Source organism: Triturus cristatus, chromosome 11 (assembly GCF_964204655.1).
Source record: "Triturus cristatus chromosome 11, aTriCri1.1, whole genome shotgun sequence".
Lineage (NCBI taxonomy): Eukaryota > Metazoa > Chordata > Amphibia > Caudata > Salamandridae > Triturus > Triturus cristatus.
Window position 1 is genome coordinate 656,481,319 of NC_140594.1, and position 576,716 is coordinate 657,058,034.

At 44.5% G+C, this 576,716-nt stretch overlaps 1 protein-coding gene across 1 annotated transcript; it reads left to right on the forward strand.

Annotated features, from left to right (window-relative positions):
* The first annotated feature begins 13,905 nt into the window (after positions 1-13,905).
* On the forward strand, positions 13,906-448,845 carry LOC146785257 (galactose-3-O-sulfotransferase 2-like). Its single transcript, XM_085634199.1, has 4 exons — positions 13,906-14,915; positions 222,578-222,688; positions 224,529-225,456; positions 442,717-448,845. Exons 1-4 carry the CDS (start codon positions 14,884-14,886, stop codon positions 443,638-443,640), a joined length of 1,995 nt encoding a protein of 664 aa, XP_085490325.1. The 5' UTR covers positions 13,906-14,883; the 3' UTR covers positions 443,641-448,845.
* Positions 448,846-576,716: the final 127,871 nt, after the last annotated feature.

A 576,716-nucleotide genomic window follows, 5' to 3' on the forward strand; every position in this document is an offset into this window, starting at 1 on the left:
CAATGTCTTTGGCGATGGTAGTTAAAGTCTTCTCAAGCCGGCTAGAGAAAATGTTTTCCACCATGTCCCGAACTGATGAGTGAAGGGAGTCAATAGGCTGTGGGCTAGGGGCCAGAGGGGTGCCGCTAGAAATAGGGTCCCGCTTGTTTGGTTTTTTACTCGTTTTCCTAGAACCTTTTGACTGGGGCTTCAATTGCCTTTTAGGTACAGGGGCCTTGTGGGGTGTAGGTTTAGGCATAATAGTAGAGGGGACATTGGCCAAATCATCACCAGCAGTACTTTGTGGTTCAGCCGCCAAGGCTGGGGCACCAACAATAACGACTGGCTCTAGTGGAACGGAATGATTCCCCAAAGTCTGCAAAGAGCCAGGTTGTAGCGTTTCATTATCATTAAGACCAAGTTCTCTCTCAGCCTGAGCAATTTCAGAAGTTAGCACCCCCACTGCTGACGTAAGGTACGATATGATTGTTGCCGACTTTCTCGGGACTTTCGCTTTTGCCCCCCCCCTGGTCCTGTGTAGTATGAAGTTTCCGCTTACCCATCATTAATCCTTAATATCGGGAACCAAGGGGAATGGCCCGGCCTGGCCTCTTCTGGCCCCTGACGGCCACAGACGGCCCGCCCTCTGCCCGGGCGCCTCCCGCGATGCGGGAGGCGTTCCAAGTTCTTAAGGCGCCTCCAGGCGCGTTAGTGGCGTCAATGCTGTGCGCCGGCCACGGGACTGCTGGGCAATGTAGTGCTGCCATTCCCCTCACGGTGCTCCGGGTATTGCAGGTGATACTGCCATTCCCCTCACGGCGTGCATTGTTTGCGGGCCCCCAGGAGCTCTCGGCGCTCCGAGTTCTTAAGGCGCCTCCAGGCGTGTTAGTGGCGTCAATGCTGTGCGCCGGCCCCGGGACTGCTGGGCAATGTAGTGCTGCCGTTCACCTCACGGCGCTCCGGGTATTGCAGGTGATACTGCCGTTCCCCTCACGGCGTGCGTTGTTTGCGGGCCCCTTTCTGACCTCTTCCATAACCTACCTATAACTCTGACAATCCTTGACTAATGAACATTGCAACAAATCTAAGTAGCACAATAATAACATCTGTCTCATTTGACAGTACAATGGCTTAATTTAAACCATTTTGAACAGCCCACTCAACATGTGGCACAACACGAAGGTCAGCTTCCTCCAATTTGCTGTTAAGTTCTTGAACAATATGGCCCATACCTTATATCTCTGGAGGCATCAACTCCTCATTGACAATCATTCCACTAGCAATAATTGGAAATGCACTGAAGCATCAGCAATGTTTTCGCGAGTTAACATCTCCAAGTTTTTCTTGTTAGATGTCGATGACCAGAATAGATTGTGAATTTTTGATGCAAGCAAGGTCGATTGTTCCACTTGTAGACATTCGTCTGATTCTCTCATATTATTTGACAAATAATTCAAGATAACTGTCAAAGACAACGTGCAATTCTTGCAAGGTGCACACTGACTTGGATATCTGGCGAACAGTCTGAACAACCTCTCCAAGGTTTTGCAAGGATAAAATCTTAACCATTCGCAATTGTGACATATAGTCCTGAACAACAGCAGTTTTCAAGTGGGACATCTTTTCGAATTGAAATTCTGCAGGTGAAAGTTTTTTTAGCTCTTGCAGGAGTTTGTGCTTCACTGGTTTGGTTGCAGCATCTCTGTCAAATAATGTGTTTGTGTTTGTTGGAAGAGGATCATAAGAGAGAATGTCCTTGATAAATTCACCCCTTTCTTTAGCTACATCCATCTCTCCATTTGCTTGTGAAAGTTGTTTTTTGTAACCTGTTTTGTAGTGGCTGGCAGGATGAAACTTTTACTATGGCAATTAAAGTGTGGAAGTTTAGCTTTAGTGATCATGTCAAACAGCTTTTTCTCCTTCAATACAAATCTTTCCTGCTTCAGTTCTGTGTATAGTTTCAAACCATGTTCCAGGACATATAGTAAATGTGTCTTTATACCACTATCCACATATTGTTTGGTCACAAAGTTGTGAAGTCGCACAGGTTCAGTCCTTTCGAAGGGGTTTCCTTGCTGCTGCATGAAATGAAGAAGACTGTCAACATTTTTATTATAACATTCCCCTCTTTTTCCCACATGTTCACGGTGAGGAACAGTTAAACAATGGTCCATTAATTTTGAATTTATCATCTCACTGAAAACATTGCAAATAGAAAGGACTTCATGGTAAACTTGCTGCCATTGCGCAACATATTCCCTTTTACGTGTCTGACAAACAATTCCCTTGGAGCTTTTCTGTGATCTTTGGATCGTCTGTAACAGTTTCATATATAGAGCCACAGCATTGAACCTCCCATCTCTGTTTTTCACCACAACATGTCTTTGGATAAATTTTCTGTAAAGGTAAGATTTTCCACCTCTAGCTTCTTAGCTCTTTCCAAGTACGAGGACCCATATCTTAGGTCGTTTATACAATTGAATTTGTGAAACCCAGTAATCAGTGACTCCACATTCTTCACCCGCAGCTCCAAATCACCTTCCCGATCAACATGTACCAAGTTTTTCACTAGAGCTATTATGTGTAAAACATGTCCCATTTCCCCAGTATTTGCAAAGTTCTGATTTTTCTTCACATTCTTTGACAAACTCTACAAACTTGATTTTCAGGTTTTCTGATTTTGAACTGAGCGCCTGGCTTTGCATTATGTCTTTTGAATGAAGTGCACCCTGTGCCTTGTTCACTTTTGAGATAAGATATGCAAAACCTATTTTTTCATTCTTATACCAGAAACATTATAATGCAATGTTTCTATAGCCACAGATATGATGAGCATACCTTGTAATGAACGAACATAATGAGTTCCGCTCAATACTGACTGGACAGTTTTGCTTCGAAAGATTTCAGCCTCAATAAGTGCATTGTGTATGCCACATTCACTGAGATAACTTCCTGCACACTGCAACACAACTTTTGTCATGTGGAAATCACCAATCTTTGGATAAAGATCATCACATTCTACTGGCTTGCTCATAAAAATGTCAGTTACAATACGGAAAACACCTTAGTCACAGAAAACTGGCAGGATAGGCTAGTCTTCGAACTGAGCATGCACATTTTTTTTTTTAGAGCTGTGTATACTGTTGTGTAGTTTGTGACTGGAGATGGTCTTACTGGTAAAAAGCCAACCAATTTCGGTGGGACAGAATTCTGGGAGATCAGAGTATGAATTCTAGCCCATGGAGAAACAGCCTTTTCTTCCCAGACCTCCTAATATTTAGGAAATCCATAAAGACTTGGCTCTTTAGTAAATAAAAGCCTGCATATATTTGACTGACTTTCCCCTCCTGCTTAGTACAGCAGCAGCACCAAGACGCCCCAGGGCATTTGAGCGCCATATAAAATTATATCAATCAACCAATTAGGGGTTTGCCAAATGCACTACTCACCCATTAGGGTCTCAAGGTGCTGGGGGCAGTGGAACTCCTTTGGGGTCATTCGCAGAGCCAGGTCTTGAAGTCTTTCCTGAATTGGTGCAGTGTCGGGCTTCGACGGAGGTGAAGGCTGAAAACGTTCCAGGTCTTGGATGTGAGGTAGGAGAAGAATCTTCCATCCGCTCTGTTCCTGTAGAAGCGTGGGACTGTGGCTAGGGCGAGGTCGGCTGAGCGGAGGTTTCTCTTGGGGGCTATGAAAGGAGAGGGTGTTGTTGGGGTATTGTGTTGTGGAGGGCCTTGTAGGCGTGCATGAGCAGCTTGAAAGTTATTCTTCTTTCGACGGGGAACTAGTGGAGGACATGGAGGTGTTGGGTGATGTGGTTGTGCCGTGGGATATTGAGGATTAGTCTGGATGTGGCGTTCTGGATGGTCTTGAGGTTGTGGAGGAGTTTTTTGTTGATTCCGGCAAAGAGGGCATTGCCGTAGTCCAGTCTACTGGTGATAAGGGCATGGTAACCGTTTTCCTGGAGTCAGGGGGTATCCATTTGAATGTTTTGCATAGTATGTGGAAGGTGTTGAAACATGCGGGGGAGACTGCGTTGACCTGATGATTCATAGTGAGCGATGAGTCCAGTATGATGCAGAGGATACATGCATAGTCTGTTGAGGTGGGTGGGTTTCCGAGGGTGGAGGGCCACCAGGTGTCATACCATGCAGTGGGGGTGGAGTCGAGGATGAGGACTGTTTTCTCTGAGTTGAGTTTCAGGCAGCTGTTCTTAATCCAGGTTGTGAAGGCTTTCATCCATTCTTGGAAGTTGTGCCTGGTGATGTAGGGGTTCCTTGGTGAGGGAGAGGATGAGTTGGGTGTCATCGATGTAGGAGACAATGTTGAGCCCATGGTTTCTGATGATGGTTGCGAGGGGGGCCATGTAAAAGTTAAGGAGGCTGGGGTTAAGGGAGAATCCTTGGGGTACTCTGCATCTGGTCTCTTTCTGTTCTGAGAGGAAGGGCAGGAGTCTTAGTCTTTGTGTTCTGCCCATGAGGAATGAGCGTATCCAGTCTACGGCCTTTCCTTGGATGCTGGCGTCGTGGAGTCTAGTGGTTAGTGTGCGGTGGGTGACGGCGCAAAGGCTGCTGATGGGTCCAGGAGGATAAGGGCTGCCAATTGGCCTTGGTAAAGGAGGGCTCGGATGTCGTCGGTGGTGGCGAGAAGGGCGTTTTCGGTGCTGTGGTTGTTGTGAAATCCTGATTGGGAGGTGTGTAGCATGTTGTTGACTTCGATGAAGCATGCTAGCTGGGTGTTGACTGCCTTTTTGATGACCTTGGCTGTGAAAGGAAGCAGCAAGATGGTCCTTAAGTTCTTGAGGTCTGTTGGGTCTGGGAGGGTTTCTTTAGGAGGGGGTTGACTTTGGCACGCTTCCAGTTGTCGGGGAATTTGGCGGTCTCGAGGGAGCAGTTGATGGTTCAACGTAGTTCGGGTGCGATGGCTGTGGTGACCCTGTGTTGTAGAGTGTCTTGATCTTGAGGTTAAAGAAGGAGCTGAGTCTGTTGCAGAGGTCTTGGGAGGGAGTCTGTTGTTTCACTGAGAAGAGCATCCTTGGAGTTGTGGGCGTTGGAAAGGATTCTGTCTTGGAGGAAATTCTTCTTTGTGGATTTGATGAGTTGGTGGTGTGCCGTGGTGGCTGTTTTGTAGGTGGTGCGTGTTTCCAGAGTTTTGCAGTTTTTCCACGTCTTTTCCAGTCGTCAGCATTAGCACTTGGATTCTTGGAGTGCCGTGGTGAACCAGTTTGCTTTCTTGTTGTGTCGCCCTGTAGTCTTCTGGAGGTGGATGATTGTGTTGGTGCAGTTGGTGATCTATTGGTGGAGGTTGCTTGACGTGGTGCTGGAGTCTGTTGTAGTTGGGGGTGGAGTGCAGGTGAGGGTAGAGGTGAGGTGTTCTTCAGAGACTTTGTTCCGGATCCTGCGGGCGCCAATAAGTAGAGATTGGGCGATACACTGGAAGGAGGGGAGCAGAAGCGACACACGGGGGGGGTCGTGGGGGCAGCAGTAGTGGGAAACGCAGGAAGAGGGAGCAAAAAAGAGGCAAAAGAGACCAGAGAAAAGAGGTAAAAGAGAACAGAGGACATAGAACAGAGTGGAATAGCAGAAGAGCCGGATGCTCTTCCAGTAGACCACCAGGAATGAGGCATTGGCAGGAGCCTGCGTGTGGAGTAGGGCCTCGAACACCTACCTGGCAAGGAGCTCAGGCTCAAGGGCAGTCCCTCAACGGTGGGGCTGCACGGGGAGACCAGTGACACTGACCAGGAAGGTCAGAGGTCTTGCAAATCAAATGTATCCTGCCCTCACCGAATAAGTAATATGATAAATTGAGTTAAATCAGCTTTGCAGGCCGCTGCATCAGGTAGAAGGTCCATGTCCTCAGCCACTTTTAAACTTTCTGGTAGCGTGGGACATGTTGATGCCTTGTTGTGATTTTGGCAAAAAGAACAATTGATGGACAGAATGTTGAACAATGTGAAAACATTCACCCCAGTACAGAGATCTTGACCTAAATCTATTCTTCTTTTGCTCCTCATGCCATTCCAGTTTAAACTAACCTATATACAAATCAGTCTTGACCCTGTTCCACATTGGAACAGTCCAGCCGAACTGCCAGGTCTTCCTCGAACTGGAAGCAATCAACCTGTGACTGGTGTTAGGGTTTTAACCCTCATCAGCCAGACTAGCTTGACTCCAGTGGGATAGAGAGCACAGGACCCACGTCTGGGCATACCCATTCCACTCAGGGTGACAAATGCTAAAAGAACAATTGATGGAGAAAATGTTGAACAATGTCAAACATTCACCCCAGTTCAAAGATCTGGGCCTGAATCCATCCATTTGCTTGTTTCTGGTCCAGGAAGGGCCCAGCTTGGCAGTTCAGGCTGGACTGTTCCCATTAGGAGCAGGGTCAAGACTGATTTGCATATGGGTGGGTCCAAACTTGGGTGGCGTAGTGAGCAAAAGAAAGATGAATTTAGTCCAGATCTCTTGACGGGGGGTGAAGGTTTGGTTCACTCAACAGTCTGTCCATCATTAGTTGCTGCAGTGAGAAGGGTATGCCCAGAAGTGGGTTCCCTGCTTGCTGTGTCACTAGATTCAAGCAAAGCTAGTGTATGAGAGGTGTAACCATGAAACCAATCCCAAGACACTTATTTCTTGTTCAGGGAGGACCGGGCTTGGCAGTTTGGGCTGGAGTGCTCCCATGAGGAGCAGGGTCAAGACTGATTTGCACTTGGCTGGGTCCACACAGGGGTGGCATAGTGAATAAAAGAACAATGGATTTAACCCTTATCTCTTGACTGGGAGTGAATGTTTGATTCATTCAGAATTCTGTCCATCATTTGTTGCCACAGCACTTTTTTCCCTTAGTGGGAAGGGTATGCTCAGACGTGGGTCCCTTTCTGGCTGTGCCACTGGATTCAAGCTAGCCTGGCTGATGAGGGGGTTATCCTAAAACTGGTCCCAGGATGCTTGTTTCTGGTTGAGTAAGGACCAAGCTTGGCAGCTCAGCCTGGACTGTTCCGATGAGGAGCAGGGTCAAGACGGATTGCATATGGCTGGGTCCAAACTGGGGTGGCATAGTGAGCAAAAGAATGTTGGATTTAATTCAGATCTCTTGACTGGGGGTGAATGTTTGATTTATTCAGCATTCCGTTCATCATTTGTTGCTGCAGCACTTGGAGTGATTTTGCACATGTTGGCATGGCTTTGTTTGTTTATGCCTACAGCTTACACAGCTTTTTTTACAGCAGCTACTTTATTGGTACAGTCTTGAAAAAGCACTATGGCAGTATTGTGTGTGTTGGACAATCTTGACAAAGAACAGCTGTCGTCAAAATCAAAATTATCAAGAGCAGCAATTGTAAATCCTTTCCTGGTAAAGTGACTTGGAAGTGCTGTGCTGTCGGATTCACAAGGTTTTTCAGCATGAGCTGCTAACAAGTTCCTGCTCTGTACTATGTCATTATACTTTGTTGATACACCTATCATATTCATTGAAGTGATTAGGTCCCTACTTTTGCACTTGTCATAGATTGCAATGGCAGTCATCTTGTGTAGCATTGTTTTTTTGCTGTGATGTAATTCATAAAACATGATTTGGAAAGGACATTTGCACAGCATAAGCCTGTTGGTTCATGGGATTGTCTTTCACTTCTTCACTTATATGTTCAAAGCCATCATCAATGTTGTCGGCTTCTGTTCCGAACTTAAGATCTTTAGTTTGTAACAGTTTTGCTTTGCTGATATTAAACAATTATGTAAAAAATGTTAAAACACCATCAGGCCTTCTTGTTGACTGTCATGATTTGCAGAGCTCTGGGGCATCACAATATTTTCCATTAAATTTATAATCAAAATCTTTCAGGACGTTTCTTAAAAAGGTTCCTGATGATTTTACTGCATCCTGTGATCTTATTTTGGCAGCAAGAATTCCAGGAGTCAAATCAGCTGAGAACACCATAGGTGGCTCATTCTTTTTGTTAGACTGACAAAAACAAATTCTGTCATTGTACATTCTCACCAAAAAAATCTTACTTTCATTATTATGGATCAACACAGTTTCATTAATGTTGACCATTATTTCTCTGATCTCACTGAGTATGAACCCATAGCCAGCATTCAAGAGTGGCTTTAAAACTTAATTTGCTTTTTTAAAGAGTGAAAACTTAACTGAAGGCTGGTAGTTACGTTGCTATTGGGAGCTCATTGTACTTTCATATTTTCGAATTTATGCACGCCTGCAGTTCAGGTGGGCATAAAAATCCCCTGCAAATACATTCACGTGCCTGTTTACATCAGATATGTGACTGGAAACTTCATCTTGGAAGAAACTAGTTGCAGATAAAAATATGTTTCTCCTTTGAGACTCACATACTCTATACTTTTTTCTTTCATCAATCCCTTTGGCCCTTGCTCTGGCTAGACCACAGATAACACTTTGAAGATCCTCTGCTTTCTGATTAGTCGTTGGAGGTGGACAAGGGCTGGCTATCGATCTACTAAGAGGATGGGCATTGGGTTTTGGTAGTCGTCACATTCTCAGAAGACTCGGATTCTTGTTGTGATTCACCGGTTTTTGCTATTTTTTTTTACACAGTTTTTCCAGAATGTTTCCATTGCATACGACTTGCAGCACTTGTTGTTGCAATGATAAAATATGTTATCCTCCTTATCAATCAGTTTCAATCTTTTGTGAACTTCGTCTTTCCGTATTTCTACAGCATCTCGAACTCTCCTGTCCAGCTGCAGTTGATGTTAGCTTATCTTTTATATTAGTTTGGCATATGACACATTTTTCTTTGTTGAAGGAGTCCTCAGATTTTGTAGTTAGCAACACTCTGTCAAGGGGTAAAGATCCTCTGCTAAAACCTGCTTCACTCATATTTGCAAATTTGAATCAACTGAAAGCTTGAAACAAAAACAATATTATAATAAATTACCAATATAATGGCTAAAACACATCATTATCAAGCAATACAGGGAAGGGTTGCTCTGTGGAGCTATTTTCTGTCTCTATAAGACTACTTGACCCCCCAAATCTATGTTTTGACACCAAAATGAAGTATATATGTCTTATGGTTCCTGAAATACTACATCATCACTGCAACACATCCGCCCTTTTCAAAAATGTTTTCTAAAAAAATTTGGCCCGGATTAGCTATGTCTACAGAAGCTAAATTACTTGTCTAATTATACAAAAACACAAATCAAAAATCCTGCGTGATCTGGGGCTAGATGTTGACCTGATCGCCTTTCTGGCCACTGCCCACGTTAGTACAACGACTGTGGTACGCTTTAATGAAGACGGGAGCCTGACAGACTCTTGGGCAGTAAAAAGAGGGGTCCGGCAGGGATGAATTTTGGCTCCCTTGCTGTTCACCCTCTACATCAACAAACTGGGGGACTCCTTAACATCCTGCTGTAGAGATATACCTAGAGCTGGCATCAAGATGATTCCCGCACTCTTGTACGCTGATGATGCGGTTTTAGTGTCCAGAACAGCAAGGGGGCTGCAACTACTTTTAAACTGTTTTATAGATTTTATGGATTCCTTGGATTTAATGATCATGCCATGACCATAGGCTCCCGGAAGGTGGCCAAGGCCAAATTTTATTGCACGGGGCCGAGTTAACTAAAGTGTCCACGTTCCCATACCTAGGGGTACTTTTCAATGACCAAGGTTCTTGGTGCGCGCAGCGCGCACTAAAAAAGAATGTTTTAGCCAGAGAGGCGGGGGCTATCCTGGATTTTGCAAAAAGAATAGGGTTGAAGCCATTTCCCGCGCTTCTGAAGGTTTATAATGCAAAGTGTATTCCTATGACCACCTATTGTAGTGACATCTGGGGCTATAAGGATGTGAAGGGAATTCAAGAAGCAGAGAACAACTTTAAGGGCAAACTTCTCTCGATCCCTGTTGCTACCCTGATTTTTAATCTACATGAGGAACTGGGAGTGGGCTACATTTTGGACAAGATTGCGGCCATGCCGCTCTTACGTTGGTTGAGAATCTGGGCTCAACCGACCCCAAATCTAAATCAGTCAATCAATCAATCAAGCATTTGTAAAGCGCACTACTTACCCGTGAGGGTCTCAAGGCGCTAAGGGGTTGGGGAAATGCTGCTACTGTTCGAAGAGCCAGGTCTTGAGGAGTCTTCTGAAGGTCAGTAGGTCTTGGGTCTGCCGTAGGCAGATGGGGAGGATGTTCCATGTCTTGGCGGCGAGGTGGGAGAATGATCTGCCGCCGGCGGTCACTCTTCGGATGCGGGGGACAGCAGCGAGGGCGTGGTCAGTGGAGCGAAGCTGGCGGGCGGGCAGGGGTGTAGAAGATTAGTCGGCTGTTGAGGTATGCTGGTCCTGTGTTGTAGAGTGCCTTGTGTGCGTGGGTGAGGAGCTTGAAGGTTATCCTCTTGTTGACGGGGAGCCAGTGCAGGTCTCTCAGGTGGGGTGTGATGTGGCTGCGGCGAGGGATGTCGAGGATCAGGCGTGCTGAGGCGTTCTGGATGCGTTGGAGCCGTTTAAGGGGTTTGGACGAGGCTCCTGCGTAGAGGGCGTTTCCATAGTCCAGTCTGCTGCTGACGAGGGCCTGGGTGACCGTCCGTCTCGTTTCGGCAGGGATCCACTTGTAGATCCTGCGGAGCATGCGAAGGGTGTTGAAGCAGGAGGAAGAGACGGCGTTGACCTGCTTCGTCATGGAGAGGGTGGAGTCGAGGATGACCCCTAGGTTGCGTGCGTGGTCGGTGGGCGTTGGAGCTGTTCCTAGTGCGGTCGGCCACCAGGAGTCGTCCCAGGCCGAGGGGTTGGATCCGAAGATGAGGACCTCCGTCTTGTCCGAGTTCAGCTTCAGTCCGCTGTTCCTTATCCAGTCGGCGACGGCCCTCATTCCTTCATGGAGGTTAGTTTTGGCGGTGTGGGGGTCTTTGGTGAGGGAGAGGATCAGCTGGGTGTCATCGGCATAAGATCAACGTATTATTGTAGATTGTATTGCACTAGATTTACAAATTCCCTGGCTGAAAATTATTAAGGATCAGACAGAGAATCTTGGTTGCCCCGGTTTGTTTCTGACCCCCACCCCCCTGGGCAAGACCGCTATTAGAGCTTTTAAACAGCAGTTTTTAGACAAGTGCCAAGGTCCAAGGGAGGAGAATTAATTAATTAAACCCTCAGTGCGAAGGTTTGTCACACTGAGCCTGGGCCAGGAGATGCAACCATATCTATCTTATGTTAACAAAGCTTACCATCTTTTTGTTTTGACGAGATTTCGATTGACTATAGTTCCCTGGTTACTAGCATTTCCCAAAGGCTATTCCGAACCGGATTCATTAAGACCCTGTCCTTGTGACACTTTCTTTGAGCAAGATACTCTCCATCTAATGTTTTTCTGCGCTCATTACGATTCCATGCGCAGGAAGGTCATTCACCCCCTGCTCAGAGGTTGCAAATTTGTTCAAGTGAGGCCGGCTCTGATTTATCTACAAATGTTAGGCTCGCCTATAGTCTGTGTCGGGTGGCAAGTTTCTTAACTGTGGCTATTAGACATAGGAATAGGCTGCCATTGAGATGGCCATCCTGGATACTGTGAATCATGTTCTTCTGATTTATGCAAAATAATTTTAACAAGATAATATGTCTGTTCCTAGCATACTGTTTTATCATTATTATTGTACTTTATGTCCACCAATAATTTCTGAATAATACAAGGGACAGTCTTAATATTTACAGTTTTAACAGGATGTCATTTTAATGAAGTGTTTCCTTTTATGAATTTTGTGATGACATGAGGCTTTAGACTGATTGTCCCTTGTGCCCCAGAGAAACTGTTTAATTAACTTTTGGATATGCTTGCACATAACCATTCAAAAGGCTGAGGACTGTTCTCCTGCTTAAATTGTTATAGTTCTTAAAGATTACCTTAACACGTATATATTTTAATGTTGTTAAATAGAATGTCTTGTTGTGTACTTTTATGGTTTTAATCAACCGAATAAAGTGGACATGACTATGACTTTGAGAGGCACATGAATAGAGACATTAGAACATAATTTTTGGAAGAGTCCATAAGCCAGCGAAATCACGCTGACAGAGGCAAATCGTTTCTTTGTGTGGTCGTATTTCTTTTTAATTCTTTATTTGAATTTGTACATGCAAATTATGCAAAACTGCCAACGCGTTTCGCCCATTGAGGCTTCTTCAGGGCTCTAAACATAACAAGACAACACTGTCACCACATTTTCACAAAACATTTACATACGGACAAACACGTCCATATAAACACCAAATACATAAATACTCAACATAGAAAAAACATCTAAAAGCACTGTCGCATTTGTAGCTAGATCTCAAATCCTAAAGCATCAATTTTCATATCCTAAAACATCATTCTTCATAGACCACTGGATTCCTATGACCAAAATGGTACATAAAAAGAGTATATCCCTGCAGATGGCCAGCGTGACAAATGGTGTCATATTTTCCTTTATTGAGATAAGAACCGCCACTTCAGAAACACATATCGGGCTCAACTCATGTAAGATGGTGTACAACATTAAATACTCCTCTTTCAGCTGTCAGTTGTGCTAGAAAAGACAGGAAAGGTAAAATTCTAACTTACACAAGGGATTAATGATGGAAAACTCCCCTGCCAGAATGGAAGCGAATCGTCATGTACCCCTATTTAGCCTAAAGGGAACTTATCATGAACCAGCTCATAAATATAGATAGGACCCCATATTCCATAACCACATAGAGCCAGGGGAATAGTTACCCATCCGGGCAACACTAAAAGAATTTGAGACACTCCCCTGGGTTCACAATAGGTCGTACACATACACACACTATGGGCTACGGGTTCTCAACAATCAGTACTGACAAAAGTACCCACCGTAATCCAATCCAATGATTTCCCACAAGGGCACACAAAGTCTCTAATGGTTCTACATCTTCTGTACACAGTACTGGTGTTTTGTTGGACAAGATGACCCACTCCTGGTACCCCCTTCAGCAGGTGCCAGTGCTTAGAAGACTTCAATTGGTAGGAGGACAAACGAAATGTCAATCCAAAATCACATAGGCTAATTTGATCTATAAAATAACTTCGAAAATGGATGTTGAGGGAGACGAACTGCTCCAAATGCACAATTCTGTACCTGAAACGTCTAGATTTTTCACTTTTCGGCATCTAGCTACAGCAGACAGCTTTCCAGGTGCTAATGTGATCAGTACAGTGATGGGGTATGGCGTGGATGGTTATACTTTGAAATTGACTTAACATTATGGTTTGGGTGATACAGTTAAAAAGTTCCTTTCGGTACACATCGGTGGCTCGGAGTTCCACATGCTACACACTCCAAATCCTTTCTGCTGAAGGCGGTGCTCCCTGGGTAACGCTCCATAGAGCAGTCCACACAGTGCAAGCCACACACGAGTTGTTGTGCCAGATCTTGATGAAGGGTACCGGTAAGGGCCAGGCGTGGGCGAGCACCTCCTGGGCTGTAAGACTGATTTATAAAGAGCAAATAGGTTTCCGTGATGATGTGTTTTTTCCCAAGCACTTTCGGAACGGCGATGTATAATTGTTCAAGAAAGTAGGCTTGGGCTCGGTTTATGGTCCTACCTTTGAAACGAGAAGGGAGTAAATACTTTACCTAATGCCCGGAAATTCTCTTGTTATGCTTGTGCTTTACTGCAGATAAAATCTGAATAAACTAAGAACTAACTCTGCTGATGTCAAGTGAAGCTCGCGGTGTATAAAGTACGGGTTCGTTGTTAATTGAGGAGAACCTGAGCAAAGGATCTTGCGGGCGTGTGTGCGGGCGGGCGTGTTTGTTTTTGTGCACGTGACTGGTGTGCCTGAGACTCATTTTAAATGTAAGGACAGTCCCCTGTCACAGCCACACAGGTCCTCGGGTCCTGAGTCTCCTGGTCAGCTCTCTTCAGGGACTTGGACCGCTAGTCAGCCTCGGCTGTGGTGGAGCAGTCCCTGCCAGGTGTGAGTCATTCTCTCCAGGCACGAGCTGCTAAGGAAGGGGGAGGGGTCAGTGAACAGGTAGAACAGGACGAAGGCCGGGAGGGCGGTCGCTGAAAGCAGAGACACCCGGGAAAAGGCTGAGGGGAAGTAGGCACCATAGGTTCGACACAGAGAACGGGCAAGAGTAGAATTAAAATACGAGAAACACTAAAGGAGAGAAGGGCTAGAGAGGCAGAGAGGTTAACAATTCTGAAAAAGAGAGACCGAAAGAATCAAGGGAGAGGAGCAATAGGAGAAAGATAGACGAGAAAGTGATAAGCAGGAATAGATGAAAAGAAGAGCGTGACGGAAAGACAAGTGCCTAAAAAACGGAACGGGACCCGAAGGAAAAAGAAGAGTCGGAAAAAAAGGGACCAGGAGAGAAGCTAGAAGGGCAAGAAAGAAACGAGAAAGAGAAGCTGAAAAAAGAGGCTGAAAGAAGAGCGAGACAGAGAGTAATTAAGACTGACATCAGAAACACAGAGACGGGAATGGTGATGTAAGAAAGGTGAACATAGTCGCAATTGAAGTGAGAAAAGAACATTTTAAAGGAAGAAAAAAGAAAAGGAAGGGAGAAGAACGAGACACATGGAACTTAGTAAAGTAATGGCAAATGAATAAAGAGAACGGGAGAATAGAGGACAGCAAAAAGTGAGGAGAAGAAGAGTGAAAGCCGGGACGTATCAAAGAAAGAAAGGCAGAAGAGGAGAAAACAGAGTAAAAAGAAGGGTGGGCAGCGAGGAGCGGCTCAGAACTGAGAGTTTGAGATCAAGTAAGAGAGTGAAAATGAGGATGAGCAAGTAATGCGGAGAAAGAAGAGTCTCACAGAGAGAGTGAAAGATCCCCGGCAGAGAGTGGTGTTGAAGCCTTAATTACAGTCGCATTCTCGATTTATCTGCAGTGTGCCCTGCCAGCGCTGTCAGCATGCTGAGGCGCCTGAATACATCCTGCTGCAGGTAAGTCGGACGTGGACATGATTCTAATCACCAGGCTCTGATGTACTTTTATTTTAAACAAAGTAGATTCTTATTTTCATTTATAATGCTTCCGTTTTCAGAGGATGAAAAGAGACATGCGAATATGTTTAAAGTGACTGTTGAGAATGCTTGTACTGGGCTAATATATAGGAACGGTATTCACAAGGAAGAAGTACAAAAAACAGACAAAGACCAAATAAATGGAAAAGTAATAAGTAGAAATAGAGCTAAGGTAATGGTTAAAATCAAGCAAGAAAACAAGACAATACAAAAAATAAAGTAAGAACGAGAGAGAAAAGAAGAATAAAAAATGGGGAGGCAAAGAAAGAAAGAGTAAATGATAACATGAAAGCCGGAAAAAGAGGTCCAGAGAGAAGTGAAAGCAAGAAAGAGCGAAACATAGACAAAGGAGAAAAAAATGAAACGTCGGAGAAAAAGAAGTTGACTAAAAGCAAGAGATAGAAAAAGATCGATAGAAAGGGCAAGAGAAAGAAAAATTAGTGGAATAGGAAAAAGGATAAGAGACAAAAAGATAGAACGAGACAAACAGAATAAGTAAGAGAGCACGTGTAAGAAAGCGCCAGTGTGTGTGAGCTAGAAGACTGTGAGTGAGACAACGAGAACTATCAGTGAAAAGGGAACGCAAGGACAGACAGAGAGAATAAGGGGAAACACGCATTGAAGGAGTAGAGGAATTGAAACGCAAGAATAAGAAAATACAACAAAAGAGAAAGGGTGAGCGATTAAGGAGAGTGGGCGGACGAGATTGATAAAGAGAGAACAAGAAACAGCGAGGAAGATACAGTGAAGTAAAAGAGACAACCAGAGGAGTATAGCTGACGAGTGATTGAACCGAGATAGAACTCGCTCTCTCTTAATCGTTATACGACGTTATATTCAGAAATTCATAAAATCCGACTTATGATTCCACACCTCATCTGGTTCCCTTCCACGTCACTGATTCAACCACCTCGATGGCCTTGTTTGCGCCAACCCAGTATCCCCATCCATCCTTCTACCGTGGAGCACCAACTCAAGGTTCAACATCTTCCCCACTGTGTGATTCACCTGCCAACCCAAGCGTCCGCTAACAGCCAGATGCTTCCCTCCTCTCACTCCTTCAGACGCCCCCCCCCCCCCACACACACAAGAGCAGGTGACTAGCTGCCTAAACGCATTGTTGTGGTTTTTGTCTCGCAATGCCCTGTGCTGAACTCGGTGGAAGCAGGAGTTATCCACTTCCTCTCTTCCACACGCCTAGAACGATTTTTACCGACATCATAATCACCTGCACGCACAACTTCCGGCCGGGTCCACTTTGAAGGACGCCCTTCTCATCCTGATCACCTCAGAAGATTCTTCCGTACCACTTGGTCCATGTGACCAAGGCTGTGGCGATTACCTTAGTCCTCAGTAAACTGGCGCACTGTAGCAGGCTTTGCATGGGGTCATGTAAACCACACATTGCTCACCAGGGCATTCAGGTCATTCCACGAGCCCCCCTTCCTCAGACACGCATTCAGATCATTTCATTTTTTATTTATTTATTTAGTGCATTTTTATAAAGCGCGGACATTACCCGAAGGTGTCAGTCAGAGCGCTGTACAATAGAGCTAGTTACGTTACAAGAGAAAAGTGGTACAAAATAGAACATTACAAAGACTAAAAATGAAGGGTACACAAACTCAAAATCCAACACAGCACGCAGGGGTGAGGCATGCACAGGAAAAAATACAAATTTAGAATGAAGAGCGAACTTCCAAGAGGGGCCGGAGTATGAAAGTATTAGTTCTGAAAGTGTCTTTGGAAGAGAAGAGATTTGAGTTCAGCTTTGAAGATCTGGGTAGAGGAGTTGGCACGGAGCAAAGGGGGAAGTGAGTTCCAGATTCTCACAGCATTGCCTGAGAAGGATTGCGCCATCGATCTTTCCCTTTTGAAGACGGGGGGCTCAAGCTGAAGCTTTTCCGCATTGCAAGAGGGTCGAGAGCCTCCGGACAATTTCAATATATTTGCCAGGTAATGAGGGGAGGACGTAAGCCCCACTCCTGGCCATCCTCCCTGTCAGACACGCATTCAGGTCATTCCACGAGCCCCCCTTCTTTAGACACGCATTCAGATCATTTCATGAGCCCCACTCCTCGCCTTCCTCCCCGTCAGACACGAATTCAGGTCATTCCATGAGCCCCCCCCTTCTTCCCCATCCGACACCTCTTAAGACACCACCACAGTCTGCCATACCATTCTTCACTGATAATTTTACAGGCCACCCAATGCTGTAAATGGTGGCACTGGGACCCAGGAGGTTGTGGGCCCCACCATACGCCTAGTTTGCATGTCTGTTACTACTCCACCAGGTCATCGGGGCCCCACTTCCCTCGCAGTAGGGCCCATGTCGCCAATGCTATGACACTAAGGCGACCTTCATGTTTAGTTTTTGAAATGACTAAAGAACTGAGGCCATTCACTTCAGAATAGCCCTAAGACCAGGGCTTTAAGAGGGATGAAAAAAACTAGGGGAGTCTCTCAAAGGGGCGTGGCCACTGTAATTAAGGGCGTGGCTCAAAACACGTAAGCTAAAAATCTGTGCTTAGTATAGTGTGCCGCCCAACTTGTATTTTGCTGTTTCTGTCATTGCATCCAGATATATGATCAACAAGTAACATCGTACCTACAACAAGTTAGGGCTATTGGCTTTGTCAATGGTTGTTATTTGCAGAAGACAAATAAGCAGCAACTATGGCCTGTATGTAATATTGAAAAAGTTTCCACTTAAAGCCCCGGTGACACCTGGGCAATGTTCCTGCTCCTTCGTTTCAAAGAGAGAAGGGAAATCGAGAGGGGAAAGGACTCTCCTTTAATGATTTCCCTTCCCCTATAACGCTCGCCTGGCATGACGTCATGCCGTAACTTCTCCACAAGTGAGAAGTGAGCATTGTGAGCACGCACACATGACGTGCCGGCTGTCACTGCACTCCACCTGTGCCAGGGCACAAAATGGAGCCCGATAGAGACCCGTTTCAGGGCCTCCTTTAAAAAACTGCCGGTGCTCAGCACCGGTGAGACCCGGCACACTTAAAGCCCTGCCTAAGACAGTACTACACGCTGCAAACAGAATATCACCGTAGGCCCGAGAGCGCCTTGACTCAGCACCGCCGGCATAGATTGCATTGTGTACATGTTCCCGTTGAATTACTTGCATATGGACTGTGTTCAACCGCGAAGGCTTTTTTTCTCATAAATACCGCTCTACGTAGGCGATGGTAAAGGGGCAATTCTGTGACTGATGTCACAGCACATCCTAAAACCAAACCAGCCATCATGTCACAAAGATATTCTGGAATAGCTAGTGTTGGTGCTTGTTAAGGATGCGGCATAGGGCAAGATGACTCTTTATACCGGAAGGCCCCTTTAAGGAGTTCTGTTCAAGGTGTTCACAAACAACTACACATTATGCAGACTGTTCTCCCCTCCACAAGATCTTGATCTACAGTGGCAATCTATAAGACATTAACAAGGGCTGAATGTCAGAAATATGAGTTCAAGTACATTCCAACAGTTAAGCTGCCACCAGACTCCACGAGGCAATTAGAAAAAAATGCCACAACCTGAAAGAAGAACAGCAATGACATTACATTAGAAAAATGACAATTTTGCTTTACAATAGAAATCTCAGCAAATATTTTGTGTGGTGAGAGACACTAAGAAGACAAAATGAGAGGGTTGATGAGATCAGGACTGTAGGGCGTTGGTACCTGTGAGGGTGGTGGATGGGTTTCAGGACCCAGGTGGCATGTGTGTGGGTCTTAGGACCTGAAGAGTAGAGGTGTAGCTAATGAACTGATAAAATGCCACAGGAGATGCTGGGGGCACACTTAAATTTCAGGCTTACCAAAAGATTCCACCACAGCCAGCCTGCTGGGAGCATGTCTCCTGTTTGGCCGCCTTGGAGCAAATGTTTATATTTATTATGTATACCGCATGCTGCATTACTTAATTACTACTAAAGCCCGTAAACTCCACTGCCACTTTGCCGGTATCTGCGGGGGGAGCGGGACAGGACCACACGTCCCAGGCTCCCTTGCAGCCCCAGCCACCACCGACGCTTGTCTCAGGTGCCCGGCGGCGCCCTCACAGCACCCGGAGGGCTCCCGCAGTGCGAGAAGCCCGTAAACTCCACTGCCACTTTGCCGGTATCTGCGGGGGGAGCGGGACAGGACCACACGTCCCAGGCTCCCTTGCAGCCCCAGCCACCACAGACGCTTGTCTCAGGTGCCCGGCGGCGCCCTCACAGCACCCGGAGGGCTCCCGCAGTGCGAGAAGCCCGTAAACTCCACTGCCACTTTGCCGGTATCTGCGGGTGGGAGTGGGACAGGACCACACAAGCTCCCTCGCGGCCCCATCCACCACCGGCGCTGATTTCACGCGCCGGGAGGAGCCTTCAAATGACCCGGAGGGCTCCCGCAGAGTGGGACGCGCACGGGCGTGCCCGGGCCAAGGGCGGGCCCGTCTGCGCCCATCAGTGGCCAAAAGAGGCTGGGCTGGGCCACCCCCCTGAGGCCTGCAACAGGTGATCATGGTTTTGAAGTCCTGATTCAGCAAGGCTTCCAAGGTCAGTGATTTGACCTCTAGCCACATGATACTACTATCCCAGTTTTTTTATGGACAAGCTCTTTCTAATAGGACTTATTGAAAAGCCTGTCCGTGGTTTTCAGCTTCTCAAAAGGCTTTGGGTGTTTCCACAAGCCTCTCCCAATTACGAGAAAGGGAACCTGCGCAGAAAAATCTCACATGGCACCAATGCAATTGGCATCTCCCCATCAACCAACCTCAATAGACAGGATGCTTCAGAGGGCAATAGGTGTAGTTGCCACAGAAATTGAATTAACTGAAAGATGTCTGTCGTTAACCCCAGATTTAGTCCGACCTTTTCGCAATCATGATGTAACAGGTTCTTCACCGGCCCTGGTCCAGGAATCCCCAATTTCTCCCCCAAGGACTCGTGCAGCTGGCTGCGTGGATGAGCTACACCTGGAAGGTGCCCGCGCTAAAAAAGGGAAGACTAAATCTGCTGCATCCAGAACGCAAGAAACAAATCATGGACCATGTGTTGCCTGGCGACTTGGGGGAGGCCAGGCTAGGAGCCAGCTTGGGTGGCCAACGTGGCGGTAGACATACAGGTCCAAGTAAGAACCATTGTGAAGGACGAGTTACAAAATTTGTGTGAACGGATAGACAAGCTCACCAAATTGGTCGAGCTGTGGGTTGATAAGACAGAGGCAGCTCTAAGGGGGAAGGAATTGGTAAACCCTGTGAATTTACAATTAGCCTCCCCTGGTACTAGGCCAGAATCCCTAACAACAGATAAAATCCTCAATTTCAATACGGTAACCCACTCAAATCATGAGGGTGAGGGTAAATACTCAAGTAATATTGTGGGGTCAGGAAAATATTATAGCACCTACTCCCAAGGGTATGATCAAGGGGTTCAGATAGGAAGAAATAATGGACCTCCCACAGCAAGGCCACAAGCACGTGATCCTCCTCACCAGGGGCTCAGCCAGAGGAGTGCCCCACGTGAGGAAAGTCACGAAACAGGGCCAGTCTTACTGTGCATTAACCTTCCCCTGACCTCAACTCCCTATGTAACTATACTGGTAGGAGTTCCGGAGTTGAACAAGGGGAGTAAGGAATCACATTTTGATCTAAAAAATAAATGCATCCATTGGTTAGCCAAACATAAACAATTTCTTTACAGAGATGCAAACGAAATCCTTATGACCCACAGGGTGGGATGGGTGGGCTGGAGGCCGAAAGATGTCCCTGGTGATTGCGTCATGATCAATTTTAGAAACACAATAATAGTGGAATCCCTCTTAGACCGCAGCCCCCATGGGAGTAGGGGGGCATCAGGTCTTTCCCATTGGGTTACTTTTTCCCCCTGACCTTATTCCACCCACTAGAAAAAGAGATGGTCAACAGAGGGGGGAGTGCTTTTAGAATAAGCAACACTCTACAATGGGACAGGACCAACCATCCCCATTACTTTATAACATATCCGTAGCAAACAGATTTAAACCCCTAGGGTCAGTAGATTGACTTGCGAGTATTGAACCCCCACATGAGAGACCCAACCTTCAAAGGGAGTCATCAGGGGCCCCACCCCAGCTGAGGGAGTCCGCACAGAGGAGAGGAAACCCGAAGCAGAATGAGGCACAGGCGTTGGAAAATGGGGGTGGAAAAGACAGAGTAGCTAGGGGTAAACAGAAGATAGCACCTACCAGCCCACCAATCCACGATCCACTCTGGTAGGGCACACAGACATCCATGTTAAGAAATGCGGGACATAGTAAATCTCCCAGTTGACACAAAGGGCTATTATGAATTCAGTTTTAGACCAAGGTCGACTCAACCAATGAAGGCTCGTCAATCCCCTAGCGGCATCCAAGTGAACTATGACATCTATTCCCCTAGATTAGTTAATCACGAGGGCTCCTCAAGACTACAGCTTCTTTCCTGGAATTTAGCCGGACTATCCTCTAAACTGGATAACCCGGAATGGGGGCTCTTTATAGAACAACATGAGATCTGTATGTTCCAGGAAACATGGGCCAGGCTAGACACGCATAGAATGGGTTACGTGTCGTTCAGCATTCCAGCCACCCATGCGGGCAGGGGTAGACCATCTGGGGGATTGTGTACCTGGGTCGGTGTGCATCTGGGTTGTGAGGCAAAACAGTTAGAGAGCTCTTCATGTGATATTCTTTGTGTATTATTGTCTTTACCCACAAAAATCAATATAGCTTTAATTATTGTCTACTCTTAGCCGGTCTGTTGAGGCCAAGAGTCTACGACTATTGATCAATTACCACCTTTCTTTCACCCATCCCTGACAACTCTGGGGTAATCATTGGCGGGGATTTCAACTGCCAGTTTGAACCCCTGAATGGCTTGGTTACGGGCACCCTTAGTGAGGAGGACCTATACTGGGCCATTCCAGAGCCTAATATCCCTCCAACGCGGGCATGGACCCCGTTAGTGCTACAGATATACACCCTTACATTGAACTTTTTTCTAAGAGCATGCAACGGACGAACATTATCTGACACTCCAGGGAATTATACCTTTAACAGACCGAGGCATACTTCCATCATAGACTACATAATGGTAGACACTAAGGGGCACATGCGTCAATGTAGGCTTTTGCGATTCCTTAATTGCGATTATTAAGAAATCGCAATTAAGGAATTTCAAAAGCCTATGCATGTAGGAATCGCTATAAAATTAGCGATTCCCAAACATTCCTTAATTGCGAGTCGCAAATTGCGAGTCGCAATTAAGGAAGGCCTTCCCATTCATTCCTATGGGCCTGCAGGCAATAGGTACTCGTAAATTGCGCATGTCAAAAGGACACCGTTGCACCCCTGAAAATGAACTGTGCACACATGTTGCACACACACATGCCCCAAGGGCATGTGTGTGTGTGTAACCTACAACTTTGAAAAATGCACTTTAGTGCATTTTTCAAAGTTTTTGCAAATTACCATCAAGTTAAAATTGATGGAAGTTAAAATTGATGGTAATTTGCGGCCCCTATTAGTGAAATGGCTATTTGCGATTTCATCATGCATTGCATTTAAGGAATCGCAATTTGCGATTCCTTAAATGCAATCACAATTTAAGAAATCGCAATGAATTGCGATTTCTTAAATTGCGAGAGCCTTTCAGTTTCATGCATCCCAGAGGCCTTATTTGCGGGCGCAAACGCCTGATGTTTGCGAATCGCACCGTTTGCGCTCGCAAAAAAGGTTGATGCATGTGCCTGTCTGTCTTGGCACAGGGTGATAGACTTCAAAATCAGTCCTCGAAATTATAGCGATCACAATGCTCTCACCATAGAAATAACTTCGCCATGTGCCAGGAATGCATTTGACAATCTATCAGCACCAGACCCTAGACTAATGCAGTTCAATGGAGGGAGGAGAGTCCACTGGGGGGAATTCTCTCGATCTCAAGAAAAGCTGGCCTCGCTCTACCATCAAATTATTCCATATCTCATAGTCCCAAACCAACTTGTAACGCTTAATGGCACACCCAACCTCCACTTGAGAATTCTCAACAACCACCAAGACCTGTTTGCCTCTTTGGCAGCCTCTTTCTACCAAAACAAAAGGCTTGGGTAACCAGTGAATCTCACCACCCTTGGTTCAATGAAAGCTGTCGAACAGCTAAGTCCGGCCTTATTGCCGCCATCAAAGGCAATGACAGGCCATTGATCAAGGAAACTAGGGCGGTCTACAAGTGTGCCATTGCCAAGGCAAAAAGAAGTTGGGAATCCCAAAAATGGGACACTCTTAAAAGTGCCCTAAACAATCATGATATGAGGTCCTTCTGGAATGTCATTAATTCGGGTTCCCAGGATGGCAAATCGGCCATAGAACCCAATATTGGGAAAGAGGTATGGAAGGCCCACTTTGAATCTCTTTACTCAAGGGCGGCAGAGTTTGGGGATGGGCCAGTGACCAGTCAACTCTTGCCCCCTGGCCAGTCTCTGCTGATACCCTCCCAATCTCTCTTAGAGAGGTCACTGATGCTCTGGGCAAGATAACACCAGCCATGGCCGCAGGGCTGGATAAGATCCCTGGCGACCTTTTCCCTTCCAAGCCCACAGTCTGGGCCCCTTATCTGTGTTCTCTGTTCAATGCCATTTTACAAGACATGGAGTCCCCTACCACCTGGGCGGGGGCTGAAATTATTCCAATTTACAAAAAGGGCTCCCCGCTTATGCCTGTCAACTATCGCCCCATCAGCCTCATCGCTGTAAGCCAGAAAAATATTTGCCTGTGTTCTTCTGGGGCGACTCCAGACCTCGATGGAGGAATATAACGTTCTTACCCCCCTCCAAGCCGGGTTTTGAGCCAGGACCTCAACAACTGATCACATTTTTAGGCTACATCTAATACACTGGAAAACCGTGTGTATAGAGGGTGGCAGCCTCTATCTAATATTTGTAGACCTTAAATCTGCTTTCGATCTGGTACCGAGGGACAAACTTTGGGCAATTTTCTTGGATATGGGAGTCCCCGAGTACTTTTGTTATCAGTTAAAACGCTTACACGAGGGTAATTTTTAAGGGTGGGCGACAATTTCCGTTTCGCTCGCGGAAATTGCGAAATTTCGACATTTTCGCGTTCCGCGCGGAACGCGAACATTTTGAAACTTCTGCGATCCGCGGGGGAACGGAAATTGTCACCCACCCGTGGACAAAAATACCAGTGTCATCCACTGCCTGTATATAACTTTAAGGGACTACCTCTCCTATCAGGAGCACAAACAGATTTAAAGCAGGTGCCCGAGTTGAAGGTCACTTTCAGTAACGCATTAATCAGCACAAAAGATTCGCGAGCACAGTGGAGGCTAGGCAGGTGTGCTTTCTCCCCATATCTACCGTCAGCAATGTGCTGTAATCATTGATGGAGGACTGTGCATCCATGGCTTTCTTGAGCGCAATCCCAGTGTAGTTCCTGACACCAGGGTGTTCTGTCTCCTCATCTGCTGCTCTGGTCGGTCTCTGACCCTTTATAAACAAGAGGCATGTGAACTGCATAGAAGCCCCGCCCCACACACTGGCGGTGTGCAACGTCTTCCCGTCCTTTCCCCACTATGATGGACAGCTCACTCGAGGGACCCCGGCGCCCATCGGCGCGGTGGCAAAGTTACAGACACAGATGGTCGCTGGAGACAACTCTTCTGGCCCTTTACGCAGCTGTAGTGTAGGAAACGCACTATACATTTACCCAACGAGGTAGCACTTACTGATTAGCCAGTAGAAACTAGTGCCTTGGTGTAGATACATTCTGGCACGATGCTCCTGTCACAAAAATTAGACCTCAACAGGAAGCACTTACAGATATAAATAAAGCAGGTGCCCGAGTTGAAGGTCAAATTCAGTAACGCATTAATCAGCACAAAATTTCCGCGATCACGCGAAATTTCGCGTGATCGCGGATATTTTTTGCCGTTTCGCGATATTTTGCAAAAGGCACTTTTGCAAATTCCGCCCACCCTTAGTAATTTTGCCCAAATCAGATATGGCAAAAAAGGCGAACTCTCAGCCCCTTTGCCTGTAGAGAGAAGTGTTGGATTGGAAGCAGCAAGTACCATGTAGCTCTGTATAGGCCCTAATGAATATGAGTTGCACGGTACTGGTGGGGTGCAAATTCCACAACTGTAAACATCGGTACCACGCAGAACACCCCAGCGTGTACTATGCAATTACAAGCTAACTCCCATTGGGTGAGGAGTAACTATACAGACCAGGTTTTTCCGATGTATAGAACTGTAGATTTCTTAGAAACTGTTTCTCTCATTGAAATGAAAATAAGGATGCCAATGCCGGGGAGTTTCGGAAGGGTGTCATGGAAGAGGGCAACCTGTGGTCTGGTATTGAGGAGAATTCCTTGCTCTGCCCATGCTGCAGGAGGGGGTCGGCGGGGAGCCAGGGTCAATGGCCAGACTGTGCTGTGCCGTGCCTGCAACCCAATCTGCATGTGATTTAATTGTCTGGTAAAATTGGGCCAGATGATCCCACACTGGTGAATTCAGGGAGAAGGAACGCCGGACAAGTGCTAATTGGGCAGAGCAGTATCCCACCCAGGGATGTCACTTGCCCCGATTCACACTTTAGGCTCTTGTAGCGGTATGAGAATGTTATTGACATTCAATCTGGATGGCAACGAGCACACAATTTTGGTTGTAGATCGAGAAAATAAGGATCTTAGTTGTGCCTGAGCCTGATTCGTCCATTATATGGGAGCCTTGTGTAGGTGCATCAAATGTTTGAACTGTGTGATTTAACCCCTTGAGTGCCCCGCCCTTTCCACGCCCTGTGCCGGGCGTTTCATTAGCGGGCGGGGTTCATGACGAGATAGTCTCGTCATGGGCACAGCGCAACCGCGCTCCATGACGAGACTATCTCGTCATGGGCACTGAAGGGGTTAAGTTAATGCAATGTAGACGAGGATTCAGAAGATTCTCTGCCAGCTTCCTTGTCTGACTCTTAGCAAGAACCTGCATCCCAGGTTTGCTAGATAAGAAAAGAAAGATAAAGCACTCCTGTGTAATCCAAAAACGATCCACTGTTTTCCACGTTCAATGTGTGTGGGAGGGTATCGCGTCCTGATCACGGGTGTATGAGGCCATGAAACTGACTGCTCTGCCCCAACCCAGGAGTTAGTCCAGACTTCACAATTGTTCTTTATGTTATTCAAAAACAAAACCTTACTTCTGTCTCTAAAGAGTATGAATAAGGCTCATTCATGTACTGCCAACAAGTATGATTGATGTTGCAATTTATTCCTTCTGAATTTTCCAATTAGTTTTGACACTGCAGTTAATCATTCAATAATTAACAAATCCCAATGCATTTCTAGCTGCAAGCCTTCATCAAGGGATAACAATTCTGAAAAGAAAAACATATACAGTTTTGGACACTAACCAAACAAATTATCAAATTAACAATGTAATGCATTTTAATGAAAGAAAATACAATTCCATTATTGAAAGTTAGCTTTTTATAGCCAACCTAAGGTTGGCAACTCCCCACCAATCATGACAAGTATAAAATGTAAGGCTAAATTACACAGCTGTCTTGTGGGGGCATTCATATTAATCAGATGTTGTCGTAATACTTGGGCAATTCCTCTGATGCCATACCAGGTTCGAGATCAAAGAGAAAAATAATCTCAACATGATAAATGAAACCGTACCCCAAAAGCTTCATTAAAGTGCTGTAATGCCCAAGACCTGTAAATCAAGAAAAGTACTCCCTTGAATTTGTGCTAAACACTTAACTTGTTTGTGTTTTAGCCTAACGGGCCGGCGCCAGAACATCTGCCAGGTACCCGGAAAAACCAGTTTGGGCTGCTGCAGTGCGCCCATCAAAGGGGGAGGCTATCCAACCCCGGAAAGAGCTCGAACCAGAGATTGGGCGAAAATACATGGCCAATAGGTGGCCGGGTAATATTTTTTAACCCCCCCCCCCCTTAATGGGGGAATATCGCCCCATGCCAGGAGGTGACAATGTGGGGCTATAAGCGCACCGCCATCCCAGCAAAAGTTACTGTTGGAAGCTGGGGGCGGTGCGTTAAACAACTTTTTGCTTTGTTTAGAAGGACGCAATTCTAGTGTGAACGCACATCGGGATAGTGGCCTACGTGCATCGCTAAAGTTGTAAACTGTGCTCCGGAAGATTCATGAAAGTGCTTTGCCCAGAAGGACGCAAGTCTGATGTCCACACGCATCAGAGGAATAGCCCATGCCCATCGCAAAAGCTATAAACTGTGCTTCAAAAGATTAATACAAGTGCTCCAAAAAATAGAAACAGACTGTCCAGAAGCATAAGCTCCCTTCTATTCAAGCTACAAAAATTTAACAAAAAGAAAACCTACAACCGATCCTTCTAAGAAATGGCCCATAAAACCTGGAACTCTCTCCCACCCGAGATCAGATGCAACCCTTCCACATCCAACTTCAGGAATGAACTAAAAACTCTATTTTTGAACAAATTCCTCTCTCGTTGAGGACAATCCTCCCTCTCTGCATGAACTACCCCTTTCCTGCTTATGCGTGGCTGCATTTGCCACACTCTTGCACATACAACTCTGTTCTGAGGCATGCTCCTGTGCTTTGCCACAAATCTACTCACCATTCTATCACCAGAAGGACTCTTTCCATATCAGTATGTGCCGAAGTTTTCGTTTTCTCACCACTTTTCTTCTGTAACTTACATTGTACTTTGGTAAATTGCCTACCGTTCTATCACCGACCATTTACTGCTATTCTTTTAAAGCGCTCTGTTACCCGAAAGGGTCTTGTTCGTGCTATATAAAACTCTCAATAAATAAATAAGATAAATATATCAGAAATTGAAAAGAATCAAAAATACCATCTGGAATGTGTATAAAAAACCTTAACCTGCTGATATTCATAAAAGCTCCGATCAATCAAGCTCACATGCCTACTTTGTGCAGAAGGACACAAAACAAAAAACATAACACAATTCGGAGTCAGAACCCCCGAGCAACGTTTGTGTTGTAAACGCAAGCCGTTTCAGCGCATAAACACTCGCCATACACCTGGGAAATCTGAAGATCCGAACTAAATTGCTGTGTCTTTTCTCTAAAGGACATGGGCCATTTAGAATTGTGCACTAGAGTGGTGCGCTGCTTGTGTGGTCACACATAAGGCTGTCTAAAAGGCATACACTTGTGATAATTCTGTCTGTCAAAAAGATATAGGATGCAAACACAATTAAATCCCATGCTGTCGTGAATGTCACCATGGTGGTTTTCAGAAAAAGACATCAATAAAACATAAACAAATAAGCATAAATAAACTTCCTCAATGTGAACCATCTTGTAAAATAACCTACGTCGGAAGACCATAGTCCCCAGCTGGAAAATGCAGTGTGTAGCACATAGCAGGCTGCGTTGAAAGTTTTCCTTGGCTTCTAGAATGGGTGCCCTTTTTTACATCATTTTATTTGTCTCCGGTGATCGGAGTAGAAATGGGACACCTACAGTCAATAACTGTTCAACTACCAAAAATCACCACCAAAGTGAATTAAATTCGCACTTAATTACTACTTCCAAATCAATGGAAAAGATTCTGGTGCCGATTACGATCCTGTAAAAAAATTCCCCGTACGACTCGTATCCGGTCTTTTTACCGTACGAATCGTACAAGTGCCGTACAAACTGCCAAGTACGATTCGCATGGGAAAAACTCCATGCGAGTCGCATTGGGAATAATTCCCCACACGTCCTCGGGTCGGAAAATGTGTCCGACACTTCCCCGGACGATTTACCGTACAAACGTGAAAAGTGAAGTCCGACCGCGCAAGTATGATCCATCCTGTGCGTCCGATGTCACAACCGTATGGAAAAAACACCGTCCGCACCGAACTCCCATAGCAACCATGGAGACATGTGCCCGCATACGCGCCGCCCCCCCCAGCCCCCGTATGTACGCGCCTAACCACCCCCCCAGCCCCTGTGAGTACGCGCCGAACCACCCCCCCAGCCCCCGTGAGTACGCGCCAAACCACCCCCCCAGCCCCCGTGAGTACGCGCCGAACCCCCGTGTATGTACACCCGTATACGTGTCGAGCCCCCCGTGTATGTACACCCGTGTACGTGTCGAACCCCCCCGTGTATGTACACCCGTGTATGTGTCGAACCCCCCTGTGTATGTGCACCCGTGTATGTACGGTGCGTACCCCCAGCGCTGGGGGTACGCACCGTACATACACGGGTTCGACACGTACATACACGGGTTCGACGCGTACACGGGTGTACATACACGGGGGGGTTCGACACGTACATGGGTGTACATACACGGGGGGTACGACTCGAACGTACACGGGTGTACATACACGGGGGGGTTCGACACGTACACGGGTGTACATACACGGGGGGTTCGACACGTACACGGGTGTACATGCACAGGGGGGTTCGACACGTACACGGGTGTACATACACGGGGGTACGACGCGAACATACACGGGTGTACATACACAGGGGGGTACGACGCGAACGTACACGGGTGTACATACACGGGGGGGTTCGACACGTACACGGGTGTACATACACGGGGGGTACGACTCGAACGTACACGGGTGTACATACATGTGGGTTTGACATGTACACGGGTATACATACACGGGGGGTACGACTCGAACGTACACAGGTGTACATACACGGGGGTTCGACACGTACACGGGTGTACATACACGGGGGGTTCGACACGTACTCACGGGGGCTGGGGGGGTGGTTCGGCGCGTACTCACAGTGGCTGGGGGGTGGTTAGGCGCGTACATACGGGGGCTGGGGGGTGGTTCGGCACGTACTCACGGGGGCTGGGGGAGGGGGGTACGGCGCGTACCGGGCCCCCTATTCTGGTCGTTTCGCGGCGTACTTCGCTTTTCCGGCACTTTTTGGGTGCCGTGAAAATATTGCCGTCCGGACTGCTGTCGGTTCGAATCGTACTTCCTGGGTCGTGAAACGCTGCCTGACAGCGTCGCGACGTCACGTCGGAGCATTCCCGGATCACATTCGTATGTATATTTTCGTCGGACGGTGTTTTTTACGATTCGTACGGAAACGGTGTTTCCGTGCGAATTGTACTTCCATGTTTGTAAAGTTTTATAACCGGGTATGAGTCGGACGGAGAAAACGCTCCGACCGACGGTTCGTACCGGGTTTTTCCAGGATCGTAATCGGCACCCCTGTCTTTTAATGCATGTTGTGATACTTATGATCACTCTTAACAAAAAGCAAATTAAAGTTAAGTGGTCTGGTGGCCATCTTTATTTTAACCAACAGGAATGAATAAAATCCTCCATAAATATGCTAACATAACTGAATCATTTATTAATAGTGAACATGTGTAAAATACTCCGTAGATATCCAGACACAAACTCATGTGCAAACCATGCCAAACAAGTCCTGTTATATTTAGATTTTCCTAGTAATTTTTAACAGAATGTCTTAATTTTATTAAAGACACAGAGGTGAGTATTATGCTGTCTCTTAACCTGCTTTAATAAAGATCAGCAGCCAAGATAACTAGAAAACTACATGTCCCATAAGGCTAAGGAAAAAAATGCCAATGGGAGAAAAGAAAATCAGAGTACCATCTACCAATCAGGAATGAGGGACAGACCATTAAACCGAAGATGTCTGCAAGCAGCCCTCGTTTCTTGTGCGAGAAGTTAGGAATAAGTAGAAAACATTGGAAAAATAGAACATACAATAGCAACAGCCAACATAAGTGAAAAACTCTCTTGTGTAAAGTCCATCCAAAAGGATCCAGACTAGGCAGCGGAGAAAACAAAAGGGCCGGAATAGGAAGAAGTTTTCATCTTCTGAAAAGACTTGGAAGGCAGAGCAGTAACTCCTAAAGTGGTTGTAGAAACTGGCGTAGAAGAAACTGTTAGGCAGGAGAACACAGAGTTCATACTGTGTTGTGGTGGGATAATACTTGCCTCCTTGTTTTGAATAAAATTAGGACTTTCCGTTAAAAATTACACTAGTAAAATCGACATTTTATGGCAAGACCCAAGGCTCATATTATGCTTGTTTAAAGCATATCAACCACTACAGAGGAAGCAGTAATAACAGGTTCACAATAAAAGGTTTAGAAAGTTGTATCATTAGACCAGTCAGCAGATCTCAGAATGTCCTCTAACCAAGAGCCCGCCCAGACGTCCTTGAAAGCCATAATCCCTCGAGCAGAATGGGCTCCAAAAATGGATGTGTCTATGCTGGTGGGGGGCATAATCATTTAACCCAACAAGCAAGGGTATGAGAAGAGAAGGGTTTGTGAGGTTTTTTGAAGGAATTAAGGATCTGGGTATGAGAGGACAGTCTGAGATGTACTGTTATTTGTTCATATACTTTAAGATAGTTTCCCACATGTAAGTCTGTTTGATTGGGAAAATAAGGGTAAAACACAGTAGTCAATTTTTGTTTGTATGTTTGCTAATGGTGAAGAGAATGTCGGTGGGAGTAAAATGGCCAGAGGAAATGCCGAAAACTTTAACATCAAATAAGCGTTTGATGGAGATCAATTTGGCTGAAAGCATTTTTAGGGAAAGCAAATTATTCTCTGGCCAGGAAATGAACAACTGTAAAACCAGGTTAACATCTGTATATGTTGGAATAGGGGGAATAGAAAATGTTACTACCTTTAACAGATGACAGATGAGAAGATGTTCTCCAACTGGTTTTCCATTGATATACGAATGATTCCTGGAAATCGCAGAGCGATAAAGGTTTACAGTATGAGATGTCTTACCTGCGCCTGCTCGGGAAACAAGGAGGCTAGCAATGAAAAATATGTCTGTTAAAAAGGGATTAACAGATTTTTGCACATGCCAGCTTCCCCGAAGAGAACAGCTGAACTGTGGGCTTTGGTAGTGCTGGGGGAGGGGGGTGGGGCGGGCATAATTTGCTGATCTAGCTCGAGGCTTCTGCCAAAATGCCTGAATAGGATTGAGAACCCTCAAGACATTAAGGACTGTTGGCAAGAGTTTACTGTTCAGTACCAGACTGTGGCTGTGACCTTCTAGGTTCATGTAGATGGTTTAGAAACTCCAGGAAGGGAGGATACCATACCTGTCACTGTCAGAAAGGAATGACTAGAACCAGTGTGGCCTTCTTGTAGTGGACCTGAACCAGAACCCTGTTGATCATGATGAAGGGGGGGAAGCATAATTGAGGGCTTGGAACCAGTCCTGGGGAAAAGCGTCTGTAGCTAATGCTAAAGGAATTGGATCCAAACTGAAGAATTGGGCAAGATGGGAATTGAGCTGGGACGCAAAGAGATCTATTTGGAAGGGATCCCATTTCTGAAACAGCATATTGAAGACTGAAGGATGAAGTCTCCAGTCTCTGTAGTCACGAAGATGACGAGAATACCAACCTGCTACTGAATTGAGATTGCCAGGTAAGCATTCCACTCAAATGGAAAGTTTGTGAATGAGACAATATTCCCAGAAGCTTTTCTCTAGTTCCACTAAGGGTTTGAAACTGGTGCCGGCCTGGTGATTTATGTAAAGAACTGCTGACAGATGGTCCATCCAGAGCAGAATGGATCACGGAATCCTGTTTTTGCAAAACTTTGATTGCAAAGAAGCCGGCCACTATCTCTAAACAAGTGATGAACAATGATGACTCCTGTGGAGACCATGTCACTCCAGTCGATATTTTACCACACCGGGTGCCCCAACCTGTCAGATTTGCATCAAATTCTAATACAATTTCTGGAGCCGGAGCGAATGTAGACCTGCCATTCTAGGCATCTAAATGGTCTCGCCACTATTGAAGTTCTAGTCTGAACTCCTGGTCTAAAGGGATGGAGTAGGAATAAGCAAGACCTCTGCGAAGATGACACATTTTTAGTCTCTGGAGAGCTAGATAATCAAACGGCCCCTGGAAAATGGCCTGAATCAATGAGGAAGACAGACTGACAATTCTTTCAAGAGATCTGAAGGAAATGTTAGAAAGTCTCAGTGTGTGAAGAAGTTCTGACTTTTTGCATGAACCTTGGATTGGGGCAAGTAAAATTCCATTTGTTGAGCAGGAACTAACACTGATTTGTCTTTGTTGATGGGAAAAGCCCAGCTCTGAAAGGAAAGAGTATGTGACGGGAAATTGTGAGTGGAGAGTTTGTAGATTTTGACACATAAAAAGAATGTTTTCTAAGTAGAGGATCAATCTTATACCCTGGGCCCTGAGAAAGGAAATGTAAGATTTCATGAATTTGGTAAAACACCATGGTGCAGAAGACAGTCCAAGGGGAGAGAAAAAATCTGATAAGTTTCTCCCAGCCTTTGCAACTGGAGGAACTTTCTGTAATTGTAATGAATAGGGATGATAGGGTAGGCATCTTGAAGATCCAAATTAACCATCCAATCAAATTGAAGAAAAGCATCTCAAAGCTGCAGAATGGTTTACATTTTGAATTGGCGATAAACGACAAACTGATTGAATTGTTTGAGGTTTATGACTGGTCTCATCTTTTTGTTTTTCTTTTGAACCAAGAAAAGCAAGCTTAAAAAAACAGAAGAATGAAGAAACGTGATTTGAATTGCTTGCTTTTATGAAAAAATTGTGATTTCTTGGGAAATTAGCATGGACATTTCAGTTGAAAACTTGAGAGGAAGTGGTGGGGCGGACTGGAAAGGAGTCTCGTAAAGTTCTATAGCATAACCGTGAACGGTGTTAATACCCAAGGGTCAGAAGTGAGCATCTGCCATTTGGTCAGAAAAACCTTTAAGCGACCCCCATACAGAAACTGTGCTAGAAGGAACACTTACATGCAAGGTGTTAAGACCTGGTGTTTCTCTGATTGTGACCTCTGAAGCCTCTTTACCTTAGAGGATTAAACTGTGGTTGGAAGTCTTGATAGTTTGAGGAGTAGAAGGCTCTTTATCCATGGCTTCTGGGAGATCAGTAAAGCGGTTTCTGCCTCTACTGGCCCAGGCAAAAGCATGGATGGAAAAAAACTTTCTTGAGGGGATGTTGTGCTTTATCCAGCAAAGAAAACCAGTAGCATATTTACTCAGATCCTCATAGAAAGAGTCGCCGAACAATACACCATTTAGTTTGAGACCGGGATCCATAGATTGACGAGTTTGGGGTCAAGTTTTAGTAAAAGACCTTTGCTACGTTTGTGGGTAATAGTGGAATTACCATTCCCCAGAAGACAGAAAGCTCTTTGTATCCACATGGATAATTTTTCAGCGTCAATGTTCGCGTTGTCCAACCTGGTTGTCTCAGCAATATATCGAAAGTCATGCTTAAGGACCAACAATGTCTAACAGCTTATCTTGACAAGTGGACCAGGCTTTGTCCATGCCCATTCGAGGGTGCTCATCAAACTGAGAGAAAATGGTTAGCATGTCTGAATCAATTGAAGAGGTAGAGGTAATGTGAAAAGGAAGGGAAGGTCTGGGGCATTCAGATCTTCATTTTGCCCCTGTTTGTTTATCCAATGGTAAACGCAGTTTGGAGTCAATGTGTTCGCCCACATGACATGAAGGAAGCCACTCTGTAGAATTGGGGTGATGGATAAGTTTGGGATCGAACATGGGGTGATCTTCGGTGGCCAAAATTGGATTGGAGAGAAAAGGATCATGAGGAGGTGATGACGCTTTGGATTTCTTTGTTGGAGGCCCAGACCAGAAGTCTGAAACATTCCCCGCATCTGGATCATTGTCGTTATCCAAATCTCCAATGTCATCATCTGTTTCTTGGATATTGGAAATAACAATTTTGGAATTACTGCTCTCTAATTTTATGTTTTTGCTTTTGCGTTTAACATCAGGAGCAAGGAGACCTTAGAGGAGAGTCGTCAGTCAATAGCACATAAATATCTTTAGTATTGCTCTTAGCTAACTGAGCAGATGTTTGAACCACCGTGGCCTTACACTTTCTAGTTTTCCCTGCCAATAAGGCAAAATTGGACTTTGGCATCCAATTGAGGACAATGTCTTCAAGCTTTTTAGTAACTTTAGACCTCAAAGCTGAAAAAGCTTGTGCCACAGATGTTTAAATAAAATAATTCAAATTATCTTTAAATTCCCCGTTATTGTCATTATTTTCCTTAAGGGAGAAGGAATTGTTTGCATTCATGAAGAAAAGGAAGGTAGATAAATTTATTATGTGGTTTGGAACACAATAATGTAACTATAAGCTGAGCGAAACAAGGAAAATTAATGCAGAAGAAAAGAGTCAATTCATTGCAAAGCCCAGTCAGAAAAGACCTCCTCGAAGGAGGACACACAACGTGACAGAGTCAATGGGACGTGGAGTAAGGGCCAGGTCACACCCTCGAAGAGAGTCCTGCAGGAGGAGTTTGCCAGAGATAGAACATGACTGGCAATGAAGAAACAACTGCTCTGAGAGAGGCCCCCAAATGAATGGAGCATTGTGAGAGAGATTGAATGAAATTTGTGGTGTGTCACCAGAATGGTGGACACAAACACAAGAATGGGTGGCAAAAGGACATGCGCAAGCACGTGTGAAGGAGGTGAAAAATGGAGTATAATGCCGTAAAGGTATTAGGGACACAGTGTTTCAATCCAATTTTATTAACAAATGTTAATACTTATAAATAACTTCTGTAAAAATGAAGTACTATATAAGCCAATGGAAATATACTTACTTTGACTGTGAGCAGCAAGACACGAGGGCTGATTGCAGTCACATTAGGTATAATAGTCTGTTCCTCATTCCTGATTGGTCGTTGGTACTCTGATTTTCTTTGTTCCCATTGGCCTTTTGTTCCTTGCCCCATGGGACATGTAGTTTTCTAGTTGTCTTGACTGCTACTATTTATTAAAGCATGTTAAGAGACAGCATAATATGAGCCTCCTGTCTTGCCAAGAAATTCAAATGTTAAAAAGACCATAAAGGTAAAGAAAAGAAATAAAATTGATGTGAATCCAAAAGCCAACATATGTACACTTAATTTATGATTGTCCGATGAATTCTCCAATCAAAATAGTGAAAGAAGTAAGCATTAGCCAACATTGCCATCTTTCTGAGTCTGAAATCAGGCCAATGCAGATTGGGGTAGAATCAACACTAAAATGACTGACTTCCTACAAAAACAGATCAACATCTGTGAAATACTCTCGGTGTATATATGATTTGTTAATTGTTGAATGATTAACTAGAAATGTAGAAACGAATTCTGAACAAATAAATTGCATAAACATACTTGTTGCCAGTGCGAGCCTTATTCATATTTTTTGGAGACAATAAGAAGGTTAATTCAAAGGTTCATGTTTTCGAATAATATGAAGAACAGTTGTGAAGCTTAGACTAACTCTTCGCGTTTGGGAGATTTCATAGCGCGGGTAGGGAATGCATCTCCCGGGTTGGAGCAGCGCAATCAGGCCAAGATTTGGTAACAGAACCTTTCCCCGACTTAGTGGAGTAGCATGTTTTCGTTTTTGGAGAAACTGATTAGACCTATTTTTACTTTTGAGAAATATGTATATTAGTTTGTCTTTGCTTTTGTGACTTTGAGTTGTGTTAAACTATACATTGACTAATTAATTAATGTATTGATTGATTAATAACTTGGTTGCTGATTTGAAATCTGTTACTTTGCTAATCCTTTATTAAACCAATATGGGTTGAAATGTAACCACTCCTGTCGTGTAGTTCCTATATATCCTATACAGGATCTGCGCGTTCGGATAACATAAACTGTGGGTTTGGTGGCAGACTGGTTCCGAGTACCCCCACCGGATATTTTAACCTCTTTTGCATTAGCTTTCTCACAGTGCCACTAGAATCTCCTCTTAAGTGCCACTAGAATCTCCTCTTATCGGGGAGAGAATAGTTTCTGGCAACCTCAGAAGATGACAACCCTGATCCCTCAGGATCGTAGAAACAATATACTACTTTTCGCCTAGTCACTCGTGCTCACTTAGTTTGTCTCAGAGATGCACAAAATAAACAGTCTGGGTGTTTCAATTAGGATTTATTCAACAGTTGTTATTCTAGTGTAGAATAGATTTGGTGTAACAACCATTAGACAGTAGCAGAGATATATGATTAGCAGTGCTACAAAAGTAAAGAAATGGTACAGTTCTACCATCTTGCAGTAATCATGGGTATATACAAGTACATAGAATACATAATAAGAAAGTGCGTACTCCTAAGATTCCTCCCTAACTAGATGTATCTAAATGTACCTAGCATCGGTGTAGGTGTTATGCCAATAATCCCTCTAGGATCTAGTCGACCCCATTATTTGAGTAAGGAGAGAATATGGGACCCCGTCCTAGTCTTGAGTTGGACACCCCGAGAGGGATGTTAGACCACTGCGAGCTGGAGCATCTGCATGCAGGAACCTCAGCGTCTTTGGTCAGTGTGTCAGCCGGGAAGTCATGGTCTCCTCTGTCTCTCTAAGCAAGACATGATGTATATATACCCATAGGTCTCCCCAGGGGTCCTACCTTGCTGTGTTACTGTGTAAGCCTAAAGGATGACGTCGGGCTTGAACTTCATCATAGATATTATACAGGAGATGTTCATCCTGCTGTGAGTCCTGCTGTGCTTCCAAGAAGCCTCATGCATAATGCATGAGTATCGAACCAGGGAAAAACCCGCGTTCTGAATGCAGTGTCGTATCTAGGTAAGAGGTCAGTGCCTAAGAACCGTTATGTATGTAATGTAGGGAAGAATATAGGTGAAAGGTTGTGATGTTTACCTATGCCTATATAAGGTACCCATATGGAATATAACACTCCATGTCTTCCTTGTTAAGACTCATGTGCTTCACGTTGTTGAAGTGTTTAAAATTTGGTCTTTAGCCTCAGTCCAAACTAAAGATGCATCTGAGAGCACTTCAGGAACTTGAATTTGCACTATAATTACATGTAGAAAAGAAAAGCACTACATCAAGAGCAAAGTGGACATGAGGGCCAGTAGAGTTAGGTCTTATACCGAAAATTAACAAAGAGAGGGAGTGGAGAGGATTCCTGGTAGAACCTTCCTCCTATGTCAGACTTCAAATAAACAATGTGGTTCTACTCGATTGTGATATAAAAAAAAAATATTTTTCTGTATTTTGTTACTTTTAAATAGTGAATAATAAAGCAATGCCTTATGTGATGTCAATAAAGGCACTAAATGTTTTTAAAATACCCCTCACACACTATGAATTCCCATAGTGTCATGCTTCATCATGGGGGTCTTCCCGTCCCTCTACGGGGCGGGGCGTGCTTCGACCAATAAGTATATGGGAGCACTGTTGTTGGGTGAAGGAAGAAGACTATGTGTTAGGTGATGGTGAGTGTGATGGGTTAGTGAGTGAATACAAAAAATTAAAAATCCTTTAGCTAGTGGAAAAAACAGACTTTGTAGGATTGTATGCCTATTTGCTTAATTTTAAGTACTCCAAGAATGGAGACTAATTAAAGGTACATTGACCTTTGTTGATTTGGAAATAGCGTTTCTTTGGTATTTTGTTTGGGATGATTATCCAATTTCATGAGCTGGCATCGGGGAAAGGGGGGGGGCCTTCTACCAAACAATTTTGGAGAATCTCTCCTCACCTCAGCTTCCCACCGTGCTGCTCCATGCAACAAAGGTCAATGTACCTTTAATTAGTCTCCATTCTTGGAGTACTTAAAATTAAGCAAATAGGAATACAATCCTATCAACATTTTGAGTGTAGTAGGGACATATTTAGGTCCTGATGAGTAAAGCAGTGGGGACTGCTTACGAAACATGTTGACCCAGTAGGGAGTATCTAATTGACATACACCCCCTACGTAACCCCAATTTTTAAGATTCTCAGCTAGGGAATTGAATAAAGTCTGTTTTTTCCACTAGCTAGAGGATTTTTAATTTTTTGTATTCACTCACTAACCCTATCACACTCACCATCACCTAACACATAGTCTTCTTCCTTCACCCAACAACAGTGCTCCCATATACTTATTGGTCGAAGCACGCCCCGCCCCGTAGCGGGACGGGAAGACCCCCATGATGAAGCATGACACTATGGGAATTCATAGTGTGTGAGGGGTATTTTAAAAACATTTAGTGCCTTTATTGACATCACATAAGGCACTGCTTTATTATTCACTATTTAAAAGTAACAAAATACAGAAAAATATTTTTTATCACAATCGAGTAGAACCACATTGTTTATTTGGGGTTAGGTCTTAGCCTGAAAGTCTGTGGATGCAAAAATGTCTAGGTACATTTATGTGAGACACAGAATGATGGAGGTTTTGTCTTGTGTGAGAAGCTAACATATGTTAGCCTCTCTGATGAAGATTTAGCTTTTGACATCGTTAAAGATTGAACTAATTGTTCATTTGCTTACCATGCATTGTCCATTTTGGAGGGAGAAATGGGACAGCAAGGTATAGGGAATGAGAGAGAGTGAACGTAATTTACACTGGGACTGAGCTCTCGCAAGGCCAAAATAATCTGACCCACAAAGGTACCCTCATTTCTATGAGAAATGTCTGGCTCACATGTGATAGCATGGCCTCAGCAATTTGGCCTTCCTCAAAGAAAATGCCTGTGGCATATGTGCAACAACTGGCTACACAGCAATAAGCTTAAAAAGTAAAGAAATGCCTAACAAACTTAATTATGTTGCCAAAAATGAAGAAAACTAGATATACGGATCTAACATAATTGTGAAAAATATGCACCACCACAATCATGAAAAAAGGCCTTGAATTTTACCCCATGGGAAATGCAGAAAAAATGTCAGTGTCCTCCATGTGACTGACCACGACCTAGGCACCCCCTGTGACCTATTCATGATTGAACACAGCTGTTTCATGTGTGGACCACTGTGGTTGCTTACTTTAGGCAAGAACTATTTAGCGGGCCTCTCCTTGAAGATGGATTCTAAATGCTTGCTCTGATTCAGGATTCCCTGGACTCGTCGGATTCCAGGTAGTAGTTCCACATGGGTAAGCAGACTTCACCCTCCACTTTATCTTGTATTTCAGGTCTGAAGGCTCAGTGACTAAAGCTTCTATTGTAGGGATTTGTTATTCTTGCTACTGAAACTGAAAAAATGAGTACCACAGAGATGATCAATAATATTGTGAGATATGGTATTTTACAAAAAGATGAAATGTAATGTTATGCTCTTATTTGTCAGTCAGTGCTTAATTTGTGAACTAAATAAATACATTAATAAAAAGTAATGACACTTTTCATTCAATGCCACTATCCTTCTTCCACCATTGGAGCAGCCCCATTCCCAATTGGCAGAGTTCACTTTCATCACTGGAGCAGTCACACCCACCACTGGCACAGCCCGTGAAACAAGATCACATTTACAATACATAAATGTATACTTCATGTTGCATAGAAACAGGCTTTATGTTCTTTGATTTCACAGTCCAGTGGCACTTGTGGCAATACACAAGAGTACAAATTGAACAAGTGGCAAAATGTGCTTTTCGTTCGGCGCACAATGTGAGCTGAATCTCTTATAGTCACTTTGACTTTAATGTTAAACCAGGAGATGTTGTGTACATTTTTCAGTTACAAATATTCTCTTCTCTTGCTTTTGAGAGTGGAGAGGAGTGGCGTAATGAAACCTGAAGGGTCCCCTGAGAGGCACTGGATGGAGCCGCAATCCAAATCCTGGGTTTGCAGCCAGATGGATGGAAATACACTATAGTATGTGTACAATGTGCCACTCACACCTCCCATAACACCCCCTCTTTGCTGTGCTGTCATGCTCAAGAAAGAATGGATATTTTCTATGGTTGTCCAAGGCGTAGCCTTTTATTTACATCACACAAGGTTGTTCAAACCCAACCAAGATGAGAAAGAGAAGTATTCTTATTCTTGCATATATTTGACAAACCACTCATTGAGTGGCATCAACAAGTAACAAGCATTTGCAATGCAATAGGTCTCACATTTATGAGGGTTTGAGCTATTGGCTTGTAAATGACAATGCCTTTTATTTATGTGTTGTTTTTAAAACAGATAAATAAAAGGCATTATCATTTACAAAGCCAATAGCTTAAAAACTCTCGCAAATGCAAGACCTATTGCATGGCAAATGTGTTCGGCGCCCGTGCTATAATAATTTTTTTAAAAGAGTTAGGAGGGAGCGTGTCCTGCCTGCAACTGCAGGCAGGACAATGCTACTTGAGAAAATAGTGCTCGGAGGCTGTAGTTAAAGCCTACCAAGTAAAAACACACGTAACAGTGTGTGTCACCATGGGAAGTTACAAAATAAGACAAGGCGCTACTAAGCAGAGACTACTAAGCCTATTGACCAATGAACAGCCACAATTTACAGTGGACAATGACACAAGCCAATGAAAAATATGGGTGAAGAGTGGGCTGAGCTTCAAGTCCCTCCCTAAATACAGCATGTCTCGCAGAGCAGCGAGTATGCTGCCAGGCACGACCTAAAAACACACAGACCCAAACTTCATATGAGGTCAACATTTTAAACACTAAAGCACCTGCTTCGTCTCCAGCTGTAAACGCCTACTTACTTACCAAACACAATGAAAAGAACGGAGAATCTCCATTTCCTGCCTCTGACCACAGTACTCTTTGTTGTCTGAGACCCAGAGATTCCCAGCAAGTGGCCAAGGAGAAACGTACCACAAAAACAGAAAAAAACAGAATTGAAAAAGTAGTAAGTCGGCTCTATGCCCATGCTGGGAGCCGCTCGGGGCTCAGCTGGGAGGCTTCCTCACTGTTGCTTCAGTCCAATTCTAAATGTTTTTAAGGGGAAGAGGTGGAATGAAACAGCTTAACCATTAAACACCACATTTAGCGAAAAGTGTCTGGCTTCCTTGCTCTCGTTTGTGATGCACTTTCTCTAGGTGCCTGCAGAACGTGCCGCATTCTTTTTTTTTTTTTTGAAACCGTTTATTACAAAATTCAAAAAATATAAAAAGATGGGCCTACAACCTTCAGGCCGGCCGCTAGCAAGCAAGAGGAGCATGTGATACAAACAATAGCGCGCATGCCGCGGCAAAGGGAAATGCACAGGAGTTAGAAGCGGTGGTAGCCACACCATCCGGACCCCACATAACGGTTTCATTTTAATATAAATAACAACAAAAAACAAATCCACAAGGCAACCCACAATCGGAAACAGCAGCATGTGCTCCCCTAGAGGGGGGACCCTACCAATCCATAGGAGTATCAAGGGGGGGAAAAGGTCAAGACGGGGATTAGGTGGACTCAGTGCCCGGAACCGGGGAGATAAACTGGCTAAGGGGACGGGGCCGGTGACGGATCGGGCAATAACGGCGGGGTACAGATTCCCCCGCGGTAGGCGTTCCAGGGGCCCCATACGTTCACCCATGTCCCAGGCTTACCTCTCGCAACATACACCACCTTTTCCCGAAACATGCACCAATCCATGTTATCCTTCCATGCCGAGACAGTCGGCGACCTCTGGGAACCCCACAGTTGAGCAATGTCGCGTTTGGCCACCATATATCCCAGAGTCACCCACCGCGTCTGCGGCACCGAGTAGTCGGTTGGCTCCCACACATTCAGCAGGCATCTCCTCGCTTCGGGCAGCAGCGACACACGCGTAACCACCCGCAGGACCTCATGCACACCACGCCAGAATCGCTCTACCTCCGGGCATTCCCACAAAATATGGAGAAAGGTCCCCAAAGAACCACACCCACGCTTACACAACCCATCCACAGCATAGCCCATTCGCAGTAGCCTTGGCCCCGTAACATAGACCCTATGGAGTATCTTGAGCTGGACGAAGCGAAGGCGGGCCGGTAAGGCCACCTCTTTCGGGGAGGCCACCGCAGATACCCAGTCCTCGTCATCCAGCTCCAATCCATCGGCCACCCATGCCTCACGAAGGTTAGTCAGCAGTCCCGAGCGGTCATTGATAAGTTTTTTATAGATTAATGAAATCGTGCTGTCCGGTACATGTCCATCTAGCACTCTATCCTCCAGAGGGGAATACTCCGGGATGGAGGCAACGTCCGGGAATACGGAGCATAGCGCATGACGGATCTGCATATACCGAAAGTACTCCCTGTCCTGCAACTGGAATTCTGTCTGTAGCATCTCGAACGTTTTGAATCCCCCCCTCGTCCAGAGATCACCCACCCTGCTGATGCCTATCATGTCCCACTTCTCAAAGCCCTTCGAGGTCCACAGGGAGCCCAACTGCTCAGATGCGTATAGTGGCGACGCCCGGGTCAAACGATCTTTCCACCCCATCGCCACATTCGTACCATGACACGCGTGGGGCCCGTCAGACGTGCGTCAAGCGAGCTGGAGTAAAGCGCTCGGTTATAATCACCACCCGGCAGTAACATCTTATCCATTTCAAAGGCCGGGTTTAGAGCGGGCCCGTACAGGCCGTGATTAATCGCAGCCAGCTGGGAGGCCCAATAATACCGTTTGATATCCGGGAGGGCAATCCCCCCGTCATACCACGGGAGCGTCAGCTTCGCCAGGGCGATACGCGGTCTACCTTCCCAGAACAGTCGGCGCTGCAAACTCTCCACCTCGCGAAAGTAGCGCGCCGGGACGACGTCCATTGTGTTCTGCAGAGCGTACAGGAAACGCGGCAGCGACATCATCTTAAACAATGCCGCCCGGCCGAGCGGCGAGAGCGGCAAGCGCCTCCAACGCGCGACATCCTCCTTCAGGCGCTGGAGGGGGGAAGCAAGTTCTGACTATATCGGGCCTCCGCGTCCAGGGTAATGAAGACACCCAGGTACCGAAATCCCCGTGGGGCGATCTGGATAGGACAGCCCCGCGGAAGGATAGGATCCTCCCCAGAGAGAACATAGACGCACGATTTAGCCCAGTTGATGACAAGGCCGGAGTTAAGACCAAATGAATGCAATACATCAACCAGTACTATCAGTTATTTACGTGGGAAAGCCAGGTACAGGATAATATCGTCAGCGTATAGAGATACGCGGTCCTCATACTCGGGGGTCCAGCGGAGACCACGAATAGAAGGTTCCCACCGCAGCCACTCCGCCAGGGGCTCCAAGGCGAGCGCAAAAAGGAGCGGCGATAACGGGCAGCCCTGCCGCGTGCCCCTGCCCAGCTCGAACGGAGCCGACACTCTACCGTTCACAACCACCTGCGCCAGCGGGCCAGAGTACAACAATTTTACCCAACCGATGAATCCTGGGCCAAACCCAAACTTCGCGAGCGTCGCCCAAATATAAGGCCATTCAAGTGTGTCAAACGCCATAGTGGCGTCCAAGGACGCCAAAATGGCCGGCTCCCGTATGAACGGGACACGTGCGAGCACCCCATGCAAATGCCGCAGGTTAAGCGCTGTGTTGCGATGAGGGATAAAGCCGGACTGATCCTGGTGAATCAAGTCACACACTACGCCGACCAGCCGATTGGCCAACACCTTGGCGAGGATTTTGGGCTCCGCATTCAATAGCGAAATAGGCCGATAGGATGTGACCCGGTCCCGTGGCCTCCCCTCCTTATGGATAACCACGATAGTAGCTAGACGCTGGTCTAGCGGGAGGGAACCCGCCGAGTGGGCCGCGAGGAACATAGCACGGAGATGCGGCGCCAGCGTATCCGGCCGCAGTTTATACAACTCGATGGGAAGACCATTAGGACCCATGGCCTTGCCGGAAGCGACCGAACGTATGGCGAGGGCAATTTCTTCGGAAGTTGGAGCGGCGTCCAACGACACTCTGTCCTCCTCCGAAAGGGAAGGCAGCGCGATATCCCTGAGCAGGGCATGGGAATCCTCTTCAGAGCGGGAGGACACCAGAGCGGGAGGACACCGGGGAATACACCCCACGGAAATAGTCTGCAAAGCAGGAGACAATTTCTTCTGGGTCAGTGACACACACACCATTCTGTTTCTCAATCAACGGGACAACTCGACTCGCTCTCTCCTTTTTGTCCAGCCACGCAATCAATTTACCAGCCTTATCACCCACATCATACAGTCTCCCCTGTTGCCCTCTACTGAGGCCCCTGGCCGCCTCCGTGACGAGGGCCTTATAGGCCGCTTGCTTGAGTCGGATAACATGTAATTTGTCATCCGTCACCCCACATTCTAGATCACCCTCCAACTCGGTTATCTCAGCTTCAACACGGGTCACCTCCTCCCGCTCGCGCCTCCGGGAATGGGAAATAAGGGACGAGGCCTCTCCCCTGAGTACTGTCTTGAACGCCTCCCACAGTGAGACCGCCGATGACACAGACCCCACATTCTCGTCAAAGTAGTGCTTAAGGGATTTAACCAGCTCTGCGCGAATGGTGGGGTCACGCAGGTACCAGGGATTAATCGGGACCACCCTACCCTCTCCCCTCGGAAGAATATCAAAGTGCAACAAAAGCGGGGAGTGGTCCGAAATACCCCGTGCCAAATGGCGCACCTCCCCTATCCTCCCCACATGCGCCGCCGGAACCAGGACATAATCTAGCCGTGAGAGACTACCATGAGCCCCTGAATGGAAGGTGTACTGTAGCTGCGTGGGCTGTTTCAAACGCCAACAATCCACCAGCCCCAAGGTATCCAAGAGGCCAGACAACCACGCCTGGGCACGGGGGAGATCCCTAGGGGGGTGACGATCCACAGTTCCGGAAACCACAGCATTAAAATCCCCCCCCACCACTAGAATCCCCTCCGGAAGGCCAAGGAGGAGGCGCCCCAGATCCGCAAAGGTGGTCGTCTGCAGCCCCGGCGGGACATAAACAGACATGAAAACGACCACTCTGCCCTCCATTCTACCCACCAAAACCGTGTAACGTCCCCTGTCGTCATGGAGCACCTCATCAATCTCCAACGGGAGCGAGTTCTTAACCATAATGCCCACACCCCTTGAACCAGACGTGAAGCCCGAATGGGCCACAAGGCGGTAGCCCCGTCGATTCATAGCACAAAAGGAGTTGCCAATGAGGTGTGTCTCCTGCAGAAAAACTATATTGGGCGAAATTCGCTTCAAGAACTGCAGGACCACACCTCGTTTTATCCTGTCCCCCAATCCATTAACATTCCAGGACAACAGACTCAGTCCCCTACCCCCCATCATAAACAGAAGCCATCACTCGTCCCCCAGAGAGCACTTTAGAAATAACACAACGATACTTTTGCCTTGTGGTATAAACGAACAACACCCCACCCCAACCCACCCACCCCAACAAAACTCCCCCCTCCCTGCACCCCTGCATGAGCCCAGACAGCCCCCCCAACTTGCAGTGTGCCTGTCGCCCCTATATAATGAAACTAGCTAGACCCCCTAGAGGAGGAAAGAGTACCCCTTCTAGACCCCACACAACCTCCAAGGGAGGGGAAAGAACAAAGACAGAAGCTTGGTCGAAAGTGGCATCATAGTCGTCCAGAGTGAGGCCCAATATCAACCCCTCAGTCCCGATCCAGTGGGCCGTCTCCTCCCGTCGCCCCCCCCACCATCTCGATCATTACCCCCAGACAGAGTGTCCAGCCAGTCCCCGGCCGCTTCGGGACGATCAAAAAAGTGCGTGCGACCATCCACCTCTACCCGCAGCTTGGCCGGGAAGAGCATGGCGTATTTTAAGTTCATGTCCCGGAGCCGGCGCTTGACACCCAGGAAACTCAGTCTCTGCTTCTGGACCGCTTGGGTAAAATCGGGATGAAAGTTCACCTCCATATTTTCCAGCTTAATCGGCCCTTGCAGTCTGGAGGCTTGCAAGATCGCGTCCCTGTCCCGAAAGTTAAAAATCCGGGCAATGAGAGGCCGCGGAGGGGCTCCGACCTTCGGCCTTCCCCGGGGAACTCTGTGGGCCCTCTCCACGGCAAAGAATTTACTCAGTCCCCGAGGCTGGAGATGGGTAGCGATCAGGTCCTCTACAAAAAGATCCGCCGCCGCCTCCTCCCGTCCCTCGGGTACTCCGATGATGCGGATGTTATTCCTCCGGGCCCGACTCTCGGAATCCTCCAGGCGCCGATCCATAAGTGCACTCGCCTGACGAAGTCGGTGCACCTCCGTTTGGAGGGCCGCCACCTCAGTCGTGAGGCCCGACGCGGTTCGGGCCAAAGAATCAACCCGGTCGTTGGTCTTGGAGAGATCAGCCCTCACCAGGCCGACATCCACGAGGACCGCGTCGATCTTATGCGCCAAGGTGTCGAACCGCTGGCCCACCGAGGCCTTCATCTCAGCAATGGCGCCCATGACGTCTTGCAGAGTCAGATCCGTGGGCAAATCCGGGGCATCAGGGGGGCCCTCAGAGGACTTGTGCGGTCCGCCGGGAGATCCCTTCTGGAGGGTATAGCGGTCCATGATGTTGGCCTGATGTACGGCGCTACGCCGGGTCGACTTGGTCTTCGACCGATCTCCGTCTTGTTTCGTGGCCATCGCCACGGGTCACACACCCGCACCAGCTACGCCGTAGAGGGCAGGCAATCAAGGCCACGAGCTCCGGGGGGGGCCACCCCAGGTCGGCGGGGTGGGTCACAGCCGGCAGGCAGGCAGGGTCTCCCAGCGAGGCCACACCAACACAAAGAGCTCCGCGATCTCACTTGCAGAGACGGCAAGGGGGTGCGAAAGTGAAAGCGAAAGTGCGGGGTATGCGACTCGCCAGGCCCATCCCGCCGTTGTTGTTCACTTTGCCACTGGGTCACCCCCCAGCGCAAATCCGGGGTCCGGCGAGAAGTAGGCCGCAAACTTCAATCGGTGCCCACTCCGGTACCCGAAGTCCGATTCGAGAACGGGGAACGGGTACCACCTCGGCTCAGGCTCACCGACACAGTCCCCTCAACCGAGGCAGGATGAAGACAGGATAAACGCAGGAGGTTGCGGAGGTCCTCGGGAGCCTCGCACCTACGTGGCCATCTTGGTTGTGCGCTAGGCTCCTCCTCCACGTGCCGCATTCTTTATGTAATATGCAGCAACAATAATTATTACTGTGGGGGTTTGGGAGGGAGAGCAGGTGGGGGTGATGGCTGGAGGGGGATGATGGGTGTGAGCACAGTTGATGCAGAATGGCTGAAGCAGTTTCGGATGCTGTCTTGGAATGTGAGGGGGGCTAACCTCCTTTGTAAAGAGATGCAGGACACATACCTACCTTAGAAGGATGGGAATACGCATCGCTTTTCTCCAGACACACATCATGGAGGCGGGGGCTAAAAAACATGGTAAACAAGCATTGGCATAGCCAATAGGTCTCGCTTTTGGGACCTTATAAGTGTTTAGCCATGCAACAGTTGCATAACTAAATACTTATAAGGTTCCCAAAAGCGAGACCTATTGGCTATGCCAATGCTTGTTAGCTAACTACGAGACGTATTTTGTTCTAACACAGAAAATAATACACTAAAAGTAACAGAGCTTCTTGGATTAAGTTATTAGGATTAAAATACAAAGGCCAGAGTTGAGTGAGTGTTAAATGAGTGAGTATGCACACTTGTTAATGATGCTGTCCCAAATTAACCATCTTTTTGGGTCAAGCTGTTTTTGGGGGAGGGGTGGACCACGGCTCAGTTAAACACCCCTGTTTGCATAGCATGCACCATGTCTTCCCTCCCTCCCTCCCTCCTGGTAGCCTAGTATGACCTTACTACCATGATTAATGGTAACATGCCCAAAAAGTCTGGAACAGGGCACAAAACGAATCTGTTTTACATGATGTTCATAGGGAAAATATTTGTAATAAAGGGGAAAATAAAAAACTGAATTCTCGTGTTTCCTAACATTATGGATGCCTAATGTATGCTGTGCATTCTTTACTCACAGAGGATTAGAAAAATAGATGTAATTCTCAAATGTATGTGAATATCACACATATACGTTTGACAATTACGCAACAATAGCAGGGTTGGGCTGTGACAGATGATAGGCCCGGCACTAAAATAAAAGTGGCCCCACGTTAGTGTATTAGCCCCCCCAAAAAGTGGCAAAAGTAAATGCACGGTGTATAAGTGTTTTGCAATGTATGGAAGACTGCATAGATTTGAGTTTACCGTAGGAAATGTTTGTTTTATTATCGTGGAAATCGACAGTACAAACCGGCCCAGTCGACCATAAACCAGGACCACAAAGAGCTAAAACCCCGGGAATGTGCGCGAATACCTGGCTAGCATTAACGGTCGCCCACGTGCAAAGGCGTAACTTCCGCTTGGCAAGCTTTGCTTGTGTAAAGATCTACCTTTCTGGATCGAGGCATCACAAAACGAAATGAAGAAACCGCACGAGCTGCAAAACAGCTGCAAACAGTACAAGAAAGTGGGGCAAAAAAAACCCCAGAAAGCTGTACTAAATATGACAGCGGTGCTCCGGTGATCTGGAAATTCCATGAACCGCTGAGCTGAGAAATGTATTATGGCAGCATCTGTGGGCTGCAGACCAACAACAGGGCTGCGGGAGTACTACGAAAATCAAACAAAAATAACTGGATTATAAGGCAGTCTTCCAGCTTGTGTTTGGATATGACGGACTCCTAGCTGAAGGTTTTTATTCTGCTTGGTTTTCTAACTGTTCAGTTTTACAATAAAACAAGGCTTCAGTACAGCATGACACCCTGTCGTTTCTGAAGTTTTTCTCCAGGAACAGTGGGATACAATTGAAGTGCACACACCTTTGTCAGCGTCTGGGGAAAGCCTTTAAAGCGAAATACTTCCTGTCTCCAGGGAGAGAGTTAAACCGCGCATGAAAGTCATATCAAATCTACGAGTAGCTTGTCTTCTATCTGACGAAACATCGCCAGCGGTAGGGTACAAAAGGAGTTTTGCATTGCCATAGAGGCAACGGGGCAAGAGGACCATTTGGGGCAAGAGGACCATTTTACTCAGAGCCACTCTACCCATTACCAACAGGGGCAGAGTGGTCCAGAATCGCATTGAGCCCTCAAGACCATCCAGTATTCTTCCCGTATTCTGTGCATATTGGTGGTGGCGGTCATGTGTAATCTGGAGTCCAAGATACTGGATGCTACGTGTCTCCCATGGCATTCCATGGCTGGAAGATATTCCCCATCACTATCCATCAGGGCGGGCATGGGATAGAGCACCGTCTTGTGTTGATTGATATGAAGTCCTGATGCCTTCCGAAATGCCCCTGTAACTACATGAAAAGCGACACTGAGTGTTCAGGGTCCCTCACATATACCAAAGTGTAATCTGCATACATTGACACAACATGACTATTGTCACCGACTAGTATGCTCCAGTCTAGCAATTGGTCTCTAAGATATATTGCAAGTGGCTCCATCACCAGCACGAACAAGAGCTGGTACCCCTTCCTATACTGAAAGCCTCGAACACCTCTGCTCCCAATCACACTCTCGCTGTGGGTAATTTATAAAGTAGCTGGACCCTAGACAGTTATCTAGTCGCAACCCCATATGAACCAGAACTTTCCATACATCCTGTCAGGACAGGGTATTAAATATTTCTCTATGTCCAATGACACCAAAGCTGCTCCGAATGCTGATGCCCGGGTCTCATGCATGACCACCTCCGTAGGTTCATGGGGGAACCCCTCCCCAGCAAAAAACCACACTGATCTTCCCACATCAACTCTTGTAGACATGTGCTAGTCTCTAATAGTTACCAGTACTGTATTCACATAATTCATTGTATTTATATGTATATGTCAATCACCTATATTTGCCCTGTAAAGCGCCCTGATACCCGCAGGGGTCTTGCTGCGCTCAGCAGTTTGTTTTGTCCTTTATGCACATTTTTATGTTATTTCCCTGTTCAAGAGCACTCATTAATGATTTGTGTAGATTGTCAATCCTCTCTTTTTCTGATTGTGTACTCCAAGCACTTCATCTGCCTGTTTTGTATTTGTACATGAAGTAAATAGGCACGCTATTGTATAAATGGGTATGCGCGTAGTTACACGTGACTATTGTTGTATGCATCTTTTTCGTCTCAAAGCGTAGCAATGCTATAGATAACAAGCAACACAGTTATAATGAACTTATTTACCCCAAAGGATGAGTGTTTGAGTCGGTCCAGCTAGGATTCAAACTTGTGACTTAAGGATCTCTGCATATCTGTGGCAAATATCAATGTCAGCCGCATCATTATGCTGGTTGTTGTGTAGTCATTTCTCTTTTATTTACTTCAGGGTGGTCTGTGCTGTGGACTTCCAGCTTTTATTTGTAGGAATTTATTTACATTTTTCATTTATTTATAGCCCTGTATTGTATATACTGATTTTGTGTCGAATTTGTTTTCTAACTCTCCCCTCCGTCTTTAATTGTAGTTACTTTTTTATACAATTGTCTTCTCATTATCATGCTTTTTGGAAACAGCTGGTCTTAGGCACTAATGTGCTTTTTATGGTAAGCATGTGTAATACATGCAGGGAATTTTATAACTCTGTGTTTGTTATTGTATGTACATCTGGGCATCTCAAAGATACAGTGTTATTTTGCTTAGCCAGCCTACTGTTCATTTACTTGATCACTTTTCAATTAGTGTGGCCAGTATCTTTGTAACTGCCCTCTTCCTGGGTGAAAACTCTTGCTGGGTGTGGCCGAAATATTTGTTAGCACCCCACAATAGTGATGCAGCTCCCAAGCCCCTCGTTACTGCCCCACAATAGTGATGCAGCTCCCAAGCCCCTCGTTACTGCCCCACAATAGTAATGCAGCTCCCAAGCCCCTCTTTACTGCCCCACAATAGTAATGCAGCTCCCAAGCCCCTCGTTACTGCCCCACAATAGTGATGCAGTTCCCAAGCCCCTCGTTACTGCCCCACAATAGTGATGCAGCTCCCAAGCCCCTCGTTACTGCCCCACAATAGTGATGCAGCTCCCAAGCCCCTCGTTACTGCCCCACAATAGTGATGCAGTTCCCAAGCCCCTCGTTACTGCCCCACAATAGTGATGCAGCTCCCAAGCCCCTCGTTACTGCCCCACAATAGTAATGCAGCTCCCAAGCCCCTCTTTACTGCCCCACAATAGTAATGCAGCTCCCAAGCCCCTCGTTACTGCCCCACAATAGTAATGCAGCTCCCAAGCCCCTCTTTACTGCCCCACAATAGTGATGCAGCTCCCAAGCCCCTCGTTACTGCCCCACAATAGTGATGCAGCTCCCAAGCCCCTCTTTACTGCCCCACAATAGTAATGCAGCTCCCAAGCCCCTCGTTACTGCCCCACAATAGTGATGCAGCTCCCAAGCCCCTCGTTACTGCCCCACAATAGTGATGCAGCTCCCAAGCCCCTCGTTACTGCCCCACAATAGTGATGCAGCTCCCAAGCCCCTCGTTACTGCCCCACAATAGTGATGCAGCTCCCAAGCCCCTCTTTACTGCCCCACAATAGTGATGCAGCTCCCATGCCCCTCGTTACTGCCCCACAATAGTGATGCAGCTCCCAAGCCCCTCGTTACTGCCCCACAATAGTGATGCAGCTCCCAAGCCCCTCGTTACTGCCCCACAATAGTGATGCAGCTCCCAAGCCCCTCGTTACTGCCCCACAATAGTGATGCAGTTCCCAAGCCCCTCGTTACTGCCCCACAATAGTGATGCAGTTCCCAAGCCCCTCGTTACTGCCCCACAATAGTGATGCAGCTCCCAAGCCCCTCGTTACTGCCCCACAATAGTAATGCAGCTCCCAAGCCCCTCGTTACTGCCCCACAATAGTAATGCAGCTCCCAAGCCCCTCTTTACTGCCCCACAATAGTGATGCAGCTCCCAAGCCCCTCGTTACTGCCCCACAATAGTGATGCAGCTCCCAAGCCCCTCGTTACTGCCCCACAATAGTGATGCAGCTCCCAAGCCCCTCTTTACTGCCCCACAATAGTAATGCAGCTCCCAAGCCCCTCGTTACTGCCCCACAATAGTGATGCAGCTCCCAAGCCCCTCGTTACTGCCCCACAATAGTGATGCAGCTCCCAAGCCCCTCGTTACTGCCCCACAATAGTGATGCAGCTCCCAAGCCCCTCGTTACTGCCCCACAATAGTGATGCAGCTCCCATGCCCCTCGTTACTGCCCCACAATAGTGATGCAGCTCTCAAGCCCCTCGTTACTGCCCCACAATAGTGATGCAGCTCCCAAGCCCCTCGTTACTGCCCCACAATAGTGATGCAGCTCCCAAGCCCCTCGTTACTGCCCCACAATAGTGATGCAGCTCCCAAGCCCCTCGTTACTGCCCCACAATAGTGATGCAGCTCCCAAGCCCCTCGTTACTGCCCCACAATAGTGATGCAGCTCCCAAGCCCCTCTTTACTGCCCCACAATAGTGATGCAGCTCCCATGCCCCTCGTTACTGCCCCACAATAGTGATGCAGCTCCCAAGCCCCTCGTTACTGCCCCACAATAGTGATGCAGCTCCCAAGCCCCTCGTTACTGCCCCACAATAGTGATGCAGCTCCCAAGCCCCTCGTTACTGCCCCACAATAGTGATGCAGCTCCCAAGCCCCTCGTTACTGCCCCACAATAGTGATGCAGCTCCCAAGCCCCTCTTTACTGCCCCACAATAGTGATGCAGCTCCCATGCCCCTCGTTACTGCCCCACAATAGTGATGCAGCTCCCAAGCCCCTCGTTACTGCCCCACAATAGTGATGCAGCTCCCAAGCCCCTCGTTACTGCCCCACAATAGTGATGCAGCTCCCAAGCCCCTCGTTACTGCCCCACAATAGTGATGCAGCTCCCAAGCCCCTCGTTACTGCCCCACAATAGTGATGCAGCTCCCAAGCCCCTCGTTACTGCCCCACAATAGTGATGCAGCTCCCAAGCCCCTCGTTACTGCCCAGGCTCAGTCTTTTGTTCTGTGGCCAGCGGCAAAGCTGAAACGTCTCTGTCCATCTTCGCGCCCCTAACTGTATGTCACCTTCTTACAGACTCCCCACACTGCTCCCAGTTCACAGGAACAGAGAGTTGTCATAGAAACAAGCCATTGTGTGCTGCAGAAGTGACCCCACTGGGGCACGCCTGGCTCAAAACCCCTGTGTTGACCACCTCTTGCCATGTCCTGCGGCTGTCATCGTTTGAGTTTGTGCACCAGCTCGAGACAAAGAACCCGTTTATGGGATTCAGTGGGCTTCCTCCACCGCTTCTTCAGCGTGTTGCACTCAGCACACCAACACTTGCCGGCGAGGTCAGGGGTGAAACAGGACCGCAGGAGAGCAGTAGGCTGCGATGGGCAACGCAGGGACAGGGCCGGCTTTAGCGCTGGTGCCCCCTGTGCGACAATGTTAGTTGGCGCCCCCAATGACCACCTCCACCATAGATTCTCTCACTAGCACCCTTTAAACAGTGGCTAAGTCTCCAGAAGCACTCTCCCTCAGATGCATTGAATTAGTTATATAGCGCCACTCATACCAGTAAAGGATGTCAAAGCACTTTGCATCACACACACACATTACACAGACACAATCAATCATACGTGTGTAAATCAGTGCATAGGAAATGCCAAAGGACTAAAAGTGTAGGAGTCACACGTCATCCATACTGGTAGGCAGTATTATTTGGGAGTGCTTGGTGTGGAGAAGCACAAACTCAGAGTCGAAAAAGAAACAGCATAGTTGGGAGTTTTCTTTAATATTAAGAATGGATTTCTACCCAAGTTAACCCCTTTTGCAACATTAATATATGCCCTAATGTATACTTTGCAGTGTCCGTGCAGTTCTATGATGAAAGTTAATAGTTCACTGTTCTATATTAGCACTTTAAGTTATAAATTGTAAGTAACAAAAGGATGTCTCGTTTAGAAGCAGTAACCTGGTGACCTATTTACATTATATGCACTCTGTAATGTACATGGTACACGTTTCTTTGCAGCAGGCAGATTAACCCTCTGCACTACGTTCACACAAGTCAAAACCTCAACTATACAAAACTTGGATATCTCTCCAGGAAGAACATTAATCACATGAGTTATCTATACATATTTGTGTTGCCCGGTAATTGCTGGAGGAAAGGAACGTGGCAGCAGGTACTTTAAAAACATAATAAACTTTCAAATACGGCGCCCACAGAAAGCCAGCACCCGGTGCGGTGGCACCGGTCGCACCGCCCTAGGGGGTATGCTAGTATCATACAGCACTGGGTTAGGCTATCAGTTGGCTGGCACAGCAGAAACTTCAGTTGTGGAACAGGGCGATTGGACATCAGTATGCTTGCCACCCCACGTGTGAATCTATTCCTCCTTGCAGCCAGATGTTGAGTCCTAGCTTGCATGAGGGCAGACGACACAGAGCCAGGTATGTGTCTTGTATCAATGACTACCAGATTTTCTCCTTTACTATCAAAGGAGATGTTCTCTATACATGTGTCTCTGTACCCTCCTTCGCTGGAATGCCCTGCTGCACCCCCTCACTTCCGGTCCAGGTGCAGGATGTGGAGTCCAGTGTCCTGGCTGTGGACCTGGTATGACTCTCTCTTGGAGGGCACCATGGCACACTGTATGTGGCATCAACATATCGTGAGCATTATTTCTTAAATCAGCTCCTGATCCAGGGGTTACCCATGCCTTGGGTGCAGTGTGTCCTCAGATCAACAGATCTGCGAACTAAGCACTACATAAACGGCCAGTATTTGTGATGTTGTGGTATAAAATAACAGGATACATGCAAGTGCACAATAGGTGTATTAATACCCTGGTCTCTGTTGACAAATAAGTGGGCTGTTGAAGTGGACACACAGAATTTTGGTTCGGAGATAGTGAAGAGGTCAGGAAAATTACCAGAAAAATATGAAGTTTGGATCTTTTAAATCTACAACAAAAAGTGATGCTCCAGCACGGGCCGAGGGGCCTCTGACAAGGACCTTTAGTCTAATTTAACACATGCTCTGTGATCCTTTTCCGAGCAAAAACAGTTTAAAGGATTACTCTGTGTACCAAAAGCGATTCAAACAAGCATTTACAATGCAATGGTCTCGGCATTGGTAAAGTTAGAGCTATTGGCATTGCTCATGACATTATTTTTGTTTATGTTTTTGTTTTTAAAACATTTAAAGAAACGGCATTGTCATGAGCAATGCCAATAGCTCTAAATTTAACAATGCCGAGACCGTTGCATTGTAAATGTTTGTTTTTTAATCAGAGGACTCTGCAAAGAATGGGACTTTCTGGTGGTCCGACTCTAAAAAAAAAATGTCTACTTTTCAGAGAGCAGATCACTTGGAAGAGACTCACCCCTGAGTGCGCTCTTGCATACGCACATCCTGCAGAAACTCTTCGACATCTCGTGCATCAATGTGCCGCTTCCAGGTCTTCTTCTTGTTTCGATTTAACCGCTTTCTTTTCGCCCCGGGCACTCGGTGCTCAGCGCCGATCTTCAGCCCCAGAAATCCAGTCGGAGCCGTGGCCGCAGCCATGCTCCCTTTAGCCATCCCCAAAGAGTAAAGAGCGAGTAACTAGTCGGAAGTGAGTATTTTACTTCCGGTCATAGAGCCGCCTTGCTGGGATAGTAAAGGCTCATGACAAAAATACTCATTTAACCGTCGCCGTCATTTGGTGGGTGCCTTGCAGAAATTGGATAAAGTGATGGCGATGTCTGCTTTTGTGCTGAATTTCTAGAAAGCAAACAAAATAAGACAAATAGAGGCTATAATGACAGAGTGTATGCGGAAACGCAATGTCGTGTCTTCTGGCCCGTCTTTAGAAACATACGAAACTTATTTTTTGTTGGATGTGTGAGGCACGCTTCGAATACTAGAATGTTCGTTTACAGTAGTATGCTGGACGTAGCCAATAAAGTATTTCAGCTGGCATGCACCAGACTATCACGTTGATTACACTGTCGATCTCCTTAATAAACAACTATATTTCAAGATGGCCGCCAGCATCACTTGTGGGTGTGTTACCTGCCTCGGGGAGACCCAACTAAAGTGTTTCTTCTGCACGTTTGTTCTTCCATTTCTATCGCAAAGGAGGTGGGCCAAGTTGGCTTGGAAGAAGCGTGCAATTTACCTCCCGGGAATGAAAAGTTGAGAAGATTCTGCTGCGGACAGCCGGTGAAGCTCTTGCCACATATATAGAACTCTCCCTTGACGTCGTGCTGTAAACAGTAGCAAACCTGGAGACGCTGCAAAACGTGCGTGCTGGTGCTGAATGTCTAGCAGGGTGAAGAAAACAAGCGGCAGAAGATACTGTTTACCACAGAATAATGGCACACAACCGAGGCGGCACCATACAAGACAGAAACTGTCCGATGTACCTGGACATTACGGATTATGGGCACCGGAAGACACCACCGCCTTTCTCCGAGGCAGAGCAGAAATGCCTCGGAGAAAGGCAGCGGCATTTTCGGATTCGGGGGCGTGTTTGTCTATTCTCTCCTCCAGCCATTGGCTGGAGGAGAGAATGAGACTTCTTGCAAAAAACACGCCCCCCGATCCAAAAAGGACGGGGCCTAATCGGAATGACTGACCTCTTCTCCAATGGCAGGCCAGCATTTAAGAGGCCAGCCAATGGAGAACAGGGGAGAAGAGGGGTGGGTTCAAGCCCCTCTTCTCCAAGTCATTAAATCTCGGAGCTAGACTGCGCAAGCGCAGCCTTCGCAGCCGAGACCTAAAAAGCATACATGCCTAAAGTCTGGATTGCATAATAACAAATATACAGTGTGAAAGTGACAAGCGCACACCCGCGCCAACAGACACTTTGAGACATTTATTACATACAAACAAACAAAATATAAAATAAACACTTTTACACAATCAAAGGAAAAAACTGAACAAAGCCAGAAAAACAAAATACAAGTGCATTCAGGGTGGGACTCCACAGAGGAGAGATACAAAGAGAGGTTTGTCTAACTCATAACACACTACCCATGCAACGTCAGAGGTGAGAGTCACAAGTCAGGTTTCCTTTTCTAGGAAAAAGTCACAGCTTTCTTTTAGGTCTCATTGGTCAGGTCTCTCTACAGAGAGGCCAACGATTGTATGAACAAGTTGACAGAACACCAATACAATGACAGCAATGTCAGAACCTCGCACTGCTCCCAGCATCAATTCCAGAGCTCTCAGTGGAGCCCTGTGGTGAACACTCATCCACACCTTGAACTCACCAAAAGAACTGGAGGCAACTCCATTTGGCGCACGTGCTACACAATATTTATTTGCTGCATCAAATGCAAAACTACAGAAACACATCTGGGAAAACTAAATACACTTAGGAAAATGGGCACATATACCATGTAACGTGGCGTAAAACGCAAAAAATAAAGACTGCGTCACTAGCTTGGATTGCCTGAAGGCTGCACACATTGTAAGCACTTGAATACAGAGCCCCGAAGGGACTTGTTTCAGGTGCTGAGCACTGGTTGGACCCGCCCACTTAAAGCGCCGTGTTTAGTAATTAAATTGCCCTCTCCCCGGACCACATACAGCATACTAGTATCGTTACCCAACTAACTTGGGGCTTTAATACTGTAATCACACGTTCAGAAATTGAAGCCTAAACGAGACAGACATCATTTATTTTATTTTTTATTTATCTAGTGCCTGAATCGACCCCCGAAGGGATATCCCTGTGCGGCGGACAGGCAACTGAAAAATTGAGGGACTGGATCAGGATCAGAGACAGTAAAGAAAGGTCTTAAGGTGCTTCCCGAATTGGAGGTGGTCAGGTCATTGTCTCGAGTACAAGGGGTGCTGGTTCCAGTATAGAGGACCAAGGTGGGGGAATGTCTTTCCACCTACTCTGGCCTTTCTAACTCGGGGGACCACAAGAAGAGATTTGGTTCCAGAGAGGAGGGACCAAGAGGGTGTATATGGCATGAATTTCTCGGCAAGGTAGGCGGGCCGAGATGGTTTAAAGCTTTGTGAACCGTGCAGCAAACCTTAAACTTGAACTGCTCTCGTACCGGGAGCCAGGGTAGCTGATGGAGGAGAGGGCGAGAGGCAGTCCGGGGGGGGGGCATTTAGGACCAGTCGCGCCCCCGTGTTCTGGACTACCTGCAATCTGCAAAGCGAGGACTCATTGGCCGAGGCCAAGAGGCCATTGCAGTAGTCCAGGCGGCTCAATATCAGTGCCTGCGTCAGGGTCTTCAGAGTGGAGTCGGGAAGCAGGGGAAAAACTCGGCATAATAGGCCCAACATATGAAAGCAGGAGCCAGCTGTCTGAGTGGCGTGCTCCTTCAGGGTGAGAGCCTGGTCCAGGCGAATGCCTAGGTTCTCGACAGTGGACTTGGGGACAGGGGTGGGGGTGCCAAGGTCCACAGGCCACCAATCAGGTGTCCATAGTAAGGGTGCGTCTCATAAAACGAATACAGACTTGCACACTACATAAGCACCGTAACATGAATGAATGTACTTCACACCCAAGTCACACGGGTGGAAGGCTATGTTACAGAACTGTGTGAATGTAGAATTTAAATACTGCGACATCATTACATTAATGTAAAGTTGCAGGACAGTCAGCTGATATTCCTTTGCTGGCGGTTATTTGTCCTTTTCCCCAGCTCTATGGAAGCCACTGTGAAAAAACTGCACACGCTGAGGGGATTGAGGCACATCCCATTTCAGCAATAGGCAAGTGCATGAGGCAATCATTAGTTATCGCGCTGCTGCCGGAGGGGCTGCTAAAGCCTGCATGAGTTCTTTATAGCGCCCACAGGAGGCTAGGAGTTCACTTTTGCAAATTATCGCAAAAATGGTAAAAATCTCCGCAAACACGCGGAAATATCGCGAAGATGCAGAAGTTTTTTTCCCGCCCGTTCGCGGTATTTTCTGCATGGTCGCGGCTCGCTAATTTACCCATGCGGTTGCTCGCGGGTACAGCCATCTTGTTTTCACTTGTCTCGCGGTGCATGATCGCGAGAAGAAAGACGTGATCACGCGACGAATGACATTACTGCGGGCGCGAACTGTCGCGAGACAGCGCAAATTGCTACCAACAATCCAACATCTCGTGGAGAACGCGACCGGATCGGGAAAACTTGTCGGCGAACGCGGGGATTCAGGTAAGGCGATCGCGCGCACGTGAGAATGTATTATTTTACAGCGCGAGCAAGCAAAAAATTTCCGGTAAAATGCGGATTACGGAAATTTTGACATTTTCGCGCTCTCCGCGGAACGCGAAAATGTCAAATTATCGCAATTTCCGTGAGCGGAACTGAATTTTAGCCCAGGCCTACAGGAGGCACAGATTACAGCGTCCCACATTACAGGGCGGAGGTATTGGAACACAGCTGATCACTGGACCACGACCTTCGTTCCCCTCAAAGAGTCAAATTAGCAGGTTGTGATGATGAGGCATCGGCACACAGGCTTTAAAAGACAAGATAAAGGCATGCAGGCAGCTTGCTTGCTACTGCTCATTCCTTGGGAGTTAACTTTTCAAACAAGAAACAAACCTGCAGAGCGCCGAGCCTGGCTCTACCCCACCCCCTCCTCCAATGGGCACCCCCGCAGAGCCGGAGAGGCAACGACGGAGCGAAAGGCGTGCAGAGCAGCCTTTGGGAACTGCAGGCTACATTTTCCCCTGAGTTTCCCTGCTCTCCTTGGGAATGCTCTCAGTGAGGCTGGCGCCTTTGTTGTTTTAAAACAAAAAATAAAACAGAGCAGATATGCTTCCGATCCTTGAAAGCGCATGGGATCTCCAAGAGCAAAAGAGAATAAAAAATCATCTAGCATTCGCGCCAAGAATTTTCAATTCTATTAAGGACACGGAGGCGAGGATTATGCTTCTCTTTCGTTTACTGCAAAGCAACAGCAGCCAATGAGAATCATGATAACATTATACATAACATTCCCAGAATGCTTATAGTAAGAAAAGTAACAACCATAGAGACTAGCTCTATATAACAGTCAGTCAAACCGGAACACTTCCTCTTTCTTTGCCCAACGAGCAGAGTTCAAGTTCATCAGTATAAGTCCGATAACCACAGCGAAACATCCAAACCGCTCCAACAGGCTGGAACCCCAGGAAAAACGTAGAACTGGCAAGTGAAAACCTGGAACGCACTCCGCAGAGGGTCACCATCTGGTCTAATCTCCTTTCTGATCAGCGCCTGAAACAGAAATACCATACTCGTAATAACTGTCATCGACTGATAAATCAGGGTGGGTAACATGACAGTATGAATCATCACCAAAATTCAGTTGTCCCTGGGAGGGATAATCCTCGCCTCCGTGTCCTTAATAGAATTGAAAATTCTTGGCGCGAATGCTAGCTAATTTTTTATTCTATTACAGGACCGGAGGCTTCAGATTATGCTAGTTTAACGCTTATGTAATACCACAGAGGCAACATCGCCCACAGGTTTATAGTAAAACTGTTTGAAGGTAGAGTTGGAAGACCAGTCAGCCGCTTTCATGATATCTTGTATACTGGTACCCAGCATGAAAGACTTGGAGGCCATAGCACCTCTGATCGAATGTGCCCCAAACACATTAACATCAATGCCTGCTTCTGACATAACAAATCTCAGCCATCTGGCAATAGTAGCGGAAGTCACTGGTTTAAATGGTTTCTGTAAGGCAATAAGTAACCTGGAACAACCAGAAGGGCGAAGTGGTCGTGTACAATCCTCATATACCTTAACCTCTTCAGTGACCATGACGAGATAGTCTCGTCATGGAGCACGGTTGCGCCGTGCCCATGACGAGACTATCTCGTCATGAACCCCACCCACTAGTGCAACGCCCGGCACAGGAGGGGGAAAGGGCGTGGCACTGAAGGGGTTAAGACACTTGACCACACAAAGTTTTTCATTCAAAGGAAAAACATTGTAATCAATAGACCTGGAAAAAGTTTTAGTGCGAGCAGTGATAACAAATGACACACCTTCAGGAGAAAAAATCCTACCCTCCAAATCAAGCACTTTAACATCTGACACCCTGCGGCATGAAGATAAACACAACAACATGGCAAGCTTAGCTGACAATTGCTTACGAGATAATAATTCATTATTAGGCATGCATCAAACAAAGTCAAAACTTTCAAAACATCCCATAAAGAAGTATACCCTTAGGTGGATTGGAAACGCGAATTCCCTTCAGGAGCTTACACACCACCGGGTGCATGCCTACCGGCCGGCCATCTAGTTGTGAATGTCCTGCCGAAATGGCGGAACGAAAATTATTCACTGATCTGTAGGATAGACCCTCGGCGGCCTTCTGAGATAGAAAATTCAAGATGTGAGAGAGATCTGCTTCCACGGGATCCAGATGTCTCTCTAAGCACCAACCCAACCAGGCCTTCCAGGCCGATCCGTATCTCTTTCTGGTAGACGGCGCCCAAGCTTGTTGAATAAAGGTGGAAGCTTGTTCCGAAATTCCTGGCAACGACCACTGTTGCCGGAAAGCCTCCAGGCCATCAGGGACAACTGCCCCGCTAGAACTAGCGGATGGAGTTCTCCCTGAGGGTCCTGGAGCATCTGAGGGAAGCAAGGGAGACGGAGCGGACAGTTGCACGCCATCTCTAGGAGAACTGGGAACCACGGCTGCGACTTCCAAATTGGAGTAATTAGCACAATCTCCGCTCCCTGCCAAGAAACTTGATTCACCACCCTGGGAATCAGGAGAAAGGGGGGAAATGCGTATTGAAGATTCAGGGACCAATCCTGAGTGAATGCATCTGTTGCTTTCGCCAAGGGGTCCGGCCTCCAGCTGAAGAACGCTTCGAGCTGACAGTTCAGTCTGGAGGCAAAAAGATCCGTGTGGAAGGGGCCCCACAGCGCTTGAATCTGATGGAACAGGGATGGATGGAGTTTCCAATCGCTGTAATCCTTCAAATGGCGTGATTGCCAATCCGCCACCGCATTGTCTCTCCCCGGAAGGTACTCCGCAATGACCGATATCTGATGCGCTAGGCAATAGTGCCAAAAGTCTTTGGCTATCTCCGCCAGCATCGGGGACCTGGTACCCCCCAGCTTGTTGATATAGCGAACAGCCGAAATGTTGTCCATTCTCAACAGAATACAGCAAGAAACCCTCCTGGGGGAAAGGGTGCGAATCGCAAACAAGCCCGCCAGGAGTTCGAGACAATTGATATGAAGCTCCAACTCCTGTCGAGACCATCTGCCCCCCGTCGTGACCTCCCCGCAGCGGGCTCCCCAGCCCGACCTGCTGGCATCCGACTCTATGATCACCTCAGGATGAGATCCGAAGATCGCCCGACCGTTCCATGCCTCCACATGGGTCAACCACAATTGAATTTCTACTCGGGCTTCCTCCGAGAGCGGGACAAGGTCTGAAAAGAGAGGCCCTTCCGGAGATGTCTGATCTTCAAGCGCTGTAACGCGCAATAGTGTAGAGGGCCCGGGAAGATCGCTTGTATGGGTGATGCTAGCAAGCCCACCAGACGAGCGATCTCCCTCAGAGACATTACCTGCCGGTCGAGAACCTTCCTCAATTCTTTCTTCAGGTCTCTGATCTTGTGTTTGGGCAGAAGCAACTGCGCCGATTGCGTATTGACCACAAATCCCAGGAATTCCAGGGATTGCGTCGGAGTGAGGACCGACTTCTCCCTGTTCACTACAAAGCCCAGACTCTCTAGTAGAGACATCGCCTGCTGCAGGTGTAGAGATGCTATGTGCGATGAGGGAGCCATAATCAGACTATCGTCGAGGTAGATTATAAGGCGTATGCCCTGCTCCCTGAGATACGCCACCACTGGCTTCAGGAGTTTGGTAAAACACCACGGAGTCGAGGAAAGACCAAAAGGTAGGACCAAATATTCCAGGCGCCTGCCGCGCCATTGAAACTGTAGAAATCTGCGATGGGGGGAAAAATGGGCTCCGAAAGGTATGCATCTTTGAGATCGAGGCGGACTAGCCAATCCCCCGTCTCAAGAGATCCGCCAGAAGATGGATACCCTCCATCTTGAAATGTCGATAAAGGACAAAGGAATTGAACCCCTTCAGGTTGAGAACCAGACGGAATCCCCCACCCTTCTTCTATAAGAGGAACACGGTGCTGCAGAAGCCTATGGGACCGCCGTCCTCGCAATAGGTCACCGCGTGCTTGCACAGCAGCTCGTCTAACTCTAGATCTATAAAATGCACGTCTTGTTGGGAAAAATATAGGGGGTTGGGAGTCGACTCCTGACAAGGAGTCTGATATAAATCTATGTGAAAACCTTGCACTGTTTGAAGAACCCAAGCGTCCTGAGTAAGGGCCTGCCAATTGTGAAGAAAATGGCGAATCCGACCCCCCCAGAGGATAGACAGACAAAGACACTGGGCTTACCTGCTGTAATCTGAGGACGGGAGTTTCCTCTGTTGCCACCACGGTGGAACCCGCGACGATTGGATCACCTCGTAGGGTAGAAGGTGCCACCTCTTGTTGAATCTTGAAAGTCTCCGCGGCCTCGGCCATAACCACCTCTCGCAGGACCTTGTTGGTACTTGCGGCCTGATGAGCGGCCCCTGCCTCATCCGGCCCTTCCAAAAAGGCCAGTGGTGAATACCCTTTTGATATTCGACTGGGCTTTATCTAGACTCGTGAAAGTCCCAACATACTTAGAGACGTCTTTCACGAAACGGTCTCCGAAGAGCAAATCGTCCGCCAGGGGGCCTGGTTCCGCCCCGGCCAATTCCGTCAGGTTAGTATCCATGCGCATTGAGAGGGATTTCCTGTGCTTGGCCGAAATGGCGCAGTTTGCATTGCCTAGGAAGCATATAGCACGTTGGGTCCAACCTGCCAAAATGTCAGGGTCAATCCGAGCTCCAGACTCCTTGGCCTTCAGAGCCATCTCCAAAATTTTTGATAATGGGCCAATAGTGTCCAACAACTTATCTTGGCATCCGCGCCAAGCGCGGTCGATGCCCTTATTAGGATCCTTCTGAAACTTTTTTAAGAACGCTAACATGTTGGGGTCTATGTCCGGGGTCTCCGCGACCTTGTCCGGAACATCTGGACGCGGGCATTCTGACCTCAGGAGGTTCCTGACATCCCTATCGAATCTGCGCCGTAAATTCTGGTGGCTGTAGTCTGCCACCTCCGGAAGGGGCGCCCAATCCGAAGACCTAGGGTGCACTATATCTTGGGGATTAAAGTCAAAGGGTGTAGAAGGCTGATAGACTGGGGGCGATTGAGAACGCACCCCTGACTTTTTAGATTTTTTCTTCTTGGGCGACAGAGTGTGGCTGGTGGAATCTGTGTCGGTATCAGTATCCGTGACCACCCTGGATGCCGCAGGCAAAGGATTAGGGGCCCCAGAATATGGGTGGTCCCTGGACGCAGGGGGAGGAAGAGTGGTGATTGTTTGGGCATGAGGCCAATTGGAGGATTTAGATTTAGATTTAGATTTAGATTTACCCCCTGACGAAGTAGACGCCTGTATGGTATCTTGTTGCAACAATCATGCCGTTTGGCGAAAGTTTCCAGCTGCGCTGTAATGGGCTTTAATGCTGCAGCCAATGCTTCATTTACGGTCTTAGGGACCGCCACCTCCACCGCCTTAGTGACGGAGTCCTGGACAGAGGCGTCTAAAGCCTGCACAAGGTTGTCCTCGAGGGGGGCATGTTCCTCCTCATAGTACCCATACTCATCCTCCTCAAAGTAGGCCCAGTCTTCCATGTCCACCAGGGAGAAGGCGGCACGTCAAGACTTCAAAAAATATATATAAATATATATATATAGGAATCCCAAAGGGATCGGTCAAGGGGGAGCCACCCTGGTGCAAATACACTAGATCAAAGTCACTGTATGCTCCTCAGCAAAGCTGTAGTCAGGGCACCCAAAGGGTATAGTGAGCCTAAAAATCCTACCAGCCTGCACCCAGCTGGGGGCCTGCCACTATTTTACAACCTGGGAAGGCGTCAGTACGAAGGGCACTCACTCCGGACACCTGAAGCTCCAACGCGCGAAGAAAAAAATGCGTGGAGCGAGGAGGAATATGAATTAAGCGTTGTGTAGCTCAAAAGGAGCCCAAAAGGAGCCCAATTGGGCTACACGACGCGAGGCTCAAGTTTCCAGCGGGCTCAAATGAGGGGGAGCGCCGCCCACCACAGTAACGCGGCGAAATACACCAGGCACAAGGGAGACGGCGATCGGAAGGTGAGGCGCGCTTCAAAGGCGGCACCGCCACCTTCCGATCGGCCGTTACAGCGTACGAGCGCGGAGCGCTGTTCCAAAGCTAGCGCGCGACTCGACAATGCACAACAAGGCAATGGTATCAAATAGACAATGGCATCAAATACATGGTAATCCCCCAATAAAGGCTGCAAACATCCGTAACACACAACTCAAGAGACAAAGCAAGATATGCCAAATCGAGCACTTATCTCTGTGTAGGAGCAGCAAAGAAAGAGGAAGTGTTCCGGTTTGACTGACTGTTATATAGAGCTAGTCTCTATGGTTGTTACTTTTCTTACTATAAGCATTCTGGGAATGTTATGTATAATGTTATCATGATTCTCATTGGCTGCTGTTGCTTTGCAGTAAACGAAAGAGAAGCATAATCTGAAGCCTCCGGTCCTGTAATAGAATGGAGACCAACACTGATAGTACAAGCCCTCAACGCAGCCCGCCCCTCCTCCAATCAGGGCTGCCTTAAAGCTGACTCGGGACTTGCGGGGTCAGTGTTCGAGCCTCAACAGAGGCTCAACATCCTTGGAATCTAGGCAAATCAGGTGATCACCTCCATGCCCACCCTATATAATTACTATATAATTCTACAAATGTACATTAAAAAGCAGCGAGATGGGGAAAGGTAAATTAAACAAGCTTCTGTCAATGCAGGGAAATTTGCTACAGCCAATAGCACTGGAGGAAAAGTATGTGGCCCGCACAGGAACCAATGAAAAGGCAGAATGTAAACCATTTGCAGGCCTTTCTAAAAAACAAATCCCCAATAAAAAAAAGCCCAAACCAAGCAAATATCCTGCAAGAAAAAGCCAAAATAATGGTGGAGATCGAAAAGTGTAAAAAGCCTAATAATAAAAATACAAGCAACTGAGCAGGAGCCACAGTGGGGGAGACAACAGTAACAAAGGCAGCAGCAATACAACTGTGGCATTAAAAGGAGATTGGAGGAAGAATGCTATATTTGAATGTAAGCAGCTAGGGCGCTGAAGCTAAACTCAGGCAAACAGTAACAGCACAGAAAACCACTAAATAAATTGTCCCCCTGAGAACAGATAAAGACCAATAGCGGAATGAAACTGTACTAAGCCCCTGCTCTGTGGGAGGAACAGAAGAGAGAAAGGAGGGACAAAGAGGCAGGACTGACCGCTAGCAAGCAAGGATTTTTAAAGGACACTGACATAGACAAATGAAAAGCATTTCCAAGAAAGGGGCTGGACTAGAAATACACAGACAGATTACAGCAGGTCTCGAAGAGACAATGCATGCACTGTCTAGCTTGACCTAAAAAGGCAATAAGGAAGATAAGCAGATCATTAAACCTTGACCTTCTAGGCACATCCAGCCCCTCTTGTGTAACATCCACCACGAACATTGTGTCAGAAGGCCCCAACGCGGAACAGTCCTCTCCTGGTTCCCCTCCAGGACACCCATGCAGAACCATGCTGCTCCCCTCAATGGGTCCTTGCCACACAGATAGCTTCCCCAAAGTTCTAGTCAGTCCATATGTCACAGGTTAGGTAGGAGAGTCCAGGACCACCAGCAGGTTGTCCACCCCTGCCTGCCTGGTGTACAAACAAATCCTACCTCCTCCTGGGGTCAGTACAGACTCCAAATCTCCATTCTTGTGCATCCATATTTATTACTATCTGCCAGGGACTCACCACTGGGTGAGAAGCTTGCTAGCGCAATTGCCCTCCCCCATTGCCACTGACTGAACTCCGCGATTGCCCCAGTATAGTCAGGATAAAAAGTACCTGTCTTACTGATCGACATTTGCAACATCCTGGTGAAACAGCTCCCCTTTCTTCTGCTGGAGAAAATTGTGTCGAATTATGCCCATGGTGGACCCTGACAAGATCCTTTGGACCGAGTGGTTCAGCTTTTTTGCCGACACATTTATGGCTCTAACTGGTGCCCAGACTGCCCGCTGAATGACCTCCGACCACAGCATTGAAGGTGTAGGTAAGTAATTTCTTATCTTAGAAATGGCCACAAACAAGGCGTCTCTCACTCCCCGCCTACCCAGGGGGATTATATCATTCCCTCCTGCTTGAATGACCAAAATAACTGGTGTGGGCACTTCAGTCTCTCTACAATGCCTGCCTAAGATGTCCAAAAAGGTTCTGCAATCTTAGACCCCCAATAACCACCCAGTGGTGCATAAATCCTGCATTCCGCTGGGCCTTCTCCAGGCTGGAACTGCAAATAAAGGAATGCCTGCACCAACATACGTGCACTGGCCCGCACTCATTAACTGTGTAAAGAAAGGTAATTGCTGTTGTAACCATAGCTAGAGGACCCTTCGTCACCATTCCTCTATCTAGACCAGATTTGATCGCACGTCACACTCAAAACATGCTGAACGCATTACCCCACCCTTTTGATTGCCTCTGCTGGAAGACCTCTCCTGCTGCTGTGGTGGCAGCACTGATGCAGAAGGAATGAGAACTAACCTGGCCAGTGTCCTTGCACAGGAGGGTCAGCAAGCGCCTACACACATGAGTGAACTAATGTTGAGTCATTGGTGTCCTATCCATGTGCACTAACAGCCTGGTTGATCCCCCACTTGGTCACCCTAGCAGGAAATCCCTAACCAAAGTCAATGGGCAATAAGAGGTGTCTGGGGTAACGTGTAGTTTCACCCACATGCCCTTCCCTAGCGGTACTGTTTTTGACTACCTGACTCTCAGGTGGAGATCGCCTCCCTCTTTAAGCATGTTTGACATCTCTAAATTCCCTCCTTGCCTTTTTTTTTTTTTAGAAAGCTACCAATTCCGAAATGCAAAAGGCACCAAAAAAGGCAGAGTAAGCGAAGCTGAATAACTTCACTTCGTACTGGGACAGGCAAACCTGCTGCGAAAACCTCAATATTGTCACTAAAGTCTTCATGTTGATAGGTCGCCGGCCATCTTCCACAGCCAGGACCATGTGCTTCCATCCTCTCATGGCCTTCCACACCCTAAAGTCCTTGATAGGATCCCTAGCCCCCTTTATCCCTGCAAAAATTGTGATTTTTGACAACTGCCTCAGAACTTGTGGCTGTGATTTTTTCCCGTCCCTCTGACTAGTAAGAAAAACCAGCACCCCCTCTGGAGAAAACATCTCTGTTGCATCATCAGAACATAAGGATGAGTCATACACCCACTAAGCCTTCTCATACAAACTTTTGGTCTTGGGTGCCAGGAATGCTGAAATTAAGTTTGTGGCAATGGGGCACCAAGCCTCCACAACTCCTCTGGGAATTCCGACATCACTTTTGCGGACATTCGCCCTGCACTCTGCCAACTGAGGCCGAGACAAAGCGTCAGCAATTGCTTTATCCACCCCTAGTATATGCTTGGCAGAAGAATGCACATTATGCAAGAGACATAAGCGAATTTGTGTCTTAAGCAACCGTAGCACCAACTGCCATGTTGCGCTCTGATTATTGATTGCCATGACCACTGGCATACTGTCTGACCAAAAATGAAACCGGTTATTGGCTAATGAGAAACCCCAGATGTGTAAGACAACATTGATGTGGAATTATTCAAGAAAGGTAACATTGCGTGTGATCCGAGATGCCACTCAATCACCTGGTTAATGCTGCATGCACTGCCTGGAGCCCAACACTGCCCCAAAACCAATCCTGCCCGCTGCAATCTTGTAGAGTTGTACCTCCTTGCTGGTCCATGCTGGTTGCTTCCACAAGGGGGTTCCATTGAAATTATCTAAACAAAAAAAAAAACCTTTCATGTTTCCAAATCCTCTCTGACTTCTACAGACAATCTAGTGTGGTGGTGCTTTGCCTGTAGGCCAATCATTGCCCTATCGATATTCTTTGAAAAGACTGTCTCCATGGGTAGCACCCACAAGGTGAAGTTCAACTGCCCTACTAAGACCTGCAACTGGTGCAACATGACCTTCCTGGATGCTAAACAGGCGCTAACTGAGTCCCTAAACAACATTACCTTCTCCTGAGGCAACCTACACTTCCCTGCCACTGAGTTTATCTCAAGCCCATGAAAGACAAGCATAGTGATAGACCTTCAGTCTTGTCCTCTGCTAGGGGGACCCCCAAAGCCTGCACCAGCTGCCGGAAGCCCAGCAGGGCCCTTTCGCATGCCAGGTCACCAGGGGGACCCCTGAACAAAAGATCGTCCTAGTAATGCACCACATCATCATATGACACCAAGTCCCTCAAAATCCACTTCAGGAATCTACTGAATGTCTCAAACACAGAGCATCCCATGGGCAGGCACAAGTCGAGAAAATACTAACCCTCAAAAGTGAAACCCAGTAACCGAGTATCATCCGGATGCACTGGCAAAAGATGGAAAGCCGCCTCTATGTCCGATTTGGCCACAAGAGCCCCCCTGCCTAGCCTCTATAGTTTTGCAATGTCCTCATCAAAGTTGGTAAACCGCAATGTGTACAACTTTTGGTCAAAAACCATCATTCACAGATGACCCAGTGGGATAGGAGAGGTTGTGTATCAAACAGAATTTGCCTGGTTCCTTTTTTGGGACCATACCTAGGGGTGAATAAACCAGGGACGTACATGGGGGAGAGCTGAACGGTCCAGCAGTCCTCCCCATGTGCACCTCCTCAATGAACCTTTCTTGCACCACCTCATGCAGTTGCAGCACTGACAAATGATTCTTGGGTGGAACTGGTTTCGGAGGGGCGTGGGAATGAATGTGCAACCCATCCCATTACCCATAGTACAGCCTGTGTGCATCCTTACCATTTTTATAGTTGCTGAGGAGATGAGTGAGTATATTGAGGTGAATGGGTGATGGGAGTTTGCTCGGATTAGTTGGACTGTCGCCCTTTTGGGGTTGTTTGCTCTCTCTGCTTCCCATACTTTTTAAGCACTTGATCTCTGGGTGCCCATGAAGCCCGCAGAAGGAACAGATGTGCTTAAACTTAATCCTACATGCTTCCCCCTTGGTGCATTCCTTCTTATTGTACTGTGAGCAGGCCAGTTTTTTGTCCCCAGCTCTTTGTCAAACCTAAAGGACTGAACAGATTTTGCAGATGACGGAGACATATTGAACTCGGCGTGCCAAATATTTATCTCCCTCTAGTCCCACGCTATCTCCGGCCTAACAGCTTTCATCTGCCTAAACTTGATGTTGTATTGCAGCCAAGCAGAACCTTGGAACTCAGAGGCCACCCATGTATCAGGGACATATAACCAAATAATTGTGGGGCCAATGCTGGGGATTTCTCAGTCAAAATTGCTGCATATATGGAGAAGCCTGTCACCCAGTTCCTGAGGGACCAATCCACCCACACCGTTTTTGGCTTCTGCTCACTCTCCTTCCTTGACCTGGCCCTGTTTGGGACCCCCCCGCATTGATTAAGTCAAAGACATTAATGAATTTCCGTTATGAATCTTTTTTCTTTTCTCTGTAGGCATGTGCCATGCAATTGTTACAGGGGGCCAGAACCAAATAAGAGGAGCCAAAGATCAAGCGGGGTCACCGTGGGTGGAGACTGCACTCTTCCAGTGCTACCCCAGTCTGTGCACAAACTTGTGATGCCACCCCCCTTGCATCTTGCATCCCAATTGCAACTGCTGGTCCCGCAGAATGTGATGGACCCCCTACCCGCAACTGTGGAGCTGTGCCCACCGAGGAGACAACTGGCACCCCCTCACTGCTGTGGGGGCCTGCCAGGAAGAGGTGCTCCCCACCGGTCGTGTCACTGCTGCCGCTACCCCTAGCTGTGGTGTATCCACACTTGCTGCCATAGGGGCAATCACCACTATCCTCTGCTCCACCGTGCCCACACTTGTGTTGAGTACCGGAATCCAGTTGCCTGGTCTGTGCTGCAGGAGGCAGTGTCTTGTGCGGTTGACTCACCCACAACTGCCGATGCTGTTTCCGCCTGCGCACTGGGCTTGTCCAGCTGCCCATCCCTATAGCGCCGGGACCTTTATCTGCCACTTAGGCGTACGAGTGACTGGCTGTTGCTCTTTCTCTCGGCCACCTGTCATCTTCTGAAATGCCACCCATGCTGTGCCGGTTTGTCGCTTTCCGCAACTTGCTTAGAGTGTGGAAATCCTCCTGTGCACTGAATTCCAAGTAAATGAGCGTGTCCGTTTTGGCACCATGTTGCCACTACCTACTCTTTGATGATATAGTGGGATAGGTACCTATCCCTGCTGGTGCTAGCTGAAACAGAGGAAACCACATGTTAACCACCACATTGATAAAACCACTTATTCTTGTTATATCTGCCACTGATTTTCTGATTGCTAAATGAAGCATTGCTGTGGTAAGGATTCGTGAAGGCTTGAAACATTGCTTTTCCACCACCACTCCTGGTCCCATACAGACCATTAGACCTCTTACCGATTGCTCAGCCCAGAGCCTCGCCTACTCTGAACTGCTTGTCGCTGCATATGCTTTGTCACCACTGGGTAAAGTTTGCGCTATATACCCACCATAAATACATACATGCTGTGGGAGATTCCATGTGTTCAACTCCCATACTGGCTTTTGAGTTCCCGTGGGATTTGTGTTATACTGCACAGCGCCGGAGGCTCAACCCCACCTTCCTCATACGTCATGTGGGCTTAAGCACTCCCCACCTCCGGCATCCAAAACTCTGCCTGCCGCCTGGTTAAACAACGGGCACTGATATTGTTGCTGCCCAACCAATTGTTTCTCTACAGTCTGGACTTGACCCCCATTCGCAGATGACCTTGCCACCCCAGTTGGGGCTTGACCCCTTGCCTTAAAGGGACCTGTACTCCCTAATGCTGGAGACCTTGCCTTCGTGTTACTCCTCCTAGTTGTGCGCGGACATGACCCCTCGATCCATCGCCGCCCCCCTGTGGCCTACTACCTACGCAGGGGCTGGCGATACTTTCCTGCATTGGAGCTAGTGCGTGACTACGTTGCTGGTGGCAGTAAGGCTCTCCCACCTGCATTGGAGATAGATAGATCGCGGGCCAACCACATGACGTGCCGCTAAGCAGCACGGATTTCTGCCTGCCGCCTTACTCTGCGGCAAGTCACCTTTAAGGATGGTCTTGCCACCACTTCTGGGCCCCTCGAGTCAGCTTGTCCTCATGCTCGCCCCCTGGAGGCCATACCCTTTCCCATGCTACCTAGGAAGGGGCATGAACTCTGAACTCTGCACGGCCCCACCTACATTGGGGTGGTATGTTGAGCCCACTTGCTCCGACGGTCCGTCCGATGACTTGACTATTCATGGGCGCCCAGAGGACGTTACTCACCCCCAGGCACTCTGCCTCCTCACCATGTGCCCCAACAATCATACGCCCCCTAAGCAGCTGGTGTTGCAGTGCGCGTTCCATGCCAAACTCCCCACGCAAGTCTCACCTACTCCCAGGGGACTTCAGCATGCCATGCCATATCAAACAGCATGGAACAGGCCGCCCGGAAGACTCACCCACTCCAGGGCTTGCCTTAAACCAAGGCCTTCACACCACTACCAGCATGCCATGCCCCCACGCCCAGGCTTACCTTAACCCAAGGCCTTTGCGCCACCAACAGCCATGCCATGCACCGCATGCATGAATAATGCGCACCTCGCACCAGGGGACTCACCCACACCTGGAGCAGGTTTCTCACACATTTACCTGATAATGGCTAAATATACATAACAGTTTTGCCTTACGGCCCCTTCCCTACCCCTGAAAGCTAGATCGCCGCACCACACCCCATCTGACTCTAATTCCAGCGCTGTTCCTGAGTCCACATACCAGTTGACGCGTTGATGTTGTGCTCAGATTCCAGGCAGGATCCAAAGGGACAAAGAGGCTTGTCACGTGGCCAATGGGGACATTGTTGTCTTCCCTAAGTTAGCATGAACACGCTGTAGACTGCCTGCTGCTTTTCACACGTTACTACACAAACTCATTTTGCAAATGCCTCTTTTGATACTTTCACATGAGAACCTGCTGCTGTGTTTATGCTTTACAGGTACCTGGGATTTTGTCTGAACATTGTGAACACCTAGCACCTAGACAAAACATACAGATGCAGCTGTTGTTTGGGAATACGTACTTTTGGTCTTATTAGAAGACACGGATAGGTAGCACACACTTGGACAGGGACCTTTCCAGTGAGAAGTGCATGACAGAGTCTATGATGTAGATCTACCATCTATGGACTGAGGTACAATGTCTGCCGATAACCGCTTGAGAGCTTCTAAAATATAATCATCCTGCTTCTGTACAAGGGGAGGGAGGTCAGGCTACAAAGTCTTTCACTATGACAGCTTCTTTTATGATTTACAGACTACTTGCTCTGCTGGCATTATTTGTGTCATGCATTTTCCTGCTCATTGTGCCACGTATACTGCATATTAGAGCACGTTAGTTAAAATAAATATTTTAAACTTGTTCATGTCTCTTTTCTGTCAGATCTTATTGTGGTTGAGTATAAGAGTGTGAGCGAAATGGCGTGTCTTGCAACCGTGATTCCTGAAACAGTCTGGAGTGTTGTGTTCTGGGGTGTCTAATCACTTGTTCCTCTGTGAGTGAGTAGGAGGGCAAGTGAGACACTACCACTAGTCGGTCCCAGGCTCATGGGTACTAAGGTGGTAGGATGACTCAGTCCCTATATACTAAGGTGCCATAATCCTACGCATAGTTCTGTGTTTGCGCAGAATCCCTGCAACATGTTCCACTAACGTTTGGTCTGGTACTTATTCACGGGACCCCTAAGCAGCGCTCGTGCTTGTCCACAATTCCCATTCACCAGTGTCCGGAGACGTCTGTGGTGGAAGGGCTTGGCCTCCCATGGTGGTAGCGTACACCTCTTTCTGCAGGGTTTTCAACCTTGAATTTTAAAAGGTTTTTAGACCCATTTTGTGCTACTGTTTTGTTCAGTATTTACATACAATATGGCACAACCAGTCGCAATTCCAGCACGTAACCGGGTGGTGGTTAAACACCATTTGACGAAGCATGAGGTCCCCAATGTTGGGGCTACCATTATTTTTGTGGTTGAGGCGGATCCAGCATACCCCTTCGAGGTGTTTTACTCATAGATTATCTTTCCCGCAGTGGATGTGAATGATAATTTTTTCCATGCTTACTCAGTCAATGGAACTCTGTGTCTTGTCTATGGATAATCCTCTTTTTCCAATACTGAAACCGGATGGTTCATATTGGAGAGTTTTGGACTATGGACAGTTAAACAGTCATGTTCGTACTTTTGCATTGCAGAACACGCACAGTTCTGTGTTAGTAAATAACATTGTTTGAAAGAAATTCAAAACTATGTTAGATATTTCCAGTGGATTTTTCAGTCACCCTTTGGCTCCAGAGAGCCATGATTTGACCACATTCAGCACTCTCGGCAATCAGAGACTCTATGAGAGATTGCCTATGGTGTATAAGAATAGCACTGTGGTTTTTGCGGCACGCATTATGTCGATTTTACAAGAAATCGACCCTGATGCCTTTCCATATGTTGATGATATTTACTTGACGGATGATGACCTAAATCCTCGTCTCATGCACGTTATTACACATTTTGCTTCTTTAGGGTACAAATTCAATTTTGCAAAATCACATATTGCCTTTTTGGCAGTTATTTTCCTTGGTTGGAAACTGAATAATGAGGGTAGGGCATTGGCACCCCACTTTTTTTGAGAAATGTTCTCAATTGCAACCTCCAACTACCCTCAAAAAGTTACAATCACTGCTGGGTTTCTTGAATTTTGGCAGAACCTACATTTCAGATTATGCCCAGCGTATCAAATTGCTATACGCATTGATACAACCTTCTTTTTCGTCTTCCAGTTGACTTCTGGAACACACTGCAGTGCTGCTGTCTTTGCAGTCTGATTTGCTTGCCACTCAAGTCTTGTTAACTAGAGACAATACCTCAAATTTGATCATACAAATTGTATCAGGAACATTAGGATTCACTTAGGTGACTTTTAATGAGGGAGACACAGTTCGCATTTGTATACTCCGGTAGAAATGAGTTTTTCTTCTACCGAAAAGTTTTTGACAGCAGTACAGATGGCGATTCTGAAGGAATGCTCTCTAGCTCAGGGCAAACACATGTTCATGGTTTCGTCCGTGCTTGCTTTAAAACCTGTCACAAAGGCGAGTGTACCAAATTCAAAAGCTCTGCATCCTCTTTGGATACAATGAGCTACTCTGTTAATGTCAGCTGATGTCAATTCGGTCTTTCATCCTTCTTTGCAGACACAATAGTTTTTACAATATGAACAGGTTCATCCTCTTCCTGTGCCCCTACTCCCTCTTGATCAAAACAAAAGTATAATTTACAATGATGAGTCTGCACAGCCGGCCATTGTTTCTAAGCATGCTTATTCTGCAGCCTGCGCTATTGTGGCAGCCACAATAGTGGACGGTGAGTTTAAGTTGTCCTTGGTTCATACACATCCTCTGTGATAAGCCTGCCTGCTCAGGGCCAAGCTACCCAAGGGTGAGCGCAGGTTATACAGTGAGTGTAATCCTGGCTAGGACACTGCTGCAGCCAACCACAAATTACCTGTTCCAATAGGCTCACATACACATAGCTCGACAGAGTGTCATTAAAGAACAGTATGGGGACTTTAGACCAGCAAAGAGCAATTCCTAAGACACATGAGAACAAAAATAAAATGTGCCTAATTTCTGTAGACTGTAGAACGATGCACGCTTCAGTAACTGTTACTTTTAATGGCCTTGTTTTAAATACAACCTTGGCGGCGGCACTGCATGTACTGTAAAATAACACTGAAGGGACAGGGTGCACAGGTACCAAAGATGGGAAGCCGTACAAATATTTTCAGTGTGGATGAAAGCCTGGCTTGCATCATTCAAATACAGTGCACATCGCGAACTGTTTCCTCCTACTGTGTGTACTGGCATACGTTTCATGTGGCCACTGCAATCTCCTTTGAGTCCAAAGTGTTGTTATGTTTTTACAATCACCACAGTTTCTAATCTTCAAAGTGCATTAAACATAGTTTTAAAAATGCTGTTTTACAAATTGCTTCTTTTGAAATGTGAGACAGGCACGTTAACAGTCCTTTATTTTGAAAGAAAATGGTCTGAGAGGTATATTATTTTAAACTTAGTAACACAAAAGTGTACATTATTTATTTCTTTGCCTGTTAATTTTCTTTATGCAAACTGGAAATCATTATACAGCTCAAAAACACCTTGATAATTCTAAAAACAAAAACACCCCCGAGAACATCCTCCCTTACCTTGTAACCCGGCAGTGTGAGATGGACCATTTATTTAGGGTTTGATGGTGCAGTTTGAGTTACTTGATGGGGCAGTATTGTGGAAAAGTGTGCGACTATTCTATAAAGTTCTCCTCATAATTGTAATGTAACACCAGCACTGTGGCTGTAGGTGGTGACATGTAATGTACTGAGCATGAACAATCAGTACAGGATGGGGAGGCGAGCTTTGGAACCGCATCATGTTGGGGGTATGTGCTGTGTAAGAAGTGCAATTACACTAGAAACCAATCAGTTGAATTGCGGTCACCATGTTTGGCTAAGAGATGCTCCAATCAACACTCATCCCTTAGTCCTTAAGCAGCAGCACCGACAGCTTATTGGTGGGCTGAGGTTTGGCATGGCCAGTGGGGAAAAGTGCTGCTACTGCTTGGCCCATGCAACGCAGAGGTGTGCCTTTAAGGATAGAAGTGGATACAAGAGCATGCAATGTTGGCTGGAAGGTTCATTGAAGAAATAGGCCCAGTGTTACAAGAAAGGCACTGGACAGGATCTGCTCGACACTGTGAGTTGTCAGATGGGTCACAAGCTTCTCAAAGTCACAGGCAGCCCTAGAGGTCCGAGCGGGTCCTGTTGATGCCACTCGAAGACTCGGTTCTTGAGTGTGACTGAGACTAGTTGGGTCGTCCTCAGTCTGGAGAAGGGGGAAGAAACAGTCCAAAAATGTACTAAAAAGTACAGTAACAAATGTTTTCACTCTAACTGAACCCTCCTCCCAGGGCACAAGTCCTAAAAAAAGAAGTGGGGGACTAACCTAGTTAGGCAGTTTGTATGTGAAATCACGCCACGTGACATCACGGTGCGGGACATGACAGCATGTGACATCACAGAGCATTACATCAGCGCATGACATCACACCTGGCATCACAGGAATTCCTATCACAAGAAGTGGCATTACAAGCTACAACTTTACAGGAAGTGACATCAGATCTTAAGCCCTCAGATATATGTTTAGCAGGTCTAGCATGAGTACGTTTGAGCGCATTGCAAGAATAATGGGAAATGGCCACAACAACGCGGCTGTTTCCGCGTATAACCATAACCACACATGCATTACAACGCATGCGTGGTTACCACGAAAAGTCTTTACCACACATACCTTTACTATGAGATACGTAGTAAAGGCATGTGTCCTAAAGGTAATATGAAAAAAGGGGGCTTGGGGGGTCCCCCCCCCATAAAAAAAAGGCGTGCAAAACAAAAAGGGAGATTGGGGGGGGGTCTCCCCCCCCAAAAAAAAAACACACCTGATTCCATCGCGATGTGGAGGCAATCGGCGTTGTTAGAGGAAACGGAAAGACACTTCTGCTTCCTCTTTACGACGTGCGACGCAGATCGGAAGAGCTTACAGAGAAGAGAGGACATAGAGAGGTAAGGGGGAATGTAGTTAAAGTAATTAATGAGGGGGATGTGTAGCAAAGGGGTACATTTAAGGGTTTGTGGGTGGGGGAATCGCACAGGGAAACATTTTTAATGTTGATGGCAGGGTAATTTATTAGAAGGAATAGGGGCGGGGGGGTCGCACAGGGGTACAGGGAAGGGGTATTATAAAAAATAAGAACATTTCCCACGAAAATGACTTTACCGATATGCGTGGTAAATGCTATTCGTGGTAATGGCATTCGTGTTGTAACCCATGCGTGGTAAAGGCACGCGTTGCAACGGAATGCGTTGTAGTGACATACAACCAAGAATAATAGCACAGTGAGCTATGGAAGATGATATGTGACTTCTACACCTTGTAATCCCCTAGTTTTATGTAACACATCCTGTATACTGATTTACAAATGAATATCATTTATTGTACATGTAATATGCACGTGTTGATGTAAAGCGCTCTGACACGCTGCATTGGGATGAGTAGGGCTATACAAGAAAAAATAGTGCTACTTAAATTATTTCAACGACTCCTCAGGTATAGTAAGCTCTATATAAATGCAATATGTTTTGTGTAACTACTGGGAAAGACCAGCACATATAACATTCTTACAATGCATGCACATCTCCTAAACAGGGACTGAACAAAGTGAAAAGTTGTCTTTCTTCAGTATGTGTGAAGTGCTAACAAGGTGTGAGCCTTTGTTTCCCCAGCCAAGAGACTCGAACAAAAGGAGGCCTGATGTCCCCTCAAATTCGGCCTCTGTTGTGTCCCAGCAGGAGCCTTAAATAAGAAAGCCCGTTCCCGCCTGTTGTTGCTTGTTGAAGATGGAAAGCAGACAACGTGCAGACGCTGCTGAAAGTGTCCCGGTGTTTGGAAAATACACCGGGACGAATTCAGCACATTATTCTGTGGTACCCCAAATTCTTGTCAGGGTGGACGGCGTTCACCCTGTGAAAATAGTTGGTGGACGCTGTCCTACTGCGTGTACCCCCAACTTGTGCCCTGCCTACTCCTTTGAGCTGGGTGTTTTTTAAATGAATGTACTTTAAGGATCTCAGACAGGGCCGAGGAAGAATGCACTGCACCACCCTCCATATTTTCTTTTTGTAAAATATGTTTATTGATTAACATCTTATATCACTCATAAACAGTTCCATCAGGAGCCTCCGCTCACGTAAATCATTCCTAATACACAATACTCCTTACACGATCCTGCACCACCCTCCATGTGCTCTTCCTGCTTTGGTTACTCTATTCCTCTGAAAATTACATGGCTCGCCACTGGACTAGCGGTCATCTCTAAATTTGGCGGGCAGTAGTCTGTCAGGGTGGCAGACGTACTGCCCCCCACCATGCTGACAGACCGCAGGTCACCCTCCCACCAAACAATAAACCAGGCTGGAGTCTTGCATGCTTTGGATGTTGCTAAACCCAATTGATAACTGCTTTCTAACGTAACCGCGGGGGTCTTCTTCCCATGCCCAGCTTGTAGGTCCTAACGAATGGGTATTAGTGGAGAACATTGGAAAGGAATTAGAAAATAAAACATTTGTTTGTTTTATTGTTGGGTCTTCCATAGTGATATTATGATGGGGGAGGGGGCATGTTTAAATATTCTTATTCTGAAAAGACAAAAACAAATGTTTTGATAACTTAAGTGGATATGTGTGTGGCTGGTTTTCACAATCAATGCATTGGTGATCGTGTGAGTTGTTGCAGTAGAAGTGATCAGAACTGCTTGTCTTATTATTACTGGAACAGAATATTGATATTTAGTGATGGAGAAAACGTCTGGGTCATATAGTATTACACTCCTCACCATAGTCATCTTGCCTGAGTAAGCCTCAGCTCCTTCTCCACAGCTGCCACCGGAAAGTTATTTTTTATTTTGTTTAATGTATTCATTAAAAGTGTTCTAAAGTGGGAACTAGGGGGCAAAGAAAGGTACAGAAGATCAAGTTCCAAAATTATATGATTGAATAGAAGTCACTCTACATTTTCTTAAAGACAATCTGAAATAATGGGGTGAAAAGTATTTTTGTTATGTACAATTAAGACATTTTCCTCAAAAAGCGCACAAAGCAGCTTTAATTACAGAAATTCTCCTCATGGGTTGGTCACCTAGTAATTCTTAATGATATGAGGTTTAGAATTTATGATGTTTCAATGTGAGGTCAAGAAGAAGGGGAAATAAGGGTTTTCTCTCCAAGGTGAATAATTAAGAGGTGGCCTTTCAGAAGACGTCTGAAAAGGAGCAGACATACTGACAAACGTCATGGCGTGGGGATAACTTTCCTTCTTATAGGACTGTTTACTGAGAAGGTTCAGGGGTATGTTTTTTTTTGTAATACTGACAGCCCGAGGTTACATTCTTTCTGAGGTTCCGTTAACAAGAAGAGATCTTTGCAGTTTATAAGGAGGAATGTAGGCGGGTGGAAGGTGAAGGCGTTTTGTGTGAGGGTTGCTAACTTAATGGAACAATTTAAGCCAAGTACTGAAAGGGGTGATGTGGTCAAATTTACACCTGTAACTGACAAAAGTGGTTGCGCTGGTAAAACTGTCTGAATGGTTCTGTTGGTCTTTTAGGGACACCTGACTAACATCCCAAGTACAGACAACCCAGGAACAGTAAAGCAACAGCACCAAATACTTAGACAGCCCCATCTATCCAAAAGGATTGACATCAGCAGCTAGACTAGTCACGGGATCTAGAAAATCTTATCTTATCCTTCCAGGACTAAAACCTTTAAACGGGCTCTGGCTTGAAGCAAGGATCCAGCTGAAAATAGCCTGCATGACTCATTAGGCTCTACACCACAACACTCCCATTTACCTGGCCAATAAGCTAGAACGGTCAGGGGCAGTCGATCCTTGAGAAGTGCCAATTCCCTATTGCTGAAACCGCAGACGCTAAAAAAGAAGACAACATATAACCGATCTCCGGCCTAGCCCCTAGAATATGGAACTCATTTCCACCCACTATCAGAACCAACCCCTCGACTACCGTCTTCAAAACAGAAATGTAAAGATTTCTGATGAACAAATATCTCTATTAACAACCCTGTTGAGTGACTCTAACGTTGGCAATATCTGATCATGATTCAACCTGTAAGATGGATGCCCTGCAGTTCTTGCTGTTCTCTCTTATAACTGTTTTGCCATTTACTTTGTTTGTATAACCTGTTTGAGATTTGTTCACCGCTCTGAGACGAAGATGGGTCACGTCCACGCTTTATTAAACTCTTTAAATAAAATTAAAATTAGAGTAAAGACTAGGCGCAAAGGCTTAAGCCTCCCCAGTTGTGCATGCCTCCTATGGCCCTGCCTCCGTTCACTCTTACCCATCAATCATGGACACCAAGACCTTGTGGTTTTAGAAAGGCCACAGTTTATTAACATTATAATCTATTACATATGGTATCAGATTATATCGGCTGGGTTAAACAGTTGCAAAATGGTCATTAGAATGGCTTGGATGACCCCTAACGGGGTCTTTTGCCCCATTTCTGCGAGTTTGTTGCCTGCCAGGTAAATTACTACTGCAGCCGGGATCCTGTGGGCCCGTTGCACATTATGAACTGCACGAAGGAGCTGGCTCCACTTCATGCCTGGTCGGCACAGCCATACCACCTTGGTGTTGCGCAGCCATATGTCGCCATACAGCTTCTGTGGGCCAGCCCATCTTTGTGCCCTCGTGATGTGAGTGACCCACTATCTATATCGTGAGCTGTCCAGCTCCATCTCCTGTGGCCAGAGGGCGCCCGGCACTAGCACATTGATCGCCTGATGTATGCCTTGAATGTCCTAGGTCTGTTTCCACCTCCCTATCTGCTTGATCCCATCATCAACCATTTCAAGTGCCACTGCAGTCGTGGCTGCCCCAATAAGGAAGCAGTGTTACCTGAAATCCGCGGGTGAGATGGCCTGCCTCTGCTACAGCCTGGTGTAATACTGTGGTGAATTGGAACCTGCTAAGGAAGCTGCTGTCCTTGTGTATGAGTAAGGGGGGGGGTCGCCCTTAGCCCTGGCTTGCAGATACTATACTGGGCAGTGCTCACTAGCTGTAAAACAAACTAGCTGCCTATATTTTCCTTTCCCTTCCTGGTCGTTTTTTGACCTCTTCAGGTGCACAACCAAGTTGGTGTCACTCATGTGCAGGTCCCCTACTTGGAATCAAGCCATTCCTGGGTTCACCCTTGACTGTGCCACCAGCTCGCTCACCCTGTATTCCCCAAAAAATGCCAGGGCAAATGCCGCCCTGAACAAGTGCGCCTCTTTCCTGCCCCTACTAATGCCTGGTTGGGCGCATAGAAATGCTTTCAGTTCTGTGAAGTCAATTGGTAGCCTTGTGTTGCAACTCTTTCGCTGTATGCGGGCCAATCCCTTCATTGCCGCAATAAAATGTGTTTGTTGGGTCCACCCCTTGTGCATTTTCGAGTGGTATGCTATGATGCTAAGGTGGGATTGGGCCCATGCTCTGATCCTGCCCTGCTCGAAGGCCAAGTATATGAACTCCTCTACCTTGTCACTGGTGCAGGTTCTAGTGCCCCACGTTTCTCTTGCAAACCGCACCAAACATTTAAAATAAGTGGCTGCGGTTTTGGTGCTAGGTCAGCGTATCTGCATCCCATAGGTTGGCCAGTAGTGGAGGCATCTGCCTGTCTGCTCAAGGTGCCAGTTGGGGGAGCCTCTCCCACTGAAAGCGAGACAGAACGTCAGAAATTGTTGTATTCAGATACATGCCTAGCTTTGATTGCTATATTATTCTTCAGCTAGCAGCCTACCAGGCGCTGGAGCAGCCTCAACACCTTCAGGCAGCGTGCCGCCTCTAAGTTTATTGCCTGCACCACTGCGTGGTTGTTTGACCATATCGTCACCTGCTTGTTTGCCAAGCGCTCCTGCCACAGCAAAAATTCCAGTACTATGGGGAATAACTCAAGCAGCGTAACATTTCTTGTCAGGCCTACATCGTACCACCTCTCAGGCCATTTTGTGGTGCACCACGCCCCACCTAGAATTGCGCCAAAGCCCTCTCTACTTGCCGCATCTGTGTACAGGTCCAGCTGCTCAGCCATCACCCAGGGTTCCTCCATACTAGTGTCTCATTGAACTCGCACAGGAAGTTTTGGCACTGCTGCAAATCTCTCCTGATCCCAACAGTCATCATGATCCTGTGATGTCTCTTTTTGATGCCCTTGGTCAGCCATGCCTACCGCCTTGAAAATGTGTGCCCTACCTGGATGACCCTGGCAGCATAATTTAGCTTTCCTAGCAATTGCTATAATTCCTTTAGCCCCTCGATATCATGCTTAAGGTCTGCTACTTTCTGATCCGGCAGTCTGCTAACTCCTTTTTCAGAGTCTAGTTCTATCCCTAGTAATATTAGGTGTGTCGTGGTGCCCTCTGTCTTATCCTGTGCCAGTGGTACGCCAAGCTTCTCTGTCAGGGATTTGAATTGCTCTACCATCACGCTGCATTGCTCTGTGTCTGTTGTGCCACCAAAGAGAAAATCATCCAGGCAGTACAGTTTCCCCCTTCTGGACACCACTCTCGCACAGCCCATTGCAAGAAAGTAAAACATGCCTCAAAGTATACACATGGTATAGGACAGCCAATGGGCAGTCATTTATCCTTGTTAAATGCTCCATTCAATTGGAAGCACTGGGGAAGATGACTATCTTGATGTACCAGGAGGAGCCAGAAGGCAGATTCTATATCCATCTTTGCCATCAGGGCTCCCTGACTGTCACGCTCAAAAGGCCTATGCCTTATCCAATATGGCTTAGGAGACTGAGCACTGGTCCAGATCCAAGCCACCATTCACCTATCCTCTCTCAGGGTGGGAAAATTGGTGTATGAGCCTGAACTGGCCTGGCTTTTTCTTTGGGACAACCCCTTGTGGTTATACAATGAAGTCCTTTAGCTGGGGTTTATCAAATGGGTCAGCCAAGTGTCCCAGCTCTAAATCTTTGGCCACCTTCCACCTCGCCACTTCGATGTTGTCAGTGACAGACGTATGGTTGTTGCACAGCCTCACTTTCACAGACCCCACATGTGGTATGATACAGCCTTTCCGCAGAAGTGTGCATCGTCTTTCCTATAGTGTTGGTTGAGTAGCTGGAGAAATTGTTGGCGTTTTTTTGTTGGGCGTCAATTCCCTTCCCCCCTTGTGTTCTCTGCCATTGACGCTTTTTACTTTTTAAAGGGGACCTTTTTCTCACTACTCCCTTTCCCCTTCCCACAATCACTGGGTGGGTGGGTCCCCTTGCAACTGCTGAAAAGCATATTTGAACTTGCAAGCCAATCCCAATTTGCACTCACCCTTCACAAACTTCCAGCAGGTGGCGGGTTGCTGCTTTGCCTGTTTGCCCCATGTATAATGTTTGCATTTGCTGCCCTGCTGGTACAGCTCCATCTTAGGCTTGCCCCCGTACTCATGTGTCTCAACCCCTTCTCGTGCAGTGACCATGTGCTCGAATAATCCTGTGACAACATGGTGATCCCAGTCTATGATAGGCCATGTTTGCATTTTTGCCCAAAAGCCTTCATCATACTTGAACCAAGCCTCTTCCTGCTATCTGTGCTGTGATGCATGCACCTTTTGCTCATATAATAACAATGGTGCGACACTGTGTGGCAATTTCTCCACAAACACAAGCTAAAGTGCAGAAAGTGTGTAACCAGTTCTCAATGGAACTTTCTAACCATGCGTTTGTGCTTTTCCCTCTTGTCCTCATTCTTCTTGTCTTGTAGCACAAGATCCAACTCTGACTGCCTGGCCTCAAATAATGAAAATATATTGATGAATTCCTTGCACCACATTCTCTCTTTAACGGCTAAGGGAACTAGGCTTGCCAGCCCAAGCTTGCCCACTGTTGTAGGTAGATCACCCGGAGAAGGCCTAATGTACTCACTGACTGGTTTGCCATTTGTCCCACTCAGTGCGGTGCTATCTTCACATGCCACTGTTGGGTCTGCCTCCCACGTGTCATGCCTCTCTTGCCTTGGGGATCCTTCCCTGCTCCCTCCTGTGCTTTTCCTCCTTGCACACCTTGCTTGTATGCATGGTTCATTGTCTGCCCAGGCTGCGTCTGCTCTGGCGTGCCTACACTGGTACTTTTCCCAGCACTCGGGTCATCATGCTGCCCGGCCCCAAATCCTGCACTTGCCCTGGCCAGTAGTGGGGACTCGGCGATGCTAACACTGGCAGGAGGCTCCTAGCCCCCTGCCATGGCCACAAGGCTAGGGGTACCATCAGTGGTGGTAAATAGTGTGCGTGCCCTATGTGTTGGACTGGCTATACGCTTGCTGGATTAACTACCCAGACCTGCATCCCATAGTTGGCTATGCCATGCACCGCACCCTGCTGCCCCCCTGTCCCCTGCCGGGGCCTAGCCTCTGCCCCCTCCTGGTATATGCCCCCACTCTTTGCAGGTAGTATACGGTCTGTGTTTGCAGGTTTGATGTGCCTGCTGGGATTCTGCTGCGTCCTGGTCCAGCCCACAGCTTCGCCCTACCTCATTGTCCGCCCATGAGGGTGTGTCCCTTCGCCTGCACGGGGCTGCCGATCTGACAGCATTCCTCAGGGCTGATGCCCCCCCTTGAGTTAGCACTGCTGCTCCTGTGGTGTCTTTTCTTGTGGCCTCTCCACTGTCTCTTACCCCTGGTTAGGCTGCTCGCCGAGCTCCTGCTGCGGCGGGACTCCTTTCTGTGGCACCCCATTGGTCTTGTCTTCTGTACCCCCTTGGGGGGGGGCTCTCCTCTGGACTGCTGCTCCTCCTGCCATGTGCCTCTCTTTCTCGTACCTGCACTTGCCCAGTTGGTCCAGTCATACTCCAGCATTCATTCGCTCCTGTGCAGGTTGCAGTCTCCTTCACCTACACAATGAGTTGTTTTCCTGGTTCTCTGGTGCTTTTGGGGTTGCTGGCTCCTTGCCCACTTGCTGGGATGGGTGGCCTGCCTTTGCTTTCAATGCTTTTCTTTCATCTCCGTGGCTAAGTCTTTTGCCCCATCTCTGAACCTCACGGGTTTCTTGCAGGCCCTTTTTCCTAGTCCGTCTGGGGGGGCCCATTCTTCTCCCTCTGTTTGCCCCATTTAACGCTCTCTGTGGCCTCCCCAGTAGTGCTGTTCTGCCTCCTGCCATCCCTTGGCACCACTGCTGCACTTATTGCCTAAGCAATACTCAATCACTTGGTATCTTCACTTGTCCCCCCACAATCCAGGCAATATCCAATATTCCTCACAATCTTTTAGCCACTTTGGCCTTTCCTGCTTGGCACTGTTTGCTGCTTTCGAACACCACTCAGGCCATACACCAGTTACTTGCTTTCTTCTTTATACCTTCACACTCCAGGCAATATCCTTGCTTTTTCGGCCACTGCGGCCCTTTCCTGCTCCTCCAAATGTCTGCATTTGCTAGCATTGGGGAAAGGTGCATCTATGCATTTATGCCGCCCCACAAAATCCATCAATTTTCCAATGCCTTTTCTTGGCGCTCAGTGCTCTGGATTATCAACTACATATCAAAGTGAATGCATCCCTTTCTTTGGTGACTAAAGTCAAGACACGTACTGCATGCAGCACCACTGGGAAGAGTCAGCTCTCCTTGCCGCCCTAGCTCCTTTGTTACAGTGGGATGGTATCCGTTTGGGAAGTAGCGCATCACCTTCTCCAGCCACTTTTGTACAGCGGCGTGCAGCAATCACTTTTCCAGTGACAATGCTGGGGACTGCCTGTCCCTGTCACCTTTTTGCCTCATCAGAGGCCACACCACCTCCCTCCTATTGGCCATTTTAAATAATGCTGCTTTTGGTGCTCTCTTGCACCCGTTTGCCGCCGGATCCTTTGTTATTGCCCATGGGGGGAGAGGGGTTAGCCGCTGCCCCTCTAGAATATGCTGTGCCCCCCGGTCCGGCGGGACAACGCATGGGGTAGGACTAATATCGGATCATTATACAAAAATGTCCCATATTTTCAGTCTATTTTGCTATTTTGCTGTCCAAACTATTTTCTGTATATAGTTGTTAGCTTTAGAGAAACATCACTATAAACAAGTTTACCTACATGTCAGCAAAGCGCAGGCTATGAACCAACTTTGCATACCATAAAATATAAGGTGAAACATTCCTTACATTAGATCACGAACATGGATATTGAAGGCTCTCCATCCGTTCATTACCCTTTCTATGAAAACATTTTCTAATGTTAACCCACCCACCCGTCCAGGACCAATTTTAAACATGGCAGACTTTATATGTGGATATTTTAAGAATGTGAAAATGATAGTAGAATTGCCTGTTATGCTTTTTTGAATGATAAATGAACGGGGTAAGAGGTGCTGTAACGGTCAGAGCCCCCAACCTTGGAGCTGTAGAACCAGGCTCAAGTCTCGGCATCAGCTCAACATCCTGTGATCCTGGGCAAATCACATAATCTCCCGGTGGCTTACGGTGCCTAAAACAAAATTAAAGGAAAAAAAGAGTGTGTCCTTGTGTGAACCCGACATCACCAGGCACAACTTCCGAGAAGGGATGAAAGCCGTCGCAACCTGGATGAAGAACAGCTGCCGTAAACTCAACTCAGAGAAAACAGAAGTCCTCATCCTCGGCTCCACCCCCTCCTCATGGGACAACACCTGGTGGCCCCCCACCCTCGGAAACCCACCCACCCCGACACACCATGCACGTAACCTCACACTGGAGTCATCGCTCACTACGAATCGGCAAATCAACGCCGTCTCCTCTGCATGCTTCAAAACCCTTTGCATACTACGTAAAACATTCAAATGGATACCCTCCGACTCAAGTAACATTGTCACTCAGGCCCTCATCATCAGCAGACTGGACTACGAGAACACCCTCTACGCTGGAATCAACAAAAAACTCCTCCTCAAACTCCAGACCGTCCAGAATGCCGCAGCCAGACTAATCCTCGATATCCCACATCACAACCACATCACCCAACACCTCCGCGACCTCCACTTGCTCCCCGTCAAAAGAAGAATTACTTACAAGCTGCTCATGCAAGCCTAAAAGGCCCTTCACAACATCGAACCTCAATACCTCAACAACCGCCTCTCCTTTCATGCTCCCAAGAGAAACCTCCGCTCAGCCGACCTCTCCCTAGCCACCGTCTCACGCTTCAAGAGGAACATAGCTGGTGGAAGGTCCTTATCCTACCTCACAGCCAAGACCTGGAATGTACTACCCCTTCACCCCCGGCGAAGCCCGACACTGCACCAATTCAGAAAATACCTCAAGACCTGGCTCTTCAAATTACCCCAATAGAGCTGCGCCCCCGTGCCTTGAGACCCTAACGGGTGAGTGATACGCTTTACAAACCCCTGATTGATTGATTGATTAATTGTGATGTAACTGGTGCTCATGAAAACAGCACTCCTTTACTTCCTAGTTGAGTTTGCGATATATAAAACTGCAAAAAAAATGATTGTCATGTAGGACCACAATATGCAGGTCAGAAGTTATGTTCAGTTATGTGCTGCACCATTTTGTGCTTTAAAAATGTGTACATTTTCCTAACTTGCTTGTTAAGTAGATGGACTTATTTGTGCTCATTGATAAGTAAATGTATGTTTACTTAGGACTTGTTTCTATGTCAGGTTGTAAGTTCTCATTGCCTTCTTTAAATGGTTCTGGTCACCTACTAGAAAGGGGACTGGAGCCAGGGTAGGACGGAAGCTAGTCGCACTGCCTCCTTGCCTTCAGAGCAACAAAGTGCTGTTACCCCTGTCAGCAAAGCTCCACTTACCTTGCGGTCTTCCTCCTCGGGGTCAATTGACCCGTGGCACTCAACTGCATATGGTTACTAGCCAACTTCACGAATCACTGAGCCAGTATTGCGGTAGTGCTAGAGTTCTATTGAATCACTTTTTGGTCCTGATGAAGTGCCACCAGAACTGTTAGGGGCTATTTTGGCATGAAACATGTCGACCCTATGCACCACACTAGCCCTATAGGATCCTTACATCCAGCTGGGGCTCACTACTTTAGTTAGGCTAGTGCTCCCTGGGAATAAACACATTAGTTAGGGTTGCCCTAGACCTATTTTAACCTTCACACTCATTGCACTACCTAGCCCACACACCAGCACTCACCCTACGGCTTCATCAACAAAAAGATCTCCGCCAAAGAGCCCCTTTGTAGGTGTCAGTCGGGCATTGCAGCCCCGGCACGACGAGGAGCAGGCCAAATGATGAAGCATGACATCCTTTTGGGTGTGTGAGGGCACTTTTTAGAAAGACCTGCCTTTGCCCTGCATCCTTAGGAACTGCATAACTTCGTGGCTCTCACCTACTGGAAAGCACATGTGGTATCTGTTGTAAAATGTATTGTTAGCTTACAGTGGGTTTGGAGCCTGCCCATTGCTCACCATTGGTTAGCTTCATTGTGACTCATTCGATTGCTTCTTATTCTTTAGTGGTTATGGACTTTCATTCCTCTTCTTGTGTTTGCCCCTCACCTAGAACATGGATGCATTACTGTGTTCTTACACTGCTCACTTTTTCAGGTGCTACTTTTTGCTTTTTGTTTAAGCAGTCTACAAGACTAAACATGTTATTGAGCTGTCTTCTTAGTGTGCTTCTCTTCCCCTCTCCACGCTGCTCTCATTCCCATGTGCTTCTCCCTCATACCCAATGAAACGTTTGCTCATGTGGGCTCCCCAGCCTGCATTGCTTTCTTAATCGTGCACTTCTACCACCTGCCAACTCCAAATACTCTTTCTTTCTCCCATTTGATTTTCAACCTCAACCTGTGTTCTTCACGTTGCTGCTATATCTTAGTTGATATGGCAAATTTTTTCTGTCTCCTTTTAATGCAATGCAGCACAACAACTTTGTTTTCTGCCCTGCAAGAAAAATCCATAAATTCGCTCCCCTGGCTATTGCCCTCCAACTGGAGAAACAACTCACTTCATTTAGACACTTGACTGGGTGTCGAGGACCAGCAGTTAAGTCATCCCTTAAAAGGCAGTAGGGGTTAGGAACAACAATAAAGCATAAAGGACTAAATAAGACTCAAATGCAAAAACAACAGTTGATGGACAGAATGCAGAACAATGTGATACACTCACCCCAGTACAGAGATCTGGGCCTAAATCCATCGTTTTTTTGCTCACCATGCCATTCCACTTTGAACCCAGCCATATGCAAATCAGTCTTGACCCTGTGCCTCATGGGAACAGACCAGCCCGAACTGCCAAGCCAGGTCCTCCCTGGACTGGAGATAAGCATCCTAGGACCGGTTTCGGGGTTTCACCCCTCTTCAGCCAGGATAGCTTGATTCCAGTGGCATGGAGAGCACGGAACCCACGTCTGGGCATACCCTTATAGGATAGCTTGATTCCAGTGACATGGAGAGCACGGGACCCACGTCTGGGTATAACGATGGATTAAACCCAGATCTGTGACTGGGGGTGAATGTTTTGTCAATGTGCAACATTCCGTCCATCATCTTGTGTTTTTTAAATAAGGCTCAATACACTTCGTTCCAAAAATGTGTATTCTTTAATAGAGGAATGGGGCTTTTAATTACTGTGAAGTGAAAGAAGCAATTACAACTATGGTAGATATGAAAAGTTACTAGTTACTATCCCCAATACGTTTATGTAAGTTATGTCTATGGACTAGATCTCCTTTAACACTGCCCTATAGGCAATGCTATCCTTTGGTGATGTACTCGGGTTAAGTCTCAGAGCTTTAGAACTCAGCACATATTTTTGTATAAAGTTTACCAATAGATATTTTCTAGTCCAGTGACTGAGCCGCAGTCCGTGCAGGTAACAGCGGTGGGGCCGGGTTAGGGGGTATTTCGAGGGACGATGCAGAAGGAAAATGAAATAAATAATTAATTTTCCCCTTGGCATTGTCTCTCGAAATACCCCCTTACCCGGCCCCACCGCTGTTACCTGCACGGACTGTGGCTGGTCCAATCACTAGGACTATGAGCTCTTTCTCTTAGTTAATCAGCATAATAGTCATAGAATACAAGTCTACTATTATTGCACGATTAATTACAACCATTGAAAAGCAATAAAAACAATACAATACATAAATATGTCAACTGCAATTGAACATTAAAATACATCAAATAGCAATGCAGTTTAAGATACACCATAATCACAATTTGACGTCCATGGTGTGCCAATGCTCCAAGTCATCGTTTTTCAGAAGTGAGTCCACTGCACGTGTGCTTTTAGCACATTTTAAAAATGATGACACAGCTTGCAAAAGAGGTTCTTGATGTCCATGATTATTTCGTGTTAAAACTCTGCAATTAGAAAATAACTTTTACAAAGCTGCTATACATTAATTATACGATGTAACAGTTTTGAAGTGATATGTCTGCCCCTCTATTTCGCAGAAGGTTTCAGAGTGCAATCTGAATAACTCCGAGGGCTGAAGACTTATTTGCAGTGTTTGCAGTTGCATAAATAGTTACAAGTCCCTGGACTTAGATACATATCATCCACACAGTAGCCAGTCCAGTGATGCCAATTGAAGAGTTTAGGGTTCCTTTTGACTCCCACCGAAAAATTGAGGGATCTGGGAATTCATCCGGGACACAAAGATGTCTATCTGATACAGACCCCAAAAGACGTTGAAGTCCCTGAAAGACGGAAGGCCAAAACCTCCAATCACTGAGGTCCCTCAGAAACCTGGAATTCCAATTTGCAATCATGTTGGACTGACATGGCTGATGTTCGGCAATCACTGAAACTGTGCACTGAAGGCAAAAATACCAAAACTGCTTGGCAATCACTGCCAGAGTTCGAGATCTGATGTCCCCCAATTTATTGACATAGATGACTGCTGACATGTTGTCCACCCTGAGGAGGATGCACCCCGAAAATGTCTGAGGAGAGAGAGAGACATGATGGCAAACAAACCTGCTAGTAGTTCAGTTCCAGACAATTGGTATGTGGCAAAGTTCCTCCTCCGACCATCACCCCCCCCCATGGAGACTGAACCGCAACGGGATCCCCAGCCCCACTTGCCCGCATTGGACTCTTTGATCAGTCAGTCAGTCAAAAATCTTTATTCGGCTTAATGACAGCCATGAAAGAACAAATAAAACATTATTTTAACAATAATACACATAATAAGATTTTAACCAACTCGAATAATACCCAGGAATTCATTTTCCAACAACAATACGAAGTCGAACTGCAGCGGAGATATACTTATAGACCATAAGACAGGTGAATTCATTATTTAAAAGAAGTAGATGACATAATGCAGGTTGACACTTTCTAATTTTTAAAAATCTTAATAATGGTTTTAAAAAAGTGCATCTGGGGTTAAGATACAATTTACAAAAAAAACATAAAGAGCAAAGTGCTTTGTGCAGAAATTGAATTACATGGACACAGATCTAATTTGGCATCAGAATATACATCACGTGGGTATGATACCAGTAAATGAGCAATACCCATCCTGATCCTGATCAGATAAAACATCTTTGCTTGATTAAAATAAAAAGAAAGATAGGATTCAATTTGTGGGGAGCTAATTAGTAGTGAATGCTCAACAACCCTTTTTTACCATCTCTTGGCTATCTCTTTCATGCTTCAGAAGTAAAAGAAAATCACTTTTAAGCTTGGACTCTTTGATCATATCCGGGAGATGACTAAAAATCGCCCTGCCATTCTAGTCTTCCATGTTGCTCAACCACCATTCCATATTCATTCTGGTGTCTTGAGATGGGGAACCAAATTGGAGTAGGACAGGCGCTTCCAAAGGTGGTAGATCATGAGCCTCTGAAGCACCCAGTAATGAAGGGGACCCGAAAAAATGGCTTTATTGGCAGAAGTGAGAAGTACCATATTCTGAGCCACTTGCCACAGGGAAACTAACTCCCTGGACAGCAGGGACCTCAGCTCCTTCTTGACCTTCCTGATCTTGAGAGAGGGCAAAAATAACCGCTCTGTTGATTAATCTATCCGGAAATCCAGAAAATCTGTAGACTGAGAGAGAGTCAACCAAGACTTCTCTGCATTCAACAGGTACCTCAACTGCTGAAGGAGTGATATGGTCATGTTCAAATGGGACAGGAGAACGTCTCGCTCCTGAGCCATGGGCAGAAGATTGTCTAGATAGATAATAAAAAGCACCCTGCGAGTGACCAAGAATTCCACTACAGACTTCCTCAAACCCAAAGAGGAGGAAGAAAAACCGAACGGTAGAGCAGAATATTCGTACCAAGGACTCTGCCATTAAAAGTGGAGCTACCGCCAATGTGGAGGAAAGATGGGAACAGAGAGATAGACGTCTCTCAGATCGAGCCTGAGCATCCAGTAACCTTCTCCAAAAAGATCCCTCAGAAGATGAACACCCACCATCTTAAAGTGACGGTAGAACACCAGTCTGTTGAAACCCTTGCAGTTGACGACCAATCTGTGCCTCCACCCCGTTTGGGAACCAAAAACACTGTGCTGTATAATCCTCTCTGGTGACGACATGTTGGGGAGATAACACCTTTGGCTAAGAGACTTCGGATCTCTTCATCCATGACCACCTGGTTTGGAAGGGAAAAAGAGGGAGCGGGGAGTAACCCGCTGCAACAGTGTCCCATAAAACTCGATCTGATAACCCAGGAATGTCTGATGGACCCAGGCCTATCTGAGCCCAATTGTGAGAGAACTGGTGGTGCGGGACCCCCATTACCACCTGAGTGGGAGAAATTAGGCTCACTTCTAATGGAAAGCTGAGCATCTCCTTTTGCTCCTCCACAGAAGCTGCCTCTGCTGTGTCTGCCTCTACAGAAATTAAATCAAGAAGGGTAGAAGGCACCTTCACTGGAATCTTGCCAGGAGGAATTGCAACAGTCATCAAAGCCACATTGGAAGCCTCTATTAATGTCATGGCCGGAAAAACATCCTCTGAAACGCCTAGACCTGGAAAAAAGGTTAGCATGAAATACTTTCCTGAGAGAGAACTGGCCTTCTACGTAAGCCGTAAACCAGTTGACAAACTTGGCTATGTTTTGATGAAGGCATTTCCAAAATGAAGACCATTGGCGCACAGGACCTGCCTCAGCAGAGACCAATTTGGAGAGCTTTGGATCAATACACATAATCACTGATTTCCTGCATTCCGATGAAATGGAGCATTTGGCATTGTCCAATTGGCATATGGCCCTTTGGGCCCATCCTGCCAACAGCTCTGGATCCACAGCATTTCCTGACTCCATGGAGTCAACCGTCATCTCAAGGAACTTTGCCAGTAGCCAGTAACATCAAGGAGAGGGTCCTGGCACAACCACCATGCCAGTCAATACCATTTTTATTGTCTGTAGAAAATTTCTGGAGAAACGTCCTCTAGCGTCTGGCAGTTGCATTCTGCATGCAACCTAGCATGAACATCATTTTCAAACCTCTTGTGGAGGTGTGCCTGAAGATAAGCTGCAACATTATGTCGGGGGTCCAATCACTAGATTGGGGATGGACAATGCTTTCTGAGTCAAAGAAGTCAAGGAGGTAAGACTGGGACATGTCCTGGGAGGGATCAGGCTGGCACTGCTTTTAAGGAACAGGAGTATCATCCTGGGAGGTGGAGAGATCGGTCTTGGCGTCATCATCTTGCTAAAAAGGGCTAGATGGAGGTGAAGGTGGGGGATCTAGACCAGTGGGAGAACTATAATTGTGGTCCTTCAATAAGGACTAGAAAATACGGGCCAAAGCGTCATGTGTGAGGAAGTTTTTCCCCATGGGCCTGGGGCACGGAGTCGTGGGAAGGGCCTGGTGTGGGCTCAAGGGGATGCAGAGGAATAGCAGGAGAAGCTGTAGGCACACGCTTCACAATCAGGCGCTTTATTCATGGACTGATGGACTGAAGAATTCAGGGCTTCAGTCAGCTCCTCCCCACTCTAATGTCTTCTGCTGTGTAAAGCTCATTGGGATTCAGAGCACCTGAAATAGTCATTGCAGGATATAAAATGTACCCCAACAATATAAGGGAAGAAGAAAATGGGGGCCTGTACAATCAGGGAGGAGCCAAGTTCCTATGTTGTGGATTGTCCTGAGGTCAGCACCTCGCCACACCTACTGAGTTCCCAAAAATTAGGGCAGAGATCTTAAGCCACCAACTAGTTAGAAAGGACTAAATAGTATTGGGGAACGACCACACACACCTAACCGTCTAGGGAGAAAGCTGTTCTCAATGTGGGAGAAAACACCGCTGTGGGCCGTGGATCACCAAGAGCATCCAACAGCGAGCAGAGACAAGGGAAACGTGCCTGATCTCCCCAAGGGGGGCGCCGTTCAAGGATGCTGTGCAGGTACACCGATTCCAAGTGCACACACAGAGCAGAAGCTCCGATCGGCCTCCCGTTGGGAGGGGGCAGAAGAAACCACAGGGGCACATGTCACAGATGTGTAATACTGCTCTGCAGGCAAAGGCACTAAAAATGGTCAGCAATAGCAAAAGAAACAAAAATGATACTGTATACAACACTAAATGGAATAGTAAAATGTTGGTAGGCTTAACTCTTGGATGTGGCAGCAAGGAAAGTCCTTGTGGGTTGGCCATAGTATAGAGGTTGGTGGGGCCTGACTGGCTGATGGGAAATTTAGTTTTTGTGTTTACTGTGTTTTGACTGGCTGCTGAAATTTTGCAGTAAAGTTAGAGAAGCGTAAATGGAGCCTCTGGTCCTGATATAAAGTTCAAGTTTTTGGAAATTCAAAGCCATGAAGTTCCTGGCTTAGTGCAGCTTCGCACTCTTCTGTGGGGTGCGTGCACTGTTCAGTCTCATAGCAGGCAATGCCTTTCTCCTTGTAAAATCATCCAGAAGTACTTCAAGAAGCAGTCAAAAAGAATTCATGGCCCGACTCAGGCCTAGTCCATATGCATGCAGCATATGCAGCATGGTGTGTCTTGGAATGTAGTCCCTCCCAGTTTCCAATTTTACTAGCACACAGCTCAGTCCTTGCTCCAAAGGGAATCCAGAACATTGTACTGGTTAGACTGGTTAGGCTTTATCAGTATTCGTGACCAATCAGCTTTCTTGCAGAATGGAAGACCTCCACCCAAATTTTGCATGGCCACTGGATGATTGGCTCTTGCCAGGGCATAGGCAATAACAGCCTCACCTGGGCTGTTTTTTACAAGCCAAGATACAGATGTTTATTGGGCCCAGGCATCAGGCCACATTCCTTTGGAGGTGCATATTAGACAGGAGGAGCTGGTGTTGTGAGCATTCTAGCAGAGGCAGTGCAGCAAGCCTCCTGGGAATTACAGCCTTCTCTCATTATTACCCTGGACTGTACTACAATACATTGGGCAAGAATAGGGCTTTCAGAGCTACAGAGAACTGGGCAGCTTCACACAAAGATCTCTACTATTCCAGGTTGCCGCACACACACACAGGAGAACCAAAATAGATTCTCTCATGTACTCGGATAGGCACATACAGGTTCTAGTTTCAACCTACAACACCCTCAAAGGGTATATCCTCAAAAACATATCCCAGTCATATGAATTAAAAGGCAAGACGTTTGTACAGTGAGGCCAGTTTGCATTGTTCCCCGAAGTAGACACGCAGAAAGGCTGTCCTTTTATCTACTAGGTTGTGGTTGCTCCACTGCCAATCCCACAAAGTCTAATTAGTGAGAACAGCAGTTAGAGAGGGTGGTAGTTACTCTTTTGAAAATGTGTGCACTTTGGGGGCTGCCTAAAACTAAAAATACTACCATGGGATCTCAGTCCTTTTAACATGAAGGCCCTAAGTAATCCTTTGTTTGTCAGGCTCATTGGGAACAAAGAAAAAAACGACAGATAATGCACAGGGGAAACAACAACAAGCACAAGAGTATGCTCTCCAGGGGCATGTATTGACTTCCTGTCCCAAAAATGTCTCTCCCATATTAGATTGATCGGGTTCTGGTCTCAATTGGAAAGGCTTGATGACCTGATTGGGTAAACCCACAGGAAATACCTTCTGCATTCCTGTGAGAAAACCCTGTCTTTTTGACACTGCTAAAGTCCATTCCCTTAATGGAAAATTGGGCATTGGAGAAATTTTAGGTTGTCACCCTTCATTGATATTAGCTACCTGAGGGATATGGGCAACTAACGTTGTCCCAAACAAGCAAGGTATCAATCTTCAAAAGGCCCATGCAATTGCAAAAAATATTTTTCAATTGCTGACCATTCTCTTCTATAGGGCATAGTCTACAGCTGATAAATGCCACTGGATGCTCCTTCCTTTCTCACTGTGCCAGGCGACCTCTCCCAACTAGCCCTGTCTTAAGTTCTCCTTTAAAATGTTGACCATAGACAAAAGCCTTTTGTGTAGCTTTCAGCTTGTTGCATGTCTTCTAGCACTTGTTGGAGGTGATTTAGAGGTGATTTTAAAATCTCAAATGTCGGGTGAAATCATTATACAAACACACCCACTTGTCCTATTGACCTTTTTTAGTGGACATAGAGAGAAATCTAGGAGCAAACATTTACATACATTTCAATAACATTGAAGACCAATGGGCTCCATAGGAAACAACAAAGAGTATTGTAGTATATATTTTAAAGGATTTATTGACAAATTTAGTTAAAAATAGGTAATTAAATAATTAAGAATTAAGATTTAAGCATCATTATTACAAGTTAATAGGATCAAAATTGAAAATTAGCCAGAGGTACACATAGAATACAAATGATCCCGAAAGTGCTTTCCATAAAGGAAACGCCTAATATACATTAATCAAGTAAAGATCACAAAGGGCATTTAATCAGGCAAGTAAGGTAAGATGTCTACTTCAGAAAAGCAAATAAAGGTTTCTGATGAGAGAATATGAATGCTTAGGCATTAAGCCTTTGCACTCGAGCAGTAGAGATCAGCAAAGGTGAGAAGGCTCTTCTCTGTTTGAAGTCAGCAAGATTCTCCTCCCTAGTTTAAGGAACACACATTATTGATATACATCAAGGCAATAGTTTGTAACATTACAGCTTGCTGTCACTCTTGGGAGCCAATCATTTTACTTCAGACTCTGAGTGCAGGTAAAATCCCCTCCTTTTCAGGGAAACACAATGGTCCACACATGTTTCTGTCCGTGAATTCTGACACTGGATAGACTGTTGGGTACAGGCACCTCTTCCACAAGTCGCACTCTCATCCTGGCACCTTCTTCTTCTTTCGAGGAGAACCTCACTTTCAGTTATCTAATACATAACAGTAAACTACCCATAAAGGCATCTGGAAGAGCACAGCATCTGCAGTGGAAAAACACATTATGTGCACACCAAACGAAAATCAATTGTGCAGGCCTCTTAACATGTAAAAACGACATTCAAATTACATTAAATTATGGCTAACTTAAGTTACACAGCAGATTATCTCAGGTACTGCCCATTGTGGCTAAATCCGATCACCTACTACAAAATATATGAATGATGTGCACATGTACCTTAACAATGAAAATCACATTTGCCTAACAAATGTGTTAATTATGCAAATGTAAAATTGTGCTCCTCGAGAGGTCAGTGCTATTAGAGGGAAACCTTGGTTCCAAATTAAAGGTTAAAGTGTTCTGATACCACTGCATGAGACCTAAGAAGGCTCTATTGTGGGTCAAGGTAGTGGGAAACCCTCAATCCGCCTGTGACTGAATCTTCACCTCTAGGGGTCAAATCTTCCAACTACCCTCCTGACACTCATAGTAACTAACAGATCACCGACCAAATGAACACTCCATTGCCTTGAACATACGTTTGGTCATATTTATCTACACCGATTCCGAGTTTTTGACGTTATCCTCCCATGAACTGCTGAGCATAGCAGTGGCATCTACGCTTCCAGGTCTCACAACACATAGTTTACCGGGGACCTAGAGTTGCAGTAGAATTCTTCAAACTGAATAGCATGACCTTAAACTGGTAAAATTGATCTGGGATTTTGAATGCAATTTTCTACTTTATAGCAGGTGACAAATTAATCTTCGAGTTGGTACTGATTCGATCAAAAGTACTGAGCTACCTTGCTTCACCCCCCCTAATCACTAGCTTGGAAGATAGGATAGGCTTCAGCCTTGGTGACAGTGTCGAGGCATGGGTAATCAGTGTTGTGATTGGTAAGCATCCAGGCTCCCTTGATTAATCGCAATGCTGCAATGCAGCGTTGTGATTGGTGTGAGCGCCGTGACTTGGCACTCAGCCAGGGGTTGGAGGGATGGGCATGTCCTCCATGCAGGCTGTAATGCAGCCTGCATGGAGAACAGGGAAAGTGCGCATGACTGGTTTGGCCGGTTGGAGGGGCCCGAGCAAACAGTCATTGCGCACTTAGGAATGGGCAAACCACTGCTCCTCTGCCCTGCTCTGCGAGCAGAGCAGCCCCGCCCGCCCGCCCGCAAAGCAGCTTGAAGCATAAAATGATAATAACTCAAAGTTATTATCATTTTTTGTTTTGTACTTTGCACTGCTTCAAAGCAGTGGGGGACGCTCCTCCCTCTTAGCTGAGGAGCCGCCACTGCCTCTCATCCCATCGCAAGTCTGCAAGCTCATTGTCCTCCTTGACGTCTTGGACTGCAAGGTTGGATGCCATATATTCACTGTAGATACACGGTTACAACTAATTGACATGGAATACGCTCAGGGGTTTCAGTGTAGCATCAGTGCCAACCAAGTAGCTGGCATCAGAAAGCATGTTCACAACACATTTTCAGACCTCAAGGGCAGATTGGTTTCAGGATCCAAATTTCCTGACCCTCCTGTTAGCCAGTCAGCATCACTTTCTGGTCATACTGCTCCTTCAACAGTTCTTGATTGGCCTAAAAGTTGTCCTTCATGTTTTTTGTATGTCTGCCCCTCTATTTCGCAGAAGGTTTCAGAGTGCAATCTGAATAACTCCGAGGGCTGAAGACTTATTTGCAGTGTTTGCAGTTACATAAATAGTTACAAGTCCCTGGACTTAGATACATATCATCCACACAGTAGCCAGTCCAGTGATGCCAATTGAAGAGTTTAGGGTTCCTTTTGACTCCCACCGAAAAATTGAGGGATCTGGGAATTCATCCGGGACACAAAGATGTCTATCTGATACAGACCCCAAAAGACGTTGAAGTCCCTGAAAGACGGAAGGCCAAAACCTCCAATCACTGAGGTCCCTCAGAAACCTGGAATTCCAATTTGCAATCATGTTGGACTGACATGGCTGATGTTCGGCAATCACTGAAACTGTGCACTGAAGGCAAAAATACCAAAACTGCTTGGCAATCACTGCCAGAGTTCGAGATCTGATGTCCCCCAATTTATTGACATAGATGACTGCTGACATGTTGTCCACCCTGAGGAGGATGCACCCCGAAAATTTCTGAGGAGAGAGAGAGACATGATGGCAAACAAACCTGCTAGTAGTTCAGTTCCAGACAATTGGTATGGAGGCAAAGTTCTTCCTCCGACCATCACCCCCCCCCATGGAGACTGAACCGCAACGGGATCCCCAGCCCCACTTGCCCGCATTGGACTCTTTGATCAGTCAATCAGTCAAAAATCTTTATTCGGCTTAATGACAGCCATGAAAGAACAAATAAAACATTATTTTAACAATAATACACATAATAAGATTTTAACCAACTCGAATAATACCCAGGAATTCATTTCCCAACAACATTACGAAGTCGAACTGCAGCGGAGATATACTTATAGACCATAAGACAGGTGAATTCATTATTTAAAAGAAGTAGATGACATAATGCAGGTTGACACTTTCTAATTTTTAAAAATCTTAATAATGGTTTTAAAAAAGTGCATCTGGGGTTAAGATACAATTTACAAAAAAAACATAAAGAGCAAAGTGCTTTGTGCAGAAATTGAATTACATGGACACAGATCTAATTTGGCATCAGAATATACATCACGTGGGTATGATACCAGTAAATGAGCAATACCCATCCTGATCAGATAAAACATCTTTGCTTGATTAAAATAAAAAGAAAGATAGGATTCAATTTGTGGGGAGCTAATTAGTAGTGAATGCTCAACAACCCTTTTTTACCATCTCTTGGCTATCTCTTTCATGCTTCAGAAGTAAAAGAAAATCACTTTTAAGCTTGGACTCTTTGATCATATCCGGGAGATGACTAAAAATCGCCCTGCCATTCTAGTCTTCCATGTTGCTCAACCACCATTCCATATTCATTCTGGTGTCTTGAGATGGGGAACCAAATTGGAGTAGGACAGGCGCTTCCAAAGGTGGTAGATCATGAGCCTCTGAAGCACCCAGTAATGAAGGGGACCCGAAAAAATGGCTTTATTGGCAGAAGTGAGAAGTACCATATTCTGAGCCACTTGCCACAGGGAAACTAACTCCCTGGACAGCAGGGACCTCAGCTCCTTCTTGACCTTCCTGATCTTAAGAGAGGGCAAAAATAACCGCTCTGTTGATTAATCTATCCGGAAATCCAGAAAATCTGTAGACTGAGAGAGAGTCAACCAAGACTTCTCTGCATTCAACAGGTACCTCAACTGCTGAAGGAGTGATATGGTCATGTTCAAATGGGACAGGAGAACGTCTCGCTCCTGAGCCATGGGGAGAAGATTGTCTAGATAGATAATAAAAAGCACCCTGCGAGTGACCGAGAATTCCACTACAGACTTCCTCAAACCCAAAGAGGAGGAAGAAAAACCGAACGGGAGAGCAGAATATTCGTACCAAGGATTCTGCCATTAAAACTGGAGCTACCGCCAATGTGGAGGAAAGATGGGAACAGAGAGATAGACGTCTCTCAGATCGAGCCTGAGCATCCAGTAACCTTCTCCAAAAAGATCCCTCAGAAGATGAACACCCACCATCTTAAAGTGACGGTAGAACACCAGTCTGTTGAAACCCTTGCAGTTGACGACCAATCTGTGCCCCCACCCCGTTTGGCAACCAAAAACACTGTGCTGTATAATCCTCTCTGGTGACGACATGTTGGGGAGATAACACCTTTGGCTAAGAGACTTCGGATCTCTTCATCGATGACCACCTGGTTTGGAAGGGAAAAAGAGGGAGCGTGGAGTAACCCGCTGCAACAGTGTCCCATAAAACTCGATCTGATAACCCAGGAATGTCTGATGGACCCAGGCCTATCTGAGCCCAATTGTGAGAGAACTGGTGGTGCGGAACCCCCATTACCACCTGAGTAGGAGAAATTAGGCTCACTTCTAATGGAAAGCTGAGCATCTCCTTGTGCTCCTCCACAGAAGCTGCCTCTGCTGTGTCTGCCTCTACAGAAATTAAATCAAGAAGGGTAGAAGGCACCTTCACTGGAATCTTGCCAGGAGGAATTGCAACAGTCATCAAAGCCACATTGGAAGCCTCTATTAATGTCATGGCCGGAAAAACATCCTCTGAAACGCCTAGACCTGGAAAAAAGGTTAGCATGAAATACTTTCCTGAGAGAGAACTGGCCTTCTACGTAAGCCGTAAACCAGTTGACAAACTTGGCTATGTTTTGATGAAGGCATTTCCAAAATGAAGACCATTGGCGCACAGGACTTGCCTCAGCAGAGACCAATTCGGAGAGCTTTGGATCAATACACATAATAACTGATTTCCTGCATTCCGATGAAATGGAGCATTTGGCATTGTCCAATTGGCATATGGCCCTTTGGGCCCACCCTGCCAACAGCTCTGGATCCACAGCATTTCCTGACTCCATGGAGTCAACCGTCATCTCAAGGAACTTTGCCAGTAGCCAGTAACATCAAGGAGAGGGTCCTGGCACAACCACCATGCCAGTCAATACCATTTTTAGTGTCACGCCGCTGCCGCCTCCTGCCTCCTGCCTCCTGCCTGTCGCTTCCTGCCGCTGCTGCCCCTCCTCGCCCGCTGACCTCCGACGCTGCCCCGGTGACTTCCGCTCCGTTTTTTCCCGCCGTTTCCGCCACCGCTGACCCGCTCTACTCCTTCCTGCTCCCGCCTGCAGTCCCCGCCTCCCCCCACTGCCCATTGGACAACCCGCTCCCGCCTCCCAGCTGCCCTCCCTCCCGGCTCCTTATTTATGACGTCCCCTGAGCGACCGCGCAGCGGACGCGCGCAGCGGGAGCACCGAATGAGCGCCGAAGGTGCGCCAAAGGTAAGCCCGTCTACGCCCGTCCGCGCCTGGACCGCGCCCAGCGCCAGACCCCCTGGCCCCCGCGCCCGCCAGCCCCCCCGTAGGACCTACGACTTCGCTACGCTCATCGCACTCAAAATCGCCCGAGCCCCCGGGTGCTACCGAGCGTCCCCGCGACACACCCATGGACCCTTCGCCTGCCGATCCTGCAACTTCTCCTGCCTCCAAACAAGCACCACGCCCACCAAGACGGACAAAAGCAACCACCTCAAGTGCATCCTGATCAACACCCGCTCCGTCCACAGACACGCCGTGGAACTCTGGAACCTCCTCGACACCGCATCTCCAGATGTCGCCTTCCTCACGGAAACCTGGATGAACGCCTCCTCAGCCCCCGACATCGCCATAGCCATCCCGGACGGCTACAAGATCATCAGGAGGGATCGCGTCAACCATACCGGAGGAGGGATCGCCATCGTACACAAAGACACCATTCGCATCTCGACTGACTCCACCGACGCATTCAACACCGCCGAATACCTGCACTTCCAGATCCACACCGACCCCAAGACTACCCTCAGAGGCACCCTCATCTACAGACCCCCGGACCACGCGCACAGTTCTGCGATGACATCACGGACTTCATCAGCCCTCACGCCCTCCCCTCCGCCGACTACATCCTCCTCGGGGACCTCAACTTCCACCTGGAGAACAACAACGACCGCAACACGACCACCCTGCTGGACAACCTCGCCAACCTCGGACTCCAGCAACTGGTCAACACCCCCACCCACTACGCCGGCCACACGCTCGACCCCCTCTTCTCATCCAGCAAGCACATCACCTTCAGCCACTGCACCGGACTCCACTGGACTGACCACAGCTGCGTCCACTTCAGCTTCAAGAAGAACACGGTCCACCACCACCCGAAGCAGGTTCCCCACAGAAACTGGAGCAAGATCACCGTCGACCAGCTCACCACCTCCCTCAGCCAGAACCCACCGGTCAGGACAACGGACCCTAACACAGCAGCCCTCGACCTCACGCAATGGCTGACCTCCTGTGCCAACAACCTCGCCCCACTGAAGAACCCGCTCACCAGGCCCAGAAGCAAGAAGGCCCCCTGTTTCACCGACGAACTCAAGGACTCCAAGAAGGCCTGCCGCACCCTCGAGAAGGCCTGGCGCCTCGACAAGACCACCGACAACATGACCGCCCTCAAACTCGCCACCCGCAGACATCATCAGCTCATCCGCACCACCAAGAAGAAATCTTTGAAGGAACGACTGGACAAGAACGCCCATGACAGCAAGGAGCTCTTCAACATCGTCAAGGAGTTCTCCAACCCCAGCGCCGGCAACAACGACATCACTCCCTCGCAGGACCTCTGCGACTCCCTCGCCTCGTACTTCCACCGCAAGATCGCCGACATCCACAACAGTTTCGGCGCTCCGCCCCCGCACCCATCAACCGAACCTACACAACTCGCCGCTATCCTCCAGACATGGACCAAAGTGACCCCCGAAGACACGACACGCATGATGAACACCATCCACTCCGGATCTCCGACCGACCCATGCCCCCACCATGTCTTCAACAAGGCCGCCTCTACCATCGCACCTCACCTCCGAGACATCATCAACGCCTCCTTCGACACAGCCACCTTCCCGGAGAGCTGGAAGCACGCCGAGCTCAGCGCACTACTGAAAAAACCAACAGCGGACCCGACCGACCTCAAGAACTTCCGCCCTATCTCGCTCCTTCCATTCCCTGCCAAAGTCATCGAGAAGGTCGTCAACAAGCAGCTGGCCGCCTTCCTCGAGACGAACGGATCCCTCGACCCATCGCAATCCGGATTCAGAGCCAACCACAGTACCGAGACCGCCCTCATCGCAGCCACCGACGACATCCGAGCCCTGCTCGACAAAGGTGAAACAGCGGCACTCATCCTCATTGACCTCTCCGCAGCATTTGACACTGTCTGCCACCGCACCCTAGTCCAACGCCTCAACGACACCGGCATCCAGGGGACTGCTCTGGAATGGATCATCTCATTCCTCTCCGGCAGAACACAGAGAGTACGCCTCCCTCCGTTCCGCTCTGAGGCCACCGAAGTCATCTGCGGCGTCCCGCAAGGATCGTCGCTCAGCCCCACTCTCTTCAACATCTACATGAAACCCCTCGCTGCCATCGCACGCCAACACAACCTCAACATCATTTCCTACGCCGATGACACCCAGCTGATTCTCTCCCTCACCAGAGACCCCGACACCGCCAAAGCCGACCTACACGAAGGGATGAAAGATGTCGCCGAATGGATGAACATCAGCCGCCTGAAGTTGAACACGGACAAGACAGAAGTCCTCATCCTGGGACCGTCGCCCTCCGCATGGGATGACTCCTGGTGGCCCCCGGCCCTGGGCACCGCACCCAAGCCAACGGACCACGCACGCAACCTGGGCGTCATCCTGGACTCCTCCCTATCGATGACCAGACAAGTCAACGCTGTCTCCTCATCTTGCTTCCACAACCTCCGCATGCTCCGCAAGATCTTCAGATGGATCCCGACCGAGACCAGGAAGACTGTCACCCAGGCCCTCGTCACCAGCAGACTAGACTACGGAAACACCCTCTACGCCGGCACAACAGCCAAGCTTCTGAAAAGACTTCAGCGTATCCAGAACGCCTCCGCCCGTCTCATCCTGGACGCCCCCCGACGCAGCCACATCTCGAGCCACCTGAGAGACCTGCACTGGCTCCCTGTCAACAAGAGGATCACGTTCAGACTCCTCACCCACGCACACAAATCCCTCCACGACCTGGGCCCAAGGTACCTCAACGACCGCCTGACTTTCTACACGCCCACCCGACAGCTACGATCCGCAAACCTCGCCCTCGCCGTCGTCCCTCGCATCCAGAGAGCCACCGCCGGAGGAAGATCCTTCTCCTACCTAGCGGCCAAGACATGGAACTCCCTGCCCGTCCACCTGCGGCTGACCCAGGACCACTTCGCCTTCAGGAAACAGCTCAAGACCTGGCTGTTCGAGCAGTAGCAGACCCCCTCCCCCAAGCGCCTTGAGACCCTTCCGGGTGAGTAGTGCGCGATATAAATTCCAGGATTGATTGATTGATTGATTGTAGAAAATTTCTGGAGAAACGTCCTCTAGCGTCTGGCAGTTGCATTCTGCATGCAACCTAGCATGAACATCATTTTCAAACCTCTTGTGGAGGTGTGCCTGAAGATAAGCTGCAACATTATGTCGGGGGTCCAATCACTAGATTGGGGATGGACAATGCTTTCTGGGTCAAAGAAGTCAAGGAGATAAGACTGGGACATGTCCTGGGAGGGATCAGGCTGGCACTGCTTTTAAGGAACAGGAGTATCATCCTGGGAGGTGGAGAGATCGGTCTTGGCGTCATCATCTTGCTAAAAAGGGCTAGATGGAGGTGAAGGTGGGGGATCTAGACCAGTGGGAGAACTATAATTGTGGTCCTTCAAGAAGGACTAGAAAATACGGGCCAAAGCGTCATGTGTGAGGAAGTTTTTCCCCATGGGCCTGGGGCACGGAGTCGTGGGAAGGGCCTGGTGTGGGCTCAAGGGGATGCAGAGGAATAGCAGGAGAAGCTGTAGGCACACGCTTCACAATCAGGCGCTTTATTCATGGACTGATGGACTGAAGAATTCAGGGCTTCAGTCAGCTCCTCCCCACTCTAATGTCTTCTGCTGTGTAAAGCTCATTGGGATTCAGAGCACCTGAAATAGTCATTGCAGGATATAAAATGTACCCCAACAATATAAGGGAAGAAGAAAATGGGGGCCTGTACAATCAGGGAGGAGCCAAGTTCCTATATTGTGGATTGTCCTGAGGTCAGCACCTCGCCACACCTACTGAGTTCCCAAAAATTAGGGCAGAGATCTTAAGCCACCAACTAGTTAGAAAGGACTAAATGGTATTGGGGAACGACCACACACACCTAACCGTCTAGGGAGAAAGCTGTTCTCAATGTGGGAGAAAACACCGCTGTGGGCTGTGGATCACCAAGAGCATCCAACAGCGAGCAGAGACAAGGGAAACGTGCCTGATCTCCCCAAGGGGGGCGCCGTTCAAGGATGCTGTGCAGGTACACCGATCCCAAGTGCACACACAGAGCAGAAGCTCCGATCGGCCTCCCGTTGGGAGGGGGCAGAAGAAACCACAGGGGCACATGTCACAGATGTGTAATACTGCTCTGCAGGCAAAGGCACTAAAAATGGTCAGCAATAGCAAAAGAAACAAAAATGATACTGTATACAACACTAAATGGAATAGTAAAATGTTGGTAGGCTTAACTCTTGGATGTGGCAGCAAGGAAAGTCCTTGTGGGTTGGCCATAGTATAGAGGTTGGTGGGGCCTGACTGGCTGATGGGAAATTTAGTTTTTGTGTTTACTGTGTTTTGACTGGCTGCTGAAATTTTGCAGTAAAGTTAGAGAAGCGTAAATGGAGCCTCTGGTCCTGATATAAAGTTCAAGTTTTTTGAAATTCAAAGCCATGAAGTTCCTGGCTTAGTGCAGCTTCGCACTCTTCTGTGGGGTGCGTACACTGTTCAGTCTCATAGCAGGCAATGCCTTTCTCCTTGTAAAATCATCCAGAAGTACTTCAAGAAGCAGTCAAAAAGAATTCATGGCCCGACTCAGGCCTAGTCCATATGCATGCAGCATATGCAGCATGGTGTGTCTTGGAATGTAGTCCCTCCCAGTTTCCAATTTTACTAGCACACAGCTCAGTCCTTGCTCCAAAGGGAATCCAGAACATTGTACTGGTTAGACTGGTTAGGCTTTATCAGTATTCGTGACCAATCAGCTTTTTTGCAGAATGGAAGACCTCCACCCAAATTTTGCATGGCCACTGGATGATTGGCTCTTGCCAGGGCATAGGCAATAACAGCCTCACCTGGGCTGTTTTTTACAAGCCAAGATACAGATGTTTATTGGGCCCAGGCATCAGGCCACATTCCTTTGGAGGTGCATATTAGACAGGAGGAGCTGGTGTTGTGAGCATTCTAGCAGAGGCAGTGCAGCAAGCCTCCTGGGAATTACAGCCTTCTCTCATTATTACCCTGGACTGTACTACAATACATTGGGCAAGAATAGGGCTTTCAGAGCTACAGAGAACTGGGCAGCTTCACACAAAGATCTCTACTATTCCAGGTTGCCGCACACACACACAGGAGAACCAAAATAGATTCTCTCATGTACTCGGATAGGCACACACAGGTTCTAGTTTCAACCTACAACACCCTCAAAGGGTATATCCTCAAAAACATATCCCAGTCATATGAATTAAAAGGCAAGACGTTTGTACAGTGAGGCCAGTTTGCATTGTTCCCCGAAGTAGACACGCAGAAAGGCTGTCCTTTTATCTACTAGGTTGTGGTTGCTCCACTGCCAATCCCACAAAGTCTAATTAGTGAGAAGAGCAGTTAGAGAGGGTGGTAGTTACTCTTTTGAAAATGTGTGCACTTTGGGGGCTGCCTAAAACTAAAAATACAACCATGGGATCTCAGTCCTTTTAACATGAAGGCCCTAAGTAATCCTTTGTTTGTCAGGCTCATTGGGAACAAAGAAAAAAACGACAGATAATGCACAGGGGAAACAACAACAAGCACAAGAGTATGCTCTCCAGGGGCATGTATTGACTTCCTGTCCCAAAAATGTCTCTCCCATATTAGATTGATCGGGTTCTGGTCTCAATTGGAAAGGCTTGATGACCTGATTGGGTAAACCCACAGGAAATACCTTCTGCATTCCTGTGAGAAAACCCTGTCTTTTTGACACTGCTAAAGTCCATTCCCTTAATGGAAAATTGGGCATTGGAGAAATTTTAGGTTGTCACCCTTCTTTGATATTAGCTACCTGAGGGATATGGGCAACTAACGTTGTCCCAAACAAGCAAGGTATCAATCTTCAAAAGGCCCATGCAATTGCAAAAAATATTTTTCAATTGCTGACCATTCTCTTCTATAGGGCATAGTCTACAGCTGATAAATGCCACTGGATGCTCCTTCCTTTCTCACTGTGCCAGGCGACCTCTCCCAACTAGCCCTGTCTAAAAGTTCTCCTTTAAAATGTTGACCATAGACAAAAGCCTTTTGTGTAGCTTTCAGCTTGTTGCATGTCTTCTAGCACTTGTTGGAGGTGATTTAGAGGTGATTTTTAAATCTCAAACGTCGGGTGAAATCATTATACAAACACCCCCACTTGTCCTATTGACCTTTTTTAGTCGACATAGAGAGAAATCTAGGAGCAAACATTTACATACATTTCAATAACATTGAAGACCAATGGGCTCCATAGGAAACAACAAAGAGTATTGTAGTATATATTTTAAAGGATTTATTGACAAATTAAGTTAAAAATAGGTAATTAATTAATTAAGAATTAAGATTTAAGCATCACTATTACAAGTTAATAGGATCAAAATTGAAAATTAGCCAGAGGTACACATAGAATACAAATGATCCCGAAAGTGCTTTCCATAAAGGAAACGTCTAATATACATTAATCAAGTAAAGATCACAAAGGGCATTTAATTAGGCAAGTAAGGTAAGATGTCTACTTCAGAAAAGCAAATAAAGGTTTCTGATGAGAGAATATGAATGCTTAGGCATTAAGCCTTTGCACTCGAGCAGTAGAGATCAGCAAAGGTGAGAAGGCTCTTCTCTGTTTGAAGTCAGCAAGATTCTCCTCCCTAGTTTAAGGAACACACATTATTATTATACAACAAGGCAATAGTTTGTAACATTACAGCTTGCTGTCACTCTTGGGAGCCAATCATTTTACTTCAGACTCTGAGTGCAGGTAAAATCCCCTCCTTTTCAGGGAAACACAATGGTCCACACATGTTTCTGTCCGTGAATTCTGACACTGGATAGACTGTTGGGTACAGTCAGCTCTTCCACAAGTCGCACTCTCATCCTGGCACCTTCTTCTTCTTTCGAGGAGAACCTCACTTTCAGTTATCTAATACATAACAGTAAACTATCCATAAAGGCATCTGGAAGAGCACAGCATCTGCAGTGGAAAAACACATTATGTGCACACCAAACGAAAATCAATTGTGCAGGCCTCTTAACATGTAAAAACGACATTCAAATTAAATTAAATTATGGCTAACGTAAATTACACAGCAGATTATCTCAGGTACTGCCCATTGTGGCTAAATCCGATCACCTACTACAAAATATATGAATGATGTGCACATGTACCTTAACAATGAAAATCACATTTGCCTAACAAATGTGTTAATTATGCAAATGTAAAATTGTGCTCCTCGAGAGGTCAGTGCTATTAGAGGGAAACCTTGGTTCCAAATTAAAGGTTAAAGTGTTCTGATACCACTGCATGAGACCTAAGAAGGCTCTATTGTGGGTCAAGGTAGTGGGAAACCCTCAATCCGCCTGTGACTGAATCTTCACCTCTAGGGGTCAAATCTTCCAACTACCCTCCTGACACCCATAGTAACTAACAGATCACCGGCCAAATGAACACTCCATTGCCTTGAACATACGTTTGGTCATATTTATCTACACCGATTCCGAGTTTTTGACGTTATCCTCCCATGAACTGCTGAGCATAGCAGTGGCATCTACGCTTCCAGGTCTCACAACACATAGTTAACCGGGGACCTAGGGTTGCAGTAGAATTCTTCAAACTGAATAGCATGACCTTAAACTGGTAAAATTGATCTGGGATTTTGAATGCAATGTTCTACTTTATAGCAGGTGACAAATTAATCTTCGAGTTGGTACTGATTCGATCAAAAGTACTGAGCTACCTTGCTTCACCCCCCCTAATCACTAGCTTGGAAGATAGGATAGGCTTCAGCCTTGGTGACAGTGTCGAGGCATGGGTAATCAGTGTTGTGATTGGTAAGCATCCAGGCTCCCTTGATTAATCGCAATGCTGCAATGCAGCGTTGTGATTGGTGTGAGCGCCGTGACTTGGCACTCAGCCAGGGGTTGGAGGGATGGGCATGTCCTCCATGCAGGCTGTAATGCAGCCTGCATGGAGAACAGGGAAAGTGCGCATGACTGGTTTGGCCGGTTGGAGGGGCCCGAGCAAACAGTCATTGCGCACTTAGGAATGGGCAAACCACTGCTCCTCTGCCCTGCTCTGCGAGCAGAGCAGCCCCGCCCGCCCGCAAAGCAGCTTACAGCATAAAATGATAATAACTCAAAGTTATTATCATTTTTTGTTTTGTACTTTGCACTGCTTCAAAGCAGTGGGGGACGCTCCTCCCTCTTAGCTGAGGAGCCGCCACTGCCTCTCATCCCATCGCAAGTCTGCAAGCTCATTGTCCTCCTTGACGTCTTGGACTGCAAGGTTGGATGCCATATATTCACTGTAGATACACGGTTACAACTAATTGACATGGAATACGCTCAGGGGTTTCAGTGTAGCATCAGTGCCAACCAAGTAGCTGGCATCAGAAAGCATGTTCACAACACATTTTCAGACCTCAAGGGCAGATTGGTTTCAGGATCCAAATTTCCTGACCCTCCTGTTAGCCAGTCAGCATCACTTTCTGGTCATACTGCTCCTTCAACAGTTCTTGATTGGCCTAAAAGTTGTCCTTCATGTTTTTTGTATGTCTGCCCCTCTATTTCGCAGAAGGTTTCAGAGTGCAATCTGAATAACTCCGAGGGCTGAAGACTTATTTGCAGTGTTTGCAGTTACATAAATAGTTACAAGTCCCTGGACTTAGATACATATCATCCACACAGTAGCCAGTCCAGTGATGCCAATTGAAGAGTTTAGGGTTCCTTTTGACTCCCACCGAAAAATTGAGGGATCTGGGAATTCATCCGGGACACAAAGATGTCTATCTGATACAGACCCCAAAAGACGTTGAAGTCCCTGAAAGACGGAAGGCCAAAACCTCCAATCACTGAGGTCCCTCAGAAACCTGGAATTCCAATTTGCAATCATGTTGGACTGACATGGCTGATGTTCGGCTATCACTGAAACTGTGCACTGAAGGCAAAAATACCAAAACTGCTTGGCAATCACTGCCAGAGTTCGAGATCTGATGTCCCCCAATTTATTGACATAGATGACTGCTGACATGTTGTCCACCCTGAGGAGGATGCACCCCGAAAATGTCTGAGGAGAGAGAGAGACATGATGGCAAACAAACCTGCTAGTAGTTCAGTTCCAGACAATTGGTATGGAGGCAAAGTTCCTCCTCCGACCATCACCCCCCCCATGGAGACTGAACCGCAACGGGATCCCCAGCCCCACTTGCCCGCATTGGACTCTTTGATCAGTCAGTCAGTCAAAAATCTTTATTCGGCTTAATGACAGCCATGAAAGAACAAATAAAACATTATTTTAACAATAATACACATAATAAGATTTTAACCAACTCGAATAATACCCAGGAATTCATTTCCCAACAACATTACGAAGTCGAACTGCAGCGGAGATATACTTATAGACCATAAGACAGGTGAATTCATTATTTAAAAGAAGTAGATGACATAATGCAGGTTGACACTTTCTAATTTTTAAAAATCTTAATAATGGTTTTAAAAAAGTGCATCTGGGGTTAAGATACAATTTACAAAAAAAACATAAAGAGCAAAGTGCTTTGTGCAGAAATTGAATTACATGGACACAGATCTAATTTGGCATCAGAATATACATCACGTGGGTATGATACCAGTAAATGAGCAATACCCATCCTGATCCTGATCAGATAAAACATCTTTGCTTGATTAAAATAAAAAGAAAGATAGGATTCAATTTGTGGGGAGCTAATTAGTAGTGAATGCTCAACAACCCTTTTTTACCATCTCTTGGCTATCTCTTTCATGCTTCAGAAGTAAAAGAAAATCACTTTTAAGCTTGGACTCTTTGATCATATCCGGGAGATGACTACAAATCGCCCTGCCATTCTAGTCTTCCATGTTGCTCAACCACCATTCCATATTCATTCTGGTGTCTTGAGATGGGGAACCAAATTGGAGTAGGACAGGCGCTTCCAAAGGTGGTAGATCATGAGCCTCTGAAGCACCCAGTAATGAAGGGGACCCGAAAAAATGGCTTTATTGGCAGAAGTGAGAAGTACCATATTCTGAGCCACTTGCCACAGGGAAACTAACTCCCTGGACAGCAGGGACCTCAGCTCCTTCTTGACCTTCCTGATCTTGAGAGAGGGCAAAAATAACCGCTCTGTTGATTAATCTATCCGGAAATCCAGAAAATCTGTAGACTGAGAGAGAGTCAACCAAGACTTCTCTGCATTCAACAGGTACCTCAACTGCTGAAGGAGTGATATGGTCATGTTCAAATGGGACAGGAGAACGTCTCGCTCCTGAGCCATGGGCAGAAGATTGTCTAGATAGATAATAAAAAGCACCCTGCGAGTGACCGAGAATTCCACTACAGACTTCCTCAAACCCAAAGAGGAGGAAGAAAAACCGAACGGGAGAGCAGAATATTCGTACCAAGGATTCTGCCATTAAAACTGGAGCTACCGCCAATGTGGAGGAAAGATGGGAACAGAGAGATAGACGTCTCTCAGATCGAGCCTGAGCATCCAGTAACCTTCTCCAAAAAGATCCCTCAGAAGATGAACACCCACCATCTTAAAGTGACGGTAGAACACCAGTCTGTTGAAACCCTTGCAGTTGACGACCAATCTGTGCCCCCACCCCGTTTGGGAACCAAAAACACTGTGCTGTATAATCCTCTCTGGTGACGACATGTTGGGGAGATAACACCTTTGGCTAAGAGACTTCGGATCTCTTCATCGATGACCACCTGGTTTGGAAGGGAAAAAGAGGGAGCGTGGAGTAACCCGCTGCAACAGTGTCCCATAAAACTCGATCTGATAACCCAGGAATGTCTGATGGACCCAGGCCTATCTGAGCCCAATTGTGAGAGAACTGGTGGTGCGGAACCCCCATTACCACCTGAGTGGGAGAAATTAGGCTCACTTCTAATGGAAAGCTGAGCATCTCCTTGTGCTCCTCCACAGAAGCTGCCTCTGCTGTGTCTGCCTCTACAGAAATTAAATCAAGAAGGGTAGAAGGCACCTTCACTGGAATCTTGCCAGGAGGAATTGCAACAGTCATCAAAGCCACATTGGAAGCCTCTATTAATGTCATGGCCGGAAAAACATCCTCTGAAACGCCTAGACCTGGAAAAAAGGTTAGCATGAAATACTTTCCTGAGAGAGAACTGGCCTTCTACGTAAGCCGTAAACCAGTTGACAAACTTGGCTATGTTTTGATGAAGGCATTTCCAAAATGAAGACCATTGGCGCACAGGACCTGCCTCAGCAGAGACCAATTCGGAGAGCTTTGGATCAATACACATAATAACTGATTTCCTGCATTCCGATGAAATGGAGCATTTGGCATTGTCCAATTGGCATATGGCCCTTTGGGCCCACCCTGCCAACAGCTCTGGATCCACAGCATTTCCTGACTCCATGGAGTCAACCGTCATCTCAAGGAACTTTGCCAGTAGCCAGTAACATCAAGGAGAGGGTCCTGGCACAACCACCATGCCAGTCAATACCATTTTTAGTGTCTGTAGAAAATTTCTGGAGAAACGTCCTCTAGCGTCTGGCAGTTGCATTCTGCATGCAACCTAGCATGAACATCATTTTCAAACCTCTTGTGGAGGTGTGCCTGAAGATAAGCTGCAACATTATGTCGGGGGTCCAATCACTAGATTGGGGATGGACAATGCTTTCTGGGTCAAAGAAGTCAAGGAGATAAGACTGGGACATGTCCTGGGAGGGATCAGGCTGGCACTGCTTTTAAGGAACAGGAGTATCATCCTGGGAGGTGGAGAGATCGGTCTTGGCGTCATCATCTTGCTAAAAAGGGCTAGATGGAGGTGAAGGTGGGGGATCTAGACCAGTGGGAGAACTATAATTGTGGTCCTTCAAGAAGGACTAGAAAATACGGGCCAAAGCGTCATGTGTGAGGAAGTTTTTCCCCATGGGCCTGGGGCACGGAGTCGTGGGAAGGGCCTGGTGTGGGCTCAAGGGGATGCAGAGGAATAGCAGGAGAAGCTGTAGGCACACGCTTCACAATCAGGCGCTTTATTCATGGACTGATGGACTGAAGAATTCAGGGCTTCAGTCAGCTCCTCCCCACTCTAATGTCTTCTGCTGTGTAAAGCTCATTGGGATTCAGAGCACCTGAAATAGTCATTGCAGGATATAAAATGTACCCCAACAATATAAGGGAAGAAGAAAATGGGGGCCTGTACAATCAGGGAGGAGCCAAGTTCCTATATTGTGGATTGTCCTGAGGTCAGCACCTCGCCACACCCACTGAGTTCCCAAAAATTAGGGCAGAGATCTTAAGCCACCAACTAGTTAGAAAGGACTAAATAGTATTGGGGAACGACCACACACACCTAACCGTCTAGGGAGAAAGCTGTTCTCAATGTGGGAGAAAACACCGCTGTGGGCCGTGGATCACCAAGAGCATCCAACAGCGAGCAGAGACAAGGGAAACGTGCCTGATCTCCCCAAGGGGGGCGCCGTTCAAGGATGCTGTGCAGGTACACCAATCCCAAGTGCACACACAGAGCAGAAGCTCCGATCGGCCTCCCGTTGGGAGGGGGCAGAAGAAACCACAGGGGCACATGTCACAGATGTGTAATACTGCTCTGCAGGCAAAGGCACTAAAAATGGTCAGCAATAGCAAAAGAAACAAAAATGATACTGTATACAACACTAAATGGAATAGTAAAATGTTGGTAGGCTTAACTCTTGGATGTGGCAGCAAGGAAAGTCCTTGTGGGTTGGCCATAGTATAGAGGTTGGTGGGGCCTGACTGGCTGATGGGAAATTTAGTTTTTGTGTTTACTGTGTTTTGACTGGCTGCTGAAATTTTGCAGTAAAGTTAGAGAAGCGTAAATGGAGCCTCTGGTCCTGATATAAAGTTCAAGTTTTTGGAAATTCAAAGCCATGAAGTTCCTGGCTTAGTGCAGCTTCGCACTCTTCTGTGGGGTGCGTACACTGTTCAGTCTCATAGCAGGCAATGCCTTTCTCCTTGTAAAATCATCCAGAAGTACTTCAAGAAGCAGTCAAAAAGAATTCATGGCCCGTCTCAGGCCTAGTCCATATGCATGCAGCATATGCAGCATGGTGTGTCTTGGAATGTAGTCCCTCCCAGTTTCCAATTTTACTAGCACACAGCTCAGTCCTTGCTCCAAAGGGAATCCAGAACATTGTACTGGTTAGACTGGTTAGGCTTTATCAGTATTCGTGACCAATCAGCTTTTTTGCAGAATGGAAGACCTCCACCCAAATTTTGCATGGCCACTGGATGATTGGCTCTTGCCAGGGCATAGGCAATAACAGCCTCACCTGGGCTGTTTTTTACAAGCCAAGATACAGATGTTTATTGGGCCCAGGCATCAGGCCACATTCCTTTGGAGGTGCATATTAGACAGGAGGAGCTGGTGTTGTGAGCATTCTAGCAGAGGCAGTGCAGCAAGCCTCCTGGGAATTACAGCCTTCTCTCATTATTACCCTGGACTGTACTACAATACATTGGGCAAGAATAGGGCTTTCAGAGCTACAGAGAACTGGGCAGCTTCACACAAAGATCTCTACTATTCCAGGTTGCCGCACACACACACAGGAGAACCAAAATAGATTCTCTCATGTACTCGGATAGGCACACACAGGTTCTAGTTTCAACCTACAACACCCTCAAAGGGTATATCCTTAAAAACATATCCCAGTCATATGAATTAAAAGGCAAGACGTTTGTACAGTGAGGCCAGTTTGCATTGTTCCCCGAAGTAGACACGCAGAAAGGCTGTCCTTTTATCTACTAGGTTGTGGTTGCTCCACTGCCAATCCCACAAAGTCTAATTAGTGAGAACAGCAGTTAGAGAGGGTGGTAGTTACTCTTTTGAAAATGTGTGCACTTTGGGGGCTGCCTAAAACTAAAAATACAACCATGGGATCTCAGTCCTTTTAACATGGAGGCCCTAAGTAATCCTTTGTTTGTCAGGCTCATTGGGAACAAAGAAAAAAACAACAGATAATGCACAGGGGAAACAACAACAAGCACAAGAGTATGCTCTCCAGGGCCATGTATTGACTTCCTGTTTCAAAAATGTCTCTCCCATATTAGATTGATCGGGTTCTGGTCTCAATTGGAAAGGCTTGATGACCTGATTGGGTAAACCCACAGGAAATACCTTCTGCATTCCTGTGAGAAAACCCTGTCTTTTTGACACTGCTAAAGTCCATTCCCTTAATGGAAAATTGGGCATTGGAGAAATTTTAGGTTGTCACCCTTCATTGATATTAGCTACCTGAGGGATATGGGCAACTAACGTTGTCCCAAACAAGCAAGGTATCAATCTTCAAAAGGCCCATGCAATTGCAAAAAATATTTTTCAATTGCTGACCATTCTCTTCTATAGGGCATAGTCTACAGCTGATAAATGCCACTGGATGCTCCTTCCTTTCTCACTGTGCCAGGCGACCTCTCCCAACCAGCCCTGTCTTAAGTTCTCTTTGAAGATGTCGACCATAGACAAAAGCCTTCTGTGTAGCTTTCAGCTAGTTACAGGTCTTCTAGCACTTATTGGAGGTGATGTAGAGTTGATTTTTAAATCTCAAACGTCGGGTGAAATCAGAATACAAACACCGCCACTTGTCAAATGGACTTTTTTTAGTCGACATAGAGAGAAACCTAGGAGAAAACTTTTACATACATTTCAACATTGAAGACCAATGGGCTCCATAGGAAACAACAAAGAGTATTGTAGTATATTTTTTGAAGGATTTATTGTGAAATCTAGTTAAAAATAGGTAATTAATTCAGTATTAAGATTTAAGCATCATTATTACAACTTAATAGGATCAAGGAGACGATATTTCGAAATAAAGAAAAATTGAAAATTAACCAGAGGTACACATAGAATACAAATGATCCAGAAAGTGCTTTCCATAAAGGAAATGCCTAATATACACGAATCAAGTAAAGACCACAAAGCGCATTTGATAAGGCAAGTAAGGTATGATGTCTACTTCAGAAAAGCAAATAAAGGTTTCTGATGAGAGAATATGAATGCTTAGGCATTAAGCCTTTGCACTCGAGCAGTAGAGATCAGCAAAGGTGAGAAGGCTCTTCTCTGTTTGAAGTCAGCAAGATTCTCCTCCCTAGTTTAAGGAACACACATTATTATTATACAACAAGGCAATAGTTTGTAACATTACAGCTTGCTGTCACTCTTGGGAGCCAATCATTTTACTTCAGACTCTGAGTGCAGGTAAAATCCCCTCCTTTTCAGGGAAACACAATGGTCCACACATGTTTATGTCCATGAATTCTGACACTGGATAGACTGTTGGGTACAGTCAGCTCTTCCACAAGTCGCACTCTCATCCTGGCACCTTCTTCTTCTTTCGATGAGAACCTCACTTTCATTTATCTAATACATAACAGTAAACTATTCATAAAGGCATCTGGAAGAGCACAGCATCTGCAGTGGAAAAACACATTATGTGCACAGCAAACTAAAATCAATTGTGCAGGCCTCTTAACATTTAAAAACGACATTCAAATTACATTAAATTATGGCTAACTTTAGTTACACAGCAGATTATCTCAGGTACTGCCCATTGTGGCTAAATCCGATCACCTACTACAAATTATATGAATGATATGCACATGTACCTTAACAATGTAAATCACATTTGCCTAACACATGTGTTAATTATGCAAATGTAAAATTGTGCTCCTCGAGAGGTCAGTGCTATTAGAGGGAAACCTTGGTTCCATATTAAAGGTTAAAATGTTCTGATATCACTGCATGAGACCTAAGAAGGCTCTATTGTGGGTCAAGGTAGTGGGAAACCCTCAATCCACCTGTGACTGAATCTTCACCTCTAGGGGTCAAATCTTCCAACTACCCTCCTGACACCCATAGTAACTAACAGATCACCGGCCAAATGAACACTCCATTGCCTTAAACATAAGTTTGGTCATATTTATCTACACCGATTCCGAGTCTTTGACGTTATCCTCCCATGAACTGCTGATCATAGCAGTGGCATCTACGCTTCCAGGTCTCACAACACATAGTTAACCGGGGACCCAGGGTTGCAGTAGAATTCTTCAAACTGAATAGCATGACCTTAAACTGGTAAAATTGATCTGGGATGTTTAATGCTATTTTCTACTTTGTAGCAGGTGACAAATTAATCTGCGAGTTGGTACTGATTCGATCAAAAGTAATGAGCTATCTTGCTTCACCCCCCTAATCACTAGCTTGGAAGATAGGATAGGCTTCAGCCTTGGTGACAGTGTCGAGGCATGGGTAATCAGTGTTGTGATTGGTAAGCATCCAGGCTCCCTTGATTAATCGCAATGCTGCAATGCAGCGTTGTGATTGGTGTGAGTGCCATGACTTGGCACTCAGCCAGGGGTTGGAGGGATGGGCATGTCCTCCATGCAGGCTGTAATGCAGCCTGCATGGAGAACAGGGAAAGTGCACATGACTGGTTTGGCCGGTTGGAGGGGCCCAAGCATACAGTCATTGCGCACTTAGGAATGGGCAAACCACTAGTCCTTTGCCATGCTCTGCGAGCAGAGCAGCCCCGCCCGCCCCCAAAGCAGCTTAAAGCATAAAATGATAATAACTCAAAGTTATTATCATTTTTTGTTTTGTACTTTGCACTGCTTCAAAGCAGTGGGGGACGCTCCTCCCTCTTAGCTGAGGAGCCGCCACTGCCTCTCATCCCATCGCAAGTCTGCAAGCTCATTGTCCTCCTTGACGTCTTGGACTGCAAGGTTGGATGCCATATATTCACTGTAGATACACGGTTACAACTAATTGACATGGAATACGCTCAGGGGTTTCAGTGTAGCATCAGTGCCAACCAAGTAGCTGGCATCAGAAAGCATGTTCACAACACATTTTCAGACCTCAAGGGCATATTGGTTTCAGGATACAAATTTCCTGACCCTCCCGTTAGCCAGTCAGCATCACTTTCTGGTCATACTACTTCTTCAACAGTCCTTGATTGGCCTAAAAGTTGTCCTTCATGTTTTTTCAAGAGCTGAACCATCTGATTCCTGAGGTCTAGAACACAATGCACCACATCATGGGTAAGGGACTCAAAAATGCCTCATCTCTGAACACTGTCAACGGATGCTGCACAGGACGCTTAAAAAGGACTTCAAAGTGGCTAAATCCATAGCCTTTTTGTAGTATCTCCCTTCTTATTGGCAAATAGAAATAAGGCAAGAGGAGGATCCACTTCCCAATGAGAATAAGTCAAAGAGTTCCCTATTATGCTGTTCAGGGATTTATTGGATAACTCCGCATGTAAATGAAGATGCTCTTAGTCCCTCTGAAAATACCTCTGAGCAAATATGACCCTCAAAAAAGATATGAACAGGAAGGTCGTTGGTACCACTTTAGAAGGTGCACTTCTCAAAGTCTCCACTTCATGATACAGGTTTGCATGATATACCACAAAAATATGTACTTGATGTTTCAGGGAAAAGGGGATTCAAAAGGACAGTCAATGTTGATTTCAGTCCTCGCCCACCACTGTCAAAGACACCTGTGGTCTAACTGATGGACTTGCTGCTGGCTTGAGAAGTCAAGAAGGTCCACCGAAACCATTTCATAATCTGATCCACACCTTCCCAATAAAAAGGATTTGACAGCAGGTCTTTAGCCTTCTTTATGCCCGTGCCCCAATAAAGTTACTTAATTCTAAAATTGGAAATTCCTATGAGCTTTTGGGCTACCAGCCTCTCACTCTTTTGACTTGGGTTGACAGGCTCAGTATGGAGTAGTCTATCATACCAAACAATGCTGAAATAGCTCAACATTCCAGAAGAATCTTGGTGCCTGTTTTAAAGTTTGGAGAATGTATTATTCCATCACAAAAGTGACTGATATGCCATCCACTTTATTATAAGTTCATTATATTGTTTGCCACATGTAAATAGGCGGACAGGGCATCCATCTTGTTTGTGCCAGAGTAACCTGGCTGCCAAACACTAAATGAGACCCACGGATCCGTGATACTTTTTTGAAGCAATAACAGTGGAGCATTATACCTGCATTCAGAAAATTCCAAACAGGCCAGTACCCCAACAGATAATGCCGAACAGCTCTCGTTGTTCTTGGAGAGATTCAGACTGACTCAGGGTGTACATGCTCATCTGATTAGAGGAAGGGTCAAGGGCCCTTTTTCTGATGTCTTCTCAGAGTCTGTCTTTGCTGTTTGCTTCGGCCTACACTTTATCAGCCTCCCCTCCTCTGGAGGAATCTCTGCCTCAGAATGGGGCTGAAATACCTGACTCTCTGTCCCTTAATGGCAAATAAAAGAAGGGATAGATGATAGGGGTTTGCAAACATAGCAACAAATTATAGATAGATAAGAAGTGAAAAATGGGGATCTATCTCACCTTGATGTTTTGAGTGACATTATAGGCAACTTGAAATGCACTGTCATTGTCTATTGTCACTCAGAACCTCTCACAATTATTTCTTCACGGCCAGCTTTCTTGTTTGAGTTTTGCATGTTATGCCTGGCTCTCACTGGGATTCACTAGGGTGATACCAAGATTTTAAAACTGGGTATTCACTCAGATGATGGAGCAACAGTGGGAAATAAATCTTATTTCCCATTGTTATTTTAGATAGGAATATCAGGTTGCACTGACAGGGTTCTAAGAGAGAATCAGTGGGGTCCTGGCTCTCTGTTCTGATGGAAAAAGAGAGTACACATTTGTGTGGGCAAAGCAAGGAAAGGCACAGATAGTGATAGAGGTGAGTGGCAGTAGACTAGGTATCACCATGAACAGGCATTTCAAAACACTGTTATTCACTGAAATGACATCACAGGAGTGAGAAATAAAGCTTGGTTTCCACTGCTGTGATGTAACAATGCTCATGACTGTAGCTTGCCTTCTTCAGTCCATGTTTATTTCTTTGTTTGAAGTACTATAATCGGGGGTATGGCCAAGATGGCGGTGGAGTAACAGCTCTTTGGTGGAGCTCCGCTGTGTGCGGCCCTTGTACCATTGTCTATGCCAGCACCGGGGAATTGAAAAATGGCTGCTAGGAGGAGGTAGGGGTGGCACTCCGAGCTGTTCAAAAATAAAAAATAAAATGATAATAATGCAACATTATTATCATTTTATTTTTCGTACTGCAGTGGCGAAGTTTGCTTCATGCGGGCGGGGCTGGGCTCTGTGATGCCAGAGCACTGCAGGAGGAGGAGTGGTGGCACTCTCCATGGGCGCATGGCGGTTTGGCCGGCCGTCTTGGGCCAGTCAAACAGTCATGCGCACATGGCATGTTCTCCACCGGGCTGGATTGTACAGCCTGGGTGGAGAATATGCCCAGCCTCTCAGTCCCTGTCTGAGTGCCGAACCACAGTGCTCAGACCAATCAAAACGCTACATTTCCGCATTGTGATTGGCTTTGGGAAGCCTGGGAGCCTGGGTGCTTCCTGCTGCCAGGACTCCAGATAGGAAGAAGATGAACAGGACAGAGGAGAGGTAGCGGCCGGCCGTACCAAGATAAGTGTTTTTTTGTCTTTTTCATTTCTCCACCTCCCCGCCTCACCACCACCATTTGGTAGCAGTCGCTACTGGGTAGAGGAGCATGCTCATGCTCTGGGCACTGTCAGACTGTTTGAAATCCTCTGCAGGTCACAGAGCGCTCAGTGGGGAGGAGATAGGCTCCCAAAGGGAGAAGCTTCAAGATAGCAGCTGCCGTTGGGCGCGACCTGGGAATGGCTTCTGGGTCTTGAATCCATGGCCTGCAGGGAGAGAGGTGCGACATCCAGTTAGGGGCTTCTCCCACCAGTACACAGGGAGATTGTGTCGGGTGCGAGACCCCTGAATGGGACCGGCGGTCCCCAGAAATGCAGTGACGGTACTGCAATGGAGAGAGGAGCCGCGACTGCCAGAGAACAGCCAGAGGCCCTGAATTTACACACCTGAGTGAGTCTTGGGGCTGAGACCCTATGGGCCCACACAGAGGAAGACGTCATTGAACCCCTGCCTGTTGGCTCATGAATCGGGTGCGCGGCCGTATACCTAGGGCTGCCCCCCCAGCTTCAGCTTTATTTCCTTGGTGTGCCCGTTGGCTGGGGCGCCTCCCCATGCACCACTCATAGGGCTCACCAGTGTTCTTTTGTGGGACTCTTACAACCCAGGCCTGAGCCTTGCGTGGAGGCTCTGGTCCAATCTTTGGAGAAACCTGGTCCAACCATCTTGGTACTTTGATGTTGGCTGCAGGCCTCTGCTGCATTGGAGGTGCTTTTCAGCCTTAGACCAATGACTGCCTGGCGGGGGACGCAACCGAGCCCCTGGGAGACTGCATTCTGGTTCAGGCCCTTGAGTACCAGGGTGTGGCCTCTGGTGAACTCACAATTGTTCAAGATGGCTGCCAACCGATCAAAACAAGATGCCAACATTTATGAATTACTAAATAAACCCTCCACTAAAAAAGCGAACACTCACCCTGAGATACCGGAAGCGCCCTCCGCTCACAATGCAGACCCTAATGTAAATGCTCGCTCCTCAGAGGAACCAGTGACCCGCACATTCCTGGAGCAATTATTTGGTATTTTATGGGATGATACTGCAGCACTCAAATGAGACGTCGCAGGGGATATTAAAAGCATTAAGGCATACTTGGATGGGTTGGGGGGTCATGTGGATTCCCTGGATCGCTCTGGCGACCGGCTTAATGAAGAACTTCATGACTACAGCCGCAAGCTTCTAGAATTGAGAGAAAAAAATGAGGAACTGTACTATCGCCTGGAAGACTTGAAAAGCAGGTCTCATTGGTACAATAACCGTATCAGGGGTGTGCTTCTTCAATCAGATGCAGGAAAGCAGGAGGACTATGTGACGAGGCTCTGCAAACATATTGCATCAGAATTGGGAGACAAGGATATTCCACTTGAACGCACTCACAGAGCAGGTCGCCCTTCAAAGACCCCGGGACTGCCACAGGACATCCTTGCCTGTCTTCACTCATATAAACAGAACAACTTGATTCTGTCATAATCTTTGAAGGTCAAAAGGTGAGTATTTTTCAAGACCTTTCACCTCTCACCCTCCTACAATGCAAGACACTGAAACCAGGAATAGCCTTTTTACGTGAGAAGGGAATTTGATATAGATGGGGACCTTTCTGACTAATATTTGTTTGGAACTAAGAAACACATGCAGGTCCCACTTTGAAGGAGGTGCTTGCCATACTGGGTTTTGAGCTTCCTTCAGGAGATGAGACCCACCAGTTGCAATCCAGGTCTCCAGCAAGCTCAAGCACCAAGTCGAGACGTCAACCTGGCACTATGAAAGAATTGCAGGTGAAGCCTTCTGCATCTGAGAGTCACAAAGAAAGAGAAGCATTGCTGGAGCAACTTCAACAACGCTGTGTTACATCAGACAACGAAGGGGATTGATCCCTGGGTGGAGGAGGTTTGGTCTTGGTGAGGCTTGGCCCAAACCAGGGCTGTACCCCGGTGTCTGACACGACAGAGGCAATATGGAGTTCAGTATTTGATTAGTCCACGCATGGCGGGGCTCCCATTCCATTCCACGGTGCGGTGTCGAGATGACTGGCTGCCTGGTAGATAGAACCACACTGGTTGATGACAGTGTCTCCCAAGAGTGGGATTTTTATTGTATTGTTGTTGCTCTTCTTGTTTTTTCTTTCCCCCTCTTTTTTCTTTTTACACTTATACACATACCTGTTCTGTTGCTATCAGCACTCCTTGGCTTCCCTTAGGCCACTGGGCATTGCGTACACCCTAGCAAGTTTATTGGCCCCATTATTTTGAACTACCCCATACCTGCCATATAGTGGCTATTATTTTCTAGCTTTCCAGTTACATGTTTTGATTTCAATGAGGGGTGATTTTATGGGCCAGAACCCCCCCCCCTTTCTTTATACTCGACAATTCACCTTTTTTTGGCCATATCCTTATATTTTCTTTCTTCTGTTCACTGAGGTTGGGTTCCGCATACCATTTCTCCCACTGTCAATCCACATTTGCTTGCTAACTTAGTTAACTCATGATCAAAATATTAGGTTTTAATGTAAAAGTCCTCAACGCCCTGGTGAAGTAGTTTGCGCTCTTCTCCTTTCTCAAGGGATCCAAATGTGACATACCTCTCTGATCTGATTGGAACCTCCTTCGCTCTTGTTGGTATGATCGCCAGTTTTTCTCCTCAGGGCCCTGGAAGAGCGCACAGGGTGGCCATACTGCTAGCCTCACACTTTTCAGGGAAGGTACTTAAAATGCAGGCTGAGCTGCCTTGTAGGTTGCTCTCCCTTCATTTGGAGGTGAGGGGTAACTCCTTTACAATCTCCTCCACCTATGCACCAAATAAACACCAGGATATCTTTACCTAAAACGCACTTGGGAGGGTGGTGTCCTCACCGGACACAGACGTACTGGTAGGGGATGGCTTTAATGTGGTAAATTATGTACACTTAGGCAGGTCAACACGGACAGTAAGGCAATTGGAAGCTCTTTCAGAGGCAATGCAGGGGTGGCTGGCAGACATGGGATTTGAAGATGTGTGGCGACAACACAATCCAAACACAAGGGTATACACATTATTTTCTGCTGCACACCAGACAAATGCTCGGATAGACCTCTTTCTGAACTCCCCTCGTCTTACCTTGGAAACTGTGTCAGCTGACATTGGGGTAGCTGCTCTATCAGACGACTCACCTATGCCTCACACATTGCAGCTCCCTGGGAGGCAGGTGCCTCAACAAAGCACCTTGCGTCTCAAACCCAAGCGACTCATATATGAAGCTAATATTTCCGAAATTGCAGGGGTAATCCGAGCCTTCTTTGAAACCAATGACACGAATGATCCACCAATTGCATTGGTGTGGGATACCTTAAAGGCGGTCGTGGGGGGGAATTTCATTGACATGCCGTCTGGGCTTAATAAAGACAGGTGGGACAACTGCGAGTAATTGGAAAGGGAAATTAGGGAACTGAAAGGAGTTCATTTACGCACTGGCTCTCGCAAAGCGAGACTCCAACTTACGGCATCTCACAAACAACATAGATTGTATGACATGGATGCAGCAGAATATGCATTCCTACACACTAGACAGAAATTTTATGCTGGGGTAATAAATCATGCCGGCTCCTCGCACAGTGGCTCCAAGCCCAGACAATCAGCAATGGCTTTCCGAGAATGTGGGTTTGCTGGGTGCCCGAGTGTATTCTGATGATCAGATAGCCAAAGAATCTGAGCAATTTTTTTCCACGTTGTATACTGACAAGCACTTCACGAAGATGTCGCAGCAGCATATGTGTCGCTTGCCCCTGTTACTCAACTCCCTGACAGGGAAGCGTCTAAACTAGATGAGGACATACGCAGAGGAGGTTATTTTGGCCAATCAAAAGCTGCTCTTAGCGACACCATAGCTCTCACTGCCTCTTTGCGCATTGCCCCAGTAGTGATCCCCCCAAACCAAGCAAGCATCAAGCGTATTGTGCCCTCTTCCATCCTAGCTCATGCTGAATGTTGACATAAAGCTTTTCACTAGCAGCCTAGCATCCCGATTAGCACCAAACATGCAGGGCTTAATTGACCCTGATCAATCTGGGGTTATTTATTAGAAGAGCTGCAGTGACAGCACTAAATAATTATGCCTCCTCCTAGACAAATCGCCATGATCTCAAACCCCTGCACTTCTGTCAGGCGATGCCAACAAGACTTTTGATCGGGTCCACTGTCCCCACCTCCAATTAGAATTCGCTAGATTTAGACTGAGGGAGAGATTTTGGCATTCGATAGGTTGCAACTAGGTGGCCCATGAGGCCAGACTTAGAGTTAATGGAATATTGTCCCAACCATTTCGAGTGTTGCCAGGCACCCGACAGTGATGTCCCCTGTTTCCCTTGCTCTTTGTTCTCTATATGGAGCCTTTTGCTGAAAGGTTTCAACAACAACTTTCTATAACGGGCATTTTCATGGGTGTCATAGAATATAAAGTTGCACTCTGTGCTGATGATGTTATGCTTACTCAAACACAGCCGTTCACCTCTATGCCTCCTCTCTTGCACAGAATGGTGAAATTCCTGTGAGTCTCTTGTTTTAAGATGAACCTACAGAAAACCCAGGTCCTTTGTTTAAGCATCCCCAAAGAAGATCAAGCCCGCCTTGCGACTTTGTTCCCTTTTGACTGGGTCACCCAGGGGGTCAAATATCTGGGGCTTTAAATATATCCCACGAATGTTCACACTGCACTAGAGAATTATTCTACCCATCTCCTTAACGCCAGACTAGAACTCTCCTCCTGGATAAGATACATGCTGTCATTGCTAGGCAGATTAGTCGTAGTTAATATGACTTTCCTCCCTAGGATTCTTTATGTCATACAACTTTTGCCATTACAACCACCAGCACAGGTTTAGGTAAATTGCAACACCTCATACATGAGTTTATTTGGGGGGGGGGGGGGGGGCGAGAAAGTATCCAGGGCCAGAAAACAGGCATACTTACACTAAGTCAAATGGGGTTGGGAATTCCACACCTGGAGAGGTATTTTCAGAGAGGCACAGCTGCTTTTATTGGTAGAGTGGTACAGGGCCAGCTCTGAGAAACACTGGTGCTTTATTGACCAGGTAATCACTGGATTCAGATTTGGAAAGTGCCCTGGCTCCACAAGAGGCACTGTTTGCCGGGTCACTCTTACACACCTGCTCTGGCAGTGCCCTGAAATTCAGCATTTTTGATCTGACGTTTTGGCTGACATCAATGAAATTTAAGACACAGATTTGCCTAGGTTCCCCAGTTACATTCTATTGGGAGTTCTGAATGCATTGACTTGTCCCCTGAAATCACAATGCGAGCGAGCTATCACACTAATGATTAGAGCTGCCAAACAGGTGTTGTTGTCCTGTTGAGGCACAGATGTTGTCCCGACAAAGTTGGATTGGCTCCATAGACTTTGGGAAATCCTAGGTATGAAAAAGTTAACGGTGACTGTTACATCCTCTCTACAGTGGCTTGATAAAACATGGGGATCCAGCATCCGTTTCCTAGCAAACAAAGTTACGGAGCTAACCTGTCCTGTCTGTCTCCGTTTACTTCGTCCCACACACCAGCAGGGCTTTAAGTGGGTCTCTCAAAGGGGCGTGGCCGATGTAATTACGGGCGTGGCTTAAAACATCTAAGCTAAAAAACAGTGCTTAGCATAGTGTAGACTTGCATTTTGCTGTTTCTGTCATTGCATCCAGATATATTTGAAGTTTATTTGTTAAGAAAAATAAGACATAATACTGTAATCAAAGAGTAATACATAAGTACAGAATAATACATCTAAAATAATTGGGAAAAGGGAAGGGAGCAACAGAAAGAAAAAATAGGGGAATAGAAAGAAAGAAAAGAAGGGGAGGGGGTATAACATCCATACTAGGCTTTATATGCGAAAAACAACCGTTATGCGTACACATTGCTACTATATTTAATTATTCTATAACTATAAAGTAAATATTAAATAAAAAAGCAGTATTTGTAAAATCAAGGGGGTTTGGGTACTTTTTCAACGCATAGGTTATGTGAAGGTAGCTTTTTAGCCGAAACATTTAAGAACTCAGTAACAGGCAACCAAAGTATTTCTTGTTTAACAGCAAGTTTGGTTGGGTGTACATAGGCTCTATCCAATCTATGATTGTAGCAAATTCCATACCCCCATGCTTGAAAGGATACCGCAAAGGTATCTTTCCATGACTTAGTGATCTGTTGAAATGCAACAGCTATGAGTAAATCAATAATCCGAAAATTGGCAGTAGAAGAGGACCAAACGTCGGAGACGCTACCTAGAAAAATGTGTGAAAAAGAGAAAGGGGTATGGGAGTGACAAATAGTATTAATGTGTCGCCAGACTTGTGTCCAAAACGTATGAATTGCTCCGCAATCAAAAAGCAGATGTTTGAGGTCTGCTAATGGAAAGGTACATGACCAACAGGTAGGAGGGATGTTAGGATCAATCTTATGTAATTTAGCGGGAGTGATTAGGAGTCTATTATAAATAAAAAAATAAAGTTTGAGTAGTGTTCGCTGCTCTAGAAGACTTTTTTATTTTAGTCCAGATTTTACTCCATATTGAAATAGGAAAAGATTCAATCAAATCGGATTCTCAACTACATTCCACGACAGATTTATCATGAGAAATAGGAATATCCATAAATTCTTTTTATATTAGAGAAGCAGAAGGAGAATTACTTTAAAATTATGTTGTAATAGGAGTTGAGGGGGTAGGGTGATGAGAGGAGATTAAATAATTGTAAGAAACTTGGGCAGCAGATGTTAAAGATATATAATTAGAATGATATGAAGAGGGAAGGGAAAGATGGGATTACAATACTGAAAAGGGTATGCAGATACCATCTTGAAAAAGGTGATGAGTCCATTTGAGACCATAAGTTAACCGATCTTGCCAGAAAATATACCTATTGTTAAGTTTAACATGTTTATTATACCAAACTGATAAATGCCACTCGATGCTCCTTCCTTTCTCACTGTGCCAGGCGACCTCTCCCAACTAGCCCTGTCTTAAGTTCTCTTTTAAGATGTTGACCATAGACAAAAGCCTTCTGTGTAGCTTTCAGCTCATTACAGGTCTTCTAGCACTTGTTGGAGGTGATGTAGAGGTGATTTTTAAATCTCAAACGTCGGGTGAAATCAGTATACAAACACCGCCACTTGTCAAATGGACCGTTTTTAGTCGACATAGAGAGAAACCTAGGAGAAAACATTTACATACATTTCAATAACATTGAAGACCAATGGGCTCCATAGGAAACAACAAAGAGTATTGTAGTATATTTTTTAAAGGATTTATTGTCAAATCTAGTTAAAAATAGGTAGTTAATTAATTAAGTATTAAGATTTAAGCATCATTATTACAACTTAATAGGATCAAGGAGACGATATTCCGAAATAAAGAAAAATAGAAAATTAACCAGAGGTTCACATAGAATACAAATGATCCAGAAAGTGCTTTCCATAAAGGAAATGCCTAATATACATTGATCAAGTAAAGATCACAAAGGGCATTTGATTAGGCAAGTAAGGTAAGATGTCTACTTCAGAAAAGCAAATAAAGGTTTCTGATGAGAGAATATGAATGCTTAGGCATTAAGCCTTTGCACTCGAGCAGTAGAGATCAGCAAAGGTGAGAAGGCTCTTCTCTGTTTGAAGTCAGCAAGATTCTCCTCCCTAGTTTAAGGAACACACATTATTATTATACATCAAGGCTATAGTTTGTAACATTACAGCTTGCTGTCACTCTTGGGAGCCAATCATTTTACTTCAGACTCTGAGTGCAGGTAAAATCCCCTCCTTTTCAGGGAAACACAATGGTCCACACATGTTTCTGTCCGTGAATTCTGACACTGGATAGACTGTTGGGTACAGGCACCTCTTCCACAAGTCGCTCTCTCATCCTGGCACCTTCTTCTTCTTTCGAGGAGAACCTCACTTTCATTTATCTAATACATAACAGTAAACAATCCATAAAGGTATCTGGAAGAGCACAGCATCTGCAGTGGAAAAACACATTATGTGCACACCAAACGAAAATCAATTGTGCAGGCCTCTTAACATGTAAAAACGACATTCAAATTACATTAAATTATGGCTAACTTAAGTTACACAGCAGATTATCTCAGGTACTGCCCATTGTGGCTAAATCCGATCACCTACTACAAATTATATGAATGATATGCACATGTACCTTAACAATGTAAATCACATTTGCCTAACACATGTGTTAAATATGCAAATGTAAAATTGTGCTCCTCGAGAGGTCAGTGCTATTAGAGGGAAACCTTGGTTCCATTTTAAAGGTTAAAATGTTCTGATATCACTGCATGAGACCTAAGAAGGCTCTATTGTGGGTCAAGGTAGTGGGAAACCCTCAATCCACCTGTGACTGAATCTTCACCTCTAGGGGTCAAATCTTCCAACTACCCTCCTGACACTCATAGTAACTAACAGATCACCGGCCAAATGAACACTCCATTGCCTTGAACATACGTTTGGTCATATTTATCTACACCGATTCCGAGTCTTTGACGTTATCCTCCCATGAACTGCTGATCATAGCAGTGGCATCTACGCTTCCAGGTCTCACAACACATAGTTAATCGGGGACCCAGGGTTGCAGTAGAATTCTTCAAACTGAATAGCATGACCTTAAACTGTAAAATTGATCTGGGATGTTCAATGCTATTTTCTACTTTGTAGCAGGTGACAAATGAATCTGCGAGTTGGTACTGATTCGATCAAAAGTAATGAGCTATCTTGCTTCACCCCCCTCTAATCACTAGCTTGGAAGATAGGATAGGCTTCAGCCTTGGTGACAGTGTTGAGGCATGGGTAATCAGTGTTGTGATTGGTAAGCATCCAGGCTCCCCTGAATAATCTCAATGCAGCGTTGTGATTGGTCTGAGCGCCGTGACTTGGCACTCAGCCAGGGGCTGGAGGACTGGGCATGTTCTCCATGCAGGCTGTAATGCAGCCTGCATGGAGAACAGGGAAAGTGCGCATGACTGGTTTGGCCGGTTGGAGGGGCCCGAGCAAACAGTCATTGCGCACTTAGGAATGGGCAAACCACTGCTCCTCTGCCCTGCTCTGCGAGCAGAGCAGCCCCGCCCGCCCGCAAAGCAGCTTAAAGCATAAAATGATAATAACTCAAAGTTATCATCATTTTTTTTTTGTACTTTGCACTGCCTCAAAGCAGTGGGGGACGCTCCTCCCTCTTAGCTGAGGAGTCGCCACTGCTTCTCATCCCATGGCAAGTCTGCAAGCTCATTGTCCTCCTTGACGTCTTGGACTGCAAGGTTGGATGCCATATATTCACTGTAGATACACGGTTACAACTAATTGACATGGAATACGCTCAGGAGTTTCAGTGTAGCATCAGTGCCAACCAAGTAGCTGGCATCAGAAAGCATGTTCACAACAAATTTTCAGACCTCAAGGGCATATTGGTTTCAGGATACAAATTTCCTGACCCTCCCGTTAGCCAGTCAGCATCACTTTCTGGTCATACTACTTCTTCAACAGTCCTTGATTGTCCTAAAAGTTGTCCTTAATTTTTTTCAAGAGCTGAACCATCTGATTTTTGAGGTCTAGAACACAATGCACCACATCATGGGTAAGGGACTCAAAAATGCCTCATCTCTGAACACTGTCAACGGATGCTGCACAGGACGCTTAAAAAGGACTTCAAAGTGGCTAAATCCATAGCCTTTTTGTAGTATCTCCCTTCTTATTGGCAAATAGAAATAAGGCAAGAGGAGAACCCACTTCCCATTGAGAATAAGTCAACGAGTTCCCTATCATGCTGTTCAGGGATTTATTGGATAACCCCGCATGTAAATGAAGATGCTCTTAGTCCCTCTAAAAACACCTCTGAGCAAATATGACCCTCAAAAAAGATATGATCAGGAAGTCTTTGGTACCACTTTAGAAGGTGCACTTCTCAAAGTCTCCACTTCATGATACAGGTTTGCATGATATACCACAAAAATATGTACTTGATGTTTCAGGGAAAAGGGGATTCAAAAGGACAGTCAATGTTCATTTCAGTCCTCGCCCACCACTGTCAAAGACACCTGTGGTCTAACTGATGGACTTGCTGCTGGCTTGAGCAGTCAAGAAGGTCCACGGAAACCATACCCTGATCCACACCTTCCCAATAAAAAGGATTTGACAGCAGGTCTTTAGCCTTCTTAATGCCCAAGTGCCCCAATAAAGTTACTTAATTCTAAAATCGGAAATTCCTCTGAGCTTTTGGGCTACCAGCCTCTCACTCTTTTGACTTGGGTTGACAGGCTCAGTATGGAGTAGTCTATCATACCAAACAATGCTGAAATAGCTCAACATTCCAGAGGAATCTTGGTGCCTGTTTTACAGTTTGGAGAATGGATTATTCCATCACAAAAGTGACTGATATGCATCCACTTTATTATAAGTTCATTATATTGTTTGGCACATGTAAATAGGCGGACAGGGCATCCATCTTGTTTGTGCCAGAGTAACCTGGCTGTCAAACACTAAATCAGACCCATGGATCCGTGATACTTTTTTGAAGCAACAGTGGAGCATTATACCGGCATTCACAAAATTCCAAACAGGCCAGTACCCCAACAGATAATGGTAATGGTAATGGTAAGGATATTTCTAAAGCGCTGTCATTCATCCCAGAGGATATCATGGCGCTAAGATTAACAGAGTGCAGAGTGCTACCGAGAGTAGACAGGAGAGTTAACGAGTGTTAGGGAACAACATGGTTTTAAGTTTTTTCCTAGATAATGCCTAACAACTCTCGTTGTTCTTGGAGAGATTCAGATTGACTCAGGGTGTACATGCTCTTATCTGAAGGAAGGGTCAAGGGCCCTTTTTCTGATGTCTTCTCAGAGTCTGTCTTTGCTGTTTGCTTCGGCCTACACTTTATCAGCCTTCCCTCCTCTGGAGGAATCTCTGCCTCAGAATGGGGCTGAAATACCTGATTCTCTGTCCCTAAATGGCAAATAAAAGAAGGGACAGATAATAGGGGGTTGCAAACATAGCAACAAATTATAGATAGGTAAGAAGTGAAAAATGAGGATCTATCTCACCTTGATGTTTTGAGTGATATTATAGGCAACTTGAACTGCACTGTCATTGTCTATTGTCACTCAGAACCTCTCAAAACTATTTCTTCACGGCCAGCTTTCCTGTTTGAGTTTTGTATGTTATGCCTGGCTCTCACTAGGATTCACTAGGGTGATACCAACATTTTAAAACTGGGTATTCACTCAGATGATGGAGCAACAGTGGGAAATAAATCTTATTTCCCATTGTTATTTTATATAGGAATATCAGGTTGCACTGACAGGGCTCTAAGAGAGAATCAGTAGGGTCCTGGCTCTCTGTTCTGATGGAAAAAGAGAGTACACATTTGTGTGGGCAAAGCAAGGAAAGGCACAGATAGTGATAGAGGTGAGTGGCAGTAGACTAGGTATCACCATGAACAGGCATTTCAAAACACTGTTATTCAGTGAGATGACATCACAGGAGTGAGAAATAAAGCTTGTTTTCCACTGCTGTGATGTAACAAAGCTCATGACTGTAGCTTACCTTCTTCAGTCCATGTTTATTTCTTTGTTTGAAGTACTATAATCGGGGGTAAGGCCAAGATGGCGGTGGAGTAACAGCTCTTTGGTGGAGCTCCGCTGTGTGCGGCCCTTGTACCAATGTCTATGCCAGCACCGGGGCCTGGAAAAATGGCTGCTAGGAGAAGGTAGGGGTGGCTCTAAAGCAGTTCAAAAATAAAATTATAATAATGCAACATTATCATCATTTTATTTTTCGTACTACAGTGGCTAAGTTCGCTTCATGCGGGCGGGGCTGGGCTCTGTGATGCCAGAGCACTGCAGGAGGAGGAGTGGTGGCACTCTCCATGTGCGCATGGCAGTTTGGGCCAGTCAAACAGTCATGCGCACTTGGCATGTTCTCCACTGGGCTGGATTGTACAGCCTGGGTGGAGAACATGCCCAGCCTCCCAGCCTCCCAGTCCCTGTCTGCGTGCCGAACCACAGTGCTCAGACCAATCAAAACGCTACATTTCAGCATTGTGATTGGCTTTGGGGAGCCTGGGTGCTTCCTGCTGCCAGGACTCCAGATAGGAAGAAGATGAAGAGGACAGAGGAGAGGTAGCGGCCGGCCGTACCAAGATAAGTGTTTTTTGTGTCTTTTTCATTTCCGCACCTACCCCCACCCTCCCCGCCTCCCTACCACCGTTTGGTAGCAGCCGCTACTGGGTAGAGGAGCATGCTCATGCTCTGGGCACTGTCAGACTGTTTGAAATCCGCTGCAGGTCACAGAGCACTCAGTAGGAATGAGATCGTCTCCCAAAGGGAGAAGCCTCAAGATAGCAGCTGCCGTTGGGCGCAACCTGGGAATGGCTTCTGGGGCTTGAATCCATGGCCTGCAAGGAGAGAGGTGCGACATCTAGTTAGGGGCTACTCCCACCAGTACACAGGGAGATTTGGTCTGGTGCGAGACCCCAGAAATGCAGTGACGGTACTGCAATGGAGAGAGGAGCCGCAACTGCCGGAGAACAGCCAGAGGCCCTGAATTTACACACCCGAGTGAGTCTTGGGGGTGAGACCCTGGGGGCCCACACAGAGGAAGACGTCATTGAACCCCTGCCTGTTGGCTCATGAATCGGGTGCGCGGCCGTATACCTAGGGCTGCCCCCCTAGCTGCAGCTTTATGTCCCTGGTGTGCCCGTTGGCTGGGGCGCCTCCCCATGCACCACTCATAGGGCTCACCAGTGTTCTTTTGTGGTACTCTTACAACCCAGGCCTGTGCCTTGTGTGGAGGCTCTGGTCCAATCTTTGGAGAAACCTGGTCCAACCATGTTGGTACTTTGGTGTTGGCTGCAGGCCTCTGCTGCATTGGAGGTGCTTTTCAGCCTTAGACCAATGACTGCCTGGCGGGGGACGCAACCGAGCCCCTGGGAGACTGTATTCTGGTTCGGGCCCTTGAGTTTCAGGGCATGGCCTCTGGTGAACTCACAATTGTTCAAGATGGCTACCCACCGATCAAAACAAGATGCCAACATCTATGACATACTAAATAAACCCTCCACTAAAAAAGCGAACACTCACCCTGAGATACCGGAAGCGCCCTCCGCTCACAATGCAGACCCTAATGTAAATGCTCGCTCCTCAGAGGAACCAGTGACCCGCACATTCCTGGAGCAATTATTTGGTATTTTATGGGATGATACTGCAGCACTCAAATGAGACGTCGCAGGGGTTATTAAAAGCATTAAGGCATACTTGGATGGGTTGGGGGGTCATGTGGATTCCCTGGATTGCTCTGGCGACCGGCTTAATGAATAACTTCATGACTACAGCCGTAAGCTTCTAGAATTGAGAGAAAAAAATGAGGAACTGTACTATCACCTGGAAGACTTGAAAAGCAGGTCTCATTGGTCCATTATCCGTATCAGGGGTGTGCTTCTTCAATCAGATGCAGGAAAGCAGGATGACTATGTGACGAGGCGCTGCAAACATATTGCACCAGAATTGGGAGACAAGGATATTCCACTTGAACGCACTCACAGAGCAGGTCGCCCTTCAAAGTCCCTTGGGCTGCCATAGGACATCCTTACCTGTCTTCACTCATATAAACAGAAGGACTTGATTCTGTCATAACCTTTGAAGGTCAAAAGGTGAGTATTTTCAAGACCTTTCACCTCTCACCCTCCTACAATGCAAGACACTGAAACCAGGAATAGCCTTTTTACGTGAGACGGGAATTTGATATAGGTGGGGACCTTTCTGACTAATATTTGTTTGGAACTAAGAAACACATGCAGGTCCCACTTTGAAGGAGGTGCTTGCCATACTGGGTTTTGAGCTTCCTTCAGGAGATGAGACCCACCAGTTGCAACCTAGGTCTCCAGCAAGCTCAAGCACCAAGTCGAGACGTCAACCTGGCACTATGACAGAATTGCAGGTGAAGCCTTCTGCATCTGCGAGTCACAAAGAAAGAGAAGCATTGCTGGAGCAACTCCAACAACGCTGTGTTACATCAGACAACGAGGGGGATTGATCCCTGGGTGGAGGAGGTTTGATCTTGGTGAGGCTTGGTCCAAACCAGGGCTTTGCCCCGGTGTCTGACACGACAGAGGCAATATGGAGTTCAGTATGTGATTAGTCCTCGCATGGCGGGGCTCCCATTCCATTCCACGGTGTGGTGTCGAGATGACTGGCTGACTGGTAGACAGAACCACACTGGTTGATGACAGTGTCTCCCAAGAGTGGGATTTTTATTGTATTGTTGTTGCTCTTCTTCTTGTTTTTTCTTTCCCCCTCTTTTTTCTTTTTACCCTTATACACATTCCTGTTCTGTTGCTATCAGCACTCCTTGGCTTCCCTTAGGCCACTGGGCATTTCGTACACCCTAGCAAGTTTATTGTCCCCATTATTTTGAACTACCCCATACCTGCCATATAGTGGCTATTATTTTCTAACTTTCCAGTTACAAGTTTTGATTTCAATGGGGGGTTTAAGCTTATTCTGATATTGGTTAATGACACTCCAAAATTGGAATATCTCGATTTTATGGGCCTGAACCCCCCCCTTTCTTTATACTCGACAATTCACCTTTTTTTGGCCATATCCTTATATTTACTTTCTTCTGTTCACTGAGGTTGGGTTCCGCATACCAGTTCTCCCACTGTCAATCCACATGTGCTTGCTAACTTAGTTAACTCATGATCAAAATATTAAGTTTTAATGTAAAACACCTCAACGCCCCGGCGAAGCAGTTTGCACTCTTCTCCTTTCTCAAGGGATCCAAATGCGACATACTTCTCTGAACTGATTGGAACCTCCTTCGCTCTTGTTGGTATGAGCGACAGTTTTTCTCCTCAAGGCCCTGGAAGAGCGCAGAGGGTGGCCATACTGCTAGCCTCACACTTTCCAGGGAAGGTACTTAAAATGAAGGCTGAGCTGCCTGGTAGGTTGCTCTCCCTTCATTTGGAGGTGAGGGGTAACTCCTTTACAATCTCCTCCGCCTATGCACCAAATAAACACCAGGATAGCTTTCCCTAAAATGCTCTTGGGAGGGTGGTGTCCTCACCGTACAAAGACGTACTGGTAGGGAATGGCTTTAATGTGGTAAATGATGTACACTTAGGCAGGTCAACACGGACAGTAGGGCAATTGGAAGCTCCTTCAGAGGCAATGCAGGGGTGGCTGGCAGACATGGGATTTGAGGATCTGTGGCGACAACACAATCCAAACACAAGGGTATACATAATTTTTTCTGCTGCGCACCAGACATATGCTCGGATAGACCTTTTTCTGAACTCCCCTCGTCCTACCTTGGCAACCGTGTCAGCTGACATTGGGGTAGCTGCTCTATCGGACAACTCACCTATCCCTCTCACATTGCGGCTCCCTGGGAGGCAGGTGCCTCAACAAAGCACCTTGCGTCTCAAACCCAAGCGACTCATATATGAAGCTAATATTTCCGAAATTGCAGGGGTAATCCGAGCCTTCTTTGAAACCAATGACACGAATGATCTACCAATTGCATTGGTGTGGGATACCTTAAAGGCGGTCGTGAGCGGAATTTCATTGACATGTCGTCTGGGCTTAATAAAGACAGGTGGGACAAATGTGAGTAATTGGAAAGGGAAATTATGGAACTGGAAGGAGTTCATTTACGCATTGGCTCTCACAAAGCTAGACTCCAATTTACGGCATCTCGCAAACAACATAGATCGAATGACATGGATGAAGCAGAATATGCATTCCTACACACTAGATAGAAATTTTATGCTGGGGTAATAAATCATGCTGGCTCCTCGCACAGTGGCTCCAAGCCCAGGCAATCAGCAATGGCTTTCCGAGAATGTGGGTTTGCTGGGTGCCCGAGTGTATTCTGATGATCAGATAGCCAAAGAATCTGAGCAATTTTTTTCCACTTTGTATACTGAAAAGCACTTCGCGAAGATGGCGCAGCAGCATATGTGTCGCTTGCCCCTGTTACTCAACTTCCTGACAGGGAAGCGTCTAAAGTAGATGAGGACATATGCAGAGGAGGTTATTTTGGCCAATCAAAAGCTGCCCTTAGTGACACCATAGCTCTCACTGCCTCTTTGCGCATTGCCCCAGTAGTGATCCCCCCAAACCAAGCAAGCATTAAGCGTATTGTGCCCTCTTCCATCCTAGCTCATGCTGAATGTTGACATGAAGATTTTCACTAGCATCCTTGAATCCTGATTAGCACCAAACATGCAGGGCTTAATTGACCCTTATCAATCTGGGTTTATTTATTAGAAGAGCTGCAGTGACAGCACTAAATAATTATGCCTCCTCCTAGACAAATCGCCATGATCTCAAACACCGGCACTTCTTCTGTCAGGCGATGCCAACAAGACTTTTGATCGGGTCCACTGTCCCCACCTCCAATTAGTATTCGCTAAATTTAGACTGAGGGAGAGATTTTGGCATTGGATAGGTTGCAACTAGGTGGCCCATGAGGCCAGTCTTCGCGTTAATGGAATATTGTCCCAACCATTTCGAGTGTTGCCGGGCACCCGACAGTGATGTCCCCTGTTTCCCTTGCTCTTTGTTCTCTATATGGAGCCTTTTGCTGAAAGGTTTCAACAACAACTTTCTATAACGGGCATTTTCATGGGTGTCATAGAAGATAAAGTTGCACTCTGTGCTGATGATGTTATGCTTACTCAAACACAGCCGTTCACCTCTATGCCTCCTCTCTTGCTCAGAATGGTGGAATTCAGGCGAGTCTACAGAAAACCCAGGTCCTTTTTTTAACCATCCCCAAAGAAGATCAAGCCCACCTTGCGACTTTGTTCCCTTTTGACTGGGTCACCCAGGGGGTCAAATATCTGGGGCTTTAAATATATCCCACGAATGTTCACACTGCATTAGAGAATTATTCTACCCTTCTCCTTAACGCCAGACTGGAACTCTCCTCCTGGAAAAGATACATGCTGTCATTGCTAGGCAGATTAGTCGTAGTTAAGACGACTTTCCTCCCTATGATTCTTTATGTCATGCAACCTTTGCTGTTACAACCACCAGCACAGGTTTAGGTAAATTGCAACACCTCATACATGAGTTTATTTGGGGGGGAAGAAAGTATCCAGGGCCAGAAAACAGGCATACTTACACTAAGTCAAATGGGGTTGGGAATTCCACAGGGCCAGCTCTGAGAAACACTGGTGCTTTATTGACCAGGTAATCACTGGATTCAGATTTGGAAAGTGCCCTGGCTCCACAAGAGGCACTGTCTGCCGGGTCACTCTTACACACCTGCTCTGGCAGTGCCCTGAAATTCAGCATTTTTGATCTGACGTTTTGGCTGACATCAATGAAATTTAAGACACAGATTTGCCTAGGTTCCCCAGTTACATTCTATTGGGAGTCCTGAATGCATTGACTTGTCCCCTGAAATTACAATGCGAGCGAGCTATCACACTAATGATTAGAGCTGTCAAACAGGTGTTGTTGTCCTGTTGGAGGCACAGATGTTGTCCCGACAAAGTTGGATTGGATCCATAGACTTTGGGAAATCCTAGGTATGAAAAAGTTAACGGTGACTGTTACATCCTCTATACAGTGGCTTGATAAAACATGGGGATCCAGCATCCGTTTCCTAGTAAACAAAGTTACGGAGCTAACCTGTCCTGTCTATCTCCGTTTACTTCGTCCCACACACCAGCAGGGCTTTAAGTGGGTCTCTCAAAGGGGCGTGCCCGATGTATTAAAACATCTAAGCTAAAAAACAGTGCTTAGCATAGTGTGCCGCCCGACTTGCATTTTGCTGTTTCTGTCATTGCATCCAGATATATTTGAAGTTTATTTGAAGTTTATTTGTTAAGAAAAATAAGACATAATACAGTAATCAAAGAGTAATACATAAGTACAGAATAATACATCTAAAATAATTGGGCAAAGGGAAGGGAGCAACAGAAAGAAAAAATAGGGGGATAGAAAGAAAGAAAAGAAGGGGGAGGGGGTATAACATCCATACTAGGCTTTATATGCGAAAAACAACCGTTATGCATACACATTGCTACTATATTTAATTATTCTATAACTATAAAGTAAATATTAAATAAAAAAGCAGTGTTTGTAAAATCAAGGGGGTTTGGGTACTTCTTCAACGCATAGGTTATGTGAAGGTAGCTTTTTAGCCGAAACATTTAAGAACTCGTTTCCAAAGTATGTCTCGTTTAACATCAAGCGTGGTTGGGTGTACAGAGGCTCTATCCAATCTATGATTGTAGCAAATTCCATACCCCCATGCTTGAAAGGATACCGCAGAGGTATCTTTCCATGACTTAGTGATCTGTTGAAATGCAACAGCTATGAGTAAATCAATAATCCGAAAATTGGCAGTAGAGGAGGACCAAACGTCGGAGACGCTACCTAGAAAAATGTATGAAAAAGAGAAAGGGGTATGGGAGTGACAAATAGTATTGATGTGTCGCCAGACTTGGGTCCAAAACATATGAATGGCTGGGCAATCAAAAAGTGGATGTTTGAGGTCTGCTAATGGAAAGGTACATGACCAACAGGTAGGAGGGATGTTAGGATAAATCTTATGTAATTTCGCAGGAGTGATTAGGAGTCTATTATAAATAAAAAATAACGTTTGAGTAGTGTTCGCTGCTCTAGAAGACTTTCTTATTTTAGTCCAGATTTTGTTCCACATTGGAATAGGAAAAGATTCACCCAAATCAGATTCCCAACTACATTCCACGACAGATTTATCACGAGAAATAGGAATATCCATAAATTATTTTTATATTAGAGAAGCAGAAGGAGAATTACTTAAAAATTATGTTGTAATAGGAGTTGAGGGGGTAGGGTGATGAGAGGAGATTAAAGAATTGTAAGAAACTTGGTCAGCTGCTGGTAAAGGTATATAATTAGAATGATATGAAGAGGGAAGGGAAAGATGGGATTGCAATACTGAGAAAGGTATGCAGATACTATCTTGAAAAAGTTGATGAGTCCATTTGAGACCATAAATTAACTGATCTTGCCAGAAAATATACCTATTGTTAAGTTTAATATGTTTATTATACCAAATTGATGAGTTTAAAAATTGTGTACGCTCATCTAGAACAGATGAGAAAAGTGGTTGAAAAATTTTACGAGCATTTTTAAGGATAGGGAGAGATAATGATAAGGGTACATGGGAAAGAGAAATATATTCTTCGAAGGAAAAAGGATCAAAAAAGGATCTTTCAGTGTCTACCCACAATGGGTAAAGAGTAGAGGCAGTTCCACTTTTAGACAATAAGAAGGAGGACTGTTTGAGAAAAAATGAAGTGTGGTAAGAATGAAAATCCGGAAAATTAATGCCACCCATGTGTTTAGGCTTTTTAAGTTTGCAGAGAGACATCCTATGTTGTTTATTATGCCATAGAAATTTTGAAAGAATATTATAGTTTTATAGAAGGACTTAGGAATATTAATGGGAATATTGGATAGATAGAACAATATCACTGGAACAAGCATCATTTTTTATAGAATCTAATCTGCCCCACCAGGATAAAAATAAGGGATCCAACGTGATGTAGAAGTGGTTAAAGATGTTTGTAGTTCTTTTAGATTTAAAGCAATGATGTCTTTAATAGAGGAAGTAAACCATATTCCAAGATATTTAATCTTAACTGGGAAGAAGATAAAAAATCTGCATGAAAACTGAGTTTGTTCATTGGGAGGATCTCACAGTTGTCGGTGTTGAGTTTATAACGTGAAACGAGAGCAAAGTCAGATACCTCTGATAAAAATGCAGGTAGGGAGGATTGCGGGTTCGAAATAAATAATAATATGTCATCTGCATATACTGAGAGATTTAACTGATTAGTTCCATAATAGAAACCTGTAATGTGTGTGTTTGACCAAATCTTATTAGAAAAGGCTCTAGGGAAAGGATAAATAAAAGTGGAGATAATGGGCAACCTTGCCTAACTCCTCGATGAAGAGAAGAAGGGGATACAAGACCACTAGCTAGAATAAAGGACCTGGGGGGGGGGGGGTAGAGTAAAGAGATATAATTGATTACTTTTGGGCCAAAACCAAACCAAGCAAGGGTTGAGAAAATGAAAGACCAACTACCTTTATCGAAAGCTTTTTCGGCGTCTAACGAAATTGCTGCTAACGATTTTTTATATAACTTAGATTTGCTTAGGACATTAAAAAACAATCTAGTATTATCAGATAAGTGACGTTCCTTAATGAAACCACATTGTTCCTTTCCAATCAAGTGGGGTGAAAAAGAATCTAAACGAAGGGCAAGGATTTTTGCTAATATTTTATTATCTAAATTAATGAAAGAAATAGATCTGTAATTTTTACAGAGTGTGTGGTCTTTGATTTCTTTTACGAGCAGACAAATCAATGCTTCCTGAAAGGATCCTTCCGATATTTTAGTAGAAATAAAATATACAAATAAGTGATGTAATTTGGGAAGAAGGAGTAGGGAAAAATGTAAGTAGAATTCAATAGTAAAACCATCAGGACCAGGAGCTTTTCCTTTTTTAATAGCATGAATAGCAGTAAGGATGTCTCTAATGTGAATATCTTCCTCCAAGGAAGAGAAATCTACATTAAGAGATGAAGGTGGAGGAATGGAGGATAATTATTGAGTAATATCAGACTGCTGAAGAGGAGACTCAGGAATATAGAGCTGTTGATAAAAGTTTGTAAATTCCAAAAGAACATCCTCATTTTTATGAACTGTAGTATTAGTTGAAGTTAAAATAGATAAAATTTTAGTGCAGTCTTTTTTAATCTTACGATAACTAGCAAGAAGATTGCCGGCTTTATTTTGTGCACTATAATATATAGCACTAGATTTAAGTAAATTTAAATTAGCAGATTCAGTTGAATGTATATTAAAAGTAAATTTGGCTTTATTAAGTTCATTCAAGTCAGAAGGGGCTTTTGTGGAGTAATAGGAATGCTCCAATTGCTTGATACGTGAATTAAGCAATTGTATGGTTTGGGCGGATGCTCTCCGTTTCTGTACTACAAATGAAATAATGAAGTCTCTAGAAGCAGCTTTAAAAGTGTCTCAAATAAGTGGAGGAGAGATATGAGGAGATTCATTTTCTATGAAGAAAGTTTCTGCAAATTTATGAAAAGCGGGTGTAAATGTAGGGTCTAATAGAAGGCATTATTAAATCTCCACCTCCTAGTTCCTTTAATGGGAGGGAGTAGGTCTAAATCCAAGGATACCGGCGCGTGGTCAGAAATTAATATAGATCCTATGTCTGAATGGGAAATATGTTGAGTAAGGGCTTTCGAAATGAATAAATAGTCTATACAGGATTGTGAGGAGTGAACTGGTGAGAAATACGTATATTCCTGAAGAGTGGGGTGACAGTCTCCAAGCATCAACAAGGGATTTTTGATTTATAGTAGATGTAAATTGAGTGTGCATGGAGGAGGCGATACATTTAGCTTTAGAGCATTTATCTATGAAATGATCCATAACCATATTACAATCACCACCCAATATCAAATAATCATCAGTGTATAACATCAATTTAGATAGAATCTGAGGCCAAAAGTGCTTATCTGGCGTGATGGGTGCATATAAATTAAAAACGGTCTGAGAAATTTTATTATTTACTATTTACTAGTAAGAAAACTAAAACCCATCTACCTTCAGAAACTGCATCTTGATGTATAAATTGGATATCTAAACACTTATGGCTACACCCATTGGCGTTGAAATTTGTCAATTTCTTTACTTGTTATATGAATTTCTTGTAATAAAACTATATCCCCTTTTAATCCAGCGATATGCGATAAAACCCATTGACGTTTTATGGGGGAACCCAATCCTTTGACATTCAAGGATATAAATTTTAACGACATCCATATAAGCAAAACGTTTACAAAAGCTTAATATGAACTGCAAATCGTAAAATACAATAATGCAACAGAAAAAAGTTCTCCTATAAGATGAACCGAAGAAGAAAAGCATTATGCATAGATAAGAGAAATATGAAGTAGGAAAGTTTATTATAGCAAAACAAAAAATGAACATTCATGGGAAGAAAGGAAAAAGGCCAGTGAGAGGAATAAAGAGAAAGACATGGATGAGAAGAAAAAATTAGAATCTGTGTAAAAAGAGGAGAAAACAAAGGAGGAAATAAAGCAAATAAGGAAAAAAGGATAGAAGAAATACGTTGGAAAAAAGCAATGTTAAAAGAGAATAATAGAAAAACAAAAAGAAAAACAAAAAGACAAACCATGAACATATAATGAACAAGGGGGTGGTGGACACATAACAAACTACAAGAAAACAATCAAAACCTCCATGAAAAAGGAATCTCCATGTTCTCTTCTCTGCAGGTATCCAAGAAATGTTGTAGGCGAGCCAGATCTTCATAGGCAGTGGTTTTATTGTTATAAGTTACTTTCATAAGGCAAGGATGGAACAGACCATATCTAGCATTCAGACTGTGAAGAGCAGGTCTCATGTTCTGAAATTTCTTCCGTTGTCTGCAGTTGCTTTAGCATAGTCTTGAGCGAAGAACAGATTGGATCCCTGACATGAAATTTTCCCTTTAAGTCTGGCAGCTTGTAATGTTTTAAGTAAATCAGTGTATTCCCCAAAATATAAAATAACGCCTCTTGATTTGACTGAGGAAGGTAATGATCTTGGGATTTGTCCCAGACGATGAGCTCTTTGAAAATTACATTTTGGAGTCTCTGGAAGACCCAGAAGATTCGGAAGAAAGGATTGAACAAGCATTGGCATAGCCAATAAGTCTCGCCTTTAGGACCTTATAAGTGTTTAGCCATGCAACAGTTGCATAACTAAATACTTGTAAGGTCCCAAAAGCGACACCTATTGGCTATGCCAAGCGGCTGTGCGGCCGCAAAAGTGATCGCGATCAAACATCAAAGCACGAAAGTGAAAGTAATCGCGGCGCGCGCGCCCGCGCACATGCACTGTAGCTCTAGGCTGGCCTGGTAGCACTTTTTGGCGCCCTCTCAATGAGTCTCGCCAGACCAGCACATGCGCTGGGTCGGGCGAGACCTAAACAAGGAGTGAGGATCCGCACCCTCAAGACCCTTCACAAGGCCATAAATGCACAGGTTATTACGCCTATTACGGTTTCCAAATTTTCCACTTGCTGTTTAAGGTGTGAAATCTCCAGATGTAAGGAAGGAAGTTGATTGGTAACACCTTGAATAGAGTCTACACGTTGTTCCAGGTGAGTAACCTTTTGTTCCATAAAAGACCATTTGTTCTCAAGACTTTGGAGACGAGTATTAGTGTCTTCCATGTAAGGTTCGAGAGCACGAATTTCCTTCCTCCAAAAGCAATTCCATAGATAGAGATGTCGAAGAGTTAGAAGGAGAAGGTGGTTCTTTTTTGATGCATTTGCCTGGAATAGACGACGAGGCAGCAGGTATTTTAGAGGATTGTTTAGATGCTTTGCGAGGCACAGTGGCCGTCATACCCCCAATGGCAGCAGGACTAGAATCCAATTCTTCCATATTTTCTTGTAGTATGTTAAATGGATTGTAATCCTCTAATGAAATAGAGTTAGAGGAAATAACACTACCACGGGAAGAGCGCAATTTTGCCATAGGATATAAACCAAGCAGGAGCTGTTTATACCTCAGACGCTAATTGAAGTAATTAATATAGTCCAGAGAAGTCAGGAGCCGAGAAAAGAAAAATAACTCTGTGACAGGGATTTCTCCAATAGATGATACATGTTAGAACCAATACATGAGAGAAAAAATAAATACAAAATTACATTCTGAAGAAATGGTCAAGGCCACTATTCACCAGAAGGCAGAAGGCGTGTGGGGCACAAAACAGTAAAAATAGACCTAAAAGAGTTCAAGTGGCACAAGGTGCAAGGCTGGCCGGAAAATACGACATGAGGAGAGAGTCCGGTCGGTGAACTTGAAAACAAAATGGCGGCAGCGAGTATCGATGCGGAGCAAACAGTAAAGAGAAAAGGTATTTAGAGCTCACCTTGCATTTTGAAAAACAGTCCAAAATGTGCCGATGGGCTTCATAAGTGCTTATATGCGTCTTTGGGGTCCAAAGTTCAGGAAATACCGCCAGGGGAGAACTCGTCCCCTCACGCCATCACGGAGCCTCACGGTAGAGCGGCCATCCTCGGCGTCGAAGCCACCTGCATCCAGATATATGGATACAGCAAGTAAAATCAAACCTACAATAAGTCAGGACTATTGGCTTTGTCAATGATTGTTAGTTGCATAAGATAAATAAGCACCAACTATGGCTTGTATATATATTGAAAAAGCTTCCAATTAAAGCCCTGGTGACACCACAACTATGTTGTCTGCTTCTGCGTTTCAAAAATAGAAAGAAAATGACACTCTTTAAAGGATTTCCCTTCCCCTATGACTCTCACCTGGCGTGACGTCATGCTGTAACTTCTCCACTAGTGAGAAGTGAGAAATGTGGTTGTGCACATCGATGTGCCTGCTGTCACTGCAGTCCGAAAAAAAAGGACTGCCTGTGACAGGGAACAAAACAGAGCCCGATAGAGACCCGTTTCGAGTTCCCCTTTTGAAAACTGCCGGTGCTCAGTACCGGTGAGACCCGGTCCACTTAAAGCCCTGCACACCAGGCCCCTTGAATGAGAGATTTGCCGTTACTATTCCTACCCATCCTGTCTGTGGTTATTTGAATTGCTGTCTGCACATTACATGAACTTGTCGAGTATGTGCACCCCCTCTGTCCCTCCACTCTCATCCTTCTTCTCATTTCCTTCCTTTTGTCTTGACCATTTGTTTTTTTTGCCCAAATGGGTCTGCGGATGTCGGTGGGTTGTTGTTGTTATACCCTGTATAAAACCATAAAAAGATTTAAACCATAAAGTACTATAGTCGGCGGATATGTTTGGAACTCCATTCCTATGTAACAGAAAATTGTAAATGGATAATTGTGAATAAAGGTGATGTTTTTCACCACACGGTTCTCAGTGGCACTGTAGACAAATCAGGCACCTCTTTCTTTCTCTGTTTCGTGTCACTCTGAACAGCTTGGGTAAAGCATTCCTGTTATCCAGAGCTGCCAAACTATAATTCTTTTTGTTATTTCTGTTCTTACAGTTGCTACATCGTGAAAGAATCCCAGGCCACACTGAAAGGACTCTCAGAGAGCCTGTCACCACAGCACTGGCTCTCTGATAAAACAGAGTTGAACGAACACTGCTCCGGGCTCGGGATGGGAGCACAGAGGCTGGTGCAGTTGGGTAACAGGAAACCAGGTGTAATTATTATTAGGCCTCGCCTACGCAGCGCACGTACGCTTCGTAGGAGGACCTTTAGCCGTTGCTCTGCTCTTTTTGGAAGCCCATACTCATGCTTGTGGCAGCATCCACCTTGCGGGAGCGAGCCGGGGCACGCCCACAAGAGTATGTGCTTCCCAAAAGAGCCGACTGCACACGCAGGCACGCACCACTCCCGGGCCAGCAAACACACGATTGCAGTGCCAGCAGTGTGTTTTGCTTTTACTGTGACAAGCACGCGTGTGCTTGTAAATAGCAGCATTAGTTATTCACTCGTGCACGGCTATCATTTACTTTGTGTTTTGCTTTTACTGTGGCAGTTTTCTCATCACTTCTTCCCTCTTGCTCTATCTTGCTTTCTTTTTTTTATCATTCACTCTGTGTTTTGCTTTTACCTTTTCTCACTATTTGTCACCACGTCCACCACCAAAACATCCACCACCACCACCACGTCCACCACCACCATCACCATGTCCACCGCCACCATATCCACCACCACCACCACATCCACCATCACCACCACGTCCACCACCATGTCCACCACCACCACCACTACCTCGTCCACCACCACCACACCCACCACCACCACCACGTCCACCACCTGCACAACCACCACGTCCACCTCTGCCACGCCCACCACCACGTCCACCACCACATCCACGTCCCCCACCACCACGTCCACCACCATGTCCACCACCACCCCTATGTCCACCACCACCACATCCCCCACCACCACCACGTCCACCACCATGTCCATCACGTCCACCACCACCACGTCCACCACCACCACATCCACCACCACCATGTCCACCACCACAACATCCACCACATCCTCCACCACCACATCCACCACCACCATCACCACGTCCACCACCACGTCCACCACGTCCACCACCACATCCACCACCATGTCCACCACCACCACCACGTCCAACACCACATCCACCACCATGCCCACCACCACTTCCACCACCACCACATCCACCACCACCACGTCCACCACCACCACATCCACCACCATGTCCACCATGTCCCCCACCACCACGTCCACAACCACCACATCTACCACCATGTCCACCACCACGTCCACCACCATGTCCACCACCACCACATCCACCACCATGACCACCACCACCACATCCACCACCACCACGTCCACCACCACCTCCACATCCACCACCATGTCCACCACCACCACATCCACCACCATGTCCGCCACCACCACGTCCACCACTACCAGCACATCCACCACCGCCGCCGCATCCACCACCACCGCCGACACATCCACCACCACCACCACGTCCACCACATCTACCACCACATCCACCACCACCACCACGTCCACCAACACGACCACGTCCACCGCCACCACATCCACCAGACCACATCCACCACCACCATCACGTCCACCACCACCATGTCCACCACCACCACGTCCACCACCACGTCCACCACCACATCCACCACCACCACCACATCCACCACCACCACGTCCACCACCACATCCACCACCACCACGTCCACCACCACCACGTCCACCACGTCCACCACCACCACGTCTATCACCACCACGTCCATCACCACCACCTCCACCACCACCACGTCCACCACCACCCTGTCCACCACCACCACCACATTCACCACCACGGCCACCATGTCCACCACCACCACCATGTCCACCACCACGTCCACCACCACCACCAGTAACAGGTTAAGTGTCACTGGAGGGCAGGGGTAATAGGAGTGTCAACCCCAGCTGTACATGGGACATTTAAGGATGCATTGGGTGCGAGAAGATGGGAATAGGGGCTAGAAGTATTACCCCAGACCCAAGATACATTTTGAAGAGGCACAGTGTCACAGGGGCACCTGTAAAAGCACTCATAGCATCTCTACCTGACAGTGGCATACCTGAACGAGCCCTTCACTCAAAACAAACATTGGCATAGCCACTAGGTCTCGCCTTTGGGACCTTATAAGTGTTTAGCCATGCAACACTTGATGTTGTTGCACCAAGGATATTGTGCTGGATAACTAAACACTTATAAGATCCCAAAGGCGAGACCTATTGGCTATGCCAATGCTTGTTATATTTTTGAGAACGTGTATGGAATCGATGGTAGCTGGGTGGGTAGTGTAGTACTAGATTCTTCTTCAATTAAGGCAGACGTGGAGGACAAATGCAGAGGTTGGCGAGCGTGGGTGGCAAGATACATGGTGCTGTTATTCAATATTTGGAATGGGGAGATGAAGGCCAGGGTTAATACATGGCAGTTGTGGGCACGTTATGGTTGGCTGTCCATGACTCCTCTGCTCCTGCACAGCTGATGACAGCAATGGTAAATAAATTGGAGGGTTGTACATAACATAAAATGAAAGATAGCAGATAACGATGAAAGAAGGGTTTTTTGATCGTGTTGTCCCTGTGATGTCATCTGGAACCCATAAATAAACAATATTAGTAGTTCACCATGACCTTCCTATTATTCTGTATATTATATGTACTGCCTTATGAGATCATTTTTGACTAATTACATACAATGAGAAAAGAAAAGCACAGAACTATGACTTTTTTTTATTTATTCGGGCTGAGTTGTTTCTGTGGCATTATACCCTCTCTTTCTGTCCCATGCTTCAGTTGTTAATGTTTTTTTCTCTCTCGTTATCTTTGCCCTTCTAAAGTTCTTATTCTACTCTTTGGAAAGGGAAGGGCATTCCAGTATCTACACGTGTTCTTTTCCGTGATTACAAAAGGCCGCTTGAAAGTGTATTTCCCATTCTCGTGACTCCATTATCACAGTAAGTGGGTTGAGACTGAAGGCCGGAGGGAAAGGAGAATGAATGACAGAGATAAGCATTTCTTTGATTAATTTCTGTGTCGTACTGAACGGAACTCGTAGGATTAAGGGAAAACTGAACCTCCTATACAGAGGGTCTTAGTTTATGTGAAGGTGTCTTTACTTTCCATGGTTACTCTGAATTATGTGTCTTAATCTCTGGGGCTTTGTAAAGCACAAGCCTGCTCCTAAATGAGCGTCCCAGCGCTCTTGCAAACAGTAAAAGAGTCTTCTTGGTTCAGAGATGCCCGTGAGTCAAAAGTCAGAAAAAAGGGTTGCATGGCAGAATAAGTCAACCTATAAAAAACAGATTTAAAATATTCATATGTAGTGCCAAAGCAATCACAGGCTCCTCTTGTATGCAGGTTGATCAAGTCCATGAGAGGCTAATTAGAATATCTAGGCTCTCATTCCAGGTTCCCGGTTATCTCTGCAGGGAAGATACCAGGTTGAATTTATGGTATTAGCTAGTATCCGGGGATTATAAGTGTTTCCCCCAGGTATGGCGAATAACATGCAGACCTGGTAATACTGGCCCAATTCTGCATGTTTTCCCCCCTCTTGGGGAAATCAAAGGGCCCAAATGCACAGAGTATTGCGGCTGTGAGTTTTCTTGGCCCTTGAGTATTGAAGTGGGGGCGGGGTGTTGAAAGGCAGAGTTTCTTTTACTTCAGCTTGGTGGAGCTTTTTTTGCTCCTCCCACACTGATGTAACAGGAGAGTCAAGGTCAGGTGCAGCAGCTGGTCACAGCCCCTGGAATTACTGGGGCCGATTCACAGAACTAACTTAAGACAAAATCCTAAACGTACTACTTTTGGTATTCACAGAAGTTAGGATTTTGTCTTAAGTTTGTCTTAAGACAAATTTAAGACAGACTTAAGACAGACTTAAGACAGATTTAAGACAGACTTAAGACAAACTTAAGACAAAATACTAACTTAAGTCTGTCTTAAGTCTGTCTTAAGTCTGCCTTAAGTCTGTCTTAAGTGTGTCTTAAGTTTGTCTTATGTCTGTCTTAAGTCTGTCTTAAGTCTGTCTTAAGTTTGCCTTAAGACAAACTTAAGACAAAATCCTAACTTCTGTGAATACCAAAAGGAGTAAGTTTAGGATTTTTTCTTAAGTTAGTTCTGTGGATCGGGCCTTTGTGTTTAGTGTTTGAGGATCTGATAATTCCAGGTCGGGAGACCCCAAAAACTTGCAGGCAGCTGGAGCAGTACTCTCACTGGGATACCGCTCTTGCAAATCATAATGAGTGCCCTCGTGGTCACAAGGGGAATGAAAAACATTTGCTGAGTCAAATAAGAAGATTAATGGCTGAGCAAAATGGCTAAAAGCAAAGGCACTCATTAGAAAACTTGCAGATGGAGTAAAAGACTATCATGAACTCCTGTTCGTTACATGAGGTTCATCAATGAAGTACACAAGACTCACATGCATAGAAGCATACAGAGAGAGCTGGCATAAAGTGTACATGGAAGTGTAGTACCTGAGGAGCAAACAGTGAATGTGATTAAATCTTGTTGTCCAGAATTGGGTGATTATGAATGCTTCAGGTACTATTCTAACGATGAGAGGGGGAAGGGATTAGAGGGGCTTAGTGGTTAGCAAATTCCAGATTCAAGAGTCGCAACACAAGAGGTTTGAATAAGAGTTTGTAACTCTTTAAAGATTTAGGCTACTGTTTACAGTTTGGCAGAGCAGGGATCTCCTCCATACATTGAAGACATAATTGGGAAAGGTATATGGCAGAGTTATGTGCAGGTGTGAAGCATGAATAAAAGATCCTGGAGTGAATGAATAATATAACTCTGTATATGTAACAAGCATTTGCAATGCAATAGGTCTCACATTTACGGGAGTTTAAGCTATTGTCATTTACAATGGCAAGAGTTCAAACTCTTGTAAAGTGAGACCTATTTTGTTTCAAAGAAGCAGCTGCCATTGTCCTGGGCAGCTTGAAAGTGAAAGCGCGCATGTGGAGGAGAGCATGTTGTGCCTGCAGTAAGAGAAACTCATTAAAGAAAATAGTGCTTACAAATTAAATACGACATACTGTGTCGCAAAAGAAGTAAAAGGACCAGTCGCCATGGGAGGTTACAAATGCAGACAAGGCGATACCAAGGAGGGACTAACAAGCCTAATAATGACTCGGAAGCCAGCGTTTACAAAGGACAATGACACAAGCTAATTAAAAATCAGGGCGGAGAGTGGGTGGGGCTTCAAAGCCATACTCCACAACTGCATGTCTCGCAGCAGCACATGAGCTGCCCAGGCTTGACCTAAAAATGCTTAAAGGCTTAAAATGTAGGAATATTCAAAGGGGGAACTATTAAACTGTCAACTGATAGAGAAAGACAGAAACTGGAGTATGGTAGAAGGGAGAGAATTAGGAAGAGACAGTGGTTAGAGACTAGGAGAGAAAGAAGTGGAAGTAGGTGGAAAACGTGAAGAGCTATGGAGAGAAAAGAAGATGAAAATAATAGTGTTGTTGCTGGAGGTTAAAAAGACACTGAACTATGATGGTGAGCAAATGAGAAGAATAAAGATGGAGGACAAAGGAAATCTAATGAGATGTAAATTATGTCAAAGGTACAGATGAAGGTTGAAGACAGCATGGGACAGAGATGAGAGTTCAAGATATGCAGGTTGCAAAAAACGGAGAATAAGATATTTGAGGTGGATGGGAAACTAGGAAAGATAGCAGTGGATGACAAAGAGGCCTGCCAAAATAAAAGTTGTAGAATTGGTGGTTAGAGGCAAATCTTAAGAGATAAGAAAACAAATTAATGATGTAGATGTCCAGGCAAAAAACAGAAGAGACTAAGGAAAGAGTAAAACTGGTGGCAATATAGGGCAAAAGAGTGGTAAGTTTGAAGATCAACATAAAACAGGAAGTAATTGATGTGACAGAGAACTGACGCTGAAGTAAAAGAGAAACTAGAGAGCAAGACAAGGCAACAAAGTAAAACTGGCAAAGGTAAAAGCAATTATGATAGTGGACGATGTGGAGATGAGAGGAAGAGTAAGAAAAAAGGTCATGAGAAGACAGCAGCGAAAGTTGGAGGAAGACGGAGGCAGACATGTTGGTTCAAAGGTCAGTTGTACTGATAGTGAAAGAAGAAGGGATGGAATGAAAGGTAAAGTGGTGAAACAGTGAGAAGGAGAGATAGACATGAGAGGGGCACTGGATGGAAGCAAGAAATTTGAGTGATGTAGATGTACAGGCAAAAACTTGAAAAGATTATGGAAAGAGTAAAACTGGCAGCATCAGAGGGCAAGAGTGGTACATTTGAAGATCAACCGAAAACAGGAAGAAATAGATATAAGTGCGGACTGATGTGGAGGTAAAAGAGAAACAGAAGAGCAAGACAGGGTGATAAAGTAAAACTGGTAAAGGTAAAAGTAAATATGATAGAAGCCGATGTGGAAATGAGAGTAAGAGTAAGAAAAAAGTGTGACAAGAAGATCGCAGTGAAAATGGGAGGAAGATGGATGTGACAGAGGCCCAATGTGGAGGTAAAAGAGAAACTGGAGAGCAAGACAGGCCGATAAAGTAAAACTTGTAAAATGTGGAGACGAGAGTAAGAGTAAGAAAAAAGGTTATGAGAATACAGCAGCGAAAGTTGGAGGAAGACGGTGGCAGACATGTTGGTGAAAAAGTCAGTGGTACTGATAGTGAAAGAAGAAGACATGGAATGAGAGGTAAAGTGGTGAAACTGTGGGAGGGAGAGATTGACATGAGAGGGACATTGGATGGGATGGAAGCAAGAAATGGGAGTGATGGAACATCTTACAAATTGTATCAGTGCTGTGAAAATGTGCTTTGCACATAGACTGCACTATTTCACAATAGTATCTTTTAGGAGCAAACAGCATTATCTGTATCTGTTCCTGGGACCGCCATCGCCTCACCAGAGATTGCTCCTCTGAAGGTGTATGTATTTCATGTTGACCAACATATCGTGGCTGGACTCACTGTTGTCCAGTCGATATAAGAAAAATCAGTTTGACTTTGAGAGCTCCTACTAGAGTCTTGGGGAAAAAGTACACTAGTTTTGAGAAAGGTGATTGCCTCACCTTTCCGAAAAGATATGTTGGGTTAGTTTAAATTCTACAATTAAACTTAAGGTGTAACTAATGTGGTTGAAATCCCATATATCTTTTCTGTCTTTGCGTATAAGCCATTCTAGTGTGTTGGCCTGCCATTGCATTAAGCATTGATGTGCAGTATAACTATGTGGAAGCCAATATGAAATATTTGATTGATTTTGTTTGTCTAATCAGCTTCCTGCTTCTGTATGTAACCCAAGGAATGATTTTGATGCTGAACATTGTAAGATCTGTAAAACAAGATTAATGTATAACAGTCACAAGTTATGATACCCTTAACAGCACAGGCAAAATTAACAGTCCAGGCAATAAATAGTCTATGCATATTTGAGCAACACTGCTCATACAGTGGACATCATTTTCTGACCTGGGGTACATTTTGACAGATTGTTTTGCACATTGAACATTGTGTTAATGCGAACATCCCTGACTATTTGAGCAGCACTCTGGAATATTCATGCAACTCACATGTATATTAAAATTACCCAAAATAAGATGATAGCAACCTTTCATATCATTATGCTTTACAGAAAACGCTAAATATTGGTGTAGAAATATTTTTCTTATCAGCAATCTGCTTGTATTTCATTTTCTGACATAAGTATTTTGATTGGCTAATGTTAGCAAACAAGGGTGTGTAGCCAGTGACATGGCCGACTAAGACGTATCTGCCGTGAGCTCCAGACACCGGAACCGAATTCATTCATAATCCAGCCCTTCCGATGACCATTGATGCACCAGCTCTTACGACACTATTGCTGCCCTGGCTCCACTCCCTTGTGAGTGTCCATCGAAATCCTGTAGCCCAGCGATAGAGCACAAGAGTGCACAGAAGCGACAGCTCCACCCAAAAAAAAATGGCGGCCAGACCGTGCTGCTCTTAGCGATGACGCGGAGGAGCGGTGTAGGAATTACCCTGGCTGGTGTGGCCTGGGGGCAGGGAGCTCCAGATGCTGCTGCCTGAACCGTGCTGGACCCCCACGGCTGTGGATCCCTGGGCCATTGGCCACTGTGGAGTGGGGCAGCGGTGGGATGCCACGTGAATGGCCCTGCCTGAGCTCCCGGGGTCTCTGAGAGGAGGTCCAGACTGTTCGGTGCCCCGGGAGTGAAGAGAGGCCTGCCGAGGACACCTTGGAGGCCAATCAGGGGATGAGCGTGTGGTAGTTCTCCCCCGCCGAACTCCTCTGGCGAGAGGGCCACCTGTCTCCCTGCGGTGGGCCGGGACTGCAGCCTGGACTCAGGCATGGCTGCAACATACCCAGGAGACCTGCAACTGTGAGATGGGAGATGGGTGACTGTAATGCGAGGGGCCATCAGACTGGTGCAACACGAACTAAAAGCGCCCGCAGCAGGCTCCATCACCTCCTGCCCCTCCCCCATGCAGAGGCTGCCCCCAGCTCCTGAGAAGGATAACTTGCGGTGAGGGAGTTTACACCCCAGAAGGCAGTCTGCCTCCGGTAGAGGGACTACCCAGCGTTCTGGAGTCAGCCACTGCATGCTATAAATATTTAAGACACCTCTGCTGGGGATGACTGCCAGCTGGGATCTTATCCCGCCCGTATTTGTCTAAACTGTGCACCTCAGGGCACCCTGTTGAACAGAAGCCATCTGCCCAGCGGCTGACATCACTAAGAGAGTGGGGCTGACGGTACTATGTGAACAGGGGGCCAGTGATAGGTTGTCATACCAACTTCCTGGACATGGTGGATACACCTGAAAAATGAGAACAACTTTGACCAATCTCGCTGCAGTGGCTTGGGGCTGGACTACACACAAGACCTCATTCATCTGATGTTTTGCACAGAGCAGCGGCCCATATTGGTTCAGTAGGGATCCCCCTACCTCCCTCATCTACTTCAGATCAGCGGCAGACAGCGCCCACCTCCATTCGAATGAACGAGGATCACCATTCTACCTGATTGTTAATCAGGGGAACTTACCACAAACATGGTCAAAGATAAAGAACCTAAACAATCCTGACAAGGCAAACTAGACCGCTATGCGAGAGTGGTTACCCCCCCCCCCCGGTGGACCAAGAGGAGGTCACTGCACCTGGCCCGAGCAATGCAGACCTCCTTCAAGCCATCCACTCCTCTAAAATGGCCCTGGAAGACAAAATTGAAGAATAAGTTTGGTAGTATTCCTCCTAAGACAAGACCTCCGTAACGTATAAGATAGGGTGACGGTGGCAGAGACAAGACTCTTCGAAGTGGAGGATATGGTCCATGGTCTCAAGAAGGTAGCTGAGGAGGAACAGAAGATCAATTCTGGCATCCCTTGGTGCATTGAAGATGCAGAAAACCGGACCTGCGCAATATTCTCCGATTTGTCGGTTTTCCGGAGGGGGTCAAGGGCAACACAACCAGACAATTCCTTACATCATGGCTGAGAACTACCTTTTCTGATGGATACTTCTTTACATGGTAAGTAATGGAACAGCCCCATAGAGCCTTAAGAGGAAAATCCCCTCCAAGGCACTCCCCACTCCCCATCATTTCAAAGTTCCTCAACCTCTTAGATAGAGAAATGATCCTGAGAGAGGCACGCAAACTAGGAGAATTGCAGTACGAGGGATCCATGGTCATGATCTTCCCAGACTATAGCCTAGAGTTCTAGCCCCAACGGCGAACATTCAAATCTGTGAAAACAAACCTTCATGCCCTACATTTACAGTACATGCTACTCTTCCTGTTTAAGTTAAAAATTATTTACCAGGGAAAGTCCTTCATCTTCCACTCCTCGGAGGAAGCCTGGGCTTGGCTCAAGGAACAACCGCAATTCCAGTCTGGCCCTTCGGAGAACGCCAAACGCCAGGTGACTCGACCTTTGGACACTTGACCAAAGATCATCTCCTGGTTGTACAGAAAGCAGACCGCAAGAACACTTCATCTAGCTCGAAGACTCCATATCCGACCAAAACACAGAGAGGACTCAGACATTGGTCTTCTGATGCAGAAGATGATGTGAATCTGGACACCCACCAACCTCGGAGCTGTATCTCTCAATGCAACCTCACAGTCACATCTTGATAGACCAGGCTCTTCACCCAAGATGGAGGTGCCTTCATCCTTTGGCTCAATACATTACAGCACTTAAACAAGACTACATGACAAAAACCTCGCTGATGCAGACCCACATCGTGGACTCAGACCATCAGAATCTGGAAAAGGCAACCGAATAACCGGTGGATCTCATGGCGAACTTACAGAGACAAGCTACTCTGACCCTTGAGAGAGCACACTATACGTAGGACACTATCACCATCCATTTTTCAGCAATGGCTGCCTTCTCCTTGTTCCTCTTTTTTCTTCTATCACCAGGATTTTTCTTCACCTATTCCTCTTCTCATTCCCTCTCTCTGATACTTCCCTGCCCATCCCTATTCTACTAGACTCACTTCCTAAACTTTTTTCTTTGTTCGATTTGATTATTTTCTGAATAGTCACAATATGGAGAGTGACAGATTCCTCCGAATTGGGCCTGCAATGTGTCTCCTTGGTCCGTTGTTGGGGGGAGTGCAGATGTGAGGATGGGGCCATGGGGTAATGGAACTAAATGTTGTGCACCTTTTATTTTTCTTGTTATTGTTGTATGTCACATGGTGAAAGAGACACAATGACACTGATTTAGATGCAGTCCTGGGAGGGAATATGGAACACCCAAGACCTTCCCACAGTAAGGAGCACTACTGACGGTGAATCCTGGCAACACTCCATCCTCACTTACAAAGTGGATGGGATGGATAGTAAGATTAAATGGGGACTAGTGGCCACCTATCTTAAATGCCTCAAAACCGACATAGCCCTCCTACAAGAGACACCCCTCAAAGATAACCTCTATCAGTTCCAGGCCCGAGGAATATATACCACCTTGGCATTTGCAGGATTTGCATCCAGGTCTCGGGGAGTACTGATATTGATTAAAAAAAACACTTTTTGAGTACAGAAATCCTAGCTAGATCCCCTGGGTACATATGCTGTAGTACAGGGCTTTTGGGAGAGATGAAATGTTACACTCATCAGTGCCTATGCCCCCCCCCGGGCATCAGAGCTATGCAATAGCTAAACTCACGGACATTCTAATAGAAAATTCCTTTTCTCTACACATCTTAGGAGAGGACGTGATAACCCCTGAGGTAGATAGAATAGGTGGAACATCACATCTATGCATACAATCTCCACTAGCTCAGTTTATCAATACACTGGGTATTTCTGATCTATGGAGGAAGCATCATCCACTGCATCATGACTACTCCTACTATTCGGGGTCCCACGAAGTCTACTCTAGACTTGACTATATTTTCACATCGGCAGGTGATATGTGGCCGAAACATAGGGCGGGATACATGGCAAGAGGACTCTATGATCACTCCCTGTTGTGGGTGACACTAGGGCAGACACTGCATGCTGTCACCAATGCTTGGAGACAAAATGCTTGGGAACTCTGGGACACGACTAAGATGCATGAGATTTGTACCGAATCAAAACAATGTTTACCAGATAACAAAGATTTGGTTTACTTCGCTATTACAATGTAGAAAGGGTATAAGGCAGTTTTGCAGGGTAGGATTAAAAATATCATCGCCGTCAAGAAAAAGAAGGCAAGCCGTGAAATAGAACAGCTTGAATCACAGTTGCTGAAGGCAGAAGGCAAACACATTCTTCAACCGCATCCACTATTAAAACATAGGATCGACTCCCTGTGATTGGAATATATCGAACTGGCCACTGACGCAGTACATGAACATCTGCTCACCACACTCGCCACACAACATCACTCTATGAAGTATACGACAAAGCTGGGAAACTGCTAGCCTGGCTAAGTCGACAAGAAGTCAAGGCCAGGTGGAAATCCCAAATACAGGATGCAGAGGGCACACTATATTCCACAGACAGAGAAATACTAAAAGAATTCAAGAGATAATATACTGCCCTGTATGACAAACGTTCCTTGGCGAACCCCACCCAAATGGATGACTACTTCACAGAGATTGCACTTACGACTCAAGCAAGTGACAACAGCATTTCTCTCAACGCAGACATCACCCTAGAGGAAGTCTAAAATGCCATCCTTTACCTAAACTCTGGAAAGACCCCCCCAACCCCAATGGACTCCCAGGCAATTTGTTTTAAAAACAAACTGAAATATTAGCTCCCCACGTGCTTCACCTCTATCACAAAGCACAGGAAGAAAGGTATCCTCCTGCCAGACCTCCACAGGTACACTATATTAGTCATTCATAATCTGGGTAAACCTCTCATCTCCTGTGCCTCGTACAGCTGCCTTATACAAGCTGAAACTAAGGTCTTAGCTACCATCTTAGCCACAAGACTATTGAGAGTGATCACCTTCTTAGTGCACAACAATAAATCCGGCTTTATGCCAAAACAATCCACCAGAGGGAACCTGCGTTGACTCCATAACTGGATTGCACAGGCCAACATTGGCGAGATCCCCACCTTTTTGTTTCATTTCATGCCGAGAATGCCTCTGATGTGATTCACTGGTCTTTCATGATGCAAACCCTGCAGAAGTTAGGATCCGGACCCGATTTCTGAGAATGGATAAACCTATTATATACAAAACCAGTAGCCGCTGTCAGGGTAAATACTATGTTGTCTCCCGACTTCCCCTAAGAGAGGAACCTGGCAGGGCTGCCCACTTTCCCTTCTCCTCTTTGCCCTAACATTGGAGGCTCTAGCTTGTCTGATTTGGAACCACCCTGACATTAAAGGTTTCCAGATGGAAGGCTGTCCCATCCCAGATGAGAACATTTCCCTGTATGCGGAAGACATTCCTCTTTATTTTACTCAGCCCACAGTCTCGATTACGGCTGTCTTTCATGTGTTTGAACACTATCGTTCCCATTCGAGCTATACGATTAACTGGGAAAAGTCCGTACTTTTTCCTGTAGGTGGATGCTTTGACCCAACCGACCTTTCACAACAACTCAAAATAGCTAGGAAGGATTCTGATAATTAGGGATCTATTCCATGTTGGATCAATGTATTCAACACAATATAAAAACAATATTAAGTGACTTCCAATCGGATGAAGCCTGCTGGAAACAACTCCCTCTAATACTCTTGGGAGAGGAAGCGATATTCAAAATGATCACTCTTCCAAAATTCCAATGCGTGAACTGAGGAAACTCATGTCAAATGACTGTCATCCGAGAATTGCGCTACGTACATTATAATGCAGCCCATATAATGGAGGCATAAGCCTCCCTGATCCACGGGCCTACTTCTGGGTATCCTGTTTAATAGCCATCAGTGACTGGGAATATGTGGACAGGGGTCACACCACCTATACCCTTGAACAGACTCAATTCCAGACACTTTTATATCACCATTTCCTCTATGGTAGTACAGGGAAAACCACGCTCCTACCAGCTACCCAAATTACTTTGGAAGCTTGGGACAAGGCAAATTCTTATATTGGGTAGAAATACAAAATCACGCAGGAAACATCCTTATGGTTGGGTAAACCTCTAAAAGAAAAGACTAAACTTAAGGGCTTTGCTTCCTGGGACCACATAGGAATTTCCAAAGCGGGTGATCTAATAGAAGGCAGATCTCTAATGCCCTTCACCTCCCTATAGCGTGATTTTCAACTTCATGATCAACAGCAATACAAATACCTACTACTTACACACGCATGGACAGCTGCGAACATCTCCTTGATCTCCCAGAAAATGCCCCCTTAGAAGGTAGACTTGTACTAGATGAGCTATCTGAAAAGGCGCTATCATACACCTACAAAACTATTAACACAAAATACCTGCTGCCTCCTGAAAACTGAGACTAGAATGGGAAGTTGACGTAGGTACACTCGAAGATATTGACTGGGAAGCGGCACTAATGTTCCTTCGGGAAGTGGTGATTAGATCCTAGTTACGTCTCATACAACCAAAAATCTTGCGCAGGATATATTATGAAAGGGCCCATCTCCATAAGATGGACAGAGTACCCTTACCTGATAGCCTGTGATGTGAGAGAGACCAGGGAGATTTCCTTCAAACTTTGTGGTTGTGTCCCCTCATACAAGGATACTGGGGTCAAATACAGTCCGAATTAAGTGCGATATTGTTGCCCCAAGTTCCTGATGACCCCAAATAGATCCTCCAAGGCATACCTAATGATGTTGATCTACCATGCATGAAACTACTGTTGTGTGATCCAGTGTTGATAGTTACCAAGCGAGATTCAGCTAAGCGATGGGGAACCTCTGACTGCAGTGCTTAATTTGTGCCGGTGCTTAGCACCGGCACTTATTTGACAGGCTATTGAATTATGCTCCCATATGCGATGAGCCCAGAAATTATTCTCAATAAACGTACCTACCTGTTCTGCTTAGGCTTCATGTCTGCCTGGATGTCTAGAGAGTGGCCCACCCAAGTCCAGGCACAATGGAGGGTGTGACCCAGTCATGCGCAGTCAATGTAAACAGCATGTGCGTCCTACTTAGGATAGGACCAATTTGCTAGCGCCTGCGCTGCCACACGTGGTGAAATCAGCCGCCCCGCCGGAGATTGTTTCTTGTCAGAGATTGCTCTGCTTTGTAACGGCTCAGGACATCTAGTGGGCAAGACCGTCCATGCCAGCTGCAGAGAGAGAGAGAGAGGATCGCTCGATGACGTCATGGTCGATAGAAAGATGTTTCTGCAGGACGTGAAGCTGTCTTCACTTTTGCCCATTTAATCCTCAAGTTCACCCACGCCTTTTTGAAGCGAGGCACGGTGTCCTATCTGCACCAATGCTGCCCTCTGTTCAAAAACTGATCATAATCAACATTTCATTTCTTGTCCTGTTGCAGCCGTCATCAGTACAGCTGAAAGGGTAGGAGAATATGTTTTTTTTTGCAGATATATATAGCACAAACTCGACGACCCGAAGGATATGTTTACCCAATGACACCATCATTCTTTGTTAGGTAAGGGGAGATTCAGTGATTTGTCCAGATTCACAGGTTGTTGAGCCCACATCAAGACCTGGTTCCCCAGCTCAAAAGACGGCAGTGCTGCCTGTTAGGCCACATTCACTCCACAGTTAGTTATTTCTATCAAGCGAGGCGCACCTGAAAATGAAGATATTATCACAAAATTTAAAGTCGAATGAGAATGCCATTTCTCCCAACAACATACATCCATTGTGAGCATTTTAACCGTTCACATACTTTAAAAAAAGGCTCCGAACACCATAATTCTTTCCTGTATATAATCTGTGTATGGCCACAATCTGCCACTGATTTTTTAAAAGGCAGTACATATTATTTATTTTTCATGACTAGTGCATTTTAATATCAAAACTGTTTTCATTTGTAACGTTAAAATGTGGCAACAATCTGTGCGTATGTAATATATCTAAGCAACTGAGTTGTAAATGTAAACAGTTTAACAGACAACATGTATTTTTGTGCAGGTCCATGGTTGCTAGGATCTGCTGTTTCATGACCTTCAAGTTACCTAAATGACAGAAGTCAGCATATCCTCTTTGTTTAAGGTGTTTGGTAGGTGTTATGAAGATTTGGGGGTAGGTGGCAAGTTGCAGCTTCAGCCAGTACTAGCTTTGCAATCAACATGCCTTTTTATATTGTTTTTTTAAGCCCATGTGTGTTGCACAAAACTACAAGTCCCGTGATTCAAAGTGATGTTGTGTACAAAGTCAGGAGTGATTGAACGTGTCAGACGAAACACCGAGCCTCCCAGCTGCATTGAACTTGACACTCACCCTTAATACTTATACAAATGATGGGCGAAGGCTTGAGTTTTAGGAAGGACAGATCAGGGACATTAAAAGGATTTTGTGATCCCCGGGCCAAACGTATTTTGTGGGATACTGTTCAGAACAGGTTTGAGTTTATGATCCAGTTTCATCTCTTTCATGCCCTCCTTGGCCAAGTCACTGACAGTGCACAGGCATACTCTTCAAATTATAAATGTGTTTTCATCAAATATTCAGGGATAGTGAAGTGTGTTTTCAATATTGTAGTACAGCAGCTGACTAAAAGCATTGTAAATCATCTCTGTGACCATTTCCTGTTCTGAATATATGAGGTCTTGTTTCAATCTAAAAGAAGCTTTATGAATGTTACAGGGTGTGTATGATCAAAGTCCCACAGGGCCAAGGACTGTGTGATTAATTCTTCTGGTAAAGGTCTTGTGGTAAGACACATATGTGGGAAAAGCTGACAAATGCCAGTATGGTAAAGTTCCTAGTGGAAGGATTCAGTTTCGTACGTGTGGTAAAGAGACTGATGTGTGGCAAATGTCTGTGTGGTAAAGTAAGTCACTGGGTTAACATGATTCTGCATTGTGATTGTGTGTTAAACAGCCGAGTACAGTGTATTAAAAATGTCTTGTGTGATGCATGGTTCCTTCCATGTGATACATGTTCATTTGGATAAAAGATCTCCCTTGTGCTGCAGGGTCCCACTGGGTAAAAGTGTGTTTAGAGTGTCGTGAACTGTTACTTTTTGTTCATCAGGCAGACTGGCGCAGAAGCACTACATGTGCCTTGAGGCGCTGGGACCCACTATATCCATGCGGTGGTATTACATCTGGCTTTTAGCAGTGCCAGTTGAGGATGTGTGTGAAGCCAATAGAGTAAGTGGATGGGGCCAGTGGAGGAAGTGGGTGGAGTCGGGGGAAGTGGGTGTGCCTTCTAAAAAAAATTGAGCACCTAGACTTAATATTTTACAAATTAAGGACTGCCTCTGAGACACCTAATCTTGCTGAATGGAGGAAGGGTATGGATTTATTTATGGCTGCTGAAAGAGTGACATGCAAATGCAGAGGTTTCCCGCGTAAATTCCACAAAATATGGGGGCGATGAATAGTTTATTATGGATTTACTTGTAATGATGATGATGATGCCACCAATCTTTCTCATTAATGATAGTGTCATTCATATTTACATCTTGTACTATGTTGAAAATGTTTGTACCATTATTTCTCGCCCTATTTAGGCTGCCTACAGTACTTGTACAGCTATTGTATTGGTGTCTTACAAACATGTTGTCAGGTTTTGAAAAACTAAACAAAAATAATTGGAAAAAAAATAATAGTGAACAACTAAAAGTAACAGACAGTATCAACCACTGCTTCTGCTGTGGTACAGATATTTGAATTATATTTCATCCAGTGTTGTTTATTGACACATTCATGATTTGTGCCTACAAAGAAATAATGTTTGGCAATGCTAAGGCTGACTCTAAAGTACATCATTGGTCTGGGTGCACCCTTTCAGGACTGTCTTATTGGATTATTTATAATGGAAATTGTGTTGCAAAATAAACATTTGGCCAAAATTCTTCTTCAAATGTTCTAGGGTGCTAATTTTTACATTATTTTAAACTGACAAGAATACGTGATTATCTCAACATTTAAAAAAAAGATATTTTAATTCAATCTGTGGGTTATGTGGAAGTTTATCCATTGTGCAAGTTAGTTTTCTTAGAATACTGTTGTTTTTACATTGGTGACTGGCAGACTTGCTCTTCTCTGTTTGAGAACCTCAGACTCAAGTCTTAGCTTGGAAAATCCAGTGTTCTCAATTGGCAACTGATACTGGTTACTTTTCTCCAGAATGCTAGACATAGATTTTTTCTCACAAGATTTAGGTTAAACACATTTCATTCGCTGCTAACCTATCTGTCTAGGTCAAGATCTCTCATTAAATGCCCTTGTGATAATGTGTCTGACCAGAGCACAATGCTCACAGTTCTATTCTGTAACTTGAGGAAGAGATTTCTATCACTGTGTTTACGTGAGCATACATTTCCATAATGCCGCTCAGAGTTACTGTTTTTACAGTCATTGTCCACCCCTTTGCTCTGTTGAATTGTGTCCTCTTATCTATCAGCAGTCTTTAATTGGAGGAAGTCTCTTGCACATTTTCCATGAATTGGTCAGTTTAAAAATTAATGCTTTTAAGTTTTGCCTGTACTTGCTTAGACTTATGCATTTTACATAAGTTGTTAATATAAAATGTTTGAAAGATTTTATTAATGTTTTTATATTTAACGAGTTTTGGCTTTTATGAATGTGTTGTGAAATCTGAATAAAGCATCATTTTGATTTACTTACAAACTTGTTTTCCTTAAAGAGAATCTACTGGTGTTTGAGATCCAAGGATATTAATCTTGAAAAGGAGGGATCATAATTATTTTTTTACTCCTGAGAGTTACTGCCCAATTTTAGATTCTTCGAGGAAGTCTAAGACTCAATTTCTCACCATGCAAAATGTTAAACCATATTGACTTGGCCCTCTCTGCAGGGTCATCCTCAAACTTTTTATCTTAACCGTCCTGTCTTCTGAACCCTTTACTGTTGGTTTTTAGGACTCAGCACACTTTACCCCTGCTAACCAGTGCTAATGTACCTGGATTTGCACCCTTAGAACATGGTGAAGTTAGCTTACAACAAATTAGTATATTTAATTTACCTGTAAGTCCCGAGTAAGTGGTACTATATGTACCCAAGGCCTGTAAAATAAATGCCACTAGTGGGCCTTCAGAACTTATTGTGCCACCCACTTAAGGAGCCTTTTTAAACATGTCTCAGTCTGCCATTTCAACTTTTTACCTGCCCAAAACCTTCCTTATTAATACACAGGAGTCACTCCTAGGGTGGGACCTAAACAGTGGTGGCTGGTGACTTTTGTAAGTGTTCGGACGTAAAATTTGTGGTGGAGAGCAACGCGGCGAGCGAGCCCGAATGACCTAAGGGGCGTTTTCAAGATAATTGGAGAAGGCAAGAAAGTTGTTAAAGCAATTGTGAAAGTGTAGGTATTACATTAATAAAGAGATGCAATATAATAACATAGGTAGCTGCTTATTCAGTATAACCACAGAGCTTCATAACAGACTACAAGATATCAATGCTGAGTACCTCACAGACTTTTTTATTTATCAGACAACTAAGCAGGTCACAAACTAGCAGCATTCAAGATTTTTTTTTAGGATTATTGTATTGTTCACTTTCTGCAGACAAAATCAGCATGTTATCTTTTATAGCTGCGAGCTTCTCAATAACTTAAACAATGAAGTCAGAGATTCTTTTGACAAGGTCTCTCTCTATAGAGATCATTACTAAAGCATCCAGTCTTTCCTCAATCATGGTGGTCCTTAGGACTGTCTTGCTTCTGTTTAATGTGGAAAAATATTGTTCCAACTCTGCTGTTGTCATAGGAGTGGTAATGACTATTTTTAGTAAAGCCACTGTCTCTGTAAGTGACTTTTACATATTATGTTTCTGAATTAAAGTGAGCAAAGAAATGGCACTAGTGGCCTGCCAGTATACATGCATTCCGTAAAGTACAGTGAACTAAGTTCTCAGGTCCTCTTTGTTGAGCATAGGAAAAGCTTCCAACAGCCTCATTCAGAGCTTGTTCGGGGAAGGATTTATCATATTTTTCAAACTGATCACTTTGCAGTAATGAGGCACTCACGCCAACTGTTTTGTAAAAGAAAATGGTTCCTGTGCATGCACAATTATATTGTCACCTACCTCCTTCACAATTTGGACAAAAATGCTGATGTTTTTCCTGTGGTTAGAAAAAGTAAAATCCTTTGGCAGTCTGCTGTCTAAATTGTCAACCCCATCTCTCCCTTTGTTCATGCTGGTGACAGACTGGTAGCTCTTTGCACAAAGACAGTGTCTACTTTTTGTTTTTGTAACTGGCTGTATAATATGTCAACCTAAGGCATTATTACATGAAATAAAAACAGAAAGAATTGAAACTCTCTGCTTTATAGCACAGCCACAGGCTTCATTCCGACTTTTGAATTCAAAGTCACATTTGGCTTCCATGCCATAGAATTTGTTTTCAGGATCAACCCTATACTGGGGTATTAGGTTGATTGTATATATATGTGAAGTTCCAACGAGTTGGGGGTCCCCTTGGAAACCTTTTGGCCACATTTTCCTGATGTACTTCCGTTCTTAGGGGGGAAGGTGATAAGAATGCTGTCAGACCTCTTACATCCAAAAAGAAAATGTGTGCTTTGGAGATCTTTGATACCTCCTGTTGCATAATAAGATTAGGTTTGTGGGCGTAACAGTGCACATAATGGGCATTAGGGAACACATCTCTAATTCTTTTCTGTACTCCACCAAGGCTTCCACTCATTACTGATGCACCATCAAAGCTTTGTGCAATACATTTTTGAGGCTGCTCTGGAAAATTCAAGTTCATTTCACGTAGTATAGCTGAAGTAATGGTTTATGCACTACTCTTAAATGTGTGAAACCATAGGACCTCTCCATATCTTTACTGTCATTGTCAAGGTACCGAAACACTAATACGGACTGTTTTTTTGTGGTCACATCAGTGGTGTCATCAGCCTGAATAGCCACAAAGTCTGTGTTTTTCACCTGTTGGACAATATAGCTTCTCATAATTTCTAGCATACACTCAAGGAGTTCATTTTGTATAGTTTTGGAGGTGCCCTTAAAGACTTTAGCACTTGATAAATGTGCTTCAATTTCTTGCCTATACTTACACAAGGCCTCTGAATATACCAGGATTTGAGAAACTTTCAGATTCATCATGCCCTCATAATTCCAATCCAAAAGCACCACAAAACTAATGCAATAAATTATTTGTGACAGTGTGTGTCTATTCCTTTCAACTGATTCATTGTGTTTCTGTATTGATTTGTTGAATGCAGCGTTTATGTGGGCTTCAATCGGTGTGTCTCCCAACATTCCCAGTTTCTTCAGGTTTTCAATATGGATTCTTGTGTGTGTATACCTCTTTATATTGTCTGAAAAATGCTTCAAGTCTGTTACTGTTTTTGTCCAAGGAGTGTTGCCACCAATCCACAAGCAGGGGAATCAGAACAGAGACTTTGTTGAGGTTCACCCTGTAAGCCAATCAACTTTTGTGTAACTGGTGTTTGAGAATGTTTGTCTGTAAGTCTTCCCTCTGCCTTGGGCACTTTGTTGTAGTTTTAGGCAGGCCGGTGAGATTCTTATAATTGTACAGTTAGTTTGTCTTCAAGTCTCAGTCCAACGAATGGCCTTGCAAGTAGCTGCTCTACAGTATTCATGGTGTCTTACCAATATTAAAGTTACCTGTCAATAATCAAAGTACAATGTATAAAGTTTTGTGCAAAATACGTATAGTGTGCATTTTCGCAATATATCTCCAACAGCTTCCCTTTGCTCAATGTGAGAAGTTGGCCTTGTATATGCTGTCCACTAATGAAAGTGGGCACCCTGTACCAGTCCAAACAACCGTTATGGTGATTTAAGAGGTCAAAGATAACCTTAGAAAGCTATCCAAGTGGTAGCTGTGGAGAGCAGCCTTCAGGCCTAGTCTTGAAGGAATGTTAAACAGCGTGTTTTACCAGAATACAACCTTATTGTATTGTTTAAATGAAAGGAGAACCACACAGTAGTTATACAAATATTTATTTATTATTATAACACACTCTAAATACTTCACAGTATCTGCTACATGCAGATAAACACAAAGCACACAATACTGTAGCACAGAAACAGTCGTAAGTAGCACTAATACACAGTGGGCTCCAGGGGGAGACCAAACCATATACTAAAATAGTGGTATAAGAACCAAGACAGTGTCTAGAGGATGTAGAATCGCTGGGACCCCAAGGGACCACCCAAGGTGAGTAAGTAGGGACCCCGCGGAGAACGGGTGCAGTGTAGGAACACGACCGCGTCTGCCGTACAATTCTATGGGAAAGTCGCAGTTGCAGTTTAAGAACCCTTCCCAGTGGATCACGAGGAAGCCCTTTGGATCATAGGAGGTTGAAGAGCTACCCCACCAGTGGATACCATAGTACCAGAGTTACCTATCCCAGAGAAGCCGGGTGCATAGGGCTGAAGTGGTGTCGGAAACCGCTGTCTATCTCAATGGAGGACTTCAAGGAAATGCCACTGCGGGAAAGAAGAAAAGTGTCCAATGGAATCCAAGGGTGTATTCTTGGTGAAGAGTACCTAAAAGCAGAGGGGATCGAGTCTGGCTCACTCAGGAGTGACCAGGGGCTCGGTAGACGAATGCCCACCGATGTCAGGTGCTTCAGGTGCATTTGGGGAGTTCTTGACTCTGCAGCCAACGGGACCCGGAGATGTTGAGGACAACCAGGAGCCAGATACAAGCTGTCCCACAAAGGATGTCTAGTGCTGAGGGGTCGGTGTCCGGCTGGAGCTCCAACAAGCCTTGGCAGTGGAAACCAATGAAGATGGTCAAGAAAGGTTACGGTTCAGACCAGCAAGGATCAGAAGACTCACCAAACACAGGAGAGTCAGGGCAAACCTGGCACAACCAGGAGAGCCCAAGAAAAGCAATGATGACCCTCAAGAGGACTCACAGGCCAGAGGCACAGGAGTCGCAAGGGGACCTCAAGCAGAATTACAAAGCAACAGCACATGGAGCACTTAGTGCGCGGAAGCCAAAGTTCTTTGGTGGAAATGGTGCCAGAGGTTGCGGCTACTTGGAGCCCAGTGCACTTGTTTTGGGAACGTCAACAAGCATATGCACTTGCAAAGGTACGCGGTGCACAGGGGTTTGGGTTATGCAGCCCCCACGAGGGATTCTGACCTCAAACTTGGTGAGAGGGCAGCTCAGACCTCGAGGGACTAGGAAACCTTATGGCTGTGTTGCTGAAGCCTTTGGAGTCTATAGGAGCTTTGGAGCAGCAGACTGGTCAATTATGATGTGGTGGCTACGGTCGCAAGGGAGTGACTCCTTCACTCCAAGGGAGATGTCTTCGGTTGTCCTTGATGCTCCACTGGTCCTGCACGGAGCCTGTATGGTACACGGGCACAGACGATGCTTTGGACAGAGTGGGAGACGAAGTTGGGCCCAAACGAAGTCCAGTGAAGTCTGGGTGTCCAGACGGTCGAAGTTAAGTGGTTTCTGGTTCAGAATCTTGTCCACGTCAAATCTAGGGTCCTACAGCCACGGGAGAGGGTTGGACAGATTCAGGGGACCCTCCCAGGGGAATGTTTAGACAGTGGGGAGGTTACTCCAATGTCCTTTGTCCAGTTTTGCACCAGAGCAGGAGCCAACGGCTCCCAGGACTGGTTTGAACTGGACTATGCACAGGGACCCCAAATGAGCCCCTCATGCAGACTTTCGGTCGCTGGCAAGCGCACCCACCCAGGCCTTATACACTAAATCCTGTCTGGGAAGTGGTCACACCTCCCTGTGACAGGATGCCCAATGTTCTACCTTCTCCTGCTTGAGCTTGGCTCAGCAGCAGGAGTGCATAAATGTGTCTCTGGCCGGCAGCAGCCATTTTGGGCTGCCCAGGACTAGAAGGCTGGATCTGGGAACACCAAGGACCTCACAAAGCTCGTTTCTGAGGAGTGGAATCATACTTCTCACACCGGTTACCGGTATGGGGGTATGATTTCACAATGTTTGATACCAAACACAATAGGGTTGCTTTCAGCTGTTTTAAAGTTGGTCATCACACAGTCTCATAATGCCACTCTATATTTCATAAATGGCTGCAGCACTAACAACCCGGGAGAATGGACTCCGTAGGCTTTAGGGGTGTCCTGCTCATGCAGTGGCCCCCTCTCACTTAGGACCCAGCACCCTGCCTTCAGGATTGTCAAGGCCTGCTATAGGGGTGATTGATAGGTTTTAAGTGTAGTGACCCTCATATATAGTAAACCTATATCATAAGTCAGTGGTGCATGCACCAACTTACACAGACTGCAATGGCAGGCCTGTAGATCCATTTTGCATGACCTCTCATGGGTGGCATTATACATGCTTCAGCCCATGGGAGGCCTCTGGGGTACCTATGCCCTGGGTACATGGGCACCATATACTAGGGACTGAAAAGGGTACCCCAGAATCCAATCTGGAGTGTACTTAAGTACATGTCATAACAGGTGAGGGAGAAAGCAGATAGACTGGGTTCCTGAGTAGCAGGATACCAGTCAGACTAGTCAAAAACAGTGTAACATGAAGTAAAAAGTGGGGGTAACCATAAGAAGCAGATCCTACTTTCCCACACCCTATATGACTGTTAAAAATACAACCTTGTATGCTGCTGCCTCAGTGTGCCATACTAGTTGCTGAAGGCCCTAAAGCAGACATAACTCATGTGACAGGTAAGGGCCTATAACAAAATAAAGGGAGAGGGCATTTAACAACTGGTATAGCCCGAGGCTGCTGGGCTATAAAGCTTTTATTACATTCCACGCTCTGTGAGTTCTACATTAAAAAGGGAGGAACAGAAAAACAAACATTGGGAAGTTGGAGCTGAAAGCTTACACCTGCCATTACAATACCTGAACTACTTCATTGTGTCCAATGGAACCTTCAACATTCCAATCCATCTTTTAATGCTGATTACACAGTTCCATTCCTCAAATTGATACAGATGTGCACCCACCCCACCCAGCAAGTAGACCACATATATAGCCTTTAACTACAATGTAAAAAAATATAGTATCAGTTTCCTTATCTTAAATACTTTAGTTGTTGTGTTGTGGGGGTGAAAGGGCAGCAGATTAGGTTGGGTTCTGTACAGAACCCTCTTGTTTTTTGCCCCAAAATTATATAGAGCGCGGCACACTGCCTCTAGCAGATGCTGAAAAGAAAAATATAACATCATTAGTAGTAGTGTGAACCAAACACAGAAATTAGAAACACTTATTCTTTGTAATTTTCACAAACCCTATGATTTCAGTCAGTCATGCAACATTGGGGTCACTATTAAAATTGTTCTAGCAGCACAGTAGCCTTCAATCACGGCAGACTACACCAAAGACCTTCACCCAATGGCTGCACACCCACTTCCACTTGCTTGAAGTGGGCCTAGGGTGCTGATGGTAAGTGCCAGTTTAAGCAACTTCACCTCAGGCCCCGAAAGGAAGCTGGTCATTGAATGTTTATTGTTGTAAACAGCACAGGAATGAACAGCTGTTGACAGTGGCACCATGTCTTACTGCAATATTTAAAGCTTAAGGCTTTAGATATGGCTGCAGCTATTATTTAAGTGGACACACAAAATGCAATCACTGCTGTTTTTTCCTGTGGTACAAAAATAATGTTTCTAAAGCTAGGCTGGCACACACCACCGGGCATATCTTAAGGATTTTCAGGGCCTTGGGCCAAACGTATTTAGGAGGAACCCCGCCTCCTGTTCGGAACAGCTTCGAATATATGATCCAGTTTCAGCCGTTTCATGCCCTCTTTGACCAGGTCACTGACAGTGCACAGCCACTCTTCCAAAATTCATAATGTGTTTACATCTATAATATTAATGGATAGTGATGACGTGTTTTATCGATATTGCAACACAACAGCAGCTCACTAATATTAATGCAAATAATCTCTGTGACACCCTCCCATTTTGTATATGTGTGAGGTACTGTTTTGTTCTAAAAGTGAGTTTTTTAAGGATGTTGCATGAAATGTAAACTAAAGAACATTTCTCTGCAAAATGTCTGTAATAGAATAGTCTCACACATCACCCACATTAAAAATAAATGACAGGAGTACGGTATTAAATAAAATCTGTTTAAGTATTATTGAAGACCATCAGGAAAAGACTGCAGCACAGAGCTTGGCCTGGCTTCAGAAACATAACATTCCTTGCAGATAGAAATGTTTCTGGAACTAGGCCCTGCTGGCATGCAGCGGGTATGCTTCTCAGAGGTGCTTGGCAGGGCCTGGTTTCAGAAACATTTCTGTCAGCACCAGTCGCGTTCCCGCTATTTAAACAGTATCACTCTTTGAAGTGCAGTGTCACTCTGCACTTCAAAGAGTGGGAGTGTTTACATAGCGGGAATGTGACCCGGAGGTATTAGGAGTGCGTATGGCTTCACATAAGCGGGCCAGTTAGTAAAAAAGAAGGACACAATGTCCTTACACACAAAGTCAAGCAGTGGTCTACGCAAAGTCCATGTTCGAACATACTTTTTTGTTAGGCATGGGGAGACTACGTTTTATCAAGTGATCACTTGCCCAGAATCACAGGATGTTGAGCCGATGACGCCGATACTCGAACTTGCTTCCCTTCAGGTGAACCAGGTTCGAGTCTCCTCGTCAATGGCTCAACATTTTATCGTGTGACTTAGTGTGCAGTTTTGGCCGTAATGAGCAGACCAAGGCTGCCAACTTTGGAGAGGGTGTGTGACATGTACACTGCAGTCATGGCTGTAATGACCAGAGCAGAGCTGCCAATGTTGGAGGCACCGAAGTCAGCATCTCTGCTCTGGTCATTACGGCCATGACTGCAGGTGCACACGTCACATGATGCAACAATGTTCAATATATTATACAACTATTCAGTACTCACTGAATTCTCCTGTCTGACTCTTGTTCAGCCACCTCACTGCAGGCTGCCACTATGAAGTAGTGTGCATGAGGCCTGCCGGGGCAACGAGGTCAGGCGGAGCTCTCCTGAGTGCTCCTGACTCTCTCTCTCTCCACTCCCTTCCTTGTGTGCAATTAGCAATGGCGTGCACAAACGAAGAGGGGAGGGGGAGAGAGATGGTGAGCTAGGGCAGCAATGGCCAATCACTGCACTGCTGCACAATAAAGCCATGCAGTGATTGGTGAATATGCTCCTCATGGTCCGTGGACATGACGAGTCAAAGGCTCCGCGTTCTCTGCCTAGAGATGCTAAAGCAGCCAATTCAGGTGTTGCTAAAGCAGCACTTGGATTGGCCTGGGCAGGACAACTCAACGCTCCTTGGGAGACTGGGGGCCTGCAGCATTCATTCCCCCTCCCGGCTGCTTGATTGTACAGTGAGACTCTTAAGATTCCACATGTCGGTCTGGCCAGGGAAAGGCACACTGCCAACCCGACATGCAGACTAAAGCGAGGTCAGGTAACGCCCACGGCTGAGACCGCTGACTGCCGCGGATTGAAATTTTGTAAAGTAAGTACCAATAACACTGTCTACTGCAGTTTAATTTTTTTACTCACAACTGCATGGGGCCTGGGTCATAATAATCAGTGGGGTGACACCCAAACGCTCAAACAAAGGAACCACCCCTGCCCCTAAACAACCCAGAGGGCAGGGTGCAGTGTATTTAAAAAGTTGGACATGTACTTTTAAGTTTTACAAGTCTTGGTAGTGACAAACTCTTAAATTTGTTTTTCAGTACTGCAAGACCTACCTCTCACATGAGATAACATCATGTTACCTGGTTAAATGTATTAAGAGACATCTTTCAATTGTAAGCAAGTAGGAATGTCGAGTCTCTGAATAATTGTACTTTAAAACCCTGTTTTCATCCAAATCTTTAATACTGCATCTCTTCATTTCTGTAATTTTTGGTGTCAAATAATGTATTAAAATTTACTCTATTTTTCTAAATTGGTGTGTGATTTTTCTGGTGCTGTGTTTCCACCTAAGTATTGTTTAAGTGCTGCATAAATACTGTACACATCACCTCTAAGTTAAGCCTGACTCCTTTTGTGCCAAGTAACCAGAGGGTTAAGTACAGGTTAATTTGGGCTATATGTGTTGCACCCTGACAGAATTGTGGTTGCTGTTTGAGTAGGTTTCACCCCCCCCCCCACCAGTAACCCAAATTTGTACTCCCCTCTTCTATTCTTATTTCCAATTTCAGGGGCACCAAGCATTTGCTGGAGTAAATGGAAGACGGTTTTTACAAACTATGCATTAGTTTGTAGCACAAACTGAGTGCAGAAATAAAGTACTCTTTACTGCTGCAATGTTTAGGGGCTGAAGGACAGGAAGTTTCAGAGAATTTTCCAGACCTAAGTGTGAATGAGGAGAAAGCATTACATGTATATGTCATCTGTTTAAAGTTGAGGGATCTATCTCATGTGAGCACAATTCTTCAACTATATCATTTCAGATTAAGAATGCGAGGCAGCAGTGAGTCAGCTGAGAGGCTAAGGAAACTTGAATTAACCTGTAGGTTTGGACCAACGTCTAAGGAAAGACTCTATGACTAATTTGTTTTGAAGTGTAATAACGTATAAATATGGGAGGAAATCTGGGCAAAATAAGAGCCACCACTAGAGGAAATGGCTCTAAATGAGAAAAGAGTTGAACATATGTTAAAAACAGTGAATGAGTAAAGTTTTGGGAGAGGGATATGAAGGGTGTATGTGGGTGAAGGATACAAAAGAGACAGTTTGTGTTATAAAGGAAAAGAAAGGGTCACAGGAGGGCAAGCGAAGATTCATCTTCTGTGTCCGCACCCATCGTACTGTGACAGCATTAATCCTCAGTGGCAGCACCCATCGTGATGGCACACATCAGAAATATCCCCATCCTCTAATGAAATTCCTTCTTGATCATCTGAAAATACCCTAGAAAGGGAGTCAGCATTATAATGGGGCACGTGTTTTCATTGTGGCATTCTAGGGCAGAAAGTGAATGCGAACGAGTGGCCTGCATTTAACGGAACATGTAAATATTGTGGGAAGAAGGGGCACATTTTGCAGAACAAGGGATCAGATAGACATTAGGAGAATGGTCGAGGAGGTGAATGGAGAGATTGTATTGTAGATCAGAACAGCAAGCAGTAGTCACCCTTCAGATGCAAAGAAAATTGATTTATTAGACATCTGCATGATGTTTGACTCATGTTCATATCTCACAACCATATAAATCAACATCTTTGAATAGTTTAAGTCCACAAATATTTTGAAGAAGATGGACAATAGACTGAGCGCGTAGAAGACAACCAATACAATGTTGAGTTATTTTGTTGGTTTGTATTAAAACGAGAGGAGTGTATTCAGACGGGAAAGTCTATTTTTCATACAAGGGTCATGATATCTTAGGCTGTTGTATACAGCATTAGGGTCCGATTTCTCTAAGGCCCATAGGGCAGGGATCAAGCTCAAAACCTACACATAAAATACCCCACTTGCCAAGGATCCAAAGGAGACTTGTGCCTTATGCCCAAAGGCTTTAATATATGTTTCGTTCAGATTGCTTGCTTATATGTTTTACAAATATTGCTCAGCACAATACATAAACATATAAATCCATATAACAATAACATACTAATCTATAACATGTGCCACACAAAAAGAGTAATACTTGAACTTAAAGTCAAGGCTAAGGAAAATACAGAGTTCATCCAACAAACTAAATGCCTATTTTGTACTTGTTTAAGTGCACTCGTTCACAGTCAATCTAGGTTTCCATGTCTTAGAAATCCCAGAATTCATAGTGTACAATGAATTGGTGTTCTTAAAGGGGAATAAGCAGTAGTGATAGAAAACTCATCAAAAAGTGGTAACTGCCGAAGCGTATCGACCTCCTTCATGTAGGGACACAAAGTTACAACAAAGTCTTCATCTGAGTAATTCAATTTTTTAAATGGAGACTAAATATAAAGATACAATATTCAATATTGCATTTATTTAAATAACATTTGATGTGTAGGTGAACATATTCCATAAGTAACATACCCATAAACTGTGTTTCTCAGTTGTGTTCTCCTGGTAAGAAACAAAAAAGTGTGTGGTGAGTTAGAAATGTATCATGCATGTTACACCGTCAGGGGAAATAAATAAGATCTTCATCTCACCTAAGTTGCTGAGAACCTCTCAGATAAAGCTAAAAGAAAAAGGATTGTACCACGTCACTTTTGTTTCAAAGATAGTGTCATATCATTTTGCATTGACTTGGGGCACTGAACGGCATGTCAGGAAAATGTAGGTACCTCATCCTTGTGGTATGGGCTGATGCTACTCTGTCCTTTTCTTCTTCTTGGTTGTTGGTAGTCCAAGCTCTTCTCCAAGTCTTCTCTACACTTGGTCCCACTCATTCCTCTTCCACTCCTCTCGTTCTGGATGGCGGCTCTGTGCTCTGATTATTCAAATGGATTTCCCGCAGTGTATCATTTTCATGAGTTGGATTCACATGCAGTAGTGGCCCGTCCCCTGCCAAAGTGGGGGGAGGGCTGGGCCGGAGGAGGGAGGTGGGGAGGGTTTGGGTACCAAAAAAAATAATATAAAAATATACTTACCTCAACGCTGTCGCTGCCGTCTCCCATGCATCTGCTCTTCCAGCTTTTGGCGGCTCTGGGGCTGGGCACAGACTCCCAGCCTGCCCTGCGGCCAATCCTAAAGCTGCTCTCACATGAGAGCAGCTGCAGAATTGTCTTGAGCGTCTGCAACTTTCCCTCCCAGGCAGACTGGGAGACTGTGCCTCCTCTCTCCAGCCCTAGCAACGCAGCTGAGGCTGGAGAGAGCTTCACTGCGCATGAGGGGTTTGGCTGGCCCGAGACGACCGGCCAAACACCTCATGTACAGTAAAACGAGTGTCCACCACTCCACCACCAGCGGTTTCATACCCCGGACCCGCCCCCAAGACTAAACAGAGTCCTGGGGGCAGGTCCAGGGGATTAAAACAAAACGATAATAAAACAGGTATAAAACCCATTTTATTATTGATTCCTGTACTGGTAGTGGCAGGGGGCGGCGCTCCTCCGCTCTAATGGAGTGGCGGCCGCTGTTCACTTGGCAACTTAGTTGCTACTGGGGATCTTATTGTTGTCAGTGCCTCACACTGAGGACATCATTGGATTGTAGTTGATGCGTGTTAGTTTTCTCAGTGCTTCCTTGTGCTTCAATTTTTTGCAACACAGTTCAATTAAATTTCATAACTTCTTGCTGTTTAAGTGAATATAAGAACTCTGATGTGCATTGTAATTGCTCCATTTTGGAGTGGTAGATTTGTACTGAGTTTGAGTCTTTTATGTATCTTGTTTTTATGAAACTGTATGCTTTTGTGGTTTTAAATCACTAATACTCGAATAAAGCTAAATTTGAATTTTGATTTTTTTTTTTGTCTCAGTATGATCAGAGTCGTACAAACGTATTGTTGATCTACCGATGTGCCATTTCCTGCACAGTTATAATTGATGACATATATGCATTTGTCAATAGATTTCATGTTGTGTTTCTTATTAATGTCTCTAGATGGTCCATAGTGATATTATGTTTGATACAGGTGCATTCTGGGAATAGAATTCTTCATAAGTTGCTGTTCCAATTATGGTAGTCTCAATGCGGTAGTCTCAATACTATCAAAATCTGTTTACTATAATGTCCATTTTGGACATTTCTAGATGTTTAACTTCTTTCACAGTTTACCTGAGTGACATCTGTCATGATAAAATTAGAGATCAATGTTTTAGTAGGGATGGTCTGTTGATATCTCTGGGTGCTTCATAGTGATGTTACCTAGTTGTGTAGATGCATTCTGGGATTAGTATGAGATCTCGTGTCATGTTTAGAGAAAAATATTGCTGATTTCATTAATTTAATTCAGAACTTTTTCTGTGCGTAAACTCAGGATCATGCACACCTCCTGTTTCAGTAAATTGGTTTCCACATCTATTGTGCTAGTTGTAACATGCTGCAGGATCGTCCATTTTAGATCAGAATAAATATGTTTGTTTCCCAGAAAGTGACCAACCAGCAGGGCAGCAAGATGTTTGCATCTATTCTTGATTTATTTTGCCCTATACTTTTCTTTATCTCTAATTTAATCTTTCCTACATTTGCCTAACTGCATGGGCATGTAACACATAACAAACCATAACGTGTATTTGTAAAGCACAACTTCACCCAGAAGTGTTTCTTGGTGCTGAATAACAGATGTTTCATGTTACCCAACTCAATGGTACTCATTTTATCAACCTCAGAAGGATGAAAGGCTGAGTGGACCCACCAGCATTTCAATCTGTGACCATAAAGTCAAACACAAGTCCCTACAGTGGACGCATTAGTCCACTAAGCCACCAGCCCTGGCATGTGGATATTGCCGTTAGTAAACTCCATGTGTCTGATGGTGATTTTATTGTATGTGAATTCACTTGTTCTATAGTACTAACAATCCCCGAGCAATTCGCACATCTGTGGGGTCCCTATATAAGAAGAGGCTTAAGTAGACTTCTTAATTACGTCTGTTTTTGTATGAAGTACTTTGCCACAGAGGTTCTTGTTTATTTTTAAGACAAAGAGTGGTTCACTCCGGAAATGTTCCAGCTTAGAGACAATGTGCCAGCTGTTCCCGATAGCTTTTTTTCCTTTAACTGGCTTGATATGAAGAGTCCTGACATCAAATTCTTGGTGAACCATGTACAAATCCATCCGTTTTCTCTACAACCACTCTACAGTGATTCCATATTCTGCATTCGTCTGTTCTGACTAAATTCTTGAAAAGCCATGCTACTTTCCTTTTAGCTGTGAACTTTGGCCATTCAAAATAGCCCACTAGAGCTTTGACCTTGATCATATCACCCAAGCTTATTTCTATAACTCTCACCCTTTGCTTCCTATCAAATGCAATTTTAGTCTTTGCTTGCAACATTTCCTCTTTGTTATAGTACTTTCCACTATCATGGACATGCAAGCTTTTGTTCAAAAACATCCATCCTCTACATACTTTGGTGAATGGTATTCATCCTTTAAAAAGCTCAAAAGCTCAGGACTAGCAATGAGGGCTCATGGGATACACTGTAATACATTTTTGCAGCTGAACCCGTCAGCCAGACCATTGGACCTCACAATTGAATGCCCTACTTGAGAATATTGTCAATCTCTCCACCACACCATTAGTTTTTGGATGGTAGAGAGGGATTCTCTTGTGCAAATTCACACATGACCCAAAATAACTCCTCAAACTTGACCAAAACTGTACTGTCCAAGAGCAAACTTTTGGGATTACTCTCACACTAAAAAACCTTTTCCACGGATCTAAGAATACTATTGTGATTAAATGTCTTTGACTCACGACACTCCCACCTATTTTGAATATATATCCATCATTACAATGAGATATATAGTAGCATGTTCCTCTCTGATAGTCCCAACCAAGACTAATACAACTTCTTCCCAAGAATTGTTCAGTAACTTCCTACATACCAACTGTATCTGCCTAACCTTCAACCCTTTGTGACTACAATTTCATTCCATACATTCTCGCACCCTGTGTTCCACATCTCAGTGCAGGTCAGGCCACCAGTAGTCTACTCTAAGCCATTTCTTGGTTTTCACTGCTCCAAGATGACCCTCATGAGCCAACTACAAACGTTTATTTTGAATCCTTTCTATAGGTATTAACCTAGACCCCCTGGGCAAAATGTCTTTGTCCACAGACAACTCATTTCTCACAATCAACCTCACCAAGTTTCTCCTAAATCCTAAGCAACACTCTTTTCTGTTGCTAATTCATCATCGCGCTTAAAGTTATATCTTTTGTCAACTCCTCTCTCCATTTATCTTCTGTGATAGCACCCATCATGATGGCACATGTCAGTAATATCCCCCTTCTCTTAATAAATTCCACCTTGATCATCTCTAACTAACCTAGAAATACAGTCAACTGTATAATTACGAACTCCTGGAATATGTTCTATATAATGAAAATAGAAGGTAGCAGACCTCTAAACCGGCCTATATATTTAAATGATTGATCTATTTAGATTCCGCATTGCCAGAATAACATGCCAAATGTCATTTCAGATTATACCATTATCTTTATAAATACATTATCAGTCCTTTGTAGTTTTTAGATCAAAAAGATTTTTTTATTCATAATTAAAATGAACAGAAGCATTTTTTTCTTTTTTTTTGATTCACTTACAATTTTGGTGCAAACATGTTACATAGCTCATGTAATAAAAAATAACATCCTGGACATCAAAGACATGAAATTCTATAACATCCTAGACAGAGACATAAAAAACCACTTACTAACCATTCATACTTGCATTCATTCAAGAAAAAAATTAAGTACTAGAGGAAACAATTGGGAAGGAAAAGCAAAGGACCCTTGAATTGGTCAGATTTTTTCAGATTGACAAGATGGAAGATAACAATCTTCAATATCACTGTGATGGAGACAAGATCGCGGTCAACGCGCGTTTCAGTGGGAGACCACCTTCTTCAGGACCGACTGCAATTAATTAAAAATTGAAATATATACAAAAGAAGTCTGGATGTCTGCAGAAAAGACAAAGGAAAAGGCATTGGCAAGTTGAAAGGGAATGCATTTAATTTCAAAAGGAGATTACTTCCTTAAATTAGTTATCTCTGCTTATTAAGCTATTAGGTGCCTTGAGTGCTATCAATGCTCATAAAGGTATTTCAAATAAAGCTGTGTGAAACATGCAGGAAAGGGTGATGCATAATACAGGGTCCAACTATTATAAAGCCCATTGGTGTTGTTAGGGTAGAGATTGAAGGGATGTGTCAACTGAAGATAAAAAGTGTGTGATGGTAGGTTGGAGCATGCACACCTAAGTAGAAATACTTAAGGCGGCTGACCTATGAGTCAAAGAACAAAATGTTTTGTTAGCCCACAATTTGATCTACCACCAGACTGTGCACCTTTTGTGGCAGTCTTAACCAATGTTCCACCAGTCAGAGGGTCTGGGTACAACAATAATTGTAATCTCATGACTCCCTGAAGAACAAGACCCTGGCCTGGCTCCATAGGGAGTGTGGTTTTCCAGTAGCCTTAGCAGATGAGATCCTAAGTACTAGAAGAATCAACTGGATAGGCAGTTCACGCAAGGATTTTAGTGGTGATTGTATTGTCATTAATTTCAGAAATCCACAACTTGTTACCACCGTCCTGCTAAAAGCTACTTTAATTCCCTATCGAGACCAAGGGATCTCTCTTCGTCCCCTAGGCTACTTCTATAGGCACCTAAATAACAACTCTAATGTTGATGATACCAGGGGTGGGAACAGAGGTCCGTTTTTGCATACTGGTTTTAAAATTGCCACTTTTAATAGATTCCAATCCTTGAGTGATCTTGATTCTAATGACTGACTGGAACCCGCCCTGACGAAATCATCCCTGGGGGATGTAGTTATTCTTCCTGGAGGTGGGGAAGGGGGTATAACATCAGGGCCCATAGATATCGCGGGCATTAGCGACAATTACTGCCCCAAAATTAATCCTAACATCGATTTTAGTGGTTGCAGTAATGTGAGACCAGTCTCAGACGACCAGTATGTGGTTCCCTCCCCCAAGAATGTATATTATGGTGACAGGAGACTAATTTCCTTGACCATTATGCTGACTGAAAGTTTTAACGCTCGGACCTGTTCAATTGCTAGTTGGAATGTTGCATGGATTATCGTCCAAGGATGCCTGCCTGGGCTGGTCCGAGTTTATTAATGCTTTTAACATAATCTGCTTTCAAGAAACATGGTGTAAGGACTCAATCAATTATAATGGTTTTGTTTCATTTCAATTACCAGCTGTGGCCTCCCCCTCGGGTAGGCTAAGGGAGGGCTCCTGGTTCTGATTTCTGTGGAACTACCCATTATTGTTAAAAAACATGTATTGGTTGGGGTCCATTCACCGATTTTATGGCTTTATCAGGAGCGAGGTAGAAATATTCTTCTAATCAATTTTTATAATAATATATTTGATTGTACTAGGCATCAGGTAGTGTCTGCACTTGAGACTGCTTTGGCAGACATTATCATGGGGTATGATGATGTTGCTTTTGACCTTATTTGGATGGGGGATTTTAATATTGCTGCGTGTTCCCTTTCTGACCAAAGGGTCTGCGGAGTAACCAATTGTTTTGGGGACATTGATCTTAATTTCCCCCATAATCTTTACAAGGTACCAGTATGGGTGCTTCATGTGCACCGAGTGTGGCCAATACTTACATGGGGGAGTTCGAGCTAAAACACATCTACAACGAAATGGCTCCTTTCTATGAAAATATCAACACCTGGCACAGATTCATAGATGATATCTTTTTTGTTTGGACAGGAACTGAAGATGACCTAAACCAGTTCATTGAATGGCTTAACCACAGTGAGTATAATTTAAAATTCACTGCAAAATATTCACCAGAAAAGGTGGAATTTCTGGATATCTGGATAAAAAGTGGTAATGAGAACATCGAAGTTAGCCTCTACCGCAAACCCACTGCAAAGAATACAATCCTGCAACATGCTATCTTCCACCCCTCCTGTCAAAAGGACTCCATCCCTTTCGGGGAGTTTCTCAGAATTAGGCGCAATTGTACAAATATACATGATTATAACATACATGCAGAAGATTTTTAAAAAAGACTCATACTTAGAGGCTATCCCAAACGCCTCATTAAGCAGTCTATGAGAAGAGCTAAATACTACAATCGTGACATCCTTATCTCAGACAATGAGAAAAAGCCCATGGAACGACTAGTATGTGTGGCTAACCACACATGCTATAATCAGAAACTACAGCAAATACTAAACAAAGACTGGAAAATCCTTAACACCAATGAAAGCAGTAAAATTCTTGAAAAACCCATAGTGGCTTTTAGAAGAAATGCCAATCTGCGAGACAAACTAGTCCATAGCAGAATGAAGCATAATAACACCTTAGCTGTACAGAACACCATTGATGGCCTACCACAGATCTTAGGAAATCACAGGTGTGGTACATGCCATGCATGCCCTACAGCAATTACAACGGAAACATGGACATATGGCACAAGAAGCGGTAGGCTGAAAAGCCATACAAATTGTAGAAGTAACAACGTAATCTACATTATCCTTTGTCCTTGTGGTTTGGGCTACATAGGCGAAACTGGCCGTGAATTTCGAATCAGGCTCTCTGAGCATAAATCGGCCATCAGAACCCGAAAAGAACAAGCTCCCATGGTAAAACACTTTCTAGATCACAACCATGTTGAACATGATCTGAAATGGCTGATTCTTGAAAAAATAGCCTCGAGACCAGGACAAGAAATCAGCAAGGTGCGGAAAAACAGAGAGGCTTTCTGGATTTTCCACTGTGACATAGTTCACAGGGGCCTAAATGAGGAGATAACTTGGATTATCACATAATACATCTATTTGGACTTGACCCCATATTTTACACTACTGACTTTGTCATAGGCTAGGAGACAATCATTACATTTAGGGTGTCCCTTAGTATTAGCTGAATCTTGAGTTTCTTTGTAGATATGTAGTATACACATTACTTTTTCTGCCCTACTGACTACACATGATAGACCTCTGTATCATAGGCCCTTCTAGTAGGCTTTTGTGTCTAATGCACCTACATCTACTTTCTAGAATACCTAGTATATATTAATCGAATAAAACTGATACGTCTGTTGAAAGATTTTTAGTACTATCTCCATACGGCACCCATAAATCGGCGCCCTCCTATATCTTACATGGTATAAATCAGGTATTTCCATCTATTCCAATATAGCGCTGGCATGGATTTAATTTTATGTAGATGTTATTATCTTGGAGACTATTGGATAATCTTCCTTCTAAAATATTAAACCCTATTCTACGAGAGCCCGCATTCTTAACCATTTAGAATGGTTACGAGATCAAACTCCCCTCAAAGATGGCGCTCAAATATACGAATATGCACTTAAACTAAACTCAAATAGCGCTGGCATGGATTTAATATTATGAAGACGTTATTATTTTTGAGACTATTGGATAAGCATCCTTCTAAAATATAAAACCTCATTCTACGAGAGCCCGCTTTCTTAACCATTTAGAATGGTTACGAGATCAAACTCCCCTCAAAGATGGCGCTCAAATATACGAATATGCACTTAAACTAGAACACGCCGTTCCGTAATCTCGCGAGAAAAGGATTACGATAAAATGCGTCTGACTCGCACTCCAATTTCTCGGCTGCTTCTGCTGTTTGTTTTCCGGCAAGATTTTCACGTAAACAGGTATGAACCCCCATTTTCAAACAGGGAACCCCCTTGCGCGGCTTTATTTTAAACCATTAGCCTATCTCGCGCTTTAGCTATTTGGCAGTCGTTTTGCTCACTAGGTTTCACCTATTAAGCTAAATCCATAGATAAAAAATGGCTTTTCACTTTTATAGGAATCTTAGCAGGTTTCTTTTTGATTTGGTGGCCTCAGAGCATTTCACTCTTAAAAATAGGTTGCCTACATAATCTATAGGATATCGATTTAGGTAGTACATGCAAATAAGAACGTAGTGTTACCAAACAGTAATATAAGCTGTATTTTCAATCTCACATGGTCCTCCAAAGTCATAGTAAGCGCATAACGTGTTAGATCTATGACGGACACACGGTTTCCAGCAACCTTCATCATGGTATAGTGCAGTTAGAAGGCCCCCATTGTCCGTCAACCTTGTAATTTATAACCTATACACACTTAATGTGCATGACATCAGGGACACCACTATCGTTACGATAAGTATATCTTCACATTTTTTACAGATAACTTGGGACTGGATAGCCCTACCGATAAAGAATAAAAAGAAATCACTCTAGAAATATAGAGAAAATATGACATTTGTTTTGGTTTTGCCTTTATGAACAACTACAGGCCCTGACAAGGTAATTAAATCCATGGTATATACTTTACCTTACCACCCTGGCTCACTCTCTAAAAAGTCTAAAAAGTCTTTTATTTTCCTTCACAGTTTTTTGCGACTGGTATTTCAGAAACAGATATGGACATATAAATAAAAATCCCCCTTTGTGAATTTATCCTTGAATTGTAGCCGCTTTCAGGTATTTAGGCTCTCCTATCATTTTTTCATCTATGAGAGCTTTAAAGAGAACAGCATTAATAACAAAAATACTCTTCCTTTAAGAAATTGATACCGCTGTATCGTATTGCACAGATGGGTTCTACAGCGTTCTATGTGCATTTTGTTCTTTGACTCATAGGTCAGCCGCCTTAAGTATTTCTACTTAGGTGTGCATGCTCCAACCTACCATCACACACTTTTTATCTTCAGTTGACACATCCCTTCAATCTCTACCCTAACAACACCAATGGGCTTTATAATAGTTGGACCCTGTATTATGCATCACCCTTTCCTGCATGTTTCACACAGCTTTATTTGAAATACCTTTATGAGCATTGATAGCACTCAAGGCACCTAATAGCTTAATAAGCAGAGATAACTAATTTAAGGAAGTAATCTCCTTTTGAAATTAAATGCATTCCCTTTCAACTTGCCAATGCCATTTCCTTCGTCTTTTCTGCAGACATCCAGACTTCTTTTGTATATATTTCAATTTTTAATTAATTGCAGTCGGTCCTGAAGAAGGTGGTCTCCCACTGAAACGCGCGTTAACCGGGATCTTGTCTCCATCACAGTGATATTGAAGATTGTTATCTTCCATCTTGTCAATCTGAAAAAATCTGACCAATTCACGGGTCCTTTGCTTTTCCTTCCCAATTGTTTCCTCTAGCACTTACATTTTTTTCGTGAATGAATGCAAGTATGAATGGTTAGTAAGTGTTTTTTTATGTCTCTGTCTAGGATGTTATAGAATTTCATGTCTTTGATGTCTAGGATGTTATTTTTTATTACATGAACTATGTAACATGTTTGCACCAAAATTGTAAGTGAATCCAAAAAAATGAAAAAAATGCTTCTGTTCGTTTTAATTATGAATATAAAAATCTTTTTGATCTAAAAACTACAAAGGACTGATAATGTATTTATAAAGACAATGGTATAATCTGAAATGACATTTGGCATGTTATTCTGGCAATGCGGAATCTAAATAGATCAATCATTTACATATATAGGCCGGTTTAGAGGTCTGCGACCTTCTATTTTCATTGTTCTCTCCCTCCTCTAGGGCCTCAACTCATATAGGGAGAACCTTTGTTTCAATTTGTTTTTTCTCGGTCTTCACCGAAGGTTACTGCTCTCTAATCATTTTTTCTTTTCCCCCCTTGATTTGCTAACTAATGCTCACATAGCATGTGATTTCTGTACTAGAGGGTGGATTATACTGGGTCTATACATAAGATTAGACAATTATTCACTCATCAGCACAAGTTTTTCCCCCTTTTTCTTCCTTTGCTAGTTCCAGCTTTCGTCAATATAGGGTATTATCCCGTGCATAAATTTAAGTGTTCAAATTTCTATCTAACATTGGTCTGGGCCTATTTATATTATCTTTAGTCAACCCCAACCTCCAACAATATGGAAGGTTTAAAAACCTTTGGATTTACAGATGCTGATTTCTCGACATTAGTGGGACAGATAGCAGGTACCACTGGTAATATTGGCAGCCCTGCCAAAGACAGTGGTTAATGGAACAAACTCACCAATCTAAAGAAAAAAGCTAAAAGAATGGAGTCCCATGCCCATTACATGTTAGAGTACTTGAAAGCAGGAGTTATACCCTCAGGTCTTAGGGTCAGAAACATTCCCGCACTTTTTGTACAAGTGCACCAGTTCCTGGAGCGGTGGTCGCACATTGCGAACCGCTGCTCCAGGGACTGGATGATCCTGATCATTGAAACGGTTAAGGAAATGATACAGGTCCTTAACCAGGAAATTCTGGAACTGGAAGAGAAACTCAAAACTAATACCAGTGTAGAAGAAGGAAAAAATAAACTCTTGAATATGAACCAAGAACTACAGGACTTTGAAGAGTACCTTATAAAGAAAAAAACAGAAAAACTAAAAAAAGATATACGGTGGTTCTCTCAAGAGAAAATCTACCCCTATTTACAGAGCAACTTTTACCAACAAGAAGAATCAGATGGAGGACAGACGAACATGTATCCCCAGAAGAGACAGAAAATTGTTACTTTTTCAGATATCAACTCATCAGATTCGGACCATGAAAGTCCGCATCTTAACGAAGAGTATGACTACAACCCTAGAAGTCGTAGGGGATCTACATATAATCATCAGCAATTTGGCCATTCTTCTTTTTTAGAACAAGGCAGGGGCAGGGGACGAGCGAGATTTCAAAGGCAAGGCAGGAACAATTACCGCCAGACAGAGCAAGTACATCCTCAGCCATATATGCGAACGAGAAACCAACAATATTGGAAGTCGCAGTAGACAACTTTGTAGAGAGAGAAAGCATACCCATCTTCAACCTCTCCAGACACCAACTGACAGCTGCAGAAAGTACGCTTCTTAGCAAGGGTTTGTCTTTTGTTCCCAGCACTTTTCCGGACATTTTCAACATGAATAAAGATTTGTTTTCCTTTTTCAGGAAAATTTGCTTACATAAATATATGTCGGACATAGTTCCAACAGAAGAGGAAATAAACTATTCAGGGTGTAAACCACCATCTAGATTTACCCCCACCTTGGAGATGGTAGGACCTGAAGTCGCCATTTTCAAAAAAACGGTAATCAAAGAACTAGAAAGGATTACTAAATATGTCCGTAAACCCACACCAAATCTTACTAAATTGGAAGTTACAGCACTTAAAGATCTAGGTAAAAATAATTCCATCATAATCAAACCTAGTGACAAAGCGGGAGGAATAGTGATTATGGACAGCTGTTCATACTCTCAGAAAGTAGAAAGAATGCTCCATATACCAGAGCACTATCAACCACCTCGCAGATCCGCTCTAAAAGATCTTCAGACCAGAATAGAAGCCAGTACATCCAAAGCCTTCATGGATGGTTACATCTGTCAAAAAGAACTGGATTTTTTAAATAAGAACAATGTGGTCACTCCAACTCTCTATGGTGTTCCAAAAACCCATAAAAATACACTGGATCCTCCTTTGCGTCCTATTATATCGTCTATCAATTCATGCACAGAACCACTCTCACAATATGTAGATTAATTTCTATGTCCTCTGACCAAATTATATCGGTCATACATCAAGGACACGGGCCACATGATTTCAACTGTGGAACATATGCCTTTTAATAAAGAGAGTCAACTTTTGGTCACCCTAGATATAGAGTCTCTCTATACAAACATACCCCAGAATCGAGCTATGGAGGCGGTGGTAGCCCTCCTCAACAGATCATCGGGTGAGAGACCCAATACTTTTATCTTGGAATGTTTAGATATAGTACTTCACTACAACTTTTTTGAATTCAAAGAAAACCTGTATAAACAAATACAAGGTACCAGTATGGGAGCTTCATGTGCACCGAGTGTGGCCAATAGTTACATGGGGGAGTTTGAGCTAAAACACATCTACAACAAAATGGCTCCTTTCTATGAAAATATCAACACCTGGCACAGATTCATAGATGATATCTTTTTTGTTTGGACAGGAACTGAAGATGACCTAAACCAGTTCATTGAATGGTTTAACCACAGTGAGTATAATTTAAAATTCACTGCAAAATATTCACCAGAAAAGGTGGAATTTCTGGATATCTGGATAAAAAGTGGTAATGAGAACATCGAAGTTAGCCTCTACCGCAAACCCACTGCAAAGAATACAATCCTGCCACATGCTAGCTTCCACCCCTCCTGTCAAAAGGACTCCATCCCTTTCGGGGAGTTTCTCAGAATTAGGCGCAATTGTACGAATATACATGATTATAACATACATGCAGAAGATTTTAAAAAAAGACTCATACTTAGAGGCTATCCCAAACGCCTCATTAAGCAGTCTATGAGAAGAGCTAAATACTACAATCGTGACATCCTTATCTCAGGCAATAAGGAAAAAGCCCATGGAACGACTAGTATGTGTGGTTAACCACACATGTTATAATCAGAAACTACAGCAAATACTAAACAAAAACTGGAAAATCCTTAACACCAATGAAAGTAGTAAAATTCTTGAAAAACCCATAGTGGCTTTTAGAAGAAATGCCAATCTGCGAGACAAACTAGTCCATAGCAGAATGAAGCATAATAACACCTTAGCTGTACAGAACACCATTGATGGCCTACCACAGATCTTAGGAAATCACATGTGTGGTACATGCCATGCATGCCCTACAGCAATTACAACGGAAACATGGACATATGGCACAAGAAGCGGTAGGCTGAAAAGCCATACAAATTGTAGAAGTAACAACGTAATCTACATTATCCTTTGTCCTTGTGGTTTGGGCTACATAGGCGAAACTGGCCGTGAATTTCGAATCAGGCTCTCTGAGCATAAATCGGCCATCAGAACCCGAAAAGAACAAGCTCCCATGGTAAAACACTTTCTAGATCACAACCATGTTGAACATGATCTGAAATGGCTGATTCTTGAAAAAATAGCCTCGAGACCAGGACAAGAAATCAGCAAGGTGTGGAAAAACAGAGAGGCTTTCTGGATTTTCCACTGTGACACAGTTCGCAGGGGCCTAAATTAGGAGATAACTTGGATTATCACATAATACATCTATTTGGACTTGACCCCATATTTTACACTACTGACTTTGTCATAGGCTAGGAGACAATCATTACATTTAGGGTGTCCCTTAGTATTAGCTGAATCTTGAGTTTCTTTGTAGATATGTAGTATACACATTACTTTTTCTGCCCTACTGACTACACAAGATAGACCTCTGTATCATAGGCCCTTCTAGTAGGCTTTTGTGTCTAATGCACCTACATCTACTTTCTAGAATACCTAGTATATATTAATCGAATAAAACTGATAAGTCTGTTGAAAGATTTTTAGTACTATCTCCATACGGCACCCATAAATCGGCGCCCTCCTATATCTTACATGGTATAAATCTGGTATTTCCATCTATTCCAATATAGCACTGGCATGGATTTAATTTTATGTAGACGTTATTATCTTTGAGACTATTGGATAAGCATCCTTCTAAAATATAAAACCTCATTCTACGAGAGCCCGCTTTCTTAACCATTTAGAATGGTTACGAGATCAAACTCCCCTCAGAGATGGCGCTCAAATATACGAATACGCACTTAAGCTAGAACACGCCGTTCCGTAATCTCGCGAGAAAAGGATTACGATAAAATGCGTCTGACTCGCACTCCAATTTCTCGGCTGCTTCTGCTGTTTGCTTTCCGGCAAGATTTTCACGTAAACAGGTATGAACCCCCATTTTCAAACAGGGAACCCCCTTGCGCTGCTTTATTTTAAACCATTAGCCTATCTCGCGCTTTAGCTATTTGACAGTCGTTTTGCTCACTAGGTTTCACCTATTAAGCTAAATCCATAGATAAAAAACGGCTTTTCACTTTTATAGGAATCTTAGCAGGTTTCTTTTTGATTCGGTGGCCTCAGAGCATTTCACTCTTAAAAATAGGTTGCCTACATAATCTATAGGATATCGATTTAGGTAGTACATGCAAATAAGAACGTAGTGTTACCAAACAGTAATATAAGCTGTATTTTCAATCTCACATGGTCCTCCAAAGTCATAGTAAGCGCATAACGTGTTAGATCTATGACGGACACACGGTTTCCAGCAACCTTCATCATAGTGCAGTTAGAAGGCCCCCATTGTCCGTCAACCTTGTAATTTATAACCTATACACACTTAATCTGCATGACATCAGGGACACCACTATCGTTACGATAAGTATATCTTCACATTTTTTACAGATAACTTGGGACTGGATAGCCCTACCGATAAAGAATAAAAAGAAATCACTCTAGAAATACAGAGAAAATCAGACATTTGTTTTGGTTTTGCCTTTATGAACAACCACACGCCCTGACAAGGTAATTAAATCCATGGTATATACTTTACCTTACCACCCTGGCTCACTCTCTAAAAAGTCTAAAAAGTCTTTTATTTTCCTTCACAGTTTTTTGCGACTGGTATTTCAGAAACAGATATGGACATATAAATAAAAATCCCCCTTTGTGAATTTATCCTTGAATTGTAGCCGCTTTCAGGTATTTAGGCTCTCCTATCATTTTTTCATCTACGAGAGCTTTAAAGAGAACAGCATTAATAACAAAAATACTCTTCCTTTTAGAAATTGATACCGCTGTATCATATTGCACAGATGGGTTCTACAGCGTTCTATGTGCATTTTGTTCTTTGACTCATAGGTCAGCCGCCTTAAGTATTTCTACCTAGGTGTGCATGCTCCAACCTACCATCACACACTTTTTATCTTCAGTTGACACATCCCTTCAATCTCTACCCTAACAACACCAATGGGCTTTTAATAGTTGGACCCTGTATTATGCATCACCCTTTCCTGCATGTTTCACACAGCTTTATTTGAAATACCTTTATGAGCATTGATAGCACTCAAGGCACCTAATAGCTTAATAAGCAGAGATAACTAATTTAAGGAAGTAATCTCCTTTTGAAATTAAATGCATTCCCTTTCAACTTGCCAATGCCATTTCCTTCGTCTTTTCTGCAGACATCCAGACTTCTTTTGTATATATTTCAATTTTTAATTAATTGCAGTCGGTCCTGAAGAAGGTGGTCTCCCACTGAAACGCGCGTTAACCGGGATCTTGTCTCCATCACAGTGATATTGAAGATTGTTATCTTCCATCTTGTCAATCTGAAAAAATCTGACCAATTCAAGGGTCCTTTGCTTTTCCTTCCCAATTGTTTCCTCTAGCACTTACATTTTTTTCGTGAATGAATGCAAGTATGAATGGTTAGTAAGTGTTTTTTTATGTCTCTGTCTAGGATGTTATAGAATTTCATGTCTTTGATGTCTAGGATGTTATTTTTTATTACATGAACTATGTAACATGTTTGCACCAAAATTGTAAGTGAATCCAAAAAAATGAAAAAAATGCTTCTGTTCGTTTTAATTATGAATATAAAAATCTTTTTGATCTAAAAACTACAAAGGACTGATAATGTATTTATAAAGACAATGGTATAATCTGAAATGACATTTGGCATGTTATTCTGGCAATGCGGAATCTAAATAGATCAATCATTTACATATATAGGCCGGTTTAGAGGTCTGCGACCTTCTATTTTCATTGTTCTCTCCCTCCTCTAGGGCCTCAACTCATATAGGGAGAACCTTTGTTTCAATTTGTTTTTTCTCGGTCTTCACCGAAGGTTACTGCTCTCTAATCATTTTTTCTTTTCCCCCCTTGATTTGCTAACTAATGCTCACATAGCATGTGATTTCTGTACTAGAGGGTGGATTATACTGGGTCTATACATAAGATTAGACAATTATTCACTCATCAGCACAAGTTTTTCCCCCTTTTTCTTCCTTTGCTAGTTCCAGCTTTCGTCAATATAGGGTATTATCCCGTGCATAAATTTAAGTGTTCAAATTTCTATCTAACATTGGTCTGGGCCTATTTATATTATCTTTAGTCAACCCCAACCTCCAACAATATGGAAGGTTTAAAAACCTTTGGATTTACAGATGCTGATTTCTCGACATTAGTGGGACAGATAGCAGGTACCACTGGTAATATTGGCAGCCCTGCCAAAGACAGTGGTTAATGGAACAAACTCACCAATCTAAAGAAAAAAGCTAAAAGAATGGAGTCCCATGCCCATTACATGTTAGAGTACTTGAAAGCAGGAGTTATACCCTCAGGTCTTAGGGTCAGAAACATTCCCGCACTTTTTGTACAAGTGCACCAGTTCCTGGAGCGGTGGTCGCACATTGCGAACCGCTGCTCCAGGGACTGGATGATCCTGATCATTGAAACGGTTAAGGAAATGATACAGGTCCTTAACCAGGAAATTCTGGAACTGGAAGAGAAACTCAAAACTAATACCAGTGTAGAAGAAGGAAAAAATAAACTCTTGAATATGAACCAAGAACTACAGGACTTTGAAGAGTACCTTATAAAGAAAAAAACAGAAAAACTAAAAAAAGATATACGGTGGTTCTCTCAAGAGAAAATCTACCCCTATTTACAGAGCAACTTTTACCAACAAGAAGAATCAGATGTAGGACAGACGAACATGTATCCCCAGAAGAGACAGAAAATTGTTACTTTTTCAGATATCAACTCATCAGATTCGGACCATGAAAGTCCGCATCTTAACGAAGAGTATGACTACAACCCTAGAAGTCGTAGGGGATCTACATATAATCATCAGCAATTTGGCCATTCTTCTTTTTTAGAACAAGGCAGGGGCAGGGGACGAGCGAGATTTCAAAGGCAAGGCATGAACAATTACCGCCAGACAGAGCAAGTACATCCTCAGCCATATATGCGAACGAGAAACCAACAATATTGGAAGTCGCAGTAGACAACTTTGTAGAGAGAGAAAGCATACCCATCTTCAACCTCTCCAGACACCAACTGACAGCTGCAGAAAGTACGCTTCTTAGCAAGGGTTTGTCTTTTGTTCCCAGCACTTTTCCGGACATTTTCAACATGAATAAAGATTTGTTTTCCTTTTTCAGGAAAATTTGCTTACATAAATATATGTCGGACATAGTTCCAACAGAAGAGGAAATAAACTATTCAGGGTGTAAACCACCATCTAGATTTACCCCCACCTTGGAGATGGTAGGACCTGAAGTCGCCATTTTCAAAAAAACGGTAATCAAAGAACTAGAAAGGATTACTAAATATGTCCGTAAACCCCCACCAAATCTTACTAAATTGGAAGTTACAGCACTTAAAGATCTAGGTAAAAATAATTCCATCATAATCAAACCTAGTGACAAAGCGGGAGGAATAGTGATTATGGACAGCTGTTCATACTCTCAGAAAGTAGAAAGAATGCTCCATATACCAGAGCACTATCAACCACCTCGCAGATCCGCTCTAAAAGATCTTCAGACCAGAATAGAAGCCAGTACATCCAAAGCCTTCATGGATGGTTACATCTGTCAAAAAGAACTGGATTTTTTAAATAAGAACAATGTGGTCACTCCAACTCTCTATGGTGTTCCAAAAACCCATAAAAATACACTGGATCCTCCTTTGCGTCCTATTATATCGTCTATCAATTCATGCACAGAACCACTCTCACAATATGTAGATTAATTTCTATGTCCTCTGACCAAATTATATCGGTCATACATCAAGGACACGGGCCACATGATTTCAACTGTGGAACATATGCCTTTTAATAAAGAGAGTCAACTTTTGGTCACCCTAGATATAGAGTCTCTCTATACAAACATACCCCAGAATCGAGCTATGGAGGCGGTGGTAGCCCTCCTCAACAGATCATCGGGTGAGAGACCCAATACTTTTATCTTGGAATGTTTAGATATAGTACTTCACTACAACTTTTTTGAATTCAAAGAAAACCTGTATAAACAAATACAAGGTACCAGTATGGGAGCTTCATGTGCACCGAGTGTGGCCAATAGTTACATGGGGGAGTTTGAGCTAAAACACATCTACAACAAAATGGCTCCTTTCTATGAAAATATCAACACCTGGCACAGATTCATAGATGATATCTTTTTTGTTTGGACAGGAACTGAAGATGACCTAAACCAGTTCATTGAATGGTTTAACCACAGTGAGTATAATTTAAAATTCACTGCAAAATATTCACCAGAAAAGGTGGAATTTCTGGATATCTGGATAAAAAGTGGTAATGAGAACATCGAAGTTAGCCTCTACCGCAAACCCACTGCAAAGAATACAATCCTGCAACATGCTAGCTTCCACCCCTCCTGTCAAAAGGACTCCATCCCTTTCGGGGAGTTTCTCAGAATTAGGCGCAATTGTACGAATATACATGATTATAACATACATGCAGAAGATTTTAAAAAAAGACTCATACTTAGAGGCTATCCCAAACGCCTCATTAAGCAGTCTATGAGAAGAGCTAAATACTACAATCGTGACATCCTTATCTCAGGCAATAAGGAAAAAGCCCATGGAACGACTAGTATGTGTGGTTAACCACACATGTTATAATCAGAAACTACAGCAAATACTAAACAAAAACTGGAAAATCCTTAACACCAATGAAAGTAGTAAAATTCTTGAAAAACCCATAGTGGCTTTTAGAAGAAATGCCAATCTGCGAGACAAACTAGTCCATAGCAGAATGAAGCATAATAACACCTTAGCTGTACAGAACACCATTGATGGCCTACCACAGATCTTAGGAAATCACATGTGTGGTACATGCCATGCATGCCCTACAGCAATTACAACGGAAACATGGACATATGGCACAAGAAGCGGTAGGCTGAAAAGCCATACAAATTGTAGAAGTAACAACGTAATCTACATTATCCTTTGTCCTTGTGGTTTGGGCTACATAGGCGAAACTGGCCGTGAATTTCGAATCAGGCTCTCTGAGCATAAATCGGCCATCAGAACCCGAAAAGAACAAGCTCCCATGGTAAAACACTTTCTAGATCACAACCATGTTGAACATGATCTGAAATGGCTGATTCTTGAAAAAATAGCCTCGAGACCAGGACAAGAAATCAGCAAGGTGTGGAAAAACAGAGAGGCTTTCTGGATTTTCCACTGTGACACAGTTCGCAGGGGCCTAAATTAGGAGATAACTTGGATTATCACATAATACATCTATTTGGACTTGACCCCATATTTTACACTACTGACTTTGTCATAGGCTAGGAGACAATCATTACATTTAGGGTGTCCCTTAGTATTAGCTGAATCTTGAGTTTCTTTGTAGATATGTAGTATACACATTACTTTTTCTGCCCTACTGACTACACAAGATAGACCTCTGTATCATAGGCCCTTCTAGTAGGCTTTTGTGTCTAATGCACCTACATCTACTTTCTAGAATACCTAGTATATATTAATCGAATAAAACTGATAAGTCTGTTGAAAGATTTTTAGTACTATCTCCATACGGCACCCATAAATCGGCGCCCTCCTATATCTTACATGGTATAAATCTGGTATTTCCATCTATTCCAATATAGCACTGGCATGGATTTAATTTTATGTAGACGTTATTATCTTTGAGACTATTGGATAAGCATCCTTCTAAAATATAAAACCTCATTCTACGAGAGCCCGCTTTCTTAACCATTTAGAATGGTTACGAGATCAAACTCCCCTCAGAGATGGCGCTCAAATATACGAATAAGCACTTAAGCTAGAACACGCCGTTCCGTAATCTCGCGAGAAAAGGATTACGATAAAATGCGTCTGACTCGCACTCCAATTTCTCGGCTGCTTCTGCTGTTTGCTTTCCGGCAAGATTTTCACGTAAACAGGTATGAACCCCCATTTTCAAACAGGGAACCCCCTTGCGCTGCTTTATTTTAAACCATTAGCCTATCTCGCGCTTTAGCTATTTGACAGTCGTTTTGCTCACTAGGTTTCACCTATTAAGCTAAATCCATAGATAAAAAACGGCTTTTCACTTTTATAGGAATCTTAGCAGGTTTCTTTTTGATTCGGTGGCCTCAGAGCATTTCACTCTTAAAAATAGGTTGCCTACATAATCTATAGGATATCGATTTAGGTAGTACATGCAAATAAGAACGTAGTGTTACCAAACAGTAATATAAGCTGTATTTTCAATCTCACATGGTCCTCCAAAGTCATAGTAAGCGCATAACGTGTTAGATCTATGACGGACACACGGTTTCCAGCAACCTTCATCATAGTGCAGTTAGAAGGCCCCCATTGTCCGTCAACCTTGTAATTTATAACCTATACACACTTAATCTGCATGACATCAGGGACACCACTATCGTTACGATAAGTATATCTTCACATTTTTTACAGATAACTTGGGACTGGATAGCCCTACCGATAAAGAATAAAAAGAAATCACTCTAGAAATACAGAGAAAATCAGACATTTGTTTTGGTTTTGCCTTTATGAACAACCACACGCCCTGACAAGGTAATTAAATCCATGGTATATACTTTACCTTACCACCCTGGCTCACTCTCTAAAAAGTCTAAAAAGTCTTTTATTTTCCTTCACAGTTTTTTGCGACTGGTATTTCAGAAACAGATATGGACATATAAATAAAAATCCCCCTTTGTGAATTTATCCTTGAATTGTAGCCGCTTTCAGGTATTTAGGCTCTCCTATCATTTTTTCATCTACGAGAGCTTTAAAGAGAACAGCATTAATAACAAAAATACTCTTCCTTTTAGAAATTGATACCGCTGTATCATATTGCACAGATGGGTTCTACAGCGTTCTATGTGCATTTTGTTCTTTGACTCATAGGTCAGCCGCCTTAAGTATTTCTACCCAGGTGTGCATGCTCCAACCTACCATCACACACTTTTTATCTTCAGTTGACACATCCCTTCAATCTCTACCCTAACAACACCAATGGGCTTTATAATAGTTGGACCCTGTATTATGCATCACCCTTTCCTGCATGTTTCACACAGCTTTATTTGAAATACCTTTATGAGCATTGATAGCACTCATGGCATCTAATAGCTTAATAAGCAGAGATAACTAATTTAAGGAAGTAATCTCCTTTTGAAATTAAATGCATTCCCTTTCAACTTGCCAATGCCTTTTCCTTTGTCTTTTCTGCAGACATCCAGACTTCTTTTGTATATATTTCAATTTTTAATTAATTGCAGTCGGTCCTGAAGAAGGTGGTCTCCCACTGAAACGCGCGTTGACCGCGATCTTGTCTCCATCACAGTGATATTGAAGATTGTTATCTTCCATCTTGTCAATCTGAAAAAATCTGACCAATTCAAGGGTCCTTTGCTTTTCCTTCCCAATTGTTTCCTCTAGTACTTAAATTTTTTTCTTGAATGAATGCAAGTATGAATGGTTAGTAAGTGGTTTTTTATGTCTCTGTCTAGGATGTTATAGAAATTCATGTCTTTGATGTCTAGGATGTTATTTTTTATTACATGAACTATGTAACATGTTTGCACCAAAATTGTAAGTGAATCCAAAAAAAAGAAAAAAATGCTTCTGTTTGTTTTAATTATGAATAAAAAAATCTTTTTTGATCTAAAAACTACAAAGGACTGATAATGTATTTATAAAGACAATGGTATAATCTGAAATGACATTTGGCATGTTATTCTGGCAATGCGGAATCTAAGTAGATCAATCATTTAAATATATAGGCCAGTTTAGAGGTCTGCTACCTTCTATTTTCATTGTTCTCTCCCTCCTCTAGGGCCTCAACTCATATAGGGAGAACCTTTGTTTCAATTTATATGTTCTATATAAGACTGAACTCTTCAAAGGAAACAATCTACCTCCGAATCCTTAACAATATTGAGCCTAAACCATTCCTCATAAGCACCTCTTTAAGAGGCATTTAGCCAGTGCAAACCCTGAACTTGGTACCCCGAATCAAATTTCTGAACTTGTTCACATTTAAAAATGGCAAGTAATTCCGTCTTAGTTGCTGAATAGCTATACATTGAACCAAGTAAACTGTTACAGGGCACAGGTTATCAACGCCATACCTTGTTTTAAATAAGTACAACACCAACAACCTTGAAGCTTGCGTCCATGACAATGATGGTAGCCTCACCCAGAACATAAGGTTGTAAATAAGCAGCCATATAATTTCTTTTGTGCCAAATTGAATTAATCAGTGCACATGCCACACCACGTATACTCCACCCCTTTGGCAACTAAACCCCTCATATTTCCGATATTGTCACCATAATTGTTAATAAACTTACTGTGATATTGTTCCATCCCAAAGATGGATGCCAACTCCTCCTTGGTGGATAGTTCACTTAAATCTTTAATAATGTTGACTAAATCAGTCTTTAGACTAATGCTTTTCTTAGTAATGTGCTATCCCACACAGTTCACCTCACTCATACCAAATCTTCATTTTATGAGCTTAGTGTAAAACCAGTCTCCAGCAACATCCTTAGTACCAATCTCACTTGCTCATCATGTTGACTCCTGGTGCTACTACAAATCAAAATATCATCCTGCTAACACCTCATCCTTATGAGTTCTCTCAAGATCAATGTCATGGCCCATTGAAAAACCAAGGCAGACGTTATTAAACCAAATGGGTTTTGTGTAAACTGAAATGAACTAAGAGAGGTAACAAATGGCGTTGACTCTTGTGAATCATTGTCTAGCAAAATTTAGTGATATGCTGAGGTAATAGCTAGGGTGATAAAGTATCTTTCCCCCTTCAAAATCATCATAATTTAATAAATATTCAGAAGAGGATACTCACCACCACCACACCCCATTGATTTTAAGTCAGCACCCAGGCAAATCCCTCCACCAGCCTTCCTTGAAACCACAATTGGAGTGATCTATTTGGATATTTCACCTGGTACTATCAACCCTGAATCAGTCAGGTGATCTAATCCTTACACACTTCATCTTGCATGCTTAATGATATGAGTTCTAACTGTGAAGTTACAGCTGGTGCCCTGCTCTTTAGCTTGATCTAGTATTTATAACCCTTCAAACAACCTAGGTCTTACCTAAAGATGTCATTAAACTCTGTCATAAATGGGGTTATTTCCTCACACACATCTTGAACTTGCAACTGGGATGTGGCATACAAATTCACTCCTAGAAAAGTTTTATGTGGTCATCTTATAATATCTACACATAGAGAAATCTTTGGCCATAGATTCAAAGACAAATTGTGCCTTATACACAAGGGCTTTAATCAATGTGTACCTTCATTTTGCTTGCTTGTATCTTTTACATATATCAACTTATAAATCCATATACCAATAACATACATGTGTATAACATTTGCTACACAAAAAGAGTAGTACTTTAACTCAAAGTCAAGGGTGAAGGAAATACAGACTAAAATGCTGACTAAAAAACAAATTAAACACTTAGGGGCCGATTAGGGTTGAGGTGCTGGGACCGGCCGCCAGTGGTGCGGCGGATCCGCACCGGCAATTAGGATGCCACCGCCACCATGGCGGTGGCATCCTCTATTCCCAGCAGTGTGGCGGGCGTTGCTCACAGCACCGCCCGCCACAATGATGGGAATGCACATCGTGCCTTGGCGTACACAGGGTGACAGGCACCTGCCACTTTGTCTGTGCAAATGCAGGGGGGTACCATAGGTACCCCCCATGTGCCCCCCAACCTCCAACATCCTGGGGGCCCGCAACGGGCCCCCAACTGCAAAATCCGCATGCCTTTCCAAGGCGGAAAGGCTGCTATCCCCTCCCATGGTAATATGGATGGCAGTGTCTAGCAGATACCGCCACCATATTCAACCCTTTTCCGCCCGGTCGACTCGTCGACCGGGCGGAAAAGCGGCTGACTGTCTTCACGTCCACCGTGGTACCCCCCCGCCATCATGATATGGCAGGGGTCTATTATGATGTCTGGCGCAACGCCACCGCCCGACATCATAATAGACCCCTTATTTTGAACTTCTTTAAATACACTTGGTAACAAACAATGTAAACCTTGATGAAGGTTGTTACCATTGGTAAAACCCCCCAACATTGCTACTCTGTCATTTACTTCTTCTTTGGTTATCAGCGGGCCAGTCCCTCTTCCAAGTGCTGTCCATACTCTGACCCCTTACTCCTGTCATTTGATCTTCTAGTTTCTAGATGAAGGCTGTGTGCTCTGCATATTCAAATGGATTTCTCCCATCACATCGGTTTCCTGGGCAGTTACTATGATCTAAGGTTTGCGCAGGGATATAATTGACACACAGATCTTGCTAGGACTCATGGGAATTTTATGTGGTGCGTGTTAGTCATGATTCATCAGGACCTCCAAGTGCCGGAAGTTTTTACAACACAGTGCAATTAAATATCAGAACTTTTGTAGTTTAGTTGAACAAAAGGTCTGTGATGTACACTATAATTGCCCCAATTTAAGTGAAGAGTTTATGCTGAGTTCAACAGTCTCAATATAATCGGGTCCATACAAATATATTGCCAATATTGTTGATCTACTGATTTGCCCATTCCTGCACGGTTATAATTGATGACATATATTCATCATCGGGAGGATCGGGAGCGGATGCATAGGACTCAGGAGCAATCCAACACATGTCACAAGGTGACAAAATTTTGGATTCCCTCCGCCCCCTTCCCCCATGGGACAAGTTGGCTATTTAATTAGGGCTTCACCTTTGGAAGCATTTTAGGAAGTGAAGTGTGGCCTTCGCCACACCCACACAGTGGTAACATCTTACCAACGTTTGGTAAGAACGGAGCCCCCATATATTACTAGGTCCTGATGAATGCCATGGACCCAACTGGGCCGCTTTGGCAGCAACATGTTGACCACTCACAAGACGGTTAGGGGACACTAATCACCCCAATCACCGTCACATACATTTTAATATCATATAGTTTTCAGTCACATTAAAAAACACTTCTGATTACTATAATGATTTTTAACCCCACTCACAACTTCACGGGCCCCCACTTAGTCATTTAGAAGTGCATTCTTGTCATCAAGTGTATGCCCGCCCTCTATCAAACGAAGGTTTTAGAGGGCGAGGACTGGTCAATGATGAAGCATGACACCAGGTGGTGTGTGAGACCAGTCCGTAACTTTTTGTGAGATGCCCACACTCACGACGTTCTTGTAACTCGTTTGGGTTATCACACTAGGAGCAGCTCTTTTGTGGTAAACATTTAATATTGGAGGCTGCTGGCTCCTAGAACCCCATGCCTCTTTTTCCCCCCTCCACATATATAGTGGAGTCCTTTTGTGATTTAATATATTCATCATCATCATCATACTTTATTTCGGCTGGAATGCTGATTCAAGTCTGCCTGAAAGTTGGGAAGATGGTTATTTTAGCACCATAAACCCTTCATTGATGCTATTTGCAGGAAAAAACACAGACGCTTTCTTCTGCATCACTTTTTTCCCAATTTTTCTCAAAACACTCAAATTTGGCTATATTTTGGCAAATTTCTTAGTCCCTCCAAGTGAATCCACAAACTCTGTATACCTTTAGACTTCCTAGGATGTTGGGAAAAAAAGAATACCTTATGTTGAGAAAAAGTTATAGAGCCCTAATCATAAACTACCTCAAATAGCCAGAGAAGGGCTCAGCACTGGGGTTTGGGGGGGGGGGGGGCTCTGCAGCTAAGGGTTTAATCCTATTCAGGTCTTCAATGCAGACAACAACTTTTTTGTAAATAAGGAATGCCTCAACAGTACCCTATGATACAAACAGATGAGGATTACACTTCCAACCTGTCGCAATGACTGTGCCTGAGGAGGAAGGAGGATTGCTTTCTTGGAGCTACCTTGGTGGTAGACCAGCGTGGTCCATTCATGGCTTGTTAGGTGAATGGCTACCCTGTATCATCCTTGATATATATAGGTACTACCCGCTCTATTGTGAGAACAACAGAGATTCCCAACCTACCCCTCTATGGAAAAAGAATCCAAGTTGTAGGAGTTGCAGACAAACAAAAATAACCAGCCCTGTTACTGAAGCTGTACTCATTCAAATAGGGTCCTTTCAGGAGAATCAGATTTTTTGTTTCAGATTCCATGTGAGGCTGAGTGGTTTACTGCCATTGATTAGTGCCAAGCTTCTTTCCCAAATACATTACATGAGGACAGTCAGTTCCTCTTCGCATTTTGGTGCGGAAGGCATGTTTTGGCATAGTGTGAGTCTCACAAGGATATATCGAGAGTCCATCCATCTTTAAACAGATTCCTAAAAAGAATCTGGAGCCCCTGGTAATGCCCTGTTATTCAGTCTTGATCTAGTATATTGATGAACTGTTAGTGGTGTCAAATACGTAGGAACCTGTATACAAGATACTATTGCATTGTTGAACCACTTAGCTGAGAATGGACATAAAATATCTCCAACAAAGTTGCATTAATGTAACAGAGAAGTCCTGTACCTTGGACATCACACGGTGAAAGGAGCAAGGTAGGTGTCACAAGAGAAAATCTCAGTCACATTAAAAAACACTTCTGATTACTATAATGATTTTTAACCCCACTCACAACTTCACGGGCCCCCACTTAGTCATTTAGAAGTGCATTCTTGTCATCAAGTGTATGCCCGCCCTCTATCAAACGAAGGTTTTAGAGGGCGAGGACTGGTCAATGATGAAGCATGACACCAGGTGGTGTGTGAGACCAGTCCGTAACTTTTTGTGAGATGCCCACACTCACGACGTTCTTGTAACTCGTTTGGGTTATCACACTAGGAGCAGCTCTTTTGTGGTAAACATTTAATATTGGAGGCTGCTAGCTCCTAGAACCCCATGCCTCTTTTTCCCCCCTCCACATATATAGTGGAGTCCTTTTGTGATTTAATATATTCATCATCATCATCATACTTTATTTCGGCTGGAATGCTGATTCAAGTCTGCCTGAAAGTTGGGAAGATGGTTATTTTAGCACCATAAACCCTTCATTGATGCTATTTGCAGGAAAAAACACAGACGCTTTCTTCTGCATCACTTTTTTCCCAATTTTTCTCAAAACACTCAAATTTGGCTATATTTTGGCAAATTTCTTAGTCCCTCCAAGTGAATCCACAAACTCTGTATACCTTTAGACTTCCTAGGATGTTGGGAAAAAAAGAATACCTTATGTTGAGAAAAAGTTATAGAGCCCTAATCATAAACTACCTCAAATAGCCAGAGAAGGGCTCAGCACTGGGGTTTGGGGGGGGGGGGGCTCTGCAGCTAAGGGTTTAATCCTATTCAGGTCTTCAATGCAGACAACAACTTTTTTGTAAATAAGGAATGCCTCAACAGTACCCTATGATACAAACAGATGAGGATTACACTTCCAACCTGTCGCAATGACTGTGCCTGAGGAGGAAGGAGGATTGCTTTCTTGGAGCTACCTTGGTGGTAGACCAGCGTGGTCCATTCATGGCTTGTTAGGTGAATGGCTACCCTGTATCATCCTTGATATATATAGGTACTACCCGCTCTATTGTGAGAACAACAGAGATTCCCAACCTACCCCTCTATGGAAAAAGAATCCAAGTTGTAGGAGTTGCAGACAAACAAAAATAACCAGCCCTGTTACTGAAGCTGTACTCATTCAAATAGGGTCCTTTCAGGAGAATCAGATTTTTTGTTTCAGATTCCATGTGAGGCCGAGTGGTTTACTGCCATTGATTAGTGCCAAGCTTCTTTCCCAAATACATTACATGAGGACAGTCAGTTCCTCTTCGCATTTTGGTGCGGAAGGCATGTTTTGGCATAGTGTGAGTCTCACAAGGATATATGGAGAGTCCATCCATCTTTAAACAGATTCCTAAAAAGAATCTGGAGCCCCTGGTAATGCCCTGTTATTCAGTCTTGATCTAGTATATTGATGAACTGTTAGTGGTGTCAAATTCGTAGGAACCTGTATACAAGATACTATTGCATTGTTGAACCACTTAGCTGAGAATGGACATAAAATATCTCCAACAAAGTTGCATTAATGTAACAGAGAAGTCCTGTACCTTGGACATCACATGGTGAAAGGAGCAAGGTAGGTGTCACAAGAGAAAATCTCAGTCACATTAAAAAACACTTCTGATTACTATAATGATTTTTAACCCCACTCACAACTTCACGGGCCCCCACTTAGTCATTTAGAAGTGCATTCTTGTCATCAAGTGTATGCCCGCCCTCTATCAAACGAAGGTTTTAGAGGGCGAGGACTGGTCAATGATGAAGCATGACACCAGGTGGTGTGTGAGACCAGTCCGTAACTTTTTGTGAGATGCCCACACTCACGACGTTCTTGTAACTCGTTTGGGTTATCACACTAGGAGCAGCTCTTTTGTGGTAAACATTTAATATTGGAGGCTGCTGGCTCCTAGAACCCCATGCCTCTTTTTCCCCCCTCCACATATATAGTGGAGTCCTTTTGTGATTTAATATATTCATCATCATCATCATACTTTATTTCGGCTGGAATGCTGATTCAAGTCTGCCTGAAAGTTGGGAAGATGGTTATTTTAGCACCATAAACCCTTCATTGATGCTATTTGCAGGAAAAAACACAGACGCTTTCTTCTGCATCACTTTTTTCCCAATTTTTCTCAAAACACTCAAATTTGGCTATATTTTGGCAAATTTCTTAGTCCCTCCAAGTGAATCCACAAACTCTGTATACCTTTAGACTTCCTAGGATGTTGGGAAAAAAAGAATACCTTATGTTGAGAAAAAGTTATAGAGCCCTAATCATAAACTACCTCAAATAGCCAGAGAAGGGCTCAGCACTGGGGTTTGGGGGGGGGGGGGGGCTCTGCAGCTAAGGGTTTAATCCTATTCAGGTCTTCAATGCAGACAACAACTTTTTTGTAAATAAGGAATGCCTCAACAGTACCCTATGATACAAACAGATGAGGATTACACTTCCAACCTGTCGCAATGACTGTGCCTGAGGAGGAAGGAGGATTGCTTTCTTGGAGCTACCTTGGTGGTAGACCAGCGTGGTCCATTCATGGCTTGTTAGGTGAATGGCTACCCTGTATCATCCTTGATATATATAGGTACTACCCGCTCTATTGTGAGAACAACAGAGATTCCCAACCTACCCCTCTATGGAAAAAGAATCCAAGTTGTAGGAGTTGCAGACAAACAAAAATAACCAGCCCTGTTACTGAAGCTGTACTCATTCAAATAGGGTCCTTTCAGGAGAATCAGATTTTTTGTTTCAGATTCCATGTGAGGCCGAGTGGTTTACTGCCATTGATTAGTGCCAAGCTTCTTTCCCAAATACATTACATGAGGACAGTCAGTTCCTCTTCGCATTTTGGTGCGGAAGGCATGTTTTGGCATAGTGTGAGTCTCACAAGGATATATCGAGAGTCCATCCATCTTTAAACAGATTCCTAAAAAGAATCTGGAGCCCCTGGTAATGCCCTGTTATTCAGTCTTGATCTAGTATATTGATGAACTGTTAGTGGTGTCAAATACGTAGGAACCTGTATACAAGATACTATTGCATTGTTGAACCACTTAGCTGAGAATGGACATAAAATATCTCCAACAAAGTTGCATTAATGTAACAGAGAAGTCCTGTACCTTGGACATCACATGGTGAAAGGAGCAAGGTAGGTGTCACAAGAGAAAATCTCAGTCACATTAAAAAACACTTCTGATTACTATAATGATTTTTAACCCCACTCACAACTTCACGGGCCCCCACTTAGTCATTTAGAAGTGCATTCTTGTCATCAAGTGTATGCCCACCCTCTATCAAACGAAGGTTTTAGAGGGCGAGGACTGGTCAATGATGAAGCATGACACCAGGTGGTGTGTGAGACCAGTCCGTAACTTTTTGTGAGATGCCCACACTCACGACGTTCTTGTAACTCGTTTGGGTTATCACACTAGGAGCAGCTCTTTTGTGGTAAACATTTAATATTGGAGGCTGCTAGCTCCTAGAACCCCATGCCTCTTTTTCCCCCCTCCACATATATAGTGGAGTCCTTTTGTGATTTAATATATTCATCATCATCATCATACTTTATTTCGGCTGGAATGCTGATTCAAGTCTGCCTGAAAGTTGGGAAGATGGTTATTTTAGCACCATAAACCCTTCATTGATGCTATTTGCAGGAAAAAACACAGACGCTTTCTTCTGCATCACTTTTTTCCCAATTTTTCTCAAAACACTCAAATTTGGCTATATTTTGGCAAATTTCTTAGTCCCTCCAAGTGAATCCACAAACTCTGTATACCTTTAGACTTCCTAGGATGTTGGGAAAAAAAGAATACCTTATGTTGAGAAAAAGTTATAGAGCCCTAATCATAAACTACCTCAAATAGCCAGAGAAGGGCTCAGCACTGGGGGGTGGGGGGGGGGGGGGGGGGCTCTGCAGCTAAGGGTTTAATCCTATTCAGGTCTTCAATGCAGACAACAACTTTTTTGTAAATAAGGAATGCCTCAACAGTACCCTATGATACAAACAGATGAGGATTACACTTCCAACCTGTCGCAATGACTGTGCCTGAGGAGGAAGGAGGATTGCTTTCTTGGAGCTACCTTGGTGGTAGACCAGCGTGGTCCATTCATGGCTTGTTAGGTGAATGGCTACCCTGTATCATCCTTGATATATATAGGTACTACCCGCTCTATTGTGAGAACAACAGAGATTCCCAACCTACCCCTCTATGGAAAAAGAATCCAAGTTGTAGGAGTTGCAGACAAACAAAAATAACCAGCCCTGTTACTGAAGCTGTACTCATTCAAATAGGGTCCTTTCAGGAGAATCAGATTTTTTGTTTCAGATTCCATGTGAGGCCGAGTGGTTTACTGCCATTGATTAGTGCCAAGCTTCTTTCCCAAATACATTACATGAGGACAGTCAGTTCCTCTTCGCATTTTGGTGCGGAAGGCATGTTTTGGCATAGTGTGAGTCTCACAAGGATATATGGAGAGTCCATCCATCTTTAAACAGATTCCTAAAAAGAATCTGAAGCCCCTGGTAATGTCCTGTTATTCAGTCTTGATCTAGTATAGTGATGAACTGTTAGTGGTGTCAAATACGTAGGAACCTGTATACAAGATACTATTGCATTGTTGAACCACTTAGCTGAGAATGGACATAAAATATCTCCAACAAAGTTGCATTAATGTAACAGAGAAGTCCTGTACCTTGGACATCACATGGTGAAAGGAGCAAGGTAGGTGTCACAAGAGAAAATCTCAGCGATTCTGCAAATAAATCTGCCAGCAACTCAGAAAGATGTCAGGATGGTATTGGGAATGATGGGCTACTGTCGACAGCGGATTCCCAACTTATCCCTAGTAGCTAAGCCTTTACAGAGGCTGACACACAAGGATATGTCAGATCTGGTACCACTGGATAACATTTGCATGCATGCTGTCTCAGGGATGAGAGAAAGTTTCTGTCGTACACCAGCACTGGAAATGCCTGATTACAGTAAGTGGCTCACTTTGTTTTTGCAGTGAGAAGGAGGGCTGTGCTCTCTCAGTGCCTACTCAGGTGCACGGTAATGCTCACTGACATGTTGCTTAGTTTTTAGCTACATTTGATCCAGTAGCTGCTGCTTTACCCAGCTGTCTCAAAGCCATGGCCTCCACAGGTGTCAGCATTGTGCAGTTTGAGAGCATTGTTATGGGTCATCCTCTAGTAGTTTTTGTCTCCCACTCTGTGGAAATATTTTTGACCCATACCCATACTGAGACCAAACATCTTCCCAATAGCAGTTTGACCAAATATGAGCAAGCCATACTTGGGGCAGATAATATGACCCTCAAGAGATCTACAACACATTAAATCCTGCAAATATACTGCCTAGTCTTGTAAATGATGTTATTTGGGGTGAAGTTGAGCATGACTGTCTTGATGTTACTGAGCTATGCACCAAGCCAAGACCTGACATACAAGATGTGCCACTACCGATATCAGATTATGTAATGTTTGTTGATGGTTCCTGTTTATGAGACCAAGAAGTCTGAGAGCTGCCTATGCAGTTTGCACTGTGCTAGGTGTGGGCGGACCTCCTGGCTTCAAGGAGTGTGTTCTGCCCAAGTGACTGAATTAATTGATCTTACCATGCTGTGTTTCATATCAGCTGAAAGTGACCATTTTCTCTGGTAGTCAGTGTGGCTTTGATGTCGTCCCCGACTTCGGAGAGTTATGGTCACAGCGGAGATTAATGACCTCCTCAGAATCCCTGATTAGTAATGGAAAAAGTGTGCATAACTTGTTGAAGTCACTACACCTACCTGCCAGGATTGCAGCTATGAAATGCTCTGCACACCGCAAAGGAGACGATTATGTTACTGTGGCAGCAGGTAGGCTGATGGGATTGCCAGATATTGTGCCTTAAATGCTTGTACTTTTAATGGTAAATATCGAAATGAGGGAAGAGATGAGACCAAGTACAACCTCTTGTTACACACAGCTGATGCACGGGAGTAAGTTAAGCGACTTCAGGAGGAACTGTTAGAAGCAGAACATCAGGGCTCGGTTAGAGCAGGTTGTGTCAAGAGAGATGAAGATGACATTTGGGTTTCAAGAAATGGATGACCTGTGTTAGTAGACAGCCTGTTACCCCAATCGCGAGACACTATCATGGACCTGCTCATGTAGGTAGAGATGCTATGGTTCATCTGTTTTGGCAGACATGGTTCAATCTTAGGTTCAGAAAGGGTTCAGTCACAGGTGTGTTGTGTTTCAGCAAATGGATGTAGTAAGAAGAACTGCAGTAACACTGAGTCACATAGGGAAATCAGGAGGTCCCTTTAATAGGATGCAACTGGACTTTATCAAGAGGCCTGTAAGCAATGGGCTTTCTTGGTGATTGTGTGCATCTTTTCATGTTGGGTTAAAGCTTACCCGACTAGGATAAATGACGGTCTAACAGCAGCTAAGTTGTTGTTGAGGGATTTAATTTTGAGATTTGGATGCCGACATCTCTGGAATCAGACAGAGGAACTCATTTTAATAATGAGGATCTGAAGATATTGTGTGCAGCATTGTCAGTGGAGCAGCAACTTAACAGCAGCTACCTACCTGAGGCTTCAGGCCTCGTGGAGCAAGTCAATGGGATGCTGAAATCCAGACTTACTAAGGTGTGTGCTTAGACATCTCAAAAGTGGCCTGATGCGTTACCCCTTGTGTTGATGACCCTTCGGAGTACCCCCGATAGGAGGACAGGATTATCTTCCATTGAGATAATCATGGGTATAACAATGAGATTGCCAGCTGTGCCTGCAAATAAGTTTATGAACATTACAAATGACATGGTTCTTGATTACTGCAAATGACTGGCTGATGTGGTGTGTTCTGAGTCTCATCAAGTTGGAGAGACTAGAGCCTAGCTTCATCAGGAGCAGTGCCATGACCTCAGTCCCAGAGACTGAATTATGGTGAAGAAGGAAATGTGCAAAACATGTTTGGAGCTGTGGTGGCAAAGACCTTACTGGGCCATCTTGATCACTACAACAGCTGTGAAGTGCAGAGGTCTCCCCAATTGGGTGCATGCCGTGCATACTCGCAGAATCCCGTGCCCCCTTGATGATGTAACGGCACCTCTCCCTGAAGTGGTTGCAGTGAGACAAAGGGAGGAGGTTAGTCCAACTGTTGGGGATCAGCCAGAGTCTGGGACAGCACATGTTTGGCCTGAAGCGAGTGTGAATGAGTCAACAGTTGAAGTCGGAACAAGAGGGTCCCATCCTGTTGTGTTGGCTGCATCAGAATCACCAGACCCTGGTGAAGGGTCTAGTGCCTGGAGACCAGTGGCCTAGAGGACAAGAGGACAGACGACAAGGTTTGCTAGAAGGATATATGCCACATACTATCTCAGAAGATACTGAGGAATCTGACCTAAGTGACAGTGATAATGAAGGGACAGTAGTATGGAGATCAAAGAGTGCAAGAGTACCCTGTCAGAGGTATTCTTTACCTGAATGAACATATCTTGCAATAAAAGCCCACATGAAAGAGTTTTGGTACTAATTTAGCTGAACCTTCGTGATTCCATAATTGTGGTAGAACTATATTTTGACGTTACTTTGTCACAGAAAAGACTTACTCACACTGTCCTTAATTTGCTTTCAAGATTTAACTTTGAAATGAGTTTTTGAACAGAGACTTTACAAATAGAGTTTGCTAAAAGCATTAAGAAAAGCGCCCAGGCCTAAGTCTGCTCAAGATGCTTAAGGCTGCCACTTACAAGAAGGAGTCATGCTAATGAAGACTCACTTAGACCTTGTAAATACTATGATTGCATTTTAATTACATGGACAATGCTTGCTATTTGCTCAGTTGGAAACTAACCGAAAGACTTTTGCTGCTTTTCACACAAACGGTCTTGTTTCAGAAAGGTTATGGAACCTAATAATAACACAAATAGTTGCAGGTACATAATAGCAGGTGTATTGATGATTGCAAGTGTAGCACTAATTATGCTACTTCTGGTATTACGCTCACCCACTTCATCTAGTTTAGAGCGGACTAGGGCTATATTTACTCCTAAGACCCCACTTTCTACTGATGATAAAATGCACTCACCCAACGATAAAGGTTTACACATAGATGCTTCTATACAAGACCTTTCTTCAAATGTTTACTATGAATTGCTTTATGAGTACATTGACACTATGGGTGCTAGGGATTGTAGCGTTTGTACGCAATTGCCTGCATCAGCTGAAGACAGAATCAGCTACCATCACATTCCTCTGATTTATGGTGCTACGTTTAGCTTGTTAATGAGTCTTTTGTATGGCCAGGGTCATTTCCGGTATTATTTTTCAAATTATGATTTGATATTTATGTAGGTTCCCATACGTAAGCATTTGAATCATTACCCTGAAGCTAAACATATAGAGAGAGCTGAAGGATTTTTCAACCCCACCATGACACTGGACTCTGGTTATGTTCACCGAAACAATTTGATCTGTATCTTATTCAATGTAGAGAAGAGCTTTATACATTCAGTTGAGGACAGAAAGAGAGGAATGGAATCTAAATCAAAGGAAGTTAAAATGCGATATCAGTGGCCCAGAGAATAAATTGAGCATTAAGTAGCAGGGAATCAAGGTGCATTCATTTTAGAGTGGAGACAGAAAGGGAAATTATGCATAACTAGAGGAAAGTTCACAGCCGACTCAAAATTTGTGGGAAAGAGCGAATGTAAAAACACATTTGAAACTAAAGTACATTGGGAGTTATTATTAGGAAAGATCCTGCGACTCCCGGAGTTTATTATGTTTGTGGGAGGCGTGCATATTTTAGATTGCCAAAAGGATGGTATGGTACACGTTATTTAGGCATAGATTTTCCAAAGATTTCTCATGTGGAACATTTTGATGATCCTGTGTGGGAACAGAAGTCTAGACCCAAAAGAAGAATTAGTGCTTGATAAGTAGTAGGAGATATGTTTGGTACAATTATTCCATCTGTGGGTGAGCTTTTGAATGACATCAAAATTAGAAAATTGTCCACAATTGTAGATAGGTTGTCTACTAGTATAGCAGGTTATTTATTCATTGTAGATACTGCAATGGTAGCTGTGAGATCCATGGTTTTGCAGAACCGTCTTGCATTAGACCTCCTTCCAGCAAAGGAGGGTGGAGTCTGTTGGATGTTAAAGGTTCAACAATGCTGTACTTACATCCTTGACAAAAGTAAGGACTTGAAGGATATCAAAAACATAACTGACATGAATGAGGTTTGAAGGAGTTAGAAGCAACGGGTGCTTGGAAAGCAGTTGGAAATTGATTTTCTGCTATAGGCAGATGATTTGGAAACCTATAGTTGAATTATTGGAGGTTTCTTGAAGCCCCTTGTGATAATTTGTCTTTGTGCAATATTCCTGGTATTGATCTATAAGGGATACAAATGGGCACAGGTGAAGAAGGGAACCAAGAGAAAAAGAGCAGATATAGCATTAGAAGACAGGCAAAGCAAATACTATGATGACATGAAACAACCGGAGGAATCTAGACAAACATTTATGAAGCCCATGAGGTTTTAAATGGTTCATCTGATAAAATATATATATTAATATCTTAATGTGATGGCTTGATTTGCCATGGGGGGATTGGAGTAGCGCAATTTTGGCTCCACCCTCACATGTCATAAATACGCAATATATCTGTGCACTAAGCACTACATGCTTGTGTGTACTAACATTATTAATGTAAAGTGTTACATTAGCACATTCACTGTAGCACTAGAAAATCAAACATCCTTATTAAAATGAAATATAGTCTATAGAGATTTGGTAAACCATGCTCACACTATTTAAATGTATTTACATTAGAAACGAGAGAGATTTACGTAAACGGGTGCACCAATGTTTTCGTATAGTATTCATAACGTAGTTCTCAGTCACACTTATATTTGTGCATTCAAAGTTACTTTATATTTAGTTAGGGTGCAATGTGAATCTAATGCTGAATGTATGTACTTACATGTGTCATTCATTTGTAGTTGTATGTGCACAAACACCACATATTAATGTGTACCATTGAGTAATATGCTTAAATTGACACAAGGGTATGCAGACATAATATGGAGTTTTTATTATAGACCTACATTAATATTGAGTTATAAATATCGTAGGGACAGAATATCGAAGTCAAGAATATCCTTGACCAGAATATTGACCTTAAGGTAAGTAATATTGTACGCAGTCACATGATCACGGTAGCGTTGCTCCAAGAGACGAATCTCATGACACAGACACTAGCGTTGCTCCGCAAGCGCTGGCGGGGTACGGTCCTGGGCATGACGTACTCAGGCTACGCCATGGAGGCACTTATTTGGGTAGCTCCTGGGACTCCTCCTCAAATTACGCACTCCAGGGTTGACCCGCAGGGCCTTTATGCTACCATGGAGGCAGTGCTGAATGGTTCGCCCCTGGCCTCCCTGTATGCCCCGAACTCGGATCAATCCAACTTCTTGCGACTGCTCATACCCTCGCTGCTTGCGGACCCTACGGTCCCCACATACTGGGGGGCTGATTTCAATGGGGTATGTGATCTCATCTTGGATCGCTCCCGCCCCCTCTCACAGAGGCGCAATCCATTGCACTAGCACACCACATGCAGGAAATGGCATTTCAAATGCAGGTACATGATGTATGGCGCAGATTACATCCACAGACGTGCGTATACTCTCATTCCTCGGCACTCCATGATTTACATAAGCGGATCGACATGGCGTTCTGCTACGGTAATGCTCTACACAATGTGGTACATGCTGAGTATTTAGCGCGCGCGCGCTTTCGGACCATACACCCTTGCAACTGAACCTGACCTGGGGTACTCAACATCCTGTGATCTCGACTTGGCGCTTGCCTGGGGCAGCACTCGCTGATTCCTCCTATCGGGCCATCCTACTGGAGGAGAATGAGGGGACTGCCTCGTCGGTGGGGGTGGAGTGGGACACCTTTAAGTCTGTTCTACGGGGCTATGCCATCAAGACCACATATGGGGCTCGTAAAGCCCTGACTACGGAACTTGCCTCGCATGAGTCCGCGATCCAGAGTTATGAGCAGCGTATTCTGACTGATCCCCTGCTTGCCCCCTCCCACGCCCAGGCTCAATTGGCGTATAAGAACGCGATGGATGAGCTGTGTGCCTTGGATTACAGAACGGATTTGGCACGTAGGCACGGAGAGGGAGACAAGGCCGGGAAGCTCCTGGCATGGCTCCTCTGATCCGACACTTCCCAGCCTCCCATTACTACTATGTACAGGAGTGCTGGGGCCCTAGTGAACACACAGGCAACTATCAATCTCTCCTTTTATGAATACTACACTACGTTGTATGCAACCCCGGCCCCGCACGGCCCTGTTCGCATTCGGGAATTCTTGGAGGGAGTACAACTCCCACAGATCACCCCGGCACACCAAGATGCTCTAGAACAGCTCATTGCGCAGGTCGAGATCAAGGATGCCATCCGGCAGCTGGCGGCAGGCAAGACGCCGGGACGGATGGGTGGCCGTCAGAATTTTATCGTACCTTCTCTGCACAGCTAACACCTAGGCTGGCCAGGGTGTACGCTGGGGTCTTTGAGACGGGCGAGTTACCGCCAACTATGAGAGAGGCGTCACTGGTTATCTTACCTAAACCAGGCTGGGACCCCCTTATAATGGCCTCTTATCGTCCCCTGTCGATGCTAAACATCGATTATAAGATCCTGGGGAAATTATTGGCTAACCGACTACTTGACACTGTCCAACTGCGGGTCCATGAGGACCAGAAGGATTTCATTCCAGGCCGCAGTACGGGGCTGAATCTACGGCGGTTATTCACGTTCTTGGAGTGGGCGCGGGGTGGGGGGGAACAGCCTTGGACAGCCATGGCCTGTATAGGGCGTGCCACCGGGCGGTGGAGGGGCAGGGTGGGAGGTTGTAAAATTCGGCAAACGGACGATTTCAGGTAAGTAGCGGAAAGAAAAATAAACGTACCTGAAATCGACCGTTTGACTAATTTTACAACCCCCCCACCCTGCCCCTCCCCCACCCCACGTCACCGCCCAGTGGCACGCCCTATACGGGCCGTGGCTGGCCTTGGATCGCCTCACTTGATATAGAAAAGGCGTTTGACACTTTAAGCTAGGCTTACCTCGAGGAGACCCTGATAGGGTTTGGCATGGGTCCCCCACTTCCTGCAATGGATACTACTGTTATACTGTGGGCCTCAGGCTAGGGTGAAAACAGGTTGCACTTACTCACTGCTTCTATCAATAGCAAGGGGAACACGACAGGGCTGCCCCCTATCACCGATCCTTTTTGCACTAGCATGTAAGTTGCAGTTGTGGGTAAGGGACTGGGGTATAAGGGGTGATCAGCGATGGCACATTGTCTCGTTGTACACCGATGATGCGCTGATTTATCTCCGCGGCGAGGCCGGGATTTTACAGTCCATCATGGCTCTTTTAAATGAACATGTGGGCTTGTCTGGACTCCAGGTTAACTGGGAGAAATCGGTGGTGTTTCCAATGACACGAATGACACCAGCCCAAAGACAGCTAGCCCCGCTTACTCCACTGAAGTGGGCGTACGACACCTTTAAATACTTGGGGGTACAGATTTACCATTTGGGTTCGGAAACTTTGGATACGGTTGATGGGAACCTGGGCCGAGCTATCACGCGAGCGCGCACGACCCTCCCGTTTGGGCGGGCCTTCCTTTGTCTCCAATGGGCCGGGTAGCAATATCCAAGATGTTAGCCCTTCCCCATCTCTTATATTTTTTCTGCGTGCTTCCGTATCGCCTGCCCCGGAAACTCTTCCAAGACCTGGAATCCCTGCTGGTATCAGTGATATGGGGTCCTTCGCGGGCTTGGGTGGCCCTATATAAATTATACTTGCCACTGTCGGACGGTGGCCTGGGTGCGCCAAATTATGAACGGTACTACGCAGTGGCACAACTACAGTGGCCAATGCAGTGGCTCGCCAAAAGCAACCTCACTGAGTTGATTACTGGTGCCGTGACCTGGGATGTCCCAACGCTCCTGGAGTGGCTCTTGGGAATGGCTACGCCGACCAAGAGGCGACAAGGCAACCTATTAATGACTGCAGCCAGGAGGCACTGGGCTAGATACGTGCAGCCCAAGGGCCGACTGCCGCCTTACGCTCCTAGTCTACCCTTGGAATTGCTCCCTGGCACGTACTCATTCAATGGACATCCGAAGTTGAGGGCGTGGAGGGAGAGTGGGCTGGACACGTGGGGTATATGTTCACTGACTCGCAGTTGTTGACGTTTGAGGGCCTAGTGGAAATGTATGGGGTGCCACAGGGCTCCTTTGGACTACTTGCCCTACTGACTCACCTGTCCTTGCAGTCCTGGGATGCTGACAGTGTGGAACTTGTTACTTCGCACTTACTGCACACCCTGCTTACACATGGCCACTGGCAGCAAGCCATAACAGGATTATACACCTCCATTAGATTAGATGATCCTCCTACATTGCTTACACTACGAGTGTATTGGGATGGCAAACTGTCTGTTACCCTGTCGGATAAACAATGGCAACAGTGTCTTACCCACCTCAAAATTATCTTGACTAACGCCAGGGTGATATATACTCAATTTAACTACCTTCACCGTACGTACCTCACCCCTCACAGACTGGCACGCATGTACCCTACTGCCATGGACATCTGCCCTAGATGCAGACATCAGGGAGCTACTTTTACTCACATGGTTTGGACTTGCACCACCATTTGCGTATTTTGGCAGGAAGTGGCTGCTGTGCTGTTATTGTTATTGTTAATTAATTTATTGTTAATTATGAATTGGTAATTAATTTCATTAATTGATTAATTGATAAATTAAAAGTGTATTTTTTATGTGTAGTGGGTTGTGGGTTTATAGGGGAATAGGGTGGGAAGTAATTTATTATAATTAAGTACATTTTAATTTTTATTAATTGGTATTGATTATTAATGTATTGTTAATTAATTATTATTTGGTAATTAATTTTTATTAATTGATTAATTGATAATTAAATGAATTGTGTTATTTTATATGTGTAGTGGGTTGTGCATTTATAGGGGAATATGGTGGGAAGTAATTTAATGTTATTTAAGTAAATATTTCTTTAATTTTATTGGTATTTATTATTAATTTTTTTGCTAATTAATTATTAATGTTATTTATTTTTAAAAAATTATTTAATTTTAAGTATGTTAATTTAACCCCTACGCTATCCAACACTTTCTCTACGGTTGCACTCACTGGAGTGGGAATAGTAATTTTTACCCCGACGCTATCCAACATTTTCCCTACTGTTGCACTTTTTGTAGTTGGAATAGTAATTTTATTTCCTCCACTAGCTAATATTTTTTGTAATATTTTAGTTAATGTAGTATATAATTAAATTTAAAAATATTAAAAATAATTTTAATTTTTTTAATTAGTTATATATATTAAATTTGTATTCACATTATTGTTTTATGTGTAGAGAGGTATTTGTAATTTATAAGATATTTTTTAACAGTGTATAAGTTATTAAATTAATTATTAAAATATATTATTAAGTACATATATTATATGTATATGTTTAATTTATTTGTACATTATATGTATTAGTTAAACATTTTAAACATTTTACAATATTTTTAACTATGTTTATTTTAATTGTATGTATTATTTACTTTATTTTACATTATTTTTTAACAACCATATTTTTGACATCAATATTATTTTTTCGATATTTTTGTACTGACCATAATGTAGATTGGATGTCGATATTCTTGACTTCGATATTTTTGCGGCGATATTTCTGTAGGTCGATATTCTGACTCTCGATATTCTGTCAGTGATTCAACTCAAGTAGGCCTGTATTCCGTTCTGCTTAAAATATAGTTTTCTCTGCTTGCTGTTTTTTTTCTTTGCAGGTATGTTTGCATGGTTTGTTAGTTTGAGAATAGATGTAACTCTGTACTAGTGATAGAGAGCCTGAGAAGATGACCTTGACAAAGAACATGGCGCCCCAGAGCGTTAATTGCAGTAATGTATCGAAGTGTTGCAGTAACAAAGACAATGTCATTCTCAGGAAGGGCCTGGGGGAGTCTTCTAATGTTGCAGCTCACAACGTGAGATGAAAAGGACAATGGAGCCCCTGATGGTGTGAGAAAGGGGAGTTCCCCAGAGGATTTGTGTGGTGTTAATTAGTGTTCTCACAGGATGATGGTGGCCACTTTTCCTTGGACTTTGAAAGAGATAGACCTCTATAATTACCCCTTTGATTCTTTGCTGAGTATGGCTTAGACTAACACTTATTTCCTTATCACAAGAAGACTCTTGACCGAGCTTCTGAAATGCTGACAGCTTCCACATACTTCTCACATTTTTCTCTTTTTCTGAATTTCCCCAACTTATTGAGACTTCTTTAGACTAAATCACTTTTAATTGTTTTAGATTCTAAACTAGAGGACCTTAGAAATTATTTAAGCTTAAGGAGGAAAATCGAAGATTCTTCTTTGAGCACCAGATTTTGTAGTTAATTCTTTGTATTGTTGTGACTGAACTTCTTGTTTGTCTCATATTGATAAGCCTGAACTTCTTTAGGAGGTTTGGCTAGCCAGTTATTCTTCTGTACCTTTAAAGCATGGTATTGAGGTTCATTTACATTAATTTAACTGCTAACTTGTAATAAAACATCTTGACTTTATTTACTGGTTCCTGGTCCTTATTATGTAGCCAAATGAGCTACACAGTAAATTATGTGTGTTTGACCAAGTGTTAACTCTCTTAACCTCTCAGTCACAAAGAAAGACCCATCGGATAACCAATGTTAAGAGGTTGACACAGTGCTGGATCACTTTACATAAAATATTGGTTAATATTTTAGATATTGAGGTCAAGACGTGTGGTGTATTTCTGAACTAGCCTTTTAAACTCACAAGTGATGTCATGAGTTATGCTATGGACGTCTGCTGAGTAGAATATTAGTATTCAACTTTAGTCAGTACACTAGCTGCTGTGCAGGATGAGGTGCATTATATTGGGAGCTGAACCTAGTACAACATTAAACTGCCTTTTCATTACAAGGAAATCCTACCTTATCACAGTTTTCTATTCCTTTACTTGCTTTGAGTTATGTCTGTAAGTTTGTGGATGTTATTTTGGAGTGATGATTAAAAAGGCTAAGGAGGAATTAACTGTAGTGTATTATCTTAAACATTATGGTGTATCAAGCGTTTTCCCGTTTGCAAACGGGCCGATACGCAGAATCGGCCCATTTGCGAACATGAAAAAGCCTTTTGGGATGTATCATCCCAAAAGGCATTCGCAAAATAGGTAATCACAATTTTTGAGATTACCTACTTTGCAAATGCATTTAGGGAATCGCAATTTGCGATTCCTTAAATGCAATGCAGGAAGCAAGAAAAAATTGCGACCTGGCTTTAAGGAATCGCAAATTACCACCAACTTCTAGTTGGTGGTAATTTGCAAATTCCTTTAAAAATGCACTTTTTAGCATTTTTCTAAGTGGCATGTGGTGAGCATACATGCCGTTAGGGCATGTATGTGTGTCACATGTGCACACATGCATATTTCAGGGGTGCAACAGGATGTCCTTTTGGCACCCTTGCACCCTTAAAATTGCATGCACAATTTGCAAGTACCTATTTCGTACTCGCAAATTGCGAATGCAATCCTATTAATTCCAATGGGCCTCTAGGCCCATAGGAAGGAATGGGAAGGTATTTCTTAATAGCGAATCACAATTTGCGATTCACTAATAAGGAATATGTAGGATTCTCAATTTTTTTGAGCAAATCCAACATACATTTCATTTTGCGATTCTTAAATAGCGAATCGGTAAAATTTGCTATTTAAGAATCGCAAAAGCAATTCTTGATAGATCTGGCCCTATGTATATACTTACTTTTTTTAATATAAATGATGTTGATGTAGGTCGGATGTTAGTTTTGTTTTTTCTTAAATTGTATTTTTTGTATTGTTCTACAGTATGTTTCATGGAATATTTTGAAGTTTAAACATGATGATGCTGGATATTAAGGGAGCAAGAATAAAACTGTCCAAAATTCATACTGACCAGGTTACGGGGTTCTTCTTTGAATGGCTTTACCTATTCTATTTATTCCCATGGATACATCTGTTTGCCAAGAGAATAAAGGAGTAGGCTCCATGACCTGCAAGGAGGTTTACAGTGCATAAGATTCAATCCTTGCAGGAATGACATCTGTCATTTTGCTAAACACAAGATATATAAAAGCCTAAGTGGAGAGAGAATGCATAAATACCCCCCTCCAGAGGAGAGGTAGGGGGTATACTGCAGACTTACTGGTAAGTGGGACAACCCACACTCAGACGAGTTTCAGGGAGATCTTTGAGTGCCCCGCCACATTGATCGTACACTTTTCCGTGGCATGTAGTCTTACGTCATCTGTAATATAATGACGATTTAGCCATCAAAACTGGTGAGGGTCAAGTCTATTCAGCATGTTCACATGCATATGAATCTCCACCTACCTATCCGCTGACAACATTATCCCACATTTCCTGCAGTTTCTCCGCAGACAGAAGCATCTGACAGAGGCCACTGCCCACTGGATGGTACCATGAACTCAGTGTTTTCCCCACTTACTTCTGAAATGAGGCACTAAAAGTGTTGGGATGCAAACCAGCCAGTACTGATCCCATATTTTAAGATGTCTATGTTGATTGTAATGATGCTGAAATGAACCCGTTATTTCTGTTTTGTTTTCAGGAAGCACTTGCTGAATCTCAGGGGCAAGGTGGCACTGCTCTGGATTGGCCTCGTTGTCTTCAGTGTTCTCCTTCTAACTCATCAGTTGTCAGGTGTTCTTCGCTTAAACAGGTAAGGATCTCTCCAGAAAACTACCACCACAAAGACTGCGTAAAAAGTCACATTGCCCAGCTAACTTAAGTTACTCATCATGAATCTTCTATTTCAAACCATTATTACTATCCATATGATCAGAGACAAGGTTGAACTGGAATACAGCTAAATGTAATGGGTTGTATGACGATACAAAGCATGTGATTTCTTTGCATGCCTTAACAACGCGGTCTCAGGCACGACCGCGTCATTACCACGCATGCCTTTACCATAAATTTCGTTGTACAGACATGATTGGTAAATGCATATGCATGGTAAAGGTCTCACCCCCGCCCTAAGTCCTAAAACCCGGACCCCAGCCCTGCAAACCACCCCGCCCCTAGCCCTAAAAACTACCCGACCCCTCAATCTGAGCCCTAAATCCTTGCCCCCAGCCCTAAACACACCCGACCCTAGCCCCCCACCGTAAGCCTTAATAACCGCTCCCAGCCCTCAAAATGACCCCGACTCTAGCCCTAAAAACTACCCTGAACCCCCGCCCTAAGCCCTAAAACCCAGCCACCAGCCCTTAAAAACATCCTGACTCTCCGACCCAAAACCTAAATCTGAAACAAAATAACTCACCAAGCCACCGTTCCTTCCGTTGCTGCGGGAGGAAGTCTCCAACACCTGCCGCCCACTCGCTCCAGTGCTAGACTGCTGACCCCCTTAACAAGCATATGCCTTTACACCTTCACAACGGAAATCCTTGTATAGAAATATGCATGGTTAAGGCATATGTGTGGTTAAGGCAAGAATGACTCCACTTGTCTTGTAGCTGCACACATGGTGTAGCCCGCCTTGTTAATACTGTTTCCCAATGTAATGGCACCCTTTCGAAAGCTGAAGTTGGAATGGGGCGATATTATTTCTGTTTGACTAGGACCTACCGTCAAAAGGGAAACGTATTGACTGTCTCTAAGATGTGCATTAGATTTTGAATAGGAAGTGAATCCAGGGTCTCTCATTGCAGAAATTCCAAGTTGTGTGCTGAAGATGAAAGTAAGTTAATACATCTGAGCTCCCAAGTAGCGTTGCAATGGGAGCAGAACACAGCCTCTTGGGTATGGGCTCTAGTAAGGATTAGAAGTGATGCATATATGTTGATTCACCAGGTTGACAAAATAGTGGAAGTGACATCACACCCATGAGAGCCAATGAGAAGAAACGGATGCCCCCTTGCCCACTTTTCAACACTGTTTGTATGCACTACTGAGGGGCTAATATAAGGGCAAGGAGTGGAAACATAAAGTATCAGAGCTCTGAGACCAGGGCGAGCAAGGGTAGTGCCAGGGGGTCAAAAAAGCAATCCAGAGACAGTAGCTTTTACCCCTGACTTCCCCAAATTGACGTCATTAAAGTCGAGTGGTTCCCTTCTCTTCAGCTGGAATGTTAATTTATACCATACCTTTCAAACAGGAGACCCATTAGTATTCAAAGCATTTGCCTATGGAATGTGTGAGTGGTGAATCAATAGAACCAATATGTGACACGCCCTGCCCCAGTCCAATGGGTTTTTAGTGGCATTGGCTTGTCCAGATTCAGAATTCTGTTGAACTCTCATTTTCACATTACTCCAGTATATGTGAAACAAGTCTCAATAACATGAAGATAATCATGCAAGGGAAAAATGTAATGCATGTGATCGAACAGCCGCAATCCTTTCATGCTAGCACACTAATTAACGGGCAAGAAAGTAGCTAAAAATTGGAGTTAAAGCTGAAATCATCCCAATTAATCACGTTTATACAATGAATATTGCACTCTACACAAAAAACTGTTTCTGAGTTTTAACAGTAAGAACAATTCTGTTTCTTAGGTGCGATCAGGAGCTGAAACGCCTTCTTCTACACCACATCTCGGGCAGTGCCATTCTTACCCAGAAAAGGTCACCCCTGGGAGTCCTTCCGGATGAAGGTGAACAAGGTAGAAGTCACAAGCTCACACTTGACCCAACCCCGACTGAAGATGAAGTGAACTTATTGGAACTCAGGCAGGAGTTTATTATGTCCAATCTGCAGGTCGGTGGCCCAGAGGCTGAAGACATGTCTGATAGGGCCACTGCCCTTGGGGATAATAATGAAAGCTGGTTCTTTCACACCAACATCTTGGCAGCCACAGCCCAAGGTGCCAAAGCAGAAGATCGGCCGGATAGCCTGCCTGAACCCTCTTTTGGCCAAAAGGACAGGGATGAAGAAAAACCTTTAAAGAAAGAGCCAGGAGCAGGAAAGGAACAGAAGCTTAGTGAGTGGAATACAATATTATTGTCCAGCAAGGATGGACAAATGTCGCAGGGTGAACCGACGATGGAAGCCAGTCTACCATCAAACGAAACTCACCAATCACAATTTACAATGGATGTCATCAGCAAAGGCGGTTCTAGCATCATCTTCAGGCCGACCAAACAGCAGACATCACAGACCGAACATTCAAATGACGTTCTTGGCAAAACCAAAATGACACTGGCCGGCTCATCGCATGTGTCCAATTCATCTCCAGGTATGACCTGCGAACCCCAGACCAACATTGTTTTCCTCAAAATACACAAGAGTGCCAGCAGCACCATCATGAATATTCTCTTCCGATTCGGGGAAGCTCGCAACCTCACATTCGCGTTGCCCTACAACTCAGTTACTCAGCTGTACTACCCTCACTATTTCATGGCACGGTTTGTGGAAGGTTACTCCTCAGACACCGCCAACCGGTTCAACATAATGTGCCACCACATGAGGTTTCAACAAGAAGAGGTGAGAGCTGGCGAAAAGAACGGTTGGGATATGTACTTGAGTGCATGCGTAGGGATGTTATGTATGGCTCTCATAGAGAGCCTCTATCGTTTATTTCAGTTTCTGAAAGTCAGAACTCCGTGCTATGACTAACCCTGGGCGTAGTTCGCTAAGTAGCGCTACGCGTAGCTACACAAAGTGCACTTCGCAAGCTACACGTAGCACTTCACGAACTGCGTAGTACCCTGTTCGCACTGTGCAAGATGCCGTTTTCAATCATTGCACAGTGCGGACAAGCATCCGGCACTGTGCAATCATTGAAAACGGCATCTTGCACAGTGCGAGCTGTAGTTTTCTGCCGCTCGAGTAGATTTTTACTCGAGCGGCAGCTTTCTCAACGCGGACTGGTAGTTTCTCATCGCGAGCGGTCGTGAGCATACGCGACCACTCGCAATGAGAAACCTGACCTCCCCGCGTTGAGAATCTCGCCGGGAGGTTTATTTTCCACACTTGCGATAGCCAACTTGATGTTGCTGATCGTGAACGAGGAAAAAGTCTCGCCGGGATGTCATTTTGCTTGCTCGCGGTCGCCAACTTGTCGTTGAGGACCACGAGCAAGCAAAAAATGACCGCTGCACTACGCTACGCTACGCGTGTTTGCACTGTGCTACGTGCAATTTGCGTAGTGCGCAGTAGCGCAAACTTCGCAAACTACGCGAGCGTAGCGTAGTGCTTTGCCCAGGCTTAGCTATGACATCACAACAGTTGGTTATCAAATTCCTTCCAGGCCAGGGGCTCTCTGAGACCCTGTCAGTGCAGCTCTGTTTGTCTGCTTTGAATGAAAGCAGAAAGCTCAACTGCTGGAGGGGAAACAGGCTGGAAAGAGAGTGGGTTTTGATTAAGGATAGTAGGTAAGATATTTATTTTACATTTGTGTCAGGGAGGAGAGGGAATGTTATGTAAAGCTCTCCCATAATCCTTTGCCCCTGTGCAGTAGTTATAGGCAGGGGTAGAGGATTTTGAGGGCCATGCAAAACATAAAATTAAAGATGGGTAAAAAGTGAATCATTGGAATGTTTTTCACTTTGGGGTTCTGAGTGACATCATAGACAACTCAAGCTTCGCTCTCGTTGTCTATTTGATGTCACTCAGAATCCCTCGGTGAAAAACATCCCCGTAGTTCACTGTTACACATCTATAATCTTGTTATCTAGTGAGATGGGGATAAATAATATGTAAGAGAAGAAGAAAGTGAGATAGAATTAAAAAGGTGAAAGAGATGTTACCAAATAAGTGGAATATAATTACAAAATATAGATGTTGATAAAGACTTTTATAAAAACATCAATGAAACAAAGAAGTTGTGGTATGTTTAGATATATGTACGAGAGAGAAAGAAATGGTTGATGTGAAAGATAAAGTCATATGGAGGAATAGAGGGGAAGAACAGAAGACTAAAGAATCAGATAACCAGAAAAGGTGGAGGGGAGCATACAAGATGGGAAAGATTGTAAGAGAAAATGTGTGGAACAAAAGGAACAGTGGAAGAAGGAGAACTAAGCTGAAGTGTAAATGAAGCTAAGTAGATCAATCAAACGTCAAGTCAAGTTGTCTTTATTCGAATGCATAAAAACACATCCATAAAGGCATAACAAGCATTAAAAACCACAATAAAAATGCAAGTCCGAAAACATACACCCAGTAATGTTAGGAAGCTTAGAATACCATTGATATTGCCCTTTTGTAATTATGTGCAAATCCTGTTCCCCAGGTTTGTCGGCGAGCATGCCCAGCCCAATTTTATAAAGTGCCTATGTGCTGATATGTATTAAAATGTTAAAAAATTGTGACTCTAAAAACGTTATATTACGCAACCCTAGATACCACTAAATATTCATATGCAACATTAAAAATTCACTACAACATGATCTTATCATATTATTAAGGCCATTATTCTTTCTAATATAAAACACCACCCATAAAATGACATCATTCTACAGCATATTTCTAGAGAAGGTAGAGTTTGCAGGAATAGGTATGCAGGCCGACATTGGGTAAAGCCATGCTGTTTTAATATTGCGACAATATATCTTTTCCGTGGTCAGGTATAAAACTTACATAAAAGGTCCACATGCAATGTGTCCTGGGCTAGCCAGTTATCACACGGGCAGGTAATAAAATGTGCTGCCCAGTCATTCATCTTTGGGAAGATGACTAATCAGTGGAAAATTTCCAATCTCAAACGTTTGCAGGTCTGTACAATTTTCGTACTGCCACAGGCCAGCCCCAAACATCGCTATGCTCACACACTTGGCATTGTATATTTTTATCATTACCTCCGGGGGGTTAGTGCCCAGACGTTTTGCAAAGCATCTAAGTGCCATACAGGCTTTACTGAAAAGAGTCTTCGTTTTGGCAACAGCTTTATTCCATAGGCAGTCTTTTTTAAAAAAAATATTATTTTTATTTGCATTTCCAACATAAAACACAATAAGCATGTCACAGTGAATCGTCCACCACCTTCTACCCTACCACCACCCGCCGCCTACCTCCCCCAGCATGGCGCAAAACATATCAATGCATTGATATAGAAGAACCCACCATCCATGTAGGAAATTAGCTGCATCCAAGTCCCTCCCATATGCAATAAGGCTGCCAGAATAATGCTCTCTCCCCCTTCAGAGCCCCCCATCCAGGCCATGATAACATCGCCATTTCCCCCACACCCTGGAAAATTTCTTCGGGCAGCCCCTCGCTTTGTAAGTAACTCTTTCAGCCGCCATATATATATCCATCCCCCTCCTCCATTTCCATAGGCAGTCTTGATCGAATAAGACTCCCAGATAGGAGAAAGTTGTGTTATCGCCAATTGCAGTATCTTCAATTCTAATCGCTCTACACTTTTTACTTGCCCTTCCACATGTTATGATAAATGTTTTCCCTATGTTAATTAAGAGACCAAGATTTTTCATATAATGAGCGAAATTAGACAACAAGGACTGCAGAGCTAAGGTGGTACGGGCCATTAGAATGGCATTGTCAGCGTATAAGAGGGCCGGGACCGGGTGCATTCCTATTCGTGGTAAATCTTTAGCTGGCGTTGCAAGAACCTCCCCAACACTGTTAATATATAGTGAGAACAGAAAGTGCCAGAACGCAACCCTGCCTCACCCCTCTATTGAAGCTGAATGCTTTAGTGCATTCTCCCCCCTTGCCGTAAATAACCCTGGCCCTGCAGTCCGAGGAAAGGTCCATCAATAAGCTAATAATTGATGCCTCCACTCCCAGATCCGCTAGTTTTTGCCACAACTTTGAATGGATAACACAGTCAAAAGCCAATGTTAAATCGACAAAGGCTAGATATAACTTGCCTTTCTTAGCATGCACATATTTTCCAATTAACATATTTAGATTAAGGCTCTGCTCAATTGTGCATATCCACTGGCGGAGGCCATATTGCAGATCTGACAAAATGTTTTGTGATTCCGCCCAGTCCTGCAGCCTTTTTTGGATTACACACCCTGCTATCTTAACAAGAGAGTCAAGGAGTGAAATGGGTCTATAGCAGGCAGGGTTGAGCTGGTCTCCTTTTTTGAAAATCGGAATGATGATAGACTCTCCCCATGTGGGCAGCTTCCTTTCTAAGCAACAAGCCCTCAGTACCAGGGTTAACATGGGTCCCCATAAATCGATATTTCCCTTATACAAGTCGACCGGTACTGCATTCGGTCCTGGAGCCTTACAACTCTTGCTCCCTACGATAGCGTTTTTAACTTCTTCCAGTGTAAAGGGAGTAATGGGAGAAATTTGAGGTGGAGTAACATTTTCGGCATAATTGTGAGCAGGCCCTCTTGATGGTGATGTAGCAGGGAGTGCATAAATCTTAGAAAAATGGCTAATCCATTCTCCCTCCAATATGGCAAACTCCATTTTTGGAGCTTCGGGGTTTGCGATAGGTGTGGAGTTAATAACCCTCCAGAAAGCTCTTGTATCTTTACTGGTGCTTGCTTCCTCTAGCTGTTCACATGCCTTCTCTATTACGGTTAATTTTCGTGATTTTACTGCCTGCTTATAGTCAGATCTACATTTACGTACTTCTATAGGGTTTCTAGGCATTTTATGTGACTCCTCTTTTAGTTTTTTTAGAGTTTTAGAACATGCTGAATCAAACCATCCGTGTTCTTTAGGTTTAGCCTTATCACCTGCAACAGATAGTCCCTCCTTAATGCCTTCTGTTATAGAAAGGTAAGCTGTAATAACTTCGGTGTTTGAGCTTGAGTCATCTAAACAACACTCAAAGTCACTCATGCTCTTTCATTTGAATATGAAAACAACACACAGGTCCTGCAGCACAAAGAGATTTGCCAAATTCTCACACATCTATGGGTGAAAAGTCCAATTAACATATGTAAAATTATGAATTACTTAATATACAGAGCCGGGGCCCAACATTGAGGCACAACATAGCATAACAGTGAAGCTTGAATTACTTGTGTGAGTCCCGCTAGTCTCAAATGCTCGGCCTTGAATTGCATAACTCCACGGCCCCTAACTTCTCTTCTTCTCATTTCCTGAAGTTTCCTTAAGGAGCGCTCTGTTTGTGGACGAGTTCAAGTGCCAAGGTGAAGGTAGGAATGGTCTTTCTGAAAAGACCAAAAACGTAAAAAGGAAATACCACATTCCACTACCAGGGATATTTACTCCATTCTCCCACTCTGGCAAGGTCACCTAGAGGCACATGGAGTATCCCCATGATAGAAAAACAATACCCTGTTCGGTAATGGCTTGCTTGAGATACTTTTTGGTTTTGGTGGCGGAGGAGATGGTAAAATGTTTTGAGTTTATGGCCACTGAGATCTTTACATAAATACACATTTCATGGTTTGGAAAGTACACTGGCTTTTCTGAGCCAATTCTGTTGAGCCTTTTCTTAAACATTGTTTCAGTTTATTAAGGTAGATAGTGTAAGTTTTCAGCACCTGCCATTAAAAAGCCCATTTGCCCTCATGAGAACCTAACTGAAAATCAAGGTAAGATAAAAGAAAGACTGAGGTGCCGATTCCGATCCAGGTCGGAAAGCACTCCGACCGAGTCGGATCCGGAGTGTTTTCTGACCGAGCCGGACCCCTACAGTCCGACCGAGAGAGTACGATGCGCACGTATGCTGTCAGACTCGGTTCGGTCGGAATCCCATAGGTGTCAATGGGAGCCAGTTGTACGACGCGTACATGCGCTCCCATTGACTGAATGGGTACGTCTCGAACAAGTGGGCCCCCTACTGTGGGTACGCGTCAGTGACATCCGCGCCGTACATGCCTGTGTGGGGGAGACCCATGTGTCTCCCCCTGTGTGCGAGTCATACGGCTGCGGGTGTCGGGGGTGGGGGTCTGACGCGGACCCCTGAAGTCCGACTCCGGGAGCTTTTGCGAGCCGGATACTCAGGCTCGCACAGGCTGTCCGACTCGTGCATCGTACTGGCTAGGTCGTGAATCGCATCCATTGCACGCCACGGTTAGCTTACAATCGAGACATACGGAGCGGTTCGGACCCGGAAACGACTCGGTCAGTGAATTTCATGTAGCTCGCATCCTACTGGCTCGCTCGTACAGCTGTATGAGTCAGGCGGAAAACACGCGTACGGCTCATAGTTTTTCCGGCCGGACCGCGTTCGGTGCCCTTCCGACCCAGATCGGAATCGGCCACTATGTGAAGATCCGTAAGAATGGTTTATGAGACAATTCTTGTCAGGAAGCACAGTCGACGTCTGGAACACCTTACCTCCAGGCTTACACACCCTACCTCAACAACAGACTTTAATCTAAACTGAAAGCCCTCCAATTTAACAGACTTTTCAGTTAATCACTCAATTTCCCACACACCTCTCGGACATTATCTCAATTTAGCCTCACCTGGCGTACCAATTCTCTACCTCAATACTGTATGGTACCCTCCCCTAACTCCGTACCTGTTCATATCTTGCATTGTATATTTATGTTTGGTGTAACTTTTGATGCTTTTGAAGCATTCTAGTTCTATTGTAAAATGCTATAACACCTCAGGGTAATGCCTGCACTATATAAACTGCATAAATGAATGAATAAATAAATAGGGGCGTACACAGTAAGGTATTTAGAGTTTGTCAGAGAGGGTCCTCTGTCCTACTGCCCAAATGATTTACAGTTGAGTGGACCTTAAGAATATCAGCTACGAAGTCTACTTTGCTTCCTTCTCTCCCATAATCTTCTGACGGCCCGATGGATTGTGGGCCTTCGGATGTTCATATTTAACACCAGTCCTCCGATTTAGAGGGGACAGTGTTCTATGTATGTTTTAGCTGTTTGTCACCGCCAGGTAAAACTTGATGGCGAGGGGCACTAAAAACAAGCATGGGAAATGCAATAGGTCTCGCATTTTGTTTGAGTTATTGGCATTGTAAATGATAATGGGACAGAAGTACGACCCTTTTTTGCGGCCACAAATGGGAGAACCTCCCATTTGCGGCCGCAAAAAAGGGTAATAACATGTACAAATGCTATTTTGCGAGTCACTGACTCGCAAAATAGCATTTGTGAATCTCGCTTTTAGGAAGGGGCATCCCTTCCTAATAGAGAGTCAACATGCTACGTACTAGTGTTTTGCAACCGCATTTGTGGCCGCAAAACACTCACAGTTTACCACCTACTTCATGTAGGTGGTAAACCACTTGCAAAGGTGAAGGGGTCCCCAGGGAACCTTTTTAGGTCTCGCTCTCGAGACCTATTGTCGCCGAGATGCCTCTCAAGGGAGACAGACCGGGGCACGCGCAGCAATTGGGGTCGGGGTCTGTGGACGCGCTTGCGCAGACGCACACACGCAGACACACGCGCACACACCCCGCCGCTGCCGACCCCCCTCACCGCATCCGCTGCTGCCTAACGCGCGCGCACACACCTCGCCGCCGCCCCCCCCTGTACAACAAGCATTGGCAAAGCCAATAGGTCTCGCCTTTGAGACTATTGGCTCATCCGTTGCCTTTGAATCATGCTCTATAGCCTGGGCATTGCAGACTTTGCCAGACCTATCATTGGCAAAGTCTGCAATGCCCAGGCTATAGAGCATGATTCAAAGGCAATGGATGAGCCAATAGTCTCAAAGGCGAGGCCTATTGGCTTTTTTTCAATTTACATTCACACTGTAAACATTTCACAATTAAAATTGGCATTCATTGGGCGTGGCCAAGATGGCGAAGTAAGCGGACGCGTCTCGCTCGTCCTCGCCGGGCCTACGCGCAGACAGCACCCTTGACCTACTGAAGTAAGTACACCATATATAAGTTGTGAACAGACTTTATTAAGTCAGAAGTTAACTGGCACTCCTAGCAGCTGGCAGTCATGACATCTGTGAAGGCAGTCTGTCAACATTCCAAGGCTGCCTTCACTCCAACATTCTAAGCTGTACCAACAGCGGATAAGGGGAGGGGGGGAAACATGGAACCTACCAAGTGGCAAGTTATAACACATCTTCCCCCTTTAATATAGACAGTTACAATAAGAATGTAAACCGATAATCAGAACCAGACCTAGAGGGAAAGAAAGGGTTAAGCATATACAGAGATCACTCCCTTCTGAAGTCCTTGAGCCAACCAGGGGGGTTGCGTTGTCTGAATCCCCTTCCCTCTTGGGTTCCCCTTGCTCTGGATCCCGTTCCCAGATTCCCACTGCGCCCCACCTGTACAGAGTCCTTCTGTCTTGTGGCAACCCGATCCATGCTCCATTTCCGCCCATCCTCCATGATGACAACGTTTCTCTTGACCTCCCTAATCTTTTCTGGAGCATAGAACTTGTCCTCCTTACTTCCCCTTGCCACAGGTTTGCGAATATACACTTCCTGTCCTCTGCTGAAGGTTCTTTCTTTGGCGCCCCATTTGTTGTCATAGGAATCTTTGTACCTCTTTTGCCTAGCTTCGACCTTCTTACTAAACTCCTCTTGATCGTCTACCACAGGATCCTTGGTCTTCAACCAATTAGGCGCTAGTTTTGATCCTGCTTTCCTTCCTCTCAACAGTTCGAAGGGTGTGTGTCCCGTGGATAGACTAGGCGTCGTGTGGTATGACCAGAGCATGTCTCTCAATGCTGCTTCTATGTTCCCCCCAGACTTAACCGCTAGTTGGATACATTCCTTCAGCATACGGTTGGCTCTTTCTACTTTGCCGTTGGCTCGCGGGCAGTACAATGGAGTACGTATATGCTTTATGGACAAGTCCCTTAGGAACTCTCCCATCTCCTCTGACACCAGTTGGACTCCGTTGTCTGTGATCAATGTTGAGGGTATGCCCTCCTTTGAAAAAGTGTCACTCAGAAATTCAATTATAGCCTTGGTGTTGATGCTGGTTACAAACTTGTGGGAGACCCAGTTGGAATAATAGTCAATGATCACTAAAAGGTACCATTGCTGCGGCCCCTTTGCCCTGATAGGGCCCGTAATGTCGAATCCCAACTGGTCCCATGGGGACTTTGGAACCTCCACCGGACTAAGTGGAGATCTCCTGGTGTTCTTTGACTTGTCGCTGACTTCGCACGCGTAACATTCTTTCACTCTCTCTTCCATGCTGGAATCCATGCCTGGGAACCAATAATCTGATCTTAATCTAGCCTTGCATAGACTCCTTCCCAGGTGACCTTCATGGGTTAGGTCAATAATTTGCTTCCTTAACCCCTCCGGGGGAACTAGTCTGCCTGCTTTGAGGAGGTACTCTCCTTCAATTGACAGTTCATTTCGTACATTCCAATAGGGTCGTAAGTTCTCCGGCAAGCCTCCACATTTGTTAGGCCACCCTCTGACAACCCATGTTTTAACTTCTCGGAGGATATTGTCCTGTTCCATGTGACCATCCCACTGCTCTCTGGTCATAGCCGGGATTTTTATTTCTAAGACCCTCTCCCGGTCTTCTTCCTGTCCTTCCACTGGAGCTCTGGATAAGAAATCTGCTACTTTGTTCTGTTGGCCCGGAACATACGTAGTTCTGAAATTGTAGCCTTGTAACCCCAGCACCCACTTAGCGATGCGGGGAGTGATATTCTCCAACACTTTGTTTCTGAACAGGTTGACCAAAGGCTTATGGTCGGTACATACTACGAATGGTAGGCCCCAGACATAAAAGCTGAAATGTTTGATCGCCCAGTACACCGCCAGAGCCTCCTTCTCGATGGTGGAATAGTTGGATTCCGCCCCAGACAAGGTCCTTGATGCAAATGCCACTACTTTTACTGTATCATCCACTCTCTGTGACAGCATGGCCCCCACACCTTTGCCACTTGCATCAGTAGTGATTACGGTGTCCTTGTTTACATCAAAGTTTCCGATGTAAGGTGCCGACACGATAGCCTCTTTAATCTTCTCAAAGGCTAGCTCCTGATCTTTCTCCCACTTGAATGGTGTGTTTCTTTTCAACATTTCTCTGAGTGGATGGGCTATCATGGCAAAATTTTTTATGAACCTAGCCATGTACTCGGCTAAACCCAGAAAAGAAAGTACTTCTTCCTTGCAAGATGGCATGGGTGCTTTTCTTACTGCCTCCACCAAGTCTATTTTGGGCTTTATCCCCTCCTCCGAGATGGTGTGCCCTAAATAATCCACTGTGGTAACACCTATTTTGCATTTGCTCTCCTTGGTGGTGAAACCAACCTCTCTTAAACATCCGAGTACCCTTTTCACATTTTCATCATGTTCAGTGTCACTCGCCCCATAAATCAAAATATCGTCCTGAAAACACATGGACTTTGGACAATTTCTCAACACGTGCTGCATAGCCCTTTGAAACGCTGCTGCCGCTGACGCCAACCCAAAAGGCATTCTCATAAATTAAAAATTGCCAAATGGTGTGGTGAAAGCAGTCAAGGGTTGAGATTCGGGGTGCAGTCGGATTTGATGGTATGCCGATGAGAGGTCGAGCACACTAAAGAACTTGGCTCCCTGTAAAGTACTCAACATTTCATGTATCCTTGGGAGAGGATGCCTGTCCACCACAATATTAGCGTTAAGCGCCCTCAAGTCTACGCATAACCTAATACTTTTCCCACCTTCCTTGCTTGTAATGACAATGGGCGCCAACCATGCAGAGCATTCTATCTCTTGTATGACTCCTTGTTTTAATAACTTTTCCAACTCCATTCTTAAAGGCTCTCTCATTAGCAGGGGAATGGACCGTGTTTTGTGTACAGTAGGTGTTGCTCCTTCCTTGAGTTCAATCTTGTGCATGTAGTTTTTTAGTACCCCCAGTTTCTCATTAAACAGTTCTGGAAATTCTTTCACTAGGTTGGACCCCACCCCCGGGGATTCTATAAGAAGTACCTGCTCCTGGTTGTTCGGATCAAGTCTTATACCTAATTCTTTCTGGTGTTTCCACCCTAATAGACATGATCCTTCTCGGGTAACATATACCTTCCCCACAGTATGCCTGTCTTTGAAGGATATTCTCATTCTCACCATCCCATCCAACTGGATAGGTACCCTGTTGTACCCTGTGGGGGCTATGTCAGCTGTCTCTAAAGTGATGTTATGTTTCGCAAATTTTTCACTGAACACTTGCTTGTCTATTAAGGTGAACGGAGAACAAGAGTCTGCAAACACCTTAAATTTCTCTCCATCTAGCTTTATTTCACAAGTTGGGTACTGTGTACTTTGTTCCTTACTTTCTTCTTCTATCTGACAAATAAAATTCTTCTCCTCCCCCACTACGTCTTCAGGGTGATCTACCATGTGAACCTTTGAGCTCCCTACATTGCATGTTTTTGCAAAATGTCCCTTTCTGTTACATCTTCTGCAGGTGACGTTCCTTGCAGGGCATCGCCAATTGTTGGCCAGGTGGTTGTGGTTCCCACACCTAAAACATTTAAGACCTTCCGTCTTGTTGCTCACCCCTTCTCTAAACTTGTTCTCCAATTTGCACACTGTTTCCCCCTCCGATGCCTCTTTAGACATAGATTTTTCTTTCCTTTCTTCTGACACTTTCATCTCTCTCATACATATGGCTGTATGTTCCAGACCCTTTGCTATGCTTATGGCTTCCTCCAGATCCGGATTCCTTGTGAGTAACTCCTCCTGCACCTTCTCTTCATTGGTGCACCTTACTAATTGGTCTCTGATTAATGAATCAGTAAGTGCCCCGAACTCACATGTAGCTGCCATTCCTCTCAACACAGCAATGTATGAAGACACTTTCTCCTCTTTTCTTTGCACCCTTTTGAAAAATTTGTGTCTTTCTAAGACTACATTAATTTTCACTTTAAAATGTGCTTCTAACTTACGCAATGTGTATTCATAAACATCAACCCCTTCATCCTCATCCTGAACCTCATCCTCTACTAATCTCCCTGTTATGTCCTCGTAAACTTTCCTTCCCTGTATACCTAAATTATGTAACAGAATGTGCTGTTTCCTAATATTAGAGAAGTTCCCTCCACCGATGGCTATCAGGTATGATTTGAAAATACCTTCCCACCTTTTCCAGGGGATGTCAGGTTCCCCTAATTCATTCAAAAACGGTGGGGGTTGACTCATTCCAGCCCCCGCCATAGTTAGGTACTGTAAAAAAATATTAAGAGGCTAAACAGAAGAGAATGTAATAATGACCTTATATGTGAAGGTGAGTGGCAGGGAATCTAATGATAGGGGTAAGGCTGCTTGTAAATAGGCTCCTAGAGCCCTCTTCAAGGGTGACACCCTTCAAAAACAATACAAAGAGACTGATACACCATAAGGAATGCCTAACTGAAGTTCAGTCCCCTTTCTATCTCCACTGTAGGCTCCCAGCAGTCCCTTCGTGTGTTTCCTGTCTCTCTTCCTGCCTTTCGTTTGAAGAGATCAGCGTGTTCTCCTGAGGAAAAGACACCAGCGCAGACTGCACTCACCGAGGCGCCTCTCGTCCACGGACTGCCTCCCTCGCCGTGATATGAGCACCGCTGCCCCAAAGACAACAGCACAGACGCGCCTCACTCCTTTGAAGAGATCAGCCTGGGTAAAGACACCGGCGCAGACTGCATTCACCGAGGTGCCTCTCGTCCACGGACTGCCTCCCTCGCCGTGACACGAGCACCGCTGCCCCAGAGACAACTGCAAAGACGCGCCTAACTCCAGCACGCCACCGCCACTCACGGACAGTCCTCGGTGCACCTCCAGCGCCGTGCGGGACCGGGACCTCCCCTGAGATGCCGCGGCAACGACCGCCGCACAACAAAAGCGCTCCTCACCCCAGCAAACAGCAGCCTCTCACAGCCGGTCTCCTGCTCCTCTCAGATCGCACATGACAGGAACCACCCCTGAAGTGATACGGCAACTGTCAATACAGGACACATCAATATGCTGCTGGTACAGTTCTCGCCTCAGCCGCCGCTGCCCCACGAGCCTCACCAGACCGGACAGCTCCAGCCGTCAGGCGAACGCCACAACCAGAACGCCACCTCCGTTGTCCATCCGTTACGGACTGCGCCACTCGTGTGAATTCTCCTCATAAATCAGGCTGCATTCTTTCGCCATAGCCATCGCCTCTCACGCAGAGATGTAGATCAAAGTTCCTTCGCATAGAACTCACCACTGCACCGCCTTATAGCGAGGGTCAACGTTAGCGCTCCGCTACCCAGCCTCACGATTCTTTTCTTCTAAGTTGCCAGCATGCCGAATTTTTCGCAGGGAAGAGTGCCACGCTGTCCCTGCCACAGCCACAGTTCTCCTCGTCGCCAAGATGAAGTAAGTACACCATATATAAGTTGTGAACAGACTTTATTAAGTCAGAAGTTAACTGGCACTCCTAGCAGCTGGCAGTCATGACATCTGTGAAGGCAGTCTGTCAACATTCCAAGGCTGCCTTCACTCCAACATTCTAAGCTGTACCAACAGCGGATAAGGGGAGGGGGGGAAACATGGAACCTACCAAGTGGCAAGTTATAACACCTACCTCACAGGCAGCCGGAGGCTCCCCCTCTACCAAACGGCTACGTTCTGCTGCTCGGTGGTGGCTCTTCCCCGCCGGGCAACGGGAGACAGAGAGACTAGGCTCACACGGGTTTGCGGCCTACCGTGCTGAGAGGTGCAGAGGGCACTGGATGGCCTGCTCGAGACTGGGCCCTTGCCCGGACTGATGATACGGGGACTGCGGGGGTGTCCTCCGACGGGTCCGCCCCTTCAGAGTGCCACGGTGAGGAGTCGGCGCGCATGGTCGCTGGAATGTGTGTAGCAGACTGCGGCTCCGAGCGCCGTGATTGTGAGCACGGCATGCTCAGAGCGCGCGCCCGTGGCCCGACGAAGAACTCGGCCTGCTCGACCCTGGGCCCCGCCGGAGACTCCTCGGGCGCCCCGCTGGGCAGGCAGCGGAGGCCAGCTCTCCTAGGAGACCAGAGAGCGAAGTTACTGGGGCGACCGGCTGGGAGTGATATAAGTGAGGTCAGCCGTGGCACTTCCAACGCTCCAGCCTATCATTAAGGAGCCCCTGCACTTAGGCATTACCCCCCCGGGGCTGCGATCCCATCAGGAGTTCGGCACAGGTGTAGTGGCTTACGGAGGTCAACGCCTTCGGGATTGCAGTGCGGCTCAGATGGCTGGACAGACCTGGGAGTGGCTCCGCTCCCAGCAGTCCCGTGACCGACGAGGGACAGACAGGTGAGGCTGAAACTGGCATGGAGGCCCAGCGAAAAGTAGAGATCACGGAAGTTGGCCCCAACTTGTGCTTCTGTTTAGGGAGCTGCCCACTACTTTTCTATTGAAAGCAGCCTGGAGCCTACCTGAGACTGCGACTCCCTTAGAGTCAGCCTTGCCCCGGCCTGATATATGGGACAGCTTTGACCAACCCATCGGTGATAAGGAGCGGCCCTGATCGATGAGACTAGCACTTGGAGGTGCCACGGGCGAGGTGGCTTGAAGGGCCCAGGTCTGCTTTCTCTACCCGTGATCACTATTTCCCCCACTCAGGGGGGGCCTGGTTCACTTTGCCCTTATCTCATCAGGGACGTGAGATAAATACAGAGGTTCCCGCTGACTCCTCCCTCAGACAGCAGATACCATATACATTCGGGACAACCGACTGGCACAGACCATGACGTCGGCCAAAACCAACAAGCATTGGCATAGCCAATAGGTCTCGCCTTTGGGACCTTATACGTGTTTAGCCATGCAACAGTTGATGTTGTTGCACCAAGGATATTGTGCTGCCTAACTAAATACTTATAAGGTCCCAAAAGCGAGACCTATTGGCTATGCCAATGCTTTTTTTCTCATATTACTGTCATTGGCACGGAAAGTTGAAAGGCAAGCAGACTTCACACGCACTGTTATCCAAATACCTACCATATCTACTCGCCGTTATTCAAGTATCTACCATATCTACTCGCCGTTATCAAGTATCTACCATACAGTGCATCCATCCAGGTCCATAAAGTGCATCCATCCAGGTCTTAATTCACATCCCTCAACTTTTGAAAATTCGCAGGAGTGAGAACTATTAATCATCATATTTGACATCACAGAAATTGATACGACACTACCTACACTATAAATCACAACATGAGTAGTAATGTCAGTGAAATGATTACAAAAATACAGGGAAGATAAAAAAAGGCAATACCAAAACCACTAAATTACTATAATGGCTTAAAAAAGTGTCAGAGTGGCGCTTAAGGAGTGGGAAACAGTTCCTATCATGAACTGAAGTGGTATGTAGGAATGGCCCGCAACGGTGGGATGGCTTCCCGGTGTCTACATCACCCAAATGTTGCACACCACACTGCAGACCTCTAAACTGAGTCACATTTATGTTCAGTTTCTAGCCCTTCTGATCGGGTGTGACATTTACCCTTGTGTGAGTGAGATCTTAACTCAACCTCCAAATGAGTGAGACCCACTCCCAAAGAGTCACTGCTAATTTAGTTAGATATTCTCAATGCACTCTAATACCACATTCTGAAATTTGGCCTGATGGATGGTCATGAAAAGGCAGGACATATGCGTAAGGGGTTAACAGGGCAGATTTAAAAATTCATATGCAATAGTGTTTGTAGACACATTCAAATAGAGACTCCATGCAAGAAGTGGGTAACGACAAAGTATCAAAAATCTCTTTGTAATTGTAACTATTAAATTGTTAATGATGTCATTGACGAATATTGCTGAAATGCACCACTATCAACAATTTAAATAAAATGAACCCTCACATGAAGAATCAACCAACCACAGGGCAGGATTTGGCCCATTCACCATCTCACAAATCTTGATAGGAAAATCTGTGTCAAAAGTTACAGTCCAACTCTTCGACTGTAAGCAGCAGCAGAAAGAATCACCTCCTCCTAAAAAAGTCAGGTTAGTACAGGTGCAAGTGTATATAGCTATTATGCTCAAAGCAAATGTGTACACACCAAACTTACTGCTGTTTCATATTCTAGGAGAAACATATATAAACTACTTCACCAGTTTCTAAAAGTGGCACAAAACAAAAACAACAAGCATTTACAATGCAATAGCTCTCGCATTGACGCGAGTGTGAGCTATTGGCATTGCAAATAATAATGCCTTTTATTTTTGTTTTATTTTTAAAAACATAAATAAAAGGCATTGTAATTTACAATGCCAATAGCTTAAACTCGCGTAACTGCGAGACCTATTGCATTGCAAATGCTTGTTCCCTTTGTGAGTATGTTGGAAAATATGTTTTAAGAGCAGGCAGTGGTCCCAGAGATCACTGCCTGCCCTTAAAAAAATGAAACTGAAAAGTTTCATTTTTCTTTTGTAAATGCATCCCGTTTTCCTTTAAGGAAAACAGGCTGTATCTAAAAAAAAACCTGCTTTGTTAAAAAAGCTGTCCCAGACATGGTGGTCTGCTGAGCCCAGCAGGCCACCATCCCTGGGATGGCCTGTCATTCCCAATGGGCTCGCAAATTGCGAGAGCCTTATTAACATTCATGAGCCTCACAATTTGCGACCCCATTGGGAATCGCAAACAGTGTAAAACACACTGTTATACATGCAAAATAGCACCTCACAAATTGCGAGTCGCAAATGACTCGCAATTTGCGAGGCTCTATTTTGGAGGTCGTACATCTGGCCCAATGTCTTTTACCTACCAAGGGAGGAGGCAGGGAACACTAGAGAGACACTGAGATAAGGGACTTATGCATGGGAGGCAAGCAAGAGGAGTAGAGCAGATAGATAGGTGCAGAGAGAAAGATAGGGGTAGAGTGTCAGAAAGAAGTGGGTGAAGAACTACGGGACAGTTTCTCTTAGGTTCTGACCAAAATGGAGTCCGTATCCTAACAGATTGAAGTTATTTGATGGTGCAAACTCTATTTGCACAGTTTGAAGAACGAGTGACAACAGTGCAAGTGTTCTCTGGAGTTCAGATCAATCCCAATATCACTCCCATATTTAAGAGCTAGGTACCATCCGACCCAAAGTGGCATAGACATGCTAAAACGTGCTGTGTCTTGCATTACACAGAGTCCGAATGTCACCCTCATGCACTATGCAATTCAAAAGTCACATTGGGTCTACAGAGTACAATTACTCCCTCATTACAAAATGCAGTCACACATAAAAGGAGTGATACTATCCATCTCAAAGCATTACTGGTCTTAGTGCAAGGAGCATCACACATCATGCGCTTCAGTTCTGAAAAGAAATAAGATTGTCCCATTTAACCTCTTCTATGCCCATGACGAGATAGTCTCGTCATGTAGCACGGTTGCGCTGTGCCCATGACGAGACTATCTCGTCATGAACCCCGCCCGCTAATAAAACGCCCGGCACAGGAGGGGGAAAGGGCGGGGCACTGAAGGGGTTAAGGGTCTGCAGCATGGAAGAAAAATAATGTCACTATCCTAATGCATGTCTCCATACAAGAACAATCGTGCCCATCCATGCCTTAGCATGGCTACGGAGAAAAATGTGTGCGGTGTACCTTCAACATAACCCGGTATCGAGCAAGCCACAATGTTTTTGAGCCCACTCTGCATTTTGACCAAGTAGTGAAGGTTTATGATGCCCCAACATTGGGTGAAATGCATGACTTTTATGTGAATTTCATATGCAAATAGCTTACCTCTAACACTCAGACGTGAAAGCCTGTCTCACCAATCAATAAAAGCACTTTATAACCCATGGAGACTATGTTCCATCCGGCTCTGAACATGTGGCAAGCAGATTATACACTGAACTCAGCATGGTGAGTAACCTATCAAACTATCACACATCAGCTGAAAGAGTCTGACAAGTAAGGCAAAGTATGCAGGGAATGTACGAGAGTGAGGAATTAGAACAGAGGTAACCTCATTTGGAGCCTCCTTGGAGAGCTGTAGCTTGACCAGTTAGTGAAGTATTAAAGATTCTGCTGTCTCTGTATGCTCCAGCCCATAAACAAAATTAAAAAGAAAAAAGGAATGATGTTCACTGTTCTCGTTTTATAAGAAATCTTCTGGCAGTTCATACCCATTAGCCTATTCTATCAAATGTTTGGAATACAAGAGGCCGCTATCGAACTAATGTTTCGACCTGGAAAGTAAAAAACAACGTATCAACTACTTTTCACCAAAGGAGAAAAGAGTGACGAAAGCCTTTAGGACATAGTTGCCTGACAGTGTGTTTAGACTAAGGCCATGCCTTAAACAACAAGCATTGGCATAGCCAATAGGTCTCGCCTTTGGGTCCTTATAAGTGTTTAGCCATGCAACAGTTGCATAACTAAACACTTATAAGGTCCCAAAAGCAAGACCTATTGGCTATGCAAAGCGGCCGTGCGGCCGCGAAAGTGAAAGTGATCGCAATCACGATCAAACATCAAAGCGGCCGCGAAAGTGACAGTAATCGCGGGAAAGCACTGTAGCTCTAGGCTGGCTTGGTAGCACTTTTTGGAGCCCTCTAAATAAGTCTCGCCAGACCAGCGCATGCGCTGGGTCAGGCGAGACCTAATAAATGGTGGGTTTAATTCGGTCACACCTTCGCGCGAATTGGAACAACGTGGACAAAGTGTGAAAGACACTGCCACGGCATCCCAGTGCACATTGGCACACGCAAAGGAATCAAGGGAAACCACGCAAATTGCCTGCTCAAATAAGAATAATACGCTGGTCAAACTTATGATGTGAACACATCTTGGGTTACAGCTGACCAAGGAATGATCCAAATAGAATATCAAGTTACCTGTCACTGTTCAAAATGCACGGCAAGAATGAAAACTGGGCAGAAGTGCTGTTCATAGTTTTTAAAAAGTCCGATTGCGTAACATGAATTTGATAAAGATGAAAGACAGACCCAGTTTATGATGAATAGTGCATCAATTGTGAGTGTTAACGAATTCTGAAAAGACAATACCAACAGGAATGAAACAGAAACATGCCTCTTGATGCGTAGTGACTGTTCTTCAATAGCATTATCACACATAGAATATCAATTCAATGTCATAGAACTGGCAGGGTTACAACGTGTTTGAGAGGGCTCCTTAACATATGTGCGATTAGATTAAAATATGAACCCATCCATAGTTGTCATAGATCCGCCCTGAGAAATAAGTGCAGGGGCTAAGCATCAAGAAACCACCAGCACCAGCACCAGTTGCCGACTTTAGAGCAGGAGAAGCAGGTTTGAGTCTCAGGATCGGCTCAACATCCTGTGATTCTGGGCAAATCACTTAATCTGCCCGTGCCTACCAAAAGCAAGCAATAAATAAGTCTTTACAAAGTGACTCAAAAAGAGAAAAAAAACTACCAGCGAAGAAGCCTGGGAGGCAGGGCTTTAGCGGGATGCAAACAAAGCGTTGAATGGCCAACCAAAACATCACTAGACCAAAACTCTAGTGAAGGAGCAAGACACTAGAAGGTGGGATATAGATGAAAAATAACCCCTTAGAAGCAAGCTTTTGTGAGTGACACTCTCCTTAACCAATCAGCAGCGATGGAAGGAGTCAAATTCCACAAAGTTCATACAACAGATCATGCTGCAGCACAAGCGCTGTAGGCTTGACGTGAAAAATAATGATCTCCACACCATTGAAGACAACTCCCATGGTGTGGGGCCCATTACTTTTATTTTGTCCAAATACAACTCCCACTTAAGGAGGTTTTTTGAGGAAAAAGTAAAACGTTGTACAAGTTAGATGGGCGACCATCATGTTTGATGTAGTGGTCACTCAATCTTTTGTAATATTGACAGGAACCTCTATGATGGAGGCTCCTGCCAATGTTTAGAGTTGTTCGCAGGGTGTGGGGCACAGTAGTTTTACCTTGTCCAAATACAAATTCCCACTTTGAGAGTTCGTTTTGGGGAAAAGTTAAATGATGTTTATGTTAGTTCAGAGACCTTCATGTTTGAAGGAGCAGTCCATCAATCATTTTTTTTTTGTTGAGTTTAAAGAAAGTTTATTGGATATAAGTATAAGATACAACAGTAATACAATACAGTATATAGTAATAATTAAAAAAAATAGAAAATATGCTGTGTACAATAAAGAAAGAAGAAATAAGAAGGAGAGAAGGAAAAAAGAAATAAGAAGGGGAAAAGGAAAAAAGGGGAGGGGGAGGGAAAGTAAAAAGATATAGATATCCTATAATAATACAACTGAAAATATTGTTCAAAAATATAACATGTATATCATATTGATCTCACTACTACAAACTTAATTATATATTGAGAATAAGCACAAAATATGACAATATTTAATTAACTATAATCTAAGGAGGTTTGGAGACTTCTTCTATGGCTGGAATATGAGATGGCAGGGATTGAGCAGACATATCTAGAAAGTTGGTGACGGGTAGCCAAAATAAGTCACGTTTAATGGCCAGTGTAATCGGGTGAACATATGCTCTATCTAATCGATGGTTATAACAAACACCATACCACCAGGCCTGAAAAGAAACGTTTGCGGCATTTTTCCACGATTTAGTGACTTGCTGAAAAGCAACAGCTATAAGTAAATCAATAATGAGAGTATTGAGGGAGGTGGAGGAGGACCAAACTTCTGCAACACTACCTAGAAAAATATGAGAAAAAGAAAAAGGGATATGAGTGTGAAATATTTTGTTAATTTGCTGCCAAACCCTAGTCCAAAATTGATGAATAACTGAACATGTAAATAACATATTTTTAAGATCTGCAACAGGGGCTGGACATGACCAACAGGTAGAGGGAAAGAGATGATTAATCTGATGTAGTTTGGCAGGAGTGAATACAAGTCTATTATATATGAAAAATAGTGTTTGTGTGGTATTTGCTGCCCTAGAAGATTTCCTTAATTTAGTCCAAATTTTATCCCATATTGAAGTGGAAAAGGAAGTGCTTAAATCAGATTCCCAGCTAGATTCAACTGCAGCTTTATTCCGAGGCTGACCAATGAGTCTCAATTTATTATAAATTTGAGAAGCTGAAGTATTCACTGTTAAGAACGAAATTTGAACCGGAGAAGGAGTAATCTGTGTGGAAGAAGGCATGAGTTTATCGTAAGAACTTTGAGCAGCTAGGGTCAGTAATATATATTTAGGATGATATGAAGAGGGAAGGGAATAACGCGTTTGCAATATAGAGAAGGGTATGCAGGTATCACCTAGAAAGAGCTGATGAGTCCATTTAAGACCAAGATTGAACCAATCTTTCCAAAAAAGAGTCCGATTTTTAATCTTAATGTGATTGTTATACCAAATCGGAGATTGCAAGAAACGGTTTCGGTCGTCTAAACCATCTAGCATAAGAGGATGAAGAATTTTACGAGTATGTTTAAGAATGGGAAGAGAACATTTTTGGGGGGTATTAGATAAGGATAAAAATTCATCAAATGAGAAAGGATAAATGAAGTGAGATTCAATTTCTACCCACAAAGGTAAAGAAAACAAATCAGTCACATTTTGAGATAATAATGAAGAAGAATTCTTAAGAAAGAAGGAAGTATGATAAGATGCAAAATCGGGGAAGTTAACTCCACCTAAGTGTTTAGGTTGTTTAAGTTTGGAAAAAGACATCCTAGATTTTTTGTTCTGCCACAGAAATTGTGATAGAATAGTATATATTTTTTTGTACCAGGATTTAGGAATGTTAACAGGAAGATTAAATAAGAAAAATAAAATTATAGGGACCAATATCAGTTTCACAGAGTCTAGTCTACCCCACCAAGATAAAAACACGGGGTGCCATCGCGCTGTGGAATTGGCTAACGTTGACTGGAGATTCTTAAGATTGAGTGATACAGTATCCTTAATAGAAGGAGTGAACCATAGACCTAAGTACTTAATCTTAGTAGGATTCCAGTGAAAAGAAGAAGATACAAAATCAGCATGGAAACAGTATTTATTTAACGGAAGAATTTCGCATTTGTCTACATTGAGTGTGTATCCTGAAACTAAGGAAAAAGTAGAGACTTCTGAAAGAAAAGCCGGTAAAGAGGACTGAGGATTAGATATAAATAAAAGAATATCATCGGCATATGCAGAGATTTTTAAATGTTTATCGCCATAAGGAAAACCAGTAATATTTTTGTTCATCCGGATTTTAGATAAGAAGGGCTCTAAAGTCAAAATAAATAAAAGGGGAGAAAGAGGACAACCTTGCCTGACACCTCTGAGAAGTGGGAAAGAAGAAGAAACAAGTCCATTAGCTAAAATAAATGATCTTGGAAAAGAGTAAAGCAGCGAAATATAGGAAAGAAATTTAGGGCCAAAACCAAACCAAGTAAGAGTCGAAAAGATAATCTGCCAATTAACCCTGTCAAAAGCTTTCTCAGCATCCAAAGCCACGGCTGCTAACGAAGATTTATGGGAGTGAGACTTACTAAGTACATTGAAAAAGAGACGGGTGTTGTCAGAGAGGTGGCGACCTTTAATGAAACCACATTGTTCTTTACCGATTAAGTGAGGTCGAATATTATCCAGACGAAGCACAAGAATCTTCGCAAAAATGTTATAGTCCAAATTGATTAAAGAAATAGGTCTGTCATTTTTACATAATGAATGATCTTTACCTTCTTTAGGAAGAAGACAAATCAAAGCCTCTTGAAATGAACCTTCAGAACTCCGGGAAGTAATAAAAAACAGGAATAATCTAAGTAGTTTGGGAATAAGTAAATTGGAAAAGTGAGTGTAAAACTCTATCGTAAAGCCATCCGGACCCGGAGCTTTCCCCTTTTTAAGTGACTGAATAGCGTTGAGAATATCTTTAGTGTGTATATCAGACTCTAGAGAGGAGAAATCTAAATCTAAAGAAGAAGGAGGAGGAGGGATGGAGCCTAAATATTGATCAATGTCAGATAAGAGGGGTGGAGATTCTGGAGTGTATAGTGATTTGTAAAAATTGGAGAATTCCAAAAGAATGTCTTCGTCTTTATGGAGCACGGTATTAGATGAAGATGTGATAGACTCAATTTTAGTACGTTCTTTTTTAACTTTGAGATATTTAGCAAGGATATTACCAGATTTGTTTTGTGCACTATAGTATTTAGCGCTAGATTTAAGTAAATATAGATTTGCAGAATCAGTAGAAACTTTATTAAAAGAAAGTTTGGCGCTAATGAGTTCCTTTAAGGTAGACTGGCTTTTTGACAAGCAATAAAGGTGTTCCAGCTTTTTAATTTGTAAATTAAGTGCCTGAGACGAGAGAGAAGCTGCACGTCGCTTTTGGGCAACAAAGGATATGATAAAATCCCTAGAGGCAGCTTTAAAGGAATCCCATACAAGTTGAGGAGATAACTGAGGGGATTCATTTTCTTAGAAAAATAAGGAGGCAAATTCGAGAAAGGCTGGCGTGAACTTAGGATCTAATAAAAGAGAGTTATTAAATCTCCAGCGTCTAGTCCCTTTAATGGGAGGAAGTAGGTCTAAACTCAAGGAAACCGGGGCATGATCAGAAATTAGTATAGAGCCTATGTCTGAATGAGAAATGTGTTGAAGTAGAGCCTTGGAAATAAAGAGGTAGTCTATTCGGGATTGCGAAGAATGAGCACGTGAATAATAAGTATATTCTTGTAGTGTGGGATGACAGAGTCTCCAAGAGTCTACAAGAGCTCTTTGAGAAATAGTGGAAGTGAATTGAGAATGTATAAAAGAAGGGACAAATCTGGAGCTGGAGTGCCTGTCAATAAAGGGATCTACAACCATATTACAATCCCCACCAAAAATCAAATACTCATCAGTATATTGCATTAAAAGTGAAAGAATTTGGGGCCAAAACGATTTATCTTGCGTAGTGGGAGCATAAACATTAAAAATAGTGAGAGGAATCTTGTTAATCAGTAAGGAAATCACAACCCATCTACCATCAGAATCATTATCCTGTCTTATGAGCTGGACATCTAAGCGTTTATGACAGAGAATAGCAACGCCATTACGTTTTCCTGAGCCCGGTGATGCAAAAACATGGCCTACCCAGTTCCGTCGTAATTTAGTTATTTCAGTATCCTGTATATGAATTTCCTGTAGAAGAGCAATATCTCCCTTTAAATTTGCAATATGTGACAAAACTCATTGACGTTTGATAGGAGAACCCAAACCTTTAACATTCCAAGATATAATATTTAACGACATTTAAATCTTATATAAACTTAGTCAAAACAATTCGTAAAAGAATTTGCCATGCATGCAAGCAAAAACAATGTGAAGAATGCAGCAAAATACGAAAAAAGATCATTATTATAAAGAGATAGCAGTGAGAAATACAGAAGATCATGAGACAGCAGAAAAAATGAGGATAAGGAAAGAGAAGAGTTAAATGAGAAGCATAAAATATAAGCTGAAAATATAGATGAAACAGAGGGAAGAGGAGAAAAAGAGGGAAAGAGTGAAGATAACAGGAAACAAAAAGACAAAACAAGATTAATAACAATTGAGAAGACATTACGATAATAGAAAAACATACCACAAAAGAACAATCATGGTGGGGTAGGTGGAGCCACATGGAGAAGGCCAGACACCGGACGAGAAATCGCAGGACGAGAAGCACAAGCTGAACATCATCCAGGCAAAACGAAAAAACTAAAAAATAAATAAATAAATAAGGGAACACAGAGACTGCAACCTGTTAAAAGGAAAAATAAGAATAATGATTAACATGGAAAGTGATAATAACACCAACGCTTACACATATGACTAAAATAAAAGAGATTCACAATTGAGGGCAAATAAGTAACAAACAGTGAACATTTGGAGCTAAGGCATTCAGGTCAAATTATGACTTAGAAGTATCCATAGAGACTCCTCTACAAGAGTTCAAAATTTTTTGAAGCACATCAGGGTCTTCATAGTTGGTTGTTCTGTTGTTATAAGTTACTTTGAAAAGACAGGGATGAAATAAGCCATAACGAGCGTTCATGCTGCGAAGTGTTGGCCTCATATCTAAAAACTTCTTGCGACGGTCAGCAGTAACCTTGGCATAGTCTTGAGCAAAAAAGAGATTAGAACCATTCCAAGAAATCTTTCCCCTCTGCTTGGCAGCATGTAAAACTTTAAGGAGATCCGTATATTCTAGGAAGTACAAAATTACCCCTCTCGGCTTCGTTGAGGAAGATGAAGAACGGGTGCTCTGACCCAAACGTAGTGCACGTTGAATATTTAATGGCGGAGATTCTGGAAAACCAAGAAGAGTTGGAAGAAAAGATTGAAAATAGGATATTGGGTTAGAACCTTCAAGTCCTTCAGCCAGGCCATAAATGCGCAGATTATTACGCCTATTGCGATTTTCTAACTGCTCAACTTGTTTTTTGAGATGGTCGACTTCTTTGTGAATATGAGGAACTTGAGCAGCGAAATCCTGAACAGAATCAACACGCTTCTCCAGAACATCAACCCTTTGTTCGGTACGAGACCAATTATCTTCCAAACTCAGCAAACGAGTGTTAATTTCTTCCATATATGGCTTGAGGGCGCGAATCTCCTCAAGGATAAGCTCCAACAAAAGAGGCGAAGAAGAGTTGGTGGGAGAGGGCGGATTCGCTTTTCCTCTTTTTCTAGGCGTGAAGGAAGCCGAAGACGGTATTTTGGATCCTTGTTTGGAGCCTAGTCGAGTCGTAGAGGAAGAGGAGCCCTTCGTAGGAGCAGAGTCACTAGGAGTATCATCCGCGCCCTCTTGCAGAATGTAAAAAGGATTGAAATCCTCGAAAGAAGCATCATTGGATTGCAGAGCTTCCTTACGATTAGTCCGAGATGCTGCCATGTCTAAACTGAGAAAAGGTATTCCTCAGCAAAATTCTGGTGAGAAAAGTACAGTAGTATAAAGTCACTGAAAGCAGAGTAACACACAATGCCACTGTATGGGTTAAATATGCAAAAAAGGAACGCCGATAATAGCTCCAAGCTCCTTGTTCAGAAAGTGTTATCACCCAAAATGAGCGGACAGCAGCAGAGAGCGAAAGAATAACATGTCTGCCATTTCAAACCCCTTTTCTGAGGAAACCAGTCATTCTCCAGATGCAAAAAGCAGCAAGCATGAGAGGAGCCAAATAACAAAAATTGCATCAGTCAAGGCAGATAAAAAGGCAATAGATGAGCTCCAATAAATTGCCTTAGACTCTTCTTTAAATAAACATCCCACTAAAAGTCTGCATTATTTGTGGAAAAGCGGCGGTAAACGTGAGGAGCTCATTGTGAAAGAAAACAAAATGGCGGCCGCCAGTAAATCTCAGCCGTCATGGAGCCGAAAAGTGTCTTCACGCTCACCATATGCCAGCAATTGTAACTTGGTGACTGGAGCAGCACTTCGAATGATGCCTGAAGCAGTCTCTGCGCTCCAACAGCGAGCGGAAGTAACCTGGAACAACTGCGCCGCCTCACGCCACCGCGGAGCTCTCAGTAGCGGCGGCCATTTGCTAAGGCGCCGAAGCCACGCCCCTCTCCATCAATCATTTATAATATTGATAGGAACCTCTATGACTGTTGTTCCTGCCAGTGTTTTGAGTTGTTCACATGGCTGGCAGGCAGCTCTAAATTTGGCAGGGGTAGAAACTCGGTATGGTAGGATTAAAGTAACAAATTTACCCCCACTTGCCAAACTTTAAATCAGCTCCTAAGTCAAGATAGAGATCAAATTGTGGGTGATATATTTTATGTGATATAGGAGCTGTAGAGGAGCAGCCTCTACACAAAGTAATTCAGGGGTGAAATCTCGGTGTATAATTAAAAGGCACAATAATGCTGATATGCTGCAAGTGATTTACCAGTGCAACTGAAATGCCTAAAGTGACAAATAATTTCCTCCAGAGCCAATTGGACATGCTTACCAAAGTTATGAGAATAGGAGAGTGACAAATACAAAATTAAGTGATTACGAAAAAGTCAAGATTGTACCCCACAGTCAGAACATAAACATTTGTATTAGGAGCTTACCACATGAAAAATAAAGAAAAAGACATGAGGTCTTGTAGGCATGGAAGCACCATTGAGATGATCTTATAACAATCATCCTAAACTCATATATATGATGTTTAGAAGTTCTAATTTAAAGGATCATATGTTGAACATGTAGGGTCCATTTTATGTCTACTGTTTCTTCAGCCAGGTACGATTTAGCCCTGACTTTAAAAAGAATTTCACTGAAGGGGAACTGATTTTTAACTTAGTAACATGAGCTGCCAATTAGATATATGAGTTTAAGACCCATTTGAGAGTAATTATAACAGGCATAGGCAAAACAAATAGGCCTGACTATTCTACAAGCTGTTTAATCCTCAGGGTGCACAAGTATGTAGGTCAACTATGTATCTTGCTTCCAACTGTCTCAATTGTTTCACCCTATCGCCTCCTCTTTCCTTTGTTGCACCCTGGGGATTAAACGGCGAAGAAGAACTGTGGTAATACATTGGCTAAATATGGCGATGCTTAAGTGGGCCCTGGGATCACCCCTGAAATTGAGAGAAAACCCCCCTTCCCCCCTTTTTGGGTGGATAGAAATACAGGAGTTTTTAACTTTTGATATCGTTTGCAACCTTGGTGAACCACTGCTCTTTCAGAGCGAGATTGTACCTGTGATGGAATTGTTCAATGAATCATGGAATTCTTTCCTCGTGAATAGGATAAAGCATTAGCTTGTAATTGGTAGCACAATTATTTGATGAATTTAGCAATTGCATAATTATGATATTTTGCAAGCCAATTTTGTTATAGGAGCAGTAGCAAAAGTATGATTCTACTTATGATTTCCTTTAAATTTGATTAAATTGTGTATTTCACCATAGGTGACATTACCGAATCCAGAGGGCCATGAATAGTCATCCATACAATGCACTTTATAATGTTTAAAGATGGACAACACTTTCCCACTCACCGTGGTTGTTTTTAACAATGCAGTCCCTTTTCAGTGTTTAATTTTGTAATTTGGCCGTGAACCAATGAATTTAATTTTTGTTATAAGGCAGTACCTTGCATTGAATTACTGACATTAACGAAGGCCAGGAGGCTGAAACGCGTTTGAAGTATGCCCTGAGTTGCATGGAGTTAAAATTCTGATTGAATTATAATCGGACTGCTAAGCATCCTTTGAACTGCTTGCTGATATTTTGCACGAGGCCGTCCTCATGAGCTGCTGCACCCACTGTGCTTCGAGCGGCGATTTTGGTGGAAAATATTTCAGGATATATATATATATATATCTATATCTATATCTCTCTATCTATCTATCTATATATTCACTGAAAAAAACATAGGTTTCAGGGGCGTTATAGTTCGCTGGACATTTCCCTCGTACAAAACCCTAGAAATTCCCCTGTTATAGTTAGTTCAGCTAACTATAACTCGCGCCCCCGCAATGCACTGCTGATGACGTCACATATTACATCACTCATGACATGGTCAGTGACATAACTGATGACATCACTGATGTCACTGATTTTTTAAATGCCAATTCCTAACTATAACGCCCCTGAAACCTTTGATGTTTTCAGTGAATTTCAAAGGTTTTTCATTTGCCAGTTCCTAACTATAACGTGCATGAAACCTGTGGTTTTTTCAGTGAATTTCAAAGGTTTTTTAAATGCTAATTCCTATCTATAACTTATCTCTGAAGATATCATGAAAACCCTTCTTTTTTAAAAGTAGGGTGCACATTAGTTTTGTGGAAAAGCATCTTTGTGATTGGTTAAGAAAAAGCAGTTTCAACGTGGAGTATATATCATTGGATAAAATTTGCTCAGCTCAACCACACCTGCTACTTGCATTTGGAAGTCACTGTTCAAACTTAAAACAATTGTCAACTTTTAACCTGCATGTGTCGTTAAATGTTCAAGAAAATGTTACAAAAAATTATCGTAAAGTTTAAAAAAATTGATGAACTTTTAACCTGCACGTGTTGTAGAATGTTCTAGGAAGTGTGTTGATTGAATACGTTGCACTTCTGACTTCTATGTGTTGTTGAATATTAAAAAAACGGTTCATATGGAAAATTAAAAAGAAACCAATAGAGAAGTTTTGAAACCTAAAAGAATCAAGGAACTATTCTAATTTATTCTTTACATGTATTTATGTGTGCAGCAACAAAATTATAGACACAACAGCACTAGGAAGAGGAAGAAGCAGGGAGTGGGGGGAGGGGGGAGATGGGCAGAATGGCACACATGCACAATTAAGTACAACACACATATAAACTAACAATGGCCAAAATGAAACACACCAACAAGGAGCACAAGTCACACAATATGCCAACATCACACCACTGAACGAGCATAGAAAGTGAAAACCACGCTGCATTCATACAGGATGTGTACAAAGGCCAGTTGTTGGTGTTGTGGGATGTCTGCGACCGTGGTCATCATGGATGAGATGCCCAGCATGTGGCACATGGTCGAGTTAACTGTGTGTTATGTTGCCAAACGGCTGCTCCTACCTCGCACGAGCCCCCACACTTGTGTACAGTGAGCTGTTGTATCTCGTGCACTCGTACGGCACGCCATTGTAATGCCTTTTTGCGCATGTCCTGCTACATTCCAACTACAACATCACAGTGCCGTTTGGAGGTGGTGCATGCCACTTTACAACATCGACTGCTGCGGCTCTTGTAGCAGGCTACACCAGAACACAGAGACACACTTACCGCACTTCCTGTACACGGACATGTCCGAGACACACCGTTCCCCTTTCCAGATAGGCACACCCCTGCACTGACCTGTGAACAACAGACCAGCACACGCCATTTGTGCATGCAGGAGGCTGCATACGTAGCTACACATCCAGGCTCACTGCCAACGCTGAGGTGCCAGCACACTGTGATGTTGCAGGGCTCTGGCCTATCATGCTAAGACAATGACCACAGGGACACACTTACTAAGATGTGGGTTTGGGTTGCATTGGCGGTCCTGGAGTTGTTGAGATGAGTCTTCTAGCCCTCATGGGTATCCCTGTATCATGCTCATTGACTCTATGGCACCTGTGGGTGTTCTGGTGTGGCTCTTGGCTGTGTTCCCTTTCATGGTGCAGGTAGTTGTCCTGCTTAACACCAGCAGAAAGCAGGTGTAAAATCCCTGGTGCTAACGTGTCTTATCGCCGGAATTTGTTTCGCATCCAACGCGATAGGATGCGCGCACCGTGCGCGCATTTCGCCGCTTTTTATTTTTTTAAAAAGGGGGGCCACAGGGGGATCTAGAGGGTCAGAGTATTTCCACTCTGCCCCCTTTATATCTTTTACACACTTATTCCCCTTCCATCTTCAGCCTTGCTTCTACCTAGGAAGAAAATGGCCGCCAACAGTTCCTGGTTTCGAATGTAGAGAGATGCTCGACAGCCAATTAGCATTCAGCGCGCGATCGGGAGGGTGCGCGCTCCGTTCGGGGAGGGTGCGCTTACGGTGCGGGTACGGTCCGTGGATCCTCCCCGGCCATAGATATCACTAACTTTTTTACCCTACGAGTCCGAACTGAGGACTACCTCTTTGCCAAATTTGGTGTCATTCCGTTCAGCGGTTCGGGCTGTAGCTGCGACAACAGATCCTATGGGAAATTGCATGGGGAAAACGCGTTTTGGGACCCCCCTTTTTTCTCAGCCCCCGCTTCAAGGATCACCACAAAACTTTCAGGGTAGGAGCGGAGCGGTGCTGGCCAAAAGTTTGGAGAATTTCGCAAATATTCGTCAATCGGCGCCAAAGATATTCCCAATAGAAGGTTGCGGATTTCCTATGGAAAATAGATCCTAACTATAACTATCTACTGGCGACTGGAAGTCCTTAAAGTAGTTCCCATGTGGGCTGCTGGAGTCTCAGTTCCACAGTGATTTTAAAAACATCGTTCCCAATCCTTTCACCGTCCCCAACATCCTGCTCCAAAAGCCGCTGTCACTACAACAGTAGCAGGTCTGCAGTGCGGCGGTGCATCTCACGACCTGAACTTGGCCGTAATATGTGAAAGAAAGAGTTGCCCCACAAATGAGACGCACTCCCAGGAGGTTAACAAGTACAGGGAGAGCTTCGTGGTTACCGCTGCTCCGACGCGTTTCGGGCCGACGCCCTTCATCAAAGGAGTGCTACACCAAAGATCACCAGCAAACGTGGCTCCCAGTATCTTCCCTTTTATTTATGTAAAAAATGGGCTCAGGTGAGTACAATAGCATTCTGGGACTGGAAGTGCTTAAAGTAGTTCTCATGTGGGCTGCTGGAGTCTCAGTTCCACAGTGATTTTAAAAACACGGTTCCCAATCCTTTCCCCGTTCCCAACCTCCTGCTCCAAAAGCCACTGTCACTACAACAGTAGCAGGTCCGCAGTGCATGTCACGACCTGGACTTGGCCGTAATATGTGAAAGAAAGAGTTGCCCCACGATTGAGATGCACTCCCAGGAAGTTAACAAGTACAGGGACAGCTTCATGGTTACCGCTGCTCTGACGCGTTTCGGGCCGATGCCCTTCATCAAAGGACTGCTACACCAAAGATCACCTGCAAACGTGGCTCCCAGTATCTTCCCTTTTATTTATGTAAAAAAACTGTCTCAGGTGAGTACAATAGCATTCTGGGACTGGAAGTCCTTAAAGTAGTTCCCATGTGGGCTGCTGGAGTCTCAGTTCCACAGTACACGGTTCCCAATCCTTTCACCGTCCCCAACAACCTGCTCCAAAAGCCGCTGTCACTACAACAGTAGCAGGTCCGCAGTGCGGCGCTGCATCTCACAACCTGAACTTGGCCGTAATATGTGAAAGAAAGAGTTGCCCCACGATTGAGACACACTCCCAGGAGGTTAACAAGTACAGGGACAGCTTCGTGGTTACCGCTGCTCCGAAGCGTTTCGGGCCGACGCATTTCATCATAGGAGTGCTACACCAAAGATCACCAGCAAACGTGGCTCCCAGTATCTTCCCTTTTATTTATGTGAAAAACTGGCTCAGGTGAGTACAATAGCATTCTGGGACTGGAAGTCCTTAAAGTAGTTCCCATGTAGGCTGCTGGAGTCTCAGTTCCACAGTGATTTTAAAAACACGGTTCCCAATCCTTTCACCGTCCCCAACCTCCTGCTCCAATACATATATATATTCACATTTGAGATGTCATCAGTGATGTCACTGACCATGTCATGAGTGATGCTATATGTGACGTAATCACCAGTGCATTGCAGGAGCGCGAGTTATAGTTAGCTCAACTAACTATAACGGGCGAATTTCTCTGGTTTTATATGAGTCAAATGTCCAACTAACTATAACATCCCTGAAACCTATGGGTTTCTAGTGAATTTCAAAGGTTTTTTAAATGCTATTTCCTAACTATAATGTCTTTAAAACCTATGGTTTTTTCAGTGAATTCCGAAGGTTTTTTAAATGTTAATTTCATATTTTGTTATTTATAAAACCTATATTTTTTCTATTTTTTTGTAATATTTTGGAACTCTATTATCCTTTTTTTATTTTAAAAATGATGTAATGTTTTATATCTTCAAAAAAGTATGTACATCTTTTTTTTTCTTTTTGGGAGAAGACTGGAGTCCCGTACCGGTAGTGTACCAAGCTCCATCAGCACGCGAATCCTATCCGCCATATTGCTAAAATCGCAAATGATGCGCATTTCGTATCCGACAGGTTCGTGGCACGGTGTCCCGCGTCACATCATATATGCATGTGGTCGCGCCAGCTGCTACTTTGGTATGTGATGGGTACGCAGTACCAAGCCGCGCATTACGTCATGTATGTATGGGGCTGCGCCCGCTGCGCGTTGCTTATGTGACGAGTGCAGGCTGCCAGGCCCTGTGTTATGTCATAGACGTATGGTGTCGCGCTCGCTGCGCGTTGCGTATGCGACGAGTGCACACTGCCAGGCCCTGTGTTACGTCATAGACGTATGATGTCGTGCCGGGTATGCCATTCCTTCATTTTTTTTTTACGTCTCAAAAGTATATCTAAATAAGTTTAAAGTGTATATGAGAGCAAGCGATAATCTAAAATATTTTAAACATTTATATTTCTAACTGTAATAAACTTACATTATGGTAAATATATTTTCTCAAAATCGCGTCGGGTTGCGGCCCCCTTGCACGCTCGGTGCGCGATTGCCATGTGATCTTAAAAAAAAGCATTTGATTGGTTCATAACATTTCCCATTGTAACAGTTGGAGGACCCCAGCCATTTTAGTAATTCTCTCTACAGTGTTTGATGAGAGACTCCTCTTCTGCTTAGAGAGCTTTTTTTAAAAACTTTTTGCTATGTACACATATCTGCCACTACACACAACATGCAACCATCATCTTCATCAATATTCATGCTCTGTAAAGTAGCCTTCCACCTGTGATAGCCATGCACCTAAAAGTTACATACCCGAAGTTTTCCCCACTGCCAGAGGTAACATGGTTGCATACGCTGTCCACAGCACAATGTAATGTGGTATGGCCCAGGGGCAGTATCATGCATAGATAATGAACACACAGACACATATAGATAGTGGAAGTGGGTACGGGCACGTGCGCTTGACTCCTCTTTATTACCAGGGTCACATATGCAGTAACGTTGGTGCTGGATGCATGTGGGGTGAGTGTAAACCAGCCCTCAGGGAATGGTTGCTGCTAGCATCAACTACAGCAGTAATCATTGGATCACACACAGAGGTTCAAAAATAAAAGGGTCAATAGTTTTTGCTGCAGTAAGGTAGGGACAGTAGATGTGAAATAATACACAAAAGATTCTATCGTAAAAGAATCATAACTTGTGGTATACTGACATACAGGCAGTAGATCTGAAATAATACACAAAAATATTGTATCATAAAGGGTCCATCAGTTCTAGTGCACTCAGATAGCCACATCAAAAACATTCAGCATGTGCACAGCCAGCGATGATGCGTGCTGCGGGCAGGCCGTACTAGGAACAATGTCTGTTGCCTACAGGATTGCATCATCTGCAATAGCGACTCAATCTGAATTGTAAACACTGCTGTCTGCAGTGTAGGCCAGAGAGAGCTGTCAGCAAGGACCCACAGTCACGTGGCGTTGACTTGAGCTGCCCAGTTTGTTTATTTATTTTTATTTATTTGAAAATGTTTATATAGCGCTACTAGACCCGGAGGTATCAGAGCGCGTTACATGAGTTACAGCGAGTTACAGGTCACATAGTTACATCAATTAAATCAAAGAGTCACAGGGGGAGGAGGAGGGGGAGGGGGAGGGAGGGAATACACAACGGGAAAAATGAGGAGAACAATGTCAGATGTCTGGCTGGGTAGGTGACAGCCGAGGGGGTGAAACCAGGGCCAGACTCCTCTTTAGCTGCATATGACAGCTCCACCGGGCATTTCTAACTATAACATCTCTAAAACCTATGGTTTTTCAGTGAATTTCAAAGCTTTTTTAAATGCTAATTTCTAACTATAACGTCTCTGAAACGTATGTTTTTTTTCAGTGAATTTCAAAGGTTTTATAAATGCTAATTTTCAAGTGTGATAGTTATACCTATTTTTTTCTACTGATTTTCTACAGTTTTTAAACTGTTTATTTATAAATCTTTTATTCATTAAATAACATTATATAATTTTCAGAAAATTGCAACAACAAAAAAATTCAAACTGAAATATTGATACATTTTTTTTGTTTTCATTTTTTATTTTAATATATTTATATTATTTTCTTTTAAAAATAAATACCAATTTTTTTTCAAAGTCGCGCACTTAAAGCGTACACATCACGGTGGGTGCGCGCATTCTAGCCGCCATTTTAGAAATGTCGTGAAGGATCCGCGTACGGTGTGCGACACCTGCGTGTTTTTCAGTTACATCATATACATTTAATATTACGTGATGTGCGCGATTGGTATGTGACCAGTCCGCGACTCCTGCTCCCGCACATTCGCGACACAAGCACTTTACGGTACGAGATGCTTGCACGGTTGCGGGTCCTGCGTGATGTCATATACGTGCTGGGGCATGATGGGTGCGCGACTCCTGCAAAAAAATGTTACGTTCCAAAATGATATGTATGTGTCTTTAATATACATATTAGGGCAAGAGATTATCTAAGATATTCACAAAAATAATATATTTGTACTTATAATAAACATATTATTTTTAAATATATTTTCACGAAGTCGGGTGCGTGCATCATGAGTGCAGAGAACCAGATCAGCAGAGCTGCTGTAGAGCCAGAGAAACCAGGTCAGCAGAGCCGTTGTAGAGCCAGAGAACTAGGTCAGCAGTGCTGCTTTAGAGCCATAGAACCAGGTCAGCAGAGCTGCTCTAGAGGCAGAGAACCAGGTCAGTAGAGCTGATTTAGAGGGAGAGAACCAGGTCAGCAGAGCTGCTTTAGAGGTAGAGAACTAGGTCAGCAGAGCTGCTCTAGAGCCAGAGAACCAGGTCAGCAGAGCTGCTTTAGAGCCATAGAACCAGGTCAGCAGAGCTGCTTTAGAGCCAGAGAACCAGGTCAGCAGAGCTGCTCTAGAGCCTAAGAATCGGTTCAGCAAAGCTGCTCTAGAGCCAGAGAACCAGGTCAGAGCTGCTCTAGAGCCAGAAAACCAGGTCAGCAGAGCTGCTGTAGAGCCAGAGAAACCAGGTCAGTAGAGCTGCTTAGAGCGAGAGAACCAGGTCAGCAGAGCTGCTTTAGAGGGAGAGAACCAGGTCAGCAGAGCTGCTTTCCAGCCAAGCGACCAGGTCAGCGGAGCTGCTCTAGAACCTAAGAACAAGGTCAGCAGAGCTGCTCTAGAGCCAGAGAACCAGGTCAGCAGAGCTGCTGTAGAGCCAGAGAAACCAGGTCAGCAGAGTTGCTTTAGAGGGAGAGAACCAGGTCAGCAGAGCTGCTTTAGAGCCAGAGAACCAGGTCAGCAGAGCTGCTCTAGAGCCAGAGAACCAGGTCAGCAGAGCTGTTTTAGAGCCATAAAACCAGATCAGCAGAGATGCTTTAGAGCCAGAGAAACCAGGTCAGCAGAGTGGCTTTAGAGGGCGAGAACCAGGTCAGCAGAGCTGCTTTAGAGCCAGAGAACCAGGTCAGCAGAGCTGCTCTAGAGCCAGAGAACCAGGTCAGCAGAGCTGCTTTAGAGCCATAGAACCAGGTCAGCAGAGCTGCTCTAGAGGCTGAGAACCAGGCCAGTAGAGCTGATTTAGAGGGAGAGAACCAGGCCAGCAGAGCTGCTTTAGAGCCAGAGAACCAGGTCAGCAGAGCTGCTCTAGAGCTAGAGAAACAGGTCAGCAGAGCTGCTTTAGAGGGAGAGAACCAGGTCAGCAGAGCTGCTTTAGAGCCAAGGGACCAGGTCAGTAGAGCTGCTCTAGAGCCAGAGAACCAGGTCAGCAGAACTGCTTTAGAGCCAGAGAACCAGGTCAGCAGAGCTGTTGTACAGCCAGAGAACCAGGTCAGCAGAGCTGTTCTAAAGCCTAAGGACTAGGTCAGCAGAGCTGCTCTAGAGCCAGAGAACCAGGTCAGCAGAGCTGCTGTAGAGCGAGAGAAACCAGTTCAGCAGAGCTGCTTTAGAGGGAGAGAACCAGGTCAGCAGAGCTGCTTTAGAGCCAGAAAACCAGGCCAGCAGAGCTGCTTTAGAGCCAGAGAACCAGGTCAGCAGAGCTGCTCTAAAGCCTAAGAACCAGGTCAGCAGAGCTGCTCTAGAGCCAGAGAACCAGGTCAGCAGAGCTGCTGTAGAGCCAGAGAAACCAGGTCAGCAGAGCTGCTTTAGAGGGAGAGAACCAGGTCAGCAGAGCTGCTTTAGAGCCAGAGAACCAGGTCAGCAGAGCTGCTGTAGAGACAGAGAAACCAGGTCAGCAGAGCTGCTTTAGAGGGAGAGAACCAGGTCAGCAGAGCTGCTCTAGAGCCTCAGAACCAGGTCAGCAGAGCTGCTCTAGAGCCAGAGAACCAGGTCAGCAGAGCTGCTGTAGAGCCAGAGAAACCAGGTCAGCAGAGCTGCTCTAAAGGGAGAGAACCAGGTAAGCAGAGCTGCTCTAGAGCTAGAGAACCATGTCAGCAGAACTGATTTTGAGCCATAGAAACTGGTCAGCAGAGCTGCTTTAGAGCCAGAGAACCAGGTCAGCAGAGCTGTTGTAGAGCCAGACAACCAGATCAGCAGAGCTGCTCTGTAGCCTAAGAACTAGGTCAGCAGAGCTGCTCTAGAGGCAGAGAACCAGGTCAGCAGACCTGCTGTAAAGCCAGAGAAACCAGGTCAGCAGAGCTGCTTTAGAGCCAGAGAACCAGGTCAGCAGAGCTGCTCTAGAGCCAGAGAACCAGGTCAGCAGAGCTGCTTTAGAGCCATAGAACCAGGTCAGCAGAGCTACTTTAGAGCCAGAGAACCAGGTCAGCAGAGCTACTTTAGAGCCAGAGAACCAGGTCAGCAGAGCTGCTCCAGAGGCAGAGAACCAGGTCAGCAGAGCTGCTTTAGAGGGAGAGAACCAGGTCAGCAGAGCTGCTTTAGAGCCAGAGAACCAGGTCAGCAGAGCTGCTCTAGAGCCAGAGAAACCAGGTCAGCAGAGCTGCTTTAGAGCCAGAGAACCAGGTCAGCAGAGCTGCTCTAGAGCCTAAGAACCAGGTCAGCAGAACTGCTCTAGAGCCAGAGAACCAGGTCAGCAGAGCCGCTGTAGAGCCAGAGAAACCAGGTTAGTAGAGCTGCTTTGGAGGGAGGAAACCAGGTCAGCAGAGCTGCTCCAGAGGGAGAGAACCAGGTCAGCAGAGCTGCTCTAGAGCCAGAGAAACCAGGTCAGTAGAGCTGCTTTAGAGCGAAAGAACCAGGTCAGCAGAGCTGCTTTAGAGGGAGAGAACCAGGTCAGCAGGTCTGCTTTAGAGCCAAGGGAACAGGTCAGCAGAGCTGCTCTAGAGCCATAGAACTGGGTCAGCAGAGCTGCTTTAGAGCCAGAGAACCAGGTCAGCAGAGCTGCTCTAAAGCCTAAGAACCAGGTCAGCAGAGCTGCTCTAGAGCCAGAGAACCAGGTCAGCAGAGCTGCTGTAGAGCCAGAGAAACCAGGTCAGCAGAGCTGCTTTAGAGGGAGAGAACCAGGTCAGCAGAGCTGCTTTAGAGCCAGAGAACCAGGTCAGCAGAGCTGCTGTAGAGACAGAGAAACCAGGTCAGCAGAGCTGCTTTAGAGGGAGAGAACCAGGTCAGCAGAGCTGCTCTAGAGCCTCAGAACCAGGTCAGCAGAGCTGCTCTAGAGCCAGAGAACCAGGTCAGCAGAGCTGCTGTAGAGCCAGAGAAACCAGGTCAGCAGAGCTGCTCTAAAGGGAGAGAACCAGGTAAGCAGAGCTGCTCTAGAGCTAGAGAACCATGTCAGCAGAACTGATTTTGAGCCATAGAAACTGGTCAGCAGAGCTGCTTTAGAGCCAGAGAACCAGGTCAGCAGAGCTGTTGTAGAGCCAGACAACCAGATCAGCAGAGCTGCTCTGTAGCCTAAGAACTAGGTCAGCAGAGCTGCTCTAGAGGCAGAGAACCAGGTCAGCAGACCTGCTGTAAAGCCAGAGAAACCAGGTCAGCAGAGCTGCTTTAGAGCCAGAGAACCAGGTCAGCAGAGCTGCTCTAGAGCCAGAGAACCAGGTCAGCAGAGCTGCTTTAGAGCCATAGAACCAGGTCAGCAGAGCTACTTTAGAGCCAGAGAACCAGGTCAGCAGAGCTACTTTAGAGCCAGAGAACCAGGTCAGCAGAGCTGCTCCAGAGGCAGAGAACCAGGTCAGCAGAGCTGCTTTAGAGGGAGAGAACCAGGTCAGCAGAGCTGCTTTAGAGCCAGAGAACCAGGTCAGCAGAGCTGCTCTAGAGTCAGAGAAACCAGGTCAGCAGAGCTGCTTTAGAGCCAGAGAACCAGGTCAGCAGAGCTGCTCTAGAGCCTAAGAACCAGGTCAGCAGAACTGCTCTAGAGCCAGAGAACCAGGTCAGCAGAGCCGCTGTAGAGCCAGAGAAACCAGGTTAGTAGAGCTGCTTTGGAGGGAGGAAACCAGGTCAGCAGAGCTGCTCCAGAGGGAGAGAACCAGGTCAGCAGAGCTGCTCTAGAGCCAGAGAAACCAGGTCAGTAGAGCTGCTTTAGAGCGAAAGAACCAGGTCAGCAGAGCTGCTTTAGAGGGAGAGAACCAGGTCAGCAGGTCTGCTTTAGAGCCAAGGGAACAGGTCAGCAGAGCTGCTCTAGAGCCATAGAACCGGGTCAGCAGAGCTGCTTTAGAGCCAGAGAACCAGGTCAGCAGAGCTGTTGTAGAGCCAGAGAACTAGGTCAGCAGAGCAGCTCTAGAGCCTAAGAACCAGGTCAGCAGAGCTGCTTTAGAGGGAGAGAACCAGGTCAGCCGAGCTGCTTTAGAGGGAGAGAACCAGGCCAGCAGAGCTGCTTTAGAGGCAGAGAACCAGGTCAGCAGAGCTGCTTTAGAGCCAGAGAACCAGGTCAGCAGAGCTGCGGTAGAGCCAGAGAACCAAGTCAGCAGAGCTGCCCTAGAGCCTAAGAACCAGGTCAGCAGAGCTGCTCTAGAGCCAGAGAGCCAGGTCAGCAGAGCCGCTGTAGAGCCAGAGAAACCAGGTCAGTAGTGCTGCTTTGGAGGGAGAGAACCAGGTCAGCAGAGCTGCTCCAGAGGGAGAGAACTAGGTCAGCAGAGCTGCTCTAGAGCCAGAGAACCATGTCAGCAAAACTACTTACAGCCATAGAACCGGGTCAGCAGAGCTGCTTTAGAGCCAGAGAACCAGGTCAGCAAAGCTGTTGTACAGCCAGAGAACCAGATCAGCAGAGCTGCTCTGTAGCCTAAGAGCTAGGTCAGCAGAGCTGCTCTAAAGCCAGACAACCAGGTTAGCAGACCTGCTCTAGAGCCAGAGAAACCAGGTCAGCAGAGCTGCTTTAGAGCCAGAGAACCAGGTCAGCAGAGCTGCTTTAGAGGGAGAGAACCAGGTCAGCAGAGCTGCTTTAGAGCCAGAGAAAAAGGTCAGCAGAGCTGCTCAAGAGCCAGAGAACCAGGTCAGCAGAGCTGCTTTAGAGCCATAGAACCAGGTCAGCAGAGCTACTTTAGAGCCAGAGAACCAGGTCAGCAGAGCTACTTTAGAGCCAGAGAACCAGGTCAGCAGAGCTGCTCTAGAGGCAGTGAACCAGGTCAGCAGAGCTGCTTTAGAGGGAGAGAACCAGGTCAACAGAGCTGCTTTGGAGCCAGAGAACCAGGTCAGCAGAGCTGCTCTAGAGCCAGGGAAACCAAGTCAGCAGAGCTGCTTTAGAGCCAGAGAACCAGGTGAGCAGAGCTGCTCTAGAGCCTAAGAACCAGGTCAGCAGAGCTGCTCTAGAGCCAGAGAACCAGGTCAGCAGAGCCGCTGTAGAGCCAGAGAAACCAGGTCAGTAGAGCTGCTTCGGAGGGAGAAAACCAGGTCAGCAGAGCTGCTCCAGAGGGAGAGAACCAGGTCAGCAGTGCTGCTCTAGAGCCAGAGAAACCAGGTCAGTAGAGCTGCTTTAGAGCGAGAGAACCAGGTCAGCAGAGCTGCTTTAGAGGGAGAGAACCAGGTCATCAGAACTGCTTTAGAGCTATAGAACCGGGTCAGCAGAGCTGCTTTAGAGCCAGAGAACCAGGTCAGCAGAGCTGTTGTAGAGCCAGAGAACTAGGTCAGCAGAGCAGCTCCAGAGCATAAGAACTAGGTCAGCAGAGCTGCTCTAGAACAAGAGATCCTGGTCAGCAGAGCTGCTTTAGAGGGAGAGAACCAGGTCAGCAGAGCTGCTTTAGAGGGAGAGAACCAGGCCAGCAGAGCTGCTTTAGAGTCAGAGAACCAGGTCAGCAGAGCTGCTTTAGAGCCAGAGAACCAGGTCAGCAGAGCTGCGCTAGAGCCAGAGAAACCAGGTCAGCAGAGCTGCTTTAGAGCCAGAGAACTGGGTCAGCAGAGCTGCTCTAGAGCCTAAGAACCAGGTCAGCAGAGCTGCTCTAGAGCCAGAGAACCAGGTCAGCAGAGCCGCTGTAGAGCCAGAGAAACCAGGTCAGTAGAGCTGCTTTGGAGGGAGAAAACCAAGTTAGCAGAGCTGCTCCAGAGGGAGAGAACCAGGTCAACAGAGCTGCTCTAGAGCCAGAGAAACCAGGTCAGTAGAGCTGCTTTAGAGCGAGAGAACCAGGTCAGCAGAGCTGCTTTAGAGGGAGAGAACCAGGTCAGCAGGTCTGCTTTAGAGCCAAGGGACCAGGTCAGCAGAGCTGCTCTAGAGACAGAGAACCAGGTCAACAGAACTGCTTTAGAGCCATAGAACCGGGTCAGCAGAGCTGCTTTAGAGCCAGAGAACCAGGTCCGCAGAGCTGTTGTAGAGCCAGAGAACTAGGTCAGCAGAGCAGCTCTAGAGCCTAAGAACCAGGTCAGCAGAGCTGCTGTAGAGCCAGGGAAACCACGTCAGCAGAGCTGCTTTAGAGGGAGAGAACCAGGTCAGCAGAGCTGCTTTAGAGGGAGAGAACCAGGCCAGCAGAGCTGCTTTAGAGGCAGAGAACCAGGTCAGCAGATCTGCTTTAGAGCCAGAGAGCCAGGCCAGCAGAGCTGCTCTAGAGCCAGAGAACCAAGTCAGCAGAGCTGCTTTAGAGCCATAGAACCAGGTCAGCAGAGCTGCTTTAGAGCCAGAGAACCAGGTGAGCAGAGCTGCTCTAGAGCCTAAGAACCAGGTCAGCAGAGCTGCTCTAGAGCCAGAGAACCAGGTCAGCAGAGCCACTGTAGAGCCAGAGAAACCAGGTCAGTAGAGCTGCTTTGGAGGGAGAGAACCAGGTCAGCAGAGCTGCTCCAGAGGGAGAGAACCAGGTCAGCAGAGCTGCTCTAGAGCCAGAGAACCATGTCAGCAGAACTGCTTTACAGCCATAGAACCGGGTCAGCAGAGCTGCTTTAGAGCCAGAGAACCAGGTCAGCAGAGCTGTTGTACAGCCATAGAACTGGGTCAGCAGAGCTGCTTTAGAGCCAGAGAACCAGGTCAGCAGAGCTGTTGTACAGCCAGAGAACCAGATCAGCAGAGCTGCTCTGTAGCCTAAGAGCTAGGTCAGCAGAGCTGCTCTAAAGCCAGAGAACCAGGTCAGCAGAGCTGCTTTAGAGCCAGAGAACCAGAACAGCAGAGCTGCTCTAGCTGACACTGACAGACTGACACTGACTGACTGACACTGACAGACTGACACTGACTGACTGACACTGACAGATTGACACTGACTGACACTGATTGACTGACACTGATTGACTGACACTGACTGACTGACAATGACTGACACTGATTAACTGACACTGACTGACTGACACTGACTGACTGACACTGACTGACACTGACACTGATTGACTGACACTGACTGACTGACTGATTGACACTGCCTGACTGACACTGACTGACACTGACTGACTACTATCTACTACTCTACTACTCACTCTCTACTACTCACTCTCTACTACTCACTCTCTACTACTCACTCTCTACTACTCTCTACTACTCACTCTCTACTACTCTACTACTCTCTACTACTCACTCTCTACTACTCTCTACTACTCACTCTCTACTACTCACTCTCTACTACTCACTCGCTGCTACTCTCTACTACTCACTTTCTACTACTCACTATCTACTACTCTCTGCTTCTCACTACTACTCTCTACCATTACTCTCTACTACTCACTCTACTACTCACTCTCTACTACTCAATCTCTACCACTCTCTCTCTACGACTCTCTACTACTCACTCTACTACTCACGCTCTACTACTCACTCTCTACTACTCTCTACTACTCACTCTACTACTCATTCTCTACTACTCTCTACTACTCTCTCTCCGCTACTCACTCTCTACTTCTCACTCTCTACTACTCTCTACTATTCACTCTACTACTCACTCTCTTCTACTCTCTACTCCTCTCTTCTACTCACTCTCTACTACCCACTCTCTACTACTCTCTACTACTCACTCTACTACTCTCTACTACTCACTCTCTACTACTCACTCTACTACTCTCTACTACTCACTCGCTGCTACTCTCTCTACTACTCTCTACTACTCACTCTCTACTCTCTATTACTCATCCTCTACTCTCTACCTCTCTATCTCTCTCTCTACTACTCTCTACCTCTCTACCTTTCTACCTCTACCTCTCTACCTTTACCTCTCTACCTCTACAGCTCTACCTCTCTACACGCACACATATGCACATATATATATGCATATATATGCATATGCATTTATATATATGTATGTTTATTACCTACTGGCGGTCGCCACTAGGTAGTTATAGTTAGGACCTATTTTCCATAGGAAATCCACAACATTCTATTCCCAATAAGTCTGGCGCCGGTTGACGAATCCTCGCGAAAGTTTCGAAACTTTTGGCCAGTTCTGCTCCGCTCCTACCCTGAAAGTTTTGTGGTGATTCGTAAAGCGGGGGCCGAGAAAAAAGGGGGGTCCCAAAACGTGTTTTCCCCATGCAATTTCCCATAGGATCTGTTGTCGCAGCTACAGCACCAACTGCTGAACGGAATGACACCAAATTTGGCAAAGAGGTAGTCCTCAGTTCAGACACGTGCCTTTTGCATAAATGGTGTGAATCTGTGCAGTAGTTCCTGAGAAAATTAGAGTAAAAAGTACATAAATATCTATGGCCGCGGAGGATCCGCGGACCGTACACGCACCGTACGCGTACCCTCCCCGAACCGAGCGCGCACCCTCCCGATCGCGTGCTGAATGCTAATTGGCTGTCGAGTGTCTCTCTACATTCGAAACCAGGAACTGTTGGTGGCCATTTTCTGCCTCGGTAGAAGCGAGGCTGAAGAAGCAAGGGGAATAAGTGTGTAAAACATATAAAGGGGGCAGAGTGGAAATACTCTGACCCTCTAGAGGTGCTTAGGGGGTCCCAGAAGGAGCCCCTGGGGCCCCCTTTTTAAAAAAACAAAAAACGGCGAAATGCGCGCACAGTGCAAGCATCCTATCGCGTTGGGTACGCGGATCTACAGGTTTTTTTTTAAAAAAAAGACAAGAAATCATTGGTTGTATGACTACTTTGTACACTGAAAGGTAGGGTGTATATTTCTGTTTTTTAAAGGTATGATTCTTATTGGTTAACAAAAACAGATTGTAAGGAACATTATATATGATTAGCTGACATGTTGAAAAGCGAAGCACACTTCCTCTCTTGTGTAGGAACATTGTGTGCTGAACTTCTGACCTGTGTGCTTAGTGCAGTGTTCCATGACCTGTTTCTATGGTAGAAGGCAGATTGGGGGAAGGGTTGAAATGTCTTTCAGTTGGAAAGGGGTGAAATGTTTAACCAATAGAAATGTGTGTTTGCTTTTGAGTTTATGTGTGAAGGATTGTGATTTGATGTTTACATGTATATGTGTGGAAAATGAAAGGGAAACTTTTCCATTCTTTGTTTTTGCTGAGAGGGGCACAGTGCAGAGATTCTGTAAAAGAAAATATGGAGAGTGACTGATATACTTCTTAATCTCCAAAAGAACTTGAAAGATGAGTTATTTAATTGTGAGGGGATGTATGTAGACTATTTCGATTTTAATCAGACTAATGTATTTCTCCTGCTAAAGTGTAGGGAGTACTTTTTTTCTCTACAATCTTATTGACAGTGTGTGTGCATGTAGAAACCATTCTGTGATAAGCATTTGTGTTTTTCATGTGTTTGCAGACAGATAACTGTGCTGTTTTTATATTTTGGTAGAATTAGAAACCAGTCATTGTTTATGAATTTGTGAAATGAGTTATGTTATGTTTCTATACTAAAATGTAGTACTACTTGTAGATGAAGAAATGTGTTTTGGTATAGTGCAAGGGATAGTGTTGTTTGTCTAGAATCACACAATGAGTCTGTGTGAATTTGGGAACCACTGTGAGAGAAGCATTTGGTAACATTGTGTATTTGCTGACAGATAACTGTTTTAACCTGTCATGTTGTGAAGTTTTAGTAGCATTAGAAGACAGTTATGGCTTATGATTTGATTAAATGAGTCAGGCTTTGACAGAAAAGTGCAGTCCTGAAATATGTAGATTGTGTGCAGTTCCCTTACCACTTGCACTGTAGTGAATGAGTTTTGGTAAACTCCTAGGGATAGTGGTGCTTGTCTAGAATCACAGTGTGAGTTAGTGTGTATTTGCGATCAGTGTGAGAGAAGCATTTGGTGACATCATGTATTTGCTGACAGATAACTTTTTAAAAACCTGTCATGTTGTGAAGTTTTAGTAGCATTAGAATCCAGTCTTTGCTTACGCGTTGATTAAATGAGTCATGCTTTGACACGGATGTGCTGTACTTAAATATGTAGATTGTGTTCAGTACTATTAACTCTTCTAGACTAGTGAATGAGTTTTGGTAAACTCCTAGGATAGTGTTGATTGTCTAAAATCACACTGTGAGTTTGTGTGCATTTGGGTAAGGATTGTGAGAGAAGCATTTGGTAACATCGTGTATTTGCTGACAGATAACTGTTTTAAAACCGGTCATGTTGTCAAGTTTTAGTAGCATTAGAAGCCAGTCTTTGCTTATGCTTTGATTAAATGAGTCAGGCTTTGACACAAAAGTGCAGTCCTGAAATTTGAAGATTGTGTGCAGTTCCCTTACCACTTCCACAGTAGTGAATGATTTTTGGTAAACTCCTAGGTATAGTGGTTGTTGTCTAGAATCACACTGTGAGTCTGTGTGCATTTGGGAAGCACTGTGAGAGAAGCATTTGGTAACATTGTGTATTTTTTAGCAGATAACTATTTTAAAACCTGTCATGTTGTCAAGTTTTAGTAGCATTAGAAGCTAGTCTTTGCTTATGCATTGATAAAATGAGTCAGGGTTTGACACTAAGGTGCAGTACCATGTACTATTCTGTTCACTGTGGCAGGACTGAAAATTTAAAAGTTTTACCTAAGCACTGTCCTAGAAGTAGTCTGATTATTTAGTAAGTTTCTAAGTACCAAATAGATTGCTTCAAATGTCTATGCAGTATGCATGTAGTGTTCTAACATACTATACACTTGTCTTTTACACCTTCAATTCCCTAGTCAGTATCCATAAACTTCCAGGAAACACCCTGTCACTTCTTTTGCAGTCCTCTAGAGACCCATTCAACAGCATGTACTAATCCATTCACTGTGCCAAAACCCAAACACTTATAAATTCACCAAGACACTCTCTTTCCAGTACTCTAATGATTCAGTCACTGCCTAAGTATTCATGCACTGAGCCAGGTCTTAGCACATGGACTTCTTCAAACCCCTATCCACTATGCATGCAGTACTCTAACCACCTACACACTTGTCTTTCACACCTTCAATTCCCCAGTCAGTATCCATTCACTTCCAGCAAACACCCTGTCACTCCCGTTGCACTCCTCTAGTGACCCATTCAGCATCATGTACTAATCCATTCACTGCGCCAAACCCTAATAAATTCACCCAGGCACTCTCCATGAAGTACTCTAATCATTCAGTCAGTACCCAAGTACTCATCCAGTGACCCAGGCCTTAGTATATGGACTGTTTCAAACCCCTATCCACTATGCATGCAGTCCTCTAACCACCTACACAATTGTCTTTCACACCTTCAATTCCCTAGTCAGTATCCATACACTTCCAGGAAACACCCTGTCACTCCCTTTGCAGTCTTCTAGTGACCCATTCAGCATCATGTACTAATCCATTCACTGTGCGAAAACTCAAACACTTATAAATTAACCAAGATACTATCTTTGCAGTACTCTAATCATTCAGTCAGTGCCTAAGTATTCATGCACTGAGTTAGGCCTTAGCACATGGACTGCTTCAAACCCCTATGCACTATGCATGCAGTCTTCTAACCACCTAGACACTTGTCTTTCACACTTTCAATTTCCTAGTCAGTATCCATACAGTCCAGCAAACATCTTGTCACTGCCTTTGCACTCCTCTAGTGACCCATTCAGTACCAAGTACTAATCCATTCCCTGTGCGAAAAGCCTAGCACTTATAAATTCACCTAGGCACTCTCCTTGCTGTACTCTAATCATTCAGTCAGTACCCAAGTAGTCATGCAGTGAGCCAGGCCTTAGCACATGGACTGCTTTAAATGCCTATGCAGTATGGATGCAGTCCTCTAATCACCTACACAGTTGTGTTTCACACCTTCAATTCCCTAGTTAGTATTGATACTCTTCTAGCAAACACCCTGTCACTCACCCAGTGTGTCTCCTTATAGAACTGTAATCATTTAGTCAGTTAGCATGTAGAGTTTTAGTGAGGTAGGCTTTAGGGCATGAACTGCTTCAAAGTAGTATGCACTATGCATGTAGTGTTTTAACCATCGTCACACTTGTGGTTCAGGGACATAGTTTCTTAGTCAGTATTTATATAAAATGTGTTTGTACAGTAATGGAATAATATAATTTTGAAAGTTATTAATATACATTTATTTGTGATTCTTTTTTACAGATACAGAATAGGAGTGTTTCTCATCTGTTTGCACTCTTCTCGTGCAAGATTGTTCGGATGAAGGGTCCTTAGGTGTTTCATCATACTTGCCGTGCTGTACGAGTATTTCTTGTTAGGATCCCCTCGTGACAGAACTATTTTGCAAATCTTGCACGTGACCAAGGTGGCATTGGTCTTTGTTTGCCCCTTGGGAAAAGTAAAAAATTTCCTCACCACTGAAGAAAAACGTTGTGGGCGTGGTGCCCTCTGCAAAAACATTTCCTCAGATTCGGTAAATATTTTAAAGCGGCAACATTTACAGTTTTTGTAGGTTAAACTTATAAAATGTTGTTAGCTGTATGCATTTTATATATCTGTGATTTGTTTCTTGTGGTATTTTGTTGAGAATAGCATGTTGTTTTTTTTTTTAACAATCTTTCTGATTTTCCAGGTGGGTAGTCGACATCCATGGTCCCCATAGGAGTGTTCCGCCTTGTTGTTTTGTATTATTTTTGATACATTTTGTTTATTAGTTTATCGTTCATATATATGTTAATAAAAAAATAAAGTTTGAAAATAGTTTTAACGTTTTTGGTTGTTCTCTTAACTGCTGTGTGACTCTTTCTTGTTCTTATTACTGTTATTTGATGGAGTCCACCATGGTGTTAAATTTTGGGGCACTTATCGCTGGAATACTGGTGATATCTGCAGTTTGCACCAACTTCTGAATAGTGTGTTAGAGTTATCTCAACTTTACTTCCGTTAAAGTGCTGATAATGAAATGGAGACTAGCCGTTCCCGTGCAAAAAGACACGAGGTGCACCTTTCCGATTTATTCTAAATACTAAAATCCTGTATTGAATTGCACTGAGGTATTGGCTGCACTTACAGTGTACACACAAAATCTATTAAGAAATCTCATTGTATTTATATTGATTGGGAATAGTGAGTCAGGTGCTGGATCTTGACGAGATACACTGCTCAGTTCGTATATTGTTCTGCACACGAAAAAAATCACATCACAACTTTCACACCAATTGCAATGCGAAAGAAATTCCGGCGATAAGACACGTTAGCACCAGGGATTATACACATGCTTTCTGCTGGTGTTAAGCAGGACAACTACCTGCACCATGAAAGGGAACACAGCCATGAGCCACACCAGAGCACCCACAGGTGCCATAGAGTCAATGAGAATGATACAGGGATACCCATGAGGGCCAGAAGACTCATCTCAACAACTCCAGGACCGCCAATGCCCCCCAAACCCACATCTTAGCAAGTGTGTCCCTGTGGTCATTGTCTTAGCATGATAGGCACGAGCCCTGCAACATCACAGTGTGCTGTCACCTCAGCGTTGGCAGTGAGCCTGGACGTGTAGCTACGCACGCATCCTCCTGCATGCACAACTGGCGTGTGCTGGTCTGGGGTTCACAGGTCAGTGCAGGGGTGTGCCTATCCGGCAAGGGGAATGGGGTGTCTCGGACATGTCCGTGTACAGGAAGTACGGTATGTGTGTCTCTGTGTTCTGGTGTGGCCTGCTACAAGAGCCGCAGCAGTCGATGTTGTAAAGTGACATGCACCACCTCCAAACGGCACTGTGATGGTGTAGCTGGAATGTAGCAGGACATGCGCAAATAGGCATTACAATGGTGTGCTGTACGAGTGCACGAGATACAACAGTGCACCGTACAAAAGTGGGGGGGCTCGTGAGAGGGAGGAGCAGCCGTTTGGCAACATAACACACAGTGAACTCGACCATGTGCCACATGCTGGGCATCTCATCCATGATTACCACGGTCGCAGACATCCCACAACACCAAAGACTGGCCTTTGTACACATCCTGTATGAATGCAGCGTGGTTTTCACTTCTATGCTTGTTCATTGGTGTGATGTTGGCGGGTTGTGTGACTTGTGCTCCTTGTTGGTGTGTTTCATTTTGGCCATTGTTAGTCTAGATGTGTGTTGTACTTAATTGTGAATGTGTGCCATTCTGCCCATCTCCCCCCCTCCCCCCACTCCCTGCTTCTTCCTCTTCCTGGTTCTGTTGTGTCTATAATTCTGTTGCTCCACACATAAATACATGTAAAGAATAAATTAGAATAGTTCCTTGATTCTTTTAGGTTTCAAAACTTCTCTATTGGTTTCTTTTTAATTTTCCATATGAACCGTTTTTTAAATATTCAACAACACATAGAAGTCAGAAGTGCAACCTATTCTATCAACACACTTTCTAGAACATTCTACAACACGTGCAGGTTAAAAGTTCATCAATTTTTTAAAATTTAACGATTTTTTTGCAACATTTTCTTGAACATTTAATGACACGTGCAGGTTAAAAGTTTGCCATTGTTTTAAGTTCGAACAGTGCCTTCCAAATGCAAGTAGCAGATGTGGTTGACCTGAGCAAATTTTATCCTATGATATGTACTCCACGTTGAAACTGCTTTTTCTTAACCAATCACAAAGATGCTTTTCCACAAAACTAATGTGCACCCTACTTTTAAAAAAGAATGCTTTTCATGATATCTTTAGAGCTAAGTTATAGTTAGGAATTAGCATTTAAAAAACCTTTGAAATTCACTGAAAAAACCATAGGTTTCATGCACGTTATAGTTAGGAATTGGCATTCAAAAAAACTTTTTTCTTAACCAATCACAAAGATGCTTTTCCACAAAACTAATGTGCACCCTACTTTTAAAAAAGAATGCTTTTCATGATATCTTTAGAGCTAAGTTATAGTTAGGAATTAGCATTTAAAAAACCTTTGAAATTCACTGAAAAAACCATAGGTTTCATGCACGTTATAGTTAGGAATTGGCATTCAAAAAACCTTTGAAATTCACTGAAAAAACCATAGGTTTCAGGCACGTTATAGTTAGGAATTAGCATTTAAAAAACCTTAGTAATTCACTGAAAAAACCATAGGTTTCAGGGGCGTTATAGTTAGCTGGACATTTCCCTCGTACAAAACCCTAGAAATTCCCCTGTTATAGTTAGTTCAGCTAACTATAACTCGCGCCCCCGCAATGCACTGCTGATGATGTCACATATTACATCACTCATGACATGGTCAGTGACATCACTGATGACATCACTGATGATATCTCAAATGACATCACTGATGACATCACAGAAGTGACAATGGCTGCACATGGAGACAAAACCTCATAGAAATAACCGGTTTGGAATCCTCCGGTCATATGCGGACCCCCCTCCGGCTTGGGCAGAGGCAGTCAACAAAGGATTCAGGACTTGGGCTCAAGTCAAATTCACAGTCAATCCGGGAGGATTTTTGACGGCCAGGCCCCAGCGAGCTTGTAAAGAATATACCCGCAACCACCAGAAAGGTAAACGAACGCGAGTCGGAGGTCCCGCGGGGCACCATTACCGTGTGGGAGTGCGGGATTCAATTGCTAAGCGCTGGGTACGGAGGTTTGCAAATGAGCTAAACGGAAGTGGGGAAACTGTTCGTTATTGGTCTACAACTCACAATAGTTTTACAACTCAGCCCATCAATAGCACCATGTCAGCGGACGCGCTGAGAGAGAGAGAGGAAGCGGCGTCAGATATGTTTGATGACAGAAAAATGCCGACACAGGACTCTAACACCCAGAATGCACCACCCAACATACGTAACACCAGCCTTCGTGATAAAATAAGGCAATTAGAGAGGCTGATGAGGAGTGAACAAAGCAAGTGGTGGGAGGGTAAATCCCTCCAGCGGTATTTAGGTGTCAAAAGAGTCCCACGGGGGCTTTGAATTTTCCTGGCACCCAGCTATGAAAAGCCAGATAAACAAATGATGAAGGAATGGGCAGAAACTAACCTCGAATCTTCTATGAGACTGATGCCATACATGTTAAATATGCAGAAACGGACCATGCAAAAATTCAAACTGAAATAAATCATTTGAATATTGACTTAAACTCAATGGGGCAGCAAAAAGAACTTAAACAATTAAAAGAAGAAATGTATAAGCGTCTAAAAAAAGATGAAGACAAAATCAGGGAAATGAAGGCATACAAATTCCATTGCAACCGCATGGATTATGAGTGCGGTCGTGTCTTTGCCTTTGCCAAGAAGTACGACAAATTGAAAATATCAAAATATGGCAGCACATCACACGGACTGGCAACTGCTCAAGCAGAACCTGAAAAGCTAACAGAGGCAGCATCTATCTCCAGTATCAGTTCCGGCCGAGAAAGCGATACAGAACTGGAATTCCGAGCACAGTCAATGTCGCAAGTACCAGCCAATATTTCCTTGGCAGATGAGGTAGATTTTTTATGCCTCGAATGCAGAGACACACTGCGCCTAAGAAACAGGAACAAACCGGCAGGAATTCAACAAGAAAAAGAAGGGAGAGAAGGCAAGCAAAGCAACGACGTTCAGCAGCAGAAACAGCCACAAAAGAGGCAACCAAGGTGCAACTGGAGATGATAAGTGAGACACAGATGTCCAACAGTCAAACCATCATTAATCTGTCTCAAGTCACCCTTAATGAAGCGGAGAAACAACTCCTAGCGCTCGGATGATCGTACTGCCCCGAAAGTTCGTTTAATTACGCAACCACAAGAAGGGATCTATTCAAAAGTATCCGCAAATTAAAACTTAAGAAACATTTTCTTCTCACAGAGCAAAATGACATCAAGAAACAGGTTTTGGAAACACAACCTACATGCTCTCCATCTTCAGGTCTAACACCCATGGATATGCCAACATTGGAAGTACTACAAGCCCTTGCGAATGAAAACAATACTTTGTCACAAGACAATACGCAATCATCTTCTATGAAAATCTGTACTCCTTTCAGACCCCGTTCAACATTCAACCCTATCACCCTCAGGGATTCAATTGATATATTCAATGAACAGGTTACAAGCGGTATCAAAAAATTAAACCATACTGTGAAGAACAAAACCAAGGCAAAGGGTGATATCAAGACACTGCAATATCACCAGTTAATGAGCAAACTCAACAAAAACAAAGAGGTCATTATTCGAAATTCCGACAAAGGTGGCAACATCATACTATGGAATAGAAGGGATTACATTGAGGAGGCTATGTCTCAACTAGGGGATAGAGTGTGCTACGTACGATTTGACTATCAAACATTGAAAAATATGCACAACATTTTCGGAATGAAGCTTTTAGCTTGGAAAAACGCAGGGTTATTAACCCAAGATGAGTATAAATACATGTGGAATGATAATCCCGTGACACCTGTAATGTATTTTATACCTAAAGTGCACAAAAATCCCTTGAAGCCTCCAGGCAGACCGATCATATCAGCCCGTAATAGCCTTTTAGAAAAGACCTCACGTTATGTGGACTTTTTTCTTCAAAGTCACGTACAAGAATTGCCCTCAAACATTTGGGACACAGGGGATTTTCTTTTGAAAATACAAGACGTTGTTTGGCAAAAGGATTACCTGTTAATAACACTCGATGTGACATCCCTATATACATCCATCAAACATCAGGACGGATTGAGGGCCCTGAGGCATTATTTAACACACAGGGGACCAGAATTTGAATAACACAATAACATGCTGGCCAACATGGTGGATTTTTCCTTAATAACAACGTTTCTTGAAAACACCCTGTACCAACAACAATGCGGTGTCGCGATGGGGGCCAGTTTCTCCCCCAGCTATGCATGTATGCACATGGGCTGGTGGGAGGAACTGGTCCTCAACAAAGAACATAATGTACAACTGACAAATAATGTTGTTAAATGGGTCAGATACATAGACGATCTGTTCGTAATTTAGAGAGGTAACATCAATGATGCGGAATTGTTTGTACAAAATTTGAACTGTAACCATCTAAACCTCCATTTCACAGCAGATATCAGTACGTCATCAGTAAATTTTCTAGATGTACAGATATATATAAAAGATGATCAGGTCCATACCACACTGCATAGAAAACTGACGGCTGGCAACTCGATACTGCATGCCAGTAGCGCCCACCCAAAGCACCTTATACAAAGTATACCCTTTGGGGAGATGTTGCGGCTCAAACGCATATGCAGCAATCCAAAAGATCTTAAACAAGCTCAGATAGCCAGCACAAACAGATTCTTGGCCAGGGGATATTCCCTTAAATACATTGAAACTGCAATCAAAAAAAGTAACAATCTAGATAGAGAAGCCCTCTTTAACATCAAAGAAAGACCAAAACAGACAGACAACACATTTAGATTTGTCTTCAGTTTCAGCAAACAGGGAATATTCTTGAAGAACTTGATTAACAGAAATTGGCCAATAGTATTGGGAGATCCGACTATTGGTCATCTACTCCCGAAAAAGGCTGCCATTACGTTCAGTAGGGCTCCCTCTATGAGGGATTGTTTAGTCAGAAATGACCTAGAGAGCATAACTCAAGGTACTTGGCTTAGCCAGTGTAGGGGATTCTACAGATGTAAATCATGCAAAGCATGCCAACATGGCATCAATTCTACTGCATTCAAAAGAAAACGCCATTCAAATCTGAAGAAATCCCAATCACCAAGCATTTGACTTGCAAAACGGATCATGCCATTTATGTGCTGGAGTGCCCTTGTGGACTCAGATATGTAGGTAGTACCATCCTACAGGGTCACAAGAGGGTACTCCAGCACATAAGAGCGATTAAGAATCTCGACCAGGCATACCCAGTTGCACAACATTTTGAGGACAGACACAAATCTGATCCCACCCTATTGAAGTATTTTACAATAGACAGCATTCCAAATATAACGAGAGGAGGAGACCGTGTCAGAGCTCTCAGACAGCTTGAGACCAGATATATCTTGAATCTTGATACTAAGCACCCAAATGGTCTCAATCAAACAGAAGATTTATATACCTGTCTTTAGATTGCTGCTAAACATTCCATTCACCAGTTTATGTAAGAACTTCATACAGTAATACATTGCCATCTAAACTAAATAAAATAGAACACAGGAAAGATAACAGTATACTGTAGAACACTATGTCCTAACACTGTTCTTTCTCATGCCGTATCCTACAACAATTTGTCAATTTTTATGCACTTTTGGTTTTAGGTATTTACATTTTAGGATTAAATTAAGGTTATAGTTTTAGCACTTAGCACTTTATTTATTATGGCACTTTGCACTATCTACATGCAATTAGCGCATATTTTGTTGATAAAATAGGGAAATACATTCTTGCAAAAACTCAGAAGCACCAGCACTTTGTTTTCTTATTGAGACAGAAAACTGTTTAAGGTATCTAAACATGGACGGAGTCCTTTTCTTCTTTACTTTTAGAAAATCAGTGATATTTATTGTTTTAATCTTATTTATTATGATGAGATTTTTAAACATAGCTTGTTTCTTCAAAAATGGACTCATTATTAGATGCGCATATACAGTTAATGTGTTGTGCAAAAATCTATTTGCTCATGTTCAGTATTATTATTATGAATGTATAACAATTATTTTCTTTGTACTCTATTAGTGGTACTATACATTCCTCAAATTATTTAGCAAAAAATATGCTCAGTATTTTTTCTGTTTATGACTCAACAAATTGCGCTTGCATGTCACTTTAAGAAAAAGTTTAAAAAATGGCATTCAAAGGTACCTCATGGTGTGCATGCGCATCATGTGATCAAGATCCCTTGAGGAATGAAACGCGTCATGCTGGTGGAGTTATTGTAGCTGAATAAAGCATAATAGCTGCACCATTCCTGTGGTCCGCACTCCGTTCTTTGGCAGAAGTGACAATGGCTGCACATGGAGACAAGACCTTATATATATATATCTATATATATATATATAAAATAGAAAATTAGCCAGGTGCTGTTTCTCAGGCCCCGTTTCCCTCACAGGGAAAAGTCCATATGGTCCATTTTAGTGTATGTTCTGAGAAGGAAACACATGGCAATTTAAGAGTCCATATAAAGTCTTTATACCCAAAACTTCTTCACTTTACACATTTTTCAAAATTCTTCATTGAAGCACATAAATTCGACAGCCAAGCCAACACACGCAAGTGTCTAGCTTCTTTAGGGCTGTTATATAAAACACATAATTGATATTCTCTTAGTATCACTGTAACATATTAGAAATAAACATCATACAAAATTATAGCAAGTTACATGTTGCAGTTTTAAAAATCTGGTTTCACTCCAAGAGAATACAAAAAAAATTCTAAAGTATATACAATCTCTAAAAAAAGGGGTGGGGAGGTTACAGAAAAAAGGGGGGAAGGTTACAGAAAAAATATAGAACATTCTTAAACACTTATGCCCAAAAACATACAGTACATTGGTATTATTCATCAATACTTTTGTTTATAGACGATACATCTATTCTTACAACTGATATGAATTATTTTCGAGTTATACATTTATTGAACCACTACCTCACGAAAAGAAAATGTTACCATATCTTTCTAAGAGTATCTCATGAGGGAATTTCTATTTGTTTCTATTATATGACCTGAAATTATACCTAAACCCTCTGTCATGTGCCTTGAACATTATTACTCGTATTCTGAGACCATTGATTTAACCCATGCGTCCTGTTCTACACTGTTTTGATAAGGTATTTCTATTTTTACTTTTTAATCAAAATTCAAGAGAGGGAAGTCATCATTTTGCTAAGGATTATTCCACTGTAAAAAGTTATTAAATATATGTATAAATATATCTTTTAATATTATAATTCAAGTAAGTACTTCTAGTGTTCGATCCTTTCTGTGATCACGACCAAATCATTCAAAGTGACATTTATCTTCTGTGGGATAAATAAAAGTATTTTAACTTGTGTCTGTTCTTGTCGTGAGGGTTTAGGGGTGCCAGCGGACGTTGCTAAGTTAGCATTAGCTTGTGCTTTGCATCACCGCCATCTTGCTGCTTACAACAAACAAATGATGGACGGAATGCTGACAATGCAGACATTCTCCCCCAGTCAAGAGATCTGGGTTAAATCCATCGTTCTTTTGCCCACTACGCCACCCCAGTTTAGACATGGCCATATGCAAATCAGTCTTGACCCTGTGCCTCATGGGAACAGTCCAGCCCGAACTGCCAAGCCATGTCTTCCCTGGAACGGAATCAAGCATCCTAGGACCGGTTTCTGGCTATCAGCCGTCATCAGCCAGGATAGCTAGACTCCAGTGGCGTACTGAGCACGGGTCCCACGTCTGGGAATACCCATCCCACTTAGGGCGTAAAGCGTTACAACAAACAAATGATGGACGGAATGCTGACAATGCAGACATTCTCCCCCAGTCAAGAGATCTGGGTTAAATCCATCGTTCTTTTGCCCACTTTGCCACTGGATTCAAGCAAGCCTGGCTGAAGACGGCTGAAATGCCAGAAACCGGTCCTAGGAAGCTTGTTTCCAGTCCAGGGAAGGCATGGCTTGGCAGTTCGGGCTGGACTGTTCCCATGAGGCACAGGGTCAGACTGATTTGCATATGGCCATGTCTGAACTGGGGTGGCAGAGTGGGCTAAAGAACGGTGATGGATCAAACCCAGATCTGTTGACTGGGTGTGAGTGTTTGATTGGTTCTGATGCTCCGTCCATCACCACCCCCTTTTGTACCGCTTTGTTCGCCATAAGTTGGCAGGGTATGCTCAGACGTGAGTCCCTTGCTCACTTTGCCACTGGATTCAAGCAAGCCTGGCTGAAGACGGCTGAAATGCCAGAAACCGGTCCTAGGAAGCTTGTTTCCGGTCCAGGGAAGGCATGGCTTGGCAGTTCGGGCTGGACTGTTCCCTCCCATGAGGCACAGGGTCAGACTGATTTGCATATGGCCATGTCTGAACTGGGGTGGCAGAGTGGGCTAAAGAACGGTGATGGATCAAACCCAGATCTGTTGACTGGGTGTGAGTGTTTGATTGGTTCTGATGCTCCGTCCATCACCACCCCCTTTTGTACCGCTTTGTTCGCCATAAGTTGGCAGGGTATGCTCAGACATGAGTCCCTTGCTCACTTTGCCACTGGATTCAAGCAAGCCTGGCTGAAGACGGCTGAAATGCCAGAAACCGGTCCTAGGAAGCTTGTTTCCGGTCCAGGGAAGGCATGGCTTGGCAGTTCGGGCTGGACTGTTCCCATGAGGCACAGGGTCAGACTGATTTGCATATGACCATGTCTGAACTGGGGTGGCAGAGTGGGGCTAAAGAACGGTGATGGATCAAACCCAGATCTGTTGACTGGGTGTGAGTATTTGATTGGTTCTGATGCTCCGTCCATCACCACCCCCTTTTGTACCGCTTTGTTCGCCATAAGTTGGCAGGGTATGCTCAGACGTGAGTCCCTTGCTCACTTTGCCACTGGATTCAAGCAAGCCTGGCTGAAGACGGCTGAAATGCCAGAAACCGGTCCTAGGAAGCTTGTTTCCGGTCCAGGGAAGGCATGGCTTGGCAGTTCGGGCTGGACTGTTCACATGAGGCACAGGGTCAGACTGATTTGCATATGGCCATGTTTGAACTGGGGTGGCAGAGTGGGCTAAAGAACGGTGATGGATCAAACCCAGATCTGTTGACTGGGTGTGAGTGTTTGATTGGTTCTGATGCTCCGTCCATCAACACCCCCTTTTGTACCGCTTTGTTCGCCATAAGTTGGCAGGGTATGCTCAGACGTGAGTCCCTTGCTCACTTTGCCACTGGATTCAAGCAAGCCTGGCTGAAGACGGCTGAAATGCCAAAAACCGGTCCTAGGAAGCTTGTTTCCGGTCCAGGGAAGGCATGGCTTGGCAGTTCGGGCTGGACTGTTCCCATGAGGCACAGGGTCAGACTGATTTGCATATGGGCATGTCTGAACTGGGGTGGCAGAGTGGGCTAAAGAACGGTGATGGATCAAACCCAGATCTGTTGACTGGGTGTGAGTGTTTGATTGGTTCTGATGCTCCGTCCATCACCACCCCCTTTTGTACCGCTTTGTTCGCCATAAGTTGGCAGGGTATGCTCAGACATGAGTCCCTTGCTCACTTTGCCACTGGATTCAAGCAAGCCTGGCTGAAGACGGCTGAAATGCCAGAAACCGGTCCTAGGAAGCTTGTTTCCGGTCCAGGGAAGGCATGGCTTGGCAGTTCGGGCTGGACTGTTCCCATGAGGCACAGGGTCAGACTGATTTGCATATGGGCATGTCTGAACTGGGGTGGCAGAGTGGGCTAAAGAACGGTGATGGATCAAACCCAGATCTGTTGACTGGGTGTGAGTGTTTGATTGGTTCTGATGCTCCGTTCATCACCACCCCCTCTTGTACCATCTTGCTGCTTATGCACACGACACTACATGCCTTGGTTCCCGTAAACCCTCTTGCTCGTGCTGCTTCACATGGGAACTGTCTGCTTTTCACCATTGCGGCTGTGCTCTGTGTTCTAGTCTGTACACCGTGTTCAAGGACAGAAAACAACTTTACTGGTTAATCGGCTTAAGTCCGTCCCACACACATATAGACATAACATGGAACACAGCTGCGCTACTGACTTTTCGGGTGTTTTTAATGTGGCACGAGATGCAAGTTAACAACACTTGGAGAAAACCTTTCCAGAGGAAGAGCTGTGCTTGTCCGGAGATGTAAATCCTATCATCTAAGACTTGAGGTAGGGGGGTTCCGCTGTCCAAGCCCAGAGGTCTTCCACTTATACAATAAACATTGCCTGTAGCACGAGGAGGGTGGTAAAGAGCTATAAGGCTTCATCCACTGTCATTATAATATGCTGTCCCCGTTCATCTTATATGGCATTGTAACTATGCTGATTATATTGTTTTTATCCATTTCTTTGCTAATGCTAGCACGTGTACTGCATTACAGAGCATGTTAGTTGAAATAAACATTGTAAACTATACAGTGTCTCTGGTTACTCACATTGTGAACATGTATGAGTATCTAAGCGAAAGAGTGTCTTGTTCCCACGAATTCTGAGAGGCCCTTGTTCTAGGATATCCAACCATTGGTAGCTCTGCTGTAGTACGGAGAACGAATGGGATACTATAGCTAGCCGGATAGGGGTTCTGGGCACTGAGGCGTGTTTTTAGTACACCACAATACACCGAGGTCCTGGTTTCCTGTGCATAGTTATGTGTATTTGCAGAATCCTTGCAACATGGCGCACCCAACGTTTGGTCTGGTACTTATTTACGAGGCACTTCCCCTCGCCTCTGTTTCTGGAAAACATTTGTGACGGGTTACCTACCTATATTGTTGCTTTTATAGGTGATTCAAGCTTGAGATTTACAAAAAGGTATCGTTCTGATTTTGAATTACGACCCAACATTGTCTTGCCGCCTTTTTTCCTTAGTATTTATTTTTAAAGTTTCTATATGGATGTTGACATCACAGCGCACAGCCGCCTGGCAGTCCGGCAACATCTGCAGGCTTGGGGAGTGCCGGATACTGGTGTCACTTTAATCTTTGTGGTCCAAGCAGACCCAGTCTACACATATGAAGTGTTTTATTCCTGGGTGACATATCCAGCAGTAGAAGGGGCAGATAATTTGTGGCATAAATACAGCCACACCGCACTTCCTGCTGTGTATGACCATATAGAACTCTTGATGTTCTGTTGATCACATGGCAGCATCGCATTTGGTTCGATGGCGCCCTACCCGTACACCTGACACCTGTCATATTGGACCCGTTGTCGATTGATAGGGCCACTTGGCCCGTGTTGGCGGGTTACATGTCGCATCCACAGCATTTAACGTGCGATTCAGCGGCCCTCTGTCTCATGCACACTACTCTAATCCGTGTGTATAGAGCATTGGTTCAGTATGTGAACCGCAACATCCAGGCGGGAGCACCTGGAGTTGCACAGCAACCAGCTGGTAATGGTGGTGTTACTATTAGCCCCGTAATGGTTATTTCGGTTATGGGCAAGCCTCCCCCAAATAAGGAAGATTTACCTTATTGGCTTGCTGAGAAATTTTACCAGCTGGAAGCAGTGTTTCCACATACCACGTGGGTGGCGAAACACCGAATTTTGATAATTAGTCTGCAGAAAGACTTAGTACCCGAAGTCACTGGTTGTGAATGCAAAGTGTTTTGGCACACCATCCATGACAGTACTCCCCTCTGTGATTAAGCGTCTTCAAGATGAGCACGGATCAGAGGCGGCAGTTGAATTGGGGATGAGGTTAGTTGGAGCGTATGACGTGGTTGCTGATCTAATCCTTGCTAATGTTAAGGGTGATGCAGTCAACTTTCAAGTGTCTAATGCATTGGCGCTTGTCCCAGATATCGACAAGCCCTGCGAATTACCTAAAATTATAGCCCAGGCTTATAAAACAGTTGGGCATAATAGTTTGGGTATTAAGGCTTTTGCTAAAGTACCTGCACAACCGCAGGCTCAATGGACGTCTCAAACTGATCAACGAGGCCGTCCACAATTCTCTAAAAAGAATTGGAAGAATAACAAACAGGAGAAAACACAAAAAAATCAAGGGGGACGAGCATCGTCCCCTACACCTTCGATCCCAGAACGCACTTACGAACTGCATGACCGCACGAGAATTAAATCTCCTGATTGATTTCAGGTTCCTGATACGCGTTCTCCTCATTCTTCACAGGAAGCATCAGGCTCATATGCCTGTGGATGTGATCGCTGAAAAGGTTGAGGTGCCCCACAGGGACCTGAGCAGCCATGGACAAGTGACGGAAAGGGTAAGCAAGAGGACTTTCTTCATCAGCATCCTCCGTTCCAGAAGAAGAAAGTGGCCGCTTTAACTGCGAGGTATGCCACGGATGGTGAGGACCCAACGCTGGAATCTAACATGGGCAGTAACGCTGCTAGACAGTGCAGCGGAGGTTACAGTAGTGCAGCAAGCACTGCGTCCATTTCTGGAGGCGATAGCAACTGATACTTTCATCACAGTTGAAAGTGCTGACACCCGAGTGGCTCCCCCTGACAGACTATATCAAATTAGTATTCCCATAGAAGGTGACATAAAACGCATTATCAAAGGTTTTTTGGGGGAAAATCTGACTTCTTCGTATGACATCCGGTTAGCAGAGGCAGACTGGCCCCTACCTTTTGTTCTAGCAGCTCTGAGAGGGGAGGAGGTAATCCTCCCTAGTTTTACACACAGTATCTCGAAAGAGCATGCGCAACATTTTGCAGAACAGTGAGCTTCAGTGCTTGCAACGGCTTTATACCGTGCTCAGGTGGGTTGGGATAAAACATCTCCCCATCACGAGATTCCATTGCGTTCCATGCCACAGGCACAACCCCAATATCCCATCCGTAGGGAGGCAAAGGCTCCTGTAGCGGAAATACTGGACCAATTGGAGTATCAGGGGGTAATTGAGACATGTGTGTCACCAATGAATAACCCTCTTTTTACCGTAACCAAGCCAGACGGGTCGTACCGCATAGTTTTGGATTACCGTCATTTAAACTCTCATTGTCGGATGAATGCGGTACAGAATACCCATAGTTCAGCCCTAGTAGACAGTCTAGTTCGGAAAAAATATAAGATGACCCTAGATATATCCAATGGCTTTTTTAGCCACAATCTGTCCCCCTTGTCAAATCAGTGGACAGATTTTACACACAGCGGCAAACAAAAACAATTTAAATGGTTAGCGATGGGCTATTAAAACAGCCCGGGTGTTTTGGCCGCATGTGTGGTCTCATTGTTAGACACAATCAACCCTGATGCGTATTTGTATGTAGATGACATTTATCTCACAGACGACGACTTATATCTGCATCTATGTTGCGTGGACCGCATCATTGTGGAGTTTACGGAATACGGATACAAATTTAATTTTGCGAAATCTCACATTGCTAAATTTCCAGTGTTGTTCATGGGCTACGAGCTCAATAACGAGGGACGCGGATTGGCACCGCACTTCCTAGAGAAGTGTGCACGCTTGCATCCTCCGACAACCCTGAAAAAATTACAATCCTTGCTGGGTTTCTTGAACTTTGGTCGCACTTACATGCCAGAGTATGCCCAGCGTATCAAGCCTCTCTATGCTTTGAATTAACCAACATTTGTGAAAGCATGCTGCCTTCCAGGACATACAAATATACTGCAGTCTTTGCAGTCTGATTTACCTGATTCTAAACTCTTGTTGACTCGTGACAACCATACTAACCTAAGTGATAAGAATAGTCCTGAGCGCTGTGGGTTTCACATACTTGACGTTTAATGAAGGAGTCACAGTTCCTATTGCTTATAAGTCACACTTATACACTTCAGCAGAACTGTAGTTTTCCTCTGTCGAAAAGGTCTTGACGGCAGTCCAGATGGCGATTCTGAAAGAACGCGCCCTGGCTCGGAGAAAACACATGTTGGTGGTAACACCATATCCTGCTCTGGAAACAGTAACAAAGGCGAGTGTTCCTAATTCCAAGGCTTTACATCTGTGATGGATACAATGGGCTACATCATTGACATCCCCGGAGGCCACATTTATCTATGATTCCTCGTTACAGACTCAGGAGTCACTGCAATATGAATTTGTTCATCTAGCTCCTCTGTCCATGCGCCCGCTCGAGGAATACAGTTGTATCATTTACACTGATGGTTCGGCGCAACCGGCGATTGGATCTAAACATTCCTATTCTGCAGCCTGTGCGATCGTGGCTGGTTCCGTAGTGAACGGCGAGTTTAAGTCCAGTGTGGTCCGCACACAGGAGCTCGGTGACTGCACCGCCCAATTAGCTGAGCTGCGTGCTTTGGTGCTCGCACTGGAGTTTGCAGATCCTAATGTAACTACTTTGATTGTAAGCGACTCCTTTTACTGTGTACAATCTTTTAATGACAATTTATTTTTTTGGTCTCAAAATGAATACCGTGATTCCAAAGGCTAGACAATTAAGCATAAAATGCTATTTGTTCAAGTGGCAGAGCTGAAAGAACGCCTCCAGCTCACGCAAGTAATTCATAGTCTTGGCCAACGTGTAGGAGTAGACATGGTTGGTAACAGCTTGGCTGATGAAGCAGCTAAGTCAGCAGTGGACACGTGCTTAGTAGCAGCAGTTACAAGATCCATGAGTAAGATTGATGATGACATCTTGGCAGCTATAGCTGCTACTGAGAAGGGAGGTAATTTTCCAAAAGGATTCCCTTCCAAATACTCTTATCATTTAAACCCTGATAACGTTCCCTATGTGACAATTAATAATGTTGGTGAGAGGTTGATTCCCAACGCGGACCGCAGGCTTACACTGATAATCGCGGCACACGAGGGCATGGCCTCGGCGCATGCTGGTGTGTCTGCTACAGTCAGAATCTTGCAACAACGTTACTGGTGGCGTGGCTTGAATAAACACGTAACACGTACTTATGTGCTTTCTTGTGACATTTGTCAGCAAATCAAGCCGTCTACTGTGACTCGTCCACCACAAACACTGTTATGCATATCCAATAGACCATTTGCTTGTGTTTATTTGGATCACTGCAGTCCATTTTCTTCTGATACTGCCTATAAAATCAGCTTAGTTGCAGTTGATTCGTGCACATGTTTTCTATGGGTTTGGCCACAACGCAGCGCTGGCGCTCGAACTGTAGTCAGGGATTTGTGTGTCTTTGTGGGAATTTTTGTAGTGGGCACCTTACATTCGGACCAGGGTCCAGCGTTCACCTCTAAGGCGTACAAAGAATCCATGCGGTCATTGGGGGTGCAGGTCAAATTTTCATCTCCATACCGGCCTGAGGGCAATTCTGTTGTGGAGTGAATGAACCGTGACTTAAAGCAATCGTTAACGGCTAGAGTCCTAGATACTGGCAGGAACCGGCTTGCCCATTTGTATAGAGTACAACGTGCACTTAATAATCTCCCTAGAAGACCTCTGTGTAGGCTGACCCCTTACGAATTGCTCTTTGGCATGAAATGTTTGTGCCAGACCTTGATGGTCTAGACTTGGCGGTTGCAGCCATCCCTTTTGATGTAGATGAACATTGTGCTGTATTATAGAATCTACAAGACACAAGGGACAGTCTTGCAAAAGAACATTTACCTGCCGCTGCTGATGGTGCACTGCAGATTCCAGTGATCGGCTGGCTGCCTAAAGGTGGAGAACAAAAAAGAATTTGGTCCATCATATCGAGCTTCGGTTCCGGTGCTGGGCTTGCAGGGAACTCGTACAGTAATTTTACCACCACTTCCAGATCGCAAGGACAACACATACGTCTCAATTGACATTGTCAAGCTACAACATCTGGCCGATTCTGAATAGTTTGCCACCGGCTTCATTGTATGCCTCTATTCCAGGAAATCCTGACACTGCCATAAAGATGGACTCTGTTGCTAATCCTTTGCTGGTCCCACACTCCATGGCTGCCACAGAAGAGCCTGATTATACTTACCCTATAAGTGAATCTTTGCCTGGATTAAATGCTACAGCCAGAAACGACTCACGTTTTTCATTTGACTCTCATTCAACATCGACTTTGACCCCAACAAATTTGCAATTTTCTATCATGGTTTAAACACACTTATTTGGTCCCCCCATGGATATATATTTGGCTGGTACTTATGCTTACTTTTCTGTTTATGTCCATTGGTTTTATGACAGTATTTTTTCTTTTGATCAATGGACACTACCTTAAAGAACGCTCTGCTGTGGAACTGATGCATGGTACTTTGGCCCCTCATTCTTCATTGCACATCATGAAGAGGGACCTGACTTTCGTCAACATCACAGCCTGGCCAATCATGGATGCAATAGTTTGGGATACAGTCCCGTTTCAAATTCATGGTCTGACAGAGATTGTTAATGTTCCAAATGTACTTCGTGTCTCAATGGCTGATGTGGTTAAATATAACATACATTCAGATGACTGGGATGTGAGGGCAATACACTCTCTGTTTTCAGATTTAAAATATTATGCAGCATTTTATGCTGAAGACTTGTATTTGAATAGTGCAAATTATGCTGACTTATTTTGCTATCAGCATTATGGCCACCATTATTTGCACAAAGCATCTACTTTTAGAGCTATTGTTAATTACACTCAATGGAAACATTGACCCTCGCCACCAATAGGGTTTTCCAAAACCCTGTTGGATAAATGTACATATTTTACTAGTTTTGATCAGTCAAACCCTGGATCTTACTATTTTAAATTAAATTCTAAATCAAATACGAAGGTTATGCTTACCCACACTAAATTGTTATACTCTGATTCCTTCATCCTTAAATTGGCGGTGGGTGGCTATGATCATTGGAAAGATACAGTTGATTTGAAATCAGTTTGGGGTGCCAAAACTTGGCATGTGCAGGGCACAGAAGCTTTGTATCATGCATGTCTTATACCAACGCAAATACTGTTTTTAAACGATTCTATCTCTCAGACTACTTGTCTGGGTTTAGCTACGGCTAAACAACTGAAGACTCCTGCTTTACCTTCCCTTGCAGAATATCCAGACTGGAATGATACTACCAATTACATATTTAAGGAGTTGCAGTCTTTATATACAAATGCAAAATTTAATATCTCGAGTCTTGACTCTGTGGGGTGGTTGGTTTGGCAGACCAGTGCAGATCCATGCCAAATGTGTTTCCATTACAGAGCTCCAGGTTACACACAGAAAAGACCTGATCCACGTTTTACAGCAACACATACTGTTACAACGTATTCGGTTGGTAAATTTTGTCAAACTTGGTTACAACACAATACCGTAGCTTCTGTTAAACAGCATTTGTCAATGTTATTGATTGATGTGGATTTATCAGATTTCATAAAAGGCCCGGTTGGCCCAAGGCCTAAACGATGGATATATGCAAATCCAAATCCAAACAGGCTTTATTCGACAGATTATGTCATAAAAGCACATACATAGAGCAAATAAACATAGGTGATAACAATACAACATCAGCACAGTAAAAAATAAAGCCTGAATGGTAATACCTCGTCACCATATAAAAGAGGATCTGTTAAATTTTAAAAATTCATTGACTTCGGATATTGAAACTTAATTTAAAACACAGTAAAAAATTATTTTCGGGAAAATGCCAAGCATGTTTACACTAGGCTGGTTTACAAAATAGGTTGGCTTCTTCTATCATTTCTGGGTTAAATACAGTTAGACACTACTTAATTAGCCTTTGGAAGGCGAAGGGAATTTATTCTTATGGCCCACGACCATCCTAAGAATTTAGCCATTGCTATGGCAAACGTTGGTAATGTGTCTGTTCTAAGGATTCAACCAGCTTCACTAGCCCTACTTGTGCATATGAGCTTACAGATTGGTGCCAGACGAACCCGACGTGGTGCATCATACCCAGTACAAACAAACAATAAATGGGCCAATGACTCGTTACCAAGATGACATACCGGACAAGTTTCGTCAGTAGAATTATCCCATTTAGAAGTAAATGCTCTTAGTGGCAGTGTGCCCACCCTAAACTGGAGGTATAATTTCCGGTCGAGTGGCCTTGTAATTAGGTCCCAATATGGCTCTAGCCTTGGTATTGGTTTATTTTCCAAGAAACGTCCAGTTAACAAGGATGCCTCGCTGTTTCAGTGTATGTTCTCCTGGACCCTTTCCCAATATTTCTCCTTCAGGCTCTTTTTAGTGGGAAAATTGGCATTTTTTGGGTCCTCCCACAGCTAAATCATACCAATACTTGCTAGACTGTCTCTCACCGCCCATAACCATTTTATTCGGCGAGAGTTATCTGCCCTAATTACTGTGAGAAACCCAAGCGCGTACACTTCTAGTTCGGGAGAAGTCCATAGCCTCCGGCAGTACAGAAGGGGACGCAGTTTGGCTTCATGTGCAATAGATTTCCTCCCAAGATCATAGTGTAACGGACATGTTGGAGTTCTCTGTGGTAGCCTGGTTATTTTCCTCAGGAATCTATTTTCCGCTAGTGTCAGCGAGGAAAGATTCTCGCGCCCCCATAGCTCTGAGCCATACAGGGCTCAGCTAATAACTTTCAGGTTTTAAATCTCGAGTACCGGGCTGATTGGCTTTGAATGAGATGAATTATGTTCCCTATGCAAAACCCCGACAGTTGCCTGTGCTTGAGAGATGCCAGGTTAATCTGGTGGTCCATTTCAAATCATCCTGAATATTAACCCCCAGGTATGCAAACTCTTTAACTTGCTCTAGCGGCAATGTATTCATTAAAATACCCCCTTTATAGGCTCTATGCGGATTTAAGACCATTAGTTTAGTTTTCGACACATTGACCTCCAAGCCTTGCTTCGTACAGAACTCATTGAAAATGGTTAGAGCTCTCTGGAGACCACTAGGGGTCTTGGAAATGATCAATGTGTCATCCGCGAACATTAGTATGGGGAATTTTTAACCTGCTAGATTTGGGGCATCCGTGGAGACAGATCTCAAATACGACACTATTCCGTTAGTGAACAGGAAAAATAAGGTCGGCACCATCACGCATCCCTACCACACTCCTCTCTCTAAGGGGAAAGATTCAGTGACCTCCCCCTGCTTGCCCCATCTAATTTTGGCAGTATTTTCCTCATGCAGTCTAATAATGAGTGTAAGTAGTTTAGGGGGCATCCCCAGTTCTTGTAAAGTACCCCACAGTTTGGCACGTGGCACAAGATCAAACGCTGACTTAAGATCTACGAAAGTGGTGTACAGACTACCCTTGCCCAAAGACACCCCTTTCCAATATAGCAGGGTAAACCTAAACACTTGATCAATAGTGCTTATTCAAGCCCTAAACCCCGCTTGTAGTGCAGATAAGACATTAAATTCCTCAATCCACTCTTGGATTTTATTAAGCACTAAGTGCCCCATTACCTTCTGTAGGCAGTCAATAAAACTGATGGGCCTATAGTTCCCTAGGCATGATTTGTCCCCTTTTTTATAAACCGGAATAATTTCCGCTCCTTTGCAGGATGCTGGGACTGGGGCTCCCCGAGCAATTGCATTGGACAACAATAGGATTTATTGGCACCATCTATCCTTGTCATACAGAAATACGTCCCCGGGGATGCCATCGGGGCCTGGAGCCTTTCCTGGTGTTATGGCATTGAGTGCCGCTTCCACCTCCGCCCTGCTAAAGGCCCCGTCCTGATAGAGTGATATGGTTATAGTACCCACTTCTTCAACTGTACTTGCAGCATATTGGGGTTTGATGTGGTTTACCCAGTCAGTCTCTGTCACATGATTTTGGGGCTGACTGGCCTGCCCTCCTCTAACACATTTATACACATTCCAGAACTGTTTGGTGTTTTTCGTTGCACAGGCCTCACTCAGCTCCTGCCATCTTTTGTCGTCCCATGTTCTCTTCGCCTTTATTTGGGTAGCCCTATAAACATGCCTGGCTCTTCGCACAACCAACGGGTCACCTATTTTTATAGCATTTCCCAGATCCACACGTGCTTGACGACAGTCTTTGTTAAACCAATGGCTTTCCTATTTACAACCTTCTTATTCCTGCCGTGCATGAAGATGTGAGTACGTAAGTGGGTAAATAGATTGTTATGGGTGCAAGTAGCTTGCTCTAGGGCCAAAGAATTTGCTACAGAGACCTCTTGCTCGCTTATTGCACCATCCATGCCTTTTTCAATGCTTTCCAGCAATTCAGGCATCTCAATTACTTTAGCCCATTTAAGGCGTCTCATATCGTTGGATAGGATGACTTCGTTAGAAGAGTACTTATTTCCGGTTTGGATAGGTATCTTATACTTCATCAGATCCAGGGTCACACACAGGGGGTTATGATCACTCTCTAACCTGTCTATGACCATCATATCTCTAAGGACATGCAAGAGTGCCAAACTAATCAGAACATAATCTATCCTGCTAGCGCAGTACCCATTATTAAATGTTTTGGCCCCCAATCTATCAGAAGGTGTGCGGCCATTTGCAGCCCGCAAATCCTTCTCCATACAGAAGGAGTTAATTTGAATGGCCACATCCGTCCACCTGGGAATTTGGTCCAGCTCCAGCTCCAGCTTAGGAATACCCCACCTAGCATCTTCCTCATCCGTGAGATTGACCTCCTCCCTGGTGAGGGGTTCAAATGTTGAATTGAGATCCCCCGCAACTATACTGTTTGAGGTTTCCAGGTGTGGATCAAGGAGTTCATCAAGGGCCACCAAAACCCCCTACTTCTTTCCTCTGGTACCTCTCCCATAGACGTTGTAGATGTCCATAGTCCACTGGGGGCCCATGGACAATCTAACTGCCAGTATGTCATTGCACTGTTGGGGAAGCACCTGACTATTTGGCCCTAGATTTTGCCGCACCCAGATTGTCAACCCCCCCGATGGTCTTCCTTTAGTACCTTTACTAGCCAGGATGTAGAATTTCAAATAACCTGCACAAAATAGCGGAGCATCTGCCCAGGTTTCTTGGAACAAGCCGATATCATACCCCTCAATAAAGGTAAGCCATTCAGCGGTGCTCATCTTTGAGGGCAAGCCTCCGATGTTCCAGGACAGCAAAGAATTCTTACTCGGGCCTAGAGGTGAAAATATTGGCCCATTATGAGAACACAAAGCCTGGTCACCTGCCACCAACTCAGCAGCTACCTGGGTTGTGATTGCCAGGGTGGTCTTAGATATTTGGCCCATCCCTACAATAGAGGACTCGGGACTCATGATACTATCCCTTATGTTAGGGGAATATTTTATATGAACTACATCTTGCTTTAGGGGCGTTTCCTTCCACAGTCAAACATTCAACTCAAGGGTAGAGCAACCCCGCATAGCAGATGGCCTATGACATGTTATAAGATTACTCCTGCTACTCGGAGGGGAGTGTCTAAACTGTGAATGACCTGGCGCGGTGGTACGGAATTCAAGTGCAAAAAGGTTCTCCACTAGGTCTGCCCTGGTCATGATGAGCTCTATACAATCTAAAGGATTATACAGGGATGTTAACCTGCGTGCTTTGATTATGTCTTCCCTAATCAATGAACGACATCGCCTAACATGCAGTGAGTGGCTTTATTTATGAGGGAATCTTCATTCTCTATACCTCTCCTTGTATCCACTTGGGTACATTTACCATATATATTCTAGGAGTACTGGGTAAATGGGGTAGATTCTGATCTTGTTTCCCAGGCAGGTGGGATGTCTCCAGATTGTCAACATGCAAGGGGATATTTCTACTAAGGGGGGTCTGATCTATCAATGCAGCTGTCTTATATTGGTTAATCGAGGTACTAACTACCCCGCGTGGTGGGAGCTTGGTCGTCGGTAGAGATGCTGTTTCCTTTGCCCTTGTAATTACCCTTCCTGAGGGAATTGACGGCCTAATAGGGTTGTCTTTACTATCCAGCATAGCACTAGCCAGGGCTGCCGATGGTATAACCCGGGAAGAACCTTGCAAACACCCTTGAAAACTGCTTTCTGATGCCTCGGCCCTCGCACTTCGGGTTAGATCTAGGGATAATCGTTTCACCATTTTGGTTAGCTCCTCAATCTTGCCTCTCAGGGAGCCCACTTCTGCCCATAACCTAGTAATCAATTGAATCACATCCTGCCCTGTCTCGAGATTGCCTAACGCTATCCTTAGATTTTGTGTGTCTAATATAGGTGGAGCCTGGGCCGACAGAGGCCGACCATTCTCCCCTTCTTCATAGTGGGCTAGATCAACCAGGGGCTGAAACCTATTAGTGCAGATAATTATAGGGTCAATAAATTCATTGTTGGGCTGGGTCGGGATCGGGTTGGGGTTAAGAGGGGGTTCTACCCTTTGCTCATTTGCCCCTGTTTCTTTGTAAGATACTGATACTTTGTTTTTTGATTTCTGAAACATGGCGGGGATAGCAAGTTTGGAAGATTTGCTAGGCGGGAGGGGGGTGGGGGGGGGGGGGGTTATTGCCGGTAGGTAGTGCCAGGGGAGAAGACTCTAGAATTCCCTCACATTCACTGATTAGGGTGTCAATACTATCCATAGTGGGAACAATATGAGCAAAATCAAGTGCACACCAATGGCAACTCGCTCAATTTCCAGGAAAAAGGCTCAGGTTATTACATCACTCCCTAGCATCACCGCTATAGACAGGATGCTTCAAAAGACCATAGGAGTCGTAGTCAACGCGATTGAGAGTACCGAAAGGCGCCTTTCATTACCCCCAAGCATGTGCCTATCGACTCAATCAACTGAGGGTATAAATATCGGTGCAAATACTTCTATTACCACCGCATATTCACAGGATTCTATTCTTATGGGCTCATTTGCTGGACTCCCAGTAACAGAGATAAATCAGATAATTCCCTCACAACAAATCTCCCCCCCTGAGTTTGTAAACTGGGAAAGTAGGTTGTTAGTGACCCCAAACATTCAGACAAATATAGAATCTCCGTCACTTATCAACGTCGTAGAAGGCGAGGTAGGGACGGATGTCTGTATCATTAACGAAGATAGCAATGTATCTGATAAAGTTAATCCGACATGTAATCACCCAAGAGAGAAAGGATATACAGACAAGCTGGAACCCAAAAGAAAGGTGAGGGCTGCTAATAAATTAAGGGTAAAATCAAAAGTTGTAAGGCCCAAACACGGATTAGGGCAGGGTAGAAATGCTTGCCCTGCGTCAAGGACCACTAATACAACCTATAATACATACAGATCAATTACAGAAAACAGTCAATACTGTTTTGTGTAACCAGGAAAGTATTAACAATTTCTGTATTGAGAACCTTATGTCTAGAATGGAACATTTAATGAAGTCGCTCATGCTTCCTATGAATGAAAGGGTAAAAATAATAGGGGAAAGGTTGGAGAAAATTGAAAAAGCCCAACAGCAAAATAATGAAATCCTGTCGAAATTTGCCCAGTCTCTACAAACACAGAGTCAAAATAACATTAATGACAAGCCAGGGCATCCACGAAACAATAAGAACATTTTAAGAGATGCACCGGGCATTAGCAAGCATATTCAATTATCCCAGCGACTCATAACTTCAAACAATGGGCAGAAGGAGTCGCTAACGGCCCCTCAAAAGACGTGGGATGAGGTAAAAGAAGCGCCATCTCCCCCTAGTGCACAGATTGGAGATCTACGTACAGATTGCACCATTGGGAAGGATGGGAGTGAGAGGGCCGCCGAGGGACTATGTGGTAACAGCAGCAATGCCACCCAGGAACAATCCGAGAGACCTAGGCCACTTAGTAAGAGTATACGTGTCGACTTACCACCAGAATCGCACCCTCTCACTGTGGCCATGATAGGAGTACCAACTTTAGGAGAGGGTAAGTCAGAAAATTACCTTGAATTGAAGAATAAGGTCAGCCATTGGCTATCCCGACATAGGCCTATTCCCCCATATTTTAATGGCCAAATACTTAATGTTAGAAGACTAAACTTGGCTGGGACAGAGGAAAAAGGATTATGAAGGTGACTGCATTATTATAAATTTTACAGATAGACGTTTAGTAAATTACATTAGTGGGTAGAGGGAGGGTGACTTAGAAAGCAGAATTCAAACAGTGGACCTTAGCTATTTCTATCCACCCCCCCCCGTTTGCCCAAAGAAATATGTCTCAAAACTACACACAGGGAAGTAGGCACTTCGATCATTATGATAACCGATACATGGCTCAAAGTCACACACGCCCAAAATCCATATATGAAAGTAGGCATTTTGACTACTATGACAATCAATATAGGATACCTATCTATAATCGTTTTGATGCCTTTAATTTCCAAGGCTTAGAGCGTGTGGATTGACTTTTTGAAGAGATCTTGACACTACCAATTTTTAGTCCATCTGAATTAAAAGGTAGTGCAGTAATCAAAGAACAGGCGCAGGTAACCTTGAATCCAGTTGTCGACCGGAAAGCCAGCCCCAATTTACTGTCTGTAAATATCTTTGGGGACCAGGACAAGAATAAGAAATACCCAGGGCAATTGGTGGTCGCTAATGAATCATTGATTAACAAAAACCCACCTAAGGATTTACCCCCATATATGTGTGAACCTATAAGATTCCCAATAACAGAGCAGAATAAAGTCTCCGATTTAAAAATACTTAGGTGGAACGTCGCTGGCCTTGAACCCAGACTAAAGGATAAAGACTGGGGATGAGCTAATCACAAGGTACGACATAATTATGTTCCAAGAAACTTGGGCACCATATAATCTGCATTAATGGGTTCCACTGTTATAATATACCAGCGTGCAAATTGCAATATGGACGGGCTGTTGGTGGGTTGTTTGTAGGCTTCAGTATAATGGCCGGGGGAAATCATAGGGCATCGACACCAATAATGTTAACATACAGGCCATTGAGTATAAGCGGAAAACCCCTTTTGTTTTAATAAATTTTTATAATAATGATTTATAACAGTTCCAAATAAGAATTTTATAGCATTGTCTAATTTCATTTCCAAATCAGTTGATAGATGGGGAAAAGCTACTGGGCCCGAAACTGAAATTGTTGTGGCAGGGGACTTTAATGCTCAGCTCCCAAGAAATGTATGGCAGGTAGAACAGCGAAAGGGGTATCTCGCCAAGGGGTCAGGAATTGAGAGCCCTTTTAGATGAGCATATTCTTAGTAATATAATAGATTATGGACCAAAATTATCGCCGCAGCAGGCACCCACACATAGAGGACCAGTCAGTACCTCAACCATTGATTTTATTTTTGTTTCCCCTGGTATGGCTGACCGCATAACGGAAACTGACACGGTAGTGACAGATTTTGGGGATCATAACCCTATAACTGTAACATTTAAACTAGCGCCAAAACCGGTCTATAGTTCAATGCAGGGAGCGAAAGACCTAAGTGTAGCTACTGATAAATTACGGTTAAAGTGGAAAGGTATAGACAAAGCAGGAACCATGGAATCTTTGTTAAGGGAAAATAAGCAGTCTATAGATTTTTGTCTAGATCCAACAGCTAGTGGCCAGTTAATTATAACACATTTTAGTAAAATATGTGCCACAGTTAGGACTATGCTGCTGGTCCCAGCCTCCCAGAGCCCCAAAGATTCCAGGTCGTTCGACCACAGTTGTTCTGTGGCAAACAGGAACCTACGTAAGGTACTCACAGAAATCCCTAGAGTTGGGGCAAAAGTAAGTGTAGCAAGGAAGGCTTACAAATCAGCCCTAGAGAAAAGGAGAGCTATGCTCCTAGGTGAACGCTGGGAAGCATTGGCACTGACTGCAGGAAGGAAATCAAGTAACTTATTCTGGCCAGCAGTAAAAGAACTCCGGAATATGGGCCAACAATTTACCCCAATTAGCTGTACCATCTCCGCTAGCTCCTGGGAACTACACTTTTCTAAAATGTATGCCGCCCCGGTAAAAGGCTCAATCACTAATATCTCCGAAACCATTGTCAATTTAAAGATAACTGCGGGAGAAGTGGAGGAGGCAATTGCCCAGAGTCTTGGCAATAAGGCTCCTGGCCCAGACGGGCTTCCGATAGACCTCATCAAATGGCAACCCGATCTTTGGGCACCCATATTGGTGAATGTTTTCAATAGTTTGCCCGAATCAACAATGCCTGATACATGGGGCACCAGCATAATCGTCCCCATTTACAAGAAAGGGGATAGGTCTGATCCTATAAATTATAGACCAATCTCATTGTTAGACAATACATTGAAAATATTAGGTTGCGTCATTTATAATAGGTTAATTACATGGACAGAGGAAACTGGGATATTATCCCCCTATCAACTAGGATTTAGATCAAGGGTTGGCACAGTGGAACAATGCCTTAATCTTAAATTAATCATTGATAAATATAATATTGCCCGTTCTGCACCCATTTACTTAGCTTTTATGGATTTGTCATCCGCCTTTGATTTGGTCAATCGGTCCAAACTTTGGTTTATTTTATTAGAGTATGGTTTGGATATCTACCTGGTCCATTTTTTAGCTTTTTTACACACGGACCTAAAGTCCAGAGTGAGAATAGGCGTAGGTGGGGAACTGTCTGGACCCATTGAAATTGGAAGAGGAGTTAGGCAGGGGTGCGTTTTAGCACCCCTGCTTTTTATTATTTATATAAATGGGCTTAGTAACTATCTTGTAAAGTCAAGACCGGACGTACCCTTAATAAATGGCAAAGCCATACCCGCTCTTCTGTACGCAGACGATGCGGTGTTAATGGGCCGTACGCCAAACTCACTTCGCTCTTTGGTTCTTAATTTTACCACATTTATGGATGACCTGGACTTACGAGTCAATTTTAAAAAATATTTTATAATGGCATGTGGTCCAGGTAAACGACAATTGAGTTCCATACAGGTCGGGGGAGAAAAACTTATTGCAACCAATACCTTCCTGTATTTGGGCGTGACCTTTGCTGCGAATGGCTCGTGGTCTGGGCATTTGGCCCAGGCCGCGAGCAAATTTTCAAAGGCCACGAACTCGATTTTAAGCATTCCTAAACCAAAGAGATCAGGAGTTACTAAGGCGATTGTTAAGATTTTTAAACTTCAATGTGTCCCAGTGGCAACTTATGGAACAGTAGTATGGGGCACTGGGAACAGCATCTCTATTCAGCAAGTAGAGAATCGGTTTTGTAGGAGACTATTAAATGTGCCAATTTTTACGCCCAATTTTATCACACATCATGAATTAAATTTACATTTTATCTCGGATTTTGTCAGTTCCCGACCAGTGCTATTTTGGCACTCGGTCTGGATGAACAAATCAGCGTCACTTACGCAAGAGATATTAACTGATTGTTTAAGTTGTGACAGGGGGTTGAAGATTCTGTGGATTTCTTATGTATACACAAATTTGCGAGAAATAGGCATGGATAACATCTTTATTAATCCTAGCCATGCCAGTAAAACTAAGAAACTCAAATTAAAAGAGGCATTAAGCGCACTGTACTCTTTAAGGAGACTTAGGAGGGAGCAAGAGAAACCCACAGTTACGAGGTACATGGATATAGTAGTACCCAGATACCCCCTTGCATTATATTTAACTTTACAATTGACAAATTGGGAAAGAAGTCTTCTATGTCGTTTGAGGGCTGGAACTATTAGGTACCTGTTAAATTTTCCTTTGGGCTATCAGAAAAGTACGATTATGATGAGCTGTCCTTGCAATGGGCAAAGTAAACAAAGTGATTTGCACTACTTTTTCCTCTGTAATTTTTACTTGAAATATACAAAACGGTTTTTAATTCCTTATTTTAAAAAACTTAGACCAATTAATTTGGTCAAATCTTATCAGGCACTGTTAACACTTGAAAATGAGGAAATAATCCTTCGTGTTTGCACTTTTTTAAAGATTGCTGTCCATGCGCGCAGAACGATGGAAATGTGTAAATAATAATGCGTTCTAATCTGTATGTTCCTAAGGAAATTAGATTTTTTCGTGTGTTATAAGATGTGCTTTTATGAGTTGCTATAATTCGAATAAAGATTCTTTGAAACTTGAAACTTGAAACTTGACTCTTATTAATCATAAGATACAAAATTATTATTTATTTTACACCCACTAAAATATATGTAAAACGTAATATCAATCTAAAATGTATAAAGAATCAAACCATCATATATACAGTGTGTGCACTCTACATTATCCCAAACATTTCCCTGTCGGATTTTCTGCTGTTATCTCTATTGCAACCATATTGTTAAGTAATGATATGTCTAATAGTAAAAAATGTGAGAGCTAAGTGACAGGGAATCAAACTCAAGTTGCTATGAAGTATTGACGCTTCAGCCTATCCATTAACCTAAGCTATTATTATCACAATTCAGTCATTTTTGGAGCTATAGTTACCTTATTATGTTTTGTAACTAAATTACACTACTCCCTTCTATATATTCAAAATAATAGAACCTAATAAATAAACGAGTTGAATAGTTAATTCAAAAAACATACTTTTTATGCAAGAATAAAGAAAGTAAAAACTTAAATGAAGTTAAATTACATTTCTTGCAGTCCAAAAGAACAGTTCCACCGGAAATTAAACCCATGAATGAGTCAGCTGAGTGACTGTACCCTAACAATTTAGCCATATGTGTACTCTTTGTGTACACTGACACAGCCATCTAATACAGTCAATATCTCCTAGTGTTTTCTTGGAGTCACCAAACCCTTACAGCAAGGTATATAGCGTTTTATCAGTACTAAAACCCACATATACTAAATTAGGTTTATTGATCTAAAAGGTCTCCCTCATTCTGTTTGTCTCTATCTCCTCCTCTTCTGTTTGATTTGACAGTTTATGCACCTATAAATCTAATACCATGTAGATAATTTAATGTATGTTCATGAATAAAGTGTACTGCCATTGGGTGCTTACTGGCACATGCATCAATATTGGCTGTTGCGATTCCTTAATTGCGATATTTAAGGAATCGCAATTAAGGAATCGCAAAAGCCTATGCATGTAGAAATCACTTGAAAAATAGCGATTTCTAAACATTCCTTAATTGCGACTCACAAATTGCGAGTCGCAATTAAGGAATACCTCCCCATTCATTCCTATGGGCCAAGAGGCCCATAGGAATCAATGGGAAGACATTCTCAATTTGCGATTCTCAATTAGAGAATCGCAAATTGAGAATGCAATTTCAAGGGTGCAAGGGTGTCAAGACGACACCCCGTTGCACCCCTGAAATCGATCTGTGCACAAATGTTGCGCACACACATGTTCAAAGGACATGTGTGTGTGTAACCTACGACTTTGAAAAATGCACTTTATTGCATTTTTCAAAGTTTCCGCAATTTACCATGTGGTATGATTCCACGGTAAATAGCGGGCCCAAATAGCGAAATCGCTATTTTAAAAGGCATCTTGCATTGCAGTTAAGGAATCGCAATTTGCGATTCCTTAAATGCAATCGCAATTTAAGAAATCACAAAAATTTGCGATTTCTTAAATTGCGAGTGGCAAGTTGTTTCATGCATCGCAAATGCTATTTTTGCGATCGCAAACGGCCGATTTTTGCGAATCGCTCCGTTTGCGATCGCTAAAAGCTTTGATGCATGTGCCTGTTAGAGTCCTGGGTTTTGATTTCCGTAACATGTTCCTTCCATCTCTCTTTGAATTTACAGTTTGTGTAACCTACATATTGTTTTTTACATATACAATGCATTATATATACACAATGTGCAGTACTGCAATTAATAAATGTATTGCTCTTGTATTGCTTGTTGTCCCAAAAATCTGAAAAAGAGGTCGCGTTATTGACAACATATTTACAGCATATACATTTTGAACATCTAAAACAGCCAACAGGTACATCTTTTAACCAAGTAGAACCCATAAGTTCCTGGATACATGGTGTAAATTTGACAGTGACTCGAAAGATTTCTCAGAGTAGGTGCTTTTAATGTATTTGATAAGCGGTTTAGAAGGTATCATTTTTTGTAAGTCACCATTGCAGTGTAGAATCCTCCAGTGTTTAGATAAACTTTGTAAATGTCTTTGTTCCCTTCACTATATACCAACAGCGGTCTGTACAGTTAAGCATGGTGAGGGGTGTGATGGGGCGTGGTTGGGGGAATTGTCAACAGACGATGGAATAGGATTTATTTATTTATTTAATTTTCCCTTTTCGATCATCTGTCAACTTCGCCCCGCCCCCGCCCCACCCCACTGCGCTTACCTGCAAGGACCTCCGCTGCTATATACTGTAATCAATCTCACATCATTATTAGTGACATCCATATTCTTCAATATGTGAGCACCACGTTATAAAAGGCACGTTGTGTCCAGCGCGGGGACACAACGATTAGGTGCAACAAAGCACTATACAAATGATCTTATCATTATTATTATAATAATAATAATTATTATTATTATTATTATTATTATTGTTATTATTATTATTATCATTATTATTACTAACAGTGTTGTCCTATGCACAGTAGTGGTCGTTATTCTTGCCATGTTGTGGTATTCTGTACTAAATTATTATCATCATTTCTTGTTCAGCCATTGTAAGAACCTTCAGCCATTGTAAGAACCTTCAGCCTTTGTAAGAACCTTCAGCCATTGTGAGAATCTCCAGCATATGTCATCTTTACTGTAGAACTCTGTGCTCTCTGAACTCTTGAAGAGAATGTATTGATTAAAGTGTGGGGGCAGTTGTACTGGAGCCAGATCTGTAGTCTAGTCTAGGAGGCTGAGGTGTTAAGACCAACTTGGAATAAAGAGCATTTTTATCTTTCCTTTGGTGTTGGTTTGGACTTTACACATGTGCATATCCATATTCAGATAGCCTCTTTGTAAGAATCTCTCAGTAATATCCTTTTCTTGAATCTCATTATCAGATTGTAAAATGCAGTTTCTTTTAGCATGTAAATGTTCACCATCTGGGATATTTTGTATTTGTTTCCTAGAGTGGCCTAAATCTGCAGGTAAAATAGAGTTAGTGGAGGTGGGCTTCATATAGAGTCTAGATATTAACCGTACCTCTTTAATGTACAATTACAAACCTAGGAAACATGTTATGTTTACTGTAGTCTAAGCTCAGTGTCACATTGAAGCAATTAGTATAAAGATACTTATGATATTCTTTAAGTTCCAATTCGGATCCATGCCAAATTAAAAACACGTCATCTATATAGCAGCCCCAATAAACCACTTTATTTGAACTTTTATTGTGCCATTCCAGGCATGCTCCCTCTCATGCAAACCCATGAACAAGTTTGCATAAGAGGAAGCAAACCTGGAATTCATTGCAGTCTCCTTTAATTACTGGTACAAAGTCTCTTGATAGAAGAAACAAAATAGTGGTTAACGCAAATTCTGAAAGATCTAGAACCATACGTGAGTAGGAGTAAAAAGAAAAACCAGCTGATTTAGTAAATAGAAAAGATCTCAGGGCCTCCAAGCCCAATTCATGAGTTATATTCATGTAAGGACTATTGATATACATAGTTACGAAGAAATATTCTTAGTCCCCAGTGTTATATAATATGTAATATACTTTTGTCAGTTCAGCTGCTGTGTTGAAAGTTTTGGGGTGATCAGTGAAGTAGGGGCCAAGAAAAAGGGGTTCTCAAAATGCTTTTTCACCATGTTATGTCTAAGGCATTTTTCATTGTATAAACATGACTACAGGCCGAACCACTGGACGGAATTACACCAAATTTGGCTTGAAGCTAACTCTTGGTCCAGAAACCAAACTTTTTGTGATTTGATGTAAATCTGTTTAGTAGTTTTAGAGATTTTGAAGTTAAAAAATATAGGTAAATAGAAATGCCGATTCTCTGCGGATCCGACAGTCCCGTGCTGTAATCTGATTGGCTGCAAACACTTCAACCAGGAAGTGCTTGCAGCCATCTTGGGACTTGGCTTGAGACGAGTTCAACAAAAAATTTAAAAATAAATATAAGGGTCAGGGTGGGAATAATATCCTAACCCTCCTAGATGTGGTGGTTGGGTTCCAGAAGGACACCCACCTCCTTCCCCGGGATTAAACATTTTTTTCTTCAGATTTGCCACAAATTCACAGCTGGATCAGTGGATTTATGGCAAAATTGAAAGAAAAAAAAAAACAAGCGCTATCTCCAGCGCTTGTTTTGAAATGATCCCCCTGGGTGGGTCAGGTCCAAGGGGCATTTAAAAAAAGTAGGGGGGGCACACAGGCTCTTGCAGCCGTGGGGACCACCACCTCCCCGGGGCTTTATCTTTATAAATGTAGGGGAGGCCACGCTTTGTTGAAGCCCCGGGGACCTCCACCTTCATGGGGATTTATTTTTATAGAAGGATGGGGCCGCACGGACCGCCCTCCTGTGGAGGGGACTTCACCCCCCTATCACTACTGCCCGAGGAGGCACGTTTGTAGAATGGTTGAGAAAGGGGGGCAGGGCCTCCAGAAAGGTCTTATCAATTCAACTGTGGGGGGCTTAATGGTGTTAACAATAGGGATCTTGGCCCCCAAGAGCCCTCAGCAGCCAAGGAGACTTCATCCCCCAACCAGTAGTGCGCCAAGAGTCGCGTCTGCAGAACTGTTGAGAAAAGGGGCGGGCCTCCAGCCAGGTTTTAGCAGTCCCACTGTCGGGATTTTCTGGTGGAAACAATAGGAGTTCTTATCCTCCAATAACCCTCAACAGCCAAGAGGACTTCATCCCCCAATCAGTATTGCACCAGGAGGTGTGTTTGCAGAGTGGTTGAGAAAGGGGGCAGGGTTTCCGGCAAGGTCTTAGCAAAACAGCTGTGGGAGTCTTACTGGTGGCAACAATAGGGATTTGTGGCTTCCAAGGTCCCTCAGCATCTATGGTGACTTTATCCCCCAACCAGTAGTGCACCAGAAGGCTTGTTTGCAGAGGGGATGAGAAAGGGGGCAGGGGCTCCAACGAGGTCTCAGCATCCCACTGTGGGGGAATTATTTGTGGCAACAATAGGAGTTCTTGGCCCGTAACTACTCTTAGCATCCAAGGTGCCTTAATTAGGGATGGCGAAGCAATACATCACCCGCTCATGGAACTATGCAGAATTTGGTGGAATTTTTCAGTAACTCCGTGGAAGTCCATGGATTAAAACTCCGCGAGTACCGCCCAGGGCTAGTAGAAAGAGAAAAACTAAAAGTCAGCAACAAGCTGAAAAAGGCAAAATAAAGGTCATAAGTGAGCAGAAGAAGGGCAGAAAGTACGCAGACAATAAGCAGACCCTACTCAGGCACTCATACACTCACTCACAGAACAACTCAGACTCTCACACAACCACTCGCACACCCAGTGAGACACGCATATACTCGCTCACACACTTACTCTGAAAGGTTACAGGTTACAGTTAGGAACTAACGTTAAAAAAAAGTAAAAATTCACTGAAAAAAACAAAGGTTACCTGGATATTATAGTTAGGAAATATAATTTAAAAAACCTTAGAAATGCAGTGAAATAAACAAAGTTTACTGGGACATTATAGTTAACCTCAAAACCATAGAAATTCAGCAGTTCTTGTTATCTGAGCTAACTATAACGTACCTCCCGGCAATGCACTGCTTATGACCACACATATGACAGCACTAATGACATGGTAAGTGACATCACTGATGACATCTCAAACAACACCACTGATGACATCACTGATAACAAGATCCAGTAAGTGTAAGTGTTTTTTAAGAGTTTACCAGTGTTAAACATATATACTAAGATACTACAAAAAGTTAAATTAGTATACTAGGTATACTACTAGGAGTGATACTACATCTAACAATTATGTGAATAGCAATTGACTGGTGTATCCATGTGTGAGTGGTTGTCTGAGTGGCTGTATGGGTGTGTGAGTGGGTGTGTAAGTGGCTGTATGGGAGTATAAGATGATTTGTTAGTAGTTGTGTGGATGAGTGAGTGGTTGTGTGAGTGGCTATATTGTGACTTAGTGGGTGTGTCAGTGGCTGTATCAGTGAGTGAGTAGCTGTATGGGTGGGTGAGTGGGTGTGTGAGTGATGGTATGGGTGGGTGAGTAGCTGTCTGAGTAGCTGTATGTATGATTGCCTGGTTGTGTCAGTGACTGTATTGTATGGGTGAATGAGTGGCTGTTTGAGTGGGTGTTTGGTTAAGTGATTCACTGTGTGAGTGTCTGTATTGGAGAGAGAGTGTCTGTGTGTATGGGTGAGTGAGCAGATGTATGAGTGCCTATATGGATGTGTGAATGGGTATGCAAGTGGTTGTGTGGGTGTGTGAGGGAGTGGTTGTATGGGTGAGCGAGTGGCTGTGTTGAGAAGGTATATGGGTGGGTGAGTGAGTGGGTATGTGAGTGGCTGCATAGGTGAATAAATCGGTGTGAGAGTAGCTGTATGCATGAGTGTGTAGCTTTGTGAGTTGCTGTATGGGTGAGTGACTGGTTGTATGAGTATCTGTATGGATGAGTGAGTGGTTGTGTGTGGCTGTATGAGTGAGTAAGTGGGTGTACGAGTGTCTCTATGGATGAGTTAGTGGTTGTGTGAGTATATGAATAGGTGTATGAGAGGTTGTACAGGGATGTAAGTGGGTGTGTGAGTGGTTCTGTGGATGATGTCATGAGTGATGTCACTGACCATGTCATGTGTAATGTAATATGTGAGGTCATAAGCAGTGCATTGCGCAGGTGTAAGTAATAGTTAGCTCAGGTGACTATTGTTGTTGAAATTTAATGGCTTGGTACGAGTGAAATTTGAGCCTAACTATGGCATCTCTGGAACCATTGGTTTTTCGGTGGAAATGTATATCAATGTACGTGTGAGTATATATTATCTACTGGTGGTCGCCAGTAGATAGTTATAGTTAGGATCGAGTTCCCATAGGAAATCTGAAAATTCTATTTTGAATAACTTTGGCGCCGGTTGACTTATCTTCGTGAAATTTTCAAAACTAATGGGGCGCTTCGCTCAGCTCCTACCCTGAAAGTCTCGGGGTGATTCGTCAAGCGGGGGCTGAGCAAAAAGGGGGTCCCAAAACGCATTTTCCCCATGCATTTTCCCATAGGACCTTTAGTCGAAGGTACAGCCCGAACGGCTGAACAGAAATACTTGAAATTTGGCAAAGAGGTAGTCCTCAGGTCAGGCATGGGCCTTTTGCTTAAATGGTGTAAATCCGTTCAGTAGTTCCTGAGAAAATCAAAAGTAAAATCACATATATATCTGGGCGGAGCCTAACCACACATCTCATCCTGAGATCTGATTGGCTGTCAGCACTTCATCCAAGAAGTGTTGGCAGCCATCTTGGGACCAATATACATGATAGCACCTCATTAAAAAGCATTGCAGTTAATGGAAGGTTTTAAGACTTTAGTTACATTATAAATCATTTGTTGATGGTACCATACTCATTTTAGGAATTGTGGTGTGTTCTAAGGTGATTTTACCATGTGAAAAAGCCATCTGCTGTGATATCACGAATAATGTTTGAGAGAAAACTATTTTCTCATGCTTTTCCCACAGAGGTTTGGAAGGTGATCTATAAGCTAACTGAGAGCATATTTTCTGTAAATTCACATTATCTTTCTCAGTCATGTGAGAATGAAGTCTGACATTCTCAGTAAAACATGTACATCCAACAAGGGCAGAGACTGTCAATTGATTCTTTTGTGTTCTACTGCAGATTCCCAGAGTGTTCTAAAGAACAACTAGAGCGCTAACAGTCCTACTTATGACAAACGTATGGCACACCTGAAGCCATCTTGGTTAGAATAAAGTGGTAATTCTTAAAACATTTAATTTAAAAAGGAACAAAATGAGGGGGTTCATTTTGCCATAGAAAGTATGATTAGTGCTGCAGAAAGAAAAATTAGGGCACATTTTGAGTGACTTCTCAAATCCTCTTCCATTTCATAAAAAAATTCTGACATTCAGACTGAAACAAGCACTTTCAATACCAGCAGCAGACTTCCCTGGTGAGCAGTAGCTTTACTACAGTGATCTAATAAGCAACTAGAGTGCTAACATTCTGAATTTATGGCAAATTTGTGACACATCTGAATGCCTTCTTGATGGAATCAAAGTAAAAAACTGAAAGGTTTTCCTACTGAGGAGACTGTAGTAAATGAGGAAATTAGGAAACATCATAACAAATAAATCTCACAAAATGGCCACCAGAGACAAAAGAGCCCAAATGTAGCTCAAATATCACCCAGATGTAGCCCAAGTATAGCCCAATGACAGAATGTCCCAGAGTGTTCTAACGAACAACTAGAGTGCTAACAGTCTTACTTATGACAAAAGTATGGCACACCTGAAGCCATCTTGACTGGAATAAAGTGGTAACACTTAAAACATTTAATTTACAAAGGAACAAAATGAGGGGGTTCATTTTGCCATAGAAATTATGATTAGTTCTGCAGAAAGAAAAATTAGGGCACATTTTGACTTCTCAAATCCTCTTCTATTTCATAAACAAATTCTGACATGCGGACTGAAACATGCACTTTGAATACCAGCAGCAGACTTCCCTGGTGAGCAGTAGTTTTACTACAGTGATCTAATGAGCAACTAGAGTGCTAACATTCAGAATTTATGGCAAATGTGTGACATATCTGAATATCTTCTTGATGGAATCAAAGTAAAAAACTGAAAGCATTTCCTACTGAGGAGACTGCAGTAAATGAGGAAATTAGGAAACTTCATAACAAATAAATCTCCCAAGATGGCCACCAGACACAAAAGAGCCTAAATGCAGCACAGATATCACCCAGATGTAGCCCACATGTAGCCCAATGACAGAAGTGTGCAAAACACTTATTTTTTGTGTATTTACAGTTTTATATAGTGCAGACTTGTCAGGTATTGGAATGCTTTACATGAGCATTGGTTACATCACACAAAATCAAATTCATTTTGGTTGTAGATATGGGGAGAGTAAGTGATTTGACCACAATCACAGAATGTTGAGCTGAAGCAGAAACTCCAACCTGGTTCCCCAGTTGCAAAGTCTGCAGCTCTGGAAGTAACACCACATCCTTTCGCCAAGGTGCAACATTTAATCAAGTGGTCAACTGGATAAAAAAACATAAAGATTACAAATAATTTAAAAGTTCTTTGTCGCTATTTGAAAACTCAGAAAATATGTCCTCATTTTAGTTTTTTAGAGCACTAACCATAATTTTGATGCAAATAAGACCCTCTCATATGTGTAATTTCTAAAGGAAATTCTCTAGGTAATACAGTTTTGATTACATCAAGATGACGTCAGGCGTTCCACACTTTTGTAATAAATATAGAATGTTAGCAATCTAGTTGTTCATTGGGATACTGTTGAGAGGCAGAGGCCAGGGGCACGGACTCTGAACATTGAAGGCAGGTAGGAGAGTGCAGAGGCAACAATTTGACCACACTGGGCAGCAAGGAAGGGCAGTGGCAGCACAACAGACTATGGAGGGCAGTGGAAAGGGGGGCAGGGGCAACAAACCAACAATACAGGACTGGCAAGAGAGGCTGTGGCAATATAATAGACCATTGTGGGCAGAAGGAAGAGGCAGTGGTAGTACAACCATACATGCCAACAGACCCGTTTCAGCCAGGAAACGTCCAATGTTTTTAAGCTCAAATGGGCTTTATTTGATCTGTCTCCTGTCTACAATCTCCTCTTTTTCAATGTAACTCAAAGGGGAAAATCAATACACCAGTTTTTTTTCAAAATCTCCCTCTTACCAAGTTCAAAATGTTCACAAGTATGGTACATTGAATCATGGTAGGCAGGAGGAATTGGGGTAGGGACATGGACTCGGATAACAGAGGACAGGAGGGACATGGAGAGGTGCACCAAACTGACCCTACAGAGCAGGCATCAGGGTTTGCAGCAGCACAATACACCACACAGCGCATGCGGGATGGGAGTGCAGCACAACAATCCATAGAAAGCAATAGGGAGGGGACAGGACCATGCACATGGACAACAGAGAACAGATGGGAAAGAGGCAATGGTAGCTAGCTGACCGTAATGGACAGACAGGAGAGAAAGCTGCAGCATAACAGACCATAAAGGGCAGGAGGAACGGATCAGGGGCATTACAATGGAACAGACAAGCCAGGACGGAGGGAATAGGGGGTCTGCACATGGAAACAGAGGGCTGGGGGCAAGGTGGCAGGGCAGGAGCAGCAAGATGACCATGGAGGTCAGGCAGGATGGGCACTAGAAACAAGACACACCATGGAGAGCAACAATGAGACTATGGTGGCATACACACAGACCATGGAGGGAAGGTTGGAGGGGGTCAGGGGCAGCTAGCTGACCACACAGGGAAGGTGAGAGGGGCCATGGCAGCACAGAAAACCATGCATGGCAAGCGGGAGGGTTAGTGGCAGCACAATGGCTATGAGGGGCAAGAAGGAGGGTGCAGGGGCATGCACAAAGGACCATGGAGGATAGAAGGGAGGGTCAGGACCTGGGCACAGACAAGAGAGTTCAGGGGAAGGGGCCTCACAACAGACCGCGCGGGGCAGGCAGGAGGAGCAGTTGCAGCACAACAGATCAGGGAAGGCAGAAGCGTGTGGCAGTAAAATGGACCATGGAGGACAGGAGGAAGGGGATAGGGACATGGCATGTGGACAGGCAGGGTGGAGGTGGCAGGGACAGGTTACAGTCATCTGACAATTCTAGGCAGGTGGGAGGGGAGTGGCAGCTCAACAGAACACTCAGAGTAGATAGGAGTGGCAGGTCCATGGAACATAGTGGGCAAAAAGGATGGAGCAGGGGCATGCACAAAGACATCGGAGGGCAGGGGGAAGGAAAATAGGGGCAGCAAGCTAAGCACAGAGGCTAAGCAGGAGGTCAATGATGGGCCATTGAAATGGGCAATGGAGGGCAGGAGGAGTGGACTGGTACATCATGCTAAATGGAGGTCAGTGGCAGCACATCAGACCATGCATGGCAGGAGGGAGGAGGCTAGTCCATGGATTCAGACAACAGAGGATAGGGAGGAGGTGGATGGGGCAGCAAGCTAACTGTTCAGAGAAGGTGGGTATTCTGAACTTTATTGTTTTTAACCCCTTCAGCGCAGCGGGAATTCCCCCGCGGTGCCAAAGGGTTCGAGCGCGGGCGGGGCCATGACGGAACGGTTCCGTCATGAGCACAGCGCAACCGATGCTCATGACGGAACCGTTCCGTCATGGGCATGGAAGGGGTTAAAATGTGTGTCTGTGCGAACTACTTAAAATATGAACAAGTATGCAGCATAATCTCACTTTTATTCAGGAAGAAGAGGACGTTTGTGACTGTGACTCCGGGCTCACTTGGCAGAAACACCCCCTGACCCTCCACCCCCATCGCAAAATGTAATGCCCGTGAAAAGGGTAGGTGGATGCAGTGTTATATAGAACATAGTCCTGAGAGCACGATTGAAAATGAAAACTAGATGTAGTATATGGTATAAACTATGCACCAAAAAGTGTGATATAAGATGAACCGGGGCGTGAAGTATAATATGCAATACATTGTGCGCAATGACAGATTCATTGGAGAGCGCGAGATAGCACAGGCACTAGCGCGTGCTATGCGATATGCGCCTTGGAGTGTAATATGCACAGGGCAGTATTGTGTAACATAACTAGTCTCTAAAGTTGTAATATAAAATATGTGCTGGGGAGTGTAACGTTGCATATGCACTGTGACAAAGATATGGATACCAGATTGTAATATGTATGGCATAGCGCTGTATGTTCTAACATACACATCGAGGAAGGCACGTTAGATGGGGCAATATAACCCGTGCGAAGGCAAGTGTGGCATGACATATTCACGGGGTGGTGTCACAGTGCACATGGGCTAGAGAGTGTCCTAGCATACGCACTAGCTGGTGTAATACAACACAGAGGTGTGAGGCAATTGGCGGGCACTGGTGGGTGTCACACAGCATTGGGCTCAGCCGGGAGCACACTGTGACTGTGAAGTGAGGTTTGTCTCCTTTCCAGAGAGTAAACTAAAAAGTATTTCCCAATCCCGCGGTGGATGTGTTTTTTATTAACCGTGAGGGGGGTTTCTTGCATAGTTTGGTCCAATTTTTGTTGAATCCCCTTTGAATGGCTTGGTGTGCGTGTATATTAAATGTGCCTGTCAATAGCTACCCATGTTTGTATAAATAAACGACAAGGGTGTCTACTTGGAGAGTGCCCACCGGCGGGGGCGCTGGGATTAGGCACGGTAGGGCGTCAGACACGTCAGAGCTTCACTAGCGGTGTAAATACATTCCATGTGGATTCATTCTATGCATAGTCGCCTTTTAATGAATATCACGCAAATCGTCATGGTGATAGGTACATACGGTTTTTCTAGCATGTCCTAGGTGTTTCTATAAATATATATATTTTTAAAATAATAAAAAACAAAGGCCGGCCCCGGGGGAGGGGGTCCCCGGTGCCATAAGTGGCCTGAGGAGGGGGGCAATGCAGCCCCCTCCTAAAGAATTTAAATTAAAAAAAGGCCATGACCCGGGGGTTGGGGTCTCCGGGGCCGATTAAGGCCTTGGGAGGGCCAAATTAATTTTTTTCAACAAAAAATTAGGGTGCAGGCCTGGGGGATGGGATCCCCAGGGCCAGTAAATTAGAAAAAGAAGGGGGGCCACACAGCCCTCCTTCTTAAAAAATAAAAATAAATAAAAGACCGGCATCGCGCTGGAGGCCACACCCCCTCCTTGCAGCACTCTGCAAACGCGCCCCCTGGCCAGTTGTAAGTTGGGGAATTAATTCCCCTTCAATACTGAGGGTCCCTGAGGGCCAACTAGCTCAACAGGTATCTCCAGTGTGCGCCAGGGAGCTGCGTTGCAGACAGGTGTTCTGAGGCCACGCCCCTTTTTACACCTCTATGCAACGCAGCTCTGTGGCGCTTACTGGAGGTACCTAGTGGGCTAGTTTGACCCTAGGGACCCTTAGGATTCAAGGGGACTTAATCTCTCAACTTAAAAAACGGCCACAGGGCGTGCTTACACAGTGGTGAAGGGAGGGGACGGGGCCTGAGGTGAAGTGTGCAAACACGCCCTGTGGCGCGTTTTAAGTTGGGGAAATAATTCCCTTTCAATCCTGAGGGACCCTGGGGGCCAACTAGCCCACCAGGTGCTTCCCGTAAGTGCCACTGCTCTGCGTTGCAGAGATGTGGTGCGGGCCGTGCCCCTTTTTACACCTCTCTGCAATGGCACTTACTGGACGTACCTAGTGGGCTATTTTGCCCCTAGGGATCCTCAGGATTCAAGGGGACTTAATCTCCCAACTTAAAAAACGGCCACAGGGCATGTTTACACAGTGGGGAAGGAAGGGGACGGGGCCTTAGGTGACGTGTGCAAACACGCCCTATGGCGCGTTTTAAGTTGGGGAAATAATTCCCCTTCAATCCCGAGGGCCCCTGGGGGCTAACTAGCCCACCAGGTGCTTCCAGTAAGCGCCACTGAGCTGCGTTGCAGAGAGGTCGTCCAGGCCGTGCCACTTTTTACACCTCTCTTCAACACAGCTCTGTGGCGCATACTGGAGGTACCTAGTGGGCTAGTTGGACCCTAGGGACCCTCAGGATTCAAATTAACTTAATCTCCCAACTAAAAACGGCCACAGGGCGTGTTTACACAGTGGTGAAGGGAGGGGACGGGGCCTGAGTTAACGTGTGCAAACAAGCCCTGTGGCGCGTTTTAAGTTGGGGAAATAATTCCCCTTCAATCCTGAGGGCCCCTGGGAGCTAACTAGCCCACCAGGTGCTTCCAGTAAGCACCACTGAGCTGCGTTGCAGAGAGGTGGTCCAGGCCGTGCCACTTTTTATACCTCTCTGCAACGCAGCTCTGTGGCGCATACTGGAGGTACCTAGTGGGCTAGTTGGACCCTAGGGACCCTCAGGATTCAAATGAACTTAATCTCCCAACTAAAAACTGCCACATGGCCTGTTTACACAGTGGTGAAAGGAGGGGACGGGGCCTGAGTTAACGTGTGCAAACAAGCTCTCTGGCGCGTTTTAAGTTGGGGAAATAATTCCCCTTCAATCCTGAGGGACCCTGGGGGCCAACTAGCCCACCAGGTGCTTCCAGTAAGCACCACTCTGCTGCGTTGCAGAGAGGTGGTCTAGGCCGTGCCCCTTTTTACATCTCTCTGCAACGCAGCTCTATGGCGCTTATTGGAGGTACCTAGTGGTCTAGTTGGACCCTAGGGACCCTCAGGATTCAAGGGGACTTAATCTCCCAACTTAAAACGGCCACAGGGCATGTTTACACAGTGGGAAAGTGAGGGGACGGGGCCTGAGGTGACGTGTGCAAACACGCTCTCTGTGGCGCGTTTTAAGAGGTAGTTTTAATCCCCTGCCCTATTATATACTAGGGGCTTACAGAGGAGGTAATGCTGATCACAGGGGGACCCCAACGCATAGTGTTCCCTAGTGTATGTAGGTGTTTCCCAATAACTTTGGTGTCGATTGACGTATCTTCGCAAAATTTTCAAAACTTTTGTCCAGCTCCGGTCCGCTCCTATCCTGAAAGTCTCGGGATGATTTGTGTAGTGGGTGAGGAGAAAAAAGGGGGGTCCAAAAACATGTTTTCCCCATGCAATTTCCCATAGGACCTTTAGCCGCAGCTACAGCCCGAACTGCTGAACGGAATTACGCAAAATTTGGCAAAGAGGTAGTCCTCAGTTCAGACTCGTGCCTTTTGCTTAAATGGTGTAAATCCGTTCAGTAGTTCCTGAGAAAATGACATTTAAAAGTACATATATATCTATGGCCTCGGAGGATCCGCGTACCGTATGCGCACCCAGCGCGCACCCTGCCGTGCACGAGCTGCTTTCTAATTGGCTGTCAACACTCCAAATCAGGAAGTGTTGGCAGCCATCTTGTGCCTCCGAGGCACAAGAAACCCCCCAAAAAACCTCACAAAACGCGAAAAGGGGGCAAGGTAGAAACACCCTGACCCCCTAGGCCTGCTCCGGGGGTCCCACAAGGACCCCCAAGGTGAATTTTTTTTTTTAAACGGGAGGATGCGCGCGTGATGCGCGCATCCTGCCGATAAAAAAAATATTTAAGCAAGCTTGTTTGGTATTTAGCCCCCGGGGGGGCCAAATCCCGGGGGCAATGGAGTTCATGTAAAGGGGGGCCCAGAGGGACCCCCCAGCCCCGGGGACCGCCACCCCCTGGGGCTTTTTAAAATTATGTACGGGTCTCTCAGGCCCCCCCAGCCCTGGGGACCACCACCCCCCGGGGCTACTTAAAATTGGGTGTGGGAGGGCTCTGAGGCCCCCCCAGCCCCAGGGACCGCCACCCCCGGGGCTTCTTACAAATGTGGGAGGGGGCTGTGCAGCCCCCCTCCTGGAGCCTTGTACAGGCCCTGGGGATCGCCACCCCCCAGGGCCGGCTCCTACAGTGTCCCGGGGTGCCCACCCCCGGGACACTGCTGTTTGCAATGACAGTGCGGGAGCCTCGCGGCTCCCACCCTGTCATTGCAAACTGCTTTGCTATTGGGAAGAGAGAGCAGGAAACCTGCTCTCTCTTCCAAATAGCAAAGCAGATTGCTTTTCCACATGGGGAGCAGCATGTTAGCTGCTCCCCATGTGGAAAAGCAATGCCGGCTCCCGCAGGATGCGGGGAGCTGACTGGGACCATGGGGGGATTGGGGACCCCCCAACGGAGTGGGCCAGCCCCGGGGAATGGGGTCCCCTGGGCTATTAGTGGCCCGGGAAGGGGGGCCACGCGGTGGGGTCCCCGGGGCAGATTATGGCCTCAGGAGGGGGGCCAAGCGGCCACCTTCCCAATGTTTTTATTATAAAAAAGAAATTGGGGGCAGGCCCTGGGGGATGGGGTCCCCAGGGCCCAAAAGTTATAAAAAGAAGGGGGTGCTACACAGCCACCTTCTTAAAAAAAAAACATTAAAAAAACCAGGATCGTTGACGGAGGCCACGCCCCCTCATTGCACCACTCTGCAAATGTTTTCAGAGGGGGAACAAATTCCCCTTGAATACTGGGGGTCCCTGGGGGCCAACTAGCCCACCAGGTACCTCCAGTATGCGCCAGGGAGCTGCGTTGCAGAGAGGTGTTCTGAGGCCACACCCCTTTTCACACCTCTCTGCAACGCAGCTCTGTGGCACTTACTGGAGGTAGCTGGTGGGCTAGTTGCACCCCAGGGACCCTCAGTATTCAAGGGGAGTTAATCCCCCAACTTAAAACGCTCCACGGGGCACGTTTGCACAGTGGTGAAGGGAGGGGGCGGGGCTTGAGGTGATATGTGTGCAAACACACCCTGTGGCGCGTTTTAAGTTGGGGAATTAATTCTTCTTCAATTCAGAGGTCCCCTGGGGGCCAACTAGCCCACCAGGTACCTCCACTAAGCACCACGGAGCTGCGTTGCAGAGTGTTGTAAAAAAGGGCGTGGCCTCTGAACACCTCTCTGCAACACAGCTCCCTGGCACATACTAGAGGTACCTGGTGGACTAGTTGGCCCCCAGGAGACCTCAGTATTGAAGAGGAATTATTTTCCCAACTTAAAACGCGCCACAGGGCATGTTTGCACACATGTCATCTCAGGCCCCGCCCCCTTCCTTCACTATTGTGCAAATATTCCTCTAAAATCAGCCAAACTACGAATTCCGATTTACTCACCTGTTATCAGGAGATACCTCAGTGCTGCATCTTTGATCCCAGTACTGATCCTGAAAAGTAATTCTAACCATACTTACCAGTAATTTGAATTTCCTTCCATAGGATATCATTGCCTGCTTTTTGCTGAAAAAGTTTCGAAGTGTCGATTTTTGAAACGTACAAATATTCCTCTAAAATCATCCAAACTACGAATTCCGACTTACTCACCTGTTATCAGGAGTGACCTCAGTGCTGCTTCTTTGAGCCCAGTACTGGTCCTGAAAAGTAATTCTAACCGTACTTACCAGTAACTTGAATTTCCTTCCATAGGCTAACATTGACTGGTTTCACATGGAAATTCTTCTAAGTGTGGAGTTTTGCAACTTACAAATATACCTCTAAAATCAGCCGAACTACGAATTCCGATTTACTCACCTGTTATCAGGAGAGACCTCAGTGCTGCTTCTTTGAGCCCAGTACTGATCCTGAAAAGTAATTCTAACCGTACTTACCAGTAACTTGAATTTCTTTCCATAGGCTAACATTGACTACTTTCACTTGGAAATTCTTCTAAGTGTGGAGTTTTGGAACTTTAAAATATTCACCTAAAATCATCCGAACAACGAATTGCGATTTACTCACCTGTTATCAGGAGAGAACCTAGTGCTGCATCTTTTAGCCTAGCACTGACCCTGAAAAGTAATTCTAACCGTACTTACCAGTAACTTGTATTTCCTTCCATATGAATCCATTGTGTGGTTTTCACCAGAAAAGGTTCTAAGTGTCGATTTTCACAAACTACAAATATTCCTTAAAAATCGCCTGTATGACTTAAACGCATTCTTTCAACTGTTTACAGGAGATGCACCAGTGCTGGATCCAGGATCCACCACTGAGTAAGAAAAAGTAACGATAACACTACTTATCTGGTAAGTGAATTTCCTCCCGTAGGATAACATTGATGATTCTATGTGAAAAAGTTTGTGTCAACTTTTAAAATACAATAATATTCCTTAAAAATCACTACTGTAACCACAACGCTTTTACTCTACTGTTTACAGGAAATGTCCCAGGACTGAATCTAGGATCCAGTCCTGTGGTTAGAAAAGTAATCCATAAAGTAACTATTTGCATTTAACTAGAAATTTCCATTGAGCTCAATGTTGCATTGTGTTTGAAATTGTGTTGCCCAATGCAACAACTGTAACTACTGTACTTAAAAGTCTATTGCCTATTTACAAAGTATTTATACTAAAGTAATTCATTCTGAGAAAGTATATTTTGTAATGTAATGTATAATGTAATTATAATGCAATTTAAAAAATAAAATATCTAAAGATAAATAGTTTTAAAAAAATGAAGGAAATCAGTATAAAAAAAATCAATATAACAATTAATAGATTTAAAAATTGTCATTTACAAACATTTGAAATTCACTGAAAAAACCATAGGTTTCAGGCATGTTATAAGTTAAAGATAGTGGTATTGATCATAGGTGTCCTAGGCGCTCAAAGGGAAATTCATATTTGTAAATTATCATACATTTAATCTGACGGTGCTGTAAGGTATAGAGAAACCACTAACTCTACACAGAAGAGCAAAAGCTCTACGTCACAGTTCAACGAATCCCCAGCACTCGTATTAATCAAAGTTTCAAAACAGTTATGACGTGTAAGTCAGAAACAACAATAGCAATAAAATTCTTGTGCGAGGTTTAGTTTTCCTTGTTCTTTATTTTCAAGGCGACATCCTAGTCACAGCCAACACGTGTTTCGTCGTATAGGGGCATTGACCCACGACTTCCTCAAGGCTGTGTAAATTAAAAAACAATACATACCGTAAGGTATTATCAACTTCTAAAAGATAGATCATATCAGCTGGCATTGTGCATTACCTCTTAAGTTGTTACACAGAGGATTCCCATGCAGTGAACCAGTTCTACAAGATTACAAGAACAGGAATCTATTGTCAAATCCGAAGTGAGTAGACGCAAAATTGGATACATACAGGTAAACATATGGAAAGAAGTGTACTCAGGTAAAGAGATCGAAAAAAAAATTTTTTATTTAAAGTTAGGTATCCAATAGAGCTAGCGACCAAAAGAAAATGGAGAGAAACGGAAGGGCGTGCAGAAAACGACGTGATCAGGTCTTGTCTAATAATAGAATCGATTGCTGTGGTGCTGGTCGTGTCTCACGTGAAAGTGACTGAGTAAAATTGCAATCAATGTATCAACAAAAACGTGATCCGGTCCCGCCTGGTGAGAAATTCAGTTGCTCGGGTGCTAGTTGTGATTTTCGTGAAGGTGACGAGGTGTTGAGCAACACCGCATGCCCATAATAGTGAGTCGACTCCTAACGAGGACATAAGTCAAGAATATTTACCTATTTTCTATTCAATTGGTACTTCTAGATAGGGAAACATAATCAAAGCGCAAGTACATTAGTGGTCTATTATGCGAACTATATAATGTTATCTTAGGTATGAGTCCATAATTTGAACCTACTTAATATGTGGTTATAATTCCAGACCACATAGGGGTCAAATCCACGACTGGAACATTCAAAATTTCTTGGTTCCTTAGTCAGTCAAGCGTAAGTATTGCGCTGAGCTGAAAAGAGTAAATGCGCCGATCAGTGCTGCTTGGCTAAGAGTATATATTCAGAATTATCTCAACATCTGATACTGTTATATCACAGTTAAATGCCAAAGATATCACAGTAAGCTCACGAATATCTATCCTCAAAAGTAGTCTACAGTCACCCGATCCCAACCTGGTTCAGCGTGTTATATTGTTAACGTTCCAAGGAAAAAAATCCCGGCTGAATTCTTACTATCTATCAAATTCTCCCTGTTTCGGTATTTGTCAAATAAACTCAAGGTCTCCGATCCCTAACATTATCTGTGAACACACCCTTTCAAATTGGTATAATCTTACCCAATTAATCAGTCGGTTCCATGTGGTCTTTTCCAATTCCCATCTAAAAGTGTCCGGCGAGCCGAGTGCAGCTGTCCGTAGATTTCGATTTCTCCGAGGTGACGAGTGAACCCTGGTAAATATACTTCCGGGTCACGTAAAACGTCTTGCGTCTTAACAATAGAAATAGAAACAAGACTTCGCCGAGTCAAGCGGACCAAATGACTGTACCTACGTATATACTTAAAACGGGATATATGCGATCCCCAAATATTGGAAATCTTTCGATTAAACTCATATTCATTTAACCTGGACAATCCCATCTTTTTGGGAATTACGAGAGAGCTCTGATTGAACGCCCTGTTTCCTATTGCCAATGTGGGTTCTAATTAACATCAAGCAGAATGCACTGCCTTCGAATCCAGTATGCGTACAAGTGTATCATGGCCAATTTATATTCAGTGTATGAAGGACAACATGCTTCTTGTCCTTATATGTGTTAGTAGTTCAGAAAACCGGCGCCTATGCATGAAATTCCGAGTCAGTTTTGCAAATAAAGTGAAATGTTCCTATTTGAGCCGTTGTGTTTCGATTCCAATATCAATTGTGTCTCCCTCATTCTCTCCATTAGTTAAGGTCTTACAACAAAGGTGTAAATTGTTTCAAAACAATGAAACGAGTTGTAATTCGAACGGTTGTACATTCCTTAAGACATAGACATTGTGAAACAGATTGCAAGCGATTAATAAGCTCGCTTCATCTAATATTGCACCAAATCGTGATCATTACATCCATCAATATACATTGTTGCTGTCATCATTTCGTCCTAATAGCTGAAAATACTCGTCTACATATAAAACATAGGGAAATACACATGAGAGGGTATGCATATTATCTGCCCAAAAAGTAGTGAAGCTCATGGTCAATATTCAAGCCACATTCTGTGCTCCTCAATTTTAAAATCCACAATGCTTCCTTGCGTCTCAGTATTAGTTCTCGGTTCCCACCCCTCGGGTGTTTAGGTATATGGTCAATTCCATAAAATTCAAAGCTCTTACTTAATGTTTGTTCTGAGCAGATGGATGTGTGTGCCGCTATGGGATATCTCATGTCACCACTCTTTACTGCTCGTATATGTTCCCCAATTCTGTTTCTTAAAGGTCTGATAGTGCTCCCAATATATCTCTTCCCACATTTACATTTAATGGCATAGATCACAAATTTGGTCAGACATGTGATATTGTGTCTGATTTTGAATATCTTCCCACCCGGTCCTTGAAATTCAGTGATCCTTGGAAGCGTCCATTTGCATGCCATGCAACGGCCGCAACCATAAAAACCAATCGAGTGTTGTGACAGCCAGTTATCAGCTTGTTTGGTTATCGGGTAGCTGGGGCTCAGGATATTTCTAAGTGTAAAGCCTCGTCTGTAGGTGATATCTGGTCTGTTGGCAATTACTCCATCTAAGGTTTTATCTGCCCTCAGTAGATGCCAGTGTTTGTTAAGGCTTTTCTTGAGGATCCCTGACCAATTGTTAAAACTTGTGACCAAACGTATCTTGTCCTCATCTTTTTCTTGTGTAGATCGATCTTTCAAAGTATCTATTCTTTTGACTGTCTCAATCCTCTTCTCTGCCCTTCTTAGGGTCTCTAGGTCATAGCCTCTGTTCCTGAATCTAGTTATAGTTCTCTCTTTGTGTTGTTCAAAATCAGTGTCTGTGCTGCAATTCCGTCTCACCCTTATCAGTTCACCATAAGGGATGGACCTGATTTGATGTGGTGGAAGTGAGCTAGATGCGTGTAATAGGGAATTGCAGGCTGTTTGTTTTCTGAACAGTCTACTTTGTAAACATTTGTTTTCTACGTAGAACTCTATGTCTAGAAATGAGATCTTATCCTTGCTTTGTTCAGTTGTGAAGTGGATATTATGATCGTTTGAGTTGAGGTGTTTGATAAAATCAGTGAGTTTGGTCTGGGATCCTGTCCAAATCATAAGACAGTCGTCTATATACCTCCCCCAGTATAGTATCGAATCATTCCATTGTGTACCCAATGGGCCCCAGATCCTCGTCGCCTCGAACCACCCCATGAAGAGATTGGCATACGAGGGAGAAAATCTGGAACCCATAGCCACACCCTGCTTTTGTCTGTACCATCTGTCCTGAAATAAAAATACATTGTTGTCCAGAAGTATTGCCACCATCTCCATTAACATTTCGGTGTGTTCCCAGGTATTTGCTGCCCTGTTATTCAGCATTCTTCTGACGGCCATCATCCCTCCCTCCCTCTTGATGCTGGTGTATAAAGCTGTAACATTAAGGGTCACCAATGTCATACCCTCTTCCCAGTTGAAGTCGGCTAGGGTGCTGAGGATATGCTTGGTGTCTCTTATATAAGATGGGAGGTTCACCACCATGGGTTTGAGAAAAGTATCTACGTACTCAGACATACGTTCAGTTGGACCCCCAATTCCCGATATAATAGGTCTTCCTGGGGGGAATGCTGCATTCTTGTGAATTTTTGGTAGTGTGTACAGGCATGGGAATCTCGGCCTGTCTACCTTTAAAAATGTCCATTCATTCTCATCAAGTAAGCCCTGTCCATGCCAGCGTTTCAAATGTGAGTTAATGTATTCCGTAAGGGTCCAAATGGGGTTGGTCTGTATGGGCTCGTAACATTCTATGTCAGCTAGTTGTGAGTATATCTCATTGTTGTAGTCTATACTTCGCATGATTACCATGTTCCCACCCTTGTCGGCTTCACGTATAATGATGTTGTTATTATCACTCAGTTCCTTAAGAGCAGCCCGTTCTTTAGCAGTTAAATTGTCTGTTTTGGAGTTGAATGATATGTTTCTATCCTCATGTCTGTCTAAGTCAGCCAGGACCAATCTATGAAAAATGTCTACATTATTACCAGTAGTCAGCGTTGGTGTCCATTTGGACTTTTCTTTTAGATTACTGGAAATACTGTAATCAGTGGTGATCTCTAAATTTCTCATGACAGAATCTGTAGTAATTGCTTCGTCTTCACTCTCAGTAATGGATAGCAACAATCTCGTGTCTAGAATATCCTGTATTGAGTTTTCATTCAATGTGGACATACCCAGATTTTTGTTCGTGCTTTTATTCACAACATTAGTAGAACCAAAGTGTTTTTTCAATTTCATGCGTCTGACAAATTTGAACAAGTCGATTTTGACATCACATATACTACCAACATTTTTAGGACAGAAATTCATTCCTTTGGTGAGTACAGATATGGCATCCCCAGTGAGTTGAAGATCAGTCATGTTAATTATGTTTATGCTGTCTATTTCCTCTGGTTCCATGACCTGGTCCTGACACCTGGTGTATCTTCTACCCTTACTTCCTCTCTGACCCCTCCTTGTTTTTCTCCTTGTTGGGGTCGCTTGTACTCTTTGTTGCCTCTCTTGATCCTGGTCAATTGAATAGAAAATAGGTAAATATTCTTGACTTATGTCCTCGTTAGGAGTCGACTCACTATTATGGGCATGCGGTGTTGCTCAACACCTCGTCACCTTCACGAAAATCACAACTAGCACCCGAGCAACTGAATTTCTCACCAGGCGGGACCGGATCACGTTTTTGTTGATACATTGATTGCAATTTTACTCAGTCACTTTCACGTGAGACACGACCAGCACCACAGCAATCGATTCTATTATTAGACAAGACCTGATCACGTCGTTTTCTGCACGCCCTTCCGTTTCTCTCCATTTTCTTTTGGTCGCTAGCTCTATTGGATACCTAACTTTAAATAAAAAAAATTTTTTTCGATCTCTTTACCTGAGTACACTTCTTTCCATATGTTTACCTGTATGTATCCAATTTTGCGTCTACTCACTTCGGATTTGACAATAGATTCCTGTTCTTGTAATCTTGTAGAACTGGTTCACTGCATGGGAATCCTCTGTGTAACAACTTAAGAGGTAATGCACAATGCCAGCTGATATGATCTATCTTTTAGAAGTTGATAATACCTTACGGTATGTATTGTTTTTTAATTTACACAGCCTTGAGGAAGTCGTGGGTCAATGCCCCTATACGACGAAACACGTGTTGGCTGTGACTAGGATGTCGCCTTGAAAATAAAGAACAAGGAAAACTAAACCTCGCACAAGAATTTTATTGCTATTGTTGTTTCTGACTTACACGTCATAACTGTTTTGAAACTTTGATTAATACGAGTGCTGGGGATTCGTTGAACAATTCAGGCATGTTATAGTTAGGAATTAGCATTTAAAAACCTTAGAAATTCACTGAAAAAACCATAGGTTTCAGGTGCGTTATAGTTAGTTGGACATTTCACTCATACAAAACCATTGAAATTCCCCGGTTATAGTTAGTTCAGCTAACTATAACTCGCGCGCCCGCAATGCACTGCTGATGACGTCACATATTACACCACTCATGACATGGTCAGTGACATCACTCATGTCCAACTAACTATAACGCACCTGAAACCTATGGTTTTTTCAGTGAATATATATATATATATATATATATATTATATATATATATTATCTACTGGAGTTATAGTTAGGACCGTGTTTTTCTATAGGAAATCTCAAAATTCTCTTTTGAATAACTTTGGCGCCGGTTGACGAATCCTCGCAAAATTTTCAAAACTAATGGAGTGCTCCGCTCAGCTCCTACCCTGAAAGTCTTGGGGTGATTCGTCAAGCGGGGGCCAAGAAAAAAGGGGGGTCCCAAAACGCGTTTTCCCCATGCATTTTCCCATAGGACCTTTAGTCGAAGGTACAGCCCGAACGGCTGAACAGAATTACTTGAAATTTGGCAAAGAGGTAGTCCTCAGGTCAGGAATGTGCCTTTTGCATATATGGTGTCAATCGGTTCAGTAGTTCCTGAGAAAATTGCAGTTAAAAGCACATACATATCTATCGCCGCGCACCGTACGCGCACCGTACACGCAGGGTGCGCGCACCCCAACGTGTGCGAGCTTAATTCTGATTGGTGGATTCATGACAGTCAACATTCGAATCGGTCGAAATCAGGAAGTGTCGGCCACCATTTTGTGTGTTGTGTGTGTGACAGGGAAAAAGAAAGGTGGAGAACGTGAAAAGGGGGCAGGGTAGAGAGTTCCTGACCCCCTAGCCTTTGTCAGGGGGTCCCTGAAGGACCCTTAAGGGTGAAAAAAACATTTTATTTTTTTTCAAAAATGTGCGGGGTGTGCGCACGGTGCGCGCACCCCCAGCCGCCATTTTGAGTTTTAGAGGTAGAAGAGAGCTAAAAACACAAGTGGAGAACGTTAAAACGGGGCAGGGTAGAGAGTCCCTGACGCCGTAGGCCTTGTCAGGGGGACCTTGAAAGACCTCTTAGGTCTCAGAAAAAAACAAAACATATCGTGGGGTGCGCGCACGGTGCGTGCACGGTGGCAAAAAACACATTAAAAAATGGATTAAAAAATCAAGTTTAAGTGTTTAGATGTTGGTTGGCTCTAAAAAGAGCCGTTGTGTTAATTGAGTGTTTTTTTGTACCTACAAGTAAGTACTGATGCAGAGTCTAAAGTTCAAGAGGAAGACTCTGTTGCCTTCATCTGTGAAATGAACACCGTCTCCTCTATAAATGCCTTGCATGTTGTAACGCAAGTTGTTGTGGTATATAGAACCCATACCATAGTCTCTGAGGAAAGCAGAAACAGACTTATTGACGTGCTTTCTTGCTTTGTCAATCTGCGGACAATATTGGTTGGACCAGTTCCACTTTTGCCTTTGGCATATATTAGAATATACAAAGGTTTGTGGAAAAAGGGACATCAATTGCACAAAGGTGTCCTTAACAAGCATTTCCAGACCTACCCCAGTTAAAGTGCCTAGGTCATTTCCACCACAGTGCACAATTATAAGGTCAGGCTGTGGAAGATGTAGAAAGGATTTCACCAAAGGCATTTATTGGTGCCACTTTAACCCTCTCTGACCAATCCATTTAATGTCTACATTTGGCAAAGCAAGGTCTTTGAAAATACCTCTTTTTTCTGCATACTTTTCACTCCAGAAGACATAGCTATGACCTACAATTCACACTGTGAACATCTTTCAAGGAGATCTGGATGCACTCAGAAGGTGTCTTTCAGTAGAATGGCAATAAGAAAAGAAAGATAGTTGTAAAATGGAGGCTTACAAACTTTTTTTTTAATAAAAAGAGCTCATTGGCTGTTTCAGATCAAGTTTAAATTTTTAAAAGCATGTTTTGTATTGGTTCAGAAAAATGTGTACCCACAGAACATTACTTTAGATTTGCTGTTAGGTTTGAAAAGTCAAGCACTCTTGCTCTTTGGATTAGAAACATTGTGTGCTGAACTTCTGACCTCTCTGCTCACACCAGTGTTCCATGACCTGTTGCTATGGTAGGAGGCAGAAGTCATGTTGGGGGTAGAGATCATTTGGAAAGGGTTGAAATTTGCAACCAATAGAAATGTGTGTTTCCATTTGAAAAAATGTGGGAAGCACTGTGATTTGAAGTTAACATGTATATGTGTGAAAAAAGAGAGGGAAACATTGCCATTTACTGGTTCTGCTGAGAGGTGTACAGTTCAGAGATTCTGGCTCTGATAATCTGCTGTGTGAGTGCCACATTTCTTTCTCAACTAACTACATTTAAAGGTGAGTTATGAATTTGAGAGGGGATGTATGTGGTGCATTTTGATAAAAAAATGTAAATGAGATTCTTGTTTTAAAGTTGTGTTTTACATTTTATGTTTTGGAAGATATTTAACTGCCTTGAACTTGTCAGATATTATGGAGTATGTCTTCACCATAAGTAAAGGTGTACTGGTATCACCCAGGAATATTGTTTTCTGCCTAGAATCACACCATGAGTCTGTGTGCACACAGGAATTTGTTGTCAGAGATTTAATTTGTGGTGGTCTGATTCTGTAAGACTTGCATTCGTAGGAAAGGGGCAGCTTGTTTTCTTGAACTGTGATGGTTTGCACTGTGTGGTATTTCAGATAGCAGTGTGTAACGCTAACACATTCAATGTCACCAAGCTCTCATTTCCTTTGCTCTAGTCTAATCACTTACCCAGGTTCCACATGCTCATGCTCTCAAGTAGCTGTTAGGACATGTGCTCTTTTCTGCCTCTCTAAACTATAAGGAAAATGTGTCAGGCCCTTACAGTAATTATCACTTGTAAAACCACAGCGGTAAATGTGCTTTGAAATTACCGAAGAAAAATCGTTTTCTGCCTAGAATCACACCATGAGTCTGTGTGCACACAGGAATTTGTTGTCAGAGATTTAATTTGTGTTGCTCTTGTTCGGTAAGACTTGCATTCGTAGGGAAGGGGCAGCTTGTTTTCTTGAACTGTGATGGTTTGCATTCAGCAGAAATCACTATCTCACAAATGAGAGGCAAATGCTAACACATTTGAAAACAACAGGGTAGATTTTCCTTCCACACCTGCCATGGGTGAGGTAGATCCTACATGTTCAAAACTGCAATTAACCCTTACCCCACATGTACTCTTACATACATCTGTGCAGTCTTCATGCAGTTCTGCAAGCGTCCATGCAGATCTCTCTTGCACCTGACAATACACAGTTTCTAGAAGCACGCTCTTAGCACACAGGCAGTTGCTTCTCTTGCACTCCCATGCTAAGTATTCAGCATTGTGGGGTATTTTAGATAGTAGTGTGTAACGCTAACACATTCAATGTCAACAAGGCTCATTTCCTTTGCTCTAGTCTAATCACTCACTCAGGTTCCACATGCTCATGGTCTCAAGTAGCTGTTAGGACATGCGCTCTTTTCTGCCTCTCTAAACTATAAGGAAAATGTGTCAGGCTCTTACAGTAATTATCACTTGTAAAACCACAGCGGTAAATGTGGTTTGAAATTACCAAAGAAAAATCGTTTTCTGCCTAGAATCACACCATGAGTCTGTGTGCACACAGGAATTTGTTGTCAGAGATTTAATTTGTGTTGCTCTTGTTCTGGACGACTTGCATTCGTAGGAAAGGGGCAGCTTGTTTTCTTGAACTGTGATGGTTTGCATTCAGCAGAAATCACTATCTCACAAAAGAGAGGCAAATGCTAACACATTTGAAAACAACAGGGTAGATTTTCCTTCCACACCTGCCATGGGTGAGGTAGATCCTACGTGTTCAAAACTCCAATTAACCCTTACCCCACTTGTACTCTTACATACATCTGTGCAGTCTTCATGCAGTTCTGCAAGCGTCCATGCAGATCTCTCTTTCACCTGACAATACACAGTCTCCAGAAGCACGCTCTTAGCACACAGGCAGTTACTTCTCCTGCACTCCCATGCTAAGTATTCAGCACTGTGTGGTATTTTAGATAGTAGTGTGTAACGCTACCACATTCAACATCACCAAGGCTCATTTCCTTTGCTCTAGTCTAATCACTCACCCAGGTTCCACATGCTCATGCTCTAAAGTAGCTGTTAGGACATGTGCTCTTTTCTGCCTCTCTAAACTATAAGGAAAAAATGACAGGCTGTTACAGTAATTATCACTTGCAAAACCACAGCGGTAAATGTGCTTTGAAATTGCCAATAAAAAATCGTTTTCTGCCTTGAATCACACCATCAGTCTGTGTGCACACAGGAATTTGTTGTCAGAGATTTAATTCGTATTGGTCAGGTTCTGTAAGACTAGCATTTGTAGGAAAGGGGAAGCTTGTTTTCTTGAACTGTGATGGCTAGCATTCAGCACAAATCAATATCTCACAAAAGAGAGGCAAATGCTAACACATTTGAAAACAACAGGGTAGATTTTCCTTCCACTCCTTCCAGGGGTGAGGTAGATCCTACATGTTCAAAACTCAAATTAACCCTTACCCCACATGTACTCTTACATACATCTCTGCAGTCTTCATGCAGTTCTGCAAGCGTCCATGCTGATCTCTCTTGCACCTGACAATACACAGTCTCCAGAAACATACTTTTAGCACACAGGCAGCTGCTTCTCCTGCACTCCCATGCTAAGTATTCAGCACTGTGTGGTATTGCAGATAGTAGTGTGCAATGTCCCCTCTAATTGTTTTTCACTGTGTGCGGCAGTGTAGGGTCTCTGTGCGCTGCAGCCATGGCTATGTGCGCCAGGAACCAGACCATGCGTGTGTGCAACGCCAAATATCACTCCAAACTTTTGCTTAAAAATCTGAGAAGATGGTGCATTTCCACACATACAGTGCCACGCTAAGGGTCTTAAGGCAGGTTTGCAATTTGGATACACCCGCCATGACCTGAATTGGTTACACAGGCAAGTACACTTCAGGTTTACAAAAGCACAAGACTCCAACGGTGGTGCCATCATAAGATTTTACTAAAGATTCTTAACTGGAGCACTGTTCATTGGGTGGGTACATTTTGAGAGCCTACACAAGATTACATATACACAATAAGTTGTGGAATGGAATCTTTTTGATGTAGCCTGCAGCGTTCATCTTCATTTAGCAATTTCAACTATTGCCAAATACTGCGGGATACATTGCTTAATTTGTAAAACAATAAGTGCTGGGGCTCAAAGCTTAGCTCAGAAGATGTGCATTGTTTTCTGTCTGTGGCCCTGGATGAAAGTTTGTCTAGGAAAAATATGTAATGGTCCTCAGGGTGCGGTAATTGTGGAATCTGCAAAAGTTCAGTGGATGCTGGTGCCCCAGAGTTGTCCCTTAGAAGGTCTGGAAGAAGAGCTATCCCACCTGCTTACGTAGGGGAGTATTTAAGATAGATATACTCTTTACATATTAAGAAACATGCAACACAAAACCTTTTTCACATTTATCTTTTCCCATGTGTATATATATATATTTGTATTATAAGTTGCGGGTCCAAAAACGTATACAGCGCCAGCGGATCTTAGACTGGTGCGGATGAAGGACGCCTTCTTGGGCATTTGCTAAGTTTTTGCGCAGGCACTCCCGTGGCACAAATTTGCATAAGCGCAAAGGATTGCGTCTGTTTACTTTTCATCACAAAAGCCCTTCATTGCATCGCAAAACCGTCCGGCTCCCCACGAGCGCCAGCACACCCGTTAGTGTATCAAGGGCTTGATGTCTTAGACTATTAGAATTTTGCAAGATTTATTTGGAAGAGTGAAGTTGCAACGATCAAATAATGGTTGGAATAAGCCACCTGCTCCAACATTCTAGCGACTGTCATTATTGTGGCGTTCCCCTGTTTAATTTAGAGCATTGCTACATCATTGACCGGAACGTTGAGATATCATTATAGCCGTTCTGCCTCGTCTGTCACATTTGTTACATTCTCTGTCCCCTAGCGTCTGTCAATAACTCGACTGGAGATCATTTAATGATAATTGTAGCCTCCTATAGTGTTGTCATATGCAATATTAGAACACTGGGAACTTGAGAGCTTTATGGAGAAAATGGGAATGTCAGCTAGTGGTAAACTGTTGCTGCTTATTTATCTTATGCAACTAACAACCCTTGTCAAAGCCAATAGTCCAGACTTGCTGTAGGTATGATGTTACTTGCTGTATTATATATCTGGATACAATGACAGAAACAGCAAATTACAAGTCGGACGGCACCCTATGCTAAGCACAGATTTTTAGCTCAGGTGTTTTTAAGCCACACCTTTAATTACATTGGCCACGCCCCTTTGAGAGACCCCTCAGTTTTTTCATCCCACTTAAAGCCCTGATTAAATGGTTTGGGTTCCTCTCCAACTAAGTGACATGATTTTTCGGAAATGAATGCCTCTTTGTGCTGAGCAGTGTGGTCTGGCGCTGTTTCCTATTTGCACACAGGCACTAAACGTTCATAAATATTAAAGCCATAGAATATACTATTTTTGAGTGAGATGATTATTTTTTTCCTTTTTATGACTTGATTCCATGGGCTAGCCACTTAAACAGAGTAACTCACTCCCAAGTGCAGTTTAACTCCTTCTTTGCCAGAGTGGCCAGTTTCAGGAAAAACACAAGCAAAGCAGTAAGTGTTTTTACGTTTTCAGATGACCAGCTGTTTTGGGGAGACCATTCCACGTGTGTCATTTTTCCAGTTTTCAGAGTGAAAGCCAAGGTTTACAGGTTTGGAAAGCCTCAGGGCCACCACAGTGTATTCCAATAGAAGAAACAAACCTCTATGTTTGAGATGATGAGGTGATTCTGGCCAAACAGCAATCTTTAGAACTCCAGCCCTTCAGATATTTTGAGTGAATAGGACATATTTAAGATATAAGCACAGTTATCTGGAGCCACGCAAAGGCAGATGTTCACTTAATACAATTGCTCTAAATTAGGACGGACAGCACCTGTCTTAAAAACGAAAAGACCTATGAGGTCTTATTTTTCTTCAACATTTGATTGTATTGTGTTTAATATTCGTTCTTATGCACTTCTCTGAGATCGTATTTAGTAGTTCTCTACAGAATCTACATAAATAAGCAGAGACCACAATGAGATCAAAGGGCTGTGACAAACTACAGCCTGAGCCTTCGTAAACAAAATTGGCGTTTCCAGTAAGACTTCTTTCCGGAATGCTTAGATAATGTCCACTGATGTTCTTCTTGGATATTCACATTGGATAGTGTGGAACGGAGGATTGGTAATCTTAAGGCACCTAAGTGGTGTTTTGATGTCTTTGAGGGCCTAATGGATGCTGGATTGAGAAGCATCTGTGATGAATGTCAATTTAAGGGGTTTCTGGTGTTGCCTGTCAGCAGCTTTAGAACCTCAGAATTATTAAGTAATGTTGATTCCAGTCTGCGAAGAACTTTTTATCCTAAATTTGTCTGAAACCTGCCATTTCACTACTCCCAATGTAAAAGCCTATATGTAAATATGTAAAAAAACAAAAAAAAAAAACTGACTGGATGAGGTACTTGCACCTGCCACGCGATACCTTGAGATCTATGTACCTTGTTTAAGGTATAGAATTGATTTCAGTCTACATCTTAAAAAATCACAGATCCACACATTCTTGATTCAGCTGCTAGTGTGCACTGGGCGATAAGGAATTCACCCTCTCGCAGCTATTTCTAACATTCCAGACACTGGACAAAAGCCTGATGCATCTCCAGTGCTATGAACTGATAAGGAGGCAATATTTTTGCGCTGGACAAGAAAAAATAAGGGGCATATTATCAAGCCAGGCGCTAAAATTATCGCTGCTTTAGCGGCAGAAAAGTGCCGCTAAAACGGCGATAATGGGCTTGATAATATGCTCTATGGAATTCCAATTGAAGCCCATGTTAGATGTCCTTCACATCTAACATGGGGGCATATTAACAAGCCAGGCGATAAAATTATCGCCGCTTTAGCGGCAGAAAATTGCCGCTAAAACGGCGATAATGGGCTTGATAATATGCTCTATGGAATTTTAATTGAAGCCCATGTTAGACGTCCTTCACATTTAACATGGGTTTCAATTGGAATTCCATAGAGCATATTATCAAGCCCATTATCGCCGTTTTAGCGGCAGTTTTCTGCCGCTAAAGCAGCGATAATGCTATTGCCTGGCTTGTTAATATGCCCCATGGGCTTCAATTGGAATTCCATAGCGCATATTATCAAGCCCGTTATCGCCGTTTTAGCGGCAGTTTTCTGCCGCTAAAGCGGCGATAATTTTATCACCTGGCTTGATAATATGCCCCATAATTTGTTAAGACTCAACGGGGAACAATAACTTGGTCTACTTAGGAATTAATTGGACAAAGAATGCTGCACAGTTTTAAAGCCCAGGTTAGCGCAAAAGCAGTGTCAAAGAGTTTTTGTTTGAAGTTGGTCAATGAGCCTGAGCACATTCTTGCGGAAGAGCCTTTGTGTTAGTAGGGTTTTGTTTCTTTATTTTTGCCTTTATTTTATTTTTATCAGAGCACTGAACATAGATAGGCGACTCCTATGGAATACAAAACAAAGATCATAAATTACAATAAAAGACAAAAACCATTGTTAGAGATTTTAATGGAGACCCTCTAGGTTACCTTTGATCCGGATTAAGAATAACAATAGTTCTTGAAATAGTCAGTGGGTGAGGCAGATAAAGGGAAAGAGTAATGGAGGCAGAGACTCTTGTATAAATAACTAAAGTTCGATAAAATGTAAAATGGCGACGAGAGAAAGTATCCCTTTCAGACTTGGGTGATGGAGTCACATGGTCACTAACACGTCAGAGGACAAATGGAGGCAGAGTCTAGACCAGAGGGCAGCAAAGGGTTCTGAGAGATGACTGCGAGGCCTACAGGTGTTAATGTGCAGCTGCACGAGTCTCGTGAACACCCCAATAGGAAAAGCTTGTCTGCCTCACACCTGGCGCTGTTTGGTGAACTGCTTTGTAATTTGGGGAAAACATTTTGAAAGGCTGTTCAGAGCAACCAGTCAGAATCGAGGAGGCACGTTTGAAAACTCGCCTGCTGTTGAGGTTTGTACTTTTTCTGTCCGTGTGAGCTGCAGTCGTCTGTAACAAGACTATACGGATAGTGTTGCGCTTATGCAGGCGCTGTTTGCTATTGATGGCCGTTCGTCTCTCCCTTACAGGAGAGCTGGGGAAAGGCAACACAAAGGGTCTCAAGCAGCTCCGCAGTTGTGCACAGTTAAAAAAAGAAAAGCAAAGTCTCAAACACGATGTGTGCTTAAGCACACGCAGTGTTTGACACTCTGCATTCCTTTTCTTACAGTGCACAGCTGCGGGGCTGATTGTGACCCTTTGAGTTAGTATTCATGTTAATCGCAGCGCCCGTGTGTGCTGCAATTAACACGAATACTAATTCAAAGGACCACAATCAGCCCCCCAGCTGTGCACTGTAAGAATCGTCTTCTCCCGCAATGAGGAAATGGCAGTTTTTCGTGCCGCTCGCATTTTAAAAGCGGCGGTGCGAACGATGTTGTGGGAGTGCGCGCTAAATACAGGACACTGCGCGCTTAGGGTGGCTTCTGTGCGCGCGCGCTCACGCGCGCAGGTTATTGGGAACAGTGGTAGTGTGTAACGCTAACACATTCAATGTCACCAAGGCTCATTTCCTTTGCTCTAGTCTAATCACTCACCCAGGTTCCACATGCTCATGGTCTCAAGTAGCTGTTAGGACATGCGCTCTTTTCTGCCTCTCTAAACTATAAGGAAAATGTGTCAGGCTCTTACAGTAATTATCACTTGTAAAACCACAGCGGTAAATGTGCTTTGAAATTACCAAAGAAAAATAGTTTTCTGCCTAGAATCACACCATGAGTCTGTGTGCACACAGGAATTTGTTGTCAGAGATTTAATTTGTGTTGGCCTGGTTCTGTAAGACTTGCATTCGTAGGAAAGGGGCAGCTTGTTTTCTTGAACTGTGATGGTTTGCATTCAGCAGAAATCACTATCTCACAAATGAGAGGCAAATGCTAACACATTTGAAAACAACAGGGTAGATTTTCCTTCCACTCCTGCCATGGGTGAGGTACATCCTACATGTTCAAAACTGCAATGAACCCTTACCCCACATGTACTCTTACATACATCTGTGCAGTCTTCATGCAGTTCTGCAAGCGTCCACGCAGATCTCTCTTGCACCTGACAATACACAGTCTCCAGAAGCACGCTCTTAGGACACAGGCAGTTGCTTCTCCTGCACTCCCATGCTACGTATTCAGCACTGTGTGGTATTTCAGATTGTACTGTATAACGCTACCACATTCAACATCACCAAGGCTCATTTCCTTTGCTCTAGTCTAATCACTCACCCAGGTTCCACATGCTGATCCTCTCAAGTAGCTGTTAGGACATGTGCTCTTTTCTGCCTCTCTAAACTATAAGGAACATGTGTCAGGCTGCTACAGTAATTATCACTTGCTCAACCACAGTAGTAAATGTGCTTTGAAATTGCCAATCAAATATTGGTTTCTGCCTTGAATCACACCATGAGTCTGTGTGCACACAGGAATTGTTGTCAGAGATTTAATTTGTGTAGCTTTTATTGTGTAAGACTTGCAGTCGTAGGAAAGGGATAGCTCATATGATATGTTTTGAAAAGCTCATAAAAAATATAGTAATATTTATAAATTACATAAAGGTATTTTTTTTTTAGTTTCTTTCAGGTATTGCTGAACAAGACTGAAATAAATTAAAGATGCCTATAAAATCAAGAAAGAGAAAAGAACAGCAACAACATCTATATTTGAAAACAACTGGACAAAAAAAATTAGTTGAAGAACCTCATGTTGGAAAAAAGAAAAAGCCTTCTGGTAAGCAGACTAAGGATTTTAAAAAAAATATCTTCAAGCAAAGAAAAAATGTAACAAATATATCCACTGGAAATAGTGTTTCAAGTAGAAAACAACCAGACAATCGACAGAATATACTAAATGCTAATGTACAAACAGAAGTAAGAAAGAATGACTTAAAAAGAAAAATAGATTTTAAAAACATTCGTAGAAAAATGTTTGAGAGAAGAGTGATGTTCAATTTGCTAAAGGATGTGAAAAAATATAGGAAGAAAGCCAAATTTTATAAGAAAAAGAAACATATTGAAACAATTGTTGTCAAGGCTTTGGAGTTAAAAAGGAAACTATTCATTTTAATTTTGAACAGGATCCGTACATTAGATAAATTAGTGAATGTAATGAAGTCAAAAAGCAAAAGAAAAAGAGAAGTGAAAAAAAAAACCTTTTGTAAAGTGTTCTTAGGAGAATGGAAGCATAGTTCAAGTACTGAACCATTTTTTAATGAAGAGAGTTATCTTCAAAGTAATAGTTTGCTGCAGGCAGTTGACACCAGTGGTCGAGCATATGAAGTTAAGGATGGTTGTGTAATGGAAAAGGAGAAAATGGTTCCAAGAAATGAGGAAGAAGTGTTAGCTGATGAGGTTATGGGGAGACGTCCTAAAGCCCCAGTGTACACTTGGAATTGTAGTAGTATTTGTACTGTACGACAGGAATCTATTGATAAATTTCGTGACTTTCTGAGAGAATATAGTAAAAAAAAGTGTTAAACAGAAGACTAATGTGCTTCAAAGACTAGATCCATGCAGAGTGAGAGAGAATACTGGTTTGCAAGGACATTCTCTGGCTTGTCTTTCTAGGAAAGTTTGTCAAAGTTGTTTTTCACCATTTTAGGATGCTGGCAGTTCATCATACTGAAATGAGAAAGTTTGTGAGATGATTGTATTTTGCTAAAAGTCCAGCACTACAGTTACATGAGTTGAATAGTGCTCTGTTCCGTGGATCTGTAACAGATGTGAAGAAGGTTTGTGAGGATATTGAGTTTTGTTACTTTGGTCCAGAGCAAGAAAGTGCAGGAAATGACACAGTTATTGAAGAAAATGTGGAAGAGAATGTAGAACCCACTGTTAGTAAAACATTTGAAGATCAAATGACAAAATTTACTATCATCTCTAATGAAAGACCAAATATTACTTGTATTTGTTGCCGGAGAAGCCATTACAAAAATCAAACAAGGAAGGTTGATCTCTATAAAAAAAAGTGAAAAAGAAAATAATTCTAAGTGGAAGGATTTTGCTACATATTTATTTCTGGAAAATTGTTTTGATTTAGGTGAAGATCAGCGTATTTTAAATACTGTTATCACAAGTTAGAAGAAAATAAAATGCCTGCTAGAGCTGTACATAATAATTTAGAATTGGTTGATATTCCTGCAGAACTTAATGATTTAAATACGTATGAGTCTATACTCATTCAATGTGGGCATCCGTTTCAGACTATAGTTCGTATGGAGCCCAAAACAGGCAAATTACCTCCTACAGATTTACAAAGAGGTTTAAAAGGAAGAGTTGTCTATTTGCCATTAGATTTGAAAAAAAATATTGAAACAATTGATGCAGATAGTTTGGAAACTGAACCATTAGTTATTCTGGTTAATGGTGTACCTACAAAAAATAAGAAAATTTGGCAGGAGCTGGTGGATGTACGAAAAGTACAAAAAGCAAATTTATATTTGAAAAGAAAAATTAAATGGTATGAATCAATTCATATGGATGAAGATGAAGAAGATTTACTAGCAGACACAGGAATACCAACTGGGCAAATTGAAAAAGTGGATAAGTCAAAAGAAGAAGAAATTTATGAACATTTCAGCATACATCCTCTTCATTCTAAAGAAGTTATGGGAAACACTATTGATCTCCTTCAGATGAAAAAAGCAAAAGGGACTCCCGTGAGTGTATGGGAGGAGAGCTTGGAAGCTCGTTGTTTTCCCCAGCTGTTTCCTACAGGAAAAGGTGGACGATATGATGAACGTCCAGTACAGATTCCTGCTTCTGCGTATCGGACTACAAGATTATATGCAGAAGATCCAAGATTTCGTCAAAGTATTCCTTATTTGTTCCATCTTTTATTTGAAATTGACTTATCAGCACTATTTTATGCAGTAAATCAATGTGTCTGCAAAGGATTTTCTGAACAAAGTGCAACAGCGAGATGATCATTTGGAATCTCAATTGATTAATCTAGTGGCTTGTCAGCGTGGGACTAATGAATATTAGTACCAACGCCATGGAGAATTGAAATGTATGTTACGGAACTTAGGAACTCCTACATGGTTCCTTACCCTAAGCTGTGCAGAGTACGCTTGGGATGATTTACTGGATTTTCTTCGAGAGGCAAATTCAAATATTGAAAACATCCAATACAAGACAGCAGGAGAATTGTGCTCATTGGATCCGGTTAATGTTTGCAGATATTTCAATCATAGATTTGAGGCTATAATGTCCTTCATCTGCAATAAAAAAAATCCACCTCTTGGAGAAGTTGTGGATTTCTTTTGGGGAAAAGAGTACCAAGCAAGAGGTGCTCCTCATATTCATATGCTGTTGTGGATCAAGGATGCCCCAAAATTTGGAACAGATTCTGATGATGCAGTTTTATCTTTCATTGAAGGATATGCAACATGTGCTATACCTAAAAGCACAGAAGAAAAAAACTTAAAAGAGCAAGTTTTACGTTTCCAAAGTCATCGGTGTGGAAAATACTGTCGAAGAAAGTACAAGAGTAAAGATAAATTCTACACAAAATGTCGATTTGGATTTCCACGACCTGTTCTTTCAAAATGAAGAGTAAACGGTTTTATGTCAGCTGTGCGACATACTATTACAAGAAAATCGCCTAAGAATACCTACAATCTAAGAAGAAAAGAAGAGTCAAAATATATGAATGACTACAACCCAGTCACTTTATCCATGTAGAATGCTAACATGGATATGCAGTATGTAGCTGACAATTCTATTGCTGTTGCTCGGTATGTCACATCTTACATCACTAAATCTGAGAAAACGGAATTGAAAGAAATGTGGGAAGAGATTTCTCACGAGAAGACTGTCAGTAAAAAGCAATACAGTTTCAGTTTAAAGATGTTATCGCATCGAGAAATTGGATCCTACGAATGCTCAGATAGGTTATCATCTGCAAGTCTGTACTCCAAATGCAGAAGAATAATTTGGGTAAGTTTAGGCCTTGCAGGAATGCGAAATCGGGTACTGAAATCTATTCGAGAAATTGAATATTTAGCAGAATACGAACCTGAAAGTACAGACATTTTAAGAACAAACATGTTGGACACATATTACCCAAAGAGAAGTCATCATCTTGAGAACATGTGTCTCTATGAAGTGCTGCAGAACTACATTTATAAACGGAATGCCACAGAAGACATCAACAATGGAAAATATAAAGTCATTTGTGAAGAAGGATGTTTGGTAAAACAAACAAAAGGAAGTTTGATTAATCACAGAAAGCTGTGTTGCGACACTACTGACAAGAAGGAATTTTACCACTTAGCACTTTTAAACCATGGCGCTCAGAGGATGAATTACTTGGACATTTTCAAAGCTATGAAGATTCCTTTAATGTATGCAAAGATACCATCGAATTCAGTACTTTCACAACTTATGTACAAATGTTAAATGAAGAAATTGAACAAGAAGCAACAATTGCAGCTGAAGTAGCTAGAGAGAGTTCTCAAGACAGTCAAAGCTCTGGGACGCTCAGTCAAGATCTCCTAGGACAACCAATCGTAGAAAATGAAGCTGCAATAGCCATGACTGAAGTGGAAACAGCTATGAGTCAAGCTCAGGAAGATTTAATAAACTTACCAAGTTGGAACAGCAACTGAATGATGAACAACAACAAATTTATGAGGAAGTCACAAAACAAATTGATCATGGATTACTACATGAAAATAAAGAGTGCTCATGCACATCATTTGAACCAATCAGAATGTATGTGAGTGGACAAGCTGGAACTGGAAAAAGTTTCTTGATTAAAGTAATTAAAAGCTACCTACAGAAAAAAACTGATTCAACTTTGTCTTGTGTTGTTACTGCTCCAACTGGGTTAGCAGCATATAACATAAAAGGAATTACCCTCCATCGTTTGCTAATGTTACCAGTAGAGCATGAGAACAAAATACAATACCACAAGCTAACAGGAGAAGCATGTTTTGAAGTTGCAAGAGTATTGAAAAAAATGAAAGTTCTCATTATTGATGAGGTAAGCATGGTATCAAACTTAATGCTTGCCTTTGTGCATTTAAGAATGCAACAATTTCTAAAGACAAACTATGACGTGCTATTTGGAGGAAAACATGTTATAGTTTTTGGGGATCTACTTCAGCTCACTCCAGTTAAAGGACAACCAGTATTTCAAACTCTTACACATGAAGACACGAAAAAGTCGTTAGGAAGTATAGGTAATGTGAATATTTGGACATACTTTGAGTATAAAGAACTCATTACCAATATGCGGCAAGCAAATGATGATGATTATGCAAGTATTCTCAAAGATATCAGAATTGGACTACTCACAGAACATGGCAGAAAAGCTTTACAGAGTCGATTGCTATGTAAATTGTTCCCAACAGAACAAATTCTTCCAGAGAAAATATACAAGAAAATTGCTGGAAATAATACTGTAATCTGCTTAATGCCAACACTACATGAATGCTCTATATTCAATCAAGAACTTTTGAAATTGGAAAATGAAGAGATTGTAAAACTGGAAGCTGTGGATAAAATACAACATGAAGGAATAACTATTATATTGACAAGCAAATTGAAAACTAAATTGGATTCTCTAGAGAAAAACATATCGAAAACAGCTGATTTAGAAAAAAATCTTTATGTATGTATGAACTGTCGAGTAATTTTAAGACGTAATTTGGATGTAGAAAAAGGTTTAGTGAATGGAGCTATGGGTAAAGTTGTGGGTTTTGTTAATTACCAGAAAAAAGATGGAATTGAATTTTTAAAAATAAAATTTGATCAGATTGAAGAGGTTAAAGACATTTGTCGTTGTTCAGTTCGTTTCTTGCTTGTGAAAGACTTATATGTACATAGGAAGCAGTTTCCATTTTCTCTAGCATATGCTGTAACTATTCACAAATCTCAAGGATTAACTGTAGATAGTGCTTTTGTAAACATTGGATCTACTGTGTTTAAAGAAGGTATGGCATATGTTGCTTTGTAACGTGTGAAAAAAATATCTGGTTTATTTATGATAGACTTTGATGAGTCAAAAGTTAGTGCTGATGCAAACTGTGTAAAGGAATATAATAGATTAAGAAGAAGCTATGCTCCTCATTTAGGTCAGTATCCTGTGTTTGAAAAACGTGTTGTTAGTCGGAAAAGGAGAATTGAGAATATATGTAATGAGGATGTACAGAAGAGAAAACAAAAGGAGAGTGATGTGATTCCAAGCAAAAAGAAAAAGGGCAATGTTGAAGAGGTTGTTGGTTGTCATTTTGAAAATAGCTCTGGTGTCAACAGCTACGCTAATGTAGTGCTGAATGTTGTATTTTATCTTGAAAGTTTGCAAGAGCAGATAATACTAAATCATGAAAAAAGATTCTGTTCTCTGCTGAGTTTTCTTTTTGAGAAGCTGAGTAATGATAAAACTAAAATAGAAAGTGCTTCTGATGTTAGAAATCATTTAGATGTCTGTTCAGGATGTACACAGTTTACTCAAAATGTCCAGCAAGATGCACAGGAATTCTTAATGTATATGCTTATGGTACTGGAAGATGAAGGGGTAGAAATAGAAAATATTTTTGGTCTCTCTTATAAATGGGAACATAATTGTGAAAACTGTTTGAACACATGCAGCTCTAATGTTGATTCTGAAAGGTTCATATATTTAACATTACCAGAGAGTAAATCAGTGACTTTTAGTAAATTAGTTAAAGATGCCAATCACAACATGGAATGTTCTCAATGTAAATCGGACATGTTATCAACGTTATTTTTAAATAAATATGGACAGTATGTAATTTTAATGATGCAACGTTGTAGGGCTGATGGTACAAAATTGGACACTTTAATAAAGAAGTTTACAGGACATCAATTATCAATATCTGGAAAAACTTTTGTTGCAGTTACAATAATTTTCCATGATGGACCTTCTATAACTTCTGGTCATTACACAGTTTATCTAAAATGTGAAAAAGGCTGGACACTGTGTAATGATTCTCAATTGATTTTCAAGCAACGTTTGCCTGCAGAATTACCAAATTCCTACTTCATTTTTCTAAAACCAAATTTTAGATACAAATTGCAGCATCTGAACAAACCAGTATTTCGATTTTATTGGATTACCATTGGTTATTTCACCAAAAAAGAATTTAAAAATTACCATTTGGCCTCATGGAAAGGTAAAAATTTCTATTGTGGACTTCTTTGACAGATATTATTTTGGTGTATGTGCTTAAGCAACAAGATTTACAGACGTTATTTATTGCAAATAGTTATAGTTCTTAGAAGATATTTTTAATATATATGTTAGATTTCTATCAAGGTATGTTTTACTGAGACGAGATTCAGGGCTTTTTTAAACAATCTTTCAGATTGTTAATTTTTTTGCCCGCTGTTAAGTGATGAATGCAATTGGTTTCACAATTTGCAGTGAAATTCAATATATTCTGAAAACAGCAAAAAAAGGGCAAAAAATTACTTTGTTAAATGTGAAAATATGTGTACTGTATTCTAAAATGTATTGTTAAATATTAATACTTTTTTTCTTTTTTTTCAGATCGAGAAAGAAAATTTAGGAAATGTAATCCTTTTTCTAGCAATTAAAAAAACCCATTTATTTATAATTAAGTTATTTTGTTGGTCAGGTAAGTTTGAAATATCTGTATTTCTCACCCCTTCACTTTCATGCTCCCTTTTTTTCACTTCTCCTCACTCTGCTTTTCTCATTCCCCTTCTCTCTGTCTTCTTTCTTTACTGCTCTTTCGTAACTCCCTCACTCCTTCTCTACTACTCCCCTAGATTTACTGCCTCCATCACTACTTATTCAACCATGTATCTCTCCCTGTCTCGATGTGTCTTAGTCATTCTAACTGCCTTACTCCTTCTCAGTTCCTTGCTCTCTGTCTCTGATTCTGTCTCTCTCCCTTTTTCTGTCTTACCCTTAATTTCCATTACATCTCTGGGGCAGATTAACAAGGCCTCTGCGCCACCACTACGTCACTTTTCATAACGTACTGGTGGCGCAGGGAGCTCCTTCATATTTACAAGGAGAGGAAAAGCCACCCTACGTGACTTTTCCTCTCCACATAAATACAGCCACTTCACACGCAGCACTGCGTGTTGAAGGGGCGTTCCATGGGTGTTGTTTTGGGTGTTCCCACGCAACACACAAAGAACTAGACACATCTCCAGGTTTACGTGAAATCGTAACTCTGGAGATGTGTGAATGCTAAGCCACCCTAGAGGTGGTGTTGCGAGGCACAACAAGGAGAAATGTTTTTATTTCTCCTCGTTTTTTCCTCTTTTAGTGCGCCCTCCATTCTACAGCACGCATTGAAAGAGGAAAAAGCCTCTTGTGATTGTTTTTGTGCAGGAAGGTGTCCCTTCCTGCACAAGAACAATCTCCCCACCACGCAGGCATCCTTGTACCATGGTGCAAGGGAGCCTGCGCTGGCGCATGGCTGCAGTTTGTAGGCCTGCGCATGGGAAGCATAGAGAAGCGACAAAGAAATCGTATAAAAAATAGAATTAAAAAAAAAGTTTAAGTGTTTGGGTGTTGGTTGGCTCTAAAAAGAGCCATTGTGTTAATTGAGTGTTTTTTGGTACCTATAAGTAAGTATCGATCCAGTTTCTAAAGATCAAGAGGAAGACTCTGTTCCCTTCATCTGTGAAATGTACTCTTGCTCTTTGGATTAGAAACCTTATGTACTGAACTTCTGACGTCTCTGCACACACAACTGTTACATGATCTAATGCTATGCTAGCAGGCAGAAGTCATGTTGGGGGTAGAAATCATTTAGAAAGGGTTAAAATAAGCAACAAAAAAAATGTGTGTTTCCATTTTAAAAAAAGGTGGAGAACGTGAAAAGGGGGCAGGGTACAGAGTTCCTGACCCCCTACCTTTTGACAGGAGGTCCCTGAAGAACCATGAAGGGTGAAAAAATCATTTTATTTTATTTAAAAAACACAAGGGGTGCGCGCACCGTGCGCACATGGCGGGGAAAAAAAAATGATTAAAAAAACAACAACATTTTTTAGATGTTAGGTGGCTCTAAAAAGAGCTGTTGTGTTAATAGAGGGACAGAGGAAGGAAAGAATGGCAAAAATTATAGGGTGTCGCACGTGTGCTGCTGTATCTTGATATCTATTAGGGGAATGCTGGTCTCCCCCAAAGCAAGAAGAGCATTACACGTATTGCACCGTATATGCACCCTATCAAACAGAGGGTGAATGTCCAGAGGAGCAGAAGAAGGTGAAGCTGCCACCGCAGAGGAAGTGCTCGGCTGAGCTGCCGATGATGTACTCGGCTGAGCTGCTGCGGATGTGCTCGGCAGAGCTGCAGGAGGGTTTTCTCTAGCAGCTCGAGCATAAGCCACAGGATGTACATCCCTAACGTGCCTGATCATAGTGAAGATACTAAAAGAGTACTTCTTCTTAGGATCTCCTCTAGATAAGACACGTTTACAAAGAGTGCAGGTGACTTTGGGAGCATTCACTTTCTTCTGCCCCTCTGGAAATGAAAAAAATTGCCAGATAAAAGAATCTTTCTGTTTCCTCTGTCTCTGTCTGACAAGGCTCTCCTGCTTACTCCCAGAAGATGACTGCTGCTCTGCCATTCTATCACAAAAACAGTTCAGGTCCTTCTCCCAGGGAATCAGAAGTAATAATGAGGGGAATGGGTGTGGTGTTGGAAGTTTCGGGAACTGATACTACTTTTAACCAATGAAAAGTGTTGTTTCTTGATCACATGACTTACCGTGCGTGCACCGTACGCTTACGGTACAAGCACGCATGCGCGTATGTAAGACGCGCACATGCGCGTACGGAGCACACGTGTACAACGCACGCGCGCATGCGCGTACGGAGCACCCGTGTACGGAACACGCGGGCATGCGCAAAAAAGAACACGCACTCATGCGCGTATGGAGCACGCGCGTACGCATCGCGGACGAAGTACGCATGCGTACGTAAATCACGTACGCATGCACACACGGAGCACGTACGCATGCAAACCACGTGCGCGCACCGTACTTGTACCGTACCGTGTGCGCACCATAAGCGTACGGTGCGCGCATGGTCAAAAACCCTTAAAAAAAACAAAAAACAATGTTTAGAGGTTTGTAGAAGATATTAACTATGCTTTTCAACTATATCTAAAAAAAATTTTAAAAAGGTGAGCCATTCCATATTGCAGGATACAGTAAATCTATAATTATATACATAGGTAGCAAATTGTTTAAAAAAAAATATATATATAATAATACATTCATAAATTAGCATTTAAAAAACCTTTGAAATTCACAGAAAAAAACATAGGTTTCACACATGTTATAGTTATGAATTAGCATTTAAGAAACCTTGCAAATTCACTGAGAAAACCATAGGTTTCACACACGTTATAGTTAGGAATTAGCATTTCAAAAACCTTGCAAAAATCACTGAAAAAACCATAGGTTTCACACACGTTATAGTTAGGAATTAGCATTTAAAAAACCTTGCAAATTCACTGAAAAAGCCATAGGTTTCACACACGTTATAGTTAGCTGGACATTTCACTCGTACAAAACCAATGAAATTCCCCCGTTATAGTTAGTTCAGCTAACTATATCTCGCGCGCCCGCAATCCACTGCTGATGACGTCACATATTACATCACTCATGACATGGTCAGTGACATCACTCATGACATCACTGATGACATCTCAAATGACATCACTGATGACATCACTGATGACGTCATCCATGTGATAAATTACCACATCTTCTCACACCCTAACATAACCTTTCATACACCGACTGAAAATTTCAGAGTTCCATTCTCAAAACCATACATACTCCAATACCAATAACTACATACTCACTTATCATATGAATTTATACACCTATATATACACTCACACACCGCCAATCATCCATTGAGGTACTGACACACCTAGTCAGTCGTGCAAGTAATTAAACACAGTCCAATTTACTCACCTATACAGTTAAACACACTCAAGTTCACTTACTCATAAAAATAGTACCACATTCTTACGCTCTTATACAATCATTGATACAAGCACACACGCATCCATACAGCCACTCTCACAATCACACTCTCACATATACCCACTTATATACTCTTACACACATATATACTGCCTTTCACATATGTAGTTAGTCACACATGTACCACTGAGATATACATTCAATCCCTAACACACCCATACATACACTCATCCAACCATACAGTCCCTCACAGATGCACTCTTAAAACCATGCACCCATAGAATCACCCACTCACACATCTATGCACAGAGTAACACACACCCTACCCACAAAAACACTCAGGCACCCATACAGATACTCAGACAACCAATCAATAACCCAAATAGACACTCATATAGCTATTCACAAAACCATGCAGCCACTTATACACCTACACACAGACACATACAGACATTTACACAGTTTAGTCACTAGTCTGCAGTAAGATACATTTAATGACTCACTTATAGAGTCAGTTACGCACCACAGAAAATCATCCATTTACACACATGTACACCCACTCATTCTTCAACAGGCCTTTCCCTATATATATTAAACATATTAAAACTGTTCAGAAACACATACTCAATGGATGACGTCATCCGTGATGTCATCAGTGATGTCATTTGAGATGTCATCAGTGATGTCATGAGTGATGTCACTGACCATGTCATGAGTGATGTAATATGTGACGTCATCAGCAGTGGATTGCGGGCGCGCGAGTTATAGTTAGCTGAACTCACTATAACGGGGGAATTTCATTGATTTTGTACGAGTGAAATGTCCAGCTAACTATAACGTGTGTGAAACCTATGGTTTTTTCAGTGATATTTATATATTCACTGAAAAAACCATAGGTTTCAGGGGAGTTATAGTTAGCTGGACATTTCCCTCGTACAAAACCCTAGAAATTCCCCTGTTATAGTTAGTTCAGCTAACTATAACTCGCGCCCCCGCAATGCACTGCTGATGACGTCACATATTACATCACTCATGACATGGTCAGTGACATCATTGATGACATCAATGATGACATCTCAAATGACATCACTGATGATGTCATCCATGTGATAAATTAGTGTATCTTCTCACACCCTAATATAACCTTTGATACACCGACTCAAAATTTCAGATGGCCATTTTGAAAACTATAGATACTCCAATACCAATAACTACACACCCACTCATTGACTCTTAGGTCTACATACATCTCCACTCACTCATCTGTACAGTCACTCATACTTACTATCATATGCATTTATACACCTATATAGACACTCACACACCGCCAATCATCCATTGAGGTACTGACACACCTAGTCAGTCATGCAAATAATTAACACAGTCCAATTTACTCACCTATACAGTTAAACACACTCAAGTTCACTTACTCATAAATATACTAACAAATGACGCTCTTATACAATTACTAATACAAGCACACACTCATCCATACAGCCACTCCCGCAATCACACACTCTCACATATAGATAGTTATATACTCTTACACACATATACACTGCGTTTCACATATGTAGTTACTGACACATGTACAACTGAGATATACATTCAATCACTAACACACCCATACATACACTCACCCACCATACAGTCCATCACAGTTGCACTCCTAAAACCATGCACCCATAGAATCACCCACTCACACATCTATGCACAGAGTCACACACACCCTACCCACACAAACACTCGGGCACCCACACAGATACTCAGACAACCAATCAATAACCCATATAGACACTCATATAGCTATTCACAAAACCATGCAGCCACTTATACACCAACACACAGACACATACAGACATTCACACAGTTTAGTCACTAGTCTGCAGTAAGATACATTTAATGACTCACTTATAGAGTCAGTTACGCACCTAGAATATCATCCATTCACACACTTGTACACCCACTCATTCTTCAACAGGCCTTTCCCTATATATATTAAACATATTTAATTTTCAGAAAAACACACATTCACTGGATGATGTCATCAGTGATGTCATTTGAGATGTCATCAGTGATGTCACTGACCATGTAATGAGTGATGTAATATGTGACGTCATCAGCAGTGCATTGCGGGGGCGCGAGTTAGAGTTAGCTGAACTAACTATAACAGGGGAATTTCTAGGGTTTCGTGCGAGGGAAATGTCCAGCTAACTATAACGCCCCTGAAACCTATGGTTTTTTCAGTGCAATTCTAAGATTTTTTAAATGCCAATTCCTAACTATAACGCCCCTGAAACCTTTGGTTTTTTCAGTGAATATATATATATTCACTTAAAAAACCATAGGTTTCACACATGTTATAGTTAGCAGGACATTTCACTCGTAAAAAACCATTGAAATTCCCCCGTTATAGTTAGTTCAGATAACTACAACTTGCGCGCCCGCAATCCACTGCTCATGACGTCACATATTACATCGCTCATGACATGGTCAGTGGCATCACTCATGACATCACTGATGACATCATCTTTGTGATAGAGTGGCGGTCGCGCGAGTTATAGTTATCTGAACTAACTATAACGGGGGAATTTCAATGGTTTTTTACGAGTGAAATGTCCTGCTTACTATAACATGTGTGAAACCTATGGTTTTTTAAGTGAATTTGCAAGGTTTTTTAAATGCTAATTCCTAACTATAACGTGTGTGAAACCTATGTTTTTTTTAAGTGAATATATATATATATATATATATTCACTGAAAAAACCATAGGTTTCACACATGTTATAGTTAGCGGAAATTTTACTGATAAAAAACCAGTGAAATTGCCCCGTTATAGTTAGTGCTGGCAACTATAACTCACGCGACCGCAATCCTCTGCTGATGCTAATACTGTATTTAGACACTTATTTGCCCATGTCTTCTTCCATACATTTTTAGCTATACATATATTACAAATATTTTTTTTTCATAAAGACACATATGTCATCAGCAGAAGATTGCGGTCGCGTGAGTTATAGTTGCCAGCACTAACTATAACGGGGCAATTTCACTGGTTTTTTATCAGTAAAATTTCCGCAAACTATAACATGTGTGAAATCTATGGTTTTTTCAGTGAATTTGCAAGGTTTTTTAAATGCTAATTCCTAACTATAACGTGTGTGAAACCTATGGTTTTTTCAGTGAATTTGTACGGTTTTTTAAATGCTAAGTTACTTTACGCCATTCGAGGCGTGCGCGCCCACTTAACGCAGTTCGTTCCGTGCACGGTTTTTATCAACTTTAATAAGCCCTGTACATTTGGTGGCCTTCGGCCACCAAAAGCACAGGGGGTGGGGTCAATGTGGATAGTGTTTTTTTTATTTCGATTTTATAATTTCATGTTGCCAAAATTTAGTTTTTTTTACCTATTAATAAGCCCTGTACATTTGGTGGCCTACGGCCACCAAAAGCACAGGGGGTGGGGTAAGTGTGGATAGTGTTTTTTTTATTTTTATTTTTTTACCGTACGCTTACGGTAAGCGTACGGTAAGCGTACTCGGCGAAATTGCCGAAAAAAAAATAAAACCGTTTTTGCTCTTGGGGGATGTTTGGGGACTCCCTCAACATGACTATGTGGGAGGGAGTTGTCAAAACAGCCCCGTAACATGTTTTTGGCCATCATGTTTGATAAACAACACTCAGTGCGAGAGACAAAATGGCGGACGCCGCTTCCTGGTTTCGGCCGATTCGAATGTTTACTAAGATCTAAGAGCCAATCAGAATCGCGCTCGCGCACGCCACTGTACGCTTACCGTAAGCGTACGGTAAGCGTACCGTAAGCGGGCTCAGATATATATATTGATTTAAAGGCTATTTTCTCAGAATCTACTGAACAGATTTACACCAAACCTACAAAAGGCACTTCCTTGACCTAGGGACTACCTCTCTGCCAAATTTCTAGTAATTCTGTTCAGCCGTTCGGGCTGTAGCTCGTTCTAAAGGTCCTATGGAAAAATGCATGGGAAAAACGCGTTTTGGGACCCCCCTTTTATCTCAGCCCCCGCTTGACGAATCCCCCCGAGACTTTCAGGGTAGGAGCGGAGCGTAGCGCCCCACCTATTTTGAGAAATTCGCGAGGATTCATCGACCGGCGCTAAAGTTATTCAAAATAGAATGTTGAGGTTTTCCTATGGAAAAGGGGTCCTAAGTATAACTACCTACTGGCGACCGCCAGTAGGTAATATATATATATATATATATATATATATATATATATATATATATATATATATATATATATATATATATATATATATATATATATATTCACAAACAAGACCTCCAGGCACAGGAGCCCCAGACCCTTCAGGGCGGCCTCACAGCAATGGTCCCGGAGAGACCCATCTTAACGATTTTTCATCACAGAGGAAAGTGAGGCCCAATACCGGAGTTCAAGCTTTTATTTGCAGGTACAGCAGCGCAAATAATTTCATCTCCTCTCTCCTTACGCGTTTCGGCGACCTTTCGCCTTGATCACAGGTTGGAGTCTGTATATGCAAAGTGCATTAGTGCGCGCTTTTCAAATTAAAAGTCACGTGGCAGTTGTTTTATACTTCATGTCCCATGATGCATTTCATTGCGTTATCACTGCAGGGGATCGTGTAAACTCCATCTGCTTTTATATTTTAAAGTTATTCATTATGCTGGCATCAAAAATAGTGGGTATAATTTTCAAAAACTGTCAAGTGCTGTTATTTATCGTGCTCAGTGCTCTGTTTACCAAGGTACCTGCAGTAGAGCCTGTCCTCCGGCACGATCGAGGCGGGGATCACCCAGCTTCGAATCCCTTCCAACAACGTCATGAGTTTGCAAAGTAGCATCGCCTAGTAGGTTCCTGGCGTTGAGTGAGTCGAGCTCCAGAATAAACATTCACAAACAAGACCTCCAGGCACAGGAGCCCCAGACCCTTCAGGGCGGCCTCACAGCAATGGTCCCGGAGAGACCCATCTTAACGATTTTTCATCACAGAGGAAAGTGAGGCCCAATACCGGAGTTCAAGCTTTTATTTGCAGGTACAGCAGCGCAAATAATTTCATCTCCTCTCTCCTTACGCGTTTCGGCGACCTTTCGCCTTGATCACAGGTTGGAGTCTGTATATGCAAAGTGCATTAGTGCGCGCTTTTAAAATTAAAAGTCACGTGGCAGTTGTTTTATACTTCATGTCCCATGATGCATTTCATTGCGTTATCACTGCAGGGGATCGTGTAAACTCCATCTGCTTTTATATTTTAAAGTTATTCATTATGCTGGCATCAAAAATAGTGGGTATAATTTTCAAAAACTGTCAAGTGCTGTTATTTATCGTGCTCAGTGCTCTGTTTACCAAGGTACCTGCAGTAGAGCCTGTCCTCCGGCACGATCGAGGCGGGGATCACCCAGCTTCGAATCCCTTCCAACAACGTCATGAGTTTGCAAAGTAGCATCGCCTAGTAGGTTCCTGGCGTTGAGTGAGTCGAGCTCCAGAATAAACATTCACAAACAAGACCTCCAGGCACAGGAGCCCCAGACCCTTCAGGGCGGCCTCACAGCAATGGTCCCGGAGAGACCCATCTTAACGATTTTTCATCACAGAGGAAAGTGAGGCCCAATACCGGAGTTCAAGCTTTTATTTGCAGGTACAGCAGCGCAAATAATTTCATCTCCTCTCTCCTTACGCGTTTCGGCGACCTTTCGCCTTGATCACAGGTTGGAGTCTGTATATGCAAAGTGCATTAGTGCGCGCTTTTTAAATTAAAAGTCACGTGGCAGTTGTTTTATACTTCATGTCCCATGATGCATTTCATTGCGTTATCACTGCAGGGGATCGTGTAAACTCCATCTGCTTTTATATTTTAAAGTTATTCATTATGCTGGCATCAAAAATAGTGGGTATAATTTTCAAAAACTGTCAAGTGCTGTTATTTATCGTGCTCAGTGCTTTGTTTACCAAGGTACCTGCAGTAGAGCCTGTCCTCCGGCACGATCGAGGCGGGGATCACCCAGCTTCGAATCCCTTCCAACAACGTCATGAGTTTGCAAAGTAGCATCGCCTAGTAGGTTCCTGGCGTTGAGTGAGTCGAGCTCCAGAATAAACATTCACAAACAAGACCTCCAGGCACAGGAGCCCCAGACCCTTCAGGGCGGCCTCACAGCAATGGTCCCGGAGAGACCCATCTTAACGATTTTTCATCACAGAGGAAAGTGAGGCCCAATACCGGAGTTCAAGCTTTTATTTGCAGGTACAGCAGCGCAAATAATTTCATCTCCTCTCTCCTTACGCGTTTCGGCGACCTTTCGCCTTGATCACAGGTTGGAGTCTGTATATGCAAAGTGCATTAGTGCGCGCTTTTTAAATTAAAAGTCACGTGGCAGTTGTTTTATACTTCATGTCCCATGATGCATTTCATTGCGTTATCACTGCAGGGGATCGTGTAAACTCCATCTGCTTTTATATTTTAAAGTTATTCATTATGCTGGCATCAAAAATAGTGGGTATAATTTTCAAAAACTGTCAAGTGCTGTTATTTATCGTGCTCAGTGCTCTGTTTACCAAGGTACCTGCAGTAGAGCCTGTCCTCCGGCACGATCGAGGCGGGGATCACCCAGCTTCGAATCCCTTCCAACAACGTCATGAGTTTGCAAAGTAGCATCGCCTAGTAGGTTCCTGGCGTTGAGTGAGTCGAGCTCCAGAATAAACATTCACAAACAAGACCTCCAGGCACAGGAGCCCCAGACCCTTCAGGGCGGCCTCACAGCAATGGTCCCGGAGAGACCCATCTTAACGATTTTTCATCACAGAGGAAAGTGAGGCCCAATACCGGAGTTCAAGCTTTTATTTGCAGGTACAGCAGCGCAAATAATTTCATCTCCTCTCTCCTTACGCGTTTCGGCGACCTTTCGCCTTGATCACAGGTTGGAGTCTGTATACCGGACACCAACACAGCAGGGTGGTAAAAAATTGCACTTTATTTAATACTGAAATTGCTGTTGTAGCGCATTTCGGCAGGATACCCTGCCTTGCTCACCCACTGAGCGCCATTTTATTTGTTGTCTTATCAGAGTTGGTTGATTACATGGTATGCTTAACACAAAAGAAATACTACTCACAATACCTTCTACCACAAACCAATGTCAGTGTCTTGTTACAATTCTTTGTTTTGTTTCTTTCCACTTTTTTATATAATAGATACATTTGTTTGAATATTTCAAAACACATTTTTTTGCATTTCATTTCAATTAAAGTTAATCTCTTGCTTTTCTTTATTAACTCTTTTCAATAATTAGCCTCACAATGGATATGCCAATGGATAGTCAGCCTCAGTTTCGGCTATGTCCATTTCGGTGTATTATCAGTTTATTATTGCACAGTTCCATCCTTATTAACTATCAAAGTGCAAGTGCCTGATGGGGCAGGAGTATTCCTAAACATTGCACAATCCCGAATCCCACATGGATTAAGGTGCCAGTGCTCTCTCATTCAATATAACCCTCATTGACAAATTAAATCAAAGTGCAAGTGCTAATGCAGATAAAGTGTCATTTGTTGTTACACAATCTCTTTATAAAAATGCTTCACACTAAACCTAAATGTGAATGTATTCAGGGGGTGGCAGTTTGTTATATGATACTCAAAGCAGAATTGTGAAATATAAAATAAAATAAATGGATAATGAGATAAATATATTTCTAACATCCTACTGACTAATATTTAGTCTTTCATCCTAGTTTATAATAATGCACGGCCCTAGTCTCCAAGAATCTTAATCACAAGCAGATACAAAGTGCAAGTGCTGTTTTCCTTTTTTTGAAAATAATGAATATCACTTTGGGACCCAACTTATGGTTCCTGTGCATGTGCAAGTGCTTAAGTGTGCGAATTCTGCTATCACTGAAATACACATGTCTTTGAGTATCAAGCTAAGCTTACATTCAAACTTTTTAAACCCTCGACCCCCATTATTTATTCTTGTTAAAATGATCCTAAGCATCTGTTTTGAAATCTCATCAGAGATATTCGTTCATTGATGGTATTTATCTACAGCGCTACAGTGCAGATACTTCACTCTGACTCCTCTCCCTTGAGCTTTGCTAATAAAACAATCACAGTAAATTTACCAAAATATAACATTTCCCACTCAATTTCATCATCCTGCACATTCTGTTTCTTTTTTAAGTTTCCAACCAATCAATGGCAGACTCTCAATAACTCTCCTCAAAATAAGAACAGATAGATCCTCATCTGAATTAAGGCCATGTGGGATTTTAGTGTTATATAATGTTATATAATGTATCTCGACTCAATCTGCCTCAATTTCAACTCTCAATTTCCCCCTCTTCTATTTTTAGGGACAGAGTCGATCACAGAATAAGAGAATTCATTAATATCTCCACCATGTATCTCATTGATATGTCTTGCAATGGGATAAAACATTAGTATTGTTCTTAACTGCCCTCAAGTTGTTGGAGGATCCTGACATGCACCATATGTATAGTACTCCACATGTAGAGTTTCGGACATGAACATTGCAAAATATACACCACAAAAACACTCCTGCAATTAAATGAGTGAACGATTTACCAAGGTTTACTAAGGAGGGGTGATTGGATTCCTGTCCTATTTATGCCATATTGGCATGCCTTATATTTATGGTATTTAATGAAACACAAATTTGCCTTCAACCATCCCTCCTTTTCAGTGACCTCTAGGCTGTTTACCACCAATTGCTGCCTCATTGACTTCGCCTTGCTGAATATAAGTAGGGGTTTTCGTGGAATTAAATTGCCCAACATCGGGTCCCTTTTAACTAGATGTCAATGCCTATTCATGCAAGCTCTCACCTTGACATGATAGGCATTGTACACCGTGATCATTCGCACATCATTCAAATCTTTCTTGCTTTTTGATGTGTTTTCTGGGAAAAGTAATGAATTCCTTGTGATATCATCTACTTTCCTTTGAGCTTGTTGCAATACATGGAGACTGTAGCCTTGCTCTTCAATACTCTGTGAAAGTTTAGTCTGAGCATCCTTTAAAGATGATATTTCACTGCAGTTACTTTTCATATGTAAATGTTAGGCATATGAGATATAATATATTTGAGTTTCTGGGATGGAAATTAGAGAAGTGTAAAATGGAATTCCCTGCTGTGGGTTTTCTATCAATGCTGGTATGTATCTTTTCATTTTTCACAAAAATCTCAAGATCTAGAAAGCAAACCTGCGAATCACTGATTGAGCTGGTAAATTGTAGATTGAGGGAGCAGTCAGTCAGGGCGCTGATAAATCTATTAGCGGACTCTCGTGCACCTTTCCATAGGATAAAAAGGTCATCCATAAATCTTCTCCAAATTACCACATTCTCACCCAATTCAATGGCATGTTTTGTTTTGAGCACCTGCTCCTTCAACCATCCCATATCTAAATTGGCATAACTAGGGGCGAAGCAGGTGACTATTGCGGTGCATCTAACCTGTTTATATGTCTACTTACCAAACAGGAAAAAAAATATATATATATATAAACATTGTTAAAACATGGAGGGCAGCAAAGTGGTTCCTAAGAGATGACAATCATTCATTTGTCAATCAAGAAGGCAATTCAATAGTGTTCTCATTGTTCAGCTTTGACACAAAGTTGGATAATTTGTAATTGAACTGTTGCTGATGCAGAGGCCTTCGTTATCTCTTGATGTGACAAAAATGCATTTCGTAACCACTATGTCACTTTCCACTGTTGTCTATTTGCCCACTAGCCCTGGTACAAGTTTTTACTTTCTGGCTTAGGGTCCGATTTAGGGCCTGATTACAATCTTGGTGAATGGGATACTCTGTCACAAATGTGACGGATATCCCATCCGCCGTATTACAAGTTCCATAGATTATAATGTAATTGTAATTTGGCGGACGGGATATCCGTCACGTTTATGATGGAGTAACCCTGTCCACCAAGATTGGAATCACGCCCTTAGAGTTTGGTGGACAGGTATTCTGTCACAAATGTGACATAGTACCCTTGTGCCAAATTCTAAATCAAGCCCCTTATTACTCTTTGGGTTCTTGGAATCCACCTGCACTGCCAGTGTCAGATTTGTGGCTGGACAGTGCTCCACAAGCCAGGTAGGTTCTCTGGGAGGTCCAGCTGACGCCTCTTGCTTTTTGGCAAAAAGATCCGAGCTCAATAAACCTAGGTATCTTGCTTGCCAATGGTGCCCCATCTCTGGGGATGCCTCCTCCGGCTAAGTACTGTTTATTTCACTGCTGCAAAGATTCCTCATGGTCGCTCTTGCAGTCTTCATGTTCTCATGGCTGGCGTCTAGACACCCAGCAAGTCTCATTTTGACCAGGGCTCCCCCAGGCTACAGTTCATAGTAGTCCGCTGGGGCCTCTAGATGTCAGGTATCCTTCTCCCTTCTGTGGCCATGTAGCAGCAATAAGAAGCCAACTACTTGTCCCTTGGAGAGCAGTTCTCATTTCTGCATGCCAGCAGGAGCCAGACTTATTGAGACTTACTTCTTCCAGCTTTCAGGCAAAGTCTTCTTTCTTTGGAGGAGTGTTCTGAGGAGGTGGTGGTTAGGTACGAGTCTGATCCTGTGCACTAGCCAGTAATTGGAGAATTATCTACACCCAGTCATAGCAACTTTTATACACAAATACATCCTCCATTTGCTGCACTTTCTTTCTCAGTTGACTGCAAACCTTTCCAGAATCCCTTATCGAAAATGACCCTAGATTTCCTCTAGCTGCACATGCCTTATGCCCAATTTGCCCTATAGAAATAAGGGCTCCTCCTCATTGTCAGTACAAGTACTCTTTTTCCTCCTAATACGGAAACATCCTCGAAAAATTGGAAGATTCTGACCATGACTGGTTTGAGTTCCTGACAGCCCCATTTGAGATCTCCACGTCCGAAGTAAAGCTTCTCTTTGTGTTGGGAACTGTATCCCTCACAGATGGCTAGGACCCTGCCAAATGGTCACTGCAGTGTCATCTTAAGATGTTTTGGGGCCCTGGGCAAGGAATCCTTTGGGCTGCCTGTTGGGAAAAACTTTCAATTTAATTACCCATCTGCTGCTCATTTCAGCCTAAATGATACCAAAGAAAAGTTCAGAAATGGGGTCACTCAAAAACCAGGTAATATGTGTCTTGCTTCTACAAGGGTGAACATGCTTGTGTTTCTATTGTCAATAAGTTTAAATCAATAACAGTGTTTACAAACACATAAAATACACCTTGCCAAGTGCCCCACAAATACTTAAGATTATCATAGTCAAAGAGTGGCAGAGTTAGAGGCAGGGGTAGGTAGAAGGGAGAAAGATTGACATACAGAAATAGAGGCGAGACAGAAGCAAGTTCACTATCCCAGAGGGGGATTGTTGCAAGGTGGGTGCCATTGCACTCTTTTCCCTAGCCCTAACCCATCTCTGGGTCACTGTTAATGCCAATCCTACCTTCCTAATGCAAGAGGTCAAGCCTTCGTCTTTCAGGAGGAGGGCTATTACCAGTCAGTCAGGAGTGTGTTTTCAATTTCCGCAGTGAAGCTGTGAGGCAAACCAGTTCTAATCCAGCCTATTCTTAGATAGCACAAACTCATTTTTTCAACTACATTTTTCAAAAATCTACTTTCTTAACTCAACTGAATTAGAGTTTTAAAACTACATTGAAAGAAAAGTGTTAGAAATTGGGTTTTTGGTTGAGGAGTGTGTGAACCCTTCTCAAGCAAACAACCACAATTCGTGTCTGCGTGAACCGTAAAAAGTCACTAAACTAACCTGTGCTAAACCCCCTGGTAGCTTGACACAAAAGCATTCTGGCTTAACTTAGAGGCAATGTGAAAATTATTTATGCACCACTTAAATAGTAACAAAGTGAAAACACAACACAAGAAAAATTCCACCCCAATTTTTAAAAATGTAATAAATTATTTTACACCAAAACAACAAAAGTCCAATCAGTAGAGCTGGAGTTATGTTTTCTAAAACGTTTTTAGTAAAAATTAGCACCAAAAACATCAAAGCGGCACCCGTGGACATTTCGTCACATGAGACTGAGGCAAAGACGAATGTTATGGCCAACCACATTGAAGCGTGGTTTGGATGCATGAGATGGATTGGGCCTCATCCCGCCTAACTTCGAACTTATAAGAATTTTTTAATAAAAATGTCTGGGAATGTAAAGTTCAGTGAGGCAAAGCAACCAGTGGTGTCTGTAGAGGCGGCATCATCGTCATTGTCGGGCAGCTGAAGGAGGAAGTTGTGGTGAAGAGTTCTATGTTCAGACTTAGTAACTTTTTTGGAAGATAAATATCTCCACTGGAACTAAGCTGCAGGCTATAGCCCACAGGGGCTCCACAAGGCTGGACACTCATTCTGAGAGAAGCCGCTTAACAAGATTTGCTGGTGCAGAGACGAACGTAGCAAGAGTTACCAGAATGTTAGGCCCACTAGCGATGCTACTTGAGTGGATCAGCAAGCAGGTAGGTCCCGGTCCCTCTTGGTCCTCAGGGCACTTTTTGACTGAAAATGTTCTAAGCCTCAAGTTTTGGTGAGGCACTTTTAGCACCACTTCCAAGGGTCAAGGACTGGGTGTTCACCACTTGCAAGACAGGGCTCACTTCAAGCAGAGTCCAGGTGCGGGATAAGTTGTTGGAGCTTTTGTGTGCCTGTTCCTCGGAACAGAAGGCCAGCCAACAAGCCCTTGGATTCAATCTGGTAATCCTAGGTTCAAGCAGCAGCTCAGTCCTGTGAGGATTTAAGGCAGGCTTACCGCAGGACAGTCCTCTGAAGTACAAAGCAGGCTACAAGCAGCAGGAAAGTCCTCTGAACAGCCGGGCAGGCCTTTTGAGTATCCTCCACAGGTTCAGGAGAGAACTGAAGAGTGGTCCTGATGCCAGCTTTGAAGTGGAAGAAACTTCTGTAGTTTTTCCTCACAATTTCTTCTGGAATTTTCTTCCTGTCTGCCCTGGTCCCAGGATGTCTGGGGTGACAAAAAGCTAGTGTGGAGTCCTGTGTGAGAGTGCTGAAGCAGCTCCTCTAAAATGTATGTGCGGCTGTGCACAGCTCTGCTACTCCCTTCCTGGCAGGATGGGATGTCCTGCCAGCAACTAGTCCCCTTTTGTGTCATTGCCTGGGAGGAGTACACAAAGGCCAAATGAGATGCTAATCACAATCATGTGATGAGGAAACAGGCTGCAGGACAAATAATGCCAACTTTCCAAAAGTGGCATTTTCAGAAAAATTACTTAAAATCCAACTTCACCACTAAAGGAGATTTTAAATTCTTTAGACACCAAACATGACATTTCTACCTGTTCCCAGACAAAAGTTATCACTTATTAAATGTAATACGGTAACCTAAGGTTGTCCAATGGAAGAGGTAGGCCTCACAGCAGTAGAAAACAAATTTAGGAGTGTTTCACTACTAGGACATGTAAAACTTAAAAGTACATATCCAACTTTTACAATGCACCCTGCCCTAAGGGCTTTTTAAGACCTAACTCAGGGGTGGCACATATGTATTGAAAAGGGAGATTGATGCACACAAATGGTTCATTTTGTCAGTTTGAAGTGGCAGTAAAAAATTGCACACAGGCTGCAATGGTAGGCCTGAGAAATGTTTTAAAAGGCTAATTAAGTGGGTTGTGCAATAAGTGGTGTAGGCCCACTAGTAGCAGTTAAATCCAGGCCCTGGGTACATGTTATACCACTCTGCTAGGGACTTATACGTAAATTAAATTTGCCAATGAGGTATAGGCCAATTTTACAATTTTTAAAGGTGTAAGCGTGTATTGGTTTGAAATATACTGGGCGTGCCCTTCTATCTGGACAAAGCTATGTCTCTCTGGCGTACTCTAATAAGAGCAAAACATGTGACAGGGGCAGCTTTTATTCATCCAGGTGTGCTTGGGTGGAATGATAGTGCTCTAAAGCTGTAATATTGTGCCTGGAGTCATAAAAGGTTTTTGTTATTTTTCAGCTGAGCATGGATGGCACTATGCTAATCCTATGCTGAGAACCGGCCATTAGAGGACCAGTAAATGTGGAGAGTATTCCATATATTTTTATTTATATGTTTTTTATTTGAAACGTTTTATATAGCGCTGGCTAGACCTGGAGGTATAAAAGCGCTTTACATGAGGAAGAACATTGTTTCAGAACAGAATTACACAGTTACATCACTTGCTGGAGCGTAGTTACCTGAGTTACAAAAGCATAGCATAGGCATAAGGATAAACAAAGCAGGCAGGGGGAAAGAAATTCAGGGGAGATAGGAAAGGAATGGGGGAGGTAGACAAAGAATGAAGGAGGGAAGAGGAGGGGGAGGGGGTAGGAGACACAGCATGGAGATGAGGAAGGAACAGTGTCTGATGTCTAGCTGGGTAGGTAACGGCTCCCAGTGGTAAAGGGATCATTCCCAGTCCTCCGTTTTGTGTGATTCCCTTGTCGCGGTGGACTCTCTCAGCGGGGTATCTGAGACTCCAGGGCATAAATGCTGGATCCCTCCCCAACAAGGGGAGAGGAGGGCTTTGGCCACAAGCACACTCTGAAGAATGAAGGAGAGAAGAGGTGGGGGAGGGGGTAGGAAACCCAGCGGAAACACTGTGTCCGATGTCCGGCTGGGTAGGAAATGGCTCCCAGTGGTAAGGGGATCATTCTCAGTCCTCTATTATGTGTAACTCCCTTGTCACTGTGGACTCTTGCAGAGGGGTCTCTGAGACTCCAGGGCATAAATGCTAGATCCATCCCCAACAAGGGGAGTAGGAGTGCTTTGGCCAAGGGCACACTTATGGAGGCCATTTTAGGGACATTCGGGCTGGTAAAGATCCTCACTGCAGAAGGGGAAATGCGAGTTGGGTCGTTGGTTCAGTAGCCTGGGAGACTGCTGCCCCTATGCAGCGAATGTTGATGGTAGTAGGTGAAATAAATTAATATAAAGGAGCTTGCTCTCCACCTAAAACCTGGAAACTACCCAGACTTCCCAACTTCCTTTTTTAGTAAATATATATTTATATATGTTTATATTTATTTCTCTTTTGCACTATTAGTCTATAATATGGCTGCAGCACATTAAGTATGCATATTGGGGTGGGGCCATCCACCATTCTCTGAGGATGCAGACGTCAGAGCTCAGCACTGCCCCTAATTCCCCCGGCCTTGACCTGGAGCCATTGCCTTCCAGGGAAGGATGTATGAGGTGACAGGAACTCCGGGGATCCCCTGGAAATAGCCAAGGGAGCAGAACTGGAGCTACAGGGCCACTGCACTCTCTTAGCTCCGGGGCTGAGGATTTTCCGAAAATGGCATCCCCGCTTTGTTCGCAGAGGCCACATCAGCTCTTCCCGCAGCTGCGGCGGTCAGAATTATGGGGCTTGTTCTTCTAAAAATTTGCTTCACAGGTGTTCAGAAGCCCACTTTGGAGGTTGTTGGGGTGGGTGTGCAGTGGTTGCCTATGCTTGGCCTTGGAGCAGCATTGAGCTTGCGTCCTCACCCTGTTCGCAGAGGCTGCACTGGAACACTGAACCAGTGAACTTTGCAAGGATGGTGCCCCTTCATTGCTTTTGCTGCTTGGGGGTCATCGAGCTCATGGGCCCCCATGTTACCACCTGAGGAGCCCCTGGATACCAGCATACCATTAATGGCCCCCTCCCACTATGGATGCTGAGGTGAGTTGGGTTTGGGGCACCTGATCCCTGAAGCTGCCATTTTACTGTGGGGACTGAGCTAGCTGCAGCATTTACTGTTAGGGGTTCTTCAGTGGTCTGAAGGCCTTCCCCCCTGTCATTGTGGGAACTGGGTGGATGTTGGGAGAGGCACGGGCTATAGCAGGGTGCCTCCCTCATTACCTCACTCCTAGCCCAGTGCCCTGACCTTCTTGGCTTAACATCTCCTGCACCTTACTCAGAGGCCCTGATCTCCTGTTGGTGTGCCTCCCTTATGCCATGGGGGGGTTAGTGACATCTCTGTCAGCCCTGTTTCTGACACTCCCTGAGGGCCCCCTTTTTTCTGGTGCCATCATGATGCACACCCAAAGTACAAAGCATGATGCAGATATGAGCGCCCCCCAGCAGGGACTCAAGTAGGGTGCTTGCAGTGGAGATATGGTGTATATGGATGACAAGTTTGACAAACGTTTAGCCACCGTTGATGCTCCAGAGAAATGTTTGGAGGGCAAGATTGACTCCCTTTCCGTACAGTTGGGCCTTTTCTGTGAGGTTTCGCTGAAGGTCACAGAGAGAATTACTACCCTGGAGACCACACTGCAAACCCTGCCGCCAGCTGTTCAGGGGCGGACCATCTCATCTCAGCTCTTGAGGTACAGACTTGGCACCTGGCTGGGTGCTTGAATGATCAGGAGGGGCGCTCCCAGCGTAATAACGTCTGCATTATGGGGCTCACTAAGAATCCGGACTTGCTGTTAGCTTTCCTGAAGACCTGACTCCAGGAAGTGGTGGCTCTCAAGGGTCACTCCAATTTCTATGCATCGGAGCATGTGACCGGGGTGCCAGAGCAGGATCATCACCCTGGCACCCCTCCGCCTCCCATAGTAGCCCACCTCTTGCCTTTCCGGGACGAAGATCATCTCCTGCAACAGGCCAGTGCGCATGTCTCATTTGTGATGGACAATGCCAAGGTGTCTCTGTACCCAGAATTCACCCTCCAGGTTCAAATACAGAGAGCATCATTCATAGTGGTGAAGCAGCTGCGCGACTTGGGACTGCTTTATTCCTTGCTTTTCGTTGCTTGCCTGCTGATCCAGTCTGAGGACAAAGTGCAGTTCTTCACTGATCCGTCTGCACCTTGGGACTGGGTTGGAACTCTTTGACAAGATCACGGTGCAAACCGAGATGCCTGAACTGTACCACTCTCTGCTTCCCAATCAATAGCTTGATACACCCTTCCAAGACACAGGTGGCACTGGAGCAGTTGAAGGCAGGTGAGACTACTGCCTCTGGAGACTGGTGGGGACTACTTGCGCCACCCATTTCCGGAATGCCGTTCCTCTGCTTCGAATTCGGAGGACTCCACTACTCCTGGTCTTGAAAACATTTTGCCTCTGGGGTCCTTGGACAATTTTGTTTGAAGTGCCCTCTTGGGCATTCCATGGTTGTTTTTCCTTGTTTATCTACAGTACTATGAATGGGGTTGGTTGTATGGCTGATTGCTTATTTTGATTTCTTTACTCATGTCTGGGTGACCTGGAGGGGTCCAGGCGGGGGTGGCTTGCGGGAAAAGTCATATTGAACTGTTGTATTTCTTGACTGCTGGTCCTCCACCTCTTGCTGGTGGCTCCATCCCCACGTATAATTTTCCGTTATGAATCTAGTTGGCCTTTTTTGCCTTTAGTTGGCTCCTAGCTGGGGTCTGTGTAGTGTGCTGTTTGGACAGGATGGTTGTATGTCTCAGTCCTTGGGTGGTTTTGGGGATTTGTTGGCATTATGTATTGTGTTTTGTTATATAGTTTCTTGCTTGCTGGCGATTGAATATATGTGGTGGTGGCATTGTGTCTGATACAGTGGGGCCCTCTTGGTTTTTTGAGGAACGGCTGCTGGTGAGGTCCCTGAGTATTCCTTCTTCTTCTTGGCATGCTATCCATGGCTACAAAATTAAGTTGCTTACTTTGAATGTGCGGAGCCTCTATTCCCTCTCTAAGCATTATAATGTGCTGTCCTATTTGAAGTGGTTGGGGTGCATGTTGCATTCCTCTAGGAGACCCACCTTACAAAGGTTGAGGGCTGCACCCCTAAGAGGCGTTGGCAGGGCCAACTCTATGATACTTCTTACTCTGCCTTTTCATAGTACACTCTCATTTGGATCAGGCCCAGGGTCTCCTTCAATTTGCCCAGGGTGGGTACAGACCGAGGGAGGATATGTCCTGGAGTTGGAGAGCCTGAATGACAGGAATATAACCCTCTTAAATATCTACGCACTAAGCGTGGATCAGTCATCATTCCTTACTGACTTGGCACACTCATTATCAATCATTGTCCCCTACTGGAGAGTGTGAGTGCTACTTTAACTGTGTGGAGGATTTAAGTGTGGATAGGTGTCACCATCCCCTCTGTGATTCGATCGCGGGCAGGCTGTCTGCAGCTGCTCGCTTGTAGGCTGGTCAGTGGGATTTGATAGACTCCTGCTCTCCTGGCCTGCATGATCTTGAGGTTTGGCTTGATAGGCTTTATTTGCGCAGGGAGTCCCATGGCAGGGTAGTGGGACTGTAGTATTTAGCAAAAACATACTCTGATCATGCTCCCGTTCTGGGCATGTTTCAATGGTCTTCACCTAGCCCTAGTGTTCCAACCGGGCGCTTTGATCCGGCACTTTTGGGTGACCCCGACTTCCGGACCTCATTGGGGGAGCACATCTCACAGTACTGGCATGATAATGCTGGTTCAGCCTTGTCAGTAGGGGTGGAGTGGGAGGCCATGAGGGTGGTGATTCTGGGATATTGTATTTCCAATAGAGTGGGAGTTCGTACTCAGCTACTTTCAGATATTCAACGTCAGGAGGCGGTATTAGATGGTCTTTATAGTGGACTGGAGGAGACTCTGGATGTGAGGGGGGCCTGCTGGAGGAGAAGGAGATGCTGTTTCAACTGGTCGAGCGCCTTCATCGCTTTGGTTATAAGGCGTATGTGACTAGAACCCACGGGGAACGAAATACATCAGGTAGAATGCTTGCTAAGCTTCTGCAGGATGTTGGGGTGGTCACAATAAACCTCACCTGCGCGATCCCTCATGTCAAGATGTCTTTACATAGGAGGAGGTCAATGAGGTGTTCCTTCAGCACTATCGTGATCTGTACTCCTTCGGGGGTGGCGTATAGTGAGGTGGAAATGCTTCATACCATCTCCCTCCTGAGACACTGGTCATCTCTGTGGATATTAGGAAGGCATTTGACTCGCTCCATTGGGAGTTTCTCTATGCTACCCTATTTGGCATATACCTGGGCTTACCCTTTGACAGTTGGCTGAAGCTTCTCTACACTAACCCCTTAGCAAGGATCTGTACTAGTACCTTGATCTCAGAAGCCTTTGGGGTGGAACGAGGCACTCAGCCCAGTTGCCCCGTCACCTCTGTTGTTTGCGTTGGCCATGGAACTGTTTGCTCACAATATCCACTGGGGCCTATACTAACAAGGCCTAAGCCTTGCAGTCTAATTGCACATACCTCTCTCTGTACATAGATGATATGTTATTATATCTGAGAGGGAAGGATACTGACCCCAGGTAGTAGGTGGCGGCATTGTTGGTGTTTGGGTTTCACACGGGACTAGAAGTCGATTGGGATAAATCATGTTTTTATCCTTTGAGGGGTGATGTGGCTGAGCGCAGTCCTATTCCCACGGCACCAATGTTGCAATGGGAGCAACAGGTTCGGTATCTTGGTGTGGCTGTTTACCACTCCCAGACTTTGTTGTATGAGGGGAACTTCGGACAGGGGGTTGCTGGGCTTTGATGCTCTCTTGCCTTCTGGACTACATTGCCTTTATCGGTGAGTGGCTGGGTGTCTGTGTTAGAAATGATCATATTGCCCCATCTCCTTTATTTGTTTAGGGCCCTCCTCCTGGAGCTGCCTCAAAAATTATTCCGGGAGCTAGATGGTTTGTTAATGTCGCTCTCTTGAGTCACCTCACATCGCCATGTTGCCCTTTGTAAATTGCATCTGCATGTGGCCGAAGGGTGCCTAGTAGCACACTATCTGAAATTATATTATTTGACAGTGCAACTCCAGTGGGTGGCTTGCTGGCAGTCCTTTCTGTGGTATGGTGTGGAAACTAGAGAGTATTGCTGTCCCTCCAAATATTTCCTATTGGGTATCCTGCTGAAACTGCCATCTGCAGCTAGTGTACGGACCATGAACATCCTGATTAGGACTGTGCACTTTGTCTGGGTTTGGGACTTGTGGTGGATCTGGATGCCAACACCGTACATGCGAGTACTCCCTCTTTTGGTGTGCCCTGGCTCACAAAAAATGCCACTGGTGGGGCTCTGGTATTGCGGAACCTCCAGAGCATGGATGTTTATATCATGTCTTCTTTCTTACGGGAAAGACTAAAGCAATCACATTACTTTATAGCGCTTTGTTGGAGGGGGCACAGGCGGCTCTCACGACCCTTTAGTTGAATTGAGAGGAGCACCTGGGGATACCTATAACTGACTCATCCTGCTGGAAGGACCTAGAGTCTAGTTCTAAAGTGTCTAGAAATGCACGGTTCAAACTCATTTAATTATTTTATCTTCATTTGGCCTATTTGATCTCACCTGCGCATTCACAATATGTTTCCGCCTGCAACCTTGGAGTGTCCCCAGTGTGCTGTCGAAGATGGAGATTTTTTGCACAATGTCTGATCTTTCCCGCTCTAACTGCCTTACTGGATGACAGTACTCCAGGTGGTTCGAGGGGCCATGGTTAAAGACTTTCCTCTGGGCCCCCAACTGTGCTTGCTAGGCCTCCATGAATGAACGCAGGCTAGGAAGGCTACTGATAGGTTATTAGATCTGGCTTTGATCCCTGTCCACAGGCAACTGACTGTGAGTTGGAAGCCCGTCTGGGGTCCTAATGTATACCATTGGTGGCTAGTGTTGGCAAAGTGGGAAGACTGCTCAGGGAGGTGATTTAAAGAGAGGAGACTCGGGGGATAAGAAAGGTAATGAATTTGCCTGCATGGGATGGTATCTTGTAAGTGTGTCCACGAGTAGATCATGAGGGGTGTGTGATTTTAGACACCAGTGGATCCTCTCCTGCCCCAAAGGCTGGCATGACTGGCCCAACCCCGGGAGGGTCCCCTTAGCATCCTCTGGTTTTATCAGCCTTCTCACTTTGTTTGTTCCACCTGATATGGGTAGGGGATCCAGGGAGAAGTGCTTGGCTGGTCTATTCAGAAAGAGAGGTGACAATGCATGGCTCCTGTAATGAGAGAATTCCTATTGCAGTACCTTTCTTCTGATGGGCATGGTGAGGCTGTTGTTGCCACTAATTGTACCTCTATTATGTGAACAGAATCCTACTGTCCTGCTCTACCTTATGTCTGCCGGCTATTATGGTATTGTATAACTTGGTGTGTTGTGTTGTTTTGAAAACTTCAATAACAAATAAATTTTTTTTTAAGTATGCACATTGTATTTGTAACAATAAAATCAGCATATTTCTTATAAAGAGCAGATTCGTCTCCTGTTTTGCATAACTGATAACATTAACACTCATAAAACCAATAAAACACTGTTAAATCCCAATTAATTTTTCAAACAATAAGCAATGAAAACGTACAGTATTCTCCAACAAGAGCAATGCAAGGTAATTAATCTCAACTTATCCAGAGTGCACACATGTAGCACTCAAATTAAATTGCATGTTTATTCAAAGTGGACTTTGAAAAGTCAGGTTTACCCATTTAATGAACTACGCTATCACCCTTCCAATTCTTATTTTTTACACTTCCATTTAAATTTCAGCTACCTAAGACAAATGTCTCCAACAAATTCATGTATGAAGCTGAAAACGATGTTTTGAAGAGAAATCTCTAGAAAAACAATTCTGTTCACAAGAAAGCCCATGCCCAAGGATTGGGAGAGGTCAAAACATTATTGACTAACTTTTTTCCCTACCAAAGTCCCACCTAACATCATTATACCTCTATAATTAGTTTTTGCTACTGATGTGTTCTGTAATTTACAGGTGGCTCTAAAAGAGTATTAAAGGTGTAAATGAATATCTTCTCTGCGAGAATGTGCTGATAATGGACAAAGAAGAAATTACACTGGAAAATGAATTAAAATATGGTCATTGCAATCCTCTGTAACTTGAGAAGAAACACTAGGGTGCAGATTTACTAACATTTTGCACCAGATTTGCGTCACAAAAGTGACACAAACTGGTGCAAAATGTTTGCTTGGTATATTTGGTATATATTTCCCAGCACAAAACTTGTTTTGAACTCAAAAGTCGCTTCGAATTCCATGGATGGTAAATGGGTGGCACATGGGCATTCCCATGCAATCATTCATGGGTTTTGATGCAAAGTCCTTTTGACTAACAATGGTGGACGGGTTTCTGCACCAAAAATATCCAGTTTTTGAAAGTGGCATGTAGGAAGCTGGCTCTGTGTATATTATTCCAAAGTGAGGTATAGGGCCAGATGTACGACCATTCCAAATTGAGACTCGCAATTTGTGCTCAATTGCGAGTCGCAAATTGCGAGTCACAATTTGGAATGTACAACAGTGTCAGAGACAATGATTGTGATTCCCAATGGGGTTGGGAAATGCGAGGCTCATGAATATAAATGAGCCACTTGAAATTTCCGACCCCAATGGGAATGGCTGGCCCTTCCAGGGATTGTGGCCTAATGGGTTTAGCAGACTGGGACTGCTTGTCAATAAAGCAGTTTAAAAAAAAAAATTATAATTCCTAAAAGAAAAACAGGATGCATTTTAAAAAACAAAATGAAACGTTTTTGTTTCATTTTTTAAGGGCACAGAGTGGTCCCTGGGACAACTGCCGGCCCTTAAAAAATATTTTTAGAGCTAGTCACAAAGGGAAAGGGGTCCCCTGGGGACCCCTTCCCATTTGCGACTCCATTTCCACCCTCTTGAAGAGGACGGTAAATTGCAAGTGTTTTGCAATTGCGGTCGCAAAACATTCATACATGGCAATCGAGTCGCTATTAGGAAGGGAATGCCCCTTGCTAATAGTGAGTCGCAAAACACTATTGTGCGAGTCGCAAAATAGTGTTTGTACATGGTCATGTAGGTTTTTGCGTGCACAGACGGGTCGCTAACCCGTTTACGCACACAAAAACTGGTCGTACATCTGGCCCTTAGTGTGCACAAATTCCAGTGGATCCCCAGAGGTCTAGCAGAGGTTAAAGTAGATAATACCTTACTCTCTTTTGTGGTAGTGTGGTTGAGCAGTCAGGCTTATCAGAGGGTAGTGTTAAGCATTCGTTGTACACACTCAGGTATGAAAAAATGTCACACACTCAAAAACTGAATCCAGACCAATTGTTTGTTTAAAAAGTTGATACTTTGTTATTTTTATTACTAGAACCAAGATTTACTCAGTAGCAGGTACGTGATACTGTCAATACAATGATATTTTTCAAGATACAGTGTGTATCAGTTTTGTAGAAGCATACAAATTACTTTGCAGTAGAAGAAATGGCTTGTAGGTACTTTAGAGTACTTGAAGTTACTTTATATTTCAGTTACTTTGTACTTACTTTTCAAGTTTAGAGTGAAATAATGTAATAACACAGTCGCAGGGCCCGATTCACAGAACAAACTTAAGACAAAATCCTAAACTTACTACCATTTTGGTATTCACAGAATGCACTTACTACTTCTGGTATTCAAAGAATGCCCTTACTACCTCTGGCATTCACAGAATGAACTTACTACTTTTGCTATTCACAGAATGGATTTACGACTACTAACTTTACGTCCGCACTTTACGTCCGCACTCAGGCCGGAATTTCCGCCTCCGAAGCGGAAGTCCGCACCCGGAGCGGAAAGTCCGCTCTCGGGCCGGAAGTTCCGCTTACGGGCTGGAAGTTCCGCTTACGGGCCGGAAAGTCCGCTTACGTGCCGGAAAGTCCGCTCTCGGGCCGGGAGGTCAGATTTGGGGCCAGACTACATTAACTGTGGCCATTCATCATTTGAGCCAAGGGTAAACACCTGTCCAAGTCCCTACCATCCCCCACCATGCATCAGCTGACACACTCCTGCCAATCCCAGCCAACAGCTCCAGTTTGCCATGATGTTGCTAGTGTCTACCATCCCCCACCATGATCCAGCTGAAGCCAATTAACACTAATTGACCAGCAGCAAAAAACATTTAAAAGCAGCACACAGTGAATGGACAGGTTTTGCCACAGAGAGTTTGTATTTGCAAGCTGACACTGAGAACAATGGAGCTACTGAAAAGGAAGAGGAATTTCACAGCGGAGGAGACCACCATGCTTGCGGAGTTCATAGTGAGGCACCACAAACGCCTCTATGGACTCCCACCCTACTGCACCAGTGGGACACAGAAGGCAGCCCTGTGGCAGCAATTATCCACTGCAGTCACAGCATTGGGGGAGGAGAGACGCACAGTCCAGGACATCAAAAAAAAAGTGGCAGGATGAGAGGCAGAGGGTGAAGGAGAAATACTCCCGAATTGAATTACATCGGATCCTCCCTGCTGCATATTCTGGACCCCGCATCCGCCTCACCCCACTGGAGGAGGATATCCTGACCACGATACACCCCATGGGCTGCCTGTTAGTGACGTCCGCTACGTGGTACCAGGTAAGTGGGATGAAAAGAAAAAGTGCATGAAAAGATTGTCTGTGTTGCACTGTCATTGTGAATAAGGAAGTAGTCCAAAGTGTATATAAAAATTATAGTCAGTCAGAGACTCATGTGTCACCCTCTGTATGTAGCACCACAAGTCCCACAATCCTTAGCGATGGAAATGGCAAATCCCTCCCCCACTTTAGAAAACATGGGCACTGTACTGTTGCAGTAATACACCAACCTGCTAAGTAGCAATTGACTAATATCAGCAGAGATGAGCCAGTAACAATGCGACACGCAATCCAACGCTTGTGCAACCGCGGATGCATCACATTTACAATGCGGTGCACTGTGGTGCAGGGATAAACAGATGTGTGTCGCAACTGATGGCATTAGGGGGGTGCTTTGCTGGAGTAGTGTCGCAAGTGTGACGCAAATCCAACAATGTCCATGGACCGCCTACACCTAACGTTCTGTGCCACTCATTACATGTGCCTCAAGCAGGCGTAAGTTTGCATAACACCACCCTATGAAAAGTGACTCTGTGAAATCTCGTCGATTACACTGCATCACATGTACGAGGCATAACCAAAGAAACGCACACCCTGCCTACATCACAGCTGATGCATGTTTAATGTTGCGCAGGACTGCACAACGTGACGCATCCCCATAGATGCATTACGTTGTGAATAAGTCTAAATGTGTCACCTGTATTACCCCACCGCTGTGTCACAGAAGTGACGCAACTGCGGTGTAAATGTATTACAAGGGGCATGTAAACCTGCCACAAAATATCCAAGAAGTAAATCACCCTGTGCCAGCTTAAAGCTCAAAGCAGAAGGTGAGAGAATCATCAGATCAAAATAGTCATACACCTATTCTGTTGTACATTTCCCACCCTGCCACGCCATTACATCCCCAATGCACCACTGCTCCTACCTGCCCAGTCTGCGGCAGTTCTGCACAACACTGTTAGCATGCAGAAGAAATGGGGAAATCACAGAAAAGTCCCACAAGCACATTTCCCATTTGTTTACTTTTCTCTCTTCTCACCCATTGACACATTCAGCCAGAGCACAGACAACTGCCGTAGCAGAGGTCCCTGCATCTACTGGGAGGAATCGCCACCGTACAGAGATAGACATACCACCCTCACCGACTGGTAAGTCAAAGTGGCCAGGAGATGGTCAAAAAGCATAAATTGTCAGGAGTGACAGAGGGACATATAGTGCCCACATATGAAAGTCAACCAGAGATGAAAAAATAGCTGCATTACTATTGGAGTTGTCAATGGACATCCACCTTTAGCAAATTATAATTGCGAACAGCGAAAGACAAAATATTAAATGTCTTGGCTCATCAAACCTTCGTAATTGTGGAACATGACATGTTTTCCAGCAACAACCCCAGACCTGGGAATCCAATCCTGTTATTGAGTGCCACAACTAGCCAAAAGGGTGTCCCCACTATGTTGTAATGGTGTCTGTAGAGCTAATCAATAAATCTAATTTGCAGAAATATGGCAATGATGAACAAGAAGTGAGATACCAGGGTCAGTAGTATTGACAATGCATACACTGTCCAACTTTGAATGTTTCCAAGTCCCAGTCCACACAGCTGGTCATGTACCACTTACATTGGCTGGCTTTTGTGTTGTCCATCAACAAAACACGATAGTGGACCTCACATCATGATCCGTAGACATGTCATTGTGATGTAGGGTGCATCCAGGTAGTGGGCCCATTCGAAGTTATGTGGGAGCAATCATGATATTAAGTATAACACACTTCAGCAACGCTGGTGCCCACAACTGCTTGTGCTCATCCTTTGTGCCAGAAATCTAGTGCATCACATGTGGCGGCAGAAATGTAAAGTAGCAAAACACACTTATCATTGTAGGAACAATGAGGTCCTCCCATAATCTAAGACACACACTGACTTCTGCTAAAGGTTGGCTGTGACATCTGTTCAGGGCCCACACACTGTTCTGGTGCTGGGCCAAGGGAAGTAAACCCAAGAATAAATCAGGCTGAATGCTCATTAAATGTGCCTTTCACCTCCACCGTATGTTGTATGTGTTGTACAACACTGTTGTCCTGCATCACAAAATGCTCACATATGGCATTTGAACCCATGCAAGATCAGACCCTGGTGGCTAATGAAAGAATGACACAAAATGTATGCCAAGTGAGTGCAGAATGGACATACAATAGTACCATGAGTCATATGAAGTGACCAGAACACAACCGGCTTGCAATTCACTGATCGGAAACACCATGATGAAAATAGCATGGCTGAGGCCAACACTGATGCCACCTTTGAGATGGATGTAGGGGCTGCTAAGGTGAATCTTCATGCAGTTACACCTGCAAAATGACTTGGCTGAAGAGCAACACTCTAATCCAGTGCAGGTGGAAGGCATCAAAGCTTCTCAGTCTATCCGCAATGTGTGAGCATAACCAAATGTTACATTCTGCTTGCCTCCTCTCCTACCGTATTCACATGTATAGGTGAGTGTTTGACATATGAGGTTTGGAATTCTGCTGTACAAGACACCAATCCTCGTCAGCTAAGTAGTACCATGATATTAGAAATAGAGTATGCAAAGAGAGGACACTCAAAGGATGGACATCAGACATCTGTGTTCTCTCATTCAAAAATGAGCTGTGTGACTACATGCGTGGGGAAGCACAAATTAGCAACATCATGTCCCTGACTATTGCACATCTCACACATGAACCCCTTTCTGACTTGTCTTAATTGCAAAGGTGAAAGCAGTGTAATGCGGAGGATTCCGGATAATTTATCCCTTCCTATCAGTAACCTTCTCATACAAGTGTGTCTGTTGATGTGTCATCTTATTGATGTCAGTGCTGTGTGGAGGAAAAGGCTGGCAACTGCTGCATGTGAGCAGGTGCCCACATGTACAGTTCAGGAGCTAAACATGCTGCACATTGTTCTGGATTACCCACACATGGTCATTGAGAATGACATGTTGGCTCAGAGCTACCATCTGTGGTTGAAAAATATAGACCTGAATGTCTCATCACAGCTGCTGACAGGATGACACAACAGCAGCGGACACCATCCCGGGGACTGCATGACATCCTGGCTGCAGCAGTGAAACCCTCAGGCACCTGTCCTTCAGGTAATTCTAGCATGAGGTGTGTCTGCTGATGTAACATCTTATTGATGTCAGTGCCGTGTGGAGGAAACGGCTGGCAACTGCTGCATGTGAGCAGGTGCCCACATGTAAAGTTCAGGAGCTAAACATGCTGCACATTGTTCTGGATTACCCACAATTGGTCATTGAAAATGACATGTTGGCTCAGAGCTACCATCTGTTGTTAAAAAATATAGACCTGTATGTCTTATCACAGCTGCTGATAGGATGACACCACAGCAGCGGGCACCATCCCGGGGACTGCATGACAGCCTGGCTGCAGCAGTGAAAACATCGCGCACCTGTCCTTCAGGTAATTCTGGCATGAGGTGTGTCACTAGCTTAGACTCCGAAGCCATGACAGAGAACCAGATTCCCCTCTTCATGTAATCAGCAGTTGTTGTTTACAAAGTGAAATACAAATCAGGAGTGTCATGTGCCTGTCTTGTCAATTAGTGATGCAGATCATTGAGAATGTTGTCACTTCCCTCTACAGCTGCTGGATCAGGGACAGCTATGTCTACAAAAGTTGTGAGGAGACAGGTCCAGCAGGTGACACTAGGGGGGAGCACCAAGGGACAGAAAGTTGTGGCTGGAGCTGGTGAATTAGCTTGTATCATGTACATCTCAGTGTAACACCTCAGTGCTATGGTGTGAGCTGTCATTTGTGGTGGTACCCTACGCAGGTCACATGATCCTCATCTGTTGATGCACAGTACAGTTAATACAAACCATTGTGTTGCACCACATGTTATACCAGGTCAATCCCTAATACGGTTGCAACCTCTGTTCCAGGGGATGCTGAGGACGAGGATGACAGGCCTATGACCAGTGCGGGCTTTCGGGGAATCAGAGAGGAGAATCCCCTGATTCTCAAAGCAGTGATGTCGAAAGCAAGTACTGCTCAAGAGGAGGAGGAGGATGAATTTCCTGAGGACGTCGACTTGGTGGATGATGAGGACAACATGTCTGATGACGATACAGATGCCAATGTGAGCTTTCGTGCCAGATTGGCAAAATCGGTCAGGGCATCACATCCTCTGCCAAGCAACGTTCGTCAGCCTCCTCCCAAGCAAAGCATGGCCTGTCCCCAGCATCGACCAAACCAGCCACAGCTCCCACGCATCACAACACAGACATCACTCCCTCACAGCCCTCACGTCCAGGACCAACATGGTGGTTCCCCTACCCGCTCTTCCCTAGACCGTGTATCCCTGCCATCCTCTCCACCATCTGGGGGAAGTACCAGCCCTGTTGTGGTGCCAGTATCCCCTGGGCACCATTCTCCTGCCCAAAGGCTCCCACCTGCCACCCCCTCCCCTGCTGTTGGACCTGCACGTCCCATCCATGGCATACAGCTGCAGAGAGGGTCTGCACCTGGCTATGATGGCCAGTGGGAGCAGGACTTCTACCAACAGCAGACAGATGTGAGGCAGGACATTTGTGCCATAGGGGCTACCCTGTCCGACATGTCGGAGTCCCTGCAGGACATGGTCCACTTCCCTCAGGTGGTGGACAGGCTGAGCCAAGTTTTGGATAGGATAGCTAGGACTTGGCAGGACATGTCCCGAAATATGCGAGACATGATATCCATCTAAAGGGAAGAGGGTGCAAGACACCATGCCTTGGCCATGAAGATGATGGAGGGCATATTGAAAGTGATCCAAAGTCTCCCTTCACGGTCAACGCAGGGAGGGGAGCCATCATATCTGCCCACAGGACAGCACATCCCCACACCTGTACCAACTGCACAGCAACAGAGCAAAGGGAGACATCCACACCAGCGGGCTGAACTGGCACTCCCACCACCAACCCCTGTACAGGCACTCCCGCCACCTGCACAACCACCCCCAACCCCTGTACAGGCACTGCCACCACCTGCACAACCACCACCAACCCCTGTACAGGCACTGCCACCACCTGCACAACCACCTCCAACCCCTGTACAGGCACTGCCACCACCTGCACAACCACCGCCAACCCCTGTACAGGCACTGCCACCACCTGCACAACCACCACCAACCCCTGTACAGGCACTGCCACCACCTGCACAACCACCAATAACCCCTGTACAGGCACTGCCACCACCTGCCCAACCACCACCAACCCCTGTACAGGCACTCCCACCACATGCACAACCTGCCCTTGTCCAGGCACAATCATCAAGTGTGCATACACCATCTGCCCCAGCACATGTAGATGTCCATGGACAGTCCCAAGGACAATACCCACCTCCACGTAGGCGACGAGCCAGGCCTGAGCACTCCGAGCGGTCACCCCCCCCAAATTGCGATGTCGCAAGCACGATCGCCAGTGACAGGAACCCAAGACAATGTAACCACGTGAATGTGTGTTGAACAAATAAAGACCTACAAAAAAAAGATTCTGTTGTGTATCATGTCCTGTGTAACGATGTAGGTGGCCTTGAGATGTGAGAAGGTATGTGTGTGTGACACAGTTACAAGTGTAACCCATCATTGCAACAAGCCATTATGTGCATAGCAGATGACTTGCCAAATATGTGTCCATATTCTGAACCAGACATTCAAAATGAAGTCAAACAAGTTGAAGTAATTAGAATTCCTCATTGAAATTTATGAAGGTACAAAAGAACAACCGTCCGTTTGGAAGGGAGAAAGGAAAACAAATGATGATCTTGATGCAGAGGGAGAAGGGAACCTGGATTGGGGTGGGGCAAAAAAAATATAACACGTCAGGGAGTGTCAGGGAAAACAGTCTATTTACAAGGGGAAATGGAAATAATAGTTCACGTCAACGTGTCCGTCAAAAGTCAAGTGTCCTTCTGGTCATCCTCTAGGACCACAAGTCCAGATCCCCTGAGTCCGATGCAGGCACACGTCTGGTGGGTGCAGGAACAGGCAACACTTGTGTTCGTGGCCCACCAGGAGTATGGGGGGAAACAGTGTGGGGCAATGGACAGGGGGAGACATCGACGGTGGTATGGGAAGGGATTTGTGAAACAACAGACGACATGGCTGTGGTCATAGAATTGATGCTGGTGGTGAGGGTGGCCAGAGATCGGAGAATGTCCTCTCCCATCATGCGTACCTCAATACACACTTGTAGCATGATGCGAGCGGACATGTCTGGCTGACCCTCACACATCCACATCAAGTCCACTGGCACAGCCACAGGAGGAACAACACCGGGAGGGGCCTGGGGGGGACAGGAGGGATGTGGTGCCTGAGGTCCGGAGCCAATGATGTTGTCGAGCTGGCGGCTACAATGAGGGGGACTGGTTGCAGGGGATGCAGCTGGAGCCCCCGATGGAATGGGGGACTCTAGAGGTAGGGAGGGGCTGATGGCAGGCACAGATTGTGTGTTGGCCTGCCCCGAGGACAACTCTTCAGGGCTCACAGGTGAAGAGTCTTGGGGAGAGTAGCTCTCCACCACATCATGGGCCGAGGTGTCATGTTCACCCCCCAGCCTCCACCCGGGATGTAGCACCAGCATCAGGGTGTCCCTTGTCAGTCCGGGTGGGCGCAATCCCCTTGCCTCTTGATGTTGAGGGTCCCTCCTCCTCCTCCTCTTCCTCGCTGGTGTAAAGAGGGTGTAGCCGCCGCCGCACTGGTGGCCTCGCGCTCCGGACCTGGTCCTGCTGCCCTTCCGTTTCGCCAGCTGTGCCTGCTGAAATGTAAGCAAAATCCTAATGTTATGGTTGTGTCATGCAGGACGAGACACATACATAGAGGAGCCAAGGTCAGACTTATTTTCCTCTGATCACACTCTATAGTTGTCAGTGTCTATGAGCTCACATTACGTGTATGTTCACTGTCATTTACTGGATTGAGTCTGACATGGCCATCTCACGTGGATGTTTGTGGCTTACACAACTGTATTGGCCAACCCTCAAACTGGCATTCTGGTGATCTGTGTGTCCTGCCACTGCTACAAGTGCAGGTTCCAAAAGCAGTCCACCAATGGAGAACATGAAGTGTCCTGATTTCTTGGATTTTGGCCATTTATAGGGAGTCGCAGCTATTTAACGTCTGGACAAGTGTCATCTGCTTAGTAGCATTGTATGGGACAAGGCAAGTGGCGAATGTGGGTCACACATCTACAGAGGCTCTGGGCTATTTCTGTAGCTACATTGTGAGTCTAGCCTTTTGCTGTCCCCACACATGATCTGACAATCCAGTGGCACGTATTGGCTTTGGTGACTGATCTGGTAATGCAGTACACCGCTGAACAGTGGGCGATTGTTGTGACAGCTACCTCTACATGTGAAATGTCAAACAGGCCACTGAGGGTGAGGCGTCTGTTAGTGGACACACCTTGCAAATTTAGAAGCGCTTAAGAGTGATGCGAGGATCTCAAAGTCTGTCTTTACTCCATGGCACATGATGATTTGTCACAATTGGAACCCAAACTCTACAAATGCAATGCAAGTCATAGCATCCAATACCCTTTGGCCTGCCATGCGCACACTGGACAATGTCTGTACCATTGCTCATCCATTGCACACATGATTTCCTAGTGCCAATTGTAGTGGTGCGGGAAGAGCAGATTTCAGTATAAATGCACAATTGTGGTTCATTTAGCCAGTTGTCATGACGAAACTACAACTCCCAAAATGCACTCTGCCCTGTACAGTCCATATGCCACAGTGTGCCTTTTTAAGCTTGGTGACTGCTGCATGGACACGGAATCTGTGAATGGAGGCATCGGACACACAATGGTACAGCACTGTTTCACTCACATCATACTCCCAGACACATTTAGCATATGATGCACTTACCATGTCCCTGCTGCTCATGCTCCTCCAGCTGAGCATGGAGGGTCGGCCAAGCTGCTCGCAGGACCCTCCTGTACAGTGGGGAGAGGCGAGGATGATGCACATGGTGCTGGGAAGACTGGCCCACCAGATCCTCAGCCTTGTGCCGGGACCACCGTTTAAGGTCCTCCCAGCGCTTGCGGCATGCCCTCGCACTCCTGGTGTGGACTCCCACTGCACTGCAGTGCTCACCGATGTTGGCCCACAGCCTGGCCCGGGCTGCATTGCTCAGCTGGTGTTCAGGGTCCCCATATAGCTGAGGATATTTGGCCAGCACCCCGTCAGCCAAGATGTCTAACTCACTTTCAGTGAAAGGGGGTGCCTTCTCTTCGTAACCCTCAGCCATTATGGGAAAAAAAGGATGATGAGAGCAGCAGGATGTCAGAGGATCTGATCTCTGATGGAGGATGACTCAGAATTAACACAAAATGGCTGCCAACTATTTCCTGTGATATATTTCCTGCCTCCCACTTCCTGTAAAACATTTCCTGTATGAAATAATGTGTTCCGGGTCATTTTCGGTGTTTACGGCCGGTAGCGCAGTTTCCGGTTCCGGAGCGGAGGGTCCGCACACGCGCATTACGCTCTGTAATCGGGACCCCTACGCTGAACCTAATTATACACCACCTCAGCGTAACTCAAACTATTCTGACAACACGTCTGATGACGACACATCTACCACCAGTGGCTCAAGCGGTGGTAGTTTTAAGAATAGACAAAGAGGCAGAGGAAGGGGTAGGTACCAACATTATCAACAACATTGGCCTACCTTTCCCAATCAGGGTGGAAACTTCCCCAACCAATACCACCAACCCCAACAATTTCCTATGATGGGTTGGAATCCAGCTTTTATGCCAATTCCCCCTTACACTCCCAACATGTATCGCCCCCCTTTTTTAGAGAGGGGCCGAAGGGGCCGGGGAAAGAGAAGAAGCCAGATACACTGGGGACCAGACGAAGAAATGGGAATCAATACGAGGAGCAAATCAGGAGCACAGCAAGCAGGGCCGAGCAACCAGAGACCTTAGTGACCAACCTGTCTTCCCTTGTACTCTCAGACACTGAGCAACAAGTCTTAGAGAAGGGACTTGGTTTTGTACCTACAGCTCGCCTTGATCGCTTCCGCCTACACTGTGAACTAGCCGATTTTTTTAGAAAACTTAAACTAAAACATTTTTTTGAACAACAACAATCTGTTAGTCCTTCCACATCAGAAAGTGACACAGGACTACGATTAAAATCCACTTTTACACCCCCGCCCCACACTGTCCCAGCAGAACTCATTGCCTTCGAGCAGGCAGTGTTCAATGACATCGAGGCATATGAGGACACCGGCGCTTTTAAGAACATGAGTGCCCCCGAGTTCCTGGCACTGCAAACCCTTCAGTCAAATTCTTCTATTGTCATAAAACCAGCTGACAAGGGTGGAGGCCTTGTAATCAAGGATGCCTTGGCTTATGATGCAGAATGCAGACGCCTCCTTGCTGACAGGGTCAGCTACACTCCGCTAACCACTGATCCATCACTCACACTGAGAGCGACGATCCTGGATCTAGTGGAAGAAGCCGAATCCAATGGATACATAAGCAGACATGAGGCCGACTTTCTTACTAAGAGTGAGGGCATTTTTCCCTATTTCTATACGCTACCAAAAACCCATAAAAACAAGATCCCACCGCCTGGTCGCCCAATTGTCTCAGGCATTGGATCTTTGTTAGAGCCTCTTTCCATCTACTGTGACTTTTTCTTAAAACCCTTGATCCAGGCTACCCCAACCTACCTAAAAGATACCAAAAGTTTGCTGATACTTTTACAAGACATAACTCTGACAGATGATCCGACCTTCCTGGTTTCTTTAGACATAGAAAGTCTATATACCAGCATACCCCAGGAAGATACCATCAGGGTTATCAGTGAAACTTTGGAAGGTACCCCCTGGGATTTCCAGACATCAAAACAGTTCATTGTAGACTGCGCCACCCTTGCTTTGGAAAATAATTTTTTCGAATACAAGGCGACCCTTTTTCTCCAATCCACCGGTACTTCGATGGGGAGTACCTTTGCCCCTAGTGTGGCAGGTCTTTATGTTCACGATTTTGAACGGAAACACATCTTGACTACGAACAATCCTTTTTCGTCTTATATATCTTTTTGGAAAAGATATATTGACGACATCTTGATGATCTGGAAAGGTCCTGAAAATCAACTTGTGAACTTTTTTGACTGGATCAACACCTGCGATCCTAGCCTGAAGTTCACCAACACTTATGATCAGAATGAATTGATATTTCTTGACTTGGTCATTACCAAATGGGAAGGGAAATTGCAAACTAAAACCCATTATAAACCCACTGCGAAAAATAATCTCTTAGCTTTTTCTAGTTTCCACCCGCGACCCCTGAGAGAAAATCTCCCCTTCGGTCAATTTTTGCGTATCAGACGCAACTGCAGTCGCGTGGAAGACTATTGTTCTCAATCCAATAGTCTACACTCAAAACTGAAGAGACGAGGATATCCAGACAAAATTCTGAATCGCAGTTACAAGAGGGCAAGAAACCAACATAGACAAGCCCTCCTTGAGGATTCAGAAAAACCAGCGGAAGAAATTCCCTTGACATGCGTGACGACTTATAGCACAGCTTCCAATGCAGTGACTAAGTCCATTCGGAAACATTGGGGCATCCTTGTAAGTAATAATCTGAAATGGCAGAAACCTCTCTTTTCATTCAAAAAGGCAAGAAGCATCAAGGATGCCCTTGTGCACACGAGACCAAGGCAAACATCATCTGACAATACTCCTTCTGTATTACAGGTTTGGGGGCTCCCAAAAGTGACAGGCCATTTCCCCTGTGGTCAGTGCAGTGTATGCCATCTTACGAAAGCCAGTAAGACCCTAGATCTTGAACAGGACAAAGTGTGGACCCAGCGGGCACACACGAATTGTAACTCTTCAAACGTGATCTATTTACTAACATGCCCGTGTGGCATCAGATACGTTGGTATGACCACATGTAAAATAAAACAGCGTATTGTCGAACATAGAAGTAACATCCGCTGTGGGAAAAACATCACTAAAATGACAGAACATTATGCACTTGTCAAACATACCCCTGACGACCTGAAATGGACAATTATTGAACAGATTAGACCAGGGAATAGGTCTGGGAATATCCTCTTTGAAAAAGAACAACGCTGGATCTATCGCCTTTCAAGTCACATTATGGGATTCAATGATAATATTCCTTGGGGTACAGTACTAAAACGCTGAACATTACATTACATTAGATTACATCACTTGTATCATACAATTTATTAGTAAAATGAACAGTAACACCACTATGCTCATTTCCCGGCATGTCATTCCAACAATCGACATCACCCAAATGATTACGTTAACAACAGACCTCCTGGTGTTTACTGATTTATTTGAATCATGTTACTTTATTTTTATACATTTTCCAGTGAAATGAACATTAACATCATTATGCTCATTCCCCTGCGTGCCGTTCTAACCGACTTCATCCAAATAACCTCGTCACTAATGGAACTCTTGGTGTTTATTGGTTTCCTAGGAAACCGTTGTGGCCGCGTATTACTCTTTACACAGGAGGCGAGCGCAGCAATCTAATCCTCCCCTCCCGCATCACATGACCGGCGTGATGACGCTACGTCCCTTTACTGAGGGTAGCAGTCTAGTCTTCTATCCTCGCACTAACAGAATCACGTGTTGTGTGTGATGACGCTACGTTCCTCGATGGGAAGAACGCCTTCTATTTCAGTACACCTCCCGGCCCAGACGCTAACATTCGAGTTCTGAAGGTGGACCAAATAGGTTCTCCGTGGGCTGGTGACTTTGGAGTAGTAAGTAGAGGTCCTGATTTGCCCAATCCCGCTCCACTTCTACCACGTAAGTTACTTACGTTTATTATTTATTTTTTGTTTAGCGTGTGACTATAAGTCCCGCCCCCCACCCGGACTCATGCAGTGACGTTGAATTCAACATCACGTAAGCTTCTACATCTCTGTGGCTCCGTGTGGGTGTTTACCAATCAGTTTGCAAATACCTCGCGTCTCCATTCACAAAGCCAAGCGTTATTTTATTTTCTTCTGCCTCCCGTAGTCAGCCAGAGTTTAACGCTGATTAATAGTGTGAGGACAAGAAGCTCTTGTACCTAGAGTGCACTTCACGTGAAAGTTTACCCTTGTTGCAACTACTTATCACTAGGGCTCAGCACTCTTTGGCACAATTGACTAGTGCTAATTAGCAGCACGAGAAATCCACTATACCGGCACGGGCTGATACGAGTGTCAACTCCCGGTGTTTCAGGTTCTTTTAAAATTCACCGTTTATGAGCATGAAGTTCATTCACAAATCTGTTTGAGTGTCCATGGTCTGTTCCTTGTGAATATTTATGTATGTTGTGAATCACTGTTTGTTTTGTTTTCTCTTTTACTTCTGCCTTGTTCCAACAGAATTGAAAGCTCTCAGAAATCCTGAAGGGTTATTTTAAAACAACCGTAAGTTTTAGCGGTTCTGGACCCCACAGGTCAGGGTACGCCTTAGCGAGCGTATACCGCCGTGGTGGTCCACCATTAGGTCCTGAAGAATGCTTCATGTAGTATCGTGAGAAGCAGAAACATGTTGACCATCTTATTCACATTGCACCTTTCTTAGGACGTAGCTGGTCCATTTATTACCAGAGTTCTCACGTCCACCACACTATTTTTAACGGTGTCCAGTTGACCACTATTAAAAGTTGTTTATTGGTTTAAATTGCGACACATTTTAAACAGCACCATCACGGATCGCACTACCCTTACACACACAAAAAAACCAGCTCCGCTGTAAATCAGGCGTCATAGCACACCGGGGAGACATTCGGTCTCTCCGGTGGGAACCCAATGATGAAGCATGTCACCAGCTAGGCTGGTGAGTGAGGGTTCTTCTAAAAACAAAGTGATTCACCCCTGTGCTTTTCTGAATATCTCAGCACTTGTCAAATCCTAACGGACACACTCTTTTTTTGTTTATATATATCATTTAGCCAGTTGTCATGACGAAACTACAACTCCCAAAATGCACTCTGCCCTGTACAGTCCATATGCCACAGTGTGCCTTTTTAAGCTTGGTGACTGCTGCATGGACACGGAATCTGTGAATGGAGGCATCGGACACACAATGGTACAGCACTGTTTCACTCACATCATACTCCCAGACACATTTAGCATATGATGCACTTACCATGTCCCTGCTGCTCATGCTCCTCCAGCTGAGCATGGAGGGTCGGCCAAGCTGCTCGCAGGACCCTCCTGTACAGAGGGGAGAGGCGAGGATGATGCACATGGTGCTGGGAAGACTGGCCCACCAGCTCCTCAGCCTTGTGCCGGGACCACCGTTTAAGGTCCTCCCAGCGCTTGCGGCATGCCCTCGCACTCCTGGTGTGGACTCCCACTGCACTGCAGTGCTCACCGATGTTGGCCCACAGCCTGGCCCGGGCTGCATTGCTCAGCTGGTGTTCAGGGTCCCCATATAGCTGAGGATATTTGGCCAGCACCCCATCAGCCAAGATGTCTAACTCACTTTCAGTGAAAGGGGGTGCCTTCTCTTCGTAACCCTCAGCCATTATGGGAAAAAAAGGATGATGAGAGCAGCAGGATGTCAGAGGATCTGATCTCTGATGGAGGATGACTCAGAATTAACACAAAATGGCTGCCAACTATTTCCTGTGATATATTTCCTGCCTCCCACTTCCTGTAAAACATTTCCTGTATGAAATAATGTGTTCCGGGTCATTTTCGGTGTTTACGGCCGGTAGCGGAGTTTCCGGTTCCGGAGCGGAGGGTCCGCACACGCGCATTACGCTCTGTAATCGGGACTTCGCTTTCGGGCTGTAAACTCCGAAAATGACCCGGAACATATTATTTCATACAGGATATGTTTTACAGGGAGTGGGAGGCAGGAAATACATCACAGGAAATAGTTGGCAGCCATTTTGTATTCATCCAGATCCATCCACAATCAGGAATCAAATCTACTGCCATCCTGCTGTTCTGTTGTGGATAAAAAAGAAAGGACAGTGCATGTGAGAATTATTAAAATGTAACAAGAGGGGGAAGAGACCATTTAATGACATTTCTGCACGGATGGGGTGGGGGGGGCTGACACAACATCAAACCCCTGTTTCAGTTTCTCCTGCTTTGCATTATGGTACATGTAGTCCATATTGGGTGCTCATTAGCAGAGTTGTGTGATGTGTTACGTGACATTGGGGTGGAGCAGTGTGGATATATCACAGACACATGGTGTCTGATTCACCCATGACATCACTCACGTTGTGGGCACATCATTTGTGGGGGAGTCACATCTGTTGAGGGCACAGGCCCAACAATGCTATGGTTATGGCGTTTTCTGATTAAGTGACCCATCCTCATGAGGTCCGGCTAGGTCTCTCAGTACATGTATCATTTTCCATCTGCGTCAATAGATTCTTTAGGGACATCCACTACACTGATCGCTGACATGGGCACATGAGCTGAAGCACGCTCAACCTTTTGACTACTGTCAACAGCTGTGATTTACATGCAGTTAGTGTGGCTTGCAAAGTTGTCTCAGGAAGGAATTTATTGACACAGTCGTGTATATACAAGTTTCATCATTGGCAACAGACAGCAATCCACATTTAGTCCATTCCACTACAGGTTGCTCATGTGAAAAATGTGGCAACGAGCTGCTCACGGACTTGCATGCCCTGACCTCGGTTATGTGCAATGGCCCGGTTTCCCAGATTCAGAGCTAGCCGAGGTTCCAGCGGTATGTGTAAGTCATGCGTTAAGGCAATGTTGTGCAAGACACAACAGGCTAATATGATCTTGCACACGAGTTCTGGGGAGTACAGCAGCACACCCCCTGTACGGTCGAGACATCTGAATCGCGACTTCAACAGACCAAAGTTCGCTCTATGATGGCTCGAGTCCGTATGTGTGCCCTATTGTACCTACGCTGTGGTACAGTGTTTGCATGCCTGTAAGGGGTGAGGAGATGTGGGGTGAGTGCATACCCAGCGTCACCTAAGGAGAGGAGAAAGGGTAGTTGGTTACATTTCCCTCTTTGAATTGCACAGGACATGATCTATACTGTATTACATGCAGTATCTGTTGGGCCATGTATGTAGCTTTATGATTCTTATTGTACAATGGTTAATGTTGGGGGGCATTCAGACATTTCAAAAACACATTTTCCTGATTTCTGACGCTTGGTACTTACCCACTAGCCACATGTTGCCAAATTCTCCCGCAGCCATCCACCGGGCAAGAGGTGACATGCGGAATATGAAGCTGTCATGGGTACTGCCTGGGAACCCCACATGCACATTAATGAACCTCCCACTGGCATCACAGACAGCTTGCACGTTGATAGAATGCCATCGGTGTCTGTTGCAGAAGATGTGTGCAATGTGGTGGGGTGGCTGAAGGGCCACATGGGAACAATCAATTGCACCCAGCACACGTGGGAATTGTGCAATGAGATAGAAATCTCGTGCTGCCCTTTGTCTCAGGGCCAGTGTACGAGGCATTTGTATGTGGATGTGGGATCTTGCAGTGATGCATCTCAGTACCTGATGCAGGCACCGCGACAGGCTCGCCTGGGATAAGCCCACATGGTCACTGGCGACCCTTTGGAAAGACCCAGTGGCAAAGAAATGAAGCGCAGAAAGGATCTTGAGATATGCTGGAATTGCATGTGAGCAGCAGGTCACAGAGTCAAGTTCCTGCTCCCACTCACATACCATATCCAAGATGACTTCTGGAGGTAAACGGTACCTGGCCCTTACATCTTGGCTGGAAATTCCAAATAGGTTGATCCTCTGTCTGAAGATCCTCTCTGCTCTCCTCCTCCTCAAGTAGTTTTGCCGCATGGCAAGGGGCATTGCAACAATCACATTCAGTGACATGTTGAAAGGGTTTGTGTGTGTCTGCTCTGCAGTTATACATGCTGCCGAGCTAGGATTGGCTGGAGTGTGTCAGCTGATGCATGGTGGGGGATGGTAGGGACTTGGACAGGTGTTTACCCTTGGCTCAAATGATCAATGGCCACAGTTAATGTAGTCTGGCCCCAAATCTGACCTCCCGGCCCCAGAGCGGACTGTCCGGCCCGTTAGCGGACTTTCCGGCCCGTAAGCGGAACTTCCGGCCCGAGAGCGGAACTTCCGGCCCGAGAGCGGACTTTCCGCTCCGGGTGTGGACCTTCCGCTTCGGAGGCGGAAATTCCAGCCCGAGTGCGGACGTAAAGTTAGTAGTCGTAAATCCATTCTGTGAATAGCAAAAGGAGTAAGTTCATTCTGTGAATGCCAGAAGTAGTAAGTGCATTCTGTGAATACCAGAAGTAGTAAGTGCATTCTGTGAATACCAAAATGGTAGTAAGTTTAGGATTTTGTCTTAAGTTTGTTCTGTGAATCTGGCCCTAAGTATCATAGGACATCAGTAAGCAGGTCTTATGTAAAGGTGGGTGGTTAACTCTGCTGCGCCATCAGAGTTTGTGGAGTTTTAGAACAAAGTTTTCAAAAACTCTGCACTCAAAGCGGTGCGGAGTTCACCGGTGCCAGGGAGTAGTGAGTCTAGAAGACTTACCTCCCAAATGATGGCTGGCTGCCAGTCATCTAGCCACCACTGCCTTCCTGCTCCTGCTGCTGGGCTGGCTGTATTAGTGACTCCACTAAGAAGTTAGAAGAAGCCTGAGCCTCCGCTGCTCCGGCTCGGAGGAAATTCAATTAAGGCATGAGCCTCAGCCACCTTAGTGCCGCAGCTAAACTAACCCGTCCCCAACTCAGACAGCAATAACTGCATTGCGCATGGCGTATTGTGCAGGCAATACGCCATGGACACTGCAATGCGCACTTCAGTTCTTGCTGTCTGAGGGCCAAGGGTGAACGGGGGCCAACTACGGGCCCCCTAAGACCGATTCCGGTAGTTGTTTTGATTCTGGCAAACCGACTTGTGAAGGCTGTACGGATCGTTCATCGTACTTGCTTGCTTGGAAAACCTAGTCCATGGAGCTGTACAATTTGGCTCCCTGAATGCTCTATCTCACCAAATGCCTTGCAGAACCCATTCAGTCAGCGCTAAGGATTTCAAGGCATCCTACTTGGTCTGTCGAGAACAAGGGCTTCGGGTCGGTTTAGGCAATACTGCATATGATTTGGAGCCCTTCCAGACGAGATCGGAATCAAGCCCACAGACAGCAAGACCTGCAGTGCGCATGGCATATTGCACACGTGATACGCCATGTGCACTTCAGTTCTTGCTGTCTGAGTTGGGGACGGGTTCGCTCAGCTGCTGCTGCACTAAGGTGGCTGAGGCTCTCGCCTAAATTGAATTCCCTCCGAGCCGGAGCAGAGGAGGCTTAGGCTTCTTCTAGGAGAAGTCACTAATGCAGCCAGCCCAGCAGCAGGAGCAGGAAGGCAGTAGCGGCTAGGACACTGGCGGCCGGGCTTCACTGCCATGGACAGCCGGGGCCATACCTCACCCAGCAAGGACTCAAGGAGGAGGCTCAGGTCAGGCCTTACTATGTTGGGGCAGGGACCTGGGGGGTATTGGGGGGGTGGGTATTGGGGGGGGGGGGAGTCATTGATGCTGCAAGAAGGTACTCCGCCAGAGCACGGAACTCTGCCAAATTTCACAGAGTTTTCCAGTAACTGTGAAATTCCACGGAGTACAACTCCGCAAGCTCCGCCCAGCCCTATTCTTTTGAAGATACTAAGTTACTTTTGTTGCAGTACAAGACAAGTTCAACACTTAGATTTTTCAGGGAAAGCCTACTATACAATCCTATGGAGAAAAACAAATGTTTAGGTTTGCAGATAAGTAAACAGTTTTGGGAACCGAGTTTTTAAGGGGTAGAGCCAAGATTCCCCAAGGTTCAGGTTGGCACTCAAGGGGCACCACCAGCAGCACTAGGATGGCCGAGTGCAGGGAGCCAATGTTATGTATAAACAAAAAGAGAGGAAGGGAAGTCGCACCTTCCACTCTTATTCCCCAAGGAAATATCAAATAAACAAAGAAAGAGTGAAGCTAGAAAGGCAAAACGGCTTTCAACAGGGATCACTCATGTTTATTAAAAGAGCCCTCACTCACCAAGCTAGTCGGTGAAATGCTTCATCATTGGGCCCCCACCAGAGAGGCGGAGTGCCTCTCCGGTGTGTTACGACGCCTGATTACAGCGGAGCGGGTTTTTCTGGATTTTTTGTTTTAGTGACAAGTGCTGGTGCATGAAGTGAGATTAAAATGGACTTACTGCTTCCTAAAGAAAATTTTAATTAGGTGGAGAGTAAGGCTGAGTTAAAAGAAGTGGTGGATGCTGTGGTTGAGTAAATTGCTCAGGTAAATCCAAATTTAAGAAGTCAGGTCTACATGTTTCACCCTATAAATACTAGTTGTTAGGCTTTTGTCAGGACCGGAGACCATGGCGGTGTGCACACGCTAAGGCGCACCCTAACCTATGGACTTGTTAAGGGACCAAATAACTACGGTTCCACTGATTCTACCTTCCAGATATTGGAACGCCTTTAACGAACCTGTAAGGAGAAAGAAAAGGGGGAGGGAAACATAGAAAAAACACAGACATAAGACTTGACCCTGCACAAACAATGCCTTCTGGTTTTCTGCCCTCAAGCTGTGTGATCCTACTTATGCTTTCGCAAATATCCGTCAGAAGGTCATGGCGCTAGCCGGGGAGGCAAGATGGCGTCTGACTAGCGGCAGTCGAGAATGCGCCCGATGCCAAAAAGCGGAATGAAGTGTAAAATGGTGTATTAAGGCTGCATACCCCATGGAAGTAGTCCTCAGCGAAGGCGATTTCGTGTCTGCGGCCGAGGGGCTGATTTATGGACTCTTAGCAGCGGCAGCAACGGTGCTTGCAGAGTTGCGAGATTGGAGAGCCGGGCTGAGAGTCAGGCTGATTCCGGGCAGAGCAGACAGCGTAGTGAGCAGAGTCAGCGAAGCCGATAGCGGTGAGAGAGACGGAGCTGCTGCTACTGCTGTAGGAGCCAGGGGGGCAAGCAGAGCAGCAAAAAATCGTCAGTGCAGCTCACGAAGTCTATCCCCTGGAGAGGAGCTCGCAGGTAGACCTAACGGCAGGGACACTGTGTGCATATCGGCGCTTCGTCTGAGCAACCCAAGATCAGCCAGCGGCACTCCTAGTAGCACTCCCAGGATGGCGCCAAAAGTAACGCAAGGGGGAAAAGGAAGAACTCCGGATGTGGAGCAGACGAATACTAAACAGCCGGCACCCCAGAAGGACCTAGAGAAAGCCAAGGCTACCGAGGACATCGAAAACGCTGAGAGCACCACAGGTGAGAGTGGGGGTGCAACAAATAACACGGGGGCTTGGAGCAACACCAGGGGAAGGAAGGTTGGGGTGCCAGGTTCAGGGACCCTGACAAGTACTGTTCATATGGCTAATGTTGTGAACCCTGGGGGGAATATAGGAGGCACCAAACCCATCACGAGGTATTTCTCCCCTGTCAGCCAAGATACTATAGCTAACACAGCTAACGTAGCTAATGCAGCTAATGTAATTGACAAAACTGCGCCGGCCCTGGAAAAGAGAAGAGGGGAAAAAATGCGGCCACCCGCAAAGGTAAAGCGAACACACAGGAGAATCCACGGAGGGTTCCCGAGGCACAGGATATCAACTCTGAGACACAATGGGGAGAGATTATGGATACCCGGGAAGTCGAAGACGAGCACGACAAGGGTAGTACAGAGCCGAATCCAGTGGCTCTTGTAGGTCAGTCACAGGGTCGAGGAGGCCCCCCTGTAGTCGAAGTAGCAGGATCAGAAATAACTAGTTTGGAGAGTACAACAGGCATAACAAGCACAGAATCACTACTAACTGAGACTTTGATTCAGGAGATCACCGCAAGTAGAGGCCCCAGCAGCACGGAGGACAACCTAGATGCAGCTGACAATTTTTTTTCAGTTACTGATGGGTCTGAAGACACTCCATCTGAGCTAGAAGGAAACGATGAGGAGATCTCTACAGACGCCAATCTTGGTCTTAGTTCAGGGAGCAGCAGAGTCTCTATTAAAGAAAGGGACATAGCCAACAGAAGAAAGAGGCTTTCAAGACGACAAAGAGACACACAGTCACAGGAAAAAGCGTCAAGTGGGCAAAGGCGAGGCAGCGGAGGCGACAATGCAACAAATCTAAAATGGGATTACTCAGCCACTCGGGGGATCTATCCGGAGCCGCTGATGCAGGGAGGTGCCGGAGGGCCAGAAACTGAAGCTCCTCCTCTGCAGCTGATATTAAACTCGATAAAACAACTTCAAGAGGCAACGAAGATTGAGGGGAGGAAAAACCGGCTTGTAACCAGGAACTTACAAAGCTCAATCAAAAAAATTGCCAAAGTTTGCTCAGACACAAAAATGAGGGTGTCCCATCTAGAGGATCGTACTAGCACCCTGGAGGATCAACAAGTAAAAGATACAGCCAAGGTGAAAGGGCACGAGCAGCAGCTTTCCGACATTCAATGGAAATTGGAAGATTTAGAGAACCGCCAACGGCGGAATAATCTTAGAGTTCTGGGTATTGAAGAAGGAAAGGAAGGGGACGATGTGAGAGTTTATGTTCTGAAGCTGTTGAAAGGAGCCTTTCCAGAATTGAGCCATTGGGACTGGGAGAGGGAAGTCCAAAGAGTGCATCGATTTCCAATGATGATGAAGAAGAAAGCGATACAAGCTCAGGCTCAAGCTCAGGCTCAGGGAGGAATTCAGAGACCACAGAAACCAAGAGCTATATTGATATTTTTTGGAAACTTCTTATTAAGGGAGGAAGTGTATGCCAAAGCCCGTCCCAATTCTAAGCGCTCGTTCGATGGCCAGTCCTTCTTTACAACCCCAGATTACTGTCATACAACAGTGGAAAGGAGATGGAAATTGAGAGAGTTGCTAGATCTATGCCACCAAATGGGATTGCAGGCTTATTTGATGAATCCTGCCAGGTTGAAGATTATATATAAAAACACGGTCAGAGTATTCACCTCTGAAGTACAAGCAAAGGCGTATATGGACACATTAAAAAAGGCCAGCACTATTGTATGAAACAGGTTAAATAAGAAACATTATGGGCATCATGGTTATGTAGATGTATGCAGATAGGGCTATGCACATGGACACTGGTGATGGGGGAAGAGGTGTCAGCACAGTGGGCCTTGGAGACTGTACGAAGAGGGGGAAAGAACATGTTGTAGGGCTGACCAGTTATAAAGTGGGGGGGGTGGAAAAAGGAAAAAAGTGGGGGAGGTGGGGTACAATAACAGAAGATATTGACGATACTGTGGTATAGTGCACCAGAAAAAAAACCAAAAAAGAAGTTAAAGGATTTAAGGCTTAGGGAGCTGACGGTCAGACTCCATCACAGAGACCTTTGATCTGCTTGCCTCAGTAGGCGGGGGGGGGAGGGAGGGGCTACCATAAGGGGGGTCCCTGTAGAAAGGGTGGGAACGGAGGGGGATCCAGGGGGAGAAAAGAGAAAATGACATCATCATCAAGAAATTATACAGGAGGGGAAAGGAGGAAAGTAAGTGGGAAAAGGGGGATAAAAAAAAAAACTTTATGCGGATAGTCACAATTAATATAAGTGGTTTGAATGATGCTAAAAAACGGAGAGAGCTGAAAGAGTATTTAAGGACAACACACGCTGATATCGTATGCGTACAGGAGACCCATATTGAGATATCACGCAAATTCTTGCTAGAACAGTTAGGCTATCAGCTTTTATTATGTACAACGCAAGGGTCTAGGACGCGGGGGGTGGCTGTATTAGCACGGGGCAGGATGGTGACAGTAAAAAAACAGAAGGCAGATCCCTATGGCCGATGGGTCATAATAGAATGCAAGGTGCAAGATCTTGGCTTCACACTCTGCTCTATCTACGCTCCAATAGTTGATGATTCAGAGGTTCTAGATCATATCAATGCACAAATGACAAACTGGCCTATGCCTATTATAGTTTGCGGAGACTTGAACATTAACGGTTTGCATTGTCTGTGGAAAAATGATCCAGCTAGGTTCACAGGTCGAAAAAAGAAAAGCCATAGGGCATTAATACAGAGGATGCTGGATAATGGGCTGATTGACATATGGGAACAGCAAAATACTGGGGGAGGGGGAGCACCTATTACTCTGCACCACACAAATCCTTAGCTAGACTGGACTACTTTCTGATATCACCAGCGCTGATATCGATTTCTAAGGTTAGAAAATTACCGCGAGTGGTATCAGACCATAGTCCTCTGGTACTAGATATTGCTATTTCAAATCAACAAAAAGAGAGATGTAGCTGGACCTTTGAGAGAGCCCTGCTACTTGATCCTAAGTATGGATAGCTGGCTAAAGGAATATTTAAAGGTAAATAGAGGATCTGCTTCCCCTAGAATAGTTTGGGATGCTATGAAGGCTGGTATAAGGGGGGAGACTATCAGCTTTTCGTTAAAACGAAATAAGCTAGAGAAAGAGGAAATGGAGGGCAAGCAGAGATCAGTTGCCGCTATCGAAGAGGAATTAATTAAAGCAATTGAGGCCAAACAAGAGGTTGCAGGAATATTACGAAGGGTGGCTATAGCAAAGGCAGCTGTGGGCGAGCTTCTTGCAGTCAAAGCGGCAGGAAAATATATGGCGTGGAAACAGGACCAATATGAGTTTAGTGAGCAGATAGGGCTTATTTTCGCTATCAGGACTCGACAGGCGGCCACTAAAGGGGAAATTTCACAGGTCAATTCTGCGGCAGGGATCATAGCGACAACGCCAAGGGGGATATGCTCTATTTTCCAAGAGTTTTATCAGAATTTATATAATCCTGAAAGTGGCGCTGTAGGTGGTGAAATAGAGTGTTATTTAGAGAGTGCGCAAGTAGAGAAATTGACAATGGAGGATAGAGCGGAGTTGGAATCTAATTTCTCGCTAGAAGAGCTACGGGCAGCAATTAAAGATTTACCTGCTGGGAAAGCGGTGGGTCCCGATCTTATACCGCTTGAATTTTATAAAAAATTCCTCCCTAGCAGAGAAGAGGATTTCTATCAGCTAATGGTTGCTACGCAAAGAGGGGCGACACCTCCCGAGTCTTGGGGGGAGGCAACTATGGTGGTATTTTTAAAAAAGAATAAAATTTCAACCAATCCTGGGTCATATAGACCTATAAGCCTGAGGAACAGTGATACTAAGGTTTATTCTAAGATACTAGCTAATCGCCTCAGTGCTGTCATAAGTAAGATCATCTCTCCCCGACAGCATGGGTTTATCCCAGGTAGGGGTACAGCGGACCATATCAGAAGAGTGTGTGCATTGTTTGACGGGACGGCAACCTCACGAGACCCTATGGCTTTAATCTTGTTAGATGCTGAAAAAGCGTTTGATAGGGTCTCGTGGGGCTTCCTCTGGGCGGCTTTAGGGAAGGCAAACATAGGAGATGTCTGTATCGGGGCTTTGAGAGCTTTATATAAGAACCCCACGATAAGATTAAGGATTATGGGAGAGCAGAGTGGGATAATAAAGATTGGACGGGGCACTAGGCAAGGGTGCCCCTGCTCCCCGCTACTCTTCGCCTTTTACATAGATGCTTTTATAAGAAAGATAGAGCTAAATGAAAACATTCTGCCCGTCGCTTTGAATGGATTTGAAACAAAAATTTTAGGGTACGCCGACGACCTAGCCATAACATCTACGGATCCGGCAGCAGCACTGTTAGAAATAGAAAGGGAAGCAACGGTCTATGGGGCGCTTTCGGGGTATAAATTAAACCAGAGCAAAACTCAAATAGTAATTAATAAAAAGGTAACGATGGTGGATCAAAGAATAACAGACTCCGCTATTTACTTAGGGATAACAATAACTTCAGATCTTTCAAAGGTAGTGGAAATGAATTTGGGGCCGGTAATCAAAAAGGCTAAAGGGGATTTAGTCAGATTAAACAATCTGCACTTACCAACAATAGGTAGATGCAATTTAATAAAAATGATATTTTTGCCTAAAGTGCTATATCTGTTTCGCACTATTCCGCTAAAATTTAATAACAACTGGTTTAGCGAAATAGAAGGACTCACAAATCGCTTCATATGGGCTAAAGGCAAAACGCGGCGAGCGCTGAAATTTCTGTCGCTACCGAGAGAGCGAGGGGGCCTTGCGGCACCTGATTATAGGGTTTATTACTGGGCGTCTGTCTTGCAATATATCAGAGGGCTAGTGGGTGGAAGTATGGAGGATCGGTGGAGAGTGGGAGAGAGTGTCCTTGATATTTATGAGTTATTGATTAAGGACTCTAATAAGTGGCTTCTCTCGTTTAATGAAGGTAGCTATTATAAAAAAGTCAAGTTTAAGACGCTGGGTGCGGCAATGGCAGTATGGTCAACTGTTAAGAAGAAAATGAAAATGGGGAGGATGAATTATTACACCCCGTTATTTAATAATCAGCTGTTGCCAGAGGTATTCCATGATCAAGTTATGAAGAGGTGGGATATGATGGGGGTAAAAATGATAGGTGACCTTCTGGGTATAACAGGTCTCATAACATTCGATCAAGCACAGCAGTTATATAGCTTAGATCGCAGGGATTTTTTCAAATACCTGCAAATAAGATCAGTTTTGTTAAAAAAACAGGGAGGGGATACCAATTATAAGAGAGTCGAAATTATGGAATCCTTAAGGGATAAGAAGGGCTGTTCAATATCCCAGGTATACGGGTAATTGATCAGGTATAAGGAGGACGATTGTGGAAAGGTTATTTAAAAATGGAACACTAAACTGAATTTATCTGGTAACGAGGTTGAAAAAGCGTTTAAGCTATTAAACTCAGTGCTAAGAGTAGCCACCTTACAAGTCCAGCAATATAAGACTATGTACGAGCTCTGTTACACGCCACATAGAATTGCTCAATGGGGTGGAACAACACGAGTGGTTTGCCCCAGATGTCAGGCAACACAGGCGGATACTATACATATGTTTTCTGCATGCCCCGCCTTGGATTTATTTAAGAACTCAATAGAGCAATTTTTGGATAAAGCACTTGGGATCAAAATTAGTATAACTAACGAAGTTATGGTTTTGGGGGTAACCAGGGACGGTGTAGAAGTACCCCAATATGAGTTTATATATATAGCGATGACTTTAAGTCGACTATGCGTCGCAACAATGTGGAAAGACCCTAATCCGCCAACATTTCAACAATGGTTATCACGGTTATTAGCTGTATATGTATTAGAAAAAGCGTTGTATGATAAAAAAGGATGGAAGACAAAGCAAATGGGGAAACGGATATGGGCCCCTATTGCCTATTGGAAAGATAGACTTGAAAATGATTAAAATAATGAAATTTTCTTTTCTGCTTGGGGGCAATTGGTTAGCCTGGCTGGTGGTTATTAGTTTAGGGTCTAACTATGTCTTGTTTTGGTACATTTTCTTCTTCCACCTCTGATTGATTCTGTTGTATAATTGGCTTGATAAAACTGTATAACGAAATGCATTACTAAACGTTATTCTCGATGATGATTAATAAAAAAAAAAAATAAAAAAAAAGAAGGTCATGGCGGTGGGTTTTAACCTGCAACCAGGTGTACGTGAGTGGCTGCGGCCCTGCCGCGTTTATAAAACGTGCCAGAATTGGCTAACGAGATCAAGATAAAACTTAACTGTGATCATGATGGAAAGAGTGAAATACACTAGTTGCGGCACTAATAAAATTCATAAGTGACTATATGTAATACATACTGGTCTTACGAAAACGCTGTGTTGCTGCCTGGTTAAGCAAGCAGTCTGTGCATCTGTTTAACAATGGATGAAGGCTTACATTTGTCATGGCGAAGAGTTTACTTCATGGGTCTCGGTGGGAAGCAGTGACTAATAGTCACACACCAGTTGGTACAGGGAAAGAGCAAAGAATCCCTATCAATCAACATGGCCGTCACCTACCTTATGTCGTCCTGATAGGTGCAGGTAGACTTACTCATTCGTAGCACACCGCCTGCGTTGTGCCTAAGTGTAGCCCGTGTTCAAGACCCCGATGGTAAAGCCGGGCCGGGATTGAGTGTTAATAGTAGCTGGCGCCGGTAGAGGAAATGACGCTATCGCGTCATCGTGTGATGACGCCTACGTAAGCGTCGTGTTGAATACAATGCTAACCTCATGGAAATGCTGGTGAGGGGAGTGAAGGGGGGCCCATGCGCTATCACAACTCCGTCAAGTATGACAGTAATACTTGGTGGTTTTTACAAGTAAATGCCTCGCTTATTCGTGAGCGTGTTATTGTACATCAGACTGGGGATGCGCATGTGATCGTAATGCTCAGGCTGATAGTGGCATGAGTTACAGGGATACCGTAGTGAGTTGACGCAGATGCAGAGTGTCTAGATATTAATCCAGTAACCAATGAACCGCTTAAGCTGGTGGTGCAAAATGAAGTAACAGGCTCCAAACTGGAACTTACAAGTAAAACAATGTTAGGGTTTGAAAGTATACCCCTTGTTAACAATCATTAACAACGTCTCTGTACAAGACGATTCTACCATACTGGTGTCATTGGACATTGAAAGCCTGTACACAAGTATCCCACAAGATGCAACCATAAGTGTACTAGAGAAGGCATTAGCTGAGACACCATGGGAGTATGATACCCCAGGACAATTCATCATCGAATGCGCCACTTTAGCTCTAAAAAAGAACTTTTTTGAGTATGAGGGCAAACTGTTCCTACAAACCACGGGCACTTCGATGGGCAGTACTTTTGCCCCAAGCGTGGCAGGCTTGTATGTATACAATTTCGAACAGAAATACATCTTGGATGAAGCAAACCCTTTCACGTCCTATATTTAATGTTGGAAGAGATATAGCGACGATGTCCTTGTCATTTGGCAAGGCTTGGAGGATACTCTTAGAGAGTTTTTCGAATGGATCAACACATGTGACCGAAATCTAAGGTTCGCCCATGCCCACGATACCAAAGAGATGATGTTTCTGGATGTAACCATCAGGAGGGAGGGAGACAGACTAACAACAAAAACGTACTACAATCCTAATGTTAAAAACAACCTTCTGTCTTTCACAAGTTTTCACCCTCGATCCCTCTGTGAGAACCTTACCTATGGACAGTATTTGAGGATAAGGAGGAATTGTAGCAGCACTGACGATTACTGCTCCCAAGATAGGGACCTATCTAGGAAGCTACGCAACCATGGTTATCCAGAGCACATTGTTAACAAAAGTTACAAACGGGCAAGGAACCAGCCCCGTGAAGCACTTTTGGAAGATAACCCAAGGACTGAAGAAAGAACACCTTTGACATGTGTGACTACATATAGCACTGCTGTGAACAAAGGGTATAGTGCGCGCACTACCTAGGTTGTGAAAAGATGTATCGTGCTCCAGGGTATCACTCACCGAATGAGAGTGTAACTATGGATAATTGGCGCATTCCCAAACATGTGGGGTATGTCCCCCGGGCATCAGATGTGAAGTCCTTCAAAGAGGTTTCTCAAAATGAAATGTAGGGTGAGGCAGTTTTTTTTATATAGATTTCAATGAAAGCTTTATTGATGCTTTAACGTTTTACGAAGAACTTCATTTCCCATAATCCTTTATAGAAAAACATATCTGCTTACGCGAATATTTTCATGAATCGTTTCGAGGAGGACAACATCTTAACAACACAAATATGGAACAATCATTTAAAATTATACCTCAGATTCATTGATGATATTTTCATCGTATGGAAAGGCCCTGTGAACATTCTCCAAAATCAATTAGAGAAACTCAATCAAGTGGATCAACGTATACAATTTACCTTCAAAATCCATTCACATTCCATCACATTTCTGGATGTGCAAATCACCCAAAAATCCACAGGATTTGAAACAAACCTATACAGAAAAACCACAGACAGAAACAACACCCTCCACTACCAAAGCTTTCATCCACAACCTCTCAAACAACACCTTCCCTACTCACAAATGTTGAGAGTGAAAAGAATAGTCTCCGATCCCAATAAAGTCACAGACCAACTCAACACCTTGGAACAAAGATTCAGGTCTCGCGGTTACCCAGACCAAGTACTACAGCAAGCGAAGGAACGTTCAGCATCCATAAGTAGGAATCAACTTCTCAGTACCCAAATCAAACCCACCAAAAATCAACTCACGGTCGTCTCCAAATATTCTACCATGAGTCTCTCCTACAAACGCATAATCAAAAAACATTGGCAATTACTCAGGTTGGAACAAGACTTCAACCACATCTTTGACCAAGAACCCATTTTCGCCTATACTAGAAACAGAAATATTGGAGAAATTTTGAAACATACCGAACAACCATCCACACCTTCCACATACAAAGGTACCCTACCATGCCTAAATTGCAACAACTGCAACAGCGTCATCAAAGGCGATCACATAACTCATCCCATGAAAGGGCATAAAATTAAAATCAAATTAACAGCAACATGTGACACTGCCAACGTTATTTATATGCTCAAATGCCCATGTGGGAAAATTTACATAGGGCAAACCGAAAGGAAAATCAAAACCAGGATAAACGAACAAAAATCCAACATCAGAACCAAGCAAATGAAATCCACAGTGACTCAACACTTCTTAGAAGCCGGCCACAACATCAGCCAACTCAAATTCTGTATCCTTGAAACAATTTCTAAAAAAGAAGGAAGAAACAATCACAATTTCCTGTTACAGCGAGAGAACTACTGGATTTATCTTTTAAACTCCATGAAACTGTTCGGAATGAACGACCGAATGGAATTTCTATGTTACCTATGAAGAATTATTCTCATTTTCAGTTTTCGAACTTTACTCTGCCGATACGCTTTATATTATGGTTCATATGTGTATACTGTTCTTTAATACGTACTATATTTATGTTCTGTAATTGTTTATGAATATGTTCCTACATTCCTACAACTTTTGCATCTATAAGTCACAAGTCACACATAATTACTACCTTTCTGTTCCCGTGCGACATTTTCCCACCACTGTTTTTTTCTTAACATCCCTCTTACTTTTTTTCTTAACATCCCTCTTATTTAATTTCCTCCATTCTTGCTTCTCATCTATAGTTCACAGCCCAATAATCCTATCCACCAGTCTTCTTTCTATATCTATTACTATTCTTTCACAATATAACCAGTTGGGTACGCACAGCCACACCATTTAAAACATCGCGAGATTACGATCTCTACACGGAAGTCATTGACGGCGGTCTCGCTTTCTTCTACTAACACTCGGTAAGCGTTAATACTCAATAATGCACTTGTACGGCGTCTTAGGACACCGATAAATCTTTCTATACCTCAGTAAGTAAATGCATGACCACACGCGGAACGTTGTTTTGTAATTCAACCTCACAACTCTAAAGCAAGTCACTTTTTCTTAACTAGTTACCACTGTCCTTATCTTAACCGTCTTAACATTGCATACGTCTTAATCATTAGTTTGCACCTTATATCATCTTATAATCTAAAGTTACAGTCCTAATTCACGCCATGTTTCTTTACTTTTTTACGCTTCTAACTCGTAATCACCAAATTCATACATTTTAACATCACGGACTATTTACCCAATAATTTGCACTTTTTTAAAACGTCCCCCGTTTTCTTCAACGTTGCCACACCTTGTCACTCCTCCCCACTTCCCTCACCGTCACCACGTCTGGGAAAATTAAGCCCTCGTGCAATACACGCATGATAGTAATCGTCAACATTTATCGCTTTCAGAATATCCCCTGACGAAGGCATTATTGCCGAAATGCATTGGGATCGCATATTAACACAATGAACTTGAAGGATATGTTTTTCTATAAAGGATTATGGGAAATGAAGTTCTTCGTAAAACGTTAAAGCATCAATAAAGCTTTCATTGAAATCTATATAAAAAAAAACGCCTCACCCTACATTTCATTTTGAGAAACCTCTTTGAAGGACTTCACATCTGATGCCCGGGGGACATACCCCACATGTTTGGGAATGCGCCAATTATACATATAGCACTGCCTCAAATGCAATCACGAAATCAATCAATAAGAACTGGAAGATCCTCGAAACTGGGAATAGGAAATGGGAAAAACCACTCTTTTCCTTTAAAAGAGCGAGAAGTATTAGAGACTGTTTGGTACATACTCGTCCTAAGAGACCCGAGATCAACAACAGCCCCTCAGTACTGAACGCCTGGGGTTTACCGAATAAAGTGGGCCACTTTCCTTGTGGCAATTGTAGTGTCTGCCACCTTACCTTTGCTTCCAAGACATTTGCACTCGAACCTAACAAAGTCTGGACCCAGAGAGCCCACACGAACTGTAATTCGAGCAACGTGATATACCTTATCACGTGCCCATGCGGCTTAAGATACCTTGGTAGGACCACCAGGAAGATTAGGCAACGGATATGCGAGCATCGGAGCAATATCCGCCGCAAAAGAAACACGACTTAAATGACGGAGCATTTCATTCAGCTGAACCATACTACTAATGACATCCATTGGACTGTAATTGAACAATTGAAACAAGGCAGAAACATTCAGGGTGCCCTTTTTGAAAAAGAACAGCGCTGGTTGTATCGTCTGGGTACCCATAAACAGGGTCTGAATGACAACATCCCATGGGGCACTGTGCTGAAAAGATGAAGATGATTGGCTCTCTTGATATGGCTACAACCATCATGAGCAGAGAGGAATTTTGAATTGCTTTATTTTAAACTTACAGTGTGGCGCGAGCTAGACAAGCACGCTAGTTTATGGGGTATACTTTCAAACCCAAACATTGTTTCACTTGTAAGCTCCAGTTTGGAGCCTGTTACCTCTATTTACACCACCAGATTAAGCGATTCATTGGTTACTGGATTATTATCTTTACACTCTGCATCTGCGTCAACTCACTACGGTATCCCTGTAACTCATGCCACTATCAGCCTGAGCATTAGGATCACATGCGCATCCCCAGTCTGATGTACACTAACAGGCTCACGAATAAGCGAGACATTTACTTGTAAAAACCACCAAGTATTACTGTCATACTTGACGGAGTTGTGATAGCGCATGCGCCCCCACCCTTCGCTCCCCTCACCAGCATTTCCATGAGGTTAACGTTGTATTCAACACAACGCTTAAGTAGGCGTCATCACGCGATTACGCGATAGCGTCATTTCCTCTTCAAGCACCAGCTACTATTAACACTCACTCCCAGCCTGGCTTCACCATTGGGGTCTCCGACATGGCCTACACTTAGGCGCAACGCAGGCGGTGTGCTATAAATGAGTATGTATACCTTCACCTATCAGGACGACATAAGGTATGTGACGGCCATGTTGCGTGATAGTGATTCTTTGTTCTTTCCCTGTACCAACTAGCGTATGACTATTAGTCACTGCCTCCCGCCGAGACCCATGAAGTAAACTCTTCGCCACCACAAATGTAAGCCTTCATCCATTGTTTTACAGATGCACAGATTGCTTGCTTAACCAGGCAGCTACACAGCGTTTTCGTAAGTACAGTATGTATTTCATATAGGCACTTATGAATTTTATTAGTGCCGCAACAAGTGTATTTCACTCTTTACCTCACGGTTACGTTTTATCTTTTATCTCGTTAGCCGTTTCTGGCACGTTTTATAATCGCGGCAGGGCCGCAGCCACTGATTTACACCTGGTTGCAGGTTAAAACCCGCCACCATGACCTTCTGACGGATATTTGCGAAGGCATAAGTAGGATCACACAGCTTGAGGGCAGAAAACCAGACGCCATTGTTTGTGCAGTGTCAAGTCATGTCTGTGTTTTTTCTGTTTCCCTCCCCCCTTTTCTTTTTCCTTACAGGTTCGTTAAAGGTGTTCCAATATCTGGAAGGTAGAATCCGTGGAACCGTGAGTTATTCGGTCCCTTAACGAGTCCATAGGTTAGGGTGCGCCTTAGCGTGTGCACACCACCATGGTCTCCGGTCCTGACGAAAGCTTGACAACTAGTATTTATAGGCTGAAACATGTAGACCTGACTTCTTAAATTTGGATGTACCTGAGCAATTTACTCAACAACAGCATCCACCACTTCTTTTAACTCAGCCTTACTCTCCACCTTATTAAAATTTTCTTAAGGAAGCAGTAAGTCAATTTTAATCTCACTTCATGCACCAGCACTTGCCACTAAAAAAAAAACAAAAAAAAAAACGCTCCGCTGTAATCAGGCGTCGTAGCACACCGGAGAGGCACTCAGCCTCTCTGGTGGGGGCCCAATGATGAAGCATGTCACCAACTAGGTTGGTGAGTGAGGGCTCTTTTAAGAAACATGAGTGATCCCTGTTGAAAGCCGTTTTGCCTTTCTAGCTTCACTCTTTCTTTGTTTATTTGGGAGCCAATGTGAGCCAATTAGGGTAGGCCGCACCTCGGTTGGGGGCAGCCCGTGGACAGGCCACTCGGTCTTGGGAGGTAAGCTCCTGGGGTTAAGGTGAGGGCAAAGGGGATCCCAGGGCAGCACCAACACTACACCACCAGCGGTGCAGGGGTGGCGGGGTGCAGGGTGCTTAGGCGGTGTCAGGAGCCCAGTGCGTTCCTAGGAAGAATGCTAGTTGGGGAAAAAAGGCTGGAGGCTAAAGCCAGAAGACTGGAAGAAGGGAACCAATGACTGGAGGATGAAGTTGAAAAGTTTCTGGACACCAGTACAACATTGGTCAGGCACCTCGCGACTCAGAGGTTGCGGGTGCAGGAGAGTCTATTTGTGTTGGGTTCTCACTGGTTCTGGTCAAGGTCGGAGGGACGCTTCAGGAAGAGGCTATAGGCGTCGAGGAGAAAGTCAGAGGAGTTGGTCCAATGCTGGATTGCAGGTCAGGATCTCCAGGAGGATCTCGCTGGGCTGTTGGGCCACTCAGACTCGGGCCATGGGCATTGAGTACAGAGTTATGAGGACTAACAGTTCAAAATCTCGATCTGGAGTCCTGGCTTGGGTAGCTGTTGGACAAATCCGGTGTACATGGGATATCAGAGTCTTTCTGAAAGACAGGGCAGGTTCCCGGGGTTCTTGGATGCAGCTGGCTGCAGGACTTGCTGGTTTCAGCTTCCTGGGGGTCCTAAGCAGGAGACAGGCCGGGGGGGGCCCAAAGCAGTTATTGCTGTATTCTTTTATGCAGCACGGCTCTTTGGTCCTTCTTCTCCTTGTCTGAATTCTGGGTTCGTGGTTCAGGACTGCCACCTAAATACTGTATTTAGGGGGCAATTTAGGGGTCTAGAGGTAGTAGCCAATTGGCTACTGCCCTTGGGATGACTACACCCTTAGGGAGCTCAGCCCACGTGGGAGAATGGGCACCATCCCTATCCCTGATTGGATAGTGCCTGCCATCTGCACGATCGTGGGCAGTGAAGAGTGGGCTTCACCTTGCCTCCCGCACCTGAGGAGTGGAGTTGGCAGAGGTGACCATACCTTCTGGGATGGTCTACTTTTTCCCGTCTGTCTCCAGACAAAAAGTGGGTGAGACAGGAAGGGGGCCTGCTCCTGATATCAGGAGAGGATGTGGACCACTTTGCAAAAGTGGCAAGGCCTTTGAAGCTCCCCTGCCACAGATGGCTCTTCCTATGTGAGCACCTCCACCCAAGAATGGTTTTGTTTCTGGACCCAGGGAGTGAAAGCTCCCACCCCAGGGGTCCACAAACTTGTCTTGTAGTGGCAGGCTGGTGTTCACCAGTCAGAAACCCACAAGAGGCTGGTTTGGACCCATGAGTGCAGGGAATGATAAATCTGACACTGGAATCAATGCAGGCTTATTGTTCTGAGATGTTTGATGCCAAAATATTCCAGGATTCAGTAAAGCCATTATGATGCTAGGAAACTCGTAATGATCAGCTTCCAGACCATATACTCAGGATGGTTTTACTGAGCACTTATAATATCTAAGAATGGCCTTAGATATTATAGGGCCATGTCTGCTCCTACAATAGGCCCTCACATAAAGACATAGTGCACCCAGCCATAACCCTTTCAGTGCTCATGACGGAATGGTTCCGTCATGAGCACCAGGTCTAGTGTGCTCATGACGGAACCATTCCGTCATGAGCACATGGTCAGGAAATCCCTCTGCTGCAGACAGCAGAGGGATTTCCCATTTTTTTTGCCTGGGGAGGTGGGGAAGAGCTTCCCCAACCTCCCCAGGCATATTTTTGTATTTCAATGCAATGACATTTGTGCGCATGGTGTGCGATCGTCATTGCAACGAAATCAAAACTGAAACTTAGTTTCAGTTTCTCAGTTTCTCTGTTTTGGTGCTTGTGGGGCTATCTCAGCCCCCCGAGCACCGAAAAAGATGGGAGGGGTATCGTTGAAAAGGGTAGGATCTACCCTTTCCAATGCTACTCTTCACTAGGGGATCTCTGCGTGGGGATCACCCCAGGAGGGAGATCCCCATGCATGGATCCACCCACTAGCCACCAGGGAGGGAGGGAGCGGCCCCTTGGGCAAGGGCCTTTGCTCCCCCATTTAAGTTCCCCAGACAGCCTTTATGCCCCCCCTGGGGGGCAGGTGGGGGCAGTAGCCCCCAATCTGCCACCCCGGGGGGCAGAAAGTACCCTAGACGCCAGGGATTTTTATGCGCCAGAGGTAGGGGCTGCCTAGAATGGGCATGCCAAAGCCCCCACCCTACCCCCTAAAGAAAGAATAAGACTTCCCCCCCCAGGAGGCTTATGGGGGCAATAGCCCCTGATCTGACCCCAGAAAGCTCACTAGGCCCCAGGGTTTTTATTCATATATATATATGTGCGGGTGGGGGCTGCCCAGATTGGGCATGAAAATACCCCCAACCAAAATAAAAAAATGCTAGTCATTCTGCCCCACCTGGGAGGCAGATGGGGCAATAGCCCCCAATCTGCGCTCGGGGGGGCAGATAGCCCCCTAGACGGCAGGGAATTTTTTTTATACGCGAGGGGTGGGGGCTGCCCAGAATGGGCATGCCAAAGCCCCCACCCTACCCCCCTAAAAGAAGGAAAAAAACGTTCTGCCCGCCCAGGAGGCAGATGGGGGCAATAGCCCTTGATCTGCCCCCTAGGGGGGCAGAAAGCCCACTAGGCCCCAGGGATTTTTATATATATATATATATATATATATATATATATATATATATATATACGTAGGGGTGGGGACTGCCCAGAATGGGCATGCAAATACCCCCACCCAAAATAAAAAATGATACAGCCTTTCTGCCCCCCTGGGGGGCAGATGAGAGCAGTAGCCCCAATCTGCCCCCCGGGGGCAGAAAGCACCCTGGATGCCAGGGATTTTTTTTATGTGCCAGGGGGCGGGGGCTGCCCAGAATGGGCATGCCAAAGCACCCACCCTACCCCTCAAAGTAAGAATAGGACTTTCTGCCCTCCCCAGGAGACAGATGAGGGCAATAGCCCCTGATCTGCCCCCGGGGGGGCAGAAAGCCTACTAGGCCCCTGGGATTATTTTTAGATATATAGGAAGGGGTGGGGGCTGCCCAGAATGAGCATTCAAATACTCCCACCCAAAAGAAGAAATGCTACAGTCTTTCTGCCCCTCCTGGAAAGCAGATAAGGCAATAGCCCGTTATCTGCCCCCCCAGGGGGGCAGAAAGCCCACTAGGCACCAGGGAATTTTATTTTTCTAAAGTTCGGGGTAGGGGCTTCCCAGAATGGGCATGCCAAGGCCCCGACCCCCACAAAAAATGCCACAGTCTTTCTGCCCCCCTCAGGAGGCAGATAGGGGAAGTAGCCTCTGATCTATTCCCCCCCCGGGGAGGGGCAAGAGCCCACAAGGCTGCAGTGATAATGCTGGCTTTTTTTATATGTATGGGTGGGGGCTGCCCAGAATGAGCATCCCAATGTCCCCACCCACCCAAACAAAATAGCCAGTCTTTCTGCCCCTCTTGGGTGTATATCGGGGCAATAGCCCCCGATTTCCACCCTCCCCAGGGTGGCAGAAAGCCCACTAGGCACAGACTTTTTTACGGAATGTGCCTACTTCTGGATTTAGGGTCCTAGCGCAGCTAGTACCGAAGGAAACCTACCAAACCCACACATTTCTGAAAACTAGACACCTGGGGCATTCCAGGGAGGGATGGCTTGCATAGATCCCCCTACGTTTTCTTACCCGGAATCCCCTGCAAACCTCAAATTTAGCTGAAAGAAATCACTTTTTCCACACATTTGTGTGTGGGAAGTTGTGGTATCACCGGGCTGACACAAATTTCCTAACACCCAGCGTTTCCCCAGGTCTCCCGATAAAAATGGTGCCTAACTCGTGTGGGAGGCCCAAGTACCCGCAACAGACAAGAGCCCAAAATGTATTGAGGCGACATCATAATTGCCTATCACAAAACCACCTGGTTTTGCAAGGTGGGTCACCTGGGTGTTGGCCCCGTGCTCGGCGGCCAGCTAGGGAAACCTACCAAACCCACACATTTCTGAAAAGTAGACACCCGGGGGATTCCAGGGAGGTATGGCTTGCGTGGATCCCCCAACGTTTTCTTACCCAGAATCCCCTGCAAACCTCAGATTTAGTTGAGATTTTGTGTGGGAAAGTTGTGGCATCACCGGGCTGACACAAATTTCATACCACCCAGTGTTCCCCCAGGTCTCCTGATAAAAATGGTGCCTCACTCGTGTGGGAGGCTAAAGTACCCGCGACAGGCAAGGGCCCAAAACTTATTGAGGCAACATCAAAATTGCCGTTGGGTTGTTGGTGAACCTACAAGTCCTATATATCCCCACAACCAGAAAGGTCCAGCGGATGTAATGGTATATTGTTTTCAAACAGTTGTCATAATTAGAAGAAGTTACAGGTGAAAACGTTGACACAAATGGCTGTTTTTTTCAACTAATTTTCAAGTTTTCCTATATTCAATAGTTAGTTTCTATAAAGAAACCTTGATGGATATACACAAATGACCCCTTGCTGAATTCAGAATTATGTCTACTTTTCTAAAATGTATATCCAGGATCCATTATTACTTTTATACCCATTTCTACCATTAACTGGAAGGAGGTTGAAAGCACAAAAATAGCAAAAATAGGCGATGTCGCAGAAAAATGACAAAACTGTGTAAAAAATGTTGGTTTTCTGACAAAAGTCTGCTTGTCCCTGAAAGCTGGGAAGATGGTGATTTCAGAACCACAATCCCTTTTTTGGTACCATTTGCAGGGAAGAAAACAGACGCTTTCATCTGTAGCCCTTTTTTCCAATTTTTCCAAAGAAAAATAAAATGTACCTGTATTTTGGCTAATTTCTTGGTCCCCTCCAGGGGAATCCACAAACCCTGAGTACCTTTAGAATCCCCATGATGTTGGAAAAAAAGGACACAAATTTGGCGTGGATACGTTATGCGGTCAAAAGGTTACAGGGGCCTAAGCACGAACTACCACAAATAGCCAAAAAAAGGCTTAGCACCGGGGGGGGGGGGGGGGGGGGGGAGGCCTAGCAGCGAAGGGGTTAAGGGTGAGTTACCAAGGTCTTATTGTAGTGCTGGGCAGGTGTGGCACACAGGGATGTGTGCCATGTCGCCTCTTCACATTTAGTTGCACCAAAACATGGAGGCTGCAAAGGCATTGGTGCATGTTTGTGGTGAGAAGTCTCTGAGGGTGGCATTATACATGCTACAATCCTCAGAGGCCTTTCCCTGGCTACCATGCCCTTAGTACCATAGGTACCCCTTACAAGAGCCTTACAGGTAATCCAGAGCTGTGCTAATTGTGGAAACAATGGTACAGTTTAGGGAAAGAACATAGGCCCTGGGAACCTGATTGGCAGGGACCCAGGGCACACTCAGTCAAATTGCATCAGGTATCAGGCAAAAACATTAGGGGCTACTATGCAGAAAGGCCACTTTCCTACATAGTGTTAACCTGGAGAAATGCTTTCATTTCTCCAACCTTTCTGACTTTGATTGTGTGCTGCACCATGCACCCAAAGTGTAACAAGTTTTAAAGTTTGTCTAGTCATAGTATTTTATACTAGAAGGATACACTACCAGAACAAAACCTGTGCTAGACATGACTATGGTTCAGAGGTTTGAACTTGGTCTAGCAGTAGGGTGCTAAGCAGCCTGATTTTGTGCTACTGCTAGGGAGAGAGCAGGACAGCGTCATATCTAACTTGATATGGCGGTATCCTGCTCTTTCCCTTTCATGTAACGCAGCACCTTAACATTGGTTGCAGTAGTGCAATGAGTGGATTTGTGTAAAGCTACCCCTAGGAGCCATTTGCCTAACTGCAGCCACCGTGATGTGGCTGAATGTGCAGACGACATGGCTACTCTGCGGTCAGGTCTGAAGCTAGATGCATGTTGGCTGGGGCAGCATCTGACCTTTATCGGGGCGGTGTAATGAGTTTCTGGTGGTACTGCTCCCTGTGCCGCAAAACGAAGGCTTGCTGGTTCCCTCAAGGTGTATACAGTAACATATCAGCAAAAAAAGTACCTCATACTTGCAGCTGTGCGTGCGACAATTCGAAAACTGTGCATGTATAAACAAAGTTTTTTCTTTTCTGGGCCACTCACTATTTTGATGAAACAGGTGCAGTAATTGGGTGCGAAGTTTGCCTCTGCTTGTCACTGGATGTCTTGACCCTCATATCAGCCCAGCACTCCTGGAAATATTCACGGCCATTTGAGGGGAGACTAAGTAGTTTAATCCCACAAATAAACTCATTCCTACCAATACATCGCAAGAGTGCCCAGTTTTGTCTTTTTTTCCAGTTTGATTTGATCAGATTTCTGAAGTCAGGAAGAATGGGGACACTCCATGGACATAGTCACATCTTGCTGTTAGGTGCCAAACATCCAAAGAACTCTGGCCTTTGCACTCTCTTATCCTTTGTCACAATCTGAGCACTATGGATAAAAGGTGCTGCCCAGAGCTTAATGTAGACCTTTCACTGCAGTTGCAGTGCTTGCAAGAACACCAATGACTCTGGTTGGCTGAACATTACTAAAGTGCCTGCATTGTGTGTATAGCAGCTGTAAGTGTAGAAAGGTTTAGATCATGGGGAGCTCGAGGTGACTGAGATCCAAGCTATAAGGATGTATTCTTGATTTACAGCTTCTTCCTTTGTCCCTGTAGAGATGATGCATGGAAGGAAAGGGCGAAAGGTACACTGCACAACTGAGCCTCGCCACAAAACCACTGTATTTATTTATGTACAATTGTTTGGCCATTTTGTTTCAGACCTCCTTCCATGCATCACATTACAATCTATTTGCCTGCCCATTCTGGGACTTTGTGCTATTGTCAGATCAGAATGGGTACTGGTGGATGAAAGGCTCCCTTGAAGGTCATGCCCCTTAGAAAACAAGCTCTAGCACTAGGAGATTCTAATAAATGTTTATGGTATATTGAATTAAGGAGATTCTAGAGTTGGGTGAAAAGTCAATGGGAACTCATACTTCCCTCACTCAGATCTGTGTTGACAACCCAACTGCAGCCACCGTGATGAGGCTGAATGTGCAGACGACATGGCTACTCTGCGGTCAGGTCTGAAGCTAGATGCATGTTGGCTGGGGCAGCATCTGAACTTTGTCGGGCGGTGTAATGAGTTTCTGGTGGTACTGCTCCCTGTGCCGCAAAACGAAGGCTTGCTGGTTCCCTCAAGGTGTATACAGTAACATATCAGCAAAAAAAGTACCTCATACTTGCAGCTGTGCGTGCGACAATTCGAAAACTGTGCATGTATAAACAAAGTTTTTTCTTTTCTGGGCCACTCACTATTTTGATGAAACAGGTGCAGTAATTGGGTGCGAAGTTTGCCTCTGCTTGTCACTGGATGTCTTGACCCTCATATCAGCCCAGCACTCCTGGAAATATTCACGGCCATTTGAGGGGAGACTAAGTAGTTTAATCCCACAAATAAACTCATTCCTACCAATACATCGCAAGAGTGCCCAGTTTTGTCTTTTTTTCCAGTTTGATTTGATCAGATTTCTGAAGTCAGGAAGAATGGGGACACTCCATGGACATAGTCACATCTTGCTTTTAGGTGCCAAACATCCAAAGAACTCTGGCCTTTGCACTCTCTTATCCTTTGTCACAATCTGAGCACTATGGATAAAAGGTGCTGCCCAGAGCTTAATGTAGACCTTTCACTGCAGTTGCAGTGCTTGCAAGAACACCAATGACTCTGGTTGGCTGAACATTACTAAAGTGCCTGCATTATGTGTATAGCAGCTGTAAGTGTAGAAAGGTTTAGATCATGGGGAGCTCGAGGTGACTGAGATCCAAGCTATAAGGATGTATTCTTGATTTACAGCTTCATCCTTTGTCCCTGTAGAGATGATGCATGGAAGGAAAGGGCGAAAGGTACACTGCACAACTGAGCCTCGCCACAAAACCACTGTATTTATTTATGTACAATTGTTTGGCCATTTTGTTTCAGACCTCCTTCCATGCAGCACATTACAATCTATTTGCCTGCCCAATCTGGGACTTTGTGCTATTGTCAGATCAGAATGGGTACTGGTGGATGAAAGGCTCCCTTGAAGGTCATGCCCCTTAGAAAACAAGCTCTAGCACTAGGAGATTCTGATAAATGTTTATGGTATATTAAATTAAGGAGATTCTAGAGTTGGGTGAAAAGTCAATGGGAACTCATACTTCCCTCACTCAGATCTGTGTTGACAACCCAACGAAAGCGTTGAAAAGTGAAAATCTATATTTACAAGTTCAAAGTCATCACTGTGTAAGCTTACCTTCAAAATCGAGCTGGACTATCAGTGCAGGATTTTTGTTTACTACAGCTGACAAGAAGGACACAGACACACATCCGTATTATGGTATGGTTCACAAAGCCCATGCCCTTGCTTGTGAAAGTATGTTTCAATGTTATGGGTTCATCAGCCGCGTATAGTGTGGAATCTTAATGGTATGGATTCTTTGGGTGGAATTTTACTCAGATTGGGTTGGAGATTTTATGTTGCAGTTGGTCCAGGTTTTTCTCAGAGAGAAAGCAGTTTGTTTTTCAGGACAATAAAACCCATCTTTCCTGCATTATCAGTGTGTGTTTCGCTGTAGACCAGTGAAGGAAGTTCAGGGAGGATTTGCAACAGAAGGTTTTCTCCGCCTGTGCAGAAGGCATTGTAAAGGGCCGGTGGCCTGATCCTCATGTGAGGGGAGTGCAAAGCCATTTGTTGAATTCCGCTCCAGAGACACCACAACAACACAGGTGTAATTTCAAGGTAGGTTTATTCTTCATATGTATAAAGGTGACTATCCACAATGAAAGCCTGGGCCAATTGTCATTGTATGGAATCTAGATCTCTCACTGACCACCAGATTCCATACAACCCCATTGGCCAGGATACCACACATTCCCCTTCGTAAATAATAATCATTTGATTTATTCAAACATTGGCACACAAAACAAATAGATTCCAATGCATGAGATAATCATATCATAAAACAACAAAAAACATACAGCACAAAATGTCATGTTGTACAGCGAGGGGAAACCTAGCATGAAATCACATAACCTTTGCTCCACACAGGTTTGGTTTTCAACCTACTATCCCGGCACGCAAACAAAACATCACCATCACAGTATCCATCACTTTCATAACTAGACACCATATTTCTACTATTGTCATTTGTTCCTTTAGGCCACAACCACATTGGTACTCTGACAACCTTACTCATGCTCCACACGTTTCCATCAGATAATTCCACTACCTGATGTCCCACTCTGATAACCTTCATGGGTGAGGAAAACTTGGATTCACCAGATCTAACCATCCTTCCCTTTCTTACATGGGCCCAGTCACCAACCTTGAACAGTTGTACCTGAACAAAGCGTCCACCCTTCACCACCATCTTGTCATCCAATCTCCAACTAAGATCAACTTTTTCCTGATTTCATTTCCATCATCCACATCTGATTTATTTGCAAACCGCTTTTTTACCTCTCATTTTCTCAAATGCAGACACATCTCCCAACAACCTGGGTGTAACCCTGTAACACCAAAGCAAGTCTTTTAGAGCTTGATAATAGTTTTTCTCATTGGATATCGCCAACTGTAAACCATCTTTCAATTCTCTTTTCCACCTTTCTACAATGTCATTACTTTGTGGATAGCACACCGAGGTACGTATGTGACTGATTCTATATTCGTCTAAAAACTTTTTCATTTCCAACAACCTCAATTGCACCCCATTGTCTGTGACCAAACACTTGGGAAATCCTTCCTTCTCAAATACTTCCTTGAGAAACTGGATCACAGTGCGAGAGCCAACCTGATGTACTAACTTGACCTCCAGCCATTGAAAAAACTGATCAATCAGAACTATGGCAAATAATTGAGTACTCGACAAACACATGGGACTTGCAATAGCCAAGGAAATTCTTTCCCACACCCTACTGGGTCTAGACACAGGAGCTTTATCGTAAGTGAATTTATTTTTAGATTTGTCACTGACTGCACATTCAATAGATGATCTAACTTTGGCTTCAATGCATTTGCCAATGGCTGGCCACCAAAATTCACTGTGAATTCTTCTTTTCATACTGCTCATGCCAGGGTCACCTACATGAGCCACATCCAAAACGACCTGTCTCATGCTTTGGGGTACAACCAATTGTTTACAGAGAAACTAAAAATATTATAAACAGACAATTCATTAACAACATAAAAGTAAGGTAACAAATCCTTATTTAAATCATTCTTTTCTGGCCAACCGGACTTATTATGTTCAATGACTTCTTGAAATTCTTTGTCTTGGTAACATGCTTCTTTCTATTGATATTGTTTAATACAACCATTAGATACTTGACATAAGGATTCAACTTTTTCCAATCAATCATCAACAATACTCCAATCTTGGTCTTTTATTATAAGCAATCTGGATGAAAAATCCGCTAGGACTTTTTTGGCACCAAGGATATATTAAATTTTATAATGAAAGTTCTGCAGTTTGTATTGCCATCTGGCAGTTCTAGGTGTGGCCTTACTACAACCTTTATAAGTAAACAATTTTACCGATGTATGATGATCTGATCTTACCTTGAATTGGGTACCATACACATACTTTCTGAAATATTCAATTCCCCACCAACAAGCTAATGTTTCTTTTTCTAAGGTGGAGTACATTTTTTACATCCTTGAATAGTTCACGCATGACTCTTTGGAATACCGCTGAGGCTGAAATCAGTCCAAAAGACATGCTTTTGTATCTAAATACTCCTTCAGGGGTAATAAAAGATGTACAATGTTTGCTGTCTTCATGCAGAGCAATCTGGTGAGATGCATTAGATAAGTCTAATTTTGAAAACACCGTAGCCCCTTTTAGTGCCGTGAACATTCCACCAATGTTGGGTAAAGGATGACCATAGGGGTGGCCGGAATTTGCGAAGTTGCCTTTCGCAAAATTTTGAGAAACAGCAAAAAATCTCAGCGAACACGCGAACTTTTGCGTGCTTTGCGGAGATTTCGGGCTGATTAATGCGTTACTGAATTTGAGCTTCAACTCGGACACCTGCTTTATTGATATCTGTAAGTGCTTCCTGTTGAGGTTTAATTTTTGCGACAGCAGCATCGTGCCAGAATGAATCCTGCCCTGCATACTTACCCAAGAAGATGCCACCGTTTTGTTCAATGCCTCTACTCAACTGGAGTACTTTCTACTCTCAGTAAGTGCTACCTCGTTGGGTAAATGTATAGTGCTTTTCCTACACTACAGCTGTGTAAAGGGCCAGAAGAGTTGTCTACAGCGACCATGTGTGTCTGTAACGTTGCCACCGCGCCGACGGGTGCCGGGGTCCCTCGAGTGAGCTGTCCATCATAGTGGGGGAAAGGGCGGGAAGACGTTGCACACCGTTGGTGTGTGGGGCGGGGCCAAACAGTCGGGGATTCCATGCAGTTCAGATGCCTCTTGTTTATAAAGGGCCAGAGACCGATCAGAGCAGCAGATGAGGAGACAGAACCTCCTGGTGTCAGGAACTACACGGGGATTGCGCTCGAGAAACTCATGGGTGCACAGAGCTCCATCAAGGATCACAGCAAATTGTTGACGGCAGATATGGGGAGAAAGCACACCTGCCTAGCCTCGACCGTGCTCACGAATGTTTTGTGCTGATTAATGCGTTACTGAATTTGAGCTTCAACTCGGGCACCTGCTTTATTTATATCTGTAAGTGCTTCCTGGTGAGGTTTAATTTTTGTGACAGGAGCATCGTGCCAGAATGAATCCTGCCCTGCACATTTCCGTTCCGCCGCGGATCCCGGAAGTTTAGTCATTTTCACGTTCTGCGCGGAATGCGAAAATGCCGAAATATCGCAAGTTCCGCGAGCGGAACGGAATTTGTCGCCCACCCTTACCATCCACCCACACACCTGCATTACGATCTCTTAAATCCACACAAAGTCTTATTTTTCCATTAGGTTTATGTACAACAACCACTGGTGACAACCACTCTGAAGACTCAATCTCTTTATTAATATCTTGAGTGCATAGTTTTTCCAGTTCTTCCTTTAAAGCTTCTCTCATGGATACAGGTATGTTTCTGACTTTGTGCACCTTTGGCACAGCATCACGTTCTAGAATAATCTTGTGTACAAAGTCCTTAAGTAATCCTCGGTTGAATGAAAACACTTTAGGAAATAGTTTCTCCCAATCAACAGCCTTATCCTCAGTAACCTGTGATATTAGATCACTATAACCTAAAAGCTGTTCAGAATGATTGGGATTGAGAGTGATCAGCAAATCCCTTTGTTGTGGCCATCGTAATAAACAGGATCCTTTTTTGGCAACATACACTTTCGCTACAATAGATTTGCCTTTGAAACTAGTGTTGGCTGAAAAATAACCGAACACATCAATGGGTTTGTTACCATATTTCACCAATATGATGTCAGATGGTAAAAATTGTACACCTGGAAATTGCTTTAACCACTGATCTCCAATTAATGTGTGATGAGCTCCTGAATCTGCCATAACTCTGACCTTGTTGACATCAATGTTAATAACACAGAATGGAGCATCACTATTACTTTCATTGACCTCATGAATATTAAACAAAAACTCCCCTGGAATGTCAATATATTGTTGATTGATCTCTCTAACTTGAGTGGGCCTGTAACTGTTTTTGTATTTATTTTTGTTCCTGCACATGCGAGAATAGTGCCCTTTAGTCTTACAATATCTGCAAATTTGTCCAATAGCTGGACACGATCTATCGTTCGCTAAATGACCGGACAGCCCACATTTAAAACAAACATGCACTTTCTTTTCAAGATTTTGTGACATTGTTCTAGTTTTTGCTTTGTTGCTTGCAGCAAACATTGTATTTTCCTCCGATTCTTTTAACAATTTGTATTTCAGTGTGGTGAGCTTTGCAGCTAACTCTTTTATACCAGATTTCATGTCTTCACATCTAGGGCAGATATCTATAGCCTTTTCTACCGTTAAATCTTCTACTGCTAACAACTTTTCTTGGATATATATATGTATTACAAGTTTATTGGACATATATATACGCGCTGACCAAAGAGAGGAGAACGCTGATATCGCTGGAGGGGGACTCCCAGAGACCTTTGCTGACACCCTGCCAAGTGAGGGCGGAGCTATAGCTGCACGAGCGCTTTAAAGCGCCAGCGAGACACCGCAGCGCGGGACGCGCTGACCAAAGCGAGGAGAACGCTGATATCGCTGGAGGGGGACTACCTGTCCCAGAGACCTTTGCTGACACCCTGCCAAGTGAGGGCGGAGCTATAGCTGCACGAGCGCTTTAAAGCGCCAGCGAGACACCGCAGCGCGGGACGCGCTGACCAAAGAGAGGAGAACGCTGATATCGCTGGAGGGGGACTACCTGTCCCAGAGACCTTTGCTGACACCCTGCCAAGTGAGGGCGGAGCTATAGCTGCACGAGCGCTTAAAGCGCCAGCGAGACACCGCAGCGCCAAGGGCGGGCCCGTCCTTGCCCGTCATCGCCCGGAGGAGACTGGGCTGGGCCACCCCTCTTTCGTCCCAGTTATCCCCATGTCTACAATCAGGTGAGCGAAATACACTGACCCTAATACACCATACTTGGGCAGCTGCTTATTTGTGAGAGTTTGAACAGTTTTACAAATGGGGAAGCGAACCATCCCACCTGTTATGAAATCTGCCACAACGAGCATTGAGAACATGCTGGAAAGAGCCGTTAGTATCGTAAGCAATGAGATCGAACTTACTGAGAGGCGCCTGTCCCTCGGTTTAGGACAATCAATCCTATCTTCAGGTTTGCCTATTGACACTATAGATATCACCACAAGTAATACTAATGTTCCTGTTGCGGCTTGCGAAGAGGCATGCGAAATTACTACAGTGGACTCGCCAGAATTAAATCATGTACCATCTAATGTCCCACTTTTAGGGGCAAAACGTAAGAGGAAAGCTGGGAAGCCCACTTGTGTAAAAAGAAAACAACCAATACGCCCATGTTCCACTCGCACAACTTTAAACTCGTGGATCCGTTCATCCGCAAATCAAACATCTGTGGAGGCTCTAATGCACGACCCACCAACTATGCATGCCCCATTGCCCAAATCATGCTCTCACTCAATTGGAACTCAGACTGAGACTGATTTTTTGCTCCCAATCATCACGGATAATGGAAACCATACTAGGGCTAGTGATATTAACATTTTGGTTGGTTTGATTACTGATTGTGTTAAACCTTTATTTGATAACCTCCTAGCTGTAGTGAAAGATTGTACTTCTGTTGCTCAGTCCGTCCCAAACCCACGGTCGATAGTTCAATCAACGGATATTGCTCCCCCCGTTGTCGATAAGTCACCTATTTTGGCAAACACTAGACACTTGGCCCAAAATGAATCCACTGCTAATATCCCTACAGAATGCCAAAACACTTTTGCTCCCCCCACTACAAATTTGAGAACCAGTGATTGCATGACATGTAATAAAATTCGTTCCTGTCTAGATAAAAAGGGAATTCCGGGAATTACAGAGGGCATAAGCCCCCTGAAAAGTATAATTGGGACTAACACTGCCAATTCATTAAATAACCCGCAAATTCCTATTAATGCTTCTATTCCCTTATACAGTGGTGATGGTCTAGTTAATACGCAACATAATATCCAGCATAATGTAGGCACTGACTTAAATCCTAATATCCCCACTGAGGGAAATAATGTGTTACTTGATTTACCCCCGGAGGCCTGTCCATATGTTGTGGTCCTGGCTGGCGTCCCCTTTCTAAGACAGGATCAGAAAGAATCTTGGGAACGACTACGCTGCAAATGCGTTGACTGGCTATCCAAGCATAAGCGGTTTAGGCCATCTTTAATTGAAAATATCATTATGGTCCGGCGGGTAGGATGGCTTGGAACATCTCCCAAATCTATTAAAGGGGATTGTATAATCATTAATTTCCGCAGACAATCAGTGGCAAAAGCTATCCTATCGCCACAGAGAGAAGAGGTCAGTTACAGCACTGGTATATGGGCACTACCTTTAGGCTACTTTTATAAACCGACTTTCGAAGCATTTGTTCCCAATCCGCGTAACACTATCCCAATTAATAACAGATTCACACCGTTGTCAGGTCTGGATTGTCAAGACTGACTGCCATCCCTGTCAACAAGGAAAGTGTTAAGCGATGCATTATCATCAGCATCGACTGATACATATACTCAGGTTAGCTCACAGGATGTCCCGGTCACAACGGTAGCTGACTCGACACTCAAGATTTTGAGTTGGAATGTCGCTGGCTTGGCATCCAAGTTAAACCTACGAGATTGGAGGGAGCTAATAAGTGGTCAGGACATCGTAATGTTTCAAGAGACCTGGGCAACCCAGGAGCTTTCTATGGAGGGTTTTGAGTGTTTTAACATTCTATCCCCCATTCCTATTTCAGGAAGGCCCGTTGGTGGCCTCTCCACTTGGATAAACATCAAGGCAGGTGGTCGCACTAGGATCGTGCCCACAAACAGCGACACATTCCAAATATCCCTTTATACCCGGGGGGCTTCTTTATATATAATTAACTTTTATAACAATGATTTAAAAAATGTTCCCAATATGAACTTTTTTAAGTTGTTTGATTTTATTTCAAAATTAGAAAGAGAATATGGCGCCCTAAATAAAGGCATATGTCTAGGTGGAGACTTTAATGTCAGGCTCTCTAGAGCCATTAATTCTGATAATCGGCCCAATACTATAAGCACGTTATGTAAGAGAGGTGAGCAGTTAATGAACCATCTAAACTCGCAGAATTTTTTAGACATTATGGAAATAGCAACTATCGATGGATGTACTGTACCAACCTATAGAAGTCGGGGTTCAACATCCACCATTGATTACATCTTTGTGACAGCACCCCTCGCAAATCATGTGCTAAAGGCAGAAGTAATTCCGACAATACATGGTGATCATAATCCCATTAGTACTATTTTAAGTTTCACACGCCGTCCAACGTACAAATATACGCATGGAGCAAGTGACCTAACGATATCAACTGATAACCTCCGACTTGTGTGGCGTGGCATTGATAATAACGTATTATTCCAAACAATGGTTAAATCGCACCATAATTTAATTAATGTATGCCTGACATATAGTGAAAATAATACTGAGGTAGTCCATGCGTTTTCTGAGCTCTGCCTCGGTATTAGAAAAATATTGTCCAAGCTAATTAAGAATATAAATTTAGATCCAAGGTGGTTTGATGCAGAGTGTTCTGCGGCTAACAGAGCGTTAAGAAAGGCTCTCCAAACTAAACCCAGAGATAGTCTCCTTGTGTCAATACTGAGAAATAATTACAAGAAGGCTACCACACGTAGGAAGGAGGAGATCACTAATGATCATTGGACTCAACTTGTGCGTGCAAATGAGCTAAAAAATGGTAAGAACTTCTGGAAAACTGTCAAAGATATGAAACTTGTGGGAAACACATCCACACCAATTAGCTGCAACATTTCTAGTGAGGCTTGGGAGGCTCACTTTAGTAAAATCTATGCCGCCCCCATTATTTGGGAACCTAGGGAGTTCACATACACTGCTAACATCTTGATTGACCTATCTGAAGTCGAAGAAGCAATTAGCCAAAGTCTGGGAGGTAAAGCCCCCGGCCCAGACGGTCTTCCTATCGACCTCATTAAGAGTCACCCTGAATTTTGGGCGCCATTACTTACGAATGTTTTTAACAATTTGACCAATTCATCCATCCCCGAAACTTGGTCCTGTAGCACTATTGTCCCAATTTTTAAGAAGGGCGACCGTTCAAATCCGAGCTGCTACAGGCCAATATCGCTGATCGACAACACCCTTAAAATTTTGGGAAGGGTGCTGTTTAACAAGATCAGTTCATGGGCTGAGGATTCTAAGGTACTCCACCCATGCCAGTTGGGATTCAGGAGTAAGGTTGGCACTGTGGAACAGTGCCTCAACCTTAATCTAATTATTGGTAAATATAATGTAGCCAAAAAAAGTCCCTATGTATCTGGCATTTATGGACCTTACCTCGGCCTTTGATTTTGTAAATAGATCGCGATTGTGGCAAATCTTGTTGGATCTCGGGCTGGATGAATCTTTAGTTTCTTTTTTAGCATACCTGCACAGAGACCTAAAAGCTAGGGTGCGTATTAGTATGGCTGGTGAGATCTCCAAAGCTATCGAAGTAGGTAGAGGGGTTAGACAAGGCTGTGTACTGGCCCCTCTCCTATTTATTTTATATATTAATGGCTTAACTAAATCATTGTCGATCTCAACAAAAGACGTCCCTACAATTGGCGGCAACAAAATCCCTGCATTGTTATCTGCTGACGATGCAGTCCTGATGGGGCGCACCCCCAAAGCCCTGCGCAGCCTGGTTCAAGACTTTGTCAAGTTTATGGCATCCCTGGATCTGTGCACAAATTTAAAAAAATCCTTTTTAATGTCGTGTGGGTCTAAGAAATATTCCAACCTTACAATAGCAATAAACTCTAATCAATTATTGAGTACTCGCACCTTTCCATATCTTGGTCTGACTTTTGCATCAAATGGATTATGGAATGATCATATAGCGTATTGCAAACGAAAGTTTATTAACTCTATTAACACTATACTTAGGTTACCTAAGCCAAAGAATATAGAGGTTGTATCATCCATTATCAAAATGTATAGACTGCAATGCATACCAACAGTAACATATGGGGCGGAGGTATGGGGGAATACGGTTAGTATACCTATACAACGTGAAGAGAACAGTATTCTGCCGTAAGATTCTAGGCGCACCTTTTTCCTCCTCAACATATGCTGTCCACAGAGAACTTAATTTACCATACGTTGAGGATTTCATCAAAGCTCGCCCCATTTTATTTTGGTTAAGAATCTGGAAGAATCCGGCTGCGCAGTTGACTAGGGAAATAATCACTGACTGCCTAAAATGTGATAAAGGGATGGACATACCGTGGTTAGCAGGGGTCTGGAAAAGTCTATGTAGCCTAAATATGGAACATCTCTTTTTAACTCCACTCGAACACAACTCTGCTAATATTAAAAAAGTGGAAAAGACTCTGTATGACTCCTATAAAGTAGCACGAGTATCAACTGAGTGCAATAAAACCTCAGTTGCTAGATATATGCAGATAGATGTATCCCCTGCTATGCCTAGATATCTCCTTAAACCAATTAGTTGTTGGGAAAGGGGCCTGTTCTTTAGGCTAAGGACAGACACCATGAAATATTTGCTGTCATTCCCCATTGGCTTTACACATAATCTTAACTTATTATTGTGCCCTTGTAATAATACCCATAAGCAGTCAATGCTTCATTTCCTGTTCTCTTGTAGTTACTATTCAGCCCCCACTAAAAAATTCTTGATCCCATATTTTAAAACTCGCCACATTACGGATTATAAAGTGGCTTACGAAAAGGTGCTAGCTATTACTGATGATGAATTATGCTTAAGAGTTGGATCATTTTTGAAAACAGTGATGCGTATACGTAACTCTATGCACCCTGATTAATTGACCTTCTTAAAATTTGTGTATATTCTGGTGTTTTTAGCAATTTTTGTATATTATTTTATGCTGTACTTTTATGGATATGTTGTTTTTATCCGAATAAAGTTCATATTGATTGATTGATTGATATATATATATTTCCTTTTTAATTTTTGAGATCATACGAATTTTTTGCAGACACTTATGCACTTTATATAACATAAAATATATTCAGCCTTTTTTTCATGAACTATTTTGAGTACTTTACAATTATTGATCTAGCTAATAATGATGAAATCTTTATGTGGAGTGGGAACAGCGATACGTCTTAAAATAACAGTGAATGTTGAATAAAGTTTTGTATTAAAAAAAATAAAAAAATGTATATAAAAATGTAAAAATAGAAAATGGACTTAAGATTGTACCTATCCCTTTAAAAAAGACATTCTAGACGAAGAAAACTCTATGCTCCAGTCGAAGGCACATCGCCGAAACGCATAGACCGTTGTATCCCTACCTTGGTGATGGAATAAATTGTAAAAGAATTGAATCTGCCTCGAGTCCTGATTGGGGTGCTGTGGATGCCTGCTGCTGCCGGACGGGTAGTTTGGTGATTTTCTGAATATCTATATATATATATATATATATTACCTACTGGCGGTCGCCAGTAGGTAGTTATAGTTAGGACCACGTTTCCATAGGAAATCCGCAACATTCTATTTTGAATAACTTTGGCGACCGTCGACGAATCCTCGCGAATTTTTCAAAATAGGTGGGGCGCTACGCTCCGCTCCTACCCTGAAAGTCTCGGGGGGATTCGTCAAGCGGGGGCTGAGATAAAAGGGGGGTCCCAAAACGCGTTTTTCCCATGCATTTTTCCATAGGACCTTTAGACACAGCTACAGCCCGAACGGCTGAACAGAATTACTAGAAATTTGGCAGAAAGGTAGTCCTCAGGTCAAGGAAGTGCCTTTTGTAGGTTTGGTGTAAATCTGTTCAGTAGATTCTGAGAAAATAGCCTTTAAATCATTATATATATCTGAGCCAGCTTACGGTGCGCTTACGGTACGCTTACCGTACGCGTACGGTGGCGTGCGCGAGCGCGATTCTGATTGGCTCTTAGATCTTAGTAAACATTTGAATCGGCCGAAACCAGGAAGCGGCGGCCGCCATTTCGTGTGTTTCACTCAGAAAAAAAAGAGTGATAACAAGAAAAGGGGGCAAGGAGGAGAGTTACAGACCCCCTTACATTTGTGAGGGGGTCAAAGAAGGACAGAAAAGTACAAAGAAAACATTTATTGATTTGAAAAAAAATCACGGGGTACGCGTACGGTAAGCGTACGGTAACAAAAAAAATAAATAAAAGAAATGAAATGCAGATTTAAGAGTTTAGATATTAGGGGGCTCTAAAAAGAGCCGTTGTGTTTATGAAGTTATTTTTTAGTGGTACCTACAAGTAAGTACCGATGCAGAGTCTAAGGTTCAAGAGGAAGACTCTGTTCCCTTCATCATTGAAGTGCACACCATCTCCTCTATAAATGTCTTGCATGTCATAACGCAAGTTGTTGTGGTAAATGGAACCCATACCATAGTCACGGAGGAAAGCAGAAACAGATTTGTTGACGTGCTTTCTTGCTTTGTCAATCTGCGGACAGAAATGATTGGACCAGTTCCATTTTTGCCTTTGGCATATGTTGGAAAACACAAAGGCAGTTTTAGGGAAAAGTGAAAACAGTTGTGCAAAGGTGTCCTTCATAAGCATTTCCAGACCTACCCCAGTCAAAGTGCCTAGGTCATTGCCACCACAGTGCACTATTATGAGGTCAGGGTGTTGGATTTGCATGAAGGATTTCACCAATGGCATCAATTGGTGCCACTTTAACCCTCTCTGACCAATCCATTTAATGTCTACATTTGGCAAAGCAAGGTCTCTCACAATACCTGTTTTCTCTGCAAACTTTTCACTCCAGAAGACATAGCTGTGCCCTACAATCCACACTGTGAACATCTTCAAAGGAGAACTGGATGCACTCAGGAGGTGTAATTCAGTAGAATGGTAACAAGAAATGAAAGACAGTTTGGAAATGGAGGCATACATATTTTTTTCATAAAAAAAAGAACTGATTGGCTGTTTCATACCATTCTACACTAAAAACTAGGCTGTATGTGTAAATTTATAGAAGCATGTTTTGTATTGGTACAGAAAAATGTGTTACCAAAGAACAGTACTATGGATTTGCTGTAAGGTTTGAAAAGTCAAGCACTCTTGCTCTGTGGAATTGAAACATTGTTTGGCGAACTTCTGACCTAACTCCACACAGCAGTGTTCCATGAGCTGTTGCTATGGTAGCAGGCAGAAGTCAAGTTGGGGGAAGGGTACTAGGCAGAAGTCAAGTTGGGGGAAGGGTACTTTTGGAAAAGGGTTGGGTTTTCAACCAATAGAAATGTGTGATTACATTTGAAAAAAAGGGGGAAGCACTGAGATTTGAAACTTACATGTATATGTGTGGAAAAATAGAGGGAAACTTTGCCATTATCTGGTTCTGCTGAGAGGAGAGAGGTGTAGAGAACAGATATCCTGGCTCTGATAATCTGCTGTTTGAGTGCCACATTTCTTTCACAACTAACTAATTTTAAAGGTGAGTTTAGAGTTTGAGAGGAGATGTATATGGTAAATTAAGAAATGAATAATAGAAATGTAATTCTTTTTGTTGAAGTTGTGTTTATTATTTTCTGTTTTGGGAGAAATTTTAATGTGAGGAACATGTAAAATAATATGGACTATGTTTTCACGATAAATTAAGGTGTATTGGTATAAAAAAAGAATAGTTTAAGGGTTTGAGGTTGGACTCAGTAATGCAAATACATTCAGCATCACTAAGGCTGGTTGCCCTTGCTGGAATGTAGGCAGTCACCCAGGTTACACATGTTGGGAAATATAGGCAGAGATTTATTGTGTACAACTCTGGTAATTTTATATTTGCATTAGTAGGAAAAAGGGGGAGCAATTTTTTGGTGCAGAAGCAGACTCTTAGCACACACCCAGCTGCTTTCCATGTATAATCATGCACAGTATTTACAAGCGAGTGGGGTTTGAGGTTTCAGTCTGTAATGCAAATACATTCAGCATCACTAAGGCTGGTTGCCCTTGCTGGTATGTAGGCAGTCACCCAGGATACACATGGTGGTGGTCTGAAAAAGCAGTCTGGACATGGGCTTTTTAAAAAATCTGAAAAGTGGATTCATAATGTGTCAGTCTGTAAAAGTGATTATCCTTGCCAAAAAAAAAGAGCAGTAAGTGTGCTTTCAAATTGGCAAAGAAATTTCGTTTTGTGACTAATATGAAAACATGACTCTGTGTGCAAATAGGAATTACAGGCAGAGATTTATTGCGTTTTGCTCTGGTGATTTCACAGTTGCATTAGTAGGAAAAAGGGGGAGTGATTTTTTGGTGCAGAAGCAGACTCTTAGCACACACCCAGCTGCTTTCCATGTATAATCATGCACAGTATTTACAAGCGAGTGGGGTTTGACGTTTCAGTCTGTAATGCAAATACATTCAGCATCACTAAGGCTGGTTGCCCTTGCTGGTATGTAGGCAGTCACCCAGGATACACATGGTGGTGGTCTGAAAAAGCAGTCTGGACATGGGCTTTTTAAAAAATCTGAAAAGTGGATTCATAATGTGTCAGTCTGTAAAAGTGATTATCACTTGCCAAAAAAAAGAGCAGTAAGTGTGCTTTCAAATTGGCAAAGAAATTTTGTTTTGTGACTAATGTGAAAACATGACTCTGTGTGCAAATAGGAATTACAGGCAGAGATTTATTGCGTTTTGCTCTGGTGATTTCACAGTTGCATTAGTAGGAAAAAGGGGGAGCCATTTTTTGGTGCAGACTCTTAGCACACACCCAGCTGCTTTCCAAGTAGAATCATGCACAGTATTTACAAGCGAGTGGGGTTTGAGGTTTCAGTCTGTAATGCAAATACATTCAGCATCACTAAGGCTGGTTGCCCTTGCTGGAGTGTAGGCAGTCACCCAGGATACACATGGTGGTGGTCTGAAAAAGCAGTCTGGACAGGGGCTTTTTAAAAAATCTGAAAAGTGGATTCATAATGTGTCAGTCTGTAAAAGTGATTATCACTTGCCAAAAAAAAAGAGCAGTAAGTGTGCTTTCAAATTGGCAAAGAAATTTCGTTTTGTGACTAATGTGAAAACATGATTCTGTGTGCAAATAGGAATTACAGGCAGAGATTTATTGCGTTTTGCTCTGGTGATTTCACAGTTGCATTAGTAGGAAAAAGGGGGAGCGATTTTTTGGTGCAGAAGCAGACTCTTAGCACACACCCAGCTGCTTTCCATGTAGAATCATGCACAGCATTCACAAGCGAGTGGGGTTTGAGGTTTCAGTCTGTAATGCAAATACATTCAGCATCACTAAGGCTGGTTGCCCTTGCTGGTATGTAGGCAGTCACCCAGGTTACACATGGTGGTGGTCTGAAAAAGCAGGCTGGACATGGGCTTTTTAAAAAATCTGAAAAGTGGATTCATAATGTGTCAGTCTGTAAAAGTGATTATCACTTGCCAAAAAAAAAGAGCAGTAAGTGTGCTTTCAAATTGGCAAAGAAATTTCGTTTTGTGACTAATGTGAAAACATGACTCTGTGTGCAAATAGGAATTACAGGCAGAGATTTATTGCGTTTTGCTCTGGTGATTTCACAGTTGCATTAGTAGGAAAAAGGGGGAGCGATTTTTTGGTGCAGAAGCAGACTCTTAGCACACACCCAGCTGCTTACCATGTGGAATCATGCACAGTATTCACAAGCGAGTGGGGTTTGACGTTTCAGTCTGTAATGCAAATACATTCAGCATCACTAAGGCTGGTTGCCCTTGCTGGTATGTAGGCAGTCACCCAGGATACACATGGTGGTGGTCTGAAAAAGCAGTCTGGACATGGGCTTTTTAAAAAATCTGAAAAGTGGATTCATAATGTGTCAGTCTGTAAAAGTGATTATCACTTGCCAAAAAAAAAGAGCAGTAAGTGTGCTTTCAAATTGGCAAAGAAATTTTGTTTTGTGACTAATGTGAAAACATGACTCTGTGTGCAAATAGGAATTACAGGCAGAGATTTATTGCGTTTTGCTCTGGTGATTTCACAGTTGCATTAGTAGGAAAAAGGGGGAGCCATTTTTTGGTGCAGACTCTTAGCACACACCCAGCTGCTTTCCATGTAGAATCATGCACAGTATTTACAAGCGAGTGGGGTTTGAGGTTTCAGTCTGTAATGCAAATACATTCAGCATCACTAAGGCTGGTTGCCCTTGCTGGAGTGTAGGCAGTCACCCAGGATACACATGGTGGTGGTCTGAAAAAGCAGTCTGGACATGGGCTTTTTAAAAAATCTGAAAAGTGGATTCATAATGTGTCAGTCTGTAAAAGTGATTATCACTTGCCAAAAAAAAAGAGCAGTAAGTGTGCTTTCAAATTGGCAAAGAAATTTCGTTTTGTGACTAATGTGAAAACATGACTCTGTGTGCATATAGGAATTACAGGCCGAGATGTCATGATTGAGATAGATAATTTTCGAAAACTAGAACCATTTTTAATGCAATTTAAAAAAAATTTAAATGAATAAATATTTTTTTGAGTGGGTATGGTAAGTCAAAAATATCATGGTCCCTTTTTTCCACTTCTCCACAATCACATTTTCAGTTTTTAATTGTAGTCTCTCAAGGACCTTGTAATGTGATAATTGATTTTTAGTGCTTTTTTAAAAAAAAGAAAAAAATTACGCGCACCGTACGCGTACGGTAAAAAAAAAAAAAAAAGTTTTAAAAAACATATATAAAAACAGATGAAAGATAAGGTTGGCTCTTAAAAGAGCCGTTGTGTTCATGCAGGGACAGAGGAAAGAAAGATTGGGAAAATTAGTCTCTGCGACAAGTGTGCTGATCTATTTTGTTGTTCACTAGGGAAACACTGGTCTCCCTATGACAAATTAGATCATGACAAGAGGTGCATCGAATATCAACCCTCAGAAATCGAGGGTTAATTTCCAGAGGGCCAGCAAAAGGAGATGCTCCCCCCACAGCCCTGCAGATGATGGTCCAGGCTGAGCTGCTGTGGATGTGCTTGGTTGACTTTCTGAAGGGTTACCTCCAGTAAGTCGAGCATGTGTCCTTCTGTGTACATCCTTGAGGTGTCTCATCATGGTATGATTCCCAAAGGAATACTTCCTGTCAGGATTACCTCTTGAAAGTACACGCTTGCACAGCTTACAAGTTACTAAGGGTGCATTTACCTTTTGCTGGCCTTCAGGAAAAGTAAAATAATCCCATACATAAGAGGTCTTTTGTTTCCTCGCTCTCTGCCTCAAGGTAGTGCTGCTAGTGCTAGCCTCACTCTCAGAAGGGCTCTGCTGTTCTGCCATCGTATCACAAAGACAACCCAGCTCCTTCTCCTAAGGGATCACAAGCAGAAATGAGGGGAATGGGTGTGGTGTAGGAGAGTTCTAGAACTGAAAGTAGTTTCAACCAATCAAAAGTTGTGTTTCATGATCACATGACCTACCGTACGCTTACGGTACGCTTACGGCAAAAGTACGCATGCGCGTAAAAAAGACACGCGCTTGCGCGCATGCGCATAACAGTCACTCCCCGACACTTCCGCGTAACGTGCGCGTGTCGCGTACACGCGTACGCGTCCAACGCGGAGTACGCGCGGCTACGCAAATTGCGTAACTATACGCAAACAGCGTAGATAAATTCCGGACATTGCGTAAACCGTACGCTTACCGTAAGCTTACGGTACGCGTACTAAAAAAAAATAAAAAAAAAGGAAAAAATGTATTGCTAATAAATTTTACCTGTTTATTTTATAAAATATATTAAAAAAAACATATTATAGAATTTTAAAAATTTAGCCATAGTCTTTAAAAAAGGATAGAAAATTAAAATAAAAATATGTTTAAAAAAATAGAAGAAAAAAAAAAAAATTGCATTTAAAAAACCTTGCAAATTCACTGAAAAAACCATGGGTTTCACACACGTTATAGTTAGGAATTAGCATTTAAAAAACCTTAGAAATTCAATGAAAAAACCAAAGGTTTCACACATGTTATAGTTAGCTGGACATTTCACTCGTAAAAAACCAATGAAATTCCCCCGTTATAGTTAGTTCAGCTAACTATAACTCGCGCGCCCGCAATGCACTGCTGATGACGTCACATATTACATCACTCATGACATGGTCAGTGACATCACTCATGACATCACTGATGACATCTCAAATGACATCACTGATGACATCACTGATGACATCATCCAGTGAATGTGTGTGTTTCTGAAAATTAAATATGTTTTATATATGTATATCTCAAGGTCGATGGAAGAATAAATGGGTATATAAGTGTCTAAATGGATGATTTGTTTTTGAAAAATTGATTGTGTAACTGACTGATTAAGTGTATCATAGTGAATACATGGCTTAGTGAGTAATGTTTAAATATGTAAATATTTGTATCAGTCTCTCACTTTGTGTATAAGTGGCTGCATGGGTTGGTGAGTAGCTACATGAGTGTTTATATAGATTATTAGTTGGTTTTTTGAGTATCAGTATGAGTGTCTGAGTGTCTGTATGGTTCGGTGGGGGGTATTACGTAGTGCATAGGTGCATGAATGAATGACTCACTCTTTGTATGTGTTGAAGACAGCATGTGTGCAGGACTCTATGGGTGGATGAGTGAGTGTATGGGTGTGTTAGTGAGTGAATGACTGTCTCAATAGTGTCTTTATGAGTAACTACATATGTTTTAAACTAGTATATGTGACTATTGGTGTATATAAGCGAGTATATGTGAGAGTGAGAGATTGAAAGAGTTCCTGTATGAATAAGTATGTGTTTCTATAAGTGATTGTTTAAAAGACTAAGTATGTGTAAGTTTCCGTAGAAGTAAGTGTGGTGGTGTGTGTATAACTGTATATGCAAGTAAATGTATGTTTGATTCTTTTTTAGCATGAGTGACTATGTGTGTGAGTACCTCTATGGATGAGTGGCATTGTGTAACAGGATGTATAGGTGTATGAGTACATATGATGAGTGAGTACATGTATGAGTCACTGTATAGGACTGTTGGTGAATGAGTGGATGTGTATGTGGATCTTAGAATTACTGTATAGGTTGTTGTAACTGGTATTGGTATGTCCATTGTTTTTAAAATTTTAATTTCTATTTTTGAATGTGTGTATCAAAGGTTATATTAGGGGAAGAGGAGGTCTGCCACTCTATCACAAGGATGATGTCATCAGTGATGTCATCAGTGATGTCATTTGAGATGTCATCAGTGATGTCATGAGTGATGTCACTGACCATGTCATGAGTGATGTAATATGTGACGTCATCAGCAGTGCATTGCGGGCGCGCGAGTTATAGTTAGCTGAACTAACTATAATGGGGGAATTTCATTGGTTTTTTATGAGTGAAATGTCCAGCTAACTATAACATGTGTGAAACCTTTGGTTTTTTCATTGAATATATATATATATATATATATATATATATATATATATATATATATATATATATATATATATATATATATATATATATATATATATATATTACCAACAGTCCTGTGCTGCTGTATCCTCCAGCAAACAAATCAGGTACAGACCACAAAATGTGCAAGATATTTCTCTTTGTGCTTTATTTCTCCGAAGTCAAAGTCAACATGACGTGTTTCGGCTGTGTAACCACAGCCTTGATCACATGACCCCCCAGTGGTAAATATGTTGAATTTATAGTGACATCCTGGATGCACTGGTTACGTTGCGTTTGGCCAATTATAGAGCTAAACAAAATACTTCCTATTACGAGTATAGTTGTTAGATTCAAAAACATTTAACTGTTATTGTATATAAATATTTAAAAAGTCATAAATATGTACAAAAATGTTAAAAGACATGAAGCATATCAGCAAAATACAAAGAAGTCTTTAAAAACCTCTTTGTAAAAACTAATGTGAAGTTATGTTTAAATAACTGCCAAGTGGCTTAATCAATGCTACATAATCAAATCTACGAATCTGGCTCAAATTGAAATCCCTACTCACGCAGTAACCAGAAAGATAATAAAGTGTTAGTGCTAAAATCATAAACTGTGCAAAATAGTGCAAATAAGTGAACTATCCATGAATAAAAGATATTAAATCCATATTACATCCAGGATAAAAAAAGTCTAAAACAAATAAAAATATATATGAGCAGAATAGCCGATGCTCAAGTCTAATTACCCTAAGTTAGTGCAAAAGTCTAAATTATTGACATTCAGGTTGAAATAATATTTCATATCATTGGCCACTTAAAAAATCTTGATTCAAGAAGTACGTAATTGACATATACATATACATGTAATCAATCACATACAATTATCTAAATTGTATAATCATACAGTTCCTCTGAGAAAACCAGTAAAAATTTAATTAAAAAGCAGTTATGTCTTATCAATGGGTCTAACAGTCTCCTAACTCAACCAATCCTCATTAAAAGTCATGAAGGACAGAAGAGGGGGAGCTGTTAATCCTCAATTAGAACTAGATATGGGGGACAACACCCCAGACCCCATTAATAAGGTAAAAGTAATGTAATACCTGTCATACGTTATGATTCAGAAGAATGTTTCTAGATGTTATTGTTCATTTTACAGAAAATTGTGGAGGTCTTCTCTTGTATTAAGCCCTTTTGGAATTCTAGTATCCAATAAGAGGATGTATTTAGATTTAAATTGCCTCAGCTGTTTTTCTCTGTTACCGCCTCTCAAAGTTTTAGGTACAAAGTCAATGGCGAAGTAACTCAAGTCATTCAAATTTTTGTTGTGTACCAGTTTGAAATGCTGAGCTACAGGATAGCTTTCGTCAGAATTAACTATTGCCCTTAGATGCTGCAGAATACGATTGAATACCTGTAATTTGGTACTTCCCAAATGTTTCATTCTACAGGTACATTCCAAAACGTATACTGAATAATATGTACAGCAAGTAAACAAGCTTTGGATTCTAACAGGGCTAGGGTCAAATGCACTCCAATATTCTGTGGTGTTAGTGCCAAATTTACAGGCCCTACATGATATACATTTGTGGAAGCCTGTCTTAGTCGACAATCAATTTTTGGATGTTGTCACCTCAGGACTTGATTTGACTAGGGCATCCCTCATTGAGGGAGCTCTTCTAAAGGTGATAAGCGGTTTCTCAGGTAACAACTGAGCTAGAGTTATATCAGTTTTTAATATTGGCCAGTGTTTATTTATGATCCCCCTAACTTTCCTTTCCTCCATACTGAAAGTGGCTATAAGTCTGATCTGCTCTTGACTTCTTTGTGGATCATCGCTGTTACTCGTCTCTTCTTTGTTTCTTGATTTAGTAGTGGTGTTTAAACACTTTTATCTCGTGTGGCTGTTAGCCCTAATTTTGGCCTGTTCTAGCTCTTTTAGACAGTATCCACGTGCAAGAAATCTCTTTTGGGCCTCAGTTTGGCATCTTTCTAAATCAATGTCAGAACTGCAAATTCTGCGCATACGCAGAAATTCTCTATATGGCATACACCTAATGAGATGACCAGGGTGAGCACTACTAGCATGTAGAATTGCATTTCCAGCCGTCTTCTTTCTGTGTAGTCTAGTTTGGATTTCATTATTACTGATATAGATTTCAACGTCCAAGAATTGGACATCGGATTTGCTAATGTCTGCAGTAAATTGTAAATTCAAATCATTGTTATTGATAGTTTTTACAAAGTCACTAGCTGATTATGGTGTACCTTTCCAAATCATGCATATGTCATCTATAAATCTCAAAAATTCTACCACACTGGAGTCAAACAACAGTGTATGGGTGCCCCTGAGGACATGTTTCTCCCACCCCCAACATGTAAACAGGCATAGGTTGGGGAAAAACACGCCCCCATGGCGACTCCTCTTTAGATGCCACTTACTCCATTGCACTTCACCGTCTTCAGCAGAAATGCCGGTTGGCACCTCTGCAGGACTGCGCATAGCGCAGCGGGGTCACTCACGCGGCTCGGGCAAGGCCGCCTAAACATCAAACACACACACTTGCCTGCTAGGAGAGGACCACACCAGGTAAATTTTCAATCTCGTAGCTTTTTATTGAGCGACGGCAGGACAAGAGCGGACATAGTTGCAGCAAAATTATATATATATATATATATATATATATATATATATGCTCCTCGTTCGTTCGGGATAACCCACCACCTCAAGACCAAAGGGCGCATTGACGTTGTGGACCTCCCAAGCATGGTCCAAAATATACACCACACTTCCAACACAGAAAAGTCGACAACATCATCAGCTGTCATTAAAGAATTTATTGCGAAAAGACACGGCATCGACTTTCCTGTGTTGGAAGTGTGGTGTGTGTGTATATGTGTGTATATATGTGTGTGTATATGAGTGTGTATATATATATATATATATATTCACTGAAAAAACCATAGGTTTCACACACGTTATAGTTAGGAATTAGCATTTAAAAAACCTTGCAAATTCACTTAAAAAACCATAGGTTTCACACATGTTATAGTTAGCTGGACATTTCACTCGTGAAAAACCATTGAAATTCCCCCGTTATAGTTAGTGCAGGCAACTATAACTCACGCGACCGCAATCCTCTGCTGATGACGTCAGATATTACATCACTGTATTTAGACACTTATTTACCCATGTCTTCTTCCATTAATTTTTAGCTATACATATATTACAATTTTTTTTTTTTCAGAAAGACACATATGTCATCAGTGATGTAATATCTGACGTCATCAGCAGAGGATTGCGGTCGCGTGAGTTATAGTTGCCTGCACTAACTATAACGGGGGAATTTCAATGGTTTTTCACGAGTGAAATGTCCAGCTAACTATAACATGTGTGAAACCTTTGGTTTTTTAAGTGAATTTGCAAGGTTTTTTAAATGCTAATTCCTAACTATAACGTGTGTGAAACCTATGGTTTTTTCAGTGAATTTGTACGGTTTTTTAAATGCTAAGTTATGTATTTATTTTATTTTTTTCTTTAAGGTTTTTCACCGTGTGCGTACCGTACGCGCTCAGTGCGCTTCGCGCACCGTGCGCGCGCTGTGGGCGCGCGGTGCGCTTCGCACACCACGCGCCCAGGTTACGCAGTTTGCGGAATTTTTCCGTTTGTACCGTACGCGCACGCTACGCGTACTCCGCGATTTTTCGCAAAAAAATTAAAGGAAATTTTGGCCCTTGGGGGTCCTTCTGGGACCCCCTGACTAAGGCTAGGGGGTCAGGAACTGTCCACCCTGCCCCCTTTTCACATTCTCCACCTTTGTTTTTCACCCCTTCAGACTGCGAGAGACAAAATGGCGCCCGACACTTCCTGGTTTCGACCGATTCGAATGTTTACTAAGATCTAACAACCAATCAGAATCGCGCTCGCGCACTGCAGAGTGCGCGTACGGTAAGTTTTACAGTACGCGCACGGTGCGCACTTATAGATATATATATGCTTTTAAATGCTATTTTCTCAGGAAATACTGAACAGATTTACACCAGACCTGCAAAAGGCACATCCCTGACCTGAGGACTACCTCTCTGCCAAATTTCAAGTAATTCTGTTCAGCCGTTCGGGCTGTAGCTTGGACTAAAGGTCCTATAGAAAAAAGCATTGGTAAAACGCGTTTTGGGACCCCCCCTTTTCTCAGCCCCCGCTTGACGAATCCCCCCGAGACTTTCAGGGAAGGAGCGGAGCGGAGCGCCCCACGTATTTTGAAAATTTCGCGAGGATTCGTCAATCGGCGCAAAGTTATTCCAAATAGAATGTTGCAGATTTCCTATGGAAACACAATCCTAACTATAACTATCTACTGGCGACTGCCAGTGGATAATATATATATATATATATATATATATATATATATATATATATTACCTACTGGCGGTCGCCAGTAGGTAGTTATAGTTAGGACCACGTTTCCATAGGAAATCCGCAACATTCTATTTTGAATAACTTTGGCGCCGGTCGACGAATCCTCGCGAATTTTTCAAAATAGGTGGGGCGCTACGCTCCGCTCCTACCCTGAAAGTCTCGGGGGGATTCGTCAAGCGGGGGCTGAGATAAAAGGGGGGTCCCAAAACGCGTTTTTCCCATGCATTTTTCCATAGGACCTTTAGACACAGCTACAGCCCGAACGGCTGAACAGAATTACTAGAAATTTGGCAGAGAGGTAGTCCTCAGGTCAAGGAAGTGCCTTTTGTAGGTTTGGTGTAAATCTGTTCAGTAGATTCTGAGAAAATAGCCTTTAAATCAATATATATATCTGAGCCAGCTTACGGTGCGCTTACGGTACGCTTACCGTACGCGTACGGTGGCGTGCGCGAGCGCGATTCTGATTGGCTCTTAGATCTTAGTAAACATTCGAATCGGCCGAAACCAGGAAGCGGCGGCCGCCATTTTCTCTCTCGCACTGAGAGTGTGGATTAAAATACAAAGCACAAAAACATGTAAAGGGGGTGTTTGGACAGCTCCAAAACACCTAGCCATGTTGAGGGAGTCCCCAAAGATCCCCCAAGGCCAAAAACAGAATGTTTATTTTTTCGCTAATTTCGCCGATTACGCTTACCGTACGCGTACGGTAAAAAAATATTAAAAAAAAAAAATTATCCACACTCTCCCCACCCCGTGTGCAAATGGTGCCCGAAGGGCACCATTTGTGCATGGATTATAACAGGTGTGAAAAATTAAAATATTACCTTTCAAAACGAAGTGCATCATATGTCCTCCATGTGCGCACGGTGCGCGAAGCGCATCGTGCGTACATGGCCCATCTAGCGTAACGTGGGCACGCGGTGCGCGTAGCGCACCGCGTGCCCACCGTGCGTGCACGGCACTAACTGCGTAAAGTGGGCGCGCGGTGCGCGAAGCGCACCGCGTGCTCACTGTGCGCGCACGGTGCGCGATGCGCACCGTGCGCGCCGGAACGAACTGCGTTAAGTGGGCGCGCACGCCACGAATGGCGTAAAGTAACTTAGCATTTAAAAAACCGTACAAATTCACTGAAAAAACCATAGGTTTCACACACGTTATAGTTAGGAATTAGCATTTAAAAAACCTTGCAAATTCACTGAAAAAACCGTAGGTTTCACACATGTTATAGTTAGCAGAAATTTTACTGATAAAAAACCAATGAAATTCCCCCGTTATAGTTAGTGCAGGCAACTATAACTCACGCGACCGCAATCTTCTGCTGATGACATATGTGTCTTTATGAAAAAAAAATATTTGTAATATATGTATAGCTAAAAATTTATGGAAGAAGACATGGGCAAATAAGTGTCTAAATACAGTATTAGCATCAGCAGAGGATTGCGGTCGCGTGAGTTATAGTTGCCTGCACTAACTATAACGGGGGAATTTCATTGGTTTTTTATCAGTAAAATTTCCGCTAACTATAACATGTGTGAAACCTATGGTTTTTTCAGTGAATATATATATATATATATAATTCCAATAATATTGTAATACTTGTAACAGAGAGAAATCGAATCACCGTGATTAGTATGAAGCAATAGCAATATTATGCTAGATCCACATTGGTGTGCGAATCACCGTGAAACAAAGAAATTATGCTTCAAAATGGCCGCTGTAAAACAATGGGGCCAATTTCCAAGGCCAGTGTGTCTTGTTTTCTTGTGCTTGGATGTGCGTCAGACACGTCAGGCAAATATAAAATGGGTTCCAAGCATGTGTACAAGATGTTCTAGCGTTGTGCGGCACAAGCATGCCCAACATAGATATTAGCCCAAAACCGCATACACTCATGATTTGATGCCAGAATCGGATCACGCGGTTGCTCTTTTCTCACTCCGCGATCCGTTTGTACAAATGGGCACACTCTGCTCTCCACACACACACCGGTCACTGTCTCTGCCTCTGGTCTGCCACGAATTCACGTCTTCGGACACCTGTAGTGCTCAAGGCTTTCGTAGGGTGAAATCCTGATCATCGCCAGTGTTGAGTTCCGCTCCAGAGACACCCCGACAACACAGGTGTAATTTCAAGGTGGGTTTATTCTTCATATGTAGAAAAGTGACTATACGCAATGAAAGCCTGGGAGAACTGTTGTTGTTTGGAAACAGGATCTTTCACTGACCACCAGATTCCATACAACCCATTGGCCAGGATACCACACCATTGTGGGGGATCAGTCGCACAGTATTTTCTATGGGGTGTTTTTAGCGGGAGGCCCAGTCTCATCGAGGAGCGAAAGGACCAGCGTGAGAGGATCAGCGCGTGCTGAATCACCGCACTAGTCACACAGCGCGAGGTAGACTAGGGAGCAAATTATCAGTTTCATCTCTTTTTGGTAGATTTTATTGTTTGTTTCTGTGCGATATACATACATCCACTATGGTAACTGTAGTTCCAGTTTAACTCGGCGTTCAATGTGATCTTTAAAATGTGACAGGAATATAGTTAAAAGTTTTTTTTCAAAAGCTTACATCCATTAGCATTAGAGCAGCAATAGAAAATAATGTCTAGATGTACCACGCTGAATACCTTCCAGTATAACAACAGTATACTATTTGTTACATTCATTGGATGATTCCTTCATTATGTCATCAATGATGTCATTTGAGATGTCATGAGTGGGTACATGGACACGTGAATATAAAATAGTTGAAATGCAGTGCTATAGACAAATTCTCTGTAGTGAAAACATTTATAAAGCGTGCATGTTTATTTCCAGAACTTTCCTGAAAACTGTGAGGCATTGAAGATTGTTGAGTAATCTAGAATTTACGGGCCTGTCAATGAGAGATGGTTTATTTCTCAGTGGTGTTGTAACCATGGCACTAAGGTTGTATGCCACATCCCATCTCAGGAATGTCTGTGCAATCAATGTCCTTTGAACAGTAGATTGGCAGTCTCAGACCTAGTACCCTGGCTGGGGCGCTTGATGTATCCAATACCTTTTGGAATGCACACTCCTACTTTAAACAAGCACTCTCAACCCAGGCCCGCAAAATTCTTTTTATGAGGCTAATTGCACTGCCAATTTCAGACTTCACTCCTGGTTGGGTACAACAAGATGAGGTAACCTTGTGTAGTTTATGTAAGTATTGGAAAGAATACTGGCTTCATCTGTTGAATTGCTGTCCTAAACTGTCAGAGGAATAACACCACCTGCTCCTCTTGTTATGTCGCTCAAAAGGGGTTGAGTGCTGTAAGGAAGTGTCAGAAAATATACCAAGCACCTTAGCGAGAGTGGGGAAATGTACGAGTTCTATTCGCTTTTCACTTATTGAAGCAAGGACAAAAGCCAATGGCTATAGAACCCAGAACAGCATCCAGTAGCTAGCTACTAGAAGAGCCACCAACGGGAACTGGTAAATTCAAGGGACACGTGCAGTATCCTTCATGGTCAGGCGGCCCTGGGATATGAGGATTGTTAACCCAGAAAATATGATCATCTGCTGCACACAAACACTCTGGGGTATTGAGACCTCAGTAACCCCAGCCCTAGACTTGGAGGTCCTATTACCATACATACTGCATATTGCACTTCACCTCTTTATTTGTAAAATCTTGGACACTGTTTTTTTATCTTAATCATGTAATGTTGGTTTTAAATCTTTTCTTTCTTTTTTATGACATAATCTAGTCGGTAGTGCTTTTAAATGCTCGAAACTCAATCTTGGTGGCTGTAGGTATTGTTTTTTTCCAAGAGAAAATGTATCACACAGTTCTTAGTCATGTAATGGTTTAAATTAATCGAACATGAATTAATAAATAAATTACTATCCCATCTCAGGAACGTCTGTAGTGTATCATACTAAACTATGAAGTGTAATCCATAGAGCCTGGCAGAAAGTACCTTCACAGTGGCAAATGTGTACCTGTTAACCTGTTGATTTTAAATGGCAGGTCATGTGATGTAATTAAGTGGGCAATCCCATTAAGGTGAATAGAAATTGTCCATACCTGTAGTGTCACGTACCTGATGTAATATTCCTTCTTTTATTAGGTACTTCAAATATTCAAATTCCAGCCAGCCAACACGTTTAGTGATCCATACATACTGAGTAACATTTTTCATGTTTTACCACAATGAAGTGTATTACTTCTTAGGCCAGTTTGAGACTTTGTATGTGATATTAAAATCCCTAGTTTTTGTTGACTTGTACGTTTACTGTGGAACACTCTGATTTCCTGAACCTATTGAAAATAATTTCCATCTTATGCATGCTTGCACAATAAAATCTCTGTGAAGTACTTATCAATAGAAGATATTGGTAAATGGATTGTATTGAATACACTCAAGGTCAGCCAACATATATTGTCTGTGACAAAATAAACGTTGACAAGCTGGAATTTGAATATTTGGAATATTCAATAAAAAAGACGATAGTTTTATATTATTAAAAGGCCTAACTTTAACATCACTTTAACCTTTGTTTTTTTCAGATAATTTTTAGTTTTTTTTAATGTACGCAAACATTTTAGGCCCAGATTTACAAAGCTCTTGCATTGCCAGTGCGTCACAAGGCATCACAAGGTCTTCAGTGAGATTTACTAAGCCACGTATTGCCACCTTGCATGGCTCTCCGTGGCATAGTAAATCCAGAGTAATGCAAGGCAGTGTAAGTCACTGCCTTGCGTTACTCTGTATTGGGAAGGTGTTCTATGGGTGGAGCATAGCTGTTCTTCTACACCCACCCATGAATTTTGGCGCATTCCCAGATTTACTAAGACAAGCACACCTGGGAATGTGTCAAAATGCTATACCTTCCCAACAGAGGTGTAATGAGGAGAATTATGCATTCTGCAGCACACATAGAAAGCGGAAAATGCATCTGAGGATCGTTTGTGTGTCGGAAGGTATCCCTTCCTGCACAAAAACAATACTGCCTGTAATGCAGGCACCCTTGCACCATGGTGCAAGGCTGCCTGCATTGGAGCTAGGCTGCACTGTGTGTGCCAATGCAGAGATAGAGCAGGAATGTGCTATACATTAGTAAATATGGCCCATTTGACGCTGTGCTGCAAGTTGTCTTGCTGCAATGCGTTGCACCAAATAATAGTAAATCTGGGCCTAAGTACATTACCTATTACGTTACTTTAACCTTAGCTTTTTTCAGTGAATTTCTAAGATTTTTCATTTATGCAAAGTAAGATCTTATTAACATACCTAACTATAACATCACTTTGACCTATTGTTTCTTCAGTTCATTTCTATTTTTTTAAATCATATTCATCCAACTTCTTCACTGAGCATAGCTTCTGACTCTGCATAGTAGGGGTTTGTATGTAGAGCCTATCCTGGGCCTGACCTGGGGCCAGGCCCTGCCTCCTACCCTCCACAAGCAGCCAACCCCCATTTGTGCACAGCATTTGTTCATGTGCACTGGGGGGGTTGGTTGCAGGATCAGGCCTGTAGCCAGGTCCTGCACCAAACCCCCTAGAGGCAGCCAACGCTCCCCATTGCTGGCCAACCCCATTGTTGCACAACTCCCCACATTTTCTATTAAAAAACAAACAAATCACAGTAGCGCAGTACTTCTGCACTACCACTGCAGAACTGGCTCTCCAAAGTACCACAGGACAAGGCAATACTCATGTTTTAATTCTTACACGGTCTTGTGGTACCCCACGGTACTAGTGGGAGGGCAGCGCTGGGTCCCGTGGGAGTGCTACTGGGCATAACAGGAGGCTTTGCTTGGTTTCATGTGAGTACCAGGGGACCCACAGCAAAGATTTTTTTATTTTCTTTATTTTTAGCCCCAAGGTGGACCAATGTGTTAGAGTACACCTACCTCATTGAATAATATTTTTTAAGACATTCAGGAATGGAGACTGAGTCCTGAAATGCTAGTCCGAACATTTCTGTTGATGTTGGGACCAGACATCAACATTGCTAGGGGCCAATGGGTAAAAATGCCCTATTGGCCAATGATTGGCATATGTATTTTAACTTGCGGTACCACAGGAGTACTGTGGTATCAACCATCCAGATTCTATTATATTTTGATCTTTAATTTCTCAAAAACAGCTAAATTGACTTACACCAAATCAGAAAAATCCCTCTTACTCAGTAAAGGTCTAACCTTTTGCCATATTTGGTAAGATTATTTCCAAAGTTCCAATGGGAACCAGCATGACAAAAACATGTTTTGAGACAGCCCCTTTTTCTCCGCCCCTGCTGTATGGATCACCCTGAAACGTTCCGTATAGGAGCTGAAGTGGATGAATCTTTTTTGGAAAAGTTGTGGGAACATTAGTCAAATAATGCCAAAGTCATTAGCAAAATAAAAAACTTGCTTCCTATGGAAACTCTTAACTAACTACATAGTGGTGACCACCTCTATGTAATGCATGTTTCCACTGTGCACTAATGGTTCAGAACAGGTTTCCACTGAAGAGGCAAGTGGCGGCTCCCTTCAAAGCACAAAGACCCCTGCCATGCAGATGAGGTTCTAGCCAGATGGTATTCGAGAGCTCAGCAGGCTGGCAGACAGTCTGCCAAAGTCAAAATGACCCCATTTCATCTAATGACCAGCGGCAATGGAATCTGTTGGTACATTTGAAAGGAGTTGTATGAACACAAAAGAATAATCTGAGATGCCAGATGTAGAGTTGAGCGGTAATAAAAAATACTCCACTTTACGGAGAAAGTCCTAATTTCAGAGGAGACACCACTGGTGGAATATCCTTTACTACAGAGGTATAGTTTGTTACCTCCTCCTGAAATTGGATGATTTTCCATTATCACTTAAATTTAAATCAGACCCCGTATTGCTAATCTGAGTTTGGATCCTGAAATACTTTTCTTAGGCCTGGCTACTTGCCTAACTTATTGGTGAAAAACCGGTCTGACATCTACAGGCTCAAAGTCTCACCTGGTCTATGCTTAACACGCCCAGACATGTTACACCAGACAGTGGAAAGTCAGGCATTCTCAAATACATCACCAGAGATGTGGAATATAATATACTGTTAACCCAACAAAATGTCTTTCGCATGGTCTATATAGTGGAGTGAGAGGGAAGGTTAAAATATATACAAACGGGTGTTAGAATGTGATGGTCCTATGACCCTAAAATCAGCACCAACATGTTTCAGCCCTTCTTAACTGGCCTCAATAAGTCCTAGGCTTTCGTCAGGGTGGGACGTAATGAGGTTATTTCCCCCAGAGACTTGAGTGCATGTATGCTATTTGCCAAGTGCACTTCAAATGTTAAAAAGAAAATGGAACAAGCCTAATACTGGCCACCGGTCTGGATGAGGAATTACCCCACCAACTCGAGGTTAATGATTCTCAAGGGAGCGCAGGAGGGAGGCCTTGTAGTCACACATTTGTCAAAGGTCCTTCCCTGCTGGAACCTACGTGTACTTGTGCTCCCCATGAGGCCAGTTAAGAAGGGCTGAAACATGTTGGTGCTGATTTTAGGGTCAAAGGACCCTCACATCCTATCACTCATTTGTGTATATTTTAACCTTCCCTCCCAGTCCACTATTAAAGATTTCTTTAGGAGTGGGCGAGGAATTTTATCTTTAATGGTACGCCCCCTTATAAAATATCTCTAAGTGCTCCCTGAAAAATGGATGAGCCCACCCCGACCTGTAGGAGTCGGGACGGCCCAATGATGAAGCATGTCACTACTAGAGTGAATGAGGGCAATTAAAAGAAAAGGGTCTCATTCCCTTCCCACCCGCAGCAGCAGTGTGGCTTCATATCTGATCCTCTCAGTAACTCTGTACTTGAGAGAATAACCATTACACATGTAGGAATCCCCCACCCATGTTGGTTGTCTTCTTTCCAACTTGAATTGTAAACACAAAAAGAGACCATGGGAAGGACATTTTGTTTGGTTAATAGTATATAAAAGAGGGAGGACATGTCCATTCCATCCTCGTGACTGAGGATCTCTCAACCAGCCTTGGACCCCTGTGGTCCTAGGAATCTGTGAAACAGAATATAATATACTACCACTGAAATTTGGAAGCATAATCGCCTCTCACTGTCATTGCATAGTTGCAACACATACTTCTTTTATACAGTTTACCCACCATGAGTATTTGCACATAGTATATTTCTCTACTGTGGAAAGCATGCTTTAGCACTCTAAGGTGTGTTGTGTCCTATTTAAAATATCTAATTCATAGTGATAAACCTGACAGGGAACTCATCTGAAAACTGAAACATCATAAATAGAAATTGTCACTGTTGAATTCTCATGTTTTGCTTGTTTGTTCTTTGCCCTCTCCCTTTCTGCAGGTTGAGAAGGTAATGCCGTACAATACTTTTTACTTTGCTATCTTGCGCAATCCGGTCCAGCTCATGGAGTCTTCTTTTGCCTACTACAAGGGCATCTCTTCTTTTGCCGGAACAAAAACATTGGAGGAATTTCTAGCTGAACCCTCTCTCTTCTATACTCCAAGAGACCACGATAGCCATTATGCCAAGAACCTCATGACCTTTGACTTTGGCTTGAACAACAATGGAAATTCCTCTTCCATATATTCTCAGATGGACATCCATGCAATTGAATCCATTTTCAACCTGGTTCTTATTGCTGAGTACTTTGATGAATCTATGATTCTTTTGAAGGAGACGCTCTGCTGGAACATTAATGATGTATTGTCCTTCCCCTTGAACAGCAGGAATGACAGCACCAGGTTGACTCTTTCTGACAATACCGCAGAGCAAATAAAGAACTGGAACAAACTTGACTGGGAACTGTATAAATACTTCAACAGGACATTCTGGAATAAGATTGACAGGGTCCTAGGTAGGGAACGGATGCAGCAAGAAGTTGCAGAGCTGCGTCAAAGGCGTGAGCAGCTTGCCCAGACATGCCTTGAAGAAGGTAGCAAAGTGGATCCGAAGAGGATCAAAGATGAGTCACTGGTCCCTCTGCAGTATGGAAGGGCCCGAATCCAAGGCTACAATGTTAAAGCAGGACTCAACAAGGAAGAGAGGCAACTTTGCGAGAGTCTGATCCGGCCAGAGCTTCAGTACAGTAGCCTCCTGTACAAGAAGCAGTTCCCAAAAAAAGCAAAAGCTCTTCAGAATATCAAACTGGCCCACCATAAAATAACCAATATAATTTCTCCTTACACAGCTGTGAGGCCAAATAAACGTTTCTCAAATGGTGTCCAACGTCGTTCACAGAAGAATTCCAAGATGCTTCACCTGTGACTTGTAGACAAAAACAACACACGGTATCACAAATAGCGGTTTGTATTTGACACAACCAAGGATGAATCGGTCAAGCAGCCTTCATGCCAGAGACTAACATTTATGATGAATTCCACCAGCCACAAAAGGAAACCATGCAGGTTACTTGTTCATGACTAATCAAGATGAATATCCAGTACCAAGTTCGAATGATGCACTTTGATGGCTGTTTAAGTTCGCTATACATATTCCTACTACACTTTTCTACACTCTAGTTACCTCCCACTTCCTTATCACAGTCCATACCCATGAGGGGCAGGTATCCTCCTAACAGCAAGCCAATATTAACTTGAGAATTGTTTTCAAACTTTTTTTTATTTTAATGGCCTTCTCCCTTGGTTAGGACCTCATCTTATTAGAAGAACTGCCTGCCGGTGTAGGATGGGTCTCTCGCTGTCATTCCTGTGAGTGGCGGCATGACTCATCACTTCTCTCCTTTATCTGAAGATTTGTTCATTTGAAAACCTCTGATTCCCCCTTGTAGGACCTCTAAGCAGAATACAGGGTATCACACCTTAGGTTCCAGAGATGCTGGCACTGCCAAAAGATGCTCTATATGACCTGTGCTTTACTCTTTTAATCATGTCCTCTCAGCTGGAACTTCTCCGACCACGTAGGCGAGGTGTCAGCATGAATACAAACACCGATGTTGCTTTCATTTTTCACTGGGTTGTGATTCATCACTTCATGTTGCCATTTTTGCTTCTGGGGTACTGTAGTCAGTGTTAGCAATTCTGGACCAGCAGATGGTTGTTTTGCTATTTCTTTAGGTGGTTGTCAGGTTGTGCTGTGTTGCACAGTAGAAAGCAATCTCAAAGTCAGACTTCATGACATTAGAAGATCCCTTTGTTTTGCTAATGCTGATGGGATGCATAAACCCAAGAGGTGGTTTGTAAAGCTCTGTAACCAGGATTGCTCCCCTTGACCTCTCCCTTGTTCTCCTATGCTAGTGGGAGTTCCTCTGCCTCCTCCTGAGAACGGGCTAGTTTCTCCAGTTCCTTCTGTGGTGCTACATCTTCAAATGCATGAGCTGCGACAAGGAGGCAAAGCGTGGATAACTTGCCAAAACGCCCATTACTGTCCTACTGTTCCTTGTTACAGTCTTGTGCCCCATCTACTGCCCCGGGATTTGTTTGTTCTTTTCTGGTCCTGTTTTTTCTGGAGCTTGTTACGTTCAGAAGACTAATTCTACATCCCATAGGATGGGTCCTAATTAGGGAGAGGCTGAAGGTTAAACCATGTCTTCATCTGCTAGATTACTGCCCTCATGTGTATGGACTTGATAGTGAAAAATAGTACTCAGAGTAATGAAAATTACTAGTAAGTGATCTGGGAATTCCACTCAAACCACATGCCAAAAGGTATATAATACTATTGCAGTACTCTTTAACAGTCTACACTCCAACTATTACATGTTTTCTCTTGACCTGGCTACTACTTCACTTTCAATTTCATTTACAGTTACTTACAACTGCATTCACACTCCTCCATGGTCTTGCCTTCCTCAGGTCAGTTCAACAGCCCCTAGCCACTTAGTTACTTTCAACTGTTTATACCTTCCTATGATCATCCTCTGCTCAGATTTAGTCCTCATATTATCTACTTAACTTTAGGTTTTCCCTCTCTCTCTTGTACAATCCAACTTGTCCCCCTAGTGCCATATATTATTTTTCATCCAAATTCAAAAATTGTGGCCTCACTTAGAGTGAAGTAGAAAGGCTACCCCCCTCGCAATGGCTGCCGTTTTGAAGGTCCACCCACTTTAAATTGAGTCACGTGGACCTTCAGGTTTTACCATTTATCCGCCCCCCTATTTAGAGTGGGCAAACAAATTGCAAGTTTTTACTTTTGCATACCGCCATCCGAAACCTGGCGGTAAATCATAGAAAACACATTTAAATGACCCCATGGCGAGGGGATCATTGCTTTTCTTTTTAGGATTTTCTTTTTGAAAATAATAAAAGAAATTGAAACCATGCCATATGGCTCTGTCATGTTGATGGAGCAGTACAGCACATTGTCAGTGCATTGACAGGAACTGCCAAGACGGCATTTATTTTCAATGGGTCTCATTTAGAGTGTGGTTATAATGTCAGGGGCAGAAAAACGAAAAGCAGAGGGCCCCTGAGAACAGACACACCAGCAGGACCAGGGGAAAGGGATACTAGTAAACAAAAGCAATTCCTGTCTGGCGAATAAATACCATTATAATTGGAAATAATACAATTAAGAGAGCAAAGTGTTGCATCATAGCCCATTACACCACAGTAGGGAACAATCCCTTTAGACAATTCTTTTAGCACAAAAACAATTTTTTTTACAAAGTTTATTCTTTTCTGTTTCTTATTTTATACATAAAAATGATGTCATAACTTTGAAATCAATAATACAGCTCAACAGACAACACAAGACATAAATACATAGAGAAATGGAAAAGAACATTGAAATACACATCCCGGACACCAAAAATCATAATAAATCAGGACACATCCCCCAGAGAAAGAATCTCATGCAAACTTACACATACTCAGCCCAAGCATACCCAAACAAACCCAGACTTCAGTCATGCAGGCAAAAATAACATTCTTAGATAAAATCGACAGCAGAATCATTGTCAGTATACCAGAGAGGAAAAAATAGATAAATCATGTAGCTTCATATTATATAGATGTCTCTAAATTATTCGCAATTTATAACTCTAAAGTGGCCACATTTCCTACATCCTTAAGGGCTCAATTGCAGTTGTAGTCCTGGTCTAACTGATCTTAACTAAAGCGCCAATGCACGTTTCGGTAGAGACCTCGGTCTGAGGTCAACCTTCTTCAGGGCGACAAACGAAATGAATCGAACAGAAACAAAAGGAGGGAGAGGCAACCTAGGCACAGGTCATCAGGAAAACCGGGGAAAGGTAAGTCCCTTTATATATGCCTGGCTTCAATAATGACTGAAAAGGCAAATGGCACGCTAATTAGATACATGGCACTGGAAGTAATTGCTCAAAAACAGGTGAAAAAAATCAGAGGGAAAATTTAGGTTGATATCGGCCTCAGCATTATGGGCCTATAAGGGTCACCAAATCTCTCGGCATATACTGTTTGACCAGAATGATGGTTCCAAGAAAATCCTCTTCCTCAGCTACAAAGATACATATATCTGCTGGCTGGAGAGCATGCCATGGTTCACATTGTTTGCAATGTCAGGGGCAACACAGTATTTTACTCTGATGTAGTAACCGCAATTGGAATTTAGCAATGTCTGCAGGCTCAGCATACAGCTCTTAGATTTACAGGAACCGCCTTCTCAGTAGTTCTGCTCAATGCATTGAAAGTGTGCCATTCTGCTCTATGAGCATGACTGAACGGCATGGCACACTTCCAATTTCTTTTCTAATTTCCAAACAGAACATCCCAAAGGGGTATTTTCATTTTGAAAATAAGACAACTATGACCCCACTCATCATGGGAGTTTTCTCCAAGGGCATTGGGGTCATTGAAATGCTTTTACTCATTCTCACCACCATGTTCCGGATGGTGGTAAACTAAAGTAAAAACTTGCCATTTCTTCGCCCACTTTAAATAAGGCAGACGGACAAATGACAAAACAAACTCCGACCGCCCTCACTCCACTGGGCCATCAGAGGTGTATCCCAGCAATGGAGACAGAGTTGTCCCTGCTGCTGACATACTGTAGATTTGCCCGACTCTAAATGAGGCGGGTGGACATTCGGTATGGCGCAAAGGATACTCTGTCGCCGCTGCGGCTGAGTACCATTTCCGCAACACTCTGAATCAGGGCCTATAAAAGAGATGTCTGCTGGTGGAGCAAACATCTCTAAATGTGGAGTACGGTTATTCTATCATTACAACAGAATAAAATACTCCATCGCTCTGATGGAGTATTGGCCTCAATCCAGTACTTACCAAGCTCATACACTAAGAAGAGAATTAACTCATCACTAAAGAACTGTATCAGAAAGGGCCAACATTAAAGGTAGCAGTCATGGGGTAATAATGTAAACATTAGCCTTCATTGTGAGGATACTGTGGGAGGATCTTTGATGAAAAGAACCCTCAGCTGCACACTAACAATACCCTAGGGGCCCAGGGCAGAATCTATCTGTCTATACATATGGTTACTCCTTCTGGGCGACGGAGTATTTTACTCCGGCCCAATGACGGAGTAACTGCACTCCTAGTTTAGATATGTTCACCGCTTCAGCAGACAACTCTTAAATTGACATGATATGCCTTTGCAGCATTTCCTGTCAGTCTACTGAAAGTGTACCATATGGCTCTGTCAGCATAAAACATCCGCATTTGCACACTTCCAGTTTCTTTTTTTATTTTCAAAAAGAGAATCCCAGAGGGGGATTTTGTTTTTGAAAATAAAACAAAAAACAATGACCCACCTCGCCATGTAAGTTTTCTCCCAGGCCGTGGGGGTCATTGACATGTTTTTGCCTTCACTTACCACCAGGTTTTGGATAGCAGTAAGTGCAAGTAAAAGTTTGTCATTTTTTTGCCTACTTTAAATTTTTGCCCACTTTAAATCGACCGGGCTGACAAATGACAAAACAACCCTTGACAGCCTTTCCTCTGTTGAGCCATCAGAGGTGTATCTCTGTGGCAGAGATGGAGCAGTGTCCCTTGCCGACATACTGATGGTCTACCCGGCTCGAAATGAGGCGGGCGGACCTTCACTATGGCGTAAAAGATACTCTGCTGCTGTAGGGTGGAGTACCCTTTTCAGTGCACTTTAACTCAGTCCCAATGTAAGAGGTGTCGATATGCTGGTGCAGCAGACATCTCTATGCCTGGAGTGGGGTTACTTCATCAGGGTGATGGAGTAAAATCGCCATGATGGAGTAACCGCACTCTAGATCAGGCTGAAGTCTCTTTTCCATTCACATTATTATCGCCAGATTGAATGCTGTAAGATGTCAATCTATAAACATCACATATTTACAGTGTAAAAGAGCAAGGTTTCTTGTGGGCATCTTTCTCATAAAAAATCCCTTTCAGTGTCATAGTCATCATTCCCAGGGGTTTCTGAAAAGGTGCTGAATGTATAAAAGTATTAACTAACTATGTTCACTGTAAATAGGAGTGCATATATTTTCCTATTAGATGCACTGCAAAGATCAATGCAAATTAAAGAAAAAATTGAAAGGTCTGGTGTTTTTTTATTGTACTTTATTTTGTTTATTTCAAGTATGAGAGAGTGTGTGTTGCAATGCATGGACCGGTTACGTAGAGGTGGGGTGGCATTGGCCAGCTGCCTGCATCTAATCTCTCCTCCCCTTTCCCCTTTATTCAAGTCAATTCAGTTCAAATCCAATTTTTCACATTAAATCCATTAAAAATTCTATAAGATAAACGAAAGCAAAAAACATGTGGGCGATGATTCCCTACCTCCCCACAACATTGAAAATTACCTTCACTCTGTAATAATACAGTGTCCTTTCCCTTGTCAACAGAAGCTAAAACCAAGTGTAATAAAACATACTCCTTTCAGCTTTCTCGACCAGAGTCCAGACTGCAAGGCAATACATTTTTGTTATCCAGTCCTAGCAACATATTGCCCCTGAGGACTTTGCCTTGCTCCTTAGGAATGTGTAGTCCCTTCAGCCTTACGCCTGCCCACATGATAGGCCTCAATCCAGTACTTACCAAACTCATACACTAAGAGGAGAATGAGCCTATCACTAGGACTGTGCAAGAAATGGCCAACATCAAAGACAACAGTCATGGGGTAACAGCGTAAACATTAGCAATTTTTATGAGGATACCAAGGGAGGGTCTCTGATGAAAAGAACCTTCAGCTGCACACTTACGATATCCAAGGTGCCAAGTGCAGCTTCTGTTTCTCCATATAGATATATACATATGCATATGTAGAGAAAGATACACACACACACATGCCGTGCGCGTGCGTGCGTGTGTGTGTGCGCACGCACGCGCGCCAAAAGCAGAACATAAGGCGTCAAGTTTGAGCACTGAGGTAAAGTCACATTGAAAAGGCCTCCTGACTATTAGGATAATAGTTTCTATGTATAAAGTTACTTGGAACCAGGAGTTTGTGAGGCAGCAGGTGGTGTTTTCTCATGTCAATTTCGCTATATTGTGGTAATGCATGGAATTTTATCTTTGCTTTGTAGTAATAAATGTGTGAATGCATGTTTCTTCAGCACATTTGTTTTAAATAAGGTGTTATTGGGCTACATTAATTTTTACTGCATAGCATAAGTGTGTGTGGTTGTGTGTGTGGTTGTGTGTGTGTGTGTGTCTGGGTGCATGTACTTATGCAGCATAAGTACATTTCTCTGTGTGTCCCTTGGTGTGTGCACTCTGCAAATGTATGATCATCCTTGGGTGTTTATATTTATAGGTGTCCATGTCTGAAGGACCAGGCAGTATTACTGTTTTTTTTATAGCATATCTGCCATTGCGAGTATGTTGTGGGTCTGATAGATGTTATTGATTTCGGACACACTGGAATGCAGAATGCAGCAGCTTGTGGTTTCTACACTGAAAGTATGGTTTGCAGGTGGCCATGCTGGTGGTTGAATGTATATTATATATGAAAATGTGCATATTGTGTAAGATATACATGTGTCTTTAGAGGTGTGCACGTATAAAACATGTACACCTGTGATGTTAGTCTTGCCAGTTTAAGAAGCCCACTATCTTTGGTCTTTTAGTATTAGTCAGCTGTTCAGGTTGTGTTTTCCCGCAGTCTTTTGTCTGTCGGGAGTGCGCATCGCTGTAGGGCTTGAGCACTCTATAGATGTGTTGCCACAAGGTCCAGAGCCAAGTGTGGTTTGACACCGTTGGTTAGCACATGTGCCACACAGCTTACAAGGCTTCCAGCTCCGTGGATTGCTAACGTGAGCATGCAAGCTCATTGAGATTTAATCAAACAGCGGAAAGGGACTGGTGACGGGCAGCAAGGTTTATAAATGCTATTGAAAAGAGGACTAGTAGTGGTAAATATGCATCTACCACTGGCAATTAGACCACTAACACGGTCTAGGATTATGCATAGGTCTCAATAAATTATTACCATGCTCAACCCTTGCTAGCTTGGCTGCGAGTAGTCAGGCTTAACTTAAGAGACATGTATGTAAAGCATTTAAATACACCAATTTCGTAGTTAATTAAGACACAATACAAAATAAAACTCCCATATCAATTAATAAAAATATGAAATATTTCTATCTTTAAAATGACACCAAAACAACAAAAATCCAATGTAGGGAACCAGAGATATGAATTTTTAAAGTTTTAGCACTACATAGTGCTTACAAACCTATAGCGCCACCTTGGAACACCTGATCACACTTGACAGGGTCAAAGTCAAAGTTTCAGGCCAACCATGATGGAGCCATACCTCTCGCAGTAGGCCGCGGTCAAGATTTTACCTTCTGACTTGGAAACTTTCTGGAGCTTTTTCTGCTGGGGTGCCTCAATGCTCTTCACCAGTCCGGGTTTGGTGAGGGTTCACCGGCTTGCTTTCCAGGGTGCTCCTAGTCAAAGTCAAGAAGTTGGACCTTCAGAGCTTTTCAGTGGGATGAACCAGCAGGCCAGGCCGTCTCACGTTTGAAGATGGGCAGCTGGGCTCTCGCGGTTGAGTCTGTCCCCTTATGGAGCTTTTTTTCAAAGTTGCTCCAAACGTCTCCAAATTTTTGAGATTTCTTCCTGAAGTTCCTCTTGGGGGTTCAAAGTGCCCAAAATGCTTGGCTGAAAATGCCCACCTCCAGTATGACGATGGCCTTAGGTGCTGAGTGGTTGCACACATGCACATGTCGGGGGGCTGAAGACAGGGCTGTGTAATAATCTGAATGCTTGAGAATTGGGAAGAGAAGACCAATGTGAAACTTGTGGTTCTAGTATTACATTGCCTTTGGTGTCAGGGTGGATATGTGGAATACAAAATCACATGCTGCAAAATATGATATACCTGTACGATGAAACGTATGCTGGCGATAGCAGGAAAAGGCACTGGGGAAGCTTGTAACCTTCAATCTCACCGTCAGAGTCGGGGGGTTACTAGCGTAGTTAGCCTGGCATGACGTACATTGTTATTTGCACTTTTTCTGATCAACATTAGTTCAAGTACCACATCTCAGACGGGACATCTGCCTGGCCCACAGGATTGTATTTGTTGCCTAAGAGAATTGTTGGTGCTTAAAAGTTTGCTGACACTGTTTTGGTAGTGTGCGTATTGCATTGTGTTGTGTGTGTATTGATGCCAAGGGGCTTACTGTGTGGCTTTTGGTACTGGGTGTTGGTACACGTAATGTTTTCTGCTTTGCACAGTGAATTCTGTACAGCGTATGTGATCAATGGCCTGTCTCCAAAAACTGGTGAAGGTGTTCAGCCTTCTGGATGTGCTTTTGGGAACTTACACCCTGGAACACTGTATCTGGGCATCACTAAACCCAACTCAGCCGGGGACCCTGGAGTAGCAGCGCCTAGTAGTAGTAAAACGTTTTTTAATCAATCGATCTGAATCATGATCTGCACACAGGCACAGAAAGGAGCTGGGCACCTTTTTTCCAGGAATCGCACTTTTTTAAGTGGATATAATCATTCGATAAGAATACGAATTCGAACATGAGGTGTCATCAGCAGAGCGGTGAATGACGGAGGAGTGAAATCTGCTTGACCGTTATGACCTGTGCAGCCGTCCGCTCATGCAGTAAGTTGTACAGTTTGATGGGATATGCGCTGGTGCAGTGCAGTTTAACATTTCATGCACATGCATCATATTTACACATTTTCAATAATCAACCTGTGTGCATTGTAATATTCAATTCATGTTTATTTTCAAATGGTCTTTATTGAAATTTTGATAAAGAGTAAAATTGCATCTGACATTGCATAATAGATCAGATCATCCGATTACTGGGACTGAGGGCCTCTCAGAACGTCTACAACATCATGTATAATCTCTGATTTCAAATGATCTTTATTGAATTTTATGGAAAAGAAGGCAAAAAAGAAGGAAGAAAATGAGAGGATCATAACAGGAGATGGTAACATGGCCAAGTATCACAGTGTACATAATATAGTACTTCAAATGATCATAAAGCAATTACAGGCAATACATGTACATCTTGACAATAAAATAACCTCTTAATCACCGGCTCAAGAGAGAATGAAAAAATAGAAAGAGAGGATGAAAAAATAGAAAGAGAGGATGAAAAAATAGAACATCATGTATAATCTCTAAGAGAAAACAGAATGTAATGTACATAATAACTATTGATTTGCATACCAAAATAGGAAAATATAGCCCTATGGGGAAAGGAGTGGGATTTGGGAGAAATCTTCAACATTCTGTTGTAGAGCGTGAAGAGTTAGACGGAAGGGTCACCAAATATCTTTGGGACGGGATGTGAGAGGTTGAAAATTAGCATAATCTTCTCCTGTATTCTCGCATCCACTCATGCTCTCCAGCCATTCTTTAGCCGAGGGCGGTCTGATTCCTCCCCATTGCAGGGATATCTCTCTCTTGCCTAGTAATAATAGAAACCAAGCGGCAGACTGCCAGGGGTACTTCGTGGGTGTAGCCCAGCAAGGCGACCACTGGGTTGGGGGTCATTTTATGGTTGGTCATGGCGGAGATATGTGCATATACATTTCCCCAATAACTGACAATCACTTGGCATGTCCAAGTTAAATGGGCAAAGTCTGCCCCAGGAGCCTGGATTTTCAAACATTTCTCAGATCTGGTACGATCAAACTTGGCAATATCTATTGGGGCGAGGTAACACCTGTGTAGGTATTTGAAGTGTATCAATTTGTGTCTGTGATTGATGAAAACCCGCTTTATTTGGGTACAACAATAGCCCCATACTTGGTCTGTAAGCGGGGCTCCCAGTTCCACCTCCCAGACTCCCCATACCCGCGTTGTAGTATTCGGCCTCAGGGCCATACAGGTGTGATATAGCTTTGATGTCATATGTTCGCCATCTGATGCTGTGTGATTACCAAGGCTAGGGGTGGGAAATTTCTCTAGCCTCCGGTCTTGCCATGAAATCGTCTGGCCGGAGTGGGTACATGGTCATAAGAGATCTGAGGGTGCTCTGGAGTTTCTTAAAGACAAAGAGATCAATGTAGGTGGTGTTTTGTACCTGTGTGTTATCCATCAGATGCATAACGTGGCCATTGGGAAATAGGTCACCAATGATAATCAGTGAGTGTCTGCTGAGCGTGCGTTTAACTAATACTTCCCTTGCAGGTGGGATCCAAGGGTTATCTGGTAAGGGGATGGCGTTCGAGTAAAGGGGGTCGCCATTCAACACGCGTCACAGCCTGCGCCAGGCCAGGCATGTCATGGAGACCATCTGTATATCTTCGGTTTCTAGCGGTATGCCCCGTGGTAGTATCTAAGAGTGAAGTAGTCCGTCCGGAAGAGCTGTCAAAATATTTCCTGTGTGCAAGGTTTGCCAATGGGTTGTGTGCTGCTTGTGTCTGTCTGTAGAAAGTGCTGCATGTTCAGGCCACCCCCTAGTATCAAGAAATTGATCTCCAGGCTATCAAGGTGGGTATATAGCTCCTGAAACAATTCAGGGTCGTCGATATTGGGTGTGTATTTCTTAACTGTTAGGATCTCCTTATCTTCTAGTGTACCCTGTATGTACTGGTACCTACCGCTCAGATCTGAGTAGTGGGCCTGTGAAATGAAAGGTACTCTTTTATGAATCAGTATACAGGTGCCACAGGAATATGAGCTATAACAGGAAAAGTATCTGAGTTCACCACTCTCTGGCGAAGGGAGGATCAGTGCATGGGGACACATTGGTCTCCTGTAGAAGGGCTATTTTAACATTGTGCCTACTTAAGAAGGAGAGCACTTGTTTAACTTTCCTCGGATTGTTAATGCCGTGAAAATTCCATGATATGAGGGGTGATTCTATTTTCCTGGTCATGTCCTGTGTGATTTGTATCTGGGGATGTAGTTCGACCATGTGTTGAATGCGATGGGTTAGCGTGCAATCAGAAACATATGCAATAGTAGAAGGCAACATAAAACTATTAAACTGATAACAGAAAAGAGCAATTCCCTGCACCAGATTAAACATCATACAGTGATTTCCATACGATTTAAAACAACAAAATGAAATATAAGAAAATATTCCCAATGTAGAACAGTTGGCGTTCGCCATGGGGGCGCTTCGATACCTCGGCCACGGCAGTCCACTTGCAGTCAGATGAATGATACACTATGTGAACAACCACTTGTTTAAAAAAGAGTCATGTGAGCCAGTCTATGGGTCATTGGTGCTGTCTTTATGTGCCAGGCTTCTCAATTATTTCGGAATGAGAAAGTCCGCAAACTCAATGAGGCCTCAGGTCTCGACATCCTGTGTTGCTGGGGGGTGATTGGTTCAAGCATCCAAGCCCCAAGCATGTAGGCGAGGATTGACCATGTGGGGGGGGACTCGGCGCGGATTGTCCTGCAGAAGGTGACAACATCTGCAGGGGTGTCCAGAATTTTGGAGCGCCCTTTATATTACACTCGCAGGCCCACCGGGTATAGCATGGCATATTTAATGACCATTTTGCAGAGTGTGTTTTTGACGTCACTGAATTTCCGTCTGGCCACCTGGACCATGGGTGTGAAGTCGGGAAATATCTAAATGTTGGCGCCCTGGTGTTAGGGGACCCTTCTCTCATGGCAGTCTGAGCACGGCATCTCTGTCCGTACAGTTGAGGAGGCGAGCTATGATATACCGGGGTGGTGCGCCCTCCAGGGGGGTCGCGGCCCAGCGATCGATGAGCCTGCTCCACTGCGTATGTGGCTGAGAATCTGGTGCAGTAGATTAGGTCAGTTAAGAGTTGCTCAACGATGACCTCTGGATGGCCCATGTTCGTGGTCTCTGCTATTCAAGAAATGCATATGTTGTTGCGTGGCGAACTAACTTCAAGGAATTCATTCTTTATACCTACCTGCTTCAGCACGTGCTCCAACTTCTCCAGTCTTTTTTGCATTGTGGTGGAATTGTCTTCCATATCTGAAACCCTTTTTACCGCTTCCCCGAGACGGGTCACTTGTCTATCTAGCCGCTCTCCCGTTCTGTCAAAGCAGCCCTCAAGTGTATCGAATTGTGCGTCCATCGCACTGAATCCCGCCTTGAGCTCAGCCATCACATTTGCTATATTGCCGATGGATGCACCGTCGGGGCTTTTGTCCGCTGGTTCATTGGTATCCCAGCAGGGCCCAAGGCCTTCTGTGGGTTTTGTGCAGTCAAACGTGAGCCGCTGTTGTTTGGGGTCTGTTCTGCCCATGTTAGATGGCCCACTACGCGCCACCACCAACTCAAGGGATAGGCTAGGCTGCATTTGTCACTTCCCAGAAGTACACTGTGTCCTCTGGGCTTTGGTTACGTGTGTCTGGCAAGTGGCGGTATCTGGGTCTCAGCGGGAGTGGGCATCCTCCGGTTTCAGCTATGGGGTTCCTCAGCGACAGGAGTAGTAGGGTCACTCCTCTTGCATGGTGTATTCAGTGGGGGGAGAAGGTATTTCAGGCTTCCTCTATGGCGCCTGTCTCTCGCCTAGTTTTTTTTATATCGTCTGCTCTCCCTGGGGCGTGCGGGTGCTGACTGCTGGATGGTGTGTACTTAGCGAATAGCAGAGGGTGCGTGCAGGGAATCATCCATACCTAATTGGGCACCAGACCTTCAAAAGGCTCCTCTCCTGACCCTGCCAGTCCGACACCTCATGGCCCCCATAGGTCTGCACCCACCCGGCTGGGATTCTCAGGCCCGCATCTTCTCCTTGGGTAGACCCAGGCTCGCCGTCTTCTGGGTCGAGTGGGACTCCAGGCAGTGCCGTAGCTCAGTCAGCTCCACCGGTCCACAAACCCCCCAAGCCGGGGACAGGGAAAATCAAAGGGCAAGCGCTTACTCCGACGGTGACCGGTGACCCCAGTCTCAGGCTCGCCCATGGCACCTGTTGCCGCAGGGTCTTCGAGGCAGTGCTGGCGCACCCGATCTCCCGCCTCATTGGCATCGTAGGCACTCACGGACCAGGAATCACATCACCCGCAGGTCCGCCGAGGCTCCGGCAGGTCCACGTGACCTACTCCTCTGGGTATGGGCAGTTTCTGTAGCGGTTGATGGTGGGTTAGGACCACCAGCGTCAGAGCTTCACAAGAGTGTGGCCATCTTGGTGCGGGTACGGCCACGCCCCCATATTCAATTAATTTTAAGTGCCTTCATTCACACTTAGTAAGAGGCACTCATATAACTGTACTACATTCAGTGTGATCTCTTATGCCAACTGTATTCTTAGGTTGACATTTTTTTTTCTCTCGTGGATAACACGATTTGGGCCTAGGCATCAGTCACTCAAGTTTTTCATTAATAAATGCATTGCAACTTTCGTGTTTTTCTCTCCTTTGCAAGTGCCTTATCGACGACTGCTCATTAGTAAGAATATAGGGGCATATCAACAACAACCGGCGATAATTATCGCTAAGCGCACTTAGCGCTAGGATAATTATCGCCGGCTAGCGTTGATTTTTATCGCTGAGATAGCGTGCTATTAGCAACGCTTATCTCAATAGCGATAAAAATCCTCACACTAAGTGGCTAACGTGAGATTATCACTGGAAACCCGGCGATAATCTCACGTCAGCTTGTTGATAGGGACAGACAAACTTAGCCATGATATCCTCCTTCCATAGGATATCATGGCTAAGTCCGAAAAATACCAGACGTAAAAAAGCAGCGTTAACCGCGGTTAGCGCTGCTTTTTTTGTCTCTAACAGGGTTAGCGATATTCTTGATAATAGGAGAAATGTCGCTTAGCGAAATTTCTCCTATTATTTTACTCTGGAACGCCCCCTTTGCATCTCATTAGAGATGCAAGGGGGAGCGTAGAGTAAGAGGGTGCTAACATGCAAATTTGCATGTTAGCACCCTGTTGTTGATAGGGTGCTAGTTTTATCTCTGCTTTTTTGGCTTTTAAAGCCAAAAAAGCAGAGATAACGCCCTTGTTGATATGCCCCCTGGTCATTGGTTATTGTAGCGAACTGTGAGAGTTTGCTTGCCTAATTAAATTTTTGCCGTGGATTTGTAGCAAATAGGGATGTGAAAGAGGCTCATGTACCAGGCAGACTGACTGTTATTAACTTCAAGGCCGCACAGCTGTGCATTTTTCTTTGACGCTGTGAACCTGGGGAGCCCACCTGCTCTGGGAGAACTGCGCCTTCTGATTGGACCATCCAGAGGGAGTCAGTGGGATGGAGCTTCAAGAACCTTGTACTGTGTAATAATTGTGTGTCTTTTAGAATAGTTAGTTTCCTGACTTCACAGAGAGAAGACCGTCCAGTTTTTAACTGCCCCTTGCCATTTTGGAAGCTTCATTTAGATAGGGAGATTTCTTTATGGAACCAGTCTACTTCATATTGTGTGCTTTGTACTTTGATATATTTTGCATCTTCTTCTTTATAACACACAAATTCAGACTGCATAATTATATGTCTATGTACTTCTTTTGGATACATTGATTCTACTAAATGATGGCTGTTTGGAACCTGACTACATTTTGTTAATAAACCTTATGGTTTTGATAGAGTAGAAGTTTTGTGTCCTACATGGGGTACCTGTTAAGAGTGCAGTGTAATCATTTGTAGAACGCACTCACATATTATCCGATGTTATGAGAGAATTAGATGTTAGAAGAAACGTGAATCAACTAACAACTTCCTGTGAAAGTAAATGCAATCCAACATAGGGCTCGGTAATTGTTGCTTAGAACGTCTGACCATTGTAAACAATGTAACTCGTTTGTTAGATCCCACTAGTAAATGTGATTCAATGATGTATTAATAATGATAAATGCTTTCTTAGATTAATGACTTAGATGCAAAATGTGTATTAATGTAGTCAAAGGAACGGCTCCTATCGAATGCTAACGACATGTATTTGCTAGCCTACATTGTATGGTAAGTTTATTAATTTAGCTTAACTCGTAGGACTCGATTTGCAATACACATGGAGTGTCTTCGTTTCTGAAAGTAATGTTCAAACTCCTTCGTGAAATTCGTAGAATGTTTCTGTCTCATATTTGCATTGCAGGTGGACAATGTTTACTAGGGAGGAGTGGGGGTATTGTTACATTAGACATGGTTGTAAAATTAAGGTGTTACAGTTAACTTAGTCACAGGAGATAAGGTAGAGAGAGGTATTTTTACACGGGAGAAGGAGAGAAGACCAATGACAAGCTGCTACAGAGGAGCGTGCACATTGAGAAGGCCTTGAAGTGTGTCGACGTCAAGGAAAAGTTTGTGCCTGAGCTTATTGTGAAGCCTATGAGAAGAAAAGCATTATGGGACATTCGGTGAATGCGACTTTATGTATCATGGGCCAGATGCATCAAGGATTTTCTCCTCGCAAACGGGCTGATTCACAGAATCGTCCCGTTTGCGATCGCAAAAAATGCTTTTGTGATGCATCACACCCAATTTTGCGATTCGGTATCCTGTTACCGAATCACAAAATGGGTTTACGATTCACTATTTGCAAGGGGCATGTTTAAGGCATCCCTGCCAAATAGCAAATCCTAACAGTATGCATGAATGTTTTGTGACCGTGAATGAGTCGCAAAACATTTGCATATTAGCACCTACTTCAAGTAGTTGGTAAGACATTCGCAAATGGGAAGGGGTCCCAAAGGGACCCTTTCCCCTTTGAGAATGTTTGTAAAAGCATTTTTAAGAGCAGGCAGTGGTCGTGGTCTCACAGACCACTGCCTGTTCTTAAAAACTGAAAAGAAAACTTTTCAGTTTTCTTTTTGTAAAGCATCTTGTTTTCCTGTCAGCAAAACGGGCTGCTTTACAAAAAAAATGATTGCTTTATTTAAAAGCAATAACAGACATGGTGGTCTGCTGATCTCCGTAGGCCACCATCCCTGTGATTTTTGCGATTCCCAGGGGATCGCAAATTGCAACCTACCTCATTAATATTCATGAGGTAGATCATTTGCGATCCCTTAGGAATCACAGAAAGTGTACTGCACACTTTCATGCATGCCGTTTTGCGATTCCTTAATTGCAAACCGCAAAGATTTGCAATTAAGAAATCGCAAAACATTTTTTTGATGCATCTAGCCCATGATGCCACGTAGAAAGGGACAGTCACCCCGTTTCCCGCTTGCCTTCCTGACAGAGAGCACCTGAGTGCTTGAGTGCTCCCTTCCTTTGCTTGTGGCTTCATGCCCAGACCCATCTTATTGTGAAGTGACTTCTTAGAAAGGCTTTGCCTACTGACACCTTCTTCCTTTCTGACGTCCTTTATGCTGCTAAAAAGAACATTGAGAATCTGACATTGGATTGAATTGAAAAGGTGGGCGCAGCCTCCATCAGTTGGTAGCTGAGTCAGAGGGTTTGCCCATGAAGTAAGGGGAGAATCTAAAACTTGAATCTAGAATAGTCTGGATCCCTGACCTAAAAGTCCCAAGGCAGAACCCTAATGATCAAGAATCAGAGAGGACGGGGTTAGGCGATGCGTGGCAAGCGCAGCGGTGAAAGAAGGAGTGAGTATTAATACGGTATGTGTGGAGTGTGCTAGATTGCGGTGACGGTTTGACTGTGGAATGTCTTGCAGAGTTGTCGCGAGAAATGAGTGACTGTGGTTTTCGGGTCCAACTTGATCCAAGGAGTTGATTAATGGTGATTGGGCCCCAAAGTATTGAGGAGTTTGTCGTGAGATGTCCTTGACAGCTCCACCTAAGACAGGGAACTTTGTGTGAATGGGATGAATGCGGATTGTGTAGTGGACACTGGGCTATATTGATCCAGGTGATTCCCCGCTGGTTGAGGTTTCATAGCGAATGAGCCTTCTTGACTGATTGAATTCTATCAATCTTTTAGAGAGGCAGACAATTGCAGATTATAAAGAGGATTGTGTGAGTCGATACATATGGAGAAATTTTGAAGGAGGATGAGCCGCTGTGAGGAGCGAAGGAGACGTCAGATTATGCTGCACCGGGATAAATTGGTTGGTGTAATGCTGCCCTGGGATTGGTTGATGATTGGTTACTGCATCTGCAGTGTTTAAGATTGTATTGCCACGTTATTTGATTACATTTAACTAGGATTGTTGAGTTATAAACAGGGAAGCCACGCAATGTTTTAGGGTTCAGAGATTTTTTTTTAGTAGGGATGAGTGCGTTGTCACAAGGGTGGGCGAAGAAGCACCACCGGAAGACACACTGGCTCATTATATGGCAAACAATGTGGGACTCCACACTATTATTTGGCTTCAAACTTGGCACAAGATCACTGAGAAGGAGGGAGCATTAGAATGTCCACGCTATAGCACCTTTAAATTGGAGTTACTGGATCACTTGAGGGGAGTGATGTTTGCAATGAAACTTTTACCTAAGCCTACGCAGTTTGAGGTGCTTGATGCCTGGATGCATGAAGCTCATACTAAACAAAAAAAGCGCTACCAGAGAAAGCCGAAGAAAACAATGCGAGCTTACCAAGAGGCACAGTGGGATGCTAAGTTAAAGAGATGGAGGGTGGACATGGTCGAGCCTGAGAGGTTATTCCCTGCGTTGATGAGGGATGAGGAGACAAGAGATTAGAGGAGAAAAGAGACAGACAGAAATGATGGCAGTGACTCTGATGATAGCTTGTTGAATGGCCTGCTGGCAGAACGCCCACCACCTTATAGCCCACTACAGGATGAGAGTGAGAGAACCCCTGAGGGGACTGTCAGCACTGGGAGCACTTCGCCCCTAATCGCCCCCGCAGTCCTGCCAAGTACCATGCATTAGACATTAGACGAAAATCTTTTTTTAGTGTGGTGCTCCACATCACCGCAATGAAATGCATTGTCACGCATAATGCATGTCTCAGCTGTCAATGTCACAAACTGTAGGGCGCCACTGCAAACAGTGTGGCAGGTGGCAGTGCACGCCTTTGGCCAGCGTAAGCTGCTCCCAAGTCCCACTGCATGGGGCGGTCCCAGCAGGTGAGCAAGCTCACAGTCAGATACAATGTATCTCCCTTGTTCATTGATTTCCCTCATGCGCTCTGTGATTCAGACAGTCTGATGTCATGGCCCGGCTGGGGCTAGTGTCCAATTAGCTACTACCAAGACAGCCGGCAGGGGCCTGCCCCAGCCAGTTTGTGTGACACACTTTGTGGCAAAGGCGCCGCGGGGGAAGTGACGTCACATCCTGCTGCAGAGTGGGGCAGTTAGCCGACTTTGGAATGCTTGGCGGCATTAATCATGGTGCTTGGGGGGCCCTGGGCTGACTCGCACCTGGCCTGCCCGACTGGGCCACCCCCACTGCGGGGCTAAATAATATCTTAATAATATCTATAATGGCCCGCCCGCACCTGACCTGGCCTGACCGACCGGGCCGCCAGCACTGTGGGGCTTAATAATATCTATAGTGACTGGCCACCCGCAGCAAATTATTAGAGCTTAGCGGCCAGGAGAGTGACAGACACTGAGGCCATTCTTCACGACGAGTCAGGTCTGGTTGCAGTGGAAGGAGTAGAGGACAGAGCTGAAATTGCAGCGGGGTTACTGGCAGTGGCGGCATGCTTGAGCTGCCTTGGAGTCACCAATGCGCTAGTAATGCTGCCCAGCCTAGCTCAGACTGAAAGAACAGAAAGAGTAAGTATAAAATAACAACGAGCCGCTTCAAGTTGTCAGTGAGTGTCACAGTGTGTAATATAATCAAATTAAATGTAATATGAGCACGGGATCTAGAACATATAAAATGGACGTAATTGCTGGTATTTGTTTCCCTCTTTGTTGCTTGATTTTGCGCACGAGAAAGTGTCACTCATTGTCTTTGAAATGTCACACATAATTACATTGAAATAATGAAAATGTTACACTTAGCAATCTGAAACCTTGGCAGCTATGCCCCCGTACCTGGGATTGTGAGAAGAATATAGACAGGTGCGAGATTAACAGAGGGGACAGAAGAGGTAGGAAGAGGGCCAATAGGGAGCTTGGACCACAGTAACTCTAAAAATGTTGCTTCAACGCTACCAGAGGCTCTTACAGTGCCATTCACGATTGGGCCTGTTGTTCCCATATACAACCCAAGCTCAACAGGAAATGCTGGGCAGCAACAACAATGTGTGGGGTTGAAGGAATATCATGAGGCACGCCAGTGAATATTGAGGGGGGTTTTATTCCGTTGCCTCCTGTAAACTCGAGTATTCTGTATGGAGCAATGGCAGACGGCTTCGGTAGACCAAAGTAACTAGCATATTATAAGGCCCTTACCTATGAGAAGCACTGAGTCTGACTTGACGGTGTGGAGAGCCCTTCCTAGACTACAAAGTAGTACACCTTGAGAAGAGTGAGAAAGGCAGGGAACATCTGCCAGCCAGCACATTTTTGATGTCTCAGACTTAGAGCCATGGCTTAGGGATCACAGTAGTACCAAAGAGAACAAGAGCTCACCAGCGAGTCAGAATACTATAATGTCTGCTAAAAAGACTAAACTGGTGGACATGGTAAGGATGAGAGCTGAATTGGATGATATATTTAATGGGAATTTGGCACTTAATCGGGTAGAGACATATGAACCCAATGAACTGCTGTTCATGGTGAAAGATGTTACCAGGAGGGTTAGACAGGTGCATGAGAAGTTGACCGAACTGGCTCAAAGGTATAATGTAGACTTGACCCAAGCAAAGACGCTGCAAGGGAATCACAGGCTTACGTACAGTGATCAGGGATAGAGGAAAAGTGAGTGCACAGTTTAAAGACGCACGTTCAGGAACTGATAATAAGAATGAGGGCATGGAGCATGTTAGACAAATGGGAAGAGAGCTGGTCAAAAAAGAAGAATATAAAGAACGTGTTAAGAGAGCCTCCTCCTCCGGGGGGGCGGGGGAACAGCAGGATTAGAGGTATTCCCATTACTTGAGATGCCTAGTGGGGGATATGTGCATGTGCCCTGGAGTCGAGGTGATTTAGCTGATTTCCCCAATGAGTTTCTGAGCTTGAGGGAGAAACCTCCTGAATGGTATAAACAGGTTGATCAGTTTGTGAAGATCTCGAAGGTGCTGTGGATTGATTTGAACACTTTGTTTGAGATTGTGGTACCAAGTGACTTATGGTCTGCATGTAATATAGCCATAGAGTGGCCTGAAGAAGGAACCAGATAGGGGCCTAGTACCTCATTGTCCGTCACCAGTGGTGATGAATAAATATAGTCAGGTAATCACATAGTTACAATCTAAAGTAGCCCCGCAGGATATTGGCTAGGTCAAAATTGATAGAATGACTCAGGAGCCCGAAGAAATTGTGCATGAGTACCATGAAAGACAGCTACAGGCTTTTGAACAGTACAGCGGGTTAGATACAATTGACCCTAAAGATACGGGACAATTTGTGGCCAAGTTCGTAACTGGGTTGTGACCTGAGATTTGCCTCATGATACAACAAGACTTGATATTCTGGCAAAATAAGACGGTGGATGAAATTCTGTGCTATGCCAGGTATTGAAGCGATGAGGATGACTCCAAGCATAAGAAATTGAAGGAAAAGATGATGTTAGTACAGATGTGGAATGCTCAGAGGGAAGGGCAGATACAGGCCCCCACTAGGACCCCTTCTAGGGTGCAGGGAGCTAACCCAGCAGGAATCCAGACTCAGACAAATGCAGGCATACCGGGACAAGGGAGAGGTAGAGGAGACCCTATAGACCCTAGGACGAGAATAGATGTGGTGACCTTGAAGAGGTCTACGATGTGCCATTTTTGTAATAAGGTGGGGCATTGGAAGCGTGAATGTCGTCTCAGTCCTGCAAACCAAGAGCAACCTGGGGGATTCAGCCAGGGACAAAAATGATGTGGCACTGACTGTGACTATACCAAGATCGCAAAATACGAGGGGACCTCAGGGTCATGCAATACCAATGACTCAACCTCCAGTGACGTCTCACGGAAATCAAATCTGCAATCAGATGCCCTTAATGGAGTCGGTTGGCGACTTCAACTTGGACTCGTCCTTATGACAGTACCTGAGGGGGGGGGGGAGAGACTGTACACTTGGCGCAGTCTTGGAGGTAGACCAGCAAGGACCATATGTCGATGCTGATGTTGATGGACATCCAATCACATTCCTAATCAACACTGGTGCTACCCGCTCTACTGTGAGAACTGCAGAGGCCTCAAACCTACCTCGCTCTGGAAAATCAATCCAAGTTGTAGGCGTTGAAACAAAAGAATGTCTAACCCATTGACTACTGAGATACCTATAGAAATTGGGTCCTTCGAGGACCGACACCTGATTGTGGTGTGTGATTCAAGTCCTGTATGTCTATTGGGTCATGACCTGCTGTGTAAATTGAATTGTGTCATGTATTGTACACCGCAGGGAATAGAACTGCAAACAAATGATGAAGTAATTGCTTTTAAGCTGGCAAATCAGAAGTTCTATGTTTCCGTATTTCCCATGCTGACAGTGGAAGATATTCCCATAGATTTCAGGGACATTGTCTCAACCATAGTGTGGGACATCAGAGGTGAAGAAATAGGACTTTTCAAGGGAGTTGAACCAGTCCGGACACATGTTACGTCTAATGCCAAATTCCAAAGAACACCACAGTATAATTTCACCCCTGAAACTGTGGCTGGTATTACCCCAGTGATCAACTCCATGATTGAACAAGGCATTCTGGAGGAGATTCTGGAAAGTCCATGTAACTCTCCTATTATGGGCTTGCAAAAGCTTAGCAGCAAGTACCATATTGTTCAGGATCTCCGAAGGATTAATGACATTGTGGTTTCTTGTTGTCCTGTGGTACCAAAACCATCCGTGATACTGTTCCAACTCCCATGTGAAGCTGTATGGTTTCACAGTTATCAGCCTCTGTCAGGCCTTTTTCTCGATCCCACTACATGAGGAGAGCTAATTTTTATTTGCTTTCCAGCTAGGAGATCGTGTTTTAACATGGTGTCATATCCCACAAGGGTATAGTGAAAGTCCATTTTAATCAGACCTTCAAGGAGATCCTTGAATCCCTAGTCTTTCCCCACAATTCAGTTTTTTTCAAATATTTCGATGAGCTCATGATTTCATCAAATACCAGAGAAGCTTGTAGAGATGATACCATCGCACTGCTGAACCACTTGGCCGAGAATAGGCATAAGATGTCCACGATTAAGCTTCAGTATTTTCTGCATTAGATCGAGTACTTGGGGCATCTAATTGACAGTGGCAAGAGAAATGTGTTACCAGAGCAATCATGCAAATAAATCCACCGCACACTCAAAAGGAGGTCAGGATGTTCCTGGGAATGGTAGGCTACTGTCGACAATGGATCCCACATTTTTCCCTGTTCGGCCAAACCCTTGCAGACTCTGACACACAAGGACGTGTTGGATCTTGTACCATGAGATAACGACTGCTTGCATGCTTTTTTGGAGCTGGGAGAGAGCCTGTGTCAGGCTCTGGCTTTAGGAATAACAACAAAGCGTTTTTGCTATTCTGCCATGAACAAGAAGGGTGTACACTCTCAGTTCTCACACAGCTGCATGGAAGTGCCCATAGATGACTTGCCTATTTCTTTGCTACCGTGGATTCAGTGGCCTCAGCGTTGCCTGGATGTATCAAGTCCATTGCTGCAACAGGTGTCAGTATTGAACGGAATGTTGCGAGAACATCGTGATGGGTCACCCACTAACTATATATGTTCCCATTCAGTGGAAATATTGTTAACCAGAACAAAGATGCAGCACTTGATAATCACTTGAGCAAATATGAGCAGATAATTCTGACAGCCGATAATGTCACATTGAAACACTGTTCTGTGTTAAACCCTTCTACCTTGTTACCTGTTCCAAATTCAGAGAGGGAGTAAAGTCAAGACCACGACTGTCTCGATGTCACAGAGCTATGTACCAAACCACATCCTGACATTGATGATGAGCCACTGCCCAATTCTGATTTTGATCTGTTTGTTGATGGCTCATGTTTAAGGAACAATGAAGAAAATTTGAGAGCAGTGTAGTAATTCAGGATGAAGTGTGAAGCAATTAAAACAAAGCTTTATTTATTCCACTGTGACCAACACTGGAGGTAGGCTGGAGGCAGTAAAGCTGAGCCTCTATTAGATTAAACTATAATACTGCTAGTACTGCGCTGAGTCTTCAGACTCCATTCTATTTAAGAGGACACATTTTGAAGGTGAAACAGAACGTGTCAAAGACTTGTTTTTTGCTTGAGTTAATCAATATTTTAATGATATTCTTTTAGAAATTTTAGACCTTCCTATAGCCAAAGCAATTTTTTTATAAAAAAGAGAGAATCACAATACACAAAAAAGGGTTCGTAAAAGTTACACCACACCAATTATTCACTCACTACTGACATACTATTCTTGCATACCAGGCAGTCTAGTCCAATCATATAGTCACGCAGGCTTGTAAATCAGGAAGTAAACACAAAAACAACGTATTTTACAGACTTTTCTGTTTAGACCACAGAAATAGAACATTCAAAACAGCAAGTAAATCTATGAATGGTTCTTATTTAGAAAGTTTTCTGGTTCTTGTGGTCTTTATACAAGGTCTACGCGTTTCGAGACCCTTGATTAGCTGGGCCTCTCATCAGGACCTGTGGAATAAGGAAGGAGAAGCCTGTATCAGTAACGGAAGGGGCCCCCTGTACCTCTTAGAATGGGTTGTTAATGTCTATTTAAATAAAGTTACCTTGGTTTGAATGAAGACGGGCGTTTTGGAATGGGTGGGAAACCTGGATAAGAAAGAGTAAAGCAGGAGGTGTGATAACATCCATTCAAGTCTCAGTCAAAGATATAAACTTAATTTGAGAGATGGCTTACTTTTCTCATCAAGTTTTCGGTGTAGAAGACGGAAGGGGGACGGTTGTATTTGGTGAGTAGTACAGATCCTCACTTGGAAGCTGGGGATAGAGCATGGGAGTCTTTTTAATATATGGAGGAACACATTATTGGAAAGAAAAGAGACCGGCATTGTTTGGGAAAAATTTGTTGATTACCCTGTTGTGATGCCGATAGAAGGCGCGTCTATTCTGTGCGCTACGTTTTGTTAATCAAGTTGTCAACGTGTTGGGTTCTCATCGGAGCTGCAGGGAATGGAAGTTCGAATTAGCTAGGAAAATCATGACCTTGTAATCGTTCGTGAATAGATGTAACAGCGGGGCATACCTGCGTTTGTCGGTCCGTTTCGTCGGCGCTTCCAGTCTCACTCGTGCTGACGTGTGATACGTCGGCGTGCTTAGTTGTCTTTTAATTGGATTTTAGTGTTTAGACATAGAAAGGAGACTTTTTTGTGACGTTGAATGCGCAACTTCGCTTAATTCATATTTTCATATTTTCAAAGTTGAATACCATTCTCATGGTGAAAGTGCGATTGAAGCAGATGGTGATTTGGTTGAAAAGATATCATACATCTATGAGTAATATAAGGCTGAAGAAATGTTTATGAAGGCCCGTATTAGTATCTGGGTCATTGCTAGCAGAAGCAGTTAATGGAAAGTAGACAAAGTTGAAAAATAAAATAAAGAGAGATCCTCCAATTATGTAGGTTATGATCTGTGTGTTCCTTGGAGAGAGATGCTTGTCTCTGATTAATTACACTGGTGTTCTAGTTTAGATTGTAGAGTTCAGATAGTTCGTTGAGACCCTGAGTGGCAGTATTGAATTTGAGGATAAGCATAGCTTCTGTCCTAGAAAGTTTCTGTTCCAAATCGCCACCTCTTGCGTCTCGAACTACTTTAGCGATGACTGTCCATTTTAGATCTTCGATTAGATGGTTTTTATTTTGCCAGTGATTGACCAATGGAGCTGTTAATACATTTTTGTTGATCCGGGATTTGTGTTGGGACACTCTGGTTCTGATTTCTTGGCTTGTCTTTCCTATGTATAGGAGGTTGCAAGGACAACGTATTGCGTACACTACTGATTTGCTTTTACAATTGGTGAATGATTCGTGTTTCCAATAGATGGAGTTATGTTCGAAAAGATCTCCTTCTATTGTGGAATCGCAGCAGATGCAGGTGCCGCATCTATGGTGGCCTTGAGTTGGTTGAAGTCCTAAAAAATCCCGTACAGTAGTGGGTTTGTTTTGCGGCATTGCTGCTCGAATAATTTGGTTAGCAATATTGCGGTCTTTTTTAAATGCAAACAGTGGATTTTGATCAAAAGAAGCATCGAGATTTTTGATCAAGTGCCAGTTTTGTGTAATGCATTTTTTCAATAAGTTTGAGTTAGGACAAAATGTAGAGACGCAGACAATCCTTTGGAGTGGTTGCCTCTCTGTCTTTTTTAATAGAACTTCCCTTGGGTTCCAACAAGCTCTTTTCATTGATCTTTTTAAGAGTTTCTTGGGGTATCCTCTTTTTTTCAAGTTTTCAAATAGTGTGGTTGCATGAGACATATATTCATCTTTGAATTGACAGTTTCGTCTTATGCGCAAAAATTGACCAAAGGGCAAATTTTCGCGTAAGTTTCTCGGGTGGTAACTTGAGAAATGGAGGGTCTTATTTCGATCGGTTGTCTTTTTGAACAGAGTGGTAACCAAACCATTATCAGATGGATAGATTTCTACATCCAGAAAAGCGATTTTGATCTGAGAATGATTTAAAGTAAATTGTATGTCCGCGGTTCGATTATTTAGCCAATCATGGAAGTTTTTTAGGTTCTCTAGGGACCCTGTCCAAGTCATAAACACGTCATCTATGTATCGGGTCCATTTACCAATGTACTGGGTAAAGGGATTGTCGTTGTATATGTACTTCTCTTCATATTTGGCCATGAAGAGTACCGCCAATTCTGGTGCAAATGGACACCCCATTGCTACTCCTTTGACTTGGAAATAAAATTCCCCGTTGAAATTGAAATAGTTCTTTTTTAATGCGAAACTGGCTAGTTTCATAATGAATTCTGTCAGAACTTTGGGGTTTTGTCTAGTTTCAAGGTATGATTGAATAACAGAAAGGCCTTCGTCCTGAGGTATTTGTGTATATAAAGAAACCACATCGAGTGTTACTAGATGATGTGATTCAGGGAGGAAATCGATGAATGACAATTTGTTAATGAAGTCTGTTGTGTCGGCTAAGAAAGATGGTACTTCTGTCATAAAGGGTTTTAGAAAGTAGTCGACAAATTTTGAGATAGGTTCCAACAAGGAGTCGCAGCCGGAAATGATTGGTCTGCCTGGTGGTGACGTTTCACTTTTATGAATCTTTGGGAGAACGTAGAACAAGGGTGTCCTTGGGTTTTTATTTTGTAGAAATTCAAATTCTTTTTTTGAAAGGAAGCCTTCTTCTAAGCCTTTAGAGAGAATCAGAAATAGATTGTTCTGGAGTTCAAGGGTTGGATCTTTATTTATTTTCCTGTAGCATTGAATATCGTCCAACTGCCTAGTCACCTCCCTTATATAGTCTTCTTTGTCTAGAATGACTATTGAGCCACCTTTGTCGGCCTGTTTGATTACGATAGAGGTGTCTTTTTGGAGTCTGGAAAGGGCTTCTGTTTGAGGTTTTGTTGTGTTGAATTTAACCCATCTTCTGTTGTTTTCCATTTCTGTTATAGCTGAAAGTAGTGTTTTCTCAAAAATGACTACTTCTTTAGGGATTTTGTTGGCAGGTGGACAGAAAGAAGATTTTTTCTTTAGCCCAGTATCGTTTTGAATCTCAGGGAGTGAATTGAGCGAGAAAAAGGTTTTGAGTCTTATTTTTCTGCAGAATTCTATTACCTCCGTTTTCAATCTTATAAAGTCCGTATGTTTGGCAGGAACAAAGGATAGTCCTTTCTCTAATATGCTTTGTTCATCTTGGGTTAGAGTTCTTTTAGATAGATTGAAGACTAGTGATGTGTCTAGTTTTTGTAGTTCTGTCGTCTGGTTGTCATCTCCCATGGTTGTGTGTTGAATCGTACTCTTCCTCTTGACCGTTGCTGGCCTCTCCCTAAAAAAGGAATTTGTTGTTGTGGTCGTTGGAGGTTGCCTCGTTGGTTACTATTTTTATACCTATCTTCTAGTTCTCCTTCGCTGCCACTGGATGAGGAGGATGTCTCAGAGAAGGTGATGTAATTTTTTGAGGATCTACCTTGATATGTTGATAAATATCTACGAGATTCTGGTTGTGAATAGAAATCCGTTTGTAAGTATGGATAAACTTTTGACAGGGAGAAGTTCCGTTTATCTTTCTCAAAATTGTACGTTTTTTGGTTCAGGGTATAGTCCTTAAATTCAAGAATTTCCTTCTCAACCTTGTCCAGTAATGTTTTCGAATCTGTGATTGTCTGATTTGACTTTATTTGTGATTCTAAAATTTCAATCTCTTCCAGTTGTTTTTTGGAGATGCGCTGAGCGGTTTCCACTGTAAGGACCATCAGGTCTCTGCTACATTTAGTCTCTATTTGTCTATAGCCTTTTTTGTAAGTTGGATCTTCTGTAAAGATAACCGGGATGTTTTTGATTTGAAGTCCGCCTGGAATCGTTCCGGTTTTGAGATGTTGTATCAAAAAGTGTCCGTGCAAATCTGTCCGGATTTGTTTCTTTTTTAATCTTAGTAGTTTATCAGATTCGTTCTGATGTTGCGCTGTTATGCTGAGTGAAGCTGAAGCAAAGAGGGGGGGGCGTCCAAAAGGTTTTTAATATGTTCTTCGCTATATGCAAACGTGTCACTTTCAGTCACACTTTCACACAAGCTGGATGTGCACAGAAAAGTGAATAGAAGTGTCTAGGAAGGAAGGAAGTGACAAGTAAAGGAAACGAAATAAAGCTGTGAATTTTACACAGGATGACCTCTCGCAGAAAGTCTTCTGCTAAGATAACTGTGACCAACACTGGAGGTAGGCTGGAGGCAGTAAAGCTGAGCCTCTATTAGATTAAACTATAATACTGCTAGTACTGCGCTGAGTCTTCAGACTCCATTCTATTTAAGAGGACACATTTTGAAGGTGAAACAGAACGTGTCAATGACTTGTTTTTTGCTTGAGTTAATCAATATTTTAATGATATTCTTTTAGAAATTTTAGACCTTCCTATAGCCAAAGCAATTTTTTTATAAAAAAGAGAGAATCACAATACACAAAAAAGGGTTCGTAAAAGTTACACCACAACAATTATTCACTCACTACTGACATACTATTCTTGCATACCAGGCAGTCTAGTCCAATCATACAGTCACGCAGGCTTGTAAATCAGGAAGTAAACACAAAACAACGTATTTTACAGACTTTTCTGTTTAGACCACAGAAATAGAACATTCAAAACAGCAAGTAAATCTATGAATGGTTCTTATTTAGAAAGTTTTCTGGTTCTTGTGGTCTTTATACAAGGTCTACGCGTTTCGAGACCCTTGATTAGCTGGGCCTCTCATCAGGACCTGTGGAATAAGGAAGGAGAAGCCTGTATCAGTAACGGAAGGGGCCCCCTGTACCTCTTAGAATGGGTTGTTAATGTCTGTTTAAATAAAGTTACCTTGGTTTGAATGAAGACGGGCGTTTTGGAATGGGTGGGAAACCTGGATAAGAAAGAGTAAAGCAGGAGGTGTGATAACATCCATTCAAGTCTCAGTCAAAGATATAAACTTAATTTGAGAGATGGCTTACTTTTCTCATCAAGTTTTCGGTGTAGAAGACGGAAGGGGGACGGTTGTATTTGGTGAGTAGTACAGATCCTCACTTGGAAGCTGGGGATAGAGCATGGGAGTCTTTTTAATATATGGAAGAACACATTATTGGAAAGAAAAGAGACCGGCATTGTTTGGGAAAAATTAGTTGGTTACCTTGTTGTGATGCCGATAGAAGGCGCGTCTATTCTGTGCGCTACGTTTTGTTAATCAAGTTGTCAACGTGTTGGGTTCTCATCAGAGCTGCAGGGAATGGAAGTTCGAATTAGGTAGGAAAATCATGACCTTGTAATCGTTCGTGAATAGATGTAACAGCGGGGCATACCTGCGTTTGTCGGTCCGTTTCGTCGGCGCTTCCAGTCTCACTCGTGCTGACGTGTGATACGTCGGCATGCTTAGTTGTCTTTTAATTGGATCTTAGTGTTTAGACATAGAAAGGAGACTTTTTTGTGCCGTTGAATGCGCGACTTCGCTTAATTCATATTTTCATATTTTCAAAGTTGAATTCCATTCTCTGCGATTGAAGCAGATGGTGATTTGGTTGAAAAGATATCATACATCTATGTGTAATATAAGGCTGAAGAAATGTTTATGAAGGCCTGTATTAGTATCTGGGTCATTGCTAGCAGAAGCAGTTAATGGAAAGTAGACAAAGTTGAAAAATAAAATAAAGAGAGATCCTCCAATTATGTAGGTTATGATCTGTGTGTTCCTTGGAGAGAGATGCTTGTCTCTGATTAATTACACTGGTGTTCTAGTTTAGATTGTAGAGTTCAGATAGTTTGTTGAGACCCTGAGTGGCAGTATTGAATTTGAGGATAAGCATAGCTTCTGTCCTAGAAAGTTTCTGTTCCAAATCGCCACCTCTTGCGTCTCGAACTACTTTAGCGATGACTGTCCATTTTAGATCTTCGATTAGATGGTTTTTATTTTGCCAGTGATTGACCAATGGAGCTGTTAATACATTTTTGTTGATCCGGGATTTGTGTTGGGACACTCTGGTTCTGATTTCTTGGCTTGTCTTTCCTATGTATAGGAGGTTGCAAGGACAAGCTGTGCCCGGGGTCCCGCTTGTGTTATTTGGAACTGACTCGTGAGCGCTTTTATAGACAAACTGTTGATTCAGGCAGTTATATTATTTCGCAGGACCAATTTTGGCCCATTTACAATCCTGGCGTTCATTTCAATGTCCATGCCTTGAAAAAGTCTTAGGAAAAGACGAAACACGTGTTGGCAGGCAAATCGTGTGCTGGGAGTTTTTACACTTTTATAATATGAATAAAGACTGCTGAACAGCAAGAAGACTGATCTTTCTGGATTTCTGTTTAGATCACTATTGTTGAATTGTCTATGTTTGTTGTAGAGGGTTATATATACCTAGAGGTGTGGTAAACTTTAACAGGACTAAAATAATGATAAGTGGTGTGCTGTATATGCCTTAGTTTTTTGTATCCAGATACAGTGGCTGCAGCTTCTGAAAACGTGTGAGCATATACATTGACTTCAGTACTTGAGTGAGAATTAGTTTCCTTCATTTCATTATCTATGGGAGGTTGAACCCATTGTGTCCAATCCAAACAAGACCTTGTGATTTTTCTTTAATTAAGCTTGTTGATAAGATACTCTGAAAGCTTTCACTACATTTCACCAACCTTTGTTTTACAGTAAAACAGATCCTTTACCAACCTTGATCACTTTAGTTAGAGAAGAAAAAACTGATTACCCCTTTTTCAACATGACTGTTTTTTTGATCAAAACAAAATCGCCAACTTCGGGAACACTGCCAATGCTGATAGGATTGCATTTGGTCTGTAACATTTTCGCTTGTTTCATTCCAACTCTGGGTAAAATATTCTCTTTAATAGTTAACTTAACATCTGGTTCCTTGACCGCCAGCTGATCTTTTACCAATTAGGAAACAACGCAGAATGGGATTTTCTTCCTTTTAACATAAGAAATTGGGTAAGCCCGGTAATGCAATGTGGAGGAGTGTTGTACTCCCAAATTTTTTTTTTCAAGAAAGATTTGACATCCATACCAGCTGAAATGGTTGTTTGTATGCCTTCTTTTATTACCTTGTTTCCTCTCTCGACGAGACCATTGGAGGGTGGTGAATATAGAGCAATTAACAAGTGTTTGATGTCTCATTTGGCCAGAAACCGATGCATCTGATCAGAAACAAGTGTTTGATGTCTCATTTGGCCAAAACTGATGCATCTGATCAGAAACAAAGTGTGATCCGTAATCAGTAGCAAAAGACCCAGGCAAACATTGTATAGAAGACACCTGTTCTAAGAACATGATCACTGAGTCAGATGAGGAAGAGTTTGTAAACGAGAAGCACAACCTCTTGGAAAGAAAATCCATTAACAGGATAACATAATTCATTTCCCAATTGACATTTGGTCCTGAAAAATCAAGACCCAATTTGTCCCAAGGGGCATCAGGAAGCGCCACTGGATGTAGGATACCTTTGCTTAATTTTCAGTGTTTATCTGATAGAAGATACTCAGGGTGCTTATCTACTATCAGCTTTACTTGGTTTTCTAAGGAAGGCCACCAATAGTGCTCCATGATGCTCATACATGTCTTAGTAGTGTCTAAACGCCCTTTCTGTGCTTTAGAAATAATGAAAGGGTGAATTTTTGAAGGAGCAACATGCAAATCACCTCTCATAATCATACTGTCGACCACAGAAAGTTCAATGGATATTTGAACATACGTTTTCAATTCATTGTGTAAGCACCAAACAAGAGGCCAACCCACAGTGATATATGTACCTACTTGTTTCAATATTTTATCTTCTTGACATGCTCTCTTCCACTACTCAGCAGAGAAAATGACATCATCATCTTGAAGAGCATAAAGGGCATCCACAGTGGCTACATACTCAATGTCATTGTTTTCACATTTGTCATCAAAATCAGGCAAAGGCATGCGAGAGAGACAATCAGCCCTAAAGTTCCTCCCACCTGGCACATGACTAATGGTAAATGTATTTTCATGTAGCTTGGAAACGAGTCTTGTTAATCTAGCTGATATGTTTTTGTGGAAGCCTCCTGTAAAAATTGAGACTAGTGGTTTGTGGTCAGTGTGAAGTTCAAACCATGTACCCCACACATACACTTTGAACTTTTGTACTGCCCTGATGCATGCTAGAGCCTCACGTTCTATGGTGCTGGATTGCTTCTCAAACTTTCTAAGTGATTTGGAGGCAAACGCAATGGTTTGCTCTCTACCATCTATCTTTATACTAAACACCGCACCCAGACCATGTAGGCTGGCATCTACAGTGATTATAGAATCACAACCTTTTCTGAAAGCGACAGGGCAGGAGCCTGCACAATCAAATCCTTTACTTTGATAAAAGCATTTTCAACTTTGTCAGACCAATTGAACTTTTTACCTTTCCTGAGCAAAAGCCTGAGTGGTTCAATCGCAAGAGCATCACCCGACACAAATCTTGCATAATATTCTGCAAGTCCTAGAAATGAACGTAGTGCATCACAGTTTATGGGGGTACTCACATCCTTGATAGCTCTTATCAGAGACAACTTGGGTTTAATCCCAGACTCAGAAATAGTATGTCCCAAATACTCTAATTCTTGAGTAACAAATTTACATTTGTCTCTTCTGACTGTCATACCTTTGTGTGTGAGTAGTAATAATACCTTGTCAAGCACGATATTATGTTCCTCCAAGGAATTGGCAAAAACCAAAATATTGTCTTGGTAAGCTTGAACACCTTGCATGTAGGAAAGCAAAACATCCATATTTTTCTGGAAGAAGCTGGCATCTGAAGCCAGCCCAAAAGGTAGCCTACGATAATTGCAGGTACCAAAGGGCGTGACAGAAGCTGTCAGTTCTTGAGACTTGGTATCCAAAGCAATTTGATGGTACTCTGACTTTAAATCAATGACTAAAAACCATTTAGCAGCTCCTAAATTAGCTAGAATTTCTTGTATTCTTGGTAGAGGATGACAATCAATTAAAATGTTGGCGTTAAGAGATCTCAAGTTTGCACATAGGCGAATCTCGCCTGATTTTTTTCATGCAACCACAATCGGGGCGACTGATTTAGAAGATTCAAGGGGCTCAATGATGCCTTGAGTGCATAAATCCTTCAGTAGCAATTTGAGCTCCTCTCTGACACATAAAGGAGCCTGATTAACCTTACGCACAAAAGGGTTAGCATTGGGTTTAAGTTTGATTTGATGGACAAACCATTCACTGTACCAACTTTATCTGAGAAGAGAGCCTTTAATGGTTTCTCAATGCTATAAATGGATTTCTCTGGAACATCACCTACTCTCATTGGGTTGTCAGATCCAGAGACCAAGTATAAACCCATCTGGACTACATCTTGCCAACCAACAATGTTCTTGCCTTTGAGGGCAACATGAACCTTTGTGAGTGTTTCCCTACATAAACAATGTACCTTTGCATTGAAGAAACCTAACATGTCAATCGGTTTTTCACCAAATGCTATTGGATTAACGTCAGCACGGAGTGTAGGCAAAACTCTGACATCGTGGCGTGGCGGAGTTAGCCAGGCACTCCACCCAACCAAAGTATTTATAATGTTTTTAAAAAGGCACCTACCTGCTGTGACTGCCTTCTCCTCGCAGTTGCTGCTCTCCTTCCTCATCCTACCGTCCTTCTTCTTAGATAACCCCTACGTTGTACGTTTTGCATGTGCACATGCTCAAGACGTACAACGTAGGGATTATCACAGAAGATGGATGGTGAGGACAAGGAAGGAGAGCGACCATGGCGAGGAGGAGGCAGCCACGGCAGGGATGAGACTTTTTAAAAACATCATAATTACTTTTGGAGATGGGAGGGAGCGGAGCGGAGTATTTTTGCAACTCCGTGGAACTCCACGTAGAGGCACTATGCCTGCTCCGCCCGGGCTTGGCCGTGACCTGCAAAAAAAATTAATCAATTAGAACCTCACAATGGGGACCCTTTACAGTCGTAAACGCCAAATTGCAGTCAATAGTTAAAACCACCTTGCTGATTGACTCTGTACATGTGTCAAGCTCAGCATCTATGTTGTTAATCCGTAGAGTGGTCTTATTGCTTCTGCATACTTCCTGGAAATGAGTCTGACCTTACGTCTTGCATGACATACACCTTCCCAAGTGCAGGACAAGCAGGGTGGCTGCTAATATAGTTCCTGGACCCTTACCGACCAATAGCAGTATGATTGAGGTTTATTGCATGTCCTTTCTGAATAGCAGATGTACCTCTGTTATAGACTGCGCACAAAGGATCAGTTTCAATGTTAGATGTTGCACCCGAAATTGAACTGACTGTTGGGAAATTATTTAAAGCTTTTGAAGAAATTGATGACCTTTTAATGTTCTTAGCCAGATCTAAAACTTCATAACTTCATACAGAGTAGGGTTGCAGCAACTAAGAAGGCATTCTTGTATCTTCCCGGATGTACAGCTGAAGATGAATTGATCATGGATATATATATATATATATATATATATATATCACCCGAAATTGCCCAGAAGCTTGAGGCCGCGCACGTAGAAGGTGAGGTACAACCTTTATTGAAAACACTGCTGACAGCTTCCCAAGTGTTCGGCTGCGAAATTAATCAGCTGTCCGGCGTCCTCCATACCTATTAAATGAGAGTTCAAGCTTGGAGCTCTGTGTTGTCTTTTCGAGTGCCTCTCGAGTCGTGAGACACAAGCAGGAGCGTTGATCTATGGTGGCAGTCCAGCCACTGAGAGAGCACCACCCCAAAACAAAGGGAGCCATGAGGGATTGTATTTACTATCTCCCATCATGTGGAGCGGCAACACTGGATTTAGGAGGAGCCCGCACGCTGAGACCCATCTGCGGGTTTGAAATGTGTCAGCAGAACATTCAAAGCACTTCCAAGGGAACGCATTTCCCACCAGGACTCCAACTCCCATAAGTACTTGCGCAGTATCATTATGAACAGCCCATTGGAGGGCGCGCAATCACATGTACTTAAGAGGCGGGGACCGGACTGTGTTTTATTCCTTTCACCGTCAGCCTCTGAGGAAGAAATTGATTTTCGAAACGCGTCAGGCAGCGGTGTTCGGCTGCGAAAGAAATCGGCTGTCCGGTGTCCTCCATACCTATTAAATGAGAGTTCAAGCTTGGAGCTCTGTGTTGTCTTTTCGAGTGCCTCTCGAGTCGTGAGACACAAGCAGGAGCGTTGATCTATGGTGGCAGTCCAGCCACTGAGAGAGCACCACCCCAAAACAAAGGGGGCCATGAGGGATTGTATTTACTATCTCCCATCATGTGGAGCGGCAACACTGGATTTAGGAGGAGCCCGCACGCTGAGACCCATCTGCGGGTTTGAAATGTGTCAGCAGAACATTCAAAGCACTTCCAAGGGAACGCATTTCCCACCAGGACTCCAACTCCCATAAGTACTTGCGCAGTATCATTATGAACAGCCCATTGGAGGGCGCGCAATCACATGTACTTAAGAGGCGGGGACCGGACTGTGTTTTATTCCTTTCACCGTCAGCCTCTGAGGAAGAAATTGATTTTCGAAACGCGTCAGGCAGCGGTGTTCGGCTGCGAAAGAAATCGGCTGTCCGGTGTCCTCCATACCTATTAAATGAGAGTTCAAGCTTGGAGCTCTGTGTTGTCTTTTCGAGTGCCTCTCGAGTCGTGAGACACAAGCAGGAGCGTTGATCTATGGTGGCAGTCCAGCCACTGAGAGAGCACCACCCCAAAACAAAGGGGGCCATGAGGGATTGTATTTACTATCTCCCATCATGTGGAGCGGCAACACTGGATTTAGGAGGAGCCCGCACGCTGAGACCCATCTGCGGGTTTGAAATGTGTCAGCAGAACATTCAAAGCACTTCCAAGGGAACGCATTTCCCACCAGGACTCCAACTCCCATAAGTACTTGCGCAGTATCATTATCAACAGCCCATTGGAGGGCGCGCAATCACATGTACTTAAGAGGCGGGGACCGGACTGTGTTTTATTCCTTTCACTGTCAGCCTCTGAGGAAGAAATTGATTTTCGAAACGCGTCAGGCAGCGGTGTTCGGCTGCGAAAGAAATCGGCTGTCCGGCGTCCTCCATACCTATTAAATGAGAGTTCAAGCTTGGAGCTTTGTGTTGTCTTTTTGAGTGCCTCTCGAGTCGTGAGACACAAGCAGGAGCGTTGATCTATGGTGGCAGTCCAGCCACTGAGAGAGCACCACCCCAAAACAAAGGGGGCCACGAGGGATTGTATTTACTATCTCCCTTCATGTGGAGCGGCAACACTGGATTTAGGAGGAGCCCGCACGCTGAGACCCATCTGCGGGTTTGAAATGTGTCAGCAGAACATTCAAAGCACTTCCAAGGGAACGCATTTCCCACCAGGACTCCAACTCCCACAAGTACTTGCGCAGTATCATTATGAACAGCCCATTGGAGGGCGCGCAATCACATGTACTTAAGAGGCGGGGACCGGACTGTGTTTTATTCCTTTCACCGTCAGCCTCTGAGGAAGAAATTGATTTTCGAAACGCGTCAGGCAGCGGTGTTCGGCTGCGAAAGAAATCGGCTGTCCGGTGTCCTCCATACCTATTAAATGAGAGTTCAAGCTTGGAGCTCTGTGTTGTCTTTTCGAGTGCCTCTCGAGTCGTGAGACACAAGCATGAGCGTTGATCTATGGTGGCAGTCCAGCCACTGAGAGAGCACCACCCCAAAACAAAGGGGGCCACGAGGGATTGTATTTACTATCTCCCATCATGTGGAGCGGCAACACTGGATTTAGGAGGAGCCCGCACGCTGAGACCCATCTGCGGGTTTGAAATGTGGCAGCAGAACATTCAAAGCACTTCCAAGGGAACGCATTTCCCACCAGGACTCCAACTCCCATAAGTACTTGCGCAGTATCATTATGAACAGCCCATTGGAGGGCGCGCAATCACATGTACTTAAGAGGCGGGGACCGGACTGTGTTTTATTCCTTTCACCGTCAGCCTCTGAGGAAGAAATTGATTTTCGAAACGCGTCAGGCAGCGGTGTTCAGCTGCGAAAGAAATCGGCTGTCAGGCGTCCTCCATACCTATTAAATGAGAGTTCAAGCTTGGAGCTCTGTGTTGTCTTTTTGAGTGCCTCTCGAGTCGTGAGACACAAGCAGGAGCGTTGATCTATGGTGGCAGTCCAGCCACTGAGAGAGCACCACCCCAAAACAAAGGGGGCCACGAGGGATTGTATTTACTATCTCCCATCATGTGGAGCGGCAACACTGGATTTAGGAGGAGCCCGCACGCTGAGACCCATCTGCGGGTTTGAAATGTGTCAGCAGAACATTCAAAGCACTTCCAAGGGAACGCATTTCCCACCAGGACTCCAACTCCCATAAGTACTTGCGCAGTATCATTATGAACAGCCCATTGGAGGGCGCGCAATCACATGTACTTAAGAGGCGGGGACCGGACTGTGTTTTATTCCTTTCACCGTCAGCCTCTGAGGAAGAAATTGATTTTCGAAACGCGTCAGGCAGCAGTGTTCGGCTGCGAAAGAAATCGGCTGTCCGGCGTCCTCCATACCTATTAAATGAGAGTTCAAGCTTGGAGCTCTGTGTTGTCTTTTCGAGTGCCTCTCGAGTGGTGAGACACAAGCAGGAGCGTTGATATATATATATATATATAATCTGCTGGCGGTCGCCAGTAGATAGTTATAGTAAGGACCTATTTTCCATAGGAAATCCACATCATTCTATTCCCAATAAGTCTGGTGCCGGTTGACGAATCCTCACGAAATTTTCCAAACTTTTGGCCAGCTCCGCTCCGCTCCGCTCCTACCCTGAAAGTTTTGCAGTGATTCGTCAAGCGGGTGCCGAGAAAAAAGGGGGGGGTCCCAAAACGTGTTTTCCCCATGCAATTTCCCATAGGATCTGTTGTCGCAGCTACAGCCCGAACCGCTGAACGGAATGACACCAAATTTGGCAAAGAGGTAGTCCTCCGTTCGGACTCGTGCCTTTTGCATATATGGTGTGAATCTGTTCAGTAGTTCCTGAGAAAATTAGGGTAAAAAAGTTAGTGATATCTATGGCCGCGGAGAATCCGCGGACCGTACCCGCACCGTAAGCGCACCCTCCCCGAACCGAGCGCACACCCTCCCGATCGCGCGCTGAATGCTAATTGGCTGTTGAGTGTCTCTCTACATTCGAAACCAGGAACTGTTGGCAGCCATTTTCTGCCTCGGTAGAAGCGAGGCTGAAGAAGCAAGGGGAAAAAGTGTGTAAAACATATAAAGGGGGCAGAGTGGAAATACTCTGACCCTCTAGAGGTGCTTAGGGGGTCCCAGAAGGACCCTCTGGGGCCCCCTTTTAAAAAAATAATAAAAACGGCGAAATGCGCGCACGGTGCGCGCATCCTATCGCATTGGATGCACGGATTCTCTCGCGGTGGGTGCGGTGATCCACAAACATGGCAAAACAATATATAAAATAAAGTTTTGCACATATAGTTAAAAAAATATTTTGAAAAATATAAAAAATGTGTTTGAAAAACCCATTAAGTTCAAATAGTATTTTTTATTTTTTTAAAGAATTAATTGAAAAAATACATTTAAAGATGGTGATAAAAAAGTATTTTTAAAAAAATGTAATTAATGAAATGACACACTGAATTTGAAAAATATAGAAATCCAATCAAAATCGTTAAACATGATATCTTCAGAGATAAGTTATAGATAGGAATTAGCATTTAAAAAACCTTTGAAATTCACTGAAAAAACCATAGGTTTCATGCACGTTATAGTTAGGAATTGGCATTTAAAAAACCTTTGAAATTCTCTGAAAAAAACCATAGGTTTCAGGCACGTTATAGTTAGGAATTGGCATTTAAAAAACCTTAGAAATTCACTGAAAAAACCATAGGTTTCAGGGGCGTTATAGTTAGCTGGACATTTCCCTCGTACAAAACCCTAGAAATTCCCCTGTTATAGTTAGTTCAGCTAACTATAACTCGCGCCCCCGCAATGCACTGCTGATGACGTCACATATTACATCACTCATGACATGGTCAGTGACATCACTGATGACATCACTGATGACATCTCAAATGACATCACTGATGACATCACTGATGACATCATCCATGTGATAAATTACTGCATCTTCTCACACCCTAATTTAAACGTTGATACACGAACTCAAAATTTCAGACGTCCATTCTCAAAACCATAGATACTCCAATACCAATAACTACATACCCACTTATTAACTCTTAGGTCTACATACACCTCCACTCATTCACATTTACAGTCACTCATACTTACAGTCACTCCGTACAAGACTATCATATGCATTTATACACCTACATAGACACTCACACACCACCAATCATCCATAGAGGTACTGTCACACCTAGTCAGTCATGCAAATAATTAATCACACTCCCATTTACTCACCTATGCAGTTATACACACTCAAGTTCACTTACTCATAAAAATAGTACCACATTCTTATGCTCTTATACAATCTTTGATACAAGCACACACTCATCCATACAGCCACTCTCACAATCACATACTCTCACATATACCCACTTATATACTCTTACACGCATATATACTGCCTTTCACATATGTAGTTAGTCAGAAATGTACCACTGAGATATACATTCAATCCCTAACACACCCATACATACACTCACTCAACCATACAGTTCATCACAGAGGCACTCTTAAAACCATGCACCCATAGAATCACCCACTCACACATCTATGCACAGAGTCACACACAGCCTACCCACACAAACACTCAGGTACCCATACAGATACTCAGACAACCAATCGATAACCCATATAGACACTCATATAGCTATTCACAAAACCATGCAGCCACTTATACACCAACAGACAGAAACATACAGACATTCACACAGTTTAGTCACTAGTCTGCAGTAAGATACATTTAATGACTCACTTATAGAGTCAGTTACGCACCTAGAAAATCATCCATTCACACACTTGCACACCCACTTATTTTTCAACAAGCCTTTCCCTATATATATTAAACATATTAAAACTGATCAGAAACACATACTCAATGGATGATGTCATCAGTGATGTCATCAGTGATGTCATTTGAGATGTCATCAGTGATGTCATCAGTGATGTCACTGACCATGTCATGAGTGATGTAATATGTGACGTCATCAGCAGTGCATTGCGGGGGCGCGAGTTATAGTTAGCTGAACTAACTATAACAGGGGAATTTCTAGGGTTTTGTACGAGGGAAATGTCCAGCTAACTATAACGCCCCTGAAACCTATGGTTTTTTCAGTGAATATATATATATATTCACTGAAAAAACCATAGGTTTCATGCACGTTATAGTTAGGAATTGGCATTTAAAAAACCTTTGAAATTCACTGAAAAAACCAAAGGTTTCATGGGCGTTATAGTTAGGAATTGGCATTTAAAAAACCTTAGAAATTTACTGAAAAAACCATAGGTTTCAGGGGCGTTATAGTTATCTGGACATTTCCCTCGTACAAAACCCTAGAAATTCCCCTGTTTTAGTTAGTTCAGCTAACTATATCTCACGCCCCCGCAATGCACTGCTGATGACGTCACATATTACATCACTCATGACATGGTCAGTGACATCACTGATGACCAATAATGACATCTGAAATGACATAACTGATGACATCACTGATGACGTCATCCAGTGACTGTGTGTTTCTGTAAAGTTTAAATATGTTTAATATATATAGGGAATAACCTATGGAAGAATGAGTGGGTGTATAAGTGTGTGAATGGATGATTTAGTGGGCGCGTGACTGACTCTATAAGTGAGTCATTAAACATATCTTACTGCAGACTAGTGACTAAACTGTGTGAATGTCTGTATCTGTCTGTCTGTTGGTGTATAAGCGGCTGCATGGTTTTGTGAATAGCTATAGGAGTGTCTATATGGGTTATCGATTGGTTGTCTGAGTATCTGTATGGGTGCCTGAGTGTTTGTGTGGGTAGGCTGTGTGTGACTCTGTGCATAGATGTGTGAGTGGGTGAATCTATGGGTGCATGGTTTTAAGAATGCCTCTGTGATGGACTACATGGGTGGGTGAGTGTGTGTATGGTTGTGTTAGTGATTGAATGTATATCTCAGTGGTACATGTATCAGTAACTACATATGTGAAACGCAATGTATATGTGTGTAAGAGTATATAACTATATGTGAGAGTGTGTGATTGCGGGAGTGGCTGTATGGATGAGTGTGTGCTTATATTAGTAATTGTATAAGAGCGTCAGAATTTGTTAGTATTTTTATAAGTGAACTTTAGTGTGTTTAACTGTATAGGTGAGTAAATTGGACTGTGTTTAATTATTTGCACGACTGACTAGGTGTGTCAGTACCTCAATGGATGATTGGCGGTGTGTGAGTATCTATATAGGTGTATAAATGCATATGATAGTCTTGTACGGAGTGACTGTAAGTATGAGTGACTGTACAGGTGAATGAGTGGAGGTGTATGTAGACCTAAGAGTTAATGAGTGGGTATATAGTTATTGGTATTGGAGCATCTATGGTTTTGAAAATGGCCGTCTGAAATTTTGAGTCAGTGTATCAAAGGTTATATTAGGGTGTGAGAAGATGCACTAATTTATCACATGGATGATGTCATCAGTGATGTCATTTGAGATGTCATCAGTGAGGTCATCAGTGATGTCACTGACCATGTCATGAGTGATGTAATATGTGATGTCATCAGCAGTGCATTGCGGGGGAGTGAGTTATAGTTAGCTGAACTAACTATAACGGGAATTTCTAGGGTTTTGTATGAGGGAAATGTCCAGCTAACTATAATTTCTAAGGTTTTTTAAATGCCAATCCCTAACTATAATGCCCCTGAAACCTTTGGTTTTTCCAGTGAATTTCAAAGGTTTTTTAAATGCCAATTCCTAACTATAACGTGCATGAAACCTATGGTTTTTTCAGTGAATTTCAAACGTTTTTTAAATGCTAATTCCTATCTATAACTTATCTCTAAAGATATCATGTTTAATGATTTTGATTGGATTTCTATATTTTTGAAATTCAGTGTGTCAATTTCATTAATTATGTTTTTTTAAAAAATACTTTTTTATCACCATTTATTAAACTTATTTTTTCAATTAATTCTTTTAAAAATTAAAAAATATTATTTGAATTTAATGGGTTTTTCAAACATATTTTTTTATATTTTTCAAAATATTTTTTTAATTATATGTTCAAAACTTTATTTTTTATATTTTTTGCCATGTTTTTGGATTCGTGCACCCAACGCGAGAGAATCCATGCACCCAACGCGTTAGGATGCGTGCACCCTGCGCACATTTTGCGTTTTTTTATTTTTTGAAAGGGGGCCCCAGGGGGTCCTTCTGGGACCCCCTAAGCACCTCTAGAGGGTCACAGTATTTTCACTCTGCCCCCTTTATATGTTTTACACACTTATTCCCCTTGCTTCTTCAGCCTCGCTTCTACCGAGGCAGAAAATGGCCACCAACAGTTCCTGGTTTCGAATGTAGATAGACACTCGACAGCCAATTAACATTCAGCGCGCGATCGGGAGGGTGCGCTCTCGGTTCGGGGAGGGTGCGCTCAGGGTGCGCATAGGGTGCGCGGATCCTTCCTGGCCATAGATATATATGTACTTTTAACTCTAATTTTCTCAGGAACTACTGAACAGATTCACACCATTTATGCACAAGGCACAAGTCTGAACTGAGGACTACCTCTTTGACAAATTTGGTGTCATTCCGTTCAGCGGTTCGGGCTGTAGCTGCGACAACAGATCCTATGGGAAATTGCATGGGGAAAATGTGTTTTGGGACCCCACTTTTTCTCGGCCCCCTCTTGACGAATAACCATGAAACTTTCAGGGTAGGAGCGGAGCGGAGCTAGCCAAACGTTTGGAAAATTTCGCGAAGATTCGTCAAACAGCGCCAAAGTTTTTCCCAATAAAATGTTGCAGATTACCTATGGAAAATAGGTCCTAACTATAACTATCTACTGGCGACCGCCAGTAGATTTTATATATATATATATATATATATAACACGCTCTGTGGGGTGTACAAAAGATGAGCAGCACTCGAGTCACAGACTGCTTTCCCCCAGTAAAAGACTTTAATGGTGAGAGAGTACAATCCAGTATTCTATAAGCAGCTGACCGCCGCCTGACGCGTTTCGAGAATAACTCTTTATCAAAGGCAGCTGCGGTCAAAGGCGGGCATTGCGGGCTGCAGAGTCCTTTTCTGCTTTATCGTGGGTCCTGATTGGACCGCTCTGAATGAGGCCTCACGTTGCATGCTGGAATCTGCAGTCCATGATATGTCCACAGATGGATGTCCCCCGTATGCTCACTTCAACATTTCAAGCTCAGGATGAGCCCCGGAATGTACTGCTGCATCAATCCAAAGTCCGCGCTCCACAGCGAGTCCCGTATCATCGGGGCTCCGTGGCCCCCTGCTTCTGGGGTGGTGCTAGCTCGACGGCAGGACGACCGTCTGATAAATCACGCTCTGTGGGGTGTCCAAAAGATGAGCAGCACTCGAGTCACAGACTGCTTTCCCCCAGTAAAAGACTTTAATGGTGAGAGAGTACAATCCAGTATTCTATAAGCAGCTGACCGCCGCCTGACGCGTTTCGAGAATAACTCTTTATCAAAGGCAGCTGCGGTCAAAGGCGGGCATTGCGGGCTGCAGAGTCCTTTTCTGCTCTATCGTGGGTCCTGATTGGACCGCTCTGAATGAGGCCTCACGTTGCATGCTGGAATCTGCAGTCCATGATATGTCCACAGATGGATGTCCCCCGTATGCTCACTGCAACATTTCAAGCTCAGGATGAGCCCCGGAATGTACTGCTGCATCAATCCAAAGTCCGCGCTCCACAGTGAGTCCCGTATCATCGGGGCTCCGTGGCCCCCTGCTTCTGGGGTGGTGCTAGCTCGACGGCAGGACGACCGTCTGATAAATCACGCTCTGTGGGGTGTCCAAAAGATGAGCAGCACTCGAGTCACAGACTGCTTTCCCCCAGTAAAAGACTTTAATGGTGAGAGAGTACAATCCAGTATTCTATAAGCAGCTGACCGCCGCCTGACGCGTTTCGAGAATAACTCTTTATCAAAGGCAGCTGCGGTCAAAGGCGGGCATTGCGGGCTGCAGAGTCCTTATCTGCTCTATCGTGGATCCTGATTGGACCGCTCTGAATGAGGCCTCACGTTGCATGCTGGAATCTGCAGTCCATGATATGTCCACAGATGGATGTCCCCCGTATGCTCACTGCAACATTTCAAGCTCAGGATGAGCCCCGGAATGTACTGCTGCATCAATCCAAAGTCCGCGCTCCACAGCGAGTCCCGTATCATCGGGGCTCCGTGGCCCCCTGCTTCTGGGGTGGTGCTAGCTCGACGGCAGGACGACCGTCTGATAAATCACGCTCTGTGGGGTGTCCAAAAGATGAGCAGCACTCGAGTCACAGACTGCTTTCCCCCAGTAAAAGACTTTAATGGTGAGAGAGTACAATCCAGTATTCTATAAGCAGCTGACCACCGCCTGACGCGTTTCGAGAATAACTCTTTATCAAAGGCAGCTGCGGTCAAAGGCGGGCATTGCGGGCTGCAGAGTCCTTTTCTGCTCTATCGTGGGTCCTGATTGGACCACTCTGAATGAGGCCTCACGTTGCATGCTGGAATCTGCAGTCCATGATATGTCCACAGATGGATGTCCCCCGTATGCTCACTGCAACATTTCAAGCTCAGGATGAGCCCCGGAATGTACTGCTGCATCAATCCAAAGTCCGCGCTCCATCATGGACTGCAGATTCCAGCATGCAACGTGAGGCCTCATTCAGAGCGGTCCAATCAGGACCCACTATAGAGTAGAAAAGGACTCTGCAGCCCGCAATGCCCGCCTTTGACCGCAGCTGCCTTTGATAAAGAGTTATTCTCGAAACGCGTCAGGCGGCGGTCAGCTGCTTATAGAATACTGGATTGTACTCTCTCACCATTAAAGTCTTTTACTGGGGGAAAGCAGTCTGTGACTCGAGTGCTGCTCATCTTTTGGACACCCCACAGAGCGTGATTTATCAGACGGTCGTCCTGCCGTCGAGCTAGCACCACCCCAGAAGCAGGGGGCCACGGAGCCCCGATGATACGGGACTCGCTGTGGAGAGCGGACTTTGGATTGATGCAGCAGTACATTCCGGGGCTCATCCTGAGCTTGAAATGTTGCAGTGAGCATACGGAGGACATCCATCTGTGGACATATCATGGACTGCAGATTCCAGCATGCAACGTGAGGCCTCATTCAGAGCGGTCCAATCAGGACCCACGATAGAGCAGAAAAGGACTCTGCAGCCCGCAATGCCCGCCTTTGACCGCAGCTGCCTTTGATAAAGAGTTATTCTCGAAACGCGTCAGGCGGCGGTCAGCTGCTTATAGAATACTGGATTGTACTCTCTCACCATTAAAGTCTTTTATTGGGGGAAAGCAGTCTGTGACTCGAGTGCTGCTCATCTTTTGGACACCCCACAGAGTGTGATTTATCAGACGGTCGTCCTGCCGTCGAGCTAGCACCACCCCAGAAGCAGGGGGCCACGGAGCCCCGATGATACGGGACTCGCTGTGGAGCGCGGACTTTGGATTGATGCAGCAGTACATTCCGGGGCTCATCCTGAGCTTGAAATGTTGCAGTGAGCATACGGGGGACATCCATCTGTGGACATATCATGGACTGCAGATTCCAGCATGCAACGTGAGGCCTCATTCAGAGCGGTCCAATCAGGACCCACGATAGAGCAGAAAAGGACCCTGCAGCCCGCAATGCCCGCCTTTGACCGCAGCTGCCTTTGATAAAGAGTTATTCTCGAAACGCGTCAGGCGGCGGTCAGCTGCTTATAGAATACTGGATTGTACTCTCTCACCATTAAAGTCTTTTACTGGGGGAAAGCAGTCTGTGACTCGAGTGCTGCTCATCTTTTGGACACCCCACAGAGCGTGATTTATCAGACGGTCGTCCTGCCGTCGAGCTAGCACCACCCCAGAAGCAGGGGGCCACGGAGCCCCGATGATACGGGACTCGCTGTGGAGCGCGGACTTTGGATTGATGCAGCAGTACATTCCGGGGCTCATCCTGAGCTTGAAATGTTGCAGTGAGCATACGGGGGACATCCATCTGTGGACATATCATGGACTGCAGATTCCAGCATGCAATGTGAGGCCTCATTCAGAGCAGTCCAATCAGGACCCACGAAAGAGGAGAAAAGGACTCTGCAGCCGCAATGCCCGCCTTTGACCGCAGCTGCCTTTGATAAAGAGTTATTCTCGAAACGCGTCAGGCGGCGGTCAGCTGCTTATAGAATACTGGATTGTACTCTCTCACCATTAAAGTCTTTTACTGGGGGAAAGCAGTCTGTGACTCGAGTGCTGCTCATCTTTTGGACACCCCACAGAGCGTGATTTATCAGATGGTCGTCCTGCCGTCGAGCTAGCACCACCCCAGAAGCAGGGGGCCACGGAGCCCCGATGATACGGGACTCGCTGTGGAGCGCGGACTTTGGATTGATGCAGCAGTACATTCCGGGGCTCATCCTGAGCTTGAAATGTTGCAGTGAGCATACGGGGACATCCATCTGTGGACATATCATGGACTGCAGATTCCAGCATGCAACGTGAGGCCTCATTCAGAGCGGTCCAATCAGGACCCACGATAGAGCAGAAATGGACTCTGCAGCCTGCAATGCCCGCCTTTGACTGCAGCTGCCTTTGATAAAGAGTTATTCTCGAAACACGTCAGGCGGCGGTCAGCTGCTTATAGAATACTGGATTGTACTCTCTCACCATTAAAGTCTTTTACTGGGGGAAAGCGGTCTGTGACTCGAGTGCTGCTCATCTTTTGGACACCCCACAGAGCGTGATTTATCAGACGGTCGTCCTGCCGTCGAGCTAGCACCACCCCAGAAGCAGGGGGCCACGGAGCCCCGATGATACGGGACTCGCTGTGGAGCGCGAACTTTGGATTGATGCAGCAGTACATTCCGGGGCTCATCCTGAGCTTGAAATGTTGCAGTGAGCATACGGGGGAAATCCATCTGTGGACATATCATGGACTGCAGATTCCAGCATGCAACGTGAGGCCTCATTCAGAGCGGTCCAATCAGGACCCACGATAGAGCAGAAAAGGACTCTGCAGCCCGCAATGCCCGCCTTTGACCGCAGCTGCCTTTGATAAAGAGTTATTCTCGAAACGCGTCAGGCGGCGGTCAGCTGCTTATAGAATACTGGATTGTACTCTCTCACCATTAAAGTCTTTTACTGGGGGAAAGCAGTCTGTGACTCGAGTGCTGCTCATCTTTTGGACACCCCACAGAACGTGATATATATATATATATATATATATATAACATTTGACCCAAAAATCAGAGGTGGCTGCTAAAAGAAGAGAGAAGATATATACTCCTCATTTCCTTCATCAGAAATTTGTTTGTGTTTGACAAAGTTATGTCTTTCTAAAATGATGCTTGGCTCCTCAGTGAATTGTTTTCGTAACCTTTCTACAGCTTCCAAGTAAACATTCCATGGGTTATCCCCAGATTGACCATGCGGCCTTACTTCAAGAGGTAGATTATCAATAATTTGTTGAGCAGGTAACCCTAAACTGCCATACAAAAGCACTAACTTGTGTTCAGAAAACAAATTTCCAGTATCGATAGATACTAAATGGGTCTCAAATAAATGAAAACAATGTGCCCATTTTATGCTTGGTTTTCCAGGTGAAGTCAAGAAAGAAGAAGGCTGTGTGATCTGATGAGAAACAGCCATGTAGAAAGATTAAAATTAGATAAGGCATAGAATGTCAATATATAAAATCCAAAATGCAGTAATGTGAATAAAAGTACCTGCAATTTTCCAGATTCTGAAGCAGCGAGCTGAAGATTCACTTTGGGTGTGCATGCTGCAAAGCTTTTCACATTAAAGCATGTGATCTGCAATGTTGAATGAAATGTGATGAAAAGCTAGCAGTTGCTAGGATACTGTGGCGAAAAATGGCTGAGGCGGCCTTAGGGGTGTTGCTGTGCTGTTGGGATTGGCTATTTGTGCCCCTGGCCTTGACAGCAAATTTCATGAACCGCAAGGGATGATGGGGTGATGTGCGGTATGCGTAACAAAATTGTGCATGCGACGCAATGGTAGCAGCTGCTACGTGCGGGATAATCCTTAGAACTGCTATAAGTCCAAGGTGGGTGTGTTGGTGGGTGAAAAAGGTCCTCGACCGCCAGTAGTAATTTAAGATGAAGCGTGAAGCAGTTAAAAAACAGCTTTGTTCAATCCGCAGCTTCGCCCACCACAAGTAGCAACCGGTCAGCCCGGGTTACAGAATCAACCTGACTCTGCAACTGAAATCCCACTAGTCGGCAACTACTGTCACAGGCGCAATACACATACAATTTCAAGTCACAACAAAATGGAATACAAACATGTTATGGTGGTGTGTCTCGAGAAAAAGCTCACGAGAAGGAGAGTGAGCATGCCGCAAGACACACCACGGAAATACATAACCATACCACAAGCAGTTTTTGCTGTTTGTACCATTTCTGGAGTGGTGGAAGCTGCTTGGTTACAAGGAGTATACTCACGCAAGTGTCAGAGCTTGTTGCCCTAACCCATGCATGTTGTGTTTCCTAGAACCTTTGAGAAACGATCTACACTGACAATAAAGGGAAAGGGACCAAAGAGAGAAGGACAAAAGAATGGAGAGGCTGCAGGACAGCTATTACAATAATCTGAGGGGTCAGGAGAAGTTTAGGCCACGAAGAATGGCAACAACATCTATTTAGATCACTCCTTCTGGTTAGTTACCTTCCTAGATGATGATTGATAGGCTTATCTGATGAGATAGGATGATTTCCGATGACTTAACGTAATCAAAGGAGGGACTGATAGAGTGGAAGATTTGTATCCTACATGAGTTACCTGTTAGGAGTGCAATGTAATCATTTGTAGAACGCACTCACATAATATTCGATGTTATGAGAAAGTTAGATGTTAGAAGAAACACAAATCAACTAACATGTTCCTGTGAAAGTTAATGCAATCCAATGTAAGGCTCTGTAATTGTTGCTGAGAACTTATAATGACCATTGTAACCAATGTAACTCTTTTCTTAGGTCCCACTAATAAATGTGATATAATGATTTTTTAATAATTATAAATTCTTTCTTCGACTAATGACTTAGAGGCAAAATGTGTATTAATGTAGTCAATGAACTGCTCCTATCAAATGCTAATGACTGATGTGTTTACTAGCCTACATTGTATGGTGAATTTATTAATTTAGATTAACTCGTAGGCCTCGATTTGCAATACACATGGAGTGTCTTCGTTTCTGAAAATAATGTGAAAATTCGTAGAATGTTTCTGTCTCACATTTGCATTGCAATGGACAACGTTTACTAGGGAAGAGTGGGGGTATTGTATCATTGGACAAGGTTGCGGAATGAAGGAGTTACAGTTAGCTTGGTTGCAGGAGATAAGGTGGAGGGAGATGTTTTCACACGGGAGAAGGAAAGAAGACTACGGACAAGCTGCTACAGAGAGAGTTTGCGTGGAGAAGGTCGTGAAGGGAGACGACGTCATGGAAAAGTTTATGGCTGAGCCTGTTGTGAAGTCAATGAGGAGAAAAGTATTAAGGGATATTTGATTAATGCAACTTTCTGTATATGATGCCGTGTAGAGAGGGACAGTCAACCCTATTCCTGCTTGCCTTGATGACAGATAGGACCTGCCTGCTTGAGTGCTCTCTTCCTTTGGTTGTGTCTTTATGCCCAGACCCATCTTATGGCAAAGTGACGTCTTAGGAAGGCTTTGCCTCCTGACACCTTCTCCCTTTCTAACATCCTTTACTTGAGCCTTAACTTAGGGATGTCACTTTAGAGTTAGATTAAGGACTGTCAGAATTAAATGCTGTATACTAAAAAAGTGCCACTGCAAGGAGTAGTGAGCTTTTGTTTTCTAATCTTATGCATAATTGTCATTGAAATTCTTGTTCTTTCCATGCGCCACCGGGTGAACCTTTTCAGGAGGTTCCACATCCTCTTATTTCCCTTCTATTTCTATACTCTCATGCTGAGATTTGTGTATGTCCAACTATTTTTGAATTTGTAATAAAACTGACTAAACTTTGATTGGTTGTCGATTTGAGTTCTTGTGTAGCCGTGTCTGTTACACTGTATTTCAAGTGACTTGCGATCTTTTCTTCCCTCTACTCATTCATGCTGCTAAAAAGAACCATCGAGAATCCGACATTGGATTGAATTGAAAAGGTGCATGCAGCCTCCTTCAGTTTAGACACCATCCTCTCTATTGTCTTCACTATTATTGAAAAGTATTGCTGATGTTAGCTCCTTTCATAAGCTTTCAGTCGACAATCAAAGGCCCGCATGACCAATGGAGAATCCTGTACAACAAATACACGAGGATATTTAGGTACCGGAAAATCCACCCATCACACTGTAAAAATCATAATTTCTGAAAATAGATTCATGATGGAAGTGTCACAAGACATTTGAAGATCAATTTCTCCTTCACTGGCTTGTAGAAACTCTCCTTGGGGCTAGAAAAACTGTAATAAAAATCTAAAAGATATAAACAGACAGGGACTAAAACAATCCATTGAAAAAGATTAGCTTACATATGAAGAAAAATGTCCCAACAGATAAGGAGGCACTTCGTTTTTTCAGAAAATACATTAGGTATTGAAATCACTTACAAAATTTGGACAGTGCTAAAACTGGAAACAAATGTTGTAGATGGGATGTTATTAAGAACGGATCACATATCTTTAGAATTGTAAAAAAGAAACTCTAGAATACAGCTCACCACCTTTTTCAAAAGAAAAAGAGAAGCAACTGAGCTTGCACTGATTGTGCTATTTTTCCGAAATAATGATCACATGGGTGCCGATTCACAGAACTAATCTGAGACAAAATCCTAAACTTACTACTTTTGGTATTCACAGAAGGCATTTAGTAGTAGTAAAGTTAGTATTTTGTCTTAAGTTAGTATTTTGTCTTAAGTTAGGATTTTGTCTTAAATTAGTATTTTGTCTTAAATTAAGATTTTGTTTTAAATTATTAATTTGTTTTAAGTTAGGATTTTGTCTTAAATTATGATTTTGTCTTAAGTTTTGGTCTTAAGACAAAATCCTAATTTAAGACAAAATCCTAATTTAAGACAAAATACTAACTTTAAGACAAAATCCTAATTTAAGACAAAATCCTAACTTAAGACAAAATACTAATTTAAGACAAAATTCTAACTTAAGATAAAATACAAATTTAAGACAAAATTCTAACTCAAGACAAAATACTAACTTACGACAAAATACTAACTTTACTACTACTAAATGCCTTCTGTCAATACAAAAAGTTGTAAGTTTAGGATTTTGTCTCAGATTAGTTCTGTAAATCGGCCCCATGGTGTTTGCCTCACACATCTTTCATTTCCAAAAAGTGGAGAATATGCATGTTCTCTGCTTTTTAATATGTAAACACATTAGGAACAATTTGAAATATGTTTTTGCTATGTTTGCTCTGGTGGACATTCTTTTCACTTATCTACTGTTAGAGTAGCAGCACAAATGGTGCACATGCTATTTGATCTGATTTTGAGTACCAGTACATAGATTCTGTAATTACTGTCCATGGTTTTTGGGTCCACCATCTAAATTTACTGTGTTGGCCCTGGTTGCTCAAGAAAGTTCTATATTTCGAGAATGAAAAATTGATTTCATCATACAGCATCTTTCACATTGCCACTGTCAGACACTGTTTGAACATCACCTAACTCATCAAAGATCATATGAGAGCCACCTCCTTGTGAATCACATTACATATGTGAGAAATTGGTTTACTGGCTGAGGGGGGGGGGGGGGTGAAACCCTACTCAAGCGGGAACCCCAATCCCTGTCAGGGTGAAGAAAGTGGTCCGATTGGGGTCACCCGGGTCACTCAGGATCACCTCTCAGCCTTCCAAACCAAATGAGGAGTCAGTCAGACAGTAGAGAATACAAAACAATATCTATTTATTCAGGTACACTCAGAATGGAGCCTAGTCTGCCCAGTTGCTAGAAGTGCTGCAGAGGGACTGCCTTTAGCAAGTATAAAGATACATGATGTGCATTTCAGAACAAATGAAGGCATGCCCACTGTGGAAGTTTCCAAGCAGATGCAGCAAAACAGTGAAGTACAGAAAATAAGTTTTTGATTCTGAGGTCGAGCACACACTATCTATTACTCAAGGTCGCTCTGCCCATGACGGCCACTAGACAAGTGGGAGAAGGCCTCTATGTAGAGGGAAAGGTATGCGCTAATAAGAACAGTGTATTTATTAGTGAAGCAAAACTTAGCCTTGGAGAAACGCAACTCTACAGAGGCCCTTTCTCGGAAATAGCAAAGAATACATTTTGATTATAACTCAAAATGGCGCCTTCATAGAAAATTGCGCTGCCAATGCTAACATACATAGAACAATGCGTAAACATGAATCTTTCTATTCTAACAGACCCTCCTTTTAGCATGAGCTAAACATTTTTTTGTAATAGCAAAGAGCATATAAATCAATAAAACAGAAAGCAATCGGTAAACTTGTTGGGAGCACTCCTTGTTGTCAACATCAGAAAGATAGACCGTAAGGAGGAAAGAAGTCTTGAAAATGCCCACATCTATCTGCATGAGGTCATTGATCTCCTTTTGAACCATAATTGCAGCATTGGTGTCATGATTCGATATATTCCTCTTAGGAGTGAGAAGATTGTGCAATAAGAACAACAGAAGGGAAAGCATTGAACAAGGACACAGCAAGAGACCAGGATCACAATGCAATAAATCACCTTTTCAAAGATCCAACCCCAGCTGCCGAAAAGAGACCAACTCCAGTTCCCACTTTCCATTCCTTTAATATTTTCTAGGATGTCTAAAATGTTTACGGTAATATTCTTTTCCATATTTGTGATCCCAACTACACACTGGTCTCCTACTACTGCGCACACACCACCACTCTTAGCCAGGATGAAATCGACTGCATATCTAGTCTGCTCGGAATATATTTGCATACTTTCCAATTGGGTGGTGATGTCACGCAAAGCTGCTACTGTGGAGTTAGAAAATATTTGCAGCTTACATCTGAAATATTCTCTAGCTTTCTCACCCCTGGCCATAGTAGTACCACCAACTGTAATTATGGAGCAAAGAATGTATCCAAAAGTAATACCATTACTATAATTATTGACTTCGAGATCTGTCACTCCTTCACAGAATTTATTGGTCAATGTCCTTTTAACCCATCTTACTTTAGGCTTCGCATGTTTGCAAGGTATACCCAAAGGTAGTACTATTCCAAGTGCTACATCATCCGTACCACTATGGACATACGAATAAGTCCCATTAGACAAAAAGAAAAACCCTGGGGGGGCATACACCTGTCTATCATAATCTACTGCAGAATACCTGGAATTCCTCCCAAAGGTATTTACCAAAGAGTTTGTGCCCTTACGCAATGCTATCCCTCAACAATTGACATACAATATAGTGTCAGTAAAATTGATAATTGGACAACAAGCAGGGTAATAACCAGCTTCTCAGGGAACTGTCAATTCCTTATACTGGTAACCCACCAGAGTAAGATTCTGTTTCTCCATATAGAAGTTGTTGCAATAAGTGTTGTTATCACACCACCAGATAACCCATGCCTCGTGGCTTTCTATAATATAGACAAGGACCTGGATAGCCAAGCCAAAATACTCCTTGGACTTTTATGAAGTCAAGGGGTAGAGTATAGATATAATTGACAATTGACAATGGATATGCTGTCCATAGACTAGTAATATAGAAGACAATTGTTTCTGTCGGGTACACCCGACAGAACCAATTGTTTTCTATATTACAATAGCCAGGTTCTGAGGGACACCGGGTCGCCCCATTATCTTTAATGTCCATAGACTAGTGACAGATTTAGTGGGGTAACAAGCAGTCCCTTCTACAAAGAGCCTCTTGTGTGTATCTAGAAACACATTGCTTGTGGCCATCCTTTTCTTTCGGACTTGAGGAACAACCTTATTCTTACTATGTAAAGGTACACTATGATCACTTTCCAAAAACCATGATACCCCACATAACATGATTAACAGGAAAATCACACGGGCAATACATGTTAACTGTTTATGGGTCCACACTGCATTGTGCTGGGCAACAAGAATCACTGACTGCTCTTCCTCAGCAACTATTCTACCAAAGGGATGCATAACGAATGATGATAAGGGGGCACAATACAAGGAAATATGCAAGTTTCTGGTGTCTGTCAGAGCCTTACTGGTACAGGCTCTAATTGTCCATCAATACGTTGGCGCTCTTGAGCACCGGCGGTGGAGCTTGCTCTGTCCTAAACTCGTAACCCACGTCGACCGCGGTGGTATACCTTTGGGGTATACTGCGATCTATCCTGTCCAGCGTTCAGACAGTGCACAAGACTCTCATCAACCTGAACTAACTCCGTTGATATTATAGCAATGTACACCCTGACTTATACAGTCCATCCCTAACTAATCTTTCTTCTCTTTTGGTGCACAGTCCCTCAGCCGAGGGCATAAATCGTACCTGGTGGCCCCAGGCAAAGAATGGTCAAAGAAAGGGGGCTCCTGGATAGCTCGTACTTCCGGAGGAACTGCTGCATTCAACACGTCATCATTTTCCTTGTCTGTTCGCGTCCAGGTCAGTTTGGCGTAAAAGTAAAAAACAATGGGGTAACCCTGTGTCCCTCAGAACCAGGGTATATATATGCAAAACTACAATGGTTTTGTCAGGGATAAACAATTGCTTTGTAGACAACAAATAAATCAAAGAGTAATTGCTTTATACACAATGAATGAAATCATTCGTTCAATGTAAACGAAAGCAAAGATTTAAAGGCACGCACGCATAATGGAACTCAAGACAAAACAAGCATTGGCATAGCCAATAGGTCTCGCCTTTGGGACCTTATAAGTGTTTAGTTATCCAGCACAATATCCTAGGTGCAACAACATCAAGTGTTGCATGGCTAAACACTTATAAGGTCCCAAAGGCGAGACTTATTGGCTCTGCCAATGCTTGTTAGTTATGCCACTAGCTAATAGGGTTGTGTGCTGTGCATCACCAACATGAAAGTTGGACTGGAGTACAGAGGTCCATTATTCCATGGAAAAAGCTACTGTCATAATAGATGCCTTGTATGGAGCCACTCGTTCTTTTTCGCATGAATCCTAGGCCCAATATGACTTCAGAGTGGGGTCAGGGAAGCTGCATGGACTAGCATGACTACAACGTTGACATTTTTACCCTGGGTGGACGCACAGCTAATTAAGCGTCAGAGGTGGGTCTTCATCAGGACTGGGGGTGGGGAAGCAATTGTTGACAGCCTGTCAAATAATGAGAAAGATGTGTCAGGTGTGTCCAACCTATCCACTGAGTAAAAGTCAGGAGAGGTAATATGATTTAGCGCTTACCGCATGCAATAAATGAAAGAGATCCCAATGGACCTGGATTGCTTCCAATTTCAAAGTATTGCTAGACCTACACCGCCAGGTTGTGGTCTAAAAGAAAAAAGTTAAAGTACATGTGAGTCACATATCGAGCCTGTAATGTCTACTAAAGCGTGTGATAATGCTTGCTAGAACATGACTCAGATTATTTTGTCATACTTTGTGTGCGCATGTTGGCACTATACGCCATCAAAGATTACTTAGGAAATCAAAAATGTGAAGCCATGCACAGCAGGGAACTACTGAAGCGGTCACGTACTTAAAATGACTTTTGAGTTAGTGCCGCTGCAAGTCAGATAAGAGCGTGTACTGCTTGGGGAAAACATAGACAGCAAGTAAATACTGAAGAAAGGCAACTTCGTGAATCATGGAAGCTCACGCAGCATTGAGAGCGCTTTGAGGAGTACTAACTGAGTTAAAAAATTCTTTCAAACGGAGCGCCATAATTAGCAGAGGACTGCTAATGCACGTTTAATCTAAGCCAGCAATTACATTTGAAGTCGAAGTCAAATGCATGCTTACGTTGAAATAGTGGTGCGTGGTATGCTAAGGACCTTCTAGTTACTTAATGTTTGGAGGAGCGCAAACCGTGATTAATGGAGTAACATAAATAGTGATGAATGAGGCAACGCGCTCACGGATAACGTGAAGACTGGCTTGAATAATTCAAGTGGGAAAAACGAGTTTGAGAGGGACCCCTTGAAACTCAAGGGAAAATAGGGTACTTTAGACCGATTCAGAGAGAGCTTTTCCCTTGTTACTATTTTTCAAGAAACAATACGTTGTATCAAAAGAGAAGTATTAAGTATCTAATGTTTATTTTGCTTTTCTGCATATATAAAAAGAAATACTTAAAAACACATGTTTATCTACAGACACAATTAAAAAAACATTTCATGTTACATCAGATCATATCAGTTAAAAACATATTACAATACATGTCATTTACATTTCCAACCAATGTGAGACAATTATGAGAATCCTATTATGACCAGCATAACGAGGAGACAGACAAACAACAAGATTCAAATTACTCTTTTTCTGTGCACATCAAAAAAACCTCAAATACAGCTTTTCACACGTTAACGTATTTGTGCGTTATTGACTCTGTATTGGGACTTTGATTTATGCAGATCCACTGCGTCGACGCGTTTCGATGGTTTTTAGGGATATGACCATCTTTATCAAGACAAATATTATGCTGTCTCCGAAATGCGAGAGATTCCTAAAACAGATCAAAATACCAACAATTACTTTTACTGTTCAGGTTTGTTTTGCGTCTTGACCAGAAGGATATGTTTTATATAAAAATTGGTCCACTCTAGGTTGTATATTTGACATTGTCCTTAGTGGGTTATAGTTCGACGCAGTGGATCTGCATAAATCAAAGTCCCAATACAGAGTCAATAACGCACAAATACGTTAACGTGTGAAAAGCTGTATTTGAGGTTTTTTTGATGTGCACAGAAAAAGAGTAATTTGAATCTTGTTGTTTGTCTGTCTCCTCGTTATGCTGGTCATAATAGGATTCTCATAATTGTCTCACATTGGTTGGAAATGTAAATGACATGTATTGTAATATGTTTTTAACTGATATGATCTGATGTAACATGAAATGTTTTTTTAATTGTGTCTGTAGATAAACATGTCTTTTTATATATGCAGAAAAGCAAAATAAACATTAGATACTTAATACTTCTCTTTTGATACAACGTATTGTTTCTTGAAAAATAGTAACAAGGGAAAAGCTCTCTCTGAATCGATTGAATAATTCAAGTGCAAGCTCAAATGCAGGCTTACATAAAAATAGTGGCGCGTGGTATGCTAAGAACCTCCTAATTACTTAGTGTTTGAAGGAGCACTAACCGTGATAAATGGAGTACCATGTATCAGTGCGCTCATGGATTACATGATGAAATCAGCTAATGTGAAACCTACACTTATAATAGAAAGGGGCGCGAGGTCCGATAGAAAACTAAAAAGTGAAAGAGTCAAGGCTCATAAGAATAGCGCTATCCGTGCACACTTAGAAATTAAACTGAATGGAATACCTCGTGAAAGGATAAAGTCTCGAATGAGCTCCACCAGCCGGTTGGGCCCGAGAAACAATAATTCAACCACGCCGCCTGTGAGCGATCGTGACGCTGTGAGCGAAGAGAAAAAGATTTATGAAGGGCAAGCATTCCACTGAATAATAAACAAGCAGAGATAAGAAAGGCAGATGCGGCCGCGAAAGTGAAAGTAATGGCCAGTGATGCGGAGCAAGAGATAAGAAAGGCAGATGGCGACTGCGCGCGTGCACGCGAGCGTGCTCGCAAGCTTGAGACCAGCAAAAGCTTGTGGGTAGCACTCTGAAAACACCCTTACTAAAAGTCGAGCATGCAGCACATGCGCTGCTCTAGGCTCGACCTAAAAAACGGAGTGATAAGCGTTTGCAACGGATAATATTTATCTAAATTGAAGCATTCATATATATATTTGCAAAATGTAAACAAGGCTGTCAGAACAGGATACAATCTAAGATGATGTGTTTTTTCTGTGACATTTAGTGCTGAGTGTAAAAAGTGCAGTGCATGTCATATATACAAGGTGAAAGTATGTACAATTTTACAAGGGAGAGAAAATGAAGATGGTCAGTGTAATAGGAAAACAATATCTCTGGCAGATAGAGCAGTCGCTTATTGATTTGAAACCAGAGACTTCATAGGTCTGAACCATGTGGAATCGTCGAAGTTTCGACCCTGACAACGCTTCCTTCAGGAATTAAGGGCGGACAAGGAATCTGTACATGGCAGGAAAACTGTAACCAGGTGATAGGAATCGTCTTGGGAGATCTGCAGTAGTCAGGAAAGCTCGGAAACGGCAAAATGAGGTAGTCTTAGAAGATCTTGATGAACAGGAACGGGCTGTTTCGAAAAATCAGCTGTGTCGGAAAGAAATGAATCAAATCCTTTGGGAGAAGCCAGGCAGGTGTCCTGGCAGTATGCAAGCGTTTCACAACAATCTCTCAGGTCAGTTTGGCACCACTGAAGGGGACAAACTGAGGACCTGTCTTGCACTCAGAGTCCCCAATCCCGTCCTTCACCCACTGGTCATAGGGCAGGAACAAAGGAATCCGGTGACAATGAGTCTCATGAATCTAGTTCTTATGGCCAGCGACTTTTACTGTGGTGCGCGTTGCCACCAGGACTTGTTCTGGCCCCGTACAACGCGGCTCCAAACTTTTCTTCCTCTGGAAGTTCTTGATGAGAACAAAGGGGCCTATTAGTATAGCGGGCTGTGTCACCACTGCGTTGGTGGCGGAAAATGCTTATTTCCATACGCCAGCAGCGGTCCTCTCGGCCGCCATAGTAGCATGGCCAAACATAGCCCATTTCCCGTCTGCCACGGTGCAACGCGAACCGCCATCAAAGAGCGCCCGCCACCGCTGCGGTGAGAGCCAATGGAGACTCACCGCCATGTGGAAACACGTCCGATTCGCCGTACAAATCAGGATGTCCCAAACATCCAGACGCACCGCAGCGGAGAAACCGCCCAACCAGAGACGACAGAAGCTCGACAGCGGAGCGCGTTACAAGATTCCCGGTCCCTTCCACCCGGCCCCGACCACCATGGATCCAGGTCTACACGTCTTCCCAGTGCTGTACCTGAAACATCACAAGCAAATCATGGACTGTCGTGGATGCTGCAGCAGGTACGCAATAACACAATCCCGCACACAACCACAACACACAACTTATGGGCTTATACAGGGTCCCTGTCAACACCAGACACACTGGTGTGGACAGGAACACATCCATAAGTGTGCTCACACATGTCCTACCTGGCACCAAATCACCCCTCTGCATCCAGGTCAACAATCTAACGCGATCATTAAGTAATGTCCCAGTCACGTCACCTCAGCGGTGAAGACGCGGGAAACCATGCGCGCAATGCAGAAGGCAGGGTCAGGCATGGGCAGTGCACAAAGACCACAGGGCCCCACCTCCACCCTCCACACACTAGGCCCCCCCAACATGAAGGGACATGCCATGTGCACCTCCTGTGCACTCCCATGCACAACAACAAGCTAGGTGAATTCACACTCTGCACCACACAACAAACAACTAGGAACACACACAGATAATGAACAACCACTCCACTGGACACACAGCCTGACAAGTCACACAGACATACCCCACACTGACACACAGCCACATACACAGACCACATGCCAGCAGCAATGGAGCACAACATATAGGGAAGCCAAAGTGAGGTGCACACAAATGGAAGGCCAAGGAAATAACCACCAAGCATTTGTACATCACATGCAAGACAAGCAACAGAGAACAACGCCCTCAGACCATCAAAGCACACATGGCTGGCACAGTGAGTGAAGTCAAACCACAGTCACCTCAGTGCAACAACTCAGGGAGGCAGCAAGGCAACCCATGTATAGGCACAGGGATAAGAGGAAGGCCCTGAAGTCAAACTGAGAACAGCCACACATATGTATACAATTACTTTACAGGAGTATGCCAGCAGCACAACCCACAGGGCCCATTGACACACTCCATGACTGTCAAACACAAGTAGGAAGCCCCACATATCCCCCCTCATACTTGCAGCACACAACACCAGTGTCAGACACACAGAAGGGTGTCAATAATGTCCAGTCAATACACAGACAAACAATAACACTCCCTGGGGGTATCCACAAACATCAGACACACACAGGGATGCCAGGACCAATGTCTGCACAAAAACAACAGCCAAAGACATACCTCAACAAAAACACACACAGAACCACAACAAGACCAGACTAGACCTGTGCAGCAAAACTGTGAAAAGGCAATGGGAGCACAGACAGAACAGGAGTGCACAACCTCATCAGTCAGGAACAATGCACAGACAACATACCACAACACAGACAAGAAGTGCACCATCACAGAACAACACAGCCACATCAAACACACAACAGATGCACAGGCCAAAACATCACATAGCAAACACAGCAGGACATCAGGGGATGCACACCAGGCAAGGACAAGGCAACATACACCCACAGCACTGCATGCACAACAAGCAGTGTGTGTACACAAAACATATCAGTCCCACACAGATATGAGTGACACACCATGAACACCCAAAACAACAATCAAAACAGCACACTGACAACATCACACTCTGGAAGTCAAGCAGTACCTCAGCATACAGACATACACCCAACATAACACCCACAGATTCACAAGTTGGTGACACAAAAGTGGAAACAACTTGACCAGAGGGCTGGGCAGCACAAACAGTTGAACTGCATATGAGCAACCATGACTGCTAAACAGTACAAGAACATCACATATAACCAATTGGGAACATGTCTTGAGTGGCACATTGCTCCTGGCCAAAGATCTGCACCACAGAGCACAGTGTCACAAATGAAGTGACGGGGAGACACACACACACAGGCAAACAAAGGGGACAGCTGACATTAAAGTGAAGTGTTGTGCACGTCAGTAGTGGGCATGGCAGGAGTGTACCATACACAAATAGAGGGAGTGCAGACTCACAATGGGTAGGAAAACAGCAAGGCCAGTGGCCACTCCAAGGTGCAGAGTATGTACATGAGAAGCTGCACAGGCAAGGGGAAAACAGCAGTGAATGACAAGGCCAGTGGGCAGGACAAAGTGCGAAGTGAGACCATGAGAAGCTGCACAGGCAAGGGGCACACAGCAGTGAACGACAAGGCCAGTGGGCAGGACAAAGTGTAAAGTGAGACCATGAGAAGCTGCACAGTCAAGGGGCACACAGCAGTGAACGACAAGGCCAGTGGGCAGGACAAAGTACAGAGTGAGTCCATGAGAAGCTGCACAGGGAATGTGTGCAACTGTACCCTGCCATGGTCAGCAACACAGTCAGGGGGGTAACAATGGGCAGTACAGGCACCGCTGTGGGAGAGACAGTTGTGTGAGGGTGACTACCACTCAGACTTGGCTGTCAGTCGGACTGGGAGCTGGCTTTGTGTCGGGGACAGTTGGAGTACATGACCGGGGAGAGAGAGGCCCTGCTTGGACCAGGTGGTGTAGTGGCACGTGGAGGTGAATTCATGCTGACGTGAGACACAGTGTGGGTGGGAAATTGTGGAGGGGTGCCTTTCCACTTCTTGGGAATTTTAAATGTCTTTCCTGTCTTGAGATCAATGGGAGGTGGTGTGGACACAACAGGCACACTCACCACCAAAGCTGCATCAGGTGCATACGCTGGCCCTCCCTCTGGGGACGTGCTGGATCCAGCGGTACGCTTCGCTTGCCCTTGGCCCTCCATCCCCTGTTTCCCAGGTGTTTCTCCTACAGTGCCCTCCTTTCCCTGCTTCACTGGGCTTGGAATGGGAGTCGAGGTAGTGGGTGAATCTGCATTTGAGCCCTTCTTATGTGTACCCTTTGCAGGCACCACCTTCTCAGTGGGCATGGAAACTCTCTGCTTGTCTTTGCGAGACGCTTTTAGGACAGGAGAGTCCTTGGCTGGGGATGCATCTGAGGCATGTGACTCTGAGGTCTGCTTCTTTGCTTTATGGGCCTTGGTGTCGCCTGACAGGCTTTTGTCTTTGCACTCTGGGGTGGCTTTAGTTTTCTGTGGGGATGGTGTCTGCGCCCTGGACCGCTTGGGCTGCTGCTGTGTGCTTCGTGTGCTGTATTGTGACCTTTAGGTCTGTGGAGCGTGGTCACTATCGTCAGACGTGGCCACTGGCAAGGGGGTGGACAAAGGGACTGGAGCTGGACTACGAGATTGTGCCAGTTGAAGGGCTGCCGTCACTGCAGAGGACAAAGCCTGGACAGTCCCGTTCAGCCTACCCATGTCTGAACGTATTCCCTCCATGAAAGCAACCACCTGTGCCAATTTTTTGTCGTGGTCTATGAAGGCATTGAGGAGAGCTGTCTGGCCCACACACAGCTGGTGCAAAAGGTCCACAGACTCAGAACTGATGGCAGCAGGGGGGACAGGGGCAGGGGCAGTGGTGCCTGGGGTGAAGGACAGTCTTCCCTTCTTACTGGGGTGAACACTGGCAGCACCAGAGGAAGTAGCTGGGAGGGTGGGCACTGTTCGCTGTGTGGTGGAGGAGGAGGCAGAGTCCCCATCCCCTGTGCCCGCCAACATGAAGGCGTCACCACTGGTATCAGATGAAGTTGAGCTTTGCGCCTCTGACAGTGATTCCTCCAGCAGACTCCTGTCCCCCTCCGATGTGCTGGCCACATCTGTGTCACTGTGCTCATGTGCAGCTGTTGTGCTTGATTCCCCACCACTGGTGTCCATCCCCTGTCCCTCCGTGACCACGGGAGATGCTGCATGAGAGAGAGAAGTAGGGTCTGTTCAGTGTCAGCAACATTACAAACATATGCAAGCAAAGCATCACTGATGATGACTAAATCTACATGTTGCACACCACCCTTTGCAATGACATTGTGCTAACTCACTTTATTGACTCAAACAGTGTGTGTAAACAAGAAAATCAGGCATAAGTGAGCCATGTGATGACCACACAGCACAACAGCCTGCTGGTGGCTCCGTTCAACCAGACACACAAATGGCTCAGAGCACACCCAGGGCCATGATGGGGACAAGGATGAAGCCTTCAACATATTGCCACTGTCAGATCTAGATGGAGCAGGAGGGGACAACACAGATACAGACTACAACATGACATTCCACAATCGACATGAGCCCATGCCATCCACCATGTTCTTCTTTGGGGCACAACTACTGTTGCACATTGGCGTCAGATGCTTGTTTCCGGTCCAGGGAAGACATTGCTTCCAATTTCAAAGTATTGCTAGACCTACACCGCAAGGTTGTGGTCTAAAAGAAAAAAGTTAAAGTACATGTCAGTCACATATCGCGCCTGTAATGTCTACTAAAGCGTGTGATAATGCTTGCCAGAACATGACTCAGATTATTTTGTCATACTTTGTGTGCGCATGTTGGCACTATACGCCATCAAAGATTACTTAGGAAATCAAAAATGTGAAGCCATGCACAGCAGGGAACTACTGAAGCGGTCACGTACTTAAAATGACTTTTGAGTTAGTGCCGCTGCAAGTCAGATAAGAGCGTGTACTGCTTGGGGAAAACATAGACAGCAAGTAAATACTGAAGAAAGGCAACTTCGTGAATCATGGAAGCTCACGCTGCATTGAGAGCGCTTTGAGGAGTACTAACTGAGTTAAAAAATTCTTTCAAACGGAGTGCCATAATTAGCAGAGGATTGCTAATGCACGTTTAATCTAAGCCAGCAATTAAATTTGAAGCCGAAGTCAAATGCATGCTTATGTTGAAATAGTGGTGCATGGTATGCTAAGGACCTTCAAGTTACTTAATGTTTGGAGGAGCGAAAACCGTGGTTAATGGAGTAACATGAATAGTGATGAATGAGGCAACGCGCTCACGGATAACTTGAAGACTGCCTTGAATAATTCAAGTGCAAGCTCAAATGCAGGCTTACGTAAAAATAGTGGTGCGTGGTATGCTAAGAACCTCCTAATTACTTAGTGTTTGAAGGAGCACTAACCGTGATAAATGGAGTACCATGTATCAGTGCGCTCATGGATTACATGATGAAATCAGCTAATGTGAAACCTACACTTATAATAGAAAGGGGCGCGAGGTCCGATAGAAAACTAAAAAGTGAAAGAGTCAAGGCTCATAAGAATAGCGCTATCCGTGCACACTTAGAAATTAAACTGAATGGAATACCTCGTGAAAGGATAAAGTCTCGAATGAGCTCCACCAGCCGGTTGGGCCCGAGAAACAATAATTCAACCACGCCGCCTGTGAGCGATCGTGACGTTGTGAGCGAAGAGAAAAAGATTTATGAAGGGCAAGCATTCCACTGAATAATAAACAAGCAGAGATAAGAAAGGCAGATGCGGCCGCGAAAGTGAAAGTAATGGCCAGTGATGCGGAGCAAGAGATGAGAAAGGCAGATGGCGACTGCGCGCGTGCACGCGAGCGTGCTCGCAAGCTTGAGACCAGCAAAAGCTTGTGGGTAGCACTTTGAAAACACCCTTACTAAAAGTCGAGCATGCAGCACATGCGCTGCTCTAGGCTCGACCTAAAAAACGGAGTGATAAGCGTTTGCAACGGATAATATTTATCTAAATTGAAGCATTCATATATATATTTGCAAAATGTAAACAAGGCTGTCAGAACAGGATACAATCTAAGATGATGTGTTCTACGGTGACATTTAGTGCTGAGTGTAAAAAGTGCAGTGCATGTCATATATACAAGGTGAAAGTATGTACAATTTTACAAGGGAGAGAAAATGAAGATGGTCAGTGTAATAGGAAAACAATATCTCTGGCAGATAGAGCAGTCGCTTATTGATTTGAAACCAGAGACTTCATAGGTCTGAACCATGTGGAATCGTCGAAGTTTCGACCCTGACAACGCTTCCTTCAGGAATTAAGGGCGGACAAGGAATCTGTACATGGCAGGAAAACTGTAACCAGGTGATAGGAATCGTCTTGGGAGATCTGCAGTAGTCAGGAAAGCTCGGAAACGGCAAAATGAGGTAGTCTTAGAAGATCTTGATGAACAGGAACGGGCTGTTTCGAAAAATCAGCTGTGTCGGAAAGAAATGAATCAAATCCTTTGGGAGAAGCCAGGCAGGTGTCCTGGCAGTATGCAAGCGTTTCACAACAATCTCTCAGGTCAGTTTGGCACCACTGAAGGGGACAAACTGAGGACCTGTCTTGCACTCAGAGTCCCCAATCCCGTCCTTCACCCACTGGTCATAGGGCAGGAACAAAGGAATCCGGTGACAATGAGTCTCATGAATCTAGTTCTTATGGCCAGCGACTTTTACTGTGGTGCGCGTTGCCACCAGGACTTGTTCTGGCCCCATATAACGCGGCTCCAAACTTTTCTTCCTCTGGAAGTTCTTGATGAGAACAAAGGGGCCTATTAGTATGGCGGGCTGTGTCACCACTGCGTTGGTGGCGGAAAATGCTTATTTCCATACGCCAGCAGCGGTCCTCTCGGCCGCCATAGTAGCATGGCCAAATATAGCCCATTTCCCGTCTGCCACGGTGCAACGCGAACCGCCATCAAAGAGCGCCCGCCACCGCTGCGGTGAGAGCCAATGGAGACTCACCGCCATGTGGAAACACGTCCGATTCGCCGTACAAATCAGGATGTCCCAAACATCCAGTCGCACCGCAGCGGAGAAACCGCCCAACCAGAGACGACAGAAGCTCGACAGCGGAGCGCGTTACAAGATTCCCGGTCCCTTCCACCCGGCCCCGACCACCATGGATCCAGGTCTACACGTCTTCCCAGTGCTGTACCTGAAACATCACCAGCAAATCATGGACTGTCGTGGACGCTGCCGCAGGTACGCAATAACACAATCCCGCACACAACCACAACACACAACTTATGGGCTTATACAGGGTCCCTGTCAACACCAGACACACTGGTGTGGACAGGAACACATCCATAAGTGTGCCCACACATGTCCTACCTGGCACCAAATCACCCCTCTGCATCCAGGTCACCAATCTAACGCGATCATGAAGTAATGTCCCAGTCACGTCACCTCAGCGGTGAAGACGCGGGAAACCATGCGCGCAATGCAGAAGGCAGGGTCAGGCATGGGCAGTGCACAAAGACCACAGGGCCCCACCTCCACCCTCCACACACTAGGCCCCCCCCAACATGAAGGGACATGCTATGTGCACCTCCTGTGCACTCCCATGCACAACAACAAGCTAGGTGAATTCACACTCTGCACCACACAACAAACAACTAGGAACACACACAGATAATGAACAACCACTCCACTGGACACACAGCCTGACAAGTCACACAGACATACCCCACACTGACAAACAGCCACATACACAGACCACATGCCAGCAGCAATGGAGCACAACATATAGGGAGGCCAAAGTGAGGTGCACACAAATGGAAGGCCAAGGAAATAACCACCAAGCATTTGTACATCACATGCAAGACAAGAAACAGAGAACAACACCCTCAGACCATCAAAGCACACATGGCTGGCACAGTGAGTGAAGTCAAACCACAGTCACCTCAGTGCAACAACTCAGGGAGGCAGCAAGGCAACCCATGTATAGGCACAGGGATGAGAGGAAGGCCCTGAAGTCAAACTGAGAACAGCCACACATATGTATACAATTACTTTACAGGAGTATCCCAGCAGCACAACCCACAGGGCCCATTGACACACTCCATGACTGTCAAACACAAGTAGGAAGCCCCACATATCCCCCCTCATACTTGCAGCACACAACACCAGTGTCAGACACACAGGAGGGTGTCAATAATGTCCAGTCAATACACAGACAAACAATAACACTCCCTGGGGGTATCCACAAACATCAGACACACACAGGGATGCCAGGACCAATGTCTGCACAAAAACAACAGCCAAAGACATACCTCAACAAAAACACACACAGAACCACAACAAGACCAGACTAGACCTGTGCAGCAAAACTGTGAAAAGGCAATGGGAGCACAGACAGAACAGGAGTGCACAACCTCATCAGTCAGGAACAATGCACAGACAACATACCACAACACAGACAAGAAGTGCACCATCACAGAACAACACAGCCACATCAAACACACAACAGATGCACAGGCCAAAACATCACATAGCAAACACAGCAGGACATCAGGGGATGCACACCAGGCAAGGACAAGACAACATACACCCACAGCACTGCATGCACAACAAGCAGTGTGTGTACACAAAACATATCAGTCCCACACAGATATGAGTGACACACCATGAACACCCACAACAACAATCAAAACAGCACACTGACAACATCACACTCTGGAAGTCAAGCAGTACCTCAGCATACAGACATACACCCAACATAACACCCACAGATTCACAAGTTGGTGACACAAAAGTGGAAACAACTTGACCAGAGGGCTGGGCAGCACAAACAGTTGAACTGCATATGAGCAACCATGACTGCTAAACATTACAAGAACATCACATATAACCAATTGGGAACATGTCCTGAGTGGCACATTGCTCCTGGCCAAAGATCTGCACCACAGAGCACAGTGTCACAAATGAAGTGACGGGGAGACACACACACACAGGCAAACAAAGGGGACAGCTGACATCAAAGTGAAGTGTTGTGCACGTCAGTAGTGGGCATGGCAGGAGTGTACCATACACAAATAGAGGGAGTGCAGACTCACAATGGGTAGGCATCTGAAGTACAGATAGGGGATTGTATGACACCACACACAACATGCCATATTGGAGGCAATAAAGCACCATGTGACAGCAATGCATGAGAAAAGACACCCACAATGTCAGCGTGGATCAGCAGGTCTGCACAGTGAGTACAAACAGTATTAAGACACATGGCTGGTCAACAAAACACAACACTGAATTGCCAGTCACACACTCTGCATACTCACAATTGCCAAAAGCAACAAGTAGGAGTCAGCCATAACTGCAAGGACACACCAACACACTGCACAGTGCACAACATACAACTCACACATGTACACACAATAACAATCACAGGGTTGAACAATCCAAACAACAGGCAACCAACTCATGGGTGACACATGTGTAGTTGACATTGCAGGGGCACACACACATCAACACTCCCGACAAAGTCACCCCCTTCACACTGCACACTTCTTGACCACCCAAGTGCACACATTGAAAGTAACCAATGTGACTAGGATGACTGACCATCACAAGATGAGCAAACACCTACACTGCTGGGCACACATGAAAGCAACAACACACATACATGATGACCCTGGCCAGCCTGCCTGCAATCCTGTGACTAGAATCCCACTATGTGCTGGCAGTGCCCCCAAACCAGACATGTGTACAATATAGCCATCATGAACAAAGAAAGAATATGATAATGGTATGTCATCTAAAAACAACATCATTGCACCCACAAGTATCAGAGTCAGAAAGAACTGAAGTCCCTGTCACCCCTGTAAAAATAGAATAAGTGAGACAAGCCATTGGCAAAGTTGAAGCGGCACACATCGCATGTGGCACAGTAAACCATATACACACGGAAAAAACTTTATTTAGTAAGGACACTGACAAAACTGACAACAGGAGCAACTGTCTTTATTCACGTATTGCACAGATAGGCACCAAGATTAGAGAAGAGCAAGGCACAAAATGCACAGTATGTCCATGAGAAGCAGCACTGGCAAGGGGAAAACAGCAAGGCCAATGGCCAGTCCAAGGTACAGAGTATGTCCATGAGAAGCTGCACAGGCAAGGGGAAAACCTCAAGGCCAGTGGCCAGTCCAAGGTGCAGAGTATGTCCATGAGATGAGAAGCTGCACAGGCAAAGGGAAAACAGCAAGGCCAGTGGCCACTCCAAGGTGCAGAGTATGTACATGAGAAGCTGCACAGGCAAGGGGAAAACAGCAGTGAATGACAAGGCCAGTGGGCAGGACAAAGTGCGAAGTGAGACCATGAGAAGCTGCACAGGCAAGGGGCACACAGCAGTGAACGACAAGGCCAGTGGGCAGGACAAAGTGGAAAGTGAGACCATGAGAAGCTGCACAGTCAAGGGGCACTCAGCAATGATTGACAAGGCCAGTGGGCAGGACAAAATACAGAGTGAGTCCATGAGAAGCTGCACAGGGAATGTGTGCAACTGTACCCTGCCATGGTCAGCAACACAGTCAGGGGGGTAACAAAGGGCAGTACAGGCACCGCTGTGGGAGAGACAGTTGTGTGAGGTTGACTACCACTCAGACTTGGCTGTCAGTCGGACTGGGAGCTGGCTGTGTGTCGGGGACAGTTGGAGTACATGACCGGGGAGAGAGAGGCCCAGCTGAGGTAGAGCTATCAGTGGCTTGAGAAGCCGAAGGGCTGCTTGGACCAGGTGGTGTAGTGGCACGTTGAGGTGAATTCATGCTGACGTGAGACACAGTGTGGGTGGGAAATTGTGGAGGGGTGCCTTTCCACTTCTTGGGAATTTTAAATGGCTTTCCTGTCTTGAGATCAATGGGAGGTGGTGTGGACACAACAGGCACACTCACCACCAAAGCTGCATCAGGTGCATACGCAGGCCCTCCCTCTGGGGACGTGCTGGATCCAGCGGTACGCTTCCCTTGCCCTTGCCTTTGGCCCTCCATCCCCTGTTTCCCAGGTGTTTCTCCTACAGTGCCCTCCTTTCCCTGCTTCACTGGGCTTGGAATGGGAGTCGAGGTAGTGGGTGAATCTGCATTTGAGCCCTTCTTATGTGTACCCTTTGCAGGCACCACCTTCTCAGTGGGCATGGAAACTCTCTGCTTGTCTTTGCGAGATGCTTTTAGGACAGGAGAGTCCTTGGCTGGGGATGCATCTGAGGCGTGTGACTCTGAGGTCTGCTTCTTTGCTTTATGGGCCTTGGTGTCGCCTGACGGGCTTTTGTCTTTGCACTCTGGGGTGGCTTTAGTTTTCTGTGGGGATGGTGTCTGCGCCCTGGACCGCTTGGGCTGCTGCTGCTGCTGTGTGCTTCGTGTGCTGTATTGTGACCTTGAGGTCTGTGGAGCGTGGTCACTATCGTCAGACGTGGCCACTGGCAAGGGGGTGGACAAAGGGACTGGAGCTGGACTACGAGATTGTGCCAGTTGAAGGGCTGCCGTCACTACAGAGGACAAAGCCTGGACAGTCCCATGCAGCCTACCCATGTCTGAACGTATGCCCTCCATTAAAGCAACCACCTGTGCCAATTTTTTGTCGTGGTCTATGAAGGCATTGAGGAGAGCTAACTGACCCACACTCAGCTGGCGCAAAAGGTCCACAGACTCAGAACTGATGGCAGCAGGGGGGACAGGGGCAGAGGCAGTGGTGCCTGGGGTGAAGGACAGTCTTCCCTTCTTACTGGGGCGAACACTGGCAGCACCAGAGGAAGTAGCTGGGAGGGAGGGCACTGTTCGCTGTGTGGTGGAGGCAGAGTACCCATCCCCTGTGCCCGCCAACATGAAGGCGTCACCACTGGCATCAGATGAAGTTGAGCATTGCGCCTCTGACTGTGATTCCTCCAGCAGACTCCTGTCCCCCTCCGAGGTGCTGGTCACATCTGTGTCACTGTGCTCATGTGCAGCTGTTGTGCTTGATTCCCCACCACTGGTGTCCATCCCCTGTCCCTCCGTGACCACGGGAGATGCTGCATGAGAGAGAGAAGTCAGGTCTGTTCAGTGTCAGCAACATTACAAACATATGCAAGCAAAGCATCACTGACGATGACTAAATCTACATGTTGCACACCACCCTTTGCAATGACATTGTGCTAACTCACTTTATTGACTCAAACAGTGTGTGTAAACAAGAAAACCAGGCATAAGTGAGCCATGTGATGACCACACAGCACAACAGCCTGCTGGTGGCTCCGTTCAACCAGACACACAAATGGCTCAGAGCACGCCTAGGGCCATGATGGGGGCAAGGATGAAGCCTACAACATGTTGCCACTGTCAGATCTAGATGGAGCAGGAGGGGACAACACAGATACAGACTACAACATGACAATCCACAATGGACATGAGCCCTTGCCATCCACCATGTTGTCCTTTGGGGCACAACTACTGTTGCACATTGGCGTCAGATGCTTGTTTCAAGTCCAGGGAAGACATGGCTTGGCAGTTCGGGCTGGACTGTTCCCATGAGGCACAGGGTCAGACTGATTTGCATATGGCCATGTCTAAACTGGGGTGGTGGAGTGAGCTAAAGAATGATGATGGATTTAACCCAGATCAGTTGACTGGGGGTGAGTGTTTGATTTGCTCAAACGAACCGTCCATCATCCCCTTTGGTGTCAGATGTCTATGCCTCACAAATCTGAGGTCAGGCAATGCACGCATTGATGAAAGCACACTCAGAACAGGCACACTGCAGTTCACTTCCATGGGATTTTCCAGACTACCCCAATGCAGACGATACCTGAAGCCCACGACTCAGAATGCAATGGAAATGCCCAGTACTCAAATTACATTAGGAAGTACAGGTAGAGAAAATGCATGACAGCTGCACCCAGCACAAAGGCCACTCACAAGCCACTGCATCACACTACCAACATCACATAGGCCAGCGCTGGCACAGGCTGTGTACACATGCAGCCACTCACAGCCAAAGTCACCCTTCCCAGAATACTCACCCCTAGCTTGCTGCTGATGCTCCTTCAAACGTGCATCCAGCTCAGGCTGTGTCACGGCCAAGATGCGGCCCATCAGTGATGTCATACTGCGCCGTGCCAACCTGCCAGTGCGAGGGAGCAGCCCCAGTGTCATGTCCACCACGTTCTTTGCCAGCCGACAGATGGCGTCCCACCTCTTGTGGCAGTGGGTGCGCCGTCGGTTTGAGACACTCAGAGCCCGCACCTTGGTCGCAATGGCCCTCCACACGGCCTTACGCTGCACTTTGAGCTGCAAGCATGGGAGACAAGAGTGGGAAAACATCAGTGACACAGTGTTATGTAACAAAATCCCTCAGGACATTAGCATGATAATGACTCATCCCAAATCCACAGACCTGTTTTTCTGAGACAAATATGCATCTCACATTCTACATCTGCATGGGACAAACACACGTAAATGCATGCAGGTGTTAGGCGGGTACACAGTACCAGCACAGAAAGCCACGTGTAGTTTGCCCACATCTACTGTCCATATCTAGGTTGAGCAAGACATACATCACATATCAACATGTGTTTGGGGGTAGACTCACTGTGTCCAACACTGCGTAGCCCTCAATGTTCTTGCCCTGTGAATAGCTCACTGTCATGGATGTCACATTGAGGGACATGATCTCACAAACCCACACCCTTCTCGCGAGGCCTGTCGTGTGCAATGTACAGGGCTGAGATGGCTCACTGCTGGAGTGCAATGAGATGAGACACATGTAAAACTCTGTAAGTTCTGTGATCTGTCCTTGTCATTTTGGGCGGTGACTGTGCAGGCCATGTGGGCTCACACTGAGATGGACAACAGGGACCCACACAGCCATTCACACAAGCAATCACTGTCCTGACTCCTGCATTACCAACTTGCAGCGTCACTGTATGGCTGACAAGACAACACATGTCCCTCAAATCTTGATGTGCAGGCAGGGAAACATGTGGAATAGGGTACACCCCCCTTCCCCCTGGAGAAAGCATGTTAGGCAGTGCATGACACAATCCCACACCCTCAGGCACATACTGCATCAGACCAACTATATGTGTGCTCCCCTGCACTCTCACCCCCCCTGTTGATGATTTACCACGACATTAGGGGCAATATATAGCCTTGGGTACTGTGTGAGCACCTCGTCCACCAGGACCTCCAGCTCCTCGCTGGTGAAGGGACTGGCACGGATCTTCTCAGTCTTTGCCATCACTGTGGACATAAGACATCAGCGGCGGCAGCAGCAGGTGAGGGGTCTCAGGCAGCAGTCCCTGGAGGCAGCAGCAGGTGAGGGGTCTCAGGCAGCAGTCCCTGGAGGCAGGGTCTCAGGCAGCAGTTCCTGGAGGCAGCAGCAGGTGAAGGGTCTCAGGCAGCAGTCCCTGGAGGCAGCAGCAGGTGATGGGTCTCAGGCAACAATCCCTGGCGGCAGCAGCAGGTGAGGGGTCTCAGGCAGCAGGCTCTGGGAGTAGTGGAAATGTGAGGCTCTCTCCCACACATATATATCGCCCTGGGGTCGTTTCAGTGGTGCTAAGGTGCTGCAATTGGTGTTCCATGTCTGCCTTTTTTCAAATTAATCCAATGACTGGCTCCGCGGTGGCAGAGCATGCCTACCGCAATTTTCAAAATTGTATCATGCTACCGTGATTGCGCTTCCCCTTGGCTGTAAGGGCATGATCCATGGCGGTGACACACCGCAGGGGCCAGGCAGGCGCTACCACGTTAGTGCATCTTTCAATTGCATTCACTGACCAGCCCCGCGGTGGCGGAGCACGCCTACCGCGATTTTCAAAATTGCATCATGCTACCGCAATTGTGCTTCCCATTGGCTGTAAGGGCATGGTCCATGGTGGTAACACGCCGCTGGTGCCAGGCGGTGGCTAACAGGATTTGGGTGCCGTACATTGATATGGGTGGCCGGGATTTGGGTGGCGGAGCATGCCAACCGCCATTTAGCAATACATATATACCTATCACTACCACAATAGTGTCATGGTCCATGGCGGTGACACATATGCCTATCCCTACCGTGAGTGTGTCTTGTGCATTACAAGACACACTCGCAGTAGTGATAGGCATATACATAGCTTCAAATGACGGTTGGCATGCTCCGCCACCCAAATCACGGCCAGTATGGTCGGTCGCTACGGCGAGGCTGCAGCATCACATTGTTGACTCTGTGCGTTATTGGGTTTTTGGAGCACGTTTCAGGCACCTATGGACACATCATGCTGTGTCAATATCAATGGTAATTTATGGACTTAGAACAGTAGACACTTACATTTAATCATGGCACTGGATGTCATTGATATGGTCTCCTGTTACGAATGACAGCCTTTACGTAATATCTACCACCAAATGCCACACTGTAATTCCTTATGTTGCACAACAATTACCACCAGTTTCATACCTGACACCATACATGACCCCCAATTTCATATAGGAGCCCATATGTCACCCTAAATTTCAATATTTACTCATAATTTAAGCATAAATGTCATCACTGAACACATGTGTCACCCTGTTGTCATTTTGGTAAGACCAATTACAGCCTTCATGTAATGTTATTGGACACACTAGCAACTCCTGCAGTGTATGTCTACATGTCCATGTGGGTGATCTACATACTCAAGGATGTTAAGTACATAAGCGCCACACTTGGCATACTGTACATTCTTATTCTTTGGGTATATGCCTTAGTGGATGTTTTGTCTACATGTCTGCCACCTGTTACCACAGTGACTTGTGTTGTTGTGTCTGGTATGTGCTCATGTTGTTGGGCCTGTCGTATGTGATTTTGTCACATGTAGATTTCCACAATAGTGAGTTAGTTGACATTGGAGTTGAGTTATGTGGTGTGTTCCGTTGGTACTCACCAACATCCAGTGCATTTCCATTGTTCACACCCAGAATGTTGCGTTGGATAATGGACTGTAGGCAAAATTGGGGATGGTGCTCACTGCCTCGGAAGTTTGATATGGCATTTGTGAACAGTCAACGATGGTCCACTAATGCCTGCACATTGATGGAATGGGTATGCTTTCATTTGCAGTGATTGTGTGCAGTGTTGGTAGGTTGCACAAGTAGGACACGTGTGCAGTCAATTGCCACCAACACGAGTGTATGTGCCTGCTATGGCATGGTAGCCTTGCTTGCTCACCAGCTGTTCCTGCGCAGTGTGGGTGAACTGAATGTGCTGGTGAATCAAGATGATGAGGGCATCCAAGACAGGTGAGATGTACCTTGATAGGGCTACCTGTGACACTCATCCAACTCTTACTTTTGTTCATTGGAAGGTACCAGTGGCCAACAAGTGATGCATAGCCAGCAGCTTTGTCTGCGAAGGGATGTTGATTGTCCGCTGTGTCGGTCCTGCCAGCCTGTGGGGAATGTGGCTCAGGATGCATGTCCTTTGGAACATGTGGTGTGCAATTACATCCACTGGTGTCATGTGTCTGAGGCTGTTGTGCATTTGTAAGGCACCCAGTCTATTCATGCACTGACTTGTTGGTCTACTGGGGTGGGTTTGTCCTGGTAGAGTTGTAGGTTGGTGTAGTGACACTGTTGTGTCTCCAAGCAGCTGGATGATTATCTCCATGGCATCTGTTGTAGTCCATATGTTTCTTTGGGCAGTGCTACCTTCATACTGCATGTCATTGTTCAACTTAAGAGCAGAATAAAGGTTGTCTACAGTCCCTGCTGATTACGTACCTTTTCCACTTTTTGTGTGCCACATTGACAATCTGTCTGCTTGTTGAGAGTATTGGGCAGTGGTGTAATGGTGGCTTGTTACACGGGTACACATACTCTGCAAATGCTTTGCATTATCTGTCACTGTCAAACTTTGAATTGTAATTAGCAGCAGATATGGCATGTGTACTGATGACAGTGGAAATTAGCACATGCTTGTGAATATGTATGCGAATGTCTCTGAACTTGTGTGGATTTGAAGTGGCACTAAATCCAAAAACAGTCCTACTGAACTAGCCACATTGTGTTGTTAATGTGTCCCCTGTCGTGATTGCACAAAAAGGTGTGGCAGGTACAGCAGCCACGTGGAAGCCAGCAGTGTCTCTGCTTCCCACATGTCCTGTATCATATACTCTCAGGGCTAGGTACACAAGCGCTTGAAATGTAACTATTAGCATTCACAGAGACAGTTTCCGTATTGGTTCTACTCACTGTGCAAATACAGAACAGGTGTACGACTATTTTGTCTGAAGGTGGCACATCATCTTATTTGCACTGTAAGCTTTAAGTGATGCCAGTCAATGTTAGCGCTTTGACATGAAAAATGTAGGATTTTGGGCACATCTAATTGTGTGTTGCAATGACGTGTCCCCTTTCATCTCACCTAGGAAGCGACCTAATGTGTATCGTCCCTTCACCCTGCTGGCTGACATGGAGGATAATGACGTAATACGAAGATTCCATCTGGACAGAACAAACCTACAAGAACTATGTGCAATGTTGGAGCCACACCTCCGTCCTCGCAGGACATATCCAACAGCACTCACGGCAACATCGAAGATGATGGCGTTCCTGCATTTCTTGGCTACTGGGTCATTCCAGAATGCGGTAGGCATTGCAGGGGGTATGTCTCAACCAACCTTCAGCATGGTGCTACGGGCTGTCCTGTCGGCCATGATGCAATACAAGGACCGATTCATACATTTCCCCAGGAGGCAGGAATTGGCGAACGCAAAGGGTGATTTTTATGCACTTGGACACATCCCTAAAGTTGTTGGTGCAATAGACTGCACACATGTTGGCCTGGTTCCACCACAGGCAAGGGAGCACATATACAGGAATCAGAATCATTTCCATGCCATCAATTTGCAGGTGGTGTGCCAGGCCGATATGATCATCTCACACGTCTGTGCCAAGTTTCCAGGATCAGCCCACGATTCCTACATCATGCGCAACAGCATTGTGCCCCAGCTGATGGCCAATCTGCTTCCGGAGCGGGCATGGATTGTGGGTGAGTACGCAGAGGCAAGTCGTGTGCTGTATGTGTGCTATGCTGTCCTTGGCCACAGTTAAGACACTCAATCTGTATGTGTATTTCACACTTAGGTGACTCTGCATATCCCAACGGCCCTTGGTTGCTTAGCCCACTACGCAATGCCCATGGAAGGACACGTCGGATGGTGGAGCGAACATTGGGACTCCTGAAATCGCGTTTTCGCTGCCTGGACAAGACCGGAGGGGCTCTGCTGTACTCACCCAAAAAGGCATGTCAGATAGTAGTAACATGCTGCATGCTACACAACCTAGCCTTGCGGAGAGGAATCCCCTTGTTTCTGGATGATGATGACCAGCCGCAGCCTCCACCTGCAAACCCACAAATGTCGAGTGACAAGAATAGTGGAGAGGAGGAAGGTGTCGACCTGCGTCAGCAGCTCATCAACAACTACTTCACTTGAAGGTGAGTGACAATGTACAACGGGGCCGTTGTCTGCTGATGTTGTGCTTGGTGAAAAGGTCTATGTGAGCTTTGTGACTGCAGCCTGTTGTTGAGTTAGTGCTGGCTGCAAATGTGTTGGGAACTGGGTAGTTTGGCACAACTACTTGATGTATATGTCGGTACTGTTGCTCATTGTAATGTGTGCAGATTGGAGTGCCTTGATGACAAGTGTTGTGCGATGGTTGATAGGCCACCACCTGAGTAGCGAATAATGTTCTGTTGTGTTTTCCTATGTCCCTTCAGCCTCTACTTGCCTGCAGAGAATCCTTGCTCCTGTGACATTTTAATCATGAGTAACATTGCACATACTGTGATAAACATGGAGCAGACACAACTACATTGGTGCGTGATTAGTGTTTATTTACAATGGGTATTTGTGAGAGGGAAGTGGATATTTACAGAAATGTGAATGGTGATTCAATGATTTGGCAGGGATGGTAGATGAGACAATTGAGTAAGCACCACATTGATGTGGTGACACAGTCCAACAGACGGATGCCATTTCCATGGCAGTGTGGGTGAGGACAGTAAACAAATTCAATGGCAGGGTGAAGAGGGGTGCCATCATGGCTGGTTCCTTGACTGGCATTTGGCAGGTGCTTTGCCACGGGATACTCAAAAGGATTTCTTCGAACAGCCCCTTGATCTTTTGGCAGGGGGACACACAGGTGCAAGCTCATGGGAGTCTGGGGAGTCCCTCCTCTCCGTGACCGCAGTGGAGGATGTGGAACTTTCATCCTGCGGGTCACCGGAGGGAGGTGGAGTTGTTGGTTGTGCCGCAGGCCTGTCCCTCAGTACCGCCACTAGCTGGCCCAAGAGGTCCACGATTTGGCCCATGCAGTCCACGATTTGGCCCATGTGGTTGTCTATGGACCTCAGCAGCTGTTGTTGCTCACAGGCATCTTGCTGAGCCTGTCCCATTTGTCCCTGGGCTCGTTCATAGGCCCCAACGACTCTGGTGATGTTTGCCAGGGCTTTGGTTCCAATGTCCTGTTAGCTTCGAGTACAACTTGGACTCCCACCTGGCCTGCTGTCACAGACCTGTTGCCTCACCACTGTAGGCACCCACCTACTCTCCCTGACCTCCACAGTTGTTGGGGTGGGCTGGTTATCCTCTGGGGCAGGGTGAGTTTTGCAGGCAGCAGTGGTAGTGGTGATGGTGGTGATGGTGGTGGTGGCGGCTGCACAGGTCGTTCCAGCAGAGGTCAGCATTGATGTTGTTGCTGAGGGTGGGGGGGGTGGGGGCAGTGGGGGCCTGGGACAGATTGCACCCTGGCACACCAGATGGGCCGGCTTCGGCCTCCACATCCTCAGTATCCTGGTAGTCTGCATCTGAGTGTCCATGTTCCTGGGGAGGAGACTGGCTCTGCAGGTTGAGGTTGTCGTCCTCTGCAGTCAGTTGTTGGTCACCTGTGGGACAGAGGGTAGATGGTCATTGACTTACACCCCTCAAGCTTGCTGTGTTTGATGTCTCTTATTTACATGTTATGTTACACACAGTTAAGTATTTCACACATTGTATGTCTGCACGGTGATGTGCGTCATGACATGATGTGGAGTTACATTCATTATTTTCCATGGTGTGACATGTAATTGGATACCATGCCACATGTGTAGAATTTCTTATTACGATGAAAGGTTGTCATATGACAACTGGCGGAAATACAACTTGATGTGAAGCAGCTTTGCTGATTACTCTGTGCGCATGAACTAGCCATTGTCATATCATGCATATCTTTGTCATGTCCTGTGCTTGGGTTTCTTTGTACAACAAACCATGCTTATTTAGTTTTCCTATGGTCCCTCATGCTCAGCACCCATGGAAGTTACAGATGTCATTCAGGGCAGTGCATGTATGGTCCCAGAATTGCTTACACATGAGTTTTGATGAGTCACAGTTCTGTTTCTGTCACAGTTACGTACGCTTAACTGTCTGCATACTGTCAATAGATATATTGTTTAGTTCTATTTTGGTGTGAAGTGAGGCCTTGTGTTGTCATATGGCTCAATGCTTTTGTTGAGGTATGGTGGGGTGCATGCACTGTCTGCTTACCTGTCCAGTTGTCATTTTTGGGGGGACTTTCTGACACATGCTAAGGGGTGGGATGGAATGCTCCATCCTGCTGAGCGGGGGACAGGGGTGGCTGGTGGGAGTTGTAGTGCTGGGTCCCAAGACACATTCCGCCTCCGTGTGAAGATGGCTACCTACCTGTTAGGTGAGGGTGAAGCAGACAATGGCTGACACATGCTTCTGGGTGGGTGTGGAATGTTCCATCCTGCTCAGGGGAAGACAGGGGGGCCTGGTGGGAGTTGTGGAGCAGACCTCCCTACCCCAAACAGCCCTCCCTGTGAAGATGGCTACCTACCTGTTAGGTGAGAGTGAAGCAGACAATGGCTAACACATGCTTCTGGGTGGGGTGGAGTGCTCCATTCTGCTCAGGGGTGGGACAGGGGTGGCTGGTGGGAGTTGTAGTGCTTGTTGGCTGAACACATACAACACAGTTGATGTTGGGTACCTTTGTGATGAATCAGGATGAGTGGAGGTTACATCTGTGAGACCTGTGTTGGGTATTGTGGTGCAGAATAATGGACTTGGTAGTTGTGCAAGACAGTACATAGCAGTGTGATGGTATACATTTGTTAGTACTTACCAACCTCCAATCCCCCGGCTATTCCTTCAAGACTCTCTGGATGCAGTATGGCAAGCACCTTCTCCTCCCAAGCAGAGTATGGTTTTGGTGGAATGGGAGGGCCTCCGCCAGTCACCTCAGCCAGCTTACGGTTCTTGGCCCTCTTCTTCTTGACAACACTCTACAGGTCATGCCACTGCTTCTGTATTTCCTGCTTGTTGCGGGGGGTGGTCCCTACTGCATTGACCTTGTTCACTATTCTTACCCACATTTGGGTCCTGGTGGCTAATGGTGTCTGTTGCACCATTTTACCAAAGAGGGCCACAGGGTTAAAGTGGCCAGATGCTCTACCGTTATCTTGTTTGTCAACAAGAATGACAGCACATTCTAGGACAGAATTGTCACTGTATGAGGTCTTGTTCGGGTGCCCAGCAAATGTCTGGGGCATCCTGCGACCTCGGCGCTTTTCCAATATTGAGTACCCACTGTTGCTTGATTAAATCGGCCATTTAACAGAAAGTTTGCGTTCTATTCACCAACAGGTCCGGTATACCCTACACCCAGAAGTGGTGCGTACATTAGACGCAGAGAGGCTGTATTGATCCACTCTGAGGGAGGTCACACGGTGAATCGGTGAGCATACTGGTCGCGCCCCTCTAACGTAGGGGTCGCTGAGCGTTCGAGCATTCCGAGCTTCTGCTGCTGAGGCAGACGTGACGGAGGAGGAGGAGGTGGGCGGGCCCGGACGCAGATCGCACGGCTGGGCTCGGCGAGCAAGGCGGAGGCGTGCTGAGCGAGGGAGCAGGGGAGCGAGAACTTGGAGGCACACCGGTGGGAGTAGCGGTGGCAGTGGCAGCCGAGAGAGTTCCGGTAAGTCGGCGGAACCGGGGGTTTTGGTTGGGGGGCCTTGAGGGGCCTCACTACTGAAAGTGGGGGCGAGTGGGAGTCTTGGCAGGCTGGTCGGTGTGAAGATCTCGCGAAGATCTTGCAATAACCTCCCCCCCCCCCCCCCCCCCGGAGTCGCACAGTATCTCGGCGTTTTTGTCTGCTTGTTTACTGCAGTACAATAAGATCTAGCTCTGCCCTCTCAGTACTCTCCAGTGTTTGCTTCCGCAAGCTAGTTCTCTGCTAGCCTCCTGCCCCCCTGTGCTGCTTTTTAAAAAAAGCTAAAAGTTTGCCTTGTGAATTTGCCTTGCCTTGCCCTGCCTTGTTGCCTTTTGCAAGTCTTTTGCGTCTGCGGTCTGTCCACTCTCCCCTGCTGTTTTCATCAATTCGCCTAGCGGCTTAGTAGCGGGCGCTCAGGGGTGAGAAGACCCTGCTCAGTTCTGGGGCTGCTCCTCCCGCTCTCTCCTGTGCGCCATCGCGTTCAACGCTCCCACAACCTATCGGGCCATTGGCTGGTGAGTTCTATTGTCAGCCTCACTACCATTGTGACCCCTCTTGAGGGGAATAACACAGAGGTGAGGTCTGGCCTAGTCTCCCGGTCTCGCCCGAGCGGTGCGGTGAGCGGGCGGCAGTGGGTCAGCTGATAGGGGCTGGGGTTATATAAAAGAGCGGGGGTGCCACAAGTAAGGCTCCAATACAAGCCTGCGCAATTTCACCGAAAGTGTTAAAAGCGCCAAAAAGTAAAAAAACACGCCATCTTCAACCGACCTGGAAGTCTTTGTAAAACAAAATAAATTTGCAAGACGGTACAATATATAAGCACAAGACAATAACCTTAATATCCATTTGCCAGACAGCATTTCCGGAATCTTCAGAACACCAGATCTTCAGTTCTCCAACAGTTTGGCAGAGCAATTCTGGTGGACCCCCGGAGGACCTTGGCAGGGGCTCTGTATTAGCCGATCTCTAACAAGTATCTCAACTTACATAAGCCATGAGATCTGGGAAAGTCAGGAAAATTGCAGCGACTCCTAAAAGGAGGATACCAAAACAGCTGTCATCTGACGAGGAGCCTGACCAAGTAAGCTATGGCGCCCTAAGGCCTTGCAAGGACACAGTGAACGCAGTAAAACTAAATCCTAACGGCAAGAGTAAGGATTCGATAAAGACGTTGAAAACTTCGAAGCTGTTGGACTATTTTAAAAAAACTCCATCTATGGCGAAGACTCCCTTACACTCGCAATCACTGGAAGTAATTAATCTCGGAGTATCAGACCAAAAGGCCGAAGTAAGTGTGCTCCTTCCACAATCTCCTCCCCTACAACAGCCATTGAAGAATACGACTACCAAAAACTTAGTTCAATTCCCGGAAGTCTTTATTTTCGGATCCGCACAAAACGCAGTAACCCCAGCTCAGCTAGAGGGGGCATTTTTAAAACAAAATCCTCAACACGATCGCTCATCACAATCACAATCACAATCAGGACAATCTCCCTCACAAACGGTTATGTGCAAGCAAGAAGCAGGTTTGTTGCACACTCTCTTGCTGAGCCCCCTACAAAATTCAGGCCCCTTTATAGACCATGTGCAGAACATAGAATTATCAGCTCCATTGTCAAGCCAAGACCTTGTTGAATTAAAGGAACTATAATGGCTCCTCATAGTCACTTAATTTTCCCTCAAATCCATGCGCAAAATATCCATCTTTGCAAAAAAAATTCAGGATTAGCTGAATCACCTCAATCTATCAGTACACCAAAGGATCATTCAGATGCCACAAGTCCTAAACACACTGTGTTCACACCAATAACAACAGTAACAATTCCAATATCAGATTCACCTAAAAAAACAGCTCAAGATGACCAGTTTTTAGCGGACTTGTCATTTTTTCTGAAAAATACTCAAAACTCTCCTGAACATATGCCAAATGTAAAGTCCAACTTAGAGGACTCCACAGCAACTGGTGTCTGGTCTCAACTTCTACAAACTTTTCAACAAACAGTAAATGCCTTAAATTATCACTCTGATAAATTGGATGTGCAGATAGATCTCTTGAATACTCTAGCACTATTCACAGCAGGAATTGACAATAAATTAGACAAATTGAATAACCTAATAATAGGAGCTCAATCCTCTGCAAAGCTCGTTCAGGCGGTTTGTTGCTGCTCCCCAATCATAGATTCACTTTCATCATTCCCAGCATTCCTATCTAAAGTCATAGATGAAGTTAAGCAGTTGAAGGGAGGCAACTCATTAACGACCTCTAGTCCACAATCGCAAATAATGCAAAACATGCCCCAAAAACAAGTCAACTCTTGGATTACAACAAACCAAAATACCAAGCAGAGGGAGGAAATTGTCCCTCCCCTAAAACAGATAAATGAACAGTCTCCCTCGGACCGACTTCAAAGTGGAACAATGGGTCCCGACTCGACTGAAGCAATGATCAAAAATGCTCGGTCTTCAAGTGGGCGCTCATTTTGCGCAGCCAAGACTGAGCAAGAGACAGCAACCAGTTCAGCAGATCAGTTATCCTTGATCTCGGCAGTGCAGCCCGCTCCCCCACAACTTTGCAGTAAGAGAGAGCGCAAACGCCAGCGCAAAAATAGAAACAAAGCAAGGACTAAAACAACTGCTGCCCAGTCAAATTTTTTTCCTGTATTTGCAATCGCTTCTAACAAAAAGCTTCCAGCGGAACTGACGCAACATCACCGCCAGTAAATCCGAGTGCAATGGATAAGAAAGGGGTCCTATCTGAAACCGTTATTCAATGCTCTCCGGGCAGCAATCAAGACTCAACTAAGTCAGCCACAGGAACAGCGACTGAGGATTTAAGCTCTACTAAAGAAAAGCTAAAGGCGAAAATTAATGAACCAAGCTCATCAGAGTCCTTTCCCATGGGAATAACAACAGAAGACCCTAGTATAGCTAAAACAAAACCAAGGGCGAAAAGTAAAGAACCAAGCTTGTCAGAAGCTACAGCGATTGTAATTAATTCTAATTCAGTGCCTGCATTAATTTCACCCCGGTCAAACAAGTTAACGACTAAACCACATTTAATAAAAACAATCTACAACCATAAAACACATTTGCCTATCAATAGTCAGTCTTTGAGGAGGGCCTCTAATTACCAGCCTGAACAGGAGCAAGAGCCCGATGCAGGCCCGTCACTCAATAAAACTAATAAACCAATTCAAAGCCCATGTAGTAAAAAGGTCAAAAGATACTTAAATCTATTACATATTATACTTGCTCCTGACTATAAATCAAAAGGCCGGCACGACATCCTCAACAGATCCAATATAATCAAACTAGTAGATGGCACCCCGGGGTTTGTAGGCCTTGTAACGGACGACATCAAATCCATCGAATTCCTCCCACCAAGAGGCACACAACCATCTGAGGTAACATTAGTAACATTCAAGTCACCCCACTGGGCAGGGGTATTTTTGGATCATAAGGCCACCCTACGGGACTGGGGCATCCAAGTCTATCCATATTCCATTCCAGGGTACCCCCCAGCACTACTAAACCAGCAAACGCCACCTAAAAAAACCGGATCTCCTCGATCTGTGACTCACTCTAGACCATACTCGATTTTAAAAAATGCGTCTGGCCCTGAAATATGTAACAACCAGTCTTCAAATGTGGTCACTAATGTCGATTTACACAAAGGCTGGAGTTGGCTCCCAGCTATCTTATCAACAAAAAGATCAGAATGACCACAAGGTACAGAGCCTACGGGTGATACCATTAAATCTCTGGAAAATATAAGATCTCAAGTATCTGTATTACCAACGAGGCACAACCCACAAGCAGCCTCCACATTCTTAATTTGCTCCTGGAACATCAGCGGACTTCAACAGAAAATTACAAACCCAGATTTTCACTCTTTTATTTGTAAACATGCTGTAATAGCTCTGCAGGAAACTTGGGCTTCACAAGGCTGCTCTGTCATTGGCTACATCGATCTATGGAAACCAGCACTGAGGGACAGCCGGTATGGTCACTCAAAAGGCGGCTTGTCAATATATATATCAATCAACTTAAAAGGTCCAATAACACAAGTAAAACTGGAGGAAGATTGGCTGCTGGGTGTCAAAATCAACGCATGGCGGAAACATCGTTCACTAATTTTCTTAAATGTATATATCAATCCAAATACACGAACAAAAAAAGCACACTTGGTACGACTAACAGAAATTATGAGTGACATAGCCATGGAGTATTCTGACTCAGACTGTATTGTCACTGGGGATTTTAACACTAATCTATTCCAGGGGCCAACAGAATCTGAAGGGCCCTTTTTATTCTCCTTGAATGAGGTAGAGTTACAATCTAAACCGGCAAATCAAGCCTATTGTGGCCTGGGTGACCTCCGTGTGATGCGCTTTTACAGCGCAGGCTATCTGGTTATAAATGGAAGGTCGGAAGGTGACATCCCTCCTAATTGGACTTGGACAAATGGAAAGAAACGATCTTACCTGGACTACTCCATTTGTAACTCAGCTTTGCTCCAATGCCTGATAAGCTTTCGCATTCATCCGAGAACAGAAAGTGATCATCGACCTCAGGTCATAGCTTTCAAAACAAATTCAGGGAAGCATAAATTCGCCCCCTTCACAAGCGGGGGAATATACTCCGAAAACCTGAAGCGCCTTAGATGGAGTGAAGACATCAGCCCAAAGATCCTACTAGCAAGCATGGAGCTCATAAGAGGTGGAATTGATCATGAAACTTCTCCGATAGCGACATGGTCGATGCTCTGCCTCCATCTGATTAACCTTTTTCCAAAAAAACAGCACTCCCTAAGGAGATTCTCTTCGCGCCAGTTTGCACTTTCACAACAATCGAAGCTACTTAAGAACGCCAGAAACAAAGCCTTACGTCTACTGGTAAAAGCTCCAGGGAACAGCGAATGCTTAAATCGGTATCAAGTAGCCCAAAAGGCATTTAGGCAGGAGATTACGAAAGACAAACGAACACACGATAATCAATTCTGGTGTAAATTAGTGTATGAGAGCAAGAGCCGAAATTCACGAACATTCTGGGCCCTAATCAATCAGTCTAACTTGAGTACATTGAGCCTTGGATCTGCTAATATCCAAGAATCAGACTGGGTTACCTTCCTTACCGACCATTTTAGATCTCCAGAATTTCTAGGCGAGACAGGAACCAGCCTCGCAAGAAAAAACGTAACAGATTTTAATATTAAGCAGAGCATGCTTACAGAGTGTTCACATATCGATAATGAGGACTTTCAGATGTCCCAAGAAAGGGTTGCTACTGCTGTGTCAAAAGCCAGATCAGATGGAGCTCCAGGCCCAAACGGCCTGCCACAGAACCTGTTCAAATCTGACGTGGCTTTCTGGTCAGGTCCTCTGACAAACCTCTTCAACTTTGCTCTGAGAACTGCAACAATTCCAGACTCATGGCGGGGTGCAATAATTCAACCTATTTACAAATCAGGCTCTCGGGCATCCCCCAATAATTATAGACTTATTGCTCTGCTGGACATTGAGGCAAAGCACTATGCAGGTCTCCTGTTGAAGGAGTTGAGGCTATGGGTAAATGACCACAATCTGATCCCAATTAATCAAACAGGCTTTACTGCCAAGTCTGGGACGATGACCAATTTATTAGCACTGTCAACTATTGTCGACAAAGCTCTCTCCACATCTAGATCAGTGTTCTGTTGCTTTGTAGACTTTAAAGCAGCATTTGACAGGGTACCGAGAGCTGCTTTATGGGAAAAGTTGAGGAAATGGGGGATCCCGGACAAACTTTTGGAGGCAATAATACAACTGCACTCCAACACTTGGGTCAGGGTGAAGCTGGGGTCCGGCACGCACCTCTCGCGGAAAATCTCGACATCAAGAGGCGTGAAGCAGGGATGCGTGCTGGCCCCCATGCTTTTTAATCTGTTTATAGCAGACCTGTCAACTTTACTGGACGATACTAACAGCCATCCACCAAAGGTAGGAGGCATGACATTAAGTAATCTTTTATATGCTGACGACCTGGTCCTTTTTAGTCTTACTAGGGTTGGGCTGCAAAGACTTCTGGAAAAATTGCATACTTACACGACAATGAACCTACTAGAGGTTAACCTAAAGAAAACACAGGTTGTCCCATTTGGTCGGAAACGGCACATTGCTGGTGGATGGGCATATAATAACATAAGCCTTGCTGTAGGACACTCGTACAAGTACCTAGGTGTCCATTTGGACTCTAGGGGTAATCTTGTTAAACATAGGAACGAGATTACAGTTCAAGCCATGACCCTTGCGGTGTCATTAGCAAAGATCTCGAAAAATATCTCTGGCCCAACTCTCTCACCACTTATAGAAGTCTTGAGAGCGAAAACAGGCCCGACCTTAGCATACGGCATTGAGATCTTTAGAGTCAAGCTGAATACCGCCTTAAACCATCACACGACAAAAATTTACAAAAAGGTACTCCATCTGCCAAACTCCGCATCGCCAGCTCAGGTAAGATTAGAGCTGGGGTTACTGAATTATGATATCTCCAATATGGGTACATACTTAAACCTTTGTCACAAACTGAGGCAAGCGGAACCAGGAACATTAGAATTCCTAGTCTGGATGGAAATTACACAGAAAAACCCTGGAGGAACGTTTGGTTGCCTATTCAAGGACTATATCCTCCAAATGTCGGTTATGTTATGTTATGTTACCAGATTTCTAAAGCGCATAGCTGCCCGTGAGCTTCCCAGCGCTGAACAAGTACAGGTGGAGTCAAAAAAAGGAAGCTCATGGGAACAGCCAGGTCTTCAGAGATTTACGAAATGTCAGAAGGTTGGGTTGTGCGCGGAGATTGAAAGGGAGGGAGTTCCACAACTTGGAAGCATGGTGTGAAAAACGTCGACCTCCTGAGCGTGATCTCTTAATTTTAGGCGGCCGAATAAGGTGGGCATTAGAAGATCGAAGGGATCTGGAGGTGGAGTAGGGAGTCACAAGGTCTTTGAAGTTGGGGGGTGCTTTTCCATTGAGAATTTTGTGCGATATACAGAGTGCCTTAAACTGCACTCTTTCCACGACGGGTAGCCAGTGCAGAGCTCTCATGGCTGGTTTGGCCGAAGAGCGGCTCTTAGTGTTGGTCAGAATCCTGGCTGCCGCATTCTGCACTACCTGAAGTTTAGTTGTAACTTTCCGCGGTGCACCCAGATACCATGCGTTTCCATAATCTAACCTTGACAAGATGAGGCCCTGGATCAAAAGTTTCCTTGATTGGAAAGGGAGAAGTGGTAGGATTTTCCGGATGGAGCGCAGGAGGCCAAAACAGACTCCAGCCGTTTTCCTAGCTTGGGTATGCATGGTAAGGTTTTGGTCTAGCCATAAACCGAGGCTTTTAATCTCGGTTTTGGGAGTTGGAGGCTTGCCCATGCATGGGGGCCAGAGAGAGTCTGGATGAAAGTGGGCCTGATTCCCCATCACCAGAATCTCCGTCTTGTCGCCGTTAAGCTTCAAGTGAGATCTGTCCATCCAGCTGACTATGTCTCTCAGGCAGGAGTAGAGATCGATGGTGGGATTTTCCTGCTGGGTAAGAGACACCACCAGCTGCGTGTCATCTGCGTACGTCAGGAGTTTGATCCCATGAGGGGTGACTATCTTTTCCAGGGGGGACATATACATGTTGAAGAGCGTGGGGCTTAAAGAAGAGCCCTGTGGCACTCCGCAGCGTATGGGGGTTTCTTTAGATATATGATTGCCCTCAATCACCTGGAATGAACAGTCCTGAAGGAATGATTTCAGCCAGGACAGGGCAGTACCTGAGATTCCAAGATCCTTAAGTCGTTGGGCTAGGATTTGGTGGTTGACCGTGTCGAAGGCCGCACTTAGGTCCAGGAGGATCACTGCCACTGATCCTCCTGCATCCATGATCTTCCTGGCCTCCTTGACCACCGTAACCATCGCAGTTTCGGTGCCCTGGCCTGGGCGAAAGCCTGTCTGTGACAGTTGGGAATTGATGAATTTTTCTGCTATCTTGCTGATACATGGGAGAAGGGAAATCGGCCTGACGTTGGAGAGGTTAAGGGGATCTAAATTCAGTTTTTTAAGTAGGGCCCTGACCTTCGCCTTCTTCCAGCTAAGGGGTACTAGTCCGTTAGTCAGAGAGGCATTGATCACATTAACCATTGGCGTAAGAATGGTAGGTACTACCTGCTTTAAAATTTTTACTGGGGCGGGGTCCGCTGGTGAACCACTTTTGAGTGAGAGGAGAATGGAGGACAGAGTGTCCGGACTAATGGGGGCGAATATATCAAGTCTCATGTTGAGGTTGTTGACCTGCATTACATACTGCGGTGAGGGGTCCATCGGGGAGAGGGGCGGAAGTTGCTGCTGAATATTTTGTATCTTTTGATCAAAGAACGTGGCCAGCTTATCACAGTGGTTGTCCGAAGGATCAATTGAACCTGTGGGTTCTGGTGATTTTAGCAATTGTTTTACGATATTGAATGTCTCCCTAGATGAGCAAGATGCCGCACTAATTTTCTCTTGGAAAAAAACGGTTTGAGCAGTTTTAAGGGCTTTTTTATAGTTAAGAATGGACAATCTGTAGTCCTTCTTGCTATTAGGGTCGAAGTTTTTCCGCCACACTCTTTGAGCCCTTTTACAGAGCTTCTTCAAATGGCGAGTTTCCTGGGTGAACCATGGGGAGGAGGTTTTTTTACGGGAAATCGAATTCGTTTTTTTAGGTAGGATCAAGTTAAGAGAGTTTTCAATCCATGAAGAGAACTCCATATCTGCTATAGCAGGATCTATTTCATGGTTGGGTTTAAGGAGTTCCAAAGCCTGCTTCCATTTGTCAGTGCCCAATTTGGCCCAAGGACGCGTCAGTTTGCTGGGGGGATTATTGGGAGGAGAGATATAAGGAATCTCCCACCTAAAGGGGATGAGCCGGTGATCCGACCATGGCAGGCGGATCAGGGCATTAGTTTTCAGATCATCAATATTTCATATGATTAGATCAAGTAAATGACCCATCGAATGCGTAGGTTGGTCGCTCTGAAGATGGAGATGAAGAGCAGCCAAATCTATAAGTAGTTCTGATGCAGTTTTATCCTCGTTGTTGTCGAAATGGATATTGAGATCCCCTAAAATTAACATGTTGGATAAAGTGCTAGACATGGCCATAGAAAATTCCAAAATGGAGCTGCAAAATTGACCCAGAGGCCCTGGTGGGCGATAGATGAGGACTCCTGCGAGTGAGTTGCATGAAGACAGTTGAATGCTAAAATGTACATTTTCGCAGTCCGATAGGGGATAATCGAGGAATCTACATAGAAATTGGTCCTTGTGGGTAATAGCGATCCCTCCTCCCTTTCCCTTCGCCCGGTCCAAGTGTTGTAGGAGGTAGCCCTGTGGTAGCGCTTGTACAATGTCAAAGTCTGAGTCTGGGGTGAGCCATGTTTCAGTGAGAAACAGAATCTCAAATTGCTCCTCTTCTAGTAGCATATGAATTTCCTGCGCATGTTTAGGCAGAGATCTGCAGTTTAGCAAAGCCATTTTAATGGTTTTCAGAGGTGCTTGGTTCTTCAGTCCAGGAGTAAATTTAAATGGACAGTGAGGGCAGTGGGCAAACAAGCTTTCGCCTTTAAGAACATTAGTACAGGCAGGCTGTGAGGATTGATTCAGTTGGAGCAGGAAGTCTCTGGGATATGACAACCTTACTTGAGTAGAGAGGTCTATAGTCCCTGGCCCTAGGCTCGTCGTGGCGCGGACGGGCGCAGACGGGCTCACCTTAGGCGCGCCCGCTGCGCTCATCCGCTGAGCTTCTGCCAAAGGCACATATCTGTTGGTAGGGGGAGGGCACTAATGGGGGGTGTGGCCTCGAAGGGGCGTGGCCTCGGTGCACGCCTGCAATGGCGTCAGTCAAAGTATATTGTTGACAGAGACCGCGATCAGCGATGGGATCCGCTGTGCGGTTTGTCAAGTGGGGTGCCAATCCTAGGAAGTGCCCAAGATGAGGTAAGTTTTCAAAAACAATCAAATAACAGTGACACTCAAAAGTTAAAAGAATACAGTTCCGCTCCGGCTTCCGCCTCAGGAGTATTTGTTCTGAAGGCGCGCTAGTTCTCAGCGCCTTTAAACATCGGTGGGGGCGTGGCCTCAAAAGGGCGTGGCCTCGGTGCACGCCTGCAATGGCGTCAGTCAAAGTATATTGTTGACAGAGACCGCGATCAGCGATGGGATCCGCTGTGCGGGTTGTCAAGTGGGGTGCCAATCCTAGGAAGTGCCCAAGATGAGGTAAGTTTTAAAAAACAATCAAATAACAGTGACACTCAAAAGTTAAAAGAATACAGTTCCGCTCCCGGCTTCCGCCTCAGGAGTATTTGTTCTGAGTGAGTGAGTGAGCTATGGGCCCTTAACCCCAGCCGGGCAGTATTCAAAAACGCCATTAAAAAATGTGTGAGAATGAGTTCTCTTTTAATGGATAAGGCACGATTTACCAAACGCAGTCATGCTTGGGCCCTCGTAAATTAATACAGACGGCTAGCCCCGGCTACCTACTTGTCTTGCACATATTCACTGTATTTAAAACGTAGTTTTATGACAATTAGAATGGGCGATTGGCGCTTCCTGCAAGATTTGACCCCTTGGTGACGCACGGCGGAAAACGCAATCTGTAGAGGGTGCGGCAAGACTGCCGAAACTCTGCTACATGTAGTCTGTCTTTGTCCAGCTTTTAATTCCCAACGCAGGTTCAAACTTAAAGGAGACTGGAATAGGTTGGTTGTCCGGACATGCAGGCAAGCCATTATTGAAGCCCTGAACCCCGACAACACTGACTTAAACCTGGGTTTAACAACTTTTATCCAGCCAGCAATGTGAAATAGGCCTTGCTAACGACAATTTATGGGAAATGAAATGAAAAGACTACTATGCTTTGCAATCTAATAGGTCAATACTTGTTTTAATCTGTATGCTGTACTTTCATAGTATCGTAATAAGCAATGTCTGAATAGTTTTTTACATTAATTTTTAAACGCTTGTTACTATGTAACTGTCATGGCCTCAGACGGTTTAGGATCTAGAAAATTTCTATTCTAGTCTGGCTATTGATCTGCTGCCCGTCGTTATTATTTTAAATCAGTTGGTTTTTAATGTGAAATTTTGTAATTTTGTAATTTCTTTTAAAGATATCTGTGTTATATCTAAATAAAGAATATGTATCTCACTGCTGACAGTAGGAAATGATACTAATAAAAGCACATACATCTTTCTGAGTCTGTGGAATAGGCATTTTAACAATGATACTGATGTGCTCCAGGGTCAACTTCCTACCCTCCTTCGACAGTAGGTGACACAAGTAGGTGACCTCCTGTCGACAATACTGAAATTTATAAAGAGAAACTTTATGTCCATGATGAGCTAAATGTAGCAATAACTCAACTGTACTGTCTTTACAACCTTGTTCGGTATCAGAAGCAATAAGGAGATTGTCAACATACTGCACCAATACATTACCTGCAGGAAGCGACAAGGAATCCAACTGACCTTTCAGTGCCTTGCTATAAATGCTAGGACTCTCTGTATAGCCCTGAGGAGCTCGACAGAACCTAAAGCTCCTACCAGCTAGCATGAACACAGCAGATATCTGCTATCTGGATGGATAGGAATTCTGAAGAACGCGTTTTTCAAATCAATGACAGAAAATAATTGAGCGGTGGAAGGAATCATTGTCAAAAGTGTGGTGATATCTGGAACCACTGGAAACTGAGGAATCACTATTTCATTAACTTTGCGCAAGTCAATCACAAAACGGTAAACATCTTCATGGTTGTCAGGGGAACCTGAGGGTGTCCATTTAAGAATCGGAAGAATGGGACTATTACAAATTTTAGCAGACATCTCCTCAACTACTCCTTTGCATATTCAATCCTGAATAATTTGTAAAAGGGCCCGTTCTCCCACCTGAGGTATTTTATGCTGAGGAATACGAGGCAAAACAACATTATCTTTAACCTGGATCGAAACTGGTGGAATTTGCAGCAGTCCCACATCTGTATCACCCGTCACCCATAGAGTGGATGGTATGGCAGCAAATTCGTCAGGAAGAGGGAAAGCCAGGCACCGGCTATTACTCACATTTGGGCCCATCGTCATATATACTTCTCCAGGGAACAATAATTAGTAGCATGCAATTTCTTCAACAAGTCCATCCCATCAAATTCTCACCACAATTGGATGCCAACAAAAATGGAGAATCCACAGTGAAAGGACCAATATTCAATGCAACCAGTACTCCTGAAAAACCTACCGAAACATTATTATGGCCAGACAGAGCCCAGGGACCAAAGATCGAGAAACAGAACTCTTCGCTGCACCTGTATCCACCAAAAAGTCCTTAGTCGAGCCATGCAAATCAGTGGTGACATAAGGACCACGGTGATCTACAGGTATAGGAACTGGTCCCTCACTTTGTCCTTGGCTGTCCTAGCTGTAAGACATTCCTGTTGCCTCATCCATATCATAATCATCATGGTAATACTGTCCATCACAGGGGTTATCAAAATATTTGTTATCAGAACGACCCTATGAGACCGCAGCACTCTGAGCCCTATCGGTCCCTTGACCTCGTCCCCAAGGACCTCGCCCCCTAGGGACTGCCACCTTTTATAAAAGAACTGGACACTCGCTACGCCAATACCCTCTTCCTTACAATATGCACACTGATTCGGCCCCAAAGGAGTTGTGGTGGACTGCCTACTAGTGCGTGAAAGCTGTCTAGCAGGACCACCACGTCCTCTATCATTCCCTCTATACGCTTGCTGCAACAGCACCTTCATATTTGAAACCTTAGTCCTTTTATCTGTCTTTCCTTCTCTTCCTGATCTCGATGTTCATAATATTGAGCCATATTCAAAATGCCAGAAGGGGATGCGGTGGTCCAGGTACTCACAGACGCCTTCAAATGAGTTACAATTTCAGGAAGTAGGTTGGAAACAAACCTGTGGATAAACAAGCGAACACCCCCCTCAATTGACATATCCTGTCCACTATAATCCAAAAACGTATCTTCAAACTGAGTAAAATATCAGAGACACTTTCATCCTTCTTCTGTCGACAAGCCATCAACTTATTCCAACTTACTTTCTTTGGTGGAATAAGGGAGTGCATATATGTAATAATGCGACCAGGCAAAGCAAGTATCTCAGCTTGGGGCTTATCACCTGGCTTTCTTTCCTGATCCCAACCTTTAATCACATCCCATGTACCACCCAGCTCTGCAACATGGTCTTGAATATGAACCTGTCTCCAAATATCAACTGGAACAAGGAGACCAAAGAACAGTTCAATATCAGCAAGTGTCATTACAGTAGAAGAGGCAGCTTCAGTCAATTCTTTATAATAAGCAGTAGGATTTTTCCTAGGGTCGGGCAAATGAGCTTTAAGGGATAGAACCTCACTCCTCTCCCACGGAGTATTTACCCATTGTTCCTGAAAACGGTCCACTTCACCCGGTCTGGTTACATTACCACGCTGGTCAGTTAACTCTGGTATTTCTGGGTGATATATTGGATAAACCTCTCACATCAGAAACTGAGATACCGTGGTAGGACTCTTCTCATGCAACCTGCCCCTATAGGCAACCAATGTGGCAATGTTACCAACAACTTGGCCTGGGTCTAAACCACTGGCATACATGCGATCTCTAATACTGAATAAAATTTGTGGTGCGTCGGTCCCAACATGTTGCTGCCAAATCAATCAATCAATCATGGGCTTGTTAAGCGCGACTACTCACCTGTAAGGGTCTCAAGGTGCTGGGGGGAGGGGGGATGTAGGTTCCAGTCCATCAAGGAGGGGGTCTGTCGAAGAGCCAGGTTTTGAGGTTTCTCATTAAGATGGGAAGTGATGTTGTCTGTCTGAGGTGGAGCGGTAGGGCGTTCCATCCACTGGCCGCGAGGAAGGAGAAGAAGCGGCCTCCTGATCTGGACTTTCAAATGCAGGGAACCACGGCATAGGAGAGCTGGGCTGATCGTAGGGTTCTTGGGGTGCGTGGAAGTTGATTCGGCTGTTGAGGTAAGTTGGTCCGGTGCTGTGGAGGGCTTTGTGTGCGTGGGTTAGGATCTTGAAGGTGATTCTTGCCTCGATGGGGAGCCTGTGGAGTGTGCGCAGGTGTTGGAAGATGTGGCAGTGTCGTGGTAAGTTGAGGACCAGTCTTGCGGCGGCGTTCTGGAAGGCCAATCAACGTAGAGAACATATGTTTAAGAGCATGCTGCTGTTTAAAGGCTCATAATCTTTCATCACACCCCAAACATCCTCCACACTGTAAATGTGATTTTGATCCCACTACGCAGCCTGATTAGCTACTACTGTCTTCTCCTCATCCTTCACATCAGATTGAACGAACATGCCCATATGATCCTTAAATTTTGTTAAGTCCCTATCCTCAAATTCATGAACTGGAGTTTCACTACTTAAAGATATCGGGGAGGAAAAACCATAGAGGGAGAAACAACAGAAGTACCAGGTAGGATCCTCACAGGTGGGTGTGCCGCAAGAGAAAGAGCTGGAGACAGGAATGCCAAGACAATAGGTGTGACTGGGGTGTTAACATTCACATTTGCCACAGACGGTGAAGGCAAAGAAGGAGGAGGAGGAGCCGAAGCCACAGCTGTCCAGACGACAGCAGTAGATACAGGGACAGTGGGAATAGCTGTAACAGGCGGCTGTGATGGCACAGGGACACTGGGCTATATCCTTTGCAGGGCATATAGGGGCGGGCGGGAGTCTAACAATTCTTCCACAAAAATATCAGTTTACTCCTGGGCCATATACGATTTATCAACACACAATCGAAATCTCCTATCTTCACATTCAACTCCCTTCTGTTTTTCTCTATCATATGCTACAGCTTTCTGAGTCAGCGTCTGCAACCACCCTTTCCGTGCCTCTTTCTCTGTCTTCAATCGTCTCTGCCTAGCTGCTTTTTGCCACATTCTGAGGGAATCAAACATAGACTGTCTACTTCGTCTCTTGAACAACTGTCATTGTAAATACCCAATCTTTTGTTCATCGAAAGTGCCTGTCAACGGCCACTGCAACTCAGCATTGTCCCTTGTATACTTGTGCCATAATGTACTAAACATAATAGGGCCAAGACCATGCTTCACATACATATCAAAATTAGGAGTGCCTTCTCGAGGCGCCGGCTGAGCTTCTTCCAATCGAGCATCTGCAGAACAACAGCAACAGCACAAGGAAAACAGTTTACAGATACCAGGCATTCTCAAAAGAAAACAAGTTCACTATTTATGCCTGGCAAAGCAACTACAAATGCTTTTATACCAAAGATGGTCCTTAGACAGTACCAAATTCAAACCAAAATGATACCAAATCCACAAAGAACCAAAACAAACTCACCTGATATATGCAGGTTAAGTGAACTAATTCTCCACTGCCGACTCTTCAGACCAAACGGTCATATCCAGGGGTGTTGCCGTTTAGGACTCCTGTCGGGATGACCGCTGGGCGAGGCACCGTACGTCAGGATGCAAAGGGGGAGCTGTGAGCAATCTATGCTCCTCATACAGGGATCCCTGAACCATCAGTCCGACCTGATGATGGCCTCGACCTCTCCCCCCGTCCGTGGAAGGGGAATGGGTCACTCACCCGAAGGAGTCCCTTTTTGGGTGCCAACTGAAGGAAGTGGCTGGATTAGGGTCACCCGGGTCACTCAGGACCACCTCTCAGCGTTCCATACCAAGTGAAGAGTCGGTCAGACAGTAGAGAATACAAACCAATATCTATTTATTCAGGTACACTCAGAGTGGAGCCCAGTCTGCCCAGTCGCTAGGAGGGCTGCAGAGGGACTGCCTTTAGCAAGCATAAAGATACATTATGTACATTTCAGAACCAATGAAGGCACGCCCACTGTGGAATTTTCCAAGAAGATGCATCAAAACAGTGAAGTATAGTAAATAAGTTTCGATTCTGAGACAGGGCACACACTATCTATTACTCAAGGTCACTCTGCCCGTGTCCGCCACTAGACAAGTAGGAGAAGGCCTATATCTAGAGGGAAAGGTATGCACTAATAAGAACAGTGTATTCATTAGCGAAGCAAAACTTAGCCTTGGAGAAGCACAGCTTAACAGAGGCCTTTTCTCGGAAATGGTGCAGAATAAGTTTCGATTATAACTCAAAGTCAAAAACAGCTTTATTCGGTGCAAAAGAAAGGTAAACACCATAAAAGCATACTAATGCATAAATACTAAAACATTCCTACATTACATCATAATTAGTTTTAAAAAAAGAACAATTTATAAGTCTTCAGACCACACAATAGCGAAATTAGCAAACTTCTAGTACAAATAGGTGCTAATAGGCCTAATATACAAAATACTGTTTGAAAAGAAAAACGAACCTAATAAGTCAGAATTGGATTAATTTTTAAACATTGGGCTATTCAGAAACATAGTATCCAATAATAAAGTGCTAATACATTAAAGTGCCAAGGATACAAAGGTACAAAATGCCACAATATACGATAAAGTGCTAGTGCTTATAAGTGCATGAAAGTACATAAAGTGCACGATTCCACATCTTATCAAGCAAAAGAATAAAAAGTATGGGCTAAAATTAATCATCCTGGATTTCATATAACAATGCATCCAAGTGTGCGTAGTGTTTGCTTTTCTTAATTGAAAGTTGTACAAATCAAATAACAGTATTTATGATTTTCACATTTTCCAGACTGCAGACAAAATTAAACGCATATTTATAGTTAAAAAGCATGTTTGTTAAAAAGAGAGATTTTAAAAATGATTGCCGGATATTCCTATAAAAGGTACAAAAAAGGATAAAATGCAACGTAGATTGTGGGGTTTAACCATTACACGGACAGGGTGGTAATTTGTAACACCACTTTTCAGTTCTTGGGAATGCGACTAAATAATGTAACGTACCCATCCTTAACCTAGTTAAATAAAATCTGTGCTGAATGTTCCTTACCAGTGTTAAATATAACTGAATACCCCTCATGAGCGGGCGTTCACAATAAAAAACCACGCTCTGTTTTTGAGTGGCAGCCCTTTCCCTTTCATATTCCATGGCAGTTCTATATCTCAATTTCAGGTCACATTTACTATATTCCTGAATAAGTAAAGGGTTCTTTTTATCAGTATTTACTTTACATCGTGTTAAAAGATTAAAAATATACTCCAGCCATGGTATTTTCGAGCAACGGTCAAGAGCTAGGCGATCAGTTATTAGATCTTTTGTGAATTTTGTTTCTTCTTTCGCCCATAGCCCTTGCCAAAAGGTGAGGCCTGCCATATTTATTGTGTCACTTAAGTATGGTACAGACAGCTCTTTATGTACTATAATATTCGCAGTTGCTCTTGGGACTGCTAACAATCGTTTAAAAAACTTATTTTCATAGGTTTGTAAGGCGGCCGTATTTGCTCTTCCCCATATCGCAGCCCCATAACAGACCCCTGAAACACACTTACTCCGGTACAAAGTTAAAATTTCTCGTATGGGTTTATTTCCCCGTTTTGAGGAGAATCTAAAAGTACCCTCAGTAGTTTTTAAGAATTTCATTTTACATGATTCAATATGCATGTTCCATGTACCGTTCTTACAAAATAGCATCCCCAAATACGAGAACGATGATGCTCTGTTAATAGCAACCCCGCCCACATGATGCTGTCTGTTCTTAGTCCAATTGCTTCTGCATGACATGACAAAGGTTTTCTTTAAATTTAGCTGTAAGTCCTTATCAGTCATGTACATGGCAAAGTTTTCTATTAGATGTTGCAGACCGTTTGCTGTCCTCGATATTAAGAAAGCATCGTCTGTATATAATAAAACAGGCGTTGGACGTGTTCCAACTTTCAGGGCATCTGCAATAATTTTTTGTAAAAATAGATCTACATTGTGAATGTATAGGGAAAATAAAAGGGGCGCTAATGCACATCCCTGTCTAATGCCATGCATAACCCTAAAATCAGGCGTACATTCCCCCATTTTACCATTCTGTACCTTAGAAGTTAAAAAAGCATACATTTGGGATAAAAATGAGATTATTTCAATAGGGGCCCACAGCCTGTTCAGTGTTTGCCATCGCTTTTGGTGGTTGACTAGGTCAAAGGCGCTAGTGAGGTCTACGAAACATAAATGATGTGTCCCCTCCTTGGCTAATGTATACTTCCCTATTAGTAGTTCTAAATTTAGACATTGCTCTACCGTCCCAATACCCCTTCTGAAGTCATACTGTGCCTCTGTTAAGATGTTATGATCACTGGCCCAGTCTTCAAGCCTTTCCAGCATAATTCGGCCCATAAGCTTAGAGGTGGAATCAAGAAGGGATATTGGGCAATAGCAATTTGCCTTCCCTCTATCCCCTTTTTTAAAAATGGGTACTATAATACTTTCAACCCATGTTGCAGGTGGCACGCCTCCCAGGGTAGCTGTAAGACCTGGGGTCTCCAGGCCCTATGGGGCGGTAACGTGACACGAGCGGTCGGGCAACCAAAGATCCGTGTGTAAAGCAACCATACAACACGCACCTCTCATGGACGGGGAACGCACACAATAAGTGACGCCACACGGTATAAATTATGCAAACAATTCAAGTTTATCCAAGTAGAGCTAGTTAGATGCAGTTCATGAGGTATCAGTGCAATGCTTGCGTTGTAATACAATCCATCAAGAAATACATGCCGTACAGGAGATGTAAATGCAGTTCATAATCTATACATGCAATTTAGGTAATATACTGGCACTGCAGGAGATGTACATGCAATTCACTTTCCCCACCGCGTTAACCACTAGGAGGTTTAGTTACCTATAGCGCTCTAGGGGTGATTATAGCGCTGTGCGCGCTAAGCGGTGACTTCCTCTGAAGGGGGGCATCTAGCACAGAGCAATACTCGTAATGGATGACACTGAATACTTCAAAGCGGAGCATGTAAAACAAAGCACCACTCGTAATCACTGACACTTTATACTTTGAAACGGAGCATGTAAAACAAAGCGCCACTCGTAATCAATGACACTTAATACTTTGAAACGGAGCATGTAAAACAAAGCGCCACTCGTAATCAATGACACTTAATACTTTGAAACGGAGCATGTAAAACAAAGCGCCACTCGTAATCAATGACACTTAATACTTTGAAGCGGAGCATGTAAAACAGAGCGCCACTCGTAATCAAGGCTTCAGTACTTCAGGCCGGAGCATTCCGCGGGGAGCGCAACGGGACTTGAGGAGCGAGTCTCCCGGCTCCGGTGCAGTTCGTAGGGCACCACGCTTCAGTACTGTTCAAGGGGGCACAAGGAAAGGATCCCTCGGCGGGGTCTCTCCGTCGCGGTGACAGGGGTACTCCCACGGAGGGGGAACTCGGGCTCGGGGTGCGGTGAGGCTCCCAACCAGTAGGGGGCGCACCGGGGTCACTCCCAGCCTCCAGGCTTACCTTGCTCACGACGTCGGAAGGCGTCCGCGCCAGCGGCGATGGGGGGAATCTCGCCCACGGCCTCGCGCACCTTTTCTCACAGCTGCGACGGCAGCGACGGGGCCCCGGGCTTCTCCACGGGCCTTGTGACTCTGCAGGGCACTTCTTCCGGCCTCCGGGCTGCCGCGGTGAGTGCGCTGGCTCCCACGTCACAGGGGGGGCTCAAATTAAGGGGGGTAGCTCCGCGCTCAGCGGAGCACGCTGCCGGGGGTCCTAGGCCAGGTCAGGGAGCGCAGGGGTCACAGCGCTAATACCTGGTCGATCCCCGGTGGTTCTTCAATCTGCTTTGCATAAAGCTTCAGGGGTCAGTCTGGACACGCAGTCTCAGCGCTTGGCATATAAGTTTAGAGTTCAATCTGGACACGCAGTCTCAGCGCTTCAGTTTCTGGTCTCAGATGTTAGATGAGGTCTTGTTGGCGCAGATGTATCTGGCGCCCTTAAGGGGTTCTGTTACAGGGGGTTAGGAATGGAGAGGGCGACTAGATCCTTCCTAGTCAGGTTGGGCAGAGAGTCTCTTGGTCCTCCTACTGCTGGGCAAGATCAGTGGGTTTCACAGGGTCCCTCACTCACTTAAGAGGCAGCACCTAGATCCTGTCACTCTCAGAGGCATAAGTCCCTGGCTAGGCCCTACCGCCTACACTCCTGGTGGATTCTTCCAGCTCTGCTTCACCCCAATGGCCAACTCACCACAAAAAGTTCCCTCCCTCACTTAAGTAGTCCTAGGTCAGGTGACCTCTGGCCAAGGCGTCAAAAGAAAAACCACACCTCCCTTCTAGAAGGTTCCAGCACATTCCAGGAGCTTCCCCACTCTACCTATGGGACAAAAAGGCGGGCTGGAGTCGCAACATTGTTGTGGGGTTCCAGCCAGCTCCTGGCAGCTAGGGTGCTACTATGAAAGACCACTCTGCAGTAGCAGGGGCCTGTGGCAGCCATCTTGGGAGAAGGGAGCACCTGCACCTTAACACTGATTGGCAATGAAAAGGCGCCCGGAGACCTAGTCCAACATAAAAATGAGGGTGGAAAAAATGAGGCACGATCAAAAATGGAAGGGGAGACCACCCTAGGGCTGACAGGTCCAACATGCGTCCCCCCAGCCGAAAGAGGGGAGAGCTACCCAACCTCTAGGAGTTCTCATCACTAAGGCGGAAAAACCTGGAGAGACCGTCAGCATTGGCGTGGTCAACTCCGGGCCGATGTTCCACCCGAAAATCCATCCCCTGTAGGGAAACGGACCACCTCAACAACTTGGGGTTTTCGCCTCTCATCTGCATGAGCCAGCGAAGGGGCCGGTGGTCGGTCTGAATAAGGAAGTGAGTTCCAAAAGATATGGCCTCAACTTCTTCAGAGCCCAGACCACCGCGAAGGCTTCTCTCTCAATGGTGCTCCATCGCCGTTCCCGAGGGAGGAGTCTTCTGGATATGAAGGCCACTGGTTGATCTTGGCCCTCGGTATTGAGTTGCGAGAGCACCGCACCTATGCCGTGCTCTGAGGCGTCGGTCTGCACAATAAATTCCTTGCTGAAATCGGGTGTTGCTAGTACTGGAGTGGTACACATCGCATGTTTCAGCGTGTCAAAGGCTTCCTGGCATGCAGCTGTCCATATGACCTTGCGAGGTTGCTTCTTTGAGGTCAATTCCGTCAAGGGGGCTACGATGGTACCATATCCCTTGACGAACCGGCGGTAATACCCAGTGAGGCCGAGGAAAGCTCGGACCTCTGTTTGGGTCTTGGGGGGCTCCCAAGCCAAGATGGTCTCTATTTTGGCCTGGAGGGGTTGCACCTTACCTCTGCCCACCAGGTGTCCCAGGTACACGACAGATCCCTATCCAATCTGGCACTTGCTGGCTTTAATTGTTAAGCCAGCGCGTTGCAGCGCCTGCAATACCTCCTGGAGGTGTTGCAGATGGTCCTCCCAGGTGCCACTGAAGACAGCTATGTCATCCAGGTAGGCCGCTGAGAAGGACTCCAGGCCAGATAGTACCTGATTCACTAACCGCTGGAATGTGGCCGGAGCATTTTTGAGCCCAAAGGGCATCACTCGAAACTGGTAGTGGCCCTCGGGGGTGGAGAATGCTGTCTTCTCCCGTGCTCCATCGGCCATGGCAATCTGCCAATATCCGGATGTCAGGTCAATGGTGCTGAGGTACCGGGCTGCTCCCAGCCGGTCCACCAGCTCGTCTGCACGTGGGATGGGGTGAGCATCTGTCTTCGTGACAGAGTTCAACCCCCGGTAGTCCACACAGAACCGAAGCTCCGGTGTCGTACCCGGTGGGGCCGCTTTCGGCACCAGCACCACTGGACTAGCCCACGGGCTGCTGGAAGGTTCTATCACCCCCAGCTCCAGCATCTTTGCCACCTCACGCTGGATGCTATCCTTCACTCGGTCAGAGAGCCGGTAAGACTTGTTCTTCACCGGGGGGCTGTCCCCTGTGTCCACATCATGGGTACACAAATGAGTGATTCCAGGCGTGAGTGAGAACAACGAGGCGAACTGTCCCAGGACATGGCGACAGTCCCTCTGTAGCTCTGGGGTCAAGGATGGGGAGAGGATTACACCTACCACCGAACCATCCTTCTCTTATACCGCTAGAAGGTCAGGAAGAGCCTCACTCTCTTCCTCTTCGCTCCCATCCGTCACCATCAGGAGAGCAAGCTCTGATCGCTCATGGTGCGGCTTCAGGCGGTTGATGTGGAGCACCCTGAGGGGCTGACGGGGGGTTTTCATATCGACTACGTACGTGGTCTGGCCTCGCCGCTCCACAATGTCGAACGGGCCAGTCCACCGGTCCTGGAGGGCACAAAGCTCCCCAGGTTCCATAACCCACACCTTCTGTCCAACGTCTAACTCGACCATCCGAGCGTTGCGGTCATACCACTCCTTCATCACGGTCTGGCTAGCCTCCAGGTTCTCTGTGGCTGCCTTCCACAGCTTGGCCATCTGGCTGCGGAACGCCAGCATGTAGCTGACAATGTCACGGGGAAGCTTCTGTGAAGTCTTCTCCCACCCCTCCTTCACTAAACTGAGGGGACCCCTAACGGAATGGCCATAGAGCAATTCAAACGGGCTGAACCCGACTCCCTTCTGCGGTACCTCCCGGTAGGAGAATAACAAGCAGGGGAGGAGGACGTCCCATTTACGCCTCAAGCCCTCTGGCAGGCTTCGGATCATCCCCTTCAATTCTTATTGAAGCGCCCTACAAGTCCGTTAGTCTGGGGATGGTAAGGAGTGGAGAACCGGTAGGTCACCTCACACTCCTTCCACATGGCCTGCATGTAGGCCGACATGAAATTGGTGCCCCTGTCCGACACCACGACCTTGGGGAATCCCACTCGGGTAAAAATCCCCAACAGTGCCCGCGCCACCACCGGTGCAGTGATGGTCCTCAGAGGAATAGCCTCTGGGTACCTTGTGGCGTGGTCCACCAAAACCAAGATGAACCGGTGTCCCGCTGCGGTCGGAGGGTCCAATGGCCCAACAATATCAATACCGACCCTCTCAAAAGGGGTCCCGACCACGGGGAGCGGTTCCAACGGGACCTTCAACTTAGTCCCAGTCTTGCCACTGGCCTGACAAGACTTGCAGGTCTTACAAAAGGTGTCTGAGGCAATCCTCATCCTGGGCCAATAAAAATGGGGGACCAACCGTGCAAAGGTTTTGTCCTGACCCAGGTGTCCGGCTAAGGGTATCTCGTGCGCTAACTCCAGCAGGAAGGCCCGGTAACATTGGCGTACCACTATGGCCCTCGAAGATCCATGTACCGGCACCCTGGGCTCACTGTACAGGAGACCATCCTCCCAATACACGTGATAACCTCCCAGTTCCTGACTGGCCACTTGTGCTTCGGCCTGCCACCGCATGCCTTCAAGCGTGGGGCACGCCCTTTGTGCCTGACAAAATTCCTCCCGGGTAGGCCCTCCTTCCACATGCCAGTCAGCAAGGGTCGGCAAGTCCTCCACAGGAACGACATCTACCTCCGCGGACTCCGGGGGCACCTCTGCGGCCTCCCCATCCATCTCACGGAGCATGTCCTCTACCACCTTCTTCTTTCCACGTTTGGCTTTGGGTTGGGCCATGATTCCAGGCTCCAACCCAGGGTGAGTTCCATGCCGGGCAGCCATGGACCGCATGCTGACGCAAGTCCACCCTGGTAATCCCAGCATCTCGGTGTGAGCGTGAAACTCGACGTCTTTCCACTTGGGGTGTTCCAGGTCATTCCCTAGCAAACACCCCACAGGCAAGGCAGGGCTCACAGCAACTCTCAGTAGGCCTCTGACTCCTCCCCACTCAAATGGAACACGAGCCACTGGATAGTGACTCATACTGCCGTCAGCCAATACGGCCGGATGGAACTCCTCGGGGACTACTTGGTCTGGGGACACCAGCCGCCGCACGACAGTGGTCATGCTGGCTCCTGTGTCCCTCAGAGCTTCCACCTCCTCCCCATTAATTCTCACCCTCTGCTGATATTTAGCAGTGTTCGGGGGCAGGGACACTATGGGGACCACCTCTCTATCCCCGAGTGAAACCAGCGTCAGGCCTGTCCACTCCCCTTCCCTATCTAAGGGCAGCTCCACCCCAAGCGCTATACTACTCACCCCGGGACTTTTCCCGCCCGTTGGGGCTGGTGGTCGCTTGCGACACTTGGGATCTCCCCTGTAGTGTCCAATCTCCCCACACTCGTAGCACCGCACAATCCTAGGCTGCTGACTCCTGTCAGGGTAAGTGGGTCTTGTGGAATTGGACGGGGGTGGGGTTCCTACTCCCTTCCCAAACTTATTTTGGGGACCTTTTGAGAACTCCACTTTTTTATCTCCCCCCTCTTTCTTCTGGGGGAAACCCTGTCCGCCTTTCGAGCCATCTCCCCCGGGGCCCTTGTGAGACACCCGGGTGCTCACCCAAATATCTGCCTCCTCCACAAGTTCACGGGGATCCATCAACTTGCGGTCCACCAGATGTTGGCGCAGCTCCGGAAAGCTCTTATCCAAGAGGTGCTCCCTTAAAAAAAGATCGTACAACCCTTGGTAGTCCTGCACCTCGCTGCCACGCACCCAACCATCTAGTGCCTTCCTCGCATAATCAAAAAAATCTACCCATGTCTGGGTGGACAGCTTATGGCTGCCACGAAACTTTTGCCTGTACCTCTCGGGGTTAAGACCAAACTTTTTTAACAAGGCCTCTTTCATGGGGGCATACCTTACCTGATCCGCCTTGGCCAAATATAGCAGGGTGTCCCTAACATTGGGAGGTATATACCGGTATAAACCACCTCCCCAATTACTCTCGGGTACCCCATGGGCCGTCAAGGCTACCTCGTATGCCTCCAACCATTTCATGATGTCGTCCCCCACTGTGTAATTGGCAATGACCTCTTTAGGTAGGTAGAACTTTGATTCTTGAGGTTCCTTAGGTATGCTGCCACCATTGTCCCTATTGGACGCGTTCAATTGGAGGGCGCGTAACTCCAGCTCCTTTAGCTGAAGCTCGTGCGCCAGCTTCTTCTCTTCCATTGCCCATTTCTTGTTCTCTCTTTCATGTTCTAATCTGGCTAATTCCCTTTCTTTCTCATGTTCCATCTTGGCCCTTTCCATTTCTTTCTCTTTTTTTAACTTGGCCAGCTCCCACTTTAACTGCCTCTCCTCCCTCCTGTCCTCGTACTCCTCTGGAGACGCGCTCCTTCTAGACCCTGTCCTACTACTGGCCCCAGAACGTCTCCCTGGGGGCACATTTTCTGACATATCTACATTTAAGATGTCTAGCACTTCCTGGGCGCTCTCCTCCTGAGGTGCATCTGGCGCCTCCTGTCCCTCCTCCCCTCTCCCTTCTGGGTGGGCTTCTACCCATGCCCTAATGGCGGTGCGGAGTTCCGGTCCTTTGGCCCTTCGTACCCCAGGCACCCCCATCCCCTGCCCGAACTCCCTTAGTTGCTTCACCGAGTACCCCTCGAGGTCAGCTAACCGGAATTCCATTCTGGCAGGTGGGGACCTAGACACTAAGGAGAAAAATTCCTAGGGTGTAGGCAACAGTTATCAGCTAACCAGGCTTCTTGCACTCTCAACCTGGACAGTGGAAATAACAATTCAGCAATCAATGGTTTCAGAGCTCTGGAACAATTAGGCGTTTAATTGTGGCACCCTCCGCCTCACGGAAGGGTGCTGTATGGTCACAGGTCCTAAGGATCCCACCGCTCGCCAACAATGTAAGACCTGAGGTCTCCAGGCCCTATGGGGCGGTAACGTCACACGAGCGGTCGGGCAACCAAAGGTCTGTGTGTAAAGCAACCATACAACACGCACCTCTCATGGACGGGGAACGCACACAATAAGTGACGCCACACGGTATAAATTATGCAAACAATTCAAGTTTATCCAAGTAGAGCTAGTTAGATGCAGTTCATGAGTTATCAGTGCAATGCTTGCGTTGTAATACAATCCATCAAGAAATACATGCCGTACAGGAGATGTAAATGCAGTTCATAATCTATACATGCAATTTAGGTAATATACTGGCACTGCAGGAGATGTACATGCAATTCACTTTCCCCTCCGCGTTAACCACTAGGAGGTTTAGTTACCTATAGCGCTCTAGGGGTGATCATAGCGCTGTGCGCGCTAAGCGGTAACTACCTCTGAAGGGGGGCATCTAGCACAGAGCAATACTCGTAATGGATGGCACTGAATACTTCAAAGCGGAGCATGTAAAACAAAGCGCCACTCGTAATCACTGACACTCAATACTTTGAAACGGAGCATGTAAAACAAAGCGCCACTCGTAATCAATGACACTTAATACTTTGAAACGGAGCATGTAAAACAAAGCGCCACTCGTAATCAATGACACTTAATACTTTGAAACGGAGCATGTAAAACTAAGCGCCACTCGTAATCAATGACACTTAATACTTTGAAGCGGAGCATGTAAAACAGAGCGCCACTCGTAATCAAGGCTTCAGTACTTCAGGCCGGAGAATTCCACGGGGAGCGCAACGGGACTTGAGGAGCGAGTCTCCCGGCTCCGGTGCAGTTCAAAGGGCACCACGCTTCAGTACTGTTCAAGGGGGCACACGGAAAGGATCCCTCGGCGGGGTCTCTCCGTCGCGGTGACAGGAGGGACACCCACGGAGGGGGAACTCGGGCTCGGGGTGCGGTGAGGCTCCCAACCAGTAGGGGGCGCACCGGGGTCACTCCCAGCCTCCAGGCTTACCTTGCTCACGACGTCGGAAGGCATCCGCGCCAGCGGCGATGGGGGGAATCTCGCCCACGGCCTTGCGCACCTTTTCTCACAGCTGCGACGGCAGCGACGGGGCCCCGGGCTTCTCCACGGGCCTCGTGACTCTGCAGGGCACTTTTCCGGCCTCCGGGCTGCCGCGGTGAGCGCGCTGGCTCCCACGTCACAGGGGGGGCTCAAATTAAGGGGGGTAGCTCCGCGCTCAGCGGAGCACGCTGCCGGGGGTCCCAGGCCAGGTCAGGGAGCGCAGGGGTCACAGCGCTAATACCTGGTCAATCCCCGGTGGTTCTTCAATCTGCTTTGCATAAAGCTTCAGGGGTCAGTCTGGACACGCAGTCTCAGCGCTTGGCATATAAGTTTAGAGTTCAATCTGGACACGCAGTCTCAGCGCTTCAGTTTCTGGTCTCAGATGTTAGATGAGGTCTTGTTGGCGCAGATGTATCTGACGCCCTTAAGGGGTTCTGTTACAGGGGGTTAGGAATGGAGAGGGCGACTAGATCCTTCCTAGTCAGGTTGGGCAGAGAGTCTCTGGGTCCTCCTACTGCTGGGCAAGATCAGTGGGTTTCACAGGGTCCCTCACTCACTTAAGAGGCAGCACCTAGATCCTGTTACTCACAGAGGCATAAGTCCCTGGCTAGGCCCTACCGCCTACACTCCTGGTGGATTCTTCCAGCTCTGCTTCACCCCAATGGCCAACTCACCACAAAAAGTTCCCTCCCTCACTTAAGTAGCCCTAGGTCAGGTGACCTCTGGCCAAGGCGGCAAAAGAAAAACCACACCTCCCTTCTAGAAGGTTCCAGCACATTCCAGGAGCTTCCCCACTCTACCTATGGGACAAAAAGGCGGGCTGGAGTCGCAACATTGTTGTGGGGTTCCAGCCAGCTCCTGGCAGCTAGGGTGCTACTATGAAAGACAACTCTGCAGTAGCAGGGGCCTGTGGCAGCCATCTTGGGAGAAGGGAGCACCTGCACCTTAACACTGATTGGCAATGAAAAGGCGCCCGGAGACCTAGTCCAACATAAAAATGAGGGTGGAAAAAATGAGGCACGATCAAAAATGGAAGGGGAGACCACCCTAGGGCTGACAGGTCCAACAGTAGCATTAAAAACATTAAATAGAATTGGTATCCAGAAATCCATATTATACTTAAAAATATCAATGGGTACCCCATCCGAGCCCGCAGCTTTACCGTTAGCACATTTTTGAAGAGCTAATTTGATTTCTTCTGACGTTATTGGTGATGATTTAACTAGTATCACTGATGTAGATTTTCCCTTTTTACTATCAGTTAAATGTACACCATCTGGGTTAAAAATACTCACAAAGTGTGACACCCAGTCTTCCGGTGGTACTACGGATGGAGCGCAAAAACCCTGGTAACGGGGTAAGCAAACCCGTACCGATATCCTCCCTTCGCCACAGTTGGAGGGATGAGCGGTTCAAGCGCTCGACATGTGGGGGAAATACCTTATATCCTATAGGGAAAGAAAGGTTAATTTACAGAATATACATCAATATCCCTTCCACCTACAGATCTCAATCCTAGACATCAAGGCACTCCTCCCACGTGGCCAATAGACCAAATAGTTGGATTGGTTGATGGTGATCTAGAACCAGCTAAAACACATTTTAAGATTTAGATCTTACCCTTCTCAATAAATCACAAACTCATTTTTTGTCAATCAATATCTGTTTATCTAAAATTTCTTAGCAAAGTTAAATTTGCGTTTGGAGAGTTTATATCAAATTTCAATTAAATCGCAGAACATCATATTTACCTATTCTGACTATCTGGAGTCTTCTAAGTTTGTCGTCATTCGTCAAAGCAGATTAATGCTCAAGTTCTGTGCTCAGCACGCCACAGTCTCAAAGATCGGCCAAGACCAGAGACGTGCAAGCATCTGGCAATGCCCATAGAATTAGGAAAAGTTCGTAGTCATCAGGTAATTGGGCAGCATCCGGACCATTTAGGATACAGGAACGCAGCAGTCACCCTAAGTAGTAGAGTTCGCGTAGCGTCACCGTCGTCGTCGTGGTCATCGGTCAGTAGGGTAGGAAGATTGGTAGGTCCCTCTCTATTCTACCATGTACTTTTATAAAAAAATCACAGTAAAAGTTACATTTTGATAATTTCGTACAGTCGTGATTGGTTGGTTGAGATCGTCCGATGGGGTTTAGCACAGTTTGAGGGGTGAGGTCACAGTTCAGTCCATTACGGTTTCTTTTGTAAACGTCCTTTGTTTTGTCACTTGGCTGTTGTCCCACCGTGGCCTTGCCTTAGTACAGTGGGTTACGGGTCATGCAGAGGCTGCAGTCATCTTTGTTGCACATGCGCTGTTCGCTCTGCGCCTCGTGGGACAGTGGTCACATCGTCATGTTGCGTCGGCGGCCATTTTTATTTAGGCCCAAACGCCAACTTAAGCGAAACAAACACAAAAGAGTAATTAATGCATAGAAATAATAAATCTAATGTTAACCCCTTACTATTCCCTCTATGTGCTTGTATTTATCTAGCGTATAGCAACATTTAAAGCGTTTATATTCACCCTTTGCGTTGTCTTCTCGGGCAACATTACAGAGACATCACAAAAGCAACATATACCATGGAATATTCTATTTATTACATATACTACTGTTAGTATGCGTACGGATTTTAGTCATAAAGGTTATTTAGCCATGCAAAATGCAAATCCCACGTATATTTTGTATATTAATAATGTTGATTAATAAAACATGCAAATGCATTTAAATTATTATAGTTAATAGATTATTCAATTAGTGATCTCATGCAGAATAGGGGGGGTATACAAAATGTTGTACTACCCGCTCCATCACTACAATATCAATCTTTACTACATTATCCTCTTTAAAGTACGGATGATTAATTGTCTTCCAAAAGAGAGCTGGGTCTTTCAGCTCTGCTGCTTGGATTAATTTCTCCCATGCCCCCTCGCGGATCTCCCTTGTTCTTTCTTTCAAATTATTTTTGTAGTCTTTCCTCGCGGAACTAATCCTATGGGGAACTCTTGGCTTTTGTTTAAGTGCCTGTTTCAGTTCCCCATTCAACCTCGAACACTCATGGCTAAACCATCTAGGGTTAAGATCACACAATTTCTTCCTCCTTTTAGTTATTAAGTCACCAGCAATTTCATTAGTAGTATTACAAAAGTCATTTATAATTGCCGTTTCTGAGGAGGAACTATCCAAACAAGTTTCTAAATCTTTTTGTGTTTTTTCCTTTAAGGTTTTGCATGAATGTGACTGGATTCACGCCTGTCCATTTTATTGAGACACCATTATTGTTAATGGAAACAGCGTAGATTTCTCTTACCATAGTTTCTCAGACTCAGTCCCTGCACTTCCAAGGGGGGTGGCCCTGCCCTGCCTCGGCCGGCAGCGGACGGGCGCAGGCGGGACCACCCTTGGCCCGGGTATGCCCACGCGCGTCCCACGCTGTAGGAGCCCTCGCCAGTTTTGGAGCGCCTCCTTCAGCAGCCGGCACGCCTCTTGGAGACCTGGAAAATTGAGTTTCCCCAACTCGCGGCGTCTACGGCATCTGTGGCAAGCAGCAAAGTGTCCTCAATGGCAAGAAAAAGCAGGTACTGTGTTTTCAAAGATGGAGCTGTCATAGAAAATGGCGCTGCAAATGCTAACATACATAGAACAATGCCCAAACATTAATTTTTCTATTCTAGCAAGGGTGAGGGCACAAGCAAACCCCAAATTAGCCTGTGCTCAATCCCTTGGTACTTTGGCACATAGCAGAAAGGCTTAACTTAGAGGCAATTTGTAAGGTATTCATGCAGCACTTCAAATAGTAATAAAGAAAAAACGGAACACAAGAAAAATGCCACACCAATTTCAGAACATAGAATAAAATGTTATGAATAAATCCAGATAAAAATGACAAAAATCCACTCAGTAGAACCAGAGATATACAAGTTTAAAGATTAAAGCAAAAATAGCGCCAAAAAAGCACCAACTGTGGTTATCTGCTTTAACCATACCGGGACAAAGTCACAAGTTCAGGCCGTCCACAATGGGGCATGGGTCAGGTACAGGGATCCACTTAGACCCACTGAACACAGTACCTTGATCCTGGTTGCAAAGAGATGCGGAGTCCTGTTTCGAGGATATGTCACGCAGCAGAGGCAATGTGAGGTCCCGGCAAGGAGATTAGTAGCGGTGGTTCCAGAGACCTGTGAAGTGCAATGCGATGTTCTTGTATGGAGATGTGTCGCACTGCGCTGGTTCTGATGGGCTGTGTTGGGCAAGACAATGCCCTTGCATGGAGTTGCGCCATGCAGTGGCAATTCCAGTGAGCAGCGATGGTGATGCACCAAGCAGCAAAGGTGATGTGCCGGTTCTGCGGGAGATGCACCACATAGAAGATTTGTTGGTTCTTCTGAATCCATAGATTGGCTGGCAGAGCACCTTCAAGCCAATTTCCAAGGATTCAGGACGGTGGTGGCACTACTTGGGAGGGCAAGACACACAGATGGCAGAGTCTAGGTGCTGAGTTCAAGGTTGTTGAAAGCCTGTTCTGTCACTGAGGCTTTTGGTTTGGAGGCCAGTCAACTGGCCTTGAAGTCACTGTGGGGTCCTGGGTTTAGAGATGCAGATCCAGTCCTTCTCATCCATACAAGAGGGCAGCAGGTCAGCAGAGCAGCCGTCTTTCAGAGCAGGAGTCCAACAGAGTGGCAGTCCTTTCAGCAGCACAGCATTCTTTTTTTTCCTGGAAGAGCTCACAGGTCCAGAAGTGTACTGAAGAGTTGGATCTAAGGGGGGGCGGAGCTTGCCTGGCTGTAAGATGGCCGCTCGTTGATCAAGCTCCGCCATCCACCGCACTATCCGGTATGATTTGCAGCTTCCAAGCCTTGGATGGGAAGCAGAGCGGTTGCTGTAGCAGCCTGTATTGGTCTTGGGCATTGTTATCCTGAGATGTCCGACCCGCGCAGATGTGCAGCGCATGAGTCTGAGGTCCTTTGGGCCGGATATACAGGGACGCGTTCGTCCTTAGGAGGCAGGCGGAGGCCTGGCCAAACTGCGTGTTGGTGTGCGCCCTGCTGCCTTCATCACTATCAACCGCTGGGGCAACAGACTCTTTCAGGGGTATTGCTGGCATTTTGGCTGCACTGCTAGCGATACAACCCTGCTCCCCTCAGTGTTCCTTGTTCTCCTGGTCCACTGTGCTCCGGAGCGGGGTCACGGAGATTGGCGCCCCTAGTCATACATCTACTGTGGGAATTGCATACTCAGCAAGCAACATTATGGACAAGCCGGATAAATCTCAGCCTAAGCTGACCTTTGAGCACCGCAAATCGAAGTGCCATGAGGAGGCGGCGGACTCAGCGTTGGTGGACTGATAACCCTGCGGTTGACCCTGTGAGTGACATTAAACAAATCATTGCATCCATGCAGAGTGGTCTCACAGCTATAGATGACAAGATAGATACATTCGCCTACAGGATGGATAGAAGGGCTGAAAGAGTCGACAAGCATGCGGAGCGCCTGGATATGGCAGAGCACCGTATCACTGAATTGGAGGAAGCCCAAACTGATACCAACAATGCTCAGCGACAAGTAGAGAAGGCCCTGATTGCTCTGCAGGATCACACAGAGGATTTGGAAGCTAGGTCAAGGAGGTGCAACCTCCGTATTACGGGCCTTCCTGAATTTACAGCTACGGGGCCCATGGAACTATTTGTCGAACAGCTTCTCAAAACACTGCTGGGTGCTGAATCCTTCTCTGCTATGTTTGTGGTAGAGAGGGTGCATCAATCACTGGGTCCAAGACCTCAACCTGGTGCTCTTCCAAGGCCCATAATCGCTAAGCTCCTTAATTACCATGACAGGGATTCAGCACTTCATAGAGTAAGGGAGTTGGGCGCGTTGCACTATGAGGGCTCCTCCCTCGTCCGCTTCCCGGACTTCACCGTCAAAGTGCAGGAGGCTCGGAGGCAGTTTGTCCCCCTAAAGCATAAGCTGCGGGATCATCGCATTGAGTATGCTATGCTATATCCAGCGAGGCTGAAAGTTCTTTTTGATGGCAAGCCGAGGATTTTCTCTGATCCACAGTCCCTGCAGAAGGCTCTGAAGTCCTGGGAGGTAGCTGGTAAACGTAGGAAGGAGCAGGGCGAAGACTCAGGTGGTGCTGCCTCACCGTATACTCTAGATGACAATGACTGACTGCGGGAACTGGGTCCCACTCGTTTCTCTCTTTGAACCTTGCTGGCTATTTCCTGTTCTGCCGTTGCCTTGGTTCCTCTATAGCTGAGGGGGTATTCTCCCCTACATCGGAAGCTGTTGGTCAGTGGTGATATTGTTCTCCAGTTGGATGTTTTTAGACCATGACCTCTGTAGTACTATTGTTGGCTTTGTTCCCCTGTAGTTATCCCTCCTTTGTATTGGGAGCTTATCATATGCTATAGGTGGATGGGTGGTGGAGAGTGTAGTTCGAGATTGCTGGGTAAAATCCACCCCTAAGCGTTACCCGCTGTTGCTGCAATTGTTTTGGAGTCTGATTATTGTGTATTTTTTCTTTTTCTTTGAGATTGTTGCGTGGGTTTTGATGTCGGGAAGGTTGTATGTCGCCCTTGCACAGTTGGGCTATGCATGGCGTGGGAGGGGGTGGCAATGTGGGGTTTTTATTTGTGTGTATATGATCTTTCTTTTTGCAGGTCACATGTCGTGGTTTATATTTCTTGTATTGGGGGATGGTACAGTCACTTAATGGTGGGTATGGCACAGACAATTTTCCACGCTACATACTGAGTACTGGGTGCTATGGCTAATCGGAAGAGGTTGCGACTCTTGACGTGGAACGTTAGGAGTCTTAACATCCATAGAAAGCTGCGTAAAGTTTTAGCTTATTTGAAGAGAAAACAGGTGGATATAGCTTTATTGCAGGAAACGCATCTACATCCGAGCTGAAATTTGTTGGCGAAGAGTTGTATGCTAGGGGTGTTCCATGCTGCCTGCTTCACCTCACCCTCTAGGGGCGCGTTGACATGGGTTAACCCTGCTGCGAAGTTCTGGAATGAATGTTGTGATTCAGTCCCTTCTGGTCGATATTTCATCTTGCTGTTACTAATCCCTAATAGATGTTTTGGTAGTAAACTCCTACGGGCCGAACTACGATGATCCACAGTTTTATTACTCTCTCTCCCGGGCCATTAAATCGTGTTCCCCTTTATCTGTAGAGTGGGGCGGGGATTTTAATTACGTTTTAGATCCACTGTTAGACCATTCTAAGGGGCCACTGAGATCTCCTTTGGCTGTAGCCAGAGCGATTGCTGATGCGTCTGTACAGTTGCAGTTGGTTGATGTGTGGAGGGCTTGTTCGACAGGTATGGGAGGGTTCACGCACTACTCAGCTCCTCATGACATAAACACACGTATCGATTACTGGCTCATTTCGCATTCCTTGATGTCTACGGTGCAGGATTGTGAGGTGTTAGCTCGAACGTTCTCGGACCACTCACCTATCTTGCTGACTCTCTCCGTTCCTCCACGTGGGCCTCCCCCCTTCCTGTGGAGGTTCGCTCCCTACTCGTTGCTTGATACGGTCTTTAAAACTGGATTGAGTGATGCCATATTGGAGTATTTTGCGATAAATATAGGCACTGTAGATTCTTTTGCCACCGTGTGGGAGGCTTTTATGGTCTATATTAGAGGCATAGCCATCAGCAAACATGCGGGTGTACTCGGTTCAATCCGTGGTAGGTTGACTCTTTTGGAATCCCGGATTTCTGCATTAGAGGTTGAGCTGTCTCGGGGGTCCTCTCTGCAACTGCTTGAAAGCCTTAAATCCACGTTAGCTGAGTTCAACACTGAGGCGGACAGAGAGGTTAAACACATGGGAAAATATGCTACAGCTAGAATGTATGGGGCGGCGGATCGTCCGGGTTCGGTCCTGGCAGCTTTGGCAAAGCGCAGGTTAGACTCCAGTGGTTTCCCTATTTTAGCCGATAGTCCCGGCTCGACTTGGTCAGATCCGATCGCTATTACTAATCAATTCCGGACTTATTATCAAGAACTTTACAGCTCCAAGGTTTCCCCTAGCGACGAGGATATAAAGCAAAATCCTGAATATATCGAACTCCCTTGGTTACAAAACTGGCATAGGGAGTTTTTAATGCGCCCTATAGAGCTTGCGGAGATACGATTGGCATTGAATTCTGTGAGAGAGGGTAGTGCCCCTGGCCAGGATGGACTCACGGTCGAATTCTATAAAGCCATTAGTGACCTGTTGATTCCCCATTTGGCCACATTGTTTCAGGAAATTGGCGCTGCTGGGATTATGTCACCGACAATGCGAGAAGCCCTGATAGTTAACTTGCTGAAGCCCGATAAGGATCCCCATAAATGCTCCTCCTATCATCCGCTATCTTTGTTGAACGTGGACACTGAGATATTTGCTAAGATTCTCGCTAACCTCCTGTCCCCCTTATTGCCTCAGTTAATTGGCTCTGAGCAAGCTGGTTTTATTCCGGGCCGCACACTCTCACACAACCTTCGTATGGTGTTTGGAGTTTTTCAGCATACCCGCCCGGACGTCCCTGCAGTGGCAGTTTTCTTGGATGCCGAAAAAGGCGTTTGATTCTATTGGATGTATGCAGTTTTTTGCCGCATGAGGGTTGGTGAAGTGTTTTTACAACTGGTGAGGATCCTCTATAATTTACCGGTTGCTCGAGTTCGTGTGGGGGACGTAGTATCTGATCCTATTGTAATTTTGAGGGGCACCAGGCAGGGTTGCCCTCTGTCCCCGCTCCTATACGCTCTGGTGGTTGAGCCCTTGTTGAGAGCATTGAGGGAATATCATGGTCATAGAGGCCTCCGCTTCCCTGATTATAATTTGATAGTGTCAGCCTATGCGGATGATATGCTCTTGAACATTAGAAACCCGGAAGTACATCTCCCTCCAGTTATTCGCGAGATGTTGCGATACGGTGGGTTATCGGGGCTGAATATTAATTGGGAAAAGTCCTTGATTTTCCCGCTAACTCCTTATACCACTCCCATGGAGCTAGATTGCCCTTTGCAATAGACCTCTGACCCGGTCTGATATCTTGGGATCCATGTCCACTCGGACGCTGAGCTTGTCATCCCGGCTAATTATGGCAGAGCGATTGCAAGCTTGAGTGAGGATGCCGACCGTTGGATTCGTCTCCCGCTGTCACTAGTGGGGAGAGTCTCATTGATGAAGATGGTGGTGCTGCCTCGCCTTCTCTTTTTGTTTCTTAATATCCCCATTGTAGTCCCTCGACACCTGTTTAGAGAATTGCGGGTGCTGATGAGTAGATTGGCTTGGGCAGGCAAAGCGCCGCGTGTTTCTATGGACACACTTATGTTGCCGTGCTCTGCTGGTGGCTTGGGTGCTCCAGAATTTGAGCTTTATTATAGGGCCGCACAGGCTTTGCATGCACATGCCTGGGTTCACGGTCCACAGAACCTTCCCCATCTACATATAGAAAGAGTTGCTGCTGCTTCTGAACCGTTACCTTGGCTTTTAGCTAAAGCTTCGATTAGACGTTGTGGTCTCCTCGATTCAGTGAACTCCATGACGCATGCATGGCACTCCCTCCTGGAACTTTTTGCTGGAGCCCAACTGTATTTGCCTCAATTGCGTATAGAGTGGTGCCACTGGTTCGTTTTTAGCTCGAAAAGAGGCATGCTTCGTGCACTGAATAGTTTCGGCATGTTCGAAATGGGTGATCTTTTTCAAAATGGTAAAATGGTCAGCTGGGATTATGCGATCGCCAATAAGGAGCAGCCCTCTGCACCAACGCAGTTTCAGTTTTTTCGCACAAAACATGCATTTCGCGAGGTGTTGGGTGACGAGTTGACGGAACCTATGGAAACCCCACCTCTATCCATCTTACTCCGTTCTCAGTCCCCGATTAAGCTGGTTTCTAAACTATATGCTTCGGCCTTACTGACTAAGATATCCCCATACACGAAGGCCCGCCTGGCCTGGCAGGCTCACATTGGAGAGCAACTTTCGGATGACATATGGTTTTATTGCTGCGAGGTCACCCGTAAAATCTCACTAAATACAGGCATAGACTGGCACATTTCAAATTTCAGAATAGGGTTCATTATACGCCAGAACGATTGCATAGATATGGGTTGCTTTATTCTGACTGCTGTGAACGTTGTGGAAGTTCGGTAGCTGGTTTTTACCATTTAGCATGGCTGTGTCCTCCTGTGGCTGCATTTTGGAGCCAAATGTTTGTAACTCTGTCTGCCATAGTGGGTACTCCCATTGCACCTGATCTGATACCAGCCCTACTGGGATACACAAAACCTTTGCGTAAAAACATGAGCAAATTGATCGCCATTGGCTTGCTCTTGGCCAAGCGTAGGCTTGCTATGAGGTGGATGAGGGGGCCTCTACCAACAGTGGTCGAATGGGAAGGTGATATGGTGTATTGTAATACCCAGTCAGACGTATACAATGAGCTGCTTCCACCATCCTCCGGTCCATTAAGCATCTGGGGACTTTTTGCTCAATATCAGGAATCCAATCGGAATGCTGCTGAAGTGCAAAATGGCTGAAAGGTGTGATGCCATATTATGTAATGTTTGTTTGTTGTGTTATTATAGTGACATGGTTATTGTCCCCTAAACCGCAACTGCGGGGTAATTATTTCCTCAGCAAGAACATGATTTCTTGTGAGACATCACTGTAGTATTGCAGTAGCTGATTACACTATGTGCCAATAGCCTCCAAATCTACCTCCTTATTATTTTGTGATATAATGTATAATGTGTGTGACCTGTGTATTTTCTTTTGTATGTGAATGTATTTTGTAATTTTTGTAAAGGTTGTATTTTTTTTTGGGGGGGGGGAACTTTAATAAATAAATAATTATTTTTTTTTTTTTAAAAGTTGGATCTAAGGGTCCAGTATTTATACCTGTTGCCCACTTTGTAGTGGAGATAGCTTCTTGAGGTTTCCACCTTTCAGAGGTGTCACGCATACCCTTCCTCCCTGTCCTGGTCCCAGCTTGTCTGGGTTCACAAAAGACCAGTGATAAACCCTTTGTAAGAGTGCTCAGGCAGAGACTTTGTGATGTGCAAGTGTGGTAGGTGACTGCTCCTCTCCCTCGTATCCTCAGAGTGGCCCATCCTGCCATAACCTATTTCACACTGTGTGGGAGCAATACAAAAAGACCAACTGCCAGCTGCAGCTAGTCATGTAACCCATGATCAGATGCAAGCACCAAATGGTTAGGACAAAAAATGCCCACTTTCTAAAAGTTGCATTTTCTGAATTATGACTAAAATCCAACTTTACTATTAACAAGGGCTTTTAATTACAATTCTTCAACCACCAAACTCGACCTGTCTACCTACTCACAATTGGAAGTTACAGCTTATTAAATGTAATAAGCTAACTCTAATGGTATCTTATGGGAGAGGTAGGCCTTGCAGTAGTGAAAAAAGAATTTAGAAGTTTTTCACTACCAGGACATGTAAAACTTAAAAACACATGTACTACTTTTCTTAATACACTGCACCCTTCCCACTGGGCAGTTCAGGGCCTACCCTAGGTATGACTTATAAGTATTAAAAAGGAAGGCTTGGGCCTGGCAAAAGGATTCTTTTTTCCAGGTAGAAACTGCACACACAGGCTGCAATGGAAAGCCAGAGACATGTTTAAAGGGCTACTTAAGTGGGTGGCCAAATCAGTGCTGCAGATCCAAAAGTAGCATTTAATTTACAGGTCTGGGCAAAGGTAGTACCCCTTTACTAGGGACTTACAAGTAAATTAAATAGAGCAACTGGGTGTAAGTCAATTTTAACATGTTTTAAGGAGAGAGCACAAGCACTTTAGCACTGGTTAGTAGTGATAATGTGTGCAGAGTCCACTAGCCAGCAAAAACAAAGTCATCAGAACAGGAGGATTGAAGGCAAAAAGGAAGGGGAGAGCCATGTTAAGGAGGCCAGGTCTAACTCATGTCCTCCCAGCTGAATGAAGGGAAACCTACCCAACCTCCTGTGAGTTCTCATCACTAAGGCGGAAAAACCTGGAGAGACCATCAGCATTGGCCTGGTCTGTTCCAGGATGCTGTTCCATCGTACAGTCTATTCCCTGTAAAAAGGTGGACTACCTCAACAGTTTGAGATTGACACCACTCATTTGCATTAGCCATCTAGGTCTGTGGTCTGTCTGAACCCGAAAGTGAGCACCAAACAGGTATGGTCTCAACGTCTGCAGTGCCCAGACTGCAAAGGCTTCCGTTTATATTGCACATCACCTCTATTCCCATGGAAGTAACCTCCTGCTAATGTAGGCAACAGGTTGATCCAGGCCTTCTTCGCTTAGCTGTGAGAGCACAGCACCTATGAAATGCTGTGATGCAACTGGCTGCATGATGCATACCCTATAGAAGTCATGCGCCTTGAGCACAGATGCTGTGCACATGGCTATATTCAGGGTGTCAAAAGTGTTCTGGCAAGCCTCTGTCCAGATCACCTGTCTGGGCTTTTTCTTCAATGTCAGTTCTGTCACGGGGCACTAATGCTGCAAAAGCCCTTGACAAAGCTCTTGTAGTAGCTCGTGAGGCCCAGAAAGGCTCTCACCTCCGTCTCGATCTTGACAGGTTTCCAAGCTAGACTGGTTTGGCATTTTGCCTGGGGGGACTTCCCCTGACCTCCTCCCACTGGGTGTCCCAAGTAGACCACAGAACTCTGCCCTATCTGGCACTTATTGGCCTTGATAGTCAGGCCTGCCCTCTGCAGAGCCTGAAGCCCTTCTTTGAGGCAGCACAGGAGCTGAAGCCTGCAATATCCTCCAACCCTGCCAAGACCTGGCTAACCAAACTCTGGAAGGTGGCAGAAGTGTTATTCAATCTGAAGGGCATCACCCAGAACTGGAAGTGGCCTTCTGGGTAGAGAATGCAGACCCTCTTTGGGACCCTTAATCAAGCAAATCTGCCAGTACCCAGACGTTAAGTCAAACGTGCTGAGGTACTTAGCACCTCTCAACTGATCTATGAGCACCTCAGCTCGGGGTATGAAGTGTGCGTCAGTCTTGGTGACTGTATTGAGCCCCCGGTAATCCAGGCAGAACCAGAGTTCAGGGGTGGTACCTAGAGGGGCAGCCTTGGGGACCAGCACCACTGGGCTGGAACAAGGACTGTTTGAGGGTGCAGTGCCCCCTAGCTCCAGCATTTTTTAGACTTATTTCTTTATGCTGACTCTCACGTATCAGATAGCTAGTAGATTTTACTCTACATAAGCATGCTGTCCCCAGTATCGATATCATATATACACCATGTAGTGAGTCCTGGGGTAAACGAGAAAAGAGAAGCAAATTGCCCTAACAATCAGGATCAGTCCTTCTCCTACTCTAAAGTCAGTGCGGGGGAGAGGCTGACAACCTCCACTGACCTATCCTGCTCCTTGGAAGAAAGGAGGTCGCGGAGAGTCTCACTCTTCTCCACTCCATCAACCATGACCAGGAGCATGGTTACCTCGAACCTCTCAAATTCGGGCTTAAGGCGATTGACATGAAAAACCCTTAAATATTCAAGATTGTCTTGAGGACCACCACGTAGGTGACCTCATTCTTGCATTCTTTCACTTCATAGGGCGAAGACCAGCGGTTTTGCAGGGCCTGGGCTCCACAGGCTCCATTACCCAAACTTTCTGGCCAGACTGAAACTTGACAAAAGTGGCCTTCTGGTCATGCCACCTTTTCATTACTTCCTGGCTGGCTTCTAGATTCTCCTTGGCCTTCTTCCAGAACCACATCATTTGGGTACAGAGTGCCAACATGTCGCTGACCACAACCTAGGATGCTTTCCTGGGAGCTTGCACCCAACCCTCTTTCCCCAGACTGAGAAGCTCTCACACAGGGTGCTCATACAGAAGTTCAAAGTGGCTGAACCCAATCCCCTTCAGCAGTACCTCCCTGTACATAAACAACAGACATGGCAAGAGTACATCCACTTCTGCCTCAAGGGCTCTGATAGGCCAATGATCATGTCCTTCAGGGTCTTGGTGAAACTCTCAATATGACTGTTAATTTGGGGATGGTCGGGCGTGAAAAACGTATAGGTTACTCCGCACTTCTTCCACATGGACTTCATGTATGCAGACAGGAAGTTGGTACCCTGGTTGGATGCCACCTCCTTGGGGAATCCCATTCGGGTAAATATCCCCTTCAGTGCCCTGGCCACTGTGGGCACTGTCACTGTCCTTAGAGGAATAGCCTCCAGGTACTGGGTGGCATTGTCCACCAAGACCAAGATGAACCTGTTGCTCAGGGCTGTCTTGGGGTCCAAAGGCCCAAACATATAGATGTCCACTCTTTCAAAAGGAGTGTCAATGACAGGAAGTGGCTTCAGGTGAGCCTTGCATTTGCCTCCTGACTTATCACCGACCTGGCAGGTAGTGCGTGACCTTCAGAATGCATCTGAGGCCATTGTCATCCAGGGTCAATAGAAATTGGCGACAACATTTTCAAATGTCTTGTCCTGCCCTAGATGACATGCCAGGGGAACATCATGGGCCTGCTCTAATAGGAAGGTACTGTATCACAGGAGTACTACCAACATACAGGTTGCACCAGGCTCAAGGATCTTAGGCTCACTATACAGGAGAACATTCTCCCAATAGATGAGGTATCACCAGAGGTGTCACCAGCTGCCTGAGCCTAGGCCTGCCGCCGTGAGCCCTCCAGAGTAGAAGGGCATTCCTTCTGCGCTCTGCAAAACTCCTCCCTAGCGGGACCCCCCTTCTTTCAGCCAGTTGGTCAGTTCAGGTAAGTTTCCCAGGGTAGCAATGTACTCACCTGTAGGTTCCGGGGTATCCCTCAGGCTCAGCCTCCTCCTGGACTATGGGAGTTATAGGAGTGGGTTCCCCAGGCCCATTGCCCTTCCTCTTTTTGACAGGAGCCTAGGCCATTCTTCCAGGCTCCAGGTCCTCCTCACTCCCCTCTCAGGTGGCAATGGACCATGTGATCAGGCACACCACTCAGGCAACCCTACCATCTCCAGGTCGGACCTACGCTTCACTTCTTTCCAGATGGTGTGCTCTAGGTCTTTGCCAAGCTGACAGTCCACAGGTATGGATGAGCTCAAAGCTACCCTTAAGGGACCTGAGACCTCCCTCACTCAAAGGGAACCTTAGCCACTGGATAGTGACTCTCATGGTTATCAGCTACAATAACCTAATGGAATGCATTAGGGACTACCTTCTATGAGGGCACCAGATGACATCTGACAATTGTCATTCTGGCTTGAGTGTCTCGCAAAGCCTCCAGCCTCTGCTCATTGATGGTGACTGTTAGACATGGCATCTTTTGTCGTGTTTCCCCTGTCTTTTTGTTTTCATGCCTCCTGTTTTCAATGGGACGCTGGGCTTTGTTTTGCTGGTTTAGTGCCTCTGCGCACTTTCTCACTGCTGTTCACTGTTAAAGTGCAAGTGCTCCTACTGTAAAGTGTGGTTATGGATTAGTGTTTCCATGTTTGGATTATTCGATTTACTATTGAATCCCTAGTATAGTGCACTGTGTGCTGCTAGTGGACCTGCAGCACTGGTCGTGCCACCAACATAAGCAGACTTTTAAAGGTGTCTCATACCTGCCACTGCAGTGTCTGCTTGCAGTTGTTACTGCCATGTCGACCTGGCAAGTACCCCCAATTGCTAGGCCCTAACCTTCCCTTTTTCTTACATGTAAGTCACTCCACAGGTAGGCCCATGGTACCCCCCTGGGCAGGGTGCCGTGTATGTGAAAGGTAGGACATGTCCTGTTGTGTGTGACATGTCCTGATAGTGAAATACTGCCAATTTCGCTTTTTACTATTGCAAGGCTATCTATCCCATAGGCTAACACAGGAGTTGCATAGTAACATCTTACAAGTATAACTTTTCATTGCGACGAGATAGAGAAATGGAGTTTAGGCTCTCTGTACTCAGAATTTAATACCACATCTATTTATGGAGATGGTTTTTAGATTGTGTTTGAAAATGCCACTTCTAGAAAGTAACAATGGTCCTGGACCAATTATTCAAGGAAGAGTTAGATTAACAGAATTAGCAACTTATTTGAGCTTCCATTAATCAGCTCCCAAACGTCTGTAAATCGTGAAAATAAATGTGAAGAAAAAATCACAAAGTATTATTACAATACATTTATTTACAGAATAATCATAGGGGAGGGAAGGAGAAGCTGTGGTCCATTCGGCTTCCTTTCATAAATACAAAGAATCAAGGGGGAGTGGACCACTTGTCCTGTGTAGCCAGGGTCTTTTTATGTTCTTGGTTCCATCAAAAAAGAATCCTCATAACTATACACAAGTGCGAAAGCGGTATGAACTGGGTCACCGCTCATGTGTAATTGTACAGCATCATCATCGGGTCTTTATTGTATGTATGCTGTCCTCCGCCAGGAGGAAGACCAACTGGTTGTACAGTAGCGTCCAGATATAAAAACGAGGGAATCAAGTGAGGTTAAAATTCTCTAAATCGTATTTTCTGCTGTGACTTTATTCTGAGAATATTGACAAGAGAAGCATAAAAATATTCAAGTATGAGTAAAGACCGAGTTACTGGTCCGTCATACTTATCAACTGGTAAGGGTCAACATGTTTCAGCCTTCTGTTAGCATCTAAAGGCTTTCGTCAGGACCGATATGAAGGAGGACGCGTTATGGCTCCTTGTTTAGTGAAAGTTATTCACTAATCTAATTTCATGTGGTCAGATCCTTGGTATCTGTACCTAGTTTGGAAATGGAAAGAATAGTTGTTGTAGATACACATTTTTTATGGATCCACGTTTCATGGTGCTACCGTTATTGTGCAAGAAAGTGAGGTTAATGGCTTTGTGAGTCATAGGTAAATGGCGCGAAATGAGGGAGGCTATGAGAAAAGAGGGGATGCCTTGAGCAATTGGGAGGTTTTTTAAGGAATCATGCACTAGCCTTTAGAAAAGCGTTAAGGAATCGCTATACTGTGTGGTTAGTTTATTGAGTGATGCGAGAGTATGGCGGGTTGTATCGACGTTGTACATTCTTAGTGAAATCGAAAAGGTGTGATCGATTGTGGCATTGGTTTAAGATTGTATAGCTATCGTGGTGTAGTACAAATGGTGATAAATAATGTCAACAAATATCGTAACATTGCCTCGCTTAAACGATGTTATACTTTTCTGTGAGGTCAAACAGTACAAATTATTCATAACACAAAATGACCTCGTGAGAATGAATATTGCGCTCTCGGAGGTACCGAGAGATGTGAAAGGAACTGCCTTTCTAAGAAGGAAGAGGTAAAAGGTAAAAAAGGATTAGAGGCGTCTTACTTTGGTGTAGCGCGTTGTTCTGCTCTCAGCCGCCATCAGTGCTTACCGATTCCGTCACGTATTGGGACTGGTGCTAGCTCTGCCCGTGGTACCTCCGATGACACTGAGCCAATCGGTGTTTCCGTTTACATAGGGAATGCTCATGGAGGTAGTAGAAGGACTTGTTAATCGGTAATGGTTGGCAGAAAAAAGGGGTTGGCGAAAAAATATGGTTGGGAAGCAAAAGGAAATGGCATCTTTGTGTGTATATTACGTGTGTGATTGTAACCATTTCGGGATGGTTGTTAGTGAAAAGATATAAGTATCACTTAATTAAATCCCAACAGGATGATTGGTCTCATATGTAAGTTGAAGTCTTTTTCGTAGTAACGAGATCTTGGTTTCCTTATTTTTAAAGTTTGTCAAGAGTCACAGAATCAGGCCAGTGAGTGCCAAGGAATATTATCATTCAAGCCTCGTTTGTCAGTGCCCAAACGGTGAACCCAGCATTGTTCTTTTTCGAAAAGGACACGGTCAGCATTGTTGGTTACCGATTGAAGACTTTCCAAAATGACCCATTTGAGATCATTGACGTTGTGATTCTGCTCTATATAGTGCCTGCTCATTTTGGTAGTTTGTCTTTTACAGTTTACATTGCTCTTGTGTTCCGTGATTCTTTGTTTAATTTTGCGGCAAGTCATTCCAATATACCTGAGATCACAGGGGCAAGTAATCATGTAGACTACATGCGTGGTATTGCAATTGGTATGTTGACGTAGTGTCCAGGTTAAGTTAGGGAGAAGTTGGATAGTTTTTGTCATTTTCGTTAGATTACACACTGAGCATGTGCCGCAAGGATAATGTCCTGTGATTGGTTCTAGGTTCCAGGCTGCTGTGATGGTCTCTCTTGTGCTCTTAGGAGATGGTCTTGTGTGCACTAGAAAATCTTTGATATTTCTTGTTCTCTTGTTTGCAAACCTGGGTTTCGGCCATTGTAAAGCGTCTGAGGTTAAGATCCTCCAGTTTTTGTTGATGATTTTTTTCACTGTGTTTGTTATAGTGTTGTAAGTGGTGACACAGGTCAGGAGGTCTTCTGGTTCATCTTGTGTGGTCATTTGTAGTAGATTTTCTCTAGGTTGATTACGTGCTCTTTTCTGGCATTTGTTGATTGTTCTTATTGGATAATCTCTTCTTACAAGTTTCTCTCCCAGTTCTTTAGCTTGTGTTTTGTAATCTCTGAGATTACTGCAATTTCTCTTGAGTCTGAGAAACTGACTGTAAGGTAGGTTGTCTCTCAGAGGCCGGGGATGGAAACTTTGGTAAGATAGTAGACTGTTTTTTGCTGTAGGTTTATGGTAAGTTTTTCTATGGAGGTTGTTATTCTCCGAGTAGATGGTGACGTCAAGGAAATCGAGTTGTTTTTTGTCTGACGTACAGGTGAATTTCAGGAATTCGTCTCTCGAGTTGATCCAATTTAGAAATTCTAATAGGATTTCTTCAGTGCCTTCCCAGATCATGATGACATCATCTATGTAGCGTTTCCAGAACTTCACCTGTGTGATGTAGAGATTAGTGGGATTCTGTATGTGTTGTTCTTCGAAATCACTTACGTATAGACCCGCTACACTAGGAGCAAATGTGCTTCCCATGGATGTACCGTGGCGCTGTCTATAAAGGGTGCCGTCATACTCAAAATAATTTTCGGTGAGGGTTAGTCTGCAGCATTCCAAAACGAAGTGTCTTGGTGTGGAGTGGTTCCAAGTTTCTGAGAACAGAATATTTTCCAAGGTGTTCAGTGTCTTCTGTTGCGGAAGGCTGGTGTAAAGGCTCTCTACATCCAGCCCTACTAGAAGCATGGTGTTCTCATTGTAGGTTTGATTACTCAGTTGGTTCAAAAGGTCTCGGGTGTCCTTTAAATAGGTAGGTGTTAGCTGTACTAAGGGTTTGAGAAACTGGTCAGCAAACTGAGATAAAGGTTCTAGTACTGAACCAATACCTGAGACGATAGGTCGTCCTGGCGGGGGGACTCTGTTTTTATGAGTCTTAGGTAGAGAGTAGAAATAAGGTACTCTAGGGGACTTGGTTCTGAGAAAATCTGCTTCGTGTTTAGATATCCACTGGTTGATCTGTGCTTCTTCTACCATTAAATCTATGGTTCTTTGTAACCTCTTAGTTGGGTCACTGATAATTATTTCATAGAATTTCTTGTCAGATAGTAGATCCAGACATTGTGTATTGAATCCTTGTTTGTCGAGGAGGACAATACCTCCTCCCTTGTCTGCTGGTTTGACAATTATGTTCTCATTCCTGCTCAGTTCTTCCATGGCTTGTTTCTCTTGCCTCGTGATGTTGATGTATGGTTTTTTTGAGGAGGGTTTGATGTAATCCACTTCTCTAAGGATAGCCTGTTCAAAGGCTAGTACTTCCACAGGAACCATGTGGTTCGGTGGACAGAAGGTTGATTTTGGTCTGAGGTTGGTATCACTCCTCGGGGTCTCGTTTTCTTTATCTTTGAAGAAAGCTTTGAGTTTGATCTTTCTGCAGAACTCTGAAAGTTCACATTTTACTTTAAAGATGTCCAATGGAGGAGTGGGGACAAAACCTAATCCTTTGTTGAGTACTCTCTCTTGGTCTTCCGTAAGTGTTGTATTTGTGAGGTTTAGCACCAGTGACTCGCGTTGCTGGGGCCTGGTTGTTCTTTGAACATACTGCGGGTGTGTACTTGCCTCTCTTGTTCGCTCCAAGTTACTCCTTTTCTTCTCCCTCTTTGGGTGTGTTGGCCTCTCCCTAAAAAAGGAGGTGGTTGAGTATTCATCATGGGGCCCATCGTATGTGGTCCTTGAAGATACGGGTTCATCCATCCTTGAAAATTAGGTATGTATGGTTGAAAGACCTGTTGTGGTTGGTCATAGAAACGTGGCATAGACCAGTTGTTCCCTCGTCGTCGTTGGTTTCGTCTGTGTTGTCCTCTTCCTCATCTGGGATTAATGCCGTCATCGCTGCTCCAGTCAGAGTTGTTACTGGATGTCTCTCCTGTAGAGTCATCATCATATTGATCTGGTATGGTGTAATCCTCCCTGGCATAGGGGTGCATTTTTTCAATTGAGAATTTCTTGAGGTCCTTGCTCAGTTTCTGTATCTTATTTTGGGTAATGTACTCCTTTGTTTCGTTCATTTCCCTATTTATCTCCTCTAGTCTTTTCTTATATACTGAAATCTGGACTGTCGTTTTGAGTTTGGCTTCACTCACTTGAATTTTGATTGTCAATGCTTTTACCAGTCTTGTGGCTGTTTTAATAATAAGTACTAGGTAATCTCTTGTACATTTCCACGATATAGAGGACCAATCTTTCCTGAAAATCATGTCTTTCAGGAAAATGCGTGGGGCATTTTGTACACATAGTCCCTTAGGGGCCGCATTTGCGCGGAGATACTCTTTCATAATAATGCCATGTATGGCGGTTCATACCTGATCTTTCTTCATCTCGGTAAGGTCATCCTATTCATTCGTCTGTGATAATGTTTGTGCTAGGTCTTTATCTTGTAGTAAAGAAGACTCACTGAGAATCGCATTCAACTCTTCTTCAGAATAGCTCAATCCCTGATTCTCGGCCATTTTCCCAATGTGATATCGATAGCTCGTTCCTCAATGTGAAAACCACTTTCTGTGGTTGAAAGAATACCAGGGACTCTACCTCAATTCTGGTGGTCACTCTGGTTTTATGATTTCCCACAGCTGCGCGCTGCTTAATTACAGAATAATCATAGGGGAGGGAAGGAGAAGCTGTGAAGAGGTGAATGCGGCCCCTAAGGGACTATGGGTACAAAATGCCCCACGCATTTTCCTGAAAGACATGATTTTCAGGAAAGATTGGTCCTCTATATCGTGGAAATGTGCAAGAGATTACCTAGTACTTATTATTAAAACAGCCATAAGACTGGTAGAAGCATTGACAATCAAAATTCAAGTGAGTGAAGCCAAACTCAAAACGACAGTCCAGATTTCAGTATATAAGAAAAGACTAGAGGAGATAAATAGGGAAATGAACGAAACAAAGGAGTACATTACCCAAAATAAGATACAGAAACTGAGCAAGGACCTCAAGAAATTCTCAATTGAAAAAATGCACCCCTATGCCAGGGAGGATTACACCATACCAGATCAATATGATGATGACTCTACAGGAGAGACATCCAGTAACAACTCTGACTGGAGCAGCGATGACGGCATTAATCCCAGACGAGGAAGAGGACAACACAGACGAAACCAACGACGACGAGGGAACAACTGGTCTATGCCACGTTTCTATGACCAACCACAACAGGTCTTTCAACCATACATACCTAATTTTCAAGGATGGATGAACCCGTATCTTCAAGGACCACATACTATGGGCCCCATGATGAATACTCAACCACCTCCTTTTTTAGGGAGAGGCCAACACACCCAAAGAGGGAGAAGAAAAGGAGTAACTTGGAGCGATCAAGAGAGGCAAGTACACACCCGCAGTATGTTCAAAGAACAACCAGGCCCCAGCAACGCGAGTCACTGGTGATAAACCTCACAAATACAACACTTACGGAAGACCAAGAGAGAGTACTCAACAAAGGATTAGGTTTTGTCCCCACTCCTCCATTGGACGTCTTTAAAGTAAAATGTGAACTTTCAGAGTTCTGCAGAAAGATCAAACTCAAAGCTTTCTTCAAAGATAAAGAAAACAAGACCCCGAGGAGTGATACCAACCTCAGACCAAAATCAACCTTCTGTCCACCGAACCACATGGTTCCTGTGGAAGTACTAGCCTTTGAACAGGCTATCCTTAGAGAAGTGGATTACATCAAACCCTCCTCAAAAAAACCATACATCAACATCACGAGGCAAGAGAAACAAGCCATGGAAGAACTGAGCAGGAATGAGAACATAATTGTCAAACCAGCAGACAAGGGAGGAGGTATTGTCCTCCTCGACAAACAAGGATACAATACACAATGCCTGGATCTACTATCTAACAAGAAATTCTATGAAATAATTATCAGTGACCCAAATAAGAGGTTACAAAGAACCATAGATTTAATGGTAGAAGAAGCACAGATCAACCAGTGGATATCTAAACACGAAGCAGATTTTCTCAGAACCAAGTCCCCTAGAGTACCTTATTTCTACTCTCTACCTAAGACTCATAAAAACAGAGTCCCCCCGCCAGGACGACCTATCGTCTCAGGTATTGGTTCAGTACTAGAACCTTTATCTCAGTTTGCTGACCAGTTTCTCAAACCCTTAGTACAGCTAACACCTACCTATTTAAAGGACACCCGAGACCTTTTGAACCAACTGAGTAATCAAACCTACAATGAGAACACCATGCTTCTAGTAGGGCTGGATGTAGAGAGCCTTTACACCAGCCTCCCGTAACAGAAGACACTGAACACCTTGGAAAATATTCTGTTCTCAGAAACTTGGAACCACTCCACACCAAGACACTTCGTTTTGGAATGCTGCAGACTAACCCTCACCGAAAATTATTTTGAGTATGACGGCACCCTTTATAGACAGCGCCACGGTACATCCATGGGAAGCACATTTGCTCCTAGTGTAGCGGGTCTATACGTAAGTGATTTAGAAGAACAACACATACAGAATCCCACTAATCTCTACATCACACGGGTGAAGTTCTGGAAACGCTACATAGATGATGTCATCATGATCTGGGAAGGCACTGAAGAAATCCTATTAGAATTTCTAAATTGGATCAACTCGAGAGACGAATGCCTGAAATTCACCTGTACGTCAGACAAAAAACAACTCGATTTCCGTGACGTCACCATCTACTCGGAGAATAACAACCTCCATACAAAAACTTACCATAAACCTACAGCAAAAAACAGTCTACTATCTTACCAAAGTTTCCATCCCCGGCCTCTGAGAGACAACCTACCTTACAGTCAGTTTCTCAGACTCAAGAGAAATTGCAGTAATCTCAGAGATTACAAAACACAAGCTAAAGAACTGGGAGAGAAACTTGTAAGAAGAGATTATCCAATAAGAACAATCAACAAATGCCAGAAAAGAGCACGTAATCAACCTAGAGAAAATCTACTACAAATGACCACACAAGATGAACCAGAAGACCTCCTGACCTGTGTCACCACTTACAACACTATAACAAACACAGTGAAAAAAATCATCAACAAAAACTGGAGGATCTTAACCTCAGACGCTTTACAATGGCCGAAACCCAGGTTTGCAAACAAGAGAACAAGAAATATCAAAGATTTTCTAGTGCACACAAGACCATCTCCTAAGAGCACAAGAGAGACCATCACAGCAGCCTGGAACCTAGAACCAATCACAGGACATTATCCTTGCGGCACATGCTCAGTGTGTAATCTAACGAAAATGACAAAAACTATCCAACTTCTCCCTAACTTAACCTGGACACTACGTCAACATACCAATTGCAATACCACGCATGTAGTCTACATGATTACTTGCCCCTGTGATCTCAGGTATATTGGAATGACTTGCCGCAAAATTAAACAAAGAATCACGGAACACAAGAGCAATGTAAACTGTAAAAGACAAACTACCAAAATGAGCAGGCACTATATAGAGCAGAATCACAACGTCAATGATCTCAAATGGGTCATTTTGGAAAGTCTTCAATCGGTAACCAACAATGCTGACCGTGTCCTTTTCGAAAAAGAACAATGCTGGGTTCACCGTTTGGGCACTGACAAACGAGGCTTGAATGATAATATTCCTTGGCACTCACTGGCCTGATTCTGTGACTCTTGACAAACTTTAAAAATAAGGAAACCAAGATCTCGTTACTACGAAAAAGACTTCAACTTACATATGAGACCAATCATCCTGTTGGGATTTAATTAAGTGATACTTATATCTTTTCACTAAGAACCATCCCGAAATGGTTACAATCACACACGTAATATACACACAAAGATGCCATTTCCTTTTGCTTCCCAACCATATTTTTTCGCCAACCCCTTTTTTCTGCCAACCATTACCGATTAACAAGTCCTTCTACTACCTCCATGAGCATTCCCTATGTAAACGGAAACACCGATTGGCTCAGTGTCATCGGAGGTACCACGGGCAGAGCTAGCACCAGTCCCAATACGTGACGGAATCGGTAAGCACTGATGGCGGCTGAGAGCGGAACAACGCGCTACACCAAAGTAAGACGCCTCTAATCCTTTTTTACCTTTTACCTCTTCCTTCTTAGAAAGGCAGTTCCTTTCACATCTCTCGGTACCTCCGAGAGCGCAATATTCATTCTCACGAGGTAATTTTGTGTTATGAATAATTTGTACTGTTTGACCTCACAGAAAAGTATAACATCGTTTAAGCGAGGCAATGTTACGATATTTGTTGACATTATTTATCACCATTTGTACTACACCACGATAGCTATACAATCTTAAACCAATGCCACAATCGATCACACCTTTTCGATTTCACTAAGAATGTACAACGTCGATACAACCCGCCATACTCTTGCATCACTCAATAAACTAACCACACAGTATAGCGATTCCTTAACGCTTTTCTAAAGGCTAGTGCATGATTCCTTAAAAAACCTCCCAATTGCTCAAGGCATCCCCTCTTTTCTCATAGCCTCCCTCATTTCGCGCCATTTACCTATGACTCACAAAGCCATTAACCTCACTTTCTTGCACAATAACGGTAGCACCATGAAACGTGGATCCATAAAAAATGTGTATCTACAACAACTATTCTTTCCATTTCCAAACTAGGTACAGATACCAAGGATCTGACCACATGAAATTAGATTAGTGAATAACTTTCACTAAACAAGGAGCCATAACGCGTCCTCCTTCATATCGGTCCTGACGAAAGCCTTTAGATGCTAACAGAAGGCTGAAACATGTTGACCCTTACCAGTTGATAAGTATGACGGACCAGTAACTCGGTCTTTACTCATACTTGAATAGTTTTATGCTTCTCTTATCAATATTCTCAGAATAAAGTCACAGCAGAAAATACGATTTAGAGAATTTTAACCTCACTTGATTCCCTCGTTTTTATATCTGGACGCTACTGTACAACCAGTTGGTCTTCCTCCTGGCGGAGGACAGCATACATACAATAAAGACCCGATGATGATGCTGTACAATTACACATGAGCGGTGACCCAGTTCATACCGCTTTCGCACTTGTGTATAGTTATGAGGGTTCTTTTTTGACGGAACCAAGAACATAAAAAGACCCTGGCTACACAGGACAAGTGGTCCACTCCCCCTTGATTCTTTGTAATACATTTATTTAGTCATTTAAAGGAACAATCATTAGAGGATCAAGAAGGTAGGAAAATGTTCCAGGGAACGTGTAAGAAGGAGGGCTCAAGTGGATATATAGGAGTCAAGAGAGCTCAAAGTGTGTAGAAAAGTAAAGGGCATATATTTACAAGACTGTACAAAACTGATAATCAATAAACAGTTAGATGCAACCTGGTCACATGCAAATTATTCATTTGAATTTGTAAGGAGAGTTTCCTTGAGGCTGTAAACAAGGGTAATGGGGAAGGGGAAATTGGTCCAGGTGCGGTAGGGGGTAGCGTCGACGTTTCGATCCGGCTTATCTGCAAAAGAGGGACTTTAATACCTCAGCGATGCGGATCTTCCTCAGGACAAGGGGACGGGTGAAGTGACCCTC

What these genes read in the sequence shown, in the direction of transcription:
- LOC146785257 (XM_085634199.1), top strand. Translation starts at nt 14,884, where the DNA reads ATGCTGAGGCGCCTGAATACATCCTGCTGCAG. An exon ending in CTGAATACATCCTGCTGCAG is followed by an intron (nt 14,916 to 222,577) that starts GTAAGTCGGACG and finishes TTTTGTTTTCAG; the next exon opens with GAAGCACTTGCTGAATCTCA. An exon ending in TGAGGTTTCAACAAGAAGAG is followed by an intron (nt 225,457 to 442,716) that starts GTGAGAGCTGGC and finishes CCCTTTCTGCAG; the next exon opens with GTTGAGAAGGTAATGCCGTA.